At 37.5% G+C, this 525,658-nt stretch overlaps 4 protein-coding genes and 2 long non-coding RNA genes across 12 annotated transcripts; 2 read left to right on the top strand and 4 right to left on the bottom strand.

Moving 5' to 3' along the window:
• Positions 1 to 65,041: 65,041 nt before the first annotated feature.
• CFAP36 (cilia and flagella associated protein 36) lies at positions 65,042 to 97,716 on the top strand. Its single transcript, XM_036873970.1, has 10 exons — positions 65,042 to 65,355; positions 68,191 to 68,255; positions 68,871 to 68,972; positions 75,936 to 76,050; positions 79,925 to 80,012; positions 81,711 to 81,762; positions 93,343 to 93,445; positions 96,577 to 96,716; positions 96,911 to 97,060; positions 97,545 to 97,716. The coding sequence occupies exons 1-10, from the start codon at positions 65,241 to 65,243 to the stop codon at positions 97,644 to 97,646; spliced, it is 1,032 nt and encodes a 343-aa protein (XP_036729865.1). The 5' UTR covers positions 65,042 to 65,240; the 3' UTR covers positions 97,647 to 97,716.
• Positions 97,717 to 99,755: 2,039 nt separating this feature from the next.
• On the bottom strand, positions 99,756 to 167,328 carry PPP4R3B (protein phosphatase 4 regulatory subunit 3B). Of its 2 annotated transcripts, none has more exons than XM_036873968.1 (16): positions 166,786 to 167,328; positions 165,389 to 165,444; positions 154,826 to 154,924; positions 144,934 to 145,557; positions 140,032 to 140,109; positions 138,821 to 138,937; positions 137,204 to 137,320; positions 126,080 to 126,211; positions 124,883 to 124,985; positions 122,709 to 122,750; positions 120,888 to 121,046; positions 117,193 to 117,362; positions 115,052 to 115,191; positions 114,469 to 114,653; positions 112,209 to 112,411; positions 99,756 to 101,422 (listed from the first exon to the last, which is right to left on the bottom strand). In XM_036873968.1, exons 1-16 carry the CDS (start codon positions 166,925 to 166,927, stop codon positions 101,327 to 101,329), a joined length of 2,463 nt encoding a protein of 820 aa, XP_036729863.1. In that variant the 5' UTR covers positions 166,928 to 167,328; the 3' UTR covers positions 99,756 to 101,326. The 2 variants fall into 2 exon arrangements, with proteins under 2 accessions (XP_036729863.1, XP_036729864.1); XM_036873969.1 differs by having other exon boundaries at positions 114,469 to 114,632; positions 166,786 to 167,160.
• Positions 167,329 to 167,502: 174 nt separating this feature from the next.
• On the top strand, positions 167,503 to 370,965 carry LOC118905739. Of its 2 annotated transcripts, XR_005022334.1 has the most exons (4): positions 167,503 to 167,626; positions 183,728 to 183,832; positions 322,016 to 322,128; positions 370,905 to 370,965. It is a non-coding gene; the product is annotated as an uncharacterized LOC118905739 (long non-coding RNA). The 2 variants fall into 2 exon arrangements; XR_005022335.1 differs by lacking the exons at positions 322,016 to 322,128; positions 370,905 to 370,965 and adding an exon at positions 193,097 to 193,721.
• On the bottom strand, positions 177,788 to 219,205 carry PNPT1 (polyribonucleotide nucleotidyltransferase 1). The gene is made up of 28 exons (XM_036872488.1): positions 219,033 to 219,205; positions 214,402 to 214,462; positions 213,716 to 213,790; positions 212,905 to 213,010; positions 211,975 to 212,024; positions 210,897 to 210,960; positions 210,748 to 210,795; positions 209,689 to 209,802; positions 204,004 to 204,190; positions 203,077 to 203,128; positions 202,642 to 202,699; positions 200,529 to 200,625; positions 199,484 to 199,586; positions 195,556 to 195,626; positions 193,729 to 193,765; positions 191,735 to 191,801; positions 191,505 to 191,594; positions 190,273 to 190,326; positions 185,877 to 185,983; positions 185,346 to 185,417; positions 185,192 to 185,255; positions 184,703 to 184,786; positions 184,289 to 184,372; positions 183,127 to 183,233; positions 182,983 to 183,038; positions 181,846 to 181,924; positions 179,910 to 179,957; positions 177,788 to 178,697 (listed from the first exon to the last, which is right to left on the bottom strand). The coding sequence occupies exons 1-28, from the start codon at positions 219,191 to 219,193 to the stop codon at positions 178,563 to 178,565; spliced, it is 2,331 nt and encodes a 776-aa protein (XP_036728383.1). The 5' UTR covers positions 219,194 to 219,205; the 3' UTR covers positions 177,788 to 178,562.
• On the bottom strand, positions 335,441 to 404,772 carry EFEMP1 (EGF containing fibulin extracellular matrix protein 1). 5 transcript variants are annotated; one of them, XM_036872489.1, is made up of 12 exons: positions 404,618 to 404,771; positions 403,806 to 403,846; positions 403,286 to 403,373; positions 398,705 to 398,753; positions 398,139 to 398,540; positions 352,446 to 352,568; positions 348,420 to 348,539; positions 347,325 to 347,444; positions 346,183 to 346,302; positions 342,353 to 342,476; positions 342,077 to 342,272; positions 335,441 to 336,081 (listed from the first exon to the last, which is right to left on the bottom strand). In XM_036872489.1, the coding sequence occupies exons 3-12, from the start codon at positions 403,364 to 403,366 to the stop codon at positions 335,920 to 335,922; spliced, it is 1,497 nt and encodes a 498-aa protein (XP_036728384.1). In that variant the 5' UTR covers positions 403,367 to 403,373; positions 403,806 to 403,846; positions 404,618 to 404,771; the 3' UTR covers positions 335,441 to 335,919. The 5 variants fall into 5 exon arrangements, with proteins under 5 accessions (XP_036728384.1, XP_036728385.1, XP_036728387.1 ...); XM_036872490.1 differs by having other exon boundaries at positions 404,554 to 404,728; XM_036872492.1 differs by lacking the exon at positions 404,618 to 404,771 and adding an exon at positions 403,956 to 403,974.
• A 17,269-nt stretch (positions 404,773 to 422,041) lies between these two features.
• On the bottom strand, positions 422,042 to 441,016 carry LOC118905740. Its single transcript, XR_005022336.1, has 3 exons — positions 440,858 to 441,016; positions 424,554 to 424,558; positions 422,042 to 422,053 (listed from the first exon to the last, which is right to left on the bottom strand). It is a non-coding gene; the product is annotated as an uncharacterized LOC118905740 (long non-coding RNA).
• Positions 441,017 to 525,658: the final 84,642 nt, after the last annotated feature.

Genomic DNA, 525,658 nt, shown 5'->3' with positions numbered 1-525,658 from the left:
AGTGCATTCTCCCTTCCTTCATTAATCAACATTGATTGAGCTACTGTATGTGTGAGATAGCATATGGGGTATACAAAATGCAGAGAAGTATCCCAATGAGACCAAAATAAATAAAATGACAAATATGTCTTTCAATCAATTAGTTCAAAGGTCAGTGAAGTTTTTCTGTAAAAGGCCAGATAGTAAATATTTTAGGCTTTGTGAGCCATAAGGTCTCTGTTGCAGGTGTTCACCTCTGCCATGGTAGCCTAAGGCAGCCATAGACTATGCGTAAAGAAGTAGGTGTTGCTGCATGGTAAAACTTTATCTGCAAAAAATAAAGGTTTGGTTTGTTAGGCCACAGTTTGTCACCTCTAAACTAGCAGTCACTGTATTTATACTGGATGCAAGCAAAACAAAAAACAGGATTGAATTTTTTCCAGTCAATTCATTAACTTTATAAATAACCAACTATATTCACATATATTCTGGAAGTGCAGAAGAGTTTGTCTACAAGTTGCTTGGAAACTGAATTCTATTTTTCTAGGGCATCTGATATAGTTCAAATGGCTTTGCATCTCTTATCGTGTTACCATTGGAAACTTTTCCCCAGATATAAAACTATTGTCTTGAGTACCAGCAGGAAAGAGGCGGCACCCTTGAAGTGTTTAAGAAAGGAGAATTTAATGAAGGGATGATTTAGAGAGGTGTGGGGAGTTAAGTGAACCAACAGAGGATGGCAAAGCACCCAGGGAGGAGCAATAGAGAGGAGGGCTTCTACCTCTAAGCCTGAAGGGGCAAGAGGAGGAAACTGTGTTTCTGGAACCCTGGAAGACCGTCGTCTTGGAACAGGAACCACTGGATAGGAGCTGTGTCCATAGAGAATGGAGCTACTGTCATCATAATGCTGCAGAAGAAAAAATTAGGAAAGAATATCCCAACCTCTCTGTCTTTCTCACTTACATTGCTGGCCAGTGCTCCCCACTGCTGAACCCCATGAGAAGCAGAGAGCAAGAGAATCCAGATGATGAGACTCTCTGGCACAGAGCTGCATGCGGAAAGTGTGGATAACACCTAGAACCATGTCTATAGATTCTCTGACAGTCATACAAGTTGGCAATTCTTATCAAATTAACAGAAGCTTGAACCTTTGGTGAAATGCCATGATGAAACAGAGGGAGTAGATAAATATGTTAAGAATGAAATGCCATAAAATTTGTGGCATGTAATTTGATATATAAGATCTGTTAATGCAAAGTGTAAACCAAATCTCTTTTTTTAAACTAAGTATATAGTATCAGTGCCCTGCAGTGTCTTGCACATAGTATGTGCTCTATATTAGTTGAATGAATAAATATGTTAAGATAACTAAATTTTCATAACTTTCATTTAAAGAACTTGATTTTTACATAGAAGGAAATGTAATTTGGTAAGAGACATTGTTTTAAAAGAAAACAACAAAATTAGTTTAACGTGAATATGGGGCACTGGTGATTCTCTTATCTGTGCCCCTCACTCACAGTAAAAACTGGAAGTACTACACCTAAACCAACTTCACTAAAACCCATTCATTCAACATTTAGAATGAATCCTCATTTGAAATCATTTAGTCATCATTTTTTTAAAATAGGTCTTTATTGGAGTATAATTGTTTCACAATACTGTGTTAGTTCTGTTAATTTCATCAAAGTGAATCAGCCATGTGCATACATATGTCCCCATATCCCCTCCCTCTTGAGCCTCCTTCCCATCCTCCCTGTCCCACCCCTCTAGGTAATCGCAAAGCACCGAGCTGATCTCCCTGCGGTATGCTGTTGCTTCCCACTAGCTAACTATTGTACACTCGGTAGTGTATATATGTCAATGCTACTCTCACTTCGTCCCAGCTTCCCCCTCCCACCCCGTGTCCTCAAATCCATTCTCTATGTCTACATCTTTATTCCCGCCTTGCAACTAGGTTCATCAATACCATTTTTTTTTTTTAGATTCCATATATATGTGTTAGCATACAGTATTTGTTTTTCCCTTTCTGACTTACTTCAGTCTGTATGACAGACTCTAGGTCCATCCACCTCACTACAAATAACTCAATCTCGTTTCTTTTTATGGCTGAGTAATATTCCATTGTACATATGTGCCACATCTTCTTTATCCATTCAACTGTTGATGGCCATTATTAAAAAATCTAGAAACAATAAACGCTGGAAAGTGTGTGGTGAAAAGGGAACCCTCCTGCACTGTTGGTGGGAATGTAAATTGATACAGCCACTATGGAAAACAGTATGGAGATTCATTAAAACACTAAAAATAGAACTACCATATGACCCAGCAATCCCACTACTGGGCATATGCCCTGAGGAAACCATGATTCAAAAAGAGACATGTACCACAATGTTCACTGCAGTACTATTTACAATAGCCAGGACATGGAACCAACCTAAATGTCCATCATTTTATTTAATAAAAGCAAAATGGATAAGAAATCAGAGTTATGCCCTTTACTTATATTTGACAAAGTTCAATTAGCCTCTTCCAAAATCATTGTGAAATCAACATGGTAATGACTGAGATAATGTTAGTAGGTAATATCAACTAGATCTCCTATATTTCATAATACGTTAATCATGTGAAGACTTTAACTCTAAATTAGGAAGAATTTGTTTGTATGTAATTGTTACTTTTCACAAATTCATACACATGTTCTGTAGAAATTTACTAGAATAAGTTTAAAAAGACAAGTTTTCAAGTCCTGAATTGAGCATATTTTGATCCCAGAGGGCTTTCGATTTCATTCCCCTTCTTTTTAGTTTGAGACATGGCAATAGTATATCAATTATATTACAGCTACAAACAATTTTTGAGTTTTGGTCATTCTGAATTAGTTACCCAGCTGTCTCCAACTCCTTTATTTTATCTTTTATTTACCATGGCCCTGTCTTACTCATACTTGAATTTTTTTAAACTAAGGTCATAAGAACAATGGCCATATTTTTCCTGTAGCTCAATGTGAAAGCACTTTTCTCTTACTCATTTTGCAAGAGCATATCAAATTACATAGAATTGGCAAAAATCAGCATGATTTTGTGAAGAGCAAATCCTGCCAAACTAATTTCTTTTTTTCTTCTTTTTTTTAACCAACTGCAGGACCTGGCAGATGGTATAGCAATGACCACCTCTACAAAACATCATCTGTGTCTACTTACTGGTATATATATCATGTGTTTTCCAACATACTGTGGTGCTCAAGTCTGAGGTAGAATCATGAAAGGAATGCTTCCTCTCCCCTCATTGCACTCCTGAATGCTGATATCAGCATAAAGGCATAAATGAGACTGGAATCGGTTACTGAGTATGCCGAGTACACACAGATTGTAGATCACCCTTGTCTCGTGAGAAGCAAGAAAGCGGAATTCCACCTGGCCTAGAAATCAAGTGACCTGATGCTTCCAAGATTTCTCCAAACTGTAAATAACATAATATCCCTGTACTTCTGCACTAAAAGACCCCCACCTTGACAAATACTACAAACAAAACAAAACAACAAAACAAAAAACTGGCCACTAAGAAGCGGTGAAGAAATTAAAATTCACCAAGAAATTCCTATATATTTCAAAAATAATCTTTTAGTAACATCAGATGCTTCCTGAACTCGTGAAAAGCACCATCCACATGCCTTAGTTGTAATGTCAGTCTAAAGTTTTGCCCACCAGGTTTTGTCCACTATGAGAACTTCGTGTTCAGTTCCTTTTCTTTTGTCCATTCAGTGAATGTGCATTTTGAGTAATTATTACGAGCCAGGCACTGAGGATACAAAGATGAATAAGATGTTTCCTTATGACACATGAACCCTCAGGGACCTTACAGTCAGCTAGGAAATACAGACAAACTGATTATTCTAAAACAGTGCAATGTGCGATGGGTACTACTTGAGGAAGAAACAAGGTTAAGTTTTAGTGGAAAGTCAAGAAAATCTTCACAGAGAGGTGACCTTTTAGGCAGACCTCGAATGAAAAGCAGATGTTCAGTGGAGAGGGAAAGTCCAGGGCATTTCAGGTGGAAGAATAACAGAAGCAACACATCAAAGTACAGAAGAGCATGGTATGTTTGGGCGTCATGAATAGCTTTCCATGGAGAAAGAACATGGTTTCCCAGGGGTGGAGAACAGTGGGAAATGAAAGTTGAGGTCGTACTGTGAAGAAACCGAAATATCATACTAAAGAACTGGTCTTTATCCTATAGGCAATAGGGTCAATTAAAGCTTAAAAAAAAAAATCAAGAGAATGGTATCAAATTTCTCTTTTAAAAAGAAAATTCTAGCAGCACTGTAGTGAGGGGATTGGAAACAGGTGAGCCTGCAGGCAGAGGAACCAGACAGGAGTTCCTCCCACTAAAGTTTTATAGATTCAACACACACTGCTTTTGTTTTTTCCAAGTTTAACACTGACTTTCTTGAACTTTGTTGACAGACAAGAGGTTATAAACACTACCACCCATCCAGCAGCTTGTTCATGTTGCCCTCTATTGGCAGGAACGTAAAGAAATTACTGTCTGGGGCATTATTTCATATTCATTTGCTGGCAGAATTTAGATTTTCCTGAAATAATGTTAGTTCTGTTTGGTGATATAAAAACAAATGCCACTCCTGGGTATATATCTGAAGAAAATGAAAACACTAATTTGAAAACATGCACGCACTTTAATGTTCATTGCAGCAATATTTACAATAGCCAAGATATGGAAGCAACCTAAGTGTCCATCAACTGTTGAATGGATAAAGAGGATGTGATACACAGACACACATATGCGCGCACACACAATGGAATATACTCAGCCATAAAACAATGAAATTTTTCCATTTGCAACAACATGGATGGACCTGGAGAGTATTATACTTAGTGAAGTAAGTCAGACCGAGGAAGACGAATACTGTATGTTACCACTTATATGTGGAATCTAAAAAAGAAAACAAACTAGTGAATATAACAAAAAAGAAACAGACTCACGGATATAATGAACAAACTAGTGGTTACCATGGGGAGAAGGAAGGGGGAAGGAGCAAGATAGGAGTGGAAATTAAGAGGAACAAACTATGTATAAAATAAATAAGCTACAAGGATATATTGTACAGTACAGGGAATATAGCCAATATTTTATAATAACTATAAATGGAGCATAATCTTTAAAAATTGTGAATCACTAAGTTTTACACTTGAAATTCATATAATGTCATAAATCAACTATACCTCAATAAAAAAAAGACATGCCAGCACTACATTACAAACATGTATGTAGGGCTTCCCTGGTGGTGCAGTGGTTAAGAATCTGCCTGCCAATGCAGGGGACACGGGTTTGAGCCTGGTCCGGGAAGATCCCACATGCTGCGGAGCAACTAAGCCTGTGTGCCACAACTACTGAGCCTGCACCCTAGAGCCTGCGAGCCACAACTACTGAGGCCTGCATGCCACAACTGCTGAAGCCTGTGTGCCTAGAGCCCATGCTCCACAACAAGAGAAGTCACCGCAGTGAGAAGCCCGTGCACCACATTGAAGAGTAGCCCCCACTCACCGCAACTAGAGAAAGCCCGTGCGCAGCAATGAAGACCCAGTGCAGCCAAAAATAAATAAATTAATAAATTAATAAATTTTTTTTAAAAAGTATTTTCTATAAAGAAAAGTATTTGTATGCTACCATTGAGGTTTTGAATCATCCTCCCCACATTATTAAACACAACTACATACAAAGATTTCTCCTTTCTTGAAATTCAAGTTATTCATAAATTTCATTGCAACTGAGCACCAGTAACTATGCTAAGAGTAGAGGATACAAAAAATAATCTCAAGACATTCATAATGTGATAATAGAAATAAAATTAAGATACCATTAATGTGGTGATCTAAATGCATAAATAAGATGAATATGTGTTATGCAAAATGCTCTATGATAAATACAGGTAATTCATATCTGTGTCTTGAATTCTTATTATACATCTTAATATATTCAGTATTAATCACACTAACAAAAACTGTAACTCATATTTATATAAGTTGACTTGTAAGAGTATGTCTTCACTGTAGGAAAATCAGATATTACAGATAAATACAAAAAAAAGATTAAAAAGAGAAAAGAAAAAGAAAAGAAAAAAATTGGAAAAAATTCCACCCACAATCCCATCTACTTAGACGTTTCCAAATTGTCATACACACACACACTCACACACGCACAATCACACACATGTGGGATCAAATCATAGACAATGTATAGTACTCTTTTTTCCCACTTAACAGTATACCAGGACTATATTTACATGTCAATAAAAAAACTTTTTAGAGTATAATTTGAATTAGATGAAGACCAATTAAAATTTTTCCTGGTTTTATTCAGATATTATTGACTTATATGTAAGTTTAAGGTGTACAATGTGATGATTTGATACACATGTAAATAACAAAATGATTACAGTCAGGTTAGATAACACCTCTGTCCCCTCACCATGCTCTACATTAGATCCCCAGAACTTATTCATCTTATAGCTGGAAGTTTGTACCCTTGGATCAACATCTCTTCATTCCCCCCACCCACCAGTCCCTGGCAACGACCAATTCTATTCTCTATTTCTAAGAGATTTTTAAATTCCACATAGAAGTGAGAACATATGATATTTGTCTTGTTCTGTCTGACTTTTTTCACTTAGCATATTTCCCACAAGGTCCATTCATGTTGTCATAAAAGATAAGATTTCTGTCTTTTGTATGGTTTAATAATATTTCATCGTGTGTGCGTGTGTGTGTGTGTGTGTGTGTATCATATTTGCTTTATTTATTCATCTGTTGTTGATGGACACTTAGGTTGTTTCCATGACTTAACTACTGTGAATAATGCTGCAATGAACATGGGAGTGCAGGTATTTCTTTTTAAGATCCTGATTTCATTTCCTCTGGATATATACCCAGAAGTGGGATTGCTAGATCATATGGTAATTTTATTTTTAATTTTTTGAGGAATCTCCATACTGTTTTCCATAGTGGCTGCACCAATTTACATTCCCACCAACAGTGCACAAGGGGTCCCTTTTCTCTACAGCCCCACTAACACTTGTTATAGCTTGTCTTTTTAATAATAGCCATCCTAACAAGTGTGAAGTGATACATCATTGGGGCTTGGATTTGCATTTCCCTGATGATTAGTGATGTTGAGCATTCTTTCATGTACCTGTTGACCATTTGTGTGTCTTCTCTGGAAAAATTTCTATTCAATCCTCTGCCAATATTTTAATCAGATTGCTTTTTTTTTTTGAAGTTGAGTTGTATGAGTTCTTTATATAGTTTAGATATTAACTCCTTATCAGATATAGGTTTGCAAATGTTTTCTCCCATTCCAGAGGTTGCCTTTTCATTTTGCTGTGCAGAAGTTTTTTAGTTTAATGTAATCTCCCTTCTTTATTTTTGCTTTTGTTGCTTTTGCTTTTAGTGTCATATCCAAAAAATCATTGCCAAGACGAAAGTCAAGGAGATTCTCCCCTATGTTTTCTCCTCATAGTTTTATAGTTTTGGGTCTTGCATTTAAGTCTTTAATCAATTTCAAGTTGATTTTTGTGAGTAGTGTAAGATAGAGGTCTAATTTCACTTTTTTCTTGTGAATATCCAGTTTTCCCAACACATTTATTGAAGAGATTATCCTTTCCCCACTGGATATTCTTGGCTCCTTTATCAACTATTAGTTGACTGCATATGTGTAAATTTATTTCTGGACTCTCCATTTTGTTCCATTGGTCTATGCGTCTGTTTTTATGCCAGTACCATACTTTTTTGATTACTATAGCTTTGTAATAAGGTTTAAAATTAGATATTGTGATGTCTTCAGCTTTGTTCTTTTTTCTTGAGATGCGTTGGCTATTTGGGGTCTTTTGTAGTTCCATATGCATTTTAAGATTATTTTTTCTATTTCTGTGAAAAATGGCATTGGAATTTTTATAGGGATTGCACTGAGTCTGTAGATCACTTCGTGTAGTATGGACATTTTAGCAATATTAATTCTTCTAATCCATGAACACAGGATGCCTTCCATTTAATTGTATCCTCTTCAGTTTCTTTCAATGATGTCTTATAGTTTTCAGTACACAGGTCTTTCACCTTCTTGGTTAAATTTATTCCTAAATATTTTATTGTTTTGATGTTATCATAAATGGGATTGTTTTCTTAATTTCTGTTTCAGATAGTCTTTTTTAGTGCATAAAACAACTAAATTTTATGTTTATTTTGTATCTTACAGCTTTACTGAATTTGTTAGTTCTAAAGGGTTTTTGGTGGAGTCTTTAGGGTTTTCAAACGGAGACAATTTCATTTCTTCCTTTCTGGTTTGGATGCTTTTTATTTGTTTTTCTTGCCTAATTGCTCTGACTAGGACTTCCAGTACTATGCTGAATAAAAGTGATGAGAGTGGGCACCCTTGTCTTCCTGAAAAATCTTTGAACATTTCACCATTGAGTATGATGTTAGCTATGGTCTGTCATACATGGCCTTTATTATATTGAGGGTGTTCCTTCTACTCCTCATTTGTTGCGAATTTTATCACTAATGGATGTTGAATTTTGTGAAATGCATTTTCTGCATTTATTGAGATGATCATATGATTTTTAAAATATTTTATTCTATTAATGTGGTGAATCATACCCATTATTTGCATAAACTAAAACATCCTTGCAGCCCAGGGGTAAATCCCACTTGATAATGGTGTATATGATTCTTTTAGTTCTTTATTGTGGTAAAATATAAATAACATAAAATTTACCACTTTAACCATTTTTAAGTGTTCAGTTCAGTGGCATTAAGTATATTCACGTTGTCATACAACCATTACCATCATCTATCTCCAGAACTTTTTCATCATCCCAAACTGAAACTCTGTACTCATTATATAATAACTCTCCATTCCCTCATCCCCCCAGCCATGGGTAACCACTATTCTACTTTCTGTCTCTGTGAAGTTGACTAATCCAGGTACTTCATATAAATGGATCATACAACATTTGTCCTTTTGTTCTGACTTGCTTCACTGAGCATAATGTCTTTGAAGTTTATCCATGTTGTAGTATCTATCAGAATTATGTACCAGGAATATGAAAATCCAGCTTCCTTTTCTCAATCTGGGACAAAGTCTAAGATATAAAGAATATCCCAGAGTTCCCCTGAGGCATCAGGCTGAAGCTACGCTCAGCAGGACTTTGCCTGAAGTCATACCTTTGCTTGGCTTCTTCCTCTTCCTTATCCTGATTCTCACACTCCCATATTGTTTTTTCCAGGGAGCACTTTCTCAATAAATCTCTTGCACTAGAATCCTCATCTCAGGGCTTCCTTCTGGGGAACCCAACCTAAGACATCAAGAAACAACTTGTATCCATAACATTAAAAAAAAAAAACTCCTTCAAAAAATAAGAAAATGTAGGCTATCTAATAGGAAAAGGGGCAAAAGACTTGAGCAGCTATTCCATAAAAGAGCATTTACAAATTATCAATAAACATATGGAAAGGTAACCTACTTCATTAGTCATCAGGGAAATGTAAAATGAAATCCCAGTGGTATACCACTACACAGCCACCTGAAAGTCTAAAATGAAATTACCAAGTGTTGGTGAGGATGTGGAACAAACAAAGTTCTCATATTGCTGGTGGGAGTAAAAACTGGTATCTTGGAAAACTGTTTGGTAGCATATACTTAACCCTAATGTGTACATCCTATAAAACAGTAATTCCACTCCTAAGTAAATATCCAACAGAAATGTATGTCTGTGTATAACAAAGACATGTGCTGGGCTGTTCATGCAGCACTATTTGTAATAGTCCCAAACTGGGAACTACCCGAATGCCCATCAACAGTAAAATGTATAAATAAATAAATAAAATACCATATAAGCATGGTATACACAGAACAATATAGCTGATTCTCATAATATAATGTTGAGTGAAGAGAGGTAGACACAACTGAGTGCATATTGTATAATTCCATTGATTTATTCCATAGGTGAAACTAATCTTTACTCTTAGAACTAGGATAGTGGTTAGTTACTTTGGGGGTGGGGTAGGGATGGACAGTAGCAGGAAGTAAGCACGGGGGGTTTTGGGGGTACTAACAAAGCCTGTTTCTTGACCTGTATACTGGCTACTCTTGTGTGTTCAATTTGTGAAAAATCACTGAGCTGTGTGTATTTCTATTAAAAGTTTTTTTTAAATACTTTTTTTTATAATCAAAATAACTCCTGCTAGAATAACTGAATAAATTATTGGACAGCAACACAAAGGCATATTATACAGTTGTATAAAAGCTTGAGGAAGATCTCTATGAACGAGTATGGACTGATTTCAGGATACATTTTTAAGCGTAAAAAGCAAAGTGCAAAAGAGTATTTATCTTTATGTAAGAAAAAAGGGAAAATAAAATAGATCTGTATCTGCTTATTTGTAGAAGAAAAAGGAGGAGGAGGAGGAAGAGGAAGAGGAGAGGAGGAGGAGGGGAAGGGGGAGGAGGGGGAGAAGAGGGCGAAGGAGGCGGGGAGGGAAGGAGGAGGAGGAAGAGGAGAAGGGAAAGAAAAGAAAAGGAAGAGAAGGGGAGGATAGAGGGGAAGGGAAGGGAGGGCAGAGGAGGGGAGGGTCAGGGAGGAAGAATAAACCAGAAACTAATGATATCATCACCTACAAGGGGTGAATGGCAGCAAAGTGGAAAGAATGGAGAAGTGGGATCAGGGTAGAAGGATTGAAAGGGTACTGATACTTTTGGGAGTAAACTTTTTTGTATAGTTCTGACTTTTAGAACAATGTCAGTGTTTCACATACTCAAAAAATAAGTAATTTAATTCAACCAGTTTGCAAGAGGCACCCCAAATGGAATACAAATAGTAACAAATGAACCTAAGTACTATATTATCAATACAAATGAACAACATAATCACACTGAAGGAGTTAGGAAAGACAAAAACTAACCCAGGTAACTCTGAACAACAGTATTTGGACTATACAGTTGTCCTTGAACAACACAGATTTGAACTGCACAGGTCCACTTGTATGGGGATTTTTTTCAATAAATACATTGGAAATTTTTTTGAGATTTGCGACAATTTCAAAAACATCTCAGATGAACTGCATAGCCTAGAAATATTGAAAAAATTAAGAAAAAGTTAGGTATGTCATGAATGCATAAAATATATGTAGATATACAAGTAACATATAAAATATGTGTTAATCCACTGTTTATGCTATCGGTAAGGCTTTGTGGAATCTGAGGGCAGTAGTACCTCAGAAAGAGCATGGGATAATAAAATGGTTAGCAACCAAGAACCCGGAAAATACCTTCTAGTATCCTGCTCTGCTTCTCTGTTTAATTCTCATTGCTCTGCCTAGCAACTGTCTCTGCTACTCAGTTCACACATCAGGTTGCCACTGTACTACAGCTTTGAAGTTTTAAAATTTCCTTCACTCAAAACAGTAGCTCAGTCTGAATAAAAATATTATGGTCCCAATTTCAAATTCCTGGTAGAAAGAATCTGATGATCTCAGTTTAAGTCAGATCTCTACCCATGGTCTCATCATCCGTGACCAAGAATGAAGTCATATAAATAGAGATATGGTTGTCTGGGGCTCATCTTATGGAGAAGGAAGTTAAGCTAGGTCATTGTGAGATGAGCCAACACCCCAAAAGAACTTAATACAATTGTTAAGCGGAAACAAAAAAGAGCCATGTGTAATGCAATCCCATTTCTGTAAAACAGAACAAAACTATCTATATACAAATATATGTTTATTGCTAACACTTATGTTAGAAGAGTCTAGAAAGACTTAAGTGAGCAGGAAAAATACTTTTTAATTTCTAAACTTTCATTATGATATAATTTCAGATTTGCAAAAGTTGCAAAAATAGTACAAAGAACTCCTGTATGCACTTAACTCAACTTCCCCAAATGTTAAATGTTACATAACTACATTAAAATGATCAAAACTGAGAAAATAACAACAATAAATACCACTAACTAATCTACAGGCCATATTCAAATTTTACCAACTGATCCACTAATGTCATACTTTTCCTGGACCAGGGCTGGAACCGGTGTCCCCTGCACTGGCAGGCAGATTCTTAACCACTGCACCACCAGGGAAGTCCCCACCTCTATTTCTATATTTCTATATTTATCCAAAACCATTAGTTCATACTGCTACCTTTTCCCCAGTTTTACTGAGGTGTAACTGACAGAAAAAATTGTGTATATTCAAAGTGTACAACACGAATTGATATATGTGTATATTGTGAAATGATTACCACAATTAAGTCAACACATACATTACCTCATTTGTATGTGTCGTGAGAATGCTTACTTCGCAAATTTCAAGTATACAATACAGTATTATTAATTATAGTCACTATGCTGTACATTAGATCCCCAGAACTTAGGCAGGTAAAGGGAAACTGTTTTTATTATGCTCTTCATTGTGTCTGTTCTCAGATTTTTCGCCCCAACAATGTGCTGGAACTTCTCCCCTAGACTCCCGGACTCCCACAAAGGTACTCTCATCTATGGGTGATTGCCAAAGTTGATGTTCTGTGGTAAAATGATGGTAGAAAACTCCTTTTTTGCCATCTTTCTCCTGATATTTTTATTCCAATCCAACATCATAGAGGTCATTCTAGCATTCCTCCTTTTCTTATTTGTAATTCCTTGTTTGATGCTGCCAATACTAATAAAATATTAGAAATGTATTGAGTACCTCTCTCCATCAGAACTGTGCTACTTTCTTTACATACATACCTCATTTCATCTTCATGACAACCCTATGGTAGGTAATATTTTTCCTGAATTTTATAGAAGAAGAGAGTGCAATATCAAGAAATTAAGTAATATTGCTAATTATTTATTAGGTGTTAGAGTGAAGATTTAGACCCAAGGAGTCTGACTCCAGAATTCATGTTCTTGACCATTGTGCATATCTTATTTATAAAAACTGAGGAAGCTAGCACAATATAAACCAATCTCACCCATATATATGGATGCAATAGCCTAAGCAGAGAGATTTAAAAATTACATGTAAAATCTCAAGTAATAAAAATAGAAGAAAATGGAACTGAATATTTATTCAATCTCAGGATGAGAGAGAACTCTGTGACCTTACAAGTGTCCAATCCCCAGCTGTGTTGGTCACTTCAGGATATATACCCTCTTTTGGCTGTGACAGGAACCAGGTTAAAAAAGAATTTGTAGCTGTATGTATTTTTTTCTCAGGGATCATTCTTGGCTTGTCTGCCTTCCTCCCTGTTTGAACTCTCTTTGCACTGCCTCCTCTGTCAGACGGATCAGCTTTGAATTAGAGCTTCCTCTTCTCATTGTCCTGTCTGAATTTGGCATCCTGACCCTAGACTATTGGTCTTGGCACTACTAACCCAGGAACTCCATAGGAAACTGACCTGGTAATTATCCTCTTGGCTCCACTTACCACAGCCTCATGCCCACTTCCAGCCCAGGAACTCAGGGCTCTCGCATGCCTCTCAGGCTCCCATCTGTCTAGGACAGGAGATTAGGCAAAAAGTAATAGAAAATACACATGCAAACAAACAAGCAAAGATGAATAGACTTGACTAAATAGTGACGTGTAAAACGTCTATTCTTCAAGACAATATACAATGCTATGATTCTATATACACATATACAATAATTTCTTTTTTCTTTTTCTTTTCTTTTTCATTTATTTTTTATTTATCTATTTTTAGCTGCGTTGGGTCTTCATTGCTGCTCGCGGGCTTTCTCCAGTTGCGGCGAGCAGGGGCTACTCTTCGTTGCAGTGCGCGGGCTTCTCATCGCGGTGGCTTCTCTTGTTGCAGAGCATGGGCTCTAGGCGCGTGGGCTTCAGTAGTTGTGGCTCGCGGGCTCTAGAGCGCAGGCTCAGTAGCTGTGGTGCACGGGCTTAGTGGCTCCGCAGCATGTGGGATCTTCCCCGACCAGGGCACGAACCCATGTCCCCTGCATTGGCAGGCAGGTTCTTAACCACTGTGCCACCAGGGAAGCCCAATAATTGACTTTTTAATTGCTTAAATTTCTTAGTACTAGTATTTGCCCAGTACTATTCTTTTTTTTTTACAATTTTATATTTTGAAATATTTCAAACCTATAGGAAACTTTAAAGAATAGTATAGTGAAAACCCACATACCCTTTACTTATATTCAGCAATCAATAGTTGAATTTTCCCACCAGATCTAAATATTTATCGTCTCTATCCAAAGAAATTTATGTGCATTTTGAATCTTGTCGCATGCCTTGTGTTTCAGGGGTACCATGACTGTTCCATGTTTGGTGATTTGCTAGAGGATTTATAAGACTCAAATCAGGTTATATTCATGGCTAAGGCTTATTACAGCAAAGGGTGCAGAGCAAAAGCAGCCAGAAAAAAGATATGCATTGGACAGAATCCAGAGAGATCAGATGCAGGCTTTCAAGTCCTTCCCCATCAAGGGCCATATAAAATGTGCTTTCTCTCTAGCAGAGTACATGTGCAGAATGTCTCCACTCAGGGGAGTTGATTCAAGTCTCAGGGTCCAAGGCATTAATGGAGGTCTGGTTGCATAGGCACATTCTAGTACATGACCATTCATGGCAACTGAAACTCAGGACCCTAACAATTCCTTGTGGGATCTTACTTCCCTGACCAGGGATCAAACCCAGGCCCCCGGCAGTGGAAGCAAGGAGTCCTAACCACTGGACTGCCAGGGAATTCCCTCAGCAGTTGTAATGTTTGTGCAAAGCAATTCTGACAAGCTGATAAAGCATGGCCCATTGTTCCAGGTGAATACACAGAATAATCAAAATTAACATAATCTTCCAAGAACCACATGCCCAGGGGTTGGCAATGGTCAGTCATGGTCCAGGCTTCCTTGGACATATGCAAGGAGAGGGCTACCAGACCTACTATATTAACTCCTCACACCATACCTTTGCTTGTGCTGTTCCTGCCATTTGAATTGCTTTTCCCAGGAGCCTAGCTCAAATTCCACATTCTCTCTAGCACCTGCACAAGGCCCCGCCTGGAGCAGGTTCTTCCTAAACAGGGGCTCAGTGAAGGAAACTTGAGTGAAGCCTTCTCAGACCTATTCAACCCAGTGATCTCTTCCTTTCCACTGAATTTTCCATCTATTTTACCATTAATCATATAATGCCTAGGGATATCGCTTATATTATTACATGATATTGTCATTAAAATTTTCGAGTTTATTTTTTCTCTTAACCAGATGTTAAATGATGATGGTGTCTTAGGCCAACTATATATCATATGTATATACGATATATATATACTGCTGTACTTGGAACAGAGTATTGGTTGTAAAATACACTTAAATATTTGTTGATGCTGATTGATCACTGGTTCCAAAAGTACCTTTTTACAATTTAATTTGTAATTAATATATGAATAGTAAGGATTGAATTATGCAGCTTTGGCTAGTACACATGCATGAAAGGAATTTATCCTAGTACTAAGTGACATAAGAAAATTCAAGCCTTCCAGTCTTGTGAAAAAAACAGTTAAAAGGAAAAATAAATGTTTAAAGAATATGTGTTATAGAGAAGAAATGCCTTAGTTGTATTAACTGTTAGAGACAGTATTTGTATATTATATGGCATTGATTAAAGACAACAGAGTATAGAACTCTAGAAATAAAAGTAACCTGATAAGTTCCTGTTGATGACCTAAAAAAGTTGCTGAGGAAAATGAGACTTTCAGGGGCTTCCCTGGTGGCGCAGTGGTTAAGAATCCGCCTCCCAATGCAGGGGACGAGGGTTCAAGCCCTGGTCTGGGAAGTTCCCACATGCCGCAGAGCAACAAAGCCTGTGCGCCACAACTACTGAGCCTGTGCTCTAGAGCCCGCGAGCCACAACTACGGATGCCCGTGTGCCTAGAGCCCGGGGTCCAAAACAAGAGAAGCCACCGCAATGAGAAGCCCACGCACCGCAACGGAGAGTAGACCCCGCTCGCCGCAACTAGAGAAAGCACACACGCACGCAGCAAGGAAGACCCAACGCAGCCAAAAATAAACAAATTAAATAAATTAATTAATTAAAAAAAAAAAGAGACTTTCAATCTATCTAATGTGCGGACTTTAGGTTTAGGTGAAAGAAGTCATTGCAACACTGGAGGTCTACTAAATTGGTTTAACTGCTACAAGTAGTGACACCAGACAAGAGAGAACTGTGCATCACATCCATCTACATTGTCAAGTCCTATTGCTGGGCAGTTGCACAAGCCACCAAGAGAGCACTCATAACTAATTAGGATGGTGCTTCTCAAACTTTAGGGTGTACCAGAAGCATGTGGAGGGCTTGTAAAACACAGATTGCTGGCCCAGCTCCCAGAACCTCTTCTGAATCAGCAGGTCTAGGGTAGGGCCAAATAATTTACATTTTAAAGCAGCTCCCAGGTGATGCTAATGTTGCAGGCCCACATACCACACTGAGTATCTAAGTACTGTATCAGTCATGTACATGCAACAGTATGTATTTTCAGTAGCCTCAGTGCAATTCTCAGCAACCAACTAGGTCCTAAATAGCAGAGCTTAGACTTTATCATTCAACCTTTTACCTTTATTTTGGTCTTATTCATCAACATGAGGGCACTGTCTTCCACATATAAATAGTAATATGGTTTCTGCTACAATGGTACTCCTCTTCACACTATATTCAACAACGGAATTTCATGCCAGAAAGTTGCTAATCATTACATCAAAGTGTTTCTGTTAACACTTGAAGTCACACCTGATACAATTTGTTCATTTTTAATCAACACTGCTATAAATCAATCATAATATAATGGTCAAATATCATACCACAATTTATTGTTGTCTGGAGAGTGTTCTCACAATTCGTTCTCTTTGTTCCTCTTTGAAGTTTCTTTGTGACTGAGAGAAATGGAAAAATAATGATGTCCACATTGCATGCGGTTAGTTTTTGACCTGGCACTTTATGTCTGACAGACAGTATGTGGAGTGAACTATTACCAGCAATCTGTTCATTCTACCCTCCAGTAGGCACAGCAAGTAGGTTGTGTTCCAACTAGGCTGTAGGTCTCCTTGAGAGCTAAACAGTACATATGGCATTTGTTGAGTCATTTTATTGTCCATAAGACAGAGAGATATTTATCAGGAGCATCATTCACCTGGAAAGTCCAGGAGCTTCTTACCTACAGAGAGTGATTAAATGTGTAAACAGGCTGTTTATCCTAGTCCCAAATTCAATTAATTACAATGATTAAGGAAATTTATTTTGGTTATGATATTCACTGCTATGGCATATTGGCACTTTTTTTCCAGATCAATGTTAGCCCACATCTGCTTACAAAAACCTTCAGATTTCCATTCTAATGGTATCACTTGGTGGGGGGGGGGGGGAGTCCCAGAAAGTTCTTATGCCAGCTGTTCTACATGGTCTTTTCTATTGAAAAATAGGAAGTGGATCAAAGTTTTACATGCTACAAAATCTTAAGACATAGAAAGTTTTAATTTTTCTTGTTTTTCATAACATACATTTTAACACACATAAGCCAAAGAAAAGCAGGGATAGGACAAAAGGGAGGCTGGGGGAGGCATGGCTACTGTAGTTTGGGTCAATTTGGCTCCGTCTCTTCTTTTGCTAACTGTCTTCTCCCACCCACAAAGCACAGGGCAAGTGCCCCAGACTTAGAATACCCCAACCTCCCACCAGAGGGATTGTCCAGGGAGCAGGTGACATCATTGGAGATAATCCAAGTCTTTCTCCACCAGGTACTAAAGGGGTCATGCAGCTAGATGGAAGTGAAGCTAGAGGGGCTTGCATGCCTGGTGAAAACTCTTACAGAAATAGAAGAGAATGAGGCCAAAACACAGAGGAAGAAACCTGCAAGGAAGAAACACAAAGCTGAGGAAGAGAGAGAGAGAAAGAAAAAGAAAGAATGAGAAGAGCTTTCAATATCCTTTTGAGTCCCTGGGTCCAGAGTGTCTATGGTCAGATCCTTCCCCATTCTCACCAGGACCATGATCCACTAAATTCTGCTCTTTGCTTAAATTAATTTGAGTAGGATTTCTGCCTCTTGGCTAATAGTAAGTTATATTACACTGTATCCATTTCTGAGTCATGGCAACTATTTTTAAAATCAACCTCACTTCCACCCCTTGGAGAAAGAAAAAAAACCTGTGGGAAACAAAATTATACTTAAACACTATTAGCTAAAGGTGTCTGATATTTTGTCTGGAATTTGCTTGAAAATACTCTAGTTTGATGTATATGCGTGTGTAAATTAATCTACATCCCAAAAATGATTTAACATTTTTTTTTAAAATTATTATTTATTTATTTATTCATTCTTGGCTGTGTCGGGTCTTTGTCTCTGTGCGAGGGCTTTCTCCAGTTGTGGCAAGCGGGGCCACTCCTCATCGCGTTGCGCGGGCCTCTCACTGTCACGGCCTCTCCCGCTGCGGAGCACAGGCTCCAGACGCGCAGGCTCAGCAGCTGTGGCTCACGGGCCTAGTCGCTCCGCGGCACGTGGGATCCTCCCAGACCAGGGCTCGAACCCGCGTCCCCCGCATCGGCAGGCAGGCTCTCAACCACTGCGCCACCAGGGAAGCCCTGATTTAACATTTTTAACAGCCAGATCAGGAGTCCACACGCCAGGCAGAGGTGATCAGTTAGCAGTTGAAGGACCCTAATCAGTAGCCCATCCCTCAAAAGAGGTTTGTACAACACTTTGCAAATTGCTATCTAAACCTGCACCATAACAGATTTTTTAAATAGTGAAATGAGCATCGTTCAAAATATATTGTACAAGCCACTATGGAGAACAATATGGAGGTTCCTTAAGAAACTAAAAATAGAGTTACCATAAGATCCTGCAGTCCCACTCCTAGGCATATATCAGGAGAAAACTATAATTCAAAAAGATACACACACCCCAATGTTTATTGCAGCACTATTTACAATAGCCTAGACATGGAATCAACCTAAATGTCCACCAGCAGATGAATGGATAAAGAAGATGTGGTATATATATACAATGGAATATTACTTGGCCATAAAAAATGAAGTAATGCCATTTGCAGCAACATGGATGGACCTAGAGATTATCATGCTAAGTGAAGTAAGTCAGAAAGAGAAAGACAAATACTATATGATAGCACTTATATGTGGAATCTGAAAAAAATGATACAAATGAACTTATGTACAAAACAGAAATAGACCCATAGACATAGAACACAAACCTGTGATTATCAAGGGTAAAAGGGGGGCAAGGGATAAATTAGGAGTTTGGGATTAACATATACACACTACTATGTATAAAATAGATAACCAACAAGGACCTACTGTGTAGCACAGGGAACTCTACTCAATACTTTGTAGTAACCTATAAGGGAAAAGAATCTGAAAAAGAAAAAAAATATATATATATATTGCTGTACCCCTGAAACTAACACAACATTGTAAATCAACTAGACTTCAATTTAAAAAAAAGAATTAACAAAAGAAAAAAATTTTTTTAAAAACCCAAAATATATTGTACAGGAACTTCCACTTTGCACAAATGGAGTGTAAGAATCTGGCAGCCCAGAAGCCTGACAGCCTTTGAAATAGCACCGGAAGTCTCTAGTTCTAACTTGTCCTTCTTAATACAGAATTCTTTAACTTAAGCAGATTGGAATGTTAGCTCATGCTCCATCAGAATATAGTTGTGTTAGCTTCCAAGTGAATCTTCTGTGCAAGGCAGCTTGTTGAAGTGCCAAGAAGAGAAAGTGTGCACTTCACTGAGTTCAGAGGAATCATTTGTATGAACACCCTATTTGGCCTATTTGCTAATACATGTTTGTATTTGTGGAAAATTTAGGTCTGAGACTAGGTTTCACTGTGACAAGTCATAGTAACAATGCTGTAGGAGAGAAAGCATGGGTCCTACCCATCTCTCATCCCTGGAAGCTACTGCTGTTTTTACTAGAAGAAGCTTAACAGGCAGATTGGTTTAGGTCAGATCTCAACAGTGAGGGAAGCTGCGACATGCCCTCTCATGACTCACATTCTCAAACACTCCCTGCATTTTCATCCAGTTTGGTTTCTTGGCTCCTGCTTCTAGATTCACATTGCTATGATCTCTTCTTGCTTCTCTGATCCAGTTTAGTTTCTGGGTATTTGTTTTTATGTGTGCTTGCAGCCCACCTCTGTTTTGGGCCTAGGCCAACTTGTGCCCACATTCAAACACTGCACAGATCCGTCCCTCCTACTCCTTGACCTATTTCATTTTCCTTGAAAGAAAATGTTCATTTCTATTTTGAATATGGAAAGCTTTGATCACTATACGTATTACTAGCGATAACCTATCCATAATTCTGCACTTTCACAAAAGGCAGAATTTGTAACAAAAAAGTCTTCAATCTTAATACTATTTGACTATGTAATTTCTTGAGCTTCAGCTGTAAGTATGTGCTCTTGAAGCAGAGACCTTTTTCCTGAGAGGCAGGCTAATTTATTGATATGGTAGTATCTCCTGCCCAGTTCTTAGCTGCTCGCTTTAGGAATTGAAAAGAACAGAAAGGTTATTCCACTCCCATCAGGAAAACTATCTTTGGGCTCTTCTCACCTGTCACAGGATATTTCCAGTGTCTTTGTATTGGCCTGAAAAAAATTAAAGATGGAAAAAAAAATTAAAGATGGGACCAATAAGTAATTAAACTGGAGCTGCCCGCAAGAGAGTGGGAAGGAGGGTTTGATTTGGGCAGACACCTGTGTCTCACTTATACACGTTGTGTAGATGAGGAAATGTCTGTGTGGGGTCCCAGAAGGCAGCTGGATCCTAGGCACTGGCTTGGGAGACTTCCCCAAGCCTGTGGGTACAGAGGGAATGGGTCGCCTGCTTTCAAAGGACCATTCCTGGTTATAGAGCACCTGAAGTGTAACCACAGTGGCTTTCCCTAAATGTTCTAGACTTCCTGATTCTGCCCTCCTCGTTTCCAGAATTGCTCCAAGATTGTGACAATATTTACTGTAAGACTGTATCATGGAGCAAATTCATACCTATCATGAGTAAATGGACAATTAAATAAATCTAGATTAAGCCATTTTTAAGATATTTAAGCCAACAATGACTTCTTGAGGATACTTTCTCTAAATACTATATATATGAGAGGCTGCATCTACATGAAGTAGCTTTTGTCTCCATCAGAGATTTTTAAGCAGCAAGCTTGGTTTCAGCTGAGATATCGACTGCCCTCAGTCCTTGGGGCAGCCGCTCAGAGCCCCCGGCTGTTTGTCTTCAGCTGTAAGCAGCTTCTTCTTCTTGCCCCAGTGTGCATAACAAATACTGTATTATCATTTCTTCTTTTTTCTTTTTAATATTTATTTATTTATTTGACTGTGCTGGGTCTTAGTTGCGGTGTGTGGGATCTTTAGTTGCAGTGTGCATGTGGGATCTAGTTCCCTGACCAGGGATCGAACCTGGGCCCTCTGCACTGGGAGCGTGGAATCTTAATTACTGGACCACCAGGGAAGTCCCTGTATTATAATTTCTATATGTGCCATCTGTGTTGAGAGGCATTGGTTCATATGATCTGTAATGATTTAGTACAAGGGGCAATAATGTTTTTAACTCCACCTCTCCTACTGACTAAACAATTTTAAATAGTAGCTACCCGAATTCAAGAGATACTTTATCAGATGGAAGGGCAGAGCCAGAATAAAAGCAGATCTTTACTTTGAGATTCCTGATACAGATAGAGAGGATTTCCGTCAAGAGGGAAGACGGGGAAGGACCACAGACCTCACACTCAACTCATCAGGCACACTCATCTTCCCATCCAATCCATCACTGAATCCTCTAATTTTTATCTCTTAATCAGACTCAAATTCATCCTCTCCACTGTCACTGTTTCAGCTCAGGCAAATGTCATTTTTATGTGTTTGCAGTAACCTCTGTATTAGTCTACGAGGGCTGCCATACAAAACATGTTGAAGCTGGGTGGTTTAAACACCTGAAATTTATTTTCTCACAGACCTGGAGGCTGAAAGTCCCAGATCAAGAGTGAGCAGGTTTGTTTCTGGTGAGGCCTCTCTTTCTGGCCTGTAGATGATCACCTTCTCACTGTGTCTTCACATGGCCTCTTCTCTGTGGAGAGAGAGAGAGAGGGAGAGAGAGAGAGAGATCTGGCGTCTCTTCCTGTTCTTTTTTTTTTTTTTTTTTTTTTTTTTTATTTATTTTACTTTATTAATTATTATTATTATTATTTTTTGGTTGTGTTGGGTCTTCTTTTCTGTGCGAGGGCTTTCTCTAGTTGCGGCAAGCGGGGGCCACTCTTCATCGCGGTGCGCGGGCCTCTCACTGTCACGGCCTCTCTGGTTGTGGAGCACAGGCTCCAGACGCGCAGGCTCAGTAGTTGTGGCTCACGGGCCCAGTTGCTCCGCGGCATGTGGGATCTTCCCAGACCAGGGCCCGAACCCGTGTCCCCTGCATTGGCAGGCAGATTCTCAACCACTGCACCACCAGGGAAGCCCCTGTTCTTTTTTTTTTAAACATCTTTATTGGAGTATAATTGCTTTACAATGGTGTGTTAGTTCTTACTGTACAACAAAGTGAATCAGCTATACGTATATATATATCCCCATATCTCCTCCCTCTTGCGTCTCCCTCCCACCCTCCCTATCCCACCCCTCTAGTTGGACACAAAGCACCGAGCTGATCTCCCTGTGCTATGCGGCTGCTTCCCACTAGCTATCTGTTTACATTTGTTAGTGTATATATGTCCATGCCACTCTCTCACTTCATCCCATCTTACCCTTCTCCCTCCCTGTGTCCTCAAGTCCATTCTCTACGTCTGCGCACATATATACAATGGAATATTACTCAGCCATATAAAGAAACGAAACTGAGTTATTTGTAGTGAGGTGGATGGACCTATAGAAACTGTCATACAGAGTGAAGTAAGTCAGAAAGAGAAAAACAAATACCGTATGTTAATACATATATATGGAATCTAAAAAAAAAAAAAAGGTTCTGAAGAATCTTCCTGTTCTTACAAGGACACCAGTCCTAAAGGATTAAAGCCCTACTTTATGACCTCATTTAACCTTAATTCCTTCCCTAAAGACCTTATCTCCAAATTCAGTCACCTTGGGGCTTAGGACTTCAACATATGAATTTGGAGGGGACACGATTCAGTCCATAACAACCTCTATGCTACAGTCCAAGTGATCTTTCCAAAACACAGAGCAGCAAATAGAGATAATTTTACTTCTTCCTTTTCTGTTTGGATAACCCCACTCTGACCCCCAGCCCTTTTTTGCCTAATTTCTTTGGCTAGGAATTTCAGTACAATGTTGAATAGAAGTGGCAAGAGTGGGCATCCTTGTCTTGCCCCTGATGTAAGGGAAAAGGCTTCAGTCTTTAACTGAGTATGATACTAGCTGTGGGTTTTTCTTAGATGCCCTTTAGCATGTGGAGGAAGTTCCCTTCTACTTTTAGTTTATTCATTGTTTTTATCATGAAAGTGTGTTGGATTTTGTCAAAGGTTTTTTTCTTTATCAACTGAACTGATCATGTCATTTCTTTGCTTAAAATCTTTCATATTCTGTGTCATTTAGGGTTCTTTGGTGGAGAAACGATTAACACTGATCATCTTAAGGGGGTTTCAGGAGCTTATAGGAAAGAAGCGAGGCTGAAAACGCAACTTGGAATGAAGCAGTTCCCGAAGGTTTCAATAGTAGTGATCCCTGGTTGGTCTTGTTTGGGTGCTTATGCTGTAATGAGTGAACTCTGTCTGCTGCTTCTCTCCTTAAGTCACACTGCTCAAAATACTAAGTCCCTGGCTGCAGGACATTGTGAATGTACTTGATGCCACTGAATTGTGCACTAAAAAATGGTTAAAATGGCAAATTTTACGTTATATATATTTTCCCACAATAAACAAAAAATTTAAAATGATCTGAATGTAGCCAAATACTGAAAATTTTCAGGAAGGTGATTTTAGAGCAACGAAGCATAAATATAGCTTTTAATCTTTCTAGGTATTAAATGGCACATGATAATATATGGAATTAAACAAATGTGATCAAGTTAAATAAAATTGATACTGGGCTTCCCTGGTGGCGCAGCGGTTGAGAATCTGCCTGCCAATGCAGAGGACACGGGTTCGAGCCCTGGTCTGGGAAGATCCCACATGCCGCGGAGCAACTGGGCCCGTGAGCCACGATTACTGAGCCTGCGCGTCTGGAGCCTGTGCTCTGCAACAAGAGAGGCCGCGATAGTGAGAGGCCCGCGCACCGCGATGAAGAGTGGCCCCTGCTCGCTGCAACTAGAGAAAGCCCTCGCACACAAACGAAGGCCCAACACTGCCAAAAATTAATAAATAAATAAATTTAAAAAAAAAAGAGAATAAAAAAACTCCCTTGCTCCCTCATCAGCAAACATTGCCCGTGGGAAACTCCAAAACATTCTTTAAAAAAAAAAAAAAATTGATACAACTGTGTTTGACTTTGGAGGTAACAAAGAGAGGTCAACAAAAAGTCAGAGAAACACAGAAGGTGACCAGACCTTTACATTTCTTCTTTCCTCCAATGAGGAAAATACTTTTTTTCAGGCCTTGTCAGTTTCAGTACTGGGCTCTGAAAGGACTTTTAGAAAGCATCATTTATAGCACAAAGAAATATTTTCATCAAACTAACTTAAATTAGTCTAATGGCTTATATTAGTAATACTAGAAAAAATATTCCTTGATGTTATACCTCTCTGATTTGCTTCAGAAAAACCTGGGGACTGGAGGAAATGGAGAAATGTATACAGAGGTCAGATTGGCCATGAACTGATCATTGTTGAGAATGAGTGTGAGTTCATGGAGATACACTGTACTATTCCTTCCACTTTCGTGTATGCTTGAATAAAGTTTATTAAATTCTTTAACAAAAGTTCTAGGACAGAGAGTGTAGTTGTTCTAGTTTAGGTCACATACCCACCCCTTGACTCTCCCAGGGAGGTGAGAGGAAAGCTTTTCCTCAGACTTATTGTACAATAATACTATACAGTATTATTGTAATAGTAAAACACTGGAAGCAATCTAAATGTCTCAAAATAGAGTACTGGTTAAGTAAATACATGCACATAATGGAATATTATAAAGCAGTTGAAATGACTTGTTATTTATTCCTTCATACAAAAATAAAATAGGTGGCAAGTTGTCCCCAAAGGGTTATATTAATTATCACCTTTCCCAGCATTATACCTGTATCTTCAATAACAACAAATATTATCATTTAAGAAAAAGGTGTCAATGGTATCTTGTGTTGTTTTATATATTATTTTCAAAGTGGAAAAATGCTAAATTATATGTTTAAAAGATTATCAATTAGGGAGGAAAGTATACCAGGTGCCATGGTTGAATATCAGTGTTTTTATTTCTTTTAATTCCTGTAATTGGATGTGGCTTAAGTTTTGAATTTTGTTAGTTTGGGATAGCTTTTGTCCCTAAAAAGAATTATTCATTGAAGGCCTAATGATATTTTATTTGTTTTTTTTTTCTAACTTAACCCTATATATTTGAGTTATTTAATCCTGATTGTCCATGAACGACAGATTTCTCATTTGTGTGTATTTGTATTCATCTAAATAAGGAATCATAGCTAAAACATAAAATGAGCCTTTAAAATGTTCCAATATTGGGCTTCCCTGGTGGTGCAGTGGTTGAGAATCTGCCTGTTAATGCAGGGGACACGGGTTCCCTGGTCTGGGAAGATCCCACATGCCGCGGAGCAACTGGGCCCGTGAGCCACAATTACTGAGCCTGCGCGTCTGGAGCCTGTGCTCCGCAACAAGAGAGGCCGCGATAGTGAGAGGCCCGCGCACTGTGATGAAGAGTGCCCCCCGCTTGCCGCAACTAGAGAAAGCCCTCGCACAGAAACGAAGACCCAACACAGCCATAAATAAATAAATTAATTAATTAATTAAAAAAAAAAGATAGCATCATGTAATGGCAATTCTTTAAATCTGGGTTTAAAAAAAAAAAGTTCCAATATTTAGGCCCAGTAATTATATTTCTGAAAATAAATGCTAGGGCTATAATCCAAAATGGTTATAACACTGCAAAATTACCTAATAGTAGAGGAAATTTAAGAAAATTATATTATGTTTACAAGGTGGTTTAAGAACATGGGAAAATGTTAAAATGTTAAATAGGAAAAGCAGTAGATTAAACTTGAATATTTATGACTATGTAAAATAAGCATTTAAAGTACTGCAAAATCTAAAATGCTAACCTAGTTATACTTGAAGCATGAGAGAGAATAGATCATTTTCTTTTTTCTTTCTACTTATCTACATTTTCCAAATTTCTTTTATGGTGAGTATGTGTTACTTTACATTTAGAAAAATTTAAAGGATAAAGACTGTCTCAGTTGAAATGGACAGAAACACAACTCAAATTAATTTAAGCCAAAAAGGGAGAGGAGTTGAAGGGAGGGTGAGAAAGAAGGAAAGAGAAGTTCATGGAAGGACTTGGCTTCAGGCCCACATGGAAATGATATCATCAGGTTTCTCTCTTCTTCCCTCCCCCTAATACCTCAGCTCAGCCTCCTCTGTGTGGTGACCTCATTTTCTTCCATCTTCCAGGTTTCCAGAGAATTAGGTTGCCCACAGCTCTAGGCTTACATCATCTGCATTAGGAATTCCAGTGGAAAGAGATCTCTCTCCCCCAATGTCCACATATCAATTCCAGAGAAGAACTCTTATAGGCCCTGCTTGGGCCACATGCCCACCCCTATACTAATAATGATGTCTGGGGAATGGGGTACTAAGACTGGGTGGGCTGGTGACATATGCCCATATCTGTTCCAGAAGAGAGGATCTGATACTGGAAGAGAGAGATAGCATGACGGCCAGCCAAATTAAGAAAGATATCATGCAGCACAATATGCTGTCACAGTTCACTGTTATCATCCACACTCTTGATTTTCTGAACATGCAATTCCAAAAATGTCCCATACTAAATTTAATGCAAAACCTCCATGTACAGTTCATCTCTCAAAAGACAACCCACATTGTCTTAAAGTTTAGTATCTTTGGGCCATATGCTTTCTTCTTGGTCAGGTGGAAATTGGGTTCCTCCTGGTCCTGCAATGCAAATATCATCTTTTTTTTTTAATCTTATTTATTTTTGGCTGCTTTGGGTCTTCGTTGCTGCACGTGGGCTTTCTCTAGTTGTGGCGAGCAGGGGCTACTCTTCATTGCGGTGCGCAGGCTTCTCCTTGCAGTGGCTTCTCTTGTTGCAGAGCACGGGCTCTAGGCACACAGGCTTCAGTAGTTGCAGCACGTGGGCTCAGTAGTTGTGGCTTGCGGGCTCTAGAGCGCAGGCTCAGTAGTTGTGGCGCAAGGGCTTAGTTGCTCCACGGCATGTGGGATCTTCCTGGACCAGGGATTGAACCCGTGTCCCCTGCATTGGCAGGCGGATTCTTATCCACTGTGCCACCAGGGAAGTCCCGCAAATATCATCTAAATTGCTTCCCTTGCAGTGAAGTTCTTTAGTGATTCAGTCTTGCTGCCCTGAGTCTGCACATGTGAGAAGCAAGTCTCCCTCATCGAACATGTGCTAGGACAGCACCAGTTCAGCCACCAACTTCCTATTGGCCTCATTATGGAGCCTGGGTATTGCCTTAGGCTTTGAACATTCACAGGCTTGTTTCCAAGTTGGGTTTTTCTGGCAATACAACTCCCGTCAGATCTCAGATGGCTTTCTGCCAATTTACACCTGGGGATTCCATAAACTAGGCACCAATACCAGAAATCTTACCCAGCCCTTGTAGTTTCTGTCTCTTAACAACAGACCTCAGCTTTGCCCATCCTATAGGCTCTCAATTTACTGTATCCCATAATGGTTACCCTGACCCTCGGCTGTAACCCAGTGGATAGTGTTTTCCCATGGGCATGATTACTAATTATATTTGGCAGGGAATAGCACAGTTGTTTAAGAAGAAAGGACAAGGGAAACAGGGTTTCCTAATTTTTACCAAGTTTCTGGTGTGATTCCTGCCTCCTTCCTTTGTTATCAATTTTAGATTGGAACATAGATTTCAGCTTTTTCAAATCAGTGAGAAGAATTATTATTTGACCCTCAGTGGTCCTGGATTGCTGGCTCGAGGCAGAAAGGGCCTCCCAGTATGCTGTTGCCTTTCTGCTTTCAGATAAGTGAGTTTGGATTCAAGCTTGTCCCTTCCTCTTTGCTTAGCAGGGTTCTTCCTAGCGTCTCCATGTTTGCATCATCCCAGTTTGTCAGTACATCCAGAAAAATGGGGTACCATGTTTGACTGGGCCTGGGTCATGTGTCCACGTCCAATTTGATGGGGTCTTCTGGAAAAAGGGAAAAGGTGTGGGAATGCTGAGGTAGACTACAAGCTACCTTGTAGCTTTAAAATTCTTTAAAGAATTTAGTACTTCATATAAAAATAATCAAATCTATGGACTTCCCTGGCGGTCCAGCGGTTAGGACTCCGCGCTTCCACTGCAGGGGGCACGGGTTCGATGCCTGCTTGGGGAACTGAGATCCCGCATGCTGGTGGCACAGGTCAAAAAAAAAAAAATCTAATCTAAAACTGAAAATATATGAGGAGAAAAGTTTCTTAGGATCACACCCTCATGCTTAAAAATTGCAAGGTGATCTCAAATAGAATGAGAAAGAGCCAGAACCAGAGAACAAGGAAAACAGCAGAAGACTTTGTCACTCCGTCTTCACATCAGAAATGCAAGAGCCAATCCTATAAATATTCAGTAGCTTCCTTAGCTTTTGTCAACCGGCAGCTTCCAAATTTTTGACAGGTAGAGTCGAAATTTCAAAAGTACTTTTAAAAGGTGCATCAACCAGTGTTCTACCCATCATTCTCATCTACATATATGTTTTGTTTTTATAACACTGTTATTAAAATCTTGTTTCTAGATTTACATTAACATTTAGTGGCCACCTATACTCACAACCTAGAGATTTCCCCTCCTTCTACCAGCTTTGAACCTCACCCAGAAGCTCTCTTTGTTCCGGCCTTTTTGGTTTTGCATCTCGGTTCTCTGTCTTGTTTTCCCAGATAGCCCCAAGTCCAATCCAGATCCCTGGAACTGTGAGCCTGGCCTCTTTATTCATAGACTGGAAAATATAACTTCAACACTCTGCTAAATTTTTTGTTTTAAAAAACTTAAAATTTCAGAGTAATTTTAGACTTACAGAAAAGTTGCAAAGAACTGAGAGTCCCTATATCCTCCATCCAATGTTCCTTAATGTTAACATCTTACCTAGCCAGGGTATATTTGTCAAAACTAGGAAATTAACATTAATCCGTTATTATTAAGTAAACTCCAGACTGTATATCACCATATATTTCCACTAATGTTCTTTTCTATTCCAGGATCCAATCCAGGATAGCACACTGAATTTAATCTGCTAAATTTTAAAACAAATTATTTTCCAAGTCATTTACAATTAAGCTGTGACAGTTATGAAGAATTTGGCATTTTAATATTTAAGATAAACAATTCATTAGCAAAACCAACACAAGTTGTCAAGATGTCATTAGTTCTGTGATTATGAGCTCGTCTGGGGAGGAGTCTCTATTATTTGTTTGGCACATTTTATCTATATATAGTTTCATACATTCTCTACAGCAGGGGTCGCCAACCCCTGGGCCGTGGACTGGTACAGGTCCGCAGCCTGTTAGGAACTAGGCCGCACAGCAGGAGGTGAGCGGCTGAGGAGCCGCTCCCCATGGCTTGCATTACTGCCTGAACCAACTCCCCACGCCCCTCCTTTCGTGGAAAAATTGTCTTCCACGAAACCAGTCCCTGGTGCCGAAAAGTTTGGGGACCCCTGTTCTATAGGATGTAGTTTTCACAGCAGTAAAAGGTAAGAGAAGTACAAGAAAATTCAAAGCATTCTAACTTTTAGGGGAAAACAGTTTCATTCTTCCTAATGTAATTAGTAGAGTTAGAATTTTATTCCAGTGACGTGCTGTAAAGGTAGTGGGAGTATAATTTATGAAAACATTACAGGTCTGACGCAATCATCACAGTCTAAGCCACAGAAACCACAAAAGACCACAGGACCAGATTCCTGTCCAGTCAACTTCTCCAGGGGGACGAACACTTGCCAACAAAACCCAAAAGTTCTCTTTAAGAAAAGAAAGCTCTCTCTAGGAGTAATATCTGGAGTAATTTGGGGGAAACTGAAAGTTACTTGCTTTCCCACCCCCTGCACCCCATGGCTTGCGGGATCTTAATTCTCCTACCAGGGATTGAACCCGTGCCCCCTTCAATGGAAGCGCGGAGTCCTAACCACTGGACCGCCAGGGAATTCCCTGCATTTTTACATAAAGCTGTTTTCAGACCTATTGAGGCTATCTTGATATAGGGCCTATTTTTAAAAATTACGTGTATTTCATTTTAAGAGAACAATATTGTGGGTATTATAACAAAAGAGCTATAAAGAAGTCTACTTGAAGTAAGTTCAAGGACTTATCTAATCCAAGAGAAATACAGACTTTGCTAAGTATTATTCCATCTTATTCCTACCACAATTAATAGTTATCTTCAGGTGCTGTCATCAATTACAGGATGACATGTAAAATTCCTGTAGAAGTCTCTCTCTTTCCCCATCCCAGAAAAAAATTGAAGACATCTAAGCGAAGACACATGAGAAAAGTAACAACACAATATTTTGCCAAGCATTATCCTATAAATAAAGAAGGCCAATAAAGATATTATGTATTCAGATTTTCACTTAGCAGTTTGTTTTCTGGAGAAATAAGGAATATAGTAATTTACCTAATTAAAAAAAAAAGAAAAACTTAAAAAAAAGGAAAAATGAATATTTACATAGTGCCTTATTGCTTTCTAATCACTTGCTCATCCATGATATATTGAATAGTTAACTGATGACTTTATATTTTAGGCACAGCTGCCATGGATGCTGGCACAAAATATAGAATGTCTAATTGTCCTCTGATGCCACTTCACATGTAACCTCCTCCATGAAGTCTTCTGATTGCTCCCAGCCCCTGCATTTGCATCAAGTAAGAATTTGCATTCTTTCCTCTGTGCTGCCAAGATACATGACCACTCTTACATAATTCTATGATAGCACTTCTTGCATTGTCATCTCTTTTAGAGACAGCCTCTTATTCAACTTTTTATCGTCATAGGTAAGTAGCAGTGTTATAGGCTGAATTGTGTCCCCATCAAATGCATATGTTGAAGCTCTAATCCCCTGTACCTCAGAATGTGACTGTATTTGGAAATGGGAGTCTTTAAAGAGGTGATTGAGCTAGAATGAGGCCATTGGGGTGGGCCCTAATCCAATCTGACTGGTATCCTTATAGGAAGAAAAAGTATGGAGACACCAAAGAGACACCAGAGACGAGCATGCACAGAAGAAAGACCACATGAGGACACAGTAGGAAGGCTGCCATCTGCAAGACAAGCAGAAAGGCCTCAGAAGAAACCAAACCTGCTGACACCTTGATCTTGGACTGCTATCCTCCAAAACCATAAGGAAATTAATTTCTGCTTAAGCCATTCAGTCGGTGGTATTTAGTTACAGTAGCCCTAGCAAACTAATATAGATAGTCACAGGTAAATGATATACAGTAAGTACTTAAAAATAGTAGCTATTATGTGTAATCTGCAGTTATTATATATATATATATATATATATATATATATATATATATATACCCTCTTGTATATAGATTATGCATATGCTTAGCAAGTTTTAGGAATTTATGTGCATTCATGTCTGTTTTGTGGTTGTCTTTAGGTTCTATAGGTGTTTCTTTGTGTGTTAGGCAGTTGAGTGGATTATTTTTTAAAGGTTTGCCTGCAAGAAATTTTGTAAGGGTTCTTACCCATTACAAAAACTTCTATCATGGATAAAATTGATTCTCTGAGGTAAATAATTTTGTTCTACAATTCAGTTGTGCAAACATTTTATTCAGATACAGGGCATAGAAATTTTCAGGATTCAAATTAATTCAGGAGATAAGTAGCTCTGGATTTAATTTTTCAATTATTTTTTCATAAATCTTTATTAATGTTTTCATAATTCATTTAATTTTATCATAAGAAAAACACAGATTGGGGAAATAAAGAGTTGATAATTTTTGATAAAACCATGAGGACAAAAATTCTTAGAAAAATCTTATTCATAAAATTTCATGTCTTGCCTGTATGATTTGTGGACCAAAGAAAAAAATGTAAATGCAATCATCCCATTCTCTGTTCTCAATATTGCAAGGGCTTTGACTCAACATTTACCTTGTCATGAGGGCCATGAATGATCTGGTTCCAAACTACCTGTTCTAACTTTCTACCTTGTTCCCCTTTCTTTCTGTTCTTTAGGCTCAGAAGCAGCCCTGTGGATTCTGAAACAAGCTGAACTAATTCTATTTGTCAGAAAGACTGCTTTTCCTGAGAGTCACATGACTTACTCTTCCCCTTCATTCTAATCTCTACTTGAAAGTCAGGGGATGAGGGAGGTCTTCCCTGTTCATCCAGCTGAAGAGCATCCCCTGTCATTCTCTATCTCCTTAACTTTTTTTTTTTCCTGGAGCATCTATTAATACCTGGGCATTATGTCTTTGTTTATCTGCTTTTTTTTTTTTTAAACATCTTTATTGGAGTATAACTGCTTTACAATGGTGTGTTAATTTCTGCTGTATAACAAAGTGATTCAGCTCTACGTATACATATATCCCCATATCCCCTCCCTCTTGCGTCTCCCTCCCACCCTCCCTATCCCACGCCTCTAAGTGGACACAAAGCACCGAGCTGATCTCCCTGTACTATGTGGCTGCTTCCCACTAGCTATTTTACGTTTGGTACTGTATATGTGTCAATGCCACTCTCTCACTTCGACCCAGCTTACCCTTCCCCCTCCCCGTGTCTTCAAGTCCATTCTCTACGTCTGCGTCTTTATTCCTGTCCTGCCTCTAGGTTCTTAACCTTTTTTTTTTTTTTTTAGATTCCATATATATGTGTTAGCATACGGTATTTGTTTTTCTCTTTCTGACTTACTTCACTCTGTGTGACAGACTCTAGGTCCATCCACCTAACTACAAATAACTCAATTTCATTTCTTTTTATGGCTGAGTAATATTCCATTGTATGTATCTGCCACATCTTCTTGATCCATTCATCTGTTGATGGACACTTAGGTTGCTTCCATGTCCTGGCTATTGTAAATAGTGCTGCAATGAACATTGTGGTACATGACTCTTTTTGAATTCTGTTTTTCTCAGGGTATATGCCCAGTAGTGGGATTGCTGGGTCATATGGTAGTTCTATTTTTAGTTTTTTAAGGAACCTCCATACTGTTCTCCATAGTGGCTGTAACAATGTACATTCCCAACAGTGCAAGAGGGTTCCCTTCCTCCACACCCCCTCCAGCATTTATTGTTTGTACATTTTTTGTTGATGACCATTCTGACTGGTGTGAGGTGATACCTCATTGTAGTTTTGATTTGCATTTCTCTAATGATTAGTGATGTTCAGCATCCTTTCATGTGTTTGCTGGCAATCTGTATATCTTCCCTGGAGAAATGTCGATTTAGGTCTTCTGCCCATTTTTGGATTGGGTTATTTGTTTTTTTGCTATTGAGCTGCATGACCTGCTTGTATATTTTGGAGATCAATCCTCTGTCAGTTGCTTAGTTTGCAAATATTTTCTCCCATTCTGAGGGTTGTCTTTTCGTCTTGTCTATAGTTTCCTTTGCTGTGCAAAAGCTTTTAAGCTTCATTAGGTCCCATATGTTTATTTTTGTTTTTATTTCCATTCCTCTAGGAGGTGGGTCAAAAAGGATCTTGCTGTGATTTATGTCATATAGTGTTCTGCTTATGTTTTCCTCTAAGGGTTTTATAGTGTCCAGTCTTACATTTAGGTCTTTAATCCATTTTGAGTTTATTTTTGTGTATGGTGTTAGGGAGTGTTCTAATTTCATTCTTTTACGTGTAACTGTCCAGTTTTCCCAGTACCACTTATTGAAGGGCTGTCTTTTCTCCATTGTATGTTCTTGCCTCCTTTATAAAAGATAAGGTGACCATATGTGCGTGGGTTTATCTCTGGGCTTTCTCTCCTGTTCCATTGATCTATATTTCTGTTTTTGTGCCAGTACCATACTGTCTTGATTACTGATTCCCCCAGCTCCATTTTTCTTTCTCAAGACTGCTTTGGCTATTAGGGTTCTTTTGTGTTTCCATTGAGAAATTTTGTGTTTCCATTGAGAAATTCCATTCCATTGAGAAATTTTTTGTTCTAGTTCTGTGAAAAATGCCATTGGTAGCTTGATAGGGATTGCATTGAATCTGTAGGTTGCTTTGGGTAGTACAGTCATTTTCACAATGTTGATTCTTCCAATCGAAGAACATGGTACATCTCTCCATCTGTTTATATCATCTTTAATTTCTTTCATCAGTGTCTTATAGTTTTCTGCATACAGGTCTTTTGTCTCCTTAGGTAGGTTTATTCCTAGCTATTTTATTCTTTTTGTTGCAGTGATAAATGGGAGTGTTTCCTTAATTTCTCTTTCAGATTTTTCATCATTAGTGTATAGGAATGCAAGAGCTTTCTGTGCATTAATTTTGTATCCTGCTGCTTTACCGAATTCATTGATTAGCTCTAGTAGTTTTCTGGTAGCATCTTTAGGATTCTCTGTGTATAGTATCATGTCATCTGCAAACAGTGACAGTTTTACTTTTTCTTTTCCAATTTGGATTCCTTTTATTTCTTTTTCTTCTCTGATTGCTGTGGCTAAAACTTCCAAAACTATGTTGAATAATAGTGGTGAGAGTGGGCAACCTTGTTTTGTTCCTGATCTTAATGGAAATGGTTTCAGTTTTTCACCATTGAGAACGATGTTGGCTGTGGGTTTGTCATATATGGCCTTTATTATGTTGAGGAAAGTTCCCTCTATGCCTACTTTCTGGAGGGTTTTTTATCATAAATGGGTGTTGAATTTTGTCAAAAGCTTTTTCTGCATCTATTGAGATGATCATATGTTTTTTCTCCTTCAATTTGTTAATATGGTGTATCACATTGATTGATTTGCATATATTGAAGAATCCTTGCATTCCTGGGATAAACCCCACTTGATCATGGTGTATGATCCTTTTAATGTGCTGTTGGATTCTGTTTGCTAATATTTTTTTGAGGATTTTTGCATCTATGTCCGTCAGTGACATTGGCCTATAGTTTTCTTTCTTTGTGACATCTTTGTCTGGTTTTGGTGTCAGGGTGATGGTGGCCTCGTAGAAGGAGTTTGGGAGTGTTCCACCCTCTGCTATATTTTGGAAGAGTCTGAGAAGGATAGGTGTTAGCTCTTCTCTAAATGTTTGACAGAATTCGCCTGTGAAGCCCTCTGGTCCTGGGCTTTTGTTTGTTGGAAGATTTTTAACCACAGTTTCAATTTCAGTGCTTGTGATTGGTTGGTTTATATTTTCTATTTCTTCCTGGTTCAGTCTCAGAAGGTTGTGCTTTTCTAAGAATTTGTCCATTTCTTCCAGGTTGTCCATTTTATTGGCATATAGTTGCTTGTAGTAATCTCTCATGATCCTTTGTATTTCTGCAGTATCAGTTGTTACTTCTCGTTTTTAATTTCTAATTCTAATTCTGTTGAGTCTTCTCCCTTTTGTTCTTGATGAGTCTGGCTAATGGTTTATCAATTTTGTTTATTTTCTCAAAGAACCAGCTTTTAGTTTTATTGTTTTTTGCTATTGTTTCTTTCATTTCTTTTTCATTTATTTCTGATCTGATCTTTATGATTTCTTTCCTTCTGTGAACTTTGGGGTGTTTTTGTTCTTCTTTACCAAATTGCTTTAGGTGTAAGTTTAAGTTGTTTATTTGAGATTTTTCTTGTTTCTTTAGGTAGGATTGTACTGCTATAAACGTCCCTCTTAGAACTGCTTTTGCTGCATCCCATAGGTTTTGGGTCATCGTGTTTTCATTGTCATTTGTTTCTAGGTATATTTTGATTTCCTCTTTGATTTCTTCAGTGATCTCTTGGTTATTTAGCAGCGTATTTTTGAGCCTCTATGTGTTTGTATTTTTTACAGATTTTTTCCTGTAATTGATATCTTGTCTCACAGTGTTGTGGTTGGAAAAGATACTTGATACGATTTCAATTTTCTTAAATTTACCAAGGCTTGATTTGTGACCCACAATATGATCTATTCTGGAGAATGTTCCATGAGCACTTGAGAAGAAAGTGTATTCTGTTGTTTTTGGATGGAATGTCCTATAACTATCAATTAAGTCCATCTTGTTTAATGTGTCATTTAAAGCTTGTGTTTCCTTATTTATTTTCATTTTGGATGATCAGTCCATTGGTGAAAGTGGGGTGTTAAAGTCCCCTACTATGATTGTGTTACTGTTGATTTCCCCTTTTATGGCTGTTAGCATTTGCCTTGTGTATTGAGGTGCTCATATATTGGGAGCATAAATATTTACAATTGCTATATTTTCTTCTTGGATTGATCCCTTGATCATTATGTAGTGTCCTTCTTTGTCTCTTGTAATAGTCTTTATTTTAAAGTCTATTTTGTCTGATATGAGAATTGCTACTCCAGCTTTCTTTTGATTTCCATTTGCATGGAGTATCTTTTTCCATCCCCTCACTTTCAGTCTGTATGTGTCCCTAGGTCTGAAGTGGGTCTCTTGTAGACAGCATATATATGGGTCTTGTTTTTGTATCCATTCAGCCAGTCTATGTCTTTTGGTTGGAGTGTTTAACCCATTTACATTTGAGGTAATTATCAATATGTATGTTCCTATTCCCATTTTCTTAATTGTTTTGGGTTTGTTTTTGTAGGTCTTTTCCTTCTCTTGTGTTTCCTGGATAGAGACGTTCCTGTAGCATTTGTTGTAAAGCTGGTTTGGTGGTGCTGAATTCTCTTAGCTTTTGCTTGTCTGTAAAGGTTTTAATTTCTCCGTCGAATCTGAGTGAGATCCTTGCTGGGTAGAGTAATCTTGGTTGTAGGTTTTTCCCTTTCATCACTTTAAATATGTCCTGCCACTCCCTCCTGGCTTGCAGAGTTTCTGCTGAAAGATCAGCTGTTAACCTTATGGGGATTCCCTTGTATGTTTTTTGTTGTTTTTCCCTTGCTGCTTTTAATATTTTTTCTTTGTATTTAATTTTTGATAGTTTGATTAGTATGTGTCTTTGTGTGTTTCTCCTTGGATTTATCCAGTATGGGACTCTCTGTGCTTCCTGGACTTGATTGACTATTTCCTTTCCCATATTAGGGAAGTTTTCAACTATAATCTCTTCAAATATTTTCTCAGTCCCTTTTTTTTTTTCTCTTCTTCTGGAACCCCTATAATTCAAATGTTGGTGCATTTAATGTTGTCCCAGAGGTCTCTGAGACTGTCCTCAATTCTTTTCATTCTTTTTGTGTATTCTGCTCTGCGGTAATTATTTCCACTATTTTATCTTCCAGATCACTTATCTGTTCTTCTGCCTCAGTTATTCTGCTATTGATTCCTTCTGGACAATTTTTAATTTCATTTATTGTGTTGTTCATCACTGTTTGTTTGCTTTTTTTTTCTTCTAGTTCCTTGTTAAATGTTTCTTGTATTTTCTCCATTCCATTTCCAAGATTTTGGATCATCTTTACTATCATTACTCTGAATTCTTTTTCAGGTAGACTTCCTATTTCCTCTTCATTTGTTTGGTCTGGTGGGTTTTTACCTTACTCCTTCATCTGCTGTGTTTCTCTGTCTTCTCATTTTGCTTAACTTACTGTGTTTTGGGTCTCCTGTTCGTAGGCTGCAGGTTTGTAGTTCCTGTTGTTTTTGGTGTCTGCCCCCAGTGGCTAAGGTTGGTTCAGTGGGTCGTGTAGGCTTCCTGGTGGAGCTGACTGGTGCTTGTGTTCTGGTGAATGAGCCTGGATCTTGTCTTTCTGGTGGGCAGGACCGAGTCCAGTGGTGTGTTTTGGGGTGCCTGTGAACTTATTATGATTTTAGGCAGCCTCTGTGCTAATGGATGGGGTTGTGTTCCTGTGTTGCTAGTTGTTTGGCATGGGGTGTCCAGCACTGGAGCTTGCTGGTCATTGAGTGGAGCTGGGTCTTAGTGTTGAGATGGAGATCTCTAGGAGAGCTCCCACCGATTGATATTATGTGGGGCTAGGAGGTCTCTGGTGGACCAATGTCCTGAACTCGGCTCTCCCACCTCAGAAGCTCAGGCCTGACCCCTGGCTGGAGCACCAAGACCTTGTCAGCCACACGGCTGCTGGTACTCAGCATGCAGTCTGCAGTCGCTGTTTGTGAGGCTCCCTGCTCTGCAAGGTAACGGTCCACGCTCAAACTCCATGAGGTCCTGATGGCCCCATAAATGAATTATTCATATACTATCTGAGAAAGCTCCCCTTCACATCTCCCAGTATCTTTAAAAGGCTTGCGTGCATACATGGGGGATGTCCCAGACACCGCTTCTGATGGCAACCTGCCCACTGGCACTGGTGGGGCCTGTGCTCTTAAAGGCCACGGCCTGTGGGCTGCCATCTGTTAATCTGCTTATTGTCTCTCTCCTGTCTACCAGATTTTCAGCTCCATGAGAACAGGGGTTTTGTCAAGAAATGTTGGTTGAATGGAAATTTGAAGCACCAACCACTGAAGTCTGAGATAACAGTTTTCAATATTTCTTAAAGATATAATGAATATTGCAATGAAGTAGTCAAATAATGCTGAAGAGATGTAATCTGATATTGACTGAGTATATTAGGTTGCCCCAGAAATCTCTGTGTTATTTGTACTGTGTAGTTGATCCCTTTGAGGGTGTGTCTTCTGCTCAGAACTTTTATCCAGTATCTTGGACGCACCCTTGATCTTCAGAAACAGATCCTTGGTAGTTATTCAGAGGAGCACTGTACAGTATAAATATAATGTGCACTGCATGTGTACTTTAAAATCTTCCAGTGGCCATATTTTTAAAAAGTAAAAATAATAGCTAAAACTAATTTTTAAATATTTTATTTAACCCAAAATGTCTAAAATATTATTTCAACATGTAATCAACATAAATACAATTATTAACAAGATATGTAATATTCTTTTGTTTTTTTCACAGTGTCTTCAAAATTCATTGAGTATTTTATGGTAGCTGCACATCTCAATTCACATGGTGAATTTTAACAATTAAAGTGAAACAAAGTTCTACCAAAATAATAAAGTTGTATGTTCTGGGAAAATATTTTACATTGCTTTGGTTTTAAAATTTAAGTTAATAACAATTAAATAAAATGAAAATTCAGTTCCTCAATGTACTAGCCACATTTCAAGTGCTCCATAGGCACACGTGGCCGGTGGCTTCTGTATTGGACAGTGCCTCCTGGCCATACTTGATTGGAGCAGCAGCAGCCTTCTAACCACAGCTCAGCCAATCAGTTTCTCCCTTCCAGGAATTTGAATTTTGAACTGAGGTACGTACACAGAGACGGGAAAAGTTTGGTTCTGAGTCATGTTAGTGGCAGAATTCCACAAGGAACGTTTGTGAGCAGCTGTTGTTAGGGTCCCCAGAGCTTCCCTGCCTTCTGCCCTTCCAGAGGCCTGGTTGGTGGTTCAATTCTTCTTTGGATTCTGTGAGAGAGCCTAATATATTTCCAGTAAGTTTTTATCTTCCCTTGAGCCAGCTCAAGCTGGTTTCTGTTACTTGTAATGACATTAATAAAAAAATAAAATAAACAAAAACTCATAAGAAATTTCTTTAAAAGGAGATGCGTAAGAGTACATAATTATGCAGAAGGGTATATACATTTATGCAAAACTGCTTTGAATACCTTAGAAAAATCATAATTGTCCAGGGTGTTATCAACTCTCAACAGAATGGAGCAGGATGTAGATGATTCAAAACAGTAAATTGATACAAAAAGAGCATCTATTTGATTCTGGAATGCATTTGTGTGAATTGGGGGTGGGGATGGGGGCAGAGCAGAAACAAGATACAGCTTCCTAATTGTTTTACAGAGAATTTAATCAGCATGAATTCTCCAAGAATGACGTTGATCACACAGCAGGTGCTTGATAAATGCATGTTGATTAATTGACTTAGAATACACCAGCTGTCGGTGAAAGAATGTGATCCACAATCAAACCACTTGACAGAAGAAAGCCAGGATGGCTTTTAAAATTAGTAACAATGTGGAATTCTACATGCGAATAAGCCAGAGATGGTGTTGCTGTCTTTGGTTATCTTCCTAGATGAGAATAAGATAATCATACTCTGCTTTGCAGGAAGGTATTTAGTGTTTAAGGCTGTAAACCTAGGTAAACATATTCTCCAGTCATTTGTTCCCAGTATCTGGAAGGCCTTTAGGTTGCATACACCACGTCTGTGGGGATGAGGGGGTAGGAGAGGGAGATACAATTATAAATGATCTCTCCTGATCCTGGGGAGTTTTGATTTTCATCTCTTCTCAGCATCAGATAAGCAATACTTACATTTCACAGGGTAGAAAAAGAAAAGTTAAAAAATGTTTCAGAATACCATGTTTAAGTGGATGGAGGTGAACTTAATTAAGCCTCTAGTATTACTACCGGTTTACAAAAAGTATCAGAATAAAAATACACACAGGGATACAATCAGCCAAATCCAGAATATGGAAAATCCTACAGAACAAATGACCTGGTGTTTTCAACAAATAATAAATTCTATAATTACCATATATTATAAATGGCACAATTACATTGGAGGGTAGTGGTGCCTCTGGTAGACCTTGTTTTAGGGTGGGTTCCCTCCACACAAATTTTAGCGTGGAGAGTTGCATGCAGAACTTCATTAGAGAGATAGCTCTGAGGGGGTAAGGAAGGTGGGACTGAACAGTGGAGAAGCTGACCCTGGTGAGGTTTCAACTGAGGCCTCAGTCATCCCACGGGGAGCTCTGGAGGGGGGATGACCCTTCAGAGTTGTCCCAAATTGAGGCAAGGGGCCAGATTTTGTATTCATTTGATATGTGCTTCCTCCTAGTAGGGGGTATAACCTTGGGAGAGGCAGATCCCTGCAGCCAAGAGGTGTTCCCATCAAGGGAGGTGGCTGTGAGCTAACATCAGTCGATATTCCCAGCAGCCTGGGGATGAGAGTGCTGGCCCTGAAGGACTCTCATTGGAGCACAATAGTATTCAGTTCAATGCAATGTGGTATAAAACAGAATTAAGTTTTGAGATTATTAGTGACACTTAGCTAATCTTTAACCCATAATTTGTACAATAATAGCTATTTTATTTAAAAATTCTAATGGAATATCACTGTACCATAAAAATTCTGGCATTTAGTCAGTGGCTATAGGGAAATAAACTATTGTGTTATATTCACTTGTTAAACACTTTAGTTGTACTGCCCGTTTTGGAACACTGGGTGGGGGGACACTTTGTTCATTTGGTTCTCAGGCTGCCATAGTTGTTCTCCTCATCGGCCTCTCCTTCCTGGTCTCCTCTGATGACTTCTCATATCTGGCCTGTGAATTCTGGAATGCTGTAGGGCTTAGTTCTTAGATGTCTTTTTTTCCTTTTTGAAAAAAATCTTACTATCATTTCCTAAATATTCCCATCCAGACTCATGGCTTTAAATATCATGTATATTTAAATGACGATGATTCACAGATATTTATCTCCAGCCTAGCCCACTTCCCTGAACTCCAGACTGGTACATCTAGATACTGGTACATCTAGACAGTCAACATCTCTACTTGATTATATACACACTAGTTGGTTATCAACACACATCTTAAACTTGACATTATCAAACCAAGTCCCTTACTTTCTCCCACTCCCATCTCCTGCAAAACTGCTTCCTCCTGCTGTCTTCAAATATCTCAGCAAATAACAACCTCACTCTCCTAGCTGCTCAAGCCAGAAATCTTGGACTCATTCTTGCATATTTTAAAGAAAACTTTGGACATTATGTCAATTCACTCATAGATACTTCATTATACATCTCTAATTGATAAAATTTTTTTCCCAAGTCATCATCATGCCTAACAAAATTAATGTTATTGTTTAATATCATTTATAACTGGTCTATATTCAAACGTCCCTAACTTTCACAAAGATGTCATTTTACAGTTGCCTTGCTCAAACTGGGATTGAAATAAAAGAGAAAGTCAATAAACAAATATGAAATATGTCAGGTGGTAATCAATACTGCAGAGTAGGGGGGGTAAATAGTACAGAGTAGAAGGGACTAGTTAGTTGGTTGGCTATTTAACCCAGAGTGCTCAGGAAAGGTCTCTCTGATAAAGTAACATTTGAGTTTAGAATAGTGTTTTAAGGAAGAAATGACCAACTATGTCATACAATGCAAATGGGTTAAATGCAAGGTGAAGACTGAGAATTGATATTTGGATATGGTAACATGGAAGTCACTGGGGGCCTTGATCAAAGCTGCTTTTGTGGAGTGGGGGAGGTAAAAGCCTGACTGGAATGGGTTCAGGAGAGAACAGAAGGAGAAGAAGTGGGAACAGTAAGTATAGACAATTCTGTAGAGAAGTTTTGCCATACAGGGGAGCTGACCAGTGGGGCATTGTCTGGAAGAGACATGGAGTCAATGGATGATTTTTTTCCAAATGGGAGGTGTTAGAGTATGTTTGATACTAATGGGAATGATTAGTAGGGAGAAATAATGCAGGGGAGAGAAAGAACAATTGCTGTGGGCCCTGAGTATGTGGAAGGGGAAGCAATCCAGTGCACCACTGCAGGGGGTGGCTTTAGACTGCAGGACCGATGGTATATCCATAGTTACAGGAAAGAAGGCAGAATACGTGGGCACTGACGCTGGCAGGCCAGTAGATGTGGTGGTAGTTGTGGACGTTCTCTTCTCAGTGAAGTAGGAAGCAAAGTCATCAGCAGCGGGCTCAGGAGATGTTGGAGAGTTGGAGAGGAAAGGAATGAAACAGCCCTCTAGGAAAGCCAGAGAGCAAAGGGGCTAGGGAATGTTCTGGGACTTCATTAAAGGCTTGTTTGAGGTTGGGGCCATGAATTTGCAGTGAGTAGTTTCTGTGTGGTTGTTTGTTTTTCTCCAGTCACATTTACCTGCTGGGTGTGATACAGGAAGAGAGTTGGTTTTAACTGGGGCTGGAGTTTGGACATACAGTACAGTGGAGGGAGAACAGGGTAAGGGATTTGAGAGTGTATGCAAAAGAGTAATTATAATGAGGAACCATGGAATATAAGCTGGGGAAGCAGAAACTAGAGAAAATGAGGGGGAGTGATGAGCAGTGAAAAGGTGACAATGGCCTGTAGGTTTCAGAGGAGTGGAAGAATTGTGGGGGTCAAGGTATAGTGAGAGAGAGCTGGGAAAATAGGAGGTGGCGGTAGACATAAAGCAAAAATACGTAGTCAAAAAATAAGGGAATTGGGAAAACAGGCAGTCTTACGTACTGATAGTGGGAATGTAAATTGGTATCACCTCTTTTGGGAGGCAATCTTGAAATATCTATCAAAATATTAAATGCCTTTGACCTAGCAATTTTCCTTCCTGGGATTCATCTAATAGTTATAGTTGCACAATTGCATAAAGATACCAGAGTGTTCTTTGCAGCATTGTTTGTAACAGCAAAAGACTGAAAACAATCTAAATCCATCGATAGGTGACTTAATGAATACATTATGATACAACTCTAAAGGCTGGTATACTATATAGCCATTACAAAAGAAAGATCTAGAAAATCATCATTTTAAAACCTCAGTGTAACTGATTCAAGCAAGGGGCATAAGTGGATGCCAAAACTATTGAGTGAAAGGTGATCAGGGAACAGGATATTCAGATTGTCTTGAAGAATCACCCCACAGACTATTAATTACCAAGGGGAATGATACCTCTGCATAGGAGAAATCTACCTGACGCCACCTGCACCAAGTGGTCCTTAGCATCATTGACAGTAAGACAAACTGGCATCATGGGTCTTCTGACGTGATGTGATGGGAAGGGCACACTTTTCCTATTATATTTTTACAAATAACATTTAACCTGAATCTAATCATGATGAAGCAATGGGATAAATCCAGAATGTAGGACATTCTATAGAGTAATTGCCTGGGCTCTTCAAAAATGTCAGTGTCATGAAAGACCAAACAAACGAAAACTAAAGGACAATAAAAGAGACTAAAGAGATATTTCTATTACATGTAATGAGTGAGACTTGATTGAAATCTGGACAGAAGAAAAGCTATAAAGGATATTTTGGGGGATAATTGGGAAAATTTGGATATGGGTTATGTCATAGGTATTATAGAATCAATATTAAATTTCTTGGGTCTGATCATGGGATTGTGATTTTGTAAGAAAATGTCTTTGTTCTAGAAGAAACATGCAAGTGGTGAATTGTCATGTAACTCGTTTCCAAATGACTGTAACTCGTTTCCAAATGACTAAGTAAAAACAAAAGAGAGAAAGCAAATGTGGCAAAAAAGTTAACCATTTGTGAATCGAGATAAAAGGTACACAGGAATTTATTATACTATTCTTTCAGCTTTTTCTGTAAGTTTGGCATTTTAAAAACTAAAACTTTGCGGGGGAAAAGAGTAACATAGCCCTCTAAATACTGACTGTTGCGTACTATCATCAGAACCAAGATTTTCAGCATAAGTGAAAAGAGATAGAAATATAAAGTCAAACCAGCCAAGTGAAACTTCGTAGTCTTAAATTTGAACAGTCTTTTATATGATCTGTAGAGCCCCTGTAGAGAAGAAAATGAAATCCTAGTATCTAATTTTTCTATCAACAATATTTACAGTTATGTCAATAGTTGTTAGTAGTTTTCAATTTTTAGAAGAGGCCTATGAACTAAACAGGGAAAACTTAATTATGGTTACTAGAGAAAATATAAATGCCAACCTTTATAATTTGAAAGTGAAGGTATAAGTACAGAAAGCAGGAGGAAGATTGAGGAGAAGAGATGGAAGAAGAGGGGAACTAATCTCACTTAATACCAGTAAATCAAGAAACAGTAGTAAAGGCTCATTGTTTAGAATTAGGGAAGCAACCATCAAAAAGCCTTGAAACAGAAATAATTAAAAGTGATTCCTCCTGGGAAATCGAATTAGGGGTGGGAGGGGATGGGACAGTAGACTATGGTTTCATCATAAGCCCTATTACATTGTTTTTTCCGTGTGTGATTACTGTGATAAAATGTTTTAAAATAATGACATTTTAAGAAAGCAAGAATGGCTTACAATTCATAGTGCCTGTACAAGCACAGTAAAAACCTCGTGTTTGAATTATGTCAGTTTCACAGTGATTCCAGAGTGGAAATGGTTATTACGGATCTACCAGCAGGAACAGCAGAGGAGCCTCATGTAGAGGGGGAGGTGAGAGGGGATGCTGGAGATGGGGCAGGGGCAGGGGGTGGAGATAAATAAGCTTACTGAAATAAAAGGTTTGGCCGATAGAGTAATTTTGAGTATGGTACAGTGTATTAATCATATTATTCGCTATCCAATTGTGTCTTAGGAACTTGAGCCAAAGCTCTGGGGAAAGACGGCTATTAATTTAGAAAAGAGTGAAATCCCTGGAGCCTCTGAAGGTGTGAGATGTGCGACGCAGCACTGCTCTGTGGGCGTCTGGAGGTAGCAGGAGAGATTGCTCATGGCTCGGCAGACTAGGGACCCAGGCTTCAGATGCACCAAGAAGGATCCTCCTGGGAAACCCAGTACTCCTTGCAGAAGCCCATGCAATACCTGGTGGATTTTGAGAGCTGAGGTCTTGCATTGCTGTGGGTGTAGGCTAAGCTAGAAAAATACTGTTTTCTTAATGTTATTATAACCCATAGCAGCCACAGCCTGGCATGGCCTGTAAAAACGTGATCAGCATTGCTGATTTTGTAGAAAAAGCATTAAGGGAGACAAACAGTATTTTATCATGATTAAAGATACATTTAAAAATGGAAACATATATGCTATAATGGTAAGTCTCAGATGTAATCCAACAATAAAACAGAGTTTTGAATTGACAGAGATGCAAGGATAAACCTTTTTGGTTGAGGCATTATGGGGGATAACATGGGGTTAGATTCTACTATTGTTTCCTACTACTGATTGCCCTGCCTTTGAAAGGATTATGTGATCAGGTTTAGCCTTATGACTTGCATTGGCCTAAGGAATGCATGGAGAAGTGATGTATGCCCCACATCTGAGCAGACGCTTTAAGAGACATCCTGTGGTTCAGCCATGGAACAGCGTGTCTCACATAGAGGCTGTTCCTTCAGTCTACATCCTGGAATAAAGATCCCGGAACAGAGCTGTAGCCAACAGGTGCAGTAAAGGAGCACTAAACCATTGCTGCTGTAAGCCACAAGGATTAGGGAGATGGTTTGTTCCACAACATAACCTAGTGAAAGCTAACTAATACACAGTATAATCGTCAAACCCTTTTGCTACCAATACCTAGAAAAGCTAACTGAGTTATAATAAACATAATTTTAAATTCACATTTAAACTCCACCAGGACCTCAAATTAAGGGGATACTAAAACAAAGGGTAAGTGCTTGAAATGATACTGCAGCTATAAATAGTAATAAGGAAAAAAAGAGAAATGCAATAAATTAACATAAGAAAATCTAGAAAAGGAAATGGGTAATATCTTAAGAACAAGCACAAAAAGGGAAATATTAAAAATAAAAGCAGAAATGAACAAATTGAGCAATAGAAAGCAGAACACTAAATACATGTACCCAATGACTATATCTATTCATTTAAAAATTGTTTCTAAAATGTACCCCCTCCCTGTTGTGGTCCCTCTCTCTTACTGTTAGGCTTAATTTACAAACTGTCACGGGTTTGATGTTCGCTTTGAGAAAACAAATACATTTTTAGTACACCAATAAATAACATTTAATAACAATGAATTAAGGTTACATATAGAAACTATTTAAATTCTGAACAAATTCTGCTTCCTTTAAAAATGAAACCGAATTGGGACCTCCCTGGCGGTCCAGTCGTTAAGACTCTGCTCTTCCGCTGCAGGGGGTGCGGGTTTGATCCCTGGTCAGGAAACTGAGATCCCACATGCCATGAGGCGTGGCCAAAAATAAATAAATAAATAAATAAAAGAAGCAATATATTCTCCATCAGAAACTCTACGTCTTGACCATAGAGTTGTCATGATCAAGGTCAGCTGTTTTTCAGCAACATGCTGGTGAATCATGAAATCAGTTTAGTGGGTTGAAATTTACACTAATAAAATAGAAGAGAATAGAACTGAAAATATCAGAGTGTAACACATGTAGTAAAGCTAAATACTGTTTCAAGAAACGTTAGTTTCAATTATATAATTTGTGTGTGTGGGAATGTGTCTATGTCCTAGGTTGAAATAAAAATGTGTATCTTACTGTAGGTGGGCTGGAGTCCAAACAGTTTGAAAGTCACTGATTTAGGTCCCTGAAATTGAAAGTAATGTTCAAAATATTTCACAACTGGTTAAGTTGGGTGTAGCCCAGTCAGAACTAAAGCTGGGGACTTCCGTGGTGGTCCAGTGGGTAAGACTCAGCACTCCCAGGGCAGGGGGCCCGGGTTCGATCCCTGGTCAGGGAACTGGATCCCACATGCATGCTGCAACTAAGACCTGGTGCAGCCAAAATAAATAAATAAATAAATAAATAAATAAATAAATAGATAAATAAATAAATAAATAAGAACTAAAGCTGGCTGCTGTGTTGGGAAAGGGCTCCAGGGAACTTTGCCATGCCAGGGGTTACCCTTTTGTTACTGGATTCAGAGTCCCAAGAGGAGGGTCAGGATGGCCGAGGCAGCAGTGGGCTTGGGGCAGTGGCTTTGTAGGTGTATCAGTTTTCTATTTTTGCAGTAACAGGTTGCCATAAACCCAGAGGCTTAAAATAACACAAATTTATTATCTTACTGTTCTGTAGCTCAGAAATTAGGCACAGGTCTCACTGACCTGAAATGAAGGTATTGACACAGCTATCTTTCTTTCTGGAGGCTCCAAGAGAGAATCTGCTGCCTTGCCTTTTTCAACTTCTAGAGGCTGCCTACATTCCTTTATTTATGGTCCCCTTCCTCTGTCTTCACAGCCATCAATATTACATCTCCCCTCCGCCCTTCTTGCATGGTCACATCTCACTCTAATCACAGCTGAGAAGAAGTCCACTTTTAAAGACCCATGTGATTAGATTGAGCCCACTGGATAATCCAGAATAATCTCCTTATTTTAAGATCCTTAATCGCATCTGAAAAATCCTTTTTTTGCCATATAAGATAACACTTTCACAGGTTCTAGATGTGTAGGAAATGGACATCTTGGGGACCATCATTCTTCCTACCACCATAAGTATGAAAATGTCTCGTTATTTGAAGAAACAGCACAGCCACACCTGGGCAGACTGCCTGACTGGAACTAAGTACAGATCATCTGTGAAACGACCCCTCTGGAATCTCTATGCAGTTCTCTGTGACTGTGTCTTGACTGTTCACCCTATTATCTCCAAGAGGAGAGAGGGTTAAGTTTAAGTTACACAAACCAATATAACTTAATCCACTGCTTTCACCTTTCCAGTATTTTCCTAGGAGGATTAACTATGAAATGGGTTGACTACTTCAGACCCAGGAGAACTGGGAGAGAATGGTGCACAAACTTAAGAAAAGTATCTGACAGAAATACTCTTCTTTTTATCACGTGAAAATTTAAATATATATATGAACTTATTATTTCCATATTAATTTTCATTGATCATATAGTATGTATTTCATGATGACAGCAAGTAGCAGCTTTAAAAAAATGAAGTTCTAGAAAGATATTTCAACTTTAATAATTCTAAAACATTTCATAATTCTGAAAGAAGTTTCTAGAACAGCACTACAGAGCGGTATCCCACAAAATAGTTATAAATTTAAGATATATATATTATATATGTATATATAATATATATACACACACGTCCTGGCAAGGAGCAAAGTTCATTTTAAAAGTTAATGCTTTACATTCATAAGATTTAAAAAATTAAATCTGCTTTACTATAGAGTAGAATTTCCAGAAGAATCTTTGAAAGGATCTATACATGTTTACCCATAGAGTAATCATCCTGCTCAGCATTGCTCATTGAATGTTTTTTATTACAACTAACAAAATAGGAATTAACTCATTTTTGAGTCATATAAGCCATAAAGCCCCAGTGAACTCTAATAAAGCATTTTGTGAATCAGAGTGAAAGTGGTGGAAATATAAAGAAGTTAAAAAAAATTCCACATCAGGTATCAACTGATGGTAATGTGAGCCTTTTACAAACTCTAGTGGATGTGCCTGGATGGAATATGAAAGGAAGTTAATTTGGGGACGACTCTCTTCGGCTGTTTCAGTTGTCTAGACACTGAAGGTGCTAATTTATGTAGCTTTTGTGTTTTTGTTGACTCATTTTTCTTCCATTATAAAGGAGAATTTGCATATAATTAGCAAGCTAGATTCCTGCCCCACCCCCAGCTTCTTATGAAACTCACTGGCTCTTGCTACTCAGACAAAAAGAAAGGTTTTTATTGTTGCCCTACCTCCACCCTCAATTTTAGAGACAAAATATTTTTTTATTAGAAAGATTAAGTCTTTTTTCAAAATTCATACTGGCCTTTCATCAAGTTAATTATCCATGTGTCTGCCCCTGGACCTGTTCTGTCCTGTCCATTCTTCCCCTTTTCAACCATCCTTGACTCTCTCTGTCTTGTGCTACTACCATCTTAATAAGTCTCAAAAGCAAGATTTCCCAAGAAATGAAGGGAAAGTGATTACTGCTATACACTTATCCAATCCATTCAGAAGTAATTTTCTATCTAATGTAATTGATTAAAATGATTAAGGATCTACCTGAGAATATTACTGTGCTAGTTATTTTTCTGTTGGCACAATGCCATACTCTCTTTTCTGTATTCCATAATCGTAGGGGCTAGAAGCCTATAACTCCATTCCCCAGAATCCTTTACTAACTGGCTTCCGGTCAGGTTTGGCCAATGGGAGTCACCGGTGGGAGAAAAGAAGCCATTTTAAGACTGGTACCAGTGGTAGAGGGGTCTTAACAGCAGATTCAGCACAGGCCACAGGGTGCCCGTTCTGTGGAGGTGGAGTTCCTGCACGGCTACCCAGTAACCTCTGGCAGCAAATGCAGCTGGAGGGCTCCAGCCTAAGCATGGTGGTAGCAGCTTTCTCAACTCTGGGTAACATTCCTTCTTTTTTCCTCTAGCCCTCCCAACACCTTTGTAACCATTTCTTAGAATTAAATCCCTTTCTGTTTGAACTACATACAGTGGTTTCTGTTTTCCTGACTGGACTGATTGAATGATTATAGACCAAATTATTTCCTAAAGTATCAGAGCTTTGGGAAATTGCAATGTTTATAAGTGAAAATAGTGGAACATTTCTCTGGAAACCACTGCTCCCCATGAACTTTTATCAGGCAAGTTTTACGCAGTTCTTAGTCTTAAGCACATGAGGCTCCACACAAATGTAATGGATCATGGAGTTTGAATCCTGTTTTGGGGGTACAAATGAGATAGCCAGTGCGTGGTTTGGATACCCTGAACATTGGCTATGGGCATCAGTGAAAGTCGTTGGCCTATGGGTAATACAAATAGCTCGGTTTATCTGCTGTTCAGATACTCCAGACTAAGATCTCAGGCTCTGGTAGTTCCTTGAAAATTCATTGAGAATATTTAGTAATTTGCAAGTGGGGAAGGAAATTGGTCAGGCAATAGAAGGTTTAGGCACCTAACTGAAGGTGGAGTGGTGATTTAGGTCTGTCCTACCTAGTTTTTCATCTGTTTGACAAATGTATCCAGTAGGACCCTCTCAAAGTCTATTTTGAACCTTTGTTTCACAGATCAGGGATTTGGGATTGGAAACTCCAAAGGGAATGGTGTTAATTAGGGTTAGATTTCCTGTGGGTGGTTAAGGTCACATTGGAGAGGGTTCCTGTGGCTGCCATGATTTCCGGCTCCTCAAATTCTCCACTCCAGGAACAGACGATGTATTTATCTAAGTCTTTGTTTAATGTCTATCTACCCTTGAGGTCTGTTTTTCTCATCACTATACCTTCACAGCACAGCAAATGACACATATATTCATTCATTCAATTAATATTAAATAAATGCCTTTTTTACTGCCAACACACCAACATAACAATGACCTTTTCAAAAGCTTCAGAAGTTTATGGCAACAACTTTCAAACACTCTTAAGGTGACTTTTCCTCTAACAAAATCTTCCCTATGCATCCTTGAATGTCTAAGCAGAAATTGACATTTTTAAATTGATTTGCTGGTATTCTGGAGTATAAATTGCCTATGTTATCCTAATTCTGCTGGCAACAGCCCTTTGTCTACATGTGATAGACCAGTGCTCTCAACCTCAGTGAGTCTCAAACTTTAGTGAACATTACATGCATGAAATGAATAGATACAATTTTTGATTAAGAAAATAGACAACAGAAGAAATTTCCATTTTTGGGAGAGGAATACAGAATACTTTTTAAAAAATAAATTTATTTATTCATTAATTTTGGCTGCATTGGGTTTTCATTGCTGCACGTGGACTTTCTCTCTAGTTGTGGCAAGCGGGGGCTACTCTACATTGCGGTGCACGGGCTTCTCATTGTGGTGGCTTCTCTTTGTTGCGGAGCACGGGCTCTAGGCCCACGGGCTTCAGTAGTTGTGGCACGCGGGCTCAGTAGTTGTGGCACACAGGCTTAGTTGCTCCCCGGCATGTGGGATCTTCCCGGACCAGGGATCAAACCCGTGTCCCCTGCATTGGCAGGTGGATTCTTAACCACTGCACCACCAGGGAAGTCCCCAGAATGCTTTAAAGAGCTTAGAAAAATGCTTGGAAATAAGATAGATATATAAAATTGAAATAACATTCATATGTACTAACAATACTCAGTTTGAAATATGTAATTAGAAAGGAATCCTAATGTGTAATAGCAGCAGATATGAACATATGTTAATGAACTTTAATGGAAAATATATCACCAATATGAAGAAAATTAGAGGATCTTCCTGAAAGATATTAAGTATAAGAAAAGTAGTACCATATTTAAGACTAATATTTTAATAATGCCATTCTCCTACCAATTAAAATACTTAAAGCAATTAGGCAAAATCCCAATTTAAAATACTTTCAAAGAACTTGATAAAATAATTCTGAAATTATCTGAAAAAATAAACAGGTAAGGAATTCCCTGGCGGTCCAGTGATTAGGTCTCCACGCTTCCACTGCAGGGGGCCCGGGTTCCATCCCTGGGAACTAAGATCCTGCAAGCCATGCGGAGTGGCCAAAAAAACCCCCCAAAGGGGCTTCCCTGGTGGCGCAGTGGTTGAGAATCTGCCTGCCAATACAGGGAACACGGGTTCGAGCCCTGGTCTGGGAAGATCCCACATGCCGCGGAGTGACTAGGCCCGTGAGCCACAACTACTGAGCCTGCGCGTCTGGAGCCTGTGCTCCGCAATGGGAGAGGCCGCGATAGTGAGAGGCCCGCGCACCGCGATGAGGAGTGGCCCCCGCTTGCCGCAACTGGAGGAAGCCCTCGCACAGAAACGAAGACCCAACACAGCCAAAAAAATAAATAAATAATAATTAAAGGTACTAATAATTAAAAAAAAAAAAAAAGACTTCAATAAATGTAAAATGAGAACTTGTTTAAAAAAAAAAAAACCCAAAACAAAAAAACAAAAACAGGTAAAAATAGTTAATATCCTTAGACATCATAAAAAATGATCTTATATTACATTAACTTTTAAATGAGGCAATCATACAAAAATAGATAAATAAAAAGGATTGTCTCATGTTTTATATTATTTCCTGTGTTCACACTATTATTTTGTTAGCAAAATGTTTTCCTAAGAAGCAATGAAAACTTAAATTTTATATCATGAATTGTGAGTTGGTGGGGACCAAGGTAATAAGATTGCATTTTATCAAGAAGCTAGACTAATCTTCTCAGTTACTGATCTGAGTGAGGTGTAGCATCTCCTTTCTGAAGAGTTTGTGAGTCACCTCTCTCATCCCTATTAGAATGGCCTCAACCACCAGACTCAGCATCTTTATAGAAACTTGTTCTTTTAAGTACCCAGCCAGTCCAATATTTCAATGTTTTCAGTATCTGGATTCCAGTCACAGATAATTTCATTTAAAATTAGCCTTTTAAAAAAATAGGTGGCTACCACTATTCTCAACTACTAAAGCTTCTGACCTGAAAGACGAATTAATTTATTAAATGATGAAGCTTTAGCTTCAAATGAGTGGTTATTCCAATCCCTCTAAAATAGTACTTTGCAATCTGTTAATCAAAAGATAATTAACTGAAATAAATTCCGGATCTTATTAGGTCATTTGAAATCATAAAACTTGTCAAGTATACATTCAGATTGCTGCTATAGAAATACAAGAAGCAGCACATGCAGGATTGTTACAATAACATAACCACCAAATCTTAAAATGTTAATAATAGTGGCACTGGATGTGGAGAATGCAAGTAAAACTGGTGTATACTGAAGTGCACATTTTTTGAAAGTTTAAAGTATAATTTGGCTTCATCTTGAAAAGCAGTTCAATGATATAGCTGCAGTTTCCTTACTAAAGTGCCAATTCTATTTTTATAAATTCTCATTAAAAATTTTTTTTGCAAATTCTTCTTGATCATATTTTACCCATGATCATCTTACTGTTATGATTCTGATATAATTATCCATCATTATACATGGCAAAATGTTCATGTCCAATTTTTAAACCAAATCACTTTTTTTTAAAGAAAGTACCAAAAATTCAGTAGGTTTGGATACAAAATTACAAAGACTCCTAATGACAGAGCTAAAAGCATGTAAACAAAGTGGAACAACAACAACAGCAAATGCCAAGACAGGAAAAACAGAATACGTCTCAGAATGGCAAAAGAAGGTGGCTCAGCTGGGAGGTATTAAACCAAGTTTTTAAAATGCAAGTGTAAATAATTTTGGAGAAGTGAGCAGAGACTGATATTGATTCTCAGTTGTCAAAATACTGGCAAGTGAAATTTATTTATGCATAATAAGGAAATGTTTAGTGGTGAAAACATTCTGGATTTTTTAATGTATCCCTACTAATTAAATTTTGTACCTTGAAAGTTGAGCTGTCCAATTTGGTAGCCACTAGCCACAAGTGGCTATTTAAATTTAAATTAATTAAAAATAAATAAAAATAAAAATTTAGTTTCTCATTTGCACTAGCCACATTTCAAGTCCTCAGAGCCACAGTAGACATTGGACACAGAAACAGAACATTTCCACCATGGCAGAGAGTTCTGCTGAACAAAGCTGTGATCTGTCAGAAGAGCCATAATGAATTATGAATATTATTCATCTGGAAGCTTACCATAACTACTTGCCATGAGCTACTTCTAGAGGCAAGATGTACACCCAGATAAAACAAGAGTCAAAATTCTTTATTGCCTTTTTTTTCCCCCAAAAAAATACACTTCCTTGGAATATTATTATCTACCAGCACCTAAGAAATGCAATAGCTTATTGTGAAAAATATATAGGCAGCAACTTTTGACTTTGTATAACATTTCAGATGCTGAATCACTAGGCATAATTTTCTCTCCATGATTGAGCAGAACAGCTGAGAAAAATAAAGGATTTTGTCTGCTTTATGTAATAGTATAACCCAGAGCACACTCAGACAGAGATAATCTTTTATAATGGGTTTGGCAGGCATTTCATTAACATGTTGGGGTGGGGGAAATATCCTTTATTACAGTTCTTTAAGGTTTTGAATTATAAAACATGTCTAATACAAGCATTTGTTTATTTTCATTTAAGTTTTAAAAATTGCATTCTTTTTGGATCGGCCTTAGAAACATAATAATAATAAAATAGATAAAAATCATTACATATTTATTCCAGAACATAAAACAGAGAAAATGATTGGGTGCTATCCAATTCTTTTATGAGCTAAACATAGCTCTGACACTATAATCTAATAAAGATGTGACACGGAAAAAAAATTTAGACAAACCTAACTTATGAATATTAGACACAAAATAAATAAAATGCTAGCAAATCTAGTTCAAAATACATGAAAACTTTAACCCATTGAAATCAAGGAGAACTTACCTTAGACTGGAAAGCTGACAATATGAGAAAGCATTAATAAAATAACCATATTAATTGATTAAATAAGAAAAATCATATGATCCTCTCAGTAGATGCTAAAAGGCCACCAGGTGAAATTCAACATGCATTTATATTCTTAATAAAAACATATTACTATATAAAATTAAAATAAACACGATGAGTGTCTATTCCAAATAAAAAGTCAGTTAAACATACTAAAGATACATTATTTATCATTATTAAATATTTCATATTTTATGCCATTTTTAGCCAATGTAATGAAGTATGAAACAGAAATAAGAGAAATAAATAGTAGAAAGGCAAGCGCAAGAATTTTGTGATGCTTTTCAGATTAAGTAATTCCACAGCAGGGAAATTAAAAAGAACTAACTCATAGTTATTTCTTAATAAAAGAATGCAGAGAGTAAATATTAACCCTGCAGAAGTCAATATATTTCTATGAAATCGTCAAAATCCAGTTATACATGTAAAATAAACCTGTTACCAAGTGAAATTTTTAATGAGTGATGTGCATGATCTTTATAAGGAAAACTGTAATCCTTATTGAAAGATATAAACGGAGACAAATAAATCGGGAAAACATCATGTTCTTTCATGGGAAAAATAAATAGTATGAGGATCTTACTTTTTTCAAATTAACTTATAATTCTGATGCAATTCCAATTAAAACATTATTTTTGGAGCCCTAGAGATTCATAGAAAAAAACGAAAAAGAAAATATAAAAGATATTTAATCTGATAATAAAATGCATCAGATAATAAATGACATTACTATAATTAAATAACATTACTATGGTTTAAAACAATGCCTTTGACTAATCTGCCCAGCCCCCCGCACTACTAATAGGAAGCAAAGTTCCCTAAAACCTTTGGGCCATCCTGAAGCTGGGTCTTGGTAGGCATAGATTTCTTCTCCTTTTTCTTTTTCCCCGTGGTCTGCCATCTGGTGGCCTCAATTTGCAACTACGTTTTCACTGCTGCAAGATGCCTAGGGTTGGCTGTTACCCTTTAGTTTACACTTGTTCTAGTTAGCCAAAGAATTAGAGTTGAGTGCCTGAGTCAAAGGGCACTAAATGACATCTTCCAATCTTACATAAAAGAACTCCTATATAAAATGACATGATGGGTTTGGCAAAAATGTTGGTAATTGTTGAAGCATAGTGTTTCTTTGGTGTATGCGCAAATTTGTATAATAGAAAGTTAAAAAGAAACAAAACAAAAATTATTGCTTTCGGGGCTTCCCTGGTGGCACAGTGGGTAAGATTCCGTGCTCCGAATGTGGGGGGCCCAGGTTCTATCCCTGGTCAGGGAATTAGATCCCACATGCATGCCGCAACTAAGAGTTTGCATGCCACAACTAAGGAGACCACATGACACAACTAAGGAGCAGGTGAGCCTCATCTAAGGAGCCCGCCTGCCGCAACTAAGACCCGGAGCAACCAAATAAAAAAATAAATAAATAAAAAAAAATAAAAGAGTAATATTCTTTTAAAAAAAATTATTGTTTTCACAAACATAAATGGCCAATTAATATATGAAACATCCTCAGTCTCATTAACAATTAAACATTGGTAAATTAAAACAAGTAAATTTTTTTTTACCTTTCAGATTAAAAAAAAAATCACTAAAACACTAACGTTTCTGGTGCTGAAAAGGTGTGGAAATATAAACACAATCTTTTGGTGAGAGTGTCAGTTTGTACTGCCTTTTGGAGGGCAATTTGGTAATACTGATTGAAAATTTTATTGTTCCAGAAATATTTCATATCCTTACACCCAGAATTCTAATTCTCTTTTATGAAATGACTTGGCAAGAATGCAAAAATACATGTACATTGATGTTTAATGCAGCAATGTTTATAAGAGCAAAATATTATAAATGAGCATGAATAAGATATTCATTTTAAAAAGGTACATCTAGGGCTTCCCTGGTGGCACAGTGGTTAAGAATCCGCCTGCCAACGCAGGGGACCCGTGTTCGAGCCCTGGTCCGGGAGGATCCCATGTGCCGCATAGCAACTAAGCCCGTGAGCCACAACTACTGAGCCCGCGAGCCACAACTACTAAAGCCCACGTGCCTGGAGCCCGTGCTCTGCAACAAAAGAAGCCACCGCAATAAGCCCGCGCACCGCAACAAAGAGTAGCCCCCACTTGCCTCAACTAGAGAAAGCCCGCACGCAGCAACAAAGACCCAAAGCAGCCAAAAATAAATAAAAATAAAATAATTTATAAAAAAAAAAAGGTACATCTGTATAATGGAATACCATGCATCCATTTGAAAGAACAATTTCTTTGTATTAATATGGAAAGATCCTTGGAAAATGAAGTAAAAGCAAGTTAGACAAATGAGAATGGCCTCATTTTGGTTAAAGAAGATAATAATATATGTCAATAGGCACATTAAAAATATCTGGAGGCTGATAACCAAACAATCACAGTGAGGTTTTTTTAGGTGGTAGGAAAAATAGAAGACTTTCACTTTCTTCATTGTGTAGTTCTATACCGTTTGAGTTTTTTTCAATATACATATACAATCATCCTTTGGTATCCATGGGGGATTGGTTCCAGGACCCTTGTGGATATCAAAATGTGTGGATGCTCAAGTCTCTTATGAAAAATTGCATAGTATTTGCAGTATTTGTATATAACCTATACATATCCCCCTGTTTATTTTAAATCATCTCCAGATTACTCCTAATACCTAATACAATGTAAATGCTATGAAAATAGTTGTCAGTGTGGCAAACGCAAGTTTTGCTTTTTGGAACTTTCTGGAATTTTTTTTTTCAAGTACTTTTGATCCACGTTTGGTTGAATCTGAGGATGCAGAACCCGTGGATATGGAGGGCTGACCATATGACTTTTCCAACACAAGAAGTAATAAAGATAAAATTTTAAAATGAATAGATAAAAGAGTGTTTCCCTGCCATCCTTAAAAAATATTCCATTATTAAGCCCGCTTCCCTACTGCCTCTGACATCAGGATGGTTCCCAGTCAGGGTATCTGATTCCACCTCTTCTGAAGGTGGAAGAGGCTTCTGTCATCCTTTTTCGCTTGAGAGACTTGATCTCAATGTTCTGGGCTCCAAATATGAACCTTGAAATTTTCTTTATCATCTTTCCCAGATATTCAAAATGGGACTAAAGCAAATAGGACACTCACTGGCTTCCTTACTATGCCAGAAGCCCAAACTATCAAGTTTATCAAGCCCAAACTAGTGGCCTCCACAGTGGGTCCACAAAATTATCCACTGGCACTCAGGGAAAAAGTATTAGAATTTCAACCTATATATTTTTATCTCATCCTTTGTTAATTTCAACTTTTGTTTTTTTAATTATACACTATACAATTGTTTAATTCATATATGTATATGTACAGGTCCATAAGTCATTAGTAAATATATATTCAAATATTAAGAGGAGTATTCAAAATTTTTTTTACTGATGGAGTATCTAGTCAAAAAAATTTAGAGGACATTAATTTAGGCTACAGCTGCTTTTAAGAGAGAGAACTAAAAGCAGATCTAAGATGCATATAAACATGTTCTATAAATTAGTCATCCTCCCCAAAGTCACTAATATAGTAGTTAAAAGAAAAGAGAAAATAGATAAGAAAACACAATAGAAGACAAATACAAGAGTCAATTTAGTAGGTAATCCAAGGTAGAAGGGAAGAGAAGAAAGTAAAATAGGAAAATTATCTACACATACACAAATAAGACAATGAAAAAACCTAATGACTAAAGAAAAGGAGGTGAAAGAAAAAGAGTAATTCACACAAAGATCCTGAACATTTAGAGATGAAATGAAAATAAGCAAACTATCATACAGTTGGAATTCAGAATGTACCATATCGAGCTCTTTATTCTTGGTTTCTAGCATGGTGCTTGGCACACAGTATGCACTCAATGAGTAAAGAAAGGATTCTAAGCCATGCCATTTCACACCAAATGTATGTGTTAAGTCACAATTTGAAAAGTCATTGTATTTTCATTTCTTTGCTGTTATTTTAAATCAAGTTGTTGAACATTTTATAGATTATGAGCAACAAAAGACATTGAAAAGAGAATGGAAATTCTGTGATGCTACATCTGCAAATGCAATAAAAATCTAAGGATTCATTGGAGAATTTGAAGATATGGCAGGTAATTATTTATTTGCCAACCCATGGAAACCTCCTCCATCCCTTTGCTGTTATATAAACCAAATAATCAAGACTATTTGGAAAGAACCTATAATTTAGAACTTCTAAAAAGTCTTTCTATAGCCAGAATAAAAGCAATTTGGAGGATTAAAGCAGTGACCTTTTTTCCTTTCTTTACTTGAAAGCTGAATTCATACCATTTGGAGTAGTAATTAGGTAGTTCATTAGGGCTGTTTTATATGTTCTATAAATTACATATGAAAATGACACTTCTGTTGCATTGGTATTTTTAAGCTTATTGCTAATAATAACTTTCAGCCATCTGATCTAGAATGCAACCATATTTTGCTAAAGTTAAAAAAACCCCCGCTCTGCCAGTAGTCACACCTTTACTGTCTCCCCCAGGAGCAGAAAAGAGAAATGGATTGTTTTTAGGCAAATATGAGGCTCTATGTACTCCAGTCATAATTCACATGTTCATCAAATACTCATTATGGGTCTCTTAGTGCGAAGCATTGTGTTGGAGTTGGAGATACATTTGTGAAATTAAAGAATTTATGTCCTCTGGAATTTACAATCATTTCTCTAGTCCTCCCCAGACTAAATTAGCAATCTCCCAAGTATCTGAGATATATTTGTGCATTTGTAGGGACATGTAGACTCATGGATATAAAACAATAATAAAAGGGATAAGAATTAGCATTTAACCATGACGACTGCAGACTGCACAATACTTCCTCTTAAAACAAAACCAAACTCCATAGGTACATGTCTTTAAAAACTGCTTGCTGTGTGATATAGCAATTCCACTTTTAGGAATTCATTTTCACAAAGTGGTAAAGATTAGGTGCAAAGATTTAGTTACAAGGATGCATTTATTTTTAAAACAGTGCAAGAAACAGCCTAGGTAAATACGGAATTGTTTAAATAAATTGTATTATGTTCACACAATGGAAATGAATTGCTTGTGTACCGCTAAAATTCATATGTTGAAATCCTAACCCCTAAAGTGATGATATTAGGAGGTGGGGGTCTTTGGTAGGTGATTAGGTCATGAGGAGCCTTCATAAATGAGATTAGTGTCCTTATAAAGAGACCCTGGTGAGCTCCCTTACCCCTACCACCTGTGAGGACACAGAGAGATGATGGCGGTCTATGAACCAGGAAGTGGGCACTCACCAAATCAGCTGACTCTTTGATCTTGGATTTGTCAGCCTCCAGAACTGTGAAAAAGAAATTTCTGTTGTTTATAAGCCCTCTAGACTATGGTATTCTGTCACAGCAGCCCAAGCTAAGACACTAGGTAACATTAAAAGGGATCATGTAAACATGGAAAAACTTCTGTGATATATTAAAAAATTAAAATTGGAGGTTACCTTGTTGCTTAAGTGTCAAGTACAGAGAAGTGCAAGCCCTGACTTTGTGCTGACCCCGGGCAAGAAATGTGACCTCATACAGTCTCAGTTTTCCCACCTGTTATGGGCTGAATCATGTCCCCCAACATTCATATGTTGAAGTTCTAACCACAGTACCTAAAAATTTGACTGCATTTCGAGAGAGGGCCTTAAAAGGGGTTATTAAGTTAAAATGAGGTCATTAGGGTGGGCCCTAATCCAATATGACTATGTAGGGAAGGAGAAAACCTTTCTTCTACTCTCTTAGGTTTAGTCATTGGGGCCTATGAATTAAACTGACAAAAGTCAGATTGATGGGAGAGAAGGCATACAATTTTATTAATATTTACAACTTTATATGCATGGGGGCTTCACCAAAAAGAAGTGCAAAAAGTCAAAGAGCAGAGAGACTTGTGGGCTTATGTACCATTTTAACAAAGGGTGATAAACTGTGGAGAAGTGACTAGACAAAGGAAAGAGGACTTGGGCTTCTAGGGCTGACAAATTGTGCGGAAGTGACTTGTAAATACATGGGGAAGGAGAGTTTAAGATATCTTCTAATGGAAGACAAGGGTTATTTTAGCAGAGTCTGTTTATGCAGACTCATCCCAGCATTGACTCCTCGTCTCCAGTGATGAGTGTTCTCCTCGCCTCTGCCTGGTACAGGGAAAGTAAGTAGGTTTCTCATGGGAAATTTATGCCCTGTTTTATGCAGATGCAGGAGAGCAGAGAGCTATTTCTGCATCTGCTGTTTCTCAGCTGCCTTCAGCTCAAAATAATCAATATGCCAAAGTGGCATATTTTAGGGTGTCACATTTTGATCCCCTTCAACTGATGTCCTTATAAGAGGAGGAAATTTGGACACAGACAGGTAAAGAGGGAAGACCATGTGGACACAGTGAGAAGGCAGCATCTAGACGCCAGGAAGAGAGGGCTTAGAAGAAACCAAACCTCCCGACACCTTGAAGTTAGCCTTCTAGTCTCCAGAACTATGAGAAAATAAAATTCTGTTGCTCAAGCTATTAAAATCAGAAACAAAGGGAGACTGGCTTTGAAAATTCCCTTAGCCAATAAAAACAGTTTAGTCATACAAACAAGGCTTAATTTAGTTTGTTGTGTGAGACCTACTTGACCTGGGTCATTTCTTGTTAATGCCTCTGGAAATCATAAGCGAAACTTGAACTGTTCCCCAAGGTTGATATCAGGTAATCACTGACAAATTCCCTATCGTTTAAGAAAATTCTGATATTATAACCAATCACTGTAAAGAATAAATGGTCACTGCTTTCTCATTACATAAGCTGCTTTATAATAATATACCCCTGAGCCTCATTCCATGTTTTAGTTTAAGAGCTCCTGGTCTGCAAACTGTCTTTTTGATGTGTGCACAATAAACTTTAACTAATTACTACTTTGGTGATTCACTGGTTTTACTTTGACTATTTCTTAGCCTTTGACAAAGCCACCCAGTCTGTGGTACTTTGCTACAGCCGTCCTAGCAAACTAATACACATCATCCGTAAGATGGGGGAAATCTTAATACCATCTTCACTTAGCTCTTAAGGTTGTCCTGAGTCAAACAGATGTAAATTTCTTTGTAAACTATGAACTACTACACAAATGTAAGTAGTTGCTATTCACGTGGTCCCTGAAAAATCTGGAGGAATGTAATTATCTTGTTAAGACTGAACTTTATAACCCTTTAGTAAGGCAGAGATTCAGTTCCCATACAGGGATGGGGAGAAGCAAGAGATTTCAGTAGGAATGCAGTAAAGAATGTAACTGACTTGTCAGTGAAGAGAGACAAAATAAAGAGAATGCAAGTTGTTAAAAAAGAATCTAAATTACACATAATAATAGCTAACATGTATTGAGCATTTACTAACTTACCAAGCATGGTCCCAAGTAATTTTTATGTGTTCTCTAATTAAACCTCTTATCAACACCATGGTAAAAGTACTGTAGATGTGTGTGTGTGTGTGTGTATGCTTACATGGGTATGTATGTTATCTATTTCAGTCTTTTCTGTTACAACAAACAACTTCAATGTGAAAATCTGTTCATATGTAGCAGATAAAATTGCCAAAATGAGAAGTTGTGATTTTTCAAGAGAGGACCATGCTTTGCAGCACTGCAAAACATGAAAAACACTACCTGGCTGAACAAAGTGATATATGGTAAAATGCACAACACACACCCACCTCGTCTTCTTATTCTTCCTCCAGAGTACCCCACATGCATTGCCCTAAGAGTGTGTGCACTGTTCTTTTGAGTTTGTGTTTATTTCATGATAAGCATATTGAATATATTATATTAAATCTGCATAAGCATCCTTCTTATAAAGGTCCCAAGTACTGAATAAAAAGAAAATCCTTACATTTGAGGAGAAAATTGAAATAATCCAATGTTTTGAAATAAATGAGAAAACTTGCAGGCCTGAGGGAATTCACATTGGCCACATTGAAGAATGACGCTGAAAAAATAAATGAAAGAAGAGCTTGTGCATTCCAGTTATTATCTGCTTCCAGTGGAATTGGAAAGCACTTCCAAGAGACTAAAGATAAAGACCCTAAGGCCAGGTAATGCTGAGTGCAGTGGGATAGCACTTTGTGGCCTTCACGCTCATTAGAAACCTGACAAGTAACTTCCTTATGAAGAAAGGAAACTGGCAGAACAAAAGGGGTATTTCTCTTTTAAGCTGGTTTAGAAGACAGAAAAGGAGAACAAGAAACCACAGTAATCCCCTTCTGGTGTCACAATATTTTAGCTCCAAAATGATGATGTCCTTCTCTCCTTTTACCTCTTCTCAGTAACTCAAAACCCACCACACTTACCACACCCATTTCCAGTAAGTGGTACCTGGAGCATGGCTATCCACTAAGGAAAATAACTTATCGGCTACCATTTACATAAAAAATGTAAAACTTCTATATGGCAAAAGACACAGTGAACTAAAAGACAAATTACAAACATGTCACTGTAACATGTGACAAAGAGTTAAAATTTTTATACTATTGTATAAAAAGCTCTTTCAAATCAATAAGAAAAATAAATCCCAAGAAGAAATGGTCAAAAGGTATGAAAAAATAACATAGGAAGAAACACAAAGGCCAATCAATATGAAATAAAGCTCAAATTCAAATTTAAAAATGCAAATTAAAACTATGCATCATCTTTAACCTAGTGGATTGGTAAAGATATTTTTCAAAAAGGCTTTTAAAAATAGGTTCGGTAATCTTTCCTTTGAGAATTTATTCAAAGTAAATAATGAGACTAGAGCTGAAAAACATGTGCAAGTATGTTCATTACAGAATTGTTTATAAATTTGAGAAATCGAAGTAATTTAACCTAGCTATTGAGAATTGGTCACACAAATCAAAGTATATATAGTCTTTCATTTAGCAAATCTGGTAGAATCTATCCTTTGGAATAGTCAATAAACCAACAGTTCTTAGAGACACACAGATATTCATTTTAGCAGTTTGTAGAAGGGAAAAATGGCATGGTATATCCACACCACGGAGGGGAAAAAAACCCTGCACACTAATGACATCTATGCATCCAAGTAAGATACTGTGTGTATATACAAGAAATAAAAATAACGAAACGGTAGTTTATAGAATACCATGTAGCTGTACAGAAATGATAGTTTTATGTTTATATGAAAAGATGACCAAATATTAAGCGAACAAAGTTTCATAACTGTACATACAATATGACCCCATTTATGTAAACACATATAAGGTTGTTTGAAAATATTTTGGGAAGCCGAGTACTCTGACAATGACCTTTGAAGACCCATTCCACAAATGACCCCAATCTAAAAGTAGAGTTGGTGTTACTTAACAAAAGGGTTGGTTACCCAGACATTTATTTATAGGAACATTTACTTTGATTTTGCCCTTGAAAAACTCAATTCTAGTTATTTCTATCTGTGCAGGAAAGTTTAAAGACCCGCCTTCAGCTACAGGATGCAAACTGACTGCAGAGCGAATCAGCAAGTCTTACAGAGCTACTTTGCTCAGGTTTGTATTTTCAAACAACCTTTTAATTGCAAAGTTTCTGGGCCAGCGGGTCTGAAAATGGTCGGGACTGAGTGGTGGGGATACAACCGTGAACTGAAGCCTTTAAAATTTTCAGTCAGAGTCCAGGTGAGTTCGCCCTTCACAGCGCCATTTCTAAACCTTGGTCCCACGCATTTATCTAGAGGGAGCGCTGAGATTCTTTCCAGGATTTCCAGCCAATGGCTACACTTCTGCTCTTTGCCCCAGCAGCTCCGGGCCAATGGGCGGAAGGCTACCTTTCGACACAATACTGTTCCTTTCCAGCCAATCGGAAGAGTTCTTCAAATACCTCTCTCTAAGACGCGCTAGCTCCGCGGAAGCTGGTTTCACTTCCGGGCGGCTTCTAGGGGCGGCTACGCGTGTTGCCATAGCGACCGTTTTAAGTTAACTGGTTTGTAGCTTTCATCCAGGTGACTGCGAGACTGCGGGAGCAACTTGTCTTCCCGTTTCCTCTCGGCTCCCTGCGGCCGCAAGGCCTTCCGGGCTCCGGGGGTCTGGCCTAGGCTTCCGCGGCGGCCCTCGGGGGCGGAATGGCTGCGGAAGAAGAGGACGAGGTGGAATGGGTGGTGGAGAGCATCGCAGGGTTTCTGCGGGGCCCGGACTGGTCCATTCCCATCTTGGACTTTGTGGAGCAGAAATGTGAAGGTAAAATTCAGATCCCGAATCGTCAATCCTTTCTCACCTCTCTCACGCCAGCAGCCTCTCCACAAACTGCCTTTCATCTCCCCGGTCTCCACTCCTGTCTGCCAGGTTTAGAGCTGGTTTTTAGGATGTGTTGCTGTCACTGCGCCCGTCCTTTCCTTCACGGAAATGAAAACGAGGACCGAGATACCTTTCCCCCTGGGCCCAAGCACACATCCGAAAAACATCAGACTTTATAATCCTATGTTGGGTCTCTCACCCCATCCTGCACCTTTCTGCCCTGGGCAGGTGCACTGTTTGTGTGGGTTTCTTCAACAACTTCCCCAGTGACTTGGGAGGGGAGACGTCAGTTTGCTTCTGAGTTCCTTCTGATCCCAACAGTTGACCGAAAAGTGGGTGGGCGAGGGGTGTGTGATTACTCCAGCAGGCCCAGAGCCGGTGATCTCGGTGGCCTGTATTCCCTTTTTTGAGTTCTCTGAGTCTCGGTTATACCAAAAATGGAGGGTATCTTACAACAAATGAGTTATGTAACCGTGTCAGAACATTTCCTGTGAGGAAAGGGTACCTCCAGGTTCTGATCAGTTCACGCTTTGGAGTTCTGCATTCAGTTCTTAGAGACAAATTGGAGCCCATTCATGGAAAAGGAACCAGAAACGATGTCATATGAATAATTACAGGCTGTTGTCGCAGTTGTTTAGCCGGCCAAGACTTCAAGGGTAGTCATATCCATTAATTGTTTGAACATCTGTCTTATGTTGGAGGGATTAGACTTGTTTTTGTAAGGTTCAGTGAGATAGAGCTAGGGTCAGTGGGTACAAGCTAGAGGGGAACAAATTTCTGTGAAGGAAGTGCTTCATAACAGAGAGTATCCCAGATAAATTAGCCTGCCTCATGAGGTAATGAGCTCCCCAGCCACTAGCAGTGTTTGAAGGAATCTGACAACAACTTAAGGAGTTATTATAGAGGGGAATTCAACTATCAAATGGTTGGTTATCCTGGATGATCTTTTAAGAGTCCTTTCAGCCCTAAGATTCCATGAAGCCAGTAAAGAGGAAATTTACTCTGACCACTGAATCTTTTCATTACATTCTCATTGCCATGAGCAAAATTCAAATAGTATTTATTAAGTATTGTTCTTACCGGTAATTTTTAAAATAAGTTCAAAATAACTTTTATTTCTGCTCTTTTTAAGAATTTAAAATGCTATTATGAGACTGATGAAGCATGTGGTGGTATTCTGACCTCCTTTAGGAGAAGAAGGAAATTATGTCACCTTTTGATTCCATTTACCCTACTGAATGAAACTAAATGCTGAAATGGAAAAAAAAAAAAAAAAAAAAGCATCGTTCTTTTTATCCCCAGATGTCAAAAGTGGCTGCATCTCAGTTGTAACACACCTGATTGTGTAATTTTACAGGGAAACAGTAATCCTCAACCTTATAAACATGTAATGTAGTAATTTGGCTTCAAAATTAACTGAAAACAGCTTTAGTAGCTGCTATATTGCATGTATGCCCAGTGTTATATAGAGCAGGTGCCAGGAGAAATGGAAGTAACATCCCAGTGACACTTGAAATAATAATGTTTATGTTTTGCTGACTTTGGGTTGTCAATGTGCTATTCATCACCTCAGATAATTTAAAAATTAGTTTTGTACTACTCTGTAATATCAGCCTTTATTTCAAAATTTATTGAGTGTCGTTCAGCCAGAAACTGAGGGTAGAAAGATGATTAAAACAAATCCTTGTGCTTGAGAAGTTTGCAATTTGGTGGGGAAGACAAGCAGGTAAATGGAATTTAAATGTAAAGTGGCAGGTGTTATAATAAGGGTAGGCACATGGTGCTGTGTATTGTAAGAGTTCAGAGGAAGGAATCTAACTAGCCTAGGAGTTGGGAGTGGGTAGCAGATCATGGAAAATGTGCCACTTGCAATATTTTGGAGAATGGTTGGGAGAAGGAGGGCCGGGTAAAGGCAAAGAGATCTAAGGGCTTGAGCAAAGGCATGGGGCTTTTTTGTCTTTTTGTGTTACATTTGTCAGTATTCCAAGTAATTGTGTATTGTTAAGAGTGCAAAGTTTGGTTTTTGGAGTGGTGGGAGTTGAGATTTGGGATCCAGTCTTGGAGGGTTTTGTCTGGTCTTCTAAGTATTTTAGACTTATTCTCTAGGCAATGAGCAGTAATTGAAGAGTTTTAAATAGAAAATTACAGAAGTTAGTTTTGCATTTTAGAAAGATCATTTGGGGGGAATATTATAAAAAGGGGGTTTATTGTTTACAATTCATGAGTTTGTCTTCTTTCCTTAATCACATTGTAGCTTCTTGAGGGAATATATATCTTTCTAATCTACATTGTTTCACACATATGATCATTCAGTAAACATTTGTTTTTATTTATTTTTATTTCATTATTGATTTATATGTAATAAAAAAGTCCTAGTAACTTTCAGTAAAATTTGGATCAGCAAAGTTCCAGTATGATAAAATAATCTGGAACCTGTTGTAAAAGGAATTATTTAAAAACTATCAACAATAATGTTCCATTTAAAGTTTATAAAGAAATTGTTGCCTTATATTATTGATTGAAAAGTAGCAAATTAGTGTTCATCTTCCATATGAAGTAGATTTTAAGTAGGAAAAAAAACTTGTTTGCAACTAACACTATACACACACACACACACGCATATATACATCTTTTTTTAATCCCAAGAATTTAAAGCAGAAGAGCTGGTTTATAAGACTGAGAGTTCTATTTGTAAGACAACTAGAGTGGACTTTGATATTTGCATTAATGAAATGACTTGTTTTTTTACACTATGCAATATTTTTCTTTTAAATTTAGTTTTTGATGATGAAGAAGAAAGCAAATTGACCTATACGGAGATTCATCAGGAGTACAAAGAACTAGTGAGTATATTTTTACCTGATTTTAAATGTAATTCGAATAATATTAATTCAAGATGTTCTGAATTTTAAAAATGGATTTTTCCATTAAAATTCTTTAATTAAAAAATTCCAATCTACCCTAATAGTACTACCAGTTGCATTAGACTCCAAGGGTTCTCTGTGCATCTCAATCCTTATGACTCTAGAATGTAAGAAATAGATTTAGGACAACTATTTTAAGGGATCTTGCATCCGGTATTTAAATTTTATTCTTATTCTTCTGCTGATACATCCAGGGGAGTGTTAATTATTAATTTAGCCATGTTGTCTTGAGATTTTAAGAAATAGCTCTGGGTAGCAGAAGAGTTATACCGCATCAAACTTCATAATCCTGACTTCAGTGATTTCTGGGAGAGTAAATAAAATTTCTTTTGATTCTCTGCAAAAATTTTCACTTTTTTGTTGTTTGTTTTTTCGGTGAAAGACATTGTCACTGCCATATAATATAATTTTATGTAGATTAATAATTGCAAACAAGCATTTGATTATACTTTTCTAAACTCAATGTAAAATTTGGAATTTGGAATTTTTCTATGTAAATTACAAAAAGAAAAAAATTAAACTTTCTATTTTTAGGTTGAAAAGCTGTTAGAAAGTTACCTTAAAGAAATTGGAATTAATGAAGATCAATTTCAAGAAGCATGCACTTCTCCTCTTGCGAAGACCCATACATCACAGGTTTTTTTTTTGTTTTATTCTGCTAATATATAATTTTAACAAAAATGCTCAGATTTCACTTAAATTTGCTATGTTTGGTTGTCAAAGTATAATATTCTAGACATTGTAAGAGTGAAAAGCCAATTTATCACATATGGGTTCTTTTTTATAACAACCTTGAGAAATGATAATTTGAGGCATAATGAACTCATGCTATTAAAAAGGAACTTTCTGAACTCAGAACTATACTAGATCACAGGCTTTATGCAAACTACTGTTTTATTTATATAGATCTCTGACAATTTTGCAGTTGCCCGGTTTCTAATCTTAGCAGATACATAGTACACAGTTCCTGGGCTTCCTTCTCTTAGAACTAATTTTATTGTCTCATTAGTTCTGCAGTGCTGGATTGAAGTAGGTCTTATGTATATTTATAACTAATATTTACTGACGGCTCATGCTATCTGCGGTTTTTTTTGTTTTTTTTTTAAACATTTTTCATTTTCACCAAGGTCTTTATTTATTCTTGGCTGCATTGGGTCTTCGTTGCTGCGTGCAGGCTTTCTCTAGTTGCGGTGAGCGGGAGCTGCTCTTCATTGTGGTGTGTGGGCTTCTTATTGTGGTGGCTTCTCTTGTTGTGGAGCATGGGCTGTAGGCATGCAGGCTTCAGTAGTTGTGGCATGCAGGCTCAGTAGTTGTGGCTCGCGGGCTCTAGAGCACAGGCTCAGTAGTTGTGGCACATGGGCTTAGCTGCTCTGCGGCATGTAGGATCTTCCCAGACCAGGGATCGAACCCGTGTCCCCTGCATTGGCAGGCGGATTCTTAACCACTGCGCCACCAGGGAAGTCCCTAGCTGCTGTGTGAAGCAATTGGCATGTATTATCTCATTGAATCTTCCTGACAATCCTTAAGAAATTGGTACTATTTTACTTCCATTTAGAAATGAGAAAACTAATGCACAGATATATTAAGGAACTAGTGCAAAGTCCACAGCCAAGTAACAAAGCCAGGATACCAGCCCAGGCACTCCAAGTGAGAGCCCTTGTTCAGAGACTGAGTATAGGGATGTGTTACTACCAAATATAGTTTACCAAATAAACTATAATTCCATATAGTTTAGTGAGGATTGTCTATGATGTGACCTGAAATTATTATTTTCAACCTTCTGCTGCTGTCGTTCTCCAACACATTACATACTCTAGTAGTTCTGGCCACTTGCTCTTGTAAGCATCCATGTGCCTGGCTTTGCTCATGGTAGCCCCTTAACCTGGAATGTTGAGCTCCCACCTCCTCCTCCCTCCATCCTTTCCTCAGCCAGAGGAATCCATCTCATCGTCAGGGTGTGCTGAAATGCAACTTTCCTGGTCCCTCTAGTCAGACTAGCACTCATTCTGCCTCACTGAGCACTTTCACATTTTCAATTCAATTCGACTGCCTTGAATGATAGTTTCTTACACATCTGTTTGCCTTGAAGAATTTATTGAAAATTATTAACTAGTATTTAAATTTAAGACATTGGTATTTGTTTTTATTTTCCTTGTTTTTCAGGAATATTTTCTGCTTTGGTTAATATTTGTCAGCCTCTTAATTAAATTATTATGAATGAATATGAATTACTTTGTGAAAAAAGATGTTCATAGTAATAGTAGTCACATCCATCTTTTGTTTTCATTGTCTGGATAACTTTAAATTATTTTTGAATGAAGATGTTCAGAATTTTAAAATACTGTTTTCAGATCAATAGTAACACATCCTTCTCTTTTGCTCAGTTATACAACACCTTTTGATTTGGAGTTGATTTGTAGTACCGCCTTGTTGTGTACAAGGAGGCAAGCCTTTTGACACAGACAGACCTGGATTTGAGTCCCAGATCTTTTGTTTATTTTCATTTACCACGGGCAAAGTTGTTTTACAGTTTTCCTTTCTTATCCATTCTGATTCTCAGTTTCTATATCTATAAAATAGGGATAGTATCTACTTTGAAAGGTTTTTGTGAAATTTGAGTGAAAATGTTCATAAATGTTCATAAAGCATTTAGCACAATACCTGACACATATAAGGTGGTCTATAAATGGATGCACCTCTTAATTAATGGTAGCTTTTTTGGTGGTTGATTAGCAGGGTGCTAATTAGGCCAGGGTCATGTGTTCAATCCCCATGTGGACTAGTTAGCTTTATTCTCTTCTGGAGCAAACTCTTAGCCCCAGATACTGAAGGCAACATGATTGAATCAGCACAAGGCCATCACTGTTAATCAGAAAAACAGCCCAAAGCATGCTATTTACTGCTTTGCAGCAATAATCTAATCTTTGTAAATAAAGGTCAGAATGCTGATTCCATTATGCTAATATAGGGTGCCTAAGAATGAATTCAAGAAGCCAATTGCTTGCCTAGAGTAGTTTAGGAGGTACTTTTCATTTTGTTTTGGTCTGTTTGGTTTGATTTTGATTTTTTAAAACAGCTGCAGCTCCCCTCTCATTGATTGTACTTCTAAAGCTGACTTGCAAAATTCTTTTCACCTGGTTTGGACATCGTTAGCCCTAGACCACTGGTCCTGGCATACTCTTTGTGTATTAAAATCAGCAGTAGTAAAGAGTGCATCAGATGAAGACCTCTAGTTTAAAAACAACAACAACAACTACCATATCTTCTTTCTTTTCTTGCTTTCTTTTCCTCCCTCCCTCCTTTCTTTCTTCCTTCCTTCTTTCCTTTCTTTTCTTTCTTTCTTTCTTTCTTTCTTTCTTTCTTTTTCTTTCTTTCTTTCTTTTTCTTTTTCCTTCTTTCTTTCTTTCTTTCTTTCTCTCTTTCTTTCCTTCTTTCTTTCTTTCTTTCTTTCTCTCTTTCTTTCTTTCTCCCTCTCTCTTTCTTTCTTTCTTTCTTTCTCTCTTTCTTTCTTTCTTTCTTTCTCTTTCTTCTCTCTCTCTCTTTCTCTCTTTTTTCAAGTATCTTATCTGAGGGAATTTTTCATATGCACGTTCAAATACAGGTAAATGCTGCTCTGAATCTTTCAGGGAAGGGTAGTGGGAAAATAGCATAGAAATTGATTAAGTTAAAAATAGAAGAGATAGTGGACTTCATAGTTATACTTTTTTTCCCCCTTAATCCTTTGAATCAGTAGAAAGGCTTTCACATCAGTTCTATAGGCTATGCTATTGAACTTCTGCTAATAAATATTTAATCACTATTCTTTGGAGAAATAATATGAATCTATAACTTTTCTTCAAAATTTTATCTTTTTTGTATAGAATTGCTATAGTTTTTTCTTTAAAAGTTTGGTAGAATTCACCAGTGAACCCAGCTGGACATGGTGCTTTTTGTTTTGGAAGGTTACTAATTATTGATTCCATTTCTTTAATAGATATAGACTTATTCAGATTGTCTATTTCTTCTTGTTTGAGTTTTAGCAGGTTGTGTTTTTCAAAGACTTGATCCATTTCATCTGGGTTATCAAATTTGTGATCATAGAGATGTTCATAAAATTTCTTTATTACCCTTTTAGTGTCCATGGGATCTGCAGTGGTGTCACCTTTTTCATTTCTGATATTAGTAATTTATGCCTTCTTCTTCTTTTTTTTTTTTTTTAATTTAACCTGGCCAGAGGTTTCTCAGTTTTATTTATGTTTTTAAAGAATCAACTTTTAATTTTGTTGATTTTCTCTATTGATTTTCTATTTTTCAATTTCATTGATTTCTTCTCTAATTTCTATTATTTCTTTTCTTAATGCTTACTTTGGATTTAATTTGCACTTTTTGTAGTTCCTAAGGTGGAAGCTTTGATTATTGATGTTAGATATTTCTTCTTTTATAATATATGCTTCAATGCTTTAAACTTCCCTCTAAGCACTACTTTTGCTACACCCCACAAATTTTGATAAGTTATATTTTCATTTTCATTTAGTTAGAAATATTTTTAAAAGTTCTCTTAAAACTGCTTCTTTGATCCATGTGCTATTTGAAAGTGTGTTGCTTAATCTCCAAGTGTTTTAGGTTTTTCTAGCTGTTGTTCTGTTACTGCTTTCTAGTTTAATTCCATTGTGGTCCTAGAGTATCCTCTGTATGACGCCTATGCTTTTAAATTTATTAAGATGTGTTTTATGGCCTGTAATGTTGTCTATTTTGGTGAATGTTCCATGTGAACTTGAAAAGAATATGTGTTTTTCTGTTGTTGGAGAGATGTCAATTTGATCCAGTTGACTGAAGGTGCTGTTTGGTTCAACTATGTCCTTATTGATTTTCTGCCTGCTGAATCTGTCCATTACTGAAGTCTCCAACTATAGTAATGAATTCATTTGTTTCTCCCTGTGGTTCTGTCTATTAATGGAGCAGCATAAATGCATGAAACCACTTGTACCTTTCAAAACTATGCTATGATTAACTCCAAGCAGAGATATAGGGTAACTTTAGGCTAAGTATGAACATGTTTGGATGTTTTTAATACTCACTTAAGTCAGATTTTTAAAGACTCAATGTTCATATTTTTGTCAATGTGCTTTTCGCAAACATAGATAACGTCACATTTGCTTTATCTCATAGTCTTCTTTCAAAGTAGTTTGACATTTCAATTAATTTAAAGGATACTTAAGATTGTTGTTGTTTTTAAACCACTTGCTAGCTTTTTGGAGTAACTCTTGTATTTAGTTTCTCTAATTGCCCTTGTTGGAAGCTCTTAGGAGACGGGTGATCCATTTCCCTGGACCAGCAGAGACCAATTGCTGTCAAGTTGTTAGGTTTAGCACACGGGCCAGAACAATTACTTTTATAGGAGTTTTTAGTTTAAGAAGTTCTTCCTTACGCTGTTCAATTTTAACACCCAGCCAGAAAGTTATTACTATATCTCCTTCATTCTCAAATGGAAATTTTCTACCATAGTGTCTCTGAAATGAGAATGCATTTTATAATTGATGGCATGTTATAATTTAATTGGCAGGGTTTTTTCCTTTTCTTATTGATACACGAAAGAATGGTTTATTTTGTCAATCTATGGAGTCTTAGAATTGACAAAATACTGTATTACTATTATTGTTATTATTATAATACTAATTTGCAGATGAAGAAACTGATGCCCAGAAGCCTAAATGATACGTCCAGAGTCATGCAGCTGGCATATGGTTAAGCTGGAAGTAGCCTTTGATATCAAGGGCTCATTTTTTGCCCCCATTGTATCAATAGTTCTCAAACTTTAATGTTATAAGAATTATCTGGGGAGATACATGGGTACCCATTGTCCAGAAGTTTAGATTAATTATGTGTAGGGTAGGGCTCAGGAATATGCATTTAATAATCCCTCTTTCCCGCATTTCTTAGATGGCTTAACAACACTGTTTGAGAAGCCCTGCATTACAACTTTAAGGATCAGCTCAAATACTGACTTGCTGATAGCTCTAGTTGACACATTGCCTTCAAGTGTTTGTTGATGAGGATTGAGTACTTGATATTACTAATAAGAAGTCTAAGAAGGCCAGAACAATGTTACATGGTGGTGTAACCCCATAAGGGAGCCCTGGCAGACCAGACATAACTACTCTATTCCAGAGGCTGGCTGCAGTTGTCTTTAATACTGATCACTGGGCTGCAACTTTTTTTTTTGTTTTATTTTTAAGATTTTTTTTTTCATGTGGACCACTTTTAAAGTCTTATTGAATTCGTTACAATATTGCTTCTGTTTTATGTTTTGGTTTTTTGGCCGCCAGGCATGTGGGATCTTAGCTACCCGACCAGGGATCCAACCCGCAACCCCTGCAGTGGAAGGTGAGGTCTTGACCAGTGGACCGCCAGGGAAGTCCCTGGGCTGCAACTTTCAGTTAAACATAGATGAAACCTATTTATCATCCCCTGCCCTGGGCCTTTTGAACAGTATATGTGAATTTAAAGGAAAAGAAACTTTCCGTCTTTTTTTCCTGCAGTTGACTCCTTATAAATGTCACAGAGAGCTGCTTTCACACTTTATTATTTTGTTTTGCTGTACTGCTTTTGTCTAGGATGTGAGCTGGTTGCTGCAGGAAAGACTCCTTCCTCTTTGTTTAGAGCTCTTTGATGGAGCATTTGTTGACGTGTATCTTTGACATTATTGCTGCTGCCTACCTGGTGAACAGTAGCACACCCTCGGTTACCTCTGCATGATTCCTGTGCTCAGCTTTTCCATGAATGTCATGTAAAGCTTGAAATAAAATTTGAGTAAGATGAATAATATCTGAGTGTTTTCTTTTGGGTTTTCATGCATTTCAAATCTTATTCTACTTCTTACTGATTAGCTTGGGAATTTGTTTGCTTTTCGATATAACAATAGTTCTCTGTAGCTAAGAGAGTGTTAATTTGGGTACTCTAGGGTAGATACCTTTATTGTTTTTTCTTAATTTATTACACTTCTGTTTCATCCAGAAAAAGATTTCTTATCATAATTTCTAACTCTATTTCTTCCATGAAACTTTCTGCCTATAGGACTACTACAGTTGTGTTCTCACATTACTCCTACCACATTATGCTTATTTTCCAGACTTCATTTTTCTTTTTTGGCATTTACTCTTATTTAATTTGGTAATTTTATTAATTCAAGGATTATTTTGTATTTACTGATTTATCACCAAAGAGTAAATTTCAGGTTGACAGAGCCTAAACCAAATAGATATCATCATTTTGGCTGAAAAACAGATCTGGATACTGCAGTGGTAACTTTAAAAAAGTAAGCCCGATTCCGGTGTTGTTTTTCCGAGTTGCTCAGCACTGGCTCATTTGGAAAATGTATCACTGTCTGCCTTAGCTTCCTGGAGGGTGGGGATGGAGGGGTTGGGAGAGTCAGCCTCTTGAGAACCTACTTTAAAGGCTTTTAGAATAAAATCTTAAAATTGTCCTTTTGAGTCATCTAGTCATAAATAACAATGCAGCATTCTTGAATTAATGCACCTTTTGCAGTGGAAATGATTTGAGTGTTTGGGAAATAGTTTTAAAACTTGAATCTTCGTTTAACTTCCTGACTTTTTTCCACAGGCCATTTTGCAACCTGTATTGGCAGCAGAAGATTTTACTATCTTTAAAGCAATGATGGTCCAGAAAAACATTGAAATGCAGCTGCAAGCCATTCGAATAATTCAAGAGAGAAATGGTAAAAGATTGAATTTAGAAATCTAAGTGCCAAATGCATTGTTTTTGGTGGCAGTTTTAACTAATATGGTCTTGATGTAGCTGCCTTGTATAAATTTATTTCAAGTTTGAAAGTCTCTGGCTGACTTAAGAGATACAGGAGTGCAAACTTCCTGATCACTGAGTGGTTGACATCTCAAAGAAAGCAGACCAGTATTTGATTTAATGTTTTAGGTTTCAGAGAGCTTGATTTTTCTGCCCAGCCACTGCATTTGTGAAATTCAGCATTTTTGAGTGGTCACAGTTACAGCTACTGTCGAGAGAAGGTGACTCCTCTTCTTCTGGCTTTATAGGAGACAGTGGTTCTCAAGCTTCAGGGAACAATGAGAAGCAGTTGGAGGGCTTGTTGAAACACATGTGGCTGTCTCCCCGTTTCTGATTCAGTAGGTCTGGGGTAGGGCCTAATACTTTGCATTTTTAACAAGTTCGTAGCTGATGCTAAAGCTGCTGGTCCTGGGCCCGCACTGAGAGCTACTGTTCTAGGGCAATGGGCAGATAGGATTGCGCCACCATCAGGTGGAAGAAAAAGCAGAACTCAAAGCCCTGGTAACTGCCTTTAGCTTTATCTTTTCCTTAACTCTCTGCCTAAACTCATGTTCTTTCTAGCTCTTCCTGCTTTTCTTCCCTTCCTGTGCACTTGAACTATATTTGACATCTTGACTCAGAACATCAGAGTTTCTAACCATACTTCGTGTTTTTGTACTATGTGCTTTTCACCCGAGGTGCTTATCTCAGTTTCCCATTTCTGACTCTGATGACCTTAACCTGTGTATTCCTTTGCTTAATAGATTGCCACTGATATTCCTTACCATGCCAAACTCTAATGGTTTGGCATCAGGGCCTTTTCTTTGCTTGTTTCTTGAAGATATGGGAGCTATAGTTTAGTTGTACTGTTTGCTTTTAAGGGTCTGGAGCATGCAACAATAGGGCTTCTGTTGTTACAGGGCAAACATTAGAATGTTGCAGGGCCTTTGTTGTGGGTTCTACTCTCATATGTCTGATATGCATAAAGGCTATATCCTTTAGAGCCAACCACCATCAAAACTATTCCCTAAAATCCTAAAATTCATTTCACAGCAGGTAAGACAGCTGTTGTCTGTGGTTTGGAGATAGCACCACCCTAACCCTGAACGATGCATGACACTGTGCTGTTGCTTTGGTGTAAATAAGTTTGGGAAACAGTCTCTTTTTGTTTGTTTCTCTACCATGGTTAGCTTCATAAAATCCTTTTCTCTTGTGTTTTCCTGCAGCTATGCTTTATTCTGACCTATGGGATAATTTGAATAATTATTTCATGTTATTTAAAATTATTTTGGGGGGATCAGTTTTGATAAAAGAAATAGTGAACTTGATATTGGTACTCTATAGTTTTCAATTTAACCAGAAACATTTAGATTTTAAAGAGAACAGGTACACATAGCTTGTATCAGCTGGGTGCCTCAGGCTGCCATTAGTAGAATACCTCAGTGAGAATGGCCTAAGCAATAGGAAATTGTCATCTCAATTAAACAAGAAGTCCAGAGGAAGGGAGGGAAGAAAGACAGGTCCAGGGTTGGTTAATTTGGTGGCTCAGTGATGTTATTAAGGACTCTGACACGTTTCCTCTTTATACTCTGCCATTCTCAGGATCTTCTCTCATGATTGCACTCTGGCTGCATCGAATGCAGACTTAATATCTCATGAAGAAAAGGAATGTTTCTTCCTGTACATCTTTTTTTGCTAGCAAGACAACACTTTCATGGAAGCCCCCTAGGAGTTTTCCCCTTAGGTCCTATTGGTCAGGATTGGGGTGACATGCCTTTCTAAACCCTCTGGCAGGGGGAATGAGACCATTGCAATTGGCTTAAATCGTGAGTCACTTTTGTGGGGTGGGGTAGGGCCCTGCCTCTATGTACTTGGCTGCCTGGTAACTGCACACATATGGCTTATATTAGCAAGGAAGGACGAAGGGAATGATGTGGAATAATGCTGCCGTCAAACCACAGGGTGTGACAGTTTGCTTACATTTAAACATAAACTAATACTTAGTTCTGCCATGAATTTTTAATACTTGTATTTAAGAATTTCACTTAACATAAATCCAGAGGAAAGTACCTTAGAGCAATGTTGATTGTACTCAAAACTGCAGGCTGTTTGCTTATGTGAGAAAAATTCAAAGGCTCTCTGGATTCTGGTTGTATCTCATCAAATAATTTGGGGAAAATGCAAATCAGAGCATTATTTTGATGGTTTTGTTACCGAGTCTAAGCTCGTACTGCTTGCTGCACGACAGGCCAGTAATCGAGAGACAAGTTGTTGGGCTAGTGCCCCCAAAGAACCATCTTGCCTGAGTTAGAATTCAGGCTCATTTTATACTAAAAGGGGAGGGAGTGAAGTCAAACCTTTTCTGGTTCCCATCAGCCTCTGGAGGGGATGTGTTAATTTCTTCCTCCCTGCAGTCATTCACAGATGGGCCTGATCAGAATGTTTCCTGTGAGCTAAACAAAGCTATTTTAGCTTAATGCTCATTACCTGGGAAGCAGGGTTCCCAGAGATGGGCCATTATGTATAATTTAAGCTTATAGGCAACATCCCTTTAGTGATTAACTTGTAATAGAATATAAAAGTGTCTTCCTTATTACAGTTTTGAAGTATTGCATACTGTTGTTTTATTATTTCCTCAGTTTTAAAAATTTTCCATAAAAGATGAATAGGAGAATACTAATTGTATAGCTTTTGACTGAGCAAAAATGCACTTAAGACCAATTTTCTGGTTGTGATACTATACTATAGTTTTGTAAGATGTAACCCTCGGGGGAAACTGGGTAAAGAGTGCATAGCATCTCTCTGTATTGTTTCTTACAACTGCATGTGAACCTGCAATTTTCTCAAAATGACTAGTTTAATTTACAATGCATATAAACATCAGGGGATTAGAATAATAAAGCTACTTTAATTTAGAGCAGATCCAAAATCCCATAGTCATATATGGATAAAGAAATGGAAAGTAAAAATTAGGGGACATGCTGTTAATGTTTTGGGAATATAATAATTATAGATAAAAACAGAACACTTATTACCAGTCTACCTGCTTATCAGGAAGATATAGGTAATAAAGTAAATGAAACCAATGCTTAAAATTGCTTGCCATGAATTACTATTTGCCTTGGGCCAAAGTTGGTACTGCCCTGGTTTATAGTTATTAGCCCAATATTTGAATAGAAGCTCTGAGGGCAGAGGTTGTTTTATTCATCTTTATATTCCCCTTAAGTGCTTAGCACCGTGCTTTTTTGCATGTAGTAAGCGGGGCCCTTTTCAGTAGCATTTGTTGTAGTATGAATGAAGAGTATTAACATGCTGTTTCAATTAATGACGTATTTTATATTTTGTTTTGTAAACTCTTTTCCCATTTAAGGAATACTTTTGAGAGCATAGTTTCATTATTAGGAGCTTATTGATTTCAATGGTATGTCCTGTATAGTATGATTATGGAAGATAATAGCTTAAATATAAGCTATTTATTCTATAAATAGCTTATATTAATTCTATAAATTGCTTATATTAAATATAAGCAATTAATTTCTATTGTCATATATTATTATTGTTATTTTAAATAAGAAATACAAATAATTACCAAGAGTCATTTCTAGGTAAAATTGTGTTTTTTTGGTGGGGCTGATTCCCTAAAAGAAGAAAAAGTTAAAAAGACCATAGTTACAAAGATAATAGCTTAGAACATTTTTTTAAAGTGATAGATCTTAATAAACTTATTTGTACTTCTTGATGAACTAGAATAGTGAAAAATAAGTGTTTCAGTTGAGTTGATATTCTTCTGTATGGTCTTTGGTTTTGAACAGGTGTATTACCTGACTGCTTAACAGATGGTTCTGATGTGGTCAGTGACCTTGAACAGGAAGAGATGAAAATCCTGAGAGAAGTTCTTAGGTATGCTTCTTTAATTATTTTTTGAATGGATCATTAGTAATGTTACAATATGATCTGCATATGTGCTTTTTACCCAAAAAAATACCATGAACTAGTAAAATATCTAAATTCTCTCTTAAAGACTATGAAAATGATTTATCATTTTATTTGTTTATAATTATGTATATATTACATTTCTTAATGGACAGAAAAATTATTTCAGATGACTCATACCAGATCAGCGCAGATGGGAGGGTCTTCCTCCACTCCCATCATGGGAATAGGAAACTAGCCACCAATGGGAACAAGATGCAGTAGACCCAGCCTGATGCCTGGAAGGGCTGTAGTGGCCTGAGATAAGCAGGAAACTCCTTGGCTTCTGGATCTGGGTATTAGAGGAGGCTTATGCCAGGTGTCTCACAGTAGGAGGTTGGACATCCAGACTCCACAGACGAAATAGTTGACTCTTTGCTGGTCTCTTTCTTGCCTCAGTTACGTGATTCTCAGCCAAATGCCTGGCATGGAATGTGCAGCCCACTAAAGGGGCATTTCCCCCCTTGGGCCTGTTGTCCCCTGACCCCTATGGGAGTTTTAGAAGGGAGGGGCAATTGAAACACTTAATATTTAAATCTATGGGAATGTATAGGTTTAAGGCAAAAGGATACCTGCAGCTATTTGTGTCCCCTGCAGAATGGGGCCTTGGCATTTGGTGGCCCTGGCTCTCCACTCTAACCACATACATGACCATCTTCTAGCATCCTGTAGTCCTCCCACCTACCCAACTTGTCCCCAGTTCCAAAGCAGGAGGGAGGTTAGGCAGGATGGTGGTTAGGAGGATGGGCCTAGTGGGGGACTGTGGAAGGAGCTGTAGGACTTTGTGCTGCAGTTCAGGGGATTTGAGTGGTTGTGGGGAGGGAGGCAAGTTTGCGGGTGAACCCCGGCCTTTCCTGCCAGGTCCTCCTTTCCACGGCGAGGGCAAATGGGAGCCTGAGACAACACACAACACCTTGAGTTGAAAGATTTGAAGAGTTAAGGATATTTGGTAATAGGTTTAGAGAACTGGCAGTTTTGACTTGTACTGGTTGCTTCTGTTGGTTGATTGGTGGTTTGAAAACTGATCAGCATTGTGCTTTTAGATTTTACTGTATTTTCTACGGGCGGTGTACTACTGTATAAGCAGTGGAACTTAATCATGAACATGTATGAGAGTTGAATTGACTATTTTCCTAAATCAGACTTGCCTCGGTGAGCAGTTTACAAAAGCTGATAGGGCTTTGGCATAATGGCATCAGGAGAGCTGTGTGGTAGCTCAGATGCCATGGAAAAACTAGAATGAGGGGAGAAATGGATCTTAGGAGGAATGTAACTTGATCTGTCTAAAGAGAGAGATCGAAGTCCATATTCATGAGATTTGTCATTCAGATTTGGGTTTAGGATTTCAAACCTGTTGATCTTTGTTTAGCTAGGGGTCCTTCACATCTCCAGAGGAAATAGGTAAACCTGTATTTTATGTGGCTAACTGTATTACGCTGTTTATGCCTATGTATGTCTTTCTCAGTTGATTGTAAGCTGCTTTAAGTTAAGCCTGATTATTTCCATCTTTGTTTCCAAAATTTCTTGCACATATTGTAAGCTTAGGTTAGCATGTTGCTTGTTGAATATTTGTTCTTTGACCAAAAGAGAAAGTTTACTTTTCTACTTTATTTTTGTATATTTCAGAAAATCGAAAGAAGAATATGACCAGGAGGAAGAAAGAAAGAGTAAAAAGCAGGTGCCTACAAAACATATTAATATAATAGAAATATTTCATTGCTGTTATCCCTTAGGTTTACACCTGGGTTTTCTATTAAAGTTTAAGCTTAGATGGAACGACACAGTTCCTCAGAGTATTCATATTTTCTTGGCAATTCTGAGCATTTATACTTAACTTTATAACTTTATTCACTTTATAATTCATCCAGTGACCTACCTTTTAAATTCCCGATAAAGAATGAGATTGTTCACTCCAAAAAAACTGTATGTAATACCATTCATATTTTGGGGAATTTTTAATAGAAATTCCCCTTAATTTTATGAATAAAAGAAGATTAAGAAAAATATTTTACTTCCCTACTCGCCTTGATTCCTTTACTGTTTTGAAACAGAATCTGCAGTTAATACTGGGGGTCCCCTGTAGACTTTAACATTGCCAGCTTGAAGCAGAATGATTCAGTTTCACATTTCCTGGCATACTCCTCTTTTATTAAGAACTGTTTCCATAAAGGGCCTAATCTTTCCTAAGGATCAATTAAACATGTATCTGGCTGAGGTGAGGGAAGATAATATCTATTTTTTCCTCCCCCCTTTCTAGCTGCTTCTCTTTCCACATTTTCTCAAATCTCCCTGAAGGGAGAGTAAAACCTAATATAAACTAATTCTCAATTGCTTGAAAGTCATTTTCTTTTTTTTCCTTCAATGACTGATACATGCTTGTATCATTTACTATATTTGAAAAAACCTATTTTACTCCAAGGTAACCAATGAAGAGCAAAAGAGAGATGTTTTAGGATTTAGAGGGGATTTGTGTATCTTTGAGTAAATCTCCTTTTAGTAAATGGAGGTGAAATTCATAGATAATAATATTTTTTAATGTAGGAGTATAGAACAGAAACTCATTCAAAACTGCTCTCAGAAGACAGTAATACTGGGAATTTCCTGGTGGTCCAGAGGGTAAGACTTCGCACTTCCACTGCAGGGGGTGCAGGTTTGATCCCTGGTTGGGGAACTAAGATCCCACAGGCCGGGCGATGCGGCCACAGACACACACACAAAAAGACAGTAGTATTGACTTTCTGATTTATATGTAAACTATATCAGGCTTCTTGAATAATAATATGTTTCAGGGCGTATGGTTTTTTTAGACTTCTTTTAATGGAAATTTTCAAACACACAAAAGTAGAGCTGATAATAATTTCAGTCTTCATGTTTCCATCACTCAACATATAGAGGCTTATGATCTAGGTATTCATGAATTACCTGAAAAGTTACATGTGATTGGATTTTCCTGTTTTAAGGAAAAATGAAGTATTCAGTTTACTTAGTTCTTTCCAAGATTTAAATGATCTCTTTGGTTTAAATATAGTATCCCATTTTAGAAATGGAAATACAGGCATATCTCAGAGATGTGTGAGATCGGTTCTAGACTATTGCAATAAAGCGAAGATGGCAATGAAATAAGTCACAAAAGTATTTTGGTTTCCCAGTGCATATAAAGGTTATGTTTACACTATACTGTAGTCTATTAATTGTGCAGTAGCATTATGTCTAAAAAAACAATGTACATACCTTCATTAAAAATTATATTTATTGCTGGGACTTCCCTGGTGGTCCAGAGGTTAAGACTTTGCACTTCCACTGCAGGGGCCGCTGGTTCGATCCCTGGTCGGGGAACTAAGATCCCACATACTGTGTGGTGCGGCCAAAAAGTAAAAAGAAAAAAAATTATTTTAGTGCTAAAAAATGCTAACCATCATCTGAACCTTCAGCAAGCTGTAATCTTTTTGCTGGTGGAGGGCCTTGCCTCGATGTCAATGGCTGCTGACTGACCAGGGTGGTGGTTACTGAAGGTTGGGGTGGATGTGGCAGTTTCTTAAGATAAGACAACAATGAAGTTTGTCGCATTATTTGACTCTTCCTTTCATGAACAATCTCACGGTAGCATGAAGTGCTGTTTGATGGCATTTTACCCACAGTAGAACTTCTTTCAAAATTGGAGTCAGTCTTCTCAAACCTGGCTGCTACTTTATCAACTAAATTTGTGTAATATTCTAAATCCTTTGGTGTCATTTCAATAATCTTCACAGCATCTTCCCCAGGAGCAGATTCCATCTCAAGAAACCACTCTCTTTGCTCATCCATAAGAAGTAACCCCTCATCCATTCAAGTTTTATCATGAGAGTGCACCAATTCAGGCACGTCTTCAGGCTCCACTTCTAATTCTGGTTCTCTTGCTGTTTCCTCCACATCTGCAAAACTTCCTCCACTGAAGTCTTGAAGCCCTCTAAGTCATCCATGAGGGTTGGAATCAATTTCTTCTAAATTCCTGTTAATGTTCATATTTTGACCTCTTTCCATGAATCATGAATGTTCTTAATGGCATCTAGAATTGTGAATCCTTTCCAGAAGGTTTTCAGTTGACTTTGCCCAGATCCATTGGAGAAATCATTATCTATGGCAGCTATAGCCTTACGAAATGTATTGCTTAAAGAAAGAGACTTGAAAGTTGAAATTACTCCTTGATCCATGAGCTGTAGAATGGATGTTGTGTAGCAGGCACGAAAACATGAATCTTGTTGTACACCTCCATCAGAGCTCTTGGGTATCCAGGTGCATTGTCAATGAGTAGTTAATACTTTGAAAGGAATCTTTTTTTTCTGAGGAGTAGATCATAACAGTGGGCTTCAAATATTCAGTAAACCATGTTGTAAACAGATGTGCTGTCATCCGGCTTTGTTGTTCCATTGATAGAGCACAAGGAGAGTAGATTTAGCATAATTCTTAAGGGCCTTATGATGTTCAGAATGGTAAATGAGCATTGGCTTCAACTTCAAGTCACCAGCTGCATTAGCCTCTAATAAGAGAACCTGTCCTTTGAAGCTTTAAAGCCAGGCACTGACTTACCCTCTCCAGCTAGGAAAGTCCTATATGGCCTCTTCTTCCAGTAGTAGGCTGTTTCATTTGCATTGAAAATCTGTTGTTTAGTGTAGCCACCTTCATTAATTTTGTTAGTGAGATCTTCTGGATAGCTTGCTGCAGCTTCTGCATAAGCACTTGCTGCCTTATCCTGTACTTTTGTGTTACAGAGACAGCTTCTTTCCTTCAGCCTCATGAACCACCCTCTGCTAGCTTCAGCCTCTTCTTCTGCATCTTCCTCACCTCTCTCAGCCTTCATAGAACTGAAGAGAGTTAAAGGCTTGCTCTGGATTAGGCTTTGGCTTAAGGGAGCATTGTGGCTGGTTTGATCTTTTATCCACACCACTAAGAGTTTCTCCATATCAGCAATAAGGCTGTTTCGCTTTCTTATCATTCATGTGTTCACTGGATTATCACTTTTAATTTCCTTCAAGAGCTTTTCCTTTGCATTCACAACTTGGCTAACTGTTTGGTACAAGAGGCCTAATCTTTGGCCTATCTCAGCTTCCTTTTTTCTTTTCTTAACATCTTTATTGGAGTATAATTGCTTTACAATGGTGTGTTAGTTTCTGCTTTATAACAAAGTGAATCAGTTATACATATACATATATCCCCATATCTCTTCCCTCTTGCGTCTCCCTCCCTCCCACCTTCCCTATCCCACCCCCGTAGGTGGTCACAAAGCACCGAGCTGATCTCCCTGTGCTATGCAGCTGCTTCCCACTAGCTATCGATTTTACATTTGGTAGTGTATATATGTCCATGACACTCTCCCACTTTGTCCCAGCTTACCCTTCCCCCTCCCTGTGTCCTCAAGTCCATTCTCTAGTAGGTCTGCGTCTTTATTCCCATCCTGCCCCTAGGTTCTTCATGACCACTTTTTTTTTTTTAGATTCCATATATATGTGTTAGCATATGGTATTTGTTTTTCTCTTTCTGACTTACTTCACTCTGTATGACAGACTCTAGGTCCATCCACCTCACTAGAAATAACTCAATTTCATTTCTTTTTATGGCTGAGTAATATTCCATTGTATATATGTGCCACATCTTCTTTATCCATAAATCTGTTGATGGACACTTAGGTTGCTTCCATGTCCTGGCTATTGTAAATAGAGCTGCAATGAACATTATGGTACATGACTCTTTTTGAATTATGGTTTCTCAGGGTATATGCCCAGTAGTGGGATTGCTTGGTCATATGGTAGTTCTATTTTAGTTTTTTAAGGAACCTCCATACTGTTCTCCATAGTGGCTGTATCAATTTACATTCCCACCAAACAGTGCAAGAGTGTTCCCTTTCCTCCACACCCTCTCCAGCATTATTGTTTGTAGATTTTTTGATGATGGCCATTCTGACTGGTGTGAGGTGATACCTCATTGTAGTTTTGATTTGCATTTCCCTAATGATTAATGATGTTGAGCATTCTTTCATGTGTTTGCTGGCAATCTGTATATCTTCTTTGGAGAATGTCTATTTAGGTCTTCTGCCCATTTTTGGATTGGGTTGTTTGTTTTTTTGATATTGAGCTGCATGAGCTGCTTGTAAATTTTGGAGATTAATCCTTTGTCAGTTTCTTCATTTGCAAATATTTTTTCTCATTCTGAGGGTTGTTTTTTCATCTTGTTTATGGTTTCCTTTGCTGTGCAAAAGCTTTTAACTTTCATTAGGTCCCATTTGTTTATTTTTGTTTTTATTTCCATTTCTCTAGGAGGTGGGCCAAAAGGATCTTGCTGTGATTTATGTCATAGAGTGTTCTGCCTATGTTTTCCTCTAAGGGTTTTATAGTGTCTGGCCTTACATTTAGGTCTTTAATCCATTTTGAGTTTATTTTTGTGTATGGTGTTAGGGAGTGTTCTCATTTCATTCTTTTACATGTAGCTGTCCCGTTTTCCCAGCACCACTTACTGAAGAGGCTGTCTTTTCTCCATTGTATGTTCCTGCCTCCTTTATCAAAAATAAGGTGACCATATGTGCGTGGGCTTATCTCTGGGCTTTCTATCCTGTTCCATTGATCTATATTTCTGTTTTTGTGTCAGTACCATACTGCCTTGATTACTGTAGCATTGTAGTATACTCTGAAGTCAGGGAGCCTGATTCCTCCAGCTCTGTTTTTCTTTCTCAAGATTGCTTTGGCTATTCGGGGTCTTTTGTGTTTCCATACAAATTGTGAAATTTTTTGTTTTAGTTCCGTGAAAAACGCCATTGGTAGTTTGATAGGGATTGCATTGAATCTGTAGATTGCTCTGGGTAGTATAGTCATTTTCACAATGTTGATTCTTCCAATGCAAGAACATGGTATATCTCTCCATCTGTTTGTATCATCTTTAATTTCTTTCATCAGTGTCTTATAGTTTTCTGCATACAGGTCTTCTGTCTCCTTAGGTAGGTTTATTCCTAGGTATTTTATTCTTTTTGTTGCAATGGTAAATGGGAGTGTTTCCTTAATTTCTCTTTCAGATTTTTCATTGTTAGTGTATAGGAATGCAAGAGCTTTCTGTGCATTAATTTTGTATCCTGCTACTTTACCGAATTCATTGATTAGCTCTAGTAGTTTTCTGGTAGCATCTTTAGGATTCTCTGTGTATAGTATCATGTCATCTGCAAACAGTGACAGTTTTACTTCTTCTTTTCCAATTTGGATTCCTTTTATTTCTTTATCTTCTCTGATTGCTGTGGCTAAAACTTCCAAAGCAATGTTGAAAAATAGTGGTGAGAGTGGGCAACCTTGTCTTGTTCCTGATCTTAGAGGAAATGGTTTCAGTTTTTCACCATTGAGGACGATGTTGGCTGTGGGTTTGTCATATATGGCCTTTATTATGTTGAGGTAAGTTCCCTCTATGCCTGCTTTCTGGAGTGTTGTTATCATAAGTGGGTGTTGAATTTTGTTGAAAGCTTTTTCTGCATCTATTGGGATGATCGTATGGTGTTTATTCTTCAGTTTGTTAATATGGTGTATCACATTGATTGATTTGTGTATATTGAAGAATCCTTGCATTCCTGGGATAAACCCCACTTGATCATGGTGTATGATCCTTTTAATGTGCTGTTGGATTCTGTTTGCTATTATTTTGTTGGGGATTTTTGCATCTATGTTCATCAGTGACATTGGCCTATAGTTTTCTTTCTTTGTGACATCTTTGTCTGGTTTTGGTGTCAGGGTGATGGTGGCCTCGTAGAATGAGTTTAGGAGTGTTCCTCTCTCTGCTATATTTTGGAAGAGTTTGAGAAGGATAGGTGTTAGCTCTTCTCTACATGTTTGATAGAATTTGCCTGTGAAGCCCTCTGGTCCTGGGCTTTTGTTTGTTGGAAGATTTTTAATCACAGTCTCAATTTCAATGCTTGTGATTGGTCTGTTTATATTTTCTATTTCTTCTTGGTTCAGTCTCGGAAGGTTGTGCTTGTCTAAGAATTTGTGCATTTCTTCCAGGTTGTCCATTTTATTGGCATAGAGTTGCTTGTAGTAATCTTTCATGATTCTTTGTATTTCTGCAGTGTCAGTTGTTATGTCTCCTTTTTCATTTCTAATTCTGTTGGTTTGAGTCATCTTCCTCTTTTTCTTGATGAATCTGGCTAATGGTTTATCAATTTTGTTTATCTTCTCCAAGAACCAGCTTTTAGTTTTATTGATCTTTGCTATTGTTTCCTTCATTTCTTTTTCATTTTTTTCTTATCTGACCTTTATGATTTCTTTCCTTCTGCTAACTTTGGGGTTTTTTTGTTCTTCTTTCTCTAATTGCTTTAGGTGTAAGGTTAGGTTGTTTATTTGAGATGTTTTTTGTTGCTTAGGGTAGGAGTGTATTGATGTAAATTTCCCTCTTAGAACTGCTTTTGCTGCATCCCATAGGTTTTGCGTCGTCGTGTTTTCATTGTCATTTGTTTCTAGGTATTTTTTGATTTCTTCAGTGATCTCTTGGTTATTAAGTAGTGTATTGTTTAGCCTCCATGTGTTTGTATTTTTTACAGATTTTTTCCTGTAATTGATATCTAGTCGCGAAGCGTTGTGGTCGGAAAAGATACTTGATACGATTTCAGTTTTCTTAATTTTACGAAGGCTTGATTTGTGACCCAAGATATGATCTATCCTGGAGAATGTTCCATGAGCACTTGAGAAGAAAGTGTATTCTGTTGTTTTTGGATGGACTATCCTATAAATATCAGTTAAGTCCATCTTGTTTAATGTGTCATTTAAAGCTTGTGTTTCCTTATTTATTTTCATTTTGGATGATCTGTCCATTGGTGAAAGTGGGGTGTTAAAGTCCGCTACTATGATTGTTTTACTGTCGATTTCCCCTTTTATGGCTGTTAGTATTTGCCTTATGTATTGAGGTGCTCCTATGTTGGGTGCATAAATATTTACAATTGTTATATCTTCTTCTTGGATTGATCCCTTGATCATTATGTAGTGTCCTTCTTTGTCTCTTGTAATAGTCTTTGTTTTAAAGTCTATTTTGCCTGATGTGAGAATTGCTACTCCAGCTTTCTTTTGATTTCCATTTGCATGGAATATCTTTTTCCATCCCCTCACTTTCAGTCTGTATGTGTCCCTAGGTCTGAAGTGGGTCTCTTGTAGGCAGCATATATACGGGTCTTGTTTTTGTACCCATTCAGCCGGTCTATGTCTTTTGGTTGGAGCATTTAATCTATTTACATTTAAGGTAATTATCGATATATATGTTCCTGTTACCATTTTCTTAATTGTTTTGGGTTTGTTTTTGTAGGTCTTTTCCTTCTCTTTTGTTTCCTGCCCAGAGAAGTTCCTTTTGCATTTGTTGTGAAGCTGGTTTGGTGGTGCTGAATTCTCTCAGCTTTTGCTTGTCTGTAAAGGTTTTAATTTCTCCATCAAATCTGAATGAGATCCGTGCCGGGTAGAGTAATCTTGGTTGTAGGTTTTTCCCTTTCATCACTTTAAATATGTCCTGCCACTCCCTCCTGGCTTGCAGAGTTTCTGCTGAAAGATCAGCTGTTAACCTTATGGGGATTCCCTTGTATGTTATTTGTTGTTTTTCCCTTGCTGCTTTTAATATTTTTTCTTCGTATTTAATTTTTGATAGTTTGATTAATATGTGTCTTGGCATGTTTCTCCTTGGATTCATCCTGTATGGGACTCTCTGCGCTTTCTGGACTTGATTAACTATTTTCTTTCCCATATTAGGGAAGTTTTCAACTATAATCTCTTCAAATATTTTTTCAGTCCCTTTCTTTTTCTCTTGTTTTTCTGGGACCCCTATACTTCGAATGTTGGTGTGTTTAATGTTGTCCCAGAGGTTTCTGAGGCTGTCCTCAATTCTTTTCATTCTTTTTTCCTTATGCTGCTCTGTAGTAGTTATTTCCACTATTTTATCTTCCAGGTCACTTATCCGTTCTTCTGCCTCAGTTATTCTGCTACTGATCCCTTCTAGAGTATTTTTAATTTCATTTATTGTGTTGTTCATCATTGTTTGTTTGCTCTTTAGTTCTTCTAGTTCCTTGTTAAACGTTTCTTGTATTTTTTCCATTCTGTTTCCAAGATTATGGATCATCTTTACTATCATTATTCTGAATTCTTTTTCAGGTAGACTGCCTATTTCCTCTTCATTTGTTTGGTCTGGTGGGTTTTTACCTTACTCCTTCATCTGCTGTGTGTTTCTCTGTCTTCTCATTTTGCTTAACTTACTGTGTTTGGGGTCTCCTTTTCGCAGGCTGCAGGTTCATCATTCCCATTGTTTTTGGTGTCTGCCCCCAGTGGCTAAGGTTGGTTCAGTGGGTTGTGGAGGCTTCCTGGTGGAGTGGACTGGTACCTGTGTTCTGGTGGATGAGACTGGATCTTGTCTTTCTAGTGGTCAGGTCCGAGTCTGCTGGTGTGTTTTGGGGTGTCTGTGACCCTATTATGATTTTAGGCAGCCTCTCTGCTAATGGGTGGGATTGTGTTCCTGTCTTGCTAGTTATTTGGCATAGCGTGTCTAGCACTGTAGCTTGCTTGTCGTTGAGTGGAGCTGGGTCTTGGCGTTGAGATGGAGATCTCTAGGAGAGCTCTCGCCGATTGATATTACGTGGAGCTGGGAGGTCTCTGGTGGGCCAGTGTCCTGAACTCGGCTCTCCCACCTCAGAGGCACAGGCCTGACACCCGGCCGGAGCACCAAGACCCTGTCATCCACATGGCTCAGAATAAAAGGTAGAAAGAGAGAAAGAAAGAAAGAAAGAAAGAAAGAAAGAAAGAAAGAAAGAAAGAAAGAAAGAAAGAAAAAAATTTAAAAAAATATAAAATAAAGTTACTAAAATAAAAAATAATTTAAAAAAAGTAATAAAAAAAAAGAGAGAAGAGAACAACCAAACCAAAAAACAAATCTACTAATGATAACAAGTGCTAAAAACTATACTAAAAAAACCCCCCAAAAACCGGACAGACAGAACCGTAGGACAAATGGTAAAATCACAGCTATACAGACAAAATCACACACAGAAGCATCTGCATACACACTCAGAAAAAGAAAAAAGGAAAAAAAAAAATCGTTGCTCCCAAAGTCCACTGCCTCAATTTGGGATGATTCTTTGTCTATTCAAGTATTCCACAGATGCAGGGTACATCAAGTTGATCGTGGAGATTTAATCCACTGCTCCTGAGGCTGCTGGGAGTGATTTTCCTTTCTCTTCTTTGTTCGCACAGCTCCTGGGGTTCAGCTTTGGATTTGGACCCGCCTCTGCATGTAGGTTGCCTGAGGGCGTCTGTTCCAGGTCAGGCAGGTCGGGGTTAAAGGAGTAGCTGAGTCGGGGGCTCTGGCTCGCTCAGGCCGGGTTGGGGGAGGGAGGGGTACAGATGCGGGGCGAGCCTGTGGCGGCGGAGGCCAGCATGACGTTGCACCAGCCCGAGGCGCGCCGTGCGTTCTCCTGGGGAAGTTGTCCCTGGATCACGGGAGCCTGGCCGTGGCGGGCTGCACCGGCTCCCAGGAGGGGCGGTGTGGATAGTGACCTGTGCTCGCACACAGGCTTCTTGGTGGCGGCAGCAGCAGCCTTAGCGTCTCAGGCCCGTCTCTGGGGTCCGCGCTGATAGCCGCGGCTCGCGCCCGTCTCTGGAGCTCGTTTAGGCGGCGCTCTGAATTCCCTCTCCTCGCGCACCAGGAAACAAAGAGGCAAGAAAAAGTCTCTTGCCTGTTTGGCAGCTCCAGACCTTTTCCCGGACTCCCTCCCGGCTAGCTGTGGTGCGCTAACCCCTTCAGGCTGTGTTCACGCCGCCAACCCCAGTCCTCTCCCTGCGATCCGACGGAAGCTGAGCCTCAGCTCCCAGCCCCGCCCGCCCCGATGGGGGAGCAGACAGGCCTCTCCGGCTGGTGAGTGCTGCTCGGCACCGCTCCTCTGTGTGGGAATCTCTCTGCTTTGCCCTCCGCACCCCTGTGGCTGCGCTCTCCTCCATGGCTCCGAAGCTTACCCCCTCCGCCACCCGCAGTCTCCGCCCACGAAGGGGCTTCCTAGTGTGTGGAAACCTTTCCTCCTTCACAGCTCCCTCCCACTGGTGCAGGTCCCGTCCCTATTCTTTTGTCTCTGTTTTTTCTTTTGCCCTACCCAAGTACGTGGGGAGTTCTTGCCTTTTGGGAGGTCTGAGGTCTTCTGCCAGCGTTCAGTAGGTGTTCTGTAGGAGCTGTTCCACATGTAGATGTATTTCTGATGTATTTGTGGGGAGGAAGGTGATCTCCACGTCTTACTCTTCCGCCATCTTGAAGGTCTCTCCTATCTCAGCTTTCGTCATGCCTTCCTTACTAAGCTTAATCATTTCTAGCTTTTGATTTAAATTGAGAGACCCGTGATTCTTCCTTTCACTTGAACAGTTAGAGGTCACTGTAGGGTTATTAATTGGCCTAATTTTAACATTCTTGTGTCTCAGGGAATAGGGAGGTCTGAGGAGAGGGAGAGAAATGAGGGGACAACTGGTCGGTGGTGCAGTTAGAGCACACACAACTTTCATCTATCAAGTTTCACCGTCTTACATGGGTGTGGTTTGTGGTGCCCCCAAACAGTTACAATAATAACATCAAAGATTACTGATCCCGGATCACCATAACAATTATAATAATGAAAATGTTTGAAATATTGCAAGAATTACCAAAATGTGACACAGAGACATGAAGTGAGCAATGCTGTTGGAAAAATGGCGCCAATAGACTTGCTTGATGCAGAGTTGCCACAAACCTTCAATTTGTAAAAAAACGCGATGTCTGTGAAACAGAATAAATTGAAGTGCAATAAAATGAGGTATACCTGTAAACCAGTTTGTGGCTGCTTCAGGCATATCATAGTAGTGGTATTATTATTATTATATTTTTTAGATTATTTTAAGTGAAAAAGCACCTTATAAATCAGTGATTTTATTTCTGTTAGAGTATTTCTTGGTGTCTTGGTCAAGGTCACATGACTAGTAAGAGTGAAGCCTAGGTTTGAACTCGCTTCTTTCTGAATCCAAAGTCTTAACCAAACTAGTTATTCTTAGCGCTGTATGATTGGAAATGAGAATGTTTACCTACCTCAAAAAGTAGAAGATAAAAAATGGTGGAAACATCTTAAAAACTTTGGAAAAATAGAATCTCTGATTTATTATCCATTCAGTAGACAATAATTTTTTAAACTAATGTGTATGAATCCCTTAAGTAGTGAATTATTCAGAATTAATCTAAAGTATTTTTAAAATTGTATTGTTGATTCCTGAAGCTATCAGAGGCTAAAACAGAAGAGCCTCCGATACATGCCAATGAAACTGCAAAAATGAATAATTCCCAAGGGGATGGTGAACATTTTGCACACCCACCCTCAGGTAAGGTTGAAATGTACTGAAATTTCTGAATAATATGAATACATAAACACTGTAAAGAGTGTTAGTTTCTCATTCATACTTCACCCTCAAAAATCCTGTGAGGGAGTCTTGAATGGCCATTGGTATTTAATGTTGTTTGTGAATTTAGCTGAAGAGGTTGCTTGTAGGAGATAGCTGACAGAGAGGGTGTAGCCCCCAAATTTCTAAGTGAAGCTTGGAACCCAGAGCCGTGATCAAAATTCCTTGGGGAAGCCCCCAGCCTTTATGCCATGACTACAGCATTCAAGGTATGTTCACATAACATTTGGTACTCTCTTCCTTGACCATAATTCCATGGTGTTTGAGAGTTAGAAGCTGAACAGGGAAAGATAATATTAACTTATTTTCCTAGTGAATTAAAACACAATTAGAAAATAACAGGTAGCCAATTTATTCAGAAGTTTAGTCAGAAACTATTGTTGAAACCAAAATTGATGAGAATCCTTGTGGGAAATGTTAGTGGATGATCTTGTTCACTATGTGGCAAATCATTTTCAATATATGTATTGTGATTTCCTGTATAAGAAGACAGGTAATTCTGAAACAGAACTTGAATCATGATCATGAATTTAGTTCATTTTTATTATGGATTTCTATGGTTTTTAGGTGCATGTCCTTTTATCAATTAAAAAAACCCGTAACTCTGTGAGGTAGATATTATGGTCCTTATTTTTCTTTTATTTTTTTAAAACAAGAAATTCAAGGAACTTGAGTGAGGTCCAAAATCACTGAGCTCTTAAATAGTGAAACTGTGACTTACCTTGGTCTTCTGACTCCAAATCTTGTGTTTTTCTACACTTTGTAGAAGTTTTATAATTGAGATAGATAGGTTTGATGTTTATCCACTGTTTTAAGGAACTAAATGCTTAGTTGATAAAACAATGGGGCATATGAAACAGAAGCAGGTTTATGAAGTTATCTGGCTTTTTCCTTCCTAGCAAATCTAATAATTTCTTTTCTTTTTTCATATTCTGCAGGTTCTGAGTAGAATAACCTCATTTGAATTATGTCTGTGAAAGCACCTGCTTTAGATTTGTTTGAGCGCTTTTAAAATTTGCTGGCCCAAATTTAGCTTTTTTTTTTTATATAGACCTAAGTACATATACTGTTCTAATCTTGTGTCTGACATAATTTGAATACAGTTGCTTATCTGACTATTAAGTGAAAGTATTATAGAAAACTTAATCTCAAGCCATTTGTAACTCAATTATGCACATTAGTGGTAGAGAAACTGGCAGATAATTTCAAAAGTAATGATTTTAATTTTTAAAAACTATTCTATTTTTTTAAAAAAGTGAGTATATCTAATATTACGGGCAATCACTGCATACAAAGTGCCCATGAGAAAGGCCTAATGTGGGAGGAATCATAAAGGTGTCTGACCTCCTGCTTATCCCTTTGCTCATGTCTTTCCCTGGTTCCTGCTGGAAATGGATAGCATCTGTTCTCAGATTGATGCAGGGTTGCCAGTGATGAGATGATCTTTCTTTAAGCTAGCTGGCTTTCCGATTCTCCATTCTTAGAAATCAGAGAAGTTAAGTATTTTGGCTTCAGGTACTTTTCTCTCTAGGTCCAAGTTAGAATATAAAAGGTGTTCATAACCAACAAACTCAAGGAACTGTCCAGAGCAAGTACATGAATTGAATATAAATGTTTATGTGCCTGGGATTCCCCCCTTCTCAGAATTTTACTGTCTCGTCCCGAGCTCTGTGGTTCCATATTTGGGGGCTAAGCCCTCCACTGCTTAAAGTCACCATCATGTGAACGGCATGTTTAACTTTGTCTGCATATGTTGACCAACTTGTTGAAGCTCATCTTCATTTCTGTTTAAGTTAGTTCTGAGCTCCCTGTCTGGGTTGGTTGGACTGTTAGCAGCAGCCTCATCTCTTCCATGGAGACTTCCCTTTCTGTCCAAGAGCCTGAAGAGCTTTTCTTCTTCTAACCTCCCTGGCACTGCAGTCAGTCCACTCACCCTGTGCTAAAGCAGTGATCCTTGGGCAAGTTTCTTGCTCCTGCAAAGTTCTATTTCTGGTTTTACTGTGCTGGATTTTTAATCATTTAGAGACATGAATATCATGTTCTCCCATGATGCTTTTAGTTCTTGGCATCATTTTTATGTGTCTTTGCTTGTCTCACCAGCTGTCTTTCATAGTCCATGTATTACAGTGAAAATGTTTTATCTTAAAAAACCCCCACCTTATCTTATAATAAAAAATGTCTCAGAAAAGCAATTAGCATGTTAATCCTGTCTCTTGGCACAGTTACCAAATAACTGGAAGGTATTGAGTATTGAGTACTCATGTTATATCCGCTTCCAAGTTCTACTTACTGTATTTATTTATGTAGTTTTTTACATCTTTATTGGAGTATAATTGCTTTATAATGTTGTGTTCGTTTCTGCTGTACAACAAAGTGAATCAGCTCTATGTATACATATATCCCCATATCCCCTCCCTGTTGAGTCTCCCTCCCAACCCTTCCTATCCCACCCCTCTAGGTCATCACGAAGCATCAAGCTGATCTCCCTGTTCTACTTACTTTAAAATCTTTAAATATGTTAGTAGGTTTATAGTTATCTTCAGTATGTACTACAAATTATTGATATTACTGGCAGTTATTCCTCCAATACAAAAAATTATAGCTTTATAGTAATTGTTCTGAAAATATAAGGTCACTTAACAGTTTTTGCCTGCAAGCAAAAGTTTGAAAGCCAATTACATTGTTAGTAAGGGATTTTAGTGCACTGTTTATTTGGCTTGTATGGCAACCTTGTATTACATTTTACTGTACTTCTAATCTTTAGACAAGAATTATATCTTTTTGTAGCTATAGTACCAAACAGCAGGAGCTTGGTATTTGTTGAAATGTCATTATTCACAAGAACTGTAGTTCAAGCTCCTTGAGGACAGAGACCACATTTATTGTTCTCGCCCAGTGCCTAGCACAATGTAGGCACTGAACCAATGCATGCTGAGTGAATGAATATGAGAAAGACCCAAGTATTATTACCACTAGCTCATTTTGGTGAACCTAGTGTAATAACTTAATATTTCTTATAATATTCTAATTGGTCTGTGTCTGATTACTGCCAGAAGTTAAAGTGCATTTTGCTGATCAGTCAGCACAACCTTTGACAAGAAAGCTGGAAATGTTGCCTGAAAGTTCCTCCCTCCCACAAAAAGACCTGAAGATTCCTGGCTTTGAACATGCAAACATTGAGGGACCAATAGCAGTAAGTAAAAAATATTACTTTTTAAGAACTATGAGCAAAATGATAAAGTACTAGGAACAAACAATGTAAACTGCCATGCACACTTGGCTTTTGTTGCGGTCTTGAACTCAAACTTCTAATTTAATCAGTCAGTGGGTATCTGTGCCACTTATGCAGACTTTATTTTAAATAGTTCCTTCTCTTATTTGACCCAGAATTTATCAACACTTGGAACAGAAGAGCTCCGGCAACGAGAACACTATCTGAAGCAGAAGAGAGATAAGTTGATGTCCATGAGAAAGGATATGAGGACTAAGCACATACAAAATTCGGAGCAGAAAGGAAAACCTGCTGGGGAGGCAGAGGTATGGCTAGCTCTAGTATGTGAAAATTTGCAAATCTACGGGTGGGATTCTCCAAGTCAGCATATGTGCTCTTGTAGATCTATTCATATTAACCTCCCTGTTAGTGTAGCACCTGCTAATAAGTCTTTTCTAGGCAGTGAGATGGTTGTGATAGGAGGATTTTGTGACGTACAAATGATAGCAGTTTTATGATTCTTTACTTGCCCTGCTCTGAGCACTGAAGGGTCAGCCGTCTGTTTTACCTGAGCCTTTTGAAATATTTTATCATAGAGCAGCATCAGTACCCTAGCCACCACCTCTTAAAAGGCTTCCCCAAGAGATTTTTACAAAGAAGAGATTTAGGGAACTCAGTCCACGTGTGGCTTTTTTTTTAAATTTACTGAATGTTCTAATATTTGTTCAAGGCAGTATGTTAGGAGTTTTAGAAAATGAACCCATCTTATACTACTGTAGCCAATTTTTTTTTCTTTTATTTTTTTTTAAGGAAATGACAGAGAAACCAGAAATGACAGCAGAGGAGAAGCAAACATTACTAAAGAGGAGATTGCTTGCAGAGAAACTTAAAGAAGAAGTTATTAATAAGTAATTTTAAGAACAATTTAGCAAAGCAGTAGTTCAAAATTTCTTAAAAATAAATTATTCAATCCTTAAACAGAGCCTGTTAGTTTCAAATACTTGTGTTTGTAAATGCAAATATAACCTTATTGTTACTATTTTATTACACATTTGAGGTAAAGGGTGGCGGGGAAGGCAGTTACTTATGCTGACCAGTTCAATACAAATTTCTGAATAATGTTCTCTCATGGAGAGAAGGTATAGAAAGCTAACAGTGCATTCATTCATTCATTCATTGTTTGTGCTAAGCATTGTGTTGCATGCTAAGGATACAGTAGCCTAGTAGATCAACAGGGTCCCTGCTTTCATGGGGCCAGTGAAGAGCCAAGTGTTTGTTCGAAGGGAAAAGGGCAGTGTTTTATCATAAACAGGGTCCTGCAGCTGTCAGTATGGCTAGCATACAGACAGAATGAGGGGAGAGAGTTAGCACATGGAATTGGAGATAGGTGGGGTGCTGATTTGCAAGGCTTGTAGGGAATGTGAGGGTTTTAAACATTTCATAGTGGCAGTTGGAAGTCACTGAAAAGCTTTAAAGCAGGGAAGTTTCATGACGAAAATGTTCATTTAAAAAAGATGTGTGGAGACTACTGGGTGAGTTAGAGTAGCTGTGGGTGAGCAGGTATAGGGTAATCAATCTACCTAATGAGAAGAGTGGTTCTCTGGGGCGGTGGTGGACAGATTTTAGCATCCCACATCGAGGCAGGCGCAAACAGGACTTCGAAAATCGATGTGGGGATGTTAAAAATACTCTTGTCGATTACTCTTTCTAGAAGAGTTACCATTAAAACAGATAAAGGAACAACTGCCTGAGCCCGTTGAGCGGAATTCTGCCATGGGTGTAGGTCTTCTGTGTGTGAAGTGATCCCGGGTAGTGTTCTGTTGTCCATTTGCTAAAAAATAACCAGAAATAGTAGGAGAGAAACCTTCCTTTCAGAAGCTTCCTGTGTTGTGTCATCCCATAAGCACCCTCTTTTCTAGTTACGGGCCACTCCTAACTTACAATTCCATTTTATCTCCTTAAATCTATTGTTATAAGCTTTTTAAAAGGGATACCAAAATTGCGTTAGTTCCAACTTTCAACGTGCAGAGAAAACTCAGCATCACTTTATATTTGTCACATTTTCATCACAGATGGACAAGTTGAAAAACTAGTGGTTAAAACACAGAAATTTGTTTCATGTAGCTTTTTATTAAAAATAGTTTTTATATTGCATACATGTTTACAGATATAATTTTAAGAGAACCTCAGGCATACAAATGTGGGCTCTGGCTTGCTTCACTGAGTGAAGATAAAGATAAAAATGTTGATCTGCCTGAGGGTAAGGGTAGTCATTTAAGACAGCAGCTAACGTGTAATCTTAAGTTAGTTATTCTTTCAAGGGATATTTTTAAGTCTTGTTCTCATATCATCATTGTGGGTGAGCATCTGGACCACGAAAAGTGTTTTCCTGTAATTCAACAAAACATTCACATTTCTGCTGTAAGAAAAGTTTCCTATGATGATTTAAATGATTTAAAAGACTTGTGGCAGTTCTTCAGAAAGGAAAATTAAAGAAACTTCGTAAGATATATAAAGATAATACTTCCTACTGGAACTTAAAATAAAATTACTTAATCAGGAAGAGTCAAGAGTAAATAGAGAAACGCTTTAGGGTTGGGCTTCTTAGATTCCAAGAGGAAATTTAATAAGAGCTAAGAAGAGTGAAGGGGCTTGATAAAATTTGCTTGAAAGAAAATGTATTCATATGGTAACTTTGCTGATCTTAGTTTAAATCCTGAGTCACTTGCCTTTATGAGGTGGAAGGTCTTTTTCAATATATGTACCTTTAATCAAAGAGGTGATAATAGCCCGATGCTGTGATGCTTTGGTGCTGGGACTTTATGTGTCCAAGGCACACCTTCTATGTGCAGTTGACCCTTGTTTGTTTAGAATTCTTTCATTCAGATTGGTGTATGACACAGTGGTCTATAATAAATATCTATGGATAACTTACTGGCTTTAAAAAGATATTGTAAAATGGACACATCTCAAAATGGAGTTTACTTATATTTACAACAAACCAAACAAAAGCAACAAACATAGAATTACAGGGTCACATTTTAATTCCTGAATTTTACAGGTCAGCATTAATATCACCACATGTATACAAATGGTGTAAAACAAGTACAGTGGTATTTTTAATACAAAATAAACATCTGTTTTATGGAAAAACTATACTTCATATCTACACAGACAGCCCATCTTCCAAACAATAGCCAAAATTAAAATTAACTACAAAATCTCCAGAACAGGGGAAACTGCTTCAGTTTAAGCTATTCCAGGAAAAATGGACCCGTAACACATTACAAGGGTGATCTGAAGACTGTAGCTGGAATTACTATTTTTAGTTTTTTGGTTTTTTTCTTCCCAATGCATTAAATTGTAGTTTGGGGGATGTTTTTCTCACTTCAGCATCTCAGATCATAGATGAGCAAACTAACATTAAAATATTTACAGTTAACTTGCTGTTCTAAAAATAAAACCTCTTAACTGTTTGCCTCAGTTTATTACTTTAAATTCATTTACGTACATGGAATGTGCTTTTATTCTTAAAAAAAAAAAGCAGCTTTCATATTACACCCTTGTTAGTTCTTGGAAAAGCTTCATGTGCTGCATACTCTGACACTGAAGTAACTTCTTGGATCAAAATGGCCTGTAGATATTAAATGCCACTTAATTCAGCACTATTCTTTGTATGTTAGTCTTTATAAATTACACTTTAAAACTTGCCTGCAGCTCTGGAGAGAGACAACTTTATTAACAAAGCAGAAAGTGACTTCAAAGTATCTTCCACAAAAGATTGTACTGGTAGGCAGTTGAAAACATTCTGTTCAATCCACTCCCATTTCTAGAGAAAATCATTTTGGAATACTACTGTACTGATTCTTGGCATCTGTTATCTCTAAAAGTGCTGATTTTAAAGTTATATTAACAAAACTGTCCATTTTGAATCCAGCTTGTTTGTTTTCATCAAAATACACACTGAAAGTTCCTGGTGTAGAAAACTCAACATGGGCTGTAATACAGGGTGTATTTCCCTCTACCTACCAGTAAGGCTGAATTTCTGTTGTATCTTCAAAGAAATGGTCCCAACAGCTTAACTTCATTATTTATGATAGTTGAACTTGTTTTCCATAAAAATTTCTTTTAAAAAGAGGCAACTGATTAAAAGAACAACATGGCCAGCACCATTATACAAGTAATGTTATTATTGGGTTTGCAACTGAAGTTTTATAACTGTTTCTAAATCAGAAACCCTCCTGGAGCAACCCTGCATTAATATTATTTTATCAACTTTGTCCCTCCCCTAAACCGTCCCACAACCTGAGAGTTTCCTTGCTGAGAAGCTATCTCCCAGGTTCTGGTTACTAACTTTTTTTTTTGACAGCTTGAAAGGCAAACCCCTTAATTACTAGCAAGCGATCAAGTTCCTGGGAAGCCTGTTTTTTTTTACAGAACTAAACTCTCCTAGCTGATATACTGAGTGTCTTTTGCTATTCCTTGTATATTTATAAGTTCAAGTGAGAAAGCTTTCTGATTCAGATTTTCAGCTCATTGAACAGTTGCAGCATTTTTGTACAACCACATGCTGAGGGTCCCCAGTAAATATTTTATGAGCCAAGACGAGGTCTTTTCCTGGGAGATGTTTCTTCTTCTTCATCTTCCTCTTCATCATCTGGATAATCCACTAAACCAACCAAACTTCCCTATTGAAGAATAAAAAAAAAATTTAACATATGTAACTTAAAAAAAAAAAAGCTTATTAGTACAAATGTTGTCACTTTTAAAGGTATTAGAAATCATTTTTCTAAACTAACCACATATATCTGAAACATATATTTGAATTTGATAAAGGAACTGCTTTAAATTATGAACAATTAGTAGTAAGTACAACTGGTGGTATTCTTAGTTACCCTCAACTTTTTTATTTGGCTCTTGAGATTTTTAATGATACCTCATAATTCAACTCAGCAAAATTTCACTGTGGAAAAATATCTCCAAACAGTAGGACTCACAAAGAATCATGACATTTGGAGCTAGAAGGACCTTGGAGATGAACTGGTTCATTTCTCTAACCTTAAACTAGAGATGATAGCCAGCCAGTGACAAAAAGTCACCTTTCAGTCTCTGTTCCTCATGTATATATTTCATCACTAAGTACACATCATTGTTTTTTGTTCTGCTTTTTGAAGAATAATTTTAAATGGCTGACGATAATAAACACATGAAATGGTTCCTAAAAACTAATGACTAAAAAATTTAGGGCTCTCTCTCTCTACCCAGAAGAAAAGGATCAGATATTTCAGGTGTTTGGCCTTTTATAAGTAATGGACCCCTTTGCAAATCCTATTAAAGCTCTGGACATTACCCAGACAATTATATGTCCTCAGGTCTGCATTAATTCCATGAAATCTGTACACATACCTTACAGGTTAAGAGAGCTACTGTAAACACTGCATCTAGTTCAAACCCTTAAGACCTCTAGGGGATAAGCAAATACAATTGAAATGAGTCATATTTCAAACCTAAGTAGATTCATACCTAAAGAATCCAGGCATCTGGCATTAACACTTTACCAGAATATAACTGAAACACTAATATTAATCAGCAAAGGGCTCTGAGCAGCTAGAAACAGTTATCAGAAAGTCTGTGAACCAAATAAAACTTAAGTGAGAATCTTTCTGCTTCTTTCTCAGCTTAACACACAAATTGTAAGTTTGATAAGCAAGAAGTAGTGTGGCTAAATTTAAAGCAAAACGTAAAGCACTTGGCACAGTGCTTGGTTATGTAGTTACTAGTCAGTAATTGCTATTAGCTACTATTACTGTTATCATTATTATTTGTTATTTGGTTTCTAAGCCAAACAAGTTGGACGAAAGGAAGTAAAAGACATAATTACAGCATAAAAAAAGGCACCAGTCTGATATTCACACAGCAAATTAAGGAAAGTTTTAATTTTGCTTTTAATCCTATATATCATAATGTACAAACATTTCAGTTCCAAATGGTTAACATTTAAAATAATTTTTGGCATAAGATCAATAAATATTCTGACACTCGGCTACACAATTTAATTTTCAATTTTATCTCTATTATCTATACATATATACACCATAAACAAACTCATATTTAAAAAATCATGTTTACCATACAAAGAATAAAAATACAAAACATGAAATATTGGAAGTAAAAGGAACTATAAATCCACAGATGCACACTGTGAAGAATTTGATAGGTTCCAGACTTAAACTATAAATGTATTGTTTTTAAACAAATATCAGCCTTCAATGTTAGTACACAAAGTTCTATTTCATTCTTTTAAACTCTAGTATTCCATGGTATGGATACACCACCAAAGTTAAATTCCTTGTTGGACGTTTAGATTGCTTTCCCAGGCATTATATTCTCTTTAAAATTTTTTGTTTCTGACAATATATCAACAAAGACAAAAAAGGAAAGGAGAAAACAGCAGATGAAAGCTGTTAAGGCATTTCTGGAAAAAGAAATCAGAGGCAAAATAACTCAGTTTTAATGGAGAACGAAGTCAAGAAAGAAGGGTTTGCAGGGGGATATAGAAATGAGAAGCAAACTGATTTGTCTTAACCGCAGAAAACACTAGGAAGTAAGGGTACCAAAATACTGGGGAAAGCAGGGAAGATAGTTAACAGTCGAGTCAGTGAAACAGACAACTGAGTCCTCAATTCTACAATTCGTTCCCCTACCACACGCCTACCCCCACTAGGAGATTCCGGCTCCTCTACCACCAACAACCATAAAGGAAAAGCGACAGAAAGGCTCTGCACTTCAGGACTTCAGGCACAGTAAAGGGCAGGGGAAAGGTGCCAGGGTGAAACAGAGTAAATTCTGCATGCCGAGCAGAGACACGCCCACCTCCATTCTAAGCTTTCTTTCCCAACCAGGCTCTCAACACCAGCAGGTGAGCTTATACTCACCAGGTGTAGCAGACTAGCTATGCCTGTAAGAGCTAGGTGGCTCCACAGGGAAAAAAACCCCAAACCATGAACACTCCCTAAAAAGAGCAGGGCATTTGCTCTAGTCTTTTATATGAAGTCCACACCAGTAGGCCCTTCTCATTGTTTTTAACTGCCTTATTTTAAAAATTGAGACATAATTCACATACCGTAAAGTTCACCCCTGTGCAGTGTACAGTTCAGTGGTTTTAGTATATTCCCAAAGTTGTGTGACCATTACCACTAATTCCAGAGTGTTTTCATCAACAACCACCCCCCCAAACCCCTACCCATTAGTCACTTCCCATTCCTCCCTCCTTCCCAGCTCCTGGCAATCACAAATCTACTTTGTTTCTAAAGATTTGCTTATTTTGGACCAGTTCTTATAAACGGAAGCATACAATATGTGGCCTTTTGTGTTTGGCTTATTTCACTTAGCATAATGTTTTCGGGTTCATCTATGTTGTAGCATGTGTCAGTACTTCATTCCTTTTCCTTTTTACGGCAAAATAATATTCATCGTTATGGATATATCACATTTTGTTTATCTGCTCATCAGATGATGGACATTTGGGTTGTTCCCACTTTTTGGCTATTATGAATAATGCTGCTATTAATATTCATGTACAAGTTTTAGTGTGGACATATATTTTCAGTTCTCTTGAGTATATACCTAGGAGTGGAATTTAACTTTTTGGGGAACTGCCAGACTGTATTCTAATGCATTTGCACCATTTTATTGATACATTCCCATCAACAATGTATGAGAGTTGCAATTTCTCACCAACACACGTTTTTTGTCCATGTGTTTTATTATAGCTATTTTAGTGGGTGTGAAGTAGAATCTCACTGTGGTTCTGATTTGCATTTTCCTGACTAGTTTGCATTTTCCTGACTAATGATGCTGACCATTTTGTCATGTGCTTATATGGCCCATTTGTATATCTTCTTTGGAGAAATATCTTTTTAAATGCCCATTTTAAAACCAGGTTGCTGTGTTGTGCTGAAGAGTTCTTTATATATTCTGGATACCAGTCCCTTATCAGATATATTTTCTCCCATTCTGTGGACTGCCTTTTCACCGTATGATAGTGTCCTTTGAAGCAAAGAAGTTCTTAATTTTGATGAAGTCTGATTTATCTATTTTTTTCTTTTGTAACACTTGTGCTTTTTGTGTTATACCTAAGAAATCACTGCCTAGGGGAATTCCCTGGTGGTCCAGTGGTTAGGACTCTGTGCTTCCACTGCAGGGGGTACAGGTTCGATCCATGGCTGGGGAACTAAGATCCCACAAGCCGTGGGGTGAATAAAAACAAAAAGAAAAAAAAAAAACACTGCATAATTTGAGGACATGAATATTTACGCCTGTAGTTTTTTCTAAGTGTTTTATCCTTTTATTTCTTATATTTAAATCTTTTGTCTACTTTAAGTTCTGTAACATGGTGAGGGGCAGGGTCCAACTTCATTCTTTTGAATGCAGATATCCAAGTTGTCCTAACACCATTTGTTGAAAAGATGATTCTTTACCTCAGTGAATTGTCTTGGCAGTCTTGTTGAAAAGTCTACCTTACTTTTTTTTGTTTGTTTGTTTGTTTGGTGCTGTGAGCCTAGCAGATGAATTTATTTTATATTTTTGCTGCATAAATAGATTAGCACCTCACTGAGGCACTTCTCCTCAAGGCTTTCTTTTTTTTTTTAACTTTTTATTTTTATTTTGTATTGGAGTATAGTTGATTAACAATGTTGATTAACAGGTGTATAGCAAAGTGATTCAGTTATACATATACATATGTATAACTGAGTTCCCTGTGCTATACCGTACGTAGGTTCTTGTTGGTTATCCATTTTAAATACAGCAGTGTGCACATGTCAATCCCAAACTACCTTACTTTTTAATATGAAAGAAAATCCAAGCATCACCAGACACTTGAGAAACATTTCTAATATGAAAGAAGGGATCAAAACAAATGATGTAACAATAACAAAAACCTATGAAGAAACAATGACTCTTTATGAACTAAAACTGACAAATTTTAAGTTAGGAAACTTAACATAATTCATCATATTAACAAATCTAAGGGGACAGAATTCAAGAATTATCCTTGACTCCAGTGGTCCCCAACCTTTTTGGCACTAGGGACCGGTTTTGTGGAAGACAACTTTTCCATGGTTTGGATGGAGGGGAGGGATGGTTCAGGCTGTAATGTGAGTGATGGGGAGCAGCAGATGAAGCTTTGCTTGCTCACCTGCCACTCACCTTCAGCTATGCGGCCTGGTTCCTAACAGGCCTGGGGGTTGGGGACCCCTGCTCTACTCACTCAATGAAATAAAGAGTACATAGATGGGACTTCCCAGGCAGTCCAGCAGTTAAGACTCCATGCTCCCAATGCACGGGGCTTGGATTTGATCCTTGGTCAGGGAACCAGATCCTGCATGCTGCAACTAAGAGCCTACATGCCGCAACTAAAGGTTCTGTATGCTGCAACTAAAAGATCCTGCATGCCGCAACAAAGATCCCGAGTGCCACAGCCAAATAAATTAAAAAAAAAAAAAAAAAAGAATACATAGATCTTCCTTAAACATGATTAAAAATTTTTAATCATCAGTAAAGGTGATAGTTTTTATATCTTCTAATTTTTGATATCATGTAATTTTTATATAAACATGAGTAAAATTTCGTTTTAATCACCAGCAAAAGTGATAGCTTTTATATCTTCTAATTTTTATAGCTTTAATTTCTTTATCTCACCTAATTGCACTGGCCAATACCCCAGAACAATGGTTAAATAACAGCAGTGATAGTGGCATCCTGTCTTGTTCCTGACTTTGGTATGAATGCTTCTAATATTTCTTCCTTGAGGATAACACTAGCTTTTGGTATCAGCCATATATATCATGTTAAGAAATTATCCATTTATTCCTATTTTACTGAGCATTTATATGTGATAACACTTGTCAAAACTGTAAATGCACATTCTCTATAGAAATACACATGTATGTGAAATGTTGTATGTAAAAGGTCACATATGCATCCATACTTCGGAATTCTATGGAGGAAGTTCTTTTATGTCCTGATATGGAACGCTCATCCAGATAAGCTTGTCATGTGAAAAAGCAAGATGCAGTGTTTTCTTTTTCTGTGAATCTGTAGCAAAAGAAGTGTTTGTTTTAGCACCCGCTAATGGCTTCTCATTCTGATTTTGTAAGTATTTTTCTTCAAGGAAAATGTGCATATATTTTACAGCTCTACAGCTGAAGTAATAGTCTGTGTCTCTACAACATTCATATTTTTAAAAAATATCTTTTAATTGCACTAGTAGGGACTTCCCTGGTGGCGCAGTGGTTAAGGAATCCACCTGCCAATGCAGGGGACACGGGTTCGATCCCTGGTCCAGGAAGATCCCACATGCTGCAGAGCAACTAAGCCTGTGTGCCACAACTACTGAGCCTGCGCTCTAGAGCCCGTGAGCCACAACTACTGAGCCCATGTGCTGCAACTACTGAAGCCCGTGCGCTCTAGGGCCCTCGTGCCACAACTACTGAGCCTACATGCTGCAACTACTGAAGCCCATGTGCTGCAACTACTGAAGCCCATGCACGTAGATAGAGCCCATGCTCTGCAACAAGAGAAGCCACTGCAATGAGAAGCCCGTGCACTGCAATGAAGAGTAGCCCCCACTCGCCACAACTAGAGAAAGACCACATGCAGCAACAAAGACCCAATGCAGCCAAAAGTAATAAATTTCATTAGTAGCTACTGTTTTGCTGGGCTTGAAAACTATAAAATTTTCAAAGAATGTGATTTTTAAAAAATATATTAGAGCTTTAGGATGCCTCCCAAAGGAAAACAGACAAATTATCCCCTGATCTATTTAAGAACCAATCAATTCGACTGTAGCAATCAACAACGATGGTGACGAAAATTATAAGATGCTGATGAAAGAAACTGAAGACGACACAAACCGATGGAAAGATACACTGTGTTCTTTCCATGAAAGAATGAAAGAATCAATGTTGTTAAAATGACCATACCACCCAAGGCAAACTATAAATTCAGTGCATTCCCTATCAAATTACCAACAGCATTTTTCACAGAACTAGAACAAAAAATTTAAAAATTTGTATGGAAACACAAAAGACCCCAAATAGTCAAAGCAATACTGAGAAAGAAGAACGGGGATGGAGGAATCAGGCTCCTTGACTTTAGACTGTACTACAAAGCTAAGTCATCAAAACAGTATGGTACTGGCACAAAAAACAGACATATAGATGAATGGAACAAGATACAAAGCCCAGAAATAAACCCATGCACTTATGGTCAATTAATCTACGACAAAGGAGGCAAGAATATACAATGGAAAGACAGTCTCTTCAACAAGTGGTGCTGGGAAAACTGGACAGCTACATGTAAAAGAATGAAATTAGAACATTCTCTAACACCATATACAAAAATAAACTTGAAATGGATTAAAGATCTAAATGTAAACCAGATACTACAAAACTCCTAAAGGAAAACATAGGCAGAACAATCTTTGACATAAATTGTAGCAATATTTTTTTGGATCAGTCTCCTAAAGCAAAGGAAATAAAGGCAAAAATAAAAAAATGGGACCTAATGAAACTTAAAAAGCTTTTGCAAAGCAAAAACGAAAAGACAACTTACTGAATGGGAAAAAGATTTGCAAATGATAGGACCAATAAGGGGTTAATATCCAAAATATATAAACAGTTCAAACAACTCAACATCAAAGAAACAAACCCAATTAAAAAATGGGCAGAGGATCTAAACAGACACTTCTCCAAAGAAGACATACAGATGGCCAAAAGGCACATGAAAAGATGCTCAACATCACTAATTATTATAGAAATGCAAATCAAAACTACAATGAGGTAACATCTGACACTGGTCAGAATGGCCATCATCAGAAAGTCTACATTATAATAAATGCTGGAGAGGATGTGGAGAAAAAGGAACCATCCTACAGTGTTGGTGGGAATGTAAATTGGTGCAGCCACTATGGAGAACAGTATGGAGGTTCCTTAAAAAACTAAAAATAGAACTACCATATGACCCAGCAATTCCACTACTGGGCATATACCCTGAGAAAACCATAATTCAAAAAGAGTCATGTACCACAATGTTCACTGCAGCACTATTTACAATAGCCAGGACATGGAAGCAACCTAACTGTCCGTCGACAGATGACTGGATAAAGAACACGTGATAAATATACACAATGGAGTGATACTCGGCCATAAAAAAGAATGAACTAATGCCATCGGAGGCAACATGGATGGACCTAGAGATTATCATACTAAGTGAAGTAAGTCAGAAAGAGAAAAACAAACATCATGATATTGCTTGTAAGTGGAATCTAAAACAAAAATGATACAAATGAACTTATTTATAAAACAGAAATAGACTAACAGACATAGAAAAGAAACTTATGGTTACCAAAGGGAAAAAGGGTGGGGGGGGGAACGGATAAATTAGGAGTTTGGGATTAACAAATACACAATACTATATATAAAACAGATAACCAACAAGGACCTACTATATAGCACAGGGAACTATATTCAACATCTTGTAATAGCCTATAATGGAAAAGGATCTAAAAAAAGAATCTATCTATCTTATCTAATCTATTTAATCTATCTAGCTCTGAATCACTTTGCTGGACACCTGAAAAGCAATGATGGTGAAAATGGCTAAAGGGCCATTGGTGATAAAGAACTTGCCTTCACTTAGAAATGTGGTCAGTTTGTTGAAAAAGGTTGAGAGCCAATATAACTAATACTTTACTCTGTGAGCTCCTATCTTGCTTAATATCAAACTTTTGTGATAGTCTTGAGTGACTGAGCAATTAATTTGTTTTCCAAGAACAATCGCTATTTTTCTATCTGTTCCCCAAAAGATGTAGAACAAATGTATTCGGCAATCTGCTGTTAGTGTCAAAAAAGGTGAAATATGTGTTTGTGTTCGCACTTGATTTTGCTTGTTCATAAATAAAAAATTATCTGGAAGGACAGTAAATTAAAAACTCAGGGAAATAACCCAGAAAATAGAACAAAAAAATGAGTAATAGGAGAGAAAAATTATGAAAATTATAAGGCCCAATATCCAAACAATAAGCTATAGTGAAAGAGCATAAAATGTCCCAAAACTAAAGGTCATGGCTGTTTAGCTGAGAATGCCCCAAGTATGTCATCCTGAAATTTCAGAATACAGGGATAAAACCCCAAATGCTTCCAAGAAGAATCAAAGAAAATCACACACACACAATCAGGAATAAGAATGTCTCTGGATTTCTTGGCAGCAATAACTTCAAATTTTTGAAAGAAAATTACTTCTAATTTGGCTCTACATTCAGTTAAATTGTCAATCAAGTATGAGGATACAATAAAGACATCTTCATACATGCAAGGTCTCAAACTTTATCTCTCATGGAATTCTTTTCTCAGGAAACAGAGAGGGTATGCTCCAACAAAATGAGATGGAAAATCAAGAAAGAGAACAGAGACCTGAGATCCAGGGAACAATCAACATAAAAAAAGAAGAAAGGCAAAAGGAAGTATTAGGGTGATGGCAGAGGCAGCCTTAAGACATCAGCTGAGCAACAAGTCTGGAGAGGAACCAATCTAGGCTGGGACAAGATGGGAGACTGCAAGAGAGATGTCTCCAAGGGGGAGACTATGTGGAAACTAACCTGAGAGGTTATTTACTCTATAAAAAGAGAAAAGTTATAAAGAAAAACACAGTATAGAAAAAAAGCAGGGAAAAAAAAAAGAAAAAAGCAGGAAAAAAATTAATGAATAAAGAATATTTATGTTATTATAGCTATAATATTATCAAATATTGTTTTAACCAAAAATTGTGATACAGAGAGTAATAAGGGTGAGGATATGGTACGGAGTGGTAAAACAATATGGCAGTATTAGCATATTATTTAGAAATAGAAGAAAGAGCTAGAAGAGTTCCAAGCTTTCGCTGCGGAGAAGAAAAGAGGACTTTTTTTTTTCAATACTTTTAATGCTATTTTTCTTTTAAATGTAAGTGCATATATTACATTGATTAAAAAAAAAAAAAAAAAAAGAAAAGCTAGTATATATTGAGAATGTGCCAAATAGTGTTCTAAGCTCTTTACATTTATTAAATAATTAAACCTTCACAACAAACCTATAAAGGAGGTGCTGTCTTATCCCTGTTTAAAATGAGAAAACTAAGGCCCAGAGAGATTAAATAATTTACTCAAGGTCAAACACATAGAAAGAGGCACAGCCAAGATTTGAACCCAAGCAATATAACTCCACAGCAAATATTCTTAATATAGTGTCATAATATTACACTAAATTTGTCTTATCAAAAAATGAAAATTTAAAAATTCTTGTTCAATAACATAAACTGTGTTTCACAAACAGGAGAATCCTATTGAAAATGCTACTTCTGTGATCTTTAGTCAAGAGCCCACCTTGCTACAATACTGAAGAAAGATTCTACATTTTTGTAAAATAAATAAACTCAGACTTATATTCTGTGTTCAAAACAAGAAGCATCACTTCACTTAGGTTTTCTACTATGGCCTTCTCTTGGCCTTCTATCCTTATACTAACAGTTGTCCTTTATTTATGCCTTTTTATTTTAAGCCACTCCTTTTTGGGGAAAAGGACATATTACATATAATAATAATGTAAATGAAAGAAAAAAGTTTTATATAAAATGTAAACTTGTTTACATAAAAAAAGTAACCAATGGGAAATACATTTGCTATGTGAATGACAAAAAGGTTAATATTCTTAACCAAAGACTCACTCATATTAAAAAGACATAAACCAATTTTTAAAAAGGCAAGACTATGAACAATTAACAGAAGAGCAAAGTCAAAAGGCTAATATTCAACCTTACTAGTAACAAATGACACAATTGGGAACAAGATATATAGTGTCTCCTCTACCTAACTGGTAAAGATTAAAAATCATTATAATAACAGTGCCAAAGCTGCAGTGAACCAAGCATACTCGTACAATGCTTACGGTAACATTAACTCGTATAGCCTTTCTGGAGAGGAATTTGACAATATGGGTGAGAACATTGTTCTACTCATCTATCCAAGAAAATAACTTAAAATGCAACAATGCCAGTAGTCAGTGAAATATCAGAATCAACTTATGTGCTCCAAAATATTGGTGGGGGGAGGGGATGCTTACAAATACTATGATACAGCTAAATCAAATGAAATTCTACAGTCCTCAACAATGTTTTAATAACAGAGAAAAATTCTCATAATGAATGAAAGCAGGATACAAAACTGTGCTTATACAGAGACTGTAATTATGTGTCAGATAAACCCATATACCTAAAGAAAAATCAATCAAATGTGAGCAGTCACGTTCTCTGATGACAATGTGTGCAACTTTTTTTCTTCTTTGAGATTATTTTTATTATCCAAATTTTCTTCAGGAAACATGAAATAATTCTACAGATGAAAAAAGCGAAGTTTGTGTGTAGAGCAGTTTCACATACCTTGGTGGCTGTTACTGATGTAGCCAAGTTTGTAGTTTTGGAAGAGGATCCATTAGAACTTGCTGGTGGTGTCTGAGCCACTACAGATTTACTGTTTGTACTGTTTGTTCCATTAGCAGCACTGGTGGAGTGGGAGAAAGTAAATTTGAAGCCACCAGAAGATGTCCTTTTGGGAAGGTTTTCCTTGTCTTCACTTTCCTTTGCTAAAGCAAATGTAAAAATTTGAATCTTTATCAGTAAATATTGCTAAGTCAAAGCATCTGAAAAGAACAATAATTTAAAAACTTATAAAACAGTGCCTTTGTTTTTTTGTAAGAGCTAAGAGGGTAGAGCATGATGTGTACAATGATAAGTCTTTATTAGCTGAAGTCTTAGAAATCTCAGGATTAGAAAGAAACTTCAGAATCATATAACAGATCAGCCACCGTATGCTAGAATTCTACACTGCTATATCTAGGACTCTTCCAAGGACTCTAGCTGTCTGACTCTTCCTTTCATTGTCTCTCTGCAGCTTCCACTCACTGACTCTACACTTCCATACTCATTGTGAAAACCTAATAATCTCTCCCACAAGTCAATAATATTCCAAATGCCTAAAGAAAATGATTAGGATCATGTTTATCAGTCATTTATTTCCTGAATATTCCAGGTTCCTTTATCTGTTTCCTTTGTGACAAAGGTATCTACTATCCTTTAACATCTGGCTGCCACTATTTTTGATTATGTTTCTTAACTGGATGCTACTTCAACTATGGCCTCACTGCCTCTTTTGACAGTACTCAGGGCAGTGCCTGTAATGAGTAAAGGTAGAAGAATTTGGCTACCAAAAGGTACCTATTCCTTAGGACATTTTAATAGGCTATTGTGATCCCCAGGCTGAAATAAATAGAACTTATGGCAGTAATGAGTGGAAAATGAGTGAGGCTGGTAGCAACAGTTTCAAGGAAAATGTAATAAATTAATGTAACACTAACTAATGAGAAATGCCTTTAGAAAATCACACACTGAAAATCACAAACTAGGGACCTCCCTGGTGGCACAGTGGTTAAGAATCCACCTGCCAATGCAGGGGACACGGGTTCGAGCCCTGGTCCGGGAAGATCCCACATGCCGTGGAGCAACTAAGCCTGTGTGCCACAACTACTGAGCCTGTGCTCTAGAGCCTGCGAACCACAACTACTGAGCCCACATGCCACAACTACTGAAGCCCATGCACCTAGAGCCCTTGCTCCACAACAAGAGAAGCCATCGCAGTGAGAAGCCCACACACCACAGCAAAGAGTAGCCCCCGCTCACCACATCTAGAGAGAGCCCACGCGCAGCAACGAAGACCCAACGCAGCCAAAAGTAAATAAATAAATAAATAAATATATTAAAAAAAAGGAAAGAAAATCACAAACTTATATATAAGTCTAGGAAATGCTTTTGCCTTTCAAGATATAAATTTTTTGAAACATTTAAATGATAGAATTAAAGTGATTGGTTCTTCTGAAAAACACTAGTAAGATCTTAGTTTTATAAACAAGTTAAACATATTGGAAAGACAGGAAATTTTACTGTTACTTTTCCACTCTTGACATTTTATCTTTGTTTTTTTTTTTGAACATTTATTTTTTTTGGCTGCTCCAGGTCGGGATCTTCAGGTGCGGCATGCAGGATCTTTTTTTAGTTGCAGCATGCAGACTTACTTAGTTGTGGCATGCATGCGAGATCTAGTTCCCCGACCATGGATCGAACCTGGGCCCCCTTCACTGGAAGCACAGAGTCTTACCCAGTGGACCACCAGGGAAGTCCCTTGACATTTTATCTTTATGAAACTTTTATAACAATTTAAAAATTTCAAAGAGTAAAGTACTTCTTTCTTTAAGCTTAGTTTCTCCAGCTGTAAATGAGAGTGCTCTAGAAATTTTCTATATGGTCTATAGGATCATATAGGATCTATATGATCTCTATCATTATTGAAGATTTCAGTATAGAAATAAAAGCACAACTGTTCACAGAAGGCAAAGTATACACAATGCAATTTATAAACAGCAAATGAAGAGAATCACAAAATGGCAAGTTTCAAGAAAAACATTTCAAACACAAAATGTTTTGAAAAATCAGATTTGAAAAAAGTGATAATTTTAAAAGGTTTTGATTTAGCATAAAATTCATGTCTTTCATGCTTTATAAACTATGATCACAACTTCACAAACAACTGAATAATTTCTATACTAAATAAGAGAATGAACTAATCAAAAATCCAAAATTTTAATACCCTTTTTAGTCTCCATGAATTTTTCGTAACTATCTGGAAAATCATCTTCTGCCTTAGATTTTTCCACTGGTGCCACAACTGTTTTCCCTTCCTCCTCTTCATCTTCATTAAACCACATTTCTTCATCCTCTTCCAATGCCTTTGCATCTCTGCGAAATCTGTTACTACGCAATATAGATGGTACACTGTAAGAAATATATCACAAATATTAACTAATAATTTAAGATTCCTGACCAGATTATGAGAATAAATATGTATAGCCAAGAGGAGCTGAAATAATTTTAACTGAGTATAACTTATATCATTATCACCTCAGTTGCGATATAAGATGTAACCAGAAACCAGAGAACACTCCAAGGATGTTTGTACACCAACCTAAAAATTTATCTTGAGTTATGATATGGAGCAGTAATTTTTCATATAAAAGATTCAGTGTAGGGAGAATATACGACCCTCCTACACAACCCTGTACTATCTAATGATGGAAAGAAAATTCCTGGGTAAATTTCATATGTAAGATCAAACTACACATGATTTTGAACATAATTTTATAGGCTATAAATGCAATATACTTAAACAATACCTGTTCAGTTTCTGATTTTGTCTGTCTTTTTCTTGCTCATATTTAGTCTTCAATCCTTTGAATGTCTGAACATATTCAATCGATTCAAGTGCTTTATAAAAGTTTTCAACTATATGTGTAGTAAGAGACTTGATATCTTCCTGTATAAGCACAAAATTTATATTTCAAATATAATACAATGCTTGTTAGAAGAAAAACTTAAAAAAATTTTTTTTATAGTTCCAAAGCTGATCCAAAAAAAGGTTTTTCAAAATCATCTTCCAAAAATAAACGTCCTAGTTTCTTTATACATGAGCCAGGACTCCACAGAACACTTGGAAAAAAGGAGAAGCAATTCACTGAAGCCCTCTTAGGGGGACTATAAAGAACATTTGAGAGGTAAATGTATTTAGTTTATGTTGTCTGTTTATTTTTTGCATTTACATAATAGCACCTTACAATTTAAAAAGCACTTATCACGTACAATTTCACTTGATCCTCATAACAATTCTATAAAATAGGTTTTATTATCCCTATTTTACAGAAAGGGAAAATTGAGGCTATGAGAGAGACTGGATGGCCTGATCAAGAGTGCACACCTAGTTAGAAAGCAGATGTTGAAATTATATTTTCAACAAACATTGAAAGATATTACTTGATGCACCTTGTTTAACTATCAAAACAAGATAAGCCTTACTTAAAAAATAAACAGATTCCTTTGACTATATCACATATACATATCTGGTAAAACAACTTGAATTCCTCTTGTATATTTCCACAGTTCTCTAGTGGTGTAATTTTTGTGAAATAAACTGACAGTAACAAATTTTAAATTCTGAATGAACCATTTTAAGTGATCACTGCAAATTAATGGGTGCAAAGCAGGCTCATCATTAGAAATAAATAAGTTGTGATTCAGGACTAATACTGGTAGGATATATACATGCCACTTCCTTAAAAGATACACCATAACCTGGTTGTATTAAGGACTGTTATGTCTTTAAACTAGTTCCCCTGAACCTCTGAATCAAAAAAATATGCAAAGGAGAAAAATTAGAAACCTAGGTAAAATAGTTGTGTTACACATTGAAACAAAAAAAGGTAAGTTTTGGGATTCAATGTACATTTATCAACCACTCAAAATTATTTGCAGAAAAACAAATTCAATCATAGGAATAGGGATGGGGCTGTGAACGTTACAATTCATTTTATCCATATCTCAACAAAAATTTTAAAGGAAAAAAATATATAAAAGTTAATCTCTAATTCATAGAACAGTACACTGTGAACCTGGGTTCAGATTCTTGGTGAGCTAGTCAACCATGTTCCCTTTTTTCCAAGACTAAAGATAGTACTTCTATCTTCTTCAGCCTTTTTGCAAACCATACTCTTGGCAAGCGACTACTCTAAGAAAAACAATCTAGTCAGCCAAATAATCTTTACGTGAGAATAGTGTGTCATCAGTACAAATCTGATTTGTAAGAAACAAAACTGGAGAATGAATTTCTAGCTTTGACTTTCTTTTTTCAAGTTCCTTCTAACCATGTGGCCATTTCCTCCAGTGGAATCATTTCAGTGTGTGGGACAGGGTAAATTTATCTTACTGGTTCTTCAGTTATTCATCTTATCCCTGTTATTCACACAGAGCTCTCTCCAGATCTTTTTATGACAAATCTTTTGTTGCCTGACTGAGACTCAAGACTGAGCTGCACCATATCTTCAAGCCCTGCCTGTGCTCCTAACCAAATGAATGCACCTGCATAGGTCAGCTAATCACTTTGGGTGTCTCAAGCCCTCATCTATAAAATAAGGCAGTTGGAGTAATTCACCTAACTTCTCAGTTTCTTCAACTTAAAATTCCATGATAATATCCTACCTTTTATGCATTTTGTATCAATGTCTACCAAGGGAATTATTTTTCAATCTTTCTATTCATTTTTATCACTACCCTTACAAGAGATCACAGAGATCATATGAATGGCATGCTTGAGTGAAATGTCCACATATGCTAAATATCCTGAAACATATGGCAAAAAAATGGAACTGAGAATATAGCATAAACGCAGTTTAAAATACTATGCTGAATTTCACAATTTAAAATATTCACATCACTAAACATATAATTATTTTAATTTACTAAGAATCTTTTAATATAAACTTACCACTCTTATAAATTCAAATAACTCAATAACAGCTGAATTCAATAGATTGTACCGAGTTCCATTATCCAGAAGAGCATTTATAACTGGCTCAAAAAGATTTCCCTTGGTGATGTAACGATTATAAAATTCATCTTTAAGGCCAATTATCCGCCTCATAAAACGAAGAGCACCTAATTAAAAATAATACAGGGAGTAAGTTGCTAATCTTACTAGTATTAATTATTATACAGGTACTTTTACATAAAGCAATGTATATGTTCTTCTAAAGTAAAAAGCAAAACTGCACTAAGAACAATTGGATTTTGCGAAAAACAGAATTAGGGAAAAACCAACTCAAAATTTGTACAACTTACGTAGAGAGCTAACAAAAGCCCCAATAATTGGTAGACAGACAGCTACAAGGCAGAGAGATTAAAAAATACACAAAAACCATACAACACAAATGCCGGCACTACTTAGAGCAGTGCTGGTGGATGTGGAGACAATGCAGTGAAGGCAGATCAGAATCAGTAGGGGCTGTCACTGAGAAGGGGACAGGAATGGTGCAACCTGCCAAGAGCCGAGACTGCCTTACCTCTCTGGAGGACAGGGCAAAGAGGGGAGTTGGGGGAGCTTTGGAGGTAGGTGCTTCTTTTTAGCTTTCTGAAAATACAGCCAAAGGGGCTCCTGCTACCAGTATACAGGAGAGCCAAAGGTTTTTTAGTTTTCTGATGAAAGCTATTCCAGTTCTCTTTGCCTTGGGAAAATCATTTGTGAACCAACACTACCTCCAGATTATAATAACATCACTCCCTTGTTTACCAATTGCTTATGAGCTGTTTAACCTTTGGTAAACATTTCTGTGGCAGATCAGACTGTATCTGTGAAAGAATGATAGAGTAACAAATAAGCAGTATAATTTGGCTTTTTACATTTTAGAATATTGAAAAGAAAATTTCCCTTTAACTAGTCTTTTCCCTAGCTAAATAAAGCTAAACAAATTTAGCAATATTATTGCTAAAACCTTTATGGAACACAAAATACTGTAATTTCAATCCCTTATTTTTATGTTTGATCTTTTAACTTGTAACCTCTCTCCTAAGTAGTTTAATTTATTCTACAGATACCACTAGCCACATCTTTTAAAACACAAGGTTTCTGATTTTGTAAGTCACTCTCTCATTTTAACCCTCTGTTCACAGATCTAAGTTATTAAAAGAAGTTGTGTCGGTCCAAAGAGGTTCTAAATATTATCTGAAAATAAAACAGAAATAGGCCACATAAGGTATAAATGTATGATAACTGTAAGACTAAACAGGTGTGGACAGAACTGCTAGACTTAAAACATCACCTCTTTTTATGGCAGGATAAGAAACAGTTTTCTTAAGATTAAAAAGACTGAAGTATTGCCAAAGACCTGAGCAAACAGGCACTTTCATACACTGCCGGTGAATGAAGTAACATGCACACAAAGCTATAGTTAAAACAGCATTGTTTATAATAATGGAAATCTTGAAGCAATATAAACATTTAAATACTGGAGATCTGTTCAGTTATATCCATTTAAATGTGACCATTCTGCAGTCATTTCAGAAAGGACTATTTATAGAAAGCCATATAGGAAAACCTAGTATGAGAACATCAACTGTTCCAAAATTAATATAAAAATTTAGTGTAAATCCAATCAGGATGAACTGGATAAAGTTATATTTAAGTTACTGTGGAAGAACAAATGTCCAAGAACCAAGAAAATTATGAAAAGAAACCTGAGGAGGTACTTAGCAGATATTCAACTTTACAACAGAGATACTATAATGGCGTAAGAATAAACTTTCCCATTCATTTTATGTAGTGAAATAAAAGGATAGATAGTTCAGAAATAAGACACAAGTATATATGGTAACTTACTGAATACCAAAAGTGATATTTTAATTCAGTAAGGAAAATATAGTTTATTTAATAAGGTGTTAGTACAACTGGCTATACATCCAGAAGAAAAGAAAGCTAGACTCTCACTTCAAAGCATATGCAAAAACAAATTTCAGATGCATTACAAATATAAATGTACAAAATAATAAAAATATTAGAAGATAATTGAGGAAAATATTTGTATAAACTTAGGACATAGGAGACTTTCCTAATAAGCAAGACAAAAAAACCGAAAGCCATAAAAGAAAAATAAGACATATTTGTTATCATAAAGAATCTTATAGCAATTATATACAAAACATGCCATAAATAAACGTAAAGACAAAAGACAAATGAAACTGGGACATTTTTTTCCCCAAAATGTGATAAACTGCTAATATCTCTTACAAGAGCTCTAAGAAAAAGATAAAAGGCAATTCACAACAGATAAAATGCAAAAGCACTAAAATGTAAAAAGATGTTATCAAGGAAAATGTAAATTAAAACACAAACAGAATACATTTTCCATCATCAGCTGGATAACATTTTAAAAAACAGTAACAATGAGTGCTATTCATTGAGTGCATTCTTCATGTCAAGTGCTTCAATCTTTTGGGAAAGTAATCTGGAAAGTAAATTAAAATTGAAAAAGGATATATTAAAATATATAAACATTTTGCTCTGGCAATCCCAATATAGGGAATCTATCCTATGGAAATAAACCAGTAAAGAAAGATTTATGTATTGGGTTGGCCAAAAAGTTCGTTCGGGTTTTATGGCAAAACCCGAACGAAATTTTTGGCCAACCCAATACCAGGCTATTTATTACAGTGCTATTTGGAATGACAAAATACCAAAACAATCCTGTAATCCATGCAGTGGAGAATGGTAGAATAAGTTGTGAAAGAGCCACTCTATGAAATGTTACTCAGTTATGTTTAGGAAAAATATTAATTCACACCATATCCGATGACCTAGCGTATTATTAAGGGGCTGAGACGTGTGTCAGCATGATCCTGTTTCTATAAAAATAAAACATGAAAACCTACACATGTGTGAATGTTTATGTAAATTTGCACAGGTATGGAAAAAGGAATGGAAAAGAAGTAGCGCAGGCAGTTAACAGTGGCTATTTTAAGGCCTTAAAAATAAAGGCAGTAGTAGGGAGATTAACCTTTTCTCTATACATTAAATTAAATGTTACATTTTAACTATGATGTTCATGCTCAGAAAAAACCCACAGGGCTCTTTTTATTTCGAGGGAGAAGGTTTCTTTACCTCTATCAGCAGGTGAAACTATGAGAGGAAACTAAAGTTAGGGTTCACCGAAAATCAACATTTAAGCAAACATCAGCATTTAAGTTTGACTTTTATTGGTCCAAGTAGTCTACTGAAGGGCTACCCATAAGTTATTTTCCATGTTCAAATAAATAACCTGAGTTATACAAATATATTTCAAGGCCCATATCTCAAAAATATAAAAAGAGTCACTACTAAATGACAGTTTGATGAAGCAGATGTAAAAGGCAGCAGGAGTGGTTCTATTAGTGAAATGTCATTGCACATGGTATTATGTCACAACTGAATCTAAATGTGAGCAATATGTGGGTGGGGGAAGCACTATGACCTATTCCTCTTGTCCTTTAAATAAAAGAAAACAAAAGATTAGTATTTCTCACAATCATCTCTTTAATAGCACATGCACTTGCTAGAAAAAAATAATTGCACATGGGTAACTCAGGCTTTTCTATTAAAAATGCTGTTCCATAAAACATTTTGTAAGAATGTTCATTGAAACTGTTACTTACACAAGGCCAGGAAAGTGTGCTTTGAATTCATCAAGACCAAGACTCTTCTTAGCAAGTCCTTGTTCATAATATAGTTTTTTATGTGATATGTGTGATGTTCCACACAAAATGTGAGTAGCTCTAAAATTAAGGCAAGCAGCTGTGCTGTTTGATAATTATCTACAAAGAAAGTCATCACATGAAAATAAACATTGCAATACATCTAAGCAAAGAGAATAAAGTGTACATCCTATATTTTAGAGCAAAAGTAAAACTGTATTTTCTTCTCCTTTTTGTATCAATTAAAGAAGCTACAGATTTTTATTTTTTCATTAGGTAGACTCTCCAGAAGTATTAGCAGTTTTACCTACTAAATAGATATTCTAAGGCTCTTATATAAAATATTTAATAATGTTAAATAAAAATGTACAAATATGATAATAAAGCCCTCACTGCATTGAGATTTTCTTGGTAATGTTTCCTTAATATGTGCTGTCATTAATATTAATGGATCTATAAAAGGGTCCACTGCACAGTAAAAGAGGAAATACCTTAAACTTTTTGCCTAAAGTGGTGTAACACAAATTTCCCAAGAAAAATTAATATGCTTTCTTTAAAGACATCTGTAAGGAAAGGACTTTTTTGGCTGTTTGAATATCAAGTGAAAAATATTACATCATGATTTTAAAACAGTAATCTTTTTAACATCAAATCATGATATCCATGAGAGGCCTACTGAAATATACCAGCTCTTTCTTCCTCAAGAGGCTTTGGTTTACACATTCATGGAGTGATTTAAAATTGCTTCTTGAACATCAAAATTGAATATATAGGTAATTACCCATACCTACTGTAAATATTTTAGGCAAGAAAATATTAAGCTGTGAAGAAATTACGGAATCACAGCCTTAGAGAAAAGAAAAAATAACTGACGTCATCAAGTCCAACTATTTTATTTTTCAAGAAGACTACACAAATAAATATTTTGTGGCGCATCACATGATGCTATCAGGAACAAATCAGCAATCTTTTTAATAACAGAATGACCATCAAGTATACAAAATACAATTCTGGTATTTCAAAGACCTTTTCTACTTTAAATGTAAGTAAAGAGTTCTACTTGTTTCAGACCAATTTGTACAACAGCCATCACCACAGCCAGTATCTGAACTAGTTCCTCACCATTAAAATAAATTCTCTAAATTTCTCAGTTCCCAAATTTTATTTACAAAAGATCTTGTAACAGTAATCTGTAGTGTTAATTAAATGTCTTGTTTTCACTTTCCCAAATTAGGACATGAAATTACTCATCATATCTCTAATAATCAAATCTCTGAACTGCTTCCTAATTTGAAACTGGCTTTCCTAGAGCTTTGAAGGGCCTGGTAGACAAGACAGGAGGCCAGGTAAACACGGCATTATTTTCCATACTAACAGGCCAATATCTGATACGTATGTTCCAAGTAGAAGCAACCATGTTTATACTCAGATTCATGAACGATACCTACGCATAAGACTATTAATGAAGACTAGTTCCTGATTGGCCTTAGTTTACTAAATTTACAAAATAAGAATGAACTAATCCTCAACTTTCAGACATCTCCTTAAAAAAAATGTCAGAAAACAAGCTCTAAATTTACAGAGAAAAACAAAAACAAAATTTCAACTGGGTTTTTCATCTTTTATATTGGAGAAAGTAGAATTTTTTTCTTTAAAAAAAATCTAGTTTTGGATTTTTTGGATGAAAATATGTCTTTCCTAGCTTTGTATAAGTGCATTATATTCTGAATAGAAAAAAACTTACAGTTTGTATTAGTTCATAAAGTATGAATGTACACTTACCGGGACAAATTGTGCTGTTTTTGTTAGATCCAACTATATTATCTAATAAAAAAAATTAAAATTAGCGACTTCAGTAATAATATCTCACACTTCCCTAGCACTTTACAACATACAAAGCATATCTCTGATCATAACCTCATTTTACCTGCATAATAACTATTAAGAATTAGTAGCTTCAGTCAAATATTATACCTCTATCTGAAATCTTTTAGAGAACTGGGTGCAGATGAAGAATTATTAAAAGACAGTATCATAAGTATTCTAATAAAATAACAGATTTTAACAATTAGTCACTTATGCTTTGAATTTTTAAAAAAATAATTAGAACATTATAATTAAGTTTCGATTCCTAGGCTCACATCTTAGAGCACATTTATGTTAGGAAACACAAGAATGTACCTCAGAGCATTGTTTGTAACAGGAAAAAGCTAGAAACAACTTACATATACATTAGAAGCAGGATGGCTAAATTACAACATACTCATACAAAAGAATACCATGCAAGAGTTAAAAATAAACTCTAGGTATCAATATGGATAGATCTCAAAAAAAGCATTGGGTAAAAAGGAAAAAAATGCAGAATAATGTGTACAATGTAAGTCAATTCATATCAAGTTTGAAACTGTGAAAAATAATACCACATTATACATATCACAATAATATAAACAAACAGGGGTGATAAACTCCAAATTCAGCATTTCTTGAGGGATGGGGGTGGGGTAGAATGAGAATGCATAAGAAACTATCTGTAATTTATTTTCTTTTTAAAAAAACTGAAAAAAATATGACAAGTTAGTTTTGATAGAGCCAACAGAAAGTATGTATCTGTGATGCTATCATCTAAATATTTCTGTATGCTGGAAATGTTTTATTTTAAAATGAAAGTTAAAAATGCATTTGTTTTAATTTACATAAATGGAACCTTTCTGTAAAACATTCTGTGACATGCTTTTTTTTACCCAATTCATATTTTTGAGAACTAATCAGTCGACAGATCAAAATTCAATTATTTTAACTGCTAAATAGTATTCCATTATGCGAATATACTACGTTTTCTTCATTTCCTACAATGAACAATGCAACAACATCCTTGTATCTGTCATGTATATGCATAAATGTCCCCTAGGATATAAACTCAGAAATGGAATTGATAGTATTATGTAGGGTGTACTATTTTATTAGTTTAGTAAACATTCTCTTAACTGACTTCCTCTTAATTGACTTAATAGATTAGCCAACATGTTCTGAGAATATGCCCCCCCCCACATATCTCATTTCACCAAGCTGAGTTGTATGCTTATCAAAGTCAGTCCTTTGTTTACACTAGTTGTATTTGGTAATATGATTACATAATTTAAATACTGCAGACTGATGAAATGTCACAGAACTGTAATATCTAAAGCTAAGTTGAATACAGCAGAACTCAATTAAAAAAATGATACCAACTTAGTCATACAAAACTATGAATACTTAAGTACTTAAAGGAAAGTACTTAAAACCATAGTAGAATTCTACACTCAGACTGCTTCAAAAATATGTTTAGGTTTTCTCTCCACTATAATAAACTGAGACCAGGAACTGTAGCTGATGAATTATGGGTGCAATTTATGTAAGAATGCAATATGGAAATACAATAAAAAAAAAACACATACAAAAAAAAAAAAAAAGCCTTGACCCTATACAAACTATCAGTAAATGAGCAGCATTTAAAGTTAATGTTTATAAACAGTTTATTTTTTAAAATTATTCTCTGCTTTAACCAACTTTTTTGATTAACCTAATAACCTGATCCTTATGTTTTGAAATTACAGAGTTTTTACTGTATTGCCAAATATGTCTCCAAAATGATGGTTACCTTGGATTTTGTAGGCAATATACTCTCTGCACTTACTCACTCTAACATTAACTCTAACAACTTTGGGAACAATCTCCTTCTTTTGCTAAGTGTTTACAGTTCTCTTCTTCAAGGTGTAATACTTTTTGCCATGTATTCTATATCATTCTCTACCACAGACACTCTGAAGCAAGGGAAATCATGATTTTACACTGCAGTTTAAAATTTTCAGTAGTAATTTCCCTGTCATAAAAAGCACCAAGTAAAGTGCCTGTTAGCTATAATACTTATCTCACTCTTTTAAAACAGAAATCATAAGCAGGTAAGTAAGAGTCCCCACCCTTTTCACATTTGTCTTCTGAAGTATTGGTCAAAAGTGGTGCTGTGAGGACATGCATACAATGGTTGTAGAAGAAATTTAGAAATTCACTTTTTTCAGTTTTCTGAAACATACAGAATTAAAAAAAATACTTTATTATCTTTATAATTAATAAAACATCTTCAAGAATTAGTAGTGCAGGTCATACACAAACAAGAGGTACTTTAAGATACTGTGAAAGAATCAAAAAAAACTTGTTATATTCACCTTAACCTTATTTCTGCAGAACTGAAAAATCAGATCTATTTCACATTACATGTTCAATAAAAATGAATGTAAGAAAAAGATCAGATAGCATTATAAGAAGTTTTTCCAGGGAAAACTATCTAAAACAATTTTTTTTCAAATACGCGTGGGATATGAAATGCAATGAAAAATCTATGTGAGAGCAACTTTAACCGTTTAAAATTTGAAACCCCAGATTTCACAATGTATTCAAATTTGAAAAAACACCAAGTTGATTTATCAAGCCACTAGAAATGTTACAGATTTTAGATTTATTTTTTTTAATTTTAAGAATTTATTACTTGGAAATTTGGAAAATAATTCCTTTTGGTTTTTTGGCCATTATTTTTTATATAACTGGTTCTATAAACTTGTAATGATTTAAAAATAATATACATTTTCTCTAAACTTGAGTGAAGTCTATAAAGGAGAAATATCCCAGCATTTTGAGATAACCACTGTTAATATTTTGCAATACTTCCTTAAGTCTTTTTTTGTGCTGACTCTTTTCCTTACGCAGTTAAGATCATTTGGTATATGTTTTTTTCTTTTTTATTGTGATAAAAAACATATAACATAAAATTTACCATCTTGACCATTTTTATAGTTCAGTAGTGTTAATTATATTCACATTTCTTTGTTTTAATTTTTAAGAGGTTAACATACAGAGGCCAAGGGTCATAAATAGAAGTGCTAACATTTTACCAAGATTTTAGCAGATTAAAATCTTGTATTTTGCTGCAAAAACAACTGCTAGAGGAACATTACTGCTACTTGAATTCTGAGTGTACAAATGTTTGAATATTCGTTTTTCAAAATTGTACAAATTTACAAAATTTTGATTTTTACATATATTTATACATAACTTATTGTATATAAAATAATCTAAAACTGACTAGACCAAAACGTTTCTATCGCAGAGTAATTTCTTACATTAGTTGTAGCCAGCATGTTCTCTGGATCAATTAGAGTACGAAGAAGTCCCATTAACTGAACAGCACCTCCTAGCTCAGGATCAGTGTCACAGATCATTTGTTCAATTACTACATTAATGAGAAGGATATCCTGAAAGAAAATGTGTTTTCTGTGAGACCTGGTTTGGATATAAGACAAACGTACCAGCTGAAAGAACAAAATCAGAATCATACAGGAAAAAAAAAAAAAAACAAAGAATGGATGAACTTATTTAAACCTTTTTTTCCTAATGTTTTCAAAGTTCTATAAACACACTAGAGCATAAAGAAACCCACTCAAAAACAAAACAACACAATGCAAAAATCAGAGCACACGACAGCTTACAATATCATCAACACAGGCAATGGAAAACAAAATCATTTACCAGAAATTCTTGTTCACTGGAGGTTCTAACATATTTTCAGTCTAGGTTTTAGCCTCAGGCATGAATTTAGAAGTTGACTAAACCCAAGATTACACACATCAAGTGATCAGGAACATAGATTATGTCAGCTTCTAACAAGAAAATCCTTTCTGACAAAAATATGAGAAAAAATAACCCAGTACACAGCTCTCCACAGGAGGTAAATGGGTACACATTGTGTTATATAATGATCTAAAGCAGCCAAATAGATTTATTATTACATTAGTAATGTTGTTGGGTCTTAATATAAAGAGCTACAAAGCAGCTTTGCAGATACAAAATTTACTTGCTTTCTGCCTGTATTTTAAAGGTAGATACCTTAAGCATTAAAGTAGGATACAAAGTGATGGTTCAGGTCAAAGGAAAAAGTTTTGACATCAACTCAGTGGATTTGAGCACAGGTTTATTATTGGGGGAAGAAAGGTAGTAACTGAAGGAGATGAAATAAGAGAACTGCATGGAATGAAGAAAAATTTGTTGAATTGGGAGAATTTTGTAAAATAATAAAAAGAAAAGTTCCAGTATAAAGCACATTTTGTAATTATTTTGCTTTTCTAGTCCCTCCCAAACTTAACATACTGTGTTATGCTAAAATATTTCCCTGTGAAACTGTGATATTAAATGCAATGAAGAACCATCAAAAACCATGTCATAGCAACTTAACTGCTTAAGATTAGAATCTCACCCTCTACCATGTCTCAAAATTTGAACACCAATGAATAATTCTATCATGGCATCAGAAACAATAAAATTTCTTCAAAGAGAAATTATGAAATATAATTCACAGAGCTACATTAATAGACTCAAGCCTTACTTCAGTTAGAGGAGAAAGAGCAAATTCTACCGTAATCCGCTCCTGTTTCTTATTCTGGTATGTTCAGCAAAGTATATCACATATAAAATGTTAAGATATTACAAAAGGTATCAGCTAGTGAGCTTTCTTCAGAACAATGATATGGTATTTACTTACTTTAAATTCATACCAGTGTGTACAACTTGGATTCTACCACTTAATTAGGGGCTCAGATAATTTGCTCAATTATATATAAGCAATTACATAAGTTCATTCCTCCTGCTACATAAATTCATTCATTTAAAACTAGGCCAAAAAAAAATATATATATATATATAAATGATGAATTTAAGTTACATCTAAATGAAAACACAGTTGCAAGAAAGACTTCTTAAGGTATAGCTCATATACTGAAATAATATTTCAATATATATACTTTTAAAGCTTTTTACCCTTCTCTCTCAAATGCAGTTTCTTACAAATCCTGCCTCGTAAGTACCAATACCAAATTCTGTTGGTCTACAAGCAAAGATAAAAGGGAAATGACCTGTGCTGACTGAGAGTCCCATAATCTGGTGACTTGTTGAAGTGAAAAAAGCCAATTTATATATTTCATAGTGAAATAGACTGCTACAGAGAACTATAGCCTTTTCAGGAGATAAAAACTGCCTTTCTCAAAGACGTGTAAAACTTCCTTGACAGACAAAGGTATATGCACCATTGAATGCTATTCTGTAGAACTTTTTAGGGTACCCGAGCTTGAGAAAGCAAGGGCACAGAGGTCAGTAGGTAAACGGGAACCTTCGGGTTTAAAAATTATGCTTAGAGGGGGCTTCCCTGGTGGCGCACTGGTTGAGAATCTGCCTGCCAATGCAGAGGACACGGGTTCGAGCCCTGGTCTGGGAAGATCCCACATGCCACGGAGCAACTAGGCCCGTGAGCCACAATTACTGAGCCTGCGCGTCTGGAGCCTGTGCTCCCCAACAAGAGAGGCCGCGATAATGAGAGGCCTGCGCACCGCGATGAAGAGTGGCCCCCACTTGCCGCAACTAGAGAAAGCCCTCGCACAGAAACGAAGACCCAGCACAGCCATAAATAAATAAATTAATTAATTTAAATAAATTTAAAAAATTATGCTTAGATAAGATGTCTAGAATACACAAGAAAATAATTTGGAAGCCTACTAAACAGTAGAGGAAGCTTAACTGTAAAGTAAGCTTTAGCAACAGTCTATGACCGTTTGCTCTCTAAGACCACCACTGGGTCAGAGAACTCACACTGACAGAAAATAGGCTACAATACAAAATAGAGCCCTGGAGGAAAGGCATCTTCCATTGCCTATCTCAGATGCAGCCACAGCTGAAAATGTCCTAAGGGAAGGAACCTAAGCTTTGGAAGAAAATGGGCAAGGAAAATTCTTTAGAGAACAGAACCAGGGACAGCTGATTTGGTTAATCAAGAACCTCCAGGGACAATAAGTCTAAGCTACTGATATTCAACAAATATTTGACAGACCAGTGCATCATAGCTGTGAATGAATGACTGCTGTATGTATGTTCTCCCTTTTCCCAAACAAAAGTAGTTTAATTGTGATGTTGGGGCAGATAAATTATCTTTTTGTTTAAAGGTCCCTGAAACATAAGGAGCCTTATCTGGACCTGAAGAGGACTGCACAACACCCAAATATTCTGGACGTGAAGTCTCCAGACTGGATACAGAAGTCTCCCTTGAGGAAAGGGTGAGTGATGAAAGAAAAGTGTATATGGACATTAGGTAGTTACAGAGATGGGCTGTGGCTGATACTACTATATGCCACCTTAGTCTCTATTCTCTTTGTCCTGCTAACAGAGCCCAAACTTTGTTCAGAGAGGCTATGTACTCAGCTAAAACGCTGTATTTCTGTTTCCATTGCAGCTAAGGGTGACTCACCTCTGGTCAAAGAAATACAAGTAAAAATTGCTATATGGAACGTCTAAGAAAGAGCTTTAAAATGAAACAGAAAAGCTCTCTAGCTCTCTCCATTTTGCCCTCTGCTCCCTTTCTTCTTCCTGCTTGGAGGTGGAATAGCAATCTTGCAACCTCAAAGTAACAGACATTAAGACCAGAAGCTCAGGATGACTGACTCATAAGATGAGTCTTCTGGCATCATGGAGCTGCTCCTTGACTAACTGTGACATGAATAAAACAAAATTTTTATTAGGTAAAACTATTATAGGCTGGTTTTTCTTTCTTGTTTTATGATTAAAACAATTACAATTAACATAATATCTACCCTCTTAGCAAATATTTAAGTATACAATATTAATTATAGGTAATATGCTATACAGTAGATCTCTAGGACTTGTTCATCATGTAAAAGTGAAACTGTATCTTTTGACTAATACCTCCCTGTTTCCTCTACTCCCCATCCCCAGGCAAGCACCATTATACTCTCTGCTTCTATGAGTCTATTTTATATTCCTCATATAAGTAGTACCATATAGTATTGTGTCCTTCTGTGTCTGGCTTATTTCACTTAGCATAATGTCCCCCAGGTTCATCCAAGTTGTCAAAAGTGTCCAGATTTCCTTCTTTTATTAAGGCTGAATAATATTCCACTGTATGTGCATGACAAATTTTCTTTATCCATTCATCTGCAGATGAACACTTCGGTTGCATCCATGTCTTGGCTACCATGAATAATGCTGCAGTGAACATGAAAGTGCAGCTATCTCTTCAAGATCCTGATTTCAATTTCTTTGGATTTATATCCGTAGTGGGACTGCTGAATCATATGGTAGTTCTCTATTAATTTTTGAGGAGCTTCCACACTGTTTTCCATAGTAGCTGCACCAAGGTACAGGCCCACACAGTGCACAAGGGCTCTCTTTTCTCCACATCCTTATCAAGACTTGTTACCTTTTGATTTTTTGATAAGAGCCATCCTAATAGGTGTCAGGCGATACCTCATTGTGATTTTGATGCACATTTCCCTGATGATTAGTGATGATGATCACTTTACCTGCACCTGTTGGCTATTTTTATGTCTCTGAAGAAATGTCTATTCAGTTCCTTTGCCCATTTTTAAATTGGGTTGTTTTTTTTTTTTTGCTATTGAGTTGTAGGAGGTCCTTACATGTTTTGGATATTAGTCTCTCATCAGCAATTGTGTACAACTCTACACTTTTATTCCCCAACCCACATACTATGTTACTGATATCAGAATTTCTTTTTATACTGTGTATCTATTAACAAATTTCTGTAGTTGTAGTTATTCATAATATCTTGTCTTTACCTTTTACACTGCATTAAAAGTGATTTACATACCACCATTAGATTATTCCATTGGTCTATATTTGCCTATATATTTACCTTCACAGCGAGATTTACACTTTCACATGCTTTCATTTTGTTGTTCAGTGTTCTTTCATTTCAACTTGAAGAGCTACCTTTAGCATGTCTTAAAAGTCAGATCTAGTTTTGACGAACTCCTTCTTCAGTTTTTGTCTGGGAAAGTCTTTTTTCTTTATTTCTGAAGGACAGCTTTGTCAGGTAAAGTATTCCTAGTTGGCAGTTTTTTTTTTCTTTCAGCACTTTGAATATATCATCCCATTCTCTACTGGCTTGCAAGGTTTTTGCTGAGAAATCCGCTGAAAGCCTTCCTTTGTATGTGATGCGTTTATTCTGTCTTGCTCTCAAAATTCTCTCTTCTCTTTGATTTTTGACAGTTTTATTATAATGTATCTCGTTGAAGACCTCCTTGGGTTGAATCTGTTTGGGGACATATGAGCTTCATATACTTGGATGACCTTATCTTTCCCGATAAGTTTTTAGCCATTATTAATTTAAACATGCTTTATGTCCCTTTCTTTTTCTTCTCCTTGAGACTTTCATAATGTATATATTATTTTGCTTTATGGTGTCCCATAATTCATGTAGGCTTTCTTCACTCTTTTTCATTCTTTTTTTTGTTCTGATTGGACTGATTTTAAACGGCCTGTCTTCAAGTTCTCTGATTTTTTCCTCTGCTTGATTCAAGTCTGCTGTTGAAGCTCTTTATTGATTTTTTTCAGTTTAGTCACTGTATTCTTCAGCTCCAGAATTTCTTCTGGTTCTTTTTTAGTTTCTCTTTGCTGAACTTATTTTATGTATTGTTTTCTTGATTTTGTTTAGTTATCTGTGTTCCCTTGTAGCTCACTGAGCCTCTTTAACACAATTATTTTGAATTCTTTGTCAGGCAGTTCATAATTCTTTTTTTTTTTTTATTTTTAGGGTTGGTTACTGGAACTTAATTTTGCTTCTTGTCAAGTTTCCCTGACAGCTCTCACCTAGATTTTGGAAGTCTCATGGAGGTATTCTTGTCTGTGGATGGTTGTTAAATCAGTGTTTCTGTTGCAGGGATAAGGGCTGGAACTTCCTATCTGCCATCTTGCTGACCTCACTCCTCATCTTGCTGATATATTAAGCCAAACTCATTCCTAAGTGATACATTAATTTCTTACGTCTTTCCTTTTTTCTGTCACAGGTCAGGCCTTCTTTTTCCAGTTATCTCCAGCTGTTAGAACTATCCTTCTAAAACCGAGACGTGATCAAGACATTCTTTTGCTTAAAATAGCTACAAGATAAAAGATTCACTCCTTAGACTGGTTGTATAGGTAGTAAATATTCTAACCCTGTGCTGTCCAATATGATATCCACTTGTCACAAGAGACTTTAAATTAAAATCAGTAATTCCTCAGTCACACCATCTACATTTTAAGTACTTAATAGTCATAGGTAGCAACTGGCTACCTTGTTGGATGGTTAAAGAATAAACATTTCCATCATCATAGAAACTGAACAGCACTCTCCAGGTCTTTTGTTACAGCTTCTTTGTTGAAGAAGGGAAAAGGAAAAAACAGACAAAGACAAAGCGAACAGACTTAGATAAAGAGAAAAAAAGAGGGAGGAGAAAGAGGGCAAAAAATGGGAATATTTCACAATCAATAATATCAACTGCCACACTCAATGATATTAAAGTCTTAAAAAAGTTGGTTTCTAAATCCTTGCGTCAGATGGGTTTTTTTTTTAGTATTTTGAAGTCTCATTTTAATAAAACATGAGTAGTTATTAAAGTAACACAAAAGAGACACAAATCCACAAACTGTTCTATTCTGAATAAGAGCCAGTCTTTTGCAATAAAATCTACTCTGAAAATAAACATCAACTCAGACTTCCATTTTTGGCCAAGATGAAGTGACAGGAACTAGATTTACTCTTTTACCTCAAACAACAACAAAAACCCAGACAAAATATATGAAACTACAATTGGTAATACAGTAAACATCAGCCAATGAAAGACACTGAGAGATGGGTAACAAATGAGATGAGCCCTATGATACATGTTAGGTATTATTATTATTAATTACTGGATTCTGCAAACTAAGTAAAAATCAACTTCTAAAAAACTGGAATTAACCATGTGTCTAGAGATTATGTTGTATATAGCAGCATGGAATAGTAAGACAGTCTTATCCCAGAGGTACACTCACCTCAGCTAACAATTAAAATTAGTCTACTACAATGCATTACTATACCCACTTCAAAGTAATAATGTGCTTTCAGAGACAATGAACAAATAGTTCCTAAGAAATGTAACTAATGATTTAACATTCATCAATGAACTAAAAGTATTACCAGCATTATAAGTTGTCTGTAAAACATGCTTCATTTTCTTAGCAAGCCTGGTGAACAGAAGGAATAGCTAAATTAAAAGACTCAGCCTCTAACTGCAGTACAGCTAATAACTAGCTATGTAAGTGACCTAACTCTTCCATGCCTATTTCTCCAATGGAACTAAAGTCTAGTGGTCACTAAAGTCAGACCACTCTCAAAATTCAAGCCAGCATTTCTAATTGCCTGTTAAAGTTCTTTATTGGCATTAAAACAAATCTAATTTTCCTTAACCTGCTTCTCCAACAATGGCATTAATCTGGCTAGAAAAGTCATGCTCAAGCATTACGGCAAAATAATCGAGATGTAAGACAAACTACAGGAAAATTCCTTCTTCGGATGTCAAACTATGACTTGATCTGAAAATAAGCCATTACAGAGTAACCCCAGTGAAATTATTCCAATGCTGGGTCACCAAAATCTATTCTAGAGAACACTCCCTTAAATTTACAGTCTTAAGAGGGCCCAATAACTCCTTTCCCATTAATGCTTGCTTACTCCCATGGTCTCTTTGTTTAACTTCTCTTTACACCACCATAGTAGCTTTGCAATTACAACCTTCAATTTAGAACCAGTTTCTAAATACTTGCAAAATTCTGGGGTCTAAGTCAGGGGTCATTAAACTACAGAACTACCTGGCTGGTTGTTCACTTTGTAAATAGTTTTACAGTAAAACATTTACTGGAACATAGCCACACCTATTCATTTTCAAACTGTCTATAGACAGTTCATACTGAAGTGGCAGAGTTATGACAGAGACCAGAGGGCCTACCAGTCTTATTTACCTTTTGGTCCTTTAAGAAAAGTTTGCCATCCTTCATTTAAATAGCAACATTTAAGTGAGTTTAACCACAGTTTCTGGGAGATAGTTCAAAGTTTTAGTTGTTTCTAAATCAAGTTTTAGAGAAACGATACTCCTGTTGGTTTCATCACACTCCAGCCTCATGCTATTCTTAGAAACACATACTTTTGTTTTTAAAGTACATTTAAGTGGGTGTAAGAATTTTTCAATATTGCCAAAAATACTGAAAATATATAATTAGCAACGGAGGGAAAGTTTTGGGTATCTACACATGGAATTTAGAGATTATCCCGATTATCAGGTGACATCTCTATTTTCTGATTGGGAAACATAAAGAACATACTTTATTTCATTGCTTCTAAGACAGATTTCTTAAAATTTTAACTTCTTGATGTTGAGATATATTTTATAACCTATGGCATTACACACTCACTGTTAGCCAAGTGGCAATCATGACAAAGTTACATGAAAAATTTGTACTTACACTTTCTGGTAAGATCAAGAAAATATCAGAAGCTGTGTAACTTAGATTCCATGTATATAGTAAATAAGAGGAGAAAGAAAGAATGGCAAGAGCAGGAAGAATATTCTGAGGTAACAGGATAAAAATAACTGATGTATGTTGTGGAAACACTACCAGTTTTTAAAAAACTAAATGTACAAATCATAAAAAAAGCTCATGCATATGAAATTTGCTCTTGCAGCTACTTGAATGAAGGTTACAAGTATTACAGAACCAATACTTCTTTCAATCCATTCTGATGTGTTCAAAGAAAGCAGCAACAGTTCTTCAAATTCTACAGAAGAACTTAATCTAACTTCTTTAGTCTGTGAAATGGCAAAACAGCCTGGACAAAGAAAACTTAAGCTCACTTTTTAAAGTTGGGGGAATTTCTTGGTATGATGTGTTGAAGGAAATGTTACTTCTGTACTATTCCTGACACAAAGAAATAACCTGAATTGAATCATGAGGAAACATCAGACAAATCCAAATTTTCGGATATTGGAACAGAAAGTTTTCATTTTTGTCTTGGGTAACAAGGGGATAACTGGGACAACAGATAAAATCTGAATTAGGACTGTAGTTAGATAACAGTATTGTAAAAATGTTATTTAATTTCCTGACTTTGATAATTATACAGTGGTAATGTAGAGTTTTAGTAGATAGACACCAAAGAACATAGGGGTAAAGGAGCACTGTGACATCATTTCCATACCTTTTTCTTCAATGATTCAGAAAAAATTAATTATACATTTATGTATGCAAATATGTACATACAAATACAAGCAAAGAAAGACAATGATAAAGCAAATGAGAAATAAAGTATTAACAATTGGGAATTCTGGGTAAAGTGTATATGGGAGTTCTTTGTACTATTACCGTAATTTTTCTGTAAATTTAAAATTACTTCAAAATAAAAAGTTAAAAATTGACACAATTTTAGGAAATAAAATGTGATATGTTCAATACAAAATACTGAACAGTCCACCCATAGAGATTAGCTTACGTATTTATTTTAAATTTCTTTTTATGGTAAATTTCGCTCTCTAGAATTATTTTGAAGCAAATTCCATGTATACAATTCTAGAAATAATTTAGTAAAAAATAAAATAACCCTAAAGCTAATATCATATCTATAGAAGTTAACATATGAATTTATTCCTAAGTGAGAAATACACTGAAAATACCTGCCAAAATAAGTAGTTCAGCAGTAGCTGTATTACTTATCCAGTCAGATTCTAAAAGAAGTTTTACTGAATGTTTCAAAGGTCATTAGCATAAAAATGTTTGAAATCTGTAGCACAGCAATTATTGCTAAATCTATCCTTCCAGCTTGGATAGAAATAATGACTATAGTAAAAAAAGTTAATATTGCTATTTCCTTGTGTCTCAACACATATTTTAATACTGTAATCCATGTTCCTAAAACCAAATCTGCTCCCACAGTAGCAGAAAGAAAAGTTTGAATGCTGTGCATTTCTTTTAAGACAGCATCAAAATATCAACTGCCCAATGAATACACAGGTAAGTTATTTCTTCTTTCTTTTAAACATTACTACCAACTCAATATAGTAGAATTCAGCATGTAGAATCCTTAATTTTGGAAATTAAAAAAAAAGTAATTTATCTTCATTTGTGGGCTAACAATTTTGAGGCAACAAAAATTTTAAATTGGAAAATTGTTAGACCTGAGAAAATTCAGGGAAATGAAAGACCTTGAAGACTGTGACTACAAGAAAAAGAGAAATTAAAAAGGGACTTTTCATTGTTAATGATCAGTAACTGCTTCCCCATGTCTCATGCATCAACTAAATGTAAACAAGAAAATCGTTCTAATGAAAACAGAAATAAAAGCTGTAAAAGTTAAGAATTCTAAGCTAGTAAATTATTATTCTCATAGTCTGAGAGATTTTATGATGAATGCTCTTAATCCCACACATCACTAAGGATGAAGCAACAGAAGTATTAATTTCAAAGTTATCTTTCGTAAAGGATGGCACTAAGATAAGAATTTCAACAGTGAGATTATAAACTGATTACTAAAACTAGGTATTTATTTCTTTAAAGTCAGATGTAGCATCATTTGGGTTTTTTAAACTTTAAAATATACTTAACACAAAATATTTCTTCTATTTCTTTTCTACTGCCTAAATAATAGCATTAGCCCAAACCCATTCTAAAACAAAATTGCTTTTAAAAAAAAAACACTGGAAATATCTAACAGATAGAATGTAAAAATCTAACTGGACATTAATAAAAAAATAAAACATATAAAACAACTATAGTTTAATTCAATAGTAACAAAAACATAAAAGAATCAAATAACATTGGGAATCTAAACCTTCTTTAAGAAGGGACATAATTGTATTTCAGTTATTTTCTATTTAACACTAACATATATTTAACATAAGAAAGGGTACTTCAATTACAGCTATATGTTCATTTTGTCTTTAAATAGGTTAAGGGGAAAGTTTAAATATTTTTGTAGTGGGAAAACACAACATTGGTTTCATTATTAAATGTTCATCCCCACTAAAAAAACAGACACATTTGAACCAGTAAAAGCAACTTCTTAGTTATACTAGATAAGTGCCTGACCTAAGGGTTTAGAATTATATTTCATTAGTACTTGAAACTTTTTTTAAAACCAAGAATTAAGAATTTGATTCATTAAATCTATTTATCTCAGTAATAGTTTGAATGCTTTTTTTTTTTTTTTACAATAAACAAATCAACTGCCACATATTCTGGCCTTGCCAAAGTCACAACTGATCAGAAATCTATTATTATTCTTCATAAACAGTTAAAATTATGGTTATGACTTTTCTCTCAACAGTTTGCAACCACTATTTTATAGGTAATTCATATAGAACCAGAGCATTATCACTTACGTCATCACTCTGCTGGGCTTCCTGCATTACAAATTCTCGGACCATGGATGGACTAAACTCTACTAGATAAGAAAATATATCTGTAGCAGCTGATCTGACTTGCAAATCATCCATGCCCTGATAAAAGGAAAATCAGGTTACTTAGAGACAGTGAACAAAAGTTATGCCTACGTTCCCCCTTTTTCTCCCAAATCTATGCCAAACAAATTTTTGGATTTAGACATGGTACTGGAATCAAAACATATAATCTCTCCCATCCTTTTCTTTTACAAATATTAAAAACTTTAGGCAGCTCAATGATTAGTTTCTGCCAGTTTTTTTCAGAGAATTTAAATTTAAGAATCAGCACAGGATTATAAAGCACTGCTTTACAAATGCTGCAAAAAAATTTGGGGGGTGGGAGGGAGGATTCTTGATTTAAATATATGCAAAAATGTGAATGAGGTCTCCTAGTTAAGGCTTCAAAACTTTCCAGAAGCTGTCTTTGGTCCTGTTTGCCAGTTACGCCTTAGTTACTGATTCTCCCTTTTATGACTCTCCTAATAGAGGATGATTTTGAAAACAATCTGGGTATTTTCACTCTTTTCCGTAACTTAGTTTTCTAAGGTAGTGATCTTGAATGCTTTTTCCCTATCAGTACATGAAGGATACATGATTCATAAGATAAAAACCTCCAGGTGATTCTGAAAACGTTCCCTAACTTAGCAGTTCTCAAAGTGTGTCCCAGGGAACCCTGGAGAGGGGTCTCACACACTGAAAAGGGGGGTTATAACACCCTTTTCAAAATTGCATGAGATTAAAACTATTTTCATAATATTATTTATTATGAAAATAAATATTAAGGCATTATTGGCCTTTTTCACTCCCAGTCTATCACAAGTATAGTGGGGTTTTCCAGAGGCTGCAAGATGTAATATCATAACACATTAAATGCAGACGCTGCTATGAGAATCTAGCTATCTTCTATTAAGCCAGGCATTAAAGGGATTGGCAAAAAATGTGAAACAATGCCACTTGTCTCAATTTTTTTGTTTTGGAATTTTTGTTTTGTTTGGAATTTTTTTGTTTTGTTTTGGAAAAGTTATTTTTTCCTGAAAGTTATATTAGTTATCTTAACATATAATGGGATAATTATTATCATTTTTAAATGAGTTAATAAATACTTAAAAATTTTCTCAGTTTTAATTTTTCATACAATAAATGCCAATGCATAAAGCTCATATAAACAAAAGTATGAGAATCACTCCCTTAACCCCATATTGTAGCACGAGCCCCCTTGGTCCAGTCTGCCCTTCTCCCATTCACTGGTCTAAAAAGGAAAGGTATTTTATTAGTTTCTATGAAACATACTTAATTTTGTTATAGAAGAGATAACAGTCTCGTAAAACCATGTGGGATTTTTATTTACTTGAAGCCATATTATATGAATCACATGTTAATATTACAAATTTAAGTTAATAAAAATCTGAAGAGGTTTTATGACTCACTACCAAATGAATCATAACCTAAAATTACAAAATTCAATATGCATTACTATAAAAAATTATTACCCATCCACAATATAAATCTATTACAAATTCGCAATTTCAAAAACATGAAAAGAAGCTATATAATTACCATTACAATTTCAAGAGCAGGAAGAATCCCCAACTTTGCCAAAGTTTTGAAAAATGCATCCCTGTTTTGAGGTTGTAATGTCTGAGAAAATGCACAAAATTCCTTGAAAAAATTAACCTGTAAAGTTAAGAAAGAATAGTGAGAAGTTGACACACATTAAAAGTAACCCTGGGGCAAACTGTAATGTGATCTACCACAGTGTGGAATTAACCTTCTCAGGGACCTAGAGTTTTTAGGGTATCCTGGCTCCTCAAAACCTAAAGAACATAGAAACCATGCTATAATAAATGGTGGCTGGGTTTTCAGGGAGCACTCATAAAGCACAATTCAATTTTTAAGAATTGTAAGGAACATCAGAGATTTCCTAGGATAAAGGGCTAATTTTATAAATGAGAAAACTGAGAAATAACTATACCAAAGATGACATGCCTGATTTTAAGTTAGCAATCTTTCATTACTTCTTTAGTATCTGATTATAAGTTTGAAAAATTGGCAAACTGCTGGTAAACAGCAATCAACATTCTCTTTCCCCAAAGCATGGTTACATCTCAAAAAAGTGATTACCAACACATTTGAAAGAAGAAAAACACTTCCAAGAACCGATTCATCATTTGTTTATTCAAGAAGGATTCTCCCTACCTCTTGTTTAACAACAACAACAACAAAAAGCATGTCGATAATGTATCTACAACCATAAAAATGTATGAGTTTGTAGTTCTGTCCTAACATAAACCATGTCTTGATTTTGTAATTTATAAGGCACATATTCCCTCACTGAGGGGAATAAAACCACATCAAAATATCTCTAAAAACTTCTAAGATATACAAAACAATAAGTTTTAGAAACTTTGCAAATAATCATTTTATAGTATAATTTAAATACAGGTGACCCTTGAACAATACAGGGGTTGGGGTGCCCGCCCTCCACTAAGTCAAAAACCTGTGTGTAACTCTATAGTAGGCCCTCCATATCTGTGGTTCCGCATCCAACCTTGGACCATGTAGTTCTGTAGTATTTACTATTGAAAAAAATCTGTGTCTAAGTGGAACCTGCAGTTCAAACCCACGTTGCTCAAGGGTCATCTGTTTATATCTTTCATACTAATTACAAAAATTTTTCTCTTAAATTAACAAGTTCAATATTAAAAGCTGTGTATGCCAAAAGAGTAAGTGCTCTTTAAGGGTGTGAATTTCAGTAATAAATAACTTACCAATTCACGGCGTTTATCATCATCCGTGGCCTCATCTGTTAATTGTGCAAAAACTTCAGACAAAAACTTCTCATCTTCCTACATGAGAAAAAATAATTACTATGAATTTAATAAAAGTATAAAGTTATACTCATTTATATGATTTCACAAACTATAATAAAAGTAGCTGAAAACCTAACAGCAATTCCATTATAAAACCTAAAATTCCAGGTATATTCATATTATAATTTTTAAAACTTGACTACACCATTCAATATTAGTTAGACATATTAATACCTTGTTTAATCAGAAACCTCAAATATAAAGAACTCTTTGAAAAACAAAAAATAGATATTCTAGAGGTCATGCATGAAAACTCTATTTACCTTAACCGAGAGCCTCTCTTAGCTCCCTTTCAGGGTCTATTTATTTATGCTTAATTTAAACATAATTCAAACAAGTTTGAAGATCTCATTATTAGTCCACAGTGGATTAGAAAAATGAGAGTTACAAACACGGCAATAAAGAACATTGAATTCTGGCAGTGATAAGATTATAAAGGTTAACTGTGATTATCTTTTGGTGATGGATTATGAGTGATTTTCTTTTTTGCTCATCTGTATTTTCCAATTTTCCATAATAAATATGGACAATTAAATTACAAAGGAAAAACCGACATGAATATTAAAATTCACTTTAGAGAAGATTTCCATCAAAACGTGCTGAAAGAAAGTTATGCTTTTAAGTTTCAGTAATCTTCAAAATTCACTTTTATGAAATATAATCTGAATATTTTTAAGTAATTAAAATAGCATAACCTAAAAATATTTGTAATAGTGATAACTGCATGGTTGATAATAAAATCAAAGCATGACATATAAAGGATATAGCTAATATACCTGCCCTTTTTCTTACTGTGAATCATCCATGAAGCGGTATCAATCCCTTAAAGCCTTTCTGAAATAAGGTAGAGCATATATGAAAAAATGAATGAAAAGCACTAGGTATGATCATGGAAAATATAACATGCTCTCCCGCTAAACATCCTTTGGAGCTATTCAAAGACACATCACTGACAGATAACCCGTTTTTTGACTCAGAATAGTGTTCCTTTTGTTATTTAGTTGACTCCTTTTGGATCTTATGTATGGAGGCCTGAATCATCTACCTTCTGAGAGAGTTCAACTACATAAATAATCTTTTACTTATCCCTCAAATCACTTTTTCATCTCAGTATTTTAGCTTTTGTTGAATAAGCACATATTTACCTCAACTTATACCTTTTATAAATTTTTATCTTCCTGCACCTCTCGCGGATTAAATCTTCCTTTCCTGTCTGAAGAGTTTTAACTTTTTCAGAATCTTTTCATAGGAAAATAGTTCCAGTTCTTTGATAAATGCAATTTCCCATTTAAATTCTTCTTATATGACTCATTATTTGTTTGCTGATGGCTAGAACTGCATAAAGTATTACAGAAGCAATTTCAAGTATTACAGTCTGCTAGGAGAATGCTTTCCGATTCCTAGTATATATTTTTTCTGATCTCTAACATTATTTTTGATATTATTCTACACAAGCACTCTGTTCCAATGTATTAAGGGAGCGATGATTGGTAGCTTAAAGCCTATCATAAATATAGCTGGAAAATTTCCCCTAAATCCCTGGTTCTTCAAGTAATTAAAGTAGTTTCTTTAGGTCACTTTTTCTTTTCTATTTCATTTTAAGAGCTTTTAATAAATCATAATTATTTTAAGTCAAATTGTGCATGTTTACTATTTTGGATAACAAAACCTTAAGGGGAAAAGAGGAGCTGCTCCTAAAAAGTCTGAAATCGAACTTTTTTCTTTGCGATGATGTAAAAATGGGCACACACACAAAACCAAAATCCCAAACCTAGGACCCATGCAACATTAAAAATTCTAAAAGGATCACATAGACACAGAAATTTAGAATTAGATGAGGCTTTAAGAGAGTACCTAGAGATTGCCTAATCTAATTTTAAAAGTCCATCCCAAAGAATGGATTTATCAGAAGCTAGCTAGTGATAAAGATGGATTTTGAATCCTGGTCTCCTGCATAATGAAGTTCTGTCACTCCCACAGCAGAAAATATGCCGGATAGATTCCTAAGTAGTAATCAAACCAAAGCAAAATATACACACAAACTAGAATGGGCCAAGTCCAGTATGATAAAATTTAATACTTTAAATCCTACACTTGAGTCCAAAAACCTCTAAAACAAAACCATATTATTGCAAAGTTGTTTTCTTAATGGTGTTGGAAGATTTTACATATTAATAATTGGGATGAAAGGTTAGAAATTTCTCTTTCAGTGCTGAAATCTTGCAAAATATGTCAAAAAAGAACTAAACCACTGATCCCACTGGGTTTGTTTTTCACTCAACTCTTACCTATGGAATAGTGAAAATTTATGTAACATGCTAAAATGTCAACATTTGAGATACCTGTCCTTAATCATTTCTAGTGCAGGGAAAAGTTAAAACTTCTTGTTCTGAAAAGGATCTTAACTCTATAGCTGTCTGTGTGGAAATAACCTCAATTTACTGGCTTTTTGGAATTTAATTTATAAAACATTTTAAAGTATCTTTCTCAATTCTGGACACAAGGGATTTTGATCTGCAATTAGGTAGAAAATTCAGGTTAACTAAAATCTTATGTCCCTACCATGGTTACGATAATCTCAACATGTATTAGAGTACATACTGGGAGCCAGTGACCACCCTAAGTGCTTTCATGTAATTTCTCAGTTAATTAACCTAATTTAGGCTAGGAGTTATCTATGTAGTTTTATACGACCTCATTTTGGTCGAGTTAGATAAAATTCTTACATTTTCACTTGCCCTATGTAACTAATGCAACAACAGGTTAATACTTATTTAAGAAGCTACAGATATGCATACTAGTTAGCCAGATGGGTATGTGGAAACATCTAATGCCTGCAGGGAAACCTCAGAGATGGGCTTTAGGAAATGAGCCTTTAGAGGCCAATGGCCATAATCTTGCTTTCTTCTCACACACTGTTGAAAACAGAATTCAGCATCACGGCTGGCACGTAAGAGATAACGAAGTGGTAAACCTTAAGTAAACAACAGGGAGCTCACGGTATCTGGCTATTTCATAAAATGCCTCTCAGGGACCAGAAATGAGTAAAACTTCATTTATATAACTTTCACAAATAGACCTATGACAGAATGTATAAAATGACATAGAAAGTTACAAATATTTACAGATTAGTTTGCATAATTTATTTTTAAAACATAAAAAGCCTTATGATTTACTATTATGGATTTGGCAACTCTTCTGAAGTCAACAGCAGTCATTTGAAAGCTACACTTCAGCTTCTGTCACTGGGTCCTTTATATCAACTACATTGACTGTGGGTTTATTTCCAGTCTCCTGAGACTATAACTTTTTCTGTCAGCAAGTGAAATGGCACCCTGAATTGTACAGTATGGTTTTAAAAAGTGGGTCCCATATATTATAAATGGAACCTAATGTGTAAGTCCAACTTGCCTCACACTTACTACTGTGGAATAATGAACAACTGTCTGGTGAAAGAATGATCTGGGAAGTAAACTCTATACAAAAGTAAAGTTATAATAGTGAATAATGGTTGGAAGTATCATGAAATGGAATCTCACAGGTAAGTACTAAGACAGACATTCTTAACTTTTTGGTCTCAGGACCCCTTCAAACACTTAAAAACTACTGAGGACCCCAAAGAGCTTTTATTATGTGGGTTATGTTTATCAGTATTTACCATAATTAAAACTGAGATGCTTAAAAACATTAATTTTCATTAAAAAATAAGCTATTATATGTTTGTATAAATATTTTTTATGAGAAACAACTGTATCATCCAAAATCATAAACATTTAGAAAGAAGAATGGCTTTGTTTTACATTTTTGCAAATCTCTTTAATGTTTGGCTTAACAGAAGACAGCTAGATTCTCACATCTCCTTCAGCATTCAATCCGTTGTGATACGTTGTTCTGGTTGAAGTATATGAAGAAAATACAGCCTCGCGGTGACAGGAAGTTGGAAAAGGAAACACTTCACAGACTTCTCTGAAATGGCTTCAGGTATGCCCAGGGGTCCACAGACATTACTTGAGAACCACTAACTACACTACGTACTATATAGTAGCAGCTCAATAAACTTAGTGACTGATGTGGAAATAACAAAGGCAGTTATGCAGGAAACTGTTAGTATACTATCACATGTAAAGCAAAATCTTCAAAATCATGCTTACCAAACTGTTAGGGTATAAAGGATTAACATGATATAAACATGGTATAAAACTCCTACTTTGAACTCAAGGAGACAGGATAAAATCAACCTCACATAGCAAATAATCTGACTATCATTTACTGAAAATTAATGAATGTTTCTCAATTCTGGCTGCACATCTGAATTATTTCGGAAGCTTTAAGCACACACACGCATATCCCCAATAATAACTAGGTCTCACAAAATGGAATAAAAAATATTTAAAAAAACAGCTGCTTCTGTTTGGGATGATGAAAAAGTTCTGGAAATGGATAGTGGTGATGGCTGCATAACAGTGCGAATGTACTTAATGTTATGAATTGTACACTTAAAAATTGTTAAAATTTTGAATTTTATGTCATGTATGCTCTACCACAATTTTTTAAATGCAAAAAAACAAAAAGTTAAAAAAAAAAACACCCAGCTGCATGATAGGACATTTAGAAATATAAAAGGTCACATTAAGAAATGATTCTTCTTCAGAAAACTATGAGATAAAGCCCTGTTTTCTATGCTTGATAGTACAATTAAAGTAAAAGAAATCTTTCAAAAGGAAGGAATGAACACCAGCTTAACTATTAAGGGTTGACTATCTGAAAACAAAATTATGAAGAACACCTCAGTTTACTTACCTGCAACATGCTGACTATTTCAACTTTGTTGAAGAAAATGAAAGATGTAAGAGTAGAAAGAAAATTCTCTTCAAAAACTGATGGTGTAGGCAAAATGATGTCCTGAATGTACTGTACCCTGTAAGTCTGATGTATTTTTTGCCTTAGTTCAGAGTCTGTTATTGGTATAACTTCCTTAAACTTTGCAGTTTTGGTCAAGAATTCTCTGTGCCTTTTTGGCTGAGCCAAAGCAGGGTCATATTCAAGGCATCCCACGACATCCATGATACACTCATCAGAAAACATTACCTCAAACAGAGTTGCCTTATTTAGGAATAAGATTCCTCTAATAATTTCATACAAATGGTGTAAGCCTTCAGTGTTTTCTAGGTTCTCACAAGCTTGGAACAGCTGCAGTAGTTTTTTAATATAGCCTTCATTTTCCAAGGCCAGAGCCAGCTTTTCCCTACGGATAGGTGAGGAGAGAACTGAGGTAACTAAGTCAGCAATCTCTTCAAGTTTATTGAGTTCACATGTGGGCAGGTCAATCAGATGACTGGTTTCAGGCATTTCTTCAAATCGTTCTTCTTCTGATTCATCAATGAGGTCCTGTGTGACTTCCACTGATGGATCCTTACCTTGAACCTAAAAATATCCAAGTACAGCTGGTTACCTTAAAATACAAAAGAATTCAGAATTTTGGGAATCAAATCACTGATCATTGAATTTTTTTTTTTAATAAATTTCTTTTTTTGGGGCCACGACTCACAGCATGTGGGATCCTAGTTCCCGACCAGGGATTGAACCCCTGCCCCCACTGGACTGCTGGAAGTCCCCTGACTAGTGAATTTAAGTAAAAATCAATACTTTCAAGGAATCAATACTAACACAGTCATTGTTAATTAAAAGTGAAGTCTAGAGGGGGAAAATACAACTAGTTTAGAGTCAGCTATTTGAGTCTTAAGTTACTGACTGCAGATGGTTTCACCTCTAAATTTCTGAACTTACAACTTGAGGTTAACTCTGATCCCTAATAACCTGAGTATTTCAGCTAACGTTATGTATGTTTGATATTAAATTATGTAATAACCACTTGCAGTTGTTTATTAAATTCACTCTACCTAGTACAGTGAATTTTGCAGAAAGTAACTCTTCTGTTGGTCCCCCCAAATCACTATGTATGACAAAGCACCATCAACTGGCTTAACAAGGACACTACTAAGTTCAAACCAAATTAAAACCCAACTCCTTGTATATTCAAGAGTAAGAAAATATGATTTCCTCAAAATACTTTTGAAATTCACTTTTGGAAAAATATTTGCTTTTGCTCTGAGCCTGAAGCTGATAAATAGACTAATAAATAAAGTGTATTCTTCTAAAAACTGGCATTCATTTAACATCTGTGATAAAGCCTCCAAGTATTATCTAGATAAAAATCACAACATAATGAATAAAGAACTGCTTTATGATTCAGGTTGACTACTTTATGATTCAAGAAAAGCATGGCTAACAAATTTTCTATAATGAATTACTCTAACAAAAAATGTTTAGAACTTTACTTTTCATAAATTTTTCTAATTCATAACCAAGAGTACAATCATCCTCTCTTCTCCACCTTAAAACATCCTGAATATCCTAAGCAGAAAAAGTTCCACAAATTTCCAAATCCACCAAAGCAATATATGAAAAAAAGACCTAAGAACTCAGAGAAAAAAGTAGACGGATACACTGATGCATACAAGATACTTTTTTTCCCTAGAGGAGTGAGAGTATTTCTTTCACTTCTGAGTTCTCAACAGAGTAGCTGGGCTTAGGGAGGACGACACATAAATATAAGAGAAAATATAAGTAACAAGGTCTTAAGAACAGTTCAGATAAAATGCCTTGGAAACTCAGAGGAAGGGAAACTCCAGCTCTTGGGGTGGGGGTGAGCAGAGAATACACGGAAGGAATCATAAAAGCAGTGGCATTTCATAAAAAGGAATGAAACTGGGTCATTTGTAGGGACGTGGATGGATCTAGAGACTGTCATACAGAGTGAAGTAAGTCAGAAAGAGAAAAATAAATATCATATATTAATGCATATATGTGGAATCTAGAAAAATGGTACAGATGAACCGGTTTGCAGGGCAGAAACTGAAACACAGATGTAGAGAACAAACGTATGGACTCCAAGGGGGGAAAGTGGCGGGGGGTGGGGGTGGTGGTGGTGGTGGGATGAACTGGGAGATTGGGATTGACATGTATACACTGATATGTATAAAACAGATAACTAATAAGAACCTGCTGTATAAAAAAATAATTAAATAAAATTCGAAAAAAGAAAAAAAAGCAGTGGCATCTGAGATTTTAAGTGAACCTACAAAGATAGGTAAGATTCTGATGGGAGATAAAGGTACTCAAAGTTCAAGGGGAAGAGCACAGAGCCAGAGAAATGGAAATATGTGACATGCATATGGCAAACAGCAAAAATGGAAATGTAGACTCCAGCCAGATCATCAAAAGTCAAGCTAAAACACCTGCATTACTGTTCAGGGAAGTGAATGTGTAGCACTGTCCTTTAGAAAGTAAGCTGGCATCAGCTGTATGAGACAAATTTGAAAATATAGATAAATTAGGGTGTTATTCCAAAGGCTACATGAACAACAACTGAATTTGGATAGCAATGTTGGGACAGATATGGGATAGCTACAAAAGAGAGAAGGAAAACACAATGACCCTATAGATTTAAACCCATCATTGGGAAGATTATGGCTTCTTTAACAAAAACTGGGAATGTGGGAGAGGAATGTTAGTAAGAGTTCAATTTATTAAGTTTGAGGTGTTTGAATATCCAGCTGGCAATTAAATCTGTGGGTCTACTACTCTGGAAAAAGAATAGGACAAAAGATAGAGATTTGGTATTAGGGTAACAGTTAAAGCCAGAAGACTCTGACACTAACCAGAGAAAAGAGAAAACGTAGTGTGAGGGGAAGGAAGAAGAATCAGAGGTTACAAAGAACAAATAAGAGAAAACCAGGAGTTAACTTACACTTCAAATGAACATAGTTTGCATATGTTTAAGAATAAAAACACAGCTTCAGAACCATGCATGTAACCACTAGGTTACAGCATGTTTATTTCTTTGTTATCTAGTATTATCCCTTACAAGCTTCCTGGCTTCATCCTGAACGTAACCCTGACTGATCTGATCTGTCAACAGCACATAAACCCAAGTGTCTACCTGGATGACAATAGTGCTGTCTACCAGATATTTCTGGTTCTCTCCCTTTTGTGGCACATAAGTTCATTGCTTCCATCAAGTTACATGAAGCTGTGTGACTTGCTTTGGCCAATAAAATGTGAGCAAAAGTGCCATGTATAACTTCTGGGAAGAGCTTTCAAAAACCAGTGCTCCGATTTGCTACCCTTCTTCCCCACTTTGCAATAATCATGGAAGTATTAAAATGAATTCTCTATCAACTTGGGTCCCTGAGAGGCTCTGCTGAGCACAGCCCCTTCCTCTCCAATATTGGTCAAACAGCATTAAGGGGGCTTCCCTGGTGGTGCAGTGGTTAAGAATCCGCCTGCCAATGCAGGGGACACGGGTTCAAGCCCTGGTTCGGGAAGATCCCACATGCCACGGAGCAACTAAGCCCGTGCGCCACAACTACTGAGCCTGAGCTCTAGAGCTCACGAGTCACAACTACTGAAGCCCATGCACCTAAAGCCCATGCTCCGCAACGAGAAGCCACCTCAATGAGAAGCCCATGCACTGCAACCAAGAGTAGCCCCCGCTCGCTGCAACTAGAGAAAGCCCCTGTGCAGCAACGAAGACCCAATGCAGCCAAAAATAAATAAATTAAAAAAAAACAGCGTTAAGGAAAAAAACCAAACTTTTGTTGTCATAAGGTTCATGGTAAGTCCACACTATCAGTAGGCTTCTCAATGAAAATTTCTCTTTTCCACACTCCTATCCTAGTCCCTTATAGCTACTGCTTTAATTTTTTTCCCTTTTCAAGGGTCAAACACTATTACTTTCCCCTTTAAGTCTTAGAGAGAACTTTTTCCCTTTGGGAAAAAAAGAGGCCATCAGTACTCAACTTCCTCCAACATTCTTCTTTTCCATCTCACAACTTATCTTCATCCAATTCCTTCATCTGTTTCAAAGAAAATGTCTCTACCATTTTCTGAGATTAGAACTTCCATATGTACTTCTGATTTTATGCTTTCTAAGAGTTCAATATGTATCAATTATCTTAGCTCTTTTTAAAACAATTAATTAATTAATTTGGTTGTGCTGGGTCTTAGTTGCCAGCAGGTAGGCTCCTTAGCTGTGGTTCGCCAGCTCCTTAGTTGTGGCACATGGGCTCCTTAGTTGTGGCATGCGAACTCTTAGTTGTGGCATGCATGCGGGATCTAGTTCCCTGACCAGGGATCGAACCTGGGCCCTCTGCACTGGGAGTACAGAGTCTTTTTTTTTTTTTTTTTATAAATAGGTATTTTTTTTTTATAGTGGGTAATGTGAAGACTTCAGATGAAATAGATTGAGAAACTGATTGGAAATTGAATGCAAACTAAGACCACTTGACTGTTACTGAAATGAATAGCCCAGTTTGCTTTTTTTTTTTTTAAAAGAAATTCACGTTCTTTTACTTATTTATTTATTTATTTATTTATGACTGTGTTGAGTCTTCGTTTCTGTGCGAGGGCTTTCTCTAGTTGCGGCAAGTGGGGGCCACTCTTCATCGCGGTGTGCGGGCCTCTCACCATCGCGGCCTCTCTTGTTGCGGAGCACAGGCTCCAGACGCGCAGGCTCAGTAATTGTGGCTCACGGGCCCAGTTGCTCCGTGGCATGTGGGATCTTCCCAGACCAGGGCTCGAACCCGTGTCCCCTGCATTGGCAGGCAGATTCTCAACCACTGCGCCACCAGGGAAGCCCTGGGAGCACAGAGTCTTAACCACTGTGCCACCAGGGAAGTCCCTTAGCCCTTGTTTTTGTAATTTCTCTCTCCCCAATGATTCTTTTGTTTTATCATTCACCATTCCCCTTAAGATACTTATTGCTCTTTGAGCTGTCAATCTTTTTCAGAGAGAAGTTCTATTTTCTTATTATAAGGGGTTAAGAAATGACAAAGAAATAGGTTTTTTATTGAAATTGTTCTTTCAAAGGTCAGCAATGACTTCCCAGAATTAAAAAGTAAAACATTACATATGGTTCTGTTTAATATCACATAGCAGCTGGGAGCAATAAACTAAATGTATACTCAGCAACATGGCTAGATCTTAAAAGTACAGTACTGAGTTGTGCAGTAAAAAATTAACCTTGCTAGACCAGCAGAGTGGCCAAACCTAACATTCCTTTCGAAGGCGGAAAAGTTTGCGCAAAAATCAATGACAAATGGGGAGGAGAAATGTAACAGAGGGCAAAGGAATAAATAAATAGGTAATGTAATGAAGGAAATCCAATATTAACACTGGTGCCTTATGAAAAGCTCAGAGTAAGAGATGATATTCTCTTAGCTCCATTGTAACAGATGCCTGGAAGGGTGAAGCCATATGTTTCCCAAGTCTACCACTGCTCCTGGGACTCAACAAGGTCGAATGGAAGTCTGTAAGTCTACTTGATAGAGCTGACACCACCCTGGGAGACACTGTCATACAATATGATGAACTGGACCAATTATTAATGACTGAGTGGGATTCTTGTAATGTGCCAGTATCTACTGACTCTTACTTTTTTCAGGTTACATCTACTACCATACCGCAATATGGTATAACATTGCCACTGTTGATCCAACTACCTCATGTACATAAGCCTTATGATAATATTGATATTATGATCAAATGTATTAGGAAACTGAATTAAAGCCTCCTCAGCATGTAATGTCAATAGAAAATGACTGGCATGAGGAATAAGTGGACTTACTAGCTGTTAACCATCAGCTAATTTCTATACTAAAGAGTTCTCTATGAGTTTACCATAAGGTACAAACTGTGGTAGATCAAGGAGGGTAATGAGCAGTCAAAATAGTGCAAAAATATAAAAAGTAAATCATGGCTTTATAGGTCAGAATAGTTGTTTCTTTAAATCTACTCCTAGCCCAGACTGACTCCTCCAAATGTTACGCATGCATATTCATACTGATACTATTGCTCTGTCATATAAATGCTACACTAAGTGTAGATGCTTAGACAAATATGACCATTTTGCTGTAAGAGTCTTGGCCAAGGGCCGAAGGGTGGCCTTTGCAGTAAAGGACTAATCTTGCCCAAAGAAAGGTTTGGACCTTGCCTAACTCCTGAGAGTCAACCTCTAAGCACTCTGAATATCCTCTGTTGGGAGTATTTTTGTTTACCTGGGGACCTTGGGCTATGCTGGACAGTCCACATACATGTGTGGATAACTGTATGGTTTATCGAGGAGATCTTGGGCCACACAATATCAGCTCAACCTCTGGGAGTGCTGGAAACTAGAATCAGCCACATGGGTAGTCAGCATGCTTATATGACTAACACCCCAATGAAAATGCTGGGCACAAAGGTTTGGGTAAGCTTCCCTGGTCAGTAACACTCTGTACATGTTGCCACCCATCGTTGCTGTGAGAAGTTAAGTGCTGTCTGCATGACTATTCTGAAAAGAGAAAATTGGATACTGACGCCTGGAACTCTCCTAGACTGCCCGATGTGCCTGTTCCCAATGGTAATTTTAACCTGAATCATATCATTGTAATAAACTGCACCATGAATGTAATAGCTTGTGGAGTTCTCTAAGTCTTTCTAGTGAATTAGTGAACCTGTGAGTGGTCTTGGGGACCTCCCGAACTACATGAGTGAAAAGAGTAAAAAACAAATTTCAGCAAAAAGTTCTAAGACAAAAGTACAAAGTCATTAAGAATATATATATATATCCAAGAACATATATTAAACAGCAGGTGCTGAGGTGTGGGGAGGGGAAAAGTGGGGCAAAGGATAACTGAATATGCTCATCACTGGAAAATATTATCCACAATATAAATTTATGTTCTAGCAGACATGTAATTCAACACCCTAGTTCTAAATAAGATGTTTGTCTTCTGTTTTATTCACTCATTCTTCAAATATATACCGAGTACATACACAATGTGTGCCAGTTGCCATGCTGGTATTGGAGGGAGAAAACAAAATAAAATATCACGTTTCAGTAATTTATCATAAAAAAAGGTTAGCCTTTATATACTGCTATTAATATTCTGAACAGCCTTATAAATATTATGGAAAAGTAATCTTTCTTTTATTTTGAAATTATTGCTTTCATTATTTACATGGAACATTTTTCCCCCCATTTCATAGATGAATGAATTCATGGTTCAAGTTTATTGAATCAAGAACAGAACAGCATGGGCTTCCCTGGTGGCGCAGTGGTTGAGAATCTGCCTGCCAATGCAGGGGACACGGGTTCGAGCCCTGGTCTGGGAAGATCCCACATGCCGCGGAGCAACTAGGCCTGTGCGCCACAACTACTGAGCCTGCGCGTCTGGAGCCTGTGCTCCGCAACAAGAGAGGCCGTGATAGTGAGAGGCCCGCGCACCGCGATGAAGAGTGGCCCCCACTTGCCACAACTAGAGAAAGCCCTCGCACAGAAACGAAGACCCAACACAGCCAAAAATAAATATAAAGAAAAAAAAAAAAAAGAACAGAACAGCAAGTATTTATGAACTGCATATGTATGTCTGCAATAGAGGTCACTTTTTTTTAGATCTTACACCTCACTTTACAGAAGACTTTGCAAACATAAAATTCAATCTCAATCCTTGGAGAGCACATGAGATAAAAAAGGGTAAAAATGAGGACCTTCTTGCCATCACCATCCACAGGTTTAAAAACAGGCAAAACAAAAAGGTGAAATATTAACAAAACAATTAGGATTATATTCTTATGTATATTGTACAAATTAAAGAAAAATTATGTTTACTAATGTTTTCAACTGTTCATCAACTAGAATTCTAGTATGTATGTATACTAATAATGCTCGGCAATACATAATGCATACATAGTCAGATATGAGGTAGGAAAGAATCAAACCATCTACTACCAGATAAGAAAAGTTTAGTGATCTAGAGCCATATGTCAAATAAGCTTTCTATGGAATGGTAAGATTCTTACTACACTTTCGTAGGCCACTTTATTACGCTGTTTGGCACTGTTATTGGGAGGACCAAGGCAAAAAATGACTGTGGTCAATTTGGCACTGTTACTGGGAGGATCAAGGGAAAAAATGATTGTGGTCAGATACATAAAACTAACTCAAGAACCTTCAGTGAGGGCTTCCCTGGTGGCGCAGTGGTTGGGAGTCTGCCTGTCAATGCAGGGGACATGGGTTCGAGCCCTGGTCCGGGAAGATCCCACATGCCGTGCAGCAACTAAGCCCATGTGCCACAACTACTGAGCCTGCGCTCTAGAGCCCACGAGCCACAACTACTGAAGCTTGACGTGCCTAGAGCCCGTGCTCTGCAACAAGAGAAGACACCACAATGAGAAGCCCACTCACCGCAACTAAAGAAAGCCCGCAGGCAGCAAGAAAGACCCAACGCAGCCAAAAATGAATAAATAAATTAAAAAAAAAAAAAAAAAAAAGAACCTTCAGTGATAAGAATCCCTAGAGGTAAAGCTGATATAAGTGAAATGACGACAGTCAAAAAAAACTATAGGGACTTCCCTGGTGGCACAGTGGTTAAGAATCTGTAGGGGACATGGGTTCGATCCCTGGTCCAGGAAGATCCCACATGCCACGGAGCAATTAAGCCCATGTGCCACAACTACTCGGCCTGCGCTCTAGAGCCTGCGCTCCACAGCAAGAGAAGCCACCGCAATGAGAAGCCCGCGGACCGCAACGAAGAGTAGCCCCCGCTCGCCGCAATTAGAGAAAGTCGGTGCGCAACAACAAAGACCCAACGCAGCCAAAAATAAATAAATAAATAAATTTATATTAAAAAACTCCACTGTAATAGAAGATTAGACTAGGCAACCACTGAAACACAGTGATCTCCATTTACAGAAAACAGTAATTAAAAATGAATTTTATGATTTACCAACTGTCATAGCCCAGATTTGCCCAAAGAGACATAACTACTAAATGTAATGTGGTACCCTGAACGGGATTCTGGAACACTGACATTTAAGCTGAGGAAATCTGAATAAATGTGGAATTTAGTTAATAATAATGTATAAATAATAATAATACATAATAATGTATGAATATTAGTTCATTAATTGTGACTAATATGCATACTAATGTAAGATGCTAATAGGGAAAACTATTTAATAGGGGAAACTGTGAGGGGAGGAGATATCAGGCAGAGGAGTATATAGAAACTATTTTCTGCTCATGTTTTCCATAAATCTGACACTTCTAAAATAAAAACTTCATTAAAAAAATTCCAATGCACAACTGAAACATATACTTCAATTAAAAAAAACAATTCTAAAAAAAAAAAAATTCTAGTTACCCTGAGAGTTACCACCTATCCTATATCCTGCTACACTGTAAGTTCCTTCTGAGTTGAAGTCATGAGCACTTCTGATTATTAGTGTCTGGCACAGTTATCCATAAACATTAAGCAAACAGGTGACCAAATATTAAAGAAAAGTCTAAAAGCCTTAGAACATAACTATTTAATCTTTTTTTGTTAGAAGGTCTTGACATTTTGTAGGGTATTAATTATGAATATATGCTATCAAAATCTAAAATGGTAAAACAAAATTACAACTTTTAAAAAAATTTCAAGTAAAACATTTTGATGTATAACATAGAAGATATTTGTAGGTTAGGTTATCAAATTCTCACGTGAAGATATTATCTCTCCACATTCTAATACACATCTTTTAGATATAATAAAAAAAAAAATCATGAATGCATGCAAACTTAAGTTAAACATTACTAAAATAACCTTACCTGACAAATTTTTTCCCAGATCTCATCACAGCCAGCTTTTTCCTGAAAACTTAGTGCCAGATCATAGTTTTCAGCTTCTGACCAAACAATTAATGTATCCTGTTTAAAAATAAAGATTTCTGTATCATCACACCAGAAAAGAAACAACTACAAAGTATAAATAAAAATCAAGAGGACAGGAAACAGCGCAGCAATGCCCTCAGGTAAGTGCAATTAATGTACACTCAAATGACATCATATAACTGTATTTTGTTATCCTTTGAAATTTTAGTAATATCTGGCAATGAAATCATAGCTTTGGTACTGAAAATGACAGTGAGCAATTTTCTGAAACAAAAAATATTAAAACATGTTAGCAGGCTCTAGCTCATGTTACCAAGATAATGTTTAATGGAAAGTCTAGCATTCTTGGCCAAAATATCATGTAGACATTCTAACCATCTACTTCCTATTGTTTCCAGAAAGTCAGCTGTTCCACTCACTAACCACCTACCCGTTTATTTTTCCCTTCAAGCTGGTTACCAGTAGGCTAATAGCTGAAAATTATCCTAAGGTTTGACCCTTTCTATTTTTGCCTTTTTAAAATCTGGAGAAGCCTTCAGGATACTAAGGAATGTGAAACAATGGTGACAGAAAATACTTGCTCTACCTGTATTACCAATAGCACCTAGTTCAGCAGCTTAGATAGTAAAAAATTAAGAACCTCCAGTTCAGATAAGTGCTTTTCTAGGATGTCCTTAATTATATCCCTCCCAAAAGGTTATGCTTTTAGGGAGAAGTTGTCAACTCCCTTATTAAAAACTAAGGTTTGGTTTTAAATTAAAACACGCAAGTTTAAACACGAAAATCACTATGCAACACCTAAATGAAATGGACTTTTAAAGGATACATAGTAATGAAAGTTTAATATGGCCAAAACTTTGATTTTCAAAAAAAAAATGCACATTTAAGTTTATTCCCTAATTATCAAAAATATAATCTATGAAAACACCTTATATTTATTAACTGTTCAGCTGACCGGTACTTATAAATATTATGGCCTGATATTAAAAAAATATATAAAATTAAAAGTCAGCCCCAGGGACTTCCCTGGTTGCGCAGTGGTTAAGAATCTGCCTCCCAATGTAGGGGACACGGGTTCAATCCCAGGTCCGGGAAGATCCCACATGCCGTGGAGCAACTAAGCCTGTGTGCCACAACTACTGAGCCCACGCGCCACAACTACTGAAGCCCGAGCGCCTAGAGCCCATACTCTGAAACAAGAGGAGCCACCGCAATGAGAAGCCCTCGCACTGCAACAGAGAGTAGCCCCCGCTCGCCGCAACTAGAGAAAGCCCGCATGCAGCAATGAAGACCCAACGCAGCCAAAAAAAAAAAAAAAAAGTTAGCCCCAGATTAATAAAGACAAAGCTTTAAAAATGAAAACATTTCAATACTTTGGTAGCTCATCCCTTAATTAATCTAGGCCTCAGATGAATACTTATTTGCTGTGTGATCAGGTAAGAAGAACACTGAAAATCTATGTTCTAGCTTCTGGCTGGCCATGCTTCTTGGAAGGTATATTTGCCATCAACTATTCTAAAATTTTATCAGGTTGTTTAAAAACCTTTAGTGGCTTCCACCATGTAGAGAAGAGGTTGTGAAATCTTTTTAAAAAACCAGTAGAACTTTTTTTATAAACAAAATTTTAGTAATTAAAAAAAAAGAGATAAAAACAAGGCTATTCTAGTTAAAGCACTAGGGCACCCACACAAGCTCCATGTTCTTTCCTCAGTTCCTCAGTTGTTTTTTTAGAGCCCTCCTCAAAACAGCTACATGAACAGTGCTCTCCAAACTTTTAAAAACCGTGTGCCTCAAATTACTTACATATTATATACAGAAGTTTAATATTACTATAGCCATATTTTATAAAACATACAGTAAAATAGAAATTAAAAGGCTTATATAAAGATTAAATAAGCAATATTTTAAAATGTTTAAACTGCAATGGCTCCATATCATTATTATTTAGAATTTTAAGATCCAATATAGTTAGGGCACAGTATACCCATAAATGATAGGAGATACAAATCCGTATTTAGTGACATCCTTTTAATAATTCTGAATTTTGGGGGAGGGGAAACTTTTTGTAATATCTATTTTATCATTATTTCGGCTTTGTCACTTGCCCGACAGATTACACTAGGAGTGTAAATGTCAGTTTGACCATTATCTTGTTCACTTGCACTTACAGTACTGTTTTCAACCCATTTTAAGGCACATGCTCATTTTGTTAGGGTTACAGGTTAGTTTAAATTGGAAAATATCTGTAAACAGTTATCTGCACATACAGGCTATAACTCACAATAGGCGGGGAACACTTTTCATGGAAACATTACTCTTCTCTCAGAATACTATGCTTATTTTTGACTCCTGACCACGTGACTTTATTAAATATTTGCAAAATTCAACTTCTTCTTTTGATACAATAAACAGGTTTCTTCTCCAATGATTCATACTGTGCATTCTATTTTGGAGATCACTACTACAACAGAATGAATGAAATTCAAAACCATTTATCCAGGCATCCAAGGCCCTTTGCATTTTGGTTCCAATCTACCTTCTGAGAGAAAAGTCGAGGTAAGCAACAAAGTCAAATTAAAATAACTGAGTCCCCTTCTTCCTATCATTTTCTTTTGTTCTTTCCTTCCCATTCTTAACAGTAAACTCTTACCCATAAGCCAGTCAAACTCCCGGAAACTAAATAGAATTTATATTCAGAATCCTTTTTCAATGCAAAGAGGACTGACCTTGGGAGATGGTTAAAAACAGATTCCCATGCTTCTCCCCTGGGTACAGGTCTGGAGTAGAGCCCAAGAATCCTTATTTTTAACAAGGGTCTCGGGTAATTCTTTGGGTAAGTCAAAACTGAGAACATGACCGAAGCGTATCTCTAGTTGGTTAACAGAGGATAGGGAAGTGCCATCAAAAGTAGGCACCTTCCATCTCTATGTACCTATCCCAAATGGGTGACAAAATCTATCTTTCCTTTTCCTCCTCCTCCATATCTTACCCGTAAGAAGAGTACCCGTAAGAAGTACCCGTAAGAAGAACTCCTTAGAACTGCTTATTCCAAGGGTCAAAGTTCCTAGGTGAGAGAATATAGAGATGGCACAAGAATACTGAAACCAGAATGAAGTGTCAAGTGGCACAGTTTCCCACATATCCAAAAAGCCTAGATTGAGTCAAGCCCAATTTTTCACAGTAAAGACTGTTTCAACCACTGTACTTTGTGACATATTTTTTCTAATCTGTGTGTGGCACACATATCTTTGGGACGTTATTAATGCCTCTGTTTAAACCAAGGAAAGCTTAGAGTTTTCTTCTACTAACTAAAACACTTAATCACCACTATGTCCCTATGGAAGTCAGATTTAAAATGAGCTTGCAGGGAGAATTATATTTGGTCTGGTCCTTAAAAAAAAAAAAACCAAAAAGGTGATTATGTCCAAGTCCAGGATGGGAGTAAGACATGAGCTAGAGAAGCTTGACAATTTAGCCTTTACTGTATCAGGTTTTCACAGTGTAGTTTTATTACGCGAAATGGTTATTTTCCATCTTATATATTAAAAACACACTCTTGAGCCAATTACTGTTTAAATCAGAGGTTCTTAATCCAGAGTCTACAGACACCTTAAAATTTTATCTAAAACCTGCTGCATAATATCTATTTTGGGGAAAGGGTCTCCAGTTTTTACATATTCACAAAGGAATGTGTGACACATTTTTAAAGGGCCTAACAAACCAATGGATTATGTGTTTCAGTTTTCCTCCTTGATACTGATCTACTTCATTAACATGAATAATATCTAGTCATGAAATATTTGCGATCCTACTGCTTGCCAGACTAACCCTATCTTTGCCCCCAATGACTTTGACAATATTAATAAAGAGATCAAGTTTTTCAAAGGAATATTTTTTTTTAAAAAAAGGAAGATGGAAATATTAGATTCAATTTACAAGTTCAAAATCAATTTAGAGTCTGAACATGAGTGAGATTAACCAGACAACGCAGCATGTAACTCTCTAGTAGTTCCTAACAGTAGCTGACTTAAACTCCTTCTGAGATAGATTTTTAAATAATAGTGTGGTATAACATATAATCCAAGACACACATGATGACACTACTTACAAACAGTGGTAGTATCTTATCTTCTCAAAATCCGTGATATATTTGGGTACAATGGGCATAACCCTGAACTAGAATGAGGACCTGGGAGCACCACCCACAGTTTCACTGTCCACTATTTTGGTGACTTTCAGCAAAGTATTTAACTTCTTTGATTTTCTTACCTTATTAGAAAAGAGGAAAATGCTGTCTACATAAGGATTATTGTAAGATTACTATGAATACAGTTATCTTATTGCACTTATGTGTCAGGTACTATGCTAAAGCCCTTTTCATACATTAATTCACAACTATTATGTGAGTTAGGCAGCATCTCCATTTAAAAAATGGGGTTCAGAGAAAATTTGCTCAAAATCATATAGCTAGAAATAAAAGAATTAAAAAACTTAAGAGTATCCATCCAACTCTAAACCCATGTTCCTGTTACTATGCCCCGTAAGAAATGTGAACAAATTCTAAAAGATGGCAAAGGTCTTAACAACTTGCTTCCCAAGCATCTCCCCTGTGGCACTGTAAGAAACAAAAAGGATCCTAACGAAGAAAGCCCCCTCTCCATCTGATTCCCAAAGATTCCTCCATTCCAGGCCACCACCCAGAACACATCTCTACCAATCACTCTGCTCCATCTTCCCAACCTAATCATTTACGTCCTCTACTTGTGCACCTGATCTATAGTTCAAGGTCAGAGTGGACTCTACTCATTACAAATTCATGCTGTCATTTGAATGCAGCATTCACAATTGTATGAACCTCTTTCCCTCTCACATACTCATCAGTCCATTCCTCACAGTGGCTCTCAGGCTAAACCCCAACATCCTCAAGTTTATTGGATTATTTTGCCAATTAAGAGGTACAATAAGATAAGATCATTTGCATTTCCATCTTCATCTCAGTGGACATTTTTCTAACCAAAACCTAGAATAGGGCTTCCCTGGTGGCGCAGTGGTTGAGAGTCTGCCTGCCAATGCGGGGGTGACGGGTTCGAGCCCTGGTCTGGGAAGATCCCACATGCCGCGGAGCGACTAGGCCCGTGAGCCACAACTACTGAGCCTGCGCGTCTGGAGCCTGTGCTCCGCAACAAGAGAGGCCGCGACAGTGAGAGGCCCGCGCACCGCGATGAAGAGTGGCCCCCACTTGCTGCAACTAGAGAAAGCCCTCGCACAGAAACGAAGACCCAACACAGCCATAAATAAATAAATAAATAAATAAATAAATAAATAAAATTTTTAACTGGGCATAAGATCGGTCAACTACAGACTATGTCTTTCAGCCTCCCTTAAAAAAAAAAAAACAAAAAACAAACAAAAAAAAAACCTAGAATATTCTCAGTCTTTCTCTTGGCAGGATATGAAACAGCATTTGCTGCCTGATTGGCCCTTCTTTCCTTACCACAATTATATTCTCCCTTGGTTTGAAGACAACACATTTTCCAGATGCTCTATTCTTTCCAACTGCTTATTCTTTCTTCTTCTTTACTGGATCTTCCTTCTTCCTGATTACCAAACACCTAATCCTGCAGCATGCCCTGTCAATTCTATCTTCCATATATATCTCAAATCTATCCACCTCCCCTCTTTGTATCTACTGCCATCACCCTAACTCGATTCAACATTATCTCTAGCTTGGACTGTGCTACACTCTCTCAACCAGTCTCCTAGTTATTGCCTCTCCTCAATTCTACAGATTGATATTACTATTTTGGATCATGTCACTTCTTTGCTGAAAACTCTTCAAAAGCTTTCAACTGCACTTTGAAAAACCAAACTACCGTTAGTGACCAAACCATAAGCAGAACTCAACCAAGTATTAGTCGATGAATGAATAAATGTGGACAATTCACAAGACTCAGTCTTAAGCTCTGTTCTTTTCTCAATTTGTATCTACTCTCTCAAAGGAGATCCTCTCTTGCAGCTAAAAATAGTGTTTAATGATTCTCAAATCAGAATCTCCTGCATCAAACTCTCACTCTATCTCTAGTCCCAGGTGTTCAATTTTAAGACCTTTCTATTTATTTTACTCCAAAGCCTAAATGAAAAAAAGGCACAGAACAATATATTGTTTGCTACCACTTATGCCAATAAAAGGGAGAATTACATATATATATAAAATTGCATGCATATTTGTTTACATATGCATAAAACCTCTAGCAAGATATACAAGAAACACTGGTGGCCTCTAGCAAGGGAAACTGTATGGACAGAGTCCAGGGTGGGAAAGACTTCATAAACACCTTCTGATTTTTAACAATGTGAATGTATTACCTATTCAAAATAAAGAACCTTTTGTTTTTTAAATAAACAAGTCTCTAACCCAAGGATAAATGTAACCCTGCTTTCTTCTCAACTTCCCAGTTTCTGGGGAGAACCATCATCTTTGTGGCCGCAAGGCTCAAGAACACTACTAGTGACCTTTGATTCCTTGTTTTTCATATTTAATCATTCACCAAATCTTCCAGCACTTTCTTGAAAATGTACTGGAGTTCTTTTCCTTCTTTCCAATTCCATTTTCTACACTGGAACAGACTTTCATTTTCTTGATCTGAATTATTGCAAAGGTCTTGCTACCTAAAGTTCTTCTGTTTCGCTCCCTACCTCCAATTCATTTTTCATGACATTGCCATACCGGCTTCCTAAACACAGTATCACTTTCATGTTAGGCTCCTACTCAAGAACCTATAATAGCTCCCTTCTGTTTAGCAAACCAAGCTCTCAAATAAGAAACCTCTTAGGCTTAATAACAGAAACCAAATAGGCTTAATAATGCCTTTTGTGTCAGGTGTACTATTTCTTTCCCTATCACAGTTCCTTCAGCAGACACCACCAAGGAGAGTGAAGTTTTTCTCAATGACTGGTTCAAATCACTCTCTCCTTTCTCGAATTTTCTACTGCCCAAGTCTGTGGAATAAAGTTACTTTTCATAGTATTTTGTGTTGGTGCATACCTGCTATATAATCTCAATTAAGAAACTTAACCTTTCTGTGCCTTAAGTTGCCTTATCTGTGAAATGCTTTCATGGACTCTTGATGAGGACTGGGTTAAAGCAGTTTATCAGCTATCTTATTACTATTCTGTAACTGTTTCACTTGTTATGTATTATCTCCCAATAAAACCCAGGATGAGGACTTCCTTATACATCTCTCCCAAACCCAATTAACACAAAATTGTGCTTAATATAAAAGGTATACACCCTATGAGTCTGCTTTTGATTTAGTCAAGTGGGATTGATTCTACTGATAAATAACTTAGAATTTTGACACATGTATCAGGCACTTTATTCTGTGTTACACTGTATAATCATTCTCTTTTCTTTCTAACAGTGTTTATTTAAATACTTCACAAGTTTATTGGCTCCTTTAGGTTAAGTATATCTTCTTCCCATTAACTATCAATACTTCGATATTGCCCACAGTAAGCAAAGAAAGTGATGTGAATCAATGATTTCCTATTGATATTGAGTCATTTGACATAAAACTCAACTCATTCTAACTTATTTTGAACGCACAATTCAGTACTTAGCTCATTTTAGAACTGTAATGTTAAAAGAAGAATGTTAAATATTCCTCTCTGTATTTATTCAATGAATTTTTTAAAATTAATTTTTATTGGCGCAGTTGCTCTACAATGTTGTGTTAGTTTCTACTGCACAGCAAAGTGAATCAGCTATATGTATACATACATCTCCTCTTTTTTGGATTTCCTTCCCATTTAGGTCGCCACAGAGGACCGAGTAGAGTTCCCTGTGCTATAGAGTAGGTTCTCATTATACTCAATGTATTTTAATGTAGCAAAATTTCCTATAAACTATGAATGTCTCATTAACTCACTCAAGGCTTTTTTTTAAAATTAAAAACCCACTAATGATCAATATATTTCATATAAATTTTAGAAATAAGTAATTTTCTCGACTAATTTATTGAATATTTAAATGATGACATTAAAAAAATGGTAATTCTAATGAACATAGAAAAATATCAGCGTGTTTGGAAATCCCAATTTGTGTAACCTGGTAAAAAGGCAAACCGAACAAGATTTTGGTGAAACAAACACATCTATTACAAAGAAAATAAGTCTAACATAACTCCTATATAGCTCTTTGACTTCTATTAGAAAAGTGCAGTCTATTTAAACAATAAAGAAAATAAAACAACTGACTCCATTTACACAGGTTTTTCATTCTTATACGCAAAGCTTTTCCAGAGTATTCTCACTGCCAAAGAGTTCTCTTAAGCTTTAATGTTATTTAGTAAAATTACCTCAATTAAGGAAAAAGATATTTTTAAAAAGCCCTACTAGTATATTATTTAAAATTAATTAATTACAAAAAACATTTCCTCAATGGCATAAAAATTTTTTAAAATATTTTTCTCCTGCAATACTTACATTTTCTAGCAGAGTAACATGACACACAAAGTTATGTCCCAAAGTTCCTAAAAATATTCACAGAACCACTGTGTAATTCTGGACTAACGATGGGGGATTATTTTATACACAAACCTCCGCTATAATGTGATCTTTCTAGTTAAAACAACAGCTAAAGGATCTTGTATACAATTTGAGAAGAATCCATAACATAACTAATTTGTAGAGAGTCACACTTAAGAAGACAGTTCCTGAGAATTTTATATTCATGCCCGTAGAAAAAAATGGTTACAAAATATTGGTATTCCTTTCCCCCCAAAGCAAGCAAATAAAAAAACAAACCAAAAGTGGCTATCTGGTAAAAGTCAGTACAAAGACAGAGAGTAACCATCTGCCTGGCTGACTTAGAAATTAAATTTACTTAAATTTACCTTAAAACATCTAAGGTATAGGAAACAACTTCTGGTGTTCAATACAGAACAAATGTTTGATTCTCCATCAAAAAAGACACATAATATTTTCTTAGCAAAGGAAAAAACTATTAACTGAATATGGAAAATTTAAAAAATATTTCAAAGTACTAAGAATGCACTGTATACACAAAACAACTGTTTAAAAGTAAGACTTTTACTAATAATGCACTGTGCAATAGATGTAATTTCATTCCTCCAAGTGTGAAGTATTTGTTTCTGAGCATCTAAATTTTCATTGACCTTGAAGAAAGTAAGCACTGATGATGCAAGTATAATTAATTTATCTTTTCCTTCAAATTATTTATCTTTTCCTTCAAAAACTTCTGCCATATTCACTTTACACACTCCACACACAAAAAACTGGAAAATAATTTATCTTTTCCTCCAAAAATCTCTACCATGTTCACTTTACACACAGAACACACACAAAAAAACCCTAGAAATAATCCAAATGTCTAACAATAGGTGTATATCATACATCATACAGTGTTTTAAAAAATGCCCAACTAAATCTACATTAACATGAACAAATCTTCAAAGTAACGTTGAGTGAAAAATGAAAGTTGCAGAGTACATGTAAGAATAGGAAATCAATTGTGTAAAGTTTAAAAACACACAAAAGACTACATATTATTTATGGATACATACATATGCAGAAAAGGTATAAAAGCATGTACAGAAATAATACACATCAACTTCAGAATAGTGGTTACCTATAGGGAGGGTGGAGAATGCATAGAATGAGATGGGTACAAAGGGAGTTTTAATTCTAGCCACAATGTTCAACACTATAAAAAGATTTGAAACAAATATGGTATAATGTTAACATTGTTAAATTTGGTGGTGTTACACAGACACTCATTATATTATTCGCTGTACTTCTCAATTTTGAAATCTTTCATAATAAAAATGAAAACATTCACAGGATAAAGGAAAAGTTGAATCACTGCAGCCATTTCCAGACTAGATAATTAGCACACTAAAACACAACACAGGTTTTCTTTTCCCAAATAAGACAATAAGTATCAACAGAAAACATTGCATAATAGGCAGTGTACACTTTCATGAAATATCCATTGGTTATTATATTAAAAATATACAACAATTAAAGAACAGGATTAAGTGCTTCTACTTCAAAAGCTTTATCTCTGCATGAGTCAAAGGATCCACTTTCACACCACTAACAGGCTTTCCTTGCTTTAAAGAGTACCCCTTTGAATTTTCTTTTATGCCATTTCCTTTAAATGTGACTGAGAATAAAAGGCTTAGTGTACAAGGTATAGAAGATACCTGGCTAACTGCAGTTAAATAAGACTAATGAATACATTGTTTTCCAATATAAACTAACAGTGGCTCAATTCAAAGATAATAAATTACTTCCAGAACAAAAGCTTTCACTTTTCAGTTTGAAACTTTTAACCTGCAAGGGAAATACATATAGCCTGTAATTGTTTATCATCCATGTTTTTTTTTTTTTGTCAGAAAAGCTTTCCCAGCTTTGTCAGATTAATACTTCCCTGATCACAGATGAAGTCTTTCAAATTAAAGATAAACAACTACTTGCCTGCTGTTTCTGATATGCAGTGTTTGGATTTATCTTTGATTCCAAGAGTAGTGATCCTGCAAGTTAAAAAAATAATATTTATAAGTTTCAATTTATAAAACACAGAATAAAACATCAGAATACACATTAAAAAAACAACTTTTTTCTTCCCCCAGCAGGACATCTGAAGTAATCAAATGTATTCCAATTTACATTCTTCTCTCAAGATCTGGGCTTCATATTTAATGTAGAACATATCATCCTAACCCCATATACCCTTTAAAGGAAAAAATTCATCTAAGAACAACATTCAGACCAAGAATATGCGGAGACTAGATGACTTATTATAGTTTTATTGAAAAGAAAAATTTAAGGTCTAAATGACCACCTGAAGCCAAATTTTTTTTTAACAAGGTTATTTTATTGCATTTCCAATTTAACAAATAAAACAAATTACAAAGGACAACAACAGGGATTTAAGTACTTAGTACACAAATACAGAATTGCATTTATCCTTTTCTCCTTAAGAACAAAAAGCAGGACACCTCATGTAAAAATAAATGTCCATGACTACTTAAAAGAAAAAGTGCAAGAGTACAAGATATGTCAAAAATAAACCGAAGACTGCTATTTTTCTTTAATCTGCACATATCAGTTGCTCAAATCCAGCGATCAGATACAGTGAGGAAGGTGTTTTACTTAAGGCTGTACATTTTATAATTTTAAAATATTTCACGTAAGACTCGTACAATAAATCAAAGAATACAAGTTTACAGTCTGCTCTGGTGTCCTAACTTGTTTTGGTTGTAAAGTATCCACTTGTTCACAGCACCTTCTACAAAGATAGCCTGGAGGGATCCCACACTGAAGGTGTATGTGCTTGTGCGTGCGTGTATCGTGGCAACAGTCTGCAATAACCCCAGGAAATAGGTGCATTTTGGTTTACCCCAGCACCTGTCGACTGTGGCAACCGGGGCTAGTTAAGAAAATCAGTTAAAAAAAAAAAAAAAAGACAGAAAGTTAAGTTTCACTAAACCTTTTGTACCAGGCATATAATGGGATAAGAAAATAAAGGGGGACGGGAAGGGTCAGTTCCCTAGAACGAGATCACTACCTTGTTTCTCACGACTTCCTCTCTTCTCTCTCACACTCTTCCCCCCACCTCTTTAAGAGGCGAGACTGGAGAGGAAGGGGTCAAAGGTTTAATAAGGAGAGGAGGCGGGGGAACAGAGAATCGGCGTCCGACTGAGGATAAATCCCGACAAAGTAGTTTGTCTTCACCGTACTGAAGTGCAGACAGAAAACCAATGCGCTGTCCCAAGCGGTGGCAGTAACAGTACTCGGCCCAGGGCCTAAACCCCAAGGCTGTGCCCAAACCGGAGGCATGGTCCCCTATCCTACGGTTCCAATAACCTTACCGTCGGACTCTGCCCGAACCAGCAGCGACATTCCCTTGAGCTCCTCCACATAGGTGGAGGAGACGTGCCCGGTGCCTCGGTCGTCCCATTGCCGGTCTTCGTTCAGGGTATAGACCTTCACTCGCCGCCGCGTATCCGACATGGTGGCTGCTGTCCCCACAGCTCCAGCCGCCGCCTCCTTGCTCACCTCGTCCGCGCCCCTCACTCTAGAGAGACGGTAGCGGCGGTGGCAGCAGCGGCGGCGGCGGCGGCTCCGGAGAGGCCCGAGTTCACCATGGCTCCCAAGGTTCAGCCGCGGGAAGGGGCAACAAGAACCACTGAGACCTTTCCGCCCGGAGTCCCGGTTACCTCTCACTTCACCCCCGCACACACCCACCCTCCCCACCCTTTGCCCCCCAGAGCTCGCTCGCTCTCTCGCCGCCGCCGCCGCAGTAACTACTACAGATCCGCCATCTTGTAACCCGATTCTCTCTGCCTTTCTCTTCCTCCTCCAGCAAGCTCACACGGGCTGTCCTAGCAGGGGCTACGGCGGCCGACGAGTCCAATATGAGGCGCCTCCGTTTCTGCACGCACGGTGTTCTCGCGAGGCGGGGTACTGGACTGAGGTGGGTGGGTCTAAGTGCGACTTCCTCCTATCTCGGCCCCGCCTACTGCCATGGGATCTCGGTTGGGTGGGCGGTCCTTGCGAGCTCCTTGGCTTAGCTGGTGCCGCGAGAGTCCTCTCTGGACAGGCGGCGGGTGCGGAGTCATGGATTCGGCTTCGTGCGGATTGCTGGCTTCACCTGGCGTGTGACGAGCCGTGGGATTCAGCTCTGTGGAAAACACAAAGCAAGCCTGGGAGGTACGCATCCTTGGACGGGACTCACCCTGAGCAAAAGGGAAGCAAATGTGCTCGCACTCCTTAATGGAAGCTCACCCTTTCAGCCTGTGAGAGAAAAACAGTTTAAACCTCTTTCTGTGAAGAGGTTAGCCCTTTAATGCGACCCGAACCCCCCTGAAACTCGCTATGGAGTCTGTTACAGTTAAGCATCTCCTCAGGAAGTGTCCTGTGCATCTCCAGGAGACTAACATTGTACACAAGTGTATCGTTAGGCTTTTGGTGGCTGGCCATTGAAAAGCATACTTTCCGCTTCATGAAAATAGTGTTCTTCCCGTGTTTGTAACGTCGGAAAATAAGTCTTCAGATAAGTTTAGGGAAGTGGCGGGGAGCTACTTTCCTAACACATCGAAGAGCACTGTTTCGATATTTTTGAGTTTCTCTTGCTGACATTTCTCGCGTTCTCTCTCGGGAGGTCTTACGCACTGAATAAGCGAGGGAGGAATTCTCTTGGCGTTCACGTTGTCAAACATCACATTAAGTGTCAAACATTGCGTGGTGGATACAAACCATGCACTGGCCCCCTGTTCGTTTTGGGTAGAATCCTTTTGTTCGTTTTTAAAGACAGTCTCAGCTTGTGCCGCCAGCTTTTTACAACCCATTAGTCTGAAAGGTGAAAGTCAGGCGAGATGCACACGTTTTACCCTGCAGCGCATCTTGGGAGTTGTAGTCATTCCTTGTCAATGGTGTTGTCAGAACGTGCTTATGTTTTGACCAGATCTTGTGGGTACACCCTTCCGCGGTACAATAAAACGTGAGACGTCTTACACAGAGCAGGCGCCTGATAAAAATTAAATTCTCGTTTCAACATCTGGATACATAGGATTTTTAAAAATCTAAATATACTTGGATTAAATAGTTATAATATACGTGGCAATAGAGCCCGTTAATTGCTGTGATTGATGTGGACGAAATGCATTTTGAGCCCAGAGAAAATAACATTTCTGTCTCGGGTCAGAGAAGGCTTCACACAGATAACTTTTGAGGCACACTCAGATAACTTTTGGGCCTGATGTTAGAGGATCCCTGAGTGGGAGTTTGGCTTGAAAGGTGTTCAAGGCTGTGGGGACCAGGTGAACAAAGTCAAAATATGTTACTGGCCTAAAAAAATGTATAAGTTATGTATTAAGTTAAAGGAATGAGAACTGTACAGAAGTCACTTTGACACCATACATGTTAAAAGTTTACTGTTCTACAAATAAGATCTAACTTTGGAAAAAATGGAAATAACTGGAGTCATTTCCTGTATTTATTCAATCATTCAGCAAATATTTGTTGAGCATATACTATGTGCTAGACATTGTTCTATACAGTGAATAAATAGAAAAAGTCCTTCTTTCATGGAGCTTACATTCTAGTGCAGGAAGACAGTAAACAAATCTATGCCAGGTACTGATAAATGTTATGACCAAAAAAAACAAAAAAAATAAAATAGAGTAGCAGAAGGTTAGAGAGTGAGTATGGGAAGGGTAATGGTGTCTATTGAGGGGAGGCAGTCTGCCATGCATTTCCCTAGGGGAAGGGAGAGCCAGAAAGCAGTAACTGCAAGTACAAAGGCCTTGAGGCTGTAGCATGCTGAGTGAGTGAGAGGGATAGCAAGGAAACCAGTATGATTGGAGTGGAGTGAGAAAGGGGGGAAATGGTGGGAAATAAGGTTGGGAGTGAGGGAGAGGCTGTCTTGAAGGGCCTTGGGTTTTGTTTGAATGAGTTGCAAATCCATTGGAGAGTTTTGAACTAAGGAGTGGAATGATCTGAACAGTGTTTCAAAGCATCCCTTCCACCTTCCCCTTAGTACCCCTTTTGCTATACTCCCCAATATCTGAAATAAGGGAACAGAGTTAAACCCTTAGCACTCATCTCTGCCCCTTGCTGGATCCTCAGGCACAGGTTCTTGTTTTTTTCTTGCCCTAGGTCACAGGGATTCTCTCTTTCTTCTGCAACAGGCCGATCTCTAACATTTGTAAGGTCCAGGACAAGCACACAAATGGAAGAGCATATACCATATGTCTAAAGATGTAAAAATTTTAAATCAAGCTATTAAATAAAATATATTTTCTTTTCCTACCTTTGGTATACCCTGAGAAATATATTTTCATATTGCCTGGAAACCAGATTCCAGATTCAAATCTAGAATTCTTGAACTCCTCAGAGTTCCAGAGTCTCCCTTTGGCTTCTGAAGTCCTTAGCCTGCCTTCTCTTCTCACACCTCAGCTCTGCCTGCACTTAGACAGCCCTCATGTGCACACAGAGGGTACCCCAGCCTTTTGTCCAAGCTCTGTCTATGTCTACTCTCCCTGAATGTAGTCACCCTTTGGCCACTCCTCAGGAGGACAGAATTTGGGAAGAGGACTGTGCAGACCCTGGGAGCAGGCTTGGCCTTTGGGGCAGGGAATTCCAGGGTGCCCAGAGCATGGTCTAGAAAGGGAAGAGTGGGTTCCAAGTGGACACATCCCTTGGTTTCATTGACTTCTCATCCCATGGAGAGAAACATAGACAGAGGGCCAGAGCAGGATTCTCCAAGACACACTGAGGGCAGTAATGCACTGCAACAATGTGTATTCCCCAGCAAAGGTTTTCTTCAGGCAAGTTACACTCCAAGGGTTGAGATAGATTTCTATATCTGTATATGTAACATTTATACCTACCACCTTTTTTTTTAAACACAGATAATGGAATACCATACATACTGTTGTACTAATGTACCCTAGTTTATTTAAACCATTTTTTTCTCTATATATGTCATTTCCAATAGTTCGTAATTTCAAACAATAAATGATTGTACAGAAGTTTTTTTATGTGTGCCAATATATGCGTAGGTTAAATTCCTAGATCAGGGTTTTACAATTTTGGCACCACTGACATTTTGGGCTGGATAATTCTTTGTTTTGAGAGGCTGTCCTGTGCATTACAGGATGATTAGCAGCATTCATGGCTTCTACCCACCAGATGCCAGTAGTATTGCACCCCATCCTCCTGTTGTAATAATCAAAATTATCTCCGATCATTGCCAAATGTCGCTTGAGGGCACATTACACTTTTTAATTCTTGAGGATTAAAAAATATAGTAATCTCTACAGAGTAAACTGGGTTCTCAGTCTTATTGACTCATGTCCTTGAGATGTAAGGCTTTCTGTTTTTACCCTTCCTAATTCTGTTCGATGATTTTGTGAAAAACTTTTATGAAAGTTTTTTTGCTATATTCATTCATTTTTTTCCTTGAGGTGATTAATCTTTAAGGCCTTCCCCATTTAAATAAGTCATCAAAACTGATAACCTACATCCTCTTCAGCTACATTCCTATTTCTTTTCCCCTTTTCAGCCAAACTGTTCAAGGATTAAAGTTGTTTATACTCCCTACATTTCCTCACCTCACCACTCACTCCTTAATTGAACCTATCTATTCTGGTTTCTATCACCCAGCCCTCACCAAAAAGCTCTTGATAAACTCACTAAAGACATCTTTGTTGATAATGCCAATGGACATTTTTCAACCCATTTTACTTGATCTAAGTTAAAACTGACACTTATTTGTCTGAACTTCCTTCTTTCCAGTCATCTCATGATGACTCCTGCTTTATCCTTCAGATGTCACCACAATTATCACTTACGTAGAAGAGCCTTCCCTGACTTCCTTGACTAGGTCAAATCCCCTTGGAACCAAAAAACCCAATTCACATAGATTTAAATGATAAGACAATTTATTGGCTCTTGTGAATAGAAAGTCTGAAGATAAGATGAACCTCAGGGTTGATTTAATTGAGTGACTCAAGAGTATCAGTGAGAACTTGATTTTCTTCTGCCTCTCAATTCTACTTTCTGCTCTGCCAAATCCATCCTAAGGCTGATTCCTTTTGTATCTTAAGATGGTAGCCAAGATCTCCCAAGGCTACATAGTTCTTCACCCACATCAAAAGAGAGTTTCTTCACATATCCCCAGTTGCACTGTGATTATACTAACTTAGGTCACATGCCCACTCCTGAACCTAGAGTTTTGTGGTCTAGGGAATGTCATGTACTGGACTGGCTGAGGCAAATCAGGGCCCATGCTTGTAGTTGCCGGTGGGGTTAGTCTTACCCAAATCCCATGTATGTTACACTATGTGATATGGGTAAAATAGATGCTAGGAAGACAACTAGAGTATTCATTTTATCTTCCTATTACACACTTATAGCACCATGCACCCCTCCATTGTAGCATGTCATACTTGTAGCTTTATATTTATTTGTATGAGTTTTTATTAATAACTGTCTCCACATGTAGATGAAAAATTTTCATGAGCCCAGGGAGTATGTTTTTCTCACCATTGCATCTCTGGTACCTAGCATCCCATTCTTCTGAGGTGGTAGGTGGCAGTGTTACAAGGGCGTGTATGGGTATGAGTGTGTGTGTGTATGTGTGTGTGTGTAGGGATGGTAGTCATTTGGTTATGTGGGTTTGGGAAGTGGAGTCAGGCATATAGCCCCTCTCTGTATAGACTTTTACCTTGCCCTCAAATTCTCACCCCTGATCCTTTGATTTTTCTTTTTTTTTTTTTTTGTGGAGATAATTTGTTCTCTTTTCTTATCTGATCACCTCTGGGGTCATATAGATTGTGACTTCCTCTGTTCTGCTAAATTTACCACTGCTCTTCTATTTGCTTGTCATGCAACCAACATTTATTAAAATATCTTGTCTGCTATTGTCTCTATTGTTTGCCCTTTGCACTCTACTTTTTAAAAAAATTATTTAACTGTGTTGTTAATTTTCCATGTTTAACCAAGGTATTCTGTCATGTTTTTATGGCTTTTTAATGTTTAGTTCTCTAATCCACTTGAAATTTTTTGTATATATGAAGTAGGATGTCAATGTACAATTTTTCCTCCCAATGGAGAGCCAACTGTTAACATCATTTATAGATGAAATAATTTGAAATGCTATTTAAATCATATTCTTTATTAAATTCACAGGCACACACACACATATACACGCATATATCTAGATTTGAGTCTGAATTCACTATTCTTTTTCCATTGTTTTATTTGGCCAACTCGAGTATGACAGTTAATTGCTATAGTTTTATAGTTTGTTTTGATTTTTGGTTGGTGTGGTGGCCTTAAAGTGCACCACTCTGATCTCCTTAAAGAGAACCTACTCTGGGGAACATAGTTATCTGACAGCAAGCTGCCTTTTGGGCTCCACCATTATGTTTGTGCCACAGATACCTCCAGCTGCTCCCAGCCAGTGACTCAGCACAGCAGGGATATAAAACTTGTCCTCTCTTGTCCAAAGCAGAACTCCTCTAATGGCAACTCTGGCTTGGGGAACTTAACAGCCAGGATGAGACTTTCTTGGAAATACAGTAGTCAGAAGCTCCACCCAGTATTTCCTTCCCTTCCTCCTTTTGCAGAGGTCAGACTTGCACTATGGTCTGCAGGCTCTTCCTGTCAATTCCTGAGCCCACCTATTTTATCCATCACAGACATTTCCCCCAATTAATATCTTGCATGTCTGATCCCTTCTAGGCATCTGCTTCTCTGAGGACCAGAACTGACATAGGTGATACAGGGAGTGATGTCAGAAATCAGACAGTAAGATGGGGTTTGGGGAATGGTTTACTCAGTCCCTGGCACGAGGTGGCCATTTGACTGCTGATTTCACAGGTAGTGACCTAGGAAAACATCCTAGAAGGGGTGAATGCTGTTTCCTATTCAACAGTTCAGGATTTGAAAGATATGGGAGAAACAACGCTTATGAGGAGAACAGAGGTGGCCAATTAAGTTGTACTACTCCCTTGCAGAGGGCTAATGAATTGAGGGCACTTAATGCACAGTTAAAAACTACATTTGGGAGCCAGGGGGGCTCTTTGGTCTTCATAAAGAGGCCCTTATTCCCTGCAGTGGAAAAACAGATATGGGATTTGACAGTTACAGAGCTCTAAAGATATTTGAATGCTCAGTCTAGGGAGGTTTGCTATGCAGCTAGGGCCCTGGTTGGGAAAGCCTGAAGCTTTGAAACATGGGATGGGTGCCTGTGAGTATTTTGGCTCTGTAGATATCTCTGGATCCTCAGGGACTGCAGAAGTGGCTTATAACTCCTAGTAAGAGATAACACTTCCCCCTTGCAGAAAGACCTCCTCCATAGTTGCTCCCATTTCTTCTCCTAGCTGAGAGGCTATGGTAACTAGGGTTAAATCTGGTTGCAATATGCCTGGGGATTGCTTTGCCTGATAAGGAAGATTACGCACCGAAGGAACTGAAATAATATGCTAGCATGTACTAGCAGGAGCTGGAGGAGTACACTTGGGATTGGATTTTTAGGGTGCTTGATCAAGGGGGCTGGAGGTTAAGACTGAATAATCAAGACTTCATTGACTTTGGGACTGAAGATTTAACCCTGGTCAGGACCAGAGGGGATGGGGCAAACTCATTGCTGGTGTAGCTCCTTGAAGCCCGGAAAAAGTGAGAGAAGTGGAAATGAGCTCATACCATGGCAACGTTTGACCGCTATTTTGGCAAACATAGGTGGGCACTGCTCGCTTATTTGTTCTAACTAATTGTTTTATAACAATTTAAAGTGTTTTTTAGATGATCATCTGCAAATGTTTCTGTTCTCCACCTCTTTTTAATCTCATCACACTGATTAGGACCTTAGAACACTGATGAGAGTTATAGTGGTGATTCTTGTTTTGTTCCTGACTTTAATGGCAACATCTTCAGTGTTGTATACATGTTCTTAATTTCTGATAGATACCACTTGCCAAGTTAAGGACGTTTCCTAATATTCTAAATTCTCTAGGAAGTGTACATCGAATTCTATAAATTGACTCTTTCGCATCTGGTTATTATATGGTTTTTCTCTATAATTCATTATAGAGATTATATGCTTACCCATTCTTGCATTCCTGTAGAACTACTTGGTCCTAATAGCTGTTGCCAATATTTTATTAAGATAATTTATCTGTTTTCATAAATGATAATGGCCTACATATTTTTATACTTTTTAAAAAAAATCATCTCTTCTAATTTATGAGTCCTTGACAATTGCATTAAATTTTATAGTCAATATCAAAACTATAGCCAACTACGCAGTTTTGGTTTTCATGAGACACTGGGTATTCTTCAGTGTTTCCCAACACATGCAGGATAAAGTTCAGAGTCCTAAGTCTAATATTCGAAACCCCTCTACAATCTGACCTCTATTTACTGTCTTCTTTATCCACTGATAAAACTGTTCCACTCCATAGGCAGCCTTTCCCTTTATAATCATCCTTTAAAGCCCAGCTCAAATATCACCTCTCCATAATGAAGTCCTATTCAAATTCCACTTCTTAGAAACTTTCACTTTTTCTTCTAGTTAGAATTAACCTATTCTTTTCCTATCTTTTTATGACTTTTTTAAAACCTTTACTAGACTGCTCATCAGTCTGGCTTTCATAAATTGACTCTATATTAGAGTATATATGTCTCAGAAAGAAACAAACTATTCCATCATTTAGTACTGTGCTCATAATAGGTAGTTTTAATTACCTTTAAATTAATTTTGTAAATTTCAGACTTATTTTGAAACTTGTTGCAGTGATTTGAGATATGCTTGAGATGGTAAAACTGGAGTTGTTTTAATTATCTCTGCAAAAGTCACTTACGCCCCAACTGCTTTCTAGGATATTCAGGTGAATATCCAACCAATATGTTGGTTGGTGACTTCATACTCATATTTAATAAGTCAGACATCTTTCTCTTCAAAACTATTTTGCTCCCCCAGGTTTACTATTCATGTCACAGATCGTACTGTCTTCACAGGGCTCAGGCTGAAATTCTCAGTCCTAACTGCTTCTTTTTCTTCCCCCCAACTACATCCCCTTCTGAGTTAATCTAAGTCTATCCATTTTCTTTTTACATTTGTTTTGCAGTATGTTGGTATTGGCTCAGTCCATTTTTTCTGAACATTCTCCCTTCCCAAGGAGTGAGCCCTTGAGAATTCTCTGACTAGCTGCTTGCACCAAGTTTAGGGTTACCAGATTTAGCAAACAGACATACAGGTATCTAGTTAAATCTGAATTTCAAATAAACAAGGAATATTTTTTTAAAAATATAAGTATATCCCAAATATTGCATGGGCCATAGTACACTGAACATTTGTTTACCTGAAATTCCAGTTTCACTTAGCATTGTTATTTTATCTGGCAATCCTAATCAGGTTTGACACCTTTCTCAAGCTGAGCCTATTGTTTTCTCCTCCAGATGTTGAACTCAGAGACAAGTAACTTCCTGTGGGATAGCCATCTTTTGTCCCATGATATGAAAATACGTTTGCATAGAAGAAAAAAGCTGTTATATGGAAAGCAGCACAAATGAGAGGCCATGAGACTCCATAGGTAGGGAGAATGGTCTTAGTTCCTGATAACTTGACAGTCCTGGTTCAAGTCCGCCATAGGGAGTGTGACTTGCCTTCTGTGAAATAAATTCATGGCCCTGTGATAAAATTCCCCTTTGCTTTAGCTTAACTTAGATTGGTTTCTGTCCCTTGATACCAAGACACATTCTCTTTTCCATTTATGCTGCCTACCACTCTAGTCTCTGATGAGCCTGAATTTTGTAAAAGCTTCTTAAACTTTTACACGACCTCGGTATCTTCTGTCTTCCTACAAATAACAAGGCATATTCTTGCCAGATTAAATGCTTTAAAAATATCACCTTGCACTGGCTATGTCATTTTATATTCTTTAATAAAATTTGCTTTCTAATTCTGGTGAAGAACAGGCACAAGACTAAGGAGTACAAGACTGTGAAACTGGTTTACAGAAGGGAAAGGCTGCTGTATATTCTAGACATACAATACCAATAAAGTTGTTAGTCTCTTTATCTGGAATTTTCTTTCCCAAATAGCTGCATATCTTCCTCCACTTCATTCAGGTCTCTGCTCAAATGTCACCTACTCAGAGATGCTATTCTGGATCATTTTATCTAATATAGTACCTTTTTTTTTTCTTTTTAAATCACTGTATCCCCTTACCCATTTGTTTTTCTTTAAAGAACCTACCACTATCTGAGATGTTGTATACTTATTGTTTCCATCCACTAGAATGTGAGCATTGGAACTTTATCTGTTTTGTTTACTGATGCATCTGCTGTACACATTATAGTACCTGGCACATAGTAAGTGTTGAATAAATGAATGCCATGCTTGGCTGAACTGAAGTGAGAACGATACTGATGTTAGATCTAGAAATTCAAGATATTCTATAAGAGAAGAAAAAATGTATTAAAAAACTGTAATTTATGGGCAGGGAGACGTCAATAACAAAGGTTATAAAGGAAAAAGTCTTTAAGTACCTATATTGCACTAACTACCCAAATGGGAACTCAATTTGATTTGAGTCATTATAATTTAGAGATCTTAGCATATGATAGCCGTCATAGAAAGCCTTTTTTGGAAAGCAGGGAAAACTACCAAGATGTGAATGTGAAAAATAAGAAAAGTCCAGATATAAAGTGTATGCTCTTGGTTTAAGTGGAAATGAGACCCTTTTCGGGGTTTGTAGTTAGTGACTTGTATTTTCACTTTGTGGCACTACTGGTCTCTAGAGTTTAAGAACTAGCTTTATTTTTCCATATTATTAGCAGCTGGGAGTCTTTTTGAAAAATAAAATCTAAAACTCAAGAAAAACATAAATTACAATTTTGAAATTGTACCAGTAAGGGTTATGTCTTAAACAGAAGACAAAGTGAGAATAAAATTGTTTTGTCACTATTATAAAATAGAACAATGAAATGTACAAAGCATATAATTTAAATTTAATCTTTCATTTTCAGTTGATCTTCAATAGTTCAGAAAGTATATCAACATTGCCTGTCATGCTATTTTACATACTATACATATACATAATCAATGTTTACTGACTTAAATACCCACATTTAAAAAATCTTTGGTCAGCTAAATTTTTAGTATTTTCTGAACTAGTTAGCCCTGAGTCAAGAATTTACAAATATTTTATCAGATTTATAAAAGGAAGAAGATTCTAAATTATGACTTCCACGAACCATTTACTTTTTTTGTGGAATTATAATGTGATATATTAAATAATGGGAATGAACATCATCTTACAGCTATTACTAATAATTATATCAATAGCCTCTATACATGGCTGTTTCAAACATTTATTTATTAACTGAAAATCATGATTCCTCCATCCCTTCCACCAAGAACATCCATACATTAGCAACATACACACACAAAATGACCTAGTTCTATATGATGAGTAAATTATTTTTCTGTATTTTCTAAATTTGAAAAATGTATTACCTCATTCTCAACAGGATCCCATTTATAATATTTACTCCACTATGTTTATGGTTTTGTGATCAATTTGAAAGGTGGTATATCATTAAAAGCAGATCAAATTAGCTCCCTCAGCTCCTTACTATATCTGGTAACTGTACTAAAGAAACAGGCACTGGTTTTGAATATGGTAAGTTTCAGTTTGTGAAACAGTTGTGGGTAAGTAAAGCTATTATGCAGAAGTAAGCCATAAGATGGCTAAGAGTAAACTGTCACTACTGTATAGGAAGAAGAAAAATATGTAGGAAGAAATCCATCATAGCAGCAAATGTGACCTATTATTTCTAAATTTTTCAGATATTTCAAAAGTACAGGATTTAAAGGGTAGTCTTTTCTAAGACGTATAAATGATTTGCTTTTAATAATAAATATGTATTGATTTATAATGTAAGTAAGAGTAATATAGGTAATTCGGAATTAAAAAATGGAACACGTAAGGTGAGCAATTTAATACAAATTAGAATATATTTATATTATATATAAATCTACACATTAGAAGATACTACTGAAATTTTGCTATACAGAATATCACTCTAGAATTCTTAAAAAAAAAAAAAGTCACCAGGAAGAATTAAATGATGACTATGAAATAGATTCTCCCATTACAATACTGCTTCTGTCATTTAAAGTTTTGACAACAGTTGTAGCTGGAGACTGGAGCACTTTACGAGAAAGCCTCATTCTTCCATCAGCTGGATCACGTCCAAAGTATTTCACCTGTGTTAAAGAAACAAATATACTTTAAAAGTTACAGCACATTGACTGATACCCAAATTATTGGGTTGGCCAAAAAGTTCGTTCGGGGTTTTCCCTGAAATGTTAATTTAAATTTACATGGTCCAAATAAAGCAATGATTAATGTTTTCACTTGTTTACTGAAATCATAGCTCAGTGCTAACTGGAGGTATATGCTAATAAATATAATTTGGTTAAGTAATGATTATAAAAAAAGAAAAGATGGGGGGATTTAGTTGCCCAATTATAATCTTCTGTTAGACTTATCTGTGCCTTATTCTTATAAGAGGTGTTTTGGTTTTTTTTTTCTGTTTTTTTTTTTTTTTTAATAAGAGGTTCTCATCTGAACCTAGATAAGGGTTTCCTGAGCCTAAGTATGCTACCAACTATATAGGATTATGCTTAGGTCACTCACTGTAACACTCAAAGGACCATCTATCACACTGGAGGTTATTTGGCTTGAACACAGACATTGAAAGTCAGGGGGAAATGTGGTTGTCTTTTTACATCAGAAGGGACTTAAAAACTATCTTATACAGAGAGATTATGTTTTAGTTCTTATCTTTCTCTAGAGGCTACTTGAACAGTGGGACTACAGATTGGGAATAAACCAGAAGTCTTAGTCACTCAGGTCATGGGTATCATCAGGAACAACTGGAACAGAATGTGGTGCAGCCAAAAAAAAAACGAGACTGTCAACCACTTCTTTCATCTACTCATACAGGACTATTAAAAAGGTCAATTTTGTTATCAAAATTCTAGAACTGACATCATGGCTTTCATCAAACTCAAAAACTTTTAGCCTCAAGCAGTATAGAAGCAATTAAAGTCTCAACTCCTCAAATACCTTACCTTATCAAGAGTAAGGCTAAAGAGTTACCTTATCAAGTTTCTTATATCCTGTCTCCAAATCACTGACTCTGCATAGCCATCCCTGACAGGCTCATGTATTTTTAAAAGCTCTAAAGGGGACTACTGTCCTAACTAACATGTAAGCTCCTTGAGGGAAAGAATTGCATCTAAATCCCTGATGAGTCTGTTTTAAGCAACCCTAAAGTTAAAAAAGAAGCACAGCATATAAATAATATAAATCACACATGTTGATTTGATTCTTTCAGCTTATTTGATGAAACAAATAATTGAAACTTCAAGTATAATTTACAACTTTAAGGCTAAAAGGTTGAATACAAGTACCTGAATTTCTTGGCCAACTTCTAAACCTAAAGCAGTGGGATGTTTAATCTGAAAGAGAACGTGTTAATCTATTAGTTGTCATGCATAATTACCTACTATCCATGGTAGTACACATTTTTTTCCAAGTGGAAAACAGCTTTATTGGTTTTTCTGATTATAAAATCTGTTAATTATAAAGATTTAAAATAATACAGAAGTATTCAGATGATAGTAAAAATCATCCAAAACCCCTCTGCTTGTAGATAACTAATGGTAACACTCCAATGAGTATCCCTTCAAATAGCTATTTAGTGTGTGTCTTGCATTTATAAAAATGGACCTTACTGAGCTTGTTGTTTTATAATACACAGATTTTTATTCAATAACATGTTGAGATCTTTTCATATTAATAAATGAAGCATTATAATTGAATATTCAAATTACATTATTTGTTTAACCAATCCCCTAAAGATGGTCATTTAATTTGTTTTAAATTCCAGTGTTGCAAATGTTAATAATCAGTGAATCTAGGTGAAAGGTATATGGGTGTTCAGTCTATTATTTTTTCAACTTTTCTGTAGGTTTAAAAAGTTTCAAAATAAAAAGTTGAGGGAAAATAAACTGCAGTGTTGCAATTATTATATATTCATATAGTCTATCCTCTCAGAACAAAGTCTGAGAGGAACTTTGTGGTGGAACTTCTAGGTCCAAAGGTACTTGTATATTTACCAAACACTCTCCAAAAAGTTTGCCCCACTTTACATTCCTATCAACTATCAACAGTGTATGACAGTGTCCATTTTTTCTCTACACTCTTATTTATGCACATTGGGAATTTTCAACTATCTGAAAAGTTGAAAAATGGTAACTTGGCTTTATTTGCAGTTTAAAAAATTGCTGTTGATACTGAATATCTTGGTTGGCTTAAAAAAAAACCAACAGTTTTTCCATGTTCTTTGTTCATTTTCCTATTGATATTCATCTTTCTTACTGACCTACACAAGCCCTTTGTATATGAAGCCTCTGTCATATAAGCATTTTTTCCCCTAAGTTGCTGCTTGTCTTTCAAACTTATTGTAGTTTTGCCATAATTTAAAAAAATCATGGGGTCAAATTTTATCACTTTATTTACATTTTTGGCTTTGATATCATGCTGAGAAAGATTTTCCCCAGTCCCAACATCATTAAATATGCATATTTTCTTCTAGTGTCCTTCCTCAACCCTCACCCCTCCCGATGCCCAGATTTTCTTTTTCTGCCCTCACTGCCTTAAAAAGAAAAGTTTTCTTTTTTATATTTAGCTCCTTGATCCAAATGGGATTTCGGTATAAAAAGAGGAAATATCCTGTTTTATTATAACTAGCTGTACCAATATCATTTATTGAATAATCCTTGTTTCTTCACTGACTAAAAATGCAACTTTTAGTATGTATTATATTCTTATGTATATAACTGGGTTTATTTCTGGTCTTTATTTTCTTTTGTCTATTTCTGGGCCAGTAATACTGTTTTATCCTGTATTACTTTATAATATTTGGTAAAACAGACCTATTATTTCTCTGCCCCCATAGTATTCTTGAATGGTTTCATAATGGTCTTCCAAATGTATAGACTACAACAAAGACTAAGAACATCCTAAGAATTATCTTTCCATGAATGACTGGTCAGGAAAATTGGGAAAACAGGGCGGTAACTAGATATTTTTACTAACTGCTATGTGTTAACCCTAGAGGCTAGTCTACCTTAAAACACTCAAGAATGTTTCTATTCCATCATGGAAAGAGAAATATTATCTGGTAAACAGTGTAAAACAGCAGTATCTCTGTCTTTTTGGTTTTGTTTTTGTATTTAGGCTAGTAGTGGACAAAATGTACAATCCTCATCAACCTAGGTAATTTCACTATGGTTATTTTAAGGCAGTTTTAAAAATAATCAACTATGCCTTTCTTGTTTTTACCTTTCGTTGATCAAGTTGTGTGTTATGAAGTAGTACTGCAGTCATATTTGGATATAGTTTAACCATTACTCCAGTGTCTCTATGAAAAGGAAAAAAGCCTGGTTAGAACGATAAGTTACTCTATTATCTACTGATAATTAAACTGTGATTATGTTTTCATAGGAGAACAAAGTAAAAAAACACATTAAAAACCCCTCTCCAGTATATGTTTTTGTAACTATAAAAAGTATCTAAGAGGGATACTTATTTTTCCAATTGAAAATACACTTTATATTTAAATACTTATGGATCAAAGGACAGAGAAAAGATAAAGGAAAAAATATGCTGGGAAAAGCTCCTGGAATATATATTCTTTTATATTTTTCTTCATAATATTTTCCAAAAAATTTTGAAATGACATTAAATATTTTAAAATAAGTGTAGAATTATCATCAACCTATTAAGGAGTGATTTAAGGAAGGGGGTTACATAAAATGGGATACTTATTTCATTAAAAAATATATCTTCCTTTTTTTCTTTAATCTACTAAAAAAAACCCCATCCCATTTCTTAGTTTTCACCTGTGATATTAAACAAATTATCCCATTGCCTTTTATAATTCATTTCAAATTTCAAATAGTTCTGAACATTCATGCTACATTGGATAATTTTTTTTTTCTTAAAGGGAATTTTCTGACTCAGAAAATGCAATCTTTTTAGCTGGTGAAAAAATGATTTGAGGTTGAAACTGGCATTTAAAAAAAAATGCACTACTTAGGCATTAAGTAGTAGTATCTTTAAAACAGACCAACAAGAAACTACCAAAAAAAAAAAAAGAAGAAAGAAAAAGGAGATATTGCTAAGTCTATTTGGGGCTTGTTTATTGGGAAGATTAAAATGGTGGGAAATTTGGTTAAAGAAAACAATTCAGTTAGAATAATATATTAGTATAATTATAATCACAGAACCATGTTAGTGAAAATCTACAAACTCGTGCAGAAAATAAATTTTATGTTAAAAATAAATAATGATTATATGGTAATTGACATATAATCTAAACATCTTACAATTTCAAAGTAAATAATGCAAATGTGAAGTTAACATGAGCTTGTAATATAAATCTTATAAAAAGCAGCACAGCATTTTAGTTGATATTACCTGATTTCAGTTATTGTGGCGGTATATACTGCTCCAAATTCTAATTGCTGCTCTTGCTGTAAGTGCAAAATAAGCCGTAAGATTCATAAAGAAAACAGCAACAAAAAGTAGAAAAAAACTGACTATTAAAAGATCTGTTCTTACATCATCTTTGCAGATTTCGGTAATGAAGTCTCTTGCTTCATGCATGGCACTGGGTGTTGGTGCAAATATAGAAAATGTTTCTTCATCCACCTGACTAATAGTTACTCCTTTAAAAAAAATAATTTTATATATTAAAATATATAATATATAATATATATATATTATATATTGCTATATATATATAATATATATATTATATATTGCTATTATATATATTATATATTGCTATATATATATATAATATATAATATATATATTATATATTGCTCATTCCACTGGAGAATAGTCTTAAAAGTAGATGTGAGAGCAGGGGAGTGACCTGGAGGTAGCTGGGCAGGGTTGTGCTATGCTGAATCACTGCTTTAGAAATGAAGGGATTCATTTATCAACAAATACACACTGCACACCTGCTATGTATCCAACACTGTGCTAGGCCCTGGGGATACAGCAGTGAGCCAATGTCCCTACTTTCTTGGAGCCCACAGTCTGGTGGGAGAAAGCATATAAGTTCTAATTTTGGAGAGTTTGGTTTTGTGCTCTTAATTATGAGAAGAAACTATACTAGAACCCTTTCCTCACCTTTCTCCCTCTTACTCTGTAGAGTGGTGAACAGATGGATGAGGGACAAAATCATGTCCGTTTCTCAACCCTGAGAACTGCCCAAGGTGACTCTACTTCTCGCTCTCCTTCAGTAACCTCAAATCTGGTAAGTACTAGGTAACCCAAAGATTAATTCCAGAAAAAAAAAATTGTAAAGCATACTACTTCTACACATACCCTTTAAATAAAAGAGTCTAAATAAATAAGACTAAGTGAAAAATAGCAGAACTCATAAGAAAAATTAAAGCAAAACTCCTCTAAAGTGAAAAAGTAATTTTTCTAAATGTTTGATTTTAAAATGTTGAAGAAAAACTGATGAATTCTAAGTCAGCCTTCTTGAATATGAAGATGATCGTTTGCTAATTTATTAAGAGGCATACACAGAAAACTTACAGTAAAGACATGTCAGTGTTATATCCTTTTTTCATCTCATTGAGATGTCAATGTTACATCTGTCTCTCATTTCTCAAACTTATTTTTGGAGAAACACAATAGAGGTGAAATGGCAAACTTACGTGACCTAGCATTAAATAAAAAATCCCAAACATCATACAACTCTTACCTGTTTCAGCCTGAAGTTTTTTTAAATGATATCCACCTGGTCCAATAAATTTTGCTCGTTTTGATAATGGAACCTGAACAGTTTCTGAAATGTAGTACAGACAAAAATAAAAATTATTTAAATATATATATATACACACACACATATATATATATGAACCTAAAACATGTACTGGTCACTCAAGACTTGGCCTAGACACATGTAAAAATATTGCAGTATGAAATATAGAAAAACAATTTGCTATGTGACTTAAAACAATTCTAACATCTAAGAATATCCCCTGAAATTTAAAGTATTTTAACTATAAAAGCATTTGACTTTTTTGTTTTGTGTATGGATTTTAAAAAAATTTTAAATACCAGTGTACTTTCATATGTTTACCTTATCATGAAATCAGTAATTTTAATGTATTACCTACAACAGGTCCATTTTCTTTTCTAGATGCTCGAGGTTTTGAAATAGTTTTGTTCATAATCTGTAATATCTCCTTCTTTGCCGCTTGAAGAGATAAAAACATAATAAAATTATAACTGTATAAAATAAATGTGATCAGATATAGCAGTATTCTTAGTTTTATGGAGTGGAATCCAAACTCTTTAGCTTAATAATCAAAGTTCTTTACATCCCAATTACCTTAACAATTCTACTTGTATTCCCTTCTCCAATCCTATCTCAGGGAGTCAATTTGTAAAAACTGAATTTTCACTGGTTTTCCACATTGATGATTAGTCATGTACCCAATAACTTAATACTTCTTGATCTAGGTTGTTACATTAAATTTCATTTTCTAAAGCAGTATTTTATAATAAGCCTACTTTTAATAATAAGCCTAATAGGAATTATAGTTCCCATTAACACAAAGACAGTGATAAAAGGAGAATCAGGCACACTGGCTTGGCTTACCTGAGGCTTGCTGAATGGCCTCCATTACAATTTTTATTGGTATTCCAGGTAATTTAATGTCAGCCTAATATGGAAAAGCCGAAAAATTATGTAAATATTGATTTATGACCTTATTTAAATATTTAAAAATGAAACAAAATGGGTTTTAAAATACCTGTAATGCAGTTATTCCCTTAGTAGTGCCGGCTATCTTGAAATCCATGTCACCATGGTAATCTTCAATCCCCTTAAAGAATTTAACAAATTATGATATAATTTTAAACAAAAGTGAAATTCACCCATAGTCACTGTAGAGGAATTTTTAAAAATAGCTTTATAAGTAAACCATGTCCTTTAGGACTATACACAAAAAAATATCTTGTATATTAACTACTGCTTTCAATTTGTGGCTTTTTAAGTTATAAATATTTCGTTAGAAAATCACTTTATTTTTCATGTTCCCCCCCCCATAAATGAATGCATAAGGATTAATTTATGATCATCCTAAAGTGAGCCATTATGGATACTTATACTGTAATATTTATTTTTAACTCACATCCTATAAAATCCAAGGCAAATATGCAGAAGAGGAAAGTAAGAACAAGGACTTCTATTTCTCCAGCACTAGCATTCTTCTAAACACACTATGCTTGTAAAGTGTGTATAATCTTCACCATTAAATATTTGAAAATGTGAATATACTTGCCAGAATATCTGTCAGCAAACGATAATCTTCTATTTCACCCTTGTCAGGATTGTTTTTGGTGACCAATCCTATTGCCACACCTGCGACAGCAGATGAAATTGGAACTCCTATAATTGAGAAAAAGAACTTGTGTGCAGTGTGTACATCAGCCTAACATAGGTTATTCATCTTCTTTTGACATTGGATGGTGTTCTAAATTGACAATTCCAAAACTAAGTTAGAGTACAGGTCTTAATAAATCATATGACTATCTCCTTTCCTCTTTAACATATAATAAAAGCTCCTTAACATAATTCTAATTTTGTTCTCAACAAAAACCTAATAATAGCAAACTTAACTCTTAAAGTAATCCGTTTCTTTGCCCTTTGCTTTTGGTGCCTTCTTTTTCTTTTTTTTTTTGAAAAGTAATCATGTATTTGGTAAATTGTTCCAGCCTGAGCCCTTTAGTCCACCTTCCCATGACAGCCACTATTAGATTTTTTGTATATCCTCCCAGAAAATTATACCCAGGGAGTAAAAATGTGAGTGTAATCTTTTCTTTTCTTTACCTTATTCTTTTCAATGGCTGCAGAGTACTCCCTGTATGTGTTTATAAGCTATACAATAGAAGTGCGGTTACTGAGTCAAAGGGTGTGTGAATTTACATTTGTTATAGTGTCAACCACAGTCTTCCACAGTGTGTAGCATTTTATACTTTTACCAGCAGTATATGAGGGTACCTGCTATTCTACATTCTTGTTAATTTTTGTCAAATCTTTTGACCTTTGCCATCTGAATGATAAAGATGGCAGCTTATTGTTTTTAACTTGATTTCTGTTTGAGTGAAGTTGAACTTTTTTTCATGTTTTTAAACCATTATATTTCTTTTTCTGTGAACTGCCTATTCATGGCCTTCAACCATTTTTTTATGTGGTTGTTAGTCTTTTTCTTATTGATTTGTAAGAGCTCTTTTAATATGGACAGATCTTTGTTAAATATATAGAATATTATATAGTAAATAAAATATAAATATGAAATGTAATATAAAATATTATTTTCTAGTTTGTTGACTTTCTTGTGATTTTTTTTTTTCCTGTAGAGGATTTTATATGCAATCACAGTTCCTGGATTTTGCTTAGAAAGGTTGTTTTTTTTTTTTTCTGGCCGTGCCACACGGCTTGTGGGATCTTAGCTCCCTGACCAGGGATTGAACCCCGGGCCACTGTAGTGAAAGCACTGAGTCCTAACCACTGGACTTTGGGGGAATTCCCTAGAAAGGTTTTTTCTGTTCAAGATTTTCATAAAATCTTCCTTGTTTAATTAAAAAAAAAAGTTTAAAGTTTTGATCACTTGGAATTTATTTGGTATAAAGAAGTGTGACAGAGACCTCATTTCATATTCTCTAAGCAATCTCACATATGCCCACAGTTTTAACTATCACCTACAATGTTGATGACTTAGAAATCTGTCCCTCCTGCCTAGTTCTCTTTGCTAAACCCTGGATCTGTATAGCCCATCTGCCTATTGGACATCTCCAGCTAAATGTCCCCAACACATCTTAAATATATATACAATTATGTTCAAAATTTAATCACCCCCAATAAATCCTTTCTCTCGTGCATTCCGTCTTGGTTGAAAGCAATAAGACACTCATACTAGAATCAACACATCTTTCCTCATTTCCTATACACTATCAAGTCACAAAGATCTGATTAGTTTATCCTCTAAATTTTTAAAAACATTGTCCTGGATACTGAAATATCCATTTCGACTCCTTTAGTCCAAGTCCACATTATTTCTTGCCCTGGCAACAGTTTCCCTGTCCAGTTTTTTAGATTTTAGTAACCCCATCCACACCCCAGCTCCTGTTCTCTCCCACCACATCTCCTAGGGCTATCACGTAAGCTAGGAAAAACTACCCCCAAAAGAAAAAAAGCAGATTCGCATCATGCCACTCTTCTCCATAAAATCCTTCAAGTTCCCCATTACCTGCTTCCAGGAATTTTTTATTTAAGTTCTGTGGTCAAAAAAGTTTGGGAAATAGTACATATCCTGCTCCTAGAGATTCAATATTCACATTAACATATTTAAGTTTATTTAAACCATATTAAACACACTTGCTTAACCCTGTGCAAACCTACTTTAGAACAAATTTTTTTCCATAGTATACAATAATCAACATCCTGTTGTACTCTATTTTATGGAATACTGAGTTGGGAGATACTAGCTTTAATAGTTCAAACTCCTTAATGTAATAATGATCTTTGAAATCTGGTCCCAGTTTATTACATCATCACTTCTTTCAAATACATTTCAGGAACATACTATACTGTTTCATAACTTTGCATATGTTGTTCCTTTCACATGAAATACGGGCCCTGATGCTAATATGCCTGGTCAACAACCACTCAACCTTTAAACCCAGATGAAATGTCGCTGTCTCTATGAAGCCAATTATGTTCAACCTAGTTCTTCATCCATATTGTACATATTTGTATTATCTCTTTGATATGTTAGTATCTTTATGTTTGTTTTTGTTCCTGTAAACTTTTAAAAAACTGGGTACCATTTGTATCCCTGGAGCATAGACAGTGTCTGATGTAGGACATGGCAAGCACTTGTGTTTGAATCGAATACCATTTGTTGGCTCTTCTCACAGGATTTGACATTTATTCTTGTCAAATTTTTTTTCTTTTTGGCTCCATATTTTTTTATCTTGTCAACATTTTTTTTTTAGAGATTAAAAACTGTCATTTAACATATCAGTCACATACTCCTTTTTATTGGAAGGCCAGTGTCCTTAGTCAAGTCAATAACAAAAAACATTGACGGGGACAGGGTTTAGGATGGAGCATCTTCAAGTATTCTACTTGAGACTCCTCTCCAACCTACCCATCAGATTATCCAGTCCTGGCTGCTCACCCTTCAACCAGTTATATATAAATGGTATACTTATTACCCTTTCTTAATTTCTGCATCATTTACTGCCAAGGTCATAAACTGCCAAGCTGAACTCTAGATACACTGTACAAGCAGCACCCTCCGTCTCTACTCTAAACCTAGTAATATTTTCAAAAACAGAAAATGAGTTTACTATGGCATGACTTATTTTAAATGAGTCTCTTCTGGTTCCTGTCTTAAAATACTTATACACTATTCTTTTACCATTTAAGAGTCTTGCCAAGGGTCACTGTCAAGTTCACTGGGTTATACTTTACAGAAAATACATTTCTTATTTTTCAGAGTAAGAATTCTTTGTGTCTTTGGTATACTAATCTCCATGATTTCTCCAATACTGCCAAATTGGTTTCAGTTATCTTATCCTGAAGTTCTCATCATTACTTAGGATGGGTTTTTGTCTAGACCTAAAGATCTGAATTCATTTAAAGCAGTTAAAGACTCTCTTATGATCTTTTATCTTTCAGTTCACCTTTTTCAGGATTTGTTCTGTGTTTTCCAATATGAGATTATAAGAGTGATGAATGCAAGCTCCATGAGGACAGGAACTTCATTTTGTTTACCACTGTGTCCCAAGAGCTTAGATCAGTGCTTGGCACAGAGGTAGCATACAATAAAGATTTGTTGAATGAATGAATGAAGGTGAAAATAGAAATGGTATTTTACCAGCTACCTTAACTATCAGATTATGTTTTCCTTCCACTGAACACAACTAGAAAAGTGCCTTTAATTGCCTTTAGCTTTTTTTGCTTTGGCTTAAGTTTTAATCTTTTTAGAAATGGTATTATACATTTATACCATTCCTTCATTTCATCCTTGGTTATGTTATCCTTTCTATCCTTCTGTTTTTCTGTACTGTAAATGTATGAACTTATAGGGAACTCTTTGTGTGGCCTCTTGAGTGTCTTTAGTTTCCTTTTCTCTTCTTGAATAGCATCATTGGTGACTGGCAGATACTGTTTTCAGAGTCTCTTAACATGTTGCTTCTTTCCCTTTTGGTGTTTCAGATCCAGAGATAATACTGAACCACTTGCAATCTTCCTTTTTATCCTGAAGTTCTGTGTACTCTTCTATGAGTGGCATTGTTCTTCTCAGGGCTTGCATAAATCAACTGAAAGATTACATAGTTACTTTCCTTTATGGGTCCTAATACTCCTGCTTGCTAATCCAAACTTCCTTAGTGAATGGAACCAATTGCAGAGCTCTCAGAAAGCCCCTGGGGTCACCAAGTAAATAATTTCAGTGTATTGCTCTTAGCCAAGAATAAGAATTCCAGCAGATACCTGTATAGTTGAAGCTGTACTTTGTAACTATCTTCCTTCTGGCCAGGTTTGGTAATCTGTAATCTGACTTCTCCAAATCTTACTAAAATTCAATTAAAAAAAAATCCTATATTTTATACTAATCAAGTATATGTATATAAATAAGCTTTGGTAGTTTTGAGACATGACTCTTTTACCTGCATCCATTAAAGCTAAACTTCCACCGCATGCAGATGCCATAGAAGATGATCCTATACAAAGAAAGAAATAAAAATACTTGCTTTAATACTGATTTTTGTTAAATGTAGAAAATTGCTACTACTGGTTATTTCCTTACACATACTCATCTATAATTTAAATATTCAATATTCTTTCCTTCCTTCTTTTTAAAAGCATTTAAGGCAACCTTTCCTAAACCACAAACTGCAGAGCTGCACAGTCCAATATGATAGCCATTAGCAACATGTGGCCACTAAATTTAAATTATTTGAAATAAATTCAGTCCCTCAGCTGGACAGCACAGAGAGAGAGAATTTCTGTCACTACAGAAAGTTCTACTGGACAGCAGTGCTAGAGATTCTGATTCTAAGAAACCTACCAGAAAAAACAGCATGCCTCTTCTGTTGCTTAATCAGAAGGCAGTTAAAGATACAGGGCTATAGCTCTCTCACTGGACCATAAGCTATAGACTAGTCACACCCAATAGAGAACAGAAAGTCTCTAGTTTAAATTCTGAGCTTTGGTGTTTTTTAAAAAATATCTATGAACATCTATCTATGTCTGCTACATGTTTGAGAACTACATGCTCTTTCTGCCTTTAATAATTATATCACCTTTCCTTGACCTGTGGACCGATTTTTAATTTAAATTTGACTTTTTGGGAATTCCCTGGCATTCCAGAGGTTAGGACTCTGCGCTTTCTCACTGACGAGGGCCCAGGATCAGTCCCTGGTTGGGGAACTAAAATCCCACAAGCCACAGAGCCCTGCCAGAAAAAAAAAAAAAAAAAATTTCCTTTGAAACAAAAAATAAATTTGACCTTTTAGCCCAGTCTCTTTCTGTGATATCTACTTATATCTGTGATATATGACAGGTATTCCCTGCTTAATGGCTCACTATATATTTTTCCCTTCCTCTCTCCAAGCTGGCCTTGCTCTGTGGCTTGTTTATAAAAATAAAACAGATAACCCAAACTGGATCTATTGTAAAAGACACATAAAGAGAAATATTTGTTTTATATTATATTGTTTTCAAAACAGCTCATTAGCGAAGAACAGATTCAGATAAGTATATGATTAAACACATTTTTCTCTTGCAGTGGGTTGGGTACTGTAGTAATAAATGTAATGTAACATTATTTATGAAAAGCTAAAACTGTAACAGGGAGTCTGTTCTTTTTGACTAGGAAAAATATATTTCAAAACCATACCATTTGACTCTAGTACTTCAGATGTGACTCTTATGGTGAAAGGAAAATCTTTAGGAATAACAGGATACAAAGCTCTCTCAGCAAGAGCACCTAAATCAGAAGAGAAAATAATAAGCAAAAAAAATGTGCTCACCATTGTAAAGCAATTATACTCCAATAAGGATGTTTAAAAAAAAAAAAATGCTAAGTCTCTGTAAGAATACCATGTACATATACCGATTTGTACTTACCGTGCCCAAGTTCTCTTCTATTTACACCAGTGACTTTGCCAATTTCATTAGTTGCATAGGGAGGAAACTTAAAAACAAAAACAAAAACCACGTACATATACAAATGACATGGAAAGATATCCCATATATATAATAAGTTACAAAACAGTAGAATCTCATTTTTGTTAAAAAAAAAAAAAAGTACATTCATATACACACAGAAAATGTCTGGACATCTAAAACATATACCAAATTGCTAAAAGTAGCTATTTCTAGTGTTTATGTGACCTGGGGTGGGAAATGGATGGTTATGGGGATTTACACCACAAATTTCTATAATGTTTAAATTGTTAACAATAACAAAATACTTTATTTTTGTAATACAAGAAATGTACGTATTTTTAAAAAATGCACATTGAGGAAACAGATCTTTTTCAATAAGGGTTTTACTTTAGCCAGGGGTTGCAAACTATTTTATTTGATTGATATATCGTCTTAAAAGAATGTGAACTAGTTGCAGTCATTTAAAAAATTGAGAAATTTCCCATACAAATCTGGAATGTTTTTAAAAAGGAGAGATGGAACATGAATCTGATAAAGCCTCTGGATCTAGCAGTCAATTTGCAGGAGACAGAAAGACAGAGGAACGTGCTGAACTGCACCATGAGTGCAATCAGCAGCACCCAGACTGTGGGGAGCACTACAGGTCAGAAGGCTCTGCGGCTTCAACAGAAAGACTGTAAAGAAAAGAATGTGACAGAGGAGAGACCTATAGATTAAAAGAGACAAAGAAATACCAAATTTTAAAAAAATGGACAAGACTACACTGTAGTACCTAGGGATGTGCAATAAAAATCCAAGGAAGTGATTACTATAAAACTTAGGAGAGTAGTTTATTTTCAGGGGAAGAAGGGTATTAAGACTGGGATGAAAAACATGGAGGAGCTTCTGGGGTGACTGGCAACATTCTATACTGTGACTTGGGTGGTGGTTACAAGGGTGTCTGCCTTATAAAAACCCATTAAGTCATCCTTTGTTTTATATGGTTTTCAGTATCTGTATTTTATGATAAAAAGGTTTTTTAAAAATGGGATAATACAGCAATAACGGCCCATATCTTTCTCCTGCCCCCACCCTCACCTCTTTCCCCAATAATCAGCTAGAGCTGCATTTTTCGCAGGTGCCCTTTTTTAAAGATTGCCATGTGCTCTTCAGCTCTTGACAAAGGATGTGCCTTATCAATTACTATTCCTCTGTGGCTTCTGTAGCATCTGGTTATATCCAAAACAGGATATTAGGGACTTAAAACCTGTGAGAATCTCCAGGTTTATGGATATTCTCTAGCATATTTTTTTTACATGAAATGTTCTCTATTAACTATAGCAGATTCAACAAAACTGAGATGTTGGGATTCTGGGCAATCAACAATGGCCACTCAAAAGACCTGCTATGTTACACTAGCCTCCCAGCATGTATGCTTCAAATACTAAAATTAAAGTGCTATATGGTTGTGTTGTATCTGGTCCCTTAGGATTAGTTGTGAATAAAGTCAATCACAAACTCAATTATATGTAATGATTTCATATAAAGTAGTTTAACATTAAATACCTCAGTTCTTTTACTACTAATCAAATGAGTAAAAATATGAACATTTAAATGAACTAAAGGGAGATGGTGATTTGTCAGTTGAGGTATTTGAAAAGCCCCACTTGTTTGAAACACATGTGAACAGTTACAACTCTTTCTTGACCAATACAGTACTCTCTACTATACTTTAACTTTTATGTATGACTCAGAACAGGAAGTTGTTGGTTGGAAAGCTACTACTTGTCTCTCTAAATCCCTTCTGTAAGCAATAAAGTAACAGTGATAGATATATGATAAAACTAGCATAGTAAAATGTTAATGGTAGAACCTAGGTAGTGGATATACTGATATCTACTGTAAAATTCTTTCAACTTTGCTGTATCCTGGAAATCTTTCATAATAAAATATTGGGGAAAAATTCATCTTACCTCATAGTGAAGCATGAAATTTTTATCTTTTATCCCACTGCAAACAAAAAGCATAATATTAAAAAAAAAATCACACAGATACAGATTTATTCAATAAACAACTAAACAAGATGTAAGGGGGATTTAAGAAACAATTGGTTATTAAGGAGAGTTGGTCTGAAATTGAATACCAGAAGAATTAGAAGGATGAATGTCAGAAACAGTATTTTTTTCTGGGGCTTCTGAATGAATTCTACACAGATTTAAGAAAATAATTTTGCTTAAAATAAAGCACATAGATATCCAGATTTGAATACTAAGACAATAGATGCATTTTAAAGCATTAATACGTAGTGAGAATCCTAAATATAAACACATTACTTAAATCTCAGAGTTATGATCTTCCTCCCAGTCAAACATGTGAAATGAAGATCAGTAACTGAAATGATATAGCTGAGAGCAATCAGGAGATCTGACAAGCAAAGATTTTTTTCAGGGTTTGAAAAGAGAACTGTTATGACTGAATCTAGAACAATGGGGAGAATAAGCATGAGAAGTAACAACATTTCTGGAAGCAGGAAACCAGATTTATTTTTAACTAAGGAAAAGACAAGCATATACAGGTTCTTGGCACAAACAGTGTCCCCTTTGAGTGGGATTACAAAAGGCACCTCTCTGTACAGAGGATTTAGAAAGTCCTAGGCTAGGGCTGAATCTGCACAACCATAAATTACAGCCTTGGGGAAAGAAATTTAAAAACCAGACACCTTCAGAAGACTAAAGGAATCATAGATTTAGGGGCTAGAGAGGAGGCTAGGGATCATTAGCCCAGTACCTGCACTTTATAAGATGAGGAAACCAAAGACCAGCATGGCTGAGTGATGTGTACGCCCTCATTTACAGAGGTTACAGACTTAGGACTAGAACACAGAGAGGTATGCTGGCCAAACCCAGTGCACACTCTTATGAAGCTGTGTTGCCTCCTAGAAGAAAGGAGTCAAAATGAAGAAGGATAGGGCAACCACGTTTTGGTCTAGATGGGAATTTAAAATACAAAAGTTTAAGAGCTCCCCCACCACAAAGAATTATGATTATGATGAACATTCAAGTCTTATACATACAGCTGCATTGTTATTTTTATTAGGTACATGAAAAACAATTAGTGATGCTATCCTGAAGATACTGGGGATTATCCTCATCAGTTGGGCAGAAGGAAGAGGGAGGCAGAGTCCTTTGGTCTTCTGAGACCCTTAATAAAGGAAAGGGAAGCAACCCTGTTAGGCACTGAGGAAGATCTGTGGCTGTGAGTTCCAGAACTCTGATGCATAAATGCTGGTGGGGACTGTAATATAGATTCTCATCATCTAAAATTGATCAACATGATTTTACTGCTGACTTTTTAGGATCAGTGGAGGAAAACCGAGTATTTTTTTTTTTAACACAAATTCAAATGTGCCTTGGGATTAGATAAGGTTTTTTCTTTTAACAACTTCCAGATTCTTTTTGGGAACTGGGATTCTTGCTTATTATTTATTTGCTCTATTGTTTATAATATTCAACAGAAAAACCTATCCATTCAAGATTACCCAGGAAATCTGTCCAGAGGAATGGTTCTAGAGATAAAGAATAAACTAAATGTACCCATATTAAAAAGAATTAAATGCTTTACCAAAACTTGTTCTAACAAATGAGTTAGGAGACAAATATATCACAAAAAAACCCTTGAAATCACTATTATGTAAACAGAAAAATGAAGTACAGAGATACAGGTTTTAAGAAGTAATAATGAATAATAATATACCACATGAATTATATATTGTAACATCATAATCCAAAAACATAACTTACTTTATAGCTGTTATAATTCGGTCTGACTTAATACTGGATTCTAATGAATCAAATGTAACAGTACAAAGCACCTAAAAAAGAAGAAATAAAATTCCTCAGGCTTTAATTTACTAACAATGAAGATGAAAACTAAAAACATTTGAAGAACCCACTTAGCTTTTAAAGAAATGAGATAAGTACATTCTATTCAAAGCTTGCCAAGGTACAGTAAACATTTATTCATTCCATAAACATTAGAAATTATATTACTTACACATTATAAATATTATGTGTAAATCTCAATAATCCAGAAGTCTAATATCACATAGACTACATATTTAAAGCACTAGGGAGTGCTGGGGGAGGAGGACAGGAAGAGGAATATTTTAAAACCTGACCCTAAAGGAATCCTCAATAAAGGTTCAGCCAATAAAACTACCTGCTTAAAATTGGAAAAAAAAAAATCAGGTTAATCTAAGAAGACTGTAGGGACATAACATAATCCAAAGACTCTACAATGTATCATTCACAACATCCAGGATACAACCTACAAAAAAAAAACAACAACAGGAAATGGGGCCCATTCTCAAGAGAAAAGACAATGAATAGAGACTGACACTGAGCTGATTCAGATGTTGGATTAACAGACAAGGATTTTCAATAGCTATCATAATTATATTCAAGGACATAAAAAAGAACCAATAGAAATTCTAGAACTGAAAAATAATAAGTCATAATGGAAAGAAGATGGCAAGAGTCAGTGAACATGAAGATGGATTAGAAGAAATTGCCCACTCTACAGAACGAGGGAGGGAAAAAAGAACATAGCCTCCAGGACCTGTGGGACAATATCAAAAGGACTAAACATATGTACTTGCAACCCCAGAATGAGGGAAAAGAGAGAATGAGATAGAAAAAAGTATTTGAAGAAATTACAGCTGAAATTTCTCAAGTTTGATGAAAGATACAAATTTATAGGTTTAAAGCTCAAGAAACTCTTAGTAGGATAAATAAAAGAAAACCACACTTTTCATAGTCATACTGCTGAAACCAAAGACAGAAAATCTTGAAAGCACCCAGATGAAAACAAAAAATAACATACAGGGAACAATGATTTGAATGAGCCCTGATTTCTCATCAGAAAAAAAAGGAGAACAAAAAACAGTAGACCATTTCTTTAAGTTCTGAAAGAAAAAAGCATCAACCCAGAATCTATATTCTGGCAAAAGATTCTTTGTAAAAAGATAAAGACATTTTCAGATAAATGAAAAATAAGAATTTGTTATCAGAACATCCATAGGACAATACTAAATGAAGTCTTGTCAGATTGAAGCAAAATAATACTAAATGGAAACTTGGATCTTCAGGAAGAAATAAAAAAGCATTAGAAATGGTAAATCTGTGGGTCAATATAAAAGGCTATCTTTTCCCTCTTCTTTAAGTATGTAACTGTTTAAAATAAAAGTTATAATGTTGCCTTGTGGAGTTATAACACATGTAGATGTAACTCATAAGACAACTACAGCATAAAGGATGGAAGGAGGGGCAAATGGACCTAAGTGGTTGCAAACTTTACTCATCTTGTGTGAAGTGAAAAAAATTAACTGTAAACAGACTGTGAAAAGTTAAGAATGTATACTGTATTCTCTGTAGTAACCAGTGTAAAATAACACAGAGGTATAGTTAAAAAGCAAACAGACAAATTCAAATGGAGATCTAAAAAATATTCAATTAATCTAAAAAGGCAGAAAGAATAGAAAAACAAAAAACAGAGGGGCTAAACAAAAACAAATAATAAAATGACAGACTAAACTCAATAATTAAATTGAACATTAATGGACCTAACACTCCAGTTAAAAGACAGAGATTGTCAGGAGGGCTAACAAAAGTATACAAAATTTAATAGTTATTTTAAAAAATTTTTATTAAAAGTCATAAAAGAAAACCCAAATCAAAGGAGAGATAGACTATATTTATTGTAAAGACTGTGATTGAAATTGTAAAAATACCATTTTTTACTCATTCCGTAAATTCAGTGCAAAACCAATCTAAATCGTATTGGATAGAAAGATTTTTTTCAGAACTTGATATGATACTAAAATTTAAATGAAAGAACAAATGTAACAGAAGAGCTAAGACAGTTCTGGGGCGGGGGCAGAGAAGGAAGAATAAAAAGGGAGGATTTGCCCCTCAGATATTAAAATATATCCCAAAACTATAATAATTAAAACAGTTTGACACTGGCCCAGGGAGCTCACAGAACAATGGAAGAGAGTATAGTTCAAACATGTATTTATAAACTTTGAATATGATACATTACAAATCAATGGGAAAAATGAATTTTTAGTAAACAGTGTTGCAAAATTGGCTCACTCTGGAGGGTTCTACCTAATACCTTGTATAGGAATAAACTCCATGATAGACTAATAGTCTAAATTTAATAGCTAAAACTAGAAAGTTAATAGAAGAAGTAGGTACATAATTTTGTGACCTTGGGGTAAGGGAGGATTTCTTTAAGAAGACCTCAAAAGTAAAGATTTCGGGTTCACTGTAGACATACACAGGCATACCTCATTTTACTGCACTTCACTTTATTGTGTTTAACTTCTTAATTATTTGCAGATAATGCCTTTTTAACAGATTGAAGGTTTGTGGCAACCTTGTGTCAAGCAGGTCTATCAGCACCATTTTTCCAACAGCATTTGCTCATTTTGTGTCTTTGTGTCACATTGTGATAATTCTCAAAATTTTCAAAACCTCACTAGCAAAAAGATTATGACTTGCTGAAGGCTCAGATGATGGTTAGCATTTTTTAGCAATAAAGTATTTTTAAATTAAGGTTTGTACATTGTTTTTTTAGATGTAATGTTATCGCCCACTTAATAGACTACAGTATAGTATAAAACATAAATTTTATATGCACTGGGAAATCAAAAAATTTGTGTGATTTGCTTTATTGTGATATTCACTTTATTGCAGTGGTTTGGAACTGAACTTGTAGTATCTCCAAGGTATGCTTATAGTAGACTACCACAAGCAAAGTTAAAAGACATATGGCAAAGAGGGAGATGATACATACAAATTATGGTTACTGAAAAGGATTAATATTTAAAACACAAAAGAACTCAGTGAAAAGTAGCAGGAAAAAGACAGTAAACCATATTAAAAAAAGAAAAAAAAATTGGTCAAAGGATATGAGCAGATAATTCACAAAAGAGCAAACCTTAACTAGGGCTACCACTCTGCTCAACTCTAGGGACACTATCTATGTGAAAAGAGTGCCCTGGAGGTATGCAGCCCCCCAGGGTATGGTTTATACAGTTATCATGTTAATTGGCTATCATATAAAGAGATGTTCATTCCTCATCAGGAAACACAAATGAAAGCAATGACATACCACTCTGTACCCATTAGATGGGCAAACTTAGTGATTAACATAATTAAAATAAAGCATAATACCATACATGAAACAATGCATACACATATATGTTAAATATAAGGGAATAGGTAAAGGAAAAGAATAGGACTAAGGTTCAGGCTAAATGGAGAAAAAAAGTGAGGGCCTGGAATAGACCAACAATGCCAATATGTCATGAACTGAGGAGTATGAGTGACTTAATTTTGTGTACTTAAGATTAAAAGAAAAATGTAATAAAAATACCAGATAATTCTAGAAAATGCAAACTAATTTACAGTGACAAAAGCAGATCAGTAGTTGCCTAAGGAAAGGGAGGGGAGCAGGAAGAAGAGACTATAGAGAGGCATGAGGAAACTCTTGGGGAGGACTGATATGTTCATTATCTTGACTGTTAAACATATTTTAAAAAAATCAAAGTACTCTGAATAGATAATATATTCCATATGCTAAAAACCTACATACTGTACTTCTATTAGAACTAATTAAGCAATCCTGTATTGGCAAATATTTGTAGCTTTTTACATATATTACCTGTGTTTGTCCCCTTTGAAATAATGATGATCCATGAAGAATTTTAAACATATCTACCTCACAATTTATATTCCTAAGTGAAGTCAAATCTCGACCATCGCACCTACAGTAGTAAAGGAAATAATTAAGTAAAGCAGTGTTGGATGTCAGAAAAATCACACATTATCTTTTGAATCCTACCAGGAAGTTCTCAACTTGAACTGCATGTCATAACCACCTGTAGAACTTTAAAAAAATAATATAGATACCTGGGCCCCATCTTAAGTCCCACTGAATCAGAATTTCAAGGGTTGTGACCCATACACTTATATTGTTAAAAAGCTCTGCAGGTTTGGTAGTGTATATATGTCCATGCCACTCTCTCACTTTGTCACAGCTTACCCTTCCCCCTCCCCATATCCTCGAGTCCATTCTCTAGTAGGTCTGTGTCTTTATTCCCGTCTTACCCCTAGGTTCTTCATGACTTTTTTTTTTTTCCTTAGATTCCATATATATGTGTTAGCATACAGTATTTGTTTTTCTCTTTCTGACTTACTTCACTCTGTATGACAGACTCTAGGTCCATCCACCTCACTACCAAACGTAAAATAGATAGCTAGTGGGAAGCAGCCGCATAGCACAGGGAGATCAGCTCGGTGCTTTGTGACCACCTAGAGGAGTGGGATAGGGAGGGTGGGAGGGAGGGAGACGCAAGAGGGAAGAGATATGGGAACATATGTATATGTATAACTGATTCACTTTGTTATAAAGCAGAAACTAACACACCATTGTAAAGCAATTATACTCCAATAAACATGTTAAAAAAAAAAAGCTCTGCAGGTAATTCTAACGTGCAGCCACGGCTGTGAAGCAATGCTCTATACGAGGCCCACAGAGAGACAAACACATCTACCCAATGCACACACTCTTCAACAGGTATCCATTTATAAAATAAACATTATATAATTCTTTCCTGTTATTTGAAAAAAAAAAGTCTCTTGCTTTGAGCAAGTTGCCACTTTTGAGGAAACTTGCCTTCAATTCCATCAAAAAAGGATATGTTTACCTTTTGTATTCATTCAAAATAATACTTCTAAAAACATCCTTTGCAGCAACATTGAAGGATTCTATTATTTCATAGGAATCAACTTCTGGAAATTTTTCTATAGAAGAAAAGACAAACCAAAACAAACATTTTCTCTTTTTGGAAGATAAGATTTCTCTTAAGCTCACAGTATCAAATCAATTAACTATGGAAGTAATAAGCCAAGTGAGTTGACTCTGAACATTTAGTCCTCAAAGTAGATAAATTAAATGTTTTTAAGTAGGAGAGACACAAGTATTATACCTCAAATGCACTGTTAATGGGAACTTAGTTTGCTTTCTACCAGAACAATAGTGCTTTGCAATCAGCTTTCTATTACATTATGTTATCTGACAAATCTAGCCAACCATATCATGAGAAGGTTTAACTGATATTTTTAAGAGTAGTCTCCTTAACTGTTTTGCCTTAGGATCTTTTATCTTAGTCCACAAATAGAGGAATAATTTTTTTTATATGTTACAAATCCCTACCGACTAGTTTTTAGTTAACATTTATCAAGTTCTTTCATAACCCAGGTAATTTACATGTTTTTTTAAAAATGCCTTTAATCTTTATAGCAATTTATGAGGTAAATTCTATTACTATTATCCCCATTCTACAGAAGAAAAAACAGGCCTAAAGAGGAGGAGTAAATTGCCTGTGATCACTCAGGTAGTGACCGACAGCGGTGACCTGAATACAGATTTGTCGGCCTAGGCTTATGCTTTTAAATGTTCAGCTACTTTATCTTACCAATTGATTTATGCCAAGTTTTAAGCACTGTTCTCTTAAGCAATTGGTTTATTAAATATAACTTTAAAGTAACCAGAACACAAGAAATGGCCACAGAGAGATATATTAAGAATTGTGTCTTCATCAGGCAAGAATAATTTTAAATATTATATTTTAATATGAATTTTTATGCTTTAACTGAGTTGCACTTGGAGAGGAAAATAATTAGTAACAAAACATTTAAAATATCCTATGAACCCAGAGGGTCATGAAAGTATTCTGTTATGCATTAATACAAACACAAAATCACTTTTCTTTTTAAATAAGGCAACAGGTGTTATACAACTTCTAATTCTTTTTTTTTTTTTATGATTAGCTCTTTTATTGTAAATTGTTTAAGAAATTATTTCCCAGGTCAAAGTTATAAAGATATTAACCTGTATTTTGTACTAAATGCTTCAAAGTTTTTTTTTCTTTTATTCAGTCACAAAAATTATAATCATCCTCATCAGTTCACTCAGTCCTATGTAATTAATTTTTTTTTATCTTGATCTTTTGTTAGCACTTTTATGAATTCATCAGTTTTCCATTAGAGTTCTGAAAATGCTTATTCATTCAGTTCAACAACTTCTAATTCTTAATAGGATGAAATATAGTGAGAAAAGACCAAACTTTTTCAATGGCAATTATAGGTAATGGCCTTAATATCAATGCTAGCAGCAGAATTTTTGTCTTAAAATAAGATACTCAGGTGAGAGAATATTTGTCTGTTAGCAGAAAAATTAATGAGAACTGTATGTCATGCCTGGTACACATTCAGTTTGTGATTGATATTAAAAGAATCAAATCCTTTGTTTAATAATTTTTGAGAGCAAGATTCTCTAAAGTCTAAATTTTACAATTCCACATGTTAATAATAACAACATCAGTTAACACTTACTGAACACTTGCTATGTGCCAGGCGCAGATGTAAATGACTTATTCATTCAATCCCCACAAACCATGTATTATTAGTATTGCAATTTTACAAATTAAGAACTCAAGAATTTTAAAGAATATCTTTTAGATTTTCATATGACAGGATACAATGATACCCATTTTGGAGTATAAGAGTTTGATCCAGAAAAGGTCAGGAATACCTCACATTCAGCATTTATTGGTGCCCACTCTATGTCAGGTGCAGTTCTTACCCATTTATAGAGGTCAATATAACAGTAACCTTGGGATGTATCATTATTTTAAGTTTACCAAAGATAAAACTAGAGAGTAATGAGAATAACCGATTTGTTCAAGGTCTCACAACTGAAACTTTAAAATCTATTATTTCCTTTAAATATTTTTTAAACTAAAAAAAAAAAATTACCTTTTAGTTGTTCCTCTGTATCTAATCTAATCTTGTTAACAGCTTCATCTCTGGAAATCTAAAAGAAAGTTGAGGTTCAGTTATTATATTTAACATTTCTATTTTTTAAATTATTATACAATTAACACATTGTAATAGTAATCAGATTTCTCTAATGGTAACATTCTTTAAAAGATTGAAACTGGTTATTGATTTGTAGGGAATATTACCTGTTTAATTCATTTAAATCTATTTCCACACTTCCCTAAAAGTTTTCCCTAAAACTTCCTTCCCAACAAAAGGAGAATGGAGAAGCAAACAGCCAGGCTATTATTTAGCTTTCTGTTTAGAGATTTTTCATAAAAATAGGACAAATATTCATAAACAAAACTGTGTAAGCTATGACAAAAAAGAATTCCCAGAACAATTATATAAACAAAATTCAGGTATACCTACTTTATCATGTTCATGATCTGTAAAAACTGCATAGAGTTTTTCCATGGCGAGTCTATTTTAAGCACAAAATAAATGTCAGCATATTTGGAAACACTAGGCAGTATCTATTATAAACAAAACTGAAATATTTAATAATAAGCTAAAATATTTAACATTTCATAAAGAATTAAAAATATGTATTTATTGCTCTATAACACTGCTAATCTGTTTACTATTTATGATACAGAACACAAATTTCTTTCTCCTCACATCTTAAGCGAATCACACACATGCCCTCCCTTCTCAATTGTTCAATTAATTTCACCTTAGATTTTTCTCTTTCTCTCTGCTCACTCTCTCTCATATGACCAGTTGCTTTTTTCTGTTCTACGTGTTTTGGCTGTTATTGCAGGCAACGCTTTTTTTTGGGGACAGTGTATGTAACTCTTTAATCTCTGAGTAATGGCTGTGAGACTCATACTAATGGAAATATTAACTTTTTCAATTTATTTCAAATAAAGTGAAATAATTTTCTGGTCATTCATTCATAATTTACTGAGTGCTTATGTGCAGGCACTGTTATAAGGACTGGGCATATAGTGGTGATTGTATTTCTTTTCAAGAACCTCAACAGTTTCCTTAGATATTCAAATATCTTACGCTTTATATACTCTTTTACCTTGACACAGAGAGATATGAGGATGATCTGAATCTTCACCAGTAAACTCACTCTCCCCTTTCCTTTGAGATTCAAACTTAGGCCCTTCAAGAGGGATGTGGGTTTATCCTTTTTAAAGCATTAGACTGGTATTTATGGCAATGACTCTTAAAATAGAAGGGTGCTATTTAAGAAGTAATGCATGGACAGTGCTTCCGTGAGAAGTTTTTTCTGAGAGGAAATTAAATCTGGTGACACTTTCATATTTTCTTTTGTACAGATGTTCTTACTTATGAGCGTGTTTCACAATCTCTGGCAAAGGGACAAATAACTTCTGAGGTGTCCTCTTGGCAACACCAATTTCTTTTACCAACTGCTGGATGCCCTGAATTATTTGTTGTGTATATTTTACTCCCACTTTGATAGCATGGCAAAAGTCCTGCTGTAAAATATTCTCTGCAGAGGCTTCCAACATGACTAAAAAAAAAAGAAAAAAAAAAACAGACTGCCATTGAACCTTTTACCAATATAGCATTTTCAAATACCATGACATGACATAAATACTACAGATGAATTTTGTTTATTAATCCTTTTTGATTTCTTTCCTCAGAATCAACATAATTCCAAAATATAAACAGTAGTAAATGAATAAAGAAACCTTGATATTTGAAGTTAGGTTTATATTCTTCATAAGTTTAATGAGAGATTTCTCATAAAAAAATGAAATGGAAAAGAAAATAAACTATGCACACAATTTTTTATAACAGCTTTATAAGATACAATTCAAATACCATAAAATTCCATCTTTTAATGTGTACAACTGCATCTTTTTTTAAAATGTATTTAAAATGAAATTTTACAATATCAGCACAATAGGTGGCTAATAAATGTTTCCTGTTTAACAATATTTGATGTGACCTCCCACTTAATTTGGTCATTGTCACATTGTCTAATTCTTACACAGGTGGGGAAATCTTTGCAGTGATAACTGTTGATACTGTTTCAAGTAAGCCAACTAGAGAACCCTAGCTACTACCATAAAAAGGTTGTTTTTATAGTTCTGTAACAGTAAAACTCCTGTGTAAAGCAGGGAAGCTCCAAAGTAAGGCTTCTAGTATGGTATCTAGCTATAATCTACTATTCAGCTTTGGCTTTGGTTTTTACAAGGCTGAATAGACTCCTGCCAACTTGTGTGCCATTTCTGGCATTCCTCAACTTGTCCAAAGTCAAAGATCATGTAATACATAGTTACCATCATAACTAATATGTTTAACCACATAATGTTGTCACATTAAGATTTATTATTGCCTAAAAAGTCACTTCTAAGGCTTCTAGGCATAATTGAGAATGAAAAAAATTCTACTTATATGCTTCATATGTTGGAATTCCATCAGTCAATTGAAGCAGACCTGTGAAACTGTAACAAAAGATCTAACACTTGTGTCATTGGTGTCCTGGAAAGAGAGGAGAAAGATGGCAGGGCTGAAAAGTACTGGGAAAAAAAAAAATAGCTGGAAACTCCCCAGATTTGGCGGAGACATAAACCTGCATATTCAAGAAGCTGAATAAACCCTACATAGGATGACCCAAAGAAAGACACATCATAATTAAACTTCTGATAACCAAAGACAAAGAAAAAAATCTTGAAACCAGCCAGAGAAAAATGACACCTTACCCATATGGGAAAAGCAAACAACAGCAGATTTATCATCAGAAACCATGGAGGCCAGAAGGAAGAGGCATACTATTTTTCAGGTGCTGAAAGAAAAGAACTGTCATCCCAGAATCCTATACCCAGTGAAGATATTTAGGAATGAAGGAGAAATCAAGACTCTTAGATGAAGGAGAAAGAAGAAAATGTGTCACCCTAAAATGGCTAAAGGAAGTTCTCTAAACAGAAAGCAAACAATAAAGGATGTTAACATAATAAACCATGTTAAGAACATGTTAAGCAGAAATATTGGTAAGTACAATACACTTTCCTTCTCTGGAATTTTCTAAACTGATGGTTGAAGCAAAAGCAAAAATTGTGACACTTCCCTGTTGTGGTTCTAAATGTAGATAAACATTAAACGAATATACATGGGGGAGGGTAAAGGGAGGTAAGGTTTCAATTCTTCACTTGAGGCATGAAGATGCTTCCTCTGATACCATGATATGGAGATGGTTATATCCTTTTTATTATCTGTATTCCCATGACACCTCTCACTTTCACAGAATTAAATTGGAGATTTAAAAACATGCATTTAGAGCTTCCCTGGTGGCACAGTGGTTAAGAATCTGCCTGCCAATGCAGGGGACACGGGTTCAAGCCCTGGTCCGGGAAGATCCCACACGCCACGGAGCAACTAAGTCTGTGCGCCACAACTACTGAGCCTGCGCTCTAGAGCCCGCGAACCACAACTACTGAACCCACGTGCCACAACTACTGTAGCCCACGCACCTAGAGCCCATGCTCTGCAACAAAAGAAGCCACAGCAATGAGAAGCCTGCACACCTCAACGAAGAGTAGCCCCCACTTGCCGCAACTAGAGAAAGCCCGTGAGCAGCAACAAAGGCCAAACACAGCCATAACTAAATAAATTAAATAAACAAATTTTTAAAAAATTAAAAAAAAAAACAAAACATGCATTTAAAAAATATTTATTTATTTGGCTGAAACCAGGTCTTAGTCGCGGTATGTGGGATCTTTTCTAGTTGTGGCACGTGGGATCTTTTTTTTTAAGTTACAGCACACAGGATCTTCATTGCAGTGTGCGGGATCTTTGTTACAGCATGTATGTGGGATCTAGTTCCCTGACCAGGGATTGAACCCAGGACCCTGCACTGGGAGCGTGGAGCTCCAGCCACTGGACCACCAGGGAAGTCCCAAACATGCATTTAATGTATATAAATTATACCTCAGTATATTCATTTAAAGAAGAGAATATGGCAAAGAAAATGAACATTACTCAGACTTTGTTTTCACCAATTAAACTTCAAAGCAATTCATTTTTAAAAGTGCTTTATAAGAAAATCCGTTATGGTTTTGAGTCTGTAGACCTGTGCTGTTCAATATGATAATTACCTGTCCCATACAGCTATATGCATTTAAATAAGTTAAAATTATATAAAATTAAAACTTCAGTTCCTAGTTCACTAGCCACATTTCAAGTACTCAGTAATCACATGTTCAGATATAAAACATTTCCTTCATTGTAGAGAGTTCTGGACAGCACTGCCATAGAGGCTAAAATTTTAAACAAAAAAGCTTGTCAAAATGATTGCTCTGAACTTAACCATTTTCAATAGTTGAAGATAAAGGACTTCTGAGATTAGTTGAAGTTATGAATTCTAGATACAGTTTTTTTCCATAAAAATTGTTACTGGTGTACTTTTTTCCTAAATTATATCCTAGTATACACAGAAAGATTAGTGATATTAAATGTACCAGTTGAAAACAAGCATCTAAGTAGCACTGTGCAAAATAATGGCTGCGGGTGCAACCTAGTGGCTAATAGTGCATAGAAATTATTCTTGTCCTAAGCAGAAATACAGACACAGATGTAGAGAACAAACTATGAATACCAAGGGGGCAAGGGGGGTGGGTAGGATGAACTGGGAGATTGGGACTGACATACATACACTACTGTGTATAAAATAGGTAACTAATGAGAACCTACTATATAGCACAGGAAACTCCACTCAGTACTCTGTGGTGACCTAAATGGGAAGGAAATCCAAAAAAGAGGGGATATATGTATATGTATAGCTGATTCACTTTGCTGTAGAGCAGAAACTAACACAACATTGTAAAGCAACTATACTCCAATAAAAATTAATTAAAAAAAATTATTCTTGCCCTTTAAGGTCATACTTTAAAAATCCAGATTACTAAATATTTTAATAATGAAATGGTAGCAATTACTTTTTTGTATTTTTGTATCCCAGAAGTTCCATGATGATGATATTTGACTTGGACCCAATATTAACTTTAACACATGAACATGGGGTCAAATGTATATTTGGTGTACCTTGACAAAAGTACAGAGTACTGGCTGAATATCTTCATGAAAATAGTGATGCAGAAGTCATAAAATGGATGCTGGTAACTTCTGAAACCAGTCTCCTTACGGGTTGGTTCTGAATCACGTTCAGCCTCCTTATAATTAATCAAGACTACCCTGTGATGGTTTAAGCAGTTTCTGGTTTCATTCTTCCATCTAGAGAGGAACGGGTGAGAACAGCCAGCTGGAAGGCTGCCTGTCGGGTTTCTGTGGCATGCCACAGATACAGTAAAGATCCTTAGTTCATTCCTCCAATAGCTATTTAAAATTAGAGGGGTTCAAATTCTAAGGCATATAGAGGCTATATGACCATTTAGAAGCAAGTTTATTTTGTGTCTTAATGGTAAGAGCAGGTATTAACTGTTTGCTTGCTAGGTACTAGGTACTATGCCGGGTACTTTACAAACCTTGACTCTAATCATAATGGCCCTGTAAAGAAGCCAAATCGATTTACTAATTGAAAGTAAATGAACATTGTAACTTTCAGCAAAAAAAATTTCAGATGGAGACCAAGTGAACTTCAAATAGTAAACCAATACTCTGCTCAAGGCCCTTTCTGAGATGTTCAAATATGACGTAGGGGTCATTCGTTATTCAGAGCCTCCCCAAATCTCTGGAATCCTCTCTATATTTCAATAGTTCCCCACCTTCTCAAGGTAGAATCCAAAAACCATTTCCTTGCCTCCCTTGTAGTCATGGACGCAGATGTGTCACACTTCTGTCCAATAAGATGTAAGTGGAAACTGCTATGTGGGGACTTCTGGGAAAGTTCTTTAAAAGGGAGGCTGACTTACTCAGAGGGCACACTCCTTTTTCTATTCCCCTTTTTCGTTTTTCTTCCTCCTGCCTGTATGTTAGATAAGTTGGCCAGAGCTCTGTTCATAAGTATGAAGATGTGGGCCACACCCTGAGGATAGCAGAGTAGAAAGCTAAAAAGAATCTAGATTTCTTAAGACATTATGGAGCTGCTGTAATTGTCCTGGACTCATTACCTCTGAACTTTTGTTACTTGAGAGAAAAATAAGTTCCTATCTTGTTTAAGCCTTGTTATTTAGTTTAACCACACAATCACTAACTAACATGTAGATAATACACAACTCCTGTTTCATGTGTTTTGTCTATCATACATATTGATAGTACCTAATTCTAACTCATTACTAACACTCCAAAAGAAGAAGCTGGAAATGAGGTGTTTCACACATTAATTGTACAAAAAAAGAACTAAAAGTTTAATAGTTTACATTTCATCAAAATGTCCCCACATTAGAAGATCCATTGTCAAAAAGTTCCAGACATCAAATGTCACGCAGTAGAATAAACTGCTAAGAGACCTTAATTAATTTGTCCATGGTTAACTGCGGCAGATGCTGGGTTTCAAACCCAGGTCATTTGGACTGTTAAAGACCATTCTTCTTCAACAGAACCAGCCCCTGATTTTCATTCATGCAATTATGACATTTTAGTTAGAAGGAGTGAAGGTGACCCATGGTCAGAGCATTTCTTCTACTTTATTACTAGTTTTCCACCTACTGGAAATATGATACCTCTTTCTCAGAGGACAACCAACAGACTTAGAATGACTGCATTAGCTAAATTAACATATTTAAATGAATGAAACAATTAATTTACTACCAGAGTTGGAACTTCAAATTTTAGACTAGCTCATCTGTCTAAAAATAATTACTAAATTATCTTGATAACGATTTTTGTATATTTCAATTAGAGTGGTATAACAGTCTATAATTTTAGGTATTGTTAGATATGAAGCAAGAGCGCTACCAAAATAGGGCAGCAATAAAACAAAACAAAACAAAAATCTTTATGGCTAATTAACAAAGCACACATACAAAAAAAGAGTTTAAATGCATTTTTAAGAAGCCAGAACTTGAAAGTAAAATTCAGAATAAATCTACCACTTAAACTACTTACCAATCTGACTTTTAGGTGCTCCAGTAACCACTAAATTTAAAGTACTGGAAGACATTTCTTTTCGTGTTGGGTTAACAACACATTCTCCATCAATCATTCCTATTCGTACTGCCCCTAAAACATATTAAAATATTGGCAACTGTTTAATAAAAACTCAGTTTTCAAGACATCCTAGTGACAACTTCAATCCCTATCTTCAGTTGTGACCACAGTAAAATCCATATTTCTATCATGGTATTTAAGGCCCACAGATTATACTACCTCACCCTACCTCTGGCCTTACTGGACCACTCAGTTGCTCAAGTACACCATTTCTTCTACATCTCTGTGATTATGCTCATGTTCTTCTCCTGGTCTAGAATGTACTTCCTCTAAGGCAAGTGCTTACAGTCTGATCCTACTAAGGTTCAGCTTAAATGTCGGTAACTCTGAGGAGCTCTCCTTGACAACCTGACCTCACAAGACTAAACCCGCCCTTCTCTATCATTTTCTTAGCACTCTGACTACACTTTTATAATATTGTTTATAAATATCAATAATTATTTGTCTGTTTCACTTATGCTGAAACCAAGAACTGTCTCATTCATCTTTGTACTGCTGATGCCTAGTCTGCCTTAGTTCCTTCAGTGCTTAGCTCAGTATCTGGCACTTAGGACACTCAGTAATTATTTACTTGATGAATCATTTGTATATTGCATGATTACAACTTACAAGAGCTGTAAGTTACAAACATGTTTGTATTATCCTGAAGGAGTATGTACTCTGACAAATTCCCAGTCCAAAAAAAGAGAAAGTCCTCTAACAGAAGAGGCAACAAAGAAGTCACAGTATCTAAAAACATAATCTTTAACACCATAACATACTGCTGTAAGAAACAAAACCCAAAGCAAAGATAAAAATGTCTCAAAATGCTGAAAGGACTCTTCTTAGAATGTCATTTAATTCAACTCCCTAAGAAATAATAATTCAGAGCCAATAAATTTATGCCCTTACTATAGCATGCTTACTCTTATTTCTTGAAAAAAATATAATGTTTCTTATCTTCAAATCCTAACTTACCAATAGGTCCATTCCAAGGAATATCTGATAATGAGAGGGCTACAGAAGCTTTAAGGAAAAAGGAAAAAAATAAGAGCTGAAATAAAAATAATTCATTGCTTAAAAAAAAAAACAACAGTAATAATTTTAATCTTTATTTTTATACTTACCACCATTAATTGCTAGGACATCAGGTTCATTAACACCATCTACTGCTAACAGATTACAAAGGATCTGGTGCAAGGGAAAAAATTCAAAGCACTTAAAAAAAAATCTACTTGATTTGGGAGGATTATCATTTCGATTAACATCTTGTCCTAAAATATAGGAGCACTATATGGTTAAAAGCAGGGCCTTTGTAGTCAAACCCCTTAATTCTGGTTATCATTTAACGACATGCTTGACCATTGACAAATTACTTAAATTAAGCCTCAAAAGTTTCCTTATCTTTAAAAGGGAAAAATAACAGCATCTTCCTGAACAGTTCTTAGGAAAATTATAGGAAATATTGTGCGTAAAAGCATTTATAATACTGAGCATGTTGGAAGTATTCAGTAAATTAGCTATGTTAGTAAATGTTACACAAAAATATTGTTGTCTTCTGTTTGGTAAGCATAGACAAATAAATTACACTGTAATAATATGCCTATGTCATGTACTTAGGAAAATAACTTCTTGAGGCAATGACATCCTTGCAAAGGGATATTTGCAAGGCATATTTATTTTTCTCAAATACATAAAATAGTTACTTAATTAAAGTATATGGGTCATTATTCTGAAAGAAAGGAATATTCAGAAAGTATTAAAATATAACAAAGTAGAGGTTTAGAGGACCCACTGATAAAAATAGGTAATAAAGATTAGTTGTATCAACTGTCCTAGTCTGTTACTAATATGACCTTCAAGGCCCAGCCTGAACTGTCCCCACCCACCTCAATCACTCTAACCTTTTTTCAGATTTACCAATTTATTTCCTGCCTTAGGGCTTCTGTGCATCCCATTGCATCTTCCTACACGCCTACATTGGCTAATTCCTACTCATAATTCAGGTATCAGCTCAAATTGACACCAAATAAATGTTAGCTTTTAAAAATTGTTTTTAAAAAAACTTAATGTAAAATGTAGCAGGATCACCAAAAATTCTTATTTTGTACTGTTTATAATGTTTAGCCTAGGAAGTATTAAATAGAGATTCATTAAGTCATTTTTGATTGACCTGGAAACAAATAAACCTAAAACAGAACCTACCTGTGTATCATAAAAGTAGCCTGCTGGAAAGAGAGGTCTAATTGAACGATCTGCCAAAAGCAAAAAAAGAAAAGACATTAAATAATTACTGACAGAAGTTGCTTCACAATTTAAAACTTTTCCCTCATTAAACAAGCTAAAAAATAATATAACTAGCTATTCAATAAAACAAAACAATAATAACAAAAACAAAACCCTTGGACTAATTTACTGACAGGGTCACAGATAAATGGTAATATACATCATGCCCTAAAGATGAAAAACTAGCAGGGCAAGAGCACCCAAGTGTAAAATTGGGGAGCAGCTTTTCATTCTGGTTCCACAGGCATCAGAATTCATTGCTTATTTGTTATTTATTTATATAAGCAGAGGAAAGAGACTTAACCAACAGTAGACCAAAAGAAAATCCTTCCTTGGTATTCTGTGTCTGATGAATGCATATAAATTTAAAGTAGAAATTTTGGGTAGAAGAGCTATAGACTACAAATGATCCCACAATATTTAAGGATGTCGAAGATTTGAAAGGTTATAAACATATTTTAGTAGTTGATGAATATAATGCTTTCAGGAATTACCATGCTGAACATAAAAATGAAAAATACTCAGGATAGGTTCAACAGAGTAGAGGTGTGGGCCACAGAATTTACATGATTAATAGAGATTCATTCATTTGGTCAACAAATATTTATTGAATGCCTATTTTGTGCTGGGCAGTATGCCAGGTATAGGGGATTCAGTATTAAACAAACAAAAAGCTTTTTCTCTCATGGAGCCCACATTTGAGTGAGAGGATACAGAAAGTAAATAATCTTAGGCAGTGTTAATGTAGTGAAAGAAAATTTAAGAGATACTGTAGAATACAGATGGAAGAAAAGAGATACTAACACAGGCTTATCAGAGAGGGTTAATGCCTCTATCTAAATATCTTACCTATTACTCTACTTGTAAGAATTTCTTTATCAGAAGATCCAATCTCTCTTCTAAGATAGTTTGTGGGAATTCTACCTGCTGCAGCAGCCTTCTGTCTATAGTCAACCTGAAGTAGCAATGAAAAAATGCAGGTTCATTCGACTGCTATTTGTAGTAGCAAACTATTCCCCAAGAATTACTATATAGCTACAATTCTCCTGAGGTTGCAACAGCATATTCCAGACTAAGAGTGGAGAATATTTTGTTTACTTTTAGTGTTTTGTATCTCTTAGGGAAAGGGGAGCTGATAGAAATGTTTCAGCAAATGGATTTTTAAAAAGCCTTCCACTTAGTCAGATGACTGTGTAGCCTCCCTACTTCCCAGAGTACCTTATCCTGGTCAAGTTCAACATTGCCTTTTTTGTATTACCTCTCTTAGATATAACTGCATTCCCCTTTTCATAATAAAAGAAGCCATAAAATACTAATGAGCTCTTTACTCTTCACCAAACATATACTTGCAGACTCATACTAAAGGGAAATTTATGAAAGCAATGAATTCATTGCTTATTAAACATCAAAGTACTTGTGCACTTCCACTGTTTTTGTCAACTTAACGAACTTGGACCTTGTAAAGTATGCTTACCACTAATATGAGAGTTGGTTATGAAGCAATCAGTTTAAATTCTTTTAATGACTCAGTATCAAACAATTAAGGAAAATCCTTTATTGTGCAAAGTTTACACTTTGTACTCACTAGACACTGGACGAAAATACTACAAATTCTATATTTATGCTATATTACAGTTCAGAAAAATCAGCAAGTACTTACCACCAAAGGCATGAACTGGGAAGGTGAAGGTTTTGTTTTACTGACCGCTGTGACCATCACTGCAGTGTCACCTGACTTAGTTAAACATAAACAACAACACTGGTAAATTCTTTTAAAATCAGATATTAACATATAAGCAGTGAATGACTGAATCCTCCCTCAGTTAAATGAAGGGAAGAGAAATGTTATTCCATGACAAAATGACTATGAAAATAATTATTCACAAGTAGTCCGATCTTAATCCCTTCTGCATGATCATGATCTGTATTAGAAAAGTCTAATAGTCTAAGTTTTTCAAAAGCAACAGAACTAAAGGGAAAAGGCTCACTGATAGCTTAGTCACATCCAATCATAGTTTCTACTTCTTATTAGGAAATTTAGACTATAAAGAAAAATTTCCCAAGTATTAATTACTACTGAAGAAACCTGTAAAATTACTTTCTCTAGAAAAGCATTACAGAATTTACAAGAATCAAACAGAACCCCAAGTTTGGAAGAGATCTTAAAGTTCATTTAATATACCTAGTCCTCTGACTCCCTGGTTGTCTGGAATGGTTCTGACACTACAAATGGTCTGAATTAATTTCCAATACCAAAATTCTAAGAAGTTACATGATGTAAAGATATTCAGTACCAGTCTTGATAACCATTTTTAAGATGAAAATTTAACAACTTGGACTTTTTACCTGTACTATAGCAGAGCCATCTGCAAATCTGGCCAGTTTTCCAGAGGATATTTCTAATTTTCTGTTTAAAATAAAAATTCAATACAAATGGACTTAGGTCATCAGTACAATTCCCAGCTTAGTATAAAGCAATTAAAGATTCTAATAGAAGAACTAAAGGTTACCAAGCCCCATAGGCCCCCAACCAGCAAAAAACAAACTAAAAAGGGATAGCGTTCACTATCATTATTGAAGATACAGGGGAATTTAAGAGCTGCTTTAGGAAAAACATAGAAACCAAGGCACAGGATAATCTGAATGACACAGTATTTCTGGGGTGCGAAAGCTTTCTTCTTCTTCTTTTTTTGAAAATAATTTTTATTGGAGTATAGTTGCTTTACAGTGTTGTGTTAGTTTCTGCTGTACAGCAAAGTGAATCAGCTATATGTATACATATATCCCCAGAAGCTGTCTTCTTAAGTGTTTTTCCCATTTACCACCTTAGTCTCTTTTGTTTTACCACCCTTGCCTTGTTGACTAAAGTAGCCTTTTACCACACAAACTGGATCATTTCTCTCCTTAAATCCTTTAAAATTTCCCTCATTGCTTTCCAAATATAAACTCCAAGACTGACTGCAGACACCTTCATTTTCTACAGTGGCGCCAAGATAAGTCAATGGGGGAAAGAAACAGTCTTTTCAACCAATGGTGCTGGGACAATTGGATATCCATATGCAAAAAAGTTAATACAGTTGGACCCTTTCTTCGTATTATAAATAAAAATTAACTCAAAATGGATTATTGACTTAAATGTAAAAGTTAAAACTATAAAACTCTAAGGAAAAAACATAGGAATAAATCTTCATAAATTTGGGTTAGACAACGTCTTCTTATAGATGACATCAAAAGCACAAGTAACAAAAGGAAAAAAATAGATAACTCTGACTTCATCAAAATTAAAAACTTTCATGCTTCAAAGAATGTTATCAAGAAAGTGAAAGAAAACCTACAGAATAGGAGAAATTATTTTGAAATCATATACCTGATAAGGGACTTGTATCTAGAATATGTAAAGAATTCGTACAATTTAACAATAAAAAGAAACCCAGTTTTAAAAACTGGCAAAGGATTTGAACGGATGTCTCTTCAAGGAAGATCAACAGATGGCCAACAAATAATGAAAATATGCTCATCATCATTAGCCACTACGGAAATGCAAATCAAAACCACAATGAGATACTGTTCACATCTATTAGGATGTTATGTGTTGATGACGATGTGGAGAAACTGGAACTCTCATACACTGCTGATTGAAATGTAAAATGGTGCATCTGCTTTGGGAAATAATCTGGCAATTCCTCAAAAGGTTAACAAAGAAGTACTATATGACCCAGCAATTCTACTCCTGTATATATCCAAGAGAAATGAAAACATATGTCCATGTAAAAATCTGCACATAAACCTTCACAGCAGCATTATTAATAACAGCTCCCCAATGGAAACAACCCAAATGTCTGCCAACTGACAAACGAGTGTATCAAGGAAGAGAGTACGGATACTGACAAGGATGAGCCAAGGAGTGGACTATCCCCACCCTGGCTAAGAATAAGCCCTCCCAATTCTATCAAAAACCAGGAGAGAAGTGGAGCCAGGAAAGCACTGTTAAAAGCTTCTAAAGCTAATATACAGCATGGGTTTGAACTGCAAGGGTCCACTTATACATGGATTTTTTTTTTTTAGTAAACACAGTTCTTCACAGTCTTCCATTGGTTGAATCATCTGATGCAGAACTATGAATAGGGAGGCCTGACTATGGGACTTGAGCATCCTTGGATTTTGGTATCCTGGAACCAATTCCCCACAGATACTGAAGGACGACTGTATTTACAATGGGGACTGAATGAGTTGGTGAGAGAAAAGCAAACAAGCAAATAAAACAAACAAACCAGCTCTGCAGTGCCCCCAGTGTTCTCAAACCCACGCTTGATTTATAGTCAAACACCAAATTCTCCTACTTTCTTTGTTCCCTTTCTTGAGTCTAGCCAGTGTCTCCTTTAGGGGTCCTAGACCACCCACCAGATAGTCCTATGGTCCTGCCTTGGTGACTGCCCTAATTTAAACTGTTTTTTTCCCCAGGTGTGTGCAATTTATAGTATGTAAAGAACCAGGTGGTTACTTTCCATTGTCTCATGATCTCATTTGGTGTTAACTGACCTATGTAATTTTTTCTGTTAATGCACTTTTAGTTGTTTTTGGTGCAAATCTGTTGTTAGTTTTGTATTTCATGGTTGATTTTACCTCTTATCAATTTACTTGCCAACATTTTAATGTATAAAATACCTCCAAATATTAATACATAATAGATTGCTAACACATCAGTGGCTTCTGGAACTGGAACTGGGTGGCTATGGAACTGTATGGGAAGGAGATTTTTGAGCTTTTTAAATGTTGAACCATATGAGTGAATACCTAATCAAAAAATACTTTTGAAAAAAATAAATAATAAAAAGGATAAGATGAGCAGGGAGATCCTATTGGTGGGCAGAAGAGTGGGAGGAGGTAGCTTAGGAAGATAGAAGGGAAAAGAGGAGCCACCTGCCACAGGAAGTAGAACTCCACGGAGAGAGATATGCTTAAAGAACATTTTTAGAAACACTTGCAAAATGGTATGGAATGTAACCACCTTACTCCAACTTCCACCAAGAAAAATTCAGTAGTATTGATACAGAACTCACCCCACCCCCACCCCTGCAAACAAAACAAAACACCCACCTTTATGATTTGGCCTTGCTTTGTTGCTAACTCACATTTCATCTTTCACTCCATCCACAGTAAGTTATTTGTAGTTACTCAATGCACTCTCTCACTTCTCTGCAATTGCGCTTGCCACTTTCTCTGCTACCTTCTTGCCTTTCAGGATTCACCTTGAACAGTAAGCTTTAGGGTGTGATAAACATCCCTCTGTGCTCCTTTAGCACCCTGTTCATACCTAATACCTTTCCCACACTGATTTTCTCAGCACTGAACCTCTGTTTATCTTACTTCCTCATCAGACTGTCTCTAGTGCCTTGTAACTCAATATCATAGATGCTCAATAACTTGTTTAAATGAAAATTAAAGTTACCCCAAAGGTTACTATGAGTATTAAATACATTTACCACAATAGTATACAACCTCCTAGGGCACTGTAAAGAATACTTATAACAAGTATAAAGTATGTGGTACATAGTAATCACCCAAAAAAGTTTGCTGCAAACAACAAACTTATGACAAAGAAAATAATTGATTTACCCAGCAGGTATGATATTTATGAATCTCATTGTTACAACACATGACACAGGTTTAAAAAGAGGTTACAAAAGAGGTCCAGGTTGACTAATAAATGAAAGATTCAAAGTAGATTATTCATGAAAAATTTGGAGGGCAGAGGCTAATCTTGTTGCTTTGAGTCCCTCATGCCTAACAAATAGGAAATGTCTGTTGAGTGAAATGTTCTGGGGCATTTCTTCAGAGAAGAATAAATGTTCAGTCCTTAATGGAAGAGATACCTTTTCCCTCAAAAAATCAAAATCAAGGAATGCCAGAGGTGGAAAGACCTTAGAGATCATCTAGTCTAGAGGTCAGCAAACTACAGCATGTTTCTTTACAGCCTTTCACCTAAGACTGTTTCTTACATTTTTAGACGGTTTGTAAACACACATGAATGTGTGACACAGTATGCAGCCCACAAAGCCTAAAATATTTACTATCTAGCCTCTTACAGAAAAAGTTTGCTGAATCTTTATCTAATTCAGTCTCTTAATTTGGAGGGCAGAGGGGGGGGTTGGGGGGGCCCGGAAGTAGTGAAGTAACTTGTTCAAAGATTATTCAGTAACTTAGGGAGGAAGTCTTGGATTCAAAGCCAGATTTTCTGGCTTTTGTATGAACTAGGATCAAAGTTTTTTTAAAAGTACATGTGAAAGGTGTAGATATATAAAGTAAGCATTAGCAGTTTCATTTATTCTAAAAATGAATCCGGTAGTTTTTAAAAAGTGATTTTAGACATGAATTCTGGCAAACAGACCCCTAAAGAGAGTAACGGTTTGAAAAACAAGTTCAGAATCCACCTAGCCTCATAGTACTAGCTTTGGTTGACTCTGAGAAAGCTACCTAACCTTCTCTGAGCCTCTGTTGTTTTAATACATTTACTACAGGCTTAAACATGAGAATATCATATAACCGGCGTTCAATAAACTGACCTTGCCCTTCCCTTCCTACCCAGGGTCATACAGGCCAAGCTTTTTAGGCAGTAAACTGAATTGGATGACGTAAGCATCAATTATCAACGCATTATCTTTTCATTTCATAGCCCAGGAGTCCCCGAAAAGAAAGGGAACGGAAATCGGGTGGACAGACTCAGCTGGGGAAAAGAAGCCCGGAGCAGGGCAGAAGGGAGGAACAAGAAGCAAAGGGCACGAGGCTGAGACAGCGCGAGAAGGAGGGTGCCAAGAAACAGACTCCAAACCCGGAAAGGGAAATTTGGAATTTAGGTTTGGGATAAAGAGGGGGAAAGAGACCTGGGGTGTCGGATTCGTACTCTAGGAGGTGAATGTACTCGGGCTGCCCTGTCATGACGCTTTGTGAAAGAACGGAGAACGCACACCGTTCCTTACCTGCTGCCTAAGTCCACGGCCACGGTTCGCGACCCCGCCCCGTCCCATAGTGCTCGCACCTGCAACTGGGTGAGTATCCGACCCCGCCCTGGCAGACGGAGGGGACCACGGCCCAGTGGCCGGAGCTGGAGGCACGAGCAGCAAGGCCTGCAGGCCGCCATGACACCAGGCAAGCGCTCAGCCCGGGCTGCGCCCTGATTGGCTTACTCAGCAGGTAGTGGGCGGGGCCTAATGCAGTTTCGTTTCTGCGGTGCAGTGGGGAACGCTGGGGAAGCGGATACCGGACCGCTTTCTACGAAACTTAGAGAGGGCCAAACCTATCTGAACGCGATTGTGACTTAACCAGTCCTTCTTTCCGTATTAGCCAATGAACAACAATTAGAAAAATAATGTGGGCTTTTTGGTTGTTTTTTGTTTTGCTATCGTAGTTTAAAAGAAAGTCCTAGAATAATGTAAGTGTTTAATAAGTAGAGTAAATATAGTAGTAATAGAAGTAATCAGAAAACACATTATTGTTTGGCTTATGGGAGCTGAGAATTAGGAGAATTTGCGTAGTGGGCCATGGAAAGAGATCTTTCTCTCTCCCCTCCTCCGCCCTGGCTTTTATTTTATAAATTCAAACAACAAATATATTACTACGAAGGTTTGCGTTAATTTATTTCTAGTAAGTTAATTTCACTTCTTGTTGACCTATATCGTCATTTTATATATCTTTATGATCATTTTGGATTCATCTTCCTTTCCATTGATAATATTTAGCAGTTTATTCCTCTGCCTGTTTTGTATTTTCAAGTGTTAATACTTTCTAAACCAACTCTTAAATGCAAAGTGCTTGCTACTATTTAAAAAAAAATGTTTTGGAAAATGAAAAAAGTTTTTGGAATTTGAATTTGATCCATTTCTAGGGGGTGGATAAATTTCTCCCACCCCTCTTAATCTGCCTGTTGGAAAATATTAACGTGGTTCCTGGAATGAACCAAATGATCATTTTTCTACTATGAGGGTCATATTTCTCTTTTAAGGTCATAATCCCATCCCCCCCAAAGAAATCCAGACAAAATCCAATGCACATTCAAGCAGGGTTTTAAGAACAAAAAATGTTAACTCCAGACAGACAAATTATAATATTTGGTGGCAAAGCAGCTCCCTTATACCTTGCTCTCAAGAGCTATTATCACTGATTTGGAATTTCCATGCCAATAGAAGGGATTACTGTTAACTCTATTTATAGGTATTTAGTGTTAAAGTAGTTTTTGCCTCTTCCTCTACCTTTGACTTTACCTTGTTGTCAGTGTTTCCAAGACCATTCTACTGAGACCTGTTATAAGGACAAATCTATCAGAATCTACCTGCCACAATTCAACATGATTTTAGATTTATAAAATAAGAATACGAAATCACCTTTTGGTAGAGTACCTAAGTACTATATAATCATTTTCATTTAGGCAGTATTGCCTAGTAGTTTAGAGCATAGACTTGAAGTTGTTACCAATCCCCAAAGGGTCAGTGACCCCTCAATGGGTCCTTTGCCTGGAGTTGCAAATGCCACTCAAATGAAACCAGGTTCAGTATAGCACAGCAGAAACTTTTATTGATGAAGGAATTGAGAAAGGAGAGCTCATGCTCTAAAAATACCTTCTCCCCAAAGGGAGGGGAGTAAGGGAATTTTAAGGGGTAAGAGGCAGATAAGTCATCAGGGCTGTAGGAAAGGGTAGAGATTTCCAGGGGCAGCTGGGGGTAGCTGGGGCATACGCAGTTTTCCATGCTTCTCTGTACAAGGCATGAATTGTGCCTAGCAGAATACAAATCCTCCCCTTGAGCAGAGATTGTAGCACAGTAATGAAGCAGAGGTAACTTTTGGATACTTCCAGGTCTTGTCTGTGTAGGTGCGTTCCTGTGGTCAAGTCAGAGCCGGTTCAGGACAGTTGACCACTGCATATCTCTTAAAGCACAGATGCAAAACAACGCTGTCAAACACCAGGTGATTTGGAAATAAAGAGATAAATCAAGGCAAGTATCCATTAGCTCCCAGGGACTGGTACGGGTGACAAAGTATCTCCCTTCTCCATTCCTTGGTGAATGAATAAAGTTTCTGCTGTGCTATACCAAATCTGGTTTCATTTGATTGACATTTTCAACTCCAGGCAAAGGACCCATCGACCGATTGAGGGGTCTCGGACCCATTGGGAATCGGTAACAAAGTTAGTCCTGAATGGTCCCAGTCTTGGCTTTGCCATTTGCTAGTTGTCTGACCCTATCTCTCTGAGCCTCAGTTTCTTCATCTATAGAAATGGATAATACAAGTCTCAAAGGATTTTTGTAAAGATTAAACATGACAGAGGATGTAAGATGTTTATCACAGTACATGGCACATTGTCAGCAACTCAATAAATGGTAGATTCAGCTTTGATTCAGCCTTTTAAAAAAAAATTAATTTAATTAATTTATTTTCTATACAGCAGGTTCTTATTAGTTATCTATTTTATACATATTAGTGTATATATGTCAATCCCAATCTCCCAATTCATCCCACCACCACCCCCGCCCCGCTTTCCCCCTTGGTGTCCATACATTTGTTCTCTACATCTGTGTCTCTATTTCTGCCTTGCAAACCGGTTCATCTGTACCATTTTTCTAGATTCCACATATATGCATTAATATACGATATTTGTTTTTCTCTTTCCGACTTACTACACTCTGTATGACAGTCCCTAGGTCCATCCAAGTCTCTACAAGTGACCCAATTTCGTTCCTTTTTATGTAATTCAGCCTTTTCTTAATTTTCCCTCTAGTTTTCTCTGTTTGAAATACTGAACAACCTTCTTTCCTTCAGAAACTAACCATGGATCGGTTAGCTTTCATCCAGTTGGAAATGCTAGAAAGCAGAATGTGCACATTAAACCCAACTGTTTCCTCACACCAATCCAAAATAATTGAAATGGTAGTAATTGGATCATAAACTCCAAGGCAAATGTGGACAGTGAAATCTTGTGGCAGAGCATTATTATGAAGTAGTCATACAGATGATCAGGCTATGTTTACATTAAGCATTTTAAGACTGACATAGAAAGAAACGTATAAAATGTTTAAATTCTTGTGGTTGTAGCTACTGAAGCTATGACCCATGAGGTTCAATCTGAAATTGAACCTCACATTCTGGAAGTATAGTTCTGCCAAGTCTAGTTCGACAGTCAAAATATAATTTAATTTTATTTATTTATTTATTTATGGCTGTGTTGGGTCTTTGTTTCTGTGCGAGGGCTTTCTCTAGTTGTGGCAAGTGGGGGCCACTCTTCATCGCGGTGCGCGGGCCTTTCACTATTGGCCTCTCTTGTTGCGGAGCACAGGCTCAGCAATTGTGGCTCACGGGCCTAGTCGCCCCGCGGCATGTGGGATCTTCCCAGACCAGGGCTCGAACCCGTGTCCCCTGCATTGACAGGCAGATTCTCAACCACTGCGCCACCAGGGAAGCCCAAAATATAATTTAAAATCAGTTTCTTTACCTTGAAGCACATTAACGGTGATCCAATTTAAATCCACCAGCAATGTTTCTCAGATCTCCTTTTCTCTTTTCTTCAAACTCCAATGAACCTGCATCAAAAGAGTTAATACCACTGCACCCTCTGAGTAGCAATTTAATTTAAGTAAAACACCATTGCATTAAATGATTGTTAATTAAAATTTAATTTGGTTTGTAGTTTGGTTTAATATTGATAAATAGTTATTTATTTAGTTATTTATTTTAGTTTTACGACTAAGCTACCAGAATAAGGAGCTTATGTTTTGTTACATATTTGTGCATATTTAAGCAACATAATAAAAAGTATCTTCGGACACTGAAGGGATACATGAAATTTTTTTTTTTCTTGAAAGAGTGTAGCCTATTCAGCATTAAGAAAGTCTGCTCAACACCATTGCCAGAGGGAGCTTTCTAAATCACAAACCTAAATGTGTCTCCATCTTGATTAAACTTCTTCAATGGCTTCCTAAATCTTTAATCTACACGATAAAATCTCAACTGCTTTGTGTGGACTATTTAGCCTCATCAATTTTGACTTACTACCCTACTTCTTTATCTCCCTCTCCTCATTTTATTTTATTTTATTTTTTTGGCCACATGGCATGCAGGATCTAGTTCCCTGATCAGGGATGGAACCAGTGCCTCCTGCAGTGTAAATGTGGAATCTTAACCATTGGACCACCAGGGAAGCCCCCCTCTCCTCATTTTATATTCCAAGTAAACTGAACTACTTGTTCTTCTCTAACATATCACCTTCTCTTCTGCCTCTGTGCCTTTGCATGTATGATTCTCTGTGCTTTGCACACATCCCCTCTCAAGTGTCAGTCTTGCAAACTCAGTCTTCTGGTCTCAGCTTCAATACTATCTTCTCAGACTTCCCCAGGCTGACTTATGGGTACAGTCTATGTCTGTCCTCCCACTTTATTAATTAATTCACATAGTCATTATTTCACCCATGGAAATGAATGTGGGAATAGGTACTGCATAGTGGTTAAAAGTGCTGGCTCTGGAATCAGATTGTCTAGGTTTGAATCTCACCTCTGTCACCTCTTAAACATGTGACTCTTGGTAAGTCACTTACCCTTTCTATACCTCCTTTTCCTCATTTGTAAAATGAGAATGAAAATATCTACCTCTTAGGGTTGTTATGTGGATTTAAATGCAGCCTTATTTTTATGGAACTAAGCATAGTCCCTGGCATGTGGAAAATGTAATATTTATTTATTTTTAATTAATTAATTAATTAATTTTTGGCTGTGTTGGGTCTTCGTTGCTACGCGTGGGCTTTCTCTAGTTGCGGTGAGCTGGGGCTACTCTTTGTTGCAGTGTGCAGGCTTCTCATCATGGTGGCTTTTCTTGTTGCAGAGCACGGGCTCTAGGCTCATGAGCTTCAGTAGTTGTGGCACGCGGGCTCAGTAGTTGTGGCTTGCGGGCTCTAGAGCGCAGGCTCAGTAGTTGTGGTGCATTGTCTTAGTTGCTCCGCGGCATGTGGGATCTTCCCGGACCAGGGATCGAACCCGTGTCCCCTGCATTGGCAGGTGGATTCTTAACCACTGAGCCACCAGGGAAGTCCCAATGTAATATTTATTAAATACCTGCTTTATGTCAGGCACTATATGCTAGGCTCAGAGGATATAAGGGTGTCAAGACAGTCATAGGGCATAAAAATCCCTGCTTTATGGAGCTTGCAATATAGTATGAGAGACTGACAAAAACACAACCAAACAAACAGAAAAACTAGAGTGTGATTAATGCTAAGAAGGGGATAAACAGGTGTGAAGATAGAAAATAGTGGGATGAAGGCATAATTTACATCAAATAAAGTGCCTAGGGAAAGACTTCCTGAGGAGAAACATTTAAGCCAGCCTGAAGGATGAGAAGGAGATGGCTTCTGAGACATGGGGGCCAGGGGGGAGAAGCCACTTGCAGGGGATGGTTACCCCTAAGTCAGGAAAGAGTTTGGCTTCTGTGAGGACATATGGAAAAGCCAGTGTGGCTAGAGAGTGGTAAGCAAGAATGTGGCAGTCGCTGTCAAAACGGTTGGATCTGATTCAAGGAGAGGACCTAGAGTAATAAGAGTAATCAGCATACCAACGATGTCACAAGCCATGGAAATGCATGATATCACCTAGAGAGAGGTTAGAAAGAAAGGAGAAGAGGCCTGGGTCTGAGCCCTAAGGAGGGAGAGGCTGCCAAGTCTATGGAAATGGAGCCAACCTTGTTGCAGGAGGAAAGCTAGGATGTACTATGCTAGGTATTTTCCATTTGCACCTGCTCCGTCCATTTTCTACCCTTCTCAGCTCTGCCCTGTACCCCAAGGGGCTGATTTATGGATTGTAACACCCCGACTTCCTGGCCCTCTGACTTTTGGTTGGGTCAGCCAGTGGGAGACACCAGCAGGAGATCAAAGGACTAGAGGAGAGAGAAATTAAAAACATAGAACCATAATTCCTTGTGGCGTGGCAGTGACTGCTTCCGCCTGTCACTGCAGCACCTTCCAGGTGGCCCTGCTTGCTTGACTCTGGCTATCACTCCAATTACACTGTTTCTCCTCCTTGCTGCTTCAAGCCTTAACAGCTTCCTCCTGTTGCCCATCTCTCAGTGCCTCATCGTTCCTCACTGTTAGTTCCAGAATCTGCCTTCCCCTCTGTAAATAGTCCTTTCATTAAATTCTCTTCAGAACTCATCCGAGTATGCCCTCTGTTTCCTGCTTCCCTTTGCCCTGCTCCTCAGAGAGGGTCTCTCTTCACTCTTTTATGTCTCAGCAGTAGAACACCATTACTTGTTACAAGAAGCATGTTACTCTGGAGGTGAGAGTTGAGGGGTATGCTGTTCTGATTAACCCTCAGTCTTAGGAAGGTATTATCTCCCTGGATCTTGGGTGGTAGTAGCATTCTCAGTGCTGAAGCCCCTCTTCCAGCTGTGATTCTGGGCCCAGCATGTATTCTGCCTCTTCCCCAGAGGTAAAGGGTTATGTTGTTTCTTCTCCCACGTGCAGTGGGTTTTCACAGTGCATTAGGGTGACAACATTTACCTTCCCACAGTGGGTAAGGCTTTTATTCCTATGGGGAGGTAGGGGAGAAGGATCCAGTGGGGCTTCTGCCTTTCCCGCAGTGACTGCTGTCCTCCTTCTCCAGGATTGCACCAGGAAGGACACTTTCTCAGGACCCTTGCTCTTATCCTAGGCTTTTTTGTGAGTGCCCAGTGAGGTCCACGGAGAAGAGCCTGTGAGTGGTTGTGAATTCGTCTTGTATCTGCAGTGTCCAGGGGTTCTATAGTCTTTCGGCAGCCCACACTTGGCCTTTAGCAATTGGTTAAAAATGGCAGTTGAATTCTTCTTGCCAATGTGTTTTGGTGACTGTGCCTGATAAGCAAGGGCTCATGTCCTATCTCTCTTTGGAGGCTCTTATCTTTCCTTAGGTTTCAGATTATCTGGTTACTCTGTCATTTTAGCTCTCTAATGGGTTCTAGAAGAGTTGTGAATTTCCAGATTGTCGGTTGTTGTTGTTACTGTTGTTATTTATAAGGATGGGATGCTGTTTCAAGATTTCTGCATCCTAAGCAGAAGCCAGAGGTCTCACATGTAATTCAAGACCTCTCCTCTCCACTAGTCCAGAGAGGTGAAGAAAAAGTAGAATTTGTTCTTTCATTATTTTATTTTTTAGCCTCATCTTGCCTCCATAATTTTTATGGTTCTTCCAGGATTGGGACAAAGGAGGAGAGAGCAGAAGAGAGATGAAAGATTTCAGTTTCTGGAGCCAATGGAGTCCTTATTTGACACTGTCTGGTTTTCATGTCCCCCATTACTGCAGACATCCAAAACCTGGCTGTGATATGGGGTGTATTGTGGGACCACCTCTGCTGAGACCACCAAACTGCACAGTTTCCTAATGTGGATACTTTCTGGGTGATATTTTGTGACCTTCCCAGCTTCTGCTCCTGGTGTTCTATTGCACAGCTTCTTACTGCTGAGATCCTTTTGTCTTGGCTTTTCATCAAAATAGCTTCCCTGGGTTCTCTTGGCACACAAACTCACACATCCTTGCCCCCCAAACTGGTAGCACTGTAGCTTATTTCAACCACTGACCTCTTTTCTTGCCCTGCCATTGCAGGTGGCTCCAGTCAGTCTCTGGCCTCCAAATTCTCTTATGTGGGAAGCAGGCACTAGAGTCCATATTCTTAAATGTCCCTGTATGACCACTTTGGAGTAGCAGGATGGACTCTCACCCAAAATTTGGTTGGATGTCAAGACTGATGTGACACCTCCACCCCCCGCCCCCCACCTCCATCCACATACCAAGTGAGTATGAAAAGGTGTATTACTTACCTAATAAGGCTTATGGGGGAAGCAAGACAGACTTCACAAGCTGATTTGAAAATGGCTTGAGAAAGCCAGGAAAGGAGACTGGCTTGGAGTTTTTACTGTGGTTATGAGGTGGGGCAGGGGTGAGTGTCCCTATGTGTGGGTGGGCAGAGGTTTGTGTGCTTTGGATTTCCCACTGCTGCCAAAGGAGGGAGCACTTGAGCTTTCTTAACAGTGTCCCAGATGTAAGGCACAAGGAGAAGAGGGACAATGAGGGTTACAAGTCATCAGCAAACATCAAAAAAATGCATTCAAATTCTTTATTCCAGTCCTCCAGCTCTAGGTGACATATGTCAAGCCTTCCTGAGAACTCTCTTACTGTGTTTGCTCCTATTTCATGGCATCACAGGGCTATTTTTTTTTTTTTTAATTGTTTGGCTGGGCCACGCGGCATACAGAATCTTTGTTCCCCAACCAGGGATCGAACCTGTGCTCCCTGCTGTGGAAGCATGGAGTCTTAACTACTGGACGCCAGGGAAGTCTATTCTATAGCTTAATAAATGTTTAGTTGGGGAAGGAAATAATATTTTTCTAATTCTCTTTCAGTGGTTCTCTTGAGCTCCCATTGCTTAGTTTGGTTGAGGGTGGGATGAGCAGGGAGGCTCTGTATTCCTCCATGGAAAGGGCAGGAAAATGCCACATCTTTCCTAACTAGGCTGGCAAGTCTCTTCCTACATAACTTTCTTTAATTCAAGTTCCAAATTGTTAGTGTCCTCTGTTTTGGCTGGAATGGGTGATGGGAGTTGATAATCATGGACTGGTCCTGCTGTCTTGGATCTTGTAGAATGTTGGGGTAATTATCACTGATTATTTTCATTTTTGGAGCGTTAACCGAAATTCTGGTACAGTAGGAAAAGTCCTCATTTAACATCCTGTTTTACACATAATGGGAGGAAAGTTTCCTTCACTGAAATGGGAGAGAAGGTGGGGATAAGAGCAAATGTAGGTGAGTTTGAAGGCTTGCCTAAGGGAGAATCAAGGAAATTTGTCTTACTTCAGTATCTTTAATGAAGTTTGAGGTAAGGCCAGTAGCTGAGATTTGGGGGTTGGGGGAAAGAGAAGATATATGAAGTTTAGGAAGAAAGTTATCTTGGGGGTTGGGGGAAAGAGAAGATATATGAAGTTTAGGAAGAAAGTTATCTTGGGGGATAGAAAAGTGAATCTGCTTAGGAAACATGATGGGATTGCCAGACATTGGTACATGACTGTGTGCTCTTTGAGATTTGTGATCATGAATTTCAAGGGAAACCAATCTATTCATTTGGGTGAATTTTTTTTCTAGCAAAGTTTACCTGTTTGGGGCAAGAGTGGAGAAAATACGTGGTTGGATTCATCTAGAGATGGGGTTTTCTAGGTGCTATGGACTGAAGTGTGTTTCCTCAAAGTTCATATGTTGAAGCCCTAGCCCCCAGTGTGATTGTATTTGGGATAAGGAAGTAATTTAGGTTAAACCAGGTCATAAGGGTGGGACCCTGATAGGATTAGTGTTCTTAGAAGAGGAAACACCAGAAAGCTCTTTCTCTCACTCTGCCATGTGAGAACACAGTGAGAAGGTGACCATCTACAAGCCAGGAGGAGAGCCCTCACCAGGAACCAAAGATGCTGGACCTTGATCTGGGACTTCTAGATTACAAATCTGTGAGAAAATATATATCTGTTGTTTAAAGCACTCAGTCTATGGTATATTATTATGGCAGCCTAAGCTGACTAAGACACTGTGCATGGATGACAGAGGGAGAGAGGGGCAAAGGAGTTGGGGATATTTGCAGAGGAGTGATTATAAGGATAGGACTATGAAATCTAGGCTGGACAAGTAGCTCCAAATATGAAGTCAGAACACTGATGAACAGTGAGAAATGGTGGGGTCAATGGATTGAAGTTTGAATTATAGCAGTGGGAATAAAAGATGGTGGTTGTTTTCAAGGTTTACGCATGTTGAACTATATATCAGTATTCTTTTTAATGGCGCAATAATATTTCATTGTATGGGTATACAATTTATGTATCTGTTTATCAGTTAATGGATTTGGGGTCATTTCCAGGTAAATGATTCAATAGATTTTTTTTTGAGTGAATTTGTTTTGGACTTCTGACATTTTCAGTTAAAAGAGTCCCCCAAAATACATGGTAGATGTTTATGTAATACGTAATGAAGTGGTCTAGACTATACTGCCTCAAAGTAGGCCACGTTGGCATAAGGATTATTTTGAGCTGAAGGAAATTGAGAACCAACAAATATAAGAAAAATTCTGTGCCCTCCCCTTATCTGCCTAGAAATAGGGCATAAATTTCCCTTTGTGAAGATGGCATAAAACCCCCTCCCCCTTCTTCTGTATCAGGATGAGGAGAATGACCCTTATCACTGGAAATGGAGGGCTGGCACTGAGATTAATCTGCATAAACAAACCTTACTAAAATAACTCTCATTTTCCACTGGTTTCCCTCAGTTTATCACTACTAGAAGCCCAAACCCCCCTTTCCTTAGTCTATTTGCTTTTCTACAATTTATCGCACTTTTAAAAAATGTTACAGTCCCTGAGTCTAACTGCTTCTTTGGGTTTTCACTTGTTTTCTATGAAGCCTCCGTGCATGTAAAAATATTAACATCAGTAAAATTTGTATGCATTTTCTTTTATTAATATGTCTTTTGTCAGTTTAATTCACAGGCCTCAGGTACTTAAACTAAGAGGGTAGAAGAAAAGTTTAAGAAACACTTGTTCCTCATTGTCATGGATTTATTAAGAAAGCCGCAACTGGATATTACCACTGTCCCACATTTTCTGCTAAGAGGAAAGCAATAACAGGGGTTTGGACATTTCCCTCCTTTGGAACGGTCACCCAGCCTTTCTGGTACAGGTAGCAGATATCTCTTCAGTATCTTCCCCAGGAACCAAGTGAACTGAGCAGTTTTAGGGCTTTGAATCATTTAGATAACAAAAACTCCCACCTTAAGGCAGAGGGTAGGAGCAAGTTAGGTAATGCAAGGATAATACTTGCTGCTACTTTTTTTGGAGGAGAATAAGGGATAGTAAAAATCCCTTTAGCCTGTCTTTGTCTTGGTGTACTGCAATTTCCCTCCATCCCAACAAAAGAAGAATCAGAAAGAGGTCTGCTCCAATGAGGGGATCACCCCTAATTTTTCCATACCTTAAAGCAGCTAAGTTCTGTTAGACCCTATCCAGACCCTGTCTCATGGGTGTCCTGATACCTCCAATCACCATCATGGTTGTTACTTCTACCACCACTAGTCATTGTCATTTTTCCTAATGGATGGATTTTCCTATACTGACCACACTCGTGATGCGTTCATTCACCGTCACTAACTGTCTAGGAAAAAGTTTTACAGAATTGTAATGAATAGAATTAACTTACAAATAGATTTTTGTGTGTCTTTAGGATTCTAACTAAATGCAGCCTCCATTGGATTGTTATTTAAATTTTCATGTTAGTTGTTCTTTGGATAGTGGGATCATTGTTCCTTCTCACAAAACAATTTCTTTAAAGTCAGCATGAAAGAACAATAATTGAGCACAAAAGCCTGACCTTGCCAACACTGTATTGCATACTCAGTCAAATGAGTTCAGACCATTATGGCTTATATTAACTGTGTTTGTCATTTGTAATTAACGTGGATTAAAATTTGGAGGAGATTTTTGGAGTTGTTTTTTGTTGATTATGCTAGTGGAAATTTCAGACCATATTAACATTTTCTCTTGCTCCTTAAATTTGTTCTGTGTTTTCTTAATGGAATAATTATGTCTTTGATCTGATTTTGGAATAGGCTGACGTTAATGTTTGGTCAGGAACAATGTAGAGCCATCACTCACCCAATTTTCTCCTTCTCCTTTGACAATTCACACAAAAGTCTGATCAGGAGAGAAGCAATCCGTACATTTGACTTTTGGCTCACTGGGTAAGATGATAATATCAATACAAATTTGGAATATCTTGAAGTAACTTAAGGTTTTGTATTAAAGTACACTTACTGTGTCTTGGATATGAAACAGGTGGCTCTGCAGACAGGCGTGAGCTGTTGCTAATAAATGGACTATTGTGTGCAAAGTAGCTTTACATTATCATTATTAACGCTCATTAAAATCACAAGCCTTTAGCTTCTCACAGCTTGTTCTCTTTTAAAGAGATGATGTTCAAGGTCATACACTATTCCTTGAAATGTTTACATTTAAAATAAAACTTCTCTTGTTGTGGTTGTACACCTGCATCAGTTATGAGAGAAGAGGCTTTGAAGTTGAGCAGTAATATTAGCTTTAATATTTTATTGTCTTTTTCAGTCTTTCATATAGCTTTCAAAAATTAGTAAGCATACAAGAATTCCATTTGTGCATCTATGTTTGTATTTTCTCTTCCTTTAAACAATCACTATGTCTCTTTTCCTGCTTCCAGTAATCATCATTCTTATTTGCACTAAACATTTATGGAGCCCACACCATTGCATTAGAAACCAGAGCAATTTCTGCAGTAAATGCCTGCACATTTTTGTTCCTTAAATACCGGCTCTCGTGGACTCCTAACAAGGCAATACCAGGGTGAAGAGGGCAAAAGAGATTTCTTTCAGGCTGCTGCCTAGTTCTCACTAGGCCTCCTTTAATTTGGTTTTGGCCTTAGATACATAGCTTAGTTTAATTTTTCATGGCTGGTTTGTTTCACTCTTCGCATCAAAGTTTAACTCCTCCATCTCTCCAGTATTTTCTTATGGAAAATTTCAGTTTTAACCTTTCATAAAGTTTGATTGCTTTGACTGTTAAGAAGGTATACTTCATTCAAGCCTTGATTTCAGTATACATTCCAATTATTATCCCTTTTGATGAAGAGGTAAATTTGGAAAAGGTACTTAAAGTATTAGGGTTCAGTTTCAACAATAATTTATTGTCTATTGGATATAGGCACTATACTGTTTTCACATTTATTATTTTACTTAATTTTAGAGAATAGCGGAGCATGGCCATGCAGACTTGGCTTAATATAAATTTATGAGCTATGAGCTATAGGGAATTCAAATGATACTGAAGACTGTCCCCTCTTGAGAAATTTGCAAGGAGACATACAAATATAGGGAGATCATATTTTGAGACACTTATTCCTCTTTTCCTGTATTTTCTGCTATCCTACCATTTTCCCCTACTCAGGAAGTAACATTGGTATAGTATTCTCACTGTCTCTGAGAAAGGTTATAAGAAAATAACAGATACTTAGTTTCTGAGTTTGAAAATAGATGCAGACAATACTTTGAAATAAGTTATTTGTGAGACTTTGGGCAAAAAGTTCTGCATACCATAAAAAATAGATTAGAAAGAATACAGGATGATGTATGAATCGTTTTTCCAGTTTGTGAAAAGATACTCAGCAAGGGGATAAATACAGGTGGGAGAAGAGTGGCAATAGGAGCTTCATGGAAGCTTGAGGGTCTGTGAGTAGAGGGGACTTCAGCTAGGTGAGCTACTTTCAGTCCCCTAAAGAGCCATGCTCACTTATGCCTTGGTGATTTTGCTCATACTTCTACATTTGCTTGAAGTGTTTTCTCATCTAGATTTCTTCTGGCGGATACTTGTCTTTCAATATGCTGTTCAGGTGTTGTATGTGTTGAGAGGTCTTCCTCAGCCCACTTCAGTCTACTGAGTTTCTGTAAGCTGAGAGTGGTTAACTCAGCAGGCCCGGGTTGCCCAAACCCTGAACATCCTAAAGGTCTTTAGGACTGGCCCTTGACGACCTCCTGGAATATAACCTCTGAGCCCTTGAAATATCCTTATGGATAAGAGTGTCTTTATATAACCGAGACTTTGTACCACACCAGATACAGGTATCCCAGGCTTTTCGGAAGTTCGCTTTACACCACTTCACTTTCACGAAAGACCTGTACTAGTACCTGTGTTTGCTAACCGAAAGAAATCTGAAGAGGATTTTTGCTTTCATGAAACATGGCAAAAAGAGAAAATAGTGTTCAGCATTTGTTTTGCAGTGAGCAGTTATAGAGGCAGTGGCACCCCCAGCAGTGAGAGTGGCACTGCCTGCCAAGTTCCTTCCCCAGAGAACTACACTCAGAATCTCAGCATCAAGCTGCCATAGCTTTGAACTGGATTTATCTTGATTTATTTTGTACATCTGTTAGCAAGGTGTGTCCTAAGGTAGTTGCTTCTTCACTTTACGCCATTTGGCTTATGAAAGTTTTCATAGGCATGCTTTACTTTTGGATATCTGGGGAAGACAGTAGTTTATGCTAACAGTGTGATTTGTGGTGAATGCCTGTTTTTTCATTCCTTGGGAATGACCCCCCAGTAAAAAAATTCTGGAACCAAGGCTCAGGTGTCACACATCATTGCTGGGAGAATTAAGTGCTGTCCATGAGACTCCTCTGGGAGAGTACCCTTGGAAGCTTGCGTTTAGTTTCTCCTGGACTCTGCTCTATGCACCCTTTTTCCTTGCTGATTTTAATCTGTATTTTTTCTGTAATAAATCATAATGTGACTGTAACACACATTCTGTGTTCTGTGAGTCCTTCTAGTGGATCATAGAACCTGAGGGTGGTCTTAATACCCCATGATAAATTTATAAGTGTATAACACTTATCATACAGTCTATTCATTAATTCATTTATCCTTCCATCAATCCATTTGACCAATTAACTACTGAATGCCTACCATGTACCAGGTATTGTATTAAGCCCAGAGGTTTGGGAGTGAACATGATAGGCAAAATATCTACCTTCAGCAAGTTTATAGTCCGATGAAAAAAAGAGACAACTAAACAGATAAATTCAATTTGGTGTAGTAGCACCTATGATAGGCATAGTACAGGATGACATAGGGAACAGACAGCTCAGAATCCAACAAAAACTGGTGTTGAGAGGTATCAGGTAAGCTGCTTGATAAACAGGAAAGTGGCCAAGGGATAGAAGAAGTGGTTAATGCAAATGCAACATACATGCAGAAGCCAGGAGTGAGAGAGGAGTGAAATTCATTGTGGCTGGATAATGATGTCTGAGGGAGAAAGTGACAAGTGATGAGGCTAGAGAAGGGGCCAGAAAATGCAGCGTTTTAGCTACATTAAGCTACATTAAGGAGTGTGCTCTTTATTCTACTATAAGTGGGGAGCCATAGAAGGGTTATAAACAGGGGAATGAACTGATCTGATTTGGTTTTAGAAAGACTGCTCTGGCTGTGGTTTGTAAGAATGAATTGGAAAAGCACAAGGAAGTAGGGAGGGGCACTCATTAGGAGGCTATTTCAGAAATCCAGATATGAGATGATAGAGGTCTAAACTGGAACGTTGGAAGTTCACTGGAGAAAAGTGGACAGATTCACAAGATGCTTAGGAGGTAGAATCTATAAGACCAGGTGATACATTGGATGCTGGGGAGAGGGCATGAGAAGAGTCAAATATGGCACGGTATGCCTCTCTTAGAGAGGTGTGAACAACTGTGTCGCTCTTAGAGAAGTGTGAAGAAGGCCAGATTTGGGGAAAAAGATGAGTTCAGGTCTTGTCATGTTGATATTGTTTAATGATTTTTTTCTTCTCTAGTCTGTAAGCTCATTTGGTCAGCCAGTTGTCCCAATACCATTTTTAATATAATCTATTCTGCTATAACTCAACAGTATCATTCCTGAGATACTTCTCACTATGTAAGTATGTTATCAAAACAATTGTTTCAGTAGAAAAAGGAAATTAGGGGTTAGAGAGTTTTAGATTGGCAATAACCAAGTTATTTTTGCTGCAGGGATTTCAATAATAAAGGGATTTTGAATATAAATGTATTTAGTTATTAAACACTAAAAATAATAAATTATATTAAAATAGACAAAACAATCTTCTTCATTTTCTTTACATTCCACTCACTCCAGAGCCTCATTCTCCTCTTTAATCTTAGGCCTTGACCTGGCAATTTTTCTTGTCGCACACCTCACAAACACCAAAGGTAAATGTAAGAGCAAATGTTACGCCCAGGTAAATAAATATTGGACATGCCAGTAGAGTAGCTAGGCTTCCTAGCAAAGTGGCTCTGTGTCCTATGCTTTGTACACATTTTCTTTACTTACTCAACATTAGCTCTCTATCAAATCATTAAACTATAGATCACGTTATATCCTATGTATGTTGTAAAACTTCGCACTATTGGAGAAATGGTTGCTATCCTGTCCTTCCCTCCCCCCTCAAATGATATGAAATGCCACCTTTGGAATATGCTCAATTCTCAGAAACTGTATTTAAAAAAAAAACTCTCCAGGAGATTTTGATATTCAGTCAGCTTTGTGTACGATGACTTTGGAGAACGTAAAGATATGTACTGTAAGCCAGAATTCCTCCTCCCTAGCCAATCACAGTCCTGACAGCAAGATGGCATGAACATAACATTTCACTTTAACCAGCATTTATTGAATGTATGAGACACTGGGCTAGGAGTTGGAGCTACAGAGATAAGTAAATCATGGTCTTCGCCTTCAAGTCTTGTAATGGGAGAGGCAAACACATAACCAGACGATTAAAAAAAATATATGGCAGCATGCTATACTAGAAGGCTGTGTGCACAGACTAGTGAAGAATTCCAGGGAAGCTTCCTGGGAGAGATGAATTTCAAATTGAACCGGGATAACAGGTCTGAGTTCCTCAGGTATAGAAGCGAGGCTGAGGATGCCAGGGGCTACTGCTGGCACAACTAATTGTATCCTATGTGAATGGTACCCCCTGCCTCCACACTGCTCAGGTTATGCAACACAGAAGCCCTGCAAGAGGGAGAACCAAGTGGGGAGATCAATCCAGGCAGAACAATGGCAGAGAAGTGTAAAATAACAGATTGTGTTCAGGGAACTAGAATCAGTTTGATGTTACTAGATTGCAAAATGAGTCATGTCCTGATGCCTCAGTTCATAAAAGGGTGTCAAATAAACTAATTTCAATTAAATTTGAGAGTGGGCCTCAGGTCAAATGTTATAGATAGTTGGATCATAAGAGATTGAAAGGATGGAGTTGCCTCTATAGAAATAAAGGAATCTAATAGATTCCTAATAGAGAAACAAGTTTATAGAGATAATGTGTGGTAAAAGTACCAGGGGTGCCTTCAAATAGAAGACTACCTATGTCCTCACTTGTCTTTTTCTTTGTCACAAGCAAAGAGATTTAAAAAAAACAATAAAAAGGTAGTAGTGTGCCATACTGGTTAAGAGTGTAGTTAAGACATCCTGGGTTTAAATTACTGCTCTGTTCTTAACTAGCTGTGTGCTTGTACTTGGGTGAGCGTTCTAAGCACTGTAAATCTGAGTTTCCTGATCTGTAACATGGAAACAGCAAGAGTGCTCATCACATAAGGTTGTTGTGAATAGCATACAGCATTCAAGAATACTAAAAGGAAGGAAATACTGCAAAATGTAAGTCTAATTCAGTTACTATGTTAAAAAATATAGTTCATTCAAAATTTTTATCAGCTCTTCAAGATGGATTGAAGGTTGGTAAGAAGATATCGATATCATGTAATAATATTCCACCTGCTGGTTACTAGCAACCATGCAAGTGCTAGAGATTACCTCTTGGACTTAATTAATATTTTAAAGATGTTCTGAGCTGTAGGCCTGATTCTGAACCTGTAGGTATGTGCTGTGAATCCAGAGAGATCTATGCAGTGGGTCAGGATACTTTACAAGACACAAAAGATAGCTTTACAAAATGTCAAGTAAGTGGAAGCAAGCCTGGCAACTTAAACAAAAGACTTGGGCATTTTCAAGTGAGACCAGCAGAATATTTATAACTTGAGATAATTTCAAGAGTTTACTAGAATACTAGTTTTGTATATTAACTATTGCTCAAGTGCTTTGGAATCTATAATAAAGATAAAAATATTTTTCTGTCATTATCTTAATAATTGATTTAGGCAAGAATTGTCAATGGAGCTAAGACTAGTGGGTAAAAATTTGAGGAGGAACAGATTTGATTTAGATCAATACACCTGATCTAAAATTTAGCCGTATTCATAACAGTGCTCTTCAAAATCTCTCTCCTCCAGTAATCTTTTGCTTTATATTTGTTCCCATAAAACATTCACCAACTTCAGAGGGTTAGAAAAATAATGAAAGTTCCTTTTATGGTTGCTTAGCCTGGGAAACTTCTGCTTGGACAATGGAGAATTCAGTTCCCACCAGAGGGCGCTCAGGTGTTACTTAAGTCATCTCTTTAGATTTCCGGACCTCCTTTGTAACTCAAAATGTAAAATGGAATTTTTATTTTTTTAATATTTGTAGGTGAACTTAATTTGAGGTTTTAGAATAAATGTAACTCCAATGTTTTAAAACTTGACTATAGCTTGTTTTTCCTGTCAGATTAGAATAATTACCCAAATGATATCATAATTAGAACCCATTACCAACAACAACAAAAAGAATAAAAAGAAAAAAAAAACACTCAAATTTCCACCACCTAAAAATACATTGTTGTTTTTTTTGCAGCAAACACTTCCAGCCCTGGTTCATTGCAGGTTTGAGAGCCAAGGTTCCTTCTCCATCTCAGCCGCCTACTCTGGAACCAGATTATGAGGGCGGAAGGGCCAGGGTGAGAGGAACTCTCGGTTTCAGGGGTTCTGGTGCAATGTGCTGACCCTCTTGTGAGTCCTGCTTCCCAGGACGGTCATACTTTCTATTAGGCTACTCCAGTGGTTCTTAAAGTACCCCCAACCAGCAACATCAGCATCTCCTAAGAACTTGTTAGAATGCAAATTCTTGGGTCTCCATCCCAGATCTACTGAATCAGAACTTCTGGCAGTAGGGCCCAGTAGTTTGTGTTTTACCAAGTTCTCTAGGTGATTCCGATGTATACTACAGTTTGAGAACCACTAGGCTAGACACTTTGTTTTCACAAGGCAAGCTGGATTTGGGCAATCAGAGCTTCAGTATTATTGTGTAGTTTCCACTCTGAGAATCAGAAGCAGACTTCCTTCCAGGCTAGGTCTCAGACTCTTAGGCAAATGGTAGTCAATATCAAAGTGGTTTTCTACCTGCTTTAAGCTTCTAAAGGAACTTGTTTTCGCTGGTGTAAGCAGGGTCAGCAGCCCATGGAAGAAAATTTTGGAAGTAGATCTCTCTTGTGTAGAGGGGACCAAGAGAGTCAGTTGAGAGTTTAGAAATGATGTGTAGCTTGGTGGTTAGACCTACGGATTCTGGATCCACTTTACCTGCTTCAAATAAAAGCTCTGTGTGATATTGGGCAAGTTATCTTACCTCTCTGTAACTCAGTTTCCTTATCTGAAAACTGGGGATAATAATAGTACTTATAGGATTGTTATGAGAATTAAATTAGACAAGATTTCTAATTCACTTAGAACGGTCCCTGGCACTATGTAAGGGTTTAAAAATACTGTGCTTTGCACAGGTCACCTGCCATCCTGCCAGCACAATCCTATCATCTTTGGTCAGCAGCAAAACAACATAGTCATACATTTCCCCAATTCTTACGGGAATATCTTAATATAAACAATCTCTATCACATTTACACTGGTGACAGTGAGACATGCTGGGACCTGGGACCCTTTGCTGCAGTGTTTGCACCTGAACACACCTTTCCTGGAGCAAGGAAATACAAAGAAACTATTAGGGACTAAAAATAACTGTGTGCATGTGCAGTTGGGGCAAATTCTAGACAACGAGATACAAAAAGACCAAAAGAACCCAACTGCCACTTCTGAAGAGCCCGAAGCAAATAACAGGGTGTTGGGAGAAAAGCAGGGTACTGCGCATGCCCCCTGCACTCAAAATCACCAAAGGGGTGGGCAAAGCACCTAAGCCACCCCTCCGGCCTGACCCCTGGACACACCCCTACCCTCAACCCATGTAAGGAACCAGCTCGCCCCCCCCCCGCCCGGGGAGCAAGGGAACGTGTTACTTGTTTTCACTCCCTCCTGCTGCCACAGGAGCCCCAGTAAAGCCTTGCCTGAATTTCTTGACTGGCCTCTTATCAACTTCTATTGATTGGGGAAGGCCAAGAACCCTGGTCGGTATCAACAGGAGTCCTAGGATCTTCTTTGGAGTCAGACAGACCCATTCTTTTAATCCCAGCTCTCCCACCTAATAGATGTCTGACTTTAAGTGAATTACTTGACCTCTCTATAAATCTCACTTTCCTTTTCATTTGTAAAATAGGGAGTATAATATCCATCTTATAGGGCTAGTGTAGAGAAAGGAACACAATCAGAGGGTAAATTGTGGAAATAAAGCACATTATCTGTATACTACTGTCCCAGGAAATGCTATAAAGAATGCTTGGCACATGAGAGGGCTCAAAACACATTCGTTCCTTTCCATTCGCAGCTTTATACATTTTAAGTGCTCAGGGATCTTTTAAATCACCAAAGCTAATTATGTTCTTATACTGCTAACTTCTAGCTTCCCACTCCAGCTTCTGGATTTCTGGCCTGGAGTGACTGGGAGAGTTCTGTTTCCCAGGGGCTGAGAAGCCTTCATGGAAATTAGCTGGACTTGAGCTGACTTGCCAGTACCCTACGCAAGAGGCTGTGGGGGTAACGCCAGGGGTAGCAACTGAGGGGGTATTAGAAGAGCAAGGTGGAGACCACGCCCTGGGGAGGCCCCTCACAAACTCCTAAAAACCCTCACACATGCAGCCCATGGAAGAGCCAGTGTTGAGATGTCTGCCACACAGAGGCCAATAAGCAGCATCCGCCAAGAGAAGGCCACAATTCAGCACTGAAGCAGACACTTGTCCCTTCCCATCTCGGCTTCTACTGCAAGCCCCAACCCCCAAGCCCACTACTCAAGAGGGAAGGAAGGAGGAGTGAAGGAGGAGACCAAGCTGTCTACAAGCCAGGACGAGATCCCCGACAGGGAAACCAAACTGGCTGGCACATTCATGTGGCTGTTGGCTGGAGGCTTCAGTTCCTTGTCATATGGGCGTCTATTTAGGTTTCTCATGACATGGCAGTTGGCTTCCTCCAGAGCAAGTAATGAGAGACAGTGAGAGCGAGAGAGAGAGAGAGGAGAGAGAGAGAGAGAGAGGAGAGAACCCAGTCTGTTATTATATAATCTCAGAAGTGACATACCATCACTTCTGCCCTATTGGTCATACAGACAAACCCTGGTACATTGTGAGAGGGGGATTGTACTAAGATGTGAATATCCGGAGGCTGGAATCATTGGGGGCCATCTTGGAGTCTGGCTACCACATCTGGCCTATGTGATTCCCTGTTCATATCCAAAAAAAGAGAGTTGCTTTTTTTTTAGCCATTGAACAAAAGTTGTCAGATTTGCTCTGATTGTACCATCCTTAAACCAATCACAGCGGCTGGTAGCATAAAAGCTACTGAATGACTTGGGTCTGCGTGACTGAGCTAATGTTTGTTTCAAGGGGGATAGGATGACAATGATTGGCTTAGACAAATTAGTGTCCACCTAGAGCTGGAGATGTGGTTTCCTGCCACTCAAACAGCATGTTTTTTTCTACAAAAGGAGCGGATAATACGTTGAAGAGGCATCCCCAGAGTCCTTTATAATCTATTTCTGGCTCAGCATCTATTCATATCCTTTTTCCTACTCATACACTGTCATGTGCATTTACAAGCTCTCTCCAAAGGAAGATAATCCAAGTCTAATTCAAATTCCAAGTCCAGGATCTCTAGGTGTTGTCCCTTCCTCTCCATCAGGTGTGGACACACCTCTTTACAGTCTAATGATCTAAGAGGTCCACTTCCAAAACAACCAATATGGAATTGTGGGGAAAGAACAGGATAATTTCAATAAAACTCCCATTGGAAAGAGTGGTTAGAATACAATACATGGTTTTCCCCCATCCACAGCGCACATCACATCCCACTGGATAGGAATTTTAAGTTCTCCTTGCCCTGGTTGGAAGAGAGAGTCTGGTTAGAGAGGGTAGGAAAGGAAGTCCCTGGCACTAATTGCTGCCAGATTGTTGAGGGCATTTTACTTTAGCCTGTAGGCAATGGAGAAAGAAAGAGAATCATTGAAGGGTTTTGAGTAAGGTAGTGACATGATCAAAATTGCTTTGGTGAAATTAATTTGGAGGTACTATGCAGTATAAATTCACAAATCCCCTTAAAATAATGCCCTGGGGACAAGTTTCCTCACATAAACTGAAAGTGATACTTGAAAAAGAAATACTAACAGATTCCACAGTAAAAGTACATGTATAACTCAGGTTTGTCTCTTTCCAAATAGAAATTATAAGTTGTTTCTAGGCACCTACATGAAACAAACAGGGTGGTTCACGTTGTGTCACTTCCCTGGCATTAATTCCAAATAGAATGAATGAGCTTTTAAGACTTTTTTGAAAAGGTTTGTATTAGAGGTTGACTTGGTAGGTAGAGAATGACTGAGACTAGGTTTAACTTGAAAAAGTAAGAAAAAAATTAGTAGGGAAAGCATTTTTAGGTAACAATAACCCTTCACTTACCTGTCCATTGTGAAGGAAATAATAAAAATTACTGTTTAAATTATTTTACTACTGCAAGTCCTAGACACGTTAGCTGGTTAAAAGTTTGTGTAGGTTGTGAAGCATTTGTATTTTAAAAAAGAATCAAGTTGAGGGGTAAGTGAAGCTGTGAATCTGCAGCACCACCTGCTATTGTGAGGGGCCTTTACTAGTTCAGGATATGAAGGAATATGCTCTTCATAGACAGAAAGCCTATGGGATTTCTCCTCAGATGGCCTGGAAGGAATCCAAGATAGAAAGTGGCAGAGAAATTGATTATTCCTATTTGAAATTTCAGATATTAGGGTTGAATTTGTATTTGACTTATTCCTGAGAAACATGATGGAAACACCCCCCAGAATAAAGTTGTTATTTCTCTAGTCTACAGACTTGAGTGAATATGGGTGAGTGAAATGTATAAAAGAAAACATTTTTTGAGGTAGGAATAGATTCATCATTGAGTTTCCCTGCCAAATTCAGAATTAGATAGTGGAAAAATTCTATTTATTTTGAATTTGTGAATCTGCCAGCAAACTGTTGGGAAAAATAAAGACAAGCCAGATGAGGACTTGGGTTATGGAATGAACCATAGATGACATATGACTGAACTTTTAAAGAGAAGAATATAGTTTTTCCTACATTTATTTCCCAGTTTTAGAGTCTTTAATAACTAATTTGCAACATGCTTTTCTATTGTACTGAACTATAGCAGCAAAATGGAAAACACAGCATATTGCAGTGTTGAAATCAACCTTGAGGGTCAGGAAATTGAAAATATCAAGTTTCCATAGTAACACTAATTTAGTCAAATCACACATGTTTCTGAGCCATTAGTTTACTCTTATGATGTTAAAAGAACATAATATTTACTCTGTAATGTGGTTAAGCTAATGTTAAAATGCAAAATAATTTCATATTTTCTGCATGTACATTTTAAATCATTTTATTATGGTAGACTTGACATTTGACTCTTTGCACTATTTTGGAAAATGGGAAAATGTTGTAAAAGTTTTTTTTTTTTTAAGTTTCTGAAGATTAATTAAACAGGAAATCATGAACATATCACAACTTAGGAAAAAGATAAGATAAACTGGACTTTGAAAGTTCTCACCAGAATTTTTTGCTGAATTTCAGAGAATTTATTTGGTCTTCCAACTGGGTAGCTTTGATATGATCTGATTTTAGTTTTCACAGTTATCACATTCTACATGGTGTATCCTTGATATCTACTAGGGATTTGTCCCAAGTCCTTTTTGAATTCATGAATACTACTATATTCATGAATAGCTTTGTTTGTTGGCTGACTTTTTGAGCCCGTTTTTCCACAAAGACACCTTTTCCTCCACAACTTTATAGGAGTTGCTGCAAAGATAATGATCTAGAAAAGGGCCAATTTGCCTTCTCAGCAGGCCCTCTTCTGGTGAACATACCAAGCACATCTTCATGACTGGTCTTCACATACTGGTGTCACATTGTGTGTGGTTCAAATTTGCCTCTTAGTAAAATGACAAAATGCTGCATCTTCAAGGCCACTCATGATTATCACATTGATTTTCAGCTGTTAAATAACTTTGCATTCCTGGGATAAATCCCACTTGACCACAGTGTATAATTCTTTTTATATGTTGCTGGGTTTGGCTGGCTAGTGTTTTGTTGAGGACATTTGCATCTATATTTATAAGTGATATTGGTCTGTAGTTTTATCTTCTGGTGACATTCGTGAATATTAGAATGTACTCTACTCAAATTCCCATTTAGTTCACTGAAATTGATAAAAACAAGTTAATTCAATGAAAAATGACAGTCATGCTTTTTGATAGATACTGTGAATATGAATATGATTTTTTTGGTTGACTGGATTATTCATTTCTTGCCTGAGTCTAAGTAATGTGAGAAATTAAATTCAACTCAAGAAGTATTTATCGGATGCTTATTATGCTAGGTATCATGCTAGGTACTGAGGGTATGTTGATGAATAATGAATGGTAGTTAGCAGTAATAGTAGTAGTATAGTAGCAATAGTGGGTAAGAGTACTTAGATTTGACTCCTATCTCTACTACTTCCTAACTGATAGACCATAGGCAAATTACTTAATCTCAGTTTCCTCATTGGTGAAATGGTGCAACAAATAGCATGTAATTCATAGGACTGCTGTGAGGATTAAATTAAGTAATACATGTAGACAGTGCCTGGCACTTGGTAATCACTAAATACAGTTTAACTATTACTATTATTATTATTTGCTTTTCATGTGTCAGAACTTACTTACATTACTTCATTTAATTCTTATAACAACCCTGTTGAGGAGGTTGTTAGTATTACCTCCATTTTTATAGCTGAGAAACCAGGGCTTATAAAGGCTAAGCAACTTGCCTGACATCACCGATACGGTGACTGGTAAAGCAGAATTCACACCCAGAATATGCTTGACTGCCAAGCTAGTGTTCAAATATATTACCCTATATAGCCTGTCTCTGGCTTAAAGGAGCTCTCACCTAGTTTTTCCAGGAAGCCCTGTCCAATAACTAGCTTAGATTCTGCAAAGTTTTCAGAGGAGGTCTTTTGGTGCCATATTCCAGTGACTTGTTCCCCTAAAGTAAGTCAGAAAAAAAAGTCTAACACAAATCTCATCTATTGAACTTCAACTCTATTTTTTCCTTAGTATAGAGAAGAAATTATATCTACCCATGTGGCAACCTAAAGTCAATACATTCCAGTATTTTCTCTTACATTTATTAAGAGAATTCTTTGTTCAATGGGGGAAAACCACAAATTATCTATGAGCACTTTGTTTTTCTGGATTTCTCTTTAATGTTAAAAAGTTCAGTTAAGAAACTGACTCTTTTGCTGTCTGTGTGGATACTCTTTCTGCCCTTGACTTTGATCCTGTTTTAACATTATTTTCTAGGGCCTTCTGCTGCCTGCTCATGGATTAGGTTCCTACCTTGTAGTTTTTAAATGCTCTCAATTTTCCCACCACATGATGGGCATAAGAGGTCATGAGAAGGTGGGAAGAGGGTCAATAAATAATGTGAAGGCAAAGGTACGCTTAGGGCCAAATTTACTGCACAACTCTTATGTAGAGAGAAGTTTTCTGTTGTTAATAAAAAAGGCTATCATTTTTGGGGAAAGATGACAGGACTTTGGATGCTGAGGCATCGGGGGAAGGCGTTTAAGTAGACTGAGACATAGAAACATGATGCAGAGTGAAGGTAGGGTAACTATTTTGCTTCTACCAAGAGACATCCTATAACTTGACAATAGTCTTATATACCCTTCAGGGTATATATATATTTGAAATTTTGAATTTTGTAGAATTTTGAATTTTGTAAAAAACCAACCTGCTTCTCCCAAGGGAGAAATTATTTAACATTACCTTTCTTTCTTCCTATCCACTGACTCTTATAAGTTAATGTTTTTAAACCCTGTCTCAAGGGATTGGGCTAATGTTTCCCCTAAAAATAAAGTATTATGAGCAATAGATACTTAGAATTGAAATTCACTGTGAAAGATGGGTGAATACCTAAAAACCAGGCAACTTTCTGAAAGAAAAAAAAAGTCTTTATTTTAAAGGAAGAAAAAATACCAAGTATGACACAAGGCTGATACCCACCCAGTGGCCAGATATGTTTTCCTGAGGGATTTTGTTGTGTTTATTCCTCTAGCATTTTTTCGTTCCTGACTTTTGGGGTGGCCCTTCTGTGAAGAGTTTCCTCATCCCAGCTGTTATGATGTTTAATCTAGAGTTGCCAACTTCTGATCTTGCGGTTCCAAGACACAGGGTGAGGAAAACAAAGCTTTCCAGTATTTCTGAATCCTATCCTCCACCCGAATTGGAATTAGTGCTTTCATCTCTGGTCAGTCCTGAATTGTTTTCAACCCTAGCTTCATCCTTCCTCTCCCCCAGAATAGCAGAACAATTACTAATGGTAAAGATCCATGTCCACGTTCAGAGTTCAAATTACATATGTCCCACGCAAATCTCAATCTATTCTTTTCTTCCTTTTCTATCCCTCTCCTCCCCTCTACCCAAGTAAATTATGGTGGTTTTCTTTGGGGGAAATATTTACTTTAAAGAGCTTTTTTTTTTTTTCCAAGATAAAAATTAGATTTGGGTTTTTAAACTAACTAGGAAAAACAGGGTAGTCTTTAAAAAGGATAATCATCTGGTTTTGATCCTAATGTTAGTCCATGGGATGGCTTGATACTTCCAGTAAGGGAAGTCAAGGCATTCCATTCTAGAAATACACAAGGATGGCTTCCTCCTGCCCTCAGCCTGAACTGTTTAATGTTAAGGTGAAGTGGTCCTGGCTGGTCCTGTATTTCAGGCCTGGTCTGCTGCAGGACTAGGCAGATGAGGAATTAGAGGTAAGCAGAATTAATACTTGAAGGCAGAAAGCAGAACACAGATATAGATGAAGAAACAGCCCCTTTTACCAAATGTGGAAAGGCATAAATCTTACAGTACTAAAACATGTTGCTTTCTTCTGGTGTGTTCAACATGCTATTATACTGTGAATTAATCTACCCCTGGCAATGGAAAGTATGTAGGAGATCAAATGGTGAAGTAGGAAAATGTGGTTCTTTGGTTCTCCTGTTATCCGCAAGTGTCTGTTATAACACGGCTGTTCCCACATGGCTTTGTTTAAGGACCCCACACTCAGAGTCCCCACAAATTTGCCTTTAGGTAATACCCCATGCTCTGGATCTTTTCTTCACCCTTACCATCCACAGTAAGGATGGATATCCACTGACCTGAAATAATTTAGTGTCACCTTCCTTTATATACATCTGCTCCCAACCACGTACAGCTAGCTAGCTGGATGGAAAAATATTAGCATTTATATAATATTTTGTACTTTAACAATAGGAATCTTTCAGAATTAATTCCTTATACCCAAAGACACTCTGCTAATATAACAAATTAATGGAAATTTCAGATGATGTCAGGCTAATTGAACAGGTGTCTAGGAACAGGCAGGCTCTAGTGTCCTATAGGATCTTATGCATAAAGTCAAAACTGCCTTTGAATTTTCACTTGTTTTCCATTGAGAAAAATCCCTATAACTGCCACCGAAATGTCTTTATGAAAGCTGCAAAGAAAAATGCAGATTTGTAATGAGGGAAGGATGTTTTAACCCCAAAATGCAAAGATTAAATTGTGTCCCCAGTATTTCACAGCAGTGTGGATGGGAAAAACCTAGATTCCTGTATTGTTTTTGCTATATAATTCTAGGACTTTCATATGCTTGATAACTCTTGTTCATGTTTCCTCTTTTTCTTCTTTCTGCCTCATCTGTATTATTTATACTTTTGTTTCCATATACAAAAAAATTCCTTCCAAATAGTTGAAATTCCTATAAAGTGTTTTTGTTGTTGTTGTTGTTATTTGATTGTTTTTAAGAATAAAGGTAGAAATCTACCTTTGGCAGAATGGAAAGTATTTAGAAGATCCTAGTCACATTTAAACTATTATTGGTATTGACACTGTACATCATATCCCTCAAATACTAAATATGGTGGAAACCTTTTATGAATGAAGCTTGTGTTGAGTGGATTCAACTTTCTGACTTACAAACGAGGAGGCATGCCTTCTTTGGAATTTTTGTGTTTATGAAAACATACCTTGTGTACCATATACCTGAATTTGCATAATAATTAACTTCTGCAGAATTTAAGAAAATAATTCCTTCCTGTTTAAACATTAAAATGTGCTTCTTAAATTGTATACCAATATAAGCATACTTATTTTGTTTAGCATTAAGGAGTTACATTGATTAAAATATTAAACTATTTTTTGGTTTGTTTACTCATTTTCAATTGTCAAAGTAAGTATAATTGGCAACAACTACCTCAAGATTATTTTTGACAACTCTTGAGATTCAACTCTAAAATGGATAACTTTAAGAAAATGGGCCTTGTCTAATTATGATTTTTCTTAGAGTATATATTCAGATTGCTATTCTGGAAATTAGAAGTTAATTAAAACCAGAAACTGTTCATTTTAAAACTAGTACCACAGTTTTATAGAAAGACGTTTTCCATGGCTTTCTTATTTTTATGTAAATTGATTAGTTATATTTGGCTATTTTACTGTATTAACATTTTACTATTATTTGGAATGATTAAAATGTGGTAGAAGACTAATGAAGTGTTTCTCTACCCTTTTATTCTTGTCTTCAAGCTATACTTAAACTTCTTTTCATTTCTAGAACAGCTTAATAACGGATTTGATATTAGCAGGAGGTTTAGAAATTTTCAATATTTTAATAACTTTTATGATTAAATAAGTACATTCATTTTAATAGTTCCTCAGATTAATTTATCTCACTCTAAATGAGATCTTGATTAAATTTATAAATTAGGAAGCTATTGGAAATATTTTTTAAAATGCCAGTTTAATATAAAGTTCTCTATTGGATAACTTTTTATTCTAAATTTATCCCTATAGTATTTCTAATTTATTTTAAGAAGTTAAAAAAGACATATTGTGTGCCTTTTTTTTTTTCTTTCCTAGAGCAGAGAGTCTGGAAAAGACCAAAATAAAGATAGTCAAAGATACCATGTATCTGAAAGTATGGGAACTGCTTATTTTACTGTTCATGCTAGGATTCCATTCCTATGCACACATCACATCCAACCGACTCCTCACGTTTCCTACACTGTCCATTTCAAGCATTTTGCATTTTCCTAAAGGTCCACACTTTATCACAGGCACACCCACTGACTGCAGACGACTGTAAATCTGAGAACAACACGAATAGCACATCATGAACCACAGTAAAAACAAAACAAAATGCAGGAACACTTTGTCTAACATGAGCCCTTGAATAATGAAGCCTTTTTGAGTCCTTTCTGGGGAGTTCCTGATGAAAACAAATTTACCCCCGACTTCTGCCATCTACAGATAGGTGGCGATCCTTGCCCATATGGTAGCCATGTGAGGAAATGGCTGCTTTTGCCCATCATAAACAAATTTACTGTTACCTTGGTAACCTTGCTTCTTTTTCCCTTAAATACCTGCTGTATTCTTTGTTTGGAGTAAATTATTTTAATGACTAGACTCCATTACAAGGCATTAGAATTAAAAATACTGTTTTAGAAGTAAAAATACTTTTTTTTTCCTTCTGTTTTGAAAGATCTATTCTCTTAGCAACTTTCAATTATGCAATACAGTATTATTAACTGTGGTCACCATGCTGCACATTATATCCTCCCCATGACTTATTTATTTTATAAGTGGAAGTTTGTACCTTTTGACTCCCTTCACCCATTTTGCACCTCACCCCCTCTGGTAACCACCAATCAGTTCTTCGTATCTATGAGCTTGTTCCACGTATAAGTGAGATCATGTGGTTTTGTCTTTCTCTCTCTGATGTATTTCATTTAGCATAATGCCCTCAAGGTATATACATATTTTCATGTTGTCACAAATGGCAAGATTTCATTCTTTTTTATGGATGAATAATATTTATATATATTATTCATTTTATATATATATATCACATTTTCTTTATCCATTCATCTGTCAATGGACACTTAGGTTATTTCCATATCTTTGATATTATAAATAATGCTGCTATGTACATGGCAGTGCATATATCCTTTTAAGTTAGTGTTTTTGTTTTCTTTGGATAAATACCCAAGAGTGGAATTGCTGGATCATATAGTAGTTCTATTTTTAATTTTTTGAGGAACCTCTGTACTGTTTTCCATAGTGACTGCACGAGTTTACATTCCCACCTCAGTGCACAAGGGTTTTCTTTTCTTTTATTAATGCTTTTATCTCTGAGTTTTCTTTTCGAGCTATACATTTTAATAACGAAGATTCTTCTGCCTCAGACAGGGTGTGAGGACCTCCTTTCAAAGACTGGCTCCTGCACTTGTGCTCTTACGGCTCTCAGAACATAGTTCCTTCATTTATCTACTCTGACTACCATTCTGCATCTTTAATATTTCTTCACTGTAGTAGTCTTCTTTGTCTGAAAAAGGCCTTTTCTTTTGACTTTACTACTCTCCTGTTACTTTCCTTTAGTTCATCTTTTCACTACCAAAAGTCTTGAAAGCATCATGTTTGCTTCCTCTGCTTTAGGGTGATCCATAAATTCCATAATTGTTTGTAGCCTGACTTGGGCCCTCAACAATGTGCTGAAATCACTCTCTTTAAGGTGGTTAAAAATTGGTCGATCACTGAGCACAGTCACTTTCTGTCAACCCCCTAATCCACTGTTGGACAAATCCTGAAACTCTTTCCTCGTTTTGCTTCTTTACATTATATTCTCCTGGTTTTTCCACCTCTCTGCCAGTTCCTTTTCTGTCTCATCATTCTTGTTCTGTAACTTTGTTGTTGCAAAGTTTTTCCTCAAGGATCTGATCTTAGCAACTCTTTCTTCATTTTTATCCATTTTTAGACTTATCCCACATCTTGGGATCCACTGTTAGCTGTATGTGGTTGACCTCCAAATCTACATCTACATCTCTACCTTCTCGACTACATGCCTCTCCCTCCCTCATTTCCTCCCATATCATATTAGTCACCTCAGGCTGTAATAACAAAATACAGTAGACTGGGTGGCTTAAACACCAGGAATTTATTACTCACAGTTCTGGAGACTGGGAAGTCCGAGATCAAGGTGCCAGCCAGTTTGGCTTCCCTGTAGGGAATCTCATCCTGGCTTGTAGACAGCTGCCTTCTGGCTGTGTCCTCACATAATGGAGAGAGAAAGCCGTGGTCTCTCTTCTTATGATGATGATGACACTAATCCCATCAGGAGGCCCTACCCTCATGGCCTCATCTAAACCTAATTATCATCCAAAGGCCCTACTTCCAAATATCATTACATTGGGGATTAGGGCTTAACATATGAATTTTAGGGAGACAGAAACATTCAGCCCATAATACATATTTATAGAATATCTAACAGGACCAATTCCAATGGTCAGCTAAATATCAGCAGTGGGATATTTTCTGGTACCTCAGTGTTATTATGTACAAAATGGAACTTGTCACCTAGATGCTCAAATCTGCCATACCTCACATACCCCCTTTTGTGCATTAATAGAACCATCCATAAAAATTGCCCCAGAATTGAGACCTTGGAGCCATATTTGACTTTTCTCTCTGCCTTATTCTTTGCTTTTTTTACCAGTTGCTAAGTTGTGCATAGTTTACTTCCATACTACCATTTCCATTTAGTTCCAACAGATCCAATTTTGAGCCTTCATGTCCCCCTATACTTCTCTTGGCTTCAACCGTTTTCCATGTTGCTGCCAGCTTAAACTTTCAGAAGTCAAGCTCTGACATTGTTAATTCCCTGTTCAAAAAATCTTCACTGTTGTATCCATTTATGGCTCCTAGAAGGATCTCTTTTAGGAAACCACAGTCTCCTCACTTAACTCTTACATTCTAAGGGCCTTGACTATGTAATTGACTTATTTACTCTCCTCCAGACCATGTGGACTTTTAAGATGTATGTGTAGTTTAACAAATATTTGTAAAGTGGACACCCCTGTAACCATCACCCAGGTCAAAAAATAGAACATTACTGATACACAGAAAGCCTCTTGTGTATGTCTTCCTAATTATCCTCCTCTCAATCCCAAACTCCTTTCCTTCCTCCAGAGATAATCACTATCCTGACTTTTATAGAAGTATTTCCTTACTTTCTTTATAATCTTACCACTTGGATATACCACCCTGAACAACATAATGTTTCTCTGTTCTCAACCTTTATATAGATGAAATCATTATTTTATGTATTTTGTGTGTGACTTGCCTTTTTTGTCTTGACATTATTTTAAGAATTATTCAAATTGCTGTTTGCAGCTATGGATTGTTCATTCTCACTGCTGATTAAGACCACAATTTATTTATTTGTTTTATTGCTGGTGGACATTTGAATTGTTTACACTTTTTGGTATTTTTAAACAATGCCTCCAGGAACATTCTTGTTCATGTACTGTGGTACATATAAATGTGTATCTCCAGGGTAAAGATTTGGGAGAATTGCAGAGTCATAGGGTATGCATGTCTTCAACTTGACTAGACAATGCAACAGGTTTTCAAAGAATTTGTACCAGTATATACCATTCATACTACGAAAGTTCCTGATGCTCCATATTTTGGTTAACTGTTAATATTGTCAGACTTTTACATTTTTTTTCTCATCTGATGAATGAATGGTGGCATTTCATCATGGTTTTAAAATGCATTTCCCTGAGAAATAGTGACACTGAACATTTTAAAGTATGGTATCGGTCATTGGGATTACCTCTTTTGTGAAGTGATTATTCAAATCTTTTCACCATTTTTACCTCTGGGTACTTTTCCCTTGTTATTTATTTGCAGAAGTTTCTTTATATTCTGGATACTTGCTCTTTATTTACATATTTAATTAGATGTATTGCAAATATCTTTTCCTACTCTGAGGGTTGACTTTCCACTCGTTCTATATTGCTTTCTGAATTTAAATTTAGTTTATTAGTTATTTTCTTTATTATGAGTACTCTTTGTGTTTATGTAGGAAATACTTCCCTAGTCCAAGGTCAAGAAGAAATCATCCTGTATTTTCTAAAATTCTCTGTGTTTGATTTTTGGGTCTCCTATGAAAGAGGAGTCCAATACCATTTTTTTCATTGTCCTACAGTCTTTAGGAAAATCCATTCTGTTCACACTGTTCTACAGGGCCATCTCTGTCATAAATCAAGTGTAACACAGATCAGTTTCTATGCTGTCTCTGAGCTCTCCTATTCATCTATTTTTCTGCCCCTGTGCCAACACCACACGGTCTTGATTACTCTAACGTTGTAATATGTCTTGATGCCTAGAAGAACAAATTTTCCTTTCTGTTCTTTCTCTTCAAGAGTGATGTTATGACAAGACAAGGTTGTCCACTCTCACCACTATTATTCAACATAGTTTTGGAAGTTTTAGCCACAGCAATCAGAGAAGAAAAAGAAATAAAAGGAATCCAAATCAGAAAAGAAGTAAAACTATCACTGTTTGCAGATGACATGATACTATACATAGAGAATCCTAAAGATGTTACCAGAAAACTACTAGAGCTAATCAATGAATTTGGTAAAGTAGCAGGATACAAAATTAATGCACAGAAGTCTCTTGCATTCCTATACATTAACGATGAAAAATCTGAAAGAGAAATTAAGGAAACACTCCCATTTACCATTGCAACAAAAAAGAATAAAATACCTAGGAATAAACCTACCTAAGGAGACAAAAGACCTGTATGCAGAAAACTATAAGACACTGATGAAAGAAATTAAAGGTGGTACAAACAGGTGGAGAGACAGACCATGTTCTTGTATTGGAAGAATCAACATTGTGAAAATGACTATACTACCCAAAGCAATCTACAGATTCAGTGCAATCCCTATCAAACTACCATTGGCATTTTTCACTGAACTAGAACAAAAAATTTCACAATTTGTATGGAAACACAAAAGACCCCGAATAGCCAAAGCAATCTTGAGAAAGAAAAATGGAGCTGGAGGAATCAGGCTCCCTAACTTCAGACTATACTACAAAGCTACAGTAATCAAGAGAGTATGGTACTGGCACAAAAACAGAAATATAAATCAATGGAACAGGATAGAAAGCCCAGAGATAAACCCATGCACATATGGTCACCTTGTCTTTGATAAAGGAGGCAAAAATATGGAGAACAGTGGAGAAAAGACAGCCTCTTCAATAAGTGATGCTGGGAAAACTGGACAGCTACATGTAAAAGAATGAAATTAGAACACTCCCTAACACCATACACAGAAATAAACTCAAATTGGATTAAAAACCTAAACGTAATAAGGCCACACACTATAAAACTCCTAGAGGAAAACATAGGCAGAATGCTCTATGACGTAAATTACAGCAAGATCCTTTTTGACCCACCCCCTAGAGAAAAGGAAATAAAAACAAAAATAAACAAATGGGACCTAATGAAACTTAAAAGCTTTTGCACAGCAAAGGAAACCAGAAACAAGATGAGAAGACAACCCTCAGAATGGGAGAAAATATTTGCCAACAAAACAACTGGCAAAGGGTTAATCTCCAAAATATACAAGCAGCTCATGCAGCTCAATATCAAAAAAACAACCCAATCCAAAAATGGGCAGAAGACCTAAATAGACATTTCTCCAAAGAAGATCTATAGATTGCTAACAAACACATGAAAGGATGCTTAACATCATTAATCATTTGAGAAATGCAAATCAAAACTACAATGAGGTATCACCTCACACCAGTCAGAATGGCCATCATCAAAAAATCTACAAACAATAAATGCTGGAGAGGGTGTGGAGAAAAAGGAACCCTCTTGCACTGTTGGTGGGAATGTAAATTGATACAGCCACTATGGAGAACAGTATGGAGGTTCCTTAAAAAACTAAAAATAGAACTACCATACGACCCAGCAATCCCACTACTGGGCATATACCCTGAGAAAACCATAATTCAAAAAGAGTCATGTACCACAATGTTCATTGCAGCTCTATTTACAATAGCCAGGGCATGGAAGCAACCTAAGTGTCCATCGACAGATGAATGGATAAAGAAGATGTGGCACATATATACAATGGGATATTACTCAGCCATAAAAAGAAATGAAATTGAGTTATTTGTAGCAGGGTGGATGGACCTAGAGTCTGTCATACAGAGCGAAGTAAGTCAGAAGGAGAAAAACAAATACTGTATGCTAACATATATATGGAATCTAAAAAAAAAAAATTGTTCTGAAGGACCTAGGGGCAGGACAGGAATAAAGATGCAGATGTAAAGAATGGACTTGAGGACACGTGGAGGGGGAAGGGTAAGTTGGGATGAAGTGAGAGAGTGGCATGGACATACATACACTACCAAATGTAAAATAGATTGCTAGTGGGAAGCAGCTGCAAAGCACAGGGAGATCAGCTCTTTGTGACCACCTGGAGAGGTGGGTTAGGGAGGGTGGGAGAGAGATGCAAGAGGGAGGGGATATGAGGATATATGTATATGTATAGCTGATTCACTGTGTTATAAAGCAAAAACTAACACACCATTGTAAAGCAATTATACTCCAATAAAGATGTTAAAAAATAAAAAAGACTATTGAGGGGAAAAAAAAAAGAGTGATGTCAAAAGCTGAATTGTGTCCCTCCACAAAAAGATATGTTGAAGTCTCCAGTACTTCAGAATGTGATTTTATTTGGAAACAGGGTCATTCCAGTGGTAATTAGTTAAGTTGAGGTTGTATTGGAGTAGGGTGAGCCCCTACTCCAATATGACTGGTGTCCTTTTAAGATGATGACTATGTAAAGACAGAGACATAGGGAGAATGCTATGTGACGGAGGCAGAGAGCGGAGTTATGGCAGCTGCAAGTCAAGGAAAGCCAACTATTGTCAGGAAACCACAGAAGCTAGGAAGAGGCAAGGAAGAGTTCTCTGTACAGGTTTCAAAGGAAGCATCAACCTGGTAACATCTGGATTTTTGAATTTTAGCCTCCAGAACTATGAGACAATAAACTTGTTGTTTTAAGCCGTCCAGTTTGTGGTAGTTTGTTACAGCAGCCCTAGAGAATTCATATAAGCGCCTTGACTGCTTTTGGTCTTTTGCACGTCTATATAAATTTTAGAAGTAGTTTGTCAAGTTCCATACACACTTGTGATTTTGATAAGATTGCATGAATCTATAAATAAATTTGGGAAGAAGTTACATATTTTTAATATTGAGTGTTCCAATCCGTGAACACAGTATTCTTCTCCATTACTTAGGTTATCTTTAATGTCTCTTAAAGGTCTAAGAAATCTTTTGTTAGATTTATTCTGAAGTAATTGGTAATTTTTGATGCTATTATAATATGACATCTTTTGTAAAATTAAAACTTCTAACTATTTGTTGCTGGTATAGAGAAATAAAATAGATTTTTGTACATTGATTTAATATCCAATGACTTTGCTAAACTTTATGTTCTAAATTCTAACAGTTTATTTGTAAATTCTTTTGGATTTTGTATAAAATCATTATCATCTCTAAATAATGATAGTTTTGTTTTTTCTTCTACTTTAGTTTCTTACGTTTGATTTATTTTTATTTTCCTATTGGTGGGCCCTCCAGTACAATGTTGACTAGAAACAGTGATAGCAGACTTTCTTGTCTTGTTTTCCAGTGGAAAACTTTCAGTATTTAAATTCAGTATGATATTTGCTGTATGATTTTTTAAATAGTTTTATCAGATTAAAGAAATTTCTTTTTGTTCCTAGTTTGCTAAGAGTTTTATTTGGTTAAACCATACATGGATGTTAAATTTTAAGTGCTTTTATCTGCATTTATTGAGATGATCACATGATTTTTCTCCTTTAATTTGTTAATGTGAATTACATTACTAAATTACTGAATATTAACATAGCCATGAATTTCTGGTATAAACACAACTTGATCATGATCTATTAATATTTTTATATGTTGCTAGGTTAGGTTTGCTAATATTCTGTTTAGCAGTTTTGCATCTATGCTTACATAAGTGAGTTTGGTCTGTAATATTCTTTTCATATATTGTCATTGTCAGGCTTTGGTATCAAAATTATGCTAGCCACATTAAATGAGTTGGATAGTATTTGCTATTTTTCTATTCTCTGAAAGAGTTTGTGTAAAATGAGAATTATTTACTCTTTGTATGTTTGGTAGAACTTAAAAGTAAAGTTATCTGGGCCTGGAGTTGTCTTTTTGGGCAGGTTTTTAAATTACTGATTTATTTTCTTTAATGGTTAAAGGGCTTTAGAGTTTTCTGTTTCTTTTGATGCTACTTTGATATACTGTATTTTTTATAGGATTTTTTTCTATCTCATCTAAATGTTCAAATTTGTTGGCAAAAGTTGTCAATAATAGGCCATTATTATCTGTTTATGTGTGCAGCATCAGTAGTAGTTGTTCTTTTTTATTTCTGATATTTATTATCACTCCTTCTCTCTTTTTTCCCCCTGATTAATTTTACCAAAGGTTTGTCAATTTTGTAAGTCCTTTCACAGAAGGGACTTTTAGCTTTCTTTTCTCTTCTCCATTATTTGCCCTCTATTATTTCTTTCCTTCTATTTTCTTTTATTTTGCTTCTCTTTTTCTAATCTCTTGAGATAAATGCTTAGCTTATTAATTTTCAGTCTTTATTCTTTTCTAATATATACAGTTTAGGTTATATGTTTCCTTCTAAGTACTGTTTTAGCTGCATCTTAAAATTCCAATATTCAGATTTTTACATTATTATTCAGTTCAAATCATTTCCTGATTTCTCCATTATTTATTTTTTGACCCATTTGACTCATTTCATAATTTCCCAAACAAAATTTTTGCAGTTATCTTTTCATATTGTACAGTGGTAAGAAAACATCTGTATGATTTCAAACCTTTGAAATTTGTTGAGACTTGCTTTATGACCTAGTATATGGTCAATTTTTTTGTTAATGTTTCTGTGTACTTGATAAGAGTGTGCATTTCACAGTTGTTAGATTCAGTGTTCTAACTAAATCTAATTCAATTAGATTGTGTTCAAATATTTTGTGCTTTTTTTGATTGTTTTATCACTTACTGAGAGAAGTATGTTAAATCTCTCTGCATAATTGTGGATTTATTTAACCTTGTAGTTCAGTTTTTGCTTTACATATTTTCAAGTCATGTTATCAGGTGCATACAATTCTAAAATTATGTCTTTCTGGTGAATCGAAATTTTTGTCATTATGAAGCCTCTTTATTTATAATTTTCCCTTAAAATTTACTTTGTGTGATACTAATATATATATATATACACCCATTTTATTTTGGTTGTTATTTGCATAGTATATGATTTTCCATCTTTTTACTTTCAACTTTTCAATGTCCCTTTAAAATCCAGTTTGAAAATCATTGTTTCTTAAACTAGAATATTTAGTCTATTTATATCATATGTAAGTACTGATATGTTTTGTTTAATTCTATCATTTTATTTATTTATTGTTTTCTATTTGACACACCTGCTCTATATTTTTTTCTCTCCTTGCTTGCTTTTTTTTTTTCAGATTGACTGAGTATATTTTTTAAAATAATTTTTTCTCTTTATTAGCTTGGTAGTTGTATAGTGTAGTTTTATTCATTTAGTATTTAACCTATGTATTACAACATGCATAATTTACTTTACTTAATAAAAACTTTATCCTTCTTCCAGATAATACAAGCAATTTAGTATTTCATTTCCCCTATCCCTGACTTTACTTTTCCCTCCATTTTGACTTTTTAGATAATTTCAACTCAATTGCTCCACAGAAACACAGAAGGCAGTTCAGGAAGACATTGTAATTTAATATTGTTAGATACAATTCTTACAACAATTTTAACTAGAAATCCCAACTCCATTGAGTTTCAGAGCTGTTAAGGAGCATTTCAGTCAGTTTATGAATTCTTATGTTTAGACTTCCAAAGATTTTTTTTTTTAATGAATAGTACATTCTAATGGATTTTTTGCTTTAGCACCTTTATTGCAATGGACCAGTTCCAGACCAGGTATATCTACTTATCCTCTGTAGCAGTTGCTGTGCACTTTAAATCTGAAGACTCCTGTATTTCTTCTATTTTGGAAAATTTTATGCCATTTCCTCAATGCTCTTCTTGTGGCTTTCTCATTAGATGTATGTTGGAGACTTCCAATTGATCCACCGTGTTTTTAAACTGCTTTTTCATAATTATGTTTTTGCCACTTTATCTCACTGTAATAGGTTTTAGGTAAGTTCCTCAGTACTCTTCCATTTTATTAATTCCCTCACCATTATCTCATCTATTAAAGTTAAAAAAATTAAACTCTACTTTTCATTTCTAGGATTTCTAACTTATTTTTTCAAAATACCTATTTTCATTTCATTTCTGCTTGTTTTATTTCATAATTTCGTGATTTTTTTCCATAGAAGTGTTATTCCTTTCTTTATCTCTTTGAGCATCCTGAAGTCATGTCAAGATTCCTTTTTTATTTTCATATTGTTGCTTCTTAGTTTTCCTCATGTGGTATAAAATTTTAATTTGTAGACTCACCTTGAGGGCAAGTATTTTTTCCCTTTGTCTTTGTTTGCTCACTCTTTCTCTGCTTTGTTGCAGTTGTCTGTACATAGCCCCTGTTGTCCCCTGTCCAGAATCAGGTCTTTTAGGAACAGCTCAGGGCACTTATCACTGGTGATTAGGCGGCAGCACAGATCCAATCACTTAGCCAGTGGTAGCTCAGCCCAAGTCCTGACTGTGAAGCTGTCCACTTCTCTCATGTAGATGGGTACATAGTTTTATATAAGTTATATCCCCCGCAGCAGTCATAGCTCTTTCCAGCCTCCTTTCCACCCCAGTCTGTTATTTCAAGCAGTGAGACTGGCTCTGGTGTTCTGCCTCAGATAGGGCACCTTTAGTCTTCATTACCTCCTAAGGAAATAAGCTCCTGGCTGCCTTTGCCTGCTGCATTCACCAGGTTTATTGCTTTGTGTTTCTGTAGAATTTTCTTCTTTTGGAATGTAAGTTCCATAAGGGCAGAGACTTTGTTTTGTTCAGTGCAGAATCCTGTGTCTAAAACAATGTCTATCACGTAGTAGGTACTGAATAAAACTTGTTAAATGAATGAATGAACAAACAAATGAATGAATGTTTGGCTACTGATCCACAGAGATGTTGGTCTCTTTGTAAGCTTGGCTACAGTTTAAAGATTTTCACTTTTTTACATTTTATCTTTCATTGCTATGATCTTATTTGGGGTGGAGAGTGTCTCAAAGCATGAGTTTACAACATCTTGATCTGAAGTTGCGGCCGAGTATATATGTTAATACAGGTAGCTATTTGCCTAATAGGGATGGATAAATGTGTGCTGCAGTTATTAGTACTTATTCTATCTCACACAGCCAAATGCTTTAAAGTTTTATGAATCTGAGTTCTACAAACTCAAACTAATTTCCTAAGCACATCTTGATTTAATTTTCCTCTATGCTCTATTGGTAGAAAGCATTAAAAATTTCACATTATATTTAGCTTGATGGAAACCTGCCAAATATAGTCATTGAAGAAAGCTTCTCTAATTAGCCTTTTTCTGTACTGTAATTGTGAAAGTGGTGGAAGGTTCTGCAGAATATAACATGCCCAGAGAATTAATTAGAAACACGCCACCAAGGAGGATTTGGCATATGTATTAATTTTCTATTGCTGCTGTAATTAATTGCCACAAATGTAGCAGCTTAAAACAGTATCCATTTGTTATCTCACAGATCTGTAGAACAAAAGTCTGGCATGGTATAGTTGAATTCTCTGCTCAGGGTCTCACAAAGCTAAATCAAGGTGCTGGTAGGACTGCATCCCTTTCTGGAAGCTATCGGGATGAATTAATATGCACGCTGCATTAATGCATAATTAATAATTAATATGCCTTCTTATTTTCTATATTCCTGATGCTTTGACACTTTGGACTTTGCTGGCCCTGGAGAGGCTGCCCCTCCCAGGGCTAGCCAGTTCCTAAAGACAGTAAATGACTTACCTACAAGGGTGCCTTTCATATGCAAACGAACCAATCCAGAGCCCATACCCTCACTTCCTCCTATTTTTGGGCTGTTACACTCAGGGCCAGTATTCCCTTGCTCTAATCAACCCAGGGACGGGTACTAGGCAACTAGGGACAGCCCCTATGCCCTAGAACCTGCTGAAATTATTCAAACTAGCCAAGGCCAAGCCTGCTTACCCTCCCTCGTCCTTTCCTTCCCACCTAAACCACAATAAAGACCCACATTTTCCCTAGTCTCTCTGCCTCCTGAGTGACCCTGGTGCTTCCCTATGTGGCCCTGTGTGGTGTGGCATGCCCCTCCTCTTGGCAACTGTGAGTAACAATCTATCTTTTCAATGGCCGTGGTCTCCTGATCTGTTGGCCTTACCTTACCTAAATAATAATAAAACCTACATTTTAAAACAAGCTTATTCAGGTTGTTGGCAGAGTCCAGTTTCTTTTCATGGCCTTCCATGTGGCCCTTCTGCCTTCAAGCCAGTAACGTCATATCAAGTCCTTCTCATGCTTTGAATCTCTCTGACTTCCTCTTCTGCTTTTAAGGACTCATGTGATTACATTGGGTTCTCCAGAATAATCCAGCTAATCCAAAATAATCTCCCTATTTCAAGGTCAGATGATTAGTAATCCTAATTACATTTGCAATATTCTTTTACCATGCAATGTAACATAACCACAGGAGTAATGCCAGGGGACAAAGATCATGGATGCCAAAATTCTGCCTACTATACAGTGTTTTAGAAGTTAAATAAGGAAAGAAATACTGTCTTCACAATTTGCATTGGGAAGACATCATAAGCAATTGTAATATGTTCTTATCTGTTCACATTGCAGGCTGCAGTCTCTGAGTTTATCTGTTTAGAATTTCTGTGGCTAAGATAGCTTTAGATAACAATATGATTGAGAGAAATATACTGTAAAGAATTTCTCAGGTATGAGTCTGGTTTTGATGCTATCATGCATAAAGCCAAGATGTTAAGCTTGCTTGACACTTAGACTGTGCTCTCCTCTATTTGAAATTACTTATATTTCTCTAAAGGGGATCTTAGGTGTTTGTGTCGCTTCATGCACATTTACCCCTAACAGGACATCTTAACCATATTGTATTTTCCCATCATAGTACCTTTATATTGACTTCATCTATTTTCTTATATACTTATCGGGGGAAAAATTCTGAGACATAATTATACATTGATAGTTTAAAAGCTGTGACTTACACTGCCTAGTGCCTAACACAGTTAAAAATAGTTTATCCTGTTCAATTAATACAGGACCAAATAATGCAAATGTAAAACATCACAGAGGCAAACATTTTTCAGGATCACTTTATGCTAGTATGCAGGGGCTCTTTGAGACAGTCACAAGTGTGTTCTCGCCCTGTTGAGTACTCATCCTCACTTCCTCTAGCACTGTTTTCTAATGCCCTTTTCTCTTTTCTCCTTTCTTCATCATTTTTTTCCTTTTCTTATGTCTACTTCTTGCTTTCCCTTTTCTTCTGGTTTTAATTTTTTCCTTATATGCATGTCCTAATCCTGCTTTATGGATTTCATCACTATATGATTTCATCACTCATGCTAGTTTTTCAGTTTCCATGGTTTGCCCTCTTACTTTTTCTTTTCATTGTGTTTTTCCAACAAGTGTTGTTTCCTTATATTATCTGTTCCTCAAACACAGTATTTCCCTTAGAGCAAACTATGCAACCAATCATTTGGCAAATAAATCTATAGTACCTGCTCAAGTTTATTACTAGGTGAGGTAAGAGAAGAAAAATTAATGATAAATAATTGGTAATGTGAACCTGGATTTAGCTATAGGGTTCTCCTTAATTCTCTAAAATTGTAAAAATCATTCTTAGCTTGCAGGCAGTACAAAAACAGGCTGAAGTCCAGGGGCCCATAGATAGCAAATTCCTGTGTATAGTTTTGTTTTTTTAAACAATCCCCTATCAATAGACAGGTTGTTCGCATTTTTCACTATTTCAAACAGTGCTGCAGTTAAAACTCCTACTACTCGTATCTCTGTTCATGTATATTAGTAGAATCCTAGAAGTGAAATCAATCCTTAAAATGTATTTACATTTAACATTGGGACAGATATTGCCAAATTACCCTCTGCAAAAGTTGTACCGTTTACACTTCCGCTAATAGTATATGAGAGTGCTATTCTCTATACCTTGTAAAACTTGGTATTATCAAACTTTAAAATTTTTGCCCATCTGATGGGTAAAAAATAGTGTCTCACTTTTAAAAATTGTATTTTCCTCATTCCTAGTGATGTCAGGAATTTTTAAAATATATTTGTTAGACATTTAAATATATTTTCTGTGAATTTCTTATTAATGTGCTTTTGTGTCCTTTTGTTTTTAATTTTAGGAGCTCTCATTAATTCCTTCTCTGTTTTATATGTTGCAAAGTTTCTAGCCAGTCTGTCACTTGTCTTTTAACCCTGTTTAGAAATTTCGTATTTTTATTTTAGACAAACTAAAACTCTTTTACTTTGTGACTTCTTGGAAGTGTTGTGTCTGGTTTTGGACACCTCCACTCTCAGGTTAGAGGTATGTCCTTTTAAATAGTCATTTGACTAAATTCCTATCTGAATTTGACATAAGGAAAATAACAGTTCCTCTCAATTTCTTTGATTTTTAACTTTGATTGTCAGGAAACAGCTAAATCTATGGTTCAAGTGTGGTAACTATCCTACTTCTTAGGCTATGCAATAGTTACTGTGAGCTCTCAGTGATAAAATGGTAGTTGTAAACCTGAAAACAGGCGCTGGGTATAGCTGAGCAAATATGAAAACCTAGCCCCTGAACCAAAATACAAGGCAGAAAAATAGGTCATTAGGAGACCTCAAATATGACTGGGGCAGCTCTCAGTATCTGAGTTTGTGGGACAAATTTGATCAGCAGTACTGGGGAGTTGATGGGGAGGCAAGGCCTAGAAATGGAAATGGATACACACGCAACCTAGGGGAATCTATAGCCACAGGTTCTGATCCTGTGAACTTGCAACTTCTATAGTTCACAACGTTTTACCTGCAATTCTGAAATCCCCAAAGCTCTAAAGACCTAGACTTTAAAAAATTTTGTTGTCAAAATCTTACCTAAAAGGATGTATGTGACTATTTAAAGTCTTTATCCCACTTAGTTTGAAAATTCATACATTTTTTGCTTAAATAATAATGCAGTTGATTTTAAGTTGTTCCTCACACAATACTGGAGTGTATTGTGTAATATCTGGTGTATGTACCTCCTTACCTTTCTAAAATTCAAAATATTCTGAATTCTGAAATGTATCTGGCCTCAAGGGTTTCTGTTAAGGGACTGTGGACTTGTAATAAATATCTTACTCGAAGGCCCAGATGGAATTAGCTTTCTTCTTGCCTCTTTATGGTTTCTGGTTTCACTTTCTTACATTATTTTTAATAATCCTGTTGCATATGTATTTTTAGTATAAGCTCTCAGTGTTTTTGGCATTAAGGATGTGGAAGCTAGTCTCCAAGAGGACCCGCAATAATCTTTGCCCTTGTGTAGTCTTTTCCTATATTAACTCAGAGCTGCTCTGTGTGTACATATAGAATATGGGCAACAGTGCTGGTATGTGACTTCTGAGGCCAGGCCGTAAGAGACATTTTAGCTTCTGCTTTGGTTTTTTGGATCTTTGGTTCTGAGGGAAACCAGGTGCCATGGCATGAGGACACACAAGGAGCTACAAGAAGAATCCTAAGTGGAGAGGAACGCACTTGCCAGCCATGTGAGTGAGACACCTTGGAACTGGATTCTCCAGCCCCAGCCAAGGCTTTAGATGGCTGCAGCCCCAGCTGACACCTCAACTGCAACCTCATGAGAGATTCTGAGTCACAACCGTTCAGCCAAGCTTCTCCTGTATACACAATCCACAGAACTGTGAGAATAATAAATGACTGTTGTTCTTTTAACCACTAAGCTCTTGGGTGACTTGATATGCAGAAATAGATAACTAATGTAATGAATGATAACTAAGGAATAATTAGTTCAAAAAAAGCATCTACTCTTTAGAAACTCTTTCTGCAGGGCCCCAAACCAATGAATAGATTTAATGTGGTAAATGATCCCTGCATTGCATTTCCTGCATAATTTGTACACTGAAAAAATCTGGGATTTTATCCTTTATCATATATAGTATTTAAATATTTTTCCTCTCTTTTTTCCTTTTTCCCCCTCTGACAGAACTGCTGATATAATCTTATTTTCATGAAACTCCTTATGGTGTGACTATGCTGATTCTGGCCCAGAAATAGTTTTGCATCAATGATCTGTTGCTGTGTAACAAACCATCCCAAAACTCAGTGTTTTAAAACAATGACGATTTCTGTTTCTCATGATTCTGTGGCTTGGCTGGACAGTTCTTCTGCTGGTCTTGCCTACACTGCTTTATGGAGCTGTGTTCATCTGGTGGGTCTGCTAGAGCTGCAGAGTCTTGAAGGTCTCACCCTCATGTCTGGGACCTTGGCAGGAATGGCTGGAAAACTAGGACCTCTCTCTCCACATGGTCTCTCATCAGTATTTGGACTCCTGCTTTTTTCCATGATGGCTGAGCCCTAAGAGGGCACAGGCGGAAGCTACAAGGAATCTTTAGATCTGCGCTCTGGAACTTTCACAATATCACTTCTGTTACATTTTAAAGGTCAAAGCAAGTCACCAGGCCAGCCTAGATTCAAATGAGTGAAGAAAGAGCCCCCACCTCTTTATTGGAGAAGCAACCATGTAACATTGCAAAAGAGGCATAGGCAGAGGGAGAAGTGAGTCCTTGGGGACCATTATTATAATGATATACCCTATGCTTCATTAGGAGAAATTATAAAAATTAATTTACAAGTTTCTAACAATCTTCATTCATTAACGCAGAACTGGAAGATCCAGATTGATTCATTCATCAAACATACATATATTGAGAATCTACTATTTTGTTGACCCTAGGGAATCAAAATATATAATTCCTTACCTGAAGTAAGAGATATTCTTTTTTTTTGTCTCTTCAAATTCAGTCTTCTGGGATCAGGAAATGAGTGTTCTTCATAAACAAACAAAGCAACAGATATTTTTGAGTGACTTCTGTGCTTAGAATTCTGCTATTTATCCTGAAGTGCTTTGCTAGGAGATAAATGTGGCAGCTTCTGTGAGTTATTGATGCTCTCTGCAGATGTTCCTATGGATCCCACACTCTCGGCCATAACATCTGCCCTCAGGGTGTTTGATAGGGCATCTGAGTCCTGTTTGGCTCCACCTGCCTTTCCTATTACACACTTTACCATATGGCAAGGATGCTAGGAGTGAACTCTTATGTAATAAAATACATAATTATTTTACTCTTAAAATAATTGGAGTAAGTGTCAGAGGGAGGTTATGGAATTGTCTGTCTGTACTTTATGTGCTGAACAAAGTATTGAGCATTAGATTACAGAGACCTGAATAAGACATAAGACATAGAGTCATAGCGTGGGAAGGGAAAATACAAATCATCTGGTCACCCTCTCATTTGAAAGATAAAAAAATTGAGACTCAGAGATGTTAAGTGATGTGCTCACATTAAGGTATCTATTTAGCAACAGACCTGAAACGACAGTCTAGGAATTCTGACATGCTGACTGATGTTTTTTCCACTGACGCCTGCCATCTTAAGACCTTATATCCTTAAGGAAGAGAAATGATAATATCTAAAATTTATTGAGAATTAACTTAGTGTGTGTCAAGCAGTGTTCTAAACTTGGAGTTTCTCAGTGTGTCCTCACAACAGCTGGAGGAGTGGGTACTGTTATTACTCCTGTTTAGAAAGGAGGAGAGCTTAAGTAACTTTCCCAAACTCCTAAGACTAAAAATTTCAGAGGCAGGTTCTCACCCAGGCGTTCTTTCTCTACAGACTCTGCTCTTAATCACTGTGCTAATCCCACTCTATGAATGAGGGTGACAATACTGAAAAAGCCAGAGGAAGCTGGGAGCCTACTGAGGTTATGGAAAATCTTTAGATCCCGAGTGAGGCGCTATGCTGGAGGCAGAGGACATGCGCCTCTTGGGGGCAGGACACAGAACCAGGCTCATGGTAGAAGCCTAGGCTGATTTTGAATGAATTCCAGATTTCCCATTTTTTGTTGAACCGACAAGTCAGTAGAGTACACATTATGTTAGAATTTTTCTCCTGCACTGAAGACATTGCTGATAACATGAATGAATTAAACCTAGACATTCTATGGCATGGGCAATAAATCTTTTTTTTTTCATACTCCACTTTAGAAGTGATTAGATTTCTAGTCCATTCATTCATTCACTCATTGTTTCATTCAAGAAATTGAGCATCAGTTTTGTGCAAGAAGGCATTGTATTAGGCATAGAGCCACTTCAGGGTTACCTTTGAAAGCTGTCTCTGCCTTCCTTTTAGCTCTGATTATGTCATCCTATTTATCATGGTTCATGGTGCTTTCTTTACTTTTTGTTTTCTCGAGGTAATAGCCAAACATTGCAATTCTTAAGTTTATAGCACAAAATTAGAAAGTCATATGTCTCACATGGTTTTCGATTTGGTATTTTTTAAGGGATTCCAGAAAGAAGGAACACAAATCTGTCCTTGGTCAATTTGAATGAAAAATTATTGTTGTACCAGTTAGAGTATTGCTGCCTGATATAACAATGATATGCAATGGCTAAAACATGATGATATGTAATGGCTAAATCATGAAATAAGTTTGTCTCTTGTTTGTATAAAATCCCAAAGGGGTGTTTCTGGTAAATAAGGCGGGTCTCTTCCAAGTGTTACACCGATGCCCATTTCCTCTGAAGTTGTTTGCCCATGTCGACATCAAGCTGGCGGAAGGAGGAAGAGCATGGAGGGTGTCACACATGTGGCGCTTTTATGGGCTAGACATGGAAGAGGAACTTATCATTATACTGACATTCCTTTGACTAGAACTCAGTTACTTGGTCAAAACCTACATTCCTTTGACTAGAACTCAGTTACTTGGTCAAAACCTAACTGTGAGGGAGCCTGGAAAACGTACGCCACTGGATGCCCAGAAAAGGAGGAAATAGTTGAAAAGTAGGGGAGGACTGTGAAAGCCTCTGGCTTACTCCACTTCTCTCTTAATTCACTAATCCTTCTTTAAACCTACCCATTTTCTTGAATTTCATGTAGGTATTTCATTTCATAAAATTAAAAAATTATATTGTCAAATATCTTTTGAAATCATGTTCAGTGCTTTTATTTTATAGATGAGAAGTATGAGGTCCAGAGAGATTAAGTACTGTGCCTAATGTCCCACAGCTTATAGGCAACAGAACCAAGGCTAGAGCTTGGAGGTTTCTTGATTTTCTCCTTTATTCTAATTTGAAATAATATCAATAATATCTGCCCAAGCCCTTATTATCTGTTTTACATTTTAGCCTCACACAGAACAGTTTTGTTGAATTCGTTTTGCGGAGAGCCTGATATGAATATTTTTAATTAATTTATTTATCATTTATTATTTATTTTATTTTTCTTCATCAAAGAGGTTCTCACTATAGCCTTTAGATGGCACAAGTTAGCTAATCCAAGGCTGTTTTGTAGCTACGATAATTATAGAAGTTTCAAGAAAAGATTATGGGAAATGGGAGCATTGAATAGTAATTTAAACAAGTAGACATGTTATCAGCAAAGTCTCCCAGCATTAAGAATCCGTCTTCTGAATTAGTCTTTATGTACAAGAGGCTAATGTTTAGAAGTGTTTCCAGGAGTTCTCTAATTCTGCCGATGTTGGGAGTCACTGGGAATAAGTGACGTTTGGGACAGATTTGGGGATAAGAATTAGGACTGGAGAAGGATTTCTGAAGTGGATAGAATATGAATCTGGGAGGTAGGAGGCCTCAGTTTTCCATGAGTTCTCAAATATTCAGGACACGTTTTATATTAGAATTATGCTACTTATTGTGGATCCTCATGGCATTTGCTAATTATTTATCTCACCAGGGTTTTCTGAAGACCTTTGTGATGATGTGTGGAGATCTGGTATTTTATGTACCCCTGTAGGATGGTGCTGCAGCACAATGCTTTGCCCTTGTTAGGGATATAGCAATTATTTGCGGAACTGAATTTTCCACTTGATTTTTTTCTCCTCATTCTTATCACTGGAGGGGTTAAAAACTCCTTTCCTAAGATAGCAAGGAAAAGCGCTATTTACCTAGTGCCTCTTATGTTGACCAGCAGTCTTGTAGCTGGTGTGAGGGATCCTAGGAAAATCTGCTCTCTCTTGAAATCTAATTCAGTTCTGAAGACAATATTCAGCTAAAAAGAAAACCATAAACAGAAGAGGTAATATAAAACCAAAACACTCTGATATGTGAAGTTAGTTCTTTTGCTGTGAGCATGTGCAAACAACCATTATATACACCAAATAGATGAAAATATGTTAAATTGAGGAAGGAGATGGTAAAATGTTCCTCTAGTATTCACCTAGAGTGTGGTCTTTGGCTTCACTGTCTCTAATTTTCAAAATTCTATGATTTTATATGAGTATTGGAATCTTAAGTAGAATTTGAATATGCTAACTTCATTTTTCCCAACAATATCAGTTTCCAGGTTTATGTAATCATATGAAACAGGCAAAGCTAATTGTTGGTATTTTTGGACTCAGCATGGTGGGTCATTTCTCATCTTGGGTGATATCCCTAACCTCACCTCACTCCCAGCAGCTAAAGTCTTCTATTCTCTTCCAATAATTCTGACAAAATCCACTCTTTCAGCCTTCACAATAGGGCATATGTGACTGATGCTGGCCTCAATTGTTTCTGATATCCACCGAGTTTTCCATTTTAACCTATATCAACAACCTTCTAAACCAAAGATATGAAGTTAAACAGATGTAATTTGCTTTGCCTACTGGTAAGACAACTTGCCTAATGGGTTCAGTAACTTAAAATACACTGTATCCAGTTATCTTCTGTGATTTAATGATATATCTGTCTTTTAAATATTCTGAAATGCACAGGGTTATTTCTGATGATTCTCATATTGGAAAATAATTTGTCATGACTAAAAAGTCCATTTCTATTTTGGTACATCTTACTGCACAGTTTTTGCTAGGAGAGAACAGACACCTGCATTTTTGCCCTTAGTTCCCCATTAGGAGAGATTGTGAGTATGGTTCCTATTGACTCTATGAGGAAGAAGGGTTAGGAAATGCTGGGTATGAGTCAGTGAAAAAATGACGAGAAACATCTACGATAGTAGTGTATTGGTACAGTCACTATTTTGTCTCCTAGAACAAAGTTTGATATCATGAAACTATGTTATGGCTTCACTGTGCCCCTATTAAATTTAAAAATTTTATTTAAATTTTATATGGAAATACCTTCCATAGAACATAAAATTCTGTACACCTGATCTTTTGAGTACTTTTCTCCCATTCCAAATACCTACCAATCATTTTTTTTTTTCTTTCAGGTTTAGATTTTTCCTCTCTCTTGTCCTTATTCTAATCTGGACCCACATTTTTCTTCTTCTTTCCATTCTGAAGAATAGGGATTTTCATCCAAGCTAAACAATTAATTAATTAATTAAACAATTAAGCAAATTAAGAGTGTGCCTAAGTACACTGCCAGGCACTGTGAAGGTTATGAGAAAAGGTAGTGCTACTTAGTGGTCTAGCACTTGGATTTTGGACTCAGGTTGCCAGGCTTTATATACCTGTTTTACTGGCTGTGTGAACATGGGCACTTTCACTTCTGTGCAGTGAAGATGACAATAAAAGCACTTCCATCAAATATAATTAATTGAGCTAACCTATGTAAACCACTGACCCCAGTACGTGGTACATAATAAAGTCAATAGATGTTACTATTATTACTTATAATTCTTATTCTTCATTATTATTAAAGAGTATTAAACATGAAGCCTGTCCTAAGGAAATTCACAGTTCAGCTGAATTAATATTCATATACAAAACCATAAAGAATGAAGCAAAATAACAAAGTTGAGTAATGTCGATTGTGATATTGGCAAGAAGAGACTTAACTAAGGAGGAATTCATGGAGGTTGCAAGGATTTAGCTGAGCCTTAAAAGGTGGGTAAGGTTTGTGTCTGCAAAGAAGAAAGAGACAAGATTCCCTTATGTAGGGTTGTTTTTCTTGATTATCAAGAGTCTTGGGATCCTTCCATCTTTTAGGGATAAGCTGCTTCTAGGGCTAGGTTCTGGCAAGATCAGGAACACCATTTCTTCAGAGCTTCAGTGTTTGATGAATTTGTTCTGTGAGGATTAATAGAGTAGACGAATGAGTAACAGAAAAGGTAATTAAGCAATATGATAGGACAGACTGTGGCATAACAATGATTAATGGGATTCCTCAGGTGAGCACTGAGGCACAAGGCAGAACTGAGAGCTCTTGGTGTACCAGAGAAGTGTCATTAATCAGCATTACATCATGCTTGAGAGTAGTTTATTGGAATTATAAAATAGGCACTTAAAATAACATTAAAAGTACAATTTTAAACATGTACAATTGATTCTGGTGAAGTACTATGCCAGAAATGAATTCCAACCTTCCAGAGGACTGTACCCCAAGAAAAAGAAAAAAGCTGTGCTCTTCGAGCTGAAAGTAGCCCATTGACACAGTGTGACCCTGCCAACTTTACCTTCTTAAAACTGTTCTTTTCATTGGAAACCACGGTAGAGACCAGCAAAAACAGAAACGAAATCTTGGCAGTGCTTCTTCCTGCCTCATGTGCCTTGTAATGTCGCCCAAGCTGTCAGCCAAGGCTGGCTGTTTCTTCCACACCACATCTCCAGGGAGTGTGTAAAGAAAGGGGTTCTGGACAACGCACAAGCATCTGTTGAATTTGGGACAATCTATTGCTTCTACACATCAAAGAGAATAGATGGGTTTGGGGGTTGATGGTCAGGGAAAGGAATCAGGTCTTTCACCTTGAGCTGCTATAGTGGGTTCATCTCAGTAGGGGTACAGTTCAACGTCAAGCACCGAAAATCAAGTGGTTAGACAAGAGGTCAACATCCAGAGTCAGATTTGGGTTGCTAGTTTGGTGTCTCAGGATCTAGAGAAAAGCTCAAGGTTTGGAGAGGCTTTTCTCCAAAATAGTTTGGAGATATGAGGGCAGGGGAAGTAATGTAGTACAGAGCTGATGCACCTGACAGGCTCAAAGAGCTGTCTAGGATACCTAGTAATGCCTCCTCTACTGCCTACCCTCTTTCATGGTTACGGCTCTCCCCTTAACTTGGGTGCCCTTCAAGGGACTCTGATATCGATTCATCAGAATTAATTAAATAATTAGACATCTACTTCTCCTCTTTAGTTTTTCTATTCATTAAAAAAAAGAGTTGTGACCTTATGCCAAAACAAAATATCTTTCCCCTCTTTCCCTGCAAGCACCTATTCTGGTCATATTAATTCAGATAGCTACCTCATTGGAATTGCACAATTTTTTACACTTTAACCTTTCTTTATTCCTTGTAGTGGGTTGAATGGTGGCCTCCCAAAATATATGTCCATCTAGAACCTGTGAATATGAGCTTATTTGATAAAAAGAGTCTTTGCAGATGCAATTAAGTTAAGGATCTTGGGATGAGATCGTCTTGGACTAGGATAGCCCTTAATCCAATGGCAAGTGTTCTTGGAAGAGAAGAAAGGAGAAGACGCAGATAAGAAGGCAATGTAAAGAAGGACGCAGAAATTGGAATGATAAGTCTACAAGCCAAGGATTGTCAGAGGCCACCAGAAGCTAGGAGAGAGCTATGGAATGGATTCTCCCTCAGAACCTCCAGAAGGAACCAAACCTTGCTGACACCTTGATTTTGGGCTTCTGATCTCCAGAACTGTGAGAGAATAAATTTCTGTTGTTTTAAGCCACCAAGTTTGTGGTAATTTGTTACAGCAGCAACAGAAAAGTAATACAGCCTTGTAGAACTTGCCTTAGGAAGCAATTTCCAGCTGAAGGGGTCCAGAAACTCGCTAACTTGCTGACCTTAGTATCCAGTGATCACCCTCTGAAGTATGTTGATATCCAGTGATGACAATTCACTCCTGAAGTCTGGGTTTCTGGGGCCAAGATAGCAGAGAGCTTTGACATAGATGAATGGATAGATCATTCTGCCAGTTTTATTGCAGACCATGACATGATACTGTTTTGTTTTGTTTTTTCCCTGAAATAGGTGGAAGCCTTTTATTTTGCAACTAATGCCAACCAGTTTGCTATGAGAGCTGTCAAATCAGATGATTTTAAATGCTTTGATGAATAGCTAAAATACCATCTTAAAATGCAAAGTTGTTTATTATCTGTTAAAAGAGCACAGTTCTGGAAACCACAGACAAGTGCTCTGAGCTCTGGTTTCATTAATTTATTCATTAAAATACATAATAGGCACATTCAAGGTCTCTGTCTTCCTGGAATTTACATTTTATGAGATCATTCCATTCAGTACAATAAACTTTGTTTGACTTGGTTTACTCTTCCCTCAAGTTCCTCTCAGTTGAGGTAAAAAGATCCAGACTTTCAAAATGGGTAAGAAAGAGGCTGATGATTTGCTTTACAGAACGGTCCTTTGCTTCATAAAAGGATTAAATACATGTTTCATTCATTCATTTAGTGAATATTTATTGAGACTCTATGTGGCAGACAATGTTCTGTGCACTGAGGATACAGGAGTGAAAACAGCAACCTTCCTATCCTCACCAAGCTTACTTTCTAACGGGAGAGGCAGGCACTGAACAGATATACAATTATATAAATTAATAAATATATAATGGCAAACAATAATAAGTAATATGAAGAAGCTCCTTTCCCTCCAGGGCCTGGACAGATTTTGACAGGATGTGTCTATCATTTATGACTCTATTTTTTTTCAAGGGACCTTGGTTGCATTTGATTTCCTGGCTTCTACTCTTGAACCTCTTCAGATCTATCCTTCATCCAGCAATCAAAGTGATACTTCTAAAACATAAATTGGGTAATATCCTCCTGGCTTTGGCCTTCAGTGCTTTTCTTGGACTTAGAATGCAATCCAGATTCCTGCAAGGTCTTGTAAGCTTATTTCATGCCACTTGCCCCTTTGCTCACTTGTTGAGCCACATTGTTTTTCTCTCAGTTCATTCAGTACCCATACAGGTAGATTCCTTTACCTGCAATGCTTTTCACTCCAACTCCCTTTCAGTAGATTCCCTCATGTTATTCCCTGTCACAGCATCTATTACAGATTGGAAATGTATATTTATTTGTTTGGTACCTGCTCCCTGCCAGTCTTCTCCTAGCTCTACCAGTCTGAAACTTTGTGAGGCGCTGGGATTATAGCTGCCTACCTAGAACCTAGCCCAGCACTTGGCACACAGAAACTATAGGCAAATATATATATATTTTAAATAAATTTATTTATTTTTATTTTATTTATTTTATTTTTGGCTGCGTTGGGTCTTTGTTGCTGCGCGCGGGCTTTTCTCTGGTTGCAGCGAGCGGGGACTACTCTTCGTTGCAGTGCGGTGGCTTCTTTTGTTGTGGAGCACAGGATCTAGGTGCGTGGGCTTCAGTAGTTGTGGCACATGGGCTTAGTTGCTCCACGGCATGTGGGATCTTCCCGGACCAGGGATCAAACCTGTGTCCCCTGCATTGGCAGGCGGATTCTTAACCACTGCACCACCAGGGAAGCCCTATAGGCAAATATTTATTGAATAAATTTTAAAAAAAGGAAATGCGCTAGTGAGTGAGATCCAAACTTTTAAGAAATCAGCCCATTGCAAAGATTGAGTTACTTAAATTATTCTTATATTAAATTGTATTGCTTTCTTCATTTATTATTCTCTAGTTCTTTTGTGTCTACTGTTGTAGGCCCAGAAAGGAGAAAATTTACTGGAGTTAGGCAGTTTGTTGCCTTCAGAAATACTTTTGTGTTCCTTCCAAGAACCAATATGTTAGTTAAAGAATAAAAGAGAGCCATCTATTGATAATAAATATGACTGGCTATTGACTATTTGTGTCACCAAGAAAGTAGGAGATGTTGAGATCATTCTTCAACACATTCTAGGAAGCAGGTCCCCAATTTGTGAGCATTCAATCTACCAGTGACCTTTCATTTTTTTTTAACATCTTTATTGGAGTATAATTGCTTTACAATTGTGTGTTAGTTTCTGCTGTATAACAAAGTGAATCAGCTATATGTATACATATATCCCCATACCCCCTCCCTCTTGCATCTCCCTCCCACCCTCCCTATCCCACCCCTCTAGGTCGTCACAAAGCACTGAGGTGATCTCCCTGTGCTATGTGGCTGCTTCCCACTAGCTATCTATTTTACATTTGGTACTGTATATATGTCCATGCCACTCTCACTTCGTCCCAGCTTACCCTTCCCCCTCCCCGTGCCCTCAAGTCCATTCTCTACATCTGCGTCTTTATTCCTGTCCTGTCGCTAGGTTCTTCAGAACCATTTTTTTTTTTAAGATTCCATATATATGTGTTAGCCTATGGTATTTGTTTTTCTCTTTCTGACTTACTTCACTCTGTATGACAGTCTCTAGGTCCATCCACCTATAACTCAATTTCATTTCTGTTTATGGCTGAGTAATGTTCCATTGTATATATGTGCCACATCTTCTTCATCCATTCATCTATCGATGGACACTTAGGTTGCTTCCATGTCCTGGCTACTGTAAATAGAGCTGCAATGAACATTGTGGTACATGACTCTTTTTGAATTATGGTTTTCTCAGGGTATATGCCCAGTAGTGGGATTGCTGGGTCATATGGTAGTTCTATTTTTAGTTTTTTAAGGAACCTTCATACTGTTCTCCATAGTGGCTGTATCAATTTACATTCCCACCAACAGTGCAAGAGGGTTCCCTTTTCTCCACACCCTCTCCAGCATTTATTGTTTGTAGATTTTTTGATGATGGCCATTCTGACCAGTGTGAGGTGATACCTCATTGTAGTTTTGATTTGCATTTCTCTAATGATTAATGATGTTAAGCATCCTTTCATGTGTTTGTTAGCAATCTATAGATCTTCTTTGGAGAATGTCTATTTAGGTCTTCTGCCCATTTTTGGATTGGGTTGTTTGTTTTTTTTTTGATATTGAGATGAATGAGCTGTCTGTATATTTTGGAGATTAATCCTTTGTCAGTTGCTTTGTCTGCAAATATTTCCTCCCGTTCTGAGGATTGTCTTTTCGTCTTGTTTCTGGTTTCCTTTGCTGTGCAAAAGCTTTTAAGTTTCATTAGGTCCCATTTGTTTATTTTTGTTTTTGTTTCCATTTCTTTAGGACATGGGTCAAAAAGGATCTTGCTGTAATTTATGTCATAGAGTGTTATGTTTTCCTCTAGGAGTTTTATAGTGTCTGGCCTTACATTTAGGTCTTTAATCGATTCTGAGTTTATTTTTGTGTATGGTGTTAGGGAGTGTTCTAATTTCATTATTTTACATGTAGCTGTCCAGTTTTTCCAGCATCACTTATTGAAGAGGCTGTCTTTTCTCCACTGTATATTCTTGCCTCCTTTATCAAAGATAAGAGTGACCATATGTGCGTGGGTTTATCTTTGGGCTTTCTATCCTGTTCCATTGATCTATATTTCTTTTTTTCTGCCAGTATCATACTGTCTTGATTACTGTAGCTTTGTAGTATAGTCTGAAGTCAGGGAGCCTGATTCCTCCAGCTTCATTTTTCTTTCTCAAGATTGCTTTGGCTATTCGGGGTCTTTTGTGTTTCCATACAAATTGTGAAATTTTTTGTTCTAGTTCTATGAGAAATGCCATTGTAATTTCATAGGGATTGCATTGAATCTGTAGGTTGCTTTGGGTAGTATAGTCATTTTCACAATGTTGATTCTTCCAATCCAAGAACATGGTATATCTCTCCATCTGTTTGTATCATCTTTGATTTCTTTCATCAGTGTCTTATTGTTTTCTGTATACAGGTCTTTTGTCTCCTTAGGTAGATTTATTCCTAGGTATTTTATTCTTTTTTGTTGCAATGGTAAATGGGAGTGTTTCCTTAATTTCTCTTTCAGATTTTTCATCATTAGTGTATAGGAATGCAAGTGATTTCTGTGCATTAATTTTGTATCCTGCTACTTTACCAGATTTATTGATGAGCTCTAGTAGTTTTCTGGTAGCATCTTTAGGATTCTCTATGTATAGTATCATGTCATCTGCAAACAGTGACAATTTTACTTCTTCTTTTCCAATTTGGATTCCTTTTATTTCTTTTTCTCCTCTGATTGCTGTGGCTAAAACTTCCAAGACTATGTTGAATAATAGTGGTGAGAGTGGGCAACCTTGCTTTTTTCCTGATCTTAGTGGAAATGGTTTCAGTTTTTCACCATTGAGAACGATGTGGGCTGTGGGTTTGTCATAGATGGCCTTTACTATGTTGAGGTAAGTTCCCTCTATTCCTACTTTCTGGAGGGTTTTTATCATAACTCGGTGTTGAATTTTGTTGAAAGCTTTTCCCGCATTTATTGAGATGATCATATGGTTTTTCTCCTTCAGTTTGTTAATATGGTGTATCACATTGATTGATTTGCATATATTGAAGAATCCTTGTATACTTGGGATAAACCCCACTTGATCATGGTGTATGATCCTTTTAATGTGCTGTTGGATTCTGTTTGCTAGTATTTTGTTGAGGATTTTTGCATCTATGTTCATCAGTGATATTGGCCTATAGTTTTCCTTTTATGTGACATCTTTGTCTGGTTTTGGTATCAGGGTGATGGTGGCCTCGTAGAATGAGTTTGGGATTGTTCCTCCCTCTGCTATATTTTGGAAGAGTTTGAGAAGGATAGATGTTAGCTCTTCTCTAAATGTTTGATAGAATTCGCCTGTGAAGCCATCTGGTCCTGGGCTTTTGTTTGTTGGAAGACTTTTAATCACAGTTTCAATTTCAGTGCTTGTGAATGGTCTGTTTATATTTCCTATTTCTTCCTGGTTCAGTCTTGGAAGGTTGTGCTTTTCTAAGAATTTGTCCATTTCTTCCAGGTTGTCCATTTTTTTGACATATAGTTGCTTGTAGTAATCTCTCACGATCCTTTGTATTTCTGCAGTGTCAGTTGTTACTCTCCTTTTTCATTTCTAGTTCTATTGATTAGAGTCTTCTCCCTTTTTTTCTTGATGAGTCTGGCTAATGGTTTATCAATTTTGTTTATTTTCTCAAAGAACCAGCTTTTAGTTTTATTGATCTTTGCTATTGTTTCCTTCATTTCTTTTTCATTTATTTCTGATCTGATCTTTATGATTTCTTTCCTTCTGCTAACTTTGGGGTTTTTTTGTTCTTCTTTCTCTAATGGCTTTAGGTGTAAGGTTAGGTTATTTATTTGAGATTTTTCTTGTTTCTTTAGGTAGGCTTGTATTGCTATAAACTTCCCTCTTAGAACTGCTTTTGCTGCATCCCATAGGTTTTGGGTCACGTGTTTTCATTGCCATTTGTTTCTAGGTATTTTTTGATTTCCTCTTTGATTTCTTCAGTGATCCCTTGGTTATTTAGTAGTGTACTGTGTAGCCTCCATGTGTTTGTATTTTTTACCGATTTTTTCCTGTTATTGATATGTGGTGTCATAGTGTTGTGGTTGGAAAAGAAACTTGATATGATTTCAAATTTGTTAAATTTACCAAAGCTTGATTTGTGACCCAAGATATGATCTATTCTGGAGAATGTTCCATGAGCACTTGAGAAGAAAGTTTATTCTGTTGTTTTTGGATGGCATGTCCTATAAATATCAATTAAGTCCATCTTGTTTAATGTATCATTTAAAGCTTGTGTTTCCTTATTTATTTTCTTTTTGGATGTTCTGTCCATTGGTGAAAATGGGGTGTTAAAGTCCCCTACTATTATTGTGTTACTGTTGATTTCCCCTTTTATGGCTGTTAGCATTTGTCTTATGTATTGCGGTGGTCCTATGTTGGATGCACAAATATTTACAATTGTTATATCTTTGCCTTGGATTGATCCCTTGATCATTATGTAGTGTCCTTCTTTGTCTCTTGTAATAGTCTTTGTTTTAAAGTCTCTTTTTTCTGAGACTTTATGAGAATTGCTACTCCAGCTTTCTTTTGATTTCCATTTGCATGGAATATCTTTTTCCATCCCCTCACTTTCAGTCTGTATGTGTCCCTAGGTCTGAAGTGGGTCTCTTGTAGACAGCATATATAAGGGTCTTGTTTTTGTATCCATTCAGCCAGTCTGTGTCTTTTGGTGGGAGCGTTTAATCCATTTACATTTAAGGTAGTTGTCGATATGTATGTTCCTGTTTCCATTTTCTTAATTGTTTTGGGTTTGTTATTGTAAGTCTTTTCCTTCTCTTTTGTTTCCTGCCTAGAGAAGTTCCTTCAGCATTTGTTGTAAAGCTGGTTTGGTGGTGCTGAATTCTCTTAGCTTTTGCTTGTCTGTTAACGTTTTAATTTCCCTGTCGAATCTGAATGAGATCCTTGCTGGGTAGAGAAATTTGTTGTAGGTTTTTCCCTTTCATCACTTTAAATATGTCCTGCCACTCCCTTCTGGCTTGCAGAGTTTCTGCTGAAAGATCAGCTGTTATCTTTATGCAGATTCCCTTGTATGTTATTTGTTGCTTTTCCCTTGTTGCTTTTAATATTTTTTCTTTGTATTTACTTTTTGATAATTTGATTAATATGTGCCTTGGCGTGTTTGTCCTTGGATTTATTCTGTATGGGACTCTTTGTGCTTCCTGGACTTGATTTATCCTTTCCCATATTAGGGAAGTTTTCAACTATCTTCTCTTCAAATATTTTCTCAGTCCCTTTCTTTTTCTCTTCTTCTGGGATCCCTATAATTCGGATGTTGGTGTGTTTAATGTTGTCCTAGAGGTCTCTGAGACTGTCCTCAGTTCTTTTCATTCTTTTTTCTTTATTCTACTCTGTGGTAGTTATTTCCACTATTTTATCTTCCAGGTCACTTACCTGTTCTTCTGCCTCAGTTATTCTGCTATTGATTCCTTCTAGAGAATTTTTAATTTCATTTATTGTGTTGTTCATCATTGTTTGTTTGCTCTTTAGTTCTTCTAGGTCCTTGTTAAACGTTTCTTGTATTTTGTCCATTCTATTTCCTAGATTTTGGATCATCTTTACTATCATTACTCTGAATTCTTTTTCAGGTAGACTGCCTATTTCCTCTTCATTTGTTTGGTCTGGTGGGTTTCTACCTTGCTCCTTCATCTGCTGTGTATTTTTGTGTCTTCTCATTTTGCTTAACTTACTGTGTTTGAAGTCTCCTTTTCGCAGGCTGCAGGTTCCTAGTTCCCGTTGTTTTTGATGTCTGCCCCCAGTGTGTAAGGTTGGCTCAGTTGGTTGTGTAGGCTTCCTGGTGGAGGGGACTGGTGCCTGTGTTCTGGTGGGTGAGGCTGCATGTTGTCTTTCTGGTTGGCAGGACTGTGTCCAGTGATGTGTTTTGGGTTGTCTGTTACCTTATGATTTTAGGCAGCTTCTCTGCTAATGTGTGGGGTTGTGTTCCTGTCTTGCTACTTGTTTGGCATGGGGTGTCCAGCACTGGATCTTGCTGGTCGTTGAGTGGAGCTGGTTCTTAGTGTTGAGATGGGGATCTCTGGGAGAGGTCTCGCCGATTGATATTACGTGGGGCCAGGAGGTCCCTGGTGGACCAATGTCCTGAACTCAGCTCTCCCACCTCAGAGGCTCAGACCTGACACCTGGCTGGAGCACCAAGACCCTGTCCGGCATACGACTCAGAAGAAAAGGGAGAAAAGTAAAAGAAAGAAAAAAATAAAATAAAATAAAGTTATTAAAATAAAAAATAGAAAAATTATTAAAATAAAAAAAATTAAAAAGTAAAAAAAAAAAGAGAGAGAAGAGAGCAGCCAAACCAATAAACAGATCCACCAATGATAACAAGTGCTAAAAAGTATACTAAAAAAACCCATACACACAAAAATGGACAGACAGAACCCTAGGACAAATGGTAAAAGCAAACCTATACAGACAAAATCACACAAAGAAGCATACACATACACGCTCACAAAAAGAGAAAAAGAGAAAAAAAATATATATATATATATAAAAAGGAAGAGAGCAACCAAATCAATAAACAAATATACCAATGATAATAAGCTCTAAATACTAAACTAAGGTAAACATAAAACCAGAAACAAATTTTAGATGTAGAAAGCAAACCCCAGTTCTACAGTTGCTCCCAAAGTCCACTGCCTCAATTTTGGGATGATTCTTTGTCTATTCAGGTATTCCACAGATGCAGGGTACCTGAAGTTGATTGTGGAGATTTAATCCGCTGCTCCTGAGGCTGCTGGGAGAAATTTCCCTTTCTCTTCTTTGTTCGCACAGCTCCTGGGATTCAGCTTTGGATTTGGCCCCGCTTCTACAAGTAGGTTGCCCCCTGGTGTCTGTTCTTCGCCCAGACAGGAGGGGTTAAAGGAGTGGCTGATTAGGGGGCTCTGGCTCACTCAGGCTGGGGGGAGGGAGGTGTACGGAATGCGGGGTGAGCCTGCGGCCACAGAGGCCAGCATGATGTTGCACCAGCCTGACGCACGCCCTGTGTTCTCCCGGGGAAGTTGTCCCTGGATCACGAGACCCTGGCAGTGGCGGGCTGCACAGGCTCCCAGGAAGGGAGGTGTGGATAGTGACCTGTGCTTGCACACAGGCTTTTTGATGGCTGCAGGAGCAGCCTTAGCGTTTCATGCCTGTCTCTGGTGTCTGCGCTGATAGCCGCGGCTTGTGCCTGTCTCTGGAGCTCGTTTAGGCGGTGCTCTGAATCCCCTCTCCTCGCGCACCCCGCAACAATGGTCTCTTGCCTCTTAGGCAGTTCCAGACATTTTCCTGGACTCCCTCCTGGCTAGCTGTGGCGCACTAGCCCCCTTCAGGCTGTGTTCACACAGCCAACCCCAGTCCTCTCCCTGGGATCTGACCTCCAAAGCTGGAGTCTCAGCTCCCAGCCCCCACCCGGCTGGGCGGGTGAGCAGACAAGCCTCTCAGGCTGGTGAGTGCTGGCTGGCACCGATCCCCTATGCGGGAATCTCTCTGCTTTGCCCTCTGCACCCCCATTGCTGTGCTCTCCTCTGTGGCTCTGAAGCTTCCCCCCTCCACCACCCCCCGTCTCTGCCAGTGGAGGGGCTTCCTAGTGTGTGGAAACTTTTCCTCCTTCACAGCTCCCTCCCAGAGGTGCAGGTCCTGTCCCTATTCTTTTGTCTCTGTTTTTTCTTTTTTCTTTTGCCCTACCCAGGTACATAGGAAGTTTCTTGCCTTTTGGGATGTCTGAGTTCTTCTGCCAGCATTCAGTAGGTGTTCTGTAGGAGTTTTCCACATGTAGATGTATTTTTGATGTATTTGTGGGGAGGAAGTTGATCTCCACGTTTTACTCCTCTGCCATCTTGAAGGTCCCCCTACCAGTGACCTTTGCACACTAAAGTCCCCTTCTTTAACCAGATAGTTTCATCTTCCTTCCAACTATGGAAACTTTTGGAGCTCTTAATGTTGCTTGAGGGAGCAGATGCCCACAAAACCAGTTTCTCTCTCTTTGTAAAGTCAAAGTTAGAAATCACCATTGCTTCATGCCCAATGTGTGCCAATACTGGAGGTTCAGAAATGGCTGGCAAAGTCCTTGCCTCCTAGAAGGAGCCTCAAATCTGGTGGCTTGGTGTCATAGCTCTACCCATGTTATAGTTCAGCTTCATTTTTCATTAGGTAGGATTTTGTGGGCTTATCTAGAAACCTCATAGCCTTTCATGATATTATTTAAAAGGAGGAATGCAACCAGAGTGCCATATAATAAACCTCCAAGGAAAATTTCAGAACTTAATTCACCCACAAAATAAGATTGAACTTCACTTTTTTATTCTCTGGAGAGAATCAGAAAACAATTTCTTACTTAGCCAAGAACGCTTTTATATTTTCTAAAATTTTTATAGCGAATATGTCCTTTTTATAAAGAAAAAAATTATTTTTAGAAGAAAGGAAATGGATTACAATAGCATAAGTATAATAAATAACAGAAGGACACATAGTGATAGAGGCCAGGGTAGGAAATGTGCACACTGCTGGGAATCACTCACACGTGATGCTGGCAATCTTTGGGGGAGCTCTTGGCCTCAGCCTGAAGAGAAATGGATGCGAAAGAGCAGATTTGAAACCCAGTCCTTACACTGATGTGGTCTCTTGAGACTCAGCTTTGACCTTTCCCTTTGGAAGATGGGTCTAACTTTTGAAAGCATATTCTAGTCTCCATTGGACAATGCAGAAGGTGGCCAGAGAAGGTGTATGCAGTCAGGCTTGGAACCTTCAGACTGTTGTGTGAAAACTAACCTGGTCCCACTTTTTTTTTTTTTTTTGGTTTGTTTCTTTCCTTTTTTTAAAAAAAATTTATTTTATATTGGAGTACAGTTGATTAACAATGTTGTGTTAGTTTCAGGTGTGCAGCAAAGTGATTCATTTATACATATACATGTATCTATTCTTTTTCATATTCTTTCTGGATCCACTTTTTTTCTCCTTATTTCTATCTGCCATTAGGGCTGCTGAAGTACAGATACTGCCATTTTATGGTATGCTTCCCCTCTTTCCATCACCTATTCTTGATATTCAGAGAGGATTAAAAGTGAGTCCCATAAAATCCTCTTCTGGAACCTGCTCATTTAGAAGTTAAAAAGAATTAAAAACATCATTAATAGTTTTCATATGTGTGGCACTTTATAATCTACCAAGTGGTTTTCTTTTTTAAAAATTAAAAAAATTAAATGTGGTAAATGCACATAACATAAAACTTAGCATCTTAATCATTTTCAGGTGTATAGTTCAGTAATATTAAGTACATTCACGCTGTAGTGCAACCATCACCACCATCCAGCTCTGTAACTCTTCTCATCTTGCATCATTGAAACTCTGTATCCATTCAACAATAATCTACCAAGTGTTCTGTCCCACATTATTTCATATTTCAGGCTCTTCTCTATAGCCCTGGAAGTAGGAGGGACGATATTATTAGCTCACTGGAGCTCAGTGGTTAATGAGGCAGGCTCTGAAATAAGCCTAGCTTGTTTGAACTTCACTCATGAAATATTAATGGTTAATAACAGAACGTGCCTTACGAGGTTGTTGTGAGGATTACATGAGGTCATTCATAAAGTGTTTAGAATGCCATAAACATACAGATGCTGGCATTAATCATTCCCATTTTGCAGATAAGAAAAGTAAGACTCAGAAAACTTGAGCAATTTGCCAAAACTCACAGAATTAATAAAGTGGAAACGTCAGCTGTGGTTGACTCAATGTTCTTTTATACCAGTCAAGAATTAGTCAAGTCCCAGCTCAGTACCAACACAGACAGCATGTTATAATCCAGATTTTAGGCTAGTAAAAGGAGGTGATTTCACTTGAACCTTATTCTATGTTTTGACTTCAGAGTCAAGGCCTTGCAAACTTCTTTATCAGCCCTGGAACCCCACTGGTGGTGTGACATAGCCTTGACCTTAAGGCATGTTAGGAACCTGGGAGAGCAAGAGCTAGGGATGGAGAAGTTAGAGGAAAGGTGAATGAAGGTCAAATAGGAGTGAGGTAAATTTAGTCTAGTTTTAAGCTGGCACTGGAGGCCCAAGGGGAGTTTCTTTTTGGGGTGACTGGCATAGGGGATGATTTTAAATTACAGAATAGCAATGGTGAAGGAACCAGGCAAAGTAGGGTTATGCTAGAAAGCCTGTCTCAAAAGAGGGTGGAGAATAGGATAGGTTCCAAACCCAAGGCACAGGTTTACATGCATATGTGCGTGTGTGTGTGTGTGTGTGTGTGTGTGTGTGTGTGTGTGTATACCTAAGCAGGTACCTGAGATATAAGGCAGGATTGATGGTCTCCTCACCTTCCTGACCCACTCTTTGTACCAGGGCCCTGGGGATGTGGGAAAAACAGAGGACCCTCTCCTGCCCTAAGAGAGGCTAGAGGCTAGGCTGAAATGGGCAGAAAGGCTATCTGTTCACCTTATAGTTTAGGGATTGGTGAGGGTGGCAAAGAAGGTCTGCTACTGATAGCACCATGCAAGTGCCTGAGTCTTTGGCTCTGGGGTAGAAGAGCTCTACAAATTATTTCCAAATCCCATGTTTAGAGATTTAAAACTCTTGGTCAGTGATTCTAGGAGTGAAGTGGGGCAGTCTTTTACATAGCTGGTTGCTCCCTTCAGAGCTGGCATGGGGCTAGGACACAACAGGAGATTATACAGGTAAGACTAGCAAGATGAGCTACAGAGCCCTTCTCCCATTTCCTGTTTTTGCCACAGGGACCATCTTTATCCACACACCACCCCTTCCCTCTGCCTTTTCTCTGTACTATTAACCTCTTCTTTGCCATGGCACTTTTTTTTTTTTTTTGCATATAAGCATGTTCAAATCTCTCATATAATTAAAAACCAAAGAAAGGAAACCAACAAAATAATCCCTCATCCTTAGCTCCCTGTCCCTTTTGATTACTCTTCTTCATTCTTGCCTCTCTTCATGGCCACCCTACTTGAAAGAGTTGTCTCCATTTGCCAGTTATACTTTCTCACTTCTCAGTCTTGCCTCAATCCACTGTAACTTGGCTTCTCTCTCCACTAAAACTGCTATTGCCAGAGACACAGAGTTCTCTACAATCCCAAATCCTATGGTTACTTTTTCTCCTTTTGATGATAATGACTGGGTCTGTGCTTTTCACTGCTCTATCCTCATTACCCAGTAGCACATCCCTGGCACATAAATATTTGTGCTTGATAAGTATTTGTTGAATTGACCTCTCTGTGGCATCTGATGCTTTATTGTTCTCTCCTTTCTGTTCTTTCTCTGGCTTCTTGCTTGCTTTCCTTCCTTGGCTAGTTCCCTAAAGGTCAGTAGACCCCAAGGGCCTGTCCTTTGGCCTCTACTTTTTCCAATCTGTAGACTTTCTCTGGATGATCTAATCTAAACCAATGGCTTCAACTGTCTGCTCTTAGATAGTGACTTCCAAATCTATATCTGTAGCCCAGACACTGTATTCTAACTGCCTGCTAGAAATCTCCAGTTGAATGTCTGCTATGTACCTTAAACTCAACATTTTCAGAATTGAATTCATCAGTTCCCTCCTCAACCAGCCTTTCCTGTGTGCCCTTCGCTCAGTTAACACCCACAACGTACCCAGTTGTTCAAGCCAGAATCCAGCTGTGTTTCATTCCTCATTCTTCCTCATCTCTCACATCTAGTAAGTCATGAAATTCCACCAGTTCTGTCTTCCTAATAGCTCTCAGATCCATCTCTTTTTCTCTAACACTGCCATCACCCAAGTCCAGGCCACTGTCACCTCTCCCTCTATTGCAATGGCCTCTTCATTGTTCTCTTTGGCCCCTGGCCTTCCTCGGCCTCTTTGCCTCATCTTCATCCTGCTTGGCAAGGATAACTTCGAGTCATTTCTTAAGTTCCACTTAATGTCACTTCCCTTAGAAAACTTACCTGACTAAGCCCTCCTTACCTGTGAGCCCTAGGATATGTTGAGTGCTTCTGTTATATGTGTTCCAAGCACTTAAATCATCCTATTATAATTGCTTGTTTAATTGCTTAATTATCTAACACACTAGATTATAAATCCTCTGTTTTGCACTGCTGTGTTTTTAGCACCTAGCACAGAGCCTAGAGCACATAGTACATAGTAGCACATAGCACATAGTAGGTACTCAACAAATATTTGTTGAATGAATAAGTGAAAAGATTCTCTAAACTGAAGGAGCACCATTTTGTAGTTCATCTGAAAATAAATGAGGTCAGTTGTTTAGCAAATAAATTTATGGTATATGTAAACCTCCCACTCACAGTTCATGTGGTTGATGAACCTCAACTATGTAAGTGAAACCTTATTTTCCAAATAAAAATATTTGGTGTGAATTGTAGCGTCATAACTTTTGGTGCTCATGACAACAAGTAGCTGCAACAAACAAAATTAGCAAAGAAACAAAGGTAACAAAACCTCATTTATTCATCCAGATCTTTTCTGTTTGACTCTGCAGGCTTAACAGTTCAATAATTCAGCTGCAAATTTGTTAAGATTCATTGCTTTCCAAGTCTATCACATGCTTAGGCCTATTTGCTTGTCTCTTCTGGGAAACTATTTGTCTGTTAGTGGCCCAGAAAACAACTTTTATCAATGTTAATTACTCAAAGATTAAGAAAGGTAAAATGAGAGTTATGTAACAGAGGGTTTGTTTTGCTCCTGGTTTATGTGGTAGTGAGAACGCATACTTATTCTTGGGAATTCTCACAATGATGTTATTTTATGAATGATAGGTTTTCTTCTTGTATCACTGTGAATAAGGTACTAATTTCCATCTTCCTATCCCCATCAATTAAATAACTTTGTCCTCCTGTATCTCCTGCACCTATAATTAAAGTTTTGAATTATTTACTATGTATTATTCACTGCAGTGTGAGAACGGCCAAAGCAGAAGGAGCTGTGTTCTAGGCCCTCAGTCCTTGTGGAAGCAGTGATCCAAGCCCTTGTGAAGAACGTGGGGCTGGGTTTGAGGAAGTAATTGTAAACAAAGCCTGGAAATCTAGTGTTCCTTTCTGCTAAGCCATCAACCATTGTTTTTGGACTTAATACAACCACTTAGATTGAACTTGAACTTGAATGCCTCAACTGTAAGGGTGAGTTTTTTACCAACTGAAAAGCTGGGAGCAGTAGCTTTCTTCTAGAGTTGCAGTCCCTAGAACTATGGTTGTATAAATATATTTATAATATTACAACATGTGTATAAATCTATTTTAAGGGAAATAACTTCACTCTTTTCTTCCTCCCTTTCTTTCCTATTATAAAAAATTAATATTTTCCTCTTTTCATCGAAGTAATATGAGCACATAGTTGTAAAGTCAAATAATGCTAATTGGCTTAGGCAAAATCCAACATTCTCTTAATTCCTCTGCACTGCATTGCCTCTTGTCCTTCTGGCTGCCCCCGCCTCCCTCAGGTAACCATTTTCAAAATCTTTAGCTGTTTAATCCAGTATTTACTTTTCATATCAAAATACTATGCATATACTGCTATTGTTTGATTCAACATTTTTAGACATTATTTATTTTGGCCTTCTTATACTTCCTTTCCCCATTCCATTCCTTCCAAGTTAGTAGAGTCACAATTTTTGGTTGAATTCATATTCAGTGATTTATTATAACTGTTATATAGTTATATATTTATATAATTTGAGATGTATGTAATTATATATAATTCATATAATATGAAATATATGTGGTTTATGCTGTGTATAATTAATCACATAGTTATACTATGTATACTATATATATAGTTTGTACTATATATTACATATATAGTTTAGACTATATATACTATAGTATTTAGTCAAATATGTATATAGTTTATATGATATATAGATTATAGTATACACTATATTATATATAGTATATATACTATGTAAAGTTTAAACATACTAAAACATGGTATGTATATATGTATATAGGGTGTATATAGTTTATACTAAAATTACATTTCTTATACAGTTTCTAAGTTATCTTGGAGTTAATAATTGTTTTGTATTTTCATTTGCTTAGCTGTTTTATTTTTTGAATCTGTGGCTGATTCTTTCTGAAAGTGGCTCCCAATACAGCTTTCTACATGATAAAGTCTGTAGGATAATCTGCAACTTCCATTTTATTTCTTTCCAAGAGAAATCCATCCTATCACGTTTTATCTTCCTTTTCCAATCAGGATTGGTTGCTTTTTAAACCTGTGACACATTTGTTTATGAGGTATTCATTTTGACACCATCTTGAGAATTCTTTCTCTACTGTGCTGAATCTTCCCTTCTCTTGGCTTATTCCATCACTTGGCTTATTCCACACTTCCATCACAAGTGTCTGTCTTCTTTTTTTGTACTCCTTGATGATTTTTTGCATTATTATTGTTGATGTGGGACTTTGTTAACCCTTAGTTTTAGGTCTACAGTGATTTGAGACTTTTCTCTTTCTGACTTCAAAGAGAAAACTTAACTTGGGTAGATATTGCACTTGTGGTTAGAATTCCATTAATCTTGGAGAGGGAGAACAAGAGAGCTGATTTTTTTCTTACTATGTGTACTTCATCTTATGTACTTATCCTAACTATCGTTTGAGGTAGGATTATTGTACTCATTCTATAGAGTACAGTAGAGTAAATGAAACCAGATTCACATATCTAGGACCAATGCAGCTAGGATTTAACTCAGGTCTTTTCAACTCTCTGACCTTTGCTTTTCTCACCCCGATATTTCTGCTGAGCTTTGTCTGGGTTTTTCCTTTAGCTTCTTATTTCCAGGTGAGATGTACAAAATCATTCGTTTCACCACTCTTTGAAATGTCTTCTTTAAAACCTTTTAGAACATGAAGGCGCATTTTTATTATCATTTAAATCAAATATTTATTGAGTACCTACTGCTAAGCGTGGGGGATACAGAGAGTTCTAAGCCAGCCTTCACATCCATAGATGCATAGATAAAAATACCAATACTTGACAAGTAGGTTTGTGTTTTGGGGGAGCGGGAAGGGGAATTGTCATTCTTTGTAGATTGTTTCTGAGTGAAACTGATTGACTTTCTTTATCCAGACTGATTTCTTTTTTCAGATAAAAATTTAAGAAAAATGTTTTTCAACAGATGCTGGCCTTTCTCATTTTCTTCAGTATACCATTGTTCTTGCTGGTTAGATTTATGGTTCCATTTTTCAGGTATGTTTAGTCCTGTGCATTGTTTCTATTGCTTGTCTAAGCTGATTATATTGTTAGTGCAGTGTTCCCTTGACATCTTTTTTTTTTTTAATTAATTAATTATTTATTTATTTTTGGCTGTGTTGGGTCTTCGTTGCTGTGCGTGGGCTTTCTCTAGTTGCGGTGAGCGGGGGCTACTATTCATTGTGGTGCGCAGGCTTCTCATTGCAGTGGCTTCTCTTGTTGCAGAGCTCAAGCTCTAGGCACGTGGGCTTCAGTAGGTGTGGCTCGTGGACTCTAGAGCACAGACTCAGTAATTGTGGCACACGGGCTTACTTGCTCCGCGGCATGAGGGATCTCCCCAGACCAGGGATCGAACCCATGTCCCCTGCATTGGCAGGCAGATTCTTAACCACTGAGCCACCAGGGAGGTCCTTCCCTTAACATGTTGACATCACTGATTCTTTGCTGTGTCCTTCTAAGTCTACTGTCTTAAGAGACTTCACTTTTTAAAAAGTTTCTCTAATTTAATCAATGGTGCTCAACTGGGGGTGGTTTTGCCTTCCAGGGAACATTTGGCGATGTCTGGAGACATTTTTGTTTTTCACGACTGGGGTGGGGCTGGAGGCTGCTACTGGCATCTGTATACTGCCATGCAGAGGACAGCCCCCCAAAACAAATAATTATTTGGTTCAAAATGTCCACAGTGCTTGACTATTGAAAATAGTATTGAGAAATCCTGATTTAATGATTTACGAAGTTTAGAGTAGTCACTTTCTTTAGGTTAATAATACTTGTAGCATTATGCATGCCATGCGGGTTCTTATCAGAGATTCATTTTGAAGCCTTCCTTTTTTTTTTCTTGAGAGATTCCAACACAACATCTGACACTGTTGTTTTTTGTTTTTTGTTTTTTTTGATAGAAAACATAATACAGTGGTCTGCTTTTATAGTTGCAGGTGTTTACTCTGGCACTTAAAACAAGACTCTCTCACTTGAGGCATTTCCAATAGCACATTTTTTGTAAATCTTAACTATCGCTTTTTTACCCTTATTTACTCAAGGGGCTTCATAAATCAGTGAATAAAGAAAGGTGATTGCATTTATAAAGCTAACATAATAGGCCCTCATTTTAACTTGGATCTTTTTTTCCTAAATGTTACTGAATGAAAAATATATTCTTAGCAAAGTCTTTTTAAGACCTGATCATTTTAAAGGGATTCTCAGCATGGACACACCATGACATTTGCTCAAGAAGTGATTTAGCATATGTGCTGAAAACTCTGAAGTTGAGAAACTGAACTAGATCAATTTTTCATTCCCTCTGGTTGAACTTCAAGTACTAATAAACACTATAGCATGAAGACATGAGGCTGTTTTGGATCTGAGGCTTGGTTTGCAGTCTTGGTGAAAGATAGTTTGTTTGGTTATTATTTTTTCTTGTGCTTAGGTTTTGAACTAAGATACAAAAGGAAGTAGGAGAGTTAATGGTTTGCTCTGAAGTTTTAAGAAGAGGAAAGGGAGAATTTGTGTTCACTCTACTTGCTGATTAGTGCATCTTAAACCCCAACCAGGCAGATGACTTCCAGACTCCCTGAAAAGAAGTGTTGCTGTGTGCTCCTCATGGTTTCCTACACACATGGCCTTTTGAACATGGCAGCACATTTTATACTATATAAATCAAGTGTTTATTGACTACATATTGTGCTAGGTGTGGGGAATTTCAGAGAGTTATAAGATGTTGTCTTTGCATTTAAGGGATGCATACATTAATATATTAACAGCTTTCCAAGTTAGAACCCGCTAGCTGTGGAAAGGGTGGGACAGGCAATTTTTGCTACTGCACTTTCCTTTCCCGTCTCATGTGACCAGCCCTGCCTTGAACTAGCTGTGAGGTAAAGTCTGCTCTCCAAAGGATTTGCTTGGTATGACCCTCTTGTGTCTAGTGTGCTGAGCCTGGTGCACTGTGGCTCTTGGATATCCACATGGATCCTGGGGATTTGTGTCTGTGGCTAGGCCTCCTTGGCTTGGTGGTTGACTCAGACCACCTTTTTTGGATTACTGACCTCTGTGCCTTGCCTGTCTCTCTCTTCTGCATCCTGTCTTGATTTTGTTCTTTAGCAGCTTCTGTGAGGCGATAGACTGCACTGGCCTCACAGCACCCCTACCTTCACTAAGCTGATACCTTCTGCCACTCCTTTCTCCCACCCTGGTCATGTTTTCCCCCCTGCCAGGGAAGATACCAGGCTTCATGGAAGAGGTGGGACTTCAACTGAACCTTGTGCAAAGCAGGGTTTTGAAAAGATTAATCTGCGAAGGGCATGCACATTGTAGTGAAGACAGGGAGACTTCATGGAAGTTTTACAATAGCCCAGCATCAGGGAATAAAGTCCAAGTTGTTGGCGATAAGGAAAGAGGAGACTGATGCTAGTGAGGTTACTAAGGAAGAATTATCTAGACTGACTGGGCAAAAGGAGAAAAGGAGGATCCTTTGAATTCTTAGAAATGCTAACTGTAAAAATAAAAAGTTTTGCTTTGAAGGTAGAAGTGACCATCTGGGGGAAAACATGAGAGACCTTTGAGGGATTGTCTCCCACCAGGATGACCAAATGTCCTGATGTGCCTAGGACTGAGAAGGTTCCCTGGACATGGGAGTTTTCGTTTCAAAACCAGGATGGTCCTTGGCAAGCCAGGGAATTGGTCACCCTACCCCCAACCAATGCCAACATCATATGGTGTAGGGTTGAGTAAGAACCTTTATCTTTTTTGGCGGGAGGCTCTTTTGACACTCCGAGTCAACTTTGTCTGGGTCATCTTGGACAGGTATTTCAAACAGCTGTTGGGATTTTAGTCAAAGAGGTTGAGATTTTATAACCTGGGGAGATGGCCACATATGAGTATCATGTGCCTTTGTGAGCATAGCCAAACTTCATGCTTCCATTTTGGAGAGAGGCAAATTTAAAAAGTAAAATCTTTCATTTCAATGTACTTTTATCCTTCTCACACCAATCCTTTAACCCCTGCCCATAACCCCCCAAAAATCAAGGTTCAATTTGCATTGATTAAAATGTTTTGCTATTTCCTTTATGATTTCTTTCCTTATCACAATGGATGATTTAATGAAATGGCTCAAAGAAAGAACCAGAGGGATGAAGAGAAGATAAGAACAGAAAGGAAAGGGGAGAACTCTGAGAGTGGACAAATTGTTGAACTTGACTTTGCAATACCCAAGGACAAGTATCTGGTAATGCTCTTCTGTGTGGTACAGATGAAGAGCTCAAAGGGCTTTGAGCAAACAGGATACATGCTGAACATTCATGTACTGATGCTTATGCATTTAGATCAGAAGGCTGAGCTTCAGAATACCATCCAGAACTAATTTACTTTTAACGTAGATGTTGTTACAACAAATTTGTTTGGGTTTCCAGCCATCTGCAAGCTGGAAGCAATGAACCCAAAGTTTGCTTCCAGGGATTGACATGTGAACATCAGTGCAAAGTGAACACTGATAGTTTGATAGTATGGAAAGGGACAGAAATAAAATTATAAAAATTTGCCGAAGTAACCAAGAAAGCATAGTGGCCTATTGAATGTAGGGGCAAATAATTTTATGCATCAGTTATTGTTTTATACACCAATGTAAAATAACTGATAGTTTAAAGATGACCCTAACTCATCAAGAAAAAGTCAAATACATTTGGCATACCTTGTTTGAGACCCACCAGAACTATTTAACATTTAAAAAAGAGTTTCTATCAAACTCTTACATTGGCAAGTCTTTCTTTATCTGAAAAATTGACTTCTTTGGAATACTTTATTCCAGAAACTGCCAATAAGGGAAATGTTACTGCATGTTTAAAGCAAACAAGATGGAGGAAGCTAAGGGAGACTCAGGACTTTATGTTAGAATATTAGGGACCCTGAATTTCTGAGAAAATTGACTGGCAATCTCCCTGTTCAGCTGGGGCTGCACAATGGATGCCAACTGTAGGACAAAGCTGAATCTTGTAGGTATTCTGTTGCCCTGACTGTCGGCAAAGAGCCATCACAAGCTTAAGTACGGCCCCAAGGGGCGCATACATTAAAGAAAAAGCAAGAGCCAGTGCTCCAAAATGGCTTATTTAAAATGCAAAGGGTAACGAGAGCTACATCTGGGGAAAGACCAGCTCTCAGAAGCAGGAAAGTAATACCAAATCTTGGTTAAAGTTGCTTACTCTTGAACTAATTAGCTGGGGATTGAATTCAGCATGAGAAGTCAGATTGTGGGTTAAGAGTGAAGGAAAATGTTATTTTTTCTCTTAGATACCAGCCTGGCACTTCAGAATGTAGTAGCAGGCAGCACATGAGATTCAGCCAATTTGACGAAATCGCAAAATTGTGAAAAACACCATGGCTGATTGAAAAGGAGTTCCAGAGATATAATTTGGGCCAGATGCATGATAAAAGTCATTTTTATCTTCTTTGGTGGTAGCCTCTTTGTAATAAGATACTGGCACTTTGTCATTAAAGAAAAAAAAAAAAGAGGAATTAATAATACAGAATCCAGTGGAACATAAAATAACATGTTCCCACCACTTTTGAAATACTATTCCTACCTAGCATTGATCTGCTATTGTTTTCTTTCAAATCTCTTTTCTTGCTTTTCTAAAATGGGAGATTTGTGGGAAAATCATACATAAAAGAAGGAAGCGAAGATCTTTTGCTTTTGTTTTACTTGTGAACGTTTAAGAAACGGATAGAACTTATAACAAAGTCATATTACCTATTGATGGCATCCCTCACTAGATACGTGCCCTTGAGAGAACATGTTTGCATATAACAAGATCTTCTTAACAGGCCTGTGCTAGATTTAAAATTTTCATGCCTAATTAGGCTGTGTAAACACATTTGGGATTTAGGGAATTTTCTATGTCATAAGGGAGTGAAGGTTTATTACCTATTATGTAGATGGTAATTTTGTAGAAGGTCTATTTTGTAGATGGGATTCTTCCCCCCAGCCCCCCTCCCCCCAAATTTGAAATGTCTACACTGTCTGAAATCCATGCTATTCCCTATGGTGTTCCCTTTGACTGTTCCATTGTGTATTCCATATTAATTCTGCTGCTGCCGCCTTTGCATTCAGAAGTGTTCGGAGCCAGAACCAAGGGTAGAACACCTCTGGGAGAATCATGCTGCCCACAAAGTTCAGGGCCCTTTTCAGCAGAGGACAACCAGCTCTTCAGTCCTGCCCTACCAAAGCCCAACTGTTATGTAAGATTCCCATGGCCGGGTCTCTGCCAAATTTGGGGACTCTGTGAATTTCTCTTTAGCCTCTTGCAGAATGAGAGGAGAGGCAGGTAGAGACTGTGCCAAGTAAAGGGTGAGGAAAGAAATGGAATAACTGAGTGTGGCCATCCATCTGCAGAGAGCGCGCACCTCAGCATCAGCTGGCCGGAATCCACGGCAGAGCTGTGGGTGGGGTGGGGGCGTGGGGGCCATGGTACAGGTCACCTGCAGGTGGATTTATCTTCCATGACTGACACTTAAATGTCAGAGCTCATCTGATACTGTTCCAGCTTTGCCGCTGGGTGTTTTTAATCATGTGTTTTAATTAATGTTTTTATTGTACTTGGGCCCAGAGACTGTTTCAACAGAGGAGCATATATTTAGAAGTCTCTGAATAAATAAATGTAAAACAAAGGAAAACTGACTCTGCTGGTATGATGCGAGTGACTGTTTCTAAAGAAGTAGATTAAGCCTTCAGACTCTACTTACTCCTTGAGACTAAGTCCTCTGCAATATTACAGCCTGTCACCTAAACACACCTTTTGGGTATAGCAGAGCATGGTTTCAGAATCTTATCCAGGATCTGGCTTTAGAAGTCTACACACTGGGCCTTGAGGCAGTTGGGGACACTGTAGAATTTACTGTGTCAATTTTGACTTAAAAAATTAACAAAGAAATAGTAGGGATGTTGGGTTGGCAGTAGTAACAAATTTCTGAGGCAACGTTTATTTGGACCAGTGAGGATCTCTTCCACTGCTGGAGAAAGAGGCAATCGGAATGGGCTAGTTCCTTTGTCTCCTTTTACTATTTTCTCTTGAATTTTTGCTCTCCCCTTCAAAGGGGGCTTATATCTCTTCCCCATACATTTTAAGTCAGTAGCACGTTTAGGGAGTATATTTAATTCAATTTAGCCAACATTTACAGAGCACCTCTTCATTCAAGGCAGGAGCTAGACTTCATAGGGGAATAAGACATTTACAAATTATATGAAATATATTTATAAGATACATCTTGATTCTAAATATGTGCTAAGTTGGAGTAGATGAAAGCATTCTCCATTTCTTTTTGTCTGGATCCATTATTGCTTCACTTCTAAACTTGTTGCTTCCTTTGGGCCCCAGAGAGCTTGTGAAAGTTACTCAAGAGCTATAAGGCTGGAGTTTTAGCAGACTTTCCGGCAATAGTAACAAGGTCTGGTCCTGATTGTAAGAGTGAGGTTCTGAAGTCTGTCTGGTTATCTGTCATCACTTTTTGCTTATCTTTCCCATAGTGGCACCCCTTTTATTCCCTTTTCTCTATCTTTAGGGGGCCAAATCCTCCAAGATGCCCTAAATTAGTGGTTCTTGACTCTGGCTGCAAAGAGCATTGAAGAAATATTGATGTCTGGGACTCACGCTTAAACCAATGAAAAGCTCTGCACTGATTCTGTTGAGGAGCTAGGGTTGAGACTACAGTGCTCTTTGCTCACTGTCAGTGATTCTCCTCCACATGCCATTTGGTAAACTTACCCTCATTCCTTGATTCAAGAAGCCACTAGTGCTAAGATACACTGTATATTTAATAACAACTTTTTTTTTTAAACATCTTTATTGGAGTAAAATTGCTTTACAATGGTGTGTTAGTTTCTGCTTTATAACAAAGTGAATCAGTTATACATATACATATGTTCCCATATCTCTTCCCTCTTGCATCTCCCTCCCTCCCACCCTCCCTATCCCACCCCTCTAGGTGGTCACAAAGCACAGAGCTGATCTCCCTGTGCTATGCGGTTGCTTCCCACTAGCTATCTATTTTACGTTTGGTAGTGTATATATGTCCATGTCACTCTCTCACTTTGTCACATCTTACCCTTCCCCCTCCCCATATCCTCAAGTCCATTCTCTAGTAGATCTGTGTCTTTATTCCCGTCTTGCCACTAGGTTCTTCATGACCTTTTTTTTTTTTTCCCTTAGATTCCATATATATGTGTTAGCATACTGTATTTGTTTTTCTCTTTCTGACTTACTTCACTCTGTATGACAGACTCTAACTCCATCCACCTCACTAAAAATAACTCCATTTCGTTTCTTTTTATGGCTGAGTAATATTCCATTGTATATATGTGCCAGATCTTCTTTATCCATTCATCTGATGATGGACATTTAGGTTGCTTCCATGTCCTGGCTATTGTAAATAGAGCTGCAATGAACATTATGGTACATGACTCTTTTTGAATTATGGTTTTCTCAGGGTATATGCCCAGTAGTGGGATTGCTGGGTCGTATGGTAGTTCTATTTTTAGTTTTTTAAGGAATCTCCATACTGTTCTCCATAGTGGCTGTATCAATTTACATTCCCACCAACAGTGCAAGAGTGTTCCCTTTTCTCCACACCCTCTCCAGCATTTGTTGTTTCTAGATTTTTTGATGATGGCCATTCTGACCGGTGTGAGATAATATCCCCTTGTAGTTTTGATTTGCATTTCTCTAATGATTAATGATGTTGAGCATTCTTTCATGTGTTTGTTGGCAATCTGTATATCTTCTTTGGAGAAATGTCTATTTAGGTCTTCTGCCCAGTTTTGGATTTTTTTTGTTATTGAGCTGCATGAGCTGCTTGTAAATCTTGGAGATTAATCCTTTGTCATTTGCTTCATTTGCAAATATTTTCTCCCATTCTGAGGGTTGTCTTTTGGTCTTGTTTAAGGTTTCCTTTGCTGTGCAAAAGCTTTTAAGTTTCATTAGGTTCCATTTGTTTATTTTTGTTTTTATCTCCATTTCTCTAGGAGCTGGGTCAAAAAGGATCTTGCTGTGATTTATGTCATAGAGTGTTCTGCCTATGTTTTCCTCTAAGAGTTTGATAGTGTCTGCCCTTACACTTAGGTCTTTAATCCATTTTGAGTTTATTTTTGTGCTTGGTGTTAGGGAGTGTTCTAATTTCATTCTTTTACATGTACCTGTCCAGTTTTCCCAGCACCACTTATTGAAGAGGCTGTCTTTTCTCCACTGTATATGCTTGCCTCCTTTATCAAAGATAAGATGACCATATGTGCATGGGTTTACCTCTGGGCTTTCTATCCTGTTCCATTGATCTATGTTTCTGTTTTTGTGCCAGTACCATACTGTCTTGATTACTGTAGCTTTGTTGTATAGTCTGAAGTCAGGGAGCCTGATTCCTCCAGCTCCGTTTTTCGTTCTCAAGATTGCTTTGACTATTCAGGGTCTTTTGTGTTTTCATACAAATTGTGAAATTTTTTGTTCTAGTTCTGTGAAAAATGCCAGTGGTAGTTTGATAGGGATTGGATTGAATCTGTAGATTGCTTTGGGTAGTAGAGTCATTTTCACAATGTTGATTCTTCCAATCCAAGAACATGGTATATCTCTCCATCTATTTGTATCATCTTTAATTTCTTTCATCAGTGTCTTCTAATTTTCTGCATACAAGTCTTTTTTCTCCTTAGGTAGGTTTATTCCTAGATATTTTATTCTTTTTGTTGCAATGGTAAATGGGAGTGTTTTCTTAATTTCACTTTCAGATTTTTCATCATTAGTGTATAGGAATGCAAGAGGTTTCTGTGCATTAATTTTGTATCTTGCTACTTTACCAAATTAATTGATTAGCTCTAGGAGTTTTCTGGTAGCATCTTTAGGATTCTCTATGTATAGTATCATGTCATCTGCAAACAGTGACATCTTTACTTCTTCTTTTCCGATTTGGATTCCTTTTATTTCTTTGTCTTCTCTGATTGCTGTGGCTAAAACTTCCAAAACTATGTTGAATAATAGTGGTGAGAGTGGGCAACCTTGTCTTGTTCCTGATCTTAGTGGAAATGGTTTCAGTTTTTCACCATTGAGGACGATGTTGGCTGTGGGTTTGTCATATATGGCCTTTATTATGTTGAGGAAAGTTCCCTCTATGCCTACTTTCTGCAGGGTTTTTATCATAAATGGGTATTGAATTTTGTTGAAAGCTTTCTCCGTATCTATTGAGATGATCATACGGTTTTTCTCCTTCAATTTGTTAATATGGTGTATCACGTTGATTGATTTGCGTATATTGAGGAATCCTTGCATTCCTGGAATAAACCCCACTGGATCATGGTGTATGATCCTTTTAATGTGCTGTTGGATTCTGTTTGCTAGTATTTTGTTGAGGATTTTTGCATCTGTGTTCATCAGTGATATTGGCCTGTAGTTTTCTTTCTTTCTGACATCTTTGTCTGGTTTTGGTATCAGGGTGATGGTGGCCTCGTAGAATGAGTTGGGGAGTGTTCCTCCCTCTTCAATATTTTGGAAGAGTTTGAGAAGGACAGGTGTTAGCTCTTCTCTAAATGTTTGATAGAATTCTCCCGTGAAGCCATCTGGTCCTGGGCTTTTGTTTGTTGGAAGATTTTTAATCACAGTTTCAATTTCAGTGCTTGTGATTAGTCTGTTCATATTTTCTATTTCTTTCTGGTTCAGTCTCGGCAGGTTGTGCATTTCTAAGAATTTGTCCATTTCTTCCAGGTTGTCCATTTTATTGGCATAGAGTTGCTTGTAGTAATCTCTCATGATTGTTTGTATTTCTTCAGTGTCAGTTGTTACTTCTCCTTTTTCATTTCTAATTCTATGGATTTGAGTCTTCTCCCTTTTTTTCTTGATGAGTCTGGCTAATGGTTTATCAATTGTGTTTATCTTCTCAAAGAACAAGTTTTTAGTTTTATTGATCTTTGCTATTGTTTCCTTCATTTCTTTTTCATTTATTTCTGATCTGATCTTTATGATTTCTTTCCTTCTGCTAACTCTGGGGTTTTTTTGTTCTTCTTTCTCTAATTGCTTTAGATGCAAGGTTAGGTTGTTTATTCGAGATGTTTCCTGTTTCTTGAGGTAGGCTTGTATTGCTATAAACTTCCCTCTTAAAACTGCTTTTGCTGCATCCCATAGGTTTTGGGTCATTGTGTCTCCATTGTCATTTGTTTCTAGGTATTTTTTGATTTCCCCTTTGATTTCTTCAGTGATCACTTCGTTATTAAGTAGGGTATTGTGTAGCCTCCATGTGTTTGTATTTTTTACAGATCGTTTCCTGTAATTGATATCTAGTCTCATAGCGTTGTGGTCAGAAAAGATACTTGATATGATTTCAATTTTCGTAAATTTATGAAGGCTTGATTTGTGACCCAAGATATGATCTATCCTGGAGAATGTTCCATGAGCACTTGAGAAAAATGTGTATTCTGTTGTTTTTGGGTGGAATGTCCTATAAATATCAATTAAGTCCATCTTGTTTAATGTATCATTTAAAGCTTGTGTTTCCTTATTTATTTTCATTTTGGATGATCTGTCCATTGGTGAAAGTGGGGTGTTAAAGTCCCCTACTATGATTGTGTTACTGTCAATTTCCCCTTTTATGGCTGTTAGTATTTCCCTTATGTATTGAGGTGCTCCTATGTTGGGTGCATAAATATTTACAATTGTTATATCTTCTTCTTGAATCGATCCCTTGATCATTATATAGTGTCCTTCTTTATCTCTTGTAATAGTCTTTATTTTAAAGTCTATTTTGTCTGATATGAGAATTGCTACTCCAGCTTTCTTTTGATTTCCATTTGCATGGAATATCTTTTTCCATCCCCTCACTTTCAGTCTGTATGTGTCCCTAGGTCTGAAGTGGGTCTCGTGTAGACAGCATATATATGGGTCTTGTTTTTGTATCCATTCAGCCAGTCTGTGTCTTTTGGTTGGAGCATTTAATCCATTTACATTTAAGGTAATTATCGATATGTATGTTCCTATTCCCATTTTCTTAAATGTTTTGGGTTTGTTATTGTAGGTGTTTTCCTTCTCATGTGTTTCTTGCCTAGAGAAGTTCCTTTAGCATTTGTTGTAAAGCTGGTTTGGTTGTGCTGAACTCTCTCAGCTTTTGCTTGTCTGTAAAGGTTTTAATTTCTCCATCAAATCTGAATGAGATCCTTGCTGGGTAGAGTAACCTTGGTTGTAGGTTTTTCTCCTTCATCACTTTAAGTATATCCTGCCACTCCCTTCTGGCTTGCAGAGTTTCTGCTGAAAGATCAGATGTTAACCTTATGATGATTCCCTTGTGTGTTATTTGTTGTTTTTCCCTTGCTGCTTTTAATATGTTTTCTTTATATTTAATTTTTGATAGTTTGATTAATATGTGTCTTGGCATGTTTCTCCTTGGATTTATCCTGTATGGGACTCTTTGTGCTTCCAGGACTTGATTAACTATTTCCTTTCCCATATTAGGGAAGTTTTCAACTATAATCTCTTCAAATATTTTCTCTGTCCCTTTCTTTTTCTCTTCTTCTTCTGGGACCCCTATAATTCAAATGTTGGTGCATTTAATGTTGTCCCAGAGGTCTCTGAGACTGTCCTCAGTTCTTTTCATTCTTTTTTCTTTATTCTGCTCTGCAGTAGTTAGTTCCACTATTTTATCTTCCAGGTCACTTATCCGTTCTTCTGCCTCAGTTATTCTGCTATTGATCCCTTCTAGAGTACTTTTAATTTCATTTATTGTGCTTTTCATCGTTGCTTGGTTCCTCTTTAGTTCTTCTACGTCCTTGTTAAATGTTTCTTGCATTTTGTCTATTCTATTTCCAAGATTTTGGATCATCTTTACTATCATTATTCTGAATTCTTTTTCAGGTAGACTGCCTATTTGCTCTTCATTTGTTAGGTCTGGTGTGTTTTTACCTTGCTCCTTCATCTGCTGTGTGTTTTTCTGTCTTCTCATTTTGCTTCTCTTACTGTGTTTGGGGTCTCCTTTTCACAGGCTGCAGGTTCGTAGTTCCTGTTGTTTTTGGTATCTGTCTCCAGTGGCTAAAGTTGGTTCAGTGGGTTGTGTAGGCTTCCTGGTGGAGGAGACTAGTGCCTGTGTTCTGGTGGATGAGGCTGGATCTTGTCTTTCTGGTGGGCAGGTCCACGTTTGGTGGTGTGTTTTGGGGTGTCTGTGGCCTTATGATTTTAGGCAGCCTCTCTGCTAATGGATGGGGCTGTGTTCCTGTCTTGCTAGTTGTTTGGCATAGGGTGTCCAGCACTGTAGCTTGCTGGTCATTGAGTGAAGCTGGGTCTTGGTGTTGAGATGGAGATCTCTGGGAGATTTTCGTCGTTTGGTATTACGTGGAGCTGGGAGGTCTCTTTTGGACCAGTGTCCTGAAGTTGGCTCTCCCACCTCAGAGGCACAGCCCTGATGCCTGGCTGGAGCACCAAGAGCCTTTCATCCACACGGCTGAGAATAAAAGGGAGAAAAAATAGAAAGAAAAAAAGAAAGGGGATAAAGTAAAATAAAGTAAGATAAAATAAAATTATTAAAATAAAAAATAATTATTAAGAAAAAAAGAAAAAAAATTTTTAAGTAAAAAAAAAAACAAAAACAAAAAAACGGACGGACTGAATCCTAGGACAAATGGTGAAAGCAAAGCTATACAGACAAAATCTCACACAGAAGCATATACATACATACTCACAAAAAGACGAAAAGGGGAAAAAATAATATATCTTGCTCCCAAAGTCCACCTCCTCGATTTGGGATGATTCGTTGTCTATTCAGGTATTCCCCAGATGCAGGTACATCAAGTTGTTTGTGGAGCTTTAATCTGCTTCTTCTGAGGCTGCTGGGAGAAATTTCCCTTTCTCTTCTTTGTTCACACAGCTCCCGGGTTTCAGCTTTGGATTTGGACCCGCCTCTGTGTGTAGGTCGCCTGAGGGCCTCTGTTCTTCACTCACACAGGACGGGGTTAAAGGAGCAGCTGCTTCGGGGGCTCTGGCTTACTCAGGCCAGGGGGAGGGAGGGGTACGGAGGAGGCGGGGCGAGCCTGCGCGGCAGAGGCCGGCGTGACGTTGCAGCAGCCTGAGGCGCGCTGTGCGTTCTCCCGGGGGAGTTGTCCCTGGATCACGGGAGCCTGGCAGTGGCGGGCTGCACAGGCTGCCAGGAGGGGCGGTGTGGAGAGTGACCTGTGCTGGCACACAGGCTTCTTGGTGGCGGCAGCAGCAGCCTTAGCGTCTCATGCCCGTCTCTGGGGTCCGCGCTGATAGCCGCGGCTCGTGCCCATCTCTGGAGCTCATTTAGGCGGCGCTCTGAATCCCCTCTCCTCGCGTAGCAGGAAACAAAGAGGCAAGAAAAAGTCTCTTGCCTGTTCGGCAGCTCCAGACCTTTTCCCAGACTCCCTCCCGGCTAGCTGTGGCGCACTAGCCCCCTTCAGGCTGTGTTCACGCCGCCAACCTCAGTCCTCTCCTTGGGATCCGACCGAAGCCCAAGCCTCAGCTCCCAGCCCCCACCCGCCCCGGTGGGTGAGCAGACAGGCCTCTCGGGTTGGTGAGTGCTGGTCAGCACCGCTCCTCTGTGCGGGAGTCTCTCCGCTTTGCCCTCCGCACCCCTGTTGCTGCACTCTCCTCCGTGGCTCCGAAGCTTCCCCCCTCCGCCACCCGCAGTCTCTGCCCACGAAGGGTTTCCTAGTGTGTGGAAACCTTTCCTCCTTCACAGCTCCCTCCCACTGGTGCAGGTCCCTTCCCTATTCTTTAGTCTCTGTTGTTTCTTTTTTCTTTTGCCCTACCCAAGTACGTGGGGAGTTTCTTGCATTTTGGGAGGTCTGACGTCTTCTGCCAGCGTTCAGTGGGTGTTCTATAGGAGCAGTTCCACGTGTAGATGTATTTCTGATGTATTTGTGGGGAGGAAGGTGATCTCCGCGTCTTACTCTTCCGCCATCTTCTCCGAATCTCCTGGAGATGCCCAGCCCGCCGTCCCCACGACTGTCGCGGCTTCGGCCTCCGGGGCCCCTCCAGTGCCGGCAGCCTCAGTGTGGCCGCCCTCCCCTCGGGCTCCGGGGCAGTTCCGTGACTGCGGAGGGAAGCGACCCCAAGCCGGGAGTTCCAGCTCTGCGGAAACGCGGGCTCTGTTCAGGGCGCAGGGTGTGGGACTGCTCTCTAATAACAACTTGTTGATTTAAAATAATAAGAAAAATATCAGTACATTAAAAGCATACCTTAATTTTAGGTCATGACCTGGCTGCAGAAATATAACAATGTGAAAATCATGTAAATCTTAGAATAAAAAGAATGTGGTTTTTAATACTACATTGGCTAAGAACAAAACTTTACCTGTAATTTTTTGAGGGCTATTTGCATTATGAAAGAGAGTTCTTGTTAAACCAACATACTGCAAATATTATATTTTTAATGATAAAGTTTCATATTGGATTCTGGACTAGGGAAGGGTTTCTTGGCACTATTTTGGACTGGGCAGTTCTTTGTTGTGGGGTCTGTTCTGTGCCTTGTAGAATGTTTAGTAGCATCTCTGGCCTCTACTCATGAGATGCCAAGAGTAACCCCCCTTCCATTTGTGACCCAAAAATGTCTCCAGATATTGCCAAGTTGAGAACCATTAGGCTAGTGAAATAGATATTTTGGGAGTAGCAGCTTGTATCAGTTAGTGTTCAGTTGCAGAGAACAGACCCACTCTAGCTGGTTTAAGCTGAAATATATTAATGACAGGTTATTCAATGGTCTATAGAACTGGTCTGTGGGCAGAAGAAACAGACTCTAGGCTGGTGAGCTTCCAGAAACAAATCCTGAAACCACACCACAACTGAGTCATCAAAGAAACTGCTATACTTGTCTTGATCTGGATGCTGCCTATCAAATGGAGAAGCTGTGGGCAGCAAACTACTGCTAAACTGGGGAGTTAACACTCCATGTGCAGCAGTAGAACGATGCCTCATGTGCAGTCTCTCTCCTTGCTTTACTGAGTCTGAATTCATGTTCTGAAAGTGAATCTAATAATGGAGCCCTTATCGTACCCCAAACCCTAGTAACAAGGAAGTGTGGTAAAAGGCAGTTTTCAGTTTATCATCCTCTGTAATACACAGGAAGACATGCAGAAGGAGGTTGGAATAGGTGTTAAATGAGCTTATCTCTAGTATCTTCCACAGGGTTCTTCCCAGAGATCCTTAACTCACACCAGAAGGTAACCACCTATTCTAGGTAATTGGGGTCGGCCCAAGTGTCTTCTTCACTCCCTTTACATTTTTTTTTATATTGAGTTAATTTTCTTCTTTCTTTTATCCATTCTCCTTCCTATTTTCTCTTTGATTGCCATTCTTTTCATATCTCTTCCTTTTCTTTGACCCTAACTATAGGTTTTCTGAGAACTTGAAGAGTATATGTTTCATACTTGGCTTTGTCTATAGACATGGCATGTGAAGTCTTTTTTGATGAGATGTGAGCTGAGGCCTAGGATGTTCAACTAACACCACAAGTGTCTTTACTTCACTGAAGACACCGTGAGAATGGATGTTTGGGGGCAGAGGCTTGTATCTTTGAATAGTATTTTCTCCATCTAGAAGAGTAAAGCATCAATTAATGTGAACAATCACATTGTCTGATTTGAAATAAATATTGTTAAGTAGCCTTAAGTCCAAGCAGGTAAAAATCAAGTGATGCTTTCTGTCTCTAGGTTATAGTCTTGCAGTTTAAAAAAATGTGACTTTATGGCTGAGTATAAGAAGTGATTACTTACCTCATATGATATGTTTTTCTTCTCATTTGTTGCTAAAATCTCCTAATTATTAATTTAGTTTAAGCTATAGGAACTTTAACCCTAAGTTAAAATTCAGGCAATATCCTTGGGAGAGGTAAAAACATCACAAGTCATTTACTCTTTAGTGTAGGGTTGCCACGTAAAATATAGGACAACCAGTTAAATTTGAATTTCAAATAAACAATGAATTATCTTAGTATATGTATGTCCCAAATGTTGCATGAGACATAGTTACACTAAAAAAATAATTATTTGTTGTTTATGTGAAATTCAAATTTAACTGGATGTCCTGTATTTTTATTTGCTAAGTTTGGTGTGAATGAGGGGATCAAGTTATTTCTTGCAAATACATATCCTGAGATGCACAGGGCATGAAGAAAACATGAGGGTGATAGACTCCTGAGAGGAATAAAGATGAGCAAGTTGTGCTTCGTACAAAAGGAAGAGGGACAACTAAAGACAAATAGGCACTAAACTGGTCCTGGTTATCACTGACCATTCCCTAGGCATGCAAATAAAACCCTGATGTGAAGATAAAGCTCCCTTCCTTCCCTGCAAATGTAGCCACTTTTCTAAAGCATTTGGATCTGGTCCCAGTGCAGCATTCCGTTGCCCAGGCTGGACAAGCCAAGCTTCGAGGTAAGTGGAAGAGATGAGCAGCGCAGGCACTGGATACCTTGGAGCCTTGTAATCTTGCTTGCACAACCTCCAGATTGCATGGTTCTTGGCTTCAGTGTAGCTGGGCACAATTTCAATGCACATCTATGGAGACCATGTCACAACAACAAAACAAACCAATGTAGCTGCGAGTTACATTAACAGCTTGAAAAAACAAGTCAACAGACTTGAAGACTGCTCTGGGAGCCCCTCCCAGGGAGTCAGCCTTTGGCAGAAAGGGAGTTACTGTGCCTCCTTTTTGACATTTTTTCAGCTAAGATTATTCTATATGATCTGCAGCTTGTACCTTTCAAAGAGCTTTTGTTTGTTTGTTTAGGCAGAACCCTTGTTTGCTTCATTGTTGATCAGCACTAGATCTTCCTTAGGTCCAGAGTGTCCTGTATTGCATGCAAGTGTCTTATCCTAAGAGGTGGCTTCCCTGCTATAGATTTCACACTCATGAAAAGTACATCCTTTCTTAAGCTCTTACTCTGCTGTTGGTAAAAAATACATTGAGCCAGACTTTCAAAATCTTTTGATACTTTAATCACTATCTTGTTGCAAATTGGTAGTCAGGAAGAATTCACACACCTTGCAGCAATATCTCATATGACAATTCTGAAGTAATTTGTTGGAGACATCTTGCTCCTTATAGAGAGTACACCAGTACATGGAAACTAAGGTTGGTAGAACCTTCCCCGTTGCTGAGCTAAGAACAAACTGGCTTCTTAATATTAGTGGATCAGGCCCAAGAGTATATGTGGATTGGAGTCTTGCCAATATCAGGAGCCTCCTGTGCTCATATATTTTTATTTTTCTGATTTTTATGAAAGATTTGATTTATGTGCCACTAACATTGGGGTATGTTGGTGAATGCACTGTGAGGAAGCTGGTGAAGAGAAGGAAGATTAAACATTTTGGAAGGGATCTTAGCTGTTCAATGTGACTTCTTAAAAAAACAAATGTACGGTATGCTTTATTTTGCATCTTGAATCTTTTCATTTGATTTGCACATATCCTTGGATGATCATATTTTACCTCAAAAATTTAGTTCCCTACGTACATTATAACAATTCTAATTTCTGCCTGGTTTAGTAACTGTAAACTTATGTTAAGAGAACGACAGCAACAAAAACTTCATCTTCATTTTCCTTATTTTTCTTTGATTGTCTTTTTTTTTAAACTAAGTCTCTTCTGACTCATATCCTGGGCTATCTCAATTTGTGCATGTTTCCAGAATTTTTTTTTTTAATTTTCAGTATTTTCCCTAATTCTTCTTTTTCCTGTTATTCATTCCCCAACTCCTGTTTCCACATATCCTCCCTTTTCTGCACTATCTCTTCCTATTTCTCTACATCTTTGTGGAGAGATACAACCTTCTTTGCTCTTTTATCACAGAACTTTCATGAAGTTCTGTGCCAAGTCCCCTTAAACTATGTGGGACAGTTTGCCTTAGCTCAAGGGAACACTCAAAAGAGAAGCCTGGAATGACTCAGAGTTGCAGGTGTGAAAGGTGATGGGTTATGACTTCTCTTAGGTCCATTCCACCCTTAGGATGCCATGATTCCACGAAGAGATACACTTGGGCTTTGTGGATCAGGTAAATTTTTTTGTGCATTTAGATTCTCCCTCAGATATTATAGTTTGAAGTTAAGTTATGGTGAGCTGAAAAACAAACAGATGAAACAATTTCCAAGCCATAAAAAATTTTGTCTCTTTTCAGAGAGGCCAAAAGATCAATATTGTCAGATGGTCAGAAATCCTTATATCTGAGAAGAGATTAACTCTCAGAAGGGAGAGTAGCTGTGGCGAGAATAACTCCTAGTGCAGTTAACAGGTCTTCCTCTGGCACACCCTGGCTTTCCCCACCTGTATGGTAACTTTAATCCCTCCCAGGGGAACTAGAGGCCATTGATATCTGAAGTACTTCATGCCCTCCCCTTGGATTCCTGTGGTGAGGGCTTTATTCAGGGTGAAAAAGCTGCTTCCTCTATGGAACTTGCCCAATATGGGAACTACATGTTGGGAAACTACAAAGTTATAACCCAAGTGATAGTATAAATTCAAATCTGCTCGTTTTGTTGAGGCCGTTTATTTGTTTATTTGTTTCATAGTGCACCTACTCTATTCCAGGCACACTGTTAAAGCCAGGCATGGAGTTTAGAATCCAGTGGGAAAGACATACGGTAATCACACAAATACATTTAAAATGAAAATCAGTAATAAGAGTTTAAAAATGGAAGTCGTGGAGATATTAGAGCATAAAATAGGTGGCTTTGACATAGTTGTGAGGTGGGAGGAGATCTGAAGGAACAAGGGGATGTACTTGGTTGAAGAGTGGAGTGAGTAGTTCCCTAGAGACTGTGGCCAAGCGCCAAAGCTCTGTGATAGGGGGACAGGGAAAGAGAGGGCCAGGGCAGCTGGAATAGAGTGAGGATGAGGCAGCAGGAAGGGACAATGTGAAGATGGGCAGCAGAGCCCAGACCATCCAGAGGCTCAAAGGCCATGCTCTTTAATCCTAAGAACAATGGGGAGCCATCAAAATGCTTTGGGGATAGGGTGAGAAAGGTGATTAGATTTACATGTCAAAAATACTTATTTTGTTATTATAATAAGCATCCTGTGAATTATTAGAGGACCTCAAACATTTAAAACTGAGGTATATTTCCTTTTTATTTTATTAATGTAAAAGAACACTTAACATGAGATCTACCCTCTTAACAAATTTTGTTTACAATACATTATTGTTGACTACAGACACAAATATTGTACAGCAGATCTCTAGAACTTATTCATCATACTTAACTGAAATTTTATGAGTGTTGATTAATAACTCCTCATTTCCTCCTTCTCTCAGCCCCTGGTAACCACCATTCCAGTCTTTGGTTTTATGAATTTTACTATTTTAGATATTCCATATAAGTAGAATCATGCAATATTTGTCTTCTATGTCTGGCTTAAGCATGATGTCTCAAGGTTCACCATGTTGTCAAATACTGCAGAATTTCCTTTTTTTTTTTTAAGGCTGAATAGTATTCCATTTAATGTATATACCACATTTTAAAACTCCATTTTTTTGTCAATGGACATTTAGGTTATTTCTACCTCTGCTATTGTTAATAGTGTTGCAATGAATATGGGAGTTCTAATGCCTCTTTGAGATCCTAATTTCAATTCTTTTGGATATATACCCAGAAGTGGGATTGCTAAATCATACAGTGGTTCTATTTTTAATTTTTTGAGAAACTTCCATAATATTTTCCACAGTGACTGCACCATTTTGTATTCCCACCAACAATGTTCAAGTGTTCCAGTTTCTCTATATCCTTGCCAACGCTTATTGTCTTTTGTTTTTTTTTCATAATAGCCATTCTGACAGGTATGAGATGATATCTTGTGGTTTTGATTTGCATTTCCCTGATGACCAGTGATGATGAGCACTCACTTTTTCCATATATCTGTTGTCATTTTTATGTCTTTCAAGAAATGTCTATTCAATTCCTTAGCCCATTTTTGAAATCAGATTATTAGTGTACTTTTTTGTTGTTGTTGTTATTGAATTGTAGGAGTTTCTTGTATCTCTTGGAGATTAACCCTTTATCAGATATTTGATTTGTAAATATTTTCTCCCATTCCATAGGTTGCCTTTCACTCTGTTGATTGCTTCCTTTGCTGTGCAGAAGCTTTTTAATTTGACATAGTCCCACTTTTTAATTTTTGGTTTTGTTGCCTGTGCTTTTGGTGTCATATCCATGAAATCATTGCCAAAACCAATGTCATGAAGATTTTCCCCTATGTTTTTTCTAAGAGTTTTACAGTTTCAGGACTTACGTTTGAGTTGGGTTCTTTTTTTTTTTTTGGTATGGTATAAGATAAAGGTCCAGTTTCATTTTTTGGCTTGTGGATATCCAGTTTCCCAAAACCATTTGTTGAAAAGACTATCCTTTCCACATTGTGTATTCTTGGAACCCTTGTTGAAGATCAATTGACTATATCTTTTATTTATTTATTTATTTATTTATTTATTTATTTTTGGCTGTGTTGGGTCTTTGTTGATGCACGTGGGCTTTCTCTAGTTGTGGTGAGTGGGGGCTACTCTTTGTTGTGGTGTGCGGGCTTCTCACTGTGGTGGCTTCTCTTGTTGTGGAGCATGGGCTCTAGGTGCATGGGCTTCAGTAGTTGTGGCACGCGGGCTCAGTCAGTAGTTGTGGCTCACAGGCTCTAGAGTGCAGGATCAGTAGTTGTGGCGCACAGGCTTAGTTGCTCCATGGCATGTGGGATCTTCCCGGGCCAGGGCTTGAACCTGTGTCCCCTGCATTGGCAGGTGGATTCTTAACCACTGCGCCACCAGGGAAGCCCCAGTTGACTATATCTGTGTGGATTTATTTCTGGGCTCTATTCTGTTCCATTGGTCTATTTGTCTGTCTTCATGGTCATACCTTACTGTTTTGATTATTGTAGCTTCATAATGTATTTTGAAATCAGAAAATGTGATGCATCCAGGTCTGTTCTTTCTCAGAATTGATTTGGCTATTTGTGGTTTTATGTGGTTCCATATAAATTATAGAGTTTTAAAAATATTTCTATGAAAATGTCTTTGGGATTTTGATAGGGATTGCACTGAATCTGTAGCTCACTTTGGGTACAGACATTTTAACAATATTAAGGTTTCCAATCCATGAACATGGGATGCCTTTCCATTGTGCCATGTTTAATTTTCTTCATCAATGTGTTGTAGTTTTCAGTATATAAATCTTTGACCTCCTTAAGTAAGTTTATTCCTATTCCTAAGTATTTTATTCTTTTTGGTGCTAATGTAAATAGGATTGTTTTCCTAATTTCCCTTCCAGCTAGTTCATTGTTAGTGTATAAAAATGCAACTTTATATATATATTTTAATTGGAAGTCATTGGAGGGTTATGAGTAGAGGAATGATATGATCTGACTTATGTTTTAAAAGATTGACTTTGGCTGCTTTTTGTAGGATAAACTATAGGAGATTAAAGTAAAGGAGAGAAGCCATTTAGAAGGCTACAACAATAGGCCAGATAGGAGAATTGGTGGCTTGGACTATGGTAATGGCATTGGAAATAGTAAGAAGTATAAGATCCAGTGTCTATTTTGAGGATAGAGCTGACAAGATTTGTTGAAGAATTGGAAATAGGAGAAGAAGAGAGGTGTCAAAGAGTGACTCTAAGGTTTGGGCTTGAGCAACTGGAAGAATGGAGTTGCCACTGAGATGAGAAAGACTGTAAGAGGAGCACATTCATGGTAGTTGGGGCAGGAATCTATCATGAGTTCAGTTAAGTGTAAATGTTAAGTGTGAGGTATGAAATGCCTATTAAACATTCAAGCTGAAATGTCAAATAGGCATTTGGTATAAGAACATAGGAATTCAAGGTAGAAGTCCAAATAGTGTACATAGATGGTGCTTAAAGACCAGAGAGTATATGATATCATCTAGAGAAGGGATCTAGATGGAGAAGAGATCTCAGGGCTGAAACCTTGGGGGCTCCAGTGTTAGGGATTAGGGAGATGAGATGGATTCACCAAAGGAGACTAGAAGGAGACTGACTAGCAGTCAGTGCAATAGGAGGAAAATCAAGAGATCATGATATCTTAGAGTCAAATAAAAAAATTGTTTCAAGAAGAGGGACTGATCAAGTGTATCAAATTCTGCTGATAGTTTGAATAAGATGAGAATTGATCATTGTATTTGTCTGTATGAAGGTCACTGGTGACCTTGCCAACATCCATTTCGGTGAAGAGGTAGGGAGTTAGCTCATGTGTAGTAAACGTGAGAAAGAATGGAAAGAGGGGAAATGGAAGCTTTGTGTATAGACAGCTTTTTCCAAGGAAATTTCCAAGGAGAGTAGAGAAATGAAACATTAGTCACCTTGAAAGTGATATGCTGTCAACAGGGGCTTTTATTTTTTTAATTTTTTAAATGTTTATTTATTTATTTTCTTATTAGTCATCCATTTTATACACATCAGTGTATACATGTCAATCCCAATCTCCCAGTTCATCACACCACAACCCCCACCCCCAGCTGCTTTCCCCCCTTGGTGTCCATACGTTTGTTCTCTACTTCTGTGTCTCAATTTCTGCTCTGCAAACTGGTTCATCTGTACCATTTTCTAAGTTCCACATATATGCGTTAATATACGATATTTGTGGGCTTCCCTGGTGGCGCAGTGGTTGAGAATCTGCCTGCTAATGCATGGGACACGGGTTCGAGCCCTGGTCTGGGAAGATCCCACATGCCGTGGAGCAACTAGGCCCGTGAGCCACAACTACTGAGCCTGTGCGTTTGCAGCCTGTGCTCCGCAACAAGAGAGGCCACGATAGTGAGAGGCCCACGCACCGCAATGAAGAGTGGCCCCCGCTTGCCGCAACTAGAGAAAGCCCTCACAGAAACGAAGACCCAACACAGCCAAAAAATAAATAAATAAATAAATAAATAAATTAAATAACTCTACGTATCTGACCAAATAGCTGATTGCCAGGAAATGTACAGGCTAAAAAAAAAAAAAAAAATATATATATATATATATATATATATATATATATATATATATTTGTTTTTCTCTTTCTGACTTACTTCACTCTGTATGACAGTCTCTAGATGCATCCATGTCTCTACAAATGACCCAATTTCATTCCTTTTTATGGCTGAGTAATATTCCATTGTATATATGTACCACATCTTCTTTATCCATTTGTCTGTCGATGGGCATTTAGGTTGCCTCCATGACCTGGCTATTGTAAATAGTGCTGCAGTGAACATTGGGGTGCGTGTGTCTTTTTGAATTATGGTTTTCTCTGGGTATATGCCCAGTAGTGGGATTGCTGGGTCATATGGTAATACTATTTTTAGTTCCTTAAGGAACCTCCACACTGTTCTCCATAGTGGCTGTATCAATTTACATTCCCACCAACAGTGCAAGAGGGTTCCCTTTTCTCCACACCCTCTCCAGCATTTGTTGTTTGTAGATTTTCTGATGATGCCATTCTGACTGGTGTGAGGTGATACCTCATTGTAGTTTTGATTTGCATTTCTCTAATAATTAGTGATGTTGAGCAGATTTTCATGTGCTTCTTGGCCATCTGTATGTCTTCTATGGAGAAATGTCTATTTAGATCTTCTGCCCATTTTTGGATTGGGTTGTTTGTTTTTTTAATATTGAGCTGCATGAGCTGTTTATATATTTTGGAGATTAATCCTTTGTCTGATGCTTCATTTGCAAATATTTTCTCCCATTCTGAGGGCTGTCTTTTCATCTTGTTTATGGTTTCCTTTGCTGTGCAAAAGCTTTTAAGTTTCATTAGGTCCCATTTGTTTATTTTTGTTTTTATTTCCATTACTCTAGTAGGTGGATCAAAAAATATCTTGCTGTGATTTATGTCAAAGAGTGTTCTGCCTATGTTTTCCTCTAAGAGTTTTATAGTGTCCAGTCTTACATTTACGTCTCTAATCCCTTTTGAGTTTATTTTTGTGTATGGTGTTAGGGAGTGTTCTAATTTCATTCTTTTAAATGTAGCTGTCCAGTTTTCCCAGCACCACTTATTGAAGAGACTGTCTTTTCTCCATTGTATATCCTTGCCTCCTTTGTCATAGATTAGTTGACCATAGGTGCGTGGGTTTATCTCTGGGCTTTCTATCCTGTTCCATTGATCTATATTTCTGTTTTTGTGCCAGTACCATATTGTCTTGATTACTGTAGCTTTGTAGTATAGTCTGAAGTCAGGGCGTCTGATTCCTCCAGTTCCGTTTTTTTCCCTCAAGACTGCTTTGGCTATTTGGGGTCTTTTGTGTCTCCATACAAATTTTGAGGTTTTTTGTTGTAGTTCCGTTAAAAATGCCATTGGTAATTTGATAGGGATTGCATTGAATCTGTAGATTGCTTTAGGTAGTTTAGTCATTTTCACAATATTGATTCTTCCAATCCAAGAACATGGTATATCTCTCCATCTGTTGGTATCATCTTTAATTTCTTTCATCAGTGTCTTATAGTTTTCTGCATACAGGTCTTTTGTCTCCCTAGGTAGGTTTATTCCTAGGTATTTTATTCTTTTGTTGCAATGGTAAATGGGAGTGTTTCCTTAATTTCTCTTTTAGATTTTTCATCTTTAGTGTATAGGAATGCAAGAGCTTTCTGTGCATTAATTTTGTATCCTGCAACTTTACCAAATTCATTGATTAGCTCTAGTAGTTTTCTGGTGGCATCTTTAGGATTCTCGATGTATAGTATCATGTCATCTGCAAACAGTGCCAGTTTTACTTCTTCTTTTCCAATTTGTATTCCTTTTATTTCTTTTTCTTCTCTGATTGCCGTGGTGCAACTGGTTTTTGTATGTTTATTTTGTATCCTGCAATTCTACTGAACTTCTTTATTAGTTCTAACAGTTTTTTTTTTTTTTTTTCAATGAAGCCTGGGGTTTTCTGTATATAAGATCATGTCATCTGCAAACAGGGATCATTTTAATTCTTCCTTTCCAATTTACATGTCTTTTATTTCTTTTTCTTATCTAATTGTTCTGTGACTTCCAGTACCATGTTAAATAGAAGTAGCAAGAGTGGGCATCTTTGCTTTATTCTTGATTTTAGAGGAAGAATTGTCATTTTTTCACCATTGAATATGATGTTAGCTACAGGGTTTTCATGTATTGTCTTTATTATGTTAAGGTATTTTCCTTCTATTCTTAGTTTGTTGAGAGTTTTTATCATGCAAGAGTGTTGAATGTTGTCAAACACTCTTTCTGTGTCTATTGAGACAGTCATGTAATTTTAAATTTTTATTCTGTTGATGTGGTGTATCACATTAACTGATTTTCGTATATTAAACCATTCTTGCATCCCAGTGATAAATTCCACCTGGTCATGTTGTATCATCTTTTTAATGTGCTGTTGGAGTCTGTTTTTTTTTTTTTTTTTTTTTTTTTTTTTAAAAAAATATATTTATTTATTTATTTATTTATTTATGGCTGTGTTGGGTCTTCGTTTCTGTGTGAGGGCTTTCTCTAGTTGCGACAAGAGGGGGCCACTCTTCATTGCGGTGGAGTCTGTTTTGCTAGTATTTCACTGAGGATTTTTGCACCTATATTCATCAGGGATATTGGCGTGTAGTTTTATTTTCTTGCGGTGTCTTTGTCTGGCTTTGGTATCAGGGTAATGCTTGAGATATATTGTCAAAGGGTTAACCTATAGTTCTGGCTTACCTCCTAGGTTGCTGTGTACCTTGGGCAAATATTTCATTTTCTCTGTGGTCCAGCTATCATATCTGTATAATGCCCTAATCAAATTTCCAGGGTGGTTGTGAGGCCCAATTGAAACAATGGATATGAAAACATATTGAGAAGGACAGATTGCTAAGCAAGTTAATGTAGATATTGTAACTTTTAGGAACTGTGAGCAGCCATTACAGCAAAAAAAAAAACAAAGTCACGAGGTAGCAGTCTTTGCTATGGATTACATAGTGTTGTATTATATTTTTACTTAAGTGAACTTAGTATAGAGTTATTCCTAAGACAGTAAAATGGTTGCTAAATTATGATAGAGAATGTAATAATGAAAGTTTCTTCTTTTTCTCTTTCAGAGAGAAAATGGGTTAGGTACTATGTGTAAATAAAACAGGATATTTTGATCCCACCTTTTGATTTTGCTGTTTCGATCTTGCCATTTTGACTCCATCATATTGATATCAAGGACATTTTGACCCTTCTATCTACTCTTTTATCTGCCATTAATAAAAAAAGTAAAAAGTATGACAGCTGTTTTTATTGATTCCTAGGTGCCAGGCTCTGCTGTAAGTGGCTTACATGTATTTTCTCTTATAATATAGCAATTTATAAGTTATGCACTATTATAATTCTGATTTTATAAATTAGAAAACAGAAACAGTCAGGTAGTCAGGTTAAGAAATTTGACCAAGATAATTCAGTCAATGATGTGGACAGTTACTTCATGGAATACAAAGGTGATTAGAAGTATACAAACCATACAACTGGCCAGCCCTTAATAATAGGTCAATCCTGGATTATCTGAGAGAAATTACTCGTTATCATGAACCAACAATCAGTTATTTTTAATCAAGATCATAATGAATATTACATGTGTAAAGAATCAGTAAGGGCTTCCCTGGTGGCGCAGTGGTTGGGAGTCTGCCTGCCAGTGCAGGGGACACGGGTTCGAGCCCTGGTCTGGGAAGATCCTATATGCCGCGGAGCAACTGGGCCCGTGAGCCACAATTACTGAGCCTGCGCGTCTGGAGCCTGTGCTCCGCAACATGAGAAGCCGCGATAGTGAGAGGCCCGCGCACCGCGATGAAGAGTGGTCCCCACTTGCCGCAACTAGAGAAAGCCCTCGCACAGAAACGAAGACCCAACACAGCCATAAATAAATAAATAAATAAATAAATATAAAAAAAAAAAGAATCAGTAAGAAATAACTGTGACAGTTATTAAAACTTCACTTGATAAAATGTGTTATTTACCAAATTTAACAGAAGAAAATATTGTTGACAAAATTTAGATGGCAAAATTTTCACTTGGTATCAAAAAATGGTCACAAAAAGAAAATTCAAAATGACTGAAGGCACAATCAGTAACATTTGATATAGATAAAACCCTCATAAATTATAAAAGCTTCATTGCAAAATTCACCCCCTAAAGAACTGATCACAATGAAAATAGTATAGAAAGTAAAAATAAAAGAAAAATTAGAAATACTATAAATGTACATAGAAACTTGGGCAAAGAATTATAATGAATTAGTGAAATTTACTTCAGTGTGTCTTTCCATAAAAATGTAGTCAAACTAGTGGTGTAAAATGATTTTAGACCTGTTTTTGAATTTTTAGGTATATCTTATGAGCATCCTGTGCGTCATAGGTACCTTACTAAAGTAAGATACCATGCTTGGTATGCTTAGTTTTTGATTTTTTTCTTCAAGTCAGATTTTTACTTTATCTTATTTGGAAAATGAGTGAAAAATTAACTGTTGGGGTCCATATGCTACTTGGAGAAGAAGAGCTAAAAAGAAGTTGATCGTTCACATTTAATCAGTAAATAACCCTTTTATTTCTACCTATAAATAATATGGATACTTGTTTGTTACCGCTACTGACTAGTCACATTATAGTCACCTAACAAATTCTATTGAATTAGAATTACTCAAATTATTTTGTAAGTTGATAATTAATTTAATTTGTTATTTTTGACGGTGATTTATAATTTGACACTTCAGAGAATTCTGATCAGCTTAAAAGTATGAGATAAGTATCTGATCAGCTTAAAAGTATGAGATAAATAATCTCCTATTTTGACCATTTAAAAAAAATTCAGATTCTGTTTCAAAAAGGGCTCACTTGAAGTTACAGTTAATTTGTCATTGGTAAAATATGTAGTAACTATTGGAATCTTTTATTTACACTTAGTGGAAAGTAACCCCATTTACAATCTGCAATGGGTTATTCCAAAAACCAAGCATAATTTCCACTAATAAATTATGAGAACTGGAACAAGCTATGAATGATGACCAAAAGGTAGAGGTGCTAAATCTTTAGTTTAGAAAAAGCAATCTTCTAGAGAAAAAAGTCTAAGTTCTTGAAAAATATTAAAATAAGTGCATTCCTGTAGTTCTTAAACTGGATGCAGTCTTATACTAGTTATAAAAATTAGCTAGTGAAATGAAATGCAACACGTCAGTGGAAAGGACAGCTTGAAAATTGTGAGATGTTGAATTATTCTGTTTTAGATCAACATTTCCAAGACCTAATATAAAAGAAGAAAAATCTTAAATTTTGTATGTAGAAAACTTTTAAAAATCAAATTAGTCTCATGCATGTTGTTTATGGTTGTGTATATAAAGCCTAGTCAGTACAGCATGGTGCTTAAGAGGGCAGCATCTGGAGCCTGACAGCTTAGGTCTAACTCCTTACTTTCTCATTTATTAGCTATAGAACCTGTGAACAATTGGGAAAATTACTTAACCTCTTTGGGCCCTGGTTTCCTCACTTCTAAATGGGAAAGTAGTTCTACTTCACAGGATGGCTGTCAGGATTAGATGTGTTGATACATCTAAAAAATTCTACCTCTTGTTGTTGTTGTATTATTATTATTATTTTACTAGCTACAGGTGAAAAATTTCTGGCCTATTTACACATAGCCTTCTTCTCAACTTAATATATAGTTGGTGTTTGGAGCAAATTCTTTCCTACCTAAATTGTTCTTAATCTTTCCATCTATGTTACTCCTGAAAGCCTACTAATCAGCTGTGTGCTCTGTGTGGTTATTAAGATTATAGAATGTAGCATACTAGTATATTGTGATAGGAATCTAATATTACAGGTATTAAAACAGTGGGGACACAAGAGAATAAAACTAATTCTGAGAAGTTACTTGTAACTATGTGACCTTGGTAAAGCACTTTCTCTCATGTCTCAGCTTGTTTAAAAATTTTTTAGTCATGTAAAATGCTGGCATTGGATTAAATCTCTACTTTTCTTCTTAAGCTTCTGATTTATAGTACTCTTTCTCCTGCTTGAAATGCTCTCCTTACATAGCTGGTCCCACTTTAATGATGCCATGCATGCTTGGACACCTGTAGAATGGACCAGTGTAAAATGGATCATCTGTTTTTAACCCACTCAGGATTGTCAGTGGAAACCACAGTATAAGGGGTAAAGTCATCCGGAAGTGAAGTTTGCAATATTATGTGCAATATTAATATGGAGGCAGTGCTGAATGACAAAATGACTTGATGAAAAGAGGGGAACTCCCGAACTCCTGTGGTGCTTAATATTAATAGGCATTTACTAACGTCTTACTGAACTGAACTTTCTTTAGGCAACATATTGCAGACAGAAGCTGCTGGGAATTTTTACCTTTAACTTTCATCTTCACTCCATTTATAAAAAGCTAATGCTTAAAGGGCTATTTGTTGAGTGTCACCACTATCAAGCACCCACCATTTTGAAGGTACTCTTCTGGGCATTGAGTAAATACTTGCCAATGTTCTAAATGCCAGGGCCTCTTGAGAACGTAAGAAGAATGTTGTGTAGGCAGGGATGGGGGAGGGCAACTTTCTGAGCAGCAAGTGTTGGAGGTCTGGGCTGAATGTCTTAAAAAATGTACCACATCACTACTGCTTTAACTGTTACTGTGCTGGCGGCTGCATCTTCTTCAAGCTGCCTTGAAATATTCTTCCATGTTGACACTTTGGAGGAGAGTGAGAATTCTCTTTTCCTTTGGGTTTTGATCTGTGTTTGAAAAGGGAATCATTGAAATATAGGTCTGAGAGGGCATGACAAGGCAAACCATCGACCTCACAGTGAGGGCTCAACAAGCTGTTTTCCATTCAGAGCTGTCTCTCCTCTCTGTCAGCTCTTTTGAAGCACCCATAAAACAAAATAGGATCGTTAACTATGAAGGGGTAAGTGAAGTTGGCAGTTGCACCTATTCAAATAGGTTTTCCTTTTTAGATGTTTGCCGTCCAGAAAAAAGAACAGTCAGAAGATGAACGCCTCCATATCAGTGGCTGCTCATGGCCTCCCTTTTGGGGTGAGTGTGGTCAGTCAGTGTCTGGGGGATGTGGGCATTTTGCTCCAGATCTAACTCTAAACTGGTCCATGAGGTTAATGTCTTGGTGAAAAGGCAGGATGGCCTTGTCACCATCATTTCATTCAATAAGTTTGCATATAAGGGTAAAGATTGACTGTCTGGTGTTCCTTTTTTAAACAGTCAAGGGCAATTCTTCATGACTCTTCTCACGAGGACAGAGACTTGTCTTAGTTGTGCCATCTTGCTGACAGGGACAAGCAATAGTTCTGGCCTGTGGACCAGCTCTTCCCATCCATGGATTCTCTTCTTTCATGGAGCTTTCACTGCAAATTTAGCTCCTTCTCTGAACCTCCAGCATCCACATTTTAATGAGCTGAGAGAGATGCCAAGATACATAAGAGATGGTTTTAACCCTCGAAATCTTAGTCAGTAAATGAGGTAACATGTGACGACGTTCAATAAATCACCATGCAAATGTGAGGCAATTTGAGACGATCCTTGAAAGAAAGATGGGAAATGTTTCTATGGTTTCTGGTTGTGGAATAGTTTGAGCAAAACCACAGATGTGTTTATAATCAGTGGACAATCTTTTTGGTCCTTACTTTATTTGGCCTGAGCAATATTTGACACTGTTGACCCTTTGCTTTATCTTGAAGCGTTCTCTTGGCTTCATGACACCACACTCCACTGGGTTTCTCCCTGCTTTTCTGACAGCTCTTTTCAACCTCACCCCCAGGTTTCTATGACCATATGTATGCCGATGATGCCTCACCTGTGCCTCTAGCTAGGCTGCTCTCTTAAAGGTCAGACCTATATATCTCTCTTCTGTTGACACCCGCATATCCAACTCTTACTTAAATACCTTGAGTCCCGCATGTCCAAAACTGAACTCCTTATCTTTCTCCCCAGTTATGCATCTTCCTCAGTGTTTCCTATCTCAATGAATAATGTACATCTAGTTATTCAAGTTGGAAACATGGTTTAATCTTTGACTCCTCCCTTCCTAACACCCTCCATATGATAAATCATCATGCCCTTTATATTATAGTTTCTTAATATCTCCTGAATCTGTCCAGGTCTCTCTGTCTCCATTGTTACCTCCTTGGGTCAGCTTTCCATCATCTTTTGCTTGGATAACTATAGTAGCCGTCTGCCTTCAAGCTTTCCTCCAGCTAATTCTTTCTCTACATTGCAGGCAGAGGAGTCTTTCTAAAGCACAAATGCCATCGTGCTTTTTCTTACCTTAAGGCCCCCTAATAGCTCCCCTTTGCCCTAAGGACAGTGTCTACATCCTTAAGTAAGGCTGCTTGCTTTTTTTGTTCTGGCTCTGCTGGCCTTTCTTGCCCCATCTCTTGCCACCACCACTCAAGCTCCCTGAGCTTCAGACATTTTGAAGTGCTCTTGCGGTTTACAGACTCCCGAGGTGTTTTCCCATCTCCAGGACTTTGTGCACACAGTTCCCAGCTAGCACGCTCTTCTCCCTTGCTCTGCCTCTGGACTCAGCTGGGAAATCACTGTTCATACTGTATTCTAATGGCCTGTTTACTTGTGTATATCCCTTTAGGTTGGTCAGTACCTCTTATAGAGCCTGGAACATTTCAGATGTTCAGTAGATACTTTGTGGATGAATGAGTTAGTGATAACACATGGAGTGTCTTTAAGGATGGCAGATTCCCCCAGTCTGAATGGAATGTAGGCTGTATGAAGGACAGGAGTGAAAGATATGAAAGGTATTTGGGTGTCTTAGGTTGGGTTCCCTGAACACAAATTCTGAGATAAAGATTTCAGTGCAGAAAGTTTATTGGGGAATGCTCTTGGGGTCAACTCCTAAATTAAACTTTACTAGGCCATGGGATTCCATTGAAGGTATTTACACAGAGAAATCATGTGACTTGGAGCTGTACTTAGGAAGATTAATCTGGCTGAGGTGTCTAGATTGGATTAAAGATGGAGAGATTGGAGACAGAGAGGACAGTGGGAAACTTTTTAAATGGTCCAGGTGAGGAAATAAAGGCCTGAGCAAGGGTGTTGGCAGTGGAAATGGAAAAGGCAGGTGGTTATTTGCAAGAGATATAACAATGCTGGAATCCACAGGCCCTGGTGACTGATTAAATATGGGATGTATGGAAGAAGAAGGAGACTCAAAAGTCAGTTCAAAGTTTTGAGCCTGGCTGAGATGCAAGAATGATGGTGCTGGTGATGGAAATTTAAGAAGAATATAGTCTTGGTAGTAGATTTGTTGAATTTGCAGTAAGGCAGCCACTCAAGTAGAAGTGGCCTATAGGTGGCTGGGCAAGGAGAGATAGGGAGGAGATGATGACATTCTAAGTGGGGGTTTATGGTTTGAGATGGAGCAACGAGGTAGGAATACACATCACATGTCCAGGGGACCATGAGAAGATCAATTTGGCTAGAAGAGAGAATTCATTGAAGGAAATATTGGCTTAAAAAGTTGGAAAATTTTTTGTGGAGAGACTTGAATGACAGGCCAAATAACAGAGGGGTTAGAGGAGTTCAGGAGATTTCTTATAAAATTGCCTTGTTTTCTGAAGTTTGATCCTATCTCCCATATGAATGTGGATCTCCATAAATCCAAAGAACTAGAACTCTTCACTTGAAAGACACTGTTTTTTACACTGAAGTGGCTCTGAAGACTGTTGGTCATTGACATTCTTTTTTGTGGAGATTATATGAAGACACATTAAAGGAAAGTCCAGTTTGCATGCATTTCTGAGATTTTTATATTCAGTCTTTGCTTAGCTTTCATGAGGCATGAAAGATCTGTGGCCTAATTGGTCAGCTGGTTTACTGGCTCACCCTGTAAAGTAAATATTGTGTATCTGCAAGTGGAAAGTCAGTATGTGTAATCTAGCTGCCTAGTCACGCCTGCCCAAACACTGTTGAAAACTTTGACCAAGGGCTATAAAACTGTCAAGAGCTAGGGCCCAAGCTTGCTTCCACACCAAATAGCTCGTTATTGAAGCTATTGGGAAGATAACAGGGCATGCATTTGACTTGTTGGGATTCCTTCTTTGCTACAGAAGCATCTGGCAGAGCTAAATAGCTTTGTGTTACATAATTTTTCATTTCTTGTTTTTTATTTATCCTCTAGTTCGATTTATTTGACATCAAAACTTACTCCGCCCTCCTTTAAGCACACTCATAGAATGTAAAGTGTATCTTGATATCAGTGCAGTGACTTCAAAATGGAATCTTCAGATTGGCCCTCAGACCATTAAAAAAAAAACCAAACAAAACCAAAATTTCTTTGGTGTTGTTGAGCAGATGTTTGATTTTTACCCCCCTCCGAGGTGATTATGGGCTGCTATGAGACTGCCCCACTGCCATTTAATGACATTTGCAACATCACTTATTTTCTATTTTCTTTGCATAATTTCATCACAGAATATTTAAAATATCTCTTGAGAAAAGGATGAGAATTGCTGCTGAAGGGATTAACCTTTTTTTTTTTTTTTTGAACAGGAGGAAGTAAATGATATGTACTGAAAGCCCCATGGTTACTTTTGGAATGGTCCACTAGATTTGACCAGTGCTGGAGAGTATGCAGTGAATGATTTGCAGTTATATCTGCTAAGGTAAAGTGGCCTGAGTGTGTTTGTAGCTTTCTGCACAGCTAATTGCATGAGCTTTCACTCAACAGACGAAAACATGTCAAATCTTGATAAATTAAAAAAAAAACCTAAGTGTGTTATTAAGTTGCAACTGATATTCAACAGCTCTACATAAATCTCTAAGAAGCAAACGGAGTATTTACTCTTTTATTCATTGTTCAACTTTGCCCAATCGATTTTATGCTTCAGTCCACAGAAATGTTTACTGCACTATAAAGGTTTTTTTATACTTATATTTTATATTTAACAGTGTCCTTCAGATGTTTGGTCTAAAGAGGGTACGTTTCAGTGATCCAAAGAATCACATAAGGGCTGTATGTTGTGTTTTCAATTAGAAATCTTAATTGCTTAATGCCTTACTTATTCCATTTAGATCCTTCCTGAATCCAGGCTAATTTTCATGGCTGCCTTAGCTATCCCTAGTATATACTTTTCATTTCCTCCCTATTTACCTCAGCTAGGGATAAAGAAGAGTCATCTTCAGACCTTATGTTGTGATGTTAGGAATGCTGAGAAGACTTCCTTATTTTCCAAATTAACTCTCATAAGTAGTTTTTTTTTTTATTAGTAATAGTCCTTTAACAGGCACAAAGCTCTTAATGTAATTTACTCACCCATGGTGTCTATTAGCCTCATCCCTGGTAGACAGGATTTTTGGTTTACTGACATGTTTTTAAAAAGAAGCACGGAAAATATCCATGGCCACATAAAATTAGCCACTGACCAGTAATGAGGTGGTTAAGACTATGAGCTTTGGTGTCAAACTGACTTGGGTCATAGACCTGGCTCCACCACTTTCTCCCTGTGTGACTTGGGCAGTTTCTTCTCCAAGACTCAGTCTCTTCATCTTTCAAATGGGATAGAAATGCCCCTGTCATAAAATGAAATAGTATCTGTAAAGCATCTAAAGCATTTAGCATGGTGTGAGGCCACAGTCTATGGCATACAATAGGTGCTCAGGAAATGTTATTGTCATTACTATTTAAATATCTAGGCATTAAAAAATGCCTTTCTTGGAAAAGGGTAACACAGTTTTGGTAACACTAAGCTATGGTGTTTGTTTGTTAAGATGTTTGTAAGCATGCCTTAGATTTTCACCTGAGGCCCTGGGCTAAATTCCATCCTAGGAGATTAATGTGAACTCCTGGCACCTGAATCCTTGCTCCTGACCCTCACTTAACACTTCTGAATAAAAACTGCTCCTGCAGCTTTTGCCTTTTGCATCTACTTATTTGACATCTGGACCTCTTGCTCTGCTGTTGTGTAGCCCAGGGGTCCACAGTCCCCAAGCTGTGGACCAGTACCGGGCCACGGCTTGTTAGGAACAGGGCCGCACAGCAGGTGAGTGGCGGGTGAGCTAAGCGGGTGGTTTCATCTGCCACTCCCCATTGCTTGTGCTACTGCCTGAACCATCCCCAGCCCCCCACCGGCCTGTGGCAAAATTGTCTTCTTCAAAACTGGTCCCTGGTGCCAAAAAGGTTAGGGACCGCTGGTGTAGCCAAAGTCTGGCCTTTCCTCCTGATTCTCTCTTACCAGGAGGTTTGGCTTTGTTATGCCGCCTCATCTACCAAAGTCTGATTCTCTGGTCTGAGTTCTTTTTGGCTTTGCCTTACCAGGTCAGCACTGATGGACCCGTCCCATGGGCTGCATGTAGGTCACCAAGATGTTAAAGCCCCCAATTAATGGGACTGGTGGGCTCTTATTACTATTGAACAAGCACTCATATGGAAGATTCTTGTAACCCCCTCCCAAATTTTAGACTGAACCTTCAGCTTTAATGTCCATTTTTGCTTAGGAAGCTTTAATATGGCTTGGCTATGATTACCTATCATATTTCCAAGATTCCTATGGCTTTTTTGAGTTTGCTTTTAATTTTTAAAAAAGAACTTTTAATCTAATATGAAACTCATTGTAAAAAAATTAAATTGCAGATATAGGAAGGTACAGAGAGGAGAATACAGTGTTCTTTTAATCCTATCCCGGAAATAACTATAGTTAATATTTGGTGTCCCTCTTCTTTCCATAGATATACTTATATAATTGAGATAGTACCTCTTACATTGTCTACTTAATACTATATCACAGATATTCCCCATTCCATAAAAATCTCTTTATTAACACTTTAATCACTGCATAATGCCCCACCGTATAGATGTGCCATAGTTTAAACTTAGCCATTCCCCCATTATTATACATTTAAACTGTTTTCATTTGTTTGGTTATTAGAAATGACACTAAAATAATCATATTTGTACATAAACATTTTTCTTATAAATTTAAAACCCATTACTGATACCCTTTTTTTAAAAAAGAATAGCTTTCTTTCTGCCATCCTTGGACAAGGAGTAAACAACTAGACTGAGACAACTGTAGACACTTAAATATCCATTGAATGAATAAATAGGTATTGAAAAGGTGATTTGCCCTCATTAAAAATGAATACATACAAGTGTGGAACTAAGTAAGTGTTCTACTTACCCTTGAACACAAGAAGTATATTAAAGAGAAGGGATATAGAGAAAAATAAGTGAAACTACAAAAAAATCTGGGAGTTAGAAAACTGTTCTCTGCTCCAGTGGAACACTTCCATTGCCATACTAAAGAATATACAGTTGACCTTTGAACAACGTGGATTTGAACTGCATGGGCCTATTTATATGCAAAGTTTTTCAGTAGTAAATAAACTAGTACTACACAATCCACAGTTGCTTGAATCCATAGATGTGGAACCTCAGATATGGAGTATAAGGTGGGCTGGATGGATTTTTGAGTGGGCAGAGGGTTGGTACCCCTAACCCCTGCATTGTTCAGTGGTCAACTGTACTCATTTTCTAGTTTCTCCATTGATGCAGAGACTACTAGCTAGTAACCAAATGCCTTTGCTCTTCTTTCTGAATAACAGCTAGACTCTATTTCCCAGCCTTCCTCACAAGTGTGGCCAAAGGAATATAGCAGAGCAATGTAAGCCACTTCCAGTCCTGCCCCATAAAATGTTCTCATTTTCAACCTGCCATTGATCCACCTCTTGATGTAGATGAGCACAGGGACCTTGGAAGCCATCAGTTACAAGGAGTAGAGGTCCCAAATAGAAGAAGCTCGGTTCCTGAATCTCTGCTTGGAAACAATTGTCTGCCTATTGGGTTACCAGAAACTTAGGCTCATTCCCGACATGTCCTTCTCCCTTATTATCCACATGCAACCTGTCATTAAGTCCTTTGTCTCCTATGTATATTGAATCTGTTCATTTCTCTTCGTGCTCTCTACCAATACTTTTGTCCAAGTTAGCATATCATCTTTTCCTGGGCTGCTTGCATAGTCTTCTAACCTGCATCCATTCTGACCCCCTTCCAGTCTATCTCAAGGTAAAAGGGTGTTTTTCCGAAGTGCAAATATGATGACATTACTTACCTGCTTAAAATATTTAAATAGTTTTCAATTTCTCTAAGAATAAAGACACAAATTCTTCAGTGGTACCCTGTCTAGCTTTATCTCCTATCAGGCCACCTCTTACATTTTCAGCTTCACCTACACTGGCATTCCAGTCCCTTGGACTCCATTCCACAAAATACTTCTTCCCTGTGAAGGGCCTTTGTGTATGTAGATCCTTTTCTGAATGCTCTTCCCTCCCTTTTTATTCAGTTACCTCCTACTCATCTTCAAGAGCTCATCTCTAGAGACATTTTTCAAGGGATACCATGGTAGGTCATTTGATTTCCTCCTATTATAGGCTCTTGGAGCACCACCTGCCTTTTTGGTAGCTTCTGTCATAGTTGCAATTTTACATTTGTTTGTGGTATTATTTAATTAATTTGTTTCCCCCAATAAACTAAGTTCATTAAATGCAGGAAGGGTGTTTAAACAGCCATCATATCCATGCTTATGGAAAGAATAAAATAAGGAGAGAAGTAAAGAAAGAAAGAAAGTTTGGGGAAATGAAAAAACTGATGGATGGAGTGAGATTTGTTACCACATTGTTTAGTATTAGGAGTCAGGATCTTGTTAAGTTAGGAACTACAAGATTTATGAGGTTTCTTGACATGTCCCTTGTTGTGTTTTACTTCCTTACCTTTGTGTGTAAATTCCCCTCTGCTGGAATACCCTTTTTTTACTGGGACAAACCCTATTCCACCTTTAAGATCAGCCCTGCCTTCTCTGATTTCTCCCAGGCAGGGTTAAGTGCTCTCAGCTGTGCTCCCCTTAGAACATATTAAGGCTCTAGAGACAGATGGGTCTTGTTTCCAATCTTGGTCCTGCCCCTGCTTGACATTTGACCCTAAACAAGTCATTAAATCTGCTTCTTCACCAGTAAAATGGAGCTAAAAATTCCTTCTTCATTGGATGAATATGAGGAATGAGATAATGGACTGAAAGCACCTCAATAAATATAGGTGCTCAATAAATAGTGACTACTTAAGACAAACTGAACCCAAATTTATTGTGTTTAATTTTCTAATCATATTGTAAGTTCTTTGAGGCCAGGGACTATGTCATATTTACCTTTGCTCCCTTAGTACTTAGCACAGTGCCCTGTGCATAGTGGATTCCCAGTGAATGTTTACTGAAGTGAATTATACTGGAATTATAAGGCAGGATCCTGGAGGTGGGATGTAATCAGGGGTTTAGAAAGCTTCAGATTGATCTCTTTGAGGTCTTTACCTTCTTATTAATGGCTAATCACCAGATTAGGAAATAAAGGCAGATAATTGCTGCTAAGAGACAAACAGGGGGAACAGAACGTTGAATCACTACAAGAACACATCTAATAGGGGCCAGAGGTTGAAATATACTTTTCAACTTTTGAGCTTGAGTCAGAAATTAGCAACTCTTAAATACACAATTGTTATTAACAAGATTAATTGATGCCTGTACCTTGTGGTGGTAAGTTTGAAATAAAGGGTCATCTCCTATACCTTTTTTCCCTGCCTATTCAAATATTCCAAGGCCCAGATTAAATGTCCTTGTCTATTTTCACAAAAGTCCCATATATGCTAGGCACAGGGCTACTTCATGCAATTAGGGATGTATCCAGGTTTTGAGCAAAACTTATACACATTTAGAAGCTCACTTTAAGGGAAAGAATACAAAATTATAAATGCAAAATTAGACACAAAAGTGAATTCTTATTTAGAATAGCAAAAGAAATCACAAATAAATCACAAATTTTAAAACCTGACAGCAAATATCACAGTCTGGGAAAATAATATTTTTTTATTAATTAGCTGCCAGGAACTCCTTTGTAATAATTTTTCCCCTACATTTTTTTGGATGCATGCTGTTTGATTGCCTGTGTCAATAATTTTGTAACATCATTTCTTTTTTTATTAATTTTTATTTTATATTGGAGTATAGTTGATTAACAATGTGTTAGTTTCAGGTGAATGGCAAAGTGATTCAGTTATACATATACATGTATTTATTCTTTTTCAAGTTCTTTTCCCATTTAGGTTATTATAGAGTATTGAGCAGAGTTCCCTGTGCTATACAGTAGGTCCTTTCTTACAGAGACAATAGAAAGATAACTATCTTCTAGAATGGTTGAGAAAAAATGTTAAATTGACAGTTTACAGAAAGGTTTCTTTGGTTTCACAAGCCATTTTGGCAATGACATACAAATTTTTAGAATTGTCATCAAATTTGGGAAACCTCTATCAAGTTTCTATCACATAAGATATGTACAACTCTAAATCACTCTAAGTTTTCTTGTGCAGGGACTAATGTTAAACACCCTTTGAAATGGTCACACTAACTAGTGAGTTGACAGTGCCCTTGTTGTGGTAGTAAGATTACAATTTTATGTTTTCTTTACTGGTGTTAGTGTTCATATCAAAGCAGCAGGACACAAATTCCTTCCCAGTGTGTTCACATGATTCATTCCTTTTCATTAATTTGATCAACCCAAGAGTCTATTCATTACTTCTATTTGAAATTTATTTCTTCGTCTCAATGAATTACAGTTTTTGGTATTATCTGAAACAGAGTTTTTGGGGTTATAATTCACTTCTCATTGTCAGAATAATTTCTAGTGAGTTCTTATAGAAATATATGAAAAATATTTTCATGGTATGGTGCATTTATAATTGCCTATGCTACATAATTAAATATATTCTTGAAAAGGCATTGAATAAAAACCAAATCCTCTGCTTTTCATTTTATACCTCTGGTGATTGGGAGAATTTTCCATAGATTAGCTTCTGGCTCTGCATATTTCAAGACTTGTTTTTCTTCTACTACCTACTCTGGTGCTGGATACTGTAGGACACATTAAATTGTGATAGGACCCCTGGCCTTGAAACTCTGTGCATGCTGTCAGGTAAAATCAACACAGAAGGTGGTGGGAATATTTTTAGAAGCTATTCCTACACCAGACAGGAACTGAAATTAAACATACATAGAAGTGACTGTGAACTATATAGGTATATTCCACTAAGGCCAAGTTAAATGTACCCTCCTAACTCAATTTCCTGGGCTGGATTCCCAAAAATCCTTGTGACCATCCCAGTGCTACCTAACACGAGGAGAAGTGTGAAGGGGGGAACCTAAGAGGAAAGATCAATACTAACCCATCCAGCTAAAATGTATTACTTTTTCAAATTTTACAAAAATAATATGACACTGTGAACACATTGTAGGGTCCCTTCAGGGCCTTGGAAAGGACTGGTGCAAGGGAAGGGACTTGAAGTTTTAGCTTCACTAGCTTCCTTGGAAATTCATCTTTGAAGGGCAACCAATTTTATATAATACTCTGTAGTTGGACTTGTGATGTGCTCTGGAATCAGATAGGCTCATGGTGTTAAGTATACAGTACCACTTTATGTAATGTCTTATGTGTCTTTGCATCGAATGGACATTTTTGGTGCCTGATTTGCTAAGTGAGTGATACACAGAGGAGAAGACTAGCGTTTTCTCTACAGAAAGGAAGAGGGAAGAAAAAGGTGGAGAGCCAACAGAAAAAGGTTAAGGAAAGACTCATGAGGTATGAAGCCAGCAGGCCAGTTACATGTGCTTCTGTTGTCAGACTCCAAGCAGTGTGGATATTGCTGCCCACCAGACATCCCCTCAGCAACAGGAGCTTACTGGGGGTTGCAGTAGGAGTTTCTAGCTCACTGACAACATCCCATATCAAGCCTCTGTTTCTCTTCTCCTCTGCCTGAGGGCTTTCTCCAGTGCCAGGAAGCTCACCCACCTGCAGGTAGTTATAAGTGGGTGTGGCATTAGTGCCCCAGGAGGCGACCCTCACCACAGGGATGGGAGTTGCAGATAAACAGCCCAGTCTAGGCGGCTTCTGGTGGGATGCTTTTGAGGTGAGTTCCACATTGTTTCTCAGAGGATCCCCAAAGATACTAAGTGCTAGTTTGCCCACAGAAGTGACCCACTCATTAACTCACTCATTGATTGGCATCTCTCCCTTCCCTGACTCACTTTCCCTAGTTTCTCACCTGTGCTTTGTAAGTTACCCTGTCAAACTACCAACACTCAGTTCTGTAACAGGGTCTTCTTTTGAGGCAACACAAACGAGGACACCTGGTTTAGGTCATGTGCAAGTAATTTACCACTTAAAGAAACAATCTAAATATTAAGATACAAAAACATGGAATACAGTTTTAAAAGATATAAATAAACAATTTGGAGATACTCAACAAAATTATTTATTCGTGTTATATGCATCTGTTTAAAAAGAATGCTGAGATTCTGATGAAACTAATTTAGTTTCTATGGGAAGATAAAAAAGAACTGAATTATTGCATTCAGGTCTTTAAAATTCTCTTGCGTTTATATTCCAACTCTGGCTTATTAAAGGGGTCTGTGCTCCATTAACATACACATGCGCTTACAATATAAACAGCTTAACTAGACATCTGTGTTGACTACATATAAATGGCAGTTAACTTTTTGCCTTGTTTCTGTTCAACGATCTTGATATTTTAGTCTGCTGGCCAGATGAAACAAGATTGGTTTTTTGGTACCAGATGTGTCACAGTTTGTGCTTGTATTTTGCAGGTGCTCCCCCCAGCTGGGAAGATGGAAACTTGCCATCTTTCTGAGATGATGATTCAGGATAGAAATATAAATGTGTTAAAAATAATTCGACATATTAATGGAAGGCTTTGTCCCTTGTGGGCTTCTTATGCGTAACATATGAGTAGACCAGCAGCTGTTCCATATTTTAAAAGCAGAGTTAGAAAGTTAGAAGCATACATGGCTATTCAAAACATAAGCAACTGCTTGCAGTTGTGGAAACAAGGTTCAACAATAAACTTGTATTTGTGAAGCTTCCGCCCAAATAATAATCCCATTGGGTTGTGTTCAGGTGGTCGTAGGGTATTGAACAATCTTTCTATTTCCATCATTTAGATTCACTAAAACACCTTCCTTGTAGAGGCAGAGTGGTAGAGATGACTACATTTTTTTAGATAAAAATGGGAATTGCTTTGTAGGTGATTTCCACCCTCCAATATTTATATATTTTTAATCACAATAAAAAACCCTAATTTGTTGGGGGGGGAGGTCATTTTAACTTAAACATTTTGAAAGAACCAAAAGCCCCATTGAGGGCTGAGTTGTTAATAAAATGTGGTATCTCTTATCTTATTTCAAGCCTCTAAAGCAAGAATCCTTTAGGAGATGAGGTAATGATGCTCACTGTTTGCTCCTTCAGTAATCACCTAATGAATATTAACCAATGTCAGGAATGGCAGCAATCTTTCATTAACCCCTTACCTTTCACTAATCTTATGGAAGGAAGGACTCTTTAAGCCTTTTGGTCTAACTTTTGAACAAGGAGAATGCTAGCCCCATTCCATCTTTACTGTTGCTCTCAAAGCTCCCCCATAGAGAGAGCTCTGTTTGTATCTTTAGGAATAGGCTTTTTTTTTCTTTTAGAAATTGCTATCCTCTCAAGTATAGTAAGGTCTACATGATTGGTCCTTGAATTTCAGTTTCTAGAGTTCAGGAGTATTTTGTGTAACACAATTATTTCCACCTCTCTGGAGTTTTTAAAGAGAACAAATGAGCTAAAGTTTAACAGAGTAAATCAGAATCAGGTTGGTATCTGTTCTATTTCAATCCGACTGCAGTTAACAGCAGTGGTGACAACTAGTCATGGCAATGAGCAAAGCTGGTCCACAGTTTGGGGTGGGCACTGCAGGAAGAAGCCTTGGAAGGAAGGGGATTGCTTGTTGTTGCTGAAATTTGGAGCATGGCCAATGAAAAGAGCCCTAATCTAAGTCATAAGACATTGATTCAAGGCACAGTGATCTTGCTCAACAAACTGTGACCTTGAGCAAGTCTTAATAACATGGTTTGACCAGGTGGCATCTAAGTTTAGAATCCTGTTATTATTAAAAGGAAGCGTATGTAATGGTTGATTTTAAGTTTAGAGGGGATGGAGATTGCAAGCTGTCAAAAAACAAAACTATTTAAGAGGGAAATTTGGCAGCTGAAGTGAAGTTATTCTCCTTTTGAGAAGTCTTAACAACCAAGAGGTCTTTCCTAACTGCTGTCAGAAAACAACACTGTCCAGTCAGAGAGCATGAAGTTTGAGAATCCAGGTATGGGCACTGGAATGGTGAAGTGATGGAAATGACTAGTTCAGTCCTCATTATTGAGGCTTACTGAGTAAGAACATGTGAATTTCCTGGAAGCATGTTTGGAAGTGGGGGAACCCATGGCTGGACTTTTTTTTGCTAGTGAAACAAGGTAAAATGACTTACAGTTTAACATGAGAAATAATACTTCAGTTAGAATCAGTGGAAAGGAGTAAAGCATGCACAATTTAACAGTGAATACTAAAAAAAATTATTTTGAATTGTAATTCAAAAAACTTAGAGCTAAATTGGGTTATTTCTCATGTCCTTGTCCCCAATAACAAACCCTCATTTTGAAGATCTGTTTTGGGGTAGGAACTATAGTTTTCTTTTTCACCAATGTCCAGTGCTTCCCAACAGCCACTACATACAAAGAATACTCAAATGCTTTAAAAAGTTTGGCAAATAGAGTCACCTTTTCTCTCAGTGCAGCTCTGGCATAGGGAATAGGTACAGTTTTTAAAGCTGGAAAAACACCTTGTTTCAATATCCCAGTTTTATGGATAAAGAAACCAAGGTCCCAAAAAGCTAAGTCTCACAACTAGTTAAGGTTAGAACTGAGACTAGAACCCTGGTTCTTCTATGCTTCATCAGGCTGTTAGATGTTGGAAGAAATTACCATAGAAGTTGCTCAATGAAGTTTGCTGCTGAACAATTATGATTCTGATGATGAATTATTTTCATAATTCTCATCTATGGGAGCTGGTTTAAATCAGTGATTCTCATGGAGGAGGGGAGGAGGGAGTCATGTGTAGTTTGAAAACAAAGCACAGCTTTGTCTTACTGCTTTGGTTTGTTTTCAGTGATGATATTTACTTTATTTTGAATTTCAAATTACATTTAAAGAGAGCATGAGATTTTTATGTTTACTGAGGACTGTTGTACCTGTAAAGGAACTCATGTGTTAGCTTTTCAAAGTTCTTTCCAGGACTTTGCTTCTGTGAATGAAAAATGATTTTTCACTTGCTGTTCTTTTTAGTTAAAAATGAAATTAAAAATGGGTGATTTAGGCTGTAAAATTAGTAGATGAATAGTCTAGGAATCTATATGTCTAGGATAGACATGTAACAGTCTAATAGTCTAATAATAGTCTAATAATGTCTAATAGTCTAGGATTATATTCCTAATCTATGAATAGCCTAGGAATTAGTAGATGAATAGTCAGATAAAATGAAATTGCAGGTGGAAACAACCTATCAACTATAGTCTATCCACTGATGAATGGATAAACAAATGTGGTATATTTATACAATGGAATATTATTCAGTCATAAAAAGGAATGAAGTCTGATACATGCTGCAACATGGCTGAACTTTGAAGACATTATATTAAGTGAAAGAAGCCAGAAACAAAAGGCCACTTACTGTATGATTCTAGTTGTATGAAGCGTCTAGAGCAGACAAATTCATAAAGACAGAAAGTAGATTAGTGGTAACACCAGAACTTGTGGGAGGGGGAAATGAGGAGTGACTGCTAATGGGTATGGGATTTATTTTTGAGTGATGAAAATGTTATGGAACTAGATAGTAGTGATATTTGCATAACATTGCAATCTGAATTTTTTTTTTTTTTTTTTTTTTTTTTTTTTTTTTTTATTTTTACAAGACATAAATAGACTGACACCAAGCATTGTACATGGATGACCACAACAAAAGCAACAATGATTTGCAATCTGAATTTTATGTGTATTTTACAATTAAAAAAAGAAAAGGGATTGCATCAGTGACACTTTAGTTTATCAACCCTTTTCATGTCTTTATGATTTGTGAATAGGACTAAGCTTTGGGATGAAAGGGAAACCATCTTGTTTGCAGTTAATGGCTTCTGTAGGTCCAAAAAATATATATAAAATATATTATTACTTTATCATAGATTATATTTAAATTATATAAATTATAATATATAAATTATTTATAGAATATATTATTATAGAAGTATATATAATCTATATGTAATCTATGTTTCTTAATATATAGATTATATATACTTCTGTAATTATATATATGTTTAGAGGTAGGGGTGGAGGGTCAGGACTTACGCATAAATATTTCATAGATTCCTGTTTCTCCTACAATCCTCTGTGGAGGTACAGATAAGGCTCTGCCTTCTTGCTTAAGAGTAAAAAATCTGTTGGAAGGTCTTAGGCATTTTTTTTTTTACTCTTATCATTCCCAGCTCTGACTTGAGAACTGTGTCTATATGTAGAAAAATCAGTAGATTGATTAAGAATGGAAAAGTTTAGATCAAAACTGAATTTACGTGGACTATAAGTAATCATGTGAACAGGGTGACAACGTACGCAACAGTCCTGCTGTGTTGTGGCTGGTTGTTTACTCTGCTTCCTTGTCTGACTCCTGGTCACACCTGTTCTCTCATCACTGTTCCAATGCCCCTGTATCCTTTAAAAGCCCATCCCGTGCCCTATTCACATAAGAAGTTTGTGTTTTGTTCCTTGGTCTCTTGGTGAACTTTCTTTTTGACAATTACTGCACATTTTGTCACCTCTTTGAGGAACATTTGTTTCTGTGGCAAGGTTACCTGGTTATTCATATGTGCTTTGAAACTGGATGTAAGAGAAAAATTGACTGCATATATTTTTGTGGAATGATTTTAACAGTCTTTTGTTTCCTCAACTTTAGATTGTTTCTTTTTAAAAAAGCAAATAGTTGTTTTTGCTCTGGCAGCTACAAATAATTTTTTCCCAGACACAAAAATTATATTGGCTGTTATTAGCTACACAGAAAAAAAACCTCTAAAAGAATACTTATTTTTATTTAAAAATATAATACATCAAAGTGAAGCAGTTACATTTTAAACAAACAGGAAGGTATAAAATGTTTTCATAGAGTTAGGAGGGAGGGTAATTTGATTTAGTTCATTGTCAATCTGGATGCCAAGAATAAGAACCATCACCATCTCTTCACTCTGTGAGCATCAAATATAAAGATGAGAAATTTTAGTTATAAGTTAGTGAAGTTTTAGGGTTTTAATTTTATTCAGAAATCAAAACTTTTTCAGAAAAATAACTTTTCTTCATTTTGCTCCACGTCTTGTGGAAGTCCTGAATTCAGGAATGTTATTACATTTATTGAGTGTTATGGACTGAATGTTTGTGTTCTCCCAAAATTCATATGTTGAAGTCCTAACTCCCAACCTGATGGTATTAGAACCTGAGGCCTTGGGGAAGTACTTAGGTCATGAAGGTAGAGCCCTCATGAATGGGATTAGTTCTCTTGTTCTCTTTCTGCCATGTGAGGATATGAGTCTGCAACCTAGAAGAGGGTTCTCACCAGAACCTGACCATACTGGCACCCTGATCTTGGATTTCCACCCTCCAGACTGTGAGAAATAAATTTCTGTTGTTTATAAGCTACCCAGTCCATAATATTTTGTTATAGCAACTCAAACTGACTAGTACACCAAGTTTGCTTCTTCAGGTCAACTCCAAAGTGGTTTAGAAAGAATTTGTTTTCTCATCTCCTCCCCATAGATTTCTCAATATAATGATTTTCTAGGGGATATCTTATTCATTCAGGGAATTTTACTTACTGTCCTTTTTTACATTCATAACAAAAATTTCTGACAAAATTTAAAATATCTTATAGAAACCACTATACTATATGATAATGATTTACTACTATGTAATAAACAACTACATTTAGACTGATCATGAAAATAAAAACCAACACAAGTATGATAGATCCTCATTTTCTAAAGAAATATATCTTTATTGACTTTTTCCATTTTCTTACAAGCAGTTAAAAAACTCATTCTTGAACTTGCATGCTGTTCAATGTTATGATGGCTGCCTCCTTATGAGACTATCAGTGGAGCTATAGTAAGTTTCCTTAAGCACCACAGAAGACAATCATTGCTTGGTCCCACTTTTACAGAAAAGAATCCAAGTTTCACCGGAAAGAGTATGCTTAGCTCTCTTGAAGAAGACCAGTTTAGTGGATTAATGTCTAATTTACATACAGTAATAAAGACAAACTTTGAATCTTTACAGATTAAATGCCCACTTTATACCATGGTGTAATTGTTTGAATTATTGGTGAGTGTACAGTATATAGATGTAGATGTACTAGATATGTCTATAAATAAAATAGTGCTTTAAGATAACAATATTCTTTGGCTGATTTAAATGCCTATAGTGGACTCTTTTAAAAGACTAAAATGAAAATGGTCCCACTATTATTGTCAATCTTAACACTGAGCTGGTGCGGAAGGTTCCCATACTGTTGACTGTCAGCATCTCCAGGTCCACTATATATTCTCTTGGTCCTGATAGCGACTTCACCAGCACAAGCATTGCACTTACAGGACTTGTTTGCTAAAATAAAAGAAAAAAGAGGGAGTGAGAGAATAATTTTTCTTGTGTTGCAGTTTCTATTATTTGTGAATACACTTCCTATAAGAATTAGGGGAAGAATTTTTTTAAAAAAAAATACATTTATTTATTTATTTATTTTTGGCTGCGTTGGGTCTTCATTGCTGCAGGTGGGCTTTCTCTAGTTGTGGCGAGTGGGGGCTACTCTTTCATTGCCGTGCACAGGCTTCTCATTGCGGTGGCTTCTCTTGTTGCGGAGCATGGGCTCTAGGTGCGTGGGCTTCAGTAGTTGTGGCACACGGGCTTCAGTAGTTGTGGCACGTGGGCTCAGTAGTTGTGGCTCATGGACTCTAGAGCGCAGGCTCAGTAGTTGTGGTGCACAGGCTTAGTTGCTCTGCAGCATGTGGGATCTTCCCAGACCAGGGCTCCAACCCATGTCCCCTGCATTGGCAGGCGGATTCTTAACCACTGCACCACCAGGGAAGCCCAAGTGAAGAATTTTGAGGTAGGATTAAAGTCACTACTTAGTCCTTTCTTGGTTCTAATCCTTCTGGATCTTATCCCTTATCCACACATAGTCATTAGTTCCAGGTACAGGGACCTGCTTGTTTTTGATAGTTCTTTGTTTTCTACTCATCCCTCTCTGTTAATGTTTCTCTTCACTTTTATTGAGTAGTTCTAGCCTTTATAGAGATTGGAGTTCATGTGAGAATCTGATAAGTTTCTGAACTGGTAAACAAGGTTGTCATCTTTCACTTCTCAACATTGTGGATCTGTTTACATTCTAGTAGGTGAAGAGGCATGTAAGTAGTTAATTTCAATAGAATATGGCAAATGCTAAGATATATGGGGATATGCAGGGTATATATGAAGATACACAGAGGTGTGTACTCACAGAGAAAAACAGAGGGACTCTGAAGCATTGAGGGAAGGCCTTTGAATGCCTGAGGACAGTCACCCAGAATAAGTGGGAGTTTTGTAAAGAAGGATGTTCTGGAGAACTGGATGCAGTTTCACTTTGATGAACAATGTGATTGGTGCTAGAGAGTGCAGGGAGATGAGCTTGGACAGGCAGGCAGGTAGATGTGTGAATCTGAATGCCAAGAGGAGGGCAGGGATAGAAACAGTGGATTAGGATTTAGCAGTCACGTCAATAGGTGGACATTAAACCAAGGAAGAGAACGTATATGTGATAAGACTGGGTCTGTGAGAGACCAACATTTAAAGAATGGGCAGAAGAGAAGCCATTGAAGGAAGCTGAGAAGAAATAGATAATTAAGTGGTAAACAGATGAATGGCAAGCAGTCTCCAATACAGCAGGGGAGGATGGGGGTGACTGGAACTGAAAAATGCCTCTGGATATAGCAGTATGGATGCTGTTGGTGGCTTTTTTCCAGAGCAATTTCAGTAGGGTAGTGGGACTGGAAGACAGAAGAGTAACTAGGAAATAAGAAAATAGAGACTGTGATTACAGACTGTGCTTTAAGAACCTTGGCTGGGAAGAGAGAAGAGAGAGAGGAGGCAACATCTAGAGGGAAAACAAGTTAAATATGTAGGAGGTATATTAGAGTTTGATAGAACAAGGTTCCAGAGGAAATGGAGTGAAGAATACAGGTGGTGGGTTGGCCTTGATTGATAGAAGTGAAACCTTGTCTTTGGAAAATTCAAAGGAGAAGGTTAGAAGGGGAACACATGGACTTAAGTTTGCAAGGGATGGGATGGGAAGTTCAAGTAATTTATGCCTGTTGGTTTCAGTGGTTTCAGAAGAGTAGGAGATGAGGTCACCTACTGAAAATGAAGGGTATAAGAACTTAAAGAGTATGGGGACATTTGCAATCAGTGGCTGAAGAGAAGAAATAAAAGAAAGTAATAGGATTGTTGAGGGCACATCTGAAGTTGGAGATTTATAGTATTACCAATCTGTGCTGACAAGCTGGGTGTGAAAATAGATGTGGATTATGTGATTGATCTAGAGTTGTTGGACAGGGAATTGAGGTGTTGGTGACAGAGTAGTTCAAGGGTCCACCAAGAAGTTGATAGAGTGGGAGAAAATGATGAGTGAGGGGTCAGAGGACTAGCATCACTGTGAGGGTGAAGAGCAGATAGAGTGGGAGTGAGGGCATGAAAAAGAGGAAAGAGAATCAGTCACTGAGGGGGTCACCTGAGACTCAGATGATGATGTGGAACTGTTCTGCAGGATAACAAAATCCAGCATGTGGCCATGGGGTGGTGGCAGAGTGACATGAAGCTGAAGGTCATGGGGGATGAGATGGCCAGAGAACTGTAGGCTGAGGTAATGGATGTGACTATAATAGTGCCCAGATCTGAGTGATCTCACCTACTTCCTACATACTCTGCCTGAGTGATCTCATCCATAGCCATGGCTTCAATGATCACATATCTGCCAGTGACTTAAAAGTCTATACTATGAATTCCAAGCCCACATATCCAATTCTCTACTCATCTTTACTTGGATGTCTCATGGCGACCAGGACTCAGTATGTCCAAACTGAACTCCTCACCCTCCTCTCTCCACTGGCTCCTTCTTCCTTATCTCAGTAAATGGTACCACCATTTACTGTTGCTCAGGACAGAAACCTGGAGGTTATCCTTGACGCTTCCTTCTCCTCCACCTCCCCATAGCAAATGGGTTACCAAGCCATGTCCTTCTTCCTATATCTTCATAAATCTGTCCACTTCTTTTGGACTCACTGCTACCACACTAGTCCCCCATCTTTTGAACTACTTACTGGTCTCTCCATTTCCATTCTTGCTCCACTCCAATCCAGGCTCTACAGTGTAGCCAGGTATCTTTTTTTTTTTTTTTTTTTAATTTTATTTATTTATTTATTTTTGGATGTGTTGGGTCTTAGTTTCTGTGCGAGGGCTTTCTCCAGTTGCGGCAAGCGGGGGCCGCTCTTCATCGCGGTGCGCGGGCCTCTCACTATCGCGGCCTCTCTTGTTGTGGAGCACAGGCTCCAGACGTGCAGGCTCAGTCGTTGTGCCTCACGGGCCTAGCTGCTCCACGGCATGTGGGATCTTCCCAGACCAGGGCTCGAACCCGAGTCCCCTGCACTGGCAGGCAGACTCTCAACCACTGCGCCACCAGGGAAGCCCAGGTATCTTTTTTAACATGAAAATCTGATAGCAACTCCTCTACTTGAAACCCTTAGTATGGTCTGTCAGGCATTGTGTGATCTAGGCCCTGCTCATCTCTCCAGGTCCCTCTCAAGCCACTCTGCCTGTAGCACCTGGAGTTCCAGATTAACTTGTCTGCTTTTTATTCCTTCCATTTGCTAGTCTTCAGCTTAAATCTACTTCTTCCAGGAAGCTCCCAGACTACTGCTGTCTTGGTTAGGGGTTAACTTGTGGTGTACACATGAACAATTTGAAGTGCTCAGTTGTAACGTTCAGCATACTTGTGAACACTTGTTCGATGTCTCAACTATAAGCCCCGCTGGAGCAGGAATTGGCTTGGTTTTATTCACTGCTATGTCTCTAGAACCTAGCATGGTGCTTGCCTCTTATAGGTAACAGTGATACCCTCAAGATGTTGATTGAATTAATTTATTCATTTAAAAATATTTTTTGAGCACCTGCAATGTGCCAGGTACCATTCATTCTATGTGCTGTGCATACAAGAGTGAACAGACAGGTAATGTCTCTGTTTATTGCACTCACACTCTAGTAGGTAGTAGGTGACACGGACAAATAAATACTATGCAACGTGGTGATAAGGGCTGTGAAGAAAAATAAGTCTCAGTAAGGAAGGATAGATATTGGTCGGTGTGGGTGGAGGATGGTATTCTACCTTTAATTTCATGTATTACTTCTTTCTAATATGTTCCCTTTTCTAGGGAAGAAGATTTTCTCAGTATTGTCCCAAAAGGAATATAAATAAAATCCTATATCCCACAGATCCTTTCAAGGATAAGGTCCAGCCTCATGTTTCTCAAGAAACATTCTTTGACTATTGCAGCCCACATTAATTCTTTGATGTCTTGGAGCATGGAGTTAAACACAAATTTGTCCTCTGCTTTTCTCATAGATGTTAACTATGCCACAAAGTAGTATTTAAAGCTCTTTGAAGTGTAAGGAACTGTGTATTACATGCACCTAGCATGAAGCTGAGTATATAATAGGTGCTTAATTAAGGCCTCCTGATGGAGTCTTATGATTAAATGCCCTCTGCGCAAGTGGAACTTCATTGGAGAAATTTCGTAGGATTTGGTCCAACTATTTTTTGAATTATGTGATAATAAATAGTCTTGAAATATCTTCTTATTTTAAATGCTTTTTTGCTTTCAAATAGTAGTATTTAATTCTGGGATTATCAAAATTGGCAATGTTTTATATCATTCATAAGAAAGGATTTTACTTGAGAAAAACACTGTATTTATATCTGAAAATATCAAGTCAATAAGTTCACTGATATGAATCATAAAACTTTAAAAGTGCCATGTTTATTTCAAAAAAAAACCCGTGCAGGTACTTTGCTTAACTCTTTGTTGATTCTGCTAGGAAATTTTACTTTCTTAAATTTTGGATAAGAGTTCAAAATGGAAAATTATTTTTAAAGATGATTTTGAGATGAACCTATTTGACTGCCATGGGTTACAAATAATGTTATTTCTTTGGGCTAAAATTATTAAATTGTTATTATCTGAACTGTGTGAAATTCATTTAGAGTAAACTTCTTACAAATATCTAGTATATCTCAAATTTAAAGCATCAAATGTTAAAGACGTTTATTTTTAGTTATTAGAAAAAAGAATAGTAATAGATTGTATTTTGGGTTGGGTTTTTCTCTTCAGAAGTTGGTCATGAGAGATTAATCATTTCTAATTTACTGGCAAAGAAACAGAGTCACATAATTCTGGAGCTGGAAGGGAACTTAATATATCAAAGAACAGGATAAACGAGTAAACATTAAAAATCTGTAAACTTTACCACGAGGATGAATTTCCCAATTTACTTTTCATATTCTCAAAATGAAATATTGACCTTAAAATCTGATTAAAAATGAAGAGTGCCCAAAGGAGTTTTGAGAAAACTGGAACTGGATGAATAACATCCTTAGCGTGAAAGACTTACCGTAACCCTGCAAACTGCTTGGTGGGGTGCCATCATTTTCACATGAAGTGGTGAGCCGTATTTGAAATATGTCGGAATTTTAACCTAAAATGAACTTGCTAAGATTTTGCAGGGGGGACTGGAAGGCTGAGGCACTGGAGTCAGGGAGATCTGCTGGGAAGCCCTTGGAGGGATTAGAGAGGTGCTAAGAGCCAGTTTAAAGGAAGAGAGGCAGAGACACAAGGACACAAAGATAACCCAGGGGACACTGTGGAGAGAGAAATGGCAGAATTCAGAGAAAGATTTCGTATAGGCAATGAAAGAAAGAGAAAACATAAACGTGACCTCACATTGCCTGCCTGGAAATTTGCAAGAATGGTACAACTATCTGTTGTACACATGGTGCGGGGGGTGGGGAGTTGGGGTCACTTCTCAGATACTTCTGGGTCTTAGTTTTGGTGCAGATGTAAATAATCTTGCGAATGTAACAATAAGGAATTCAGCGTTTTTGAAAAGCTCTCCAGGAATTATTTTTTCTATGTACAATTAAATAGCTATCACTGATTTGTGGTATCTATTTGAGGTGTGTGTGTGTGTGTGTGTGTGTGTGTGTGTGTAGGCTTGTGTTTTGGTGGTCACACACAACTCTGTTAGAGTGTACAACTTTTATCTGAGTGACTTTAGAGAAGCTACTTCATCTCCCTGAGTCTTACTTTTTTTTTCTATAAAATATGGAGATAAATATTAATCTGACCAAGCATTACCAAGAGGATTAAATGAGATAATGAACACTGGAAGGACTTACACAATGCTTGCACATAAAAACTCTTTAACTGTTAGCTTTCTTTCTATGTGAATTACTACCAAACAACAACAACAAACTTGGAACTTTCTCAACAGCTAAGGCTGCCCTCAGGATACTTACTCTTAGGTAGAACTCTCTATTTTCATTTCCAGATTTAATCCGAAAAGTATTGATAGTGTTGGGATAAATGGTTGTGGCCTGTATCTGGAAGATGTCAGATGGCACAGACCTATCAGATCGGATGCTCATGTATTTGTAGACTATGGATTGGGGAAGTTCTCGGCACAGCGCATTTGAGACTGGGCAAACACATCGGCTGCAGAGACAAACAAAAGTGTTAGTTAGGCTTGGTAAAACCAGAAGATTCTCAGTTTCAAAAGGTCTGATTTTTCTTACTTCTCTGATGTTAGAATGTAAGGCTCTTGACAAGGATTTCGTGGGTAACAACGGAAGCCGCCATGATAATTCCAACACATTTCATCTTCCCGACATTCATTTGTGGTCTCACACTCATTTATATCTGTAGAGATGTAGAGTCGAAGAGTTTACTGATATAAGTAAATTGCGTAAGTGGCAGATTCCAGTTTGCCACTGGAAGGAGGTGTATAAGAATCTGGACTGTGTTTAATTTGCTTTTAGACACAAGACTTGGTGGGACCTGGGTTCATTGCATTAATTCACGACAGATGAAGTGGAGCCATTCTCGACAGATTAATATGTGTCATTTCATGGTACTTTATCAAGCACCTATTATTCATCTGTTGAATTCAAAGCCAAATGCTTGCCATTGACTTTGCTTAAATAAAAATGAAAGACACTATTTCTTGCCCTCTGGGGAATTAAGGAAGGCTGAAAGAAGGAGGAGGCCTCTCACCTTGGCCTTGAAAAGGGTGGTGGTTAGATGGGATTTTCAGATTGCAGTGGGGAGGGCCTTCCAGGCTGAGAAAGCAGCAAACAAAAACTATGGAGATGGAAGTTTATTGTCAGGCTCAGGGGCTTGGGAGAGAGGGAAAGGCTGGAATGTGGTTGCAGTAAGCTGTAGCATGCTGCTGGATAGTTAATGTTCTGGGAGTGGATTACACTGTCCATAGGAAGCGGTTCACAGCAAAAGAAATGAAGCTATGAAGTATCCTACCATGTAGAGCATGGCTATTTAAAGACCATGGGGAAGAAGGGGAATTAAGGAAGGGACTGTCAGTGTCAGCGGTGAGAGGCAACCCAGGAAAAGGCAGTGCAAGGAGGTCAGAGCTAGAGAGGGTCCCGGGAAGGAGGGTTGTGGGAAGGCCAGGATGGACAAAGACTGAATTTAGATTTGGGAATTAGGAGTTCCCAGATGACATCTGAGAGAAGAGTTTACAATGCTAGAGAACCATTACATTTATGACAATGAAAATTATATTAATATCCACATCCCTATGTATGTTTGTCTCCCTTTACATTTGAATAGTGATTAGATTTTATCCAATATAAGCCTTTTCTGAATCATTCCTTCCCCACCATCAGATATTTCCATTCATTAATTTACAGGTAGTCATTGCCTAGTTGCTGGGATATGATCTCTTTCTTCTCTCTGAATTCTTATATCTCACGTTCCTCTTTTGGGACCTTTATTGCCTTTTGCTTTGCATTATTGAAATCTGCATGTTTGTCTTAATCCTTCTATTAGCTTGTAAGCTCCTGGAGGGCAAAGGCTATTGTGCACATCTTTCTATCCCTGTATCACCTAGCATGAGCGCACTGGGGGCACCTAGATTTTAAGAAATATTAAATTGAACCAAGTTGCTCTTCACACAAACCCTATGGAGATGGTGAGAAATATATTATCTCTATTTGGCATGAAGGGAAAACAAATAAGGGTTAAGTGGCTGACCCAAGTTCATATAGTTAGTGACAGGCATCTCTCCACTGCAAGGTATTGCATCCTCTAAATGAGAGTAATTCCATTCCTTGTCTTTGGAGAAAAAATTTTCTTTTAGCTTCCAAACTGGCAAAAGCTATCTGGAACCCAAGAGGAGACTGGAAAAGCTATGCAGTTTCCAAGAGTCAGTTACAAAAAGTATCTTCTTTTGGACTGGCTATGGCTAAAGAAAGAACTTAGATTCCTCAGAAGAAATCACAACTGACTTGTCCTTTCAATATTTTTCACTTTTTTGAAAAATAAAGATGCTGTTTAGCTACAGGGAAAGTGAAGACTGGTTTGTTATATGGAGTTCAACAGCAGCAAAAGGAAACTTTATGTGATAATTTTATTTATTACTTCCAGTAATTTAGAGCCTAGCATAATCAACTCCTTAACCATTTTGGAAGGTTTTTCAGAAGTGATTAATAGTATTAAAATATTTGATGAATGTGTGTCTGTGTATCTGTGTATTCTCCCTCTGTTTCTTTCCTTCCCTGCTGTCCCTCTCCCCTCCCCACAACCTGCCACCACACACACACACACAGAGTTTTAATTTTTGCAAGACTGTGGAAATGAGAACAGTTATTTCATCCCTAAAATAAACCTTTTGGGGGAAGGTAAGAATCCAGACTCTTTTGGTTTTACTTTAACCTGTAGACAGGGCTGGGAAGGAATGGTTTCAGTGGGGGAAACCAATTGTTTTGTACCCTAAAAGAATGGTAAGTCTCTTTCACAAAAAATGTTTTGGTTTAACCAAACATTCTTCAAGATGTAACACTAATGAATCTCCTATTTGCAATTCCATTGCATTTTCACCTTTCGTTATAACAGATATAAATAGAGTAGGCTGGTAAGATTCCACTGAATGTTAACTTGTTTCTGTCTTTTGCTGGGTGTCAAATCCATTTATGATCAGAAACACATAGACATTTGTTTCAGGACTCCAGGGAAATTGGTTAAGGTATCCCACTGGCTAACATTTTCCTGCATGTAATATTCATGTTAAAAGTCTCAGTTAGGGTTCAGAAAGTAAAACCATTGGAATGCAATGTTTCTCCACAATTAACATTACAGAGTCTCTAGTAACATGGAAAGGGGTAGAAAGATGTTTATTGTGCAATGAACTACATTCTGATTATGCTCATATTTAGTGGTTGGATTCTAGTTGAATGATCACATGCACGCTATAAAATCTCAGGTCATGGATGTTCCTGTGAATTAATATTTCCCTTGTAAAATCATGATATAGACTGAGAATCCTGAGTGTCTCCTTTCCTTGATCTTTTCCTTTCTTAATATTTTACTGCCCTTCTTCTAGAGAAGATTTGCTACTAGTCATTTATATTGCTGGGTAAATTTCATAAAAACATCTTGAACTTTACAGGCTTTATAGTTTATAAATAATTTTTCTGTATGTTATTCCATTTCATTCCCTCAACTCTCTTTTCCAAATGAGAAAGTTGAGGCTCAGAGAAGTTTGATAATTTGTTCAAATTGTATAGATAGAATGCCATACAGCTAGGTCTCCAACAGATTTTGTGTCTTCAAGTTCAGTCATTTTTTTTTTTTGCTCTCTCACTGCTTTATGTAAACCTGTGTTTATACCAATTTTTCCAGGATTATCTAGTTTTAGTTTTACCTGAATAGTCTTTTGCCTGTTAAAGAAATTTTAAGCTACATGCAGGAGGTAGGGAGGAGAGGGTGCACATTTTCAAATCTTTCAAAGAGACTCTGAAATCATACCATGTAGAGAACCACTTCTTCCACCAACATGTAGCTGTGAAAATCACCTGAACATTTATTTTAAAACTGGACCCAAAGACATTAGCTATTTTTGGATTAATAGTTTTTTTTACTGAAGTATTCAAGCACTTTTTAATACACATGAAGCTGATTTTCTCAACACTTAAATTACTATCCAATTTATACTCCTGGTGTTTTAGAGAATTCAGATCAGTTTGAGGTGCACCTAACCACACATTAAGCTTATGCTCTACACTGAAACTCATGGTGAAATATTTTAATAATTGAATCTTTTCTGGTGGATGATTAGAGGATATATATCATAGGGATTATGTAGGCTATATAGAAGGCATACCAATATTTTATTAAAATTATTTATTTTAAGAAAGAAAAATGATTACTTTAAATTTCAAAGAGAGTTAACACTGAATATCCTTTTTATGAGATGTGCATGTCTCATGATCAACAGGGGAAAAAAAAGAGCTCAAATTGTAAAAAATGAAAGTCTGTGATAGAGAATCTTACAACTTCCTCCCTGCTTTTCCTGGTTAAAACTTAACAGATATGAAAACAATAAACTTACCCTGACATGTTCTACTTCTCACCACTTGATATCCCTGGGGGCACATACAAGAGAATTTCCCAGGCTCATTGACACATTGATATTGACACAGGTAGCTCGAGGTTCTGCATTCATCAATGTCTGTTGAACCAGACAAGAGCAATAAGACAGAGTTGAAAACTTACATGTCACTATTTTGGTAATTTTTTTTAACACTGCATACTCTGAAACAGAAATACAATACTTTATAAGAAGCTCAAGTGCAAATTCTAACAATATCAGCTCATTTCCCATAGAGCTTCACAGCACAGAGAGTTTTTCTTACCATCAGTTTTACTCACTTATTGCTGACAGTTTGGCGAATCCTGGAACTAACCATACTAGCTGAGCAGACTGAATGAATTGGCTTGTGGTTGATGATCCTCATGTTGTGCTTGGCAGACCCACCCAGTGATGCAGATTCATATTTGCCTTCTCAGAAATTGGGTGGCTCTGCTCCCAAGTTCATCTGAGTTTTGAACTCCAAGTTCCATCCCTGTGCTAGCTTCTAGAGGTGATGCCCTGGCAGAATGCTTTGCATTTCTCAATGGTGCTGTCCCAAGTAAAGGTGGGAGCGTTTGTGAGGAAGTCGGGAGCATGAAGTGTCAATGGCATCCCCCTCAGGATGTCTTATGGCTTTTGAATTACACAGTGGCAGGCATGACTAGGGGCCAGGTCTCTTGGTTTCTCTTCTAATGTTCTTGACATGCAATCAGCCATTTTTGAACTTAAACGTGCATGCCAGTCACCTGGAGTTCTCATTAGATGCAGAATCTGACTCAGTAGGTCTGGGCTGGGGCCTGAGATTCTACAATTCTCACAGACTCCCAGGAGGTGCCACTGCTGCTAGCCGTTGCATCACACTTGAGAAACAAGACACTAGAGCACCCTTGCTAATTATCAGACCCAGCCTACATCTAATATTTCAATTATTTTGTTTCTTCTCCTTTCTTTTGAAAACATACTAAAAAGTCAATGTTATAATTGAACTAGATTAACTGGATTTTAGAACGGAATTTCCATGGATAAAAATTTGCTTTCATAAACAGGTACATACTTGGATTAAAGCAACAGCAATCACAGGAATTGGACCATGATTACTAATTATTTGGACAATATTTTACCTTCACAGTTGAGCCTGTCACTGCTTAGCTCATATCCTTGATTGCACTGACAGATGAATGAACCAAGAATGTTGTAGCATTGCTGAGCACATTGATTGCTGGCATCACATTCATTTATGTCTGAAAGGCAAGGTTATACACATTTATATATCTATGTCTTTAAACATAGCCTTGCTCTTTTGTACCTATGTCATCCTATGATAAGTGAGTAATTCCCTAGCTGGATTCTTTGCTCTGCAGAAGCTCACTGGAGAACATCCATTCAGGTTTCATATTTGTTGGAACAACTTCAAACATCTGTCATATACTTCTTTTAAAAATACCAGAATATTTTTTTTTCTGGGAATGACAGTTAGTTTGGTGTTTGATGAATCTTTCCAAAAGAATTTAATGATTCTAATAAATATACATTCCAGTATCTATTTTCTTGTATTGTTGTTCAGATGCAAAATGCCAAGTCTATAAATAATTGATATAAGACACATACTAATACGGTCTCTCAGCATGCTGTAGTGAAGATTTATCTGTGCTATTTAGTACTTTTTAAATGGGTCCTGTTAAATTCCATTACAATTATAACATAAGCCTTTGAGACCCATACAGAGTTTTGCAATGCTCTAAGGCACTGAAAATATTGTGAAAAGGCATTTTTCCTGCACTAGATTCTTTCCATGTCATGCCAATCTTAAAATTGTGTGCCGTGACATTGCATTCTGAAAGGGCAGAAGAAGCATGTAAAAATCAGATGCACTTTCAGCGGCAAGTTTATGTATTTGAACTTGCAGTAACCCCTTTGGCACCTTCAGCGTTTATATCACACACTCTTGACTAATTGGTGTGTGTATATCAATTGATCTGTAGTTAAAAAATTTTTTTTTTGATACACTCACAGAAGAGAACTAAAACCAAGGTTAAAATTTTTTTCCATTCACATCTTGATGTGTTTTAAAAAACCAGATTGGTTACTGTCTTTTCAGCTTTATGCAGGGAAGTTGATGGAAACCAGTTCATTCAAGAACATAGAAAACTGGAAGTACTGCACTGTGGCTTGGGAAGACAGAAATCAGTCAGGATGACTGTTTCCAGAAGTCTTACCTACGCAGGTATAGTTGTTTGCTGCCAATTGAAACCCAGGACTGCACTGGCAATAAAATGATCCTGGTGTGTTCACGCATCTTTGGTGGCAATATGGAGGGATGGTACATTCGTCTATATCTAGGTTATCAAGCATACACAAAGAGAACCAAATTATTGACTATCCAAATTACTATTATTGAGCTGTTTAATCTCAAGTTCTCAGCAGAGCATTATCTAGAAAACCTATCTAGAGACATCCTTTTAAAAGTAATTATTTTTCTTTTTAAAAAATTAGGGTATCTGTGCTTTAAATACACTTTGGTCTCCCCTCTGCAGTTAAATGAGATGTTAAGAACAAAGACTTCATAAACCTGGTTGGGTTGGTTGAGATTTAAAGAGGGAAAAGTAATTAAAACTATTTCACACATAAGTGAGAATGTCAGGCTGGGAATCTAAAAGCTTATTTATAATGACAGAAGTAGAAAAGAACTATGGAAGAATTGAGTGATGTAGCGTAAAACTAATAAAAGGAGGTACGGGCTGTTGCTCAGCTGGTGACCTTGGCGAAGTCACTTAAATGTTCAGTATCTAGGTTTTTTTCTTCTGTAAAATGTGGATAGTAATGCTGCGTGTGTATCTTATGAAGTTTCTGTGAGAATCAAGTGAAAGAACGCTATGGAAGGAATGGGACGCTAAACAAGTTACTTCTTGAGAGTGCCCTTCTGACACATTGATGATGTGTTCCAGCCTGTGTCCTTCTCGTATAAATATTTCCAACTATAAAATGCTCAATTGGGAACTTGCAAAGTAGGATTAATATTTTAAAAGCATAATAGAATTCCATTAATTGATGATTCTACACTTTGTGACAACTCCAATATGGCATGTGTAATTTAAAATAACTATTATTCACAATCACTGTAATACTATGGAGTGACTATCTCATGGAAAAAATGAAACAAAACAAAACTTTATGCTGAACCCTTCCAGTACTTTAATAACTAAAAGTGTGGAAGACAGTGTGCTCAAGTGGCTGCAAGGTAATCTGAGTTTGAATCTTCGTTCTGGCATTTACTAGCTTGGTCTTAACCTCTCAGAGCTTCCATTTCCTCTTCTGTGAGTAATAATCAGCAATGTGGCAGGATTGTTGGGAGGCTTACATGAGATGGTTTCGGTGAACTTCCTTGCACAAAACAGGCAAAAAAAAAAAAAAAAATTGGGAGCTATTATGAATAAGCTGCAAAATATATTTGATTTAACTTGAATATTGAAATAAACAGTAATGATGTTCACATGGCTTCCCTCCTAATTTATTTAGGTGTCTGATCAAATTGTCACCTCAGGGAGGCCATCTCTGTCCATCCATATAAAATAACTTCTTCTGCCCCATCTACCCCCTTATCCTGCTTTATATTTCTTTGTAGCCAGTGACACTCCTTGACATTGTATTATGTGTTTATTTGCTTCTTGTCTGTGTCCCTCCCTATAATGCAAGGCAAATAAGACCCATTTCCTCCTCTTGAGGTAGAGGTAAAGTATTTTTTGTCTGTTCACTGTTGTGTGCTTAATACCTGGAACAGGGTCTGGCATAGTAGGTGCTCAATAAACATTAGCTGAATGAATGGAAAGTTCATACTAATTAAGAGTAATTTTAGCACAGTTCTTCCTAGTACCTAGTGTTACAGCCAGGTGCCAATATCAATAGCTAAATTATGTAAGTGGTACTTTCTAATAGTTCCATGGGCTGCGATTCTGTAAAATCTGTTTGTTTACTACGATGGCCCAATACCTAGAACTTGGCGCACAGTCAGCCCTCACTAAATATTTGATGAATAAATAATGCATGTCTTCTCAACCAGTAAACATTCATTGAACCATTGTTATTTGCTATCATTGTGTTTGGTAATGTAGGTTTATAACGATGATAATCATATATATATTCTACCCCTGTCTTGTATGGAAAACAGGCATGAAAACAAATTAATGCATGGAATTATAAGATCAAAATAGAAAAGTGTACAAGGGAGAGAGGGAGCACCATTCTACTCAAAGTGTGACATGCTGACCACTACTGGTCCACGGACTATTTGGACCAGTCCGCAATGAATAAGTACAGAAATTGGGAGCAAGTGTTTAGGAATAACAATTTGGTGTTACTGCAACATTCTTACTGTACTCTACATAAGTATTGATCTATAACAGGTTGGAAATTTACAAAGGATCCATCAGAGTTTGAGAATTACTAGAATATAGGAGGGAGTGACTAATTATATTTGGGTATATCATGGAAGACCTCCCAGAGGAAGTGACCTTGAGCTAGAATTTGAGAGTTGAACAGGAGTTTGTTAGGACTGCATGTCTCTGGTAGAGGCACCGAAGTGTGACACTGTGTGATGTATTGGGGAACTATAACTAGTGGGACAAAGCTGGAGTGTAATTATTTTGGCAGGAGAGGGCTGTTGATACAATAGAGCTGCGCAAGGACTAGATGGAGGAAGACTTTATATGCTCTGTTGAGGAATGTAGTGTTGGTTCTATGGGTGAGGGGAACAGTGAGGAAGCCACCTGATTAGATCTGAATTTTTTTTTTTAATTCTTGGCTGCACCACGTAGCATGTGGGATCTTATTTCCCCTACCAGGGATGACCAGGGATTGAACCTGCACCCCCTGCAGTGGAAGCATGGAGTCTTAACCACTGGGCCACCAGGGAAGTCCTAGATCTGAATTGAAGGACATCTCCTGCCATACCATAAAGGGCTCTAACCATAAGTTCCATTCGCTTTGATTCTTCCCATAGTAGGCTGGGTTTGTTCTTTTTCTATACTTTTTATACCCTCAATTGTTTATTTTCCTGACTAATACAGTGGGCAAAACTTTGGTGCCTGTGGAGTTTTCCACACAATTTTCTCTTAAGTCACAGCTTCAGTCAGTGCAAGCCCTGGTCCTTCCTCAGAGGCTGGGCACTAGCCCCAGCACCTATGCACAACCCCATGGCAGGAAGAACAGGGCCAGGGCCCATGAGGAGCTCAGTGTTGACATCCTGACACCAAGAGCTCACATTCTCAGGTGAAAATTGATGCTGGGTTGCCTGTCCCCACATCATTATAGTCTGTTCCTAAGAGAAAATAAGGACTCTTCACTGATCTTATGGTAAGAGGTGTTATGTAAATCAGTGGACAGAGGGAGTCAATTACAGAGTTTCATCCTAGTGCTGGGCCTCAAGATTGAGCCCAGAACACTTTAGTTTACTTCTCATTTGCCAGTTGGCCTCCCCATATCGTGTTCTTCCTGTCATTGAAAAAGCATGCATTGAGCACCTACTTGGTGGGCACTCTTCAGGGACTGGGGAGACAACAATGACACAAACCAGGCCTGGCCCCCGTCCTCAGAGAGCTCAAGTAGAGCTCTCAAGGAGGGCACATGTGTTGCATCCCTAGCACTGCACCCACTTGCCACATAAAGAATGTTTAGTACGAGTCTGTTAACTCATTACATAATGATGGCACACAGCTGTACAACCCAGGACCAGGAGCCATTCTAAGCACTCCTGCACATGAGCTCCTGAGATAGGGGCTGGTATTATCTCCATAGTACAAAGGAAAAGAGTGAGACACAGAGTATTTAAGTAACTTGCCCAAGGTCTCAAAGTGAGTTAGGGGTAGAGCTGGGACTTGAACCTCACCATTTGCCCTATAAGCTATGCTATGCTACAACCAGTGAATGAAGCCCATAGCACCAGTGTTTTAGTGCTAGGGTACCAAATAACTAATTTAAAATGATTTTCCCGGTTGCTTTTGTGGTCTCATTCACACCCCAAATTTCTGCTTTTGCTTAGTCTAACATGTAACCAACACTTTGATACCCAGAATATGCTCAACCTTAAGGCTAGTTTTTTTCTTAATGTGGAAAATGGATTGGTAGTCAATGAAAAAATAAGCACTATCATTCTCCAAATAAAGATGAGTGCTTTGTTTTAAAGGACTGAGGTTTAAACAGTTAAGATGCTCCAGACAGGACTTGGCTTAGTGCACTCTTGTACTTACCTACACACTGCTCTCCTCGCTTCTGGTACCCAGGAGGGCACTGACAGGTGAAGGAACCTCGTAAATTGATGCACACTTGGTCGGCTCTACAGTTGTGTGTCCCTGCAGTGCACTCATCTATGTCTGTTAAAGACATGCAGCACAAAAATAGTTTGAGTCGGTTGTAAAGATGTTGATAGTTCCTCCATTTTGCCATCATACTTTTCTTAAAGAAACCAAGTTTTTACTCTGTAATACTGTTATATTGGAAATGCTTAAAATGGTACATTATTTCAAGTGTTCAGAAAGTAATTTCATAGATGTCAGTGTGTACCACTTAGATTTAACAAATGCTAACATTCTGCCATGCGTGCCTCAGCTCACTTTGTTTTGTTAAGAAGTGAAACACTGGAGATGTACCTAAAGCCTTACTCCATCCTCATCCCTTTACCCACCCACCTATTACCATCCTGGTAGGTGTGAATCCTTCCCTGAGACTTTTTTATACTTTTATTATACAGTTATGCACCCATTAGAGTATACAGTATTGTTTTTTGTGTTTTAAAATGTAAATAAATTGTATGATACTTGCTTTTCCACCCAATGTATCCAATGTATGACATTTGAAATAATTTCTAGTAACTAATCTCTAAAAATCTGCCCAATAACTAGGTAAAAATCAAACTTTAATATTATGCATTCTCTATTTCTGGTTTTTTTTTTTTGGTAAACTTTAGCACAACATAAATGTATAAACTTTTCATTGCAAATTTCAAAATAAAAAGGATTCAATTTAATCACATTCCTCTAGGAGAGATAGGTGGGTGTAGTTTAAAATACATATTTTCCCAAAGCATTTCACTTCTTGGAATAGTTTACTAAATGTACCTTAAGGAGTAAGTAGATTATAGTTCCAGAAAAGTAAAAAATATTCAGTCATAATATGAACTTGTTATAACAAATTTCTTTGAGATCAAAATATGATGGGCACTTGTGTGTGTCTCTCATATTACAGTAATTTATAAGTGAAATATAATTTTGCCTTATCCACATCACCTTTTCATTCATCAAATCTCTCATATTATGAGGTTAAATAGCACAGATGAAAGGATTATAAAATTTTGGCATTCTTCAACAACTGAAGACTCTAAGCTTCATTAAAAAATATCTACAATTTGTAATTCCTAGATGACAAATTTTGCATAAAAACTGAGAAAGGTTTAGGGGTGTTTAGATGATCACTGTGGCAGACCCATGGTGGTGCTTTGGAAGAAATAGTGGGGCAAAAATCAGTACCAAAAATGAATCATCGGTAATTAGAATTTATTCCTTAAATCCTGCCTTCCCTTTAAGAAGCTCAGAGAGTAGCCCCTGGTGTGTTGCCTTTCATCTTTCTTTATTTTCAAACATAACTGCTGCACTGTGCACATAAATGCACATTATTACACCCAGTAATATTACACCCAGTGTAATAATGTAGGAAGCTCAGGTTATAAGAGAGTTGTCCTCAGATATCGGCTTTAGTTAGCTAGGTGTGGAAATGATAAGAGATTCTCTCCAAAAGAAGGAGGGAGGGGAGATAAAGAATACTCGAGGGATGTATGGCTGTTTATTGGATAATAACCTATAAAAGCATCTACTTACATAATTCTTATTATCTGGTTTTAAAGTTTTGGCGAATTTTTTGTTATTGTTTTTTATTTTTGTTTTGAAATTTTTTATTATTATTACTATTATTTTCAAATCGGTGATTACAACTCTGTCCTTTTCAGGTACTATGCAGAGATACAGCAATCTTGCTTTGAAATTATCTGCTCTTTTTGTGTCTTTTATTATTTTCTCGTATGCACTTGATGAAAACATGTCTACTGGGGTTTCTTCAGAGCTTTATGACCCGCTAATGCAGAAATGACAGCAGAGTTCATATTGTTTTATGTCAAGAACATTTGCCAGCATTTGCAGTGATAATAGCCCTGAGAGATACGGCAATGTGAGATTCAGATGTGGCAAGTTTCCTCGGTACATGTTGGCAGAAGATCAAGGGCTCAGGCTGGCTGCTACATTTTCTAAAGGAGGCTTCACCAGTGACTGTGGCTTTTCTTTCTGAGACATCCCTCTGCAAACTGCCTCCACCCCATCGCATTCCTGATGTGATTTCCTTCCTATTTTTTTTTTTTTGTCGTTTAGTTCTCTCTTTGATTAATAGGCTAACATTTCCAGTGGAATTAATATATCATTAAATAGATTTCAAACATAAAAGCCATGATCCCTGGACTTATTCCTTTTTAAGAACCAGGTCTGCTTACCTTCTAAGAAGGATTATTTAATAAAACTATTAGGTGAGTTAAAGTAATTTACTAAAAAAACAAAAAACCAAAAAAAATACCACTGTCTCTACTGCCGCTATATTCTTCTCCTTTCTCTATCAATAACAAACAAAACTGCAACAGGACTCACCTCACCTAGGATTGAATGGTGGTATTTTATTTTATTTATTTATTTTATAGAATAAGCTTTTTTTACAAAAAAATTATTTTATTTATTGGCCGCATTGGGTCTTAGTTGCGGCACACACGATCTTTTGTTGTGGTGCTCGGGCTTCTCTCTAGTTGCGGTGTATGGGTTTTCTCTTCTCTACCTGTGGCACGCAGGCTCCAGGGTGCATGGGCTCTCCAGTTTGCGGCACGCGGCCTCTCTAGTTGAGCTGCGCGAGCTCAATAGTTGTGGCACGCGGGCTTAGTTGCCCTGTGGCATGTGAGATCTTAGTTCCCCGACCAGGGATCTAACCCGTGTCCCCTGCATTGGAAGGTGGATTCTTTACCACTGGACCACCAGGGAAGTCCCTGAGTGGTAGTATTTTAAATACACTTTCTACTTACTTGGATTCACTTTTAGTTTTAATTCTTTCAGATGGGAAACCTCCCTGAAATTCAATAAAACACAGTTGCATGAAATCCCCTTCAAGAAATTATTCCAAAGGAGTTGAATGGATGCTTCATCTTATACCTTGAGCTGGATCTGCTAGTAAACGAACAGACTACATTTTCATTTATGGCTTTTCCGATTCGAGTTTAGAATATTTATCCTCTTTGCTCTTAGCAGGTTATCTAATGCTGAAGGATGTGTAGATAGACTGGATTTCTTTGAACTATCTTCAATTATACCATCAATTTATTGGTTTATTTAAATAACACGGTTTTATTAATTTGGAAGTTGTACTTTGAGATCCTGTTATTGTTTATTCACACATCTATACAAAATCATGTAAGAACTGTTTTACATTGTTAAACTCTTTTTTAAAAATAATTAATTAGTTAATTAATTTATGGCTGTGTTGGGTCTTTGTTTCTGTGCGAGGGCTTTCTCTAGTTGTGGCAAGCGGGGGCCACTCTTCATCGCGGTGCGCGCGCCGCGCCTCTCACTATCGCGGCCTCTCTTGCTGCGGAGCATAGGCTCCAGACGCGCAGGCTCCGTAATTGGTGGCTCACGGGCCCAGCTGCTCCGCGGCATGTGGGATCTTCCCAGACCAGGGCTCGAACCCGTGTCGCCTGCATTGGCAGGCAGATTCTCAACCACTGCGCCACCAGGGAAGCCCTACATTGTTAAACTCTTTTATGCTTATCTTTTCTACTTGTATGCATTTCTATATCTTAAATATCATGTAATAAGAAAATCACTAAAATATACTACTATGTTAGAAACTCAAAGCAGAATATCTATCTCTGTGCAGATGCACCAGAAGACCTGGCTCTCCCAGGTATGTTTATGAAAGTCCTCTGTGGTGGGAATACCTGTATTAGCAAAAGCAATTCTTTATTCATAATGGAAACTACTCACATCAGCTATGGTTTTCCTGATAATCTAGGAAACAGTACTCTGGGGAGAGGAGTTTTTGTTTTGTTTTTGTTTTTTTTTTTTTTAAATTCATCTACTTTTTTTTTTTTTTTTTTTTTTAAATTTATTTATTTATTTATTTATGGCTGTGTTGGGTCTTCGTTTCTGTGCGAGGGCTTTCTCTAGTTGTGGCAAGTGGGGGCCACTCTTCATCGCGGTGCGCGGGCATCTCACTATCGCGGCCTCTCTTGTTGCGGAGCACAGGCTCCAGACGCGCAGGCTCAGCAATTGTGGCTCACGGGCCCAGTTGCTCTGTGGCATGTGGGATCTTCCCAGACCAGGGCTCGAACCCGTGTCCCCTGCATTCGCAGGCAGATTCTCAACCACTGCGCCACCAGGGAAGCCCTTTTGTTTTGTTTTTAAACTATCTGTAAGTTATCCTTGACAGTTAAGCTCACTAGGTTCTTTAGGCAGACAGTTAACACATTCCCTGGGCCCTGAACCCAAGCTCTTTGAGGACAGGGTCTATGTATTACTTTTTTCTGTATTCCTAGCACCTTGCAGAGTACAAGAAACAGGGTGGGTTTTCAAAACATATTTGTTCAATAAATGGATGAATGAATCAAAATTGTTTGCTAAGAACTGATGCCTAGAGTTTAAAGAAAGTAGGATCAGTGTTTTATCTCATGGAACTAAACATTTACAAGGCAGAGTAACAGGCAAGACGTAAGAAACACAGCAAGATGTCAGTAAATGGAAATGGCTGTAAAGCAATGGAGTGGAGAAGTGCAAAGCTAGGAAGATGGCAGCATCAGAGGTGGAAGGCTGGCCTGAGGAGGTGAATTTTGAGCTGCATTTTGAAGAAGGTAAGGTACATGGATTGGCAGAAATAGGAGGCTATTTCTAGGCAGAAGGGAGATCACATTAGAAAAAGCTGATAAGACAAAAGCAGTTTGCATGAGAAGAATGGCAGACAGCTGGAGTTAGCAAGGCTGGAGGTGCTGTGTGTGAGGAGTCTGGTGCAGTGCCTGGTTGAAGGCCCTCATAAAATGGTAGCTCAAGTCATGAGCAAAATTCAAGGCCTTAAAGGTGCGATTAGAGTTTGGATTGCACACCACAGGAAGCAGCTCTGAACTATGTAGGCATAGCCTAATGGAAACATTACCAAAGTACAAAATAATAGAATGTGCTTCCTAAAATATCACAACACGTAAATCAACTCACATTTCATCATTCTAATGCATTAAGAATAGCTAATGGCAATATTTGGTGATTTCCTCATTTTTCAAAAATGTGCCCACACTCTCCCTTCTAGTGATTTATACTATTGTAGGTCCCTCTCTTGCTGACTTTGGCATCCTCATTGCATTAAATAATCCAGCTGATCTTCGCTCAGCTCTCACTGCTAGCCTCTTTATCACAATGATCCCCAGTCTATGGAACTGCATGTTTGGTTTTCTCTCAAAGTTAATGGAGGCAACTGTGTCCACATCTCTGTCGTGTCCATTAAGTCCCTACTTAGGCCCACATTCTCTATGTTTTTGGCTCCTGCCCTTCAGTCTGACTCATATTTCCCAAACCCCTGACTCATGCTGCTTTCTCTCTCTTATGCAACATTTTAATCTCTGCAATGTTCTTTCCATAATTTGATAACTTACCACGACATGGAGTCACTTCACTGTGTTTTCCTGGGCAAAGACTTTGTGTACCTTAAATGCTTTAGATTACCACTTAAACTTTTCTAATTTGTGCTGCTTTACATTTAGGGAATAATTCAGAACTACTTTGGAATAAGCCATCATTGACCAGATGGTGTGTTTGATGATAATGCACTGAAATAGGAATATTATTCCTGAAATAAGAATAATAAAAATAAAAATAATTATTTTTATTCTGTCACTGCCTCTGTGATCTAGGGCCATGGCATCAATTCTTTTTCTTTCTGTTTCTCCATCTGTAAAATAGACTGTCTATCCTTAATGATAATGCACAGATTTTAAAAAGTTCAGAATTTTCAAAATAAATCTTTTTATTTCCAGACCGTAAATGCTTAGAGTAAAATAACCATATCTTGACTAGTTCTGAGTGGGACACTGTGCATGCTTTGTAAATATTATTTGATGGTAAAGAAAAGGTAGTGGTTAAGTTCAAATTGCTGCTATTTCTTGATCTGTGTGGACCTAAAACCTTATTTTATGTCTTCCCCAACCATACTTTAATCTCATAAATGGAGTAAAATAGGAAAAAAAAGGTCAAGATTCATGTTTGCTATAAGGATGAGCTACTTTACTCCTGGCTTCTTTCTTTCTTTTTTTTTTTTTCTTCCTCTCTCTCTTCCTTCCTTTCTTCCTCCCTCCCTCCCTCTTTCTTTCTTCTTTCCTTCCTTTCCTTCCTTCCTTCCCTCCCTCCCTCCCTCCCTCCTACCTTCCTTCCTTCCTTCCTTCTTTCCCTCTCTCTTCCTTTCTTCCTTTCTCTAGTGACAGGACAATAAATTAGTTCCCAGCAAAGTACTCTTTCTACTTCATCTATGAAACTTTTTGAATAAAATGGACTCATTGGGTGAAGATTTTACAGTTATTTTGGATATTAATCCTATTTTTCAGTATAATCCTGGAAGGTAGCAACTATTTCAACAAGTGCTGAGGCATTGCTATTTTATTGCTGCCTCATCCATTAATGGCTATTAATAATGATAACCTGAGTAATAAAGACATTAAATTATGTTGATTGAAATCTGATTAAGGAGAAGGTGTGTAATATTTTATATAACTTCACATACAAATTTGTTAAAATTCTAAAATTAACTGGCATAAAAATAGGCAAATATTTAACAGTATTTAAACATCTATTATTTGGTTAGGAAATTAGATCTACAAGCCTCTGATTTAATCCTAGTAACATCCCTGTGGAATAATGGTTTCATTATCCATAATTTTTGGATGAGGCAGGAGTTGCCACTGAAATGTAGGTTGATGAGTGACCTGCCCAAGGTCACACAGAGCAGAGATTCAAACTTAAGATTTCTATTTTGCTTCTGCAATTTAGGTTTCTAGAAAGGCTTATTTCTTAAGAGTTCGGGATAGCAGAAGTTTTATTGTAGTCATATATGTATATAAATTTCTTATATATATTATATAAATATATAATTTTTCTTAGATTTAAAGAGAAGGTTGTTAATCTTTAGGGCGTTGGTTCCTCCCTTGCATCTTTCTTCTACATTAGAATAACTTTCATAGCTCTCCAAATCTTCTGTTTCCCTCCCCAATCCTTAGCCAATTATCAACAATTTTTGTCAAAGATTTTCTATTTCCCTTGCTGCTTCTTTCATAGTACTGGAATCAGATTTATCTGGGCAAAATGCCCAGTTCTAGTTAGCTTTTCACCCTTCTGAAATTATCAGCTAGAATTCACCCAAGCTAAGCAGTTCTAGCGGAGAAAATAAATACTGATATTAAGTAACAAAAGAGGACTGACTTCGTTGATGGCCAGCAGTAGATTTATGGTTCTAAATTCTTATCTGTTCTGGCAAAACAGATTGTTAATAGTTTGGTGTGCTTTAAATGATAAACAAAAATATCACCCAAATCAACAAATATCAGCCTCCCTGATAGTTAATTTCTTTGTTTTAGAGAGTGGTGAATCAAGTGTTCTGGAAGTCCTTGGCATTGCACTGTGTTTCCATGTGGAAAAATCGTGCTACATGTACTTGGAGTTGCTTCACCAGCAGTGATGATGGATTTGTACTGCAAATCGACCCTCTCTCACCTAGTCTCCTCTGTGGCTAGTGGCGTTCATTTGCAAGATGATTGGATGAGGTTAGACATACAGTTCATGTCTAACCTCGTGAATTCATATTAAATATTCATGAATGTGGGGGAGAAAACCAACTGGTGAACATGAGCGATCAACTCGTGACTCCTCTGTACTACACACAAACCAAATGGACCAATCATAGGCTAAGACAGAGAAAAGCAAGGACGCAAAGACCTTAATCCTCATTCTTCCCCTCTTTTTGCACACTGGCAAAGTGAAGCTTATTGCTTTCAGAACCTTAAGGGAAAGACATTTTCTACTGATAAATGATTGTTAATTGTCAGGAGTGTTCTCTGGCATCTCTGAGAATATGTCATACCCAGGTAAACTCCCTTTTTTCTTCTTAAACTTAATTATCCATTAAAAAATGTTTGGGAAAAGATGACCCTGGTATTTGGAATGATATTACAATCAATCATCAATCTACAACCTTGTGGAGGTAAAACTGTGTTTTGAAAGAAGCAGCACCATTAGTCTTTGCTCTAGGATGGCTGAGTACCAGGAATTAAAGACTGTGTGAAAGTTCAAGCCCACCCCATACAAGCTGGGAATCTACTTCAAACTGGATGGCCTTCAGAGGAATTATGATCCCGTCTTATTAGGGGATGCCTCTGCGTTGATATTTCAATTGTGTTTTCCTGGTGCTCCACTGCTTCACCTTGCCCCTCCCACCTCCCTCCTATCCCCAGCTCCAGATCAAACCCCTGGAGAGTGATGAACTGGATGGAGACTGAGTACATTCAACTGAGTCCTCCATGCCCTCCGTGAGCACTGTGGCTTGATTCCTTGTCCCCCTCCTTGAGGCCTTACAGTCAGATTAGTCAGTCTCTCTAGCCCAAAGCACACACATTCCTGGCTTACTCCATCAGGCCAATCATCACTTGAGGTCACATAAGCCCCTGGCTATGGCAATGCCAATTATAACAAGCATGGCTTGGTGACCTCCTAATTGTATGAGACCAATTAACATTATACTTGTTGTTCATTCAACAATAAACAGCTTTTGTGCCCATTAAATTGAGGCATACTACTAAATTTGCTGAGTATAACTTGGCAATACATCTCCAAATCATTAACTGCCTAAGATTTTGAAAATAAAGTGTATCTTTGTGCCTCTTGCCTTCAGAGCATGTTACATTCTTGTGTGTATTTTCCTGCCCATTTCATTACATCGTACTTATGAGGTTTCTGCACAATGTTTCCCCATATGCCTCAGGGCCCTTATATTTTTCTGAATTCCAAATGGATAGGTAGTATGAAGGGAGTGAGGGGTGTGACTCATCAAATTTGTACTAAATTCCTTTTTCTTGTCTCTTTCTGTTTCAAAATTCCAGCAAAATGAAAAGCAATGAAAGGATAAATATGTGGGTAAATCTTAATGAACACCAACTATATGAAACAAAAATGTAAGGTCTTTTGTGATTTACAAAGAATTAGAATTAAAATACATGGGAATAAAGCACATGGGTTGGCAGGAAGGTAAATGGAGCTTAAGTTTTTTAAGGTCCTTCTATAGTCTGGGAAGAGGTAAAACTACCAATTTATTTTGGACTTTGATTAAGTCAAGGGTACATGTTAAAGTATTCCCTAGGGAAAACACTAAAAGAATAGCAAAGAGTATAAAACTGCAAATCTAATACAGGGGAGAATGGAATAATACAAAACAGTCCATCATTTTAGACAGAAAGCAAGAAAGGAAAGAAAAAGAAACTAAAATGTGCAGAATGAAAAAAAAAAGGAAAATAGTAAAATGGTAGTTCAAACCTAAACATATCAATAGTTACATTAAAGGTAAGTGAATTAAATGCTCTTATAAAAACTAAAAATTCCCAGGTTGATTACAAAATCAAAACCCAAATATTTCAAGAGAAATGAGTTAAATATAAGGACACAGGTAGATTAAAGAAAAAAGATGGAAAATATGCTATGCAAACACTAACCAAAAGAAAGTTAGCTTTGCAATATCAAAGTTGACTTTAAGGGAAAAAAGATTACAAAGAATAAAAAGTAGTACTGTGTAATGATAAAAGTTTAGTTCACCAGGAAAATGTAGAAATTTTAAATTTAACTTCATTTAATCACATAGCCTCAATATAGATAGAACAAAAATGGATAAAACTAAAGGGAAAAATGAATAAACACAGTAAGAGATTTTAACATATCTCTCTCAGTAACTAAAAGAATAAGCACACATTTTCAGAAATGAATAGAAAATATGAATAACATGATTAAAAACTTTGAACTTACATACACAGAACACTGTACAGAACACATAACCTTTTCAAGTATTGAGGAAATATTAAAATAAAATGACTATATTCTGGTCTTAAGACAAGTCTAAATAAACTTCAAAAATTGCAATATACAGATTTTGTTCTCTAACTACAATGCAAATAAGATAGAAACAGCAACAACAATGATGACAAAACTAAAAAATCCCTCTCTTTTGGAAAAGAAGAAATACACTTCAAAAGAACTCATGATTTAAAGAAGATAACAAAATTGAAATTTAGGACTATTTCAAACTGAATGAAAATGAAAATGTTATGTATCAAAACCTGTGGGAAAAAAGGCCAACCCTTAAGAAGGCCTATAGTCCCTCCTCTCCTTACATCATCCTATCTTTCCCCCAACCCCGCTGACTGTACTCAACTTACAAGATGAGATTTGTATCTGAGCTAGTCTGTTGTGAGAGTGGACTTGAGGATTTTGTAAGGCTGTTTAGAGAAGAAGGAAAAGATCTTCACCATGTCTTTCCAAAGAACAGAACTAGAATAAGCAGGTAAAAATCTAAGAAAGGCAGATTTTAGTTCAGTGAAAGAAAAAATGTTGTGGTCATTGGACATTTTAATATATTAGGAGATAATGAGGTTCCTATCATTGGAAATATGCAAATGGTGCAACGTGAGTCCCAGTAGTGGGGGGGTGGGGTAGGGATTTGACCAGTTACCTGTGTTTAAAGATGGTGCTAAAGCACGGCATGCAAATATGGCAGAACGTTAACAGTTGCTGAATCTGTGTCATACCTTCAACTTCAAGTTTGAAAACTTGATTAAAAAACATTGAAAAATAGATGCTGCATCCACCCCAATATAGAAAGTTGTGAGGATTCAACAAGATTGAATATCTATACTTTCTCTCTTTGACATATGGTGTACATACATATATCTTTGTATATATATAATATATATTGTGATGCTTACTTTTATACTTTTATAATTTTTCCGCTAACATATGAAAAACTCACTCTATGATAAAGTATAACAAGGAAAGATCTCATCCTAAGTGGTTATTTATTCTCTCTCTCTTCCTTGAGCAAGGAGGTAGTTAAGAAATCCTAGACTTATTATTCCTTGTAAGTATTAAGAATTTTTCAGGAAGGGGGACTCTGCAGGCTTCATCATATTAAGGCATAAGATTATTTGGTGTTCAAAATGTTAAATGCAAGCAACTATCAGCTTGTGCCCAAGTGTTTCATATGCCATTAAACCAAGTGAGATTTGACTTTTTGGTTTTGTTCCAAATTGATACTATAGTTACCATTTCCCTCAAATTATTCATGAATTATCATGCATACTTGAATTTAATTTGCTGATAAATTGTGTTTGACATACACAGGCTGTGGGATATCCCCCAGCCCCTGTGTTAAAACACTTTCAGTGATGTGAAGAAATAGCATTCAAAAAACTCCTGAGTATTAGTTTGAGGAGTACCTAAAGGCAATAGGGGACAAAAGAAAATACTGTTTCCTAAAACTATGACCTGGTGAGTTTTGATGCTAAAGAATTCTCAAGCTAGCATATAAAATAGTCTTTGATGCTAAAGACTTCTCAAACTAGCATATAAAATAGTCTTTGGACTTTTAAATGAGTTTGGGGCATTTTACCTTACAGTTCTATTAGAAGCAAAAATACATTTGGACTATATATTCTCTGAAATCTCTTTCAGATTAAAAAATCTGAAATTAAAACTCACTTTGCTGAAATCCTGAATGCTGTTGTGAAAAGGATTCATTTTCCAGCTCTTATCTCTTCTGCCCTCTCTAACACAAAATGTTGGAACCTGGGAAACCTGAAAAACATGCTCTTGCTTCTTGGGGGCCATGACCATTTCTTCTTCCCTTCTTTTTTATTTTTCAGCAGTAACTTCTCCCTCCTCCTAATCTGTAGAATCAAAGGAGGGTTTAAAATGGACTCATCTTTCTGGACAGGATTGAATGGCTCTGTTAGCAGAGTGGGATGAATAGAAAGTTCTCTTCAATGTTTTAGTGCAGTACTGTGTACCTGTAAGGTTACATACTTGCCCGGAATTTAGAGTAGCTTAATGCTTGTTTGGCAGCATAAACTCTGAAAAAAATCTTGTGGGGAAACATGCCCCATACATGGTTTCTGTCTGTAGAGTACAAAGGGAGATGGACGTGTGCCAGTTATGTAGTTGATGTGTTAAAGGTAGATGCCAAACTAAGGCAGTCTTTAAGAGAATTTCTTGGCATGAATAAACAGATAAAAAAAAGTCTGTGTTCTTAGATCTGTTATATACACTTAAAATGGTTACTGCATGGAGCACATCCATAGAGTCCATCATATTCCAAGTTTTCATTTTAGAAGAAAATGGAAAAATTGAGCAATTCATATTGTTAATTTAAAAATTAGCCTAGAATTATTTCTCCCTAGAGATGTAATAATTTGTTTGTGGAAACCTTTAAATGAAAACCTTTGGCTTCAGGCACATATGTGGTCAATATGGATGACTGTGAAGCTGCCAGGTAGGTGTAAGGAGGTCCTGTCAGTGACCTTCAACTACAGGTCTCTTTCCATGGCTTTCAGAATTAGAACAACCATACTATTTTCTCACTGCATAGTATTTTTAAGTTCTAAATTATTTTATTTGTGGTTGTTTACTTCTTTAGTTGCTTGTGCTAGCTTTTTTTCTAGCCTTATTATACCAAGAGTTTATTATACCAAGAATTAGAGTTTACGGGAAGACTTGACCTTTTTAGAAAGTCTGAGAACCACAGAATAAATTTTTTTCTTATACAACTCCCTGACAGAAAGATATGAAATACGATTGAGACAGAAGAGTGGGTAAGATCGTGAGTTTTAGAGTCAAATAAGTCTCAGTTCAAACCCAAGCAACACCGTTGGTATGTGTCGGGAGAAAGTCACTTAACCTTTCCAAGTCTCACTGCCATGTCTGTCAAGTAGGGATAATATGCATTTCTTAATGTTCTTGTGAGGACTAACTGAAGTAATACACACCCCAAATGGTACCTGGTTGACACCAGGGGCTCAATAAATTGTATTTAACAAAACTGTGAAGTTGCTATATGTAAGGGTGGTACTTCTGTTATAGACAAGTGGAAGGAAGCAAGAAAACTGCAGAAAGGCAGGGCTTTTTAATATAGTTTTCTATGTCCTTGCATGTAATTACACATCCTATCTTGGTTTCTTTGCTCAGTGTCGTATTTTGAATGTGACACTGAAATCCAATCAGGAGGAACAACCATAGCATCGGATGACTTCCCTTGCTTTGACATATTCCAGATGAATGGATGCAAGAACAGGCAAAATCAGCCTTTCTTTCTTAAAGTTATTTCTCATTAGGGAAATTGCAAACATTCACACAAATGTGATCTGGCAAAACAAAAAGAATCTAGAACCTTTTGCATTTTATAATATTTTGTGATATGAAAGGACAGTTCGTGGCAATAGGACCCAGCCACAGAAATGGAATGTTAATGCTTATGAAGACTACTTAGCAAACATAGCTTTAACTAGAGCTCTAATTAGAACCTATGTGTAACTCTGAGAACTTTCATGTGAACAAGTTCTAGCTATGAAAAAGCTGTGAAAATGTAAATTTCAGAAGCAATTTTTATTTATTATATTGACTATGTCAAGGATATTATGGTCATCATCTTTCAAGACAGTGATGAAATTATAAATCAGAACTAGAGAACAGATGGGGAATATTTTCAAACGTAGTGGGAAAAACTGCATGTAAATGAGTCAAATGAGCAGGTCTGAGGAGTCTCCACTAAACATAATAGTGATCTATATCATTTGTAGTTGATGAAGCATCCATTCAATCATATCACACAGGAGGATTTGATCTGGAGCCAATTTTTGTTTGTTAAAAGCTATGCTAGTAATATAGTAAAAACTCATGGCATATTAGAAAAATTTTCTTTGGAAAATTAATTTTAGTTTCTTTGGAAACCAAATGACCTCCAAATGCTTTCATTATGGCCTTACAAAAATTATATATGTATATATGATAGATTCTTATTCCCATATTAAAGGTAAAACAGAGAAAATTAATAGGAAAAATTAAAGAATTTAAAGCCTGAGGAAAAACACTATGCTTACGGTGGCAGTGTGACAAATTAGCAGGTGACAGGGCTGACTTCCTTCTCTGTTGTCTTATTATCCCACCTTTTTCCATCCTGCATTTCTGATTCCTTCTTCCTATTTCAGTATTTGCTTTTGCATTTGCCCTTTCTCAGTTTCACCTCAGTTGGGCAGACCATTCTTTTACCTTGAGAATTCTGACTGCTGCCACATCCAAGGTAATGTGAGGACCATCTCCTACTGGTGTGCAGGCCTTGGGCACTGCTGCTTCAGCAATGGTTTGTGAGTGCTGTTTCCCTAGCTCAGTGCTGTGACTCTCCACTGCACCCCTCAGGAGCTCAGCAGGCTGTCCCCACCATCTTCATCTCCTCAGGGAGGTGGGCTGCTATACAGGCCCCCAGAACCCCAACACCAGCCACCTAATCCTGTGACTACTCACATAGATGTCAGTAAAATGCAGAAGGTCCTGTATAATTGGATGAACCTCACTGCAATATAACAGGTAGTTTCATCTAAAAACTAGTCCTTTCATCAGTGCCATCTTGTATGGCCCTCCATATCAGCCAGGCAATATACTGCCATGTGCAAACATATGTTGCCACTTGTCTGCCTTTGACCATAAGTCTCTCTCCAACACTTCTACCTTAACAGGATAGATTCCCCTTCTAGGTCCAGCTCACATCCACCTTGTTTAAGTTTCTTTTCCCGGGTTCCTTTGGCCAAGGTAAGATGACTGCAGAAAGCAGCTTGTCCAACTGACCTCTGGGACTGCTGTATCTACAGATTATCCTTGCTAAGTAAGAGGAACAGCAGCATACTTGCTATCTGTGGAAAATCAACTGCCTTGGAGAGATCTTGGACAGCTATCCCACCCCTCTTCTCCTTAACTAGACTCACCTTAAGGTTGAAGGGGTGCCTCTGGCACTCTGTGTGGCTTAGGGTCCTAAACAAGTTTTTCTCCGACCACTGAATTCTGGCATCCTCCACTAGGAAACCAGCAGCTGAATATCCCTAGGCACACATCAGTGGCCTATATAATTTTATAGCCTCTATTTGTTAAAGGTACCAGTTGAGCTCTCCATTAGATTTGATGTGTAAATTCTAGCACTATTATATTATAAAGTGGCAAAACACTTAAGATAAATAACACTCAATGCTTCCATAGTATTTCTACAATTATATTGTCACTACAACAATTTTTTTACAAGACTAGGGGATGCTATGCCAAATAAAGGAAATGTGTAGAACCTCTTGTAGCTTCTGCAAAGGCTGAGTTACAATTTTATTTTCAAACTAGTTTTCCAGTAAGTTTTAGTACAAATTTTAAGATGGAACAAATCTCAAGTAGTAAAAATCCTTTAAGAGTATACAGTTATATTCTGTGTGGATAAAATCGTAATGGCCTGGAAAAATGACTACATGCCGAGTGGAATTTTAAGGCTGGTTTTGACTTTATATAAGCTTTTCCTTGAGCTAAGGTATTTTCCCCACTGTGTTATGTTTGATAAAGATTTAAACTTACAAACAGAACTGTGCTATTTTTATAATGAAATTCATACTTAATTTGCGTTTGTAGCACTGGTATAAATGAAGAATAAAACCAGTCCTAATTAACTACAATAAAATTATCTTTTTGGGTTAACAAATTTAGAACTCAGAAATAAGTTTTAAAAGCAAATGATGTGTTTACCTCTTCTGTAAGCAAAGCTGATTATGCCACTTCCCATTAACTTCAGGATGGTATGCAAACTTTTTAACATGACATGCAAGGCCCTTCATTATTTGACTTTAACCTGTCATCTTGTATTGCTCACTGAATTGTACAGAACACTTGCTTCTTCTGTATTCTACTTAACGACCTTAGCAAATACTGTTCCCTCTGCCTAGAACACTCTTTCTCTTTCCCTCCTTTCCTCCCCCCAGTTCATTAAGGGCTAATTCCCACAACTTCCCAAGACTGACGCCTGGTAGTACCTTCTCTGGGAAGTTTCTGAAACGGGACTCAAAATTTCACATTGCTGTTACTGTCTACTTGCTCAGACTGTGAGCTCTTTGTGGGCAGGCACCATAAGCTTTCATCCTTGTATTCTCAACACCTACTGTGCTTTGCACACAGTAGTTACTCTACTCAGGCTTGTTGAATAATCTCACACTTTGAAATTATGTTTAGGGATCCAGCTACAGGATACCTCTGTGGTCTTGTGCTATCTCCCAAACTGTAAGTAACAGAGCAATTGTTAAAATGTTTCCCCCGCATCTTATTATTCCCAAATCCAACATAAAATTAAAAAGCAAATCTAGACAACTAACACATCATCTCCAGCAGACCCCACTCTTGAGAAGAAAAGTATAGGCCTGACTATTGTTTATGAAGTGTTCCAGAATGGACACTTAAATAGATCAATAAATGAACAAACCAAGTGTTTTGCCTTTGCAAAATTCTTGCTCTGGGTAGGTCTTCAAAAAAACAAAAGCGAAGACAAAACAAAACAATGTCCCCCCGCCTCCCAAACCAAACAGTATCAAGACTTAGTGAAGTGATCTCTAAGTCTAGTTAAAATTCCTTTGGATTATTCCATAGGCTAAACTATATATTCTTATGTTCTTAAGTTCTTGCTTTATTAGCTTAGCAGTCTAGTCTCACCCCCACTCCAAAACTGCTGTTCCCCTTTTTGTATTCCATTCAAATTCTTATTTTTAAACAAAGATAATTTTTAACTGGAAAATGCATTTCCCCTAGACATATCAGGAGAACTTGTTGCTCTCCTCTATTTATAACCAGATTACTCCCTTAGTTCATGCTTATTTGCAAAATGGATGGTAGGAAACTCACAGGGGAGAGTGGGCCTATGGATAATTGCCTCTTGCTGTAATTTTCTGTAATTGCAAAACCTTATTTTAACTAAGGCGTGACTCTGCTTAGGTTGTATTCATTGCATATTGCAGTGTCACAGACTTAGACATGTTAAAATAAGAGAAACTGTTAAAGGTCTATGTTTAGACACAGTTTATGGTTAGAGACTTGCTCCATATTCCTTCCGTCATACATTATGACTAATGAACGTTCTACTGTTTAATGGATGTGGGCATGAAGCAGAAAGGATGATTGTCCAGAAGATCATTTAAGGGCTTACTTAGCTCCTTATTAGTTATTTCACTGGGTGCAGAAGATGAAATTACACCAAAATGTTATTAATTTACAAGTTTGATGTTTACCTTTGTAATACCTATGAATAAATGTATTGCTAAACAATATCATAAACTGTTGACCCTACTTGGAGTGGAACTTGTTTAGAATCATCATTTGACTCAGGAGAAGCACTTGCATACAAAAATAATGAATGTGTCTGTTAGAAATAGTTTTAAACAAATTATTAAATTATTATTATGATTCTGAAAATAGTCCTTATGGATTAAACTACCTTTTTATACCTCTTATTAGCATTGTTGCTATATGTACTAATTTGAAAGTTAGTACCATTCTTTCTTGAGAAACTTACTCAATTTTCAGTCAATCAGACTGACATACGCCCTCTCTGTCCCAGTCCCCCACCCACGTCCTATTAGGGTGATTTAATACATTTAACAATATGCGTATGCTTATTTTTCCTCCTTATCCTACAACTATCTGGAGGTAGCATTTTTATTAGGTCATTCCTTGCTCAAAATCTTTCACTAATTTTGACAGTACTAAATCTAAATGGCTTAACAAGAATTCAGGGTTCTACATAAATTTCCTCCAATGACTTTTCTATCCTGTTTCCTGCTTCCCCTATAGTAGTCCCTCTTTCCCTCACCCCAAACCCATTACTCTGTATACAGGGTGTCCACCCAGCAAAGCCTGCCTTTCTCTTCTCAGGTTTATTAACATCCAGTTCATCCTTCATGACCCATATCACATCTGCTCCCTCCACAAAGCCCTAACTGGCCCTTGGTTGCAGCAACCAATCCCTCCTTTGGACCCCTCCTGTGCTTCTTGGTAACCATAACTACCATTGACTACATGGGGACTGAGGCCTTCAACGAGGGTTTTGTTGACTTGAATTGTTGAGTTGAATTATTTGTGTTGGTTACTTTTCTTTTCTTTTTAAAACTGATGTATAATTGACATACAACATCATATTAGTTTCAGGCGTACAACCTAACAATTTGATATTTGTGGATATTGTGAAATGATCACCACAATAAATCTAGTTAATGTCCATCACCATACATTGTTACAGAATTTTTTTTCTTGTGATGAGAACTTTTAAGGTCTACTCTCTTAGCAACTTTCAAATATACACTACAGTGTTATTAACTATAGTTGCCATGCTGTATGTTATATCCCCATGACTTATTTATTTTATAACTGAGAGTTTGTACCTTTGATTCCCTTCACTCATTTTGCCCACACCCCACCCCCCACCTCTGGCAACCACCAATCTGTTCTCTCTATGTATTATTTAATTTTTAAAAATCTGACCTTATCTAATCCCTTCAGATAGACTGAAACGTCCTTGCAAGAAAGGTGGTGTGGGGAGACCTTCAAGATGGCGGAGCAGTAAGATGTGGAGATCACCTTCCTCCCCACAAATACATCAGAAATACATCTACATGTGGAACAGCTCCTACAGAACACCTCCTGAACGCTGGCAGAAGAACTCAGATTTCCCAAAAGGCAAGGAACTCCCCACGTACCTGGGCAGGGCAAAAGAAAAAAGAAAAAACAGAGACAAAAGAATAGGGATGGGACCTGCACCTTTGGGAGGGAGCTGTGAAGGAGGAAAGGTTTTCACACACTAGGAAGCCCCTTCGCGGATGGAGACTGTGGGTGGTGGAGGGGGAAGCTTCGGAGCCACGGAGGAGAGCGCAGCCACAGGGCTGCAGAGGGCAAAGCAGAGAGGTTCCCGCACAGAGGATCAGTGCCGACCAGCACTTACCAGCCTGAGAGGCTTGTTTGCTCACCCGCCGGGGTGGGCGGGGGCTGAGAGCTGAGGCTCGGGCTTCGGAGGTCGGATCCCAGGGAGAGGACTGGGGTTGGCTGCGTGAACACAGCCTGAAGGGGCTAGTGCACCACAGCTAGCCGGGAGGTAGTCTGGGAAAAGGTCTGGGCCTGCCTAAGAGGCAAGAGACCATTGTTTCGGGGTGCACGAGGAGAGGGGATTCAGAGCACTGCCTAAACGAGCTCCAGAGACGGGCGTGAGCCGTGGCTATCAGCGCGGACCCAGAAACGGGCATGAAATGCTAAGGCTGCTGCTGCAGCCACCAAGAAGCTTGTGTGCAAACACAGGTCACTATCCACACCTCCCCTCCCGGGACCCTGTGCAGCCCGCCACTGCCAGGGTCCCGTGATCCAGGGACAACTTCCCTGGGAGAACACACGGCGCACCTCAGGCTATCGCAACGTCACACCGGCCTCTGCCGCTGCAGGCTTGCCCTGCATTCCGTACCCCTCCCTCCCCCGGCCTCAGTGAGCCAGAGCCCCCGAATCAGCTGCTACTTTAACTCTGTCCTGTCTGAGAGAAGAACAGACACCCTCAGGCGACCTACACGCAGAGGCAGGGCCAAATCCAAAGCTAAAGCCCAGGAGCTGTGCAAACAAAGAAGAGAAAGGGAAATTTTCCCCAGCAGCCTCAGGAGCAGCAGATTAAATCTCCAAAATCAACGTGATGTGCCCTGCAGCTGTGGAATACCTGAATAGACAATGAATCATCCCAAAACTGGGGCAGTGGACTTGGGAGCAACTGTAGACTTGGGGTTTGCTTGCTGCATCTAAAATTTGTTTCCGGTTTTATGTTTATCTTAGTTTAGTATTTAGAGTTTATTATGATTGGTAGATTTGTCTATTGATTTGGTTGCTCTCTGCCTTTTTTTTATATATAGACATAAATATATTTTTTCCTTTTTCTCTTTATGTGAGTGCATATGTGCATGCTTCATTGTGTGACTTTCTCTGTATAGCTTTGCTTTAACCATTTGTCCTAGGGTTCTGTTTGTCCGTTTTTTTGGTCTTTTTTTTTTTTAGTATAGTTTTTACTGCTTGTTATCATCGTTGGATTTGTTTTTTGGTATGGTGGCTCTCTTCTTTCTTTCTTTCTTTTTTTATTACTATTTAATTTTTTTAATTTTTAATAATTTAAAAAATTTTTTATTTTAATAACTTTATTGTGTTTTATTTTCTATTTTCTTCTTTCTTTTTTTCTCCCTTTTCTTCTGAGCCATGTGGCTGACAGGGTCTTGGGGCTCCAGCCAGGTGTCAAGCCTGTGCCTCTGAGGTGGGAGAGCTGAGTTCAGGACCTTGGTACACCACAGACCTCCTGGCTCCACATAATATCAAATGGCACAGCTCTCCCAGAGATCTCCATCTCAACGTTAAGACCCAGCTCCACTCAACGACCAGCAAAGCTACAGTGCTGGACACCCTATGCCAAACAACTAGCAAGACAGGAACACAACACCACCCATTAGCAGAGAGACTGCCTAAAATCATAATCAGGTCACAGACACCCCAAAACACACCACTGGATACGGTCCTGCCCAACAGAAAGACAAGACCCGCCTCATCCAATAGAACACAGGCACCATGCCCCTCCACCAGGAAGCCTACACAACCCACTGAACAACCTTAGCCACTGGGAGCAGACACCAAAAACAACGGGAACTACGAACCTGCAGCCTGCAAAAAGGAGACCCCAAACACAGTAAGTTAAGCAAAATGAAAAGACAGTGAAACACACAGCAGATGAAGGAGCAAGGTAAAAACCCAACAGACCAAGCAAATGAAGAGGAAATAGGCAGACTACCTGAAAGAGAATTCAGAGTAATGATAGTAAAGATGATCCAAAATCTTGGAAATAGAATGAAGAAAATACAAGAAACATTTAACAAGGACCTAGAAGAACTAAAGAGCAAACAAACAATGATGAACAACACAATAAATGAAATTTAAAATTCTCTAGAAGGAATCAATAGAATAACTGAGGCAGAAGAACGGATAAGTGACCTGGAAGATAAAACAGTGGAAATAACTACAGCAGAGTAGAATAAAGAAAAAAGAATGAAAAGAATTGAGGACAGTCTTAGAGACCTCTGGGACAACATTAAACGCACCAACATTTGAATTATAGGGGTCCCAGAAGAAGAGAAAAAGAAAGGGAGTGAGAAAATATTTGAAGAGATTATAGTTGAAAACTTTCCTAATATGGGAAAAGAAATAGTCAATGAAGTCCCAGAAGTGCAGAGCGTCTCATTCAGGATAAATCCAAGGAGAAACACGCCAAGATACATATTAATCAAACTATCAAAAATTAAATACAAAGAAAAGAAATTAAAAGCAGCAAGGGAAAAAGAACAAATAACATACAAGTGAATCCCCATAAAGTTAACAGCAGATCTTTCAGAAGAAACTCTGCAAGCCAGAAGGGAGTGGCAGGACATATTTAAAGTGATGAAAGGGAAAAACCTACAACCAAGATTACTCTACCGAGCAAGGATCTCACTCAGATTCGATGGAGAAATTAAAACCTTTACAGACAAGCAAAAGCTAAGAGAATTCAGCAACACCAAACCAGCTTTACAACAAATGCTAAAGGAACTTCTCCAGGCAGGAAACACAAGAGAAGGAAAAGACTTACAATAACAAACCCAAAACAATTAAGAAAATGGTAATAGGAACATACATATCGATAACTACCTTAAATGTAAATGGATTAAATGCTCCAACCAAAAGACATAGACTGGCTGAATGCATACAAAAACAAGACCCATACATATGCTGTCTACAAGACACCTACTTCAGACCTAGGGATACATACAGACTGAAAGTGAGGGGATGGAAAAAGATATTCCGTGCACATGGAAATCAAAAGAAAGCTGGAGTAGCAATTCTCATATCAGACAAAATAGACTTTAAAACAAAGACTATTACAAGGACAAAGAAGGACACTACATAATGATCAAGGGATCAATCCAAGAAGAAGATATAACAATTGTAACTATTTATACACCCAACATAGGAGCACCTCAATACATAAGGCAAATGATGACAGCTATAAAAGGGGAAATCGACAGTAACACAATCAGAGTAGGGGAAATTAACACCCCACTTTCACCAATGGACAGATCATCCAAAATGAAAATAAGTAAGGAAACACAAGCATTAAATGATACATTAAAGAAGATGGACTTAATTGATATTTATAGGACATTCCATACAAAAACAACAGAATACACGTTCTTCTCAAGTGTTCATGGAACATTCTCCAGAATAGATCATATCTTGGGTCACAAATCAAGCCTTGGTAAATTTAAGAAAATTGAAATCGTATCAAGTATGTTTTCTGACTACAACGCTATGAGACTAGATATCAATTACAGGAAAAAATCTGTAAAAAATACAAACACATGGAGGCTAAACAATACACTACTAAATAACCAAGAGATCACTGATGAAATCAAAGAGGAAATCAAAAAATACCTAGAAACAAATGACAATGAAAACACAATGACTCAAAACCTATGGGATGCAGCAAAAGCAGTTCTAAGATGGAAGTTTATTGCAATACAATCTTACCTCAAGAAACAAGAAAAATCTCAAATAAACATCCTAACCTTACACCTAAAGCAATTAGAGAAAGAAGAACCAAAAAAAACCCAAAGTTAGCCAAAGGAAAGAAATCATAAAAATCAGATCAGAAATAAATGAAAAAGAAATGAAGGAAACAGTAGCAAAGATCAATAAAACTAAAAGCTGGTTCTTTGAGAAGATAAACAAAATTGATAAACCATTAGCCAGACTCATCAAGAAAAAAAGGAGTCAAATCAATAGAATTAGAAATGAAAAAGGAGAAGTTACAACTGACACTGCAGAAATACAAAGGATCGTGAGAGATTACTACAAGCAACTCTATGCCAATAAAATGGACAACCTGGAAGAAATGGAAAAATTCTTAGAAAAGCACAACCTTCTGAGACTGAACCAGGAAGACATAGAAAGTATAAACAGACCAATCACAAGCACTGAAATTGAGACTGTGATTAAAAATCTTCCAACAAACAAAAGCCCAGGACCAGATGGCTTCACAGGAGAATTCTATCAAACATTCAGAGAAGAGCTAACACCTATCCTTCTCAAACTCTTCCGAAATATAGCAGAGGGAGGACCACTCCCAAACTCATTCTACGAGGCCACCATCACCCTGATACCAAAACCAGACAAAAATGTCACAAAGAAGGAAAACTACAGGCCAATATCACTGATGAAAATAGATGCAAAAATCCTCAACAAAATACTACCAAACAGAATCCAACAGCATATTAAAAGGATCATACACCATGATCAAGTGGGGTTTATCACCGGAATGCAAGGATTCTTCAATATATGCAAATCAATCAGTGTGATAAACCATATTAACAAATCAAATGATAAAAACCATATGATCATCTCAATAGATGCAGAAAAAGCTTTTGACAAAATGCAACACCCATTGTTGATAAAAACTCTCCAGAATGTACACATAGAGGGAACTTACCTCAACATAATAAAGGCCATATATGACAAACCCACAGCAAACATCGTTCTTAATGGTGAAAAACTGAAACCATTTCCTCTAAGATCAGGAACAAGACAAGGTTGTCCACTCTCACCACTATTATTCAACATAGTTTTGGAAGTTTTAGCCATGGCAATCAGAGAAGAAAAAGAAATAAAAGGAATCCAAATCAGAAAAGAAGAAGTAAAACTGTCACTGTTTGCAGATGACATGATACTATACACAGATAATCCTAAAGATGCTACCAGAAAACTACTAGAACTAATCAATGAATTTGGTAAAGTAGCAGGACACAAAATTAATGCACAGAAATCTCTTGCATTCCTATACAGTAATGATGAAAAATCTGAAAGAGAAATTAAGGAAACACTCCCATTTACCACTGCAACAAAAAGAATAAAATACCTAGGAATAAACCTACCTAAGGAGACAAAAGACCTGTATGCAGAAAACTATAAGACACTGATGAAAGAAATTAAAGATGATACAAACAGATGGAGAGATAGACCATGTTCTTGCATTGGAAGAATCAACATTGTGAAAATGACTATACTACCCAAAGCAATCTACAGATTCCATGCAATCCCTATCAAACTACCAATGGCATTTTTCACAGAACTAGAACAAAAAATTTCACAATTTGTATGGAAACACAAAAGACCCCGAATAGCCAAAGCAATCTTGAGAAAGAAAAACGGAGCTGGAGGAATCAGGCTCCCTGACTTCAGAGTATGCTACAAAGCTACAGTAATCAAGACAGTATGATACTGGCACAAAAACAGAAATATAGATCAATGGAACAGGATAGAAAGCCCAAAGATAATCCCACACACATATGGTCACCTTATCTTTGATAAAGGAGGCAAGAGTGTACAGTGGAGAAAAGACAGCCTCTTCAATAAGTGGTGCTGGAAAACTGGACAGCTACACGTAGATGAATGAAATTAGAACACTCCCTAACACCATACACAAAAATAAACTCAAAATGGATTAAAGACCTGAATGTAAGGCCAGACACTATTCAACTCTTAGAGGAAAACATAGGCAGAACACTCTATGACATATATCACAGCAAGATCCTTTTTGACCCACCTCCTAGAGAAATGGAAATAAAAACAAAAATAAACAAATGGGACCTAATGAAACTTAAAAGCTTTTGTACAGCAAACGAAACCATAAACAAGATGAAAAGACAACCCTCAGAATGGGAGAAAATATTTGCAAACAAAGCAAGTGACAAAGGATTAATCTCCAAAATTTACAAGCAGCTCAATATCAAAGAAACAAACAACCCAATCCAAAAATGGGCAGAAGGCTTAAATAGACATTTCTCCAAAGAAGATGTACAGATTGCTAACAAACACATTAAAGGATGCTCAGCATCACTAATCATTAGAGAAATGCAAATCAAAACTACAGTGAGGTATCACTTCACTTCAGTTAGAATGGCCATCATCAAAAAATCTACAAACAATAAATGCTGGAGAGGGTGTGGAGAAAAGTTAACCCTCTTGCACTGTTGGTGGGAATGTAAATTGATACAGCCACTATGGAGAACAGCATGGAGGTTCCTTAAAAAATTAAAAATAGAACTACCATATGACCCAGCAATCCCACTACTGGGCATATGCCCTGAGAAAACCATAATTCAAAAAGAGTCATTTACCACAATGTTCATTGCAGCTCTATTTACAATAGCCAGGGCATGGAAGCAACCTAAGTGTCCATCGACAGATGAATGGATAAAGAAGATGTGCACATATATACAATGGACTATTACTCAGCCATAAAAAGAAACAAAATTGAGTTATTTGTAGCGAGGTGGGTGCACCTAGAGTCTGTCATACAGAGTGAGGTAAGTCAGAAAGAGAAAAATGAATACCGTATGCTAACACATGTATATGGAATCTAAAAAAAAAAAAAAAAGGTTCTGAAGAACCTAGGGGCAGGACAGGAACAAACACGCAGACGTAGAGAATGGACTTGAGGATACAGGGAGGGGGAAGGGTAAGCTGGGACGAAGTGAGAGAGTGGCATTGACATATATACACTACCAAATGTAAGATAGATAGCTAGTGGGAAGCAGCTGCATAGCACAGGGAGATCAGCTTGGTGCTTTCTGACGTCCTAGAGGGGTGGGATAAGGAGGGAGGTAGGGAGACGCAAGAGGGAGGAGATATGGGGATATATGTATATATATAGCTGATTCACTTTGTTATAAAGCAGAAACTAATACACCATTGTAAAGCAGTAATACTTCAATAAAGATGTTTAAAAAAAAAGGTGGTGTGTCTAGGCATCTAGTACAGTTTGAACACATATTAACTGAATGCATTGATGCATGAATTGATGAAAAAGTGACTGAAAATTGAACAAATGAATGCGTGAATGGTACAGATTTCAGGGTATACATGGAAAAATATATCCTAAATTTATACAAACAATTTGGAGTCTACTGAGGAAAAGAATGGTAGAATTCTTAAAAGCCAAGGCTCTTGATACTTAAATTATCCTTTAATGTCTACATGGCAAAAAAGTAGGGGGTCCAGCAAGAATAGCCAGAAATGGGCTCTTTTAGTTCCACAGGACTCTGTTGAGTCCTGTGTGTTTAGGAATTTAAGATCAGCATGAAGTTATGGTGACAACCTGTGCACACAATGTCCCCCTTTCCTTCTATCCAAGGAGGGATCATGACCTCATTCTCAGGGAAGTGGACTCTCCTCCAAAGCATTTGAGGACCACTTCTTTCACAGATTAAATGAAATGCAAAATGGGTCCAGGACAATACAAGTCTTACTAAGAGAGCATGCATGAATTCTGGGGGGAAAAGTCATTGCTAAGTTATATATGTATTTGTTTTTCTGAACCTTTGAAAAGATCAACTCTGGTTTCAGTTTAATTTTTTTTTTTTTTCCAAAAGAAACCTACATGGCCACTGCTTCAAATTTGTTCCAGATGGATTTAGTCACAGAATGATTGATTATCCACTCAGTTGTGAGCTATGTGGTTAAGCTCAGAAATCTACAACAAACTGATCTGGAGCTGTGTTTCACGGTAAGTGGCAGAAAGGATAATCCTTAAACTGTCATTTTAGAGTCAGTGATGAGGAAAGAGGAATTTAGTGAGGCTACTTATGTCAAGAGAATGTATTAGTAAATGGATGGCTGAATATGAGGGAATCTTATGAGCATAATGTTTTTTTTTTTCTCCTCTGTACATCATGGTAAAGGGAACCAGATCTGACCAGGAGCCCCCCGAGGGCTGCCCCAGCTCTCACTGCCTGCTTCATGAATTAGCCCAGCCTCCCGGGGATGCTCCAGGCCCGAGGTCAGAGGCTGGCTTCTACCTGGCTGCTGAGGCACCCATTTATCCTACTACCCAGTCAACAGGCCCACAGAGGTTTTTATTATTGGCATCAGAGACACCTGAGAAAATCTGGAAGCTAATTCTGGGGGAGAGTGAACCTAGGAGAAAATGTACTGCTCTCTATACAGAGCTGTATTATGTACTTTAAAAAGCAATTTAAGAACATTTGGTCCGTTCCCATTTTCTTTAAGGAAAAAAAAAACCCTTCGCTTTGGATCTTGGTTATTCCTTTTAACAGCTGCATTAGCCTTTTCTCTATTCTTTCCCTCTGGTTAAGTCACAGTCGGGCCATCAGAATATTCTTTTGGGGAGATTGGATGTGGCTGGTGGAGCTCCCTACATGTCACCATCTGTTTTTATTAGTTGTTCAATTTCTTGGTTTCCACCCTCACGGTGATTTTTACTTTTGCTCATATATCCTTTCTCTTTTCCCTTTCCCTTAGAGTGCTATTTTACTTCATTACTGCCTCCTTGTTGAAAAACAAATCACTATTCTGCCCCTTATCATGATAACTGCTCCTCAGAACCGAAGAAAATTCATGTTGGATTTTATGGCCTCTGAATTTTTAGGTCCTACACAACTTATTTATTGTAACCTTAGGTTACATTTAGCACATCTCCCAGTAGAATTTTGAGGCAAAAGATGTAAACATATTTAAACACAAAAATGATGACTAGGAAGCAGGCTTTTGAATAGGCTGCAGGAAGAAAAATGTGACTGAAACAGAACAGAGATTTCTATGAGAGAGATGGAGAACATTTTCCATGATTCCCTAACAAACACACAAATATTACAGATGTCTAGGACAAAAGTTCACGTTGAGGCAAGAACAGTGTTTATTAAATTTCTTTTATATAACAGGCATGTGGATACATGCTAATCTGCAAAAATAAAGGGAGTTTTTGTGTTTGCTCATAAAGTTTTTGTTTCATGGATATTGTTTATTTGTAGAGTGGAGTAAAGCAGGATTTTAACTAAAAAGTCTGAAAATCAGAGGATATATTCATAATTATTTATGAGTGGTTTTGGAGAGGATTGATAGCATTTTAGAAGTTCCATATCCATGAAGAAGAGAAGGGTACATTCATTCAAAAGGAGCTGTTAGAAGCTGTGAGGTTCTTCTTTTGAACAGTACTTTGCCTGTTTCAACCACACCCATCAGGATGCGTATCTGAATGAGTGAGTCATCCAGGCTCCTGCACCGCTGGGGAGGTGGGTGCATTTTGCTTTTTAACTCATATTTTGCTTTTTGAAACCATTTAAAATTCTAGATTTAACTCTATAAAGTTTTGGATGGGATCATTTCAGGGGGAATTTAATTACAGGTTGTGGTAGGCAGCTTCTGACATGGCTCCCAATGATCCCAGACTCCTGGCATTCACACCCTTGACTGTGGGCTGGATTTAGTAGCTTGTTTCTAATGAACAAAATATGGCAAAAGTGATGGACTGTCACTTCAGTGATTGAGATACAAAAGGCTGTGACTTAAGTCTTATTAGCACTCACTTTCTTGGTGGCACTTTCTCCTGCCCTTTCCCTTGCTGACTCTGACGAAGGCTGCTGTGCTGTGAGGTGCTCTAGGGAGAGGTATATGTGGCTAGGAGCCATGGAGGAAGAATTCATGAGAAATGCAGGCAGGAAGTGAATCCTGCCAACAACCACTAGTTGAGTGATCTCGGAAGGGGATTCTTCCCAGTCAAGCCTTGAGACAACTGCAGATTGTGAAAGACCCAAAGCCTGAGGACCCAACTAAGCCGTACTTTGATTCAGACCCAGAGAAGCTGTGAAATAATAAATGTTTGTTGTTTTAGGCTGCCACGTTTTAGGACAATTTGTCACGTGGCAACAGATAACTCATAGGCTTCCTTATGCTTTTTGTGTAACGGATAATAATGCATGAGCTCAGGAAAGACTGATTGCTTTGGTTGTAAGCCTGGTTTGAATCTGAGTTTGAAAAACATCCTGAAATATGAAATGAACAAACCTGTAGACTTTAAACAGGCTGTTCTTTGCTGAAAGGTATTCATGTCCCCCAATGAAGGCAGAAAATTTTAATTCAAAATTGAGAAAATAATAAAGAACCTGTAATATTTAATGTCACCTTTATGTTTTAAATGAGTTTATAGTAATACATGCAAAAAGTATATTTACTCTGCACCAAAAAACAAAAAACAAAAAAAAAACAAAACCAAAAAAACAATCCTTTCCAAGCTAGGATTGAAATGGAGTCCTTGGCTGTGGCATGAACCATAACAATTACCCATGTCCCTGCCTCGGGGGAAGACTGCAGTGATATAGTTTTTAAAGCTTCAGTGGTTTGGTCCAGACTTTTAGCAAACAACCAGTACTAGGTGTGAACTGTTTTGTCAGTAAAGCTTCAAGTCATTAGAACTGTCTGGCTTTTTGTTTCTGAGTCATTAATGCTATTATAATCACAGAATACACCTGCATTCTTCTCAGGGCAGATTTTAACTTGCTCTGGTATGTTTTCCTGATAAAAATGCCATTTGAAAGTCAAAGAAGAGTTCCTATCAATAGAAATAGTTTAAATGCCACGCACGTATCAGTCAAGAACCATATAACGACCACACTTCCAAGGCTTGTAGCCTCGACAAAGTGCACTCTACCTCTCTTTTTCTCTTTCTCATTCTTTTAAATTATTTTGAATGAGAGCTGGAAGGGACAGCTCTTAATTTTGACAGCTGAGAAAGCTGAGGCCCAGAGAGGTTAACTGCTTTAATACAGTCAGAGTCACTTAGGGGAAGATTCAGATGGGAACCTTTTTCTCTTGCTGAGTTTCATGGAGTTTCTGCCACTTTTTGCTGCCAAAGACTACTTTCTGGATCCCCCTGAGCATTCAAGCATAAAAACATTCCACTACAGGAGAAAATTCTATTAATTAATAAGGGAAATATCTGTGCATTACAGCTGTAACTGTTACAATGGAATTTATATTGGAGAAACTGAGTATCTAATCAGAGGAGAAGAATATCTTTTTGAAAAAAAAACAAAACAAAACCCACCACATGCAGATCTAATTCTATCCAAAGTATACCACACTCTGCTAACTGCAGAAAATAGAGAATGAAGAATCACTAGACATATCAGCTTCTTGGTGGGCAGCACAAATTGTCAGCTACTGGAAGATAGGCTCTGAATATACCAACAAAATCTGGGAGCTTGTTAGAAATGTGAATCTTGGGTCTCACCCAACACCTACTGAATCAGAATCTTCATTTTAATAGGATCCCCAAGGAATTCACATGTTCAGTAAAGTTTGAGAATCATTGGTCTATCACACATAGCATATAGAAGATTCTCAAAAACATATTAGAGAATGGAATCCCAAATTTAAAGAATCCCTCAGACAATTTTATAAAAACAGAAAAACTGATTTATTCAGGTGTCACCTTTTCTTTTTTTCTTCATCAGTCCTTTGAAGAAAATATGTACTTATACACATATACACAGGTAGAAAATGGTCGCTGTAATACTATTTTACAAGATACTTCAGCAGAACCTATTTTTGATTAGAATAGTCATATGCTTGCTCATGTCCTCTACTCTCCTATCTTGCTCTCTTTTTCTCTCTCTTCCAGTTCCATTCTACATCTCTTTTTCTGCCTCTCATTCCTCTTACAACTGCTCTTGTCTCCCAGAGTAAGAGGGGGTCCCTGGAAGAGAAGGATATAGCTCAACTCTTTGCTCTATTTTGCTTTCTTTCTCCACAAATGTATGAATACATTCCTGGCCTCTACCCTCACAGGTGTTCACTGCATTTTTGCTTTTTCCTTAGATGATTGATGTTCATACTGAGTGGTGTGTGGTGATGGTAGGTGGTGTTGGGGGGAAAGTATCACTGTTACTTGAGTCACTCAGCAGAAGAGCCAGGGAAATTTTCATAACTGGCTTCACTGTTTCATCTTAATAATATGTGGTAATATATATATAGTTACCCCCCTTATCTTTGGTTTCACTTTCCGAAGTTTCAGGTACCCACATGGTCAACCATGGTCTAAAAATATTATGTGAAAAATTCCAGAAATAATTCACATGTTTTAGATTGCCTGCTATTCTGAATAGTGTGGTGAAATACCTTGCCATCCCACTCCGTCCTGCCCATGACATGAATCATCCCTTTGTCTAGCGTATCCTGCCCATCAACCGATTAGTAGCATCTTGCTTATCAGATCCACTGTTTTGGGTATCGCAGTGCTTGTGTTCAAGTAACCCTTATTTCACTTAATATTGGCCTCAAAGCTCAAGAGTAGTGATGCTGGCAATTAGGGTATGCTACAGAGAAACCGTAAAGTGCTTCCTTTAAGTGAAAAGGTGGAAGTTCTCGACTTAATAAGGAAAGAAAAAAATTTTGTATGCTTAGGTTGCTAAGATCTACAGTAAGAATGAATCTTCTAAACGTGAAATTGTGAAAACAGGAAAAAGAAATTCATGCTAGTTTTGCTGCCAAACTCAAACTGTAAAAGTTATGGCCAGTGCATGATAAGTGCTTAGTTAAGATGGAAAAGGCATTAAATTTGTACAATAAGATATTTTGAGAGAGAGAGAGACCACACTCATATAACTTTTATTACAGTATATTGTTATAATTGTTCTATTTCATTATTAGATACTGTTGTTAATCTCTCACTGTGCCTAATTTATAAATTAAACTTTATCATAGGTATGTATGTATGGGAAAAAAATAGTATATATAGAGTTTGGTACTATCCATGGTTTCAGGCATCCACTGGGGGTCTTGGAACATATCTCTCAAGGATAAGTGGGGACACTGTATGTAAAATCGATCAATGGACAAGCAATACTTATGTCATGAATTTTCAGCTGCAGTAGTTACCCAGTTATGATCTCTGTAGTTAAGAGGTTCACCTAACTGTAGCAGAGAAGAGAAAGTATTTCTTCTCCTTTAAGGGAAAGTGGTGTTTTCTTTTTTGCTGAGTAATAGAATTGACATAACACTGATGTGTCATCTATTAGAATAATTTTAAGATGTAGCTCTCCAAGTCAACTACAGAGGCTTGGTCTGACTTTGAATCTGCACCTGATTCTTCCTTTCCTAATTTGAGATTTATACTGAGGAATAGGCAGTCCAGTTGCTTGCAGTTACTTTTACCCCCTTGTCAGGACCTCTACTTGATTTTTTAAGCTCTTGAGAAAATTCAAAACATCATTCGTATTTAATCAAATAATTCATGCAATCTTCCTTATTGATGTTGTCCTTATTCTCTCTTGTCATTATAAACTGTTGCCTTTAATACAAGACCAGAAACTGTGTATTTTACCAAGAAAAATACATATATTTTGTTATGGATTCATAATGCTTTTGGGAATGTGTAATTGTGCCTACTCCTGACTTTGATATTATAACCAGCTTTTCTAATAATTCTTTAAAACTCTGTTAGAACCCTAATACTGTTTGTGGCCAGGTTTTTACAATGACAACTAAATAGCCCAAGCTCTTTTTCTAATACAGTGATATTCTATTTGGGGTATTAACCATCGGTGATAGCTTGGTTTATTGGAAACTATTGCTCTAGCATGCTTAAACAATCCATTTTTCTGCTTAAATTGAAAAATCAGAGAAGATTTTTTAGTTTACTTACAGTTGGACTCTAATTTACATTGGCTCTGCTATTAAACATTTTTTTAAACGAACTAGTCACCACATAATCTTTCCTGTTTTTTCAGAACTATCATTAGCTGTATAAATTGCACCACAATTAAATTTCCTTCTTTTATTTAGCTTCTTTTTATCATTAGCTTTCCCCACCCCCCACCAATTACTAAAGAAGGGAGGTCTTGGAATTGAAGTTTAGAACAAAGCCCAGCATCTTTACCAGCTTGTGTGGGAGGACATTTTTCTCTGGCTACCTTCCTCCCTGGATTAGGGTTCTTCTGATGCGCCAAGTCGTGAACTAGTTTTACAAAAAGGGCCCACAGCTTTTACTGGGAAGTTTAATTAATCATGAATAACTGGAATTTTCTGCCTTGTTTGTTGAGTGACGTTTTATTCTTGGCTACATCCTGACTATATAATTTGCCAAAGTCTGAGGAATAAAAGAGCATGGGGATTCAATGTCAGTCCCAGATAAGTTATTTTCTAATCCACTCTATGATGGTCTATCTAAAAAGTTTATTTTGTTAAAAATTCAGTTGCCCAAGAACACAAAGGTAGGTCAGGATGGAATCCAGGTAAATCTCTAAGAAAGGTTAGTCAAGACATGGTCAGGATGTTGCTGAAGTGTAAGACAACAGAGTCTTAGAGGTTACACCTTAACACTTTTCTTTGTTGACTCTTTCTATATTCCATCCAATAATGTCTTTATTGATTAAATCATGTAGTAGCTGTCCAAGGTGCCCTTTCCCTTGTGATAGGTAAACACATGAATTTAGAAAGCAGTTCCCAGTGTTGATTTTACAAGAATAATGAGAGGGGGAACTGTGTTCCAAATCATTTTAGAAGCATTATCAGCTTTGATCAGTTTAATTTTTGTACATGTTACTTTCCTACCAAAAAATGGTGCATTGTTACATGTTTGTGCACATGCATGTATATGGGCATGAACTTGAGTGGGTATGTGTATGTGTGCATATGTGTGAGTGTAAATACCTGGAATAAACTAAATCTAGGCAAGAAAGGGGGTATTTAGGCTGTGTGGGCAGGTTTCTAAGGTGTCTTTTAACAACTTCTTTTGGAATGTCCTTTCCTTTTTTAGACGAGATATCTTCTGATATTACAAACTGCTCAGGACAGAACATGGATAAGGAGAGAAAACCATCTTACATAACAGTATCTCTTTAGGCCTCAAATGATGAAAAGCAGTGATTAGGAAAAAAGCTTACTGGTGGGTTTCGAATGATGCCAAATACCTAAATCACTCATATATTTTAGGAGAATGATTAAAGTTGAACTAATTCTCTAAGAAGCTTCCTCAAATAAACAACAAATTCGAAGGATTCAACAACAGACTCTGAAAAACAGACTTATACTGCTCTTCATAATTTTGGTATATTTAAAAATATTGAGATACTTAAGCTTTTTAGTGAATAGTGAAAAAGTCAGCAACAATTTAATGGCATACTCATTTTGTGAATGTATGTATGAGAGGAGGGCTTTGCTGCAAAATAGTGAGATCTAACTAATCACTACTGAACAAAAATTCTTCCCTAATCCAGGTTGTGATAGACCTGGTCTCCAGGGTGGACACTGAATGGGAACCTCTGAGTTGTTTCCTGTTTTGGATTGTGTTCCACATTTCCACTCAAGGGAGTAGGATTAGATTCTCTGCAGCACACACAGCTGTTTAGAGTGCAAAACTTATTTCACTACAGTCTCTGGAGCTTTTTGAAGTTTAACTATACGCACAAAGGCAGTTGCAATTTCCATCATGATTCTCCCTTTAGCTGGGCACACATAAAGCAATACACACAGCTTTTATGGTTGTCTCTAGTTCCATTGTCTACTTCACACTCATATTTCACATACAGTTAAGTACATAATACCAGCTAGCTATTAGCTCCAAAGGGGCCCTCAGTAATCTGTGTTCTTTCCTGGGCCCCTCGGATCCATGGATTTCTTTCTCACTTCTCTAGAAATTCAGTTCTTCCTACCTTGGGACCAGATCAGAACTGTGCTTCTTTAAGTCACCTACAACCGACTAAGTGACTTTCCTGGATTTTACCCTTTAGCATTTTAACAGAATAAATTTAAAAAGAATAGTTTCATTCCTAGCCACAGCAATCAGTCAAGAAAAAGAAATAAAAGATATCCAAATTGGAAGGGAAGAGGTAAAACTGTCACTATTTGCAGATGACATGATACTCTATATAGAGAACCCTGAAGACTCCACACAAAAACTTTTAGAACTAATAAATGAATTCAGCAAGGTAACAGGATACAAGATTAATATACATAAATCTGTTGCATTTCTTTACACTAACAATGAAATATCAGAAAGAGAAAGTAAAAAAAAATCCAGTTTAAAATCACATAAAAAAATACTTAGGAATAAACTTAACCAAGGAGGTGAAAGACCTATATGCTGAAAACTATATAAAACACTGATAAAGGAAATTGATGATGATTCAAAGAAATGGAAAGATAGCCCATGCTCCTGGATTGGAAGAATTAATATTGTTAAAGTGGCCATACTACCCAAAGCAATCTACAGATTTAATGTGATCCCTATCAAAATACTCATGACACTTTTCACAGAACTAGAATAAATAACCCTAAAATGTATATGGAACCACAAAAGATCCAGAATTGCCAAAGCAATTCTGAGGAAAAAGAACAAAGCTGGAAGCATAACCCTCCCAGACTTCAGGCAATACTACAAAGCTACAGTAATCAAAACAGCATGGTATTAGCACAAAAACAGACATATGGATCCATGGAACAGAATAGAGAGCCCAGAAATAAACGCACACACCTACAGTCAATTAATCTATGACAAAGGAGGCAAGAGTATACAATGGAGAAAAAGACAGTCTTTTCAACAAGTGGTGTTGGGAAAACCGGACAGCTACATGTAAATCAGTGAAATTAGAACACTCCCTTACACTACATACAAAAATAAACTCAAAATGGTTTAAAGACCTAAATATAAGACATGACACCATAAAACTCTTAGAAGAGAACATAGGCAAAACATTCTCTGACATAAATCGTAGCAATATTGTCTTAGATCACTCTCCCAAGGCAATAGAAATAAAAGCAAAAATAAACAAGTGGGGACAAATCAAACTTAAAACCTTTTGCATAGCAAAGGAAACCATCAACAAAATAAAAAGACAAGGTACAGGATGGGAGAAAATATTTGCAAATGATGTGACAGACAAGGGGTTAGTATCCAAAATATATAAACAACTCATTCAGCTCAATATAAAAAAAACAAACAGCCCAATAAAAAATGGGCAGAAAACCTAAACAGACATTTCTCCAAAGAAGACATACAGATGGCCAACAGGCACATGAAAAGATGCTCAACATCACTAATTATTAGAGAAATGCAAATCAGAATCACAATGAGGTATCACCTCACACTGGTCAGAATGGCTATCAAAAAGTCTACAAATAAAAAGTGCTGGAGACGGTGTGGAGAAAAGGGAACCCTCCTACACTGTTGGTGGGAATGTAAACTGGTGCAGCCACTATGGAAAACAGTATAGAGGTTCCTTAAAAAACTAAAAATAGAGCTATCACATGATCCAGCAATCCCACTCCTGAGCATATATCCAGAAAAGACAAAAACTAATTCGAAAAGATACATGCACCCTAATGTTCATAGCAGCACTATTTACAATAGCCAAGACATGGAAACAATCCAAGTGCACATCAACAGGTGATTGACTTAAGAAGATGTGGCATATATATAATGGAATATTATTCAGTCATAAAAAAGAATGAAATATGCCATTTGCAGCAACATGGATGGACCTAGAGAATATGATACTAAGTGAAATAAGTCAGACAGAGAAAGACAAATACTATATGATATCACTTACACGTGGAATCTAAAATATAATACAAATGAATCTATATACAAAACAGAAACAGACTCACAGACATAGAAAATAAACTTACGGTTACCTAAGGAGAAATGGAGGGAGAGAAGGGATAAATTCAGAGTATGGGACTAACAGATACGAACTACTATATATAAAATAGATAAGCAAAAAGGATTTACTGCACAGCACAGGGAACTATATTCAATAACTTGTAATAACTTATAATGGAAAATAATCTGGAAAAAAATATATAACTGAATCACTTTGCTGTACTCTTGAAAATAACACAATATTATAAGTCAATTTTACTTCAATTAAAACAACTACATAGGGCTTCCCTGGTGGCGCAGTGGTTGAGAATCTGCCTGCCAATGCAGGGGACACGGGTTCGAGCCCTGGTCTGGGAAGATCCCACGTGCCGCAGAGCAACTAGGCCCGTGAGCCACAGCTGCTGAGCCTGCGCGTCTGGAGCCTGTGCTCCACAACAAGAGAGGCCGCAACGGTGAGAGGCCCGCGCACCGCGATGAAGAGTGGTCCCCACTTGCCACAATTTGAGAAAGCCCACACACAGAAACGAAGACCCAACACAGCCATAAATAAATAAATAAATAAATAATAATTGAAAAAAAAAAAAAAACAAAAAAAAACAACTACATAACAACAACTACGAAAAAGATAGTTTCTGGCTTGCAGTCAAGGGAAGGAACCAAGATGGATTGCTCTGATCCCTTCGTCCTTTCTTGCTCTTATTTTATAGAGCTTCACCCAGTGTCTTGATTTTCTTCACAGTATTAGAGAGCTTACATAAATATTTTCCAGCCTTGTGATTATTTCACTTCAAATATCATAAATATTAACATTTCCCCAACCCAACTGTATTTTCATTATTCACCATTAGACTTCTGAGGAAGGGTATATTTGATATAGAGATGCACTCACTGGTTAAATGTCAGAAAGTTAAAAGAATTCTAGTATTTCTAATTACTAGTCTTGCTTTAGGAATAACAGCAACTTATTTATTCACCAAAGTTTGTTAAAAACCTAACAATCCACAATATAAAGAATAAACTTCATAGTTCCTTCTTTCAAGTGGCTTAAGCTTAAGATGGGAACTAGATATTTAAGACCTCCATTATTGTTTTTTATCTACTTTTTTTTTCACACCTTTTTTGGAGTGTAATTGCTTTACAATGTTGTGTACGTTTCTGCTGTACAACAAGTTGAATCAGCTATATGTATACATATATCCCCAAATCCCCGCCCTCTTGAGCCTCCCTCCTACCCTCCATTATTAATAAGAAGTTTGATACATATAGAGTTGGGAAATACACCTTATACACATATTGTACATAATTGCTCATTTTCAAGGATGGTTTTAGAAGTCAAGTAAACTTTAAGCCTGAATTCTCTGATGATTAAAAACCATTCATTTATTCAAACACACACACACAAACACGAAACATTTGCTTTGTGCCTTTTCAATAATAAGTAAAACGGGACACAGTTTGGGAAGATACTGAGACAGGGCTGGAGGAACACATTAGTATTTTGTTGGGGAGAGTTACTGAGGATGGAACTAGTCATAGATGTTTGCTCTTCAGTGCTTCAGCATCACATGTACTATCAAATTTTGTTTTCCTCCACGTACCCCTACCCCTTACCTCATTAGCATTCCTATCAGCAGCACCCTGCTTCTGGGGGACTCTCCTGGGAAACCACTCTTGGGTAGAAGGAACATGGACACAAAGCTGCTTTTCGCTTGTTCTGCTTGGCTATAAGATGGTTACTTCCCTCGCTATTCGGATCTTAATTTCCTCATCAGACCTCTCAACTTCCCCTCATCATTCTCTTCTAAATGTTCCATTCCAGGGAGGAACCAGGCTTTTGTTCTTGACCACATTTCTGGGGACATGTTCTTTTTTCTGTCTAAATGTGGATTTTAATAAATTGTAAGCATACCTGTATCACATATTGGTTTTGCTACTACTTTTGGCAATTCATTATGTACTTCCTGTGATGTCCCATGTGTTAACTTTCCTGAGCTATATATTTTGCTTCTTTTATTGTTATTTTATAATTCATGGGTTAATGATGGTCAGTTCCCTGAGGACAATGGCCACTCCTTCCTTCTACTTTTATTCTATCAAAGTGCCTTACAACAGAAAGTGGTTCTTAAAATTTGATTGGATTTTATTGAACATTAACTGAATGGTTTTGCATTGTTTGATCAGTTTCGCTTGTGATATTGCCTGGTTACCCTTGACTAGTATGGATGTACAATTATTTCAGAGGTAGTTCAAGTTAGTTGAGTTGAGTTAGCCGAATATCTCAAGTTTTTAAGTCATTTTGTACACATTTACATAACATTGATTCACTCTCTGTCCCTCCTTTAATTTGTGGTTATTTGAAATTGACAGCAATAAGCTGTTCATGCTGCTGCCAGTATCCTGGCACTCAGCCTTCCTTTCATGTCATTCCTTCACTTCATCTTTATTAAATGTTTACAAATCATTTAGGTTCAAGCTACAAGCCTGCAATTGTGGCTAAATGCTTGCAATGACAGCTGTTTTCTTCTGCCAATATTTGAATGCAGTTTTCTTGATCAGTTTTATTTTTGAGTGTGCAATTTGCAGTTACCTCCTGGAAAAAGAAGCATGGTAATAAATTTCAGACGTGGCATGAATTACTTATTTGTACCTTCGTACAAAATCAAACACATTTGGGGCAAATTTTGTTTACTCTTTGGTTTCAAAGAATAAAATTGTGCCAATAATTCAACAAGTGCAAAGGCAATCTTTATAAATGGAGCAATTTGTTGATTTCAGAGACTATAGTTTGAAATTTTCTGCTGGAGAAAGAAATAATGAGCCAGTACCAGTGCACATTCCTGAAGTTACCCAGGCTTGCAATTCTAGTCTAATCTGCTTCTTTTTGCTTCTATGGGGAGAGGAAAGTTCATTCTACAGATTGTGTTAACTAGTTTTAACAAGAATCTTCTTGTCTTTGATGGGAAGTAAATCTTTGATAAAGTTTAAATTGAATAGAAGATACTTATGTGACTACTCTTCTAATATTTGATGATATTCACAGAATCTAAAGGAGATGTCAGCTATGCATCTGGTATTGAAAGGATCTCCTATCACTTTGGTAACCAACACACACTTTAAGGCCAAAATCAGAGTCAACCTCCTCCTCTTTCACAACTCTACATGAACTGAACCTCCGAACAACAATGTTTGTGCCTTGAGTATAAGGGGGATGCCTATAGAAGGTAGGGGTATCACAGCACCAATCCTTACCATAGCCAAAACATAACTGCAAGTTTCACTTACTGACAATTTAAGGGCAATTATAGTATTTCACACTTGCAGGTTTTATAGACAGGTGCAAGATCTCTTGTTTTCTGGTTAAAATGTCCCCTTTTCCTCTAGATTGCACGTATATGTCCTTGGTTTGGGGATATAGTCCTAACCAGGACTCATGGCCAATAATATTTAGGGATCAGAGCACTGGTGATGACAACAAGAAAGGTGAGAGAAATGAAATAGAAATATTATTCTGTCCTATAAGTAGAATGTATATTTTAGATGTTTTCTCTTCATTACTTCCCATATCCCACGTAAAGTATTCTGACCTTGCCCTCTCGTTTTTATAACTGAATGCAGCTTCCTGAAGTTAAGATTAAGTTAGGCCATTGGTTCTCACACTTCAGCAGGGATCAAAATCATAGAATTGTTAAAACACAGATTGCTGAGCCCCATCCCCAGAGTTTTCAATTCAGTAGGTCTGATGGGGCCCAAGATTTTGCATTTCTAATAAGTTACAGGATAATGCTAATGTTTCTGATCTGGGGACCACACTTTGAAAATCATTGAGTTAAACAGTTATACAACTTAGTCTTCTGTTGCAGAAGAGTGATCATATTGACCTCTTCCATCCTTCCACCTCAAATAATTGTCACTCCATTTTTATGAAGGAATTTTAAGGAATTTTCTGACTACGCATGAATCAGATAGATATACATATTATCTATAAAATGTATATTAAAAATGAGTCTTAAATTAACTGAAATTTTATGACTACAGTGTTTGGAAAAGTAAATTATGAAACAATGCTAGATTTTTCAGGAGGAAATCAATACAATTACACTGCATCAGCTTATTTTAAAAGTAATTAAGTTTTCCCTATAAACTCAACTCCTACCCATTTATATGGCCTTAGAGAATTTTCAGATACTCAAAGGTAATTAACAACTAAACACAATGAACTATTAGTAAGTTAATATCCATTTTACTTTGTGCTTGAAATATTTCTTTTCTGTTAATATCATAATGTACTCAACTATAGTCTTCCTTTTGCAAAATATCTATTTTCTGAGATCAAAGCTCTTCGCTGGGCTGTATAATTACATGTAACAAAAATTAGGCATTTCCTCACAAAACTAACAGGAGAAAACAGAGACCCTAATGACATTAGTGAGGATCAGCAAAAGGGTAGTGTTTGAAAGTTGTTTGGTAATGACAATGCCAAGTATGCTAAGCTACTTGATTACACTATAGTTTATAAATCCCCTTTTGGATATGTGATCATTTAAGTTTCAAATGAAAGAAGCCGAAGAGAGACATCTCTAGCAGCTGAGAATCTGTACATGTTAGTTCATGTTTCTCTTTTTTAAAGTAGATGTATAGATAATAACATTTTTCCTTTTCAAAATAGTATTTTAGTTATCCTTATGTTTATAAAGAAACGTGAGGAGGATAATAGATGGTCCCCAAGAGCTTAGAGCTTTTTAACCCTGAGTGTAATTTTTTCATTCCTTTAGGCTTTCCAAAAGGCAACAGTTTTAGCTTTTCAGTTGCTCCTGTGTCATAGGTAATAATAATACAAATCAAATAAAATCATTGAAAATACTATTGAAAATTGAAAAAAAACTTTTTGGCAAATAAAACTTTATAATTGAAGTATGGTATTTAATTTAGCTGAGTGGTAAAATTTTTCCCAGTGGAAATGAGGAAAGATGAGCTAACTATGGTATGACATGTATCTAAGTATGTAGATGCTAATGTATAGGTATCCTACACATGCAATCTAGAACAATGTGGAAACTGACAAACTGGCGGGATCCTGACAACTGCAAAGAAAGGCTCTGTCCAGGTACATGAAGATCAATGAAATATGGTTTTTCAAAGTTCAAAACAAATTGAAAAAACAGTCTTACTGGACAAACAATGCCTTAACCTGAAAAAGTGGCTCTAACATTCGACTTTTTCACTGTTGGCTGTGATGTGCAGGACATTTGGTTATTGGGGGTTTGCTAGGGTGATCCACAATGCCATTTTCCCAGGACTGAAGCATTTCCAGCGATGTGGGACATTAAGTTTTCAAACCAGGAACATCTTGGGTAGACAGGGATGGTTGGAAACTCTAGGGTATGCTTTCACATTTCTCAGTTATACCTTATATAACACAAGCCAGGTATTGCACTCTGGATTTGGCTCCACAATCAGCTTCATTAGACGTTTGTATCAAGTTCATTTTTTGATGGTATGGTTTCTTTAGCAAGTTAGTAACGATACTTGTAAACCCTGCATGAGGTTAGTAATGACTTAATTACCAGCTATGCAAAATATTCTACATTTAATTTTTTGAAAGTTCAATTAAGTGAACAAATTCCTTTGAATTGGGCAATTGATGCTTTCTTTTATTTGCCAGTTCCCAAATGATTTTTTTTTTTTCCTACAAGAATGGGGCTCTTGGAAACTTATGTATGATAAAAAAAATTCTTTCTCAGCTTGAACTAGTGATTTCTAACTCCATATCCCTTGAAGAATATAACATAGTGACTATGCACTAAAGATCCAACTTCCTTTTGGAGCAGATGAATATCTTTTGTCTTTGAGGTAGATAATATTTCATGGAGAAATGAATAATTTCTAAAACTTAATTTTTACATGACTCCAGGTATGTAACACTGAAATGATCTTCATGTAATGCGATAGCTGCCAAAGATGGGACCTGTCTTTGAAATTCTCTGTGTGAATGGCCTCCCCAGTATCACGCTCAGTTGGCAAAAATTACCTGAGAAAAACTGCTTACTGTGAATTGATATTTGGATGTTATATTTTAAACCCCTTGGTTTTGCACAAAATTGAAAAACTCTGGACAAATAGATGAATAAAAGTTAAAGGATCATGTTTTCACTAAATGTTAAAACATGGGAAGCTGGTTAAAAATATATTTATAAAATAGAATACATTTATTTATTTATCTATTTATGGCTGTGTCGCACTGCATGTGGGATCTTAGTTTCCCGACCAGGGATTGAACCCACGCTCCCTGCATTGGGAGCTGAGAGTCTTAACCACTGGACCACCAGGGGAGTCCCTAAAATAGAATACATTTTAAAATATCTAGTGATATTTAAATTAGGTGGCAACTGTGATTGGTAATAGTGCATTCAAAGGCACGACTGACTTTAACACTGAAACACAGTTCAGATTTCAGCCATTACATTAAAAATGTCCTCAGCTTTAAGTTATGTAATGATAAACTGTACCTGTTGAAAAATATATGTGGGAAAAAGAAATAATTTTAATACAAACACAACCCATCTACAGGCATTCATTTATTCTGATCCAGCAACCATGGTAAATGTGTTTGGATTACTGGTCATAAGTATGCAACATTTAAAAGGGAGTGGAGATCTTTATTAAAACAGAAGGCTCCTCAAACTCCACAATGATGTCAGTAATGTAGGTCCTTGGAGCACATTATTGTTTCAAGCGGAGGTCCCCACACTTTCACATGGTTATAAAATATTATTTTGTGCTGCTGGCCTGGAATGAGAATGTCATACATCTGCAGGCAATCAGAAGAAACTGGACTGCATGTTTGATTAGCTCAATAATAAACGGGCACAAGTGTGACTTGACTTATGTTAGTCAGATTCCCTAGACAGATTATCCTGTTGTTATCATATGAAATAACCCCCTTTTATCAACAATTAAGTCAGTCCACATTTATGGGCACTTTGCAAAATTGTGAGGTGGGAAGAAATCCAACTTAAGCCTTAAGTCATCCACAAAACTTTTAACCCTACTTTTAATGATACAGACCCCCAATCCCAAATTTTTGAAATTAGTTGAATTATGCAAAACAGTTTGGGTTGGAAATGCCCTGTGTGCACACAATCAATGAATATGTATTTAGCATCTACCATAAGCATTTAATAGTTTTAGCTTAAAATTAAAAGAAATTCCCAAAGAAATAAGGATTATAAATATTTTAAAAGTAACTTACTTTGTAAGATAGTCTAAATCTTTAAGAAAAATTAAATAGGATTTCATTTTTATTATTCACTTTTTATTATACAGTTTCTACTGTAACCAAGGCATGTTGTAAATCCTGAATAAGTTTTATTCTAGAAATTTTTCATTCGATTCTAGGCATTGTTCTTGCTTTCAACCACAACTGTCAATGGTGGACCATAAACTACTTTGACAGTTTCTGATAAATGATCCATTCATTTACCTGGGTTTTCTTCTCCTAAGTACCATTAAAACATACATCTGAAGTGTAAAGAATAATTCAGTATGTAAAAGTCAATACTTCAAAAATTTCAGTAAAACTTTTCAGCTTCAGGAAAAATACCACCAAACCTTCCAATATAATTATATATTTAAATAACACAATTAAAAGTTGGTATCTTAAATAAATTCAAGGTATTTTAAAACCAGTATTCACTCAAATACACACACCATATATATTTTATATAAATATACATTTATTTGTAAATATCTATTTATTTATATATATAAATAACCTCATGAGGTTATCTCTTTGACATAATCCTTAAATTAAATATCTGAATATCAAGCAGATGCTGAAGCATTCATCATCAATATTGGAATTCTGACTCATGACAGTAACACAAAACAGATGCTAATATGATAGGTTCTCTGAAAAGTGACACCATCACAGCATGGGTTAGCTCTTGATGTGGGATACTTAAAATTTGAACACAAAATATAAAATAATAAAAGTCAGAGCCTGATAGGTTTCCTTACTTCATTTATAAACCATTTAAAATCTACTATATTTTATGCAGAAGATAAAACTCAACACTGGTGAATAAGGGGCAGCATTCTAGAGGACCAGCAGTTGCTTCTTTCACTTAATGCAGCAGCTAGGTGACCCCAGCTGAACCCTTCAGTGTTGAGGGAGGAAGGTGCTCTTCCTCATTCAGGCAGGTAGAAGGTAAGAACTCCTGGGCCCTTTCCATTGGCCAGGGGGTACCAGGCACTTATGGTGTCTTATGGGGTTTACCCAGTCAGCCCCTGGTAGTGAAAAAGTAGTCTGGAGCTTCTACTGCCATGCTAGGCAGATCTAAAAGGGTTTGCTAAGTAGGCAAAGAGGAAGAAAATCCCTTAGCACAGTCCAGTTAGTTAATATCCTACATGTCTTCAAAGCCCAAGATTCTTATCACTTTGCTAGCATGAGTCTACAGCTGTTTATAGAATACACAGTGATGTGTACTCTTTGTGAAAATAAACAGAAAAACCCAGGCGGACGGTGCCATGGTGTAAGTGATATAAGCGAAATGTGCTCAAACGAGAGCTTAAAAATAGATATAAATGTGAGTGGGGGAGACTCCCTCAAAGGTAATGAGAAGCAGAAGTCCCATTTCTTTATTCCTCTGTGAGGAAAACAAGTCAGTGGCAAGTTCAATAAAAAGAAAGTTTGAGACCTTAAAGGGGGACATTTGTGGAGGAGCTTGACAGCACAATTTCAAATTCCAAATGAATAATTTGCTCCTTTTGACAGCTGTGACTCTGGCCCCATCTGTCTGGGTTTGAACGCTGACTCTGTACTCACCACCTGTGTGACCCCTAGTTCTCAAACTTGGCTGCACACTGGGACCACATGGGGAGCTTTAAAAAAATACTGATTCTTGGAACCCACCCCCTAGAGACTGTTATTTAATTGGGCTGGGGTGTGGCTTGGACATGGAGAAGTTTTAAAGGCTCCCAAGTGACCCTAAATATGTGCAGCTAAGGTTGAGAACCACTGATGACCACTGAGACACAGTTCCTCATTTGCAAAATGATGATGGTACTGGCAGCAACTACCTTTTAGGACTATTGTGATGATTGAATATGATAATGCAGGCAAAGCACTTAGCACAAAGTCTGGCGAGTGGGAAGCTCTCAGTAAATATGAGCTGTTGTCATCCTCACCACAGGTGCACCTGGGCAAGAACTTTCTCATTAGCACAGAAAGTCATGCTTACCTTGGCACACGTTATGCTCACTCTGCTCATAGCCTGTTGCACACTGGATCCGGTGAGAAGGGTTGGAGGGAATGCGCTGAGGGTCAGCTGGGTTCCGCCGGATGACAAAGTTATTTCGGCCAGTCTGCACTTCAGCAGCAGCACTGGCGACAAAACCACCCCCAGGCACCGCTCCACTGGCTGCCATGCCACTGGCTGCTACACCCCCAGTGCCTGTACTAGAGGTCACAGCTGCATTTGTAGCTGCACCCGCACCTTCAGCTGATGGTGTTTCTTGCTGCGGTTGTTCATTGTTGACAATAATCTGGGCTGTTTTAGGAAGGCAGAGGTATCCTCCATAGTGGTTGACGCATTTCATTCCACCTTTGCAAGCGTCTGGGACAATGTCACATTCATCAATATCTGTGGTCAGTAATAAAATAAGTCAGGAATCTTCTTAGAGAGGAAACTCAACATGTAAATATATGCTTATGCCTTTTGGGTATAATACAGGCAGGACATGAAGGACATATGAGATGGATACAGAGAGCTATGTTCAGATGGGAGGTCTTTGAAAGTTGACTCACCTTTGCACTGCTGTCTTATAGGATCCCACTCATATCCATCTGTGCATTGCTGTGAAGAAAACATCAAGATGGGGCCAGGAGACAGTTAATTGAGTATCCATTCTCTGAGAAGTCACTCTAAAAGCTTCATACTTATGGCAACAATCTTTGTGCTAGAGTCCTAGATAAATGATGAGATGGGTAGTTTACCATTCTGTAGCTTTTTAAAAAAGACACATCTGTGCACTGGACCGCTTCAGGGATCCCTTCTCAATCACCAGCTGTCTCAACTCTTTTGTTGTATTTGCGTTGGGTCCAGTTGCCCATAACCATCTTCTTGGAATTCCTTTCTCTCTGTCCCAATACTAATATTCTGCAATCTCTCTGACTGCTTTTTTGCTTTATTTGCCCCTTCTTCCACACTGCAAATTTTACCAAAAAAAAAAAAAAAAAAAAAAAAAAATTCAGCTGAGTTCTTTTTTTCAGCCCTTGACAATTTCCTCTCTCTCTCCAAATCCTCTTAGAGCATTCCAGACCTGGCTTTCCTTATCATTCCTATTCAGTCGAGTCCTGAGCCTCCTTCTCACACCATGGCCTGCCTCCTAGCTTTAGTTCCTACGGGTCCTCTCTAGTTCACTCACTGAAGGAACCATCTGTCAACTACCTTCTCACACCAGGCACCATCCTAGTCCCTAGGAAAGCAAAGATGATTAATACCTTGTTCCTGTTCTCAAGCAGCTCACAGGCCTGAAGAGGAGACAGACAGGTAGATAAGTTGGAGCAAGATGTCAGGTGTCGTGACACAAGTCTGCCTGTGGAAGGAATGATGGACCCTACCCAGGGCTGTGGGTGGACATGACAGGGTGGAAGGGAAGGCTTTATGGGCAAAGTTACAAGTGAATTGGGCCTTACAGGACTTTTTTCCAGGGAGATATGGGGAGTCTAGGATGAGGGACCACGTAAGCAAAGGCGCAAAGTTGTTAAAGAAGGAAGGAGCTGCAAGTATTCCTGGGTGGGTGGAGCGAGGTTAGAGAGGTAGGCAGGGCCAAACCTGGGAAGCCTTTCTTTGGGATAGACAGAAACTGAATTCTACCTTAAAGGTCAGTGAATCTCAAGCTCCATTATGCTTAAGATTCATTCTGGTGCTTGTTAAAATGCAGATTCCTGGGCCCAACCAAAGGTTCTGATTCTGTAGGTTTGGTTGGGGGCCTGGAATCTGAATTCCTAACAGGCATCTCAGGTGATTCTGATACAAGTCATCTATGGGCTACTTCTTGAGAAACGCTGGTATAAGTGATGAGGCCTCTGAAGAAATTTTAAGCTCAAGAAAACATCTGATCAGATGCAGATTTGAGGAAGAGGCTTCAGGAAGGATTGAGCAAAAGTAAACAAATAAATAAACTTAAATTCTTTTGTAAGAGCCAAGTAAGTAAATAGTAAATTTACTTATATAGCTGAATGGAGACAGAGAGATGAGTTTAGGTATTTTACTGATTTCTGAGACTTAACAGGGTGAAAACTAAACTCACTTTATCTCCCAGACTAATTCTTTCTAGTTTCCCCAACAGTGTCCAAGGCACTACCACCTTTCTTAGCACCCAGGATTACAACTTTAACATCAACTTTTCCAATTATTTTCCTTCAAGCTCTGCTGACTTTGTTTCCACTTCTATCTCTCCCACGTTGGTGTAAGCCTTCCTGGCCTCATGAGTAGGCAAGTCTCCTTAAGTGGTCGCCATATCGCTACATGCTGCACACAAGCCTCCATGACAATCTTTCTTTGCTCTCTTGGTTACGTTGCCCCTCCATCTAAGAGCTCACAGTGGCCTGTAGACCTCTCATCTCCCACTATTGCCATCTCTAGGTTCTCCCCACTACCTAGCTTGTTGTCACCTCCTGGACTTGACTTGGCTGTTTTCACTTCTAGCCTTTGATTATGCCACTTTTTCCGATTCAGTTGCCTCTTCAGCCTTTCTAGAATAATCCAAAGTCATCACTTCCTTCAAGAACCAACACAGAGTTCTACCTCCTTCAATATGCCAGTATGAACATTAATTACCTCCTTGCTTTTGTATTTCTTTAGCAACATGTATAATCTGTATAATACTTTGTACTTTTCAAAAGTATTTTCCCAGGATAAATTCCCTAAGGTTAAGGTCTGAATTTTTTTAGTAAGCAAGTAAACTTAAATTCTTTTGATAGTGATGAGCATTGCTTAGGCACACGGCAGATACTTGATGAGTGAATAACTGAATGGACCCTATCTTTAACATGAAAGAATATGAGGCTATCTTGTGGATATGAACCCATCCTTCTGAAAAGTATCTTTCAAGCCAGGCAAAATGACAGTGCACTTGAATAAATCTGTATGCTAAATAGAGAAGACTTGCAGTTTGTTTTAGGTCTTCAGTTCCAGTACATTCAATATGGATCTACTATTAAACAAGCCTAGAGTGAATTTAGTTTCACCACTTACTGGCTGTGTAGTCTTTAGCAAGTTAGATACCTCTCTGATCTTCAGTTCCACTATCAGCAGAAGGAAGAGGATGTCACTTACCTCATACTTTGCTGTGAGGATGAAAGGAGACAGTGTCTCCACAGTGGAATTACTAAAAATATAGCTACATTTTGTCCTTTAGCCATGAACTAATAGGCATACACAATTCAAAAGAGAATAGCTCTAGTCTTAGCACAAAAAGGGTGTCATATTTGGGAAACCTGTTATATGATGAACCCTAGTTAGTGGTCTTAAAACTACAGTGTTTAATCCACAGGGAACTTTCTCTGCTAAAGATGAGTAAGATTTAGGTGATTAGCAATGGGAAGGGGGTACAAGATAAGCAATTGTAAAAGCAATAAAATCTTTTATTAGATGAATATAAAAGTGGGTAGCTAATTTAATTTTAGCTCCCTAAGAAGGTAGTAAGTTTAGCCTGAATAACAAAACAATTTCATTTGAAGATAAACAACACATGTATTCATTTATCTTGCTTTATTTATCTTCAGCAGAGGAAGCAACTACATTTACCATTAAGTTAACAAAATATTTATATTAAACCCCATTTGATTTATATCTGATCTAAACAACAAGGAATATTTGCTAGATGAATACTAACATTCTAGGGATAATATCAAAAAAGTGAGATAATGTTTATTATCAGTAATTGACATTAGCTCACTTTTAAGAGTTTTATTTTGAAAAATTTTTCACATTCTTTTGAGTAAGATTACTTAATTTTAAATTGGGAGCAAGCAGAAAAATATGTTTTTCATATTCTGATCCAGGACAAATGTCATTTGCCTCACAACACTGATTAAAGACTAGAAAACACAAAACAGAGGTGCAAACAAACTCACCAGAAGTGAGGTAAGCACTGCCCTCTGTTCTCACCATATCCATTCCTGGCAGTGGGAGGGGTTAGATGATATATTCAATATTTTATTAAATGTTGGTTATATCCATACAATTAACTAATAATCAAAATTATTTGGAAATATCAGATATGCTAATTAGAAAATGCAAAACCAAATTTCATAAAATGCATTTTAAAACCATTTTACCAAATATCACATCCTGGTAACACGTAAAGTCTATCTGAATGGCATTTATATGAGTTATCAGTTATACTGTAAATGAATAATAGCCTTTATGAAGTCAAGGAAGTCCACTTACATGAGAACATAAGTCACATGCACAAATGAGGTGATGGGCTTTTGTGATATTTAACATTCCTATTTGACTTGTCTTACTCCTTGAGTTTTGGTTTCATCTGCATGTATATAGGAATTCAGGTTTTCCAATTACTTATACCCATTAATTTGTTTAATATGTCAGAAACATGTAGCTTACTTTGGGTTTTGTTTTAAAGGGGTTTCCCTTTTTGGCCTTGCACAAATCCTTGCATTTTGGTCCCTGTCTCAAATGGTGATCTAAGAGAACTTTTGTTGTTGTATTTTTAATATCTTTATTGGAGTATAATTGCTTCACAATGTTGGTTTCTGCTGTACAACAAAGTGAGTCAGCTATATGTATACATATATCCTCATATCCCCTCCCTCTTGGACCTCCCTCCCACCCTCCCTATCCCACCCCTCTAGGTGGTCACAAAGCATCCAGCTGATCTCCCTGTGCTATGCGGCAGCTTCCCACTAGCCATCCATTTTACACTTCGTAGTGTATATATGTCAGTGCTACTCTCTCACTTCGCCCCAGCTCCTCCCCCTCCCCCCCGCACCACCCCCCGCTCCCCCCGCCCCGACCAAGTCCATTCTCTACGTCTGAGTCTTTATTCCTGCGCTGCCACCAGGTTCATCAGTACCGTTTTTCAGATCCCGTATGTGTGTGTTAGCATACGGTATTTGTTTTTCTCTTTCTGACTTACTTCACTCCGTATGACAGACTCTAGGTCCATCCACCTCGTTACACTAAGTGAAGTTTTGAAAGGACAGGCAATTTACAACGAATCTTAAACATGAAACTTGCTAACGTTTATTATCCGCCACAGCGAACAGCCCACATAGACTGGCAGGAGTGGATAAAGTCTCCCTTGTGCCACAGAATCCCTATGAACCGCACTTATCTCAAATTCCATCACCCCTTACCGTGTACGTGATGGTTTCTTCGGTGTCCTGTGACTTGACCAACGCCAGAGTCAGCATAATTAGGAAAAGGGCTTTCACCATCGTGAATCTCAAAGAAAACACAGCACAAACCGATGCTTAGTATCTGCTGCCGGGGAAATAAAACTTCAACTGTAAAGTAACAAGCAAGATAGGGAAGGCGGAGGAGGCTGAGGCTCCATCATACCCAACTTCCAATTTACTTTCTCATGTCCCCTCCCCCTCCTCAGCCTTCCCTTGGCCAAACGAGGCACCAAAGACTGTAAAACGGCTGCAGAATTACATTTCACTTTACTCTGTCCGGCTTCGCTGAAATATATACAAAAGATATACAGCGTGCATTTTATACTGCACCTACACAACAGGCTCGAGAAAGGGAGTGAAAGAGAAAGAGTACGGTGTCATTAATTTCAAAGGAGACGGTTCATTTTTTCCCGAGGGTTGAAGTGGGGCAGCAAATCTCATATTCCCTTGAACGTTAAGGCTTTCCCTATAAGCTCACCTCCAGCTAGTTAAGTTCCTTGCACAGCTCAGCAGAAAAACCTGTGAACAAATATGAATTACTTTGGCTTCAAACTTCTTTTTTTTTTTTTTTTAAACAAAACACCAGAACAAAACTCGTGGAGCAATCTCCTCCCCTAGGATAGAATACCTGCCCTTCAGAGCTCCTTCTTACATTCCCCAGCGCAAACTCTCAAAGTGGCATTTCCAGGCGTTCTCTTTGCGCAGCTTTGTTTAAAACCCCCAGGTTGTGTAGAGGAGCAGCCCAAAGCGTCTCATGCCCTCGTGCCTTATCAGTCCCTCGGCCCCCGAAATGCTACCTTCAGGATCGGGGCTGCCTAGGGCCGGAACTGGGCAACCACACAGCGGCCCGAAGTACCAATTTCAGGGCAGCCGGCCAGGCACCCCCAGGGAGGCGAGGTCCCCTTTCTCAACTGTATGTTATCAGGCGGCCGTCCCCGGGGAGCTGCTCAGCGCTCCAGTTTCTAACCAGCTCCCGTGGAATCCAGGTGCGGCTTAAATCTCTGGCCCCCTGAAACTTTCAAAACCCTGTTTATGGGCAAAGCCCTGTCGGCTGATTGTCGGCACGCACACACATGCCCATCCAAACAGATGTCACCCCGTACTCGCACATGCTGACAGATCGCATTCCTAGACCACACACCTCCACCTCCCTCTCTGCCTGAGAGATCCTGCACAGTGTGGGGCAGTTCTCAGGTCCACTGCACCCCTCAGGTCACCCCACTTACTCCTCGACGCGCGGCCCCGCGGGCACTGGGCGCGCTGGTGTGACCCCCGCTTCGGGGCTCCTACCTGCGCGGCCGCGCTGCGCTCCGGGCCCGGGCAGCGAGGGGAGAGAGCAGGGGAGGGCAGCCCCGTGGGTCTGAACTGGCGAGGTCTGGCAGCGGCCGCGGCGGCGGCAGGAGGAGGAGGAGAAAAGGAGGGAAAGGGGAGGGCGAAGGGAGGCGGAGGAGAGAGCTGAGGGAGGCGCAAAAGGGCTGAGCCGAGGGCTGCAAACCGGGCGGGAGTGCGCGCTGCGCAGCTGGGTCTGCGCCCCCTCCTACAGGGGCTCTCCACCACCCGCCTGCCCTCCCCTGCCAGCCCCTCACTCTTCGTTCCCAGACGCGCCGGGACTCCAGGCAGAAGATGGCACGTTTGGCATGTGACGTTTGGGGTTTGAATCGGCCTTGGTGATGCTCCAGCCTCCCGGGCAATTTCTCGTGCGCCGCGGAGTGGAAAAAGGCTCTCCTAGTAGAGCTTGTTGTGAGCGTCCTGAGAAATTGCTTATTATTATTATTATTATCATTATTATTATTATTATTATCATCATCATCATTATTATTATTATTATTATTATTATTATTATTATTATTTTTCCCCAATAGGTGAATCCTAGGAGAGTAAATTAACTCCATTCGTAGAACTGGTTCTTTCGCCTTTTCTTTAAAATACTTTTTTTTTTTTTTGAAGGGTGGGGAAGTGCCTGCTTCCTCAAAGGTAGAAAAAAGAGAATTCATTCATTCCACCAGTATCTGTGACTTACTATGTACGAGGGCTTGGGGATGGGTCAGGTAGAACTCACACTCACAAGATCGTGACCTTGGGTTGTTTTCTGGTCTCTCAAACCCCCCTTTTTTATGGGCCCCTTGTCTCATCTACTGCTTTTCTTCTCTCCCCCGGTTCCCTTGTGGGAGTCCCCAGTACTGGTCATTCAACTTTGGGCATTTCACTCTCACCTTTCACACTAATGGTGGAATTTCAGGAATCTGGACAGAAAAAAAAAATATTTTTTCTGGCTTCTTCAAATCTTACCACACAGATTGCAGTTATCTTTGAAAGCTCTAACTCTAAAGTCAGATTAAGAGTTTGCCTCCAAGGCAGTCATGCCTTCTGAAGCAAATACGGTTTCATGAACAAGACAAATAAGACAATATGCAAGCTGAAGGTACTCACTCTGATCTCAGCAGCTCCTTCCCCTTCCCTGCAGACCAAAGGAGGGACAGGGAGATGGTAGGGAGGGCAAGAGAGAGAGGCTGCCAGGTGGAAGCCTCTCTCCATATCTCTGGGGTATGCAGTGGGTCGCCAACCCTGCCAGTTTGGCTGCAAGCCACACAATATTGGACATGATCAGAGGAGCTTCACGAGCCTGAACCTTACTTTAGTACATAGGGTTTTGCTAACAGTACTGAAGATTTTGGTACCAAAATTCAAATGTTTGTTTTCCCAATCATTAATGACCTCCAGACTTTAAAAAGTTGGATCTTTGCTTTTGTACAGTAAAAGATAGACATTTTCTTCTACTTTTTGAATTCTTTTTACCTGTCTTCAGCCCTTTCCCCAGAAAAAGTGAGTTAAAACTCCCAAATTTCTATTCTCAGCCTGGAACTCTTCCTGTACATCCAACTACTGACTTGCTATCTTCAGCTGTACACCTAATGGATATTTCAAACTGAACGGGTCTGCTGATTCTCACCCTCTCTCCCAACCTGCTATACCCACCTGCTTCACCATCTCAGTGAAGAGCAATTTCATCTTTCTGTTTGCTCAGATCCGAGATCACAGAGTCATCCTTGATTTCTGTTTTTCTCACACACCCTGCATTCAATTCTTCAGAAACCTCTGTTGGCTCCATCTTCAAACTGTATCCAGAACTGAACCACTTCTCATCACTTCGTTCATGACCACAGTGGCCTGAGCCACCACCACCTTCCACGCTAATTACTACAGCCTCCTAATTGGTCTCCTTGCTTATACTCTCGGTCCCCTGCAGCCGTTTCTCAGCAGAAGTTCATATAAATGGAATCCTAGAGTATGGACTTCTTTGTGTCTGTCTTCCTTCATTCAGCATGCCTTTGAGATGCATCCTTGTTGTTAGGTGTATCAGATGTTCATTCCTTTTTATTGATGACTAGTATTCCATTGTGTGGATATACCCTGGTTTGTTTATCTGTTCACCTGTTGATGGATATTTGGATTGTTTATGAATAAAGCTGTCATGGACATTTATGTAGAAATCTTTGTGTGGACATATGTTTTCCTTTCTTTTAGGTAAATACTTAGGAGTGGGACCTCTGGGTCATATGGTATGGGTATGTTTAACTTTATAAGAAAGTGCCAAAATGTTTCCCAAAGTGACTGTACCATTTTACATTCTTACCAGCAATATGTGAAATTCTATGTGATATTGTCAGGAATTTATAAGTTAGCCATTATGGCAGGTGTGTAAGTGACATCTCACTGTGGTTTTATTTTACGTTTCTCTGATATCTAATGATATTGAACATTTTTGTGTGCTTATCATCCATCATTATGTCTTCTCTTGTGAAGAGCCCATTCAAATCTTTCATCCATTTCTTTACTTTTGGTTTTTTGTCTTATTAGTGGTAAGAGTTTTTTTTTAAAAAAATATAGTCTCCCTGCGAGTTCTTCGTCAAATATATATTTTTTGAATATTTTCTCCCAGTCTTTGCTTTGCCTCTTCATTTTCTTAATGCTGTCTTCTGAGAGCAAACATTTTAAATTTTGATGAAGTCTAACTTTTTTTGTTGTTTTATGTTTTGTCCTCTTTATGTACTATTTACAAAATCTTACCTTGGGCAAATCTTGTAAGCTCTATAAACCTCAGTTTCTGCTTCTGTAAAATGGGTAGGATAACACACTCTACTTAAGGTTGTGGGGATTGAGAAAGAAACTCATCAATCAAATATCAAATACATGTGAATGATTGTTCTTAGGTATTACAATATATAATATGATGGGCTGTAGTAGACCGTTCCTCTATCCTAATATAACCCAGGATTATTTAGGTATTCCTTACAATAGGGTATCTCCTGACTAGTCTAAGGTAATGAAATCAGGAACGGCATTTTCTGTCTATTGTTTCAGTGTAGCCCATTGTCCCACTTTGACCAATCAGAACTGAAAGGAAGGATTTCTTTCCTAGGTAAAAGGCTTTCCGTGCTCACAGTGGAGGAGAACAGTGGAGCCCTTTGCCTCAGTTGCCACTGGCGGCCATAGTACAGCCTGGAGGGTAGCCAGCCTGAGCATAAAGGTGATACATGCTACGCATGGCCAATCACATGGAGAGAACCTGGATCTTGAGGGATTGTTCAGAGGGCCGAGTGACCCTAGAACTCATGATACTTTTAGGGGTCCTCCACAAAGTTTTAATTTTTAAAGTCAGAAGGAAAAAATAAATATCATCCAGTCTGGATTATATTTGTCCTTATACCATTGCAGTTGTAAAATATAATTTTTGTATGGAGAAAGGGGCCCATGAAGGCAAAAGTGCCCAGGGACAATGAAAGTCACAATGTGGCCCTGATTGTTGAGCTTCCAAATCAGCCAAAAGCAAACTCTGTCCTGCCTCTGCACCCCAGTTTTGTGAGGTGTAATGTATTTCCTTATGGCACAAGCCAGTTTGAGTCAGGTGTTCAGTTACTTGGAGCAGAAAATGTCTTGCTGCTAGCATGAGGAAGCCTCCTACTCCGGAAGCTCTGGCTCTTGTGATGTGTTGTACCTGTGTCCTGCACCCCAGAGTGGCAGGCCTTGGCTGATTCTTGGGAGAGGCTCTTGGGAGAGATTCCCAGGCTTTCTGTCCTGGGGCAAGCTGAGCATTCCAACCACTTCTGCTTGGATCAGCTTCTGGGTCCCCCTCCATCCCCTGACCTTTGTGTGTGTGTTTGTGATTTTCAAAGATTTAAGACTTGAGATCTTCCTTTAATAGTCACTGCCTCAGGAAGGCAACTCTGGCTTCTCTTCACAGCATTTGTAAAATAACCAGTGATCAGCTTTTATAAGGGAGCCCTCTATTTCCCAGTTTGCCAGCTATTATACTACATGTATCACAAAGAAAAACTTGTATTATTATGTTTTCTTTACTATTTCCCTTTTTTAAAAAATCCCTGAAAATAATTAGAAGTCTCAAGGACCCACAAGCGTCTTTAATTAACTGAGTCATGGAGCCACAAGTCTTGCAGTTAAAACCTGGTTAATAATATTTTATTGGGTATGGGCAACTGGAAAGTGAAATCTGTGAAAAAATGAATTCAGTAAGAAAGCAGTGAAGATGGAACAATTACGTAGGGATTAATGGCGGGGTGATCAACTCATCCCAGTTTGCCCAGGACTTTTCCAGTTTTTGCACTGAAAGTTGTGTGTCCTGGGAAAGCACTCAGTCCTAGGCAAACTTAAAGGTATAGAGAAGGGAATTCCTTGGTGGTCCAGTGGTTAGGACTTGGTGCTTTCATTGCCGGGGCCCAGGTTTGATCCCTGGTGGGGGAACTAAAATCCCCAAAAGCTGTGTGGTACAGCCAAAAAAAAAACAAAAGTGTACAGAAAAGGTGTGGTAGAAAGAAAATAGGACAGATCTCAGGAGTTCTTGCCTGGACTTTTGCCATGCTCTAGCTGGGGAACCATGGCAGTTGCTCAACTTCTTTGAGTCAGTTCTGCACACACATTGACCTGGGTAACAACATTTATTTGTAGTTACTATATTGTATTGATACTTGCCTGTTGTTATCACATTCTACTTTCCTGTATTTGTCACATTGCTTTTGCCTGTTCGTCATCTATTCCCTTATAGTGGTAGGCCATGACCAGTTTTGCCCATAGAATGCCCCTAAGTGTACACAAAGGAAAAACTCCTAAGTCCAAAAAATAAGGAGAAATGGCCCAGTGTCAGTAAAACAATAATGTCAAAGTCCAGAACCTGGCTATTAGGTCTGGTGATGTGGCAGAATTATCGTCTTCTGTAGTGGTTTACGTTGTTTCTGTGTGCCGATGAGCCTGAGGATATGAAGAGCACTGAGCCTGCGATTCCAGGTTTCTCTGACTGGAAGACCGCCCATTCTACACGGGCTGTGAGGACTTCTAGATTTAGGTTTGTCTCTGTGAGCTACACAGCAGGCCAGGAGCTGGGGCATCCACCCTGAGCTCTTATTTCATTTATATAGTCGTCCTCTTATTCACGGGGTGTATGTTCCAAGGACTCCAGTGGATGCTGAAACTATGGATAGTACTGAACCCTATATATACTATGTTTTTTCTTATACATACATATCTATGGTAAAGTTTAATTTATAAATTAGGCACAGTAAGAGATTAACAACAATAACTAATAATAAAATAGAACAATTTTAACAATATACTATAATAAAAGTTATGTGAATGTAGTCTCTCTCTCAAAATATCTTATTGTACTGTATTCACCCTTCTTCTTGTGATGATGTAAGGTGATAAAATGCTCACATGATGAGATGAAGTGACGTGAATGACAATAGGCATTGTGACTTAGTGTTAGGCTACTATTGACATTCTGACAATAAGTCAGAAGGAGAATCATCTGCTTCTGGTGATCCTGGATCATCGAACCATGTTGATGTCTATGATTGGATGTAGGTGATGTCAATGGTTGGGGACCTCTGGTGGGATGGAGCAGGATGACTCAAGATTTTATCATGATACTCAGAATGGCACAGCAATTTAACACTTATGAGTTGTTTATTTCTGGAATTTTCCATATATGTTCAGACCGTGGTTCACCTTGGGTGACTGAAACTGTGGGAAGCAAAACCATGGATAATTGGGGACTGCTGTATCCTTTGCCTGCTTATTCTTACTATCTTTCAATCCAGACACCACGGTTTGGCCTTGAGTACTTCCACTTCATACAATTTGTATGGAGCTTATTTTTCCTGTGACTTTTTGGTGAGCATGTGACTCAGTCTCTGCCAATCAACATCAAATCTATAGACACAGTGATTGGTTCAGGAATGATGGACACACCCTAAGGTAACCCCCAATGAGGGGTTAGTGTAGTATAGGGCTTGGATCTGGAGAGCCTGGGTTCAAGTCCTGCTGTGCCACTCACTGACTGTGTGAACTTGGGAAAGTTACTTAACCCTTTTTGGGCCTCAGTTTCCTCACATGTGAAATGGGGATAATGATAATTCCTATCTCATAGAATTTTTATGAGTATTAAATAAGAAAATGCACATAAAACCCTTAGTACAGTTCTTTGCACATAGCTATTGCTGCTGTTGTTATTATTGATCACAGTGACTTATCTTAAATCAGGTAGTCGGATTAATTGCATGATAGAATAAAAGAGGTTATTAAGGCTAAAAATTGCTTCATGTTTTTGTGTGTAACTCTCTCTAGTTTATGGGCTATTTAGAGGAATCAGGGTCTGGACACATAGTTTACTGCAGTTTGATGACTGGGTCATGGAAATCTGTGACCCCACCCTGAGCAGCGTCCTAAGACAATGGTATTTTTTGAATAAATTGCTCTGAGATACCTAATTTTTTGAATTTCAAGTGGCTTATAAAATTATACTTCCTTACTGGTAATAAATAGTAATAGCTAACATGTATGTAGTACTTACACTATGTCAGGAACTGAAGCAAGCGCTACATGTGTTAATTCAACAGCACTATTATTATGCCTATTTTACTAAAAGGGAAATTGAGACAGAGCAGTTTAGTACCTTGCCCTGGTCATATAGGTAGTGAGCAGCAAAGTAGGGGTTCTAAAGCAAGCTGTCTGGTAGCAAGAACGCCTGCTCTAAAGTTTCCTCTATGTTACTCCCTCCCCACCACCACCTGAATATCTAGGATTGCAGGGATAGAACAGAAGCATGGATGATTCTTTAATGTGGTACAACTACAGAGATTCAAACTGGACGTGTGGATTGAGTGGACTGCAACTGGAGATTGCAATAAATTCACCTTGCTAAATTGCTGTGAACCCACGGGAATCTGAGATTTTAAAGATTTGAAGATCTGTTTGGTGGGGGGGAGAATGACAATTTCAGAAGAGATTCACAGATGTCGATGACTACGCATCGTGATTTATTTTTTTAAATTCCTTTTATTTATTTATTTATTTTTTGGCTGTGTTTGGTTTTTGTTGCTGTGCGCGGGCTTTCTCTAGTTGCAGCGAGCAGGGGTGACTCTTCGTTGTGGTGCATGGGCTTCTCATTGCGGTGGCTTCTCTTGTTGCGGAGCATAGGCTCTAGGTGCGTGGGCTTCAGTAGTTGTGGCATGTGGGCTCAGTAGTTGTGGCTCTCAAGCTCTAGAGTGCAGGCTCAGTAGTTGCGGTGCATGGACTTATTTGCTCCGTGGCATGTGGGATCTTCCTGGACCAGGGCTGAAACCCATGTCCCCTACATTGGGAGGCGATTCTTAACCACTGCGCCACCAGGGAAGTGCCTGCACGTACTTTAAGTCTCCATCTGCTTTTGACTGTACATCCAAATCAAAGATGTCCTATCAGTGTGGCTCAGTTCTAAGAGCAGCTGATTAAGGTGTTGGCTAACTATGCCCAACCTTGGGTAACCCTGGTGTCCTAGAGACCAAGACATGAATAGCAGAAATAGCCTACAGTTTTTGGCCATGTAGCCAAATCAGGCAATATTTGGGTCCAGTTGGTTTGTGAAAGTATATCCCCTTATGAATCTGTTGAAAGAGAAGCCAATGCTTGAGCCATATTTGGCTGTATAAGTCTTTGCCTTTCATAAAAAGAGTTCGTTTGTTAAATACTAGATTTCTTAGTGACATGATAAAATTTGATCACTGACTACTGATAGCCCCTGTAACATAGTCTTGCAAGAATAATGTTGATTAAATTATTTATTTTCTTGGGCTGCTTTCATACTGATGCTTAAAAATTCAATAGTTCTGAATAGCTAAGTTTACCATTATTATCCAAGAAAATATTCTTGTGGTAAATACACATAAGGATTTCTGATATACTTGCCATTATTAAAACAAGTCCTTGGAAGAGATAGTTTCTAATAGTCTTTTTAGTGCTAAAATTCTTTGATTTTTATCTTATCTTTTGTTACTGAATTGGAGTCAGCATCAGGCCAAGAGAAAAAATGAATTTAAGTGGGCTTTCAGCACATGCTCAGTCTTTTCTAATACACACACACACACACACACACACCATTATAAACTTCTACACAGAAGATAATGTGTTTAGTAAATTGATTGCTAAAACACCCCCAAACACTAACCTATGTGGCTGATGGCCTGTGCTAGAAGGAGACTCATTGAAATACATGGAGGTTGGATTGCAGCTTTGGCTTCAAAGAATATTGGCAACTTTGCATTTATGTGATATTAATTTGCCTCAAGTATGTCACTGGTGAGTTCTTTGTTTTAGTGAGTGCCAGATGTATTCTTCTTCAGAATATATTTGGTGAAACTCTCCTTCTGAATGCCAAACGGACATGAGAAAACTTTCAGTCATCTGGAGCTTGTAAATTGTTCTCAAATTTTTGGAATTTTATTGAAGGCTTGATTTCATCATAGAGCAGAGAATACCTTGGATGAATAAAAAGCAAATCAATCAGAAATGATTGGAACCAGTAATTAGAATTTCCTTGGAGAGATAAAATGTATGATGTAAATCCACTGTCTTGAAAAAAAAAAAAGTTGCTTTCTAACAAGTTATCAGATCTTACAGAACAACTTCAGATGCGGACACAGATGTGAAGCTTTATTTTGTTTTCAGCAACAAGTTCCTTCCTCCCTTTTTTCAAAATTAGCTTTTCTGGAAACTTCATTTGGCTAATCAAGGCCGATGGGGTTTCAAGATGATTGCATTGTGGAGCATGAAACTAGAAATAATATCCCCTGAAAATTAGTAATTTTATTTCAATATGTAATTTAACAAAATGGATCATCACTCTCCCACTTTTGCCAGTTTGGAATCTTTCCATAATATTTTGTTGACTTTTAGAATTTTCTGTGTTCTACTTTCCAATTTTGTTTTACCTTATTTGAATTATTTTTTCCTTCCCGTTGTGGATTTTTTTTTTTAAATAGAAAATCCTCCTTATCTGTCCTTTTGTGAATACTTAATCTTGTATCTTGATACCGATTATAGATAACAAAACGGGTTTTAAAATCTCTTTGAAAAAATTTAAATTAATTTTTTAGGGAGCAGTGGTTCAAACAAAATCAAAGACATTATATATGTTGAAATTTAGAATTTTTTAAAAAAATGTGTAATAACATTACTAAAACTGATGTATGATTTTTTTCTCCTTACTATGTCATATCCTATACCAATGGAACTGCTGAGACCAAAGCCTAAACTGGAATGGGCATTATTATTTTCTCTCTGCCCTTAGAGGAATTTTAAGGCATAAATTATTTTGATAAACTAGCAGTAACTTCTTTATCACTATAGAATGTGGAAAGGGAAAAACAGTCTTTCTGTTTGGAATTTACAGTATGCTGCTAACGGATAAAGTATAAGGAATGACATATCTGACTTTTATCATTAATTAAATAGGGCAAATGTGGAAACTCTATTCAAGGTAAGAGGTTAAAAGTTTACATATCCACAGGGGAGATATTGCAAGGATACTGCTTAGATTTAAGTGTTTTGTTTTTTTTTTTCCTAAATAACTCTGTTCAAGCAGATGCTTCAATTGCAGTTAATTTTTAAAAGGGCCAAGAGTTATAAAATATTTGAATTTATTCAATACATTTGGAAGAATGGCAGGATCAGGAAGAAATTTCCAATCTGATTTAAGAAAGATGAATTCATTTTATGGAGAAAAGGAAAAAGAAGAAAAAAGGGATCTTATCTGCTCCAATTCCTTCATGAAACTTGGAGCTTAGACGACTTGTCCAACTTAACCCTTGTTAGTAGTAGAGCCAAAGACTAGAACCAGGTGTCTTGACACCTTGTCTTTGGAGCATTCCACTTCCCTGCCCTGTCTCTTTATCTACATCCTCCTTTGTCTCTTTGACATAATCTTCATTATCATCATCCATTCATACAACACAAAGTGAGTGTTTGACTGAGGCATGTTTCAAGGCTTAGGGAGCTGCTGGGTGGAGCTGACATGTAAGTGTGCAGAATGAAATGGATCTTATATCTTCGGCCAAGCTGTGATTTTCTTGAAGGCAGGGATTGTGTTTGTCCACCTCTCTTCCAGGCCACATTGCAGAACATGGTCTATGAAGCTATATGCAGAATGCACTCTGCCTCAGGAAATTTCTCCACCTGTCCCTAGCCTATGAATCCTCTTCTCTGTTTTGGTTTCTACCTATTGACTCCTAGTAGGAGTCCTCCTCTCAGCCTACACCCTCCTTTGGACTGACAATTCACTTGGTCAGCCTGACTTTGATTTTGGCTTTCGTATTATTTCTGCTTAACACTATGCTCTGCAGACCTTGGTCAAGTGACCCTCATATCTGCCCCTACTGTAAGCTCCCAGGACACTGTCCCTAGTCCATGCTAAAGCCCACCTCCCATCTACCTGGGAGCTGAAATTGATAGTCTTATCTTCGTACTGCTGAAGAAATGAAGATAGCCTTGCACTTGGTAGATACTCATCAGACATTTGTGGAATGAACAGTAAAGACACTAGTGTCATCTTTGCTGTCATCCTCATCTTTTTATTGAATGGTTGGCTTGGAGAGAAGGTGTGATGCAAAATGGATCATGATTCAATTGATCACATTCAGATACATGAAAATAAAGCCTACTCTTAGTCTTGAATCTCCAGATGGCTGGTTTAAATACCTGGCAAATTCTATGTATATCTGGTTATTATTTTCCTTCTCTGTGTGTGAAGACTTAGTTTGGATATAAGTTTTGCTATATTGAGGAGTTCTTTTCTCTTTTCTCTGAGGAACTATCCAATCAGTGAAGGAAATGGGGTTCTGCTGTGTACACATGCTGAGTTTCTATCACTTTGTCTTCTTTCAAACTTTCAGAAATGATTGGTTGGAGTTAACTAATAACTAGCAATTTAAAAATAATGCATGAATCAGCTATATTTTAGACAAAATAGCATTTATTTTTCTTCTGAAGTATATTAAAGTATATTAAAGGAGTATGACAATAGGTTTTAAAATTACACCCTTAATTAGAAGCTTATTTTCAGTAGTTTTCTAACATTTAAAAATGAATTTAGGGCTTCCCTGGTGGCGCAGTGGTTGAGAGTCTGCCTGCCAATGCGGGGGACACGGGTTCGGGCCCTGGTCTGGGAAGATCCCATATGCCGTGGAGCAGCTGGGCCCGTGAGCCACAATTACTGAGCCTGCGCGTCTGGAGCCTGTGCTCCGCAACAAGAGAGGCCGTGATAGTGAGAGGCCTGCGCACTGCGATGAAGAGTGGCCCCCGCTTGCCACAACTAGAGAAAGCCCTCGCACAGAAACGAAGACCCAACACAGCCATAAATAAATAAATTAATTAAAAAAAAAGTCTCTTATTAAAAAAAAAAATGAATTTATTATGTTTCTAAACATTCTGTAGCTTCCTTCTTCCTAATGACTCTTTTTGACAACAGTATTTCTTTTTTTCTGATTTTAGAAGTAATATTTGCTCAATGAAGACATTTTATAAAAATAGGAAAATATAAAGATGTAAATTAAAATCACCCATAACAAAAATAACTTAAATATTATCACTCTAAGAGACAACTACTGTTAACATTTGGTTGTATTTCTTTCCAGACTTTTCTATATGCTCCCTCGCTCTGTCTTGATTTCTCTCTTTCTCCAATATTTATTCTCAGGATATATGCAAATGTAGACAACATTGTTATTTTGGAACATGTACATTATATATATACAAGATTTTGTATATTGTTTTATTATCTTTCTTAACATTTATATTATAAACATTTCTTCATATTTTGTAATGTTTCATAAAGCTTTTGATTTTCTCTATGAAAATTTTGATTTTCTCTATGAAAGCTCTGATTTTCTCTATGAAAAATCTCTAGCCCTAGGTTCTAGTCATTACTGAATTGAACTACCATAATTTCCTGGATGATAATCATGCTGTATTTTGGTTAATTGAAAATCTGGCTTTTTTTAACCCTCAATTATGATAATATCATATATAGACTTTGTTGAGATATCTTACTTTTTTAAAAAACCTGATGGATCAGAAAGACCTTAAGGAGACCAGAGGGCAAACAGAAGAAGCAAGAAGAGCTACAATCCTGCAGCCTGTGGAACAAAAACCACATTAACAGAAAAATAGACAAAATGAAAAGGCAGAGGTCTATGTGCCAGATGAAGGAATAAGAAAAAACCTCAGAAAAACAACTAAATGAATTGGAGATAGACAATCTCCCAGAAAAAGAATTTGGAATAATGATAGCTTAGATGATCCAGGACCTCGGAAGAAAAATGGAGGCAAAGATTGAGAAGATGCAAGAAATATTTAACAGAGACCTAGAAGAATTAAAGAACAAACAAACAGAGATGAACAATACAATAACTGCAATGAAAAATACACTAGAAGGAATCAATAGCAGAATAACTGAGGCAGAAGAACAGATAAGTGACCTGGAAGACAGAATGGTGGAAATCACTGCTGAGGAACAGAATAAAGAAAAAAGAGGGAAAAGAAATGAAGAGAGCCTAAGAGACCACTGGGACAACATTAAATGCACCATCATTTGCATTATAGGGGTCCCAGAAGGAGAAGAGAGAGAGAAAGGGCCCAAGAAAATATTTGAAGAGATTATAGTCAAAAACTTCCCTGACATGGGAAAGGAAATAGCCATCCAAGTCCGGAAGCGCAGAGTCCCAGGCAGGATAAACCCAAGGAGAAACACACCAAGACATATAGTAATCAAATTGACAAAAATTAAAAACAAAGAAAAATTATTAAAAGCAACAAGGGAAAAACGACAAATAACATACAAGGGAACTCCCGTAAGGGTAACAGCTGATTTCTCAGCAGAAACTCTACAAGGCAGAAGGGAGTGGCACGATATATTTAAAGTGATGAAAGGGAAGAAACTACAACCAAGATTACTCTACCCATCAAGGATCTCATTCAGATTTCTCTGGAGAAGTCAAAAGCTTTACAGACAAGCAAAAGCTAAAAGAATTCAGCACCACCAAACCAGCTCTACAACAGATGCTAAAGGAACTTCTCTAAGTAGGAAACACAAGAGAAGAAAAGGACCTACAAAAACAAACCCAAAACAATTACGAAAATGGTAATAGAAACATATATATCAATAATTACATTAAATGTGAATGGATTAAATGCTCCAACCAAAAGACACTGGCTCGCTGAATGGATACAAAAACAAGACCCAGATCTATGCTGTCTACAAGAGACCCACTTCAGACCTTGTGACACATACAGACTGAAAGTGAGGAGATGAAAAAAGATATTCCATGCAAATGGAAATCAAAGGAAAACTGGAGTAGCAATACTCATATCAGATAAAATAGACTTTAAAATAAAGAATGTTACAAGAAACAAGGAAGGACACTACGTAATGATCAAGGGATCAAACCATGAAGAAGATATAACAATTATAAATATATATGCACCGAACATAAGAGCATCTCAATACATAAGGCAAATGTTAACAGCTATATAAGAGGGAATTGACAGTAACACAATAACAGTGGGGGAGTTTAACACCTCACTAACACCAATGGACAGATCATCCAGATAGAAAATTAATAAGGAAACAAAAGCTTTAAATGACACAATAGACCAGATAGATTTTTTTTTTTAACACCTTTACTGGATTTTAATTGCTTTACAATGGTGTGTTAGTTTCGGCTTTATGAAAAAGTGAATCCGCTCTACATATACATATATCCCCATATCTCCTCCCTCTTGTGTCTCCCTCCCACACTCCCTATCCCACCCCTCTAGGTGGTCATAAAGCACGTAGCTGATCTCGCTGAGCTATGCGGCTGCTTCCCACTAGCAATCTATTTTACATTTGGTAGTGTATATATGTCCATGCCACTCTCTCACTTTGTCCCAGCTTAACCTTCCCCCTCCCTGTGTCTCAAGTCCATTCTCTACTTCTGCATCTTTATTCCTGTCCTGCCCCTAGGTTCTTCAGAACCACTTTTTTTTGGGGGGGATTCCATATATATGTATCAGCATACGGTATTTGTTTTTCTCTTTCTAACTTACTTCACTCTGTATGACAGACTCTAGGTCCATCCACCTCACTACAAATAACTCAATTTCGTTTCTTCTTCTGGCTGAATAATGTTCCATTGTATATAGGTGCCATATCTTCTTTATCCATTCATCTGTTGATGGACACTTAGGTTGCTTCCATGTCCTGGCTACTGTAAACAGTGCTGCAATGAACACTGTGGTACATGACTATTTTTGAATTATGGTTTTCTCAGGGTATATGCTCAGTAGTGGAATTGCTGGGTCATATGGTAGTTCTATTTTTAATTTTTTAAGGAACCTCCATGCTGTTCTCCATAGTGGCTGTATCAATTTACAGTCCCACCAACAGTGCAAGAGGGTTAACTTTTCTCCACACCCTCTCCAGCATTTATTGTTTGTAGATTTCTTGATGATGGCCATTCTGACAGGTGTGAGGTGATACCTCATTGTAGTTTTGATTTGCGATTCTCTAATGATTAGTGATGTTGAGCATCCTTTCATGTGTTTGTTAGCAATCTATATATCTTCTTTGGAAAAATGGCTATTTAGGTCTTCTGCCCATTTTTGGATGGGTTGTTTGTTTCTTTGATATTGAGCTGCATGAGCTGCTTGTAAATTTTGGAGATTAATCCTTCGTCAGTTGCTTCATTTGCAAATATTTTCTCCCATTCTGAGGGTTGTCTTTTCGTCTTGTATAAGTTTTCCTTTGCTGTGCAAAAGCTTTTAAGTTTCATTAGGTCCCATTTGTTTATTTTTGCTTTTATTTCCGTTTCTCTAGGAGGTGGGTCACAAAGGATCTTGCTGTGATTTATGTCATAGAGTGTTCCGCCTATGTTTTCCTCTAAGAGTTTTACAGTGTCAGGCCTTACATTTAGGTCTTTAATCCATTCTGAGTTTATTTTTGTGTATGGTGTTAGGGAGTGTTCTAATTTCATTCGTCTACATGTAGCTGTCCAGTTTTCCTAGTACCACTTATTGAAGAGGCTGTCTTTCCTTCACTGTATATTCTTGCCTCCTTTATCAAAGATAGAGTGACTATATATGCATGGGTATATCTCTGGGCTTTCTCTCCTGTTCCATTGATCTATATTTCTGTTTTTGTGCCAGTACCATACTGTCGTGATTACTGTAGCTTTGCAGTATAGTCTGAAGTCTGGGACCCTGATTCCTCCAGCTCCGTTTTTCTTTCTCAAGATTGCTTTTACTATTCGGGGTCTTTTGTGTTTCCATACAAATTGTGAAATTTTTTGTTCTAGTTATGTGAAAAATGCCATTGGTAGTTTGATAGGGATTGCACTGAATCTGTAGATTGCTTTGGGTAGTATAGTCATTTTCACAATGTTGATTCTTCCAATGCAAGAACATGGTCTATCTCTCCATCTGTTTGTATCATCTTTAATTTCTTTCATCAGTGTCTTATAGTTTTCTGCATACAGGTCTTTTGTCTCCTTAGGTAGGTTTATTCCTAGGTATTTTATTCTTTTTGTTGCAATGGTAAATGGGAGTGTTTCCTTAATTTCTCTTTCAGATTTTTCATCATTACTGTATAGGAATGCAAGGGATTTCTGTGCATTAATTTTGTATCCTGCTGCTTTACCAAATTCATTGATTAGCTATAATAGTTTTCTGGTAGCATATTTAGGATATTCTATGTACAGTATCATGTCATCTGCAAACAGTGACAGTTTTACTTCTTCTTTTCCAATTTGGATTCCTTGAATTTCTTTTTCTTCTCTGATTGCCATGGCTAAAACTTCCAAAAGTATGCTGAATAATAGTGTTGAGAGTAGACAACCTTGTCTTCTTCCTGATCTTAGAGGAAATGGTTTCAGTTTTTCACCATTGAAAATGATGTTGGCTGTGGGTTTGTCATATATGGCCTTCACTATCCCTCTCTGCCTACTTTCTGAGGGTTTTTATCATAAATGGGTGTTGAATTTTGTCGAAAGCTTTTTCTGCATCTATTGAGAGGATCATATGGTTTTTCTCCTTCAATTTGTTAATATGGTTTATCACACTGATTGATTCGCATATATTAAAGAATCCTTGCATTCCAGTGATAAACCCCACTTGATCATGGTGTATGATCCTTTGAATGTGCTCCGGGATTCTGTTTGCTAGTATTTTGTTGAGGGTTTTTGCATCTATGATCATCAGTGATATTGGCCTGTAGTTTTCTTTTTTAGTGACATCTTTGTCTGGTTTTGGTATCAGGGTGATGGTGGCCTCGTAGAATGAGTTTGGGAGTATTCCTCCCTCTGCTGTATTTTGGAAGAGTTTGAGAAGGATAGGTGTTAGCTCTTCTCTAAATGTTTGACAGAATTTGCCTGTGAAGACATCTGGTCCTGGGCTTTTGTTTGTTAGAAGATTTTTAATCACAGTCTCGATTTCAGTGCTTGTGATTGGTCTGTTTATATTTTCTATTTCTTCCTGGTTCAGTCTTGGAAAGTTGTGCTTTTCTAAGAATTTGTCCATTTCTTCCAGGTTGTCCATTTTATTGGCATAGAGTTGCTTGTAGTAATCTCTCATGATCCTTTGTATTTCTGCAGTGTCAGTTGTAACGTCTCCTTTTTCATTTCTAATTCTATTGATTGGAGTCTTCTCCCTTTTTTTCTTGATGAGTCTGGCTAATGGTTTATCAATTTTGTTTATTTTCTTAAAGAACCAGCATTAAGTTTATTGATCTTTGCTGTTGTTTCATTCACTTCTTTTTCATTTATTTCACATCTGACCTGTATGATTACTTTCATTCTGCTAACTTTGGGTTTTTTGTTCCTCTTTCCTTAATTGTTTTAGGTGTAAGGTTAAGTTGTTTATTTGAGATGTTTCTTGTTTCTTGAGGTAGGTTTGGATTGCTATAAACTTCCATCATAGAACTGCTTTTGCTTCATCCCATAGGTTTTGGGTTGTCGTGTTTTCATTGTCATTTGTTTCTAGGTATTTTTTGATTTCCGCTTTGATTTCTTCAATGATCTCTTGGTTATTTAGTAGTGTATTGTTTAGCCTCATGTGTTTGTGTCTTTTACAGACTTTTTCCTGTAATTGATATCTAGTCTCATAGTGTTGCGGTCGGAAAAGATACATGATATGATTTCAATTTTCTTAAATTTACCAAGGCTTGATTTGTGACCCAAGATATGATCTATCCTGGATAATGTCCCATGAGCACTTGAGAATAAAGTGCACTCTGTTGTTTTTAGATGGAATGTCTTATATATATCTATTAAGTCTATCTTGTTTAATGTACCATTTAAGGCTTTTTTTCCTTGTTTACTTTTATTTTGGATGATCTGTCCATTGGTGAAAGTGGGGTGTTAAAGTCCCCTGCTATGATTGTCTTACTCTCAATTTCCCCTTTTATGGCTGTTATCATTTGCCTTATGTATTAAGGTGCTCCTATGTTGGGTACATAAATATTTACAATTGTTATATCTTCTTCTTGGATTGATCCCTTGATCATTATGCAGGGTCCTTCTTTGTCTCATGTAATAGTCTTTGTTTTAAAGTCTATTTTTGTCTGATATGAGAATTGCTACTCCAGCTTTCTTTTGATTTCCATTTTCATGGAATATCTTTTTTCATCCCCTCACTTTCAGTCTGTATGTGTCCCTAGGTCTGAAGTGGGTCTCCTGTAGACAGCATAGATCTGGGTCTTGTTTTTGTATCCATTCAGCCAGTCTATGTCTTTTGGTTGGAGCATTTAATCCATTTACATTTAAGGTAGTTATTGATATGTATGTTCCTATTACCATTTTCTTAATTGTTTTGGGTTTGTTATTGTAAGTCTTTTCCTTCTGTCGTGTTTCCTGCCTAGAGAATTTCCTTTAGCATTTGTTGTAAAGCTGGTTTGGTGGTGCTGAATTCTCTTAGCTTTTGCTTGTCTGTAAAGGTTTTAATTTCTCTGTTGAATCTGAATAAGATCCATACTGGCTAGAGTAATCTTGGTTGTAGGTTTTTCCCTTTCATCACTTTTAATGTGTCCTCCCACTCCCTTCTGGCTTGTAGAGTTTTTGCTGAAAGATCAGCTGTTAACCTTATGGGGATTCCCTTGTTTGTTATTTGTTGTTTTTCCCTTGATGTTTTTAATATTTTTTTCTGTGTATTTAATTTTTGATAGTTTGATTAATATGTATCTTGGCGTGTTTCTCCTTGGATTTATCCTGTATGGGACTCTGTGCTTCCTGGACTTGATTGACTATTTCCTTTCCCATATTAGTGAAGTTTTGAACTGTAATCTCTTCTAAAATTTTCTCAGTCCCTTTCTTTTTCTCTTCTTCTTCTGGGACCCCTATAATTCGAATATTGTTCCATTTATTGTTGTCCCAGTGGTCTCTGAGACTGTCCTCAATTCTTTTAATTCTTTTTTCTTTATTCTTCTGTGTGGTAGTTATTTCCACTGTTTTCTCTTCCCGGTCACTTATCTGTTCTTCTGCCTCAGTTATTCTGCTATTGATTCCTTTTAAAGAATTTTAAATTTCATTTATTGTGTTGTTCATCATTGTTTGCTCTTTAGTTCTTCTAGGTCCTTGTTAAACATTTCTTGTATTTTCTCCATGCTATTTCCAACATTTTGGATCATTTTTACTATCATTATTCTGAATTTTTTTCAGGTAGACTCCCTATTTCCTCTTCATTTGTTTGGTCTGGTGGGTTTTTGCCTTGCTCCTTCATCTGCTGTGTAGTTCTCTGTCTTCTCATTTTGATTAACTTACTGTTTTTGGCATCTCCTTTTTGCAGGCTGCTGGTTTGTACTTCCTGTTGTTTTTGGTGTCTGCCCCCAGTGGCTAAGTTTGGTTCAGTGGATTGTGTAGGCTTCCTGGTGGAGGGGACTGGTGCCTGTGTTCTGGTGGATGAGGCTGTATTTTGTCTTTCTGGTGGGCAGGACCACATCTGGTGGTGTGTTTTGGGGTGTCTGTGACCTTGTTATAATTTTAGGCAGCCTCTCTGCTAATGGGTGGGCTTGTGTTCCTGTCTTGCTAGTTGTTTGGCATAGGGTGTCCAGCACTGTAGCTTGCTGGTCGTTGAGTGGAGCTGGGTCTTAGTGTTCAGATGGAGATTTCTGGGAGAGCTTTTGCCATTTGATATTACGTGGAGCTGGGCGGTCCCTAGTGGACAAATGTCCTGAACTCAACTCTCCCACCTCAGAGGCACAGGCCTGACACCCGGCCGGAGCACCAAGACCCTGTCAGCCACATGGCTCAGAAGAAAACTGAGGAAAAAAGAAAGCAAGAAAGAAAAATAAATAAAATTTAAAAATAAAGTTATTAAAATAAAAAATTATTAAAAATTAAAATGTAATAAGAAAAGAAGAAAAAAAGAAAGAAAGAAGAGAGCAATCAAACCAGAAAACAAATCCACCAATGATAACAAGTGCTAAAAAGTATTCAAAAAAAAACAAAAACAAAAACAAAAAAATGGAAAGACAGAACCCTAGACAAATGGTAAATGCAAAGCTATACAGACAAAATCCCACAAAGGAGCATACACATACACACTCACAAAAAGAGAAAAAGGAAAAAACATATATATATATATATATATATATATATAAAAGAAGAGAGCATCCAAATCAATAAACAAATCTACCAGTAATAATAAAATCTAAATACCAAACCAAGATAAACGTAAAACCAGAAACAAATTCAATACAGAAAGCAAACCACAAGTCTACAGTTGCTCCCAAAATCCACCGCCTCAATTTTGGGATGATTTGTTGTCTATTCAGGTATTCCACAGATGCAGGGTATCAAGCTGATTGTGGAGATTTAATCCACTGCTCTTGAGGCTGCTGGGAGAGATTTCCCTTTCTCTTCTTTTTTCACACAGCTCCTGGGGTTTAGCTTTGGATTTGGCCCTGCCTCTGCATGTAGGTCGCCTGAGGGTGTCTGTTTTTCTGCTCAGACAGGACGTGGTTAAAGTAGCAGCTAATTAGGGGGCTCTGGCTCACTCAGGCTGGGCGGAGGGAGGGGTACAGAATGCGGGGCGAGCCTGCGGCAGCAGAGGCCACCATGACATTGCAACAGCCTGAGGCATGCCGTGTGTTGTCCCAGGGAAGTCGTCCCTGGATCACGGGACCCTGGCAGTGGCGGGCTGCACAGGCTTCCGGGAGGGGAGGTGTGGATAGTGACCTGTGCTTGCACACAGGCTTCTTGGTGGCTGCAGCAGCAGCCTTAGCATCTTATGCCCGTCTCTGGTGTCCACGCTGATAGCCGCGGCTCACGCCCGTCTCTGGAGCTCATTTAGGCCGTGCTCTGAATCCCCGCTCCTCGTGCACCCTGAAACAATAGTTCCCCTCTTAGGCAATTCCAGACTTTTTCCTGGACTCCCTCCTGGCTAGCCGTGGCGCACTAGCCCCTTCAGGCTGTGTTCACGCAGCCAACCCCAGTCCTCTCCCTGGGATCTGACCACCGAAGCCCGAGCCTCAGCTCCCAGCCCCCACCCGTCCCTGCTGGCAGGTGAAAAGACAAGCCTCTCGGGCTGGTGAATGCTGGTCGGCACCGATCCTCTGTATGGGGATCTCTCTGCTTTGCCCCCTGCACCCTATTGCTGCACTCTCCTCTGTGGCTCTGAAGCTTCCACCCACCGCCCACCCCCCATCTCCGCCAGTGAAGGGGCTTCCTAGTGTGTGGAAACTTTTCCTCCTTCACAGTTCCCTCCCAGAGGTGCAGGTCCCGTCCCTATTCTTTTGCCTCTGTTTTTTCTTTTGCCCTACCCATGTACGTGGGTTTCTTGCCTTTTGGGAAGTCTGAGGTCTTCTGCCAGCATTCAGTAGGTGTTCTGTAGGAGTTGTTCCACATGTAGATGTATTTCTGATGTATTTGTGGGGAGGAAGGTGATCTCCACGTCTTACTCTTTCGCCATCTTGAAGGTCTCCTCCAAGGACTTATGTCTTATTCTTTTGGTTCACTATTTCATTTGGACAACAGTGAGATTTTAAAACTCATAGAAAGTTTAAGATACATGCAAACTCAAAAGTCCTTTGCAAATGGAAGTGAACATGTATTTCCATTATTTGTAAGTGGTAATGCATTAAGTCTGACTAACTTCCAATTTGTGGAAATGATATTAACATGCGAAAACTCTTAGTCGTATATTTGAAACCTAGTAATAGACTATTCCTAAATCATAAAATCACTATAAAGCCAGTGACTATATGCTCTTCAAGTAGTCTGTTAAATCAGTAAATTCTGTGAAATATAAACCTAATAGCCAAACCATTTATGGGCAGTAATGTAGACTAAATTATTGGTTTTATTGCCATACAGAGATACCAGTGTTTAATTTGGTGGTTAGATTTAATTAGGTGATTATGTGCTGATTAACTGGTATTGCACTTTATTTGAAACTATTAAATACATTTGGTTGTTATAATTGAATCCTATGACTAGAAAGTAAAACTAAGACAAATATCCATGTAAAATCATCTGGATGGTTTGTGTGTGTGGATGTGTATTATTTATTTTACAAATTGTTTGTTTTTAAAAATTTTATTAGTCCCTCAGTTTTTCTACAAATATTTGTAGAACACACCCTGTGTACTAAGCATTGGTTTACCACCATGCCCCTAAGGATATTATAGTCTGCAGGGGTGTCAAACATCTAAGCAGGCATTTATAATGCAGTGTGATGGGGCAGCACAGAGAGTACAAGGAAGAGGCAATTAGCACCAACTTGGGAGGCCAAGGAAGATTTGTTTCCCCAAAGGAGGGACATCTAAGGCAGTCCTGGTGGATAAATCAAGTTAGTCACTGACAAGGGAGGAAATGGCCCTTCACTAAGGCTTAGAGAGCCTCCAAGGGAGCTGGAAGCACTGCAGTATAAATGGAGTCAAGAGATCAATTAGGGGTGAGAAAGGGAGTTGAAGCTGGAGGGATAACCTGGGGTTGGGTCTGGAGGCCCTTGTCTGCCACACTAAGCAACCTGGGCTACATGGTGCTATATAAGTGGGTTTCAAGTATATTTGTCTCTAACTGAAAAATGTCAACTGGATTTAGAAACAGAGGTCATATTTGACCTTGAAGAGAGCAGTTTAGTGGGAGGTGTGGGAGTAGAAACCAGACTGCAGCAGGTTGAAGAGTGAATAAAATATAATGAAGGAGAGACAGTGGCTGCTGTCAAGTCAAGAAGTTATTTCGATTTATGGAACATTTAAAGTTTGTCTGTCATTAAATGTATAGGATTAGTCTGGAATTACAGGTTGGCTACAATAACAGATGCTAGGTTTACTATCATATACCTCTCTTGATGTATGCTAATTTTATTTTCCAAGAGTATTGTGAAGAAAATAATGTTAGGTGATAAAACTGTTTCCTCTAAAAAGAAGAGTTGTTTTTTTTTTATGATCAAGGCTAATGTCTTCTACTTAAGAATTATGGTGTATCTGAGATCTGATAAGTTCCTACAAAGTTCTATCTCATAGTGACTAATTGAGAGAACTTAAAAGTAGCTATAGTTACTGCTATAAACAAAGCAAGTCACAAGAATCTAATTTTTGAAAATAGCTTATTCATTTCACACAAGAATTCTTGACATTATAAAAGACACTGGCTCTAGGATTTCTTTGGCTCTTTTGTACATGTAAAATTATTTAAGTAACAAGAATTCTGCTTTCATAATATTATGCAAAGCAGCCCATCTGTAGTCTAAGTTCCATGTTGCATTTCTTTCAGCACAAATTATTTTTTTTCAGGCTGTAAGCATTAAAAATGAAATTAGTAGATGGTGCTTCTGATGTTAAAACTGCTATCAGAGGTGGGTTTACCTTGAAGTTAATGAAACTTCAGAGCCCCCTCACTTGTACAGCCCCATATCCAATTTTGTATCTCAAATTTCTAAGACCCTGTACCTAATTTTGCATTCATAATTTCATATTCTTTTTCAGAAAGAGGGTCCCTAAATTGTATACATTTCAAACCAACAAAAATCTGGGTCTGCCCTGATTTCTCCATAATAGATAATACCTAGATAAAGAATCTCAATGTAAGTATTAAAACTTCTACTTTGAAATTTATCAAGAAAACTGGAGAAGTAGACTATTGAAGGGAGAAACACACACTTAAATTTTAAACAAATGTTAATGAGTCAAGAATATTCTTGAAAACCAACAAAGCAAAAAGTTCCTACAACTAAGTAATTTAATTTTCGCTTTGTGTGCCTTTGTGATCTAGCAATAGGACACGATTTTTGAGTCTTGCTGTTTGTGAGTTGTGAATTAATCTTCCCAGCAATGCTATGAGGTAGGACCTATTATTGTCTGCAGTGTACAGATGAGGAAGCTGAGGTCTAGAGACCTGCGACTGATCTGGGCCTGCTTGTTAAGGAAGCATTTAGCTTTCTGTCCATTGTTCAACTAATCAACACACACTATTCACTGTTTATCTGTTTGGTACCTAAACAGACTTAACTCTTCACAGGAAAATATGTCTAAAGGCAAATGCTCTTGGTCATAAGGGAACTATTAGGGGCCATGGCTGGCCCAGGGCACATCCAGGAAAAGGGACACCAAGCACATGTCTCTTCAAGAGTGAGTCTGTGCTATTATTAACATATACAAAAAATGGATTATTACCTTGGTGTATTTTAGATAGCTGTTCTACCTAAGGTATTTTATTGCTTTTCCATCTCAGGAGAGCATTAAACCACTCAAAAATCCACTGGTTGTCCATAATCAGAATCTTATTAGAACATATGAATGACTGTCAGAAAACTGACTGTTTAAGAAAGGAAGGGTCAATCTACAGTCTTCCCACAAAAAAAAAAAAAAAAAAAAGAAAGAGATGGGTCTAAATTAACTATGGCCATGGGGAAAAAGAAATATTAAGTAGAAATATTCAATAAAAATCCCCTTGTGTAGTTTCTTATATGATCCAAGTACCTGTTGTCATACGAACAGCTTAAGATTTATTTGTCATTAAAATACTCAGCGTGCATGGGGCTTGTGGTACACATAACCAAAGTCAGGAATCTCATCCATTCTAAAGCCATCCATGAGTAGCTAAAGAACAGATCATCCCTTTTTTTTTTTTTAACCCAGCTGTCAAAGCATTTATATTACCCAAATGGAGTCATGTTATCCCATAGAACCTAGAGTATGTTTAATTGAATCCTCCTGTGGTAATTGTGTTTTCAGGCTGGTCCCTGGTCTTCAGAATTTCTAGAAGCCTGGAAAGGGTTTAGTTATTTATTACAGGCTTTTCCCAGACTATTAAGTCCTCCCTTACTTCACCCCCACTCCAGCAATATTTTATTTTTAAAGAGCACCTGGTACTGTGAGCATAGTTTATTTTCACATTTCAAATCTGAAATGTGATTTTGAGAAAAAATAAAAAGCCAACAGCTGGGATCAGGCAGCATCTACTTAGTTTCAGTAACATATTTCTTTTAAGTAGCTTTAGTTGGTTTTGTCTTTTTTCCTATTCTTTTCTGATTGTAAAACTTTCTTCAGAAGTTGGGGTTGGAAAGGGGGTTGAAACAAGTGAATTTTTGAGGGCTATCACTCTATAATGTTACTGTAAAAAGATATTTGGGCCTCTGTGTTTGGTAAGAATTACCGAAAAAAAAATCTCCTGTTAGAAATTTGCCAAATCATTTTATATCTGAAAGAGCTGCTTCTGAATGTTATATTTAACCTAAATAGCTGACAGATTTATCCTTCCAATAACCTCCCACCTCTGCCTCTCTAACCCCCTACCTAATTTTGTCTTATTTAGTCATGAATAAATAACATTTATGATTACAGTTGTTATGGCCCTTGGGAACTGTGAGATGCTCTCAGCTGGAATTTAAATCTACAAGCAGTAATCCAATTTGTCAGATTTTGGGATCTTAGCCACGTATACTCAGCATTATTCAATCACCAGTCATATCTCTAGAAAAGAACAGGTCTTGCCACATAAATTCAGTTTCTGAATGAAAGCCAGCATGAGTCAAACAGACACAACTAACTGGGTCTTCACCGTAAAGAACATTTGTTAGCAAGTTGCGGCATAGTTGTTCATTATCTGATAGAAAACTCTTAACTCTATTGGGAAAATATTTTGCCATGAAAATATAAAATATATGAGTTGGGGGTACTTACTGGGAGGCACTCATTGAGAGGTTTAAACCATGCTTTAAATGTAACGGAAATCTTGGACTTTTGATGCTAGGGCATCAAATTTGAAGTGAAATTTAAAATATTTTTGGATTCATCAAGTTTGTCTTCTAATTACAGCATGGTTTAGTGTTAATGAAAACTTATCAGCACTTTTGTGAAAGTTAGACTGGATAATTTTACTTGAAATTTAAGCTACTTGTATCCTGAATTCTTTACTTTCTCATGTCCTCTTTTAATACATGTGTAATTATTTAGAGAATAAGTAAAAATCAGGATTAAGCTTTAATTTCTACAGTGTTTGCAGAGTCCTAGTAACAGTGCCACCTCAGTAGGTTGCTCTTCGGATTGAATACTTTTTCTCCAGGCAAGGGGGACCACGTAACCACTGGGAATGAAGTGTAGGTTATAATTCTTAGTCATTTGTTGATGTAGGCTAAAGTCCAAACAATGAACTAGAGGTGAAAGTCCCTAGGTCCTGTTGCTAATCCCCATGGTCTCTTAGGTTCCTTTTGTTTTTCTTCTCATTACATTATTAACTGTATAATGTCAAGGGATACATCAAACTCCCATAATGGGAGCACAATGTATAAACAATTTATAACCTAAAAAATTTCTCATCCTATATGTAGGGTTCTCATATGTAATGTATACCATTGCCAAACTCTAGATAACTTTTTCAAAAATTTTTAAAATTCTGCAGATTTTCTAACTTTTCCCCTGATATTTGATTTTAATTATTATGACTTCCTTACTTTGTTGTATTAAATTGTGGCCACATTACAATAGGGCATATAAAAATCATTTCACTAGAGACTTCTATTGTCTGTAGTTGAATAGTCTTGGTTGGATTCCGCAGTACTTCTTCTTGAGCCTCAGCATCTTCCCTTTGAAAACTGCCACATTCACCATAAATAAAAATGTGAAGTTTAAAGAAGTTGTAATTTTATTATCTCTGGTATTGTTTACACACAATATAATTTTTCTAAGTAATACATTTAAATTTTTAAAAAACGTATTCATTATACATGATTCTTACAGAAAATAATGACAAGCAAAAAGATATAAAATTACCTCAGATCCTACACCCAGTGGTAACAAGTGTTAACATTTTCATTCTGTTGGATATCTTTTAATATCTCTCTATCTATATACATACACACACATATATATTAATATATATATAGTATGTGTATAAAATGGGGTCATACTATGCCTACTTATATTGCAATTGTTTTTTCCCCTATTTAATATTATTATCAACACATTTTCCTATTCACAATTAGGCATCTGTGCTATCATCTAATGGTTGCTTAAGGTGATGCTGTGTAGATTGCTATAATTTATTTAGCCAATCCCTAATTATTGGACATTTAAATTGTTTCCAAGTTTATATTATTATTATAAAGAGTTTACTAATCATAAATCCTTATACATAAATCTTATGCATTTGGTTGTTTATTTTCTTAGGATGAATTTCTAGAGGCATGATTCCTAGGTTAAAGGATAAGCACACAATAAGGCTTTTGATATCTGTTGCCAAATTGTTCCCACAAAATAGTACATCAATATATAGTCTCTCCTGTTGAATATGAATGATCTTTTATTCCTTACTATCCTTTTCTTTTTAATTTTTGATGTTTTCACAGTTGAAAATGGCATCACACGGTTGCTCTGATTTCTATTTCATTAGTTACTAGTGAGGTTGAAATGCGTTTTTAATGTATTTACGTGTACATCTATAATTTTTTAATGGAATGTCTGTTTCAGTGTTTAGCCTATTTTTGTATTAAATCTATTTGTAGGATTTTTAAAATGTTATAATTTTGTCTATTATAATACATACAAGATTTTTTTACTTTGTCATTTGCCTTTTAATGTTTGTGACATTTTTGACATACAGTTTAAACCTTTAACTTTTATTTTTAAAATTAAATATATCATTTGTACAAATGAACATGTAAATACCATACATATACTGTTTGAAGAATAATAAAAATAAAACAAGTAATCCTGTACTCACATCCCAGTTTAAGAATAGTACATTTCCAAAACTTTTAAAGCTTGTATGAGCTCCTATCATATTTCTCCTTCTCTCTGGAGGTAAAAGATTTCCTTAATTTTGTTATTTTCTTTATATTTTTATCACATACGGACAATTCCTAAATAAAATATTATTTAATTTTGCATATTTTTGGCATGATTTAGAACTAAAATCTTGCTTCATGAATTCTTTTGTAGCTTCCTTTTTTTAAAAAAAAAAACTAAACGTTATTCATTGAGAAGCATCAGTGTTGATGCTTCCTTTTTAATGCATGTATGGTATTCTTCTCTATGGCCATATCACAATTTATTTATTCATTCCTCTGTTGTTTCCAGTTTTTGATATTACAAAAAAAAAAATGCCACCATAAACCTTGTACATATCTCCTGGTGCTTATGTGCAAAAAAATGTATTCTTAATATTAGAATTGCTGGGTTGTAAGGTAGGCATATTTTCTGCTTTAAAAAAAGCCAAATTGTCTTCCAAATGGTTTGTACCATTTTATACTCCCACCAGCAGTGTTTAAGAGTTTCTGTTGCTCCAGATTATTGTTAACATTTGGTATTATCAGACTTTAAAACTACTAGTGGCTGTAAAATGTTACCTCATTGAGGTTTTATTTTGCATTTCTCTTATTACTTATGAGGTGAGATCTTTTTCGTAAGATTACTGGCAGAATGCCTTTTCATATCGTTCGAACATTTTTTTCTATTGGGTTGTCTATCCTTTCATTATTCTTTTTCTTTATTCTTTCCTTTTCTCCCTCCCTCCCTCCTTCCCTTCTGCTTTCCCTCCTTCCTCCTTTCTTTTTTCATTCCAAGGGGGATTCTTTATATATTCTGGATACTGATGTTAAGTTGGTTTTATGTGTGAAAATGCCTTCCCTCCATCTGTGACTTTTACCCACTGCTTCCCTTTAATGGTAACATCTGAAATTGATTTTTGTGAATGCTTTCACATGCTGTGGTAGGTTGCATTATTGGTCCCATTTCTTTACCCCTCCCTATATCCCCTTTGTTATGTGGCTTCAAGTTCCTTGGACAAAGTCAGATGGTATTTCCCCAGCTCTTGACTTGGGAATCAGTCATGCAGCTTGTTTTGGCCACCAGAATGTGCAGAAGAGACATCAGTTCCAAGCCTAGGCCTTAAGAGGCTTTGTGTGTTTCTCCTTCTTCCAATGCTATTTGAAGAACATGTCTGTGCTAGTCCACTAGTCCCAAGAGAAGGAGAGCTACCTCAGTCAAGCAGCATGAGCTGAGCCCAGTTGATGTCAACTGAATCCCAGGTGACTCATAGACATATCAGTGATAAACCATTGCTGCTTTAAGCCACTAAGTTTGAGGTGGTTTGTTCTGTGACAATAGTTAACTGATACAGGTGCTGACTCAATTTCATTTTTTTCTATATGAAAACTGATCATCTCTCTTATCATTGTATAGTAATGCCTCCAGTCTTTTGGTTTTCTTTGTGTTAGCAATTTTTCATTTATAGTGATTATTATTGCTTTTGAATTTATCTCTACCATCTTAACTTTCATTTTCTCTGTCTAGTTTTCTGTATGTTCCTTTTTGATTTCTTTTGGATTGGTTTGTATTAGCCTGTTTTTTTTTTCCCCATTCTACTTTTTCTTCTAGTTTTTAATTGTGCTTACTATTTCTATTAATTTTGTGGTTACTTAAAATTTTTAGCATGCATGTTTAACTTAACAATGTTTAAAGGTAATTACCTCTTTACTCTCTTGAACAATACAAGGACCTTAGAACACTTTAACTTTGATAACCATATTCTGTACTATTATTTTTGTCAATTCTGTCTTTTTAAAATGCTACAAATTACACATTGTTATCATTGCAGTCAGTGTTTATGGAATTTGCCAATATGTTTACTATATTTTCTCTCAGTGTTTCATCTTGCATTTCTTATTTTTCTTTGGAGCTTTGTCCTAGAGTGCTTCCTTTAGAAGCTCCTTTAGTAAGCATCTGTTGGTGGTAAACTCTCTCCTTTTCTGTTTTTCTGAAATATCTTCATCATGCTTATCTTGAAAGATACTTTTGCTGGGTATACAATTCCAGGCTGAGGGTTATTATCCTTTGACATAATGAAGGTATTATTCTATAACCTTCTGCCTTCCATGGTTACTCTCAAGATGTCAGCAGTCATTTAAATTGCTCATTTGTAGATAATCTCTCTTTTCTCTCTGGCTTCTTTTAAGACCTCTTTAATTCAGTTGTGCTACAGTTTTTCATGATGTGTGTAGGTAGGGATTTATTTTCATTTGTCCTTCTTGGCATTATTGTGACTCATGAATCTGAGGATTTATGCCTTTCCACAATTCTAGCAATTCTCTTGCATCTCCTCATACTCTTGATTATCTCTTTTGCCTGTCCTATTAAACAGCTCTCTCTCCCTTCCAAGTCCTTTGACCTCTTTTTTATGTCAACCTTTGTTTCCCTTTGCTGCATATGGGTACTCAGCTTTATCTTCTGGTTCATGGCTTCTCTCTTCAGCTCTAATTTGACGATTAACCTGACAATTGAGTTTCTAGTCTTAATTATTATAGTTTTCATTCCTAGAAGTAACATTTTACTTTTGAAAAACACTGTCCATTTTTTATAATCTCTTACTTATAATTTTCAATATATTTTTTTCTTTAAACACATTAAGCTCATATTTAAAAAAATTCAATATCTGACAATTCCAATACCAGCAATTTCTGAAGTTTGAATTTCTTGGTTATTCTGCTGACTCTTGTTCATGGTGGGTTGGTTCCTTATGTGTTTTGTGATTTTTATTTGTGAACTCACAACCATTGGAACTCTCTCTGTGGAAAGACTATGAGGCCTGGATTAAAGGTAACTGTTTTTTTTTTTTGTCTTCATGGCATGCAGGATCTTAGTGCCCCAACCAGGGATGGAACCCATGCCCTCTGCAGTAGAAGCATGGAGTCTTAACCACTGGACCACCAGGGAAGTCCCAAAGGTAACACCTCTATAGATAGAATTTTCATCTGCTTCTGCAAGCCAAAGGGACACTATAAAATCAAGAGCTACTTTAGTCTACCTTAATCTTTAATATTTTTTTTTCAGGCTGCATAGATAATGTGAATTCTGCTACCAAAGCAAATGAAAATTGATTTGAGGTTATGAGTTTTCAGACATTCTCTTCTTTTTTACCTTTATCCAGAATCCAGAGTCTGGAATCCAGATCCCTCCTTCTGTGGGGTAGGGAGAAAAGTTTTTGTTTTGATGTTTGTTTTTTCAGTTTACCCTTTTCCCTGAGAATGTCTCCTTTCATGATTTCAGTTTTGTGGAAGTGTCTTAATCTTAATTTCTGTGTAAATTGACCTTGTCTCCTGTTCCTTGTCAAAATCAAAATCTCCAAACTACCAGAAATCAGCAACTGTCAGCAAATGCCACCAAGCAACTGTGCACGTTAGTGCTTGATTACCTTTTTGGATTCTATCTTTTAAGTCATTTTTGCCTCTGAAGAATTCCCTTATTTTCTTGCCATCTAAGCTATGCTTCTAGAAGATTTTTAAATGTTTTATTCAGAATTTATAGGTATTTTTACAGAAACATTACTTGTACACCATATTTCTGGAATTATAAATCCAAAAATTTAAAGTTTTGATGTCATCAAATCTATCAACATTTCCTAGTATGGGTTTTGGTTTTTGTGTTAAATGTAGGAAGTCCTGCTCCAGTTCAAGAATACTCAAATACTCACATTTATTTTTATTTGGTAATACTATGTTTTAAATATTTAAATATATAATTCATGTAGAATTTATCTTGAAACATGAAAGCTAGAAATTAATTCTATTTTTCTCTCAGATAGTTAACTTATCCCAACATCTAGGTAATTTTTCAAAAAATAGAAATATGAAATAATAAAGGCCAAAGTTATTATCACCAATGAATAGAAGTTGTGTTTGAATAGAAGTTATAATCATACTTATTAGCTGTCTAATATGGAAAACCAATTATGAAAATGAATGGCTTTGTGTTTTTAAAAGTATCTTAATTTCCTTTGTATTCTTGGAAAAAGGAAGACCTTTAATTCTTTGGTTTTATTTGCCAGTGCTTACTGTGGAAGATATCTTTTTTCCTCAGAAATTCCCAGGATACTCTAAAATAAGGCATTAAAACAGGAAACCCTGGGGAATTAACATTTTTGCTGTCCTCATGTATGTATTCTTTCTGCTTTTCTAAAGTTAGAATTTTGCATATATTGAATTCCCCATTGTGACACAATTATTGGCTGGTAGAAAATTAGAAACAGACACACATTAATTTGGAAGGGAAAAATGGAACTCTCTTATTTCCCCAGGGATGTGTACTATGAGGGCGGGGAAAGTGAATAGCCTCATGAATAGCCTCTGTGGAAGAGTACTAGGATCTTCTTCATAGATTAGATCATGATTTCTAATTAAACTCCCTGTATCTGTAGAATAATTTTCATGCAAACTAGAGAAGTAAAATTAAACTTCTAATTGCAACTTGTAGCTCACATGGCTACAGATCTGTGTGGGAATAACACAGATTTGCATTATGGACACAATCTCAATCATTTGGCAATGATTGGTTGACCTTTCAAAATCTCACGGTGGGTCTTGCTTAGGATAAGAAGAGACTTCAATCCCCATTTATTTATAATGTAAGATAATAGGTTATTTTTATTAATAGAACATATGAATTACTAGTCACATTTTAAAATCAAATAATAGAAATACATTTGAAACTAAAAGTATATGGAAAAGACTTGACTCTCTTTAGAGATTTCTGATTTTAGAGTGTTTTCCTCTTGCTGTCAGAGCATGTACTGTTATTGCCTCGTGGTTATAGATGAATAAGGCAGTTAGAGATGGAATCAGAATTACCTTTTTGACATGTTGCAAGTTGCTTTATGGACTACCTTTCTGAAAGCTTGTTTACTTGTTAGTTTTTCCTCATAAAAGAGAAGTTACACAATTCTAAGCAACATTTGTGACATATTTCATATGCCCGCAGCAAATGAAACAGTGTTAGGAACATAGTAGGCATGCAACAAACACCTGCATGTTAATGGAGCATAGGAAAACATCAGTCTGTTTATTTTGACTTTCTGGTTCATTGCATTCTAGATAAATGACAATTTATTGTAGAGAGAAAAACAGGACCTGATGGAATCTCGGAAAGATGTGGAAAGGGAAGGTTGTCCAGCAGGTCAGGAAACTTGAACCTGTTGTCAAGAGTTCTGAATGTTTTTCCTGTTCAAGGTTATGAGGAGCTTACCCATCATTAATTTTAGTTTGTTTTTATGTGAACTTAAACTTTAGGTGATTTCTTGACTAGCGCTTTTTTATTTAACATCAGTTGTTTTTTCTAAAATGATTTGCATTTTGTTTCACAACAGTTGCCCAAAATATCTTTGAAAAAGGAGGGCTGTGTTCACCTTTAATACTTAAAAATCACTTGGAGGCAGTTCAATTGAGCATGAGTATGTGTTTGTAAGAAAGTAAAACATAACCAGAATGAGTAACCTCTGTTCTCTGAGGCTTATTGCATATCATTTATGCTTGAAAAAACAGAATGAATTTATTTGTTTTAATGTCAAAAAACTTTGAGAAGAGTTAAAAGGAGCTAGCTGACCAATACACTAAAAATAGCTGCAAAAAAAGGAAAAAAAAAATAGCAGCAAACTTACTTTTTAACTGGGATGATATTTAACCTTATATCTCCTCATCACAGGACAAGTTGAAAACAGTTTGAAATACTTTTCTAGTGTTAGGAAGTGCATTTAGAATGTCTACTCTGGTGATATGAAGTGTAAGTTGGCCAAATTATCTGAATAACTCAGGCCCCAAAACCCACCCTGGAGATAAAGGCGAGTTATTTTTTTAGTTTAAATTATCCAAATAGCTTATCTTTATAATCCCATGACACTCAATAATTGTTCAATCTTCGAGTCCTTGCTGCCTGTGGACAGAGCTATATTAATACGATGAAAGGATTTAAGGAAATAGTATGTTAGAAATCAGTAGCAAAAGGCTCATTTTTCTTTTAAAATGTTATTTTTAAATTAGAGATGATATATGATAATTTAGTTAAACATGAAGAAATGTTGATAATCTCTTTATGTATCTATATTTTGTTGATTAATCCTGGGAGATTTTGCTCTGTTTTCTATTTTCTCTAAAGGAGTGGGTCGGTCTTAGCTTGATTTGATGTTCCCTCCCAGGCCACTAATAAAGGCAGCCCTCCTTCCCAAAATGACTTTTTATTATCTTTCTAGAAAAAATGCTGATGATAATAGTTTTCTTTATTACCCTTTATACTGGTCTCTCCAAGCCTTCTCAATTGAATATATAACAGTCAAATAATTTAATGAATAATTTTGGGACAAGCAAGGGCCTTTCTCCTCATGACAGTCATTTTACAGCTATAAGTGTACCCTAGAAAGCACAATAGAGAATATGAAACTCATACATTTAGTTGAGTTATTCCTTTTAGACTCTGAGTTTGATTATAGAGAAAGTAACATTGATTAAATGGCTCTTCAATAATTAAGCACTTTTGTTTCGTCCTTAATACTGTGCCACATGCATTGTGGGGTGTAAAAGCTTTAAGATGTGATTACTCTCACCAGCTTACTCACAGTCTTGGTGAGGTGATCATATTTATATCTGAATGTTCGACAGTTAAATGGTGGCATAAGATAGCATATGACTAAATATCAAAATAAGCGGTATAAATAGCAAGTACTACAAGAGCTCCTAATGGGGGTCAAGAATCAGTACAGTAGAGAATATTTGACTTAAGCAGAGGAGTCACACCATACTTGGGCATTAGGTGCCAAAGTTAATACACTATGTAAAAAGTATGTGAAGTCAATATCCTTGAAACTCTCTTAAATCACCTATAGATTTCAGTACATATAGTCACAAATAACTGCTACACTGTATACTGACACACACTCTCTTTCTTAGCAAGTTCTGTACAGTTAGTATTTCCTTTATTATACAAACAGATCACTGAAGAAACTGGCTCGAGTTTATCTTCAAACCCAACAGTTAGTCTCAGCGTTATGAGCTGCTTATACTATGAGGGGTGCACGACAAGTGGGTCTGACTGACTCGGCATCTTTTGCTCCTGTAATGGAATAGTGGGCAGAATTGTCCACACTTTATAATTCTTTTTATCTAACCCTCTCTTTTTCTATTAAGCCTGTAGAGGCAACTTTACATAAGTTAAATGTGTATATGATGTGTTCCACTGTATATAGTTATTCATAGTCTTGCTGTCTCTTTACCCATAGATGGTAAATTCTGAACTGTTTTTATGTGGCTGCATTTAACATTTGTGTGCGTACTTAGCTTAGTATATTATTTTTTTGTGATTATTTTTATAAGATTGAGGGTATCTTATTCAGCACTTCTGTATTCTCCTCTGTCATTTTCCTGTATTTTCTTTTTTAATCCTTCTAGTTTCATGGGAGTTAATATACTCTATCTTTCTATAAGGTAAAATCACCACCTGTCCTGGATCTTACTCCTTCTCATTTCCTCTAAAATTCCATCTGCTAAAAGATTTACCAGTCAGAAAATATTAAGGAACACCTACTCTAATGCAAAGTATTGAGCTAAGCTTTGGAAAAGAAGCTTTGAAGACTATCAGAAAGGAAAACAGGGACATTTAATAGCTCAAAGTGCCATGTTGTGAATGCCAAGCTGGTGATACAGAAGGTAAGCGGTGTGGCTATTCAGAGGAGGGAGATGATCCTAGCCTGGAATGAGTGGCCCAAAAAAGTCTGGGGAAGGGGCTGGGATTGAGTCAAGCCCAGAACCTTAGGTAGGATTCAGATAAGCAGAGGGCTGGGTGCATTTATAATCACATTAATTCAGACTGAGATAATAAGTACTACCTGGCAGTGGTCTTCTGTGTGCTCACGGTCTAGTGATGGAGACAGACAGGTGAATAGATAAATTTCGACACAGTGTGGTAAATGCACTCATGTAGGGATTGGAACAAAGTCCTGTGAGGGCACAGGGACTGTTGGATTCTGATGTAAGCAAGGAGGGGTTATTTGGACTGAACTTTAACAGTAGGTAGGGGCTTGCAGGGCACAGAGGAAGAGAGGCATATTAGATCAAAGAAAGCACTCCTCCTAGACACAGATCTGGAAAGAGCAAGAAGCCACCATGGCAGTGACAAAGGGCTGGGAGTGAGGGGTGTGGCACATGGGGAAGCAGATTGTGAAATGTCTTCTAAGACTAGAGAAGAACTTGCTTTTTAACTTGTAGGAAAAGGGGAGTCAAAAGAGAGGTGTAAGCCACAGCCTGACATTATCAGATTTGGTTTCTTACAAGAAAATGCATTAAGCCTGGTGGTGGAGAGACCAGCTGAGACTGAAAGCTACATAAGGGCAAAGTTGTGTTTAATCCCTCTTGATGTGCTTAGCACTATCACACAGTAGGTGCTCTATAATCTTTTTCTGAGTTGAACCTTTTTGTTACCTGAGTAGTCTAAGGAAATGTTGAGAGCCCAAGCTAAGGTCTTAAGCAGTGAAGGTGGAAAGGAGAAGTCAGATTTGAGTGAAGGTTGTGAGATGGAACACATAGGCTGTATTGTCTGATCAGGTGTAGTGGGAGGTGGTTAGGGAGAAGAGAAAGTTGAAGAAAATGCCAAAGCTTTTCACTTGGGAGATGAGATGGACTTATCATGAATTAAAACAGAAACCACTGGAGGCACTATGGGTTCACTTTTGGAAGTCTACATGTTTTGTTTCAAGGGTCTGTGAATTTCATGCTCAACCACATCCAGTGAGCAATGGGAAATATGGGCCTGCAGAGTGAGGCTGAGATTGAGGTCAGGGATACAGGTTGTAGAGTCTTGAGCAATGAGTAGATGGGTTGGAGGTAAATGAGACCACACTGGAATGGCCACTCTCTGAGGAATGGATGAGGATTGTACTGGATTGAATAGTGTCCCCCTCCTGGCAAATTCATGTCAACCCAAAATCTCAGAATGTAACCTTGTTTGGCAATAGGGTCTTTGCAGATATAATTAGTTAAGATGAAGCCAACCTGGATTAGAGTGGGCCCTAATCCAATGACTGGTGTCCTTCTAAGAAAACAGAAACGCAGATACACAGTGCAGAAGGCCATGTGAAGACAAAGGCAGAGATTGGAGTCATGCGTATATAAACCAAAGAATGCCGAGGATTGCCACCAACTACCAGAAACTAGGAAGAGGTAAGGAAGGACCTCCCCTAGCGCCTTCAGAGATAGCAAGGTCCTGATGACATTTTGATTTTGGACTTCTCATCTCCAGAATTGTGAGGAAATATACTTATATTGTTTTAATCCACCTAGTTTGTGGCACTTGGTTATGGCAGTCCTTGGAGACTAATACAAGGACCACGGATGGACCCTAGAACCTGACATTTACAAGTAGCAGAGGAGGAGGACCCCTGAATGAGGCAGAGAAGGAATAGTCCCAGGGGAGGGAAGAGTCATGTGAACACAGGCGTGAAGTAGCACAAGCATGGTTTGATTAGAAGAGACGATTTATGTCAAGGGATGGTTTAGACATAGGGTCCCAGAGGTACTTAGAACCAGTTTGAGGTGCACTTCTGTGCCAGATGCAGGTTTGTAGGCAGCCTCTGACCACTGAGGACAGACAAGGGGCAGGATGGGTCTGGGCTATTTCAGTGCTTTGAATCTTCTGTCTCTCACGGTCAGCCTTTCCCCACCTTGCCTCCAAACTCACACTGGTCTCCCCTACTATGTAAAGGACAAAACAAAGGGCCCTGGGTCTAATCTGCTGCCCCTTCTCACCTCCCTTTGCACCACTGCCTCCTTTTCGTCACCAGTCATCCTCTGGAATTTGATTTCTTGCCTTCGTTTCTCAGTTAGCCTTTAACTCGTTAAATCCAGGGACTTTTCCCCTCTCCTTGTTTTCCTTGACCTCACTGCATCTCTGCAGCATCAACATTTCTGATCTTCTCTGCCTTGTTGAAAGTTTCTCTTCCTATGAATTCTCTGCTGTTCTATTATTCCAGCTCTTAAATTACATCTCGGTCTCCCCAGGATTCATTCTTCCTGCTGCTGCACAATGTGGCCTAGATGATTCTTTTGGTTTAACTATGATTTCTAGGATTGTCTTCCTTCCTCCCACAGTCAGTTTATATAACTATTCATTGAATGAATTAATTCAAAACATTAATGCCATCAAAATCCCTTCTTTACCTCTGGCCTCTCTCAGGCCTAACCTAATTTTGGTCAGGAATACTGAGCATCAGTTCTAATCTGTGTCTGCTTAGAATTTCTCTTATTTTATTTAAAATGTTTCCTTAAGGAGCTCATTGAAGAAAATTTGGAAAATATGTAAAAAGAGAAGGGAGAAAAAAAAATTTACCCAGTATTTCCTTTCATCTTTTTTTACCTGTAGGGATTTATTGTTTATTTTTATAAGCATAGCTAAAAGCAAATGTTTAATATCTGTCTATCTATAATATATAATATGTTTGTCTTCTACTTTCAAATTTAATATAAGCATTTTCATGTTATTACCAATCCTCATAAATATTTATCATGGATTGCATAGTATTCTGTTGAGAGGTTATATTAATTTTTCCTTAACCATTGTCCTATATGTTTGACATATAAGTTGTTTCTATGCTTTTCTGTTATGAATGATAGTAAATATCTTTGTGCATGAAGCTTTATTTTAGTCTTGATTTTTTTTCTTAATGATACATTTCCCAAAATGGACTTTTTGGATCCAGGGTATAAACATTTAAAACCTTAATATATATTGTCAAGTTGCTTGTAACAGAGTTCTACCAATTTGTACACCAGCAATCTATAAGGGTACTAATTTACCACAGCTCTGCTAAAATGTTTACTTGAATTTTCTGCTTTTTAAATACTTGACTTTTTCCCTCCAAGAACACCAATGATGTGTCTTAGTGAATAGACTTATAATTCAGATATTTTAGTGATATGTGCATTTAGGGACTGATAGTAGAAACTAAGTTGATGACAAGGGTTTGCCTTTCACTAACAAAAGCATGTTTACTTGGAAAGGAGAATCTCAGAAAAGGAAAGATCTGAAAAGAAAATTTGATATGGTTTTAGAAGCAGTCTTTTTCAATCTGTAGGACAGTATTTTGGCTTGAATTCCTCTGTAATTCCTTTGCAGAAAAGAAAATATTCTTAATTTCTTAATTTTAAGCAGAAAAACAATTCCAGCAGAGAGGGAATAACTTTCTCTCTGCAGATATGAGATTCACTTATCCTTATAGAAAACATCTTCCCAGAGGCATGTACAGATGAATATACTCTGATGTGTTTCTTATCTGCTTGCCAAATGAAGTGCTTGTTTAGCAAAGCTTATATGAGAGAAGCATGCATTACCCTAACGTAGGTATGTGTTGTTTGTGGTGTGTGGGTCGGCTCAAAACATTAATTAAATTCTTCCTGCTAGTTTATATAGAACATACTGTAAGTTTATAGAAGAGATGTTTATGTGTTTGTAGAGTCCTTTCAAAGAGTCTGAGATCTGATATGTTACAGAAAACAATCCATATCTTACCAAGTCTGATTTCTGAAATCATTTTCTCATAACTTCCTGGGTTTCTGGTTAGTGACACTTGAATAAAATTCAGAGAAAATATAGGTGCTTGATAGCACCTAATTATTATGTTCTGTATTCCCAACTTTTGGAAGAATCAAACCACTATTAATATGCTAAAAGCTAAATTTTGTAGAATGTTAAACATTCATGAAAGGAATGATGAAAGAAAGGATAGGTTTCCTGCCAGCATTGCGGTCAGCAGCAGTACTCTGGCCTGATTACTTAAGCCGATGTTTTTCCTAAATCAGTCATGAATCAGTAATTATCAAGTTTCGCAATACTAGGCAATTCTCCTGAGAACAGCAAATGATTTGTAATGTTAAGTTGATAGCTTTTTGAAAAAAAGAAATGTTTTGGCTCCTCTTGATGGGTTTCCCTGGGCACTGGGCAGAACCCCTATTGATTTAATGGAACTTTGTCTGTGGAGGCTTTGTAGATTGAGCTTTCCTACATGATCAAATAGCACATATTTGCTTTCTCTCCCCACAAAAATAAGAATGCTGCTGGTGTGTGGTGTTTTGGTTTCGCTTCCATTCATTTGGCTTAGCTATTTAAACCACAATTTAGTCCAAAAGGAAAAAAAAAGTCACAGATGAAAATTCCTGAATTAAAGGTTTTTTGCTTTAATTCTGTTTCTTCCAGAACATTTTGTGATGAACTGTTTGATAAGTGTTTTCTTCTGTCATAATATGTTCTCCTTTGTGCATTGGGATTCTAGATCTTAGAGTTGGAAGGGACCTTGTGAAAAATTTCTAATTTAGTCCCCTCCTTTCTGAAGCTCACAGGAGTTGTACTGTCTCAGTTACAGAGCCTGGAATTGGTTAAATAAGGATCCAAACGTGGCTCTTTCTCTTACTTGATAGTACGTTAGCCAACATGCCTGCATCGAAGCAGTTGCCTTATTTTAGATATAGGAAACCTGGAACTCAGTGGATTACCTCCTTTGCAATTTGTTCTGATGTGCCCTGTGACACCAGGATTTTAAACAGCTTGTTCCTTGGTTGTCCAGGACCCTCATGCTGTTGCTTCTCTTTTGCGATCACCATCCTGCAACTACATATTTACTCAGGAGGCCTGTATAACTCTGCTGTGTCTACTCCCTGCTTATTTCACTTTGGAGATGCTCTTTTCTTGGACAAAGGAATTTTAACATCTTAATGTTGCAGGAGGGCCCCTCAAATTTGGGGAGCTGTAGAGCCCTCATCAGATGAGCTTTACAAAATACTCTAGAATCCTACATAGGTCTTCTTCAAGGGACTACATTTTTAGTCTTTTAGTTAGTCTTTGTCCTGGGGTGCTCCTTGTCTCATAGCCATGATCTCCTTTGAGAGTTAATGGATTTTGGCATTCTGAGACTCTCCCAGACACTCTGACCCCAGGAGTTTGGTCAGGCTTTTGGTGGAAGTTATATGTTCTCATTCTCTCTGTTTCCTCACCACCCATTCTGACAGGGGCTCTGGTATCTGAATGAGCCTAAGTCGTGGCTAATCTGCAGTACTGTGACAGTTCTGCAGTGGGGTTCCCAGATTCCTCTATTGTGCTATCAAGTGGGAGCTGCAGAAGTTCACACAATCACAGGATTGGAAGGGAGCCTATTGGTCATTGAATGCTTGAGTCACCCCTGCAAAATCACTGCCAAGTAATTATCTAGGCTGACGGGAAACTTATTACCTCCCAAGGCAGTTCATTCTAATTCGGACGGTTCCCACTGGCGGGAAATTCTTTCTCATACCTATTCAGTGTTGATGTGTTTCCTGTATTGAGTAAAACAGAATTCCTATTAATTAGGCACCCCCAGAGTCTTTCCAGAGTTGACTTAATACTTTTGGGGGGAAAACTTATTTGCGTTTACAGAACCTGGTGGATGCTGCCCTGAGAAATTCAGAATGCAGCCTTACATCATCAACAGACCTGTAGTGGGCATTTAATATAAAACACTTGTTGAACTAGACTGAATTATTCTCTGAAGAAAGCAGCAATGACTAGGAGTATAGTGCTTACAGCATGCGTCATTCTTTTGGCAGCTACTGCCTTGGGCTTTTACTTAGTTTATATGCACGAGTCTTGCCTATGTACAGCTAGTTGTTAAGCTCCTCAGGGTGTGGACTTGTCTAGTATGTACAGTACCTTACAAGCTTACTGATGACCTTGCATTCACAGGATCAGCTAATGTTTTGCAAGACAGCAAAAGCGCAAGAATTGCTCCTCCTGTCACTGAATTGCTTTTCTTCTTTGCCCCAGATGATGAGTGGTGGTAGTGGTGGAGGTGGTGGTGGTGGCGGTGGTGTGTGTGTGCGTGTGCGTGTGCGTGCGCATGAGCCCAGAGCCAATTCTGTCTTACTGAAGGTTTTAGAACTGATCTCCCAACAGAAACAAGTTTTCCCAGACTAGCCTGCAAAAACCTATTCCCTTTCTGTCTCTGACAGTGCTGCAGCATTGGCAGATCCACATGAGGGGTTAAATTAATGCTTGGGTGTTGGTCTGGCAGCCTGACAATCACATTCCAGGAACACCCTTCTCCACTCATCTGCCTGGTGCACACTTCCTCATTCTTCCGGCCTCAGCAGGAATGTCTCTTTGTGGAACCTTCCTGATCCACCCAGGCAGAGAGATCACCTCTTCTTTCTTGTTCTTGCTATAGAGGACTGTGGACAGTCCTCTATTTTTACACATGCTGCTTTGTATATATATATTATTTGTTTCTGCCACTGTCTCCTTTGTTATTCTGTGAACTTCTGGAGGAAAGAGACTGAGTCTCATCTCTCTTCGTTTCCCCTGTGTCAAGAATAGTGACTAGTTCAAAGCAGGGGATACTCAATGAATATTTTTGAAGGAATGACTCTTAAAATATATAGATGTGTTGTTTGTGACGACTTGCGAAATACATTCCCAAGTGCTAGAGAACCTATTTACAAACAAACCTTAGGAATTTAACATTTTTTGAAGCTGGGGATCGCTTGCACTGTTTTGTATGCTCTCAGGGCTTTGCTAAATAGCGTCCTTTCAGTTAACCACAGTAAGGGGTGTGCAGTTCGGATAAGCCATGAGCTGGAACAGGAACAAAGGGGCACTCTCTGAAGATGTCCTGAGGAAAACAGAGTGGCAAGTAGGACATGATATCCACTGGGTATGGCAACCAAGAACAGATCAGGCAAGCAGCTGGCTTTACAGAGTCTAATGGAATACGTGGAAAGTCCCCAGAGTGGCTGAATACAGAGCTGACCCTTGAACAGCATGGGTTTGAACTGCGCAGGTCCATTTATTTGCGGATTTTTTTCAATACCAAATAGTACTGCAGTACTACATGATCCAAGTTTGGCTGAATATGAGGATTTGGAACTGGAGACACTGTGGAGTGGGGGAGGGGAGACTATAAAGTTTTATGTGGATTTTGAACTGTGTGGAGGGTCAACACCCCTAACATTCCCATATTGTTCAAGGGTCAACTGTAGTGGTAAGAACTGAGGAAGAGGTGATCCTCAGCAGTGTGGACTGCTGACTGGTCAGCCAGCATCAGTGAATTTGTTAGCAGGTAAGAGGTATATATATATGAAGGAAATGCTGGCAATAGCCCAGCAAAGCTTCAAAACTAGGGGGACACTGGCCATTTATCATTCATTTGTTCTGCAAATATTTATTGAATATTGCTATAGACTGAATATTTGTATACCCCCAAATTACTATGTTGAAACCTCATCCCCAATGTGGCAGTATTTGGAGGTAGAGCCTTTGAGAGGGGCTTAGGTCATGAGGGTGGAGCCCTCATGAATGGGATTAGTGTCCTTATGAAAGAGATCCCATGTGAGGACACAGTGAAAAGACAGCCATCTGGGCTTCCCTGGTGGCGCAGTGGTTGAGAATCTGCCTGCCAATGCAGGGTACACGGGTTCGAGCCCTGGTCTGGGAAGATCCCACATGCCGCGGAGCAACTAGGCCCGTGAGCCACAACTACTGAGCCTGCGCGTCTGGAGCCTGTGCTCCGCAACAAGAGAGGCCGCGATAGTGAGAGGCCCGCGCACAGCGATGAAGAGTGGCCCCTGCTTGCCACAACTGGAGAAAGCCCTCGCACAGAAATGAAGACCCAATGCAACCAAAAATAAAAATAATAAATAAATAAATAAATAAGTATATATATTAAAAAAAAAAAAAAAAAAAAAGACAGCCATCTATGAGCCAGGAAGCGGGTCCTCACCAAACACTAAACCTTCTAACACTTTGATCTTGGGCTTCCCAGCCTCCAGAACTGTGAGAAATGAATTTTTGTTGTTTATGAGCCACCTAAAGTATTTTGTTACAGCAGCCTGAATGGACTAAGGCAAATACCTATGTGAAAATGCTCCCAAGAGGAGGTGAATATTCTTGATTAGATTATGTAGGAAAAGAAGGAAGGACCTAGTTACCAGCACTGGGGCACATGACAGGGCTGGACTAAATACTGGGACATGATGTGAATTCCTTGTTATGGGGCTAGAGTGCCCTTAAATGCCTTCTGTTTCCAATCAGGATTTATCCTAGAGACAGAATGGGGCAGAGCTTCCAGGGCCAAATAAACTCAGCTGTGGTGAAAAGAAGGCCTAGGGACTGGGTACCAAGTAGGGCCTGACAAACATATCTTAAACTGATAGAACTGTATCTAGCCTACAACTGTCCATTAAACCATTAAGTATAGTTGATTGGCTATACCAAATGGCACTGCAGAGCAGAGAACAAGAAACACTGATTTTAATAACACCTTGCACTTGAAAAATACTCCATACTTACCAAAATATTTTCACATTTCACTATTTCATGGGATCCCCAAATTCTCTGATATAGGCCAGGGTGGTATACCCATATTTTGGATAAGTATATTAAGGCACTAACAGTTTAAATGGATCATCTCGCTCCTGGTTAGCTAGTAGCAGAGACAGACAGAGCTATAAGCTCCTTATTGCTAAGTCACTGCTCTTTCCCTTATGCCACTGATTTGCTCATGTGATGCCGTGACAAAACTCTTGGAGGACCATGTTCACTGAGAATTCAGTCCAGGTTTGATTGACTTCTGGGAAACAGGGCCTAGCTGGGTCTGAGCATTCAGGAGGATACTCTCAGCAATAATCATGAACTCAAGTATTGTTTAAGATACTTGCTTTAAGAAATATGCTTCACTTTGAATTAAGAGGGTTATTACCTACTTTAAGGAGATCTCCTTAAATTACTAAAGTAAATTAGCAATACCAGAGATGTAAAAGTATCAGTTTCTAGTAAAAATGCTCCAATTTTTGTGATTTCACCATGTTGCCGAATTGAGTTCCCACAATGGGCTAAGCACCATTCTAAGCCTTGGAAACATGGCGATAAACAGAACAGGCAAAATTCCCTTTGTCATAGGGCTTTTGGTCTAGTTGGGGAGGGGGTGTTTGTGCAGGAGACTCACAGAAACCAGATAAAATAGAAAGTATGTCAGATATTGATAAATGCTATAGAGAAAAATGCAGCAGGGAATGGGGACAGGATATGCGGGGGTGGGGAGAGGTTGCAATTTAAAATGTGACGGTTAAGGAAGGCTCCAAGAAAAGCTTGAAGGAAATACATCTCTATATACTTCTTCAAAAACTACAAAATAAAAAATTGGTAAATATCCAAACTAGCTATCAATAAGTATTAATGAGTACATACACACGCACATACACACGCGCGCACACACACACACAAAACCTAGCATTTACTTTTCAAATTAACTCTCAACTCTATTCACTGAGAAAATGAAATAAATTTGATTTTGTGTTTTTGTAGAACTATAAGAATATGGAATTTAGCTTTCACTAATCCCTGCTTCTTTGTTTGCAGACCTCCCACTGTTTAGCGCAGTGATAAAATTCCACAATAAATTTTGACTTGAAAGATTTCAGGATATCGTGAAAATGGGAATGACGAATGAAGGCTGTGAGATGAGCAAATATTTGGCAAATCCTTTAAAGCACTTAGAATAAGCTTTATTAAGTGTGGTGGAATCAAATGATCATTACTGGTTTTATTTTTATCTGGGGTCAAACATAATTAAAATAAAACATTTTCTGTGGGTTTCCAAATTAGCTTAATGATTTACTGGTCTCCAAAGATCTTTGTAGATGGTAATCTTGGCACAGAGCTCTAAAAGAGGGCTCTCTAGATCTGGAAAGAAGTTGGAAAATAATTTGTTTAAAAACAAAACAAAAAAGTCCCAAGAAACACAATGAGAGAATTGTGACATATTGAGAATTCAGTTGAAAGGTGCTATCAGTGATTCTATGGCAGGCTGAGCACTAAAATGCCCCGTTTGTCACGGTTCAGAACCGCAAAGATCAATGAGGAAATGTTGTAGCTGCCCTCTTGTGGTCAGATTGGAGGTTTTTGCCTCTGTCTCAATACTTTCAGGAAACAATGTTATTGCACCCCATGCTACCCCCATCCCCCGAGCTATACATGAAATAACGTAAGAGTAATAAAACATTTCAAGTTTTCAGATGGGCTCAAAAGACCTCCCCGCTTCCCCGCTAACCACAACAAGACCCAGCAAGTTAGTCAACACATACTTTTCAGTTGAGCAAAACCCCTGGCTATTGGTAGATTATATTAAAACTGTGTCCCCTTTCCACCATACCCCAAGGGAAGCCACATGAGATTTCTGGGAGAATTTTAAAGATGATATCCTTAAGTCTACAAATACTTTTTTGAGGGGGAAGTGGTGGGAATTAACAGCAGAGACTGATGCAGGAAATAATAGGAAGCGCTTTGGTACCTCTCAGCTGGATGATCAAGGCTAAACCACTTAACTTGAGAGCTTAAACTTCAGTTTCTTCCAATGTAAAATCAGAGAGTTCAAAGGCAACTTCCAATATCCCTTTTAGCTCTAAAACTCTATAAATAAGTGAGCTGATGGACAGGCAAACTGCTCTTTGGTCTCTGGGATTTATTTCCTTTCTGATTATGTGGCTTTATGATTAGTGAACTAAAGAGCCATGAGGGGAACTGTGTGATGGAAACTTTGAAAGTTGCAGGGCGATAGCGATATTTGTAGAACTGTCCCATTCATACAAGTACCGAATTTATTAACTATCTGCTATGTGCTGTGCATTATTCCAGGTGCAAGTAATGCAATATTAACAGAGAGAAGGAGAATCCTTGTCTTCAAGGTGCTTATAATTTGGAAAAAATTAAATTCATTCATTTTTATGTGGCTTTACATAGTTTACCTTTATGTTCTTATGATTCTGAAAATAACAAGGGGAACTTACCTTAAACTTTGAATATCTCCAAAGATCTTCTAGGTGGGATGGACTTGAAGCTGAGCAAAACTCCCAGAAAACTTGGGCAAGAACTGGGTCTGGAATCAAAATTTCAAGTTCAAGGGAGTGTGCCTTTTGGTGAAGCTTCCAGTGGAAGAGGTGCCTGGCTATGCTTTGGTCATTTTGAAAACTGTTCTTCCATGAGCCATTTTTTTTTAACATAAAAGGAAATCCTAATAGGTCCTATATCTTTTTGGTAACTGCCTTATTTGTGCTCCGTTTCATACCATGCTTTGGAAGGGTCAATTCAAAAAGAAAGAATATATTTTAAATAATTTATAATTTAATTTAAAATTTTTATTTTATCAGGCTAAGATTGTTTTGTTTTTTCCTCAAGTCTTTGTGCATGCTCTGACATCTAAAGTAGAGAAACAATCATAAATTTTGAAATATTAATTGTTTTGGATGTGAGAAATTGTAAGCTATACATTACTAAAATGAAAGTTGACTTATTAGTTATACGGATATACACATGTGTGTAATGATCAGGTTACAGGATCTTGATAAAAATGCTTATTCCAGATTACAAGAAGTTCTGGGAGGACCTCTTGATGACACAGATTTTCTTCCTGTTGCCTTGGTATTTTCAGAATATCTTACACATCATCTACTATATGTGTCTTTGTTGTAAGTTGGAGTTTGGTTAGATAGAACATTTGAACTCTATTCAACTTGGCAGTGCAAAGAGCCTGGAGTCCAATGATTTGTCTTTAGGGCGGTGTTTAGGGAATAACAAAATATTTCAGAATCATTAAGGGTATTACAAGAGGGAATTTGGGAGTGGTTGAAATGCTTTGTGTACTTCTAAGAAGGCAGGATGGGAGAGATTAGAGGAGGAAAATGGTTTTAAAAATTTCACTTAGAGATTTGTAAATATAGTAAGCATTACTGCAGGTTCATAATAAAATAAAATGATCATAAACTGTTAAAAAGATGAGGATTTTTCTGACCTCAGTTTAAAAAAACTGAAAAGGTAAAACAGAAAACAATACAGATGTTACAAAGGCAGGGTCATTGATAAGTAATATTAGAGCTCCCTCCTGACCAAAGATATATCTGTTATGAAGACTTACAGGGTGTGTGATACCATTTTGGTACAAATAGTGATACCATAGATTACTTCTTTAAACATTATTTTCAGGTAGATAGGCTCTGAGGAAGGTAGTGTGAAGTCTTGGAAAGAACACAGACTGGGTTCAGAATATGCTGGGCAGTTGGCTCGGTGGCCTAGGATAACATTTTCACCTCAGTTTCTTTACTTGTAAATTGAGATATTTCTCTTCTCTCATAAGCTTATCCAGAGAAGGCTCCATGCCTTCCCCTCCCTACATTTTCCAGGTTTCTTGAAGAATTTTACTATTTATCTGTTCTCTGAGATCATGCCAATCAGAAAGGCCTAAAGAGTTAAAGGCAGAAAAAAAATAGTTTAGATGGTATTATTTGGGTTAAGCAGTACATGAAAATTTAAACTACCTCTCCTAGCTATGCCAAACAAAGAAGGATGTTTTTAATAGTAAAGGCAAATGGATCTTAGCCCTATGACCTATAAGGAAACCTGTTTTTTGGCTTTTTGTTTAGGTATGGGGATGTGGAGAAGAATAGCTGGTGTTTACGATTCCTTCATGTATGGCTCAAAGGCTTGTCTAAGCATAAGCAAGTGGTTGTGATTTGAACCCGGTTGTTGATTGCTTTTTACTCAGACCTGTTTCCTACATGCATTTGTTTTTTCCTGTCATTCAAACATTTCAGTGATTGGGTGTACATTATTGAATGTAGTTCTTCTGTCTTTATGGACAGGACTATGTTTAGAGCACTGCCTAATTCTGGATCACAAACTCAAATGCATGTGCAGGTAAAAAGCGAAGCAGGGTCCACCTAATACAACTGTGAGCACTGGCAACTGTGGTGAATTGGAGAACATGTGCTCAGTCCAGAGAGTAGTCACCAGTCAGCAGCTTGTTTCCTTGAAGATATGGGCTGTATATTGCCAGGGTCTCCCAAATTTTTTTGAGAGAAGTCAGAAATATAGGCTTTAATGTGAAGTCTCCTGATTTTTACACCACCGTGCAAACCAAGCAGAGCTTGTCAACTGAGGAGTGCAGTTTGTATACTCTGATTCCAGCTGAGATTAGCGCCTCTTTGTTGATTTGCCTCTTAGTTGGGTGATGAATAAGAGCTAGATAACCTGGGGAGAAATCACAGCCCCACCACATACTACCTGTATGATCCTGGCAAGTTACTTGGCAACTCTGTCCCTAGGTTTCCTCATCTATGAAATGGAGATGATTATAACAGTACTTATAGGGTTTTGGGGGAGAATCAAATGAGTTAAAATATATAAAGTGCATATAATAGTGCTTGGGATGTAGTAGGTGATATTGAAGTGTTTAATATTATTAGAACCTCTTTTGTGTCCTCTCGTTAGGAGGCTGCACCCTCTTCCTATGAGGCCTGGGGAGGGAGAAGGAAAAAAAAAAAAAGGAAACAAACCTTTATTGAGCACTTCCTGTGTACCAGGAATTATGCCAGATGCTTTGTATGACATTTTCTCAGTTTAATCCTCAGGTAGACTCTTGAGCAGGTTTTATTCTCATTTTACAGTAGAGAGAACTGAGACTCTATGAGATTCACTTGTCCAAGGCAGAGTTAGGATTTGGACTTAAGTGGATCTGATTCCAAATCCCATTGTTGTACCAGAAAGCTTTCCATCCTTGACCCAGGGAGATTTGCTGTGAATTTGATGCCTGACAGGATCTCTTTCATAAAGAGATTTAAGGGATATTGCCTCCTAAATGAATGAACTTGGGTCAAGATTAACCAGTGAGAGTTTTGTTACCCATAAACCTACTACCCACCCTCTACTTCGCCCTCCAGGCAAGCCTGAGCTCCTTGAGGGCAGAGACTGGGTGTCTGCTCTATCTGAAGCTCCCAGCATATTCAGTGAATTCAAGTGTTTATAAAGGCATGAAAGAGGGACCCAATATAGAAGGTTCTCAATCTACAGTTTTGGGGAGTCGGACATGACATGTGACAAGTCTAGCCAGGCCAGCATAGGACCTTAATTACTTCACTAAAAGCCCGCCAAATGTTATAAAACCTTTGCCCTCTTTCCTAATAGTGTCCTTTAAGATGTAAGTGAATAGAACCAGACTGGATGGAAGGAGTGGAGGTGTGTGTGAGGAGAAGGAAGAAAGAAGGGAAAAAAGAATGGGTGGGAAATCTGTAGAGATAAAGGGAGCAGGTGGTAAGCAAGGCAAAAGCCATTGAGCAAATGTCCTGTCAGCTGCACAAAATGATCTTAGACTCAGATGAACTTCCCAAATTAGGACAGAATCAAAAATTACACACAACAGTTTCTTTGGAAAGCCTTTTCCACCTCAACGTGCTGTTTTCTGCTGAAAACAGCTTTTGTTTTTGGTAGATGGAATAGAGTATGAGAAGTTTACTTAGAAGAATATCTGCTATTATAAATCACATAAAGTCTTTCCCAATTTGGGCTTAAGGCACAACCATCTACAACTCTGAAGCTGAAAATTATAAAAATCTTTCTTCTGGCTGGTGATGTGTTTTTAAAGGATTTTAATGCCTCTTCCACGTGAGAAGTTTGAATGTCCATAGATCTTGCTATCCTTGCCTCATTGAGCCAAATGTGTTAGGAATCAGTGAAAGTATCAAAACCACAAACTAAATGATTAATAGGTCTGTTTTCAAGAACCAAGTGGAAACCAAACAGGCAAATAGAAGTACAGTTCCCACTCTGTCCCTTTATCACTTTGATCTCTGTCTCTCGCTAGGTGGAGGGTATCGTCAGGTCTACCATGTCATCACTTTGCTGCTCTGCTTTATCCAGATGGAGTGCCAAGGCCAAGGGTCAGGCAGGCTCACAGATGGACCTTTGGAACTAATCCAGATGCAGAGCAACACTGAACCCATCCATCCAGAGCCAAGGGTTCATGTCTGAATGAGTGTCCAGCAAGTACTTTTCAATAAGCCTACTCTAGAGTACTGTATTTTCTGACCGAAGGAGCTCTGGCAAATTACTTAACCTTTCTGAGTCTCAATTTCCTCATCTGTGAAATGGAAATAATCCTAGAACCTACCTCAAATGTTTGTGATGATTAGTTTTTTTTTTAATATTTATTTGGCTCCGTTGGGCCAGTTGTGGCATATGGAATCTTTTCTTGTGGCGTGCAGGCTTCTCTCTAGCTGTGGCACTCCAGCTCTAGAGTGCATGGGCTCGGTAGTTGCAGCACACGGGCTAAATGAGTTTTACAGCATATAAAATGCTTAGAGCAGTGACTAGCACATGTTCATTAATATTGTTAATATTAATAAAATGTTTTAGAGGTGATATTGATCACAGCGAATGATCATGTTTGCATTGGAAATAACCTTTTTTGAAGTGCTTTGATTTTGCAAATGATTTAAAATGGCCCGTGGTATGAGATCAAGCACCTTCATTCACCACTCTCCAAAAATTAGCCATTTCCATTATGGGCAGACTTCTATCCTTTCTTGTGAATTGTCCAGACTTCCAAAATGGGATGTAATATGGTCTTGTTCCTTGGAGGGGAAAAATGGTATAACTATACAGCAACTATATGTAGATAAAGCAGTGATTGATTAGATGATTAAACATGATTTTTAAAAATAAATCAAAAGGGAATGGAATTCACTTTTTTAAAGAACTGCTTTGTTCCATACTAGGTTGTTTCTCATTTTCACTAAATGGGACACAAAATTGTCAGGCCTAAATAACAATTTCACAAAGCTTGGTTTTCTAACTCATACTACAGGTGTTTTCTGATCAGCAGAAACCACCATTGTCAATTCTCAGGGACTGTTCTTCGGACATTTCCCTGTATGACATTACTGTAGGTAGGAGAACTGATCAGCGTTATAGTGGCCAAACAGAATTCAGAATTATGCTCTATAATCACAGTTCATTTAAAATATGCTTCATCCCCAACATCTTCCCTTGGTGAAGTTGGGATGGGGCAGTACAGTACAGGAAAAGGCCACAGGCTTTAGCACCAAAAACAAGTGGATATACCACTTGTTATTGAGTTTTGAATGTATTAATTATTCCAATAAATTTATGTAACAAATGGTTCTCAAACTTTAGCATGGATCAGAATCACCTAAAGGCTTGTTAAACATGGATTGTGGACACCACCCCCAGATTTTCTAATTCGGTAGGTATGCAGCTTGGCCCAAGAATTTGCATTTCTAACAAGTTTCCAAGTGAAGAAGGTGATGATGCTGGTCTGAGGACCATACTTTTAGAACCACTAGGATACATTAGGCGCAATAAATTAGGTTCAAACGGTTCCAGAGTTGGGCCAGAGATTCCACAACTATAAATGGGAAGAATATTGACTTGGAAAGTTTTCTGTGAAGATTAGAGATACTGTGTAGAGGCACCCAGCCCTTAGTGGGCAGTCAAAAAATAGTAGATATTATTCCCTAGAGTCAGACAGCCCTTGGACTCAAGTTCAAGCTCTGCTGATTGTTGACTGAATGATCCGTTGTAAACTCCATAACCTGTCAAAACATCATTTATTTGTAAAGTGGATGCTATTGTCTGAATTGTGTTCCCCCAAATTCATATGTTGAGGCCCTAACCCCCAATGTATGGTATTCGGAGACAGGCCTTTGGAAGGAAATTAGGTTTTGATGAGGTCATGAGGGTGGGGGTCTCACGATGGGATCAGTCTCCTTACAAGAAGAGACCAGAGAGCTTGCTTGCTCTCTCTCTCCACCATGTGAGGACACAGCTAGAAGGTGGCCTCTGCAAGCCAGGAAGAGAACCCTCACCAAGAACCTAACTGGTTGGCACTTTGATCACATTCTTCTCCAGAACTGTGAGAAATAAATTTCTGTTGTTTAAGCTACCCCGTCTACATATTTTGTTATGGCAACCTGAGCTAACACAGTGGAGTTCATCCTTACCCGGTAAATTAGGGGTATAATGAGATGCTGTGTGTACGGCACTTGGAACAGTGTTGGCTACCTGTAGTAGGAGGCAACTAATGAGTTTTAGCATTATTATTTACGGTCATCACTATGCCCTTTCTTCCAATTCTGTTGTAGGATTTCTTCTTATGTTAACTTTGCAAATGTGATTGTAAGCTGATTGCAGGGCATATAGATGAGATGATAAGTAGTGAGGGCTAATTCACATCATTGCCTTCAATATTATTGCTACAGATTATTTTTCTGTCCCAGCATCTCATCTTTGGACCAGCACATACTTATATAAGAACAAAAACACTATCAACCCTCTTTCTGGGCTCAGCCTGTCCAAGAGAGTAAGCCATCTCGTGTGGCTTATTTTCTGGTGATGTTCGTTTTTACAGAACACACTGGTCAGTTGTCTCCTGGGTGGTATCTTGCACATGTGTTTTCCATTAAAGTAGCAACTGAAGAGTGGCAACTGTGAATCTTTTCTGGCTGGTGCTCATGTTCCATTTTCTTCCGTAATTAGCCTTGGGATGGAAGTTTTTGGAGGAAGGGAGGGGGAAGCTTCTTTATGAATTGAAAATTAGACTTGATGCATATGACACTGGGCTAAATTGCTCAAACTTAGCTGTGATAAAAACTTCCCCTGGTTCTTTCTCTCTCATTAAAGTTTCCTCATTTGTAAGTAGATTCCTTAGGCTTTACATTTCTACAATTGTCAAACATGTAACTTTGTTTTAAAAATAATGTTAAAATATTAAAGACTTGATTAAGCTTTAAAAGTGAAAAGAAAAAAAAATGAAATCAAATGCTTCTGATTATTTTAGGGGCAATATTTTATCATGGTGAATAACATTATTGGAATCACCTAAACATGAGTGATTAAGCTATCAAGGGGTAACTTTTAATGGTTTTCATTATTTTACTTATGAAAAAAACATTATATACAGCCATCTGGGAAGAGTTTGGCAGTTTCTTATACTGTTAAACATACATGTACCATGTGACCCAGTAATCCTATTCCTAGATTTTTACCCAAGAGAAATGAAAATTTACATTCTCAACAAAACTTGTACACAAATGTTTATAGCAGCTCTATTCATAATTGCCACAAACTGGAAATAACTCAAGTATCCTTCAATGGGTGAAAGGATAAACAAACTGTGACACATTCATACAATGGAATACTACTCGGCAATGAAAAGGAACAAGCTATTAAGGCAGGCAACAATTTGGTTGAATCTCAAAGGCATTTTGCTGAGTGAAAAGTTACATGACAAGGGTTATATTCTTGACATTCTTAAAAAGATAAAACCATAGTGATAGAGAATAGGCCAGTAGTTTGCCAGTGGTTAAAGGTAGGTAGGGGATTATAAAGTAGTAGCACCAGAGAATTTGTGGGGTGTGAAAATTGTTCTGTAACCCTGATTGTAGTGATGGTTCCATGACTATACATGTAGTAAAAATTCATAGAACTGTACACCAAAAGAAGTCAATTTTACAATGTTAATTAAAAAAAAAAAAGATTGGTGGGGAGGAAAAAAGACATTATGTCTCTTTTAGGAACATAAGTGATTGTCCCAGAGTGTTATGCAGTGAGATTTTGTAAATGTGTGTTGGGTTGAATTTATTATGAAATTTCTGTTCAGCTGGAAATGTCAGGAAAAGATTTATTTTTGATTGTGTGCATAACGAAGGGAAGGAGAAAGGATGGGTTCAGTTTTACCCATGGTTTCCACATACATGAACAACCAAAAATCATAGGGACAATATAATGAGTTAATAGTACTCATAAGTTGCTTTTCGAAATCTCTAATCCTCACCACTTATCAACTTTCTGATCTCCATTGCAGTTTCAAAACTGGATTGCATTTGGATTCTGAGTCTGAGATGCTTGAGATGGGAAGTAGTTGGGTCAAAAGTGGGAGTTCACTTTCCTTTATACTGCATATCAGCTATTCGTATCCTACCATCTGAAACTAATTTGTTGTGTGTAATTTATTCCATAAAGTTGCTGGAATAAACAATGCATGCACAGCTCCTTAGATGTGTATTCAGCAGGGACTTGCTTGCCTGTGTGTGATTTTCAGCTCTCTGAGAGCTTTCAGAAGTACCATCCAGCACTCGGGATGTCATGTGGGTTCTTGGAGGGCCTATTATTTATAAACTAGGGTACTTGTTGTGTGTGGTTTGTTATCTGTGACTGATGTGATGTGGGCTACGGTCCCTATTCCCAAATTGTTCCTGGTCCCTATTCCCAAATTGTTCCTAAGTCCAGATCAATAAGTTAGTAATGGGGAACAGACATACCCACTATGTGCCTCAGACAAACACAACAGGATTGGGATTGTTTGGTCAAATGGGTGAGAAGTTACAGCATTGTGGTTTGTCACTTTCCTCCTAGGAAATGCAAGGCACCTCAGATGGTGCATTTTCCATGGTGGCAGTTTGTTTCTGGGTGTGACCTGACTTCACTGTGCTGTGGATGCTAAAGCATTTCACAAAGTTCCTCCAACCCTTCCACCCCCCATCCTTATTGCCGGGAGCTTTTCTGGGTGATGACATGATATGGAGGAATAAGACACAGTCCTTCTCACAGATCTCACAGATTTCTTCACAGTCCTCACAATGCAAACAAGTCCTTCTCAAACTACACATTCCAAACTGCATTTTGCCTCTTTTAATGGGGGCAATACGGGTCACTTCTAGAGCTCTTTCTCTCAAAAATCAATATTTTCATTTTGCCCCCATAATTAAATCAAACTATTAGGCTTAAAGATTTCCCTTCTGAATCCATACACTATTATTATCGCTTTAAGATAAAGAGTACAAATCATTACAGAACATTTTAGAATGCTCTTGTCAGTTCTAGAAATATACTTTTGAGTTCCCCCTTGTAGCAAAAGGATTCCTTCTCTAGGAATCTTCTAGCTCACACTTGAACTTTGGCACATGGTTCCCTCTTGCCTCTTTTCTTGGAGGCCATTAATCCTTATGCTATTCAAAAGTACTTTTGGAGCATTTTCTATATATCAGGCACTGTTCTAGGTACTGAAGAAATAAGACAAAATCACAGGGTTCATGGAGTTGGGGAAGGAAGAGAATAAAAAGGAAATGAAAAATAATTTTAGAACATGTGAAATGCTAGGAAGGAAATAAAACATGAATAAGATAGAGTGATTGTAGGCATGGGGAGAATGCATTACTTTAGACAACAGGTGGTCATGTAAGACCTCTTTGAGGAGGTCACATTTGAGCTGAGTCTATAAGTAAGAAGCTGGCCATGTAAAGATTGAGGAAAGAACATTCTAGAGCAGGCTGTTTATCTGTCAGGCACTACACTCTTCATGTTTGAGAGGTGGAGGTGGAAATTGCCTCTATCACCATTTTAACTTATAATCCACTGAAGGAATTGTTTCTTCTCCTTAAACCTTGGGCTGTGTGGGTTTGGAGGTCCTAGTGTCCAAGAGAGGACACCACCACTATGGAACATAAATCATAATTCTGTGAAACTGGAGGTTGCTCTTCTGTAGCTGGTCATAGGCCAAATAAGTGAGTTGAATAGGGATGTGGTGGGACTCCTCATTCTTGCTTATTTTAAGTCCTTCCTGAAGGCACTAATCTCTGCAATCCCTCCAGGAATGAGGCATTGATTTTGGTTTATTATTTTCCTAGGAGAGGCAGTTCTAGTAACTTCTACTCAGCCTTTCCCACCATAATAGCCAGTTATGGTCAGGGAACCATTGTGGGAATTCTGCCAGTTGTTGAGTACATCTATTCCAATTATGCATTCTGGAACTCAGGACATAACCACAGGATAGGTCCAGATACCCACTGGGCCCACTGTGAGACAGACCTGAGCTAAAACTCTATTGATCATCTTACTTCCAGCCCCTTCTCTGACTGGTGGACCACTGTGACATTTTGGTTCTTCTGGAATTAGTGTTAGTTCAAAGCCAGTGTCCAGCAGTCCCCAAAAGTTCTGATTATTACCTTTCCCTAAAACATAGCTATCCTGATAAAAGACTATAGGTCCCTTTGGGTATGGCTGAGAAAAAGATTAACAGCATAAATTTTTGACAGTATACTGGGGTCCTTCCTCAAGGTGATCCATCCTCCCCTTCATTCCTGGGGACTAAGAATCAGGTTCTTGTTCTGTAAACTGGCTCAGGCTGGGAATTGATTGAGGGTCGTGACTCTGTTTTTATGATTCATGTTAGATTTTTGTTCACTTGACCTAGAACTTTTCTGCTTATACAGATAAGTGGGAATTTAGTAGGCTTTCTATCTATTTCACTTCTAGGAACACCATGATTAATTACCCAGTGCCATAGGTCTGCAGGAGTCAGACTGTCCTGAATGCCACTTTGACTACTGTCCATTATGGAAACCATGCCCACCCCACCTTTGGTGGTTGAATGCTGCCACTTGACCCTTGCCACTTGGGGATTCAATTACTTCCATCACATTTAGGTTTCCCAATTCAGTGATTACAGTTCCACTGTTAGGTCTGGACTACAGAGAAGAGCTCTTCAAGGATCCAGGGTTCCCTCATGAATTCACTTCTCACAGTCATGGTGAAAGGTATGTCTCTGGACTATCCCAGGATGTGTGAGTAGGTCTTAAATGAGAAATCCACTTGAACATTCTAATCTCCCTAAGTCTTGAAATCCCTTCCTCTACATTAAACCAAAGTGAGTCTGGCATTTCTAACTCGCTCACTGTGAACCACGTTTTGGTCCATGTTTTAGGCAACCAACTAACCAAACAGACTGTTAGAACCCTTTCTAACTCCCCAAGCTGCAACAATAGATGCAGACTCTCTACTTAGTGAGCCCATATCAGTAAATTCGGCCTGATTCAACTTTACGTTTCTTCTGCCATTATCCCTCACTCTTATTATCCATTCCCACACATATTCCCTGGATTTCTGACTGTGTAAGTTTGAAGACTCAAGTAGTTCTTTTGAAGTGTAGTGCAGCTCCTTATGGGTCACACTTTGTACCTCACCTTTAGGGGCCTGTTGGGACTTGTGTCTAGTTATAGATCTAGAAGCAAAGAGGGGTAGTAAGGGTAGGTCCTGAGGACACTCAGCATCGTCTTGCATGGTAACTGTCTCAGTGAAGACCATCACGGTTTCCTCAGGCAGTACAGGGTTAATCCCCTCACACTGGGGGGGCTGGGGGGAGAGAGGTGGAGAGGCCACTCCCACTGGCAAAGAAGACTCCTCAGAATATAGGGGCTCAAGGTCCCCAGCTTCATCAGGGTCTTCTCACAGGTCCCCATTCCAACTTTCAGGATCCTATTCCAATCAATCCAATCCAAGAGTTGGATATATTGGTCTAGAGCTAGGGAATAGTAAGAGTGAGCAATATATGAATTTGTGATTCATTAGCACATAGATAGATTTAAAGATAACCCCCAGCCCCGCATGAGAGACTCTAGATAGACAAAAGGCCTGAGGACCTAAATAGGGAGGTTTCTAAACTTTCACGTTCAGGAAAGAAGAGTTTTCATGCTCTGGAAAGAAGAGTTAAAATGCTATTTTCCAGTACAACCAACTCATTTTTTTCAAACAATTAGTAAGAGCCCATTATGTGCCAGTAAATCTTCTAGGTGCTAGGGATATCACAGTGAACACTACATGGTCCCAGCCCTCAAGCTACCTACATTCTCGTGAGGAAGACAGACAGTAAAAAACCCAAACGAGTATATAACCAATGTCAAGTAGTGATAGGTACTGTGAAGAAAAATAAAGCCAGGTGAGGGGATAGAGAGTGATAGGCTGGGGAGGGGCAGGGAGCGGAATGGGCTATGTTAAATAGAATGGTTGGAGGAGGTGTTTTTGAAAAGGAGTAGAGACTTGAAGTGAGAGAGCTAGCTATGTGAATGTCTAGAGAGTGGAGCAGAGTTGGGTATGTCAAGCAAGGAGGAATGGAAGGAACTGACTGAAAGGGAGGCTAGGGGGCTGATTCTGTAGGGTCCTAAGAGGGAGATGGAGAAGCAAGGGGAGAAAAGAAGAGGGCCAGAGCAGGAGGAGGGGGGAAAGGGGGGAGGGAGGGAGAGAGAAGGAATGAATGACTATGAGTAATGTGAATGAATTGGGAAGGCAGGAGGAAAGGAGATGGAAAAAGATGTAGAGAAAGCCAGGTGGGCTGGGGATTTTATTGGCAAAGTTTAGAGAATTGAGCTTGAGAGGCTCTAGAGCAAATATGGGGCCATTAAGAAAGAACAAGAGAGGTGATGTCTAGAAGTATTGCTGAAAGTTATGAATTGTTTTTCCTTTAATGTTCTTCGTCAGATATGACAAGATGATTTTTACAATTACTTATGGTCATTGGCCTGTGTTTCTTTTAATGTAATACTCCACTGGAACTGGGCTTTATGGTGCATATTTGGGTTATGTTTAAATTTAATAAGCATTAAATTTATGTCTCACATTACCGGCAGGAATGACTTTTCAGAGATCCTGCATAGTAACCTTTTCTCCCTTTGTGGAACATATTTACCTGAGCCTATGAAAAAATATATAGTACATGTATAGTACACAGTATATAGTATGTAACTTATTAAATTGCTCATCAAATTTATTTTTTTAATTAATTAATTAATTAATTAATTTTTGGCTGTGTTGGGTCTTCGTTTCTGTGCGAGGGCTTTCTCTAGTTGCAGCAAGCGGGGGCCACTCTTCATCGCGGTGCGCAGGCCTCTCACTATCGCGGCCTCTCTGGTTATGGAGCACAGGCTCCAGATGCGCAGGCTCAGTAGTTGTGGCTCACGGGCCTAGTTGCTCCGCGGCATGTGGGATCTTCCCAGACCAGGGCTCGAACCCATGTTCCCTGTATTGGCAGGCAGATTCTCAACCACTGCGCCACCAGGGAAGCCCCAAATTTATTTTATAATTATCCACAAAAGTTGTATTATTGCTTGTATACAATCATGTTTGATCCATGTTAAAACATATGTATTTCAGGACTGTTACTCCTCTGAAAACTCTTGATTTTACACAAAATATTATAAATTGGTTTTCAGTCTTCTCCCTTTACTAGAATGGAAGCTCCATTAGGGTAGTGACTTTTCTCACTGCTGTATCACAGGTGCCTAGAATAGTAGCTGGCACATAATAGGTGTTCAATAAATGTCTGATAAATGAATTCATAAGTGAAGCAAAATGAGCTTGCTTGTCAAACCACCTTGACCTGTAAAGCTAGAAAATGCTGGAAATACAAATGAATTTAGGCTAGTTGAAAGTATACTTAGTTATAATATGTTATCTTTTATAGTAATTGCTTTGTAGCATTTTCTTTCTTATAATATTTACTTTAGTGGTAAATGATGGGAAATAATCTCTATTCAAATAGCAATACCTATTTAAACTCCATAAACTCTTAAGTTAAAAAAAAAAAGATAAGCAAAGATGGCAAACCAAATATATCTACTCACTTTTCTCACATTATAAAAACAATCAGCAACTTTTACGTTGTTTTATTTAGTACCTATTTATTCAGCAAGGAAGATACAGTGTATTATAGGCATAAACATGGAACTAGATTAACTTCTCTGGTTCCATGAATAAATCTATATGAGTGGTAGGCTAATGATAGGTGTTTTAGCATCTTGGGACCAAGAAACATTTCTCTTTAGGGTTTAATTAAAAGTGCTTATTTTATTGTATAACCATAAATACATCACAGCAAATCTAACTTGAGGTGTTCACTGATGCTTGTTTAGATGCTGAAGGCAATGCATTAGGAACTGATGGTGACTGATTCTTATCCAATCAGTTCCTGATGCAGTATCTGCGACATCAAAAACTCTGCAATAATTATATTAAGTATCATTTATTTCCAAATACAGCAACTTTGTTCCCTTTTATTCCTACATATGAAATTTGCAATTAAGTAACTCTTTTTAACATGTCATGTGAGAAATCAATCTGAAGTCACACTAACGAATAATTTCCCCAGTTTACGAAGAGAGATATAGTAAATGTAATGTGTATAACACTCACTTAGTACCATCATTTATTTCATAGTAAACTAGTGTGGATAAGTATTTTTTAGAGAGGATATTTTAAGAATAGCTATCCTTAAGCCACTCATTATTGTTTTTTAATGATTATCTTTAAAATATTAAAAAATAAGGTGGATTTGAATAAGACCATCTAATGATCACTTAATTTTAGATTCATGATTAGGATAAACTACATATACATTTTCAAGATAAGTTTATTATGTCTTTTAACCATTCTAGAATTCTAGCTCACTGAAATGATATGGTTAGAATTAGAGTTAGTAAATATAGGAGGCGTATGACACCAGGAAGAATGCTGTGGCCAAGCATACAACGCCAAGAATGTTACTGGTTTCTTGTTGATAATTTTGCAGGTCAGCCTTTAATAATCTCATTAGAAAATTCTAGCTAGTCCTCTAGAATTCCCCCAAATGTAGAATAAATGAAGGGCTCTAGTATTACTTAGCAAATCTATCCTTCTGTCCAATGGAACTTCTGATTTACATGGGCTACTTTGGACATGGGTAAGAAATAATTGGGTAGGGGATTTCGAAGAAGAATAAAGGTGGAGCTGAGAGGTGGAGATCACAGAATGGAGACTGACGAGTCCACTGATTGCTACTTGTCTGTCTTCATTCATCCAGATCCCAAGTAGACCTGAGAGTTAAGCGTTCATCATATTTTTATTTTACAGATGGTGAAATTTTGGAATACATTAAAATACTCCAGGGACATAATTTTCAACTCGTATGTTTTTTTCTAGAGTTCTTACTATGATCAAATATGTTATTTCAATTGCTTAACAGACATTTCCTTAAGGTTTATATACTTTTCATAGAGAGTACTTCTGCGAAGCTGAAGGACTTGTAAGCAGAATGGTGTTGGGGACCCTAAAGACTTCTGCTGGAGAAGGAATTCTAGGAGAAGAACCCAAAAAGTCAGTCCATTATGATAGTTCCCTATAACTCTCATGGTCTCTCTGTAAGGACAGTTTTGTTTTTTGCAACTAGATTTGACAGATTAAGAAACTGAATTAACAACTTTTGCAGTAACTGGAAAATTAGTATTGTGTCATTTTGTAAACCAGGAGGAATGTGATAGGGAAATAAAAATATGTGAAGAACAAGGTCCCTCAAGATTTGATTGTTGCAATATGTTCTGTGTGATCTCTATGTAGTGTCATTTATCAAAAGTAACTGAATAGGAGTCCAATTGCCCACGTCAGGATTCTAGGCTTCTATTGACTATTTGGAGTGCCTAGTCTAAGACTGTAAGTTTTGAAAGCCCTGAGGACTGGGATATGGTGGCTGGGATGGTTAGATATGGGAATATCATCTTTCATTACAAACTGCTACAGGAAATTGGGTGGGGAAAGAGGGATTCATGGAGATGGGTGAAAGGTCCTATCTAGGCCAGTGGTTATCAAACTTGAGCATGGAGCAGAATTATCCAGCGGGCTGTTAAAATACTGTGTGCTGGGACACACACTCAGAGTTTCTGATTTAGATCTGAGGTGGGGCCCAAGAGCTGGCATTTTTGAAAGTTTACTGGTGATGTAGTCCAGTGACTGTAATTTGAGAACACTGCTCTTAGCCTGGTCTGAGACTCTGTGGGATATTGGAAACAGGTGATCTTAAACAGGATGGCAGTAAGTGAGTGTGATGATTTAGAAGGAAAAAGGCCAGAATCAAGCACCTACAGAAGTTCAAGTTTTAGTAATTACTGGATTCAGGAATGTTGTTTGCTAGACATTATTATTTTAGTACAGATCTTTTAGAGATACATTTGCAACTTCCTGTTTTCATTTCCTTTCACCCCAGAAATATCATAGACTACAAACTGCAGTGCTTGGGATTACTTGAGTTTGGAAATATAGCTCGTATGCCTGTGGACTATGCGAAATCGTAGTAAGGGAGGACAACTCACGGATAGGCAATCATAAAACAGGAGCATCCTAAAACCCAGGTCACAGTTTTGAGCAATCTTTGGAGCATTGTATAGGCTAAGGGCATCTTCCAGTAACTGAGGTGTCTATAATAGAATTAAAAAGCAGAGCATCACCCTTTCCAGAGTTATCTCCCAGAAGTTATTCCAGAGAGATCCTCCTGATTTGTCCATTCCAGCTGACAGACAGTCAGGTAGCCAGGGGACAGCTATATCTGTTCCTAGAGTGAATCAACTCCTCCCTTTTCCTAAGGTTTTCACCATGCTCTTCGTACAATTCCTACTCATTCTTCAAATCTCTACCCGACCTTCAGTCTAGATGAGGTCTCCTCATCCTTTGCTCATAGCAGTTAACCACTATAATTACAATGGAGATATTTATGTGATTGGCTTAACAACCAACTCCTCCACTAGACTGAGGGCAGGGATGATTTTTTTCATAGCCGCATTCCCAATACAGAGCTTGGTACCTCACTGGCATTAAGAACTTGTTGAATAGAAAATGAAAAGTGGCTATATTTTATGGGGAGCAGAACTTGAAGCTAGAGTTTCTTCTTGGTCAAGCATGTTGGCTGAGCTTAGCACCTTCCCCATATTTACCCCCTCCAGACCACCATGTTCACTGCTAGTGGAATGTGGGGCACAAGTGCAGCAAGTTTGAGAATATGAGTAAAATAATGCCATAACCCCCAAAGGAGGGTGTGGTTTTTTATGAGAAGTTTCAGCTTTGAGGATTACTAAGAAGAATGTGCTAGATAGGCCCAAATTTGGTACCTGGAAGGGTTATCAGTCTTGATGGGCTCTAGCTGAGAAATGAGTCTGTAACCAAGAAGGGTTTCTTTAATCCTGCTCTACCTTAGTGGAAGACAGCTCTGACTTGGATACAATGGCCACTTTTAGAGTTCATGGAGACCTTGCAACAATCACTGAAAACATAGCCATTTTAATTTAATTTTGTTTTCTTGTTGTTTTGGTTTTGATATATAATATTTTTTGGAGAAGGGAGGTTGCCAAAGGAAGACAAAGGTGGCACTTTCTGGGCTTTCTACAACTGTTCATCTTCCAGTAGTGTAGCCTGGGTAGGGCCACAGAAAATTCTAAACTGGATGCCCAGAGAAGACAGACATTGTGAGGCTGGGGCTACTTTGCAGCTTTTATGGGGGTGCTGCTAGGACGTCTCTGGTTACTTTGACTCTCAGTGACTTCAAAGGCCTTCTTGGTGGCATATGAAACTTTTACTGGCCTGATTTGAGCCTGCCCACATTTCTTAACACATCCATTTGGATGCAGAGGATAATAAGGTCCTTTGATGGCATAAGGGTGGCCATCTAGCTAGCTTGTTCTCAATAATGGAATAAAACATGCTCTCAAATTGAGGTTTCCTCACAACATAAGGCTCCCTGCAGCAACTGAAGAGCTAGGTCAGCCTCCTGAGCCTAGCGGTCTAATAGAAATGGATTTCTAATGGAAACCTTGACTTTTTAGGCTGGGACTGAAATGTTGATTTCTAGCATTAAGGAGGCTCAGTCAAGAATTATCTGGGGGAATGAGCTCAGGAGGAGACCTTTTCTCAGTTAGGAAACTGTCAGGTAGTAAGGAAAACCAGAAAATCAGTGGAGAAATCATTTGACCTCTGGACTTCTGCCACTGTGGTAGGCACTGGGGCTGGGTGGTGGTGGGACACGAGAGACTAGAAGTCTATACCTGGGGAGGAAGCCAGAGATGTTTAGAGAACATTCAGTACAAGCTTTGGGTACCACAGGTTGATGTGCACTACATGCCAGGACGTGTTCAGGGCAAAATCAGGCAGCATTTAAAGAAGCTGTATTGGTATGCCCTTTGAATGGGGCCCCAAATAGCTACAAGCTGTGGGATACACACAGTCAGCATGGCTCCTAAGGGCAAAGCCAAATCCAGGTCTAGAGGTGAGGTCTGACATGAACAATGCTCAGAGCCTCAGTGAGTTGGGATCTATGGTCGGGCAGGAACACACAAGCTGGGGGATGAACAGAACATGGCCGTCTGTGCTGAGCAGAAGTAGAATTCACATTTATGGCAATAGCTCAGGATCACAGATTTAGCACGTGTCTAAGGTGCAGTCCTGCAGACTCACAATAAGCTCTGCCTGCTTGCTCTTGGAGAGAGGATGGCTGCTTCCACTTTGACTTACATAGTCTTCATGGTGTAGTAACAAGCCATGGTGTTGGTGCTGGCGATTGAGGCAAGGACTTAGTTCCCTAACAAGGTTCCAGATAGTGAGCCTGTTGTACTCCATTTTCAGTTAGGGCTGGCATAAATTAATCCCATCTAACAATACCTTGAATGTCTTACTGGTAGAGATGCCGAATCCTCCCTTTATTTTGATGCTAATTACTACCAGCATGCAATTCTAGAATTTTTAAGTTAAAAAAAAAAAAAGGTCAGATTCTATATGGCTGAAAAGATAGGTGATTTTTTTTTTTCTTAAAACAGTAACACAGCTAATTAGTTGCCAAAAGGAGTTGGGGCTCCTGATTCCTCAGTTAGTTTCCTTTTTGTTCTTTCATCCTAGTTCTCCTCTTGGTGGGAATTGCTTATCTTATGGTCTATACTCCTGAAGTTTATTTGCAAGGAAGTTTTTTGGAATCTACAACAAATATTTTTCTTTAGAGAAAGTTTATAAATGATTCGGTTCTGAGAAAATCCTATTTGATCTATGTTACCTGTAAACAAGTCATGCCACTTCTCTAAGTAAAACTCTCCACTTGCTTCTCAAGTCATTCACATTAAAAACCCCAAATCCTTAGCATGGCCCACCCCGTCAGTATGCCAACCCCATTTCCTACTAGTTTTTCTTTCACTCCACTCCACCCACAGCCTTCTTGTTGAGCTCAAAAAACAGTGATTCTCACCTCTGACTGCACATTAGAATCCGCTGGGTAGCTCCTAAATAGTGATGCCAAGCCCCACCCCTGATCATTGTGATTTAATTCATCTGTGGTGGAGCCCTTACCATTAGCGTTTCTAAAAGCGCCCATGGTACCCGTATGTGTAGACAGTACTGCAGACATCTACAGACAGCAACAATACGCTTACTGCATGTGCAACATAGCAACAAACAGTGCCTGACATGTGGTAGGTGCTCAACAATTTAAAAGTTGTTTCTTACCCTATTGAATTACATTTGTTTTCTTTCCTTTTGAAAAAACAATTTTCCATCCTTTTTGAAAAATTGTCACCAAGAATTGGAATTGGGATTTTTTTTTAATGTTTGCGGGGGAGAAAGTGGTTATTCCAACTAACAGGAAGATATAGATGACATTTGGAGAGTTTCACAGCTTTAAAGGGCCCTAATGAGCCCTGAGAATTACTATGAAGCCTTCTTCTTACTAGAGGTAAGTTATTTTCTGGCTTATAGTTCAGTATTTGTTCTGTTAGTCCGGGAATAACTGGTCCTCAAACAGACCTCCCACTCCTAACATCAATTTCTGGCAAGAAAACCTAATAGGTCATACTAATCTGCCTCAATAGCGGAAATGTAATTTAATCAGGTGACACACAGGCTTCTTCTCTTCCTGAAGATACACAGGAGCTATGTGCCAGTCAAGACCTATGAAACAGCGTCTTTAATAATTTTTGTTGTTAAAGTTAATCTTACATTTAATTATAAATTTGCTCCACTTAATTTGCTTTGTGTTGCTGGGTGAATGAGGAAGAGAAGTGGTCTTCATTTTTTACCCTAAGGGATTACATTTGTTCTCAATCTTTTTGCAGAATACAGTTTTCTGCCTGTTTCCAGGGGTCACCAAGAATTGGAATTAGGTACAGCTCAAAAGTCTTTTGGCAACCTTAGGCTGAGCCACAGTGGATTCTAAATTTCAATATCAATTAGGACTGTTGAATGCGAAATAGTCACAGAAGGTATGAGGAAGGGCCATTCAATGTGATAATCTGGGCAGCTGAAGTTTGAGGAGGGCCTGGCGGGAGATCATCCCCTTTTGGACTGCTTGGAATTTGACAGAGTAGCACCTACTAAAAGAGTGGGAGGAGTTTTCAGAAGGAAAACATTTTAGGTTCAGCTTCTAACACACAGAATCCCTTGGTTGCAATTTTTTAAAAAGCAAGTAGCATTGAAGAAATGCTATAAATAGCACATGAATTCAATAAAGACCTTTCCAGTTGCCTTTGCAGTGTAAAAGGACTTCAGAAAAAGACTTTAGTAAGATGAAAAGAGGTTGAGCACAAAACAATAACCGTAACAGCTTTTTTTGGGGTCATGAAATAGAAATTTGGTATTCTAATTTTGGTTGCCATGCAAGTCTTTTGATCCATGAGGGCAAAGGAAATTGCTCTGTTTAGCATAATCCCAGAGACCACTGTGGGGGACTGTATGAACATCTCACAGTTGCCAGCTGAGATTAAGCCAACTCACAGCCATCCAGGTTAGACCTGCAAGAAGGAAATCACACAAGTGCCTTGGGTAGAAGCATGGCTTTGTTCACTAAGCGTACCAGCTGAAGACTTGTTTGAAGTCTTGTGTATCCCTGATTTTTTTCTTGATGAAACATTATCAAGCTAGTCCTCTTGCAGAGTTGAAACCTTATTTTCACACATTTCTGGCATATGCAGCATTGCATGTGATGTTGTAAAAGTATAATCTTTGCATTTAGAAAGGATTTGTCCTATTTAATCCTTACATTATAAGAAACACAATCAAGTAGGAGGATAGGTAGATGTAAAACCAATCACTCAAAACCCACTTATAAACAAGTTTTACAAAAGATTTTGGGAATGCCAAAGCCAAGCACCCTAACATAGCTCCTCAGCAAGAAAACCAACAGTTATGTAAGTGAAAAAAGTAATGACCATATACTCACCAAAGGGGCAAGTGTAACAATGGGGGTCCAGGTCTTACCATTTTAGATGGTAGTTTCCATGTTTGTTCATGCTGCTTTATTATGTCTAAGTTGGATTGGGTCTTGAGCCTCAGCCCCTTTAGTCCACTGGGTGGGGCTAATCATTTGTAGGAATAATGATCGAGAAAGGAGGGAGGAGGAGATGCCCGCAGAGGTTCTCCACCACCTAATTTGGGGTATGCTTCAGAGTGCATAAGAAGCACCAGGGGGGCTTGTTACAAATGTAGATCCCCTGGACTCACATTCGGGTTTTGATTCTGTAGGTTTGGTTTGGGGGTCAGGATGTGCAATTTGGAAGGGATTTCCCCCACCTTGCCCTCTAGCTTCATTTCACACTAGACCATTTCTTCCCCTGCATTGTAGACTCCAGCTATAACAAACAGCCTGAAGTTCCAAGAATCCAATGAACTGTATTATGCCTTTGCTCACACTCAAAATGGTTTCCTCTTCCTCTCTCCCTCCTTGAACACACACACATACACACACACGCATACACACACTTTCTGTGACTGACATACAGATACTGAATCTGAAGACAACATCGGACACTGCTTTCTCTTCCCAACTACAAATTGGCACTTGCCATCTACCTCTACAAGGATTAAATCATGAGTTGCTGCAGCTGCTGACCTTCAACAGCCCCTGAAAGGTGTTCAGGGCAGAGATCAGGAATGAGGCACTCTGTGCTCTGGGAAAAAATGGCAGGAAAGGTCTTCAGATAAGTAGATATTTTCAGGAAAAGATTTTATGAGCCCAATTCTTGCATCTCCTCATATCTAGAAAAGCACTAAAATCATTAACGGTGACATCTGCTCCTCGTGACTCGCAGCAAGCCTCTGCTAACATGTGCTTGACTGCACGTACCGCCCCTCCCCACTAAAATCATATGTAACACTGACCTTACCCCCTACCTCTCTGGAGCAGTTTCTCAGCGCTATCTGAAATGCTGTTTCCTGGGCTGTAGTTCTCATTTTGCCCCAAATAAAGTTTAACTCACAACTCTCACGTTGTGCATTTTTTTTTCAGTCAACACTCTCTTCAGTCTCCCTTCTCTGCGATCCCTTTCGACTTGTACTCTCTCTATCTTGGCATCTGTTATACACAATGGTGTTTTCTTATTTTCATGTTGTCTCCCTATTAGGCTATGAATTTCTAAATGTAGGACCATGCTATTCATATTTATATTCTCAGTCATACAATTCTCAGTATAGCACCTGATACTTAATAAGTACTCAATAAAAACTGTTGAACTAAATCAAATGTTTGTTGAAGCAAAGAATTATGAATTCCAGCTCATAACTTGTCCTTGAATAACTGACATTTGAGAGAATTAGGACAGTGATAATTTGCTGAGTTAGAAAAACATCTTTTCTGGGAAAAAAATCAGGTAGATATAGAGTTAGAAAACAATTGAGAAAGAACAAGTGAATATCATCCTGTTTTTCATATGAACTCCTAAGTAAAAGGCTACTTTTACTTTTTGAAAAATAAAAATGTCTACTCAGTGGAATTTAATATTTGAAATATAGTTCTAAGTTTACCTTCTGGAGTCAAATTGTACAGGATCAAAAATAAATAGAAGATTTTATCCTAATCAAAAAACAAGGGCCTGTCATTTCTTATGTCTTTTCTCTCAAGGGGTTAGGATGAATCAGACCCAACTTCAAAGCAACATGCATGATGGTTCATTTTTTCCCTTTCCTCTTAACCTTAGATTTGATTATCCTTTCTTCCTAGAAGGTTTAACACTGACAAGTGATTGTAGAGATAGCAAGAATAAAGATGTAGTTCTTCTTTCCTCTACTGGAAACCATTAGAAAAAGAAGATCATAAATGGAAATACTGTACATTGATGAGGAAGATGAGACAGCTGTGGGTGAACCCGAGACAGGGTATGTCATACCCACAACTGCAGTGGGGAGGATTCTGAAGGGAGAGCACAGATACACACTTTGCTGCTTGGCCCACCTTACTGACTTGCTGTGATGGGCATTTAAAAATAAAAAGGAGGAAACTGATAGAAGTGGTTTTGGTAAAAAAAGTATGCTAACCTGGCTAGATAGTCCATAGGCCAGAAAAACTGAAAAAATAGTGGCAGAGTAAAATATCAAGGAGTAAGCTATTTCTAACAGTGTCTATGCATCCTGTTTAGAGACTTAAGGGATATCACCAAAGAAAGGGAGCCTCTAAATCCATCGTAGGATGTTTCTACAGGTACCTTTAGGAGCATTGCAATGTACACATTTGTGATTGTAGTTCTATTGGAGATTTTCTGTAGATTTATATTTGGATGTAACAAAGAAATTACTGTCAGGTCATTGGATCTGTTCCGATGGTGGCAATTTTACTATTTCCTTGAAGGCCAGTGATATTTACTCAAAGCTGGAATTATTTAGATACCTCCTGAAAACGTGGAAGGATTATTCTTCTTACTGCAAGTTGACTGTAGAACATAGCATAATGTGTTGAGAAGCCTATGAGCTTCAGAGTAAGGTAGACCTGGGTGTGATTCCTGGTTTTACCACTTACTAGCTGTGGGCTTTAAAGGCAAATTATTTTGTGTCTTGGAGCCTCGGTTTCCATATTTTAATACTTGTGCATGAGATTTTTAAGAGCTAAATGTGATAATATCTGTGAAAATGTCTACCAAGTACAGAATCTGACACATAGATACTCAATTAACTCTAGTTTTATTTTGTTTTAACTTTACTACCATGTGCTTTGGTTAACTTACTTTTTCTATTTTTTAAAAAAAATTTCTAACCTCTAGATTTTAGAAAAGATACCAAAATTCCACTCCTTTTTTATGCTTGTGTCATCTTTATTTTCCTTCTTCCTAGAAATTTTTCATATCTACTGTACTTCTGTACCTTGCTCAAGTCACCGATTTATTACTGATGTACCAGAGTAGACTAGGATGTAGGTCAAAAGGTGTTTCTATTTCTACACTGAGGGACTTCTGAGTTTACATGATGTTTATGGTTTCTTAGGACCCCATGGTATCTAGAGTTGACATAAGCTATATTTATAACTCAGTTTTCTCTTCTTTGTGGATATGAGCACTCCATCACTAGAGACATGTTGTTTAGAAATCTAGTCCTCCTTCAGCCTTCAAGTCTAAATTCTGAAACATCTCTGGTCTTTGGGTACTCCAACTCACACTGGACCTGGAGTAGTATTAATTTTGTCACATTTGGGTGTCTTTTGCAATCCCCCTTTTGGAAATTAACTCAAATGAGGCAGAAAATCTATTTTAAAAACAGCTGTAAAGGTGTTGGTGTGTGAGAGGACTTCTAAGAATCCATTCAACATGATTCTCTTCTGTGTCCCAATTTCCTGGCATTTGTGCTGACTACCTGGAGGTTCCCCACATGAACTTCCTCTCTTTGATTTCTGGGTGGGAGTCACTCGCCAAGCGATAACCTTTTTCAGGTCTGCTTCCTTTTTACCTTGTCTTCTTATTCTTTCTGGAATTGGGACTCTGAATCCCCCGAGGTTTGAAATATAGCCAAACATTATTTATTATTTTTGTAGACTTGTAGGCATTCAGAAAATGTTTGGCTTCAAATTGGTTTCAATAAAATAGTTGGCTGGAGTTACAAATGAGCATTTTGGCTGGAATTTTGTTAAATACCAGTTTGAAGCTGAATTTTGGTAAAGCTGCCCTGAATACATCTATCTTTGTCAATGGATTTGTTTGTTTATTAAGTGCATACTTTCTGGATTTTTGTGGGAAGAGAAGGTCAGACAGAGGAGCATGAGGATTAGAAGTGATTACGAATAGAGAAAGGGATTCATGGAGAATGGTGTCTAGAGATAAGGCGTTACGAGAAGGGAGTCTGAGTCATACTGTGCATAAGTGGGTGTCCAGCCCAAGGCTGAAGCCGGAACTGCCATTGAGCTGAGCTTCCCACTGGCATGTTTTCCACATTCTGAATGGTGGAGACATTTTTGAATAGGTAGTCACAATTAACGGCACAGCAGAAGTGTAATTGATATAAAGGATGGCTCCCATAAAAAAGGCTTTTTCCTTCTCTAGTTCAAGCTTCTACAAAGGCTTAAAAAGAAGCCAGCTGTACTTCAAGGGACATAATGCATCTTTCATAACTGGAGCCAAGCAAATGAATGAATAACCTCTTCAAGGAAAACCATTAGCAGGTTGGAAAATGATATTGACATGAGTAATTGGAGAGAAAGAAATGAAGTCATTGCTTAGAACAGTCTTTAGAGATTGCCTATGTATAATTGGATTGTAACCCTTAAGACTTGGCATATGCCACTTTCCCTTTCTTAAAAAAGAAAGAATATTTGGAAGGTCCTCTGGAGACCAGAGAAACAGCAATAGCTAGCTTCAGTGACATGAGGCATTGATCATGGCTCAACAGGGCTGTAGTCGTAGTGGCTGAATCAGCTTAAACCTACCTTCTTTTGTAGAGAACACATGCAGTAAAAGAAAGAGGGAAGGTTATCCCAGAAATTTTTAGGTGAGAGTGTCTAGAATCTTGGACCTCTGAAGATTCTTACAACAGAGAAGAAACTTTAGTCTCTAAGTTTGTCACAGTTTTCTAAGACAATACTTGATTTGGGACGGTGAGGAGATGCTAAAGGCAACAAACACAAAAGAATGGAAAATGACTAGGTACTTGAAGCTTGGAAAGCTTTTGGTCTCAAGGACAGAATGATGGGCAAAGTTGGAACAGGGTTGACTTACCCATTGTATGTTCCTCAGAGGCTGGGGCCTGGTTTGAGATTTCTTCTCACAGTGCCTGATTGGGTCCCAATGGCTTCTTATTGAGGGTTTGAGTGCCATGCCACAATCTGGCAGGATGCATATCCTGCAAGAAGGTGGTTATTTCAGAAGCAAATGCATCCCCATGGTCAGTTTAATTGGCTAATGACCCAGCAAAATGGTGTAACTCCTACAAAAACTCAGTTTTTAAATTTTGAAATGGGATCCCAATATCTGTTTCATAGGATTGCTAGGGGCTTAAATAAGACTATTTATATAAAGTACTTAACAATGCCAGATATAGAACACTTAATAAATGGTAGCTGCTATTTTATTATTCCCTCAGCATTACAGTAATTTGCACAGGTTAAGAAATTTAGTATCTATATGAGATGACAGATGTTCACTAAATTTATTGTGGTAATCATTTCATGATGTATGTAATATGTAAGTCAAATCATGCTGTACACCGTAAACTTATACAGTGCTGTATGTCAATTATAACTCAATGAAACTGAAAGAAAAAAGAATGAGTTGACTCTATTGTCATAACAAACAAAAAACAACCTTAGCTAATCATACTACTATTATTAACAATAACAAAATCTGCTATTTACTGAGTGATGACAAGGCCTAGCCTTATACTAAGTATTTTATGTTGATTACAACCCTATCAGGAAGGTGTCTATAGAAATCAAACTAAAAACGAGAGAATGTCCAATAGCAGTACTTTTCCATGGAGTTGCAAGGAAACATGGGACTCATTTTCTGGAAATACAAGTTCCAGAGGTATAGTGAGAAAAGGAAAGAGAGAGAGAAGGCATAGTCATTTTCTAATCATATGAACCCTTCTTAAAGAGGAGTTTGAGAAAACCACTGAGCCGGCACTTGTAAAAGGACATCTGGAGCTTTGTGGGCAGCAGCAAGGGTAGCTAGAGACTGTACTGGAGGAAAAAATGAAGGAAACATTTTTTTGCACTGTTTTTGAGATATTAAGAAAAGATCAGGACCTACTGGAGAAAATAGGGGCCCAGTCTACAGAAGAAAGCCCATGGGAAAAAAAAAAAAAAAGCCTGAAGGGGGTATATCTGATGGGAGGGAGGCCCTGAAAACAATCTCTTAGAATTGAGGTTGGAGAATAAAAGTCCTTAGGGCAAGAACTGAGGGCTGTAGGAGAGGCAGAATAAATACTCCCTGGTGAAATCAGATATTCTGATTGTGGGCTTGCAGGTGTTTGGGGGAGGGGATGTCAAGACTCTTCATATATACATTTGTGTAAGTTATTTTATTGAGGTAAATACACTTACAGAAAAGTGCACAAATCACTAGTGTACAGCTTGATGAGTTATCACAAAGTGAACACACCCACGTAACCACCACCCATGTCAAGAAAGAGAACATTACAATCTTTATAAATATTTACTACTCATGGTTTTTACATGCTTAGCTTCTTAAATGAATTTGTATCCTTCTACATAGATATTTAAAGTCAAATGTGGTCAGTTAGAGTGTTTTATATATCAAATGATAAAAGAGGGCTTGTTCTAAGAATGAGTTAGGGAAAACACTTAAAATCTGTAAAATTCCCTAAAAGTGAGATATTTAAAAATCTGAATAAAATCCTGATTTTAAAATCATAATTAAATCCTGAAATAAGGGATAATTTTATGTTCCTCCCAAACTCATTAGGGCATTGAAAATTAGGGTTCAAAGGGGAATTCCCACTTGGAAAAAGGAATACCTGGTCTTTCTTGCTTAAAGCCTTCAAGAGCATGCAGTATCCAGCACTGTTCCAAGCACATGGTGTGCTCAGCAAATATTTGTCAATAATGATAATGGCGATAAGCTACCTTTTTCTTTTCTTTCTTTCTTTCTTTATTTTTGGCTGCGTTGGGTCTTCCTTGTTGAGTGGGCTTTCTCGTTGCAGGGAGCGGGGGCTACTCTTCATTGCAGTGCGTGGGCTTCTCATTGTGGTGGCTTCTCTTGTTGTGGAGCACGGGCTCTAGGTGTGCGGGCTTCAGTAGTTGTCACCCATGGGCTCAGTAGTTGTGGCTCACAGGCTCTAGAGTGCAGGCTCAGTAGTTGTGGAGCACGGGCTTAGTTGCTCTGCAGCATGTGGGATCTTCCCAGACCAGGGCTCAAACCCGTGTCTCCTGCACTGGCAGGTGGGTTCTTAACCACTGTGCCACCAGGGAAGTCCCAATAAGCTACCTTTTTCATATAACACATAGTGATCCCTGGCTTCCCTAAGGCAATAACCTGTGCAAAGAAATATGACTTTTAGTTCTACTGAAGCTCCTGTTTGGAGCCTCAGGGGAAAGAATAATCTATGTGAATTAGTGATGATGTTGTTTTACACACCACTTGAAATGATTTTGCTCTTTACCTCAACCCCTCCCCACAACCAAACACAGCTCTGAATTTTGCAGAGATGAGAGAGAGGATAGAAGGAGGGAAAGAAAATAAGAGGTGAGACAATGAGGAGCAGAAGTAAAGAAGGGGAAAACTAATGCTGAGCAAAGCTACTCAGGAAAGGTCTCTTTGTACTTTCTTTTGCTTCAAGGAAGTAACGTTACAACTTAGCATAACTATGAAGCACACCTTTGATTAGATCACGTTTCATTATGTGCTTCTTTCATTTTGGTAGGTAATCATTTATGAGCTGAAGGAGGTTCTCCATGGCAGCCACCATGGTGGGTGACCACCAAGACAGAAAATTGAAAGCTATTTTTCAAATGGAAAGGTTATCTATTTTTTACCTCTTGTAATATCCTTAATGGGTCCTTCAGTTGAAACTTCACAGAAGACAGAGTTGACAAGCAATGTGTACATCTGACAATGAGTAATGAATTTGGTAACATTTACCTGTTTATGAGTGCTAATTCAAGCCTGGTATTAGAAACGCCCCAAATTATCCCTGCTGTGCTACAATATATTAGTGATTTGTTTTGCCTTGATTTTTAGGTTGCCAGCAGAAATTAGGAAAGGATGAGGTCTGTTTCAAAATGATGTGTGAATTTGATGGTTTGTCATGTCCTCAGCAATAGAAAGGCACGATTTTAGCATTTACGCATTGGTGTTAAAGTATAAATAGATGCAGAATTCATATGAACCTTTCTTCCTTGGTGCCCACTCTAGGCAGTGGATTATAACTTAGCAGCTTTGAATTTGAGTCAGCCATTTGGCTTGCATCACAAATTGAATAATTCTTTAGGGCACTTTGACAAGAATATAGACCGTTTACATAGGAATAAGTATCATATGGTGCAAAGAAAACTGAGGTCTAGTTTCAGGTTTACCGCTAATCAGTTGTATGACCTGTGGCCACTTAACCTCTGGGAATTAAAATTGGGTAGTAGTTAAGATGATGGACTTTGGAGTCCAACAGAATTGGCTCAAGGCCCTTATTAAAACTCTAGGGGCTTCATTTTCTCATCTGCAAATTAGGACCATTAGTAGGCCGACTTCATTCAAGGTTGTTAGAAGGATTAAATGGGACAGTGCATGTAAAATGCCTAGCACACAGTCAATGCTCAATAAATAATAGACTTTTGAGTAGGTAGTCACTATTTTTCTTTCCAGATCTGAAATGTTAATTTCTGTGAATGATAGAGCTTCTGAAGTATCTGTCAGGACTGTATCCAGTTAGGAATTTCAGGTTCCAAAGGGGTGGCACATTATAGCCAAGCTTTATTTCTGCACAGGCCCTTGGGCATTGGTGTATTTTAGTTACACATTTATTGAAAACCTTGACATCTCTTGAAAGAGGAGGAAATCTGCTACCCAGTCAGAGGAAGAAAGACTATGTGAACTCATTTGGTAAAGTCCTTCAAGAGAAGCTCTTTGCTTGCCCTAAAGATGAGGGGTCTTGGGATCACCAGAGTGGGACAAAGGAACATGGCTAGGCCTGGCAAGGAGGATGGTCAAAGACATCAGGCCAGTGTCCTTTGGAGGGGATAATTATGGGGGCCAATCAATACTTCCATCAGCATTCTTTCTCTTACAGTTTCCATATCAATGATGGGGGGAAATAGCAAGAAACCGGGCCATGCCCAAATCTTGCCTAGTTCACCCCAAGTGTAATAACAACATCCTACATCTTCTCAGCTCTTTATTGTTAGCAAGTGGTTTCCCAGCCATAGGAAGTAAATAGGAAAGAAGATAATTTGTTTTAAAGATGAGGAAATTGGAACCCAGAGAGGCCATAAGAGGAGGAGTCAAATATTCACAATCCAGGTTTCCTGACCCATAGTTCCATGCTTGTTCCTCCATAGTACTTTGTCCCAGATGTATAGTTGTGCAGATTCAGATAATTTCTTTCCTTTCCATTTATGTCTTTCTGAGCTTCAATGTCTTCATTCATAAAATGGTACTGTTTATATTACCTTCCTTACCAGGTTTGTGTGAGGACTAAATTAGATAATGTGTATAGAGTGCTTCATGCAGTAGTAGCTATTAGTTGTTGCTATCAATAGCTCCCCTTGGGAGGTTGCTAAGTTCCTAGCATCACTTTTTATTGTATCCTGCAATTAGCCCCATGTTTTGAAAAGATTTTGTATATCAAATTGCACATAACGGTGAATAATTTTTTATTATTATCGATGGCATTGGAGCTCCTGATCAGTAATTGCATCAATACTGAATTGATTTAGCTCCAATAAAAGCAAAGAACCCTGATATTTAAAGAGCCTCTTCACCCTTGTCTAAGGAAACATACTTCTTCGGGTTGTTTGAGGTGTCTAAAACATCTTGCTGATCTCTAGCACTGTCTTTGCAGATTTTGGACATAGTTGGGCTCTCACTTTTCATGAACAAGCCAAACCTTATTATTATAATCTGAGTGAGTTGGTGTTTTCTGTGTGATCTAATTCAATTTTTGAATGTTACCATATTTCCATCATATCATGGGAAATTGTTGTGGTCCAGAAATAATAAAAATGAATTCAGTATGAATGAAACTGAAGATAAATTTTTAACATGCTACCAGAAGTTATTGATTAACAGGCAAACCAAAATTTCAGACACTCCATTCTGATATACAAGAACTAAATTGTGTATTTTATTCATTGTCATTAAAGGCCAAGTTCAGTTATAATTTTGAATATTTTTTGGTTTTTGTGTTTCTTTATCCTTTCAGCCATGCAATTTTTATAATATCAGAGAGGAAAGGAAACTAATTTTCTTAAGTATACAGAATTAGATCTTTTATGGCCAAATTTAACTGTTAAGAGGGAAAATTGTAAAGGATATTGAAAAAGACAAATTTATACAACTCACCTCTTATTTTGAAAAGATATGTTACATAGAGAATAAGTCTTGAGTCTTTCAAATATTATTGTGTCAGTCTAAAATAATTTCATTGTGAGAGCATTTTCCTTCTCTGTGTGCAGTCTAAGTGCATATTTTGTGCTCTTAGGAATAACTTTCCAAAGCTGTGTGAAGAATGTAGCAATAAAATCTAATAAGAATTATGGCTCATGACTTGAATGATGTCAGTACCCTTTTAATCCTCCCAAACATGAAAACGTTTTCTCCTCCTAAATAAGATTTCTTAACTCTTTATTTCTAAGGAAGTAAGCAGAGCTCTGCAATTTCATTGGCAAAGTAAGAGTTAAAGGAAGATGTTTCATTCCGTTATTAATGCTTACGTTTATTACTAAGATAATCAATGTAGAAAAGAAATGTATCCTAGACAATAATACTTTTATGACCACATATTATTTTGTCTGATTTTTTTCATGTAAAACATCAGAAGATGTCTGAGTTCAGTGTTCCAGCAATAATCTTTGTTTTCTTTAAGCCAGTAGTTCCCAAACTTCAGTGTGAATCAGAATCACCTGAAAGGCTTGTTAAAACACATATTGCTGGAGCTCATTCTGAGTTTCTAATTCAGGAGTCCTGGGGTAGGCATGAGAATTTGCATTTCTCATAGGTTCCCAGGTGATGCTGATGCTGCTAGTCAGGGGATCACACTTTGATAAAACAGCTTTAAGCCATTTTAACCTTCTCATCTTACAATTTACTTTAGTGAGATTCAACCATCATGAGGCATGTATGTCCCCTTGGTTTAGAAGAAACCAAAGTTTAGTAAGCTAGCTATAATTTGGTTATTTGGCCAATCCAGATTTATTTCAAGTCAAAGAACTGCATACAGAAAAGCATGGTTGATTAAACGGTTCGATGCTTGAAGATGTCAGACTGTAGAATCTCTACGGGTAAGTGTGTGATTTCTTTAGTGACATCACATTTGCCTGCAGAGATTTTCCAGTCTGCCACTTTGAAGTTGTATTTAAGATGGAAAAAAAGTTGTCTTCTTTCTACAGTGATCTTTCCAGGACTGCTAGATTTTAAAACTATATTTATCCAAGGTTAAAATTGAATGGGAAAAAAGAGTTATGGTCGGGGTTCAGATAAGAGGGTAAATGAGAATGGACACTCTCTGATTCTGCCACACGTCTCCCCGGAGAATGAAGGAAAATGGGAAAAGTGAAGCTTCCCCAAACCACAACCAATCTAATTTGTAACAGTGTTTTAGCCACACCGAAAGTCTTATGGTCAATCCAAGTAAATATCCTTGAGTTTCAAGAAATTTTATCTAAAGATTAGACTTTGCAATTGGGTTTCTCAGTGTCTTTCTTAATTGACACATGTCTGATCACAAGAGAGATGAGTAGAATGAGGAGGTGTGCTTCTCACTTTTATCTTCCCCATTTCTCTTCTACTTAGTAGCTGTCTTATGATAGATAACATCATCTGCTACTAACTTTTAAAGTGCTGGAATAATGCATAATAAGTAGTATTTATGTCATATGTCAGAAGCTCAAGAATAATCTGTGAATATCGTGATATCATTAACTTTACAATGTTGGTTTTTTGGTTCATTTTTGAGACGATACTCTTCTTCCAGAGTTAGCTGGAAATTTATTTCAACATTTGAGTACAGCAGGGACTTTGTATATTTTGTCCCCTGCCATATCTTAGCACAGAGAACAGTTCCTGGTATATAATAGGTACTCAATAAACACTTACTTACTGAGCGGACATTAATTAGGATATTTTTGTGTGTGTGCAAATGCTTATTTATCATTAGAAAGGCAGTAATATATACTTCAAATCACGTATTGATATCAGAGTGAACATATTTAATTTTAGACAAGACAAAAATAGAACATTTAAATATGAAAAACCTATCTTGGTAGTAATGAACATTCCTATAATAAAATATTTTATAATGGAACTTTAAAAATTAATTTTCTTATAGTCTAATGATGTTATATTATGCTTTTCTGGCATGTAGTTTTATTTCAGATGATAAGTTTTCTAGTCCTGGATTATATCCAAATTTATGTAATAATGAATCACAAAATTAGGTTTGATTTTGTTTATACTACACAACAAAGTGTCTTAATTATCTGTTAATCTGCCATATACACATCCTTTGACCCCAAGATGACTTTAAAAGCATCCTCTCAATTGAATTCTGACTTTTCTAGATAAACCATAAATACAAACTTAACATTAAATCTCTCATAAATGTGTAGAGGATGTAACAGGTGGCCCTGATCTGATGTGAGTGCAGCTAAATAATGTGGTGAAATAATTGGAGCTTAAAAAGATAGAAAACATCTGGGTTTCAAGGGAGAACATTTGCATCCTTTTTACTGCTTTTTAAATAGAGGGCTACATCATTCTGGGTTATGTAGAAAGAAAGGGCTAGTGTTAGGAACTCCATGATTCTCATTCTGTTCATCTGAGCTCCAAAGGGTGGGACTAGTATACTTGGTTATGGGAGGAAGATAAGGTTTCTTATGCCATTTTTCATTTTCTCTTTTCCAATCATGCCGTTTGTTTTATATGTGCTTGAAGGGCCTGGTTAACAGTATCACTTGTTCTTTTGAAGGAAATTTAACGTGTGAATGATGGAATCATAGTTGCCATGTCCCTGATTGTTGATGTCTTGTTTGTTTCTTTGCTCCATGGAAAGGCATGGATGGAACAGAACTTTGGAAAAGCATCATCATTTTAGCTCCATGACTAGGCTCTTTAGAGACAGCCAGCCTATAATACCAGGCTTCTGTTAGTTTAAGCATTTACATAGAGAGAGACCCTTTTATAAATGCAAACATTTGACATATAAGCATTATCTGATATTAACATATCACTACAGATGAATTTATAAGACTAAGCCTACCAGAGATTTAAGGTCTGAAAACACTGAACAGTACAGTTACATTCTGAAAGATCAGGAGGCCAACATCTACCCAGTGGTTCTCAACCCTAACTACACATCAGAATCATCTTGGAATTTATGAAACAGATACCCATACCTGACCCAAGACCTCCTGAACCTGAACTTCCAAGTTGTGAATTTGAGAATGCTCTATTTCAAAAAAATCAATAAACTTTATTTTTTAGAGACATTTTAGGTTCACAACAAAATTGAATAAAAAGTACAGAGAGTTCCTATATACTCCCTATTCCCACATACCCACAACCTCTCCTACTATGGACATGATACACTGTAGTGATACATTTGTTACAATCGATGAACTGACATTGACACATCACTATCACTCAAAGTTTATGGTTTAAATTAGGGTCATTCTCAGTGTTCTATGGGTCTTGACAAATATTTGATGACATGTATCTACCATTATAGTATTATACAGAATAGTTTTACTGCCCTAAAAATTCCCTGTGCACTTGCCTATTTATCCCTCCCTCTCTCCAACCTCTGATCTTTCCACTCTCTCTATAGTTTTGTCTTTTCCAGAAAGTCATAAGGTTGGAAACAGTATGTAACCTTTTCAGATTAGTTTCTTTCACTTCCTAGTATGCTTTTACATTTCCTCCATGTCTTTTCATGGCCTGATAGCTCATTTCTTTTTGGCACTAAATAATATACCACTGTTAGGATGTACCCCAGTTTACCCATTCACCTACTGAAGGACTTCATGGTTGCTTCCAAGTTTTGACAACTATAAATAAAGCTGCTATAAACCATGTACAGGTTTTTGTGAATAAAAGTTTCCAATTAACTTTGGTAAATACCAGGGAGCATGATTGCTGGGTTATATGGTAGGAGTATATTTAGTTTTCTAAGAAACTGCCAAATTGTCTTCCAAAGTGGATGCACCATTTTGCATTCGCACCATGTTCCTGTTGCTAAACATCCTGTCAGCATTTAGGGTTGTCAGTGTTTTGGATTCTGGCCATTCTAATAGGCATGTATTTGTCTCTCATTGTTGTTTTACTTTCAACTCCCTAATGACATATGATGGTGAACGACTTTTCATATGCTTACTTGCTATCTGTATATCTTCTTTGGTGAGGTGTTTGTTCAAGTCTTTTACCCCATTTTTAATCTGGTTGTTTTCTTACTGTTGCGTTTCAAGAGTTCTTTGCATATTTTGAATAACAGTCCTTTATCAGAGGTACCTTTTACAAATATTTTCTCCCAGTCCGTGGCTTGTCTTCTCATTCCCTTGACATTGTCTGTTGCAGAGCAGATGTTTTTAATTTTAACAAAGTCAAATTTATCTATTATTTCTTTCATGGATTATGACTTCAGTGTTGTGTCTTAAAAGTCATTGCCGTACCCAAGGTCACCTAGGTTTTCTACTGTGTTACCTGCTAGGACTTTTATAGTTATGCATTTTACATTTAGGTCTGTGGTCCATTTTGAGTTAATTCTTTTGAAGTGTGTAAGTTCTGCATCTAGATTAGTTTTTTTGCATGTGGATGTCCAGTACCATTTGTGGAAAAGACAATCTTTGCTCCATTGTATTGCCTTTGATCTTTTGTCAAAGATCAGTTGACTATATTTATGTGGGTCTATTTCGGGGCTCTCTATTCTGTTCCATTTTTCTATGTCTATCCTTTCACCAATACCACACTGTCTTGATTACTGTAGCTTTACAGTAAGTCTTGAAGTTAGGTAGTGTCAGTCCCCTGACATTGTTCTTCTCCTTCAATATTGACTTGGCTATTATGAGTCTTTTGCCTCTTCATGTAAACTTTTGAATCTGCTTTCAGTATCTGCTGGGATTTTGATTGGCATTGTGTTGCATTTATAGATCAAATTGGGAAGGCCGAACATCTTGACAATATTGAGTCTTTCTTGAAATCTTTCATCAGAGTTTTGTAGTTTTTCTCAGACAGATCTTGTACATCTTTTGTTGATTTATACCTAAGTATTTCACTTTTTCGGGGTGCTAATGTAAATGGCAATGTGTTTTTAATTTCAAATGCCCCTTGTTCATTGCTGGTATATAGGAAAGCAATTGACTTTGCATATTAATCTTGTATCCTTCAATCTTGTTATAATTGCTTATTAGTTCTAGGAGTTATTTTGTCAGTTCTTTCAGGTTTTCTATGTAGACAATCATGCCATTTGCAAACAAATACGGTTTTATTTCTTCCTTCCCACTCTGTATACTTTTTTCGTTGCCTTGCCTTACTGAATTAGCTAGGACTTCCAATACAACGTTGAAAAGAGTAGTGAGAGGGGACATCCTTGTCCTATTTCTGACCTTAGCCGGAGAGCTTCAAGTTCATCACCATTAAGTATAATATAGCTGTAGATTTTTAATAGATTTTTTAAAAGAGTTGAAGTTCCTCTCTATTCCTAGTTTGCTGAGAATTTTTATCAGGAATAGATGTTAGATTTTATCAAATGCTGTTTTGCATCAATTGATATAATAATGTGATTTTTTTTTGGTTTTTTTTTTGAGTGTTGAGGTGTATAATTCTTTTTATGCATTGTTCATTTGATTTTCTTGGTGAGAATTTTTGCACTTATGTTGGTAAGAGATATTGGTCCATTTTATTTTCTTTGTCTGGTTTTGGTATTAGAGTAACGCTGGCCTTGTGGAATGAGTTAGAAAATGTTCCCTATTTCTTTAATAGATTAGGCCATTCGGGTTGTCTATTTAATCGTGTGAGAGTTTTGGAAGATTGTATCTTTTAAGGAATTGGTCCATTTCATCTAGGTTATCAAATTTGTTGGCATAGAGTATTCTTTCATTATCCTTTTAATGTTCATGTGGTGTCCCTTCTTTCATTTCTGATAATAGTAATTTGTGTCTTCTCTTTTTTTTTTCTTTGTTAGCCTGCTTAGAGGCTTATTGATTTTACTGATCTTTTCAAAGAACAAGGTTTTGGTTTGTTGATTTTTAAATTGATTTCCTGTTTTCAATTTCATTGATTTCTGCTCTAATTTTTATTATTTCTTTTCCTCTGCTTACTTTGTATTTAATTTTTCTTGATCTAGTTTCCTATGGTGGAAGCTTAGATGATTGATTTTAGAGCTTTCTTCTTCTCTAATATATGCATTCAATGCTAAAAATTTCTCTCTAAGCACTGCTTTCAGTGCATCCCACACATTTTGATAAGTTGTGGTTTTGTTTTAATTTAGTTCAAAATTAAAATTTCTCTTGAGATTTCTTCTTTGACCCATGTGTTATCAAGAAGTGTGTTGTTTAATCTCTATGTATTTTGTGATTTTCCAGTTATCTTTCTGTTATTGATTTCTAGTTTAATTGCATTGTGGTCTGAGAGCATATTTCTGTTATTTTAAGGTGTATTTTATGGCTCATAATGTGGTCTATCTTGATGAATGTGTGCTTGAGAAGAATGTGTAGTTGTTGGATGAAGTGGTCTCTAGATGTCAACTATTTCCAGTTCATTGATGGTGCTATTGTGTTCAACTATGTCCTAACTGATTTTCTGGCTTCTAGATCTGTCCATTTCTGAGAGAGGGGTGTTAACGTCTAAAACTAAAATAGTGGACTCATCTATTGCTCCTTGCTCTATCAGTTTTTTCCTCATGTATTTTAATACTCTGTTGTTAGGTACATTCACATTAAGGATTGCTATGTCTTCTTGGAGAATTAACCCCTTTATCCTTATCTAATATCCCTCTTTAACCCTAATAACTTTCGTTGCTCTCAAGTCTGCTCTGTCTGAAATTAATATAGCTAGTCCCTCTTTCTTTTGATTAGTGTTAGCATGGTATATTTTTCTCCATCCCTTTATTTTTAATCTATATGTACCTTTATATTTAAAGTGGGTTTCTTGTAGACAATATAGAGTTGGGTCTTATTTTTTAATACACTCAGACAGTCTCTGTCTTTTAACTGCTATATTTAGACCATTGACATTTAAAGTGATTATTGATGTATTTGGATTAATATCTACCATATTTGCTATTGGTTTTTATTTGTTGCCTTTGCTCTTTGTTCCTATTTTTGTCTTCCATAATTTTTCTGCATATTTTAGTTTTAATTGAGCATTTTACATAATTCTTTTTCCTCTCCTTTCCTAGCATACTGATTATACTTTTTAAAACTTTTTTCATAGTTTACCTAGAGTTTGCAATATATATTTATAGCTAATCCAAGTTCACTTTCAAATAACAGTATACCATTTCACAGGTGGTATAAGTACTTTATAATAACAAAATATCCCTAATTCCTCCATACTATCCATTGTATCATTGTTGTAATTCATTTCACTTATACATAAGCATACATAAGCATATAGCTATATCTATGTATCTAGATATATAGCACATATATACATACATAATTTAATACATTGTTATTTTGAACAACTTTTATCTGTTAGATCAATTAAGAAAAATTAAAAGTTTTAATTTTACATTTACTTATCCATTTTCTGATACTCTCTTTTTCTTTATTTAGATCAGAGTTTCTGGCTTATATTAATTTCCTTCTCTCTGAATAACTTTTAACATTTAAGGCAGATCTACTGGCAAAATATTTCCTCAATTTTTGTCTGTCTGAGAAGGTCTTATTTCTCCTTAACTTTTGAAAGATAATTTCAAAAGGTATAGAATTCCAGGTTGGTGGTTTTTTTCTCTCAACACTTCAAACATTTCAATCCACTCTCTTCTTGCTTGCATGGTTTCTGGGATAAGCCTAATGTAATTGTTATCCTTGCTTTTTTATAGGTAAGGTGATTTTTTTCTTCTGACTTTTTCTGAGATTTTTTTTTATCATTAATTTTCTGAATTTTGAATATGTTATGCCTAGGAAGTTTTGTTTTATTTTGCATTTATCCTGCTTAGTGTTCTCTGAGCTTCCTGCATCTGTGGTTTGATGTCTGTGATTAATTTGGGGGAAATTCTCCATCATTGTGGCTTCAAATATTATTCTGTTCCTTTCTTCTATATTTGGTATTCCCATTACACATATGTTATACATTTTGTAGTTATCCCATATTCTTAGACATTCTGTTCTGTTCTGTTTTGCTTTTTTTTTTTTTCCAGTCACTTTTCTCTTTGTTTTTCAGTTTTGGAAGTTTCTGTTGTCATATCCTCAATCTCAGAGATTCTTTCCTCTTTTGTGTCCAGGCTACTGATTAACCTATCAAAGGCATTCTTCATTTCTGTATGGTGTTTTTTTTTGAATTCTAGAATTTCTTCTTGATCTTTCTTAAAACTTCCTTCTCTCTGCTTACATTAACCATCTCTTCCTACATGTTGTCTACTTTTTCTAGTAAAGACCTTATCATAGTTTTTTGTTTGTTTTGGGGTTTTTTGTTTGTTTGTTTTTGTTTTCTTTGTAATCTATGGTCTGATAATTCCAAACTGTGTTTTTTTGCCTTTTAGTATACCTTGTCATTGTCTTGTTGAAATGTAAGTATGATGTACTGGGTAAAAGGAACTATGGTAAATAGGCCTTTAGTAACATGGGGGTAAGATTTTGAGGGGAAGAGTTCTATAGTCCTATGATTAGATCTCAGTCTTTGATGAGCCTATGCCCCTGAACTGTGAATTTCACCAGTGTTTGTCAGCCTCCCAACCGCTGCACTTTAGGTGGGACTTGATGGCTAGAGGGAGCTGGAGTTCCCCCAGGTCAGCTGGGCTCTGACAAAACCCCAGTACGTTAGGCTCTGATAAAATAGTTTTACCTGAGGGCAGGCCATGTTGAGAAGAACAGAATGCTCTGGCGTATTTCAAAATGTTTTTTTTTTCCCCCTGTCCCTGATGAGATCCCAAGTTTTTTCTCCAATATATATAGCTGGGACCTGGTCGAGGTCCTGGAGGTGAAACTCACAAAAATGTGGGGACCCTTCTATAACTGAGTCCTTTCAGAGCTTTATTCTCAGACTTGTCCACACTGAGCCTCTGCAATTCATCAATTGTAATGCAGGTTTCCCTACATTGGCACTGGTTCCTGTGGAGGTTTCTCTCATGGGTTTCTGCTCCGGAAATTTGTGACTCTCTGAATTCACTTGTCTCTACAGTTTTGGGGGTGAACTCCTGTGAACTCACTTCTCTGAGGAAGCTAAGAAAAGTTGTGGATTTTTCCATTTATTCAGCTTTTGACTTACTGTTAGGATGGAGTGGGGACTTCTGAGCTCCTTACATGCCAAATGGGAAACCAGAAGTCTAGAAGTCTCTATTTCTCAGGATGACTCTGATGCTTGTATGGGTTTCGAACTCATTAGCTTTCAAACTTTAAAAAAACAATGCCTTCTTGTTTCAAAGAAAATCTAAGAATTTATAAATTTATTTTAAAATATAAAATTGGTAAAGTGGGGGCTGTTCTGGTTTTAGGTGCATGTGTGTTGGGGAGGGAGGGACCCAGAGTTTTATCCTCTCAGACCCTCCGTTGATGGCAGCCCCAAACTTCCTCTGCAGAATCCCTCATTTGCCAACCATGCTGCTCTCTCCAGGATGGGGTTAGGCAACTATTTCTGAAAACTCTTAGTCATGGTGGTCGCGGTGTTGGTGGTGGGGTGTGTGTGCCTGTATGTATCTAAGCGGCCAGTCAAGGCAAGAAGGACAGCACCCAAAGGGGCACTGACTTCAGATATTTGCCCTGTAATCGCCGCTGAAAAGTGAAGAGGGCAGGAGGGTGATGCAACTGGAATCAAAGTTAGAAATCTGTTCTCTGCGCAAAAAGGCCATTTTGCAACTTGCCTCCTTTAAGTGATCCTGTTAGTGCTGGGCTATTTAGTTAACCCAGCCTAAGGGGATGTTTTAAAGGTGGAGGATTGCCCTGGTGATGAACAAATAGGAGAAATAAACTTCCAGTGGGGCTGGGTTGCCTGCTGACTGTGATTTCCTGATGATCTGTAACAATGGTTATTCACTAACAGCTGGCGCATGTCTCCCTCAGACAAAGCCACTGGGAAGCGCAGGTGCTCGGATTGGTGAACCAGAACTGTTTCCCTGGTAACAGTTAACTAGCACGTGTTTTATTGTTTCCAACTGCTTTTCCTGGGGTATTTGCAGGTGGTGGGAGATGCTTTCTTAAAGAGGGGTCATAACCTCATGAACTTTCAGATGTTGCAACAAATTGGGGAACAAAACATTTTATTCTCTTTCAAATATATTAAGTAAATCTTATTACATAGCATTTTCAAGACAGATGCAGCCCAACAGTTTTTCTATTTTGCCATTATTTCCAGATGTTATCAGTTTTAAAGTCAGAGTTCCATTTTATGATCAGGATCTATAGGAAAGTAAAATTAGTGATATGTATGGCAGTAAAAAATTATTTTGGACTTTTGGGGGTGTGTTCTAGCTCTATATTTTGCTATGAAATATGAGATCAAACCATAAAATGTGAGTGTATTTTTAATTGGCCTTTTAATGGTTTGTATGTTTTGCCTCTTCATTAATTTAGCTCATTGTTTTTGCCTCTGCTGGTAGTTTTCTTTCTTGTTTTTAATGCACCAAAAAATTTACAGTGTTGCTATAAAATGCAAGACCAAATAAGATAAGACTTGATCATATTAGGATTCCCTTCTATATTTATTTTACATTTTTTTGAAAGGATCAGTTAATTTCCAGATGGATAGCTCCCTCTTCTGTCTGGTTTGCAGAATTCCCATCTTCTGAAACCATAGATGGAAGATAACAGTATGTATCACAGAATTCTCTAGCTTGGCTGTAGGTTGAATATAGTTACTATCAGTAGAATAGCAAATTCATGAATTGGAATATGGAGAATTCTTCCATTGTAATAATTTGGTTTAAAATAAATCATCAACCCTGCTGAAAATGCTGGCTGAAAATAAATGAAAACATTCTTTTAAGTTAATACTGAACTTTATCTGAAGATACCACTGAAAAAATGCAAACCTGATCAATCACTTGTCTGAACTCTGTTTGAAATACCTGGACTTTGGTTAAATAAGCATTTGTCACTTGATTTGCACAGAATTAAAACAATATTGCAACTCAAGGCTTCTCTTGAGCCTGATTTGCAAGGCCTTTTCTGGTTAAGAGTTCTTCATGGGTTTTCAAACGTGCACCTACTTATACATTAGATCAGTGATATTCAAATGCTCTTCTCCAGGACCTTAGAATTTTTTTAAAATTTAAAAAGTTTTTTTTGTCTTTGTTTCCTTGGATACAATTTAATCACTAAAGCCAGAGTTAGGGCTCTGCTCTGAAAATGAAGACACAAACATCTATGACCTAAACTCATAACCCTAGAACCAAAAGCACTGATAAAACTGTTTTATAATGATGAGGTACTTATGTACAGTCTTTGTTTCTGTAGACACTATGAAGTGATAAAGTTTGACTATGAAGAGGAAAACGTGGATTCATTCAGACTCACCTCTCTTCTACCCCTCAGTGGCAGGCTGCTGGGGATTATATGACCCTAATTATGTGAATATATATTAAATGAGCACTGTTCACAGTTCTCCACTTTACTTTTTTGTTGGGTAGGCACATCTAGGGACACTCTGAAAGAGAAAGCTCATTTTACCTCATACATTCCTGTTGGTACTGTGTCACTGTATTCTTACTTTTTAGTTTTGTTAAAGGGTTATCAGGAACAATTTGAATATAGTGGAATGAGAATCAGAAGACTATTATCAAAATTTGGAGACTTAAGCATACATTAAAAAATTTTTAATTATGTCTGTATCTCCAAGTAGTGGAAATAATACTCTAAGTGATCAAGTATTAGATAGTAAGTCTCATTTGGAATGAGGGATTGTCAGAAATCATAGACCATAGTACACACAATTCAACCTCCCCTTTCATAACACTGAGTCTGGAGAGGGTAGTTGTCTTGTTGAGGGTCCTGCAGCAAGGTGGTTACAGAAATCTTTAGGTTTTTCTGGCTCCTATTGGAGTGCTTTTTGACTAGGCCACACCCTTTTCAGTGGTCAAGGAGTTCTTCACTACTTGGCTGTGGAGTCATAAATATGGAGTCTGTGATTTCTTTCTCCCTCCAAGTGCACAGACCCTCACCCCCATTTCTCAGATTTGCAGCCAGCTGACTTAATAGCTCAGTGACTTTAGACTAGTTAACCAGACTCTCTGTGCTTTAGTTTTCACTTCTATGAAATGAAGATATTAATAGTACATCTCTCATAGAGCTAATACCAGTGATGTGCATGGCACAGTGCCTGGCACATAGTAAGCACTTGATAAACATTGGCTATTATTTTTATTACTGTAATTTTCTACCATTCTTCACACAATGTGCACTGCGGTCTTTATTTACTCTATAGCCCGTAGTAATCACATTCTAAAACAACTGAAGCTTGTATTCCCATGTTCATTATTCACAATAGCCAAAAGGTGGAAGCAACCCAAGAGTCTATCCATGGATGAATGGATAAATAAAATGTGATATATACATACATTGGAATACTATTGAGCTTTAAAAAGGGAGGAAATTCTGACACATGCTACAACATGGATAAATCTTGACGATATTATGTTAAGTGAAATATGAAATAAGCCAGCCACTAAAAGGCAAATACTGTATAATTCCACTTACATGAATGAACTTGAGTAGTCAAATTAAAAAAGACAGAAAGTAGAGTGGTGATTGGCAGGGACTGGGGGGAGGGAGTCGGGGAATTTTTTAATGAATACAGAGTTTCAGTTTTGCAAGATGAAAAGACCTCTGGAGATTGGTTGCACAACAATGTGAATGTATTTAACACTGCTAACTGAATATTTAAAAATGGTTAAGATGGTAAATTTTATGCTATGTTATTTTACCACAATTTAAAACTCTTAAAGATTAAAATAAATAAAACTGAAAGCATATGCACTTAGAGCATATTAGTTACATTAGTTAACCTGGAAGTTTTGACTTTTTGCTGCCAGCGTTCTGGGCCAGCGCTCTGGGTTAGGTTAAGTTTTGCTGGGTGGCTAAGTATGCGATAGTTCGAGTTTTTGAACATCGTATCTGTTTTAGTTCTGTTTCCTTCCTCTAGGATTGCTTATTTCCAGCCAAGGATGGACTTAATTTCCAGGGACTTATAGTTTATGGACTCGGCTGAAATTACAGAAGCACACTTTCCCCACAGACACATGACGAAACCCCACAGAGACTCTTCAAAATATGCAAACACATGAAAAGCAAATTTGATTCAGCAAGTTTACCATTAACAAAAACTCCTTTGGGGGATGGTCTAGGCTGTTAGAGAGAAGCTTAGAAACAGCCTTATTGAACAAAGTAAGCAAAGAGGTAGAGAGAGAAAAAGAGAGAAGAAAATTTCATCTTGGTTTAGAATTTTTTTTTCCAAATTTCTGTTTAATTACCATTACTGTCTACAGAGATGATTAAAAGCGTCATACATTTCCAGGATAAAAAAGCAAGTGCAACTGGAAAAGGGTTTATGCTAAATTGGCATTTGATAATTTCTTATAACAATCAGATGTAAAAGTTATATCCCTTTTATTTCAATTCAAGAATTCCTTTTATTCAATATTTAATATCCTTTTAAATTCAATTCAGTAACGTTTACTGAATATCTGCTATGCAGAGTCTCAGAGAGGGGACTGCTGGGTTGGAGTTTTTTTTTAAGTTTTAGAAGAAGGTAAATACTTCAAAACATTTTTTTCAATGTTCGAAGTAAATGTACTGGAAATAATAATAAATAGCCATCCTTTCAAATAACATTTTCATTATGATCATGGGACTTACATCAACTAAATATTTCCTGAGGAAAATTCTTCAACTATATTGTAGCAAGAAAGTCTTCTCTCAGACATGCTAGTAGGGAACAATCACACGGATGAATATGTCTACTTAAGCCAGAGTCAAAAAAGAGACAAGATATGTACTTCTTCTATCAGCTTGTCAAAAATAGCAACAAAAATGCTTAGTAACAGGACAAGATTAAAGTGTGTCCAAAGCTGTCACTTTCAAAAGGCCACATTTTAATTTTACTTTGTCCTTTTGAAATAACAATCAGAAGTTTTGCTTTAAATGTTATATTATAAATTAAACATTGAAATACAATTATTAGCTTACTCAGAGGCACTACCACAACCCTCATTTCAGCATCATCTTAATAAAAAGCCTGGGTTTATGAATCCACCAAAAGGCCTCTTATTAGAATCCCAGAAGCTCAATAACAATCCTGAGATCACAAAATACACATAAAGAAAAACATGACTTACCAAGAAAAGTAGCTGTAACAGCACAAGACAAAAGGCAAATTTTGATGACATTATTCAGCTCTCTTATCTTTCAGCACTAGGTACTTTCTCTGACCATCTTAAGGCTCTAGACATAGGTGGGGGAAAAAGAGGGGTGGTTTTAATATTAAGAGCTATGAAAGGTGAGAAATAGGCCCTGAAAAACACATCTAAACACAGCAATGTATTTCATAACAGAAACGTTTTCCTTTTCATTCTCAATATTTCTACTTGAACAAGTACCCACCACTCCAAGGATTCTCAATAAACACATTTTGCCCTTTTGAGAGAGAGACATCATTAAGTTCATTTTGAAAGATTCACATTTAGCTTTTAGCCAAAAGGGAAACTTTGGTGGCTTTTGAATCCTTTTCAAGTCGTGAAACCTCAGAGAGAAACTAAAGAGAAAGAGATCAGATCTCAGCCTACCTCTTTCAGCCCTTGAGAATTCCCTTTCCAAGTAGTTTCTTAAATAGTGAGGCTGCATCAGAATCCTTAGTTCTTCTCCTTGGAAGTTATTAAATCAGCAGAAAGACCGACAATAATGACACATGAAATCTAAGTTTTGTGTAGGAAACGGACGAGCAGTCTATACTTTGTTATTCACTTGATAGACAGAGCCATTTTGACAGCCCTAACCTTGGAAACCACAGGTCCTGCTGAGCTCAGCAGGAGTCAAACGCTGAGTACCATCTGTCAAAGCTTTATTTCCCCCTCCTTCTTATCCACGCCTTTACTAGAAGATGCTAAAAAGCAATGAATGAAAGTCTCTAACTACAGTTAAACTTGTGTGCATTATAACACTAATGTTGGGTTACACTAAGAAATTCGCTCTGCAATCTACCAAATTTGAGTGAGCTGAATTAGGTATTCTATGTCCTTTCTTAATGGTTATCAACAGAAGAAAGTGTGTGTGAGGAACTCCAGAATTACACTCCAAACAACTAATGCTACAAAATAAGTAAATTGCACATCATTTGGTATGATTTTGTCAACTCTGTAGTTCAAATGATGAATGGTTTGGAAAGTTCTCAACCCTCAGGATTCTTTTTTTTTTTTCTTAATGTCATTTAATTAAACATATATAAAAACAAGTTTGCTTCTCTCCAAAAAATAGAGATTACTGAGTTAAACTCTTCATAAAAAGAAATCCCATTCAGAACACACACTCTCCCCTCTCTCTAGCATAATAAATTCTAAAAAATTAACAAGCCTAATCATAATAAAATCAATTAAATCAGTTGTGTTATATAGCTCATGCTGCACTTGTATAGAAGACAGAATATCTATTGATAACATAAGGGAGCTAGAAATGACATTGCTTTTGATTAAGTGCTACCAAAATGCTACATATTTTTGAAGCACAGATTTATTTTCCATTGCATTTAAAATTTTTGTATAATGAATAATTTTAGGTATCTATTTAAAACCTTTAAATTTAGAATGCCATTTCTAGCACACACAGTTCATTCAGAAATTTAGAAAAAGTTTCCGTTAACACAGAATCATACTAGAAGTTTAGAATTTAAGAGTAGAAGAAAGTGAGTTCTTTAGCAGAATTATTCCAAATTTTAATTTTTAGTTAAATTTTGTGCTTTATTCTGACTTATTCTTTATCTAATTTTTCTTCCAATTTCCCCAAATCCTAAAAAATAGTTAAGATATTATGTGTCATAATTATACTATACATACTATATATAAATGCTTGAAATGCTCTATATAAAATATTTTAAATAAACTTCACACCCATAAGGTGATTTTGTTATCTAAAGTGATCAAGAAATGATTTATCTGGGCTTCCCAGGTGGCGCAGTGGTTGAGAATCCGCCTGCCAATGCAGGGGACACGGGTTCGAGCCCTGGCCTGGGAGGATCCCACATGCCACGGAGCGACTAGGCCCGTGAGCCACAACTACTGAGCCTGCGCGTCTGGAGCCTGTGCTCCGCAACAAGAGAGGCCGCAACAGTGAGAGGCCCGCGCACCGCGATGAAGAGTGGCCCCCGCTTGCCGCAACTAGAGAAAGCCCTCTTACAGAAACGAAGACACAATACAGCCATAAATAAATTAAAAATAAATAAAAAAAAAAAAAAAAAAAGAAATGATTTATCTTGCAATGTCAAAACTAGTTAATTAATAATGAATAGTTTCTAACATTACAAGATTGAATTTTTGTGCACCAGTTTTGTGAGACACTTCAGCTGCATATATTTTCGTGAACATATAGACAAATGCATTTGAGGGAAGTCTGAATAGGCAATATTTGAGTTGGGGCTTTGCCCCTTCTCTGAGCTCCCCTCACCTGTCCTACATCCTAGGAGAGGCTGGTCTCATTCAGGGGCTGAGGAAGGAAGCTGCCTTTGCTGGCAGCCAGGGTCCCTGCTTGGTAAACCTCTTCTACCAGTGTCTTAATGCCTGAAATCCTTTCTCCTGGGGGCAAGAAACAACTTTCATCGCATTGAGAGAGAAGATTCAAAGGCAAAGGCCCTGAAGGAAAGAGAGCACATGGATTTAAATTAATCTTGCTGACAGCTATTCTAAGAGCAAAGAGAAGCAGAGGTGAGGCGGAAAGGAGGCACCTCCAGATGGAGGAGGGGTGTAGACACAGGAGGCGAGCTTGGGCTTCCTCAGGGTTTCACCTAGGCAGGCAGGGCTGGTCAGAGTGTCCATAGAGTAGCATGGCTTTGCATCACGCATGTATAGATTTTCTTGATTCTCATTGTTATGTGTTAATTGTCATAATATCAAAATCTCAGAGTTTCAGGGATGTTAAGGAACATTTAGTGCAACCCTTCATCATTAAGATGAAGAAACTGAGACCCAGAGAAGTCTACCCTGTGGTTTATCCAAACCTTGGTTAAAAAAAAAAAGCCATGTTTCAATGGGATTTGACTGTGTTTAAATCCTTCCAGAGACTTTAACTTAATAATTTGCTCTATAGTCTGTCAGTAATAATTATACCGTGTATTTTATATTTTATGTATATAAAATATACTGTAGCTGTTTCTAAAAAGGATGGAGGCAAGAACTTATGTTTACGCTGAAGTTTAGAGTTTGTGAAATGCTTTCTGCATTGACTTTCTTATATTCTTGGTTGATCTGGCATAAAAGCTTTTCTTTCCTTTTTTCTTTCCTTTCCTTTTCTTTCTTTCTTTCTTTTTTTTTTTGTAGGGGAGAAGAGTCTAGGAGTCATGTATATTGTTATGTCTGTAGTCGACTCAAGCCTACTGGATTTATTGTGCATCTATTAGTTACACAGCTCTTCAGTAATCTGGAGGAGGGTGTGGGGAGGAAAATAGTCACTCAGTCATTCAACAAAGATTTATTAAGGATCTGCTCTGTGCTAAGAACTGGGGAGACTAAAAAAAAGCCCCTACATTCATGGAAGCTGCATTTTAGCAGGTGGGGTAACAACAGGACAAACAGGGACATTAATTATAGAATCATGCAAATATTATAAAATTACAACTGCTCTAAGTAGCCTGAGGGAGGGAGACGTGAAGCTATGAGTGGGTGCCACAGGGTGAGCTTTTTCTGTCAGACAAGCTCCCTGAGGAAGTTGTGACTGAGCTGAGGCGCTCTGGGGAAGGGCAGAGGAGAGAGATACCCAGGCAGAGGGAACAGTGTGGGCAGAAGCAGAGGGCACACGAGCCAGTGAAAGAGAGCTGGAGTGAAGGCAGTGTGGGATGCAAGGTGGAGGGTCCCAGGGAAGGCCAGACCTCACAGGGCCACGAAGGCTGTGTGTAAGATGATTGGGCTTTACTCTAAAAGCAACGGAAGCAAGTGGATTGTTTGAAGCAGCATAGTTGTGTGGTGACCTGATTAGATCTGGTTTTGAGATGACCACTTTGGCAGCCATGTGGGGAAAGGATTGGCTGGGCAAGAGTGGAGCCTTGGCTGGGAGGAGCTGACCAGCTTTTTGGGCGAGCAAAACCAACACACGTCCCCATGGTACAGATGGGGCAGCTGAGGCCTGAGAAATGACATAACCAGGCTCAGAGTCCATGTTTCCCAATTCCTAGGCCAGGGATTGCTGTCGGAACTATCCCACCTTCAAATGTAACACAGATGTCTGCTGCTTGGCATGTGTGCACTGAAAATAATATTGCTTCAGGAGTGTTTGAGGATGCCACCTAAATCTGTGCCCTTCTACAAGGCAGGCAGCCTTGTTTGGTGACAGCCTGTAATGGGCAGCACATTCAGGGAGCTGTTTCTCTCTCCATCTTGACACCATTTAGTTTCTACTCTCTTGATGACCTTTATACAGACCATACAGCTTAGAAAGCCAATATTGGCAGAACCAATATTTTTTTTAATCCTCAGGAGAAAACTGCAAGGTGAATATTATTATTATTGTCTCTATTTCACAAAAGAAGAAGCTGAGTTTCAAAGAGGCTGAGTGCTGTGTGTTCTGGTTTTCTCATCTGTAAAATGGGGATGATAATATTACTGACCTTGGAGGATTTTATGAGCAATGCTGACGAGGATTTTAGCACAGGGCTGAGCACAGAGCGAGTGCTCAGTAATTGTTCATTTTTGTTATTATTATCCATGGAATTCAAAGCCAGATTTAATGATAATTTATAGTAACTGTATGAGGTATCATGGTTAATATATTCGTTTTCATCTCCTTTTCATAATACTTATTTTCTTTTAAAGAAATAGTAAAAGCAATTTAATAACTACCAAAACTTTGGAAAACAGTCATATATATCTATTTATCTTGATAGAATATGATAGCTTTCATACATGTTTTCCTTTTTTTCTAGAAGTGTACCTATCTATACATAGTTGGAATCATAGTGTACCACAATTTTATAACCTGCTTTTCCTCTTGACATTATACCAGAATTTTTCATATTGCTGCCAAGCCTTGGTGAATATCATTTTAACTGAATAAATGTCCCATGATTTAAATAGCCATATCCTGATCAGAGTGTATTTTGGTTGCTTTCAGTTTTTCTCTATCATAAATAATAATCTAATGACCATTTTGGTACACATAATATTTTCTTCTTTGGGAATATTTTCTTAGGATACATCTCAAAAATTAGAACTTGAATATTTTTGTAATATTTGCTACTTATTGCTAAATCATCACCCAGATTTTTAATTTTTATTTTATTAATCTTATTTTAGAAATACCCTTTGTTTTGTTGGGTTCCAATCTTCTTTTTAAAGATGTGATTTGCTCAAGATCATGGGGGTGAGTAATGGCAAAACCAAGATCTGAAGTCTTCTTTCTACTATGCTGATGATGCCAATGGGAAAAAAATTCTCAAGGCTAAGGTGTGAAACAGCCAGTCATTCCTTAGGGACCCTTTGAGGCAGAAGAAGGGCAGAAGTCTAGGATTTGGAAGTTCTGAGTTTGAGTCCTGCCCACCAATCATGTACTGTTTGACTTTGGTCTTCTTAACTACAGCATAGATCCATTGGTTTTTGCCCATGTTTCCTGGGAAGTCGGAGGCTTAGATAATGCATCCAGGTGCTGTTGGAGCAGTGTTAATCAAAGCCCTGGTGTGGGGTAGCATTTTGCTCTGAATCCTGAACACTGAGCTGCTCTAAGAAGCTGTAGTATAGTCCATCTCAGACTTGAATCTGCATGTGAATCATCTGGGAATCCTGTTAAGTTCTGTTTCAATAGGTCTGGGGTAGGCCTGGGAGTTTACATTTCCAACAAGCTCCCAGGCAATGCCTGATGCTGCTGCTGCTGCTGCTGCTTGGGCCATGGACCACACGGACCACACTTTGAGAAGCTGGCTATAGCAGCCACTCCGAGTGGTCATTCACTCGCACGGATGAATGTCCCCGTGGTGCACAGCACCCTGCCCATGGGGCAGTTTCAATAATTGAAAAGCATAAGGATTAATAGTAGTCAGCCAGATGCTCCCGAAGTGGGGTCTAATATGCTGGAGTGTGTGAACTCCCCACCTATTTGTGGAAGACAGTGACCTGGAATAATGGAGTAATAGGGAAAGTCCTGGCCTCTCATTATTATCATTTCTCTTACTTGACCATAAACCCAAGAATGACTTTTTCCATCCTAATTTTATATTGTCGGAGATTCCACCAAGTTCCCCTTAAAAGCTGACCAAGGAAATCTGCCAGCAGCAACTTAGAAGCCATGATGCATTGTTACAAATCTTTCCAAACATCTGCTGCATGAAAAGAAGCAAGATCCGGCAATGACTGAGGGCAAGAGGGCTTCTCCAAAGTGGGATGTCCCAGCACTGCTCTGAGGAGGCCCTTTCTCTGCACGCTGGCTGCCCCGGGAGGCTCCAACACCTGTTCTTACACACTCCTGCTGGCTTCTGTTGTTTGCAATCACTGTCAAAAGCGTCCCAGGAGAGGGCTGGGACAAGCCTTGTCAGGGAACAAGAAAAGCCCTGGAGCGTGGCAGTTGGCCTCACAAATGTGAAGGTGTTCACAGTCCCAGTAGGGACTCTCATTTCCCTTTTCACATCACCAGGAGCCTTATGTCAAAAGGAAATCCTTTGAATTTAGGTACTGTGGCAGAGAATGGTCCTTTGAAACTCAGGTGACATCGATAGCCGAGTTTCATTTTTCTAAAACTGAAATGTCATGGGCAGTACTTGGAGGTACTCCACAGCTATCGGGCCCTGTGGAGTTATTGCCCAGAGAATTGCATGCTACATGTTCAAGAAGAAAGATTCCTTGGTTGGGAGTAGAGGAAAAGTAGTCTGTGTGTTAGACCTGAGCTTTGAAAGATTAGTGTAGCTTTCAAGGAAACATTCCAAGGGAGAATATGATAAATGTACTTTTATTTTTTATTTTTGCTCCTTGGTAAAATTGTGCAGTTACTTCAACTTGATAGTGCAAGTGGCTCTGTCCTTAAGTGTCATCCTTAAGCCTGCATTTTAGGATGTGTGAACAGTTTTTGATATAATAAAGCCATGATTTTCAACATTTTTTTTGTATTTATCTTATTGTAAGCAGTGGGGAAGCAGAATTCTTTTGCCTCAAAAGTTTTTCTGCTTTTTCATTGATTGTCAAAGTCTCAGTTTAAAATTTAAAGTGCAGAAAATAGTTTTTGAAATACAGAGAATACTTTTCAGGGGATGCTTAACTAACAGATCTTATGTAATTAAAAGTTAACTTAGTAAAAGATATATTTTTGGTATGCTAAAAGGTAGCGTTTACACTTAAAAGCTGCTTTCTTTTGCATGAATATCCTCCATCCTAATGGCTTCACGACAAAATGAAGTTACAGCCTGGATTTCAGAATATAACCTATTTATCAAAAGTGTAATCACTATTAAGGTGCTGAATTTTCTTCACTCAAAATATTAATATGATTGACTTGAGGTGTTTTTTTTGACATCTTTATTGGAGTATAATTGCTTTATAATGTTGTGCTAGTTTCTGCTGTATAACAAAGTGAATCAGCTATACATATACATATATCCCCATATCCCCTCCCTCTTGTGTCTCCCTCCCACGCTCCCTATCCCACCCCTCTAGGTGGTCACAAGCACGGAGCTGATCTCCCTGTGCTATGCGGCTGCTTCTTAATTGAGTTTTGATTGTGATAAAAGATGTCAGAGCTACTTAGGTTTTTGGAGCCTTTTCAAATCTAAATAGCAGGGAAACAATAGTGCAAGCTTATTTACTTTATTTAATGGAACACAATTTACATTTAGGAACTGTTTTCATAGTGAATCTGCTTTAAGCATGAAGCAAAAGGTCTGTCTTTGAAATGTTCTTCCCTTTGTGACCAAGTAAATAACTGGGTTTTTGTTAAACTGATATTTATTATTTCCTTTGGTTCATTTGAGGTTTTATATATATTTTTAAATGAAATAATTTCTTCTATAAATAATTACTTTATTAGAAAACTATAAAATGATGTCTTGAACATTAAAATCAGGTTATTTGGCTACCAAATGAATCACCATTATTTTCCTTTGGAATTTTTAATTCTGCCGTATTACTAGAATTACGGTCTTTTAATGTAAATTAAAAATATGACTTTATACTGGTTCTCAATTACTGATGAATGTCATAGGAATTTAAAAAGTGTTTTTAAAACTGGTATGATCCGTAAGTAAGGAAATCTAATTTTCAGAATGGCTGGTTTTAGCTGTTGTAAAATCATGGACAAATCAGTGTAAAAGATCCATATAATGCAAAATTCAGAAAAAGGAAATCCGGTCACCTTACTCAAAGGAGAATGATGAAAATAATTAGGATTAAAACTGTCAGCCTAAAGGCAGGTGTATTTTCACTGTTCCACAAGTAGAGGAACGTCTTCTGTCAGATGAAATTCTGGTAATTTTTGCAAGGCCTCTTATAGAGGGCAATGTCCAGCTTTGAGCTCCCTGCCTGACCCCTCTTTTCAGTGGGAGATATTGCTGAAAGCTTGGTTCTTACCATGACAACCTTCCACAGCAGAGAATGAGGGAGCTCTCCAAGCTTAGGATAATTGGAGCCTTTGTTAAAGGGGAAGTGGCATACTTCCAAGCCTTGCCTCTGCTTATAAATGGTGCATAAATTGCAAGCCTTTCAACCTTCCAAAGTCCCTCTTGCCCTTTTTTAAAGTCAGCATTGGGATAGTGACTACGAAGGGGGACCTATCACTTCAGGGAAGGAACTGGGGCTGTGGGATTGTGAACTCCCTTTCTACTATCCAGTTTATCCAGATGTAGGAGCACCAGAGAGACTGCTAGATAAAAGCTTGACTTTGGAGGAGAGATGCCTTTGGGTGTGAAGGTGCCCGTAAAGGGGCTTCTCCTCTACATGGACATCCATGCAACCTTCACATTTTAAAATTTTGTTTTGGAATAAATCCTTCATTGTTTAAAAAAAAAAAAAAAAAAAAGGGCCAAAACTCTAGCATGAACTGGTCAAACCAAATTTTAGTTTTTAGGTAAAAGTAAAAGTTATTATGACATTATACTTCCTAAACTTGTATATTCTCGAAAAATCCTGAAAGCATACATATTCATTTGTAAGCTCATATAGCAACTGATATACAGAAACTTTTCAATATGTTCTGTCAGAGTAAAATGCTGTTTCATGATATTTATTCAGCCTACAGAGTAGATTTCTCCCATACAATATTCTTCCTGGCAATGTGTATGTTGTCATTTATTTGTATAGGCTTTATGGGGTTAGGCACTTACAGAATATTTTTCATGCTAGACAACCTAAGGAAGCTAAAAGAGCTATGGCATGATTCAGTTTATAGATCATGAGCTAAATTTACATGGAGAGCCAAGTTTCCAGCTTCAAGCAAATGACTTATCTGTAATCTGATACTAGTAAAATGACTGACCTTTCAAATGTTTATTGGGCTTCAAGTGTCCGGAACAATCAATATGTACATTATTGTTTATATTTTATGCTCCCGATCCCATTAATGTATGCCTACGGAGTGCCGGGACACCATTAGTTTCTGATACTTCTGAAGCTATTGGGTGGCATCTATCAAACAGAAAGGCAGCCCCTATTGACTTGTGACAGTTTTTGCATTTCTTGAGCTCAGTGTTTCATGAGCTGCTTCTCTAGTTTTGGTAATCAAGCCTTTTATTGCTCCGAAGCCTCCTCAATTAAATAATAATGAACCAATTTGTTTAAAACGAATCTTTAACTTGCAGACTCATTATTTTCTCCATTGTGAGTGTCAGAAGATGTGTTCTTGGGCAGGGGAGACCAGAGAAGCTTGGTGGAGTGGACTGATTGCTGGGTGTGGGAGTCACGAGGATGACTGACTGTCTCTAACTGGTTGTGTGACTTTGGACAGGTCTCTTAATGTCCCAGAGCCTCTGGTTCCCCAATTGTGAAGTGGGTGAGGTGCACCAGATAATCACTAAGATCCCTTCCAGTGTGGACATCCAATAGATAATGGAATATCAATATGCAAGTATGTGGGCAGCAGTGCAGCCTTACCAGTAAGTGCAGAACTGAGACATGGAGAAGTCCTTTAACCACCCTACCTCCCCTCTGAATAAGGAAAGAAGGGAAAGCTGCATTCCTTCTTATTTGCCCAGAATATATTGGACTCATTGTAGGTATTGGGAGAGAGGTATTTGTGAAGCATACACATGTATAACAAAATATAGAGAGATATATAAAAATGTTAAATATATAAATACAAGTATAAATATATAAATATTTCATAAATATACATATACAAATATATATACTTATATGTAGGCCTATAATTATATAACTATATATATATAATTGTATGTATTATATATAGACCCTCTTCTTTCACTTTACTTTCTTCCACTCCACACACCTTATCCCTACCTCACCCAAAAAGAGTTCAAAGTGAAAAGTGCCACCTGTTATTGAGGTAGAACGGAAACTCTGAGTTGTTCATTGAAGGGGACAGTTACCCATTTCTGTATTAATTAACTCTCTCTTTGTAGGGTTTTGTTATTGGAGAGTCTAATGACTTAAACATCCATGGTCCAATTAAAAAGTTATGACTTGATGAATTGGTTTCTAAATTCTCTATGTTATCGACAAGTTGCTGCATCCCTGAAGCTATGATATGTCATCCATTATTAACTTCGATGGCATTAAAAAAGATAAATTAGATCTTTTAGGCAGAAACGGGTTCTCACAAAGGCAGCCCTTCAAAAGGGGACATGGTCTCAGTTTTCTCTGAATTTAACCCACTTATTTGTTTGAGTTTATTCTCATTTCACTGAGATTTTATTGCTTGTTTAGTAAACATTAACAGACAATAGAGCTTTCTTAATATGAGCAGATAATAGATAATGTATAATGCAGTTTAAATGATAAAATCCTTTTGCCAGAAATATAAAATCTGCCACAAGGACAGGAAGTGACTTCATTAAAAAAATTAAAATTTACAATGAAAATTTCAGAAAGGAAACCTATCTCTTCAATGGACAAAAAATTAAATTTACTCTTAAGACAGGAACAATAGATAAGAACATATGAATAAAACATGCTATTTCTAAGGCACATTTAAAATATCCACATATACATTTTAGGAACAAATTAGCTTCCTTTGAACTCTTGTAGTTTGTGCCAGGATAAGGGTATAAGTCAATAATAATAAATACAACTTAAAATAACATTCAAAATTTGAGCTCAATAACCATAGTTGATTTATTACAGAGGGAAAATGTTCTTACCTTGGCTTTCGCACAACTCCTTTTTCTTACTATTATTTACTTCTTCGACCTAAAACAATCTTTTGCTTCATAGGCAGAATCTTATTTTTTCTAACATTGTAAGTATGAATCTACCGTTAAGTTTCCAGTATTGGCTGCAATGCAAGATGTGTTGGGGAAAAAAATGACTTAGGCAAGATTTTAATACCTCAAATTGGACCCGCCCTTTATCCCACAATCCCTTTTGTGTACCTCATTATTTATCAAACTTATGCAGTTTTTTGAAGCCTTGGAATTACCAAGGCAGTGTTTTATTTTTCTATTTATCTCCTTAGCAAAATTGTTGCCATCTCTGACCTTTCAAAAATGTTTATGACAAGGTGTTCGCTATTAATCCCACACAGGAAGGAGTGGGAAGCCTCTGGGTTGGGATCTCTTGTTTACCAGAAGATAAGATTTTCTTGCAAAATCAGAGGTTTAGAGGCGGCAGATTTTGGCTGCTATTTTAACTTTCACATAACAATATAGCTTGAGAAGATTAATGTTTCCTAATTAATAGACCCATTAATAGGATAAGTAAAGAAAGGATAAGGCTTCCTATAAAGTATGCAGTAGCTCTACCAGCCTAGATCTGTTTTCATATCTAGGAAATTCAGGAATGGAGATGTAAAATCACAGATTAGAAAGGACTTTAAAGATCGTTTAATTCAATCCATTTTATCTTGCAGATTGGGAAACAAACGGAGAGAAGTTGTCACTTCTGTTATTTAACCAGTAAGGATCACATCAAAGCCCTTTGACTACCTATCTAATGTTTTGTGATTGTCAGTAAGACGGAAGCTCTACTTGAATGCTGGTGATTATGTTCCGATGTGGGTTGCCTTTGTGTGGACAACAGCCTGCTACAGTCTATGTGGATGGGCAAATTTTTCAGTTACTGACAAAACAGAGAGGCATTCTCTATCTTATAAGGCCCCACTTGATTTGGCCCTGCTTACCACTTTGACTTCATTTCTTGCCACTCTCTCCATCATCCACCTTGTCTCCATCACACTACCCTTTCTACTTTTCCTGGGAACCTCTCAAGATCTTTCCCATGTCGGTTTTCCTTTAGTCTGGAATGATCTTCCCCAAATCTTTCCTCAGCCGGTTTCTACTCATCATTTAGGTTTCAGCTCAGACGCCACCTCCTCAGATGGGCCTTTCTTCACCACCCAATATAATAATGAGAATAGTCATATGAGTAATGAATCAGCAGCTAACACTTATTGAGCTCTCAGTTAATGCCAGGCACTGTGCTATGCACTTATAGAAAGCACTTAATTCATTAACCCTCAAGAAAACCCTGTAAGGCATGTAGTATTATTATTTCCATTTCATAGGCAAGGAAATTGAGGCACAAAGAGGGGAAATGGCTCCTCTAAGGTCACATAGCTAATTAGTGGCAGAGCCAGGATATGAACTCAGGTGGTCTGGCCTCAGTACTGAAAAGCTCCTTTATCTTTCACAGCCCCCTCCCTTGTCACTGTCTAGCCGAATACCCTATTTGACTGTCTTTGTAGATTTTTTGCTAGCTGATTAGATCCTGTTCTTTATCTCCCCTCCATCCCATCAGACTCTAAGTTCCATTAGAGCTGGGACCTTGCCTCTCTTTTCCATTGCTGTTTTCACCCAGGTCTAGAATAATGCCTCCATCTAGTGGTATCTCAATAAATCCTGCATGAATGAATGAATTTGAGAAAAGGCAGCAGGAACAGTGAGAATGAAAGAGGCTACTGGGCTGCGAGTTGACTCCCTAGTGAATGTGGTATGAGAATCCTCTCAGTAGCAGAAGCGAGACTGATGAGAGTGGGAATAAGAGAGTGGGGGCATTAAGAATGGGCTAGTTTTCAAGGCTGGCAGTAAGGGGAGCAGGGGATGATACAGAGCAGTTGTGGTTTTATGCTTTAATCAGAAATCCTAATGAGAAACTTGCACCCTTGCAACTTAAGAATGCCCTCTTGCAGCTCTTTAATGATTACAGATATGTGAAGCCCCATTTCTGTCTCATTTTCCCACCTATTTGACCTGCTGAGAAACCGAAATAATGGCTTGATCACAGACTTGTTGTCCACCTTCGTGCATTTCACCAAGGCTGCACTCCTCAGCAGTCACTTCCCAGGATCATCCTTGGGGGAGCAGACCTTCCCTCATCACTTTCCGTGGAGTCGGGAAGTCTATATAAAGTACCCGAAACTTGCCTTTGAATCCCAGAATACGCATCATCTATCCTTTTCTACACACTCTTTGAAGCTGCCTACGGTATTACAATTATAATTTCTTTTCCTGGAATTTACACCGGGATAGAGACCATAGAAATAGTGTCAACTTTAGTGCTCTGAACCTCCCCTGAATGGCTAACCAGAAATATTTCCATGACATCGTTCTGCTTTCTGATGTGTCCAATAGGTAGCCCCTCGTCCCCACTACAACATTTACTACCATCAAAAGGAGAGTGATGCCAGAAATTTCACTTGTAAAAGCTAACCCCTTTAAAGTGGTTTTGGGTAGATTTCCTCCTGGTTTCTCTAACGAGGCACTGGTATGAAATTGCAGGGGGAAGGAACATCTTGGTTTTACAAAGACTGTCTTTATTAAGAAGCCAGATACTGCTACTATTTCAGGGAAGAAAATATTGCCTTCCTTTCAAATGTAGCAAAACATGTTGTCTCTTTCTCAGCATCAATTATAAATCAAGATTCTCTGTGGAATTCTCTTTTTTTCTCTGTGTGTGTTCTCTTGCTGTTAGTAATTTAGAAAAGTTAATAATTCAAGTAGAGCCAGGCAATAACTGTTAAAGTTCAAGGGCAAGTGTCATAGCATGACATGATCTGGCCCAGAGTCTCTCAGAGAGGGTGCTGCGGGCGTTTGGGATAGGCAAGTCTTCCTTGTGAGCAAGGTCCCCAGGCATTGCAGGATGTGGAGCATTCCTGGTCCTGGGTCACAACTTCCAGTAGCAACTGCCAGTTATTGTGACAGCCAAAAACCCCTCACATGTTTGCAGTCGACCTGTAGGAGTAGGTAGTATGTCCCTGGCCTTGACCTAGCTCAGGAATCATACACACAAATGGCAGTGGTGCCAGAGGCTAGCCAGATAACATAAATGTGATAATCTGGCCCAGTGTAAGGCAATACGGAGTGGTATGTTCTGTGCTTGCTGGGGAATGTGCATGATTTACTTAGACGTATTCAAAATCAAAGTTTAATAGACTTTAAACTAACTCTTTGAAGCACCCTCAATGTGTCAGGATCACCCCTTCCATTTCCTGACCTTTGCTTTTCCATCTGCCTACTCTTCAATTCCATCACCTTGACCCTTTTTTAAACCACCGTCTACCCATTACACTGCATTGCAGTGAATTAATGCCACGGTTTTCTCCTCTGCTGAGCTGTGAGCTCCTTGAGGGCAAGGGTCCTTGTCTTATTTTGTCCCTGTATCTCTAACACCTAATATAGTGCTTGGCACATAGTAGGCCTGCCTGAAACACTAGCTGAAAGAATGAATGAATGAATAAAAATTATTCCAGGTCTTTAACCAATTTTTGAGGAGTTTATAAGAGGGATGTTGAAGTTTTAAATGTTCCCTGAGGTAACATCTGCTGTGGGTCCTTAGAAGGCATCTCTGGGTTCCCTTTAGGTCTTCTTCTGGCACATGAAGCAGGGCTTACTTTCATGTCTCTGCATCTGTTCTGTTTGTTTAGCAGTGCAGTGGATTTGCTGCAGAGTTGGAATGATTTTAACCTGAGATTGTAAAAATTTGTTTCATGTTGTCTTACCACTTACATTTGTCTCACCGCTGTACTTTGCCCAGGATCACATGCTGCTCTCTCAGAGATGTCAGGGCGCAGCTGCTTGTAATTCTTCTGTACTAACAATGTGCTCCACTTGTTCCAGTTCATGGCAGGGGACAAGGGATTGCCTCTGCCCCGATCTGGCCTTATTGGCGTTGGGTAGTGATTTTCGTGGAGCTAAAAACTCCTCCCATTCCAAAGTCAAGACTTCCCTGAGTGTATCCTAGATTCCCCTCCCTTCCTCCCTCCCTCTGTCCCTCCTTCCTTCTCTCCTTTCTCCACCGTCTTCCTGCCGTCTTATTTGACTATAGCACCAAATAGGAAATGTGGCATTCAAAGTAGCAGAGTAAATTTCTCCTCTGTCCCCAGGATCTTAAGCAACTGGGTCACCAGGATTTTATGTAGAAAATCTTTTCTACTAACTAGTACATTAAGGAATACCAGATGCTTACAGCATACCTCATCTTGTTTCCATTCATATTATTACTTCCTGGGAATGTTTTATACTGTTAATGCGCACATTTCTTTTTCTAGTTTGCCCTCCCATAGTCTACATTTTTTGGTTTGGTTGGCTTTTAAAGAGAGTACACAGCTGTTTGCTTTCCCACAGCCAACATACACATGCCCAGGGTGTTCCCCTGTGATTTTCAAGGCCTGGCTTTCTTCTGATAAGGTCAGCAGCACACACAGCTTATCCACATCTGCTGTGTTCCTTGAGGTCAATCAAAGTATTCTTGCCTCTGGGACTAATGGGACTCTCCCAGAGAGAAACAATTATTGTACTCGAAAAATCTATTGATCTGCATTGTATGGTTCACCAGGCATTTGGGGTTCAGGGATACTTTTTGAAACTGGGAGATCAATTCAGTGGATTCAGGATGAGAAGATGCTGGGGAATACCTTCATGCTATACATTTCCAAGTGTTTGCTGCTGCTGCTACTGCTGTTAGAATAGCAGAACTCTGAATTCATTTGCTGCAAAATGTCAACAGTGTAGGTCACCTAGCATTATTGACTTCATTGGTTGAATTATAAGTTCATGATAATAGTATTGGGCACAGTCACAGATGAAAAACAATCAATGGAATTGTGATTGTTCCCGTTAGTGTGATTTCCCATTTCCCCTTTTTCTTTGCTTAAATTTGGGGCCTCCTTTTTAATGTCTCCTGATGCTGATCTGTATGGAAATATAAGGGGCAACAGTGTAAACATCACATGTTGCAGAAAGCAAGAGCATGGGCCTGCCAACTTTTAGAATTCACTTTTCATGTGATCCATGTTGAAACTGTCAAAAGAAGTTTGGGACCAGGACAACATTCCATGTGTTGCCATCCAGATCCAGGAATTGAATAAATAATTAAAACCCTTCGATAAACTATCCACCCTTTGGCTCTTTGTTTCAATATATTTTTGTTGTGAAATATTTTTTTCCCACAGCTGCAAGCCAGTTAACTGAGTCCAATCACTTACCCTCCTTTTGGAATTAGAGGACCCAGATCGAAATCCCAGTCACACCCTTATCAGCTATTTGTATCTTTGCTCTGGGTTTATATCTGCAGAATATGAAAGATACTTTCTTATACTTTTCCATACCACACAGTGGACCCTTAAAACATTAACCTGATTTCTATCTTTACATTCTGGAAACTTTAAGAGCAATAAATGACCTAAATGCTGAAGAAGATACTGAATAAATCTCAGGGCAAAAGTTTTCTGGGAAAAAATACTTGGTTATGAACTTTTGTCCCTTATGAAGATACTTTCTGAGGACATAAGAGGTAGAAACTTGAAAGTTATTATTCCATTAAGGAATAAAGTAATTTTCTGAAGATTTTGTGTTGGGACATTTATTCATTGCTCTTATATTCTCATATCTACCGAAGGAGTCCATAGGGTATTCATTGGTTAGTAGCCTCAGTCTTATCATCTATGAAATGGGGTTAGTCATTGTGACAATCTCATAGAATTTGGTGAGGATTGAATGAGATAGTATAAAAAGAGCTTTGCATAACACCTGGCATATAGTAAGTGTTCAGTAAATACTTGATTAATATTGTTTTCAGTACTAATAAAGATCCTACCTCAGAGGTTGCTGCATTTCCAAAGGGAGGTTGAAAGGGATGGAACAGATTTTCTCGAAGCTCATCCTAGCTATAAAATGTATACTTTTGTAATTTTGATAAATCTAAAATACTAAGTACCAGAAAAATGTTGAAGGCTCCATTTTATTTGGACTTGGATTATTCTAAATGACAACTCTCACATGTGGAAATCCACATTTTAAAATCTCAAAATGTTAAAAAGCCCCCAAACAAAAACTAAAGAGCATCTAGGTATTTCTTCCTTTCAAATGGTTATAATTTAATGACAACTCATCCTTTTCACAGAGATCATCAAATATGTTTTAGAAGTTATTCTCTGTTTTTTTCAAGAAATACAATTTAAAAAAAAACAAATGGAAATAAACCAATCAGTATGAATATTTTTCTCTTGATTAGAGAACATGATGGCTTTAGTTGTTTGCAATGCAAAAGTGCTGATGCAGGAAGGCCTAATTGATTAAACAATACAGGGGCTGGCTTAATGCTGTGGGTCAAATCCTTGGGAAATTTACATTCCTTATGCAAAATTAAATGTGTTGCAAGCATCTTTCCTGTCAAATGCCATTTTTTTTCTTTTGCTCATTCGGCTTCAAGTTTGACTTGTGGAGATGAATCATGGGTTGCATTGTCACATCTATTCAGATGCTGTTTGTAGACAGCAATGAAGTTCTGACTACTATTCTCCTTGTTATTTTAGTTTTGTATTAAAGTCTCCTTTTGCCGTTAGAACAACTCAGCATTTCTCATTCTTCTATTTGTAGTCTGCAGGTTGTGGTTTGGTCCTATTTTGGGATAGGTTTTTTTTGGTTTTTTTTGCTGTTGTTGTTCTCTCTAAGGGATTCGCACTTTCATCATGTGCTTTGAGCTCCCTGTATATGGTGAGTAGGGTTATACCCAACCTGCTCTTAGAGTATCAGGGCCCTCAGAGGGGTTAGCGGTACTCTCACTCAAAGTGGCAGGCTTCTCATCACTACTGCTCTTCCCTGTGGTTACCTGTCCTTGCAGCTGGCTACACTGCGCTGGGCTGTTTAGATGTGATCGGGTGACCAGCAGACCCTTTGTTCTCTCCTTCAGTTCTGCAACTCTCAGAGTATAGGCCAGCTCATTGTTGATGGACCTTTTCTGATCTAGAATTGACTGGACATGACAAGTGGATGTGAGGAGGAGGGAGTGGGGGAAATTGAAAATAACTATTAGGTTTATAGATTAGAGCTACTGAGTGGATAGTGCTTGTAATACTAAGATAAGGAATAAGGAAATAGGTTTGGTTGGAAAAATAATAAAGTCGGCTGGTTTTGGACATGAGCTTGCTCTGCCTTCAGATCAACCTTGAGGTGGAGGTGCAGAGAAGCCACTGGAAAGAAGATATGTAGCTCAGATACGTAGGAGGTTGGCTGCTCAAAGGGAGGATCTGTACCTTAAAGTCACTTTTAGAAAAAAAAATGCACACATTTTTCAGTTATGGGAAATCAGCTCTAGGTTACCCGGAGTGTGCGGGCATCTCCTTTTATAAGAATTTCCTGACTCCAAAATGTCTCTTTTAACTGGCAAAAACTGATACCTGCAGGTTTTTTTTTTTTTCCTTTTTACCCTGGAAAATTTCAAACATATACAAAAGGGAGAGAACAGTGTAAAGAACCCCCACTTACCATCACCTCGCTTTACCAATTTCCAACTCATGCCCAAATTTGTTATGCTTTAACCACTCCCACCCATTTCTTCTCTTCCCAGGGACTATTTTGAAGCAAATCTCAGATATTATATTATTAAATCCATAAACATTGTGGCATGTACCTCTAAAAGATAAAACATTATTTAAAAAACATAAACATGGGACTTCCCTGGTGGTCCAGAGGTTAAGACTCCACGCTCCCAAGGCAGGGGGCCCCAGGTTCGATCCCTGGTCAGGGAACTAGATCCCACATGCTGCAACTAAGACCTGGCACAGCCAAATAAATAAATAAATATTAAAAAAATAAGCACAATATGATTATCCCATCTAAAAATTAACAATAATTCCTTAATATTATTAAATATCCAGGCAATGTTTAAATTTCCTCATCTCATAATTTTTCAAGATGATAGTTTATTGAAATTAGTATGGAAATAAGGCTTCTACATTGTAATCTGTTATGTTTCTCAAAGTTTTTTTTCTTTTTTAATGTATAGGTTTCCCTTCCCCTCTCTCTTTTTTTTCTTTCAATTTATTTGTTGAAGAATCCAGGATAAAGTCAGTTTTTAAATTTCAGCACTGAATACGTTTGGTTCTCAAAAACTGCTGGTGCTGTTGAATAAGACAGAATTTCGAAAAGTGGGAGTCAAGGAAATCCATTCCTAAACTGAGCGGCACAACTGTGCATTATAATCATGTGGTAAGAGGGAGGTGCCAGCAGGATGGGGGAGTTTCCAAATGCAAAGCAGTAGAGATGGACTGGGGTGGGTCGTTTCATAGCAGCTTCTCTAATTTCCCTCAATACCTTTCACTCAAATCAAGGTTAAATATAACCTGCTACGTTAATATTAATTAAACTTTAGAGCTGGTTATCCTGATAACCATCAGCATACATTTATTAAGCTTCTCCTACTTTTGGATACTCAGGTTTGTCACTATACTGGGTTACCACTGAGGTCTTTAGTTGTGAAGGTTTAAGAGTGATTTCTCTGAAAATCTCATTTCCTTACCTCAAGAAAGAGTGAGTAAGTATATATTTTGGTCAATTGTTCTACTTTTCCTTTTTCAGATCTGGTAGAAGTTTTCTGGGACGCGATATGCATATAATATATACTACCTGTATTTGTTTGTTTTTGAGTACTGTTACAGATGCAAAGTCTTACCCAAAGGGAACAAATTTCATTGGTAGGTTTCTTTAGGGTCTAACATAGGCCACTGGAGGAGATTTTGAGGGTAACATTTAAGCACCTAGGAGGTGCCAGACCCTCTTGAATTGTCACAGAAGTCCTGGAAGTAGGAATTGTCCCTGTTTAGTAAGGCAGCACCGAGTGTCTCAATCTGCCAAGGTCTATTTCCCAGCTCTTCCACTGACTTGCTCTGGACCTTGGACAAGCTACATAACTTTTCTAAGCCTCAGTTTTATATCTGTAAAATGGTTTGTTGTGAGTATTACATGAGGTAATGTGTGTTAGCGCAGCTAGTGCAATTCCTGGCACAAAATAAGCACTCAACAAATGTTAGCTGTTGCTATTATTTAGGGTAGGGTCTTGAAATCCTTCCATTTTGTACAGTTTCCTACTCTTCCTCCAAGTAGGGCTGTGCTTGGCCTCTCAAAGGCAGAGGGGGATACTTCCTGTGTTGGGTGGCCTCCTCCCCCCTGCACAGACCATTGAGGAAATTGCTTGGAACTGGAACCACTCTGGTTCCATCTCTGGTCCCTCTTTCTCACCCTGACCTTCTGCACAGCTTGACTTCCAGTCTACTGACTCTTCCTTGCTTAAAATGAAATTAATTTCTCCCTGTGGCATCATTCTCCTAGGCCACCTGCCTGCTATTTCCCCATAAAATTCAAATGATTTCAGTGTTTCCGGGAACTTAAGGTGAGAAATGTGGAAAGATGTGGAACTGATAGTCCTCAGCCCGGCCAGCAGTTTTAATTAGAGTGACGGTGTAGTGTGCTGTTAATTAAATGGGGAGTTATTTTTAGATGTGTGTGTTCATTAGTCCTTCTGAGCACCTCTTCCTTCAGATTTGTAAAAAACAGATTAATTTATGGCCTGGTTAGAAGTCACTAACTCTTTATCTTCATCTTGTTCAGCAAAATCACTCATGGGGCTTCTCTGTTGCTAGAAAATCCGAGTGAAGGCAGGATGGACACTTGGGAAGCAGCTTTGCTTGGGAAGCGAAGCTGCTTTTCTTCCTGTAGTGCATTCTCTCCAGTGATACCTCCCAAAGACAGAGCTCTAGGGTGTGGAGATTTGCTCCAAATACTCTTATATTACGTGCTTTTGCACTTCATCACAGAATCCAGCTCTCAGAGCTATTAAGTCAATTTAAAAGCACAAGCGTCTGCTATTTGTTGGGGGTTGATTCACCCTTCAGTCCACACTGGCAATTTATCTCCAGGGCTGTCTCTAATGTCTTGTTGTAGATTGTGTCATCTTGAATTTAAAGAAACATACATAAAATTTGAAGCAAGATTATACCAAGTAAATACAGGTACGTGATTGTGTGTGTATATATATATATATATATATGAGCCATATATGTACTTTAAAAATAGATGAATCTTCAAAAAAAAGATACATTCTGTATGATTCCATTTATATAACACTCTCAAAATGAACACTGTAGAGACAGAGACAAGATCAGTGGTTGCCAGGTATTAGGGACAGGGTGACTAAAAATGGAACACTTTTTGGTGATGGATCAGTTCCAGATCTTGACTGTGGTGAAAGTTATACAAATCTTTACATGTGACAAAACTTTATAGAACTAAACACACACACACGAAGAAAAAAAGAAAAATAATCCCAGCATAATATATAATCATAGTACATGATTATGTATTATAACATGTATTAAATCAAATACGCACAAATACAAAAAATAAAGTAGAAAGCAAATAAAACATGTATTGCGAAGATTTGGGGTAGACTTATTAGCTGTAGCTGGATAGGCAAATTATTACAGTTATTTAATCAAGTCCTATTTATGTGCAATGTCAGTTGAAATAGGTTTATCGAAGTCTTCTGCTTTCATATGGTGTTTAGTGCTTAGTAATGAATAATAATGCATTTGAATTCCCTACAACTATGTTATGATTTCAGTACCTTGCATTTTGCTTCAGTCTTCATCAGTAATTTCATGTGGCTCTTCCTATGACCAAGGCATTAAAAATCTTAAGTTAACAAAGGGTTATTTTTTTGCATTAGAACAGGACATAGCTTTAATGCATGAGTTTATAAATGTTCATTCCTGTTGTGGACATTAGCCTCTGTGTGGTCAGTCATCAATAACACAGAATTTATGGGAAATAACTCTTTCTCTTTCCCTTTATCACCATCATCCCACTTCAATATGAGTATTGACTCTGACTGATTTTCGAAGTGTAGGGGTAACTAAGAAGACCACCTTTCTCTTAGTTTCTGACTCTTGATTTTCTTGAAAACATTAACTTCTTATACATAACCAGTCTTGATAGATCATGAGGAGTTTAAGCTTATTTTGTAGGATCCCCTTTTGTGTTTATTGTCTCCCTTTTAATGATCCTTTGCACAAAATTCCCAGTGCCTTCATAGGGCTGGGGTCCTATTTCTTAGAGTGAAAGTGATCTGATAAGTAAATAACATGACAACATGTTAAATCAGCTATGGGCATTTTCATCTTAAGTGAGATCAGCAGAAAAAATAAAGGTAATCTATTGTGATAAATTATTTAAGCAATTCTTATACCTAAAACACCAGGAATTAAATATGACTAGGAAAATCTAAATAATAGCTCACTGGTATTGGAAGGAAATTAACCTAAAGGAATGAATTTCTAAAATGTAGTAGAACTTTAGTCACTATGGCACCTGGGAAGGAACAAGACTTTTTTTTAGGGATGCATGCAGTTGGCTTTTTTCATACTGTTCGAGTTAGGATGATCAAGTCATCACATAACTCAAGCATGAAGATTTCCTTACCTCTGTATGTTCAATATATTGAAATTTTTAAAAGTAAAACAGAATTTGGGGAATCTATGGATCTTAGCATCTCCACCAGATTTTAAGTTCTCTGATAGCAGTGCCATGTCTTTTATAGCTTTGTGTCTTAGAACTATTTAGTAGATATTTAATATATGTAATATATTTAATAGTAGATATTTCATAAAGATGAGCACGTTTAATGAGTATATTGATATCACCAGAATATTTAGATGCAAATATACTCTTGCACAGGTGAGAGCAATCACTGATTGCTATATATTCATGTTGTCAGATCTCTGATTCTCCTTAACTGATATCACATTCAGCAACAATATAGCATTAATTGCCTTATATTGTTTGCCTTGATATTCTTTAAGAGGTCATTTGGGATATTAATGTTAAGTTTTTTATACATGTGTAAAAAGTTCTACTATATGTTCATTTCTCAAACATGCTTCCTTGCTTAAGAAGAGACCATCTGTGCTTCGGGAAAATGGCAATCTGTTCTACAATGGGCATCTATGGTTATTATTCAAAGAGAAAACTTAATATTGCTTTTCAACAAAAATAGCAGGTGGCTGATATACAACCCATATTATTATCAATAATGCTTTTACTACATTTATGGGCTTATATTTCCAAGTTTCATTCCCAGGAGTAGAAAAATGACCATATATTATTCTGCTCTAAAATAATCCTAAACTCTGAATTCTAAAATTATAGAAATAAAAGGTTTTAATTCTTTTTCATTTTTATTTAAAAAACTCCATGTCGCAAAATAGAGTGCAGCAAACTTTTTCTGTAACGAGCCAGACAGGAATTATTTTTGTCTTTGCAAGCCAGTCAGTTTCTGCTTCAACTACTCAGCACTGCCCTTGTAGGGAAAATAGCCATAGACCATATGGAAATGAATGGGCGTAACTGGATTTAGCCCACAGGGCTTAGTTTGCTAATCCCTGTTATAGACACTGTTAAAGGAATGTTAACCAGAAGAACAAACAAAAATTTTTTTTGCTTTATTTTGTGGAGAAAGTTAATGTTACAGAGGAGAGTCGCCTGGAAGCACTATTGAGATCTCAAAATGTTGGCAGTGACAAACATTTAGGAGATTAGTAGTAAACCTATGGAATCTGCAGGTACTGACACACAGAGTTGGCACTTGCTTTGAACAGAAAAATCAGGTCCTCTCGTCCCAGGTGAAAGGAGAATAACCTCGTTTTAGTGATATCAGTTGGTAAATGTCCATTGGCACTCTCCCAAGGTGATGTGTGTAGACCAGATGGTTAATTACAAGCACAAAGCCAAAGGCTGAGATGTTTATTTTTGATAAGTTACTCATTGCCACCTCTTTGATACTAAAATGAGTATCAAATGAATATTAAAATGGGAACCATAGGCACTCAATTTCTGTATTAGATAAAGGAAAAAATAGCAATCCATTGTCCTTCCATTGAGACCAATCTAAATTGATTTTCCTCCTCATCTCCCGTTTACCTTGCCATGTGTCTCTCTTAAACCATAATTTCAGGAGTAAAAGTATTTATACATTTTTGCTGAGATCAGGGATTTTAATATGCTGAGCAACATATCATTCAAGGAGCTGACCTGCAATTTTCTGATTGATAATGGAAATGTTAATGTATTGTTAGCCTTCTTATTTTTGGCCTAAAGTGAGCTAATAACTAGAATCATTATGTTGTGCCTGTAAAGTGTGTAGGCAAAAGGGAAGGTGTAGAAGTTGAAGTCTATTTTTCAAGTTAATTATAATATTGGAAAAATAAATTAGCTGGAAGGAAAAATCCAATTTCATACCCTTTTGCTGGCAAAAGGGGCAATGGAATAACCAATTTCTGAGCTCCGTAATGCTATTCTTTGGACAAGTTTATTGCAGAAAGTTTTCCCATTAATCTATGTCTTGTAGTTATTAGTACAACACTCGCTACTGTGGAACCTAAGATTGCACTGAGTGAAATGAACCATTTCTCCAGACTTGTTGTCAGTCTCTCTGCCCTGATGCTCTCATGTTGCCATAACATTCCAAAGAGCAGTTACCCAGTCACCTTGGGTCACCTTCTAGCTCTGTGCCTGCAAGGCTCATACTGAGTCTGAAGGAGAGTGAGAGAAAAGATGAAAAAGAAACCCCAGGGGGTGGTGCTCAGGAAGTGTCCTGTTGCTTCTCTAGGGGCAGGTCTGTGACTTGCATTCTTAAGCGGAGGGGTGTTGCCACCCCCAGGAGGGTGGGAGGGATCAGTGTTTGAAGGACACAGAAATCCAAGGCCTTACAATGGCTTGTGGCCTCCTAATGATCACAGTACACAGATAAACAATATATCTGTGACATTAAAATGTCAAGGAAGAGCAATTAGGAAAAAAGTCTAAAAAGACTTATTAGAGGGGTGATAATGAAAAAAAGGTTAAGAAACACTGCTCTGTGGGGAAGAAAGAGGGTCCCTTTTGCCTCTTTTCTCAACCTTTCCAAAGCACTTGATTTGATCAAGTGGGCACTGGACACCCATCTGCTGGTGGATGGTGTCTAAATCCCCGAGGTGCCCCAAGTTTGCCTTGATGTAGGCAGGGGGAGAGACCTAATCCCCAAAGCACTGGTCCTTACATATTATTCTCTGGTTCCAGTTCTCCAGATCCATGAGCTAGAGGCTGAAAAACCAGTCGAATATTAGTTGTGGTATTTTGCACTACCGTATAGAATAACATACATAGAGTTTTTTGTGAGGAGAGACTCTAAAAGACTTGAAAATCTTGGGAGCATTTTTATGCTGGCCAGTTTTACTGTCTTTAGAGGAAAGATTTGGGTTTTTCTTTCCCAACAGAACAATTTAAACTTAAATTCTTTGTAAATGTCAAAATTCCAAATAACACCCCCCCTTCTCTAATATGTTGCTATAGGTAGGGGAAATGGTGAAGGAAACACATCAGCTAGTCTTTCCTTGGTCCAACCTCCTCCCTCTGTAAGGACAATGAGTTTCAGTGAAAACTGAGTGCCCTGGAAGACTGAGGACATTTTTCCGATATGACTCCTTTACATACATCATTCCCGGTTCTCGGTTTCTGGGGTAAAAGAGCAGCTGTGCAGTGTGGACCTTGAGTACTTGAAGGTCCAATTAACAGAGTCTCGGGCTGACATGTTCACACTCAGAAACCTCTTTGAATACAGGCTATGTGGCAGTTACTGAAAGGATGTTCTCACCTCTGAGGCTGAGCTCTGTCGGTCAGGAATTGATTTAAAAAAAAAAAAAAAGCCATTGGGGAAATTTGGGGATGACATTAGAATCCAATGATCCCTAGAGAAATGCAAATCAAAACTACAATGAGGTATCACCTCACACCAATCAGAATAGCCATCATCAAAAAATCTATAAACGAGACTTCCCTGGAGGCGCAGTGGTTAAGAATCCACCTGCCAACGCAGGAGACATGGGTTTGAGCCCTGGTCTGGGAAGATCCCACATGCTGCAGAGCAACTAAGCCCGTGCGCCACAACAACTGAGCCTGCGCTCTAGAGCCACAACTACTGAGCCTGCATGCCACAACTACTGAAGTCTGCGCGGCTAGAGCCTGTGCTCCCCAACAAGAGGAGCCACCGCAATGAGAAGCCCACGCACCGCAACGAAGAGTAGCCCCCGCTCGCCGCAACTAGAGAAAGCCCATGTGCAGCAACAAAGACGCAAGCAGTCAAAAATAAATTAATAAAAAAAAAAAAAATCTACAAACAATAAATGCTGGAGAGGGTGTGGAGAAAAGGGAACCCTCTTGCACTGTTGGGGGGAATGTAAATTGATACAGCCACTGTGGAAAACAGTATGGAGGTTCCTTAAAAAACTAAAAATAGAAGTACCATATGACCCAGCAATCCCACTACTGGGCATACACCCTGAGAAAACCATAATTCAAAAAGAGACATATACCACAATGTTCACTGCAGCCCTATTTACAATAGCCAGGACATGGAAGCAACCTAAGTGTCCATCAACAGATGAATGGATACAGAAGATATGGCACATATATACAATGGAATATTACTCAGCCATAAAAAGAAACGAAATTGAGTTATTTGTAGTGAGGTGGATGGATCTAGAGTCTGTCATACAGAGTGAAGGAAGTCAGAAAGAGAAAAACAAATACCGTATGCTAACACATATATATGGAATCTAAAAAACGGTACTGATGAACCTAGTGGCAGGGCAGGAGTAAAGACAGATGTAGAGAATGGACTTGAGGACACAGGGAGGGGGAAGGGTAAGCTGGGACAAAGTGAGAGAGTAACATTGACATATATACACTATCAAATGTAAAATAGATAGCTAGTGGGAAGCAGCTGCATTGCACAGGGAGATCAGCTCAGTACTTTGTGACCACCTAGAGGGGTGGGATAGGGAGGGTGGGAGGCAGACGCAAGAGGGAGGGGATATGGGGATATATGTATACATATAGCTGATTCACTTTGTTATACAGCAGAAACTAACACAACATTGTAAAGTAATTATACTCCAATAAAGATGTTAAAAAAATTTTTTTTAATTAAAAAGAAGAATCTAATGATCCCTCTTCTTTGCCATATATTTTTGCAGAGTGAATCATTCTACAGAATGGGAGAGATTAATTTGAGGTCAAGCAGATATTTATCAGTGCCAGGCAGTGCTCCCAACATTGCCAGGAAGTAAAAAGCAGTCTGAGTATGATGGAGATAAGAAAGTATAAACCCAACTGCACTAAAAAAGCAGAATTTGAGAGTGTCATAAGAAAAACACGAGAATGGATAATCAAAAAAAATAGATTACACCTAATTGGAAGGGCTAGGAGAGGCTTCCTGAAGAAGTGACATGTGAGGTAGGCCTGCAAATAAGGATCGGATTTGAAGGCAGGATGGTGGGAAGCATGTTCCAGGGGGAGGGGATGAGGGGAGCAGAAGCTCATCACTGGGAAAGCGCCAGGTGTGTTAAGGGAACAAGCAGCTGCTTCTTGGACTAGGAAGTTACAGGTGATATCCGAGCACACAGTTTCCTCTAGTGGAGGGCAGATTGGAATCTACCTCGTAAATGTGGAGGAAGGAGGAGCAGAGCTAGCAGAGGCTGCAAGCTTAGACAGCTCTTTAGAAGGCCTGACATGGAGTTCAAGTTCAGAGCAGCTCACTCTGCAGTAACCCCATATGCATCTCAGTTTTGCCGGGTTGTGTGAGCTGACCACCTTGATTGCAGGGCCAGACATCTTGGTATCTGTGTGAGAGACCCAGCACTGGAGGGGCATGGAGGAGAGTTTCAGAGAGAAGCGCTCTTTTCTCTGTCACTACTCAGAATTCAGTGGGTGTCTCTGAATCCAAGATGAAGTCCCAGAGGAAATGTGTGACTCAGGTTGAATGGGCTCCAGAACACAACCTGGAGGTCCCTGGCTCTGCTAAGGGAGTAGGACTCCTCCCCTGGTTTTCTTGGGTGCCATGATCAAGTCCTGACCTCTCTGGACTTCCTTTTCCTGGTCTTGTGGATGGCACTATTACCTTCTCTATATCAAGATCCAGTGAGGATCTAAAGTGATCATATATGTGAGGGCACTTTGAAAAATTTTATTTCTAAGGTAGTATGAGCTGGTAGTTTTGATTAATAAATTATAAATTTTTTAATGAGCTCTTTGCTTCATTGGCCTAAAATACAGAATCTGAGCCTTTAGGGGTTATTTTAAACTCATAGATCAATTGAATGTAAACATTAGAAGGGACTTCAGTACTAGTTCTCCTCATCTGCTGAAAGGCAGCCCATCATAGTGGTCAAGAGTACAGACGCTGGAAATAGACTGAGAATGTCCAAATCCCATCTTTGCTACTTATGAGTTACATGATTTTGAGCAAGATTATTTTAACCGCTTCGTGCCTCAGTTTCCTCATCTGTAAAGTGAGGAGGAAAAAACACTATCTCACAGAGTTGTTGTGAGGGATAAGTGAATATTTGCAGCATCCTGAGAATCTCCACATTGTCAGTGCTATATGCACTGGTACAGCTAGTTCAGTGGGCTCGCTTTTGCAGGTGAGGAGACTGAGGTCTGGAGAGGTGAAGTGACTTGCTCCAGGCATTCATTTGCTTGGTGGCTGGGCTGGGACTAGAACGTGTTTACTGTCCTCTGTTTATTCAGTAAGCAGGATTTGCTATTGATGAACATTTTAAAATGAAGAAAAAGCTGCCAAAATCTTTCAGGTATCAAGAGGGAAAAAGTCAGGTATCTTCAGGGAGAAGGAAGAGCCCTTCAGAAAGAACTATGGAAGATGTGTCCTTACGTGTAGATTAACACTGGGTAAATTCTCTGAGAGCCATTCACATTGAATCTACCCCCGTGGATGCCTTTTCTCATCCTCCTGAGGCACTTACATCACATGTGCAGGTCTGGGTCTTTTGGCACATTGAATGAAAATTACGCAAGGTTCTCCCTTGGCTATAGGAAGAAATAAATTGTAGCCTGTTGCCTTGAGGGTACAGTTTACATTTCTTCATACTTGTATTCTAGCACAGCATCTAATAGGGACTCAGTAACTGTCCACTAAATTGACATGGAACAAAACAGTGTTCAGCTTGTGACACTGGAGAAAAGTTCTGCTTGTGCAGCCTCATTGTTGCCTACTAGAGACATTCATTTCCTGTTGTTTCTATCCAGTTCAGGCACTCAAACAGGATGTAGTGAGGGGCTCCTTCCTGGGTCCCTTGGGAGAGCCTCCAGACCTCTCAGGACCTCAGTTTATGTACCCATAAATCTATGAAAGGGGAATAATAATCTGGACAATATCTTTCAGATAAATGAGTATCGATATGCAAAATGGTTAACCAGCTGAGGGGAGAGATGTTAGGAAGCATGCGAGATGTTGGGAAATAGTAAAACAGCAGGGAAACACCACCTGGCAGCCTGCACGTGGGAGCCTGGCTGGCCAAGGAAGTCAGCCTCAGAGAGGATGTGAGAACACTGCATAACTAGAGAGGGACTCAGTGGGGTCTTCCACCCACCCTTCTGTTCCTCAGAGGCTCAGGAAAGACAGGTGGCCAAGGGCTCCAGGACCTGGAAGAGGCATATCCCTGTCCTGCTTGCCTTTGCCAAGAAGCAGTATGGAAGCACTCTAGCGTGCAGGTGAGGCCAGCTCCAGGTTAATGTAAGTCAGGGTCCCACTCACATTTGTGGGCCACTTGGCACTCTGTTCCATGTTAATGGTAAAAT

The sequence above is a fragment of the Balaenoptera musculus genome, chromosome 13 (assembly GCF_009873245.2).
Source record: "Balaenoptera musculus isolate JJ_BM4_2016_0621 chromosome 13, mBalMus1.pri.v3, whole genome shotgun sequence".
NCBI classification, from domain to species: Eukaryota; Metazoa; Chordata; class Mammalia; order Artiodactyla; family Balaenopteridae; genus Balaenoptera; species Balaenoptera musculus.
This window is presented reverse-complemented; position numbering and strand designations above follow the sequence as displayed.

Bases quoted from the DNA above. Each gene is read 5' to 3' on its own strand.
- PNPT1 (XM_036872488.1), bottom strand. From the start codon at position 219,193: ATGGCGGCCTGCAGGCCTTGCTGCTCGTGCCTCCAGCTCCGGCCACTG. The intron at 213,791-214,401 runs GTAAAAAGTCCA...TGTTTAACTAAG, and splicing joins ATGGCTCTGCTATAGTACAG to TCAGGTGACACTGCAGTGAT. The intron at 191,595-191,734 runs GTAAGTACAAAT...CTTCTGATTTAG, and splicing joins TAGAAGAGAACTTGGGCACG to GTGCTCTTGCTGAGAGAGCT.
- PPP4R3B (XM_036873968.1), bottom strand. From the start codon at position 166,927: ATGTCGGATACGCGGCGGCGAGTGAAGGTCTATACCCTGAACGAAGAC. The intron at 165,445-166,785 runs GTAAGGTTATTG...TTTAACTTGCAG, and splicing joins GGTTCGGGCAGAGTCCGACG to GATCACTACTCTTGGAATCA. The intron at 121,047-122,708 runs GTAAGTGTACAT...CTTTCTTTGTAG, and splicing joins AAACAGCACAATTTGTCCCG to ATAATTATCAAACAGCACAG.
- EFEMP1 (XM_036872489.1), bottom strand. From the start codon at position 403,366: ATGGTGAAAGCCCTTTTCCTAATTATGCTGACTCTGGCGTTGGTCAAG. The intron at 398,754-403,285 runs GTAAGGGGTGAT...TTTTCTTCACAG, and splicing joins AAGAAACCATCACGTACACG to CAATGCACAGATGGATATGA. The intron at 342,477-346,182 runs GTAAGTTTATTG...ACATCTCTACAG, and splicing joins GAGAAGTAGAACATGTCAGG to ATATAAATGAGTGTGAGACC.
- CFAP36 (XM_036873970.1), top strand. From the start codon at position 65,241: ATGGCTGCGGAAGAAGAGGACGAGGTGGAATGGGTGGTGGAGAGCATC. The intron at 68,973-75,935 runs GTTTTTTTTTTG...TTTTTTCCACAG, and splicing joins CGAAGACCCATACATCACAG to GCCATTTTGCAACCTGTATT. The intron at 93,446-96,576 runs GTAAGGTTGAAA...GATTACTGCCAG, and splicing joins TTTTGCACACCCACCCTCAG to AAGTTAAAGTGCATTTTGCT.